At 49.9% G+C, this 530280-nt stretch overlaps 24 protein-coding genes, 3 long non-coding RNA genes and 1 other non-coding gene across 62 annotated transcripts; 11 read left to right on the plus strand and 17 right to left on the minus strand.

The window, feature by feature from the left end:
- Nucleotides 1–1262: 1262 nt before the first annotated feature.
- On the plus strand, nucleotides 1263–73074 carry DNM1 (dynamin 1). Of its 7 annotated transcripts, none has more exons than XM_088177258.1 (22): nucleotides 1263–1595; nucleotides 24821–24894; nucleotides 25443–25592; nucleotides 25972–26175; nucleotides 26698–26796; nucleotides 27459–27619; nucleotides 28499–28641; nucleotides 28720–28855; nucleotides 30024–30091; nucleotides 31066–31204; nucleotides 39159–39245; nucleotides 39431–39501; nucleotides 39960–40011; nucleotides 41215–41226; nucleotides 42492–42605; nucleotides 59652–59761; nucleotides 60358–60469; nucleotides 61664–61675; nucleotides 62936–63106; nucleotides 63281–63522; nucleotides 63878–64084; nucleotides 71050–73074. In XM_088177258.1, the coding sequence occupies exons 1-22, from the start codon at nucleotides 1435–1437 to the stop codon at nucleotides 71120–71122; spliced, it is 2598 nt and encodes an 865-aa protein (XP_088033384.1). In that variant the 5' UTR covers nucleotides 1263–1434; the 3' UTR covers nucleotides 71123–73074. The 7 variants fall into 7 exon arrangements, with proteins under 7 accessions (XP_088033384.1, XP_088033385.1, XP_088033387.1 ...); XM_088177259.1 differs by having other exon boundaries at nucleotides 71053–73074; XM_088177261.1 differs by having other exon boundaries at nucleotides 72433–73074.
- A 1693-nt stretch (nucleotides 73075–74767) lies between these two features.
- On the minus strand, nucleotides 74768–93602 carry GOLGA2 (golgin A2). Of its 7 annotated transcripts, none has more exons than XM_014873148.2 (28): nucleotides 93509–93601; nucleotides 92203–92325; nucleotides 91793–91873; nucleotides 88422–88556; nucleotides 87769–87812; nucleotides 87592–87655; nucleotides 87073–87132; nucleotides 86515–86595; nucleotides 84758–84796; nucleotides 84184–84246; nucleotides 83852–83945; nucleotides 83122–83228; nucleotides 82564–82622; nucleotides 82205–82346; nucleotides 81104–81193; nucleotides 80823–80930; nucleotides 80639–80726; nucleotides 79789–80132; nucleotides 78860–78973; nucleotides 78360–78584; nucleotides 78031–78130; nucleotides 77872–77951; nucleotides 77142–77295; nucleotides 76934–77001; nucleotides 76582–76684; nucleotides 76228–76334; nucleotides 75904–76072; nucleotides 74768–75796 (listed from the first exon to the last, which is right to left on the minus strand). In XM_014873148.2, exons 1-28 carry the CDS (start codon nucleotides 93554–93556, stop codon nucleotides 75549–75551), a joined length of 3138 nt encoding a protein of 1045 aa, XP_014728634.1. In that variant the 5' UTR covers nucleotides 93557–93601; the 3' UTR covers nucleotides 74768–75548. The 7 variants fall into 7 exon arrangements, with proteins under 7 accessions (XP_014728634.1, XP_014728633.1, XP_088033377.1 ...); XM_014873147.2 differs by having other exon boundaries at nucleotides 79789–80135; XM_088177251.1 differs by lacking the exon at nucleotides 88422–88556 and having other exon boundaries at nucleotides 79789–80135; nucleotides 93509–93602.
- SWI5 (SWI5 homologous recombination repair protein) lies at nucleotides 93555–97302 on the plus strand. Its single transcript, XM_088177696.1, has 6 exons — nucleotides 93555–93605; nucleotides 94516–94712; nucleotides 94808–94856; nucleotides 95279–95400; nucleotides 96349–96443; nucleotides 96707–97302. Exons 1-6 carry the CDS (start codon nucleotides 93555–93557, stop codon nucleotides 96769–96771), a joined length of 579 nt encoding a protein of 192 aa, XP_088033822.1. The 3' UTR covers nucleotides 96772–97302.
- A 2209-nt stretch (nucleotides 97303–99511) lies between these two features.
- On the minus strand, nucleotides 99512–103271 carry TRUB2 (TruB pseudouridine synthase family member 2). The gene is given in 11 exon segments (XM_014873324.2): nucleotides 99512–99729; nucleotides 99731–99792; nucleotides 99795–99823; nucleotides 99826–100059; nucleotides 100653–100789; nucleotides 101232–101304; nucleotides 101864–101945; nucleotides 102264–102325; nucleotides 102705–102779; nucleotides 102887–103015; nucleotides 103138–103271. Coding segments are annotated over 11 exon segments (1020 nt in total). The 5' UTR covers nucleotides 103247–103271; the 3' UTR covers nucleotides 99512–99701.
- A 190-nt stretch (nucleotides 103272–103461) lies between these two features.
- COQ4 (coenzyme Q4) lies at nucleotides 103462–108673 on the plus strand. 2 transcript variants are annotated; one of them, XM_014873287.2, is made up of 6 exons: nucleotides 103462–103658; nucleotides 104087–104183; nucleotides 105723–105825; nucleotides 105934–106063; nucleotides 106858–106951; nucleotides 107496–108673. In XM_014873287.2, the coding sequence occupies exons 1-6, from the start codon at nucleotides 103529–103531 to the stop codon at nucleotides 107656–107658; spliced, it is 717 nt and encodes a 238-aa protein (XP_014728773.2). In that variant the 5' UTR covers nucleotides 103462–103528; the 3' UTR covers nucleotides 107659–108673. The 2 variants fall into 2 exon arrangements, with proteins under 2 accessions (XP_014728773.2, XP_088033390.1); XM_088177264.1 differs by lacking the exon at nucleotides 107496–108673 and adding an exon at nucleotides 107035–107264.
- A 996-nt stretch (nucleotides 108674–109669) lies between these two features.
- Nucleotides 109670–109759, minus strand: TRNAR-UCU (transfer RNA arginine (anticodon UCU)). The gene is given in 2 exon segments: nucleotides 109670–109705; nucleotides 109723–109759. It is a non-coding gene; the product is annotated as a tRNA-Arg (tRNA).
- A 99-nt stretch (nucleotides 109760–109858) lies between these two features.
- On the plus strand, nucleotides 109859–118396 carry SLC27A4 (solute carrier family 27 member 4). The gene is made up of 13 exons (XM_088177265.1): nucleotides 109859–109989; nucleotides 112368–112534; nucleotides 113206–113600; nucleotides 114296–114454; nucleotides 114795–114864; nucleotides 114970–115061; nucleotides 115591–115700; nucleotides 116115–116324; nucleotides 116552–116678; nucleotides 116861–116998; nucleotides 117157–117321; nucleotides 117744–117890; nucleotides 118136–118396. Exons 2-13 carry the CDS (start codon nucleotides 112374–112376, stop codon nucleotides 118291–118293), a joined length of 1932 nt encoding a protein of 643 aa, XP_088033391.1. The 5' UTR covers nucleotides 109859–109989; nucleotides 112368–112373; the 3' UTR covers nucleotides 118294–118396.
- Nucleotides 118397–126618: 8222 nt separating this feature from the next.
- URM1 (ubiquitin related modifier 1) lies at nucleotides 126619–143497 on the plus strand. The gene is made up of 5 exons (XM_014873282.2): nucleotides 126619–126712; nucleotides 129333–129403; nucleotides 141364–141445; nucleotides 142463–142511; nucleotides 143225–143497. The coding sequence occupies exons 1-5, from the start codon at nucleotides 126678–126680 to the stop codon at nucleotides 143291–143293; spliced, it is 306 nt and encodes a 101-aa protein (XP_014728768.1). The 5' UTR covers nucleotides 126619–126677; the 3' UTR covers nucleotides 143294–143497.
- LOC148221435 (uncharacterized) lies at nucleotides 141813–143279 on the minus strand. The gene is made up of 3 exons (XR_015808018.1): nucleotides 143139–143279; nucleotides 142188–142297; nucleotides 141813–142004 (listed from the first exon to the last, which is right to left on the minus strand). It is a non-coding gene; the product is annotated as an uncharacterized LOC148221435 (long non-coding RNA).
- Nucleotides 143498–155124: 11627 nt separating the features above from the next.
- Nucleotides 155125–162055, plus strand: CERCAM (cerebral endothelial cell adhesion molecule). 2 transcript variants are annotated; one of them, XM_088177655.1, is made up of 13 exons: nucleotides 155125–155856; nucleotides 157446–157566; nucleotides 157750–157867; nucleotides 157949–158083; nucleotides 158171–158375; nucleotides 158448–158567; nucleotides 158685–158761; nucleotides 158939–159045; nucleotides 159149–159281; nucleotides 159458–159585; nucleotides 159662–159865; nucleotides 160762–160998; nucleotides 161669–162055. In XM_088177655.1, exons 1-12 carry the CDS (start codon nucleotides 155346–155348, stop codon nucleotides 160994–160996), a joined length of 2094 nt encoding a protein of 697 aa, XP_088033781.1. In that variant the 5' UTR covers nucleotides 155125–155345; the 3' UTR covers nucleotides 160997–160998; nucleotides 161669–162055. The 2 variants fall into 2 exon arrangements, with proteins under 2 accessions (XP_088033781.1, XP_088033782.1); XM_088177656.1 differs by having other exon boundaries at nucleotides 155645–155856; nucleotides 157446–157556.
- Nucleotides 162056–163241: 1186 nt separating this feature from the next.
- PTRH1 (peptidyl-tRNA hydrolase 1 homolog) lies at nucleotides 163242–165726 on the minus strand. 4 transcript variants are annotated; one of them, XM_088177662.1, is made up of 5 exons: nucleotides 165596–165726; nucleotides 164941–165160; nucleotides 164684–164783; nucleotides 164011–164056; nucleotides 163242–163602 (listed from the first exon to the last, which is right to left on the minus strand). In XM_088177662.1, exons 1-5 carry the CDS (start codon nucleotides 165659–165661, stop codon nucleotides 163417–163419), a joined length of 618 nt encoding a protein of 205 aa, XP_088033788.1. In that variant the 5' UTR covers nucleotides 165662–165726; the 3' UTR covers nucleotides 163242–163416. The 4 variants fall into 4 exon arrangements, with proteins under 4 accessions (XP_088033788.1, XP_088033787.1, XP_088033786.1 ...); XM_088177661.1 differs by having other exon boundaries at nucleotides 164684–164804; XM_088177660.1 differs by having other exon boundaries at nucleotides 163459–164056.
- Nucleotides 165727–165730: 4 nt separating this feature from the next.
- On the plus strand, nucleotides 165731–166763 carry LOC148221436 (uncharacterized). The gene is made up of 2 exons (XR_015808095.1): nucleotides 165731–165855; nucleotides 166604–166763. It is a non-coding gene; the product is annotated as an uncharacterized LOC148221436 (long non-coding RNA).
- TOR2A (torsin family 2 member A) lies at nucleotides 166227–170799 on the minus strand. Of its 2 annotated transcripts, XM_088177658.1 has the most exons (6): nucleotides 170613–170799; nucleotides 170080–170345; nucleotides 168828–169003; nucleotides 168362–168489; nucleotides 167672–167796; nucleotides 166227–167564 (listed from the first exon to the last, which is right to left on the minus strand). In XM_088177658.1, exons 1-6 carry the CDS (start codon nucleotides 170764–170766, stop codon nucleotides 167487–167489), a joined length of 927 nt encoding a protein of 308 aa, XP_088033784.1. In that variant the 5' UTR covers nucleotides 170767–170799; the 3' UTR covers nucleotides 166227–167486. The 2 variants fall into 2 exon arrangements, with proteins under 2 accessions (XP_088033784.1, XP_014728588.1); XM_014873102.2 differs by having other exon boundaries at nucleotides 166227–167796.
- An 855-nt stretch (nucleotides 170800–171654) lies between these two features.
- SH2D3C (SH2 domain containing 3C) lies at nucleotides 171655–195921 on the minus strand. 3 transcript variants are annotated; one of them, XM_014873141.2, is made up of 12 exons: nucleotides 195829–195921; nucleotides 193196–193847; nucleotides 188673–188712; nucleotides 178273–178401; nucleotides 177535–177983; nucleotides 175716–175840; nucleotides 174868–175442; nucleotides 174510–174625; nucleotides 174164–174335; nucleotides 173337–173448; nucleotides 172492–172698; nucleotides 171655–172363 (listed from the first exon to the last, which is right to left on the minus strand). In XM_014873141.2, exons 1-12 carry the CDS (start codon nucleotides 195866–195868, stop codon nucleotides 172188–172190), a joined length of 2793 nt encoding a protein of 930 aa, XP_014728627.1. In that variant the 5' UTR covers nucleotides 195869–195921; the 3' UTR covers nucleotides 171655–172187. The 3 variants fall into 3 exon arrangements, with proteins under 3 accessions (XP_014728627.1, XP_014728628.1, XP_088033371.1); XM_014873142.2 differs by lacking the exons at nucleotides 193196–193847; nucleotides 195829–195921 and adding an exon at nucleotides 192042–192165; XM_088177245.1 differs by lacking the exons at nucleotides 188673–188712; nucleotides 193196–193847; nucleotides 195829–195921 and adding an exon at nucleotides 184411–184567.
- A 1010-nt stretch (nucleotides 195922–196931) lies between these two features.
- Nucleotides 196932–202229, plus strand: CDK9 (cyclin dependent kinase 9). Its single transcript, XM_014873146.2, has 7 exons — nucleotides 196932–197066; nucleotides 197595–197676; nucleotides 198099–198189; nucleotides 199934–200100; nucleotides 200278–200449; nucleotides 200532–200680; nucleotides 201590–202229. Exons 1-7 carry the CDS (start codon nucleotides 196975–196977, stop codon nucleotides 201953–201955), a joined length of 1119 nt encoding a protein of 372 aa, XP_014728632.1. The 5' UTR covers nucleotides 196932–196974; the 3' UTR covers nucleotides 201956–202229.
- An 876-nt stretch (nucleotides 202230–203105) lies between these two features.
- On the plus strand, nucleotides 203106–208768 carry FPGS (folylpolyglutamate synthase). Of its 3 annotated transcripts, none has more exons than XM_088177498.1 (15): nucleotides 203106–203201; nucleotides 204945–205073; nucleotides 205179–205232; nucleotides 205348–205412; nucleotides 205491–205605; nucleotides 205698–205775; nucleotides 206035–206096; nucleotides 206199–206301; nucleotides 206411–206488; nucleotides 206561–206708; nucleotides 206792–206890; nucleotides 207061–207211; nucleotides 207303–207378; nucleotides 207705–207771; nucleotides 207868–208768. In XM_088177498.1, exons 1-15 carry the CDS (start codon nucleotides 203175–203177, stop codon nucleotides 208293–208295), a joined length of 1680 nt encoding a protein of 559 aa, XP_088033624.1. In that variant the 5' UTR covers nucleotides 203106–203174; the 3' UTR covers nucleotides 208296–208768. The 3 variants fall into 3 exon arrangements, with proteins under 3 accessions (XP_088033624.1, XP_014728631.2, XP_014728630.2); XM_014873145.2 differs by lacking the exon at nucleotides 203106–203201 and adding an exon at nucleotides 203898–204002; XM_014873144.2 differs by lacking the exon at nucleotides 203106–203201 and adding an exon at nucleotides 204710–204854.
- ENG (endoglin) lies at nucleotides 208621–219995 on the minus strand. 2 transcript variants are annotated; one of them, XM_014873143.2, is made up of 15 exons: nucleotides 219867–219995; nucleotides 215608–215765; nucleotides 213334–213468; nucleotides 212584–212746; nucleotides 212233–212389; nucleotides 211941–212067; nucleotides 211545–211713; nucleotides 211319–211461; nucleotides 211049–211186; nucleotides 210676–210720; nucleotides 210456–210566; nucleotides 210119–210364; nucleotides 209868–209931; nucleotides 209671–209772; nucleotides 208621–209252 (listed from the first exon to the last, which is right to left on the minus strand). In XM_014873143.2, the coding sequence occupies exons 1-15, from the start codon at nucleotides 219922–219924 to the stop codon at nucleotides 209134–209136; spliced, it is 1935 nt and encodes a 644-aa protein (XP_014728629.1). In that variant the 5' UTR covers nucleotides 219925–219995; the 3' UTR covers nucleotides 208621–209133. The 2 variants fall into 2 exon arrangements, with proteins under 2 accessions (XP_014728629.1, XP_088033623.1); XM_088177497.1 differs by having other exon boundaries at nucleotides 208914–209232.
- A 2570-nt stretch (nucleotides 219996–222565) lies between these two features.
- Nucleotides 222566–227591, minus strand: AK1 (adenylate kinase 1). Of its 4 annotated transcripts, none has more exons than XM_014873309.2 (7): nucleotides 227516–227591; nucleotides 225905–225947; nucleotides 224757–224792; nucleotides 224105–224268; nucleotides 223803–223919; nucleotides 223091–223282; nucleotides 222566–222787 (listed from the first exon to the last, which is right to left on the minus strand). In XM_014873309.2, exons 2-7 carry the CDS (start codon nucleotides 225912–225914, stop codon nucleotides 222722–222724), a joined length of 585 nt encoding a protein of 194 aa, XP_014728795.1. In that variant the 5' UTR covers nucleotides 225915–225947; nucleotides 227516–227591; the 3' UTR covers nucleotides 222566–222721. The 4 variants fall into 4 exon arrangements, with proteins under 4 accessions (XP_014728795.1, XP_088033691.1, XP_014728793.1 ...); XM_088177565.1 differs by having other exon boundaries at nucleotides 225905–226007; nucleotides 227516–227557; XM_014873307.2 differs by lacking the exon at nucleotides 227516–227591 and adding an exon at nucleotides 226152–226210.
- Nucleotides 227592–229187: 1596 nt separating this feature from the next.
- ST6GALNAC6 (ST6 N-acetylgalactosaminide alpha-2,6-sialyltransferase 6) lies at nucleotides 229188–233022 on the minus strand. The gene is made up of 7 exons (XM_014873304.2): nucleotides 232882–233022; nucleotides 232550–232664; nucleotides 231624–231688; nucleotides 231325–231504; nucleotides 230761–231158; nucleotides 230470–230577; nucleotides 229188–230390 (listed from the first exon to the last, which is right to left on the minus strand). The coding sequence occupies exons 3-7, from the start codon at nucleotides 231636–231638 to the stop codon at nucleotides 230201–230203; spliced, it is 891 nt and encodes a 296-aa protein (XP_014728790.1). The 5' UTR covers nucleotides 231639–231688; nucleotides 232550–232664; nucleotides 232882–233022; the 3' UTR covers nucleotides 229188–230200.
- A 1119-nt stretch (nucleotides 233023–234141) lies between these two features.
- On the minus strand, nucleotides 234142–236698 carry ST6GALNAC4 (ST6 N-acetylgalactosaminide alpha-2,6-sialyltransferase 4). Its single transcript, XM_088177499.1, has 6 exons — nucleotides 236581–236698; nucleotides 236232–236287; nucleotides 235799–235969; nucleotides 235237–235646; nucleotides 235018–235125; nucleotides 234142–234936 (listed from the first exon to the last, which is right to left on the minus strand). Exons 2-6 carry the CDS (start codon nucleotides 236241–236243, stop codon nucleotides 234747–234749), a joined length of 891 nt encoding a protein of 296 aa, XP_088033625.1. The 5' UTR covers nucleotides 236244–236287; nucleotides 236581–236698; the 3' UTR covers nucleotides 234142–234746.
- Nucleotides 236699–237769: 1071 nt separating this feature from the next.
- Nucleotides 237770–240632, minus strand: DPM2 (dolichyl-phosphate mannosyltransferase subunit 2, regulatory). The gene is made up of 4 exons (XM_014873326.2): nucleotides 240580–240632; nucleotides 240097–240186; nucleotides 238898–239000; nucleotides 237770–238611 (listed from the first exon to the last, which is right to left on the minus strand). Exons 1-4 carry the CDS (start codon nucleotides 240580–240582, stop codon nucleotides 238553–238555), a joined length of 255 nt encoding a protein of 84 aa, XP_014728812.1. The 5' UTR covers nucleotides 240583–240632; the 3' UTR covers nucleotides 237770–238552.
- Nucleotides 240633–241677: 1045 nt separating this feature from the next.
- On the minus strand, nucleotides 241678–279188 carry EEIG1 (estrogen-induced osteoclastogenesis regulator 1). Its single transcript, XM_014873138.2, has 12 exons — nucleotides 279099–279188; nucleotides 276933–277562; nucleotides 257984–258104; nucleotides 257627–257656; nucleotides 253956–254072; nucleotides 253428–253474; nucleotides 250799–250950; nucleotides 249586–249690; nucleotides 249147–249336; nucleotides 248852–248973; nucleotides 247671–247740; nucleotides 241678–246814 (listed from the first exon to the last, which is right to left on the minus strand). Exons 2-12 carry the CDS (start codon nucleotides 277076–277078, stop codon nucleotides 246769–246771), a joined length of 1146 nt encoding a protein of 381 aa, XP_014728624.1. The 5' UTR covers nucleotides 277079–277562; nucleotides 279099–279188; the 3' UTR covers nucleotides 241678–246768.
- Nucleotides 279189–285444: 6256 nt separating this feature from the next.
- NAIF1 (nuclear apoptosis inducing factor 1) lies at nucleotides 285445–289476 on the minus strand. Of its 2 annotated transcripts, none has more exons than XM_014873139.2 (3): nucleotides 288824–289476; nucleotides 287553–288002; nucleotides 285445–286965 (listed from the first exon to the last, which is right to left on the minus strand). In XM_014873139.2, exons 1-3 carry the CDS (start codon nucleotides 289332–289334, stop codon nucleotides 286955–286957), a joined length of 972 nt encoding a protein of 323 aa, XP_014728625.1. In that variant the 5' UTR covers nucleotides 289335–289476; the 3' UTR covers nucleotides 285445–286954. The 2 variants fall into 2 exon arrangements, with proteins under 2 accessions (XP_014728625.1, XP_014728626.1); XM_014873140.2 differs by having other exon boundaries at nucleotides 285445–286973; nucleotides 288824–289474.
- A 695-nt stretch (nucleotides 289477–290171) lies between these two features.
- On the plus strand, nucleotides 290172–317086 carry SLC25A25 (solute carrier family 25 member 25). Of its 7 annotated transcripts, none has more exons than XM_088177434.1 (11): nucleotides 290172–290518; nucleotides 309972–310098; nucleotides 310186–310273; nucleotides 310716–310751; nucleotides 311052–311163; nucleotides 311863–312021; nucleotides 312757–312909; nucleotides 313014–313121; nucleotides 313341–313508; nucleotides 313992–314142; nucleotides 314556–317086. In XM_088177434.1, the coding sequence occupies exons 1-11, from the start codon at nucleotides 290231–290233 to the stop codon at nucleotides 314738–314740; spliced, it is 1575 nt and encodes a 524-aa protein (XP_088033560.1). In that variant the 5' UTR covers nucleotides 290172–290230; the 3' UTR covers nucleotides 314741–317086. The 7 variants fall into 7 exon arrangements, with proteins under 7 accessions (XP_088033560.1, XP_088033561.1, XP_088033562.1 ...); XM_088177436.1 differs by lacking the exon at nucleotides 290172–290518 and adding an exon at nucleotides 300865–301627; XM_088177438.1 differs by lacking the exon at nucleotides 290172–290518 and adding an exon at nucleotides 307122–307414.
- A 2110-nt stretch (nucleotides 317087–319196) lies between these two features.
- LOC106851409 (alpha-1-acid glycoprotein-like) lies at nucleotides 319197–324011 on the minus strand. The gene is made up of 6 exons (XM_014873330.2): nucleotides 323689–324011; nucleotides 323046–323188; nucleotides 322365–322438; nucleotides 321573–321683; nucleotides 320718–320821; nucleotides 319197–319355 (listed from the first exon to the last, which is right to left on the minus strand). Exons 1-6 carry the CDS (start codon nucleotides 323794–323796, stop codon nucleotides 319239–319241), a joined length of 657 nt encoding a protein of 218 aa, XP_014728816.2. The 5' UTR covers nucleotides 323797–324011; the 3' UTR covers nucleotides 319197–319238.
- Nucleotides 324012–324827: 816 nt separating this feature from the next.
- Nucleotides 324828–327143, minus strand: LOC106851295 (alpha-1-acid glycoprotein). The gene is made up of 6 exons (XM_014873120.2): nucleotides 326891–327143; nucleotides 326095–326237; nucleotides 325801–325871; nucleotides 325557–325661; nucleotides 325256–325356; nucleotides 324828–325051 (listed from the first exon to the last, which is right to left on the minus strand). The coding sequence occupies exons 1-6, from the start codon at nucleotides 326999–327001 to the stop codon at nucleotides 324998–325000; spliced, it is 585 nt and encodes a 194-aa protein (XP_014728606.1). The 5' UTR covers nucleotides 327002–327143; the 3' UTR covers nucleotides 324828–324997.
- Nucleotides 327144–328294: 1151 nt separating this feature from the next.
- COL27A1 (collagen type XXVII alpha 1 chain) lies at nucleotides 328295–469929 on the minus strand. 2 transcript variants are annotated; one of them, XM_088177441.1, is made up of 63 exons: nucleotides 469786–469929; nucleotides 468378–468675; nucleotides 460254–460324; nucleotides 453763–455180; nucleotides 444761–444814; nucleotides 436999–437052; nucleotides 432055–432108; nucleotides 430142–430195; nucleotides 425235–425279; nucleotides 424349–424402; nucleotides 421942–421986; nucleotides 419641–419694; nucleotides 418433–418477; nucleotides 407953–408006; nucleotides 404412–404456; nucleotides 402108–402161; nucleotides 401682–401726; nucleotides 397069–397122; nucleotides 396326–396379; nucleotides 396130–396183; nucleotides 395169–395222; nucleotides 394807–394860; nucleotides 392864–392908; nucleotides 392153–392206; nucleotides 390991–391035; nucleotides 385251–385304; nucleotides 382421–382474; nucleotides 381580–381633; nucleotides 378414–378467; nucleotides 371100–371153; nucleotides 370692–370736; nucleotides 370503–370547; nucleotides 370242–370295; nucleotides 369479–369532; nucleotides 367205–367258; nucleotides 365605–365658; nucleotides 364872–364925; nucleotides 363071–363178; nucleotides 350279–350332; nucleotides 350050–350157; nucleotides 348616–348669; nucleotides 348286–348339; nucleotides 343884–343940; nucleotides 343669–343722; nucleotides 342708–342761; nucleotides 341334–341387; nucleotides 339803–339856; nucleotides 339620–339727; nucleotides 339159–339266; nucleotides 337606–337713; nucleotides 335843–335896; nucleotides 335235–335297; nucleotides 334788–334841; nucleotides 334061–334096; nucleotides 333699–333716; nucleotides 333273–333308; nucleotides 332918–332944; nucleotides 332648–332713; nucleotides 332091–332259; nucleotides 331823–331932; nucleotides 330863–331081; nucleotides 330213–330335; nucleotides 328295–330109 (listed from the first exon to the last, which is right to left on the minus strand). In XM_088177441.1, exons 2-63 carry the CDS (start codon nucleotides 468431–468433, stop codon nucleotides 329960–329962), a joined length of 5346 nt encoding a protein of 1781 aa, XP_088033567.1. In that variant the 5' UTR covers nucleotides 468434–468675; nucleotides 469786–469929; the 3' UTR covers nucleotides 328295–329959. The 2 variants fall into 2 exon arrangements, with proteins under 2 accessions (XP_088033567.1, XP_088033566.1); XM_088177440.1 differs by lacking the exon at nucleotides 469786–469929 and having other exon boundaries at nucleotides 468378–468929.
- Nucleotides 467780–468986, plus strand: LOC148221437 (uncharacterized). The gene is made up of 2 exons (XR_015808047.1): nucleotides 467780–467963; nucleotides 468895–468986. It is a non-coding gene; the product is annotated as an uncharacterized LOC148221437 (long non-coding RNA).
- Nucleotides 469930–530280: the final 60351 nt, after the last annotated feature.

The raw sequence follows: 530280 nt of genomic DNA on the forward strand, positions 1-530280 counted from the left end.
TTCTCTGTATGTCCAGGTAGGTATTTTTGCACAGATTAAACTCGATGGACATCTGTGAAATATTCATTATAATTACTATAACTAAAAAGCTGTTGTTCAAAACAGACAGCTGAATATCTGTTGCAGTTTTTTGTATTTCATTTCCCCCTCCACCCCCATCTCTCTCTGAGCTGTGAACAGGAGTCTTGGGTAGCACGAACTGAGAGGTGTTTGAAATGCAACATTCTCCATCCCTCTGAGTCATTGCTAGCCATCAGATGCTTTTTTGAACACTTGTTTTCATTGCTATACTTTGAAATCAAATATGGCCTCATGTTATATTCTTATTAAAAACCCATCTCTTTTCAAAACCTAAAACCAAGCTGTTCCCTCTCTATGGCAGACAAGTAATTTTAAAAACAAAATCTGGGTGCATAAAATAAAGCACCTGTTTGCGTTCCTCTAAAACAAGCCTGGCAACACATCCACTGTTTTATTGCTATAAACAGAAATTGATGCACTTTTCACCTGCGTTTGAATGAAGCAGCAGAATCATAGAATGGGTTGGAAGGGACCTTAAAAAACATCTTATTCTAGCCTCTGCCATGGGCAGGGACACCTCCTGCTAGACCACTCAGAGAGTGGTAGCGTTTTTGCAAACCTCCAGTTGAACCATCTCAAGTGTTTCATGTATTCTGGTGATTTCACAAGTGCTGTGTTCACACAAAGCCCTCCCCTACAGGTGCCAACCCATTCCCAAGTGCTGTGACCAAACCATGGTGCCCTGACTGAACGGTGTGGCTGTGAGGATCAAACAGTGCAGCTGTACTAACCAAGCCACGTAGCTCCTTCGACCAAATCTTACCTGTTGGCTGGCAGTGCTGCACAGCTGGAGGCAGCGAATGCCCCCAGGGATCGTGACACCTGTGAATGCCACAGGGATCGTGACACCTGTGAATGCCCCAGGGGTCGTGGCACCGTGCTGGTGGTACGGACTCACAGACAGGTACACCGTGACTGTCTGTGGGGCGGGCTTACCGGGCTGCATACCCACACCGGCTGGGCCACACAGGTGTGCCAACCTGTGTGCACACAGACACGGCCCCACGTAGCTTCAGGGCAACCTGAACTGCTCTGATTTTGGGGAGTGAGCCCCGTTCCCAGGTCTTTGGGTACAGACACCAGTGCTGTGTAATCCCGGCCCCCCTCGGCCCCTCGCAGCCGCCGGACTACATCTCCCAAGATGCAGCGTGGCGCCAGTACCTTTAACGCCCCCTGGCGGCAGCACGGGGCGCTCCACAGGCGCGGCGGGCGGGCTGAGGAGAGCGGAGCCCGGGCGGCGTCGAGCGGGGCGAGGGGCGCGGGCTGGAGCCGCTGCCCACCGGCCCCAGAGCCGGGGAGGGCTGTGGGAAGGGCTAGTGCGAGCTCGCCTGTGCGAGGAACCGCGCCGCAACCATGGGGAACCGCGGGATGGAGGATCTCATCCCGCTGGTCAACCGGCTGCAGGACGCCTTCGCCGCCATCGGGCAGAACGCCAACCTCGACCTGCCGCAGATCGCCGTGGTGGGGGGGCAGAGCGCCGGCAAGAGCTCCGTGTTGGAGAATTTCGTCGGGAGGTGAGCGGGGGGTGTCCCCGGGGGCGCGGGCAGAGCTGCCGCATGGCCAGCGCGGTGCGGGGTCCGCGGGCAGCGCGGTGCGGGAGCAGCGCGGGCAGAGGCTCCACACGGGCAGCGCGGTGCGGGGAACGGGGGCAGGGACAGAGCGGGCAGAGGCTCCTCACGGGCAGTATAGTGCGGGGAACGGGAGCAGGGACAGCGCGGCCAGAGGCTCCGCACGGGCAGCGCGGTGCGGGAGCAGCGCGGCCAGAGGCTCCGCACGGGCAGCGCGGTGCGGGCACAGCACGGAGCGGGCACAGCGCTCCGCTCGCAGCTCCTCGGCTCGGCGCGTGTGTGGTGCGCGGGCAGCGCTGCAGGACGCCCGGGCGCTGCGGTGCAGGGGTTCGGGGAGGCGCGGGAGGCAGACAGTGAGGAAGGGAGGGCTCCCCGCCTGGGGACGTTCCGCAGCGGGGTCCCCGCCACTGCCGCACCTTGGCGGCCGGTGGGAGCCCCCCCCTTGTCCTGGCTGTTACATAACGGAGGGGGCTGAAGTGGCTGTGGGGGCCTGCCCCATCCATCCCCTGCTCGGGTGCGGGGATCCGAGATGGATGTTGTCGCTTCGGGGGGGGTGATGCGGAGGGTGTTTAAGTTTAATCTGCTCCGTCCCCATCCCCCAGCCCAGGCTCGCTGTCCTCCATAGCGGATGCCATGTCAGGAGCTGCGGGGAGGCTATAGGAAGGACGGGGTTATAGCTCTCCTATATGCTCAAATCCCCGGGTGCTACCATTTTGTGACAGGCAAAATACTGATGCCTTCCCTTCATGTGACCTTCGCATTCATCATCTGCAACTTGAGTAAATTGCAGACCTCGCTGCTTGGGTATCTGCTCCAGTGCAGACACACAACACCTTGGGGGGGGGTGGGGGGGGGGTGTTCCTCACCTTTTTCCTGGCCTTGTTAATTAATTGTATTAAGTTATGTACAGGTTTTAGTTATCCAGGTGTTTTTTTATGCTATGACGAGCACACAGGTTTCTGGTGACTTGCCTTAAAAGCAGTGGCTGCTGATACCTGGTCAGATGCTTGCGTGGGTTTTTCTCTTTCAGCAAACTGCATTTGTGACAACATCTATTGGATCTCGTTCCCCCACCCCCACTTTTTCTTTTAAGCTGTTTGCTGTTGGATGGCTTATAGAGCTTTTCCACTGTCAGAAGGGTCTGTGGTGTGGATTAACTGCTTGTTTAGTTGCAAGTAGCCTCAAATTCTGGACCTGTGCAAGGGTGTCTTTGAGCAGTGAGTGTTCAGTGTACTAGGAGGAAGGCACAGGGGTTGTATCTGGTACAAAGAAAGCATGGTCAAAATAAAAATTTTTCTTCTCTGCCATAGATCAAAGAGTTTTGAAAAAATAAGAACGTAAAATGTAAAGAGTTTGGCATCTTTTGTAGCTAACTTCCAAAGGTCCATGCAGCGTATCCCCCAGAGATGCTGGGATCATGCCAAGGGCAGGACATTGCAGAAGCACATTTTGCTGAACCTCAGGTCATAGTCCAGAATCCATTTGTTTGTCCATAGTCACAGAAAAAAAAAAAAAAATTCCTGCCACCCAAGTGAAAAACTTCTTGGGCTGTAGCTTTCTAAGAAGGGAAAAATGGATCTTCTGAAATCTTCGAGCAAAACGGGTTCACCTGTTGGCTCTGCTGTTTTCATACTTTCTAAGTACTGGCAGTCAAACCTCATAAATCCTTTTTAGAGGATCTGTGCAGACAGTGCTGCAGTGGTGTAGTAGATAATGTAGGGCTGCTGGGCCAGAGGAGGATTTGTTGGAGGAAGGACAGTCGGTGTGTTGGGGTACACTGCTCCTATCCTTTAGACCAACCACACAAGGGGATTTACTAATCCTTGGTGCATCTCCACTGGCACCAATTTAGAACTGGGGATTTTATCTGCTTGGTGGAAAATATATGAATTCAATTATCTTCTGTCTCTTTCTGATGATTCCTGTCACAGGAGAACTTATGACCTTACCGTGTCCCATCAGCTGTCTCTTTAGCAGCAAGTTATAGTGCTGTGGCTTTTAGAAAATGAAATAATTAAGGGTCCCCTGAGTAGGAGCTGAGAGCTGTCTGTAGAAAAGCATTTAGAGGAAATAATTGGAGGGGAAATGGAAAATGTCAGTGTGAAGAGGTCTTTTTCCATTTGATACCCCTGAGTGCTGGCTAGTTTAGACTGGTAACTTGAGACCTCTTACCACAGAATGTATGTGTATATGCTACAAATCCCAATCCTGTTAAAATAGTGTTGGGGCCCTGCTGTAATGTATAGTCTCTTTTCTTTCTGTGTGGTATTGGAAACCATGATAAGGAGCTATGGAAATAGTACCCAGAATAAGCATGGCTCTTCAGTGTGATTGTGATAGGGGCTGTTTTCTTGTCTGAAGAGTCATAAGAAGAAATTGTGTGTAGACTACTGTGTACAAATACAATTATTGCTGTAGTGTGGACATGACATATGTCACTGCTCCAGCTTGATACCAGGATGGTGGTGCAGCTATTGCTCAGCAGCTGCTCACTGCACAGTGAATGTGAGTGCTGATGAGTTTCTCTCTGAGTGGATGGAAATCTGTGCAAGAACAAATGCTGATGTGGTCGGTACTGGCTGGTGTGCATGATGCAGACACTTCAGCAGAGGGGCTGTAGCCTCCACCAGGGCTGGTTTCCCTGCTCAAGACCTGCGGGGCTCCTTTCAAAATTGTCATCAAGTCACGTTTCCCTAACAAGACAGCACACTTGCCCCCTGCCAGACCTGTGTTGTGGCTATGCAGGGCTTCAGTCCAGGGCTGCTGCAGTAGTAGTAGCACTGAGTCCCACCCTTAGTAGAAACCTAGAAGCAGGGAGGAACGATGCTGCCTGCAATCAGTGTTTAGTTACATGTCTTACCAAACAAATATTTTTTTGCCTCCTGAATTCGATGGCTTACTAGTTGCTGCTAATTGCGTTTTCAGTGACACTTACTCTGCTGCTAACAGATTATCCAACAGTGCAGAGTTTGTATTTATAATACCAGATGTCAGTGTGGCTGCTATGTGTGCTTTTGCTGCTGGAGTCTCAGCATGGTGACTCTGATACCGGCTTGTGGTGATAAAATTGCTGAAGAAACAAGAAGCCACGTAGAAGCCAGACAGGTGACACATCTGTCCACAGACTGGTTTGTCCTGGGCCCCAGAACTGGAAGGAAGGTTAATCAGATGAGCTCCAGGCATTTCCTCTTGGTGTGGTTATAAGCTTGTAGGGTAACTCAGGTTGGAAGGGACCTCAGGGATCATTTATTCTATTCTTAAGGTGTTGTTACTTCCCTGCTGTCTCCTTTCCTAAGTAAATAGAATCAGGCACCTGTACCAGCAAAATTGGTCTGATAAAAAGAACAAAGCATGTGGTATGTACTAATTTGACTTGAGAGCCCAAATGGATGAGGAGGTTGTACGAGACAGCCCACAAGGCTGTTTGTATAATCATCCATGTTCATGCCACTCCTACTTTACCATGTGAAAATAACAAATATGTTTTCTTTAAATTCTGTGATCTCAGAGCACTGCTACACAAATCCTTGGATTTCTGGTAGTATTACTGTTATCTATGCTTTACAAACAGGAACACTGAAAGCACTGGGCTGTGTTCAGCTGGTTCCCAGAATGTCTGTGCCTTGTGGTCGTGGTGGTGGTGGTATCAGATCCAATGCAGGGTGCTGGGACAGCTGCATTGCTCTTCATGGGGAAAACAAGGCACCTCTGACTTCTCCAGAACAGATGGTTTCAGGGGGCTGCTGAGGAGGCAGTGACTAAGGGCTGGGAACAGTGGGTGGAAGGACTTGAATGGAGATGAAACCATCTTGTTTATGATCAAGGGACATAAGCAGTGCCAAAGTTGTGGGAAGTGAATCAGTGTTTACTTGACCTCAGACCTGAACTGGAATCTGGTACCCCACAAGCATCTTCTCTTGGAAGCTGTGCACCCAAAATAAGGGTACTTAGCAGTCTGTCACCAGGCTCTGATGGTATATGCTCAATTCCCTGATGTTTGTGTGTTTCCTGGAAGGAATCAGGAGACAGGTGTGGGCCAACTCAACCATGTTGGGCTAACTTTGCCTCTCCTAACACACTGAAATTTCCACATGAGTAAAAGAGAAATGGGAGAATGCAGCACTGCAATGCCTGTGGCAGTGGAAAGGCTAAATACTCATTAGGCATAGCTGCAGTAATTGCTGTGACAACATCAGGCACGGGCCTGGCAGCAAGTGTCTTTGCTTTTCTGTGTCCCATACTGGTGATGCAAAGCTAGATCCTAAAGCCTCAGGGTTTAGTTTGGCTTCAGGTGTAACTTTGAGGAGCAACTTAATGCCTTCCACAGCCATTTAGAGACAAATACACACTCAAGATGTGATGAGGGAATGCCTTCCTTGATAACACATACTTTGCTTTGTTATGGAAAGCTTCCCCAGCAAAATACCTTCAGAGACCAGCAGCAGTATTAGCAACTATGCAGAAGTGAAGGATCCTAAAGAGGTTGCATAGAGATCCAGATACTTGGCCTGTTCCTGCAGGAAAACTGTTTTGTTGATGATCTTTGTACTTTTAACTTGCTCAGGCTTCTGCTGCAGTATGTGCTTTATGAGCTTGAGTGTTGAAGACTGAGTGTTCAGATCTTGTACAAGTCATGGCTTTATTATGCATAAATTGGGGATGTCCATTGTACTGGGCAATGCTGAGCATCACTGCAGTACTTCAGGAGCAGATTTAAATTTAAACAAGAAGATACAACATGTGCTTTGGCCAAAAAAGAGGTTCTTAAGTGTGATTCTTCTAAATTTTTGAGGGTTCTGATTTGAGGCGTGTGCTGGCAGAGAAATGATTAATTGCAAATCATGGATCTTTAATTGTTGTATTATAAACACATCTGTGAGCCAGTCAAATCCTGTTGTGTATTTGCAGCTTGAAAACACAGGCACTGCTTGTGAACTGACTTACTTAGGGTTGGATGGTGCAAGAGCCAGGAGTAGGATTCTGTTGCTTAGAGAATTTAAATTATGGTCAGATAAGTCATTCAAATGGCAGCCAGTCTTTGTTCTTCAGTAAAGAAAATACCTGTTTTCATCTTGGATTAGTTGAAGAAGGAAGAAAATATGGAACATTAGGGGAAATGGGTAATGTGTTACAGCAGACCCCAAGATAAAATAATTTCACTTAAGAGAAATCTGTAGATCTCTGAGCAAACATTTGTGGGAGGAGGAATGCTAGAAGAAGATACATAATTTAGTTAAAACATAATATAACATAAATGGATGGCTATGAGGGAAAAACCTGTGAATCTCAGTGTTTTAGATGCAGCAGCAGTCTGCTTGTGTTTGTTATCAACTTCTTTTAATCCTATCGGGGTTGGCTCAAATAAATACAAGTCTAATATTTTTTTTTACTTCCTGCAGCAGTTACATGTTCTCTGCAGATCTTGCTAGCTGTATCTTTCAGCTTAATTCTTTAGTGATGATCTTGTGCTTCTGGTAACTGCCCACTAGTCTTACAGCCTTATATTCTCTAGAAGAAGGGATCTTTATGGTATATCTCAGATCATATCAGAATTTACCCAGGGAAAGGAAACCAGCTGGTGCTCAGTGTTGTGCAAGTTGGTCTTTGGACCTATTGGTGTATGAAAATGACAGGTTGCCTTGTCATTGCTGGAATTCATCACCTGATAGCTGACAGATCAGGGATGCTGCATTTCCTTGTGCAGTCTCTTCCTTGTTACTATGATAATCCTCAAGCTGAGAGTCCTAGAATATCTTTTTTGATTAGTCCTTACTTTGCTTTGAGATAAGTAAATGTGGAATTCTTTGTGTTTCCTCAGTAAACAGGATGCAGTGATACAAGGCTGTAAAGAGAGAACAGGACCAGTGGGGAAAGGAGTCAGAAGTTCCCAAAAGCTACTGTCAGCTGCTCCTGTTTTTTAAAACTTGGTGTGCTTATCACACAGTCAAAAAACCTAAATAAAACCAGGCAAAGCAAAGATGACCTACTGTTTTTAAAGGGTACTGATTGTTTTCAGAAGCCATTCAATACCTATCTGGGAATACCAAGCCAAGTCCTTGACCCTGACTTTTCCAGATCCTCAGAGCAGGCTGAGCACTGCTAGACTTAAACAGAAGGAATAGGAGCCTGTCTGCAACACCTCCTATCTGAGGCAGCTTCTGAAAATGTTATTCTGAGGCAGGAAGTTAATCCCCTTCCTGATCTGGCAAATTCCTGAATGTCCCTACTTTGTACTTCAGGTTTGAGTCTGTCTGTGCAAGTGTGAGTAAAAATTCTGACTAAGGTTTTTTTAAGATGGATCTTCTTGAGGAGAAATGGAAGCAGCTTATAACTTAGCATAAGTTAATCAAGAAAACAGTTCTTGCTGTGTTCTAGCTACTGGGGTGAAACTTATTATGATGCCTTGAGCAGTGAATATATTGGACAAGAGCAAACCCATGAGTGCTCCACCCATGCAAGCCAGTGCTTAGATTTTTTGTTTCAGGCAGTGCATGAGTAGCAAAACCAGAAGAGTTAGTGAAGAGGTGGCAGGCAGTCATCTAGAAGCATATGGTGTTCAGCCTATGTGGTCAATGTAAAATTGGTTTTGAGGTGGTGTCTGTGAAAGGAGATTTACTGATAATATGCAGGGTAAACCTACTTCCTTGATATGCCACTAAAAAAAAACACCCCAAAAACTTTGGGTGTAATACTTTTTTCCTTTTTGGGCTCACAGATCTCTAACTATATGAGTCAGAGGACTGCTAGTTGGGAGGAGAAATGAAATCAAATCTGGTCCAAAAAAAACCCGAAAAACACAAACCCAGAAATCTAGTCATGCATGGTGGGAGAAATAGCTTACTAGTGGGACAGTTTCCCATTCTACTTGGAATTTTCTCTTCCTGGCCTCTGACCTGGTTTTGCACCTTCTGATAGAGAGTGGAATCTCATGGTTAAGGAATATTGTCTCTTAATACAGGCAAATGGGCATGTTCAGCATTGAGGTAGGATTCTGTTCTTTGCTCTGAAGCTAAATTCTTAGCAATTAATTTTTATACCTTTTTCTCCATCCTTAAAGGAGAGGCTTTTGGTGTCTCCCATGACATGCAGGTGTATGTCATTAATGGCCACTTGAAATAACATTGGAAAAGGTTAAGCATAAAGTGATAAACTGTTTTTCTTAAAAATAAATGAAAACTCTGTAAAGATGGCACTGCAGTGTCTGTCTGAGCCCTTGCAAAGGCCTGCCTTCTCTAAAAATGTTGTGCCAAGAACTTTAGTTCTTCATGCAGGTTGGTTTGCTCAGTATTTTGCAGATTACTTAGGTCTGCTCTGCAGAGATGGGGTCTGGTGCAGCCACCTTTGGCTGCTGGCATAGATCAGGTACAGGGTTTGAGGGGTGAGGGTGTTCTTAGAAAGCACTGGGAGATGAGAGACTGCCCTAGTGCCTGGTAGCACTTGAATTTTTGAGCCTGATCTTTTAGGGCAAGGATGAGCAGCGCAGCCATACTGAGGAGTGAGCCCAGAGTTTTGTACCTAGGGACTTTCAGCAGTTGCATATTCTGGTCAACTTTGGAGGTGGTCAGCCTGCAAGCAGATACTGATTCTGAAAAACTGCAAAAAAGTTATTTCTCTTAATTTACATTTATCTGTGATCCATCTACAGCACACATCATGCTTATTTTGGGGTGACTTGATGGAGTTTAGTAACGCAAACTGGATGTGTTACTCAGAACTAACTACTGTAGATATTTGGTTAGCTATGAAGAGAAGGGCTGAGAACATTTCAGTGTTTACTGACGAGCAGGCATGACTGCATCAAACCACTGTGACTGTCAACTGAGGGCACAATTTAATGTTAGGTATTTAAACAATTATTCTAGGTGACTCATTGATACTTTGTACTTAGGTCTAGCTTTGTTTTCAAAGTCCATTAGTGAATATTTTAGTAAAGTTGAATATAAAGTGGCTCCACAGTTTTCTAAAGCTGTCTTATGGAAATGGGCAGACAGGACAATTAAATTGCTGATGTTTGCTTCCTTTGTGACCTTCAGGTTTGTCACAGCTCTGAGCCTGGTGCTGACTGTAGTAGATAAGTGCTTTGCTTTCCTTCAAGACACAGGAGAGAAATAATGAGCCCTGAGTCTGAAATCTAACAGTGTCTCTGTTTTCTCCAGAGCATCTGACATGGCAAGTTTTGGCAGACCCAGCCATGACCAAATGGAAGTGAGATGGTCCTTGGTTAGTAGCTTCTTGCAATTCAGCATAACATGCTTTTGGAAGCAGACGTTATGCAAGCTCCTCAAGCTGTGTCTTACTGACTGGAAGCAAACTTGCCAGCTTCTGCCATTTTTCTGCAAGTCTTGTGACTTGTGTGGCTTTTCTTAGAGCCCTGGCCACAGCAATCAAGCGAACAGAAGAGCAGTGTAGCTTTTGTATTGAAAACAGCAATTTCTAATGTGGAGGTTTGAGGGTATTTTTTTTCCTCTAAAAGATGTTGTTTCCCGAAATGCTTCTGGAGACGAGTATAAAGAATCTCAAAACTTCTAAGACCTGCATTGTCATCTCTTCCCTTCCTAAAAATCAAGGCTTAGTCTCAAAACTATAAGCTCTGCTCGAATACTTATGTTGCAGTCGCAATGAACAATAAATGAGGTTTGGAATAAACCCAGTACCTCACTTGTGACGGAAATGGGAATTGAACTGGAGTCTCTGGGGCTGAAAATACTATTTTAATAATGTATTGCCTCAACAGTCTCCTTTAACTCTCCCTTTCCTGTTTCTTATGGCTTTAGGCTGCATTGTTGCTGCCGTGTGGAAGGGTGAAGAGTTAATACAACCATAACAGACATGAGAAGTGCTGGGCTCCTGTCTGACTGCTCAGTCTGTCATTTTGGGGCTGGGAAACACTCTTGCTGCAAGAGGGGTCAGTGTACTATATGTGATGCCTAAGAGAGGACACAGCCAGTGTTAAACAGATACTGTTGTGGATTTTGGCTGCAAAGCCAGGCAGTGTTGCTGTAATGCTGGATAAAAGCTGATCATAAATTGCAGCTGTATTTCAGAGTAGTTTTTCATCTGCATTCAGACCCTTTCTCGTATCAATAAGCAGAAGTCTTCAGAGATGCTGAGCAGTCGGTTCTCAACATCTGCAAATGTTTTCACAGCAGAGCTAACTTACCCTGGAGAGCACTCAGAGAAACTACAGTGTTTCCCTGGTTTTTTAAAATTGAGAATGGAGATCCAGGGATGGGGGAGGCAGTGCTGAATTTCTTAGAACAAGGAAAGAGGTACCTAAAGGCAAAAATCTTGAAGTCTTTGTTCAGTTCCTCCTCTTTGTCTTCCTGCCACTCTTACATCTGTAAAGACAGAGTAAGTTACACTGGATTTGGCTCAGGACTCTTACAAATTAGCAGACTGTTTCAGCCTTGAGAGCTCTTCCTCATCCAAGTTGTTATAAATCTCTAAAAATCTGGCTTATAATGACTGTCCATTTGCCACCTGCCTTCCAGCACAGGAACAATTCCCTGTCAGCAGGGGAATACATCTCGTGAGCTGTTAGTTCAGAATTAAACCAATAAACAACAAAGCTCTAACCCTCACAGGTTTTATGTTGATATTTAGCCTCACTGACTTGTTTATGATTTATTCTGAGCTTACCCTGCTCTGGGTCATGATGGGACCCCTTGATTCTGATGCATGTTAGGTTTTCTCTCTTTCTGGCTGCTGTGATCTCTTGTGTAATCTCTGGCTATTTCTTAAGCTGATTGTGCTTTTACTTTTAATAGAAGCTCCTCTATGAATAGCTGGGAATTGCCTGAGCATGGTGGTGGCCTTGAGAGGAGATCTGTCGCAGTGGGGTTAAAGCTACGGGTAAGGAGGAGGTTGGTACGTTCCAAAATGCAGAATACCCTCAGGGATTGGTGCATGACATGTGTCACACTGCAGAGCTGATGCTGCAGCTCCAGCACTGAAACTCAGGTCACCTCTTCTACAACATGCAGCTCTCAGCAGAGATCCCAGCAATAAACTTCTTCCCTCTGGGCTGTGCTACTTTGATTTGTTCCTAAGAATTACTGTGCTTATGCCTATGGTACAAGATGTGTTTGTTATCTCAGGCCTGCAAACTACCAGGCACCCCAAACTCCTTTTGGAGAGAGATCATTTCCTGAATGAATTTATATAGACTGTTGAAGGAATTATATTTAAAGAATGTTTACTGCAAAAGAGTGAGTTACTGCACTGGCTCTTGATGTTTTGCCAGCTTCTGCTTGGGAAAAGTTGATTCACATTGGACACCTGGAGGGGCAAAAGCAGATGTCTTAGAAGTCCCTGTATTGGTGGAGATACAAGGGAGAGAAATTTAGTTAAACCCTTTACTTGGGGAAAATAAGGAAAGAAATGGAAGGCTGTAAGACTGTGGTCTGTCCAAGTCACTCTGCCACAGTTTTGCTATCAGAATGCCCACTCATAAGGCAGCACCTGTTTTGATCTTCCTTTGCTGTTGTTGTTGTTGTTGTTGTTGAATTTAAGCCCAACCTTTTTGTCACTTCTCGTGGTCACTGCCCAAATTTGACTAGAGCAAAATGTGCCTTGTGGCATGAGAAGTGCTGTTCCATTGGACATTGGAACCAGACAGGAGGTCAGGAGCTCATCTCTTCTGGGACTATTGATCCAAGTTTTGTTCTGGTATAGCGTGAAATGGAGATGTCTTGTGTGGTTTTTTTAAGTAGATTTTAATGCTTCTGACTTTACTCTGCACTAGAGGTGTTTGCAATCAGTCTGCTGGGTCTTCTTCAAGGGCTTTAAGAGGCAGTGCCTCTGCACCGTGTTCCCAGCCCAGATTGATCCTAATTATATCTGGAGGTGCAGTGCATAGCAAGGAGCCTGGCTCTGTTCCTGCATGCTTCTCCAGGCAGAGCAGAGATGTAAATTGGCATCTTACATTCCCTCTGCAGGACAGCTGTGCACTGTGGGCCGTTTAGTCAGGATGCCTGAGTGAAGCATAACTCTGTTGCCCCATGGAATTCTGTCCTTCCTGCCAGGCCTGTTGGAAGGGAAGCAGGCTACTTCCCCATCCACAACACTGCCTCTTACCACTGACCTGAGATAAGCTATTGGAGTACATGCATTCAGCTTTATAAACCACCACCAGTGTGTGGCAACTAACATCATATCATGGCTTGTTGAGGTGCCATCCTTCCTCATGCAGCTTCCGTTTGGGTTTGTTTCTGTGGCTCATCAAAGTGACTTTGCCTCTCCCAATGAACTCTTTCAGTTGTCTGTACCCTTTAAGGAATTCAGGCTCTGGGCAGCCCGTCTCCTTTTCTAGCACACAATGCTGTCTGGGAGTGGAGGAAGTGTCATACTGCAGTGATGAAATGTGCCTCCAGCTACATTTGTTCTTCTCTTGGGTCTTGCAGCAAATACCAGGACTCCAGAGGTGGAGTTTTGACAAGAAATCTAAGATTATACTTAGCACAAGTATATTTGATAACTTTGAACTTGTCATTGTGCCTGGTTTCCTTCACTGAAGGAGAGAAGGACAAAAAGGAGGATAACCCCCTTTTTTTATCCAGAGCCTCCATGCAATGAGTAGTGTGAATTTTAGTTACTGCTGCACAGTATAATAGTGTCTCTGAACACAGGAGAGCCCCTACTGCTGGGCAGCCTTTAGTCTGGGCTCAGCTGCTGCCTGGCTTCAGAGATTAAGACACTGGTGGTGGGAAATAGCAAGGTCAGCCTGCTGCTTGTCAGTCTTAGCATCCCTTAATCCTAGGGTGTTATTGTGGCTGTGCTTTCCCATCAGCCATTCCTGTTCCAGAGTTTTAGTGTACAGCTTGTCCTTTTGTTTTCTCACAGCTCAAGTTGCAGGTGCTGAACAGGTCATGTTTTTCAAGGCTACAGCCTTCTGTTACAGCAGAGCCAGGGGTTGTTGGTAGGTTTATTTGTGCCAAAGCAGAACAGTGTTGCTGCAGTATTATGACAGATCAGTGTGGCTTGAAAAAGAGACAAAGATGCTGGGTCATGGATATACCTTTCTGGCCTTAAAAAAAATCTGTTTCTTCACTATTGTCATAGGGACTGAACTCATTTGATGCTTTGGGGTGTTGCTGCTGCCTGATACTGTCTTCTTGGGGGCTGTCTGAAAGTTATGGGGAGATTTTTGCCAGAGTATGTATGCTTTTGAAGTAGCAAAAGGAAAACTTGCTTTTGTGCTGTGATGGTGAAAATTAAGCAAGACAGACTTAAAGCTCTGGTTTGTAGTTTCTGGGATGGAGAATACATCATGTAGTGCAATATTTCTGGTGTTCCTCTTTTTTTTTCTCATGAGTAAAGCCAGCCTTGTTTCGTTTCTCCTGGGATTTTAATTCTTGAAATCAAAACTGCATTTTCCACAAATGTGTAATCCTTACTGCCACATCCATTCAGGATACACCAGGCTGCTTATTCTCTTAAGTTCCTGATATTGTTATGCAGAATCAGTGCTGTATTATTCTTTACCGTGAATATCCCAAGGCAGCAAACAAAATCCAGGACTTCATTTTCTATTACTCAGAAAATCCTAGAGGAAGCTACACAGCAGCAGTGCTGCAGTTTTCCCCTCTCCAGCCTCTGCTTCCTCAGCTCTGCAGCCTGGAGTCAATGCGGCATTTGCTATAACGGGCAGTGACTTTTTGAGATCAGGCAGTGCACTATAGGCTGTACCACTCTCTAAATAATTCTCCACGGTAAAATGCAGAGCTCCAAACAAGCAAATGCCTTTACAGCTTTTTACCTGCAGAAACACAGAGTAAATTGGCTCACAAGTACACGTGAGGTGCTGGAGTGTTCTGTTTTGATTTCCCATCTGTGTTCTACGTCCTCACGTATTCTGGACTAACCCATCTGCAGGAGGATAGCAGGGAGGGAGCTGGCAGATAACCCTCAAAATGGAGGAGGGGAAGAATATTCCTGATTAATTCTCTCACAGCAGAGATGAACTGAAGCAAATGACATTTAGGATGAGATGGCTGAGTTTGTATGCTGGGAGTGCCTCTTTTTTCTCCTCCCAACTCTTGACCTGTAACTGTAGGCACTTGTTTAAAACCTCAGCAGCTTGGGGCTGATGCCCACCAGTGTGGGATGCAGGAGCTGTGTGGACATCAAACCGATTTGTTTCTATGGAAACAGTAGATTTCACCATGTTTTAGGGAAGTAGGAGAGGAATTATTCCCCTGGGCCTGGTTCTGGCTCTCAGATTGGATTGGTTGCTGCACAGCAATTGTAGAGCAGCAGCCCATGAAGGGATTATCTATCAGGCAGTGATCACAATTAGGGAGAAAAACACGTGGCTCCAGTCTGCTCCCATTGTGGGATTCCCAGGGTCACAGACCTCTGTGACACTCAAAAACAAAGAGTTTTACCTGGGTTACCCCCAGCCCCAAAGGAGGGCTGCATTACAGTGCAGGCAGCTGCACCCAGCTGGGGTGGCTGGGGGAATGAGCTGGGCTTGTACCTCACCACATCTTTTAGGCAAGAGCTGAAAACTACATGTGGTGTCTACAAGGTCTGGAGGAAGCTGACATTTTTCAGGCAGACTTCAACTGATGCTTTCTGATGAAATTATTAAAAGTCGAATTTGTTGTACTGCTCTCAGAAAGCCCCAGCACTTGAAATGCTGTGACTAGGGGTGATGATTTTGAGACCTTTTTTTCAAAAATGAAAGGTAACCTTGTGAGACCACAGAAGGAATCAAAGCATGAATATGAGACTTGAACAGGTTCATATAAGAAGAGTTTTTATTAAACCCCATATATTCTTAGTGGTCTGTAGAACTGAGTCTCTTCAAACGGGCCTGGTGCCCTTGTGCAAGATCCCAGGGCTGGTCCTTCTGAAGGAGTTTACCAACACCTCTGTATTTGAGGCTCTCAGGCCCTAAAGGCACTTCCTATCCAGGCTCTAGCATTGACTGTGAGAGGGAGAGCTTGTTTTTCTAGACAGAAAGAAGGCAGACCATGGAAAACTGATGGAAAGGGTAATGCTTGTGTGTGTTTGAACCTTTTCCCAAGGTACTGCCTTGTTTCCTACAAATGTAGGACAGAGGCTGTGTAACCGTCTCTAATGGGGAGAAATTCTGTTTGCTCAGTTTCTGTCTCCCCTTACTGTATAGAGGGGTTTCCTGTATTCCCTGTTATGTAACCTGAGTTAGGGATGAAGGGCAGCTTCTAGCAGAAATTCTTACTTTATGCTTTGTAGTACAGCCACTAAGTCAATTGGATGGGATAATCCTGGTTATGGATTTGCAGGGGTGCATCAGAAGAATGCAGCAATATCTCTGCTTTACTTTCAGGTCATCTAAAAATATATATATAGACCTTGAAAGTCAGGCCAGATCCTGCTTTAAGGTCTACCAAGCATAAAGCTGGAGTGTGTTGGAATTCTTTGGAATTACTGTAGACATACAGCAGCAGAAGTGCCTGGGGCAGACTCTTGGCTATGCCAGTTTAGTCTGCATGCTGGCAGGCCCCCAGGGCATTGACTAGAAGTGTAAGAGTGCCTGTGACTTCCTTGGAAGTGTCTTGCCCTGTGGAAGCAGGGCAGCCATGAGGGCTCTGTAGTTGTGCATTTGATTAACTGGTGCACAGCAGCTCCAGCACAGCCATGACTTGGCATGATGCACACAGCTGTCTTCCAGATTTTGATGTATCCTGAAGCCAGTGGAGTGTGAAACAGAAAAATCAGCCCGAAGGATTCAAATGCAAATAAACAATAGCAAAACTTATCTTATCCTACTGCTTCCAGCAACTTGCATAGAGGCATGTACAGGAGAGGAGTTGAGATGCAGAGAAAGGAGATATGGAAAGAGTGGATGGGAGAGGCACCAACTGCTGTGCATGGCTCCTGGGAACCAGCCTGTGCAGTGAGAGATAAGCCAGAAAAGCAGAATTTAGTGTGCTCAGGGAGGGGTGGGGGAGAGAGCTGTTTCCAAGTGAGCATTCGTGTAAAAATTGTTGTGTGCTTTCCTTCAGGCTTCAGCAGTGTTAAGGAAGGTGGTGCAGGCAGGAGTCTGAACATGGCCACTGCAGTTGAAGTATCGGTGATGTGAGAGAACATTGCCCCAGGGTGTTCCCTCTCTCATTGTCTGAGCCCCCTCAGCCCACACTTGGCTCAACAAGCACGTTCTGAGTGGGAAAAACACGTTTTTGATTAACACTTCTGATGTTCAAGGCATGCGGGTGCTGCCAGAGACATGAAAGCACGTGAATATGGCAGTGCCTTCCAGTAACAAAAATCTTTTTCCTGTTTTATAAGAAAGATCTGGGCAATACCAGAAATTACCCAGACAACAGTACTGGACACTGTCACCTCTGTATTTGTAAATCAGTGGCCAGGAATTGTGTTGTGTTCCAGGGTGAGGAGACAAGCTGATGATAAAATGGCTGAGATGGAAACTTGAAATTCAACTTCTGTCCCTCCATGGCAGATCATTTACCCCAAATGTCAGTAGAACAAACCTCACCATTATGCCTGTCCACGAGGAACTGAATTTGATTTGCCGAACTCACTGTGTAGGCTTTCAAACAGCCAGGCATGCAGCTTTCTATGGAGGTGGATTCTCTTGGAGGGGGTAATCTCCTGAAAGGTTTCTTGTCTTTTCAGCAGTCGGTGGTGTGGGGTCATTGTGGTTTTTTAAATGTTGTGTTTTGCAATAAATGTAGGTTTCTGATGTGGCTTTATTGAGTTTATATGTTAACTCTATAAATACACTGTGTTTTTCTTATTTGAATGAACTGAGAGCACAGTATGAAAAAAAGATACAGGAGAGCTCCAGAACATGGCATATCCTGGTCAGTGGAAAAAGAGGTGCAGGAAACACACCGAAGGTGATTCTTGTGGTGAGAATCATGTCAGGTCTGAAGCAGGATGTGGTGTGAACGTGTAATACTACTATTGCTACACTTACTTATTACACTGAATTAGCACACTTACTGTCCCTTCATGTTTGAAGACCTTAGTGCCTTATTCTTCACAAAAGAGCAGAACATCCCTCACTTGCTGGGCCCTGTGCTGGTGTCAGGTGCATTTCTGCACGAAGGAATAGAACAACTTGAGGCAGATTGGGAGAAGGTGCCAACTTCAGAAGTTACTTTCTATTTCATTCTCTACCCCCTCTGACTCGCGTTTGCAAATTATCCAGTATTATGTTATATGTGTGTCCAGCTTATTCTGGCACTTGTGTTTTGCCCTGCTTGGGCAGCACCTGTGAATTTTCTAGGACAGTCTCTGGGAATTCACCTTAAGCACAGCAAACTCCCACACTTGAGAGGCTGTTTGGTCCTTTTGCCTACTGACTTGGGGAGCTGTACTGGGGAGAAGTGGCCAGGTGTTGGAGAGGCCGTTTGAGGGTCAGAAGTATTTAACAAAGCAATTGTAAGTGTTCCAAGCCAGCACAATAGTGTTAACCTCCCTCTGCACTATTGTAAATAGGAACTCAAGGTACAAGGCAGTGGGAAGCCTTCTCTTTAAATTTTTTGTTTCTCCTAACATGTATATTATGATGACACTCATGAACTATTGCTTGTCTTTATTTTTCACAATTGTTTTCTTGAATAATGAATCATTGTGCACAATAATATTGCCACTATACTGGAAAATGGTGTACTTACAATAGATCTTTATTTCTATATATATCCATTGTGTGGCCAGTACCAATTGCATCCTAAGAAGTTACATTATACTGAGTGCTTATGGAATTGCTCTTGTTCACTGTGGGTCAGGACTTAGGCATACTTGTGCTGTGGAGATTGGCTGATAAACAGTGCACATCCTCTGGCTTAAAGTTATCCAAAGGTGCTAACCTTAATGGAAAAAAACATGGCTTAACTAGGAATAAGACTTACCATATGGTTATGAGTCTGTATGACTGGTGTCCAAGTTCACATGATGCAGTATGAAAGCTTAGGACAGAGGAAAACAGAAGAGCAGGTTGATGGATGGTTTTGGTCATAATGCACCTGGTTTTTTTGCTGTTCCTCTTGACCTGTCTGGCTTTTTTTTTTCAGGCAAGAGAAGAGCTCACAGAGCCAACCAAGTTAGCAGGAAACTCTGAATTTTCAATGCAGCCTTCTTGGCAACCTTCTGGGTGGCAGGGGAGAGAGCAAATTTGTCTTTGTTTTTGCCCCACACTGAGTTATGGAGTTGCTTACAAATGTATTTGCATGTTGCTTGAAGGATCAGACCAGGAAGGTGCTCCAAGGGCAGACCTGCATCCTTCTTCTTTGTAGTAGAGCTACATGATGTCTGTTGTGAAGGAGCACCAGGACTTAGTGACCAAGAAGTACAAAGCTCCTACTGTTTCTGAGGTGTTTGTTTTAGGAGCCAATATGATTAATAGTAAATATTTTTAGTGTGTGGTTAATGCCCCATAGGTATCAGCTTGTGTGTTAAGGATTCATTTTGATGTGCTGAAGTAAGAACATGTTTGAAAATACAAGTGCTGTGAGATGAAGTGCTGTGCAGAGAAATGTCTAAGCTGTTCACAGAATGCAGCTTGTATGAAGATGTGAATGTTGTTGATGGGCACAGTGATCAAAAGAATCATATGTCAAAGGTACCAATACCCCTAGATTGGCTTGGGATTCTTGTAAAGCACTGTGCTAGGCTGAGCTAGGGAGGAACTCTTGATCTGGATGTGTGAGAATGATGAATGATCAATTACAAGCCTTGACAGATGAAAATGGTTTGAAGCTTAGGCAGGAGCAGGCTTGAACTGTGTAAGCAGACAGTAAAATCCATGGGGACAGAACTGTATTTCTTGTGGCATATTGGCATAGTGCTTTGTGCAGTGCATTTCTGATTGAATTGCTGTCCCCGGGCACCATCAGAACACAGGAAGTTACAAATACTCGAATTAAAATACAAACAGCCCTGTGCAATTATGGCGGCTGTGTGAATTTTAATTTTCTGAAACTAATATAATCCAAACAGGGGATTAATTGCATCCCTTAATACCCTATTTTTCTATAGATGTTTAATAAGAAATCAAATAGAAATTAAATGATCAGATGCTGGTGTTCCCTTCTGTTCTTTGCAGCTACTTTTATGTCTTCATAAACTGCTGTTTTGGCTCTTTAATTTAGGCTTTAACTTCTCTAGTGCATTCTAATTCAAGAATCTCAAAGGTCTGGCAAACAATTGACTGCAATGATGCTGTGTTGGTTTGTGTAGACTAGGCCTAGATTTGTATTGCAGAGCCATCTTCAAACAGCTTTTTGAGCCTTCCAGCTTCTTCAGACAGGGAAAGCAAGAATTCTGTGTTCCACATGGAGCAAGAGATGGTACCATGGGCTGTGTTCTGGTTTGGACTGCTGAAGAGTTCTGCTGCAGGTTCATTGCAGACAATAATCATGCCTGAAAATGCTTTGACTTAAAGTCTGTTCAGAAATACAGACTACCAGTGGATGGAGAAGGTGCAAAACTTGAATTTGGTGGAAAGAGGGAATAAATGATGCTCACATTTGCAGTGGAAGAGAATCTATGGTGAAGCAGATTGCTGGAATGAAACAGCACTGTAAATGATAGAGGAATCTCTAAGCCTTAGAGCACAGACCTGATGCAGTGAGCTGACACTTCTGGCAAAGCACGAAGGGACAGACTGGCTCATGCAATCACTTGTACTTATCAGGATTTGAGAGCATTTATTCCAGCAAAGCTGGTGGACCAGGCACAACATGCCCCTAACAGTCACTGAGATGCTCAAAGACTTGCTCCTCCTCCAGAGATCTCAGTATCTCATTGAGCAGGAAAACATCAGATCAAGTGTTTGACCAAAGGAGTAAACAAGTATTCTTTGATCTGAGCAAACTGTGTGTGTGTGTGTGGACACAAATGTGCCCCTGCTGCAGGGAACTTGTTCATCTAAATATCTTTTAATGGACAGTCACATTTTCTTCAGTTTAGCAACAGTGAATAATCACAAGAAACATGTCTGAAAGTTTCAGTGTGTGCCTCTTCAGGTAATCCCAAGCTTTCCATATGGATGTGTGTCCTACTTTTTTTTAATTGCATTTATCTTTGCTTCCCTTTCCATACAATATATGTTGATTTATACAAGCAGTTTGTCAGTTGCCTTTGTTTTACTAATAGTCTGGGCAAAGTGTCTTTGGTTGGTGATACTTTTAACTTCTAATCCTCTGTACTGTACAAGTCATTAAATGAATTATAAAACTTGTTTGTAGAGTAGAGGTGGTTTTTTTGGTCATTAATAGCCACTAACAACCTTTTTGTTCTGTAGGATTCTAAGTTACCTAATGCATGAAGGCTTTTTGTATATAGTGTCTGGCTTAGTAAAAAACTTCAAACCAACAAAACAATTAAGGAAACCTCAATTCCCAGTGCTCGGATTATAAATATATTGTTGCATAACATCAAGGTTGCTTTAATGTATTTTCAATGTGTTTGGATTTTGTTTCAGTGTTGCTCTACAGTAACTGCTAGATTGGTTCCCTTCCCTTCAGTATTTTTTTTTACTGCATTACGAATGCAGCTTTCAGCCCAAATCTGCACTCTCATGCAGCTCTGCATGTGAAAATAGTAATAAGACTGGAAGGGATGCTGTGATTGTGCTTGCCCCGAGGTAGCTAGAGCTACACAAGAACATGTGTAAGCACTTCAGAACTGAGCAATGCAAAATATAACAATAAATACCTTTTCAGGTCACTTCCCTGCCTGAACTCTTTGAGCCTGAGACCTGTCAAGGTTTGCATCCTTGATTCTTTTTGTTGCCTTGGTTTAGAAGAGGAGATCTATCTCTGGCCAGACCAAGAATTTACCTACCTCAATATTCTCTCTCTGCCTGTTAATAAAAAATGAATGTAAAATACATAGAAATAAGTCTTCCAATAAGTGGTGTTTTGGGAAATGTAATTATCTGAACCAGTTTTCCAACCTTAATAAAATGCTTGGAATTGCATTGCTAGAACTGGTACCTCAATATCTTGATTCAGAATTTTGAGTCAATAGCTAAGAAAGCTTGAGGCAAATTAAGTATTTATATTCCCCGAATGCAGCTCTCTCTGTTTGAGCTGCTACGTTGTTTATTTTCTAGATGAAGCCTAGCCTGGAGGAGTGGCAGTGTTGTATTCCTGCTTTAAAGCACAGGAAATCAAATGTTGTGCACCTCTGTGTGTTACAAACAAAGCAACAGAAAAAGGACTTTGCAATTCTTAAGATAAAAAGTGAAAGAGGAAAACAGGGGTTGGTGGCCACAACGTGAGTAACATAATTCAGGCACAGTCGTATATAGTGATGTATATAATGAGGCTCTGGTTTCATGCTAGAGGCTGCCTTGTCTCAGCACTCTTTATAACATTTTATCTCTGAAGGCTTATTCCATCATTCTTTTTCTTCCCTCAGCCTTGCTCTTTTACATCTCCCCTGCTGGAAGTGAATAAGCCAATTCAACCCCTCTGCTCCTGCCTGCCTAGGTCACCTGGCACGTGCTGGTTTTTACCTGGTGTGTTCTCTTCCTGATTCCAGCTCGGTGTCTTCACTTTGGGCTGCACTTTCTGGAGCAATAACTGTGTGTGTAGCTCTTCCTTCAGGCTCTGAAGTGAGCTCAGACTGTGCTGGGCATGTTGTCTGTGCCACACGTGCTCTGTGGTTGTAGTTTATTTGCAGCAGCAGTTTGTGCTCCCTACAAGAGGGCAGGCAGGGCTCTCCACTCCTCTTCCTGTTCCTCTGCACTCAGCCAGCTCCCTGAGAAATTTCCTAATCCTGACTTTTTAGTTTCTATGATTTCAAAGGCTTAGCTAGAGCAAGAGAAGGAAGGGGTTTTTCCAGCAGGCTGTAGAGACAAAGTAAATGAAGAAAAGGAAATAACATGGATACAATGGGATGATAATGCATCAGTTGTAGGGGTTTTTTTAATAAAGCTTTTTGTCTGTAATTCCTGGTAGAAGTGAAGAGTAGGGAAGATTTGAAAGTTGAGCTGCATGTACCACCCAATAGTTTGTGGGTAAGAACACACATTCATATTCTCATATTAGGGATCAGATTTGCATGTATTTTCACTCAGAACTGGAGCAGCACTAAGGGTTGTTGGTTTAGGTGAAACCTTTTCCTTGGGAAGAAAAACCTGGGAGCTGCTTGAGTTAACAAATAAACTGGATCTTTTTAAACTGATGCTGGAATCCCTTGTCATAGGTTGTCTGTCTCTCTTTATCTTGAGATTTTTTTTCTTAGTAGCTATGGTAAGGACAGCAGAGAAATCGGGACTTTAACCAAACCTGAAAGATGCAGGAAAATAACAGTGCAGCATGAATAGGATCTTGCTTCCTATTGATTTCATGCTTATAAATGCAAGTGGTCCTTTTTCTACAATAAAGTAAGATTTGATACTGCAAATTGGAACCCGATAACTGGAGGATTGTCTTAGTGTGCTGAAAAGGGAATCTGTAGTGATAGGATTCATTTTTCTCAGGTATAAGTTCAAAATAATTCAGTGGAGCTGAAATGGATTTGTTATGCTAACTGATACAAGAATAGGACTTTTCCACGTATTTACCATAGACATCTATAGGAATGGAGCTGAGACAGCAGCCAAGTGTTAGTATGATGCAGTGTCTCAAAGATTCCAGGGATAATCCTACTGGAATGGAAAAACTAGAGCTCTATTATTTGATAATAAAATTAAAGGCAATCCCCAGTTAACTCTTTATACTTCTGGAAAGTCTAAAATAATCAAAATGAGTTTCAGTCTAATTTTAACTGGTAGAATTATACCAGAGGTTCCATTACTCCTGCCTTAGTAATTAACAGGTGGTATTTTTATTTGAGGTGGTAGAGGATGTACAGTGCTTCCTTACTCTCATTTCACGTGAACCTAGTCTCCAGCTTTTGATATTACCAAATTATTCTGCCATTCCCACAGATGGGGAATTACTTTTATAGCTGAGAAAATGGAAATACAGAGAAGCAGAATAACTTGCATAGATTACACAGGAAATGAGTGGCCAAACCAGGAGCTGAGACAGAGCTGCTGAAGGCTTTGTCTGGTGTGTTGAAACAGAAACTCATTTGTCATCTTCATGGACTTTGTCAGTCTTAAGTTCATGCAGGAGTAAGAGGGAGACCTCAAAGTGGAGAGCCCTGAATTTCTCATTCAGCAGAGTCAGTGGTTACTCCTGAATCAGCAAAATTATTCCTTGCCACAGTTATGAAGGGAAGGAGGATTGTCTGCCAGAACCCTGCCAGTGTAGGCAGGGCTTCTTTTAACAGAGCAAACTATGTTCGTGCTGTAGGAAACATATTTTGAAGTGATGCTTCTCGCAGTAGGTGAGGAAGCAATTGATTATATTTTCAGAACTGCTCAGTGGCTCTTGAAGAGCCACATGAACAGCCAAGTACTAGAAAACCAGACCACAAACTAGCGAGGTCATCTTGCAGATGCAGTGAGCACGCCTAGCTTTGGATTGGAAAAATAGGAAAAGCAAAGGAGAACTGGTGGGCTGTGGCTGCTAAGTCAGCATTTGGAGAATGTTAGTGTAAGGCTGCTTTCCCTCAAAATTATTTGAAGTACACAAAAATTCAGGATTCTTATAAATGCAGAAAGAAACTTATGCTTTTGCCTTGGCAATACTGATGTCTTGAGCAGTTATAGGGAGGAGAGACGCTGTGTGGAGACAAGCCTTTGGCTGCTAGTTATTTTCTCAGTTGTATCACGTGGTGTTTGCACACTGGGACAACGTGGTGTCTTCTCAAGCCCCAAGTGCAGGGTGTGAGTGAATTTGTGTAATTGTTTTTGCCAAAAGGAGGCATGTTAGTTCTCTGGCTCTGCGTCAACTTCTCTTTTCTTTCTGAAAGATGAAAGATTTTTTTTCTTTTCCAAAGTACAGACAGCTGTATTAAATGAGCTTGTTAGTTAACTTGGAACTTTGGAACTTCAGCTGAAGGAGCTGTACTGTCACAGACATGATTAGAGAGACTGTGCTGTGAGTGTAAACTACTTCAGAACAAGCTCTTGCCATTCTCAAGGAGAGGCACTTTGTGTTTAAACTCCTGTTGTGCCTTAAACTTTTTGTGCTCATAGCTGGGACTCCCTCTTAGAATCCATGTACACTTGTAGAAGCAGAAAAGCTGTAAAAAGGGAAGGAAACAATCACTCACTCACTCACTCACTCACTCATCCAAAACTTCCTGTTTCATTTCAGGGACTTTCTGCCACGTGGATCTGGCATCGTAACCAGGCGCCCACTGGTCCTTCAGCTGGTAAATGCCAGCACGGGTATGTGAGCTCCCTTCCCCTGTGTGCCCAGCTGGATTACTGTCTTAATCAGGAAGCTCTTATTTGGTCACTGGAGAAAATAAATAAGAATTTTTCCCGAGGAAAAATGACCTGCAGCCTTTTTGCCTGTTTAACATCTAATGCATTAAGTGTTCAGAAGCAAAATTCTTCTTAATGTTTTTCTTTTTTAATTTTAATTTATTAGTCAAGGCTCCATGCACACACGTCATAATTTTCCTTTACCTATGCAGCTGTGACTCTTATAAGTGGGTGAGACCTAAAAGCCAGACAACCCTGCTGAAAATGTAGTGAATTAAGGGGGTGAAGCTGTTGGGCTCAATTGAATTATCTCAGGGGTTGACCATATAAATGTCACAGCAGTAACTACTGTTCCAACCTGCAAACTTTGTTGGGAAAGGCCCTTGCCAGACTTCATCCCTTCAATTGTTTTTTGTTCTGTTGTGCTTCAGGATGTGATGCTTTCATCATGCTTCTGAGTGTTTCTCTGATTTTGGTGAGTATTTCTGACTCTGCTTCTATTTGAATAGAATATGGCGAGTTCCTACACTGCAAAGGAAAGAAATTCACCGATTTTGAGGAGGTTCGTTTGGAAATTGAGGCTGAAACAGATCGTGTTACTGGCTCCAACAAAGGGATTTCCCCCGTGCCCATCAATCTCCGAGTCTACTCTCCCCATGGTGAGTCCTAGTGCAGAGGGACCAGCTATTCTAGAAGGCTCTGCAGTCCATTGTGAACTGAAAACAAAGTACTGTCTTCCCCTCCTGTTCAGTGTAGTGTATGTGGAAGGACTTTGAGGGCACAGTTTTCCTAATCAGTGTGAAAACAAGTGATTTGAAGGAAAGGTGTTGAGATCATTGACAATCACAGTAGAAACAACCTGCAACAAGTTCTTACTGACCCTTAACAAGAAGGGAATAAAAAGCTTTGTGTGCTTTTGTGTATGCATCTCTTATCCCTATGATACATTGGGGTCACTTTAACTACAGGTTGTACTTAAAGACCAGAACTTTCTTACCTTAACAATCTCTTGTGCTAACTCTTGTGTCCTGTGTCTAGTCCTGAACCTGACCTTGGTGGACCTGCCGGGTATGACAAAAGTCCCTGTAGGGGATCAGCCCCCTGACATCGAGTTCCAGATCCGAGACATGCTCATGCAGTTTGTCACCAAAGAGAACTGCCTCATCTTGGCAGTATCCCCAGCCAACTCTGATTTGGCCAATTCTGATGCCCTGAAGATTGCAAAGGAGGTGGATCCTCAAGGTAAATGTCTCCTAATTTATCCTGGCATTACTGGACAGTGGCCTGATTTTCCTTTGGTTGTGATTAGCCCAATAGCTGTGGCTCCTTTCTGTTGCCTTGGGATGTGTCTTCACCAACAAACGTTCTTTTGAGAGGTATTAGTGAGTGTTAACAGTTGCTGTAGTAGAAATTTTGTTACTCCCCTTTTCTTCATTTGTCTAAGCCCCATTTCTGAACAGTTAAAGGATTTACTTTCCTTTAATCATTTGCATTTGGCCTAGAAAGAACTAGGAAAATATGTACTAAAATCCTTTTCTGCTGTGGCATAGCTTGTGCATTCAGCAGGATACAACTGACAGCTGATCTTGGATTTTTTGTCTGTTTTGCTCTTGTGGTCTCTTGTACATGATGGGAGCGAGCTGTAATGTGTGACTTTAAGAGCCCTTGTGTAGCTAAGTTGGGCAATCTGTAAGCTGTGTGAACAGAGGAAAATAATACATGAGTTGTTTGCTGATCAGGTATGTTTGTGGTTCTTTTCTATAGGCCAACGCACCATTGGGGTCATCACCAAGCTGGATCTTATGGATGAAGGAACTGATGCACGAGATGTATTAGAAAACAAATTGCTTCCCCTCCGTAGGGGTATGTTTCCTCATGCTTTGTCCATGATTTCCTTCCTCTCTTTTCCCTGTGTGAGGTGTCCTGGCCTCATCCTCTTCCTCCAGTGCATCCCCTTCCTATAACATCTTATAACTTTTGGTTAAACTATCTCTGCTCCAACCTAGAAGTGAGAAAGGTTGGGGAACAGGGCTCAGTCATGCTGTTAACAGGAACTTTTTAGGTATTTATACCTTGATATATAGTCCTAGCAGAAACACAGCCTTATGCTCTTATTTTTACTATCTCTTTCCTCCTTTCATTAAGGCACACTGTGAAAGATGTCTAAAACACTTCCCTCGCTGCCATAATAAAGAGATTAAATAATTCTGGGCTGTGGTACTTGCTATGACCACTGTGCTAAGGACTCATAAAAGGAGAGCCTAAAATAAATGAGACTGGAGTGTGCTTTGTGCTAGGGGAGCAGTAATAAATAAGTTAATTCTCTGTTCCATACTCATTTTTGTCCTACATACCAAAATATCAGAACCTGAGCCATTCAAGGAAATTCTGATTTTAAACTCTTCCAATTGCTCTTAATAATGTGTTACCACTAGAATTCCCCTTTTGTAAGGCTGCTGGCTGAGTAACTGCCTTCTCAAGTCTGAGTTTTATTTACATCCTTGAAATCCTCTGATCTCTCACAGGTTACATTGGTGTGGTCAACAGAAGTCAGAAGGACATAGATGGCAAGAAGGACATTCAGGCAGCTCTGGCTGCAGAGAGAAAGTTTTTCCTCTCCCACCCAGCCTACAGACACATGGCTGATCGCATGGGAACCCCCTTCCTGCAGAAAGTACTGAACCAGGTACTGTCCACAGTCAAGAGCTGTGCCCATGGTGTCACTGGCTGTGAAACACACAGAGGCCAATAATGGAGCTTGCACACCAAAGACAGAGCACTGATTTATCCTTTCACTTTCAAATTCACTAGTTGGTTTGTGGTATATACACTACCAGGATGAGAAGTCTTTCTGGCTAAGTTAAAAGGTACCTTCTAAATTCTAGTGATTTCTGTACCTAGCAATATTTATGTGATAATGCTGGTAGTCATTTCCCATCTATTGAGGCTGTCTTATCTCTGTTTTTCATACAGTAGGAATTTTCTTTTGCTTCCCTCTCTGGTCCCTTGAAATACTCTCTGAAGTGAAGGGAGTCTCTTTCATATTTCTCCTTATTCAAATATTCATCTTTAAACTGGAATTTCCCACAAAGTTGTGCTTTGTGGAAACCCTCTTATTACAGCCTCATGAGTGGTTTTGTGTCCTTCTGTCTTGCCTTTTCATTCTTTTTTTTTTCTTTTTTGAAAAAAGGCTTCACCACCAAATTGGGTGTCAATGGTGTGCTAATCTGAAGGCAGAATAGCCTTTACCCTCAAGTAAAAAGCAAATGCTAATACTTGTATATGAAATTTTTTCGTTTGAGTCAGTTTGGTTTGTGTTTTGTACCAGACTAGAAGGTAAACTGAAGGGCAAGAGTAGAGAGGGGCAATAGGCAGGAGTTAAGGAAGGGGAATACCTTCAGCTCATAACTGGGCATTTGTCCTGGGATAGAAATTTTGTTAAAACCACACGGAAGAATTGAACACAGAGAGGAGCTTTCAATTTTTTTTGTAGTGTGGAGGCAGCAAACTCTTCCCAGTAACTACCTAGAGGTTTATTGTCATCTTTAACTTTCTTCTTGTGCAGCAATTGACCAACCACATCCGTGACACACTGCCAGGGCTGCGGAACAAGCTCCAGAGCCAGCTCCTCTCCATTGAGAAGGAGGTGGAGGAGTACAAGAACTTTCGCCCTGATGACCCCGCTCGCAAGACCAAAGCTCTGCTTCAGTAAGTGGCCTCAGTATCCCTGCCTGGAAAGGACTGCTCAGCAATGAATTCCACTTCATGCTCTTGGTTTTCTTTCAGGATGGTCCAGCAGTTTGCTGTGGACTTTGAGAAACGCATTGAAGGCTCTGGAGACCAAATTGACACCTATGAGCTGTCAGGAGGAGCTCGGATCAACCGCATCTTCCATGAGCGTTTCCCCTTCGAGCTGGTGAAGGTACTGCTTCCCCATGCTGCTGAGACACACTTTTTGTTTCCTGTTGTATGTTACTACTTCTGTCTGTCTCCTTACTCCTCTTGCTATATTAAATCAGTGGAGTTTTTTCTTCAGCTACTTTGTTTCATGATTTTCCCTTTTATCACCTTTTTTCACTTGTTTTTCTCCTTTATTGGGACCTTCCCATAGTCCTGACTTTCCCCCCTGTCCCTGTTCTTCTGACAGAACTTAACTTTCTCTGAGGTAAATGATGATATTGTTTGGGCTTGATTCCTAAATGCTAAATTGAGTGTGAAAGATCACTTTAACACAACCAATGGTAAATCAATGACTGAATGCCCTCACAGATAAGTTATGTCAAAACTACTATGATGGAATTTCATATAGAAACGATGGTGCTGGAACTCAAACTTCCTTGATCCTGAGCATCAGACTAGATCTAAAGCTGGAATCATAGATACCTAAGAAGCAGGAAAAAGAATTGTAGGTGTACCTGGGATTACTTCTGTCTGTCCCAGATCAGTGGTCTAGAGGTGGGAAAGGTGTAGAAACTGTACTCCCCTCTTAACAGTGGAAACGGGATTCTTACTGAAAGACGATTTTCTTGGATGGTGAAGTACACTAACCTAATCAGGAAGGGTACTGAAATTTTTTAATGTCAGTTGGAACAAACTTGAGAGCCACATCTTTCTGCTTCAGTATTTTTTGCATTTGGCTTCCTTTTCTTCATATTTGAATAGGATGAGGCCTTTCTAGTGAAACAAGTAGCCTTCCCTGTGTTAGATTTACAATTCACACAAAATGTTTTATCCATTTGTGGTGTTCACTGAAAAAGCAGCTGCCAAGATCTCATGCTAAGTGTTGTGATGCAAATCAATTTGCTTTAGAAAGCCATCTAACACTTCAGTCCTAGTCTTTATCTCAAAGAAGCTCCTTAAGAGCAGCTGGGCCAACTGTAAATGGAGACCCTTAGCTATTCGTGTGTGTCCAGGGTGTCCTGCTTTGGCCACAGCAGTTTTGTGGCTGGACTCTGTATCCAACACTTGAGCTAATACCTCATGTGTCACATGGTAGTGCTGGCATGAGACTTCTCTGCAAAGTCTGCTGCTGTGTCCTGCTGTGCAAATCAGCGTCAGAAAGTTTCTGATGGAATTCTCTCCTGGTGCAGATGGAGTTTGATGAGAAGGAGCTGCGGCGGGAGATCAGCTATGCTATCAAGAACATCCACGGTATCAGGCACGTATCACACACTAGGCAGAGCTCTGGCTGAAAAGCCTTGTAAATACTTCTAGACCTTCCAGATGGAGTTGAAGACTTCAGAGGTACGGTAGGTCGGCCAAAGGGAGGGATAACCTCTGTCTTGAATCTGAGAATAGGGACAATCATTCAAGTGAGTTTGCTTTCTTTTCCCATGTGGGAGTCACAGAAGCCTAAAAGGTAAATGCCTGGGTGACTTGACACGTTTTCCATCCTTCTTGGGCCTTTACATATGAAAGGGTAGGAAGATGGATGCAACTCCATACTACTCCTTTGTTTAGTTAAAACTAAAATGATTTTCTCACTAACCAGCAGTTAGTTGTTCAAAACAGAGCCCCTCCTCCCCTAGAGATCTGAGGGAGCACTGGTGTGCCCATCACCAGGGTCCCACTGGCCCCACATACTTAGCTAACAGGTGTGTGTTCCCTTCAGTGTGAAGGTGAGTTGTCAGAAAATTCAGCCCTGAGACCCTGAGTTGTGCTGCTCTTGGGAAGGTGCCTGTTGGAGCCCTTCTGCACACAGGGATGTGAACAAACACTGACCTAGATTTATTTTCATTCCTTTCTCTTGGTCAGTCACCAGATGAACTTGATAAAGGGTACCAGATGTGTCAGTGTCCTAACCATTAATAAAATCTTCCAGAGCAGGCCTCATCACTGTGGAGGGGTCAGCCCCTGCCACCCTTAGGCTGAGGTAAAATGGTGGCCTGGCTATGGCTGTCTAGATAAAATCCATTTTGCCCTCAGCACCTCCTTCCATGCAAGTGCCAAGCATCCCTTGTTTTTCATGAACTTCAGTCAGGACTTGTTGAGGGGATGTGACACTTCCCAGCCCAAATGTCCCGGGTTTTGATGATGCTGGTGCCTGCTCCAAGATGTGTGTGTAACGCTGTGACATTCTCCTTGCCCCTTCTCCCCTTCCTGCCTTGTCTTGTCCCTACCCTGGGTGTTTAGAACCGGTCTCTTCACACCTGACATGGCCTTTGAGACCATTGTGAAAAAGCAGGTGAAGAAGATTAAAGAACCTTGCCTGAAATGCGTGGACATGGTCATTTCGGAGTTAATCAATACTGTTAGACAGTGCACCAAGAAGGTAACCAGAGGCAGCATGGAGTTGGCACCTTCCACCTGCTCACTGGCTGCGGCGCAGCATCGTGACCTGGGCAGGGACTTGCCTGCAGCCACACTTGGTGTTTTCACCACCTCCTCAGCATGACTAGACCTGAGCAGAGCCAGCCTGGAGCGATCCAGCCAACAAGCCAAACAGAAAGGTCCTGCTCCCTGAATCTTTTACAGCTCAGGCATGCTGCAGATGTCCTGGCCACCCCTTTGTAGTATGACTCCTAGTTCCTTTGAAAACCAAGGGTATTTCTCTATGGCTACATTTTTCTTTAAAATTATTATCTGGGTTTATTTTTGAAGCCAGAGACTGGGATTTAAATTCTGTGCCCTCTGTTCTTGTAGAAGTGAGAGGATTAATCCCAGAGTTGCCCTTGGGGGATTTGTGGGGCGGAAATTTAGAGCTACAGCACTTACAGATGTGGGAAACGTTCCTGTGGTGTTTGGCTTGGATTCTGGCTGGTTTGGTCCGTATCCTGATCTGGAATAGCAGCACATGGCTGAGAAGAAGCAAGTTAGAAATGTTCATCAGCCTCTGGGGTCCATCTGCGCTCTCTCTCAAGAGAGAGAGCATCAGGCTTTGCCCTTTGGGATCCATACTGGTATTTTTTGTGGTCAAGGGTGGGAACCTTCCTTGATTCTGCCCTTTGGATGTGGCAGCTCTTATTTTTGAGGTTGGGGTTGAAAGAGAGCAAGATAAGATGACTTGTGCCATTCTTCTCAGCCATGACTTGCTGCTTCAGGCAGGGCTGGGTGCTGGTGAAAAGGCACCTCAGTTAGGATTAGGTGGGCACTGGAGACTGGAATCGCCACTGGCTATTCAGGTGCAGGTAAATGGGCACTGCAGGAGGTTTCCACAGAGTCTGACCCCCTCTCAGCAAGGGTGGGGACAGGTGCCCAGGTGGTGACACTTGCCATCCCTTGCACAAGTGCCTGGTCCTTAGGGCCAAGAGCCTCTGCAGAAGGGCCCAGGTGTGCAGACACATGCTTTGCCCCCCAGGACAGACTGGGAGAGCAAAGTGGATGCAGTGAGAGGTTGCTCAGGTTTCTAGAGTGCTGGAGGAGCTTCCTTTTTCTGTCCTGCTGTCCTCTCTTGGGGTGTGTGACTGTGGGAAGCACCCAGAAAATTGCCATTAGAGCCTGTTGACAGGTAAGCACAGGCCCTCGGGCTGCCAAGTATCCAGAGTCACCTGCTAACTGGATCAGAAGGGCCCTCCTTTTTCATGCCCTCTGAAGCTTCTTTTGATTTGTTCTTCATCCATCAGTTGCTATTAAAACTGCCCATTGATTCTTTGTCATTGCATTCTTTCCTTCACTTCTTATTTCTTACTTCATTGTTTCTTTTTCATTGCTCTTTTTACTGACAATTTTAGGAAAAAACCCTCTGTTCTGAAGACAACAGTTCCTCAAGTGATCAGGTGGTGGGTACAATAGGGTGGGAAATACGGGAGGAGAAAACACCACATGGATGGAGGGGAAATGTCACAGATTCAGGAATAAAGGATCCCATTTCAGCTTGGATCCTACTGCAAGGTGTTCATGGTTGACTTCAGTTCTAGTTGTTCTGTGTGTGCTCTGGTAGCCATGGTTACAATTTTGTATATGAAGAAACAAAATACTGTCACTCAGGTGATACTCAGGAATTGTAAGGGACTAATTTTTGTAAAAAATCAGACTTCCTCTGAAGTCTGGTGGGGGAAACAGAATAATTTGAGCTTACCTGGGCAACTGGGTTAGTAGGAAGCCTCTGCTGGGTCAGAGGATGTGAACTGAACTCTGGAAATGCTCTTGCTTTGCTCAGAGGGGGCATTGTTGGCACCTGCAGAGAGACCCTTGGGTGAATCCAAATCCTGTAACATATTCCAACTCTTTGATGCTTAAAAGGCAGAGTGGTTGTACTTCCCCTAATATGTGTTTGAAGAGTGCTTTAATACTGGTGTTGCTTGGGGACTTGCAGGTGTTATCCACAGAGATGTAAAAGATGAGGTGAAGGAGTAAATATCTGATCTACATTAAGTGGTGGTTATTTATAGCCATCCTAGGATTTGGTGTTAGCTGCAGGCACCACAGGTGTGGTTATAAACTGCAGCTTTGGAAAAGCAAGATGCTATTCCCTGAAAGCACTGGAAAAGTACTAATGGCCCATGCACAGACAAGTAACTCAGATTGTGTAACAAAGAGCATCCAGTAGAAGCTCTGAAGTGTTAAAAGAAGTGCTGAAAAACTTTTTTGGGTGCAGTAATCTTGAATTGGATTGATCTTGGCTATTATTTAGTAACTTTAGTTTCTGTTCACTTTCTGTTTTTCCTGAGTGGACCCATTGAGAGCACAGACCACAAAATACCAGTGGAAATTAATAGTTCCTTATAGATCACAGCAGGCCTATGTTGGGTCTGATGCTGCATGTATAATGGATGCTTTGTATAGCTGTGGATGTCCTGTAGCACATTTGCATTTTCCTAAATACTGGGTACATCTATTCTTACTGAGGAAGCTGATGTTGCAGGGAAGGCAGGTGAGATGAAATATGTTCTGTAAGTGGAGTGGTTTGCCTGAATCCCTGAAACTGAGACACATCCGTTCAGTTCTGCCAAAGCAAGATGCAAGTGACAGACCCTCTGCAGATCTTAGCCTGGGTCCTGTTCAGGCTTCCTGCAGCTGGAATAAGGAAAATTTGGAAGGGGATATAACTATGGCGGGAAGGAAAGGGAAATGAGATAAAGAGAAATGGTGAACCTCTAGGAAAAGAGGCAGTGGCTCACTGGCAAGAAATTTTGTCTTGAAATCCAAAGAAGCTTTCCTTCAGGAAGTGATCACTTGATCCCTGGGGGCTCCATTCATTCATCTTGCTATTGACAGCTCACCATTTCACTGGCCCAGCTGCTCCTACCTCATTCCCCTTTTGACACTTCCATTTGCCTGTAGACTCTCCTGATACTTGGCAGTGCACAGGCCCCATAGCAATGCTCACCTGGTTCAGTAAGCTAATGGAATGAACCAAAATCTCACTTCTCATTTTGCCTTGTGTTTTCTCTCTTCTCCCTCTTCCTTCCTTCTTCCTTCCTCCTTCCTGCTCTTTCTCTGCTTTGCTTTCTTCTTCCTCGTTGCTTCCTCCCACCCCTCCCCTGCCATGCAGAACGGGTCTCTTCACGCCTGACCTCGCTTTTGAAGCCATAGTGAAAAAGCAGGTGCAGAAGTTGAAGGAGCCAAGTCTGAAGTGTGTGGATATGGTAGTGAGTGAGCTCACATCCACCATCAGAAAGTGTAGCGAAAAGGTAAAGAAACAAAAAATTGAAGAAAGGTCAATGCCCATCCCCTTCCCACACACTTCCATGCTGTTTCGCCACACACACACACCCACCAGGAACTCCAGCAAATCTAGAGAGAGAAAATTGATATAACAATGCATCTAGAGGAGAGCAGCAACCTGCAGGTACAGGAGCAGTTTAAAGGCAGGTCAAGGGGAGTGGGTGACAACTGATGGGATCTTTAGCTGAGCAGTGAGCTGGGACCCAGTGGGTTATTCTGGCTTAACCTTTTCCTCTGCCTAGCTCAGTGTGGATCAAACCAGTTTACTGTGCCACTGCCTGCACATTAGGAACTTCTTAGTGGTTATTTCTGGGACCTCCTTAAATCCAGGTACCCTAGAAAAAGATAAAAAAACAGAAAAAGACCTCCCACCGCCACAGCATGAGTGGTCTGCAGTGCATATCGAGCCATCACATCTACAAAACAGCAATTGATTAAAGGTTTGAGGTGCAAAATGTTCTGCAAGAGACATTCAGAGTTCCAAAAGGCTTTGAGAAAAGCTTTTCCAGGCATTGCACCCTCTGCATCATTCTCCTGCTGATTTCTCACTCCATGGACTATGCTCAGGGGGAAGTAGTGTGATGCTTTTCCTTGCTTGCCGTGAACCACAGGAGGTGAAGCCTGAGGGCAGCAGCAGGTGGAGAGTGACAGGGAAGGTGTCAAATACTTCCTGGAGGCTGGGGCAGGAGTGGCTTTGATTCCCGGGCTGGTTCCCTCCAGGAGAGGGCACCACATGCCTCCTTTAAAAAAAAGGCAGATGTGGCAATTGGTGTTAAAACTTACCAGCGAGGGGCCAGAAAGATGTGGCACAGCAGAAGTGTGCTCTGGAAACTGAGCTGGAAAGGACTGATTCATGGACTATTTTAGGACTTGGAAATTACAGTTTCCTTCTTCCAGGGTAACAGCCAGACTCACCAGCATTTTGGTGAGCCCTAAGTTGGGAAGGAAGAGAAGATCATAATTGATGTGAGTTCAGAGTGAGGGCGAAAGATGAGTTAATAAGGTCTGGCTCACTAAGGAATGCAGAGCTCATTGCCACTACTGTAAGGACACGTCTTTGACATGCCCCAAGCTCTGCCCAGTCTATTTCTTGAGGAGTCCTGCTGTTGCCATATTGTGTGGTCTGATGTGATGAGGCAGAGTAACTCCTTCCCAGCCTATTTCTAATTGGATTTTTTATTTTGACGGGTGTGATTGCTTGTACTGTGTTCTGTATCCAGCTGGTGATGTCTGCTCTGGGTGGGGAGAAAGAAGCATGATGATAGAAACCCCAAGGGTGTTGAATTCTAATTTCTCTATTGGACCGTGTCCTTCGAGTGGCTGGATACCCACTTGCTCTGTGGATTTTTAATCTGTGATGTGATGGACGAACCTGTGAGGATATTCCAAGGTGATGCAACCTGGGTAATCCTGTAAGGAAGGTGATAGTGACACTGTAGGAGACTAATGGCTATGGTTAAAGCCAGAGAGCCCAGGGAGGCAGATGTTAGATGTAAAATAACTGCCAGAATGAAAACATGTAGCAGTAGTACTGGAAGAAAAAAGGAAGACTTTAGTAATGTTTTGAGTCAAATGTCTGCGTGTAGTGAGAAGGTTAATCTTGCCTGTACCTCCCTCTGAAAGAGTAGAAAGAAAGAAAAGGCCACTTAAGGATTGCAGCTGGACTGAGATGGTTTCTGATGGCATAAGGTAGTAACAGCACAGGGACATTAGTTAATTTGCAATATTTATTTTGCATGTTATAGCTCTAACTGCTTGACATGGACAAGAGCATGTGCTATTAGGGGAAGCATCTGGAAAAGGCTACTTTAGGACTGATGCTAATTGTAAGGTAATACCCAGCCTGCCGTGTTGTGGACTGATGCTGCATCTGAAAAGATGACAAAAAACTTTAAATTCACCAGGAGTCCTGCAAGGCTTCTGGAAAAGAAGGCTGCTTGGGCTAACACCTCTTGAATTAGCTTAACAGTCCTGTAGCCTTGGTTTGTTGCTGTCCTGAACTGTTGTGTGTTACTGTTTATGTTCTCTCACAATTATTTCATTTCACCCCAGATGGTGAAGAAATCATTGTATGTACAGTTGATAAAGCTGTATAGATTGAGTATTACGAGACTCTCAAAGAACACAGAAGGTGACAAACCCATCTGTGTTCACAGTACAGTTTTCCTGTATGAAAAGTTGATTATTTCTTGACTATTAGACAAAGTTGAGGGGTGAAGTAGATGGCCATTAACAGCTGTCCTGTGACTGGCTTGATTCTGAGCTGCTTGCTATTGGAGAATAGCTCCAAAAGCAACAAAAAGCTGGTATAAGCATGCTCCCTTATATTTAGAAGAATATTGTTCTAGCTAGTGTTTTTCCAAAAGCAGGAGCCTTCTGTGCCAGACTGCACTGCAGTGTCTCACAAGTGCAGGAAAGTCTTGCAAGTCAGCAGCCCTTCAGCTGAAGGTTGATCTCTGGTGTGCTGGCAAGGACTCGTAGCATCTGCAAAGAGGGGAACTAAGGAGCATTGGGACAAATTGCTTTTCAAAGAGGGCTGTAAGCTTGTATTTTGATTGAACAGGAAAATGATGCTAAAGCAGGATCGAAACCCCACTGAGCTGGGACACGATCCCAGGCTGACAGACTTTACCCCTCGAAGGGTCGCCTGCTCTCCTGTCTTTCAGAGTCATGGCATTTCTGGGTGCTGTTTGTCCTGCTGGTGATAACTCTTGCCCCTCTATACCCTGTTGCATGTTCCTTGGTGGTGTGACATCATGTGGCTTATTTATCCTCTTTCCTTGCCCACCCTTGCTGCTCCTGTGCATGCTTGGGGTCAGAAGCTCCTGCATGGGGACCAATGCTGCCAATTTATTTTTGCACATGGATGTTGCTGGATGAGCTGGGTTCTGGATAAACCACTACTTGTTTTGCACTTTGAACTGGTTGGGACAGGGATGGTGGAGGGGGGGTTTCATGTGGTTTTTGTTTGACTGTGTTTGTTGTTGTTGTTTTTTTAATTTGAAGCAAAGAAGCTGAGACTTGCTTAAAGTTTTCCAACTTCCTGTTTTTCTGTTTGACATAACTTGCCCATCTATCCTTTGCCAATCCCCCAAAGGAAACAGGAAGCTTTCCCTGTCTGTCTCTGAAGCAACCAGCTGCCTGAACCAAGAGATCATGGAGAACACCCAGTTTTTGCTTTCAAGACAAGGTGGTACTGGGGAACACTAATTCCACTTTTTTCTTGCCTCCGTGGCCTTCAAAAACAAACCACGCATTTAAAAATAGTGTCAAATCTAGTCCAAATTCCAGTTCTAGGCTATTGCAACTTGCTTGACTGCAAGGGGGCTCAAAGGGTTTGAAACTATTTGTTGGCAGATGTTAGGAATATTGGTGGTGGTTAGTGTGGGATCTAGCTTCCAGAAGTGATGCTGCACATTTTGAGACTGCTCCTTGTAGCATGTTATAATTATGTGTTCAAAACAAAAGGGCAAACCGATTTAAGAAGCTGCTTTCATAAACTGGAGGAACAAAACAAATGCAGTACATGTCTTGGGCAAATGAGATTTTCTTTTTATACAACTCCTTGAGCATGTATAAAAGACTGATATTGGGAAATACTATTTGGCATCTTAGTAAAATTTGAAGTAATATTAAAACAGGGAAGATAGTTTCACAGGGGATAAGTGATGTAGGGAAGGAGGGACTGGATTCTGGATCTAGAGGATTAATTTCATTTCAGGCTTGACCTGAGATGCAACAGTGGCTGCTGTAGGAATCACTAGAGGTTTATGACTCTAGGCAGGAAGGCAGATGATGTGTGAAACCCAGAGGACTTTAAAGGTGTTAATTCTAGAAGTGTAACTCAGGTATGATCTCTCTAGATAATCATCCTTTGAATCACAGCTACCAGAGTCCTTCTGCTTCTCAGTGTGGGCAGGAAAGGACTCGCTCCTCAGTAATGTGGTGAAAAATGTGCTGAAGATGCAATGTGAACATAGAGCTCAGCTATGTAGTCCTGCCCCAGCACAGTGGAGAACAGGTAGAAGCAGCTGGATGCCCAGAGCACGGTGTTTCTTGGAGACATGAACCCTTGAGCGGGTCAGATCCTCTCTCTGCTCATAGATGTTGGAGAGAGACAGATGCTCTCACTTAGTCCCTCAGCAAACAGGGACTGGAATCCACTTCACTTCCTAGAGGACTTAACAGGTTGTAAGAACAGGCCATTCACCTGCTTAGCCTACTACAGTGAGATGCTGAACATCTAGAGAAACTACTCACTTTAATGGGAAAAAACCCAATAAGAAGAAGCAGTGCACCTGTACTTAAACACTCTGGTGTTTGCCAAAAGCCTTATGACAAGAAGAATGTGGTGAGTTTGGAGCAGGTCTCTGGTGAGACAGAAAGGTTGCTGCAAGACTGAAAAGGGCTTTCCTCTAAAGCCCAGAGGAAGTAGAAATTAATTTTGCCCTCAACAGACCTCCAGGAACTTGGAAAAGTCTATCTGCAAGTCCAGCTTTCTAGAACTTCCCTTGAGAATATCTAGTAGCAAGGTGTATGTGTGCATGTGTACATGTGGGGGGCTGCAGCCCCCTTTTTACCTCCCTTTCCCATGTGCACGTGTTTCCTCTCTCCTGCAGCTCAGCCAGTACCCTCATCTGCGTGAGGAGATGGAGAGGATTGTCACCACCCACATCCGTGAGAGAGAAGGCAGGACCAAGGATCAGGTGGGGATCAGGAGTGTGTATCGGGGGGAAATTGGCTGGGGGACACCTTTTGAAGATGTCTAAGTTGAGCCTGAGCCAAGGGGTGTCTGGCTGCAGAGGGATCAGATGAACAATGTCCGGGGCTCTGTGTGCCCCTGTTAGCAGTGTCAGTCACTCACCTCTTGCTCTGTGCCTCTGTTTGGCAGGTCATGCTTCTAATAGACATTGAGCTGGCTTACATGAACACAAACCACGAGGATTTCATTGGCTTTGCCAAGTAAGCACTCACCTCCTATTGCCTCCTCTTCTCTACATGTGTTTCCTGTGGCTCTACCCTGCAGCTGTTCCAGTAAATGGGGTGCAGAGGCCCTGGTGCAGATGCTGTTGTCCCAAGAATGGTGCAGCTCTCAGTATTGCTTGTTTTTTCAGTGACTCTGGATTGCAAGGCTGGGGAGGAGAACAGAGATGCGTGGAAGGGGCTCTTAGAGTATTGTTTGTGTCAGAACAAAAAAACCCAGCAACTGTGGAGGGTTAGTGACCCAAATGAGGTTCAGGTGGGAGTGAGAAGATGAGTAGTCCAGGCTGAGAGAGCAGATGGCAAAAGATTGGGTTATTAAGTCTTGGAAGCCAATGGTGGGGGGCCCCAACTCACTGTAGCAGCTATCCAAAGGGAGGAGGATTCGGGTGATCAAGAAGAGCCTTAGAAGTTTTGAATGTCTCTGCTGTTGTTTTCAGTGCTCAGCAGAGGAGCAGCCAGATGAGCAAGAAGAAGGCAGCTGGTAACCAGGTAGGCCAAGTTCCATCTCCTTCACTGCTGCAAGGAGGAAGTGTTTGCTACCTGGAGGCTACCAGGTGGACAAGTGCTGGGCTGGATGCAGCACTGCTCTAAGTTATTTTGTTGTGTTGCCTTTTTGTTTTAACTCATCAAACTGTTTGTAACTGGAAGATAGTGGTTTAGGCTCCTGCAGTCAGGAAGAACTGAGCATCTGGCAGCAATGGAGGGCAATGGCAGCTTGATAATAAAGTTCTGGTCTTGCTTTTCTGGTAGAAATCCCTATTAATTAATGTTGTGTAAACTCTGTTCAGCCCCTTCACTAACTGTGCCAACTCTCCTGCCAAGGTGAGAGGTACAGAACACTAGGTCTGAACTGTTACAGAACTGTCCTTTCTAGTTGTCTTTCCCATGAGTGGTATCTGCTTTCTGGAAAGAGATCTCAAGAGATTTCATTGACTCTTTTTTCTGAAAAACTTCACTGCAAATATATAGATCTCTGTACAGGGAGAATAGAGGGTGATGGTAGCTGTGGTTGCAGTGGGTATGTATCTGAACACACCCATGGGAGAAGACAGCAGTGGAGGGAAGGACTTCGCTTAATCCTCCAGGAACTGTAAGGAGTGTACACAGAATCAAAAAGAGACTAATGACACTTTGTCCCAGATTTGTTGGGAACATGGCAAGGCTATCTTGGCTAGGAGATCTTGGAAACAAAGCCTTAAAAGCAGATTCATAGAAAATGGAAGAAAATGCTTTTGCTTAGTCTTTTTAGAAGACATTTACTCCTGACATCTATCCTCTTCATAACAGATTGTTTGGCCACCTCTCCCTGGACATGACATTGCAGTGTTTCAGACTGTTGGCAGGCAGGTGTTCTCAGCAGGTTGGGCTGGCCAGCCAGCCCTTTTGGAGCAGCTGTAGGGAATCCCATCCTCTGCAGTCCCTTACAGTAGAGCTGAGCGTAGCAGAGTGCAAAGGGCAGACTCCGGATCTACCTGTAAAGTGCTTTTGCTTTCCTGTTAGCAGATTTATTTTGGGATGGGGGTTGCTTGTATTAACACCTGGGGTAAAAGATTTGGTACCAGCCTCCAATTTATTTTATTTTATTTTTGAGCCTCTCTTCTCCTGCTCCAGCTTTCCTGGTAATAATCTCTCCTCTCTTTGCTCCTCTCCTGCTCTCTGCTCTGCTGCTGTTGCTATGGTTCCCCTTTGCAGGATGAGATCCTGGTGAGTAGAAGGCCACTCAGCAGGGTGTGCTAATGAACATTAATGTTGCATCTGGGAAGGCAAAACCAGGGCATAAACACATTATTCCCTCTGCTGCCGAATGGGGAGAGGAGGGCAGCTGGCATTAGACACAGATGAAGCAGAAGCAAGGTGGAAAGGTAGTATGTTGAGGAAGAATTCAGAACTGCGGGTACATCTTTTGAGTGGGTGGAGATGAAAAGCAGCAATCCAAGGATGTGTAGTTCTGTTCCACTGCCCCCTCCTGTCCACACGGAGAGTAGGACTAGCTCGAGCTTAGAAGATGAAGATCCGAGGCTCCTACGTTTGCCTTTACAGAGTAAATTGCCAGTTAAATGATCCTGTACCTCCAGGGCAGCTAATCAGGTGCTGGGCCAACTGGGTAGGTTGCTCACACAATGCAGCCTGCTAATACACAGTGCGGTCTCGTGGTTTTTCAATGCCAGGAAGTTTTCAGCAAGCATATCCATACAACAAGGTACAAATAATGCACACAGATGTTTCTGGGTGTGAGTAGTACAGTAATAGTAAAAGCTAATGCCTTTAAGATGATGCATACCTGCATTTATTATGGCATGTGTGGAGTTCCAAACTAGCACTTGGTGAATAGGAGTCCCCTGGAGAGTAATAGCCTGGCTTCTTTACACACTAAACTTCTAGAACTTGTCTTGCCCTAGATTAATATGACTGCCCAAATACCTGGGTATGCTGAAGTCCAGGGTACTAATTCCAGATGCACCATTTTGTTCTATTATCTTTAGTAACTTCTTTTACTAAACTCAGTTCTTTCTGGGGTGCTTGGCTGTGTCCTGAACTAGTTCCCCCTCACCTGAGTTGAGTGAAGCACTCCACACCTGAAGTGTGCTGAAAGGTGTGCTGGTGTCCTGGTTTTCTCTAGGTGTGGCCTTTTCTGGGTGTTTTGCTGTGATTTGATGCTTGTAGGTTGTGCCGCTGTCCAAGGCACTCCTGATGTAGTTCTTTCTGTATCTCTTTCCTCTTGGCAGAGAGTGTAATGCACAGCACTGCCAGGTTCCTTCCTGCCTCTTTTTATGCTATTACTGGCCCTTTTGGGGCAAGGACCTTCAGTGGCCAGTTGAATGGGGGGCTCCTCTGGCAGCAGCAGAGAGCACCATGTTCCTTGTCTTTCCATACTGCTCTGCATGTAGGGATACCCTTGGTTCCCTCCTCTATCACCTAAGGCCAGGGATAATTATCCTTGTTAATGCTCACTGCTTCCACCCCCTCAGGTGATCCGGAAAGGCTGGCTCACCATCAACAACATTGGGATCATGAAGGGTGGCTCCAAGGAGTATTGGTTTGTCCTGACAGCAGAGAACCTCTCCTGGTACAAGGATGACGAGGTGAGTCGCTCAACTCTGCTGCTTGAGTCTCAGCCATCTGATGAGGACAGGTACTTCAGATCACTGGGTATTACAGATGTATCTTCTGAGTGCTGTCTGCGGCTTGTGACAAGCTGAAACTGTCCATGGGCCAGGCTCCCCATGGCCTCAGTACTGCTGAGCATTTCTGAATTGATGTGAATGTGGCTTGTTTGACGCACAAGGAGTAATATTTATGCTTGAAGTCCTGGCTCAGTGGAAAGTTGACAGGCACTTGGAATGAATTTGACCTTTATTCATTTTGCTGTGGCAGCTGTGATCATCAAGGGTGTGATGGGTTAGTTCCAAGATTTGGACTTTTAGGCATTTGTGGGGCAGCAGTGAGTGTTCTGAAGGCACGTGGCAGTGATTTCATGCATCTACTGGTTACAAGAAAAAAGCTCTCTCAGAGCGAAGCAACAGGAGCTGTGGACCTGAAGCTCCAGCTCAGGTGCTGGCTCCTTCTGACTTTGAGTAAATTACTTCATCTCTCCCAGGTCCAGTTCTTAAACATGCAAAGTAGGAATGTCTTTTTATTGATTCTGCATTGAACATGCCAGTTAATGTGTTATATTTAAAATTGTTTGAGTTGTAAATGATCAGAGTTCTGCTGACTAAAAGTACAGAGATGTGTGGAATATCACTGATAGGAACATAGATCTAGTCTGTAGAGTTGCTTGATAATCTTGAATATTAGCAATTCTGCCAACATGCTATGATGTGTTTCTGCTTCACTGGGAATTGTTATAAGCAGACAGAATCGTTCCAGCTGAAATCACTGTCAACAGTGTCTTGCTTCCTATGCAAGACAAAGGTAGATAATTGTCCTTTTTGATTACTTTGGAAAGAGAAAGAATAGCTGAATGGTTCTGGTAAGAATGTGATTGAAAGGTTTAGTCCCCTCAGTGTGCTAGGAGATGAAAAATGTCTGGTATGATGTTGTTGGGGGTTGAATGCTTTGCTTTTCTTTCTGTGGAATTTCTCCCATTGTTATGCTAATTAATTGTGGCTACACCTTAAAATGACAGATAATGTTCTCTCGTAGGGGGGTGGCTGGAGGGGGAGGGGGGGGGGAACCAGAAAAGGAAAGGTGGGATAGGGGGGTCTGGAGCGGGGGACGCCCTCTCGCTTGGCTCCTGGAGTGGGAAGAGAACCTGGGCTCTGCTCTGGCATCTTCCCCTGTCATCCCAGCGCTGAGATCCACGCTCCCTGCCTTTGGACATCGCTCCGCGGCTCTCCCAGCTCACCCTACTACCTCCGGACACTCTGCTGAGCACCACGACCGACACCGTGAGGGGGGAGTAACTTTCCCCATCCCCTCTCTCCCCTGGGCCGCGGCCGCCATCACCCAGCCCTCTTCAACTGCGCGGGACCTGCCCTGCCCCCACAGCACCGGTAACAGCACAGGGAGACGGCCTGCGGCCAGAAGGGACTGGAGCGGAGCTAGACTGTTTCTGTTTGCCAATTTTTATAGCTGTTGTTGGTTTTTTCTGCTTTGTTAAATACCAGTAAAGAACTGTTATTCTCATCCCCATATCTCCTGCCTGAAGGTGTCTGAATTGGACCTAAAATAATTAAAAGGGAGGGGGATTGCACTCTGCATTGCAGAAAAGGGGCTCCTGCCTTTCCTTAGACCATACCTGTCTTTCAAACCGAGACAGATTTTGGCGCCCAACGTGGGGCATTGCCTGAGGGCATTGAGAGAGGGGTAGAAAAGGGGATAACAGTTCTTAAATTACCCAAGCTTGTGGTAGGTGACACCATGCTGTCCAGCTTACCCTGGATTGGCCTCCATGTGGTCACTGCTATATCTCTCCCATTTGCAAGCCCTTTTTTAAACATGAGTTTCATAACCAAGGTTACTGTGGCTATTATCCAGTTTATTATGTGGGTTGATCAGTTGAGGAATTCATGGATTTTTAATTTTCTCTGGAAGATGGCCACATGGATTCAGAGCTATCACACTCTAAGTGTGTGTTTCTGGGGCTACTTCAATAATGGTACTTACTGTGAGGAAGTAGCAGCAGGTGAAATTTTTTCTCAACCCATCACAGGGTTTTTGAAGTTCACCCCACCAGTCTTCAAGGGGTTCCAATCCACTTTAAATGCTAATGACATTATATTGTGGCTAGTGTTGCTTATATCCCTGTTAAACCTGTTCTATCTAACATTCAGAGATAAGGGGAGATTGACTTGGATAACAACCCTGATACCTACCCGAGGAAATAGTGATGTTACCCCAGAGCCTGATCTTGTCCCAGAGACTAGGGAGGTTACCCCAGAGCCTGATCCTATCCCAGAGACTAGGGATATTACCCCAGAGTTTGACCCTGCTCCACAGCCCACCTCGGAAAGGAACCACCCAGAATGGGTGGGGGTGCTAGCAAAGGAGATACGTGAGATGGGCCAGATGCTGAAGGAGTACCTCTCCCCAGCTGGTGAGAAACCCTCCCCCTGCCTTAAAGAGGGAGACTCTGGTGGTGCAGCAGTGGGACCCACAGATGTTACATCTGTCCAGGTTCCAGCTGAACTGCAAGGGCACTCACAGCCAGCAGCAGTTGCCCCTGTGGAAACTAGGAAGTCTAAGATGAAAACAAGGCACCTAGATAATAAGGGTCAGGAAGGGGGCCCCTCACAAGCAGCAGGGGAGCCAGAAGTTGAGATCATCACCGAGTCCCTGTCATACGAGAGTCTCCGTAACCTGCGAAAAGACATTGTACGACGGGGCCGTGAGGCTTTTACAACCTGGTTACTGCGGGTCTGGGACCTTATGGGTACAGGTGTGCAACTGGATGGTACTGAGGCAAGGAATTTGGGAGCCTTGACCCAGGACTCAGGTGTGGACCAGGTATTTGTAAGGGAGACAGGTCTCCTTTCCCTCTGGGAGCGACTTTTAATGAGTGTGAGAGAGAGATTTGTCCACAGGGAAAGAATGCAGGAGTACCACCAGAGAACACGTTGGAATACCCTTGAGGAAGGGATCCAAAAACTGAGAGAAGTGGCAGTACTGGAGGTGCTCTTTGGGAGGGATGGACAGCATGACAATGACCCTGACAAGGTCAGGTGCACAGGGCAGATGTTGTGGAATCTGGCAAACCTGGGCCCATCTCAATATACCCCCTTTATTGCAATGATTGATGCTGATACCAACCAAGTGACAGTGGGTTCTGTTGCCAACAGGCTCAGGAATTATCAGAGTATGATGGCTGGCCCAGTGCAGGCTCATGTCTCTGCTGTGGCTAAGGACCTCAGAGAGGAGTTTAAGGAGGAGATGAAGGAGATAAGGGAAGAGGTGAGGAAGATCAGTGCAGCACCAGTGAGAGTCATGGACCCCAAAAGTAGAGCCCAACGCCCCCCAGCTAGGGAGAGAGGGTACACCCCACGTGCTGACCTGTGGTTTTTTCTACGTGACCACGGGGAAGACATGAGAAGGTGGGATGGGAAACCCACTTCTGTCCTGGCAGCACGGGTGCGCCAAATCAGGGAGGGGAACACCAACAGAGGGAACTCCACTAAAGTGAGGGTAGCCTCAGCCTCCCATGGAGGTGCAGGGTATTACAGAAGGGAGGATGATCTGTCAGATCCCCTTGAAGGAACCTCCAGTATGTATGCCCAGGAGAGAAATAATAACCAGGGCTAGAGGGGCCCTGCCTCTAGCCAGGGAGAGGCACGGGAAAACCGGATCTTTTGGACGGTGTGGATCCGATGGCCTGGCACATCAGAGCCACAGGAACACAGAGCATTGGTTGACACTGGTTCACAATGTACATTAATACCATCAGGACATGTCGGAAAGGAACCTGTTTCAATTGCTGGGGTTACAGGGGGATCTCAGGAATTGACTCTGCTGGAGGCTGAGGTGAGCCTGACTGGGAAAGAGTGGCAGAAACATCCAATTGTGACTGGCCCAGAGGCACCATGTATCCTAGGCATAGACTTCCTCAGGAATGGCTATTACAAAGACCCAAAGGGACTCAGGTGGGCTTTTGGAATAGCTGCTGTGGCAGCAGAGGGCATTAAGCAGTTGAACACCCTGCCTGGGCTATCAGAAAACCCATCTGCAGTGGGACTCCTCAGGGTGAAAGAGCAACAGGTGCCAATTGCTACCTCAACAGTGCACCGCCGGCAGTACCGGACGAATCGAGATGCCGTGATCCCCATCCACAAGATGATCCGTGAGCTGGAGAGCCAAGGGGTGGTCAGCAAAACCCACTCACCCTTCAACAGCCCCATCTGGCCTGTGCGTAAATCGGAAGGAGAATGGAGATTGACAGTGGACTATCGTGCACTGAATGAGGTGACTCCACCGCTGAGCGCTGCCGTGCCGGACATGCTGGAACTGCAGTACGAGCTGGAGTCCAAGGCAGCAAAGTGGTACGCCACCATTGACATCGCCAATGCATTCTTCTCCATTCCTCTGGCAGCAGAGTGCAGGCCTCAGTTCGCTTTCACCTGGAGGGGTGTGCAATACACGTGGAACCGACTGCCCCAGGGGTGGAAACACAGCCCCACCATCTGTCATGGGCTGATCCAGGCTACACTGGAGAAGGGTGGAGCTCCAGAACATCTGCAGTACATTGATGACATCATTGTGTGGGGGGATACGGCAATGGAAGTATTTCAGAAAGGAGAAAAGATCATTGAGATTCTGCTGGGAGCCGGCTTCGCCATTAAAAAGAGCAAAGTCAAAGGGCCTGCCCAAGAGATCCAGTTCCTGGGAGTAAAGTGGCAAGATGGACGGCGCCAGATCCCCAGTGAGGTCATCAATAAGATCACTGCAATGTCTCCACCAACCAGCAAGAAGGAAACACAAGCCTTCCTAGGTGCCATAGGCTTTTGGAGAATGCACATTCCTGAGTACAGCCAGATTGTGAGCCCTCTTTACCTGGTCATCCGCAAGAAGAACGATTTCCACTGGGGCCCTGAGCAGCAGCAAGCCTTTGCCCAGATCAAGCAGGAGATTGCTCATGCAGTAGCCCTTGGCCCAGTCAGGACGGGACCAGATGTGAAGAACGTGCTCTACTCTGCAGCCGGGAACCATGGTCTGTCCTGGAGCCTTTGGCAGAAGGTGCCTGGTGAGACGCGAGGCCGACCACTGGGGTTCTGGAGCCGAAGCTACAGAGGGTCCGAGGCCAACTACACTCCGACGGAGAGGGAGATCTTGGCCGCCTATGAAGGGGTCCAAGCTGCCTCAGAGGTGGTTGGCACAGAAACACAACTCCTCCTGGCACCCCGACTGCCAGTGCTGAGCTGGATGTTTAAAGGAAAGGTTCCCTCAACCCACCATGCCACTGACGCCACATGGAGTAAATGGATTGCCCTCATCACACAACGTGCCCGTATTGGAAACCCGAATCGCCCTGGGATTTTGGAGATTATTACCAACTGGCCGGAAGGGGAAGACTTTGGCCTTGCCGACGAAGAGGAACAGGAACAGGTGACCCGGGCCGAAGAAGCCCCACCGTATAACCAACTGCCAGCAGATGAAACATGCTATGCTCTTTTCACTGATGGTTCCTGCCGCATCGTGGGGATGAACCGGAAGTGGAAAGCAGCCGTATGGAGCCCCACACGACAGGTTGCACAAGCTACCGAAGGAGAAGGTGGATCGAGTCAACTTGCTGAACTCAAAGCTGTTCAGCTGGCCCTGGACATTGCTGAAAGAGAGAAGTGGCCAAAACTCTACCTTTACACTGATTCATGGATGGTAGCCAATGCTCTGTGGGGATGGCTGGAAAGGTGGAAAAAGGCTAACTGGCAACGTAGGGGAAAACCAATCTGGGCTGCCAATGAATGGAAAGACATTGCCACCCGGGTAGAGAAGTTGCCTGTGAAAGTCCGTCACGTAGATGCCCATGTCCCCAAGAGTCGGGCTAATGAGGAACACCGACACAATGAGCAGGTAGATCAGGCTGCACAGATAGAGGTGTCGAAGATAGATTTAGACTGGCAGCACAAGGGAGAGTTGTTCCTGGCTCGATGGGCCCATGATGCCTCAGGTCATCAGGGCAGAGATGCCACATATAAGTGGGCACGAGACCGAGGGGTGGATCTAACCATGGACAGTATTTCTCAAGTTATCCATGACTGTGAGACGTGCGCTGCCATCAAGCAAGCCAAGCGGGTGAAGCCCCTCTGGTATGGGGGGCGATGGTCCAAATATAAGTATGGAGAGGCCTGGCAGATTGACTACATCACACTGCCTCAAACCCGCCAGGGCAAGCGCTATGTACTGACCATGGTGGAAGCCACCACTGGATGGTTGGAGACCTACCCTGTGCCTCATGCCACTGCTCGGAACACCATCCTGGGCCTGGAAAAACAAGTTCTTTGGAGGCATGGTACCCCTGAGAGAATTGAGTCAGACAATGGGACTCATTTCAAGAACAGCCTTATAAACACCTGGGCTAGAGAACACGGCATTGAGTGGGTGTACCATATCCCCTACCATGCACCAGCTGCAGGGAAAGTTGAACGGTGCAATGGCCTGCTTAAAACCACCTTGAAGGCACTGGGTGGGGGAACTTTCAAGAACTGGGAGATTAATCTACCAAAGGCCACCTGGTTAGTGAACACCCGAGGTTCCACTAACCGAGCAGGCCCTGCCCAATCTGAGCCCTTGGGAATATCGAATGGAGATAAGGTTCCAGTGGTACACATGAGAGGTATGCTAGGAAAAACTGTTTGGGTGAATCCTGCCTCCAGCAAAGACAATCCCATCCATGGAGTTGTATTCGCTCAAGGACCAGGTTGCACCTGGTGGGTGATGCAAAAGAATGGAGAGACCAGATGCATACCCCAAGGAGACCTTGTTTTAGGGTGAAATACCTATAGTACTGTGCCTATGTCTCTAACTGCATGTATGTATATATAATGTAACAGTTTAATTTGATATAGCATATTAGTATGGGAGAAATTCAGGGGTGGATAATGTTGGGGGTTGAATGCTTTGCTTTTCTTTCTGTGGAATTTCTCCCATTGTTATGCTAATTAATTGTGGCTACACCTTAAAATGACAGATAATGTTCTCTCGTAGGGGGGTGGCTGGAGGGGGAGGGGGGGGGGAACCAGAAAAGGAAAGGTGGGATAGGGGGGTCTGGAGCGGGGGACGCCCTCTCGCTTGGCTCCTGGAGTGGGAAGAGAACCTGGGCTCTGCTCTGGCATCTTCCCCTGTCATCCCAGCGCTGAGATCCACGCTCCCTGCCTTTGGACATCGCTCCGCGGCTCTCCCAGCTCACCCTACTACCTCCGGACACTCTGCTGAGCACCACGACCGACACCGTGAGGGGGGAGTAACTTTCCCCATCCCCTCTCTCCCCTGGGCCGCGGCCGCCATCACCCAGCCCTCTTCAACTGCGCGGGACCTGCCCTGCCCCCACAGCACCGGTAACAGCACAGGGAGACGGCCTGCGGCCAGAAGGGACTGGAGCGGAGCTAGACTGTTTCTGTTTGCCAATTTTTATAGCTGTTGTTGGTTTTTTCTGCTTTGTTAAATACCAGTAAAGAACTGTTATTCTCATCCCCATATCTCCTGCCTGAAGGTGTCTGAATTGGACCTAAAATAATTAAAAGGGAGGGGGATTGCACTCTGCATTGCAGAAAAGGGGCTCCTGCCTTTCCTTAGACCATACCTGTCTTTCAAACCGAGACAGATGTAGTCATAAGCTCTGGGTTGTTCAGAGTTTCTGATCGCAAATGAAGAAACTTCTCTGCCTCTTATTGTGGTTTGTGTCCCTCAGGTGTTCTGAGGCACTCAGTATTGTGTCTGGGAGCTGCAGCCAGGCCTGGCTTCTTGTCTAGTTGCTATCAGTGGGCCTGTTTCCCTCTCAGCAGGTAGAAATGATGACAAATACAGTGATGAATCAGCCTCTAAATATTGCTTTCTGTATGGAGATGGCTGCTGTGCTGCTGTGGATGAGCAGGCAGCAATTTCCTAATTAAAGAACGAGGAATTGAAATGGCTTTTGCTAAATCAGTGTCTCTCTGCTGTAAGACCCCTGTCCTTTGTGTTCAGAGTTGCTTGGGGAGGCTTCCCTCTCCTCTGGGCTTCATATACAGGTCGAGTGGTTATAAACATCAAGTAGTTTAATCAAAGCCAGCTGCTACATCTGTATTACAGAGATGATCAGAATTCCCTGTTCTTCCCCCAGGGAGTGGGAGGGAGGGCGGTCTGCAGTGGGGATGTATAAACTGTTGATAGATTCCAGTTGCCTGGGATGGGGATTGGACCTCCCTCCCCTCCTGAGGGAGGGCAGCCTTGGGGGTTGATAGCAACTGGAGGTCTGCACCATTTCCCTTCTGCAGAGCTGCCTAATGAAAACAGTTCCCTGCCAGCCCCTGTCCCTTAAACACAGAGAACCAGCACTGATGAGGTCTGAGCTGCCTCTGAGAAAGGAGTCTTTGTTTTCAACTGAGTGGGAGCAGGGGGGAAAGGGAAGTGTGTGTTTTATTTGCTTCCTTCCCAAGTCCAGCTCCTTGATCACTGGCTGTTGTGAGGGAGAAAGGAAGCAAAGTCTGCCTGGACTCAAATATTGAGTCAGGCTAAAAGTTGGTGCATTTGATGGGCAGCTGGGAGAGCCTTGAGCATGGGGATTCCCATCCCAAACCTCAGTCCTGCATGGAGCTGACTGAATGCCCAAGAGTTTGCTCACAGTGCATGGTCCTCTGTCAGACAGGGGATTCTTGCATGTCTGTCATGGAGCTCTCTTTCACCAGTTCAGGAGAACTCATGTCCTCTTCAGCTCTCCAAACAATCTCATGTGTTTTTAAAGATTGTTCACCATGGTCTGTCTTTGCTTCAGCTCTGGAAGGAAGGGGGAGGCTGTGTCTGCCCCACCCTGCACTTTGTGGGCTCTCTTGTCCTAGTTCCCCTGTGCTCTGGCTGCTTTCCAGAGGGAACGAGGAGGAAGCTGAATCTGCCTTTTGTGGATGGAAGTGCTGGTAGCAGAGCTGTGGGTGCTGATGGGGGAAGGAGCAGGGTGAGGTGGTGTGTGGTGGGGTGAGGGTGAAGGCTAGGCCAGCACCTCTGGGGCCAGGGGGACTGGGGACGCTGCCTCTCCCTGCCCTGTCCCATAAGCCAGGACCCAGCGTCTGCGGAATGAAGACATCTGGACCCCATTAGTGAAATACCAGTCTTTCCGCAGCACTGGCTTGTTTTTTTCTCGGCCTCTGAAGAAAGGAACTGAAGCTTAAAATGTCTTAAAGGGCCCAGCATTACATGTTAGCAGGGATATATGGCTGTTGATGCTCTGGAGGGGCCTGAGGGACTGTGCTGGGGAATGGGAGGGGAAGGAAAGAGTGGGCCAGGCGGGGGTGGAAAGTTGGCTCCCCAGTCTGCCTTGCTGCCAAGAGCATGTGTGTGTGCTCCTGGGCTCTCTGTTTGTCTTCCTGTCTCCTTTCAATGAGTCAAACACTGGCCCCATGGAGAGTGGCCCCACAGAAAGCTTGGCCTCCCAGGACCTGGCGACCCTCCTGAGGTACCTGCGTCTCCTGAACCCTGTGGGATCATGCTGCAGGCCAGCAGTGGGAAGGAGAGGTGGGGAGGAGCCTGCTCTGGCTGCTGGCAGTACAGAGTGAGGTTTCCTTGCTCAGGGAGGCCATAGTATCCCAGTGGAGCAGCAGAACAGCACCAGAGCACACTGGCTGCTCAGCAAGCACCACAGTGGACATGATACAAGAACTTGATTTGAATACTCCTTCTGCCCAGATCTCTTATGAAATGCACAGTGCCTATGACTCTGCAGGGCTTTCCTGTCTGCTGGAGAAGAGGGTCTGTGAGCTTGGAGAGAGCTGCTGGTGACAGGGACCTTGTAGGCAGGATGGAATGAGCACTGTGCTCTGTGGTTCCTGCCAGTAGAGCTCATTCCCTGCTCCGCAGGGTGACTGTACTGCTGGAGTGCCTGTGTGCCACTGTGTGCTGGAGTGTTTGCACAGCTGGGTGGATGGATGGATGTATCTGCAGCTTCCTTTGGGAATTTGTGTGAATGTGCTGTACAGCTGGAACCTTTTGTCCTTACTCAGGTAAATCATGCACTAGAAATTTGGGTCTTGTGTGAATGGGTGACTACATTAGAAGAATGACCTTATTTGCTTGTGTGAGGGTATTCACATGTTGCATGCAATGTCACTGCTTTTGAGACCTTTGTGTGTGCCAGGAGGGAAGGCTGCAGAGTTTTAGGTACTTTAGGTGCATGTGTGTGCTTTGTATTCCTTACAGATCGTGTTGATTCCTGATGCATCAGTTGTTGAACTTCTTCTCTGTCTTCTTGCCTTCTCTTTTCTTTGAAATGTATTCCTGTCCTGGGGAAGATGTGACCTTATTGATAGTCACTAGATAGCTGTGTATTCTGTACCTGGCAGCATCGCTTACCCAATTCTAATTTACAAATAAACACATGGATCCGTAGAGATTGTCCCCCCCACTGCACACATGCACTTCCCTCTTCTCTGGCCCCTTCTACTCCCCAGTCCACGTCCCTGAGGCACAGATTAGATGGTAGAAATATTTTTTCTTTACTCAGATGCCCTCATTCATCAGAAGCTTGCTGTGATGAGTTGGCTTCAGTCAAGTTTTTGCATCCAGCTTGTTTTAAAGAACATAAGAGCAGGTCTCCTCTGAGGTGGTTCCTTTCCTGCTTTCATGCTGCTCTCAGGTGCTCTCTGGAACATGTTCATTTTCTTTGCATTCTCTGTGCAGCCTTTTCATTCATGCACTTAAATTTTTTCATAAGTGTATGTTTTCTCTAATCTTACTCTGTTTTAATCGGTCCTCATTTATGCTTTCACTCAGTTTGTCTTCTTTCTCTGGCAGACAAACATCAAAGCAAACACAACACCCAGAGCATCCAAACCTCCAACTTTGAATCTGTTGTGGGTTTTTCTTTGTATTATGACCAATATTCTTTACACTATAAACTCCCCCTTCTCCAGTCACCTTTCTGTGCTTGAACCTGCCTTCTCAGGTAGCAAAGCACACCGCAGTTGTGACTTTGACAGACCCTGTGTGTTTATTTCTGCATTTTATGGCAAAGCTTAGCATGTGAAACATAAGCCATCCTGAACACAGCTACCTTGAGACAAGCACATGAAACTGAAAGAAATAAGAAAGGAACGAGAGAGACAGGGGAAATAAGAAAGTTTTGAGTAGGCTGGTGAATAGGCAAGTAAGAGTGATGATCAGGCATGGCTCCGAAGGGTTAGACCCTCCCAGGCTGAGGGGTGAGTGACCTCTGCATGCAGCCATCCCCAGAGCCCACCCTCTCCAAGCATGTCCCTCTGCCGTGCAGGTGTTGCCGTCCCCGTGCAGCACTGGCAGTGTGTGGTGTATCCCAGCACAGCCTAACCAATGTGCAGACTACTGTACAATCTCGTAGTCCTGAACAGGTAGTCTGAACACTGGGCAGACGGAGTGGAGCCTCTGCGATCTGCTCTCCGGCAATCAGCAGCTCATTAGTCCTCTCCCCTCCCTGCTTTTGGGATGGGGTTGTGCGGGGCAGAGATGGGGTGAACGAAAGTCCAAGTCCTGATTGGAAAAACATCCTCGTCTGGCAGCTGGGGGAGAAGAAATGTTGCTCCCTGCATGTTTCCAATTTGGAGCAAGTTTCCAAGTGCCTTCATCTTCCAGTGCTGGTGTCAGGCTGGTACCTGGATTCCACCTGGGATAAGCTGCACCTTTTTAGAAAGAGAAAAAAAAAATTGATTACTTTAGTTTGAGGAGGAAATGCTGTGAAGTCTTGGCTGTCACCCAGGTGTGCAGGACTTGTTGCTTCATTCAACTCCTTTTCTTCCCCATGGAGCTGTGTGGGAGGATCCTCAGGCCCCATGCACCCTCATCTCCTGTCCTGAAGATCAGCGGGTCCAGAGCAAGGCTCAGACAGAACCAGCCTTTGCTTCCAAGCCCTCCAGAAGGTCCTTTGACAGGGTTGCAGAAGGCAACCTTGGCCAGTTGCCCTTGCAGCTCACCTCTGGCTGCTGCAGGAGCAATCCACATCCCTTCTTTCTCTCCCCCCACTACGCCCTGGCATTGCTGACCCTCCCTCCCTCTTCTGGTTTTTGCTCCCTCCCTTCTTGCTTCCCTTCTGTCCTTCTGCCTCACTTGACGTGGCAGTGGAAAGCTAACTAGACTCGAGGGAGGAGCTTGCTGGCTGCTGGGAAGGCAGAGTTTGGCAGGAAGTGAGCGGCTGACGGATGGGGTTGCGCGGGGGAAAGGAAGGTTCCCTACCCTGCATGGAAACTTGAGGAATGCTGTCGCTTTCTGTGACGCCTGGCTCTCATGTAGTGATTCCAGATGTTAGTCCCTGCCCACAAGATTTGCTCCCTCTCCCTGTGCTGCAGGGATTAAAGAGGACTTTATTCACGTGTCTCCCTTCCAGGATTCCTTCTCCTGGTGTGGATGGTTAAGTTTTGTGACCGAAAATACGAACACTTGGAACTCCCATCATGGCAGTGACTGTGCACTGGGGAGGTGTAACCCACCCTCTCTCAGGGGTGTGAAACACTCTGTGTGTGTCTGTGTGTGTTGTGCCTTACCTCAGCAAAGCAAGTCAGATACTCTGGGATGGTTCCATCCCTGCCCTGGAACAAGGACAGGGGCAGGGAGAAGTGCCTGGTTGTCCTTTGTGAAGGCTGGTGGGCATTGCTGTGACCTTAGAGGGGTCATGACAGTCGAGTTTTGGGCAGTATAGTCTCTCTCAAGTAACTCAGGTTCCTGCCTGTGCTTCTTCATAAACCCCCTGATGGCTTCCTCGGGCTGCACTTGGCTGCAGGTTTAAATCTCTGCATTATTTCAGCTGATGTGAATAAAAATCTTTACTTTTGTGCAGGTGAGTTAATTGTCATTGCTGTGCTTACCAAGCTGATAGTAATGGCTGTGATTAATCACATGAGTCCAGGTCTAGTGTCTACAGAGCTTTTGAACTAAATCAGCTTAAAATCTTAGGATGTGTTAAGTTAAACCAAGGCAGCTTTCTGATGTAAACAAGCCATTACAGCTGCTTTGCAGCTTGGGGCAGGAATCATTCCTATAAATTATGCTCTGAGGGGAAAAGTGATACAGGTGGGCTGTGTCTGGGAAAGATGGTCTCAAGATGTGTGTATATAGTGGGATGACCAGGGCTTCCTGGAGGAATCACATCTCAGAAATTCAGCTCTTCTACTTGCTAAGACAAGAAGCAGAAAGCAGTTGGTAACATCTTGTTTGGGGGAGTGGAGTGGTTGGTTCAGCTTGAAAAGCTCAGCTCACTTGCTTTCAAATATTCCAAACTGTTTTTTAAAGGCTTTTTCCTAATAATCTTTTAGTGTGCATGTATTTATGCAGTGTGTTTATTTTAAATTATGATGTTAATGTTTCTCCATTGGAGTAGAGTTTTATTACTGGAGTTCCCAAAATGCTGTACATGTGCTTAGCAGAAACAATTTTACTGAAACTCCAGGCATCTCTGGGGCAGGTTTGTTTACCTGTAATACTTTACATCTTACAGGAGGGAAGAGAGATTAAGAGGTATAAGCAAGATGAATTTCCCCTAATTTCACAGAGCCTCCAATTAAAACAATGGCAATGTCTTCTCCCATATCCAGACCTTTGTCCCTGTGCAGAAGAAGGTGTTTGTCATACCAGCTACAGGGAAACCTTTAATTAGTTTATTTATGCTTCAAATGCAAACTGAGACCTAATAATTCTGCCAATTACTTTCTTGTGCTGTGAGTGCCAATTTCTAACCTTAGGGAGCCCACACATGCATCTGTCAGCTTCCTTTGCATGTATCCAAGAGCAGGAAAATTTACTTTGCTGCTGAGGCAGTTCAGGTGAATGGAGAAAATGCTTGGAGTCAGGCTGGCTTGCTGCCTGCTGAATTCTGTGAACTTCTTATAGGTTATTACTTGCAGGTTAGCAACAAATAATTCAGGTGATAGTGTAGATTATTGCTATATCTGGCCAAAACCCATCTGTAGGATTTAGCCACCATAAGGAGATGTGTAGCAGCAATAAAGGACATTGGAACATCAGGCTGCAACTGCAGCATCACTTTTTTCCAGCAGTTATTGTGCTTTTCACCCCACAACTGGAATGGCTCATGGATCCTGGTCGGCTTCCTGGCCATGTGTATTTTCTTTCCCTGGTAGATGCAAAGTACAGAGCCATATGGCTGCATTCTGCACTGTGCTGGGGGCGGGGGAATAATCCTCTGGCACTTATCTTGCCTCTGCAAGGAGCTTGCAGTCATCTCTTCCTGCAGGTCTCCATGCAGGCTGAGACTCCTGTGAGAGCAGCAGCCGTGATGAGGGGTGGTTACCGTGTGCCTACAATACTCCCAAGCCAACTCTGAGCACCATGTTCTGTTTGCTACAGTCTGGGGGCCTCTGCCACTGCCCCACCTCCCCTTGGCCTCATGGCTCTACAGATTAACTCACAGCCAGCAAGTACATTTTATATAACACATACTCTGCTGCCGAGGGAGAGTTTTGCCTGATTTTATTTTTTCTTCTCCTTATTGATGAAGGGTAATATAAGCAACATAAGCCTCTTGGGATCACACTGAAGACTTTGAATATAGGATTTCACAAACTACTTTCCCATTTCGATGTGTGCTGGCTCTTCCATCTCTTCCCTCCTGACTCCAAATCTGGAAAGTTAGAGAGAGAGAAGCCCTTTTCCCCTCTTGGCCAGGATGCTGCTCAGCCATAGCACACCCTGCCAGATTGCTAACATATGGGCAGAGCGCTCAGCCAAAGTTTTGAGAGGCTCAGCCCTTGGCAGCTCGTTCCACACTTTCCTGTCTCTGCATTCAGGAAATGAAGTCAGATTGTTGATATAAAACAGGCTGGGTTGAAAACTGAGAAGCTGGAAAGGCTGAAGTGGGGGACTGGGAAGGGGGAGGTGTGGGGAGATGGGGAGCAGCAGGGGCTCGTTGCAGCTTGCCTGGCTTGGGGGCTTCTTGTCTTGTGCCCATGTCCTCCACTTGATTGTTCTTGCTGCCTCCACCTCGAGGACTGATAAGTTGTGCTGGCAGACAGATATTTTGTCTTCCCTGTGGTCTGTGGCAAGATCAGCATGTGAAGAATAGTGCTGTCTTGATCACGTGGCAGCATTTATGCGAGAGCTTAGAAAGGGTGAAAGTTGAAACTCTGGCAAAGAGCATGTTGTTTCCATATCAGGGACATGGAATTCCCTTACTTTTTGACATTTTTTCCTGAAGAATGACACCATTGCAGAACTTCTATGGAATTATGTGGGTCTAATGCAGAAGTTTTTTCTCAGACATCTTTAGCATCAGCAGTTTTGTTGGATTTTGTTGGGTTTTTTTTGGAGGGGGTTGGGGTTTTTTTGTTTGTTTTGGTTTTTTGTTTTGTTGTTTGTTTGTTTTGGTTTGGTTTCTATTGGGTTTTTTGGGGTTCTGTTGGGTTTTTTTTTGGGGGGGGGAGGGCAGCTTAGGGGGAGTGGTTGGTGTTTTGGGGTTTTTTTTACTAGCCCAGGGACTGTGGAGTGAATGCAGGGAGTTCCAGTTAAGTGAGGCTGCAGTGGGGATGGTCTGACTCAGCCAGGGACTCAGAAGTTGATGTTGTTCTCTTCTAGGTCACTAGTTAAGCCTAAGTCAATGTAATAATAACCCAGAGTAATAGAAAGCTGCAGGTTCTTTGTGGCTCACAGAATCTGAAGTAGTCTGTGTAGCTCTGAGACCAGCATGTGGCTGACAAATACCCCATTAGAAAAATGCCTGCCCACATCTAATTAAAACTGATCAACAGTATTAGAAAGTCCAGGGAAATTGGCTTGGAAGAATTCTGTTTTCATGGCCTGGCATCTTAGAGAGACAGTCTGGCAGCAACCCAAGTGATCTCTTCTGTTTTCTAGGTGCTGCTTTTTGGGATAGTCTCATTGCATATGATTGTAATGAACTGATATGATTTGATCTTTGGGCTAGCTCAGAACTGTGAGGTCCTGGTATCCTTAGCAAACTCAAGTCAATTTAGCTGAAGCTTAAGATGATGTTAGGCTGGACTTGCCATTTTCTGGGTGTTCGAGCTCAGAAGATTTGTCCCTTGTACCTGCTCCTCTGCCCTGCCCTTCCTTCCTGGTCAGCTCTTTAGGATCTCTCCTCACTGACCATCTTTTTTTTTTCATCCTGTTTCCCTTAAGAATGATCACGTTTCCAACCAAGAAGGGTCTACAAACACACAAGATCTCACAAGGGGACAGTCACACATGCTTGCTTTGCACATAGGAGTATGCTCTGGTTTTGGTTTAGTCTTGGATAGCTGTGTTCAGCGTTTTGGAGACCAGTGTGAGGGCTCCCTCTCTTGTTTTGCTGGGGTATAATTCCCAGCTGGAGTAGGATGTTCTGAACGAGAGCCTTAAACCAAATTCAGTTCTGTTCATTTGGTGTAGATCCAGATTTGAGACTAAGCAGGGATTATCATTTCTGCCTTAGTTTCTGTATGCAAATGTAAAAGTTAAGATCAAGTTTTGATATTTTTGTTTTTTATGAAGGTGAAGGGTTCACAATAACTAATGGAATGTAGGACTAGGACAGTGATAGGATGAAGTAACAAAATCAGCAAGTCAGGTTTTCTAAAGAGGTAAATTTGAGGTATATATATATGTGTGTTTGTGTGTGTATGTATCTATACATAAACCAGATTTTTAATATAATATTTAACATCAAGGTTTATTAACTTTTGTATCAAACCAGCTACTCTGTTACATGCCTTTTCCTGAACCTTGATTGACCCCTTTGCTGAGAAGAGTGGGACCGCAGTGCTGAGCACAGCCTGGGGAAGTTGGACATTGCTGTGCTGGTGGCTGCTCCTGGAGGAGTTAATGGGACAGAGTGTTGGGCCACATCACAAAGGCAGTTGGGAAGGACAAACTCTTGTTTCCAGATTTCCCCTTCTCTCACAGACTCCAGGAGACAGAGGACTTGGGTCTGAGAATGCCTCTCTTGACGTGGGGCCCTGTTGCTGATGCTCCATGCTGGCAGGGCAGTGGTGCCCCTGGAGCAGGGAGTGACTTGTTCTTCATTCCCTTTTCAGGAGAAGGAGAAGAAGTACATGTTACCAGTGGATAACCTGAAACTGCGAGATGTGGAGAAGGGGTTCATGTCCAGCAAGCACATCTTTGCTCTCTTCAACACTGAACAGAGGTATGCTCCCATCTCAGCACACCAAGCTGCTGGAGCTAGGGACAGGATTTATGTAACAGAGTAGGCATGAGTGGGTTAGGATAGCTGTCCAGGAAAGATAGGAGTGTCCTTTCAGAACAGCCACTTTTGAAGGAGATGGGAGGACTTAACTTCATTCCCTCTGATCTGACAGATGTGTATAATTTTCCTTTTGTTTGCCAGTGCGTGGCCTGTGGTGTGACCTTAACCCTTCAGCCTTTTGGCATGATTACCTTGGTCAGCCTGTGGCTGGGATATATATTTATAATCACAGTGTTCTTGGTGAGTGACTAGGGAAAGCCATAGCACCTGGGATGGGTGGAGTCGTCCAGCAGCAAGCAGAATTGAAAAAGGAGTCTTTTTCAGGCCTTGTTGAAAGATACAACTGATTTGAGAGCAACCAAACTTGATTTAAAAAAAAAAATTCCTTTTTCAGGGTCATCATGATGTTCCTAGCAAGGGACCAAGCATCTCTGTCTTAAAATGACAGGAGGATTCCCTAGTCATTGATATCTTTGTTAAATATGGGCAGATCTCTGAGCTGCAAGAGAGAATACTAAAATGTGTCTTCCTGTCAGGAATGTTTACAAGGACTACCGGCAGCTGGAGCTGGCCTGTGAGACCCAGGAGGAGGTGGATAGCTGGAAGGCTTCATTCCTTCGTGCAGGGGTCTACCCAGAGCGTGTTGGGGTAAGTGACAGCCATAAAAATGGGTTAAGGAGGAGCATAATATGTGTCTTGAGAAGGATAGCTCCATCTCCTTATGTTAAAAATAAGTCTGTAAAGATTTTGTGTCTTTCCAGAGCTGAGAATCTTTCATAACAAAAAAAAATTTTGTTATGTCCTGGTGCTTCCATTTTGGAAGCTTGAGATAAAGTAACTGGCAGCTTGAAAGGGAAGATAAAGTAAGATAAGACTGCCTTGATAAATCTCTCTAGCTGTCTTGTTTTGTGGACATTAAATTCACAATATAAGGGTGACATTTAACTACAGTGACTACTAACTGAGCAAAGGCACCATTCTTTTTTGGTAGCTCTGTACAGCCTTATTAGGAACTTCCTGACTTAGCATTTGTTCTCCCTTTCTTTCCTCCAACTAATTAGGGAGAGATGTTCTTTGAATTTTTCTTTTGCTTGGTAGATACTCTAATATTCTCCTTTAGCAAGAACTCTTATCTCTTCCCTTCCCCTTGTCCCACAGCACTTATTGTCAGCATTATTTTCTGCTTTAAAGGTATCTTCTAGACAATTGTGGTATTTGTTTCTGTTCAAAGCCTTTCCTGTTCCTCTGTAAAAGGAAGCTGCTATAAATAGTTTTTCCATTAGAAAAGCAATAATTGCTTTTCTGTTTGTATTTGTTGCTTCTAATAGATTTCTTTCATTCATCTGTCCTGTTACACTTGAATATTGCTGGTTTTGCCTTAAAGCATTTCCTGACAGACTGATAAGAGATTTTAAAAAGAGTTAGGGACTGGGCTTTAACAGTGACATGACTTAGATTAGCTTTGAACCAAACTGGGCCTCTTAACCACAGTGGCTTTGGCCACCTGTTGCTGTGCAAGTGGAGGGGTTTGACATGGGAACCCTGATCCCTGTCTCAAAACCCCTGTAAGGAATGGCAGTGGCCCTTGCAGGTAAGTTGCCCTTTGTTGCTAACAATATGGTTTCCTTTGCAGAGCATCCCACTTTTCATTTTAGCTAAACAGTTCACTTGTTCCTCTTCTAGGGTAATAGAGGTATTGATGTATTTTTAGTGGGATTGATCTTTTGCTTGTCAGTGCTATTATGGGATCTTCTCCAAATTCTGAGACCAACTAAGTCATTTTTTATTTTTTGTCCCTTTTTGTTTTAATTTTTTCCATGTATGCTCAAACTGGCCTGCCAGGACAAGGACAAAGTAAGTCTGACCTCCTCTGCCTGTGTTGCCTCCTGGGGCTCTCACCAGATAGCTCTCTCATTTTTTTTTTCTCCTTTTGTCACAATTTCCTGAGAGGCATTTGCTTCTTCTCCCTCTTTGTACCCTCTGTTGGATTCCTGCTGTCTGTTTCTGTTCTTGGTTTGAGTTTTCCTTTTTTCTTTTTTTTCCTCACTTTTTGTATGACTTCTGAATCTTGGTGCAAGCTTATTTTTGGGGGTTTTTTTTTGCCCTCATTTTTTTAAGTTGTCCTGTTTGACATCCACTTCCTTTACTTTGTTTCACACTGAGACCTTGCATTCCTTCACTATGTAAGATCTTCTCAGCAAAAGCTCAAATGAACAAAAGAATTTGCCCTTTCTCATATATTTTGTTCCCCAAAACAAAAGAGAAGCCATTTCCTACATGGCAAATTGTTCAGACTAGGGCTGTTTAAAACAAAGATGTTTCATTATACAATCACAGGGTTTTTTTTTAAATAAGCATTGAGGAAGGCAGCAGTTCTTTCATGCTTCAGTGCTTTGAAATTGATCCCAAATGGAGGAGCCTTGCCAATTGCTTGCTGTCAAACAGCGCAGTCCAGATTTTACCTTACAGAATAAACACTTTACTTCAGGCAAACAGGAAGAGATTCATCTGCTTGGGGTGAAAGAAAAGATAATTATTACTTATGATGCAGGAGTTGCAGTTGAACTGATAGGAAAGTTTTTTAGTTTATTCCATCTATTTGTGGTCAGCCTGAGAAGAGCAGTTATTTCACTTCTCTGTATCTGTTTTCTCATTTGTATAATGAGGACAAAGATGCAGCATGGCAGAGAACCTGTGAGACTTAATTTATGATAAATGATTCTTGGTTTTAACTGACTCTGGTCATGGAAAACCCAGCTCAAATGAAAAACCTTTCAGGAAGCTATAAATATTAAAAAGTAGTAATACAGCTTTGAGTATGCACCAGAGCCATAACCTCTGAATATGAGTCAGGAGTCCCTGTTTCCTTTCACCTTTTCTTAATAACTTTCTACTAAGAGAGCAGCTTTATTACTAAAATTTCTCAGATGTGAGCTGGAGAAGTCTGTACAAACTGAGTTGTGCATTGACAATCACAACTCAAAATGTAAGTTTAAATAAATTTTATTTATTGCATGCACTTTCTGCCTGTTCCCTTCTACTCTTCTCTTAGCTCTCATGGAAAGGCAGTTTTGTGTTACATTTGAAGAACGAATCTGCTTCTTTTTCCTGCAGGCCAGTGAAGCAGAGGAGAATGGAGGAGATAGTTTCATGCACTCCATGGATCCTCAGCTGGAGAGACAAGTGGAAACGATCAGGAACCTGGTGGATTCCTACATGGCAATTGTCAACAAAACCATCAGAGACCTCATGCCGAAGACAATCATGCACCTCATGATAAACAATGTACTTATCACACTGTGGTCAATGGAGGTGGGGGTGGCAGAAAGGAGGAAAATAGGGAGGGAGGGAAAGAATGAAGAAAAACGGAAGGCAGCTTGGAAGGAAGAGATGGGGACGGAATAGAGTGTTTTGGGGAAAGATGGTGAAAACCGATTCCCTCTCTCTGCTCACTTACAGACCAAGGACTTCATCCATTCAGAGCTGCTGGCAAACCTGTACTCCTGTGGCGACCAGAACACGCTGATGGAGGAGTCGGCGGAGCAGGCCCAGCGACGCGACGAAATGCTGCGCATGTACCACGCCCTGAAAGAGGCCCTCAACATCATCGGGGACATCAACACCAGCACCATCAGCACCCCCATGCCCCCACCGGTGGACGACTCTTGGCTGCAGGTGCAGAGCGTACCGTCCGGACGCAGGTACCAGAGGCTCAGGGGGAGAGCCCCGCAGACCTGCCTGACGCCTCTTCAGTGCCTTGCTGGGGCCTCCCACTGACACAGGGAGTCCTCCTCTTCTTCCTGTGGATGAAGAGTCCTGGGTATTTCTGCTGGCAGGCTCCTAGGACGTCTTTAGAGATGTTGAGATTTCTAAACCCTTGGGTTGGCTGGGGCTGACGTAGCTTTGAAGGCGACCTGCGGCCTGGTGTGGCTCTTGAAAGCCAAAGGGTGGTGTGTAAAGTGATAGGAAGCTAGAGAGAAACACTGAAGGCAGCCTGTGGTGGCAGAGGGATCCCAGAGCTGTTGCTGCAGTTGAATGCCTTTGTTTGTTTGGCAGGTCCCCCACGTCCAGCCCCACGCCGCAGAGGAGAGCTCCTGCAGTGCCCCCCGCCAGACCTGGGTCTCGCGGACCAGCTCCTGGGCCACCTCCTGCTGGTGGGTCCGCGCCCCCTGTGCCCTCCAGGCCGGGTGCCTCTCCTGATCCCTTCGGGCCCCCACCTCAGGTTCCTTCTCGGCCTAATCGTGCTCCTCCTGGTGTTCCCAGGTAAGTCCTGAAACACTGCTCCATGCAGGTGGAGTATGTTCTGGTTTTGGATTTGGAGCCTTGGCAGCACCTGGCCTGCCCGGGCCATGGAGGAGATTGGAGTGCATGATGTGGGTACAGCCTTTGGATGCCAAGGCAGCTCTCAGAAACAGAGGGGCAGCTGTTTCTGTCTACAAACCTCTGTAAGAATGTGGGAGAAAACCTTGTACCCAAGGTTTACAGCAATTGTACCGATGCCTCTAGTCACCAGATAAATCACAGGACTGGGGTGAGATTCCCCTCTGTGTAGGGCTCCCCAAAGTCTGAAGTTGCCCCTTTTCTCTTGGCCCAGAGTTCTTCAAGGTGAGTTGGAAGACCTTCAAACATGTTCAGTTGCTTTTTGGCTTAGGAGACTATCGCAGGATCACTGGCAGGAAAATGAATTCTTAGGCAATTTTGTTGCTTGTGTAATCAACTTCAGCATTTTCCAGTCTAGAGGGTTCAAATCACACACCTTTACTTTCCCATTAGGAAACTCATTTCCTTTCCTGTCCAGTCACTTCAGACACACTTCAACATAGTAATAAGGGATTATCCCCTGTGCGGCTGAGTACGTGTTCCTGAACTTGGGAAGCAGTCTGGAAACAGGAATATTTTTATGTTGGGTACTTAGTTTCCCTTGAGGAAGAGGGGGTAATTACAGTGTAAAGAACAAACGTAACCAGAAGCTCCCCAGTGACATGCCAGAGGAAACACTTCCCTTGTGGACAGCACCTCTCCAGTGGGTGCTGGTGGCACAAGTCTGAAAGTTCGCCATTTTCTGTGAAAAGACCAAGCCTGTCAATGGTTGGGGATGGTGTATGGCTGCAGCCAGCCCAGAGGTGGATGAATCCAGACAGCTTTATAGACCAGTTTCTGACTCTGGTGTATACAAATGGTTTTACTTTCTTGGTGCCTTTGCCCCAGTCCTTCCTATGTACCTTGATGCAGCTCCCAGAGTAACTTGTCCTCACATACCTCAGTGTTGCCCCAGAGACTGTGGAGGCACCTATGGATGTCAGCATGCTGCTGCTGTGTATTTTGGCTCCTGCTTCTTGTGACCCTGCCTTTCCATATACTGTTACTTTGTGGTTTTGTTTTCAGTATATTTATGCTTCTTTCTGTCTCCATCTTCCTCCTTTCACTCAGTTTCATTTCTTCACTCATGAAAAGTATTCTATATACCTGGCCATCATGATGGGATTCCCCAAATGGGCTGAAATGAATTGGCCTTTTTTTTGAAGAAATCTGTCATAGCCTATCTTAATGGCTTTTCTGCCTTTTGCATGAGTAGGAGGGTTTAGGAAAAGGTAGGAAAAACAGCATTGGAGCAGAGGAGGAAAGAGTTTCATGCTTGACTGAGCAACCCCTTGGTTTAGGAGAGATGGTAGGTTGGATTGCATGCTACTGACTGCCCTGATCTGGAGTTGAGAATGTAATTCCAGAAGCTGTGAAGTGTGATGCTCATTCTCTGATCCCCCTCTCTGATTCTTCCAGTTGTTCATAGACTCCTCCGGATCCTGATACCAGCTTGTCATTTGAGTTCACTGATGAATGGAGAATTTCCAATGACAAGGGACTCTTTCTCTTCCTCTCCTGTATATAGAATAAGAATGTTCCCTGCTAGCACTTGGACTCGGGTCCTTCTGCCATGGGTGAACGAATGCCATCTCCATTGTCGCTTTTTTAATTCCCATCTTTCCCTTGCTAACCGGGCTGTGCAGTGTGTGTGTGAGAGAGGAGCAAAGCTCTCGTGTTCAGCACCAGTGGGCTTTGATGGAGGAGTTGATGGTGTGGAGTGAACTCAAATGTGTGGTGGTGGCTGGGTGTACTTTGTGTGCTCATTGATGTCTGTGTAGAAGTTTGGTAGTTTTGTGCCTCTGGTTTGAGCATCTGGTTTTATGAATGATGAACTTACACAGGTGTCACGCTATTCCTTTTTCATAAACATAAGTGTATAAACATATCTTCACATATAATCACCACATGGTACATTTTTTTGCACAGAAAGATTTTCCTGCATATAACTCAGGACATTTAAAACAAGATTTACCATCCTGCTTCTCTGCTTAGCATTTATTCAGTTTACTGTGGAAGTCCATATAGACAAATACATAATTTGGGGAGCTGAAAGTTACAAACCATCCGAGATCCTATCAGTGTGCAATGGACTGCATTTAGGATTTGACCTGGGAAAGAAATCTATGAAGGTATTCCCTCAGGTATTTAGGCTCTTTAGTTTAGAATGGTTTGATAGAAACTGTAGGTAGAAGAGCTTGAAGGAGAATTAAGGAAGTTTCAGTGTGAATGACTCAACCATTGGGAAAATGAATTGAAGGCATTAATGGGTTCTCCATTCTTTAGCATCGAAGGGGCATGGGTCTGGGGTTGCCTCCTGGCAGGGATTGTTCTCACTGGCTGCTGAGCTGGTCAGTACAATGGGGACACATCACTGGAACTCCCAAAGAGTTCTTGGACACACAGATTCAAGAGACAAATTATCTCCTTAGTGATTTAGTGGCCAGTGTCTGTGCCCATGGCCGGGGGTTGCAGCTAGATGATCTTTAAGGTCCCTTCCAACACAAACGATTCTATGATAAGCTGTATGACCTGAATTATTCAGGAGGTTGGAGTAGCTGATTGCATGATTTATGACCTTCAGAAAAACCTCCACCTGCTTTGTGCCATTTTGGGTAGTGCTCAGGACTACATATTATCTCCCTCTTTCCTGAGCTCTTTCTTAAACATTTCATATGGTCAGAAGATAGGAATCCTCAGTGAGAGACAAGCCCAGCTATCTGTGCCCGGCTGCTGGGTGCTGAAACCTGGGTATGACACTGGTGTGAACGTCAGCCTGGATGTGTGAGGAGCTTGGTGAGTGAGCAACAGCCAGTAGGTGTGCAGACAGATGGATGGGTTTTGATGCACCCCTGTGCACAACGGGGTCTGGATGTGTGCAGAGATGAGGCTATGAGTGTTTTCTGTGTATTTGCAGTCCCCCTACTCGTGCTGTGTTTGGAGGGGGATGTGTGACTGTGTTTGTGCAAGCACCTGTGTATCTGTTTCACCTTCCTGACTGTCTGTGTGGCCTCTGCTTTGAACTGTCTGAACTGCCATGTTGATTTCATGTTGTCTTTCAGAATCACTATCAGTGACCCCTGAGGACTGGCAGCCACGGTAGGTTTTGCACTCTCGCTGCAATGCATGAGTCACTGTGTCCCCATCCTCCAGCATTGCTCTACAGCTCTCCTCTGCTGCCCAGTTCTTGTGTTAGTAACAGAGTCCCTTGTCTGATGAACCACCTCTGCCAGGATCTCATAAAGGGAGGAGTCTTGAACAGAAAAACCGGCTGATCAGAGGCAGAGCAGCTGCTTGAGCTGCAGGAGCTGGGAAAGCCTCAGTACCTGATTTAAGGTCTGGAGGACCCTTTCTCTGCTTCTAAATAGAGAAGGTGGGATGGGGGAATGAGCTCTGGCAACAAGGTCTAAACTCTTTTATTTGGCTTATATCCACACTAACTCTAAGATCAGCTGAATAAACTCTGCTTTGATTTGGTCTGTCAGCTCTTAGGATCAAGATAGAGACTTGGGGAGCTGATAGTTCAGACTCCTCTTCTTATATTCTAATGTCTGGCTGGAGAAGTGCTCCCATCCTCACTGTATCCCTAATGGTCATGGAAGTCAAGAGGAGTTTGGATCATTAATACCAGGACTTCCATGTCTGAGTGCAGGGTAACTCTGACATTGAATGTTCCCTTTTATCCTTGTGTCCCATCATCAGATAGATGTGAACTCCCTTTGTTTGTTCTCCCCTTGACCCTTTACCTTCTAGGTTACTCTCCTGCTTCCATTCAAACTGCTTTCTCTCCTCTACCTCCTGCCCTGCAAGAGGAAGGGTGTAGTAATCTGTGTCCCTCAAGCACTCTGCCCATTTCCCTGTCCTCTCTCTTCTTGCATTTTGCAGCATTGTAGTGGTTCAGTGATGTAGCAAGGTGTGGGTTTGTGCTGTGTACTGCTCATCCTGTTAATGTCAGTGGGGATATGAAGAGGGACATTAGCAAATTCTCCTGAGTCCTTTTCTTGGGACCCTCCAGCCCTTATTGACAAAGAGGTACAGAGGGCAAAACAGGGCAGGTGTGGATTTTTTTTGGGCCCCTTCTCCCTTTCTCTCTGGATGTTGTTTCATGACAGAGGAGTGGAGCAGCAGCAGCTCCTGCAGATTCCCTTGCTGCTGATTGTGGCAGAGAGATCCGGGGGCGAGGAGCATGTGCTGAAATCCTACTTCAGTAGGAATAGCAGAAGTTCAAGACCCTGTTCTAGGGCAGGGGGGTCTCAGCCAGCCCCCATCTTGCAGTAGATGGTGTCTGTTACTGCTGCAGAGAACTGCAGTTAGAGCTGAGAGGTGCCACATTGCAGTGATTGCTCATGATTGACATCTTTGAGGACGTCATCGTCAACCCTCCTCACTGATGACACACTGCAGAGGTGTTGGAGCAATCAGCAGTTTCCTCCAATATTCTATCTACTGCAGACATCCCTGACAGCCTGGAAACATGCATCCTGGGTGAACAACATTGGGAAGGAGCCTTGCTGTTGTCTGTACCCCATTCTGGGACTCGCTGTTATGGGGCATTCTGTTTTTAATCTGGCATAAAGAGCACCAAGGAAATAAAAATTAAAAAAAAACAACCCAAATGATCCAAAAAATTGCACCCAAAACTTTTTGCAGTTCAAGGGAATAAATGTAATATTTTCCCACCTCTGTTAGATCCTTATCAACCAGAACTCCCTATTAGCCCAGTGGTTCTTATCTAAGATTAGCTCAGTGTTCCCTCTGGGTATGGCCTGAAAGACTGACTTCAAAGGATGTGACAGTAACTCATCTCCCTGGGCTCCTGCCCGGGCTCAGGTCTTCCTTCTCATGTACTGGAGACAGCCACAGGCTTCTCTGTGAGCAAAACTTTGTTCCTTGTCCTGACAGAAAAGTGACTTCAGTGATATAAAAAGGTATGACTAGCAGTGTAGTCAGACTGAAGCAGCATTTTGTGGGCAAACGTTGCCTGAGAGACTTCTGTCCCTTCGAGTGCTGGGAAAGTTTTCAGCCTTTTCTTACCTTACCAGGCAGATTCTGCAAGCATCTCCAGAAAACCTCAACAGAAACAGCCCACAAATTTAAAAAGTGACAGGGCCACATCCTAAAATGCTTTGAATGCTGAGAGAAATAAGTCTGCAAAAATCAATCATAGTACATTACAAAAAAGCAGCCCATCTCCCTGTGAATTACTTAGGCTCCTTTCAGCCCTGTTTATCCTACTAGGGTTAAGTGGCCACTCCTTCCAGAACACTTTACATACTCCTGTGGCTTCAAGCATTTTTTTCATGTGAACCCTCAGAAGGCTTTTAGCACAACCTGTGGAAACTCCTGAAATGCAAACAGTCCTTCAACCTTCACAGAAAATGCCTTCTAACGTGATGATGCAACAGCATCTCACTAAATGTTGAGCTGAAGTACTGTAAAGTTTTAATTCAGGTGCTGCTGCTGTTCCAATGACAGTAGGACCCACCAACGGTTTGGTGTTACTGCATTTACACTGTGAGCACCCTTAGAGATAATACACAGATCCCACATGTCATGAAGCTCTGAGGCTTAATAGTTCTGGAGCAGTAAGTTCTACTGAAGTTTAATAAATAGGACTGGAGAGTTGCTCTGGTTTATTTGCTAATTGAGGGAACTTGCCCCAATTTACAGGAGTGTTAACTCCTCTAGTGCCAGTGTGATTATAGATTATTGGTATAAATATCCTCCTCTGCCCCTCTTCCCTCCCTCAGTCCCTGTGTCAGGAGAGGGCCTTCATTTCTAGCAGTGAGTTGATTCTTTGTTATCGAAATCTTGTCAGTGTGGAATTATTGAGGCATTAATTCTGTGACACCTGGTCCTGTATGATCAGTGCAAGGGCTTCCCCTCCATTTGGTCTAAATGCTGTTGGCTTTGCTCTTTGCATTTCAGGCAGTTTGGACCTCTGGCTTGGTACTGAACAATTTATTTAATGAAAACATCAGCAAAATGCAGTTGAGGTCGCAGACGCTGCAGGGAGCATGCTTTAAAGGAAAAGCACAGATTGGATTCAGTCTTAGAGAACACATTTTATTTATAGTCTTCTTACAGCCTGTAGTCTGAGACTGAAGTGATATTTCAGGTAATGAGCTGAGAGCCATGTCAGGGGTTTTGTCTTGTTTGTTCCAGCTTTTTTTTCTCCCCCAGTCCCTTACAGGAAGGAGATTCCAGAACACCTAATCCATGCAGAGGGCAAACACTTAAGTTGCTGCTCATTTATGTAGCTAAAGTATCAGGAAAAGAGTTGGAACAGAATGGAGTGGGAGTAGCCAAAGTTCCTTTTATTGAAGTAGAAGCTGCATTTGCTCTGCTCCAGAAGTAGAAAACTGAAAGTCATAAACTTGCCCCTGACATCTAAGATCAGTCTCATGTCAAAATAGGGAATCTCCTAGCTTCGAGGGCAGGAGAAGAAGGTGCTCCTCCAAACCAGCCAAGAGCCTCTGGCAGCAGCGCGTCTCAGAGGACCCCATCCATGCTGTGTGACTGTCATGTGCTTGATACAGGAGCTCACTGTTGTCCATGCTTCTCCACTCATCCCAGAGCCAGGGCCCTTACTGGCAGTAAATCTCTGCACTTCCAAATTTTAGAGGGAAGCAAAACTTGCAGTCCAGGGGATTGCTCTACTGGTGATCTGTGCTGTGCAGAAAGGCCAGTGCGAGGCTGAGGGGAAGCCTGTGAGTCTCCTTTGTGGAGCTGCACTCTGGGGGTTTGTGCCTCAGGATGGATTCTTTTGCTGGCTCAGGCGAAGTGGAGAAGCATGTGTGGTTGTGACTGCAATTGCTGTGCTAACCACAGTGTGTGTTCTCTTGTTTTTGTTTCCTGCTTTTTCACAGCAGAAGGGGCCCCGCCTCACCTACTCGACCTACCATAATCCGACCGGCTGAACCGTCCCTCTTAGATTTATAACTTGAGGCTGTAGACAGCTGGCGACGAGTGCCGTGCTGGTGGCTTCCCCATTCCACCCTCCCTTCCACAGCCACAGTCACTCCTCTCATCCATCCCGCATCCCTGCCTCCCCCACCCCTCCCCGGTGTGTCGTAAAACTCTAGCCTAGTGATTGAGCTCTTCGTCTTCGCTCGTGCGTCCTGTATTGCTTTGTAAGCATAGAGTAGCCTTCATTCAGTGGCATGGATCCCTGAGGTACACAGGCTCCTTGGAGAGATCAGCCACAGGGACATCCTTAGGTCCAAGTGCTGGCTGTCCGTCCAGTAATTCCATCTGCCTAGTCTAGCCTGGATAAGTGTCCTGCCTGCACCAGTTAGCTGTAGCACCCAGGACTGAGCTGTAGCTGTTTTCTTTCCTTGTAGTTTAAGACAAAAGTGTGGCTTAGCAAAAATATGCTGTCAAAACACATGACACCCATTAGGAACAGATTAAATGTCCTGTGTATTAGCTTGACTTCTAAGGTGCAAAAATTTCATGTTGGGAACAGTGCAATCAACTTCGTATCAAAGCGAGGCAGGGAGATCAGTGAAGGGGGGAATCAATGGATCAACCCAGTCCTGCCAGAGTGAAGTGTGAGATAGTGCACACACCTCAGTGTGCAGGGCTCACGGACCTGCTCACACCCGGCTCCTGGAGCCGGGCCATCCCTACTGGGGACACACTGGCTCCTGCCAGCAGTTGTCTTGCATCACCATTTTTGGCTGACTTTCCTGATCCCAGCAGGGTGAGGGGAATAGACACACTGCTCCCCCCTTGCAAACGGACAGCCAAATGTTTCAGGGAGTTTGCTATGTGGTGTTTTGTTGAAAATATTTCTGCTTTGAACTAAGCACATCTTCCAGTGTTTTTGGGGTACTGTGGTGACTTCTTCCGTAGCCTTTTCTTGCATGTGGATGGTACGTGTTTGGGGAAACTTGTAACCGTTGTTGATCACAACTCATCTTAAGGTTTGGTTTTTACTTTTCATGCTACATGTATTTAAAAAAAATAAAAAATAAAAAAAAAAAAAGACGAGAATTAAAAAATATACCAACCCTATACATCTCAGATGTCATGTCTCTGCCAGAGCTAAATGAACCACCTGTATTGCAGGCTGTCCTCCAGGCCTGATTCCTGTTGCAGTTCTCTCGTTTCAGTGCTATTACTCTTAATTGTGGATCCTCTATTGTTCTGATGCCAGTTCCTTTCTGTGTTTTAACTATTGTTTTACTACTTCTCCCCCTTCTCCTTCCCTTTCCCTTTTCTTTGTTTTTCTTGTCTTTAACCTCCAGCCGGCCGGGTAAGGCCAGTCCCGCCCGCCCGGAGAGCCCAAAACCACCATTTGACATGTAGGCCTGCTCCCTCTGAGACTCTTTGCCTGCCTCTTAGCTGTTCTGTCCTGGAATGGTCTGACTCGAATCTCACACATGGCTTGTTTTGTTTGTAATTTGTGACACACACATATCAGATGTGATTGTAGTGAAACTGTTTTTGGGGTTTTTTTTGTTTGGGTTGTTGTTTTTGGGTTTTTTTTCCCCAGCTGCTTAAAGGAGTTAAACAAGTATATTGTAGTAATGAGAAACATATCTTTACTGTTATAAATATCTATAAATATATATATAAGATGAAAAATCTATATATGTCCAGGTGTTAAAAGCCATTTGTGCTTCCATGTGAATTTTAGGAAATACTTAAGTAGGAAAAGAATATCTATATACATATATATATACACACACACATCCAAAAAAGTTAACCAAATCCCAATGTTGAGATTTTGAGCTGATTGTTAAATTCTCTGCTGTGTGCAGTTGGGTTATTGTATTACCCCAGACTTGTGGGTGAACTGTCTCAGTGCTGGTAGTAGCTGTGATGCAGTTTGTGATCTACCTGTCACTCTTGTTTATTGGATGAAATAAACTCTCATTTCTGTATAATGAAGGTGTCCATGACTAGAATAAAACCATCTCTCTTTCTCTTGCTTTTTCTCTGGGTAGTTTTCAAGCTGTGTTTGATTATAACCTGATCTTTTAATCCCGTAGAGTTAACAAGCTGTACATGCCATCAGGGGCTATCACTGATAGGGAAGGTGGAGCAGCATCAGCAGTGAGTGTCCAGGAGCTGCAGTAGAGTCAAACAGCTTGTCAGGTGCAGAAAGGTAAATCCCTGTGCAGAAGGAATTCTATGGAGGTGCTTCAGAGATGGGGAATATAGAAGGTGGGAGTTGGCACACGAATTGCTTCTTAAAAGGGATTTTTGCCTGTAGTGCTTGTGGAGCACAGCAAGTGGATGTTGAGTAAATGTGAGGTCTGGGAATCACTCCTGAAAGGGATCAGGGTAAAAAATGCATCTGAAGCTGGGGTCTGGATACGAAATGCTAGGCAAGAGCCACCTCTCAGGCTTTTTAGCAGTCTGTACAGAAAACATCCGTGAAACTTCAGTGAAGACAGCATCACTGTCAGGGCAGGTGCTTTCAATAAAGAATTCATTATTCTCTTTTTTTGGCCAAATTTCAAGGTGGTCTATGCAGAAGAAATACCTCTAGTCAATGCCCCTCTGAATAAGTTTATTCAGAAAGCAAATTTGTAACAGGGTTAAGTCACCTCTGCAACAGACCACAAACCTTCTTCATTGGTCTTGTCTCCTTCACAGTTCTAGAGTAAACACCCAGTAACTATTTATTCCTTTTACAATAATACTCTGTCTTAAATCACAACCTTTCCCTTATTAGTTATGATACAGATTTATGAATAGCCTGAGCAGCTGTAAGCACTGAACAGGCTTAGTCTCTCTTCAAGGAATATACACCATTTTACACAGATACAGAATGTACATATCCCATGCTCTGGGGAGCCGGGCAGCCCGGTAACTTGTGCTGAGGAGAGACTGACACCACTCGTGCCATTTAAATGAAAGGAGTTCAAAAAACAGCTTCCCCTGGGGGCTCACAGGAAAACACTGATTGTGCTATGTGTCCCTTTTTTTCATTTGTGTTTGGAAATATCAAGATATGAACCATTTAAAAAAAACAACCTGCACATGATCTGCCTTTGGTAGTAGAAGAAAAGCTCTCTGCTGTGCTGCTGTAAAGCTTCACTAACTTGGACATGAAGAAATGAACCATCGCTCCTGTTGAACAGACAGAAATCTGCGTTCCTGTGCTTGCATCTTGTATCTCGCCAAGTACCAGGAGGGCAGCTGATGCTGCTTCAGACAGCAGCCCAAACTCCTGTGTTTGATCACACAGCTCTAATGATCAGGTCCCTTTAATCTCCCCTGTGGTTTCCCTCAAAACTCCACTGTTGACACCACCACTGAGACCAGGGCAGGTCTAGCCTGAAGGCAGATTTAGTTGCAAGATATCCACATGCAGTTCACATAAAATTCCACACCCAGGTTTGTTTTGCTGCATTTCAGGGAGTGCTCTCCTCCCTCCGTATTCTATTTTCTCCTTAGAATCAGGGCTATGGCTTCAAGGCAGGGCCAGGTACCACACTTGCTGCTCTATGTCCCAGGACCTTAAACATGGCACACAGGATCTTGGTTTTCAGTCATCTCCTGTAATCCTTACCAAAATGGGAGAAGGGGAAAGTTCAGAGATGGAGAACTAGAACCCCTAAAGTCCCAAAATTCAAAATGAAGCATGTTTATTAAGTGGTTTCCTTTTACTTATTTCTCCCATTTCTTAAAATAAATAAAACCTTCAGACACATACAAGTGAAACACATCATCCTTCAAAGTGCAGTTACATTTCCACCCCACTCCCAAGAATCACATAAAGCTTTGTCAAGTAACCAAAAGACCCCTCAAGGCTCCCATCGGTCCCTTCCCCTGGCAATGAGAACAGACAGGGCTGTGCTGCCCAGGAGCTGCTTGCTGGGGGCCTGTTCTGAAATACAGGTGCAAGAGGCAGGGCTGCAGCAGGAAGGGGGAGTTTAGGATACGTAGTATGAAAACAAACCCAACCTCTTGAGAGTCCAAAGAGTCCATTACCAGAAGAGTTAGTTACTTTGGGAAGGAACTGGGCTGATGACAGGCATGAGTGATGGATCAGAACCGTGTGAAGCTCCTGTGGCAGCAGAGTCTGGGACAAGGGATTAAGTCATTTTGCCAAAAGTGATGGACTCCCTTTGCCCCCACTCTGGGCCTGGCCTAGGTGATGTGGCAGCACCAGCTGCCTCCCAGGACGAGTTAAGAATCTGCCTGTACTCCAAGCACACCAAGTAACAGAGAAAAGAGAAAGAGATGATGAGGTCTGATGCTGGAGCTCCATCTGATACAATCTCTCTTTACTGATGTCTTTAGGAATCTGTTCTCACCAAGGGCACTGAACAGAGGTATGGGCACATCCAAGTCCATCAAGTCCTTTCAGGCCCACAGAAAGCTGCTGTCAGTAAGATACTAGCACCACTTAAACTACCATGATTTTGACCTCATCATTCTCATCAGCACGGTAGAAAAAGGGAATGCATGGGTTTTCCAGCAGGGAGCCCAGCCTCTCCTGAGGGTTCTGGATTTCTCTGAGAAGCTGCATTATTTGCTTTGCTGTGGGGTCCTCTTGGTTTGGCTGAGCAGCTTTACTGTCAGCAGGGGGGAAACCAGATTGATGAACAGCAGCCTCTTGTTCTGCTTCATCTGACAGATTCACCTCTCGTAACCCTGCAAGGAGCATAGACAAGGCAGGCAGGTAACTCCTCCCATCCACACCGAAGGCTGAGAGCAGGAGCTGTTCCCCCTGCACAGAGCTTGTTCTGGCTGCAGCTTACCTGCTCCATCGGTGGCGTTCAGCTCAATGCGCCTCTCTGCTGGAAGCACACCTTCAGTCTGGCTTGCCAACAACTCTGGGTTCTGAGCAGCTGCTACATACTTGCTGTACCATTCATTTCTTTCCCTGACCAGGCGCATCACTAACTCCTGCAGTTCCAGTAGTTTCATCTGTACCAAAAAGTAAAGGAAAGCCCATGAAACATGTACACACACCACTGTGGTTTGCAGTCCTACTCCTGTTACAGAATTAGCAAATGAACACACAAAAGTTTGCACTGCCCAGGCCCACCCTGCTTGGAGTAGTACCACAGAAGAGTCCTTGCCTTCATCTCTTCCTTATCCTGAGCCAACCTGCTGATATACTCCTCTTTCTCCTGGTGCCGCTGTTTGAGGATAGCCCTTTGACTCTGGTACAGTGCAATGTACTCCCCTGGAATACAAGAGAAGCCTCAGGAGTGTCGGCAAGATTGGAGTACAAGCCCTATAGCGAGGTATGAGGCATGAGGACCCAGGAAATCCAGCCCTGGAGATCTAGCCCAGTTAGCCAGCAGTAGGAGACATGGAGGGCTTGGTAGTTTGAGGGCTCCAGCTCCAAAAGCTGTTTGGAGATCTTCTGCTCCCCACATAAATAAGGCACTGAGCAAATTCTAGCCTGTGCTGGTGCTGCCTAAACATACCAATGGTGTCAGTCTCTCCAGACAGCTGGATGCAGCGGTGCTCCAACTCCTCCAGACGCTCCTTCAGATCAGCCTTCTCATGCATCAGCTCTGTGAAACGCAACTGCACACACAAAGTGGGGTCAGTCACCTGTGCTGAAGATAACACCCCTGTGACACTGGTCTGAGCCTGCAGAACAAATCCTGTTTCTTTACAACCAAGCAGTGAGCAAGCTTTTTAGGATGGAGCATCTTTTTATGGAACATCTGCTGCTCATTCCCCTACAATCTGTTTGTGTTATGTTTGTCTGGCACTGGATCCTAGTCTGTCTGAGCAGTGTAATAATGCTGAAACATGAGATGCTTTGCTTACCTGTAGCTTGTCCATGGCAGTTTTCAAAGCCTCGTGAACCTCCACTGGAACAGTATCCATAATGGAGCCTGGAAAGGATGTGTGCAATTTACAGTTTCTCCTGGGGCAGGATACACTCACAGACCCAAAGGTCTGTCTCGGAGCAGCCATGGCCAGCTGGCCCAGCACCTCCTGGTCACATTGTCTTCAAACTGTGCCAAGACTTTACCTCCATCCAGTGTGACGTGATGTTGCTGCTCCTGCCTAAGAGCTGTGATTTGCTGCAGGAGGGTTCTGCACTGCTGCTTCTGAGCAGTCAGCTGCTTCCTCAGATCTTCTCGCTCCTGCTCCACTTGGGACATGGCAGAGGTCACGAAAGTGACCTAAGAAGAATTTCAGAACGTGGACATTAGTGCTTCCCCTGTGTTCAGCAGGATCTATGGTGCACCTCAGGACAGAGTAACAGTTTTCCCCATTTTATTTATGGGTGTGAAACCAAAGAACTGTGTGGCTGCCCTGGAACTAAGCCAGACGGCAGCTACTGCCTCTTCTCATTCCCAATTAGTGCAGGTTAAAAACTGTGTCCCTTGAGAGCTGTTTGACTGCAGTATTACGACTGTACTTGCAGATATCTTGTAATCTTGTAGAAATTTGACACCATTTCCAAACTGCCTTCCAAATTAAAGAGAACATCACAATCAAAGCCCCATTAAAGAGCTCCTCTACCAGCAGAGTTGTCGTCATAAGGAAATCACTGACAGGCTTCCAGCCTGTTTTGCAAGGATGCTGCAGAAGTCTTGGCTTTGCTGCTATGCACGAGGAACTGTTGCATTTCCCTTATGACTGCACTCAGCTGGTAGGATAACAGCTGATAAACCTCTCAGCAATTTAACCGGTTTCCTTTTCTAGATATTTGTTTAGAACTAAAACCAGAGGCTTTTCTACCCATTAAGACTCACCATTTCTTCATGGCTTTCAAAGTTCTCTGGGATCACAAGAGAAGGTTTTTGGATTTCTTCAGTCATTGCTTCATCACCTTCTGTAAAAGAAGGAAGGTGAACAAGGAGGCAGTGCTGCAGAGAACCCGGCTCTGCCTCCTCCCTGATGCAGCCACTCACCCTCCAGTTGGTGCAAAATTCTGCCGTCCATTTCTGCTGCCAGCTGACTGATCTGGGCCTGCAGCTCTTTGTTTTCCTTGGCTACAGCTTCCAGACTTTCCTGCAAGAGAGAAGCAGAGGGTCACAAAAACCTGCACAAACCAGACTGCAAACAGTCACTCCATCTTCAGACAGTAGCACTACACACACAAACAACTTTAGCTCCAGATACTCTGTAGGGCACAGGGTGTAATCACAGCATCACAGAACAGCCCAAGGTGGAAGGGACTGGCCAAATCTCTCACTTACTGATAACTTCCATCTTTCCACTTATCTCTTTTTACTGTTACCTTTGTCTGCTGCAGCTCTTTCAGGTGCATTTCCACTGTCACTTTCCCTTGGACCTCCTCATGCTGCAGGCGATCCATGAGCTGTGTCTGAAGCAGGAATTGCTTGTGCAGTTCGTCCTTCTCAGCAGCGAGCTGCTGGAAGGCCAGGGTGTACTGCTGCAGGTGACTGTAGCACTGGTCCCGCTGCTCCTGCAGCCCACGGGCCTCCTGTGTCTTCAGCTCCAGCTGAGAGAACAAAACCAAGCCACATCAAACCCCTTCTGCCTGAAAAGCTGATCCGTGTGACATGATCCAAACTGTCAACACTGCCCCAAAGCCACCAACCAGGCAGACAGCCACCATCTGCCCCCACATGCTGGTCCCCCACATCAGGCAGCAGATGATAGAAGAAGGCTCCCAGCTGGATCTTTACAATACCCATTTCCATCCTTCCATCAGTGTCTGGGAAGTTGCCAGCAATCTGCACAATCCAGCCCTGCCATCCCACTGCTGGTGCTCACCGTCTCTTTGAGCTCCGCCAGGTTCTCCTGCAGCTGCCCAAGCTTCTTGGCCAGCTCTTTCTTTACGTGTTGCTCTGACTGTAGGGCACTTGTAACCTCCATGTTTTCATTTGTCTGCAAGACAAACACGACTGTGTAAGGGAACTGCCCCAACCACCACGAAACGGGCTCTCAATAAACCAGGTTAGTTCACAGCACAACAGGGTGCCATCCCTTGCGTTTTTCTGAACTGTAACTGAGGGCCAAAAATTGACTGCTTAGGACAGTAAATAACTTCCAGAAAGGTTCAGAAGATGGGAGAAGAGCAAGGAAAAAGCCAGGAGAATCAGTGCTGGGACAGTGCCAGGAAGAGGCCTGGCACATCATGCAGCCTGTCAGCTCCAAAGCAGATGGGTGGTATGAATATCCCAAAGAGAGCCACAGACATTCAAAAAAAAAGGAATTCAAAAAGGACTAAAGAAAAAAAAACAACAGCTAGACCATGTGTCAGTCTGCTAGGGCCCCAGAGGGGAAGGCGTTACATTGAAAGAAGCAAAGCAAGAGTAAGGATTCAGCTCCAGGATGAGTAAGAATGACAGCAGCAGGAGATAATACTGTTGAGAACTTCCTCATGGGCAAATACAAGGGAACAGGAAATGGGTATCTTCAGGTAAAAGGGCAGGAGGAGTACCCATGGACAGAAACAGCCTGACTGCCAGGGGATGAGAAGGAAAAGGAAACAGTTCTGGACAAAGATACTGGTTCATCTGCTAGAGCACCTGAGGGAGTAAGGAACCTCCTGGTATGGCACTAGGTATCAAAGGATGGAGCAGCCACAGTCTCAGAGGATAAGAGAAGGATAATGCTGCTGCCAGTTTTTCACATCTGTGCTACAAAAGGATTGCACCAATGAGGGAAGCAGTGGGAAAAGATGCACAGAAGAGACCTACCAGTTTGACAAACCCATTCTGCAGCTCAGCCAGCTGCTCTTTCAGATCCCGGTTCTGGCTCAGGGCCCTACTGATTGTGGCCTTGTCACTCTGCATGTCCTCCAGGATCTGCTGCCTGTCCACAGCCTCCTCATTGTAGCGCTGCACAGTCTTTTCCAGCTCCAGCAGCCGCTCCTCCTGCTCCCGGTTGAGGTGGCTCAGCTGCTCATTGTCACGAACCTGGGCCTGGAACTGCCCATGCAGCTCCTCCTTCTCCTGCTGCAGCCGCTGGATCTCCTCCTGCAGACTGAGCTCAGCTGCCGTGGGCCCTGGTGGTGAGGGAGGCTCGGTATCCATGGGCTTCACTGCTGAGGAAATGCATTCAGAAGGGGCTCAGTCACTGGGAAATTGGCTGGGTGAGACACATCTCTGCTGGACACACAAAGCACATCCCAGGCCATAGGGCTCTGTAACCCAGAAGGGATCACCAGCTGCAATATCCAATCCTCAGTGCACAGCACTGAGAGAAAAGAAGAGCAAACCTACTCCAAACCCAAGCATAGCATCTTGCTGTCTGCTGCTGACTCCCTCACAGCCCTAGCAGGAGCATCCTGCCTTCCCAAACACCTGGGTCAAAAAGGCTGACGGTACAGTCAGGCCAATACTACACACGTAACCAGGCTGCTGGTCCATTCATTGCAGGAGTTCACTTGCTGTTTCCCAGGAGAAAAGGGTTCTTAGGCTCACTTGGTCTCCTTCTGCCTTCCCAGCATCAGACCTACTTGCACCTCCTGGGCAGAAGCATCTGCACAGCAGGACAGAGCTATCCAGCTCCACTCTGCAGTGGGAACCCCCACTTTGGAAACCCTACCTGATGTGCTCAGCAGCTCTGTAACATTGTCTTCCAGCTCCTGAATTCTGGCCATGTGTTTCTCCTTCTCCTCTGCCATTGTGTGGACCTGCAAGGCCACACAAATGAAAATTACAACAATGTTCGTGGGGCATTTCCTGCTGCCTGTGTTTGTCCAGAGCTGAGATGCTGCCCCCGGGGTTACCTGCTCAGAGAGCTGCTGCACCCGCTGCTGCCAAACGCTCCCCTCCTCCCTCAGTTTCTCCACATACTGATCTCTTTCTGCCTGCAGCTGGTGAAGTGACTCTGACAGCTGTAAAAAAAAAAAAAAAAAAATCAAACAACATCATACTGGCTACATAAATTTGGTTTAAGGGATAAAACTTGAAGAAACCAGTGTTAGTGCAAAGCTCAGACTACACTTTTTGCCCCACAAGTCTCCTTACAGATATAAAGATTTGGATCATATTTTATTGAAGCTCTTACCTGAGCCAGCTGGGTTTCCAGGCTTGCCTTCTCCTCCAGAGCCATCTGCAGTTGCTGGTTTGCATCCAGACTCCCTCCCTGGCTTGAGAACTGTTAAGAAAAGTCAGAAAGTTAAGGCAAAATGTTAATACTCAATTCCTGCACAGCCCTTCCCCTGAGAGTAACCTGCCACATGATCCGTGTTGTACCCTACAGTTCTTTAAAGTGCTCCAACTCATAGTGAAGTTCAGTGTGAAAAAAAGAGCGGGATTAAAAACAAAAAGCTGAGATTTTAGTCGTGTAAAACAAGCTGAACTGGGCAGCTTCTCCCTACCAATTTTATATTTACTGTTTTTTTATTTAAGAAAATAGGATTCAATCAAACTTTGGCTCAAAAATCTTGTGCATTTCCAGAGTCTGCATTATACAGTCATATCAGATGGTATAAAGCCTGTGACTTTAAAAGTTGTCAGACACGTCAGGAATTTAAAGCCAGTGTCTGGAGCATGTCAGTGGACTGAGCAGCAAGGCTGGTTCAGCTAAGGCACAGCACTTTTCCCAGAAGAGCAGCAGTTGGCTTAATTTCAAGGGTAACTTAAGACACATTCTAGGAATAAAAAAAAAAAAGAGCATTTTCTTCCCTCCCAGGCTCAAAGTTACACCAGGCTTGCTCTCTGACCTGCTAACAGCTGGCTCCATGCATTCTTTCCCCAGCTGCCTTCAAGCTGCCACTGTCCAATTCACCACCTTCCACTGGTGGGTACCAACACCATCCCTACTCAGCTGGTTATTCAGTGAGACTGCACAACTAAATAACCAAAATCCTGAACAGACACAATCAGAAAAGTCACTGTATTTCCACATTTCACTCTCTCACTGTACAACAGTTTTAGCAGACTAATGTCTCATTGCTTTTCAATCAGTGTGTGCTTTTCAATCCATTTACAGCTCCAACACCTTAGAGAATACAAACTTTCTGTTCCCCTGAGGCCTTGCTGAAAGCTTTAGTCTAGGAAGATGTCTTGATGAGATTTCATGCCTTCCTTTAAAAGCCAAGAGTTAAGTCTTGCCCCCTCTCTCAGAAAGAAGTGTGGCAGTGGCATCAGTGTCCTCTGCCCTCACCTGTTGAATCATCAGTTCAGCCATTTCCAGTTTCTTCTGCAAATCTTCCACATCCAACTTCATAGCTGAGTTCTGAGACACCAGGGAGTGAACTTTCTCTGACAACTCTGAATTCTGCTGTTTTATTTCCTCACTACTTTTGCTAAAACAAACAAAAAAATTAAAGTGGCTCTGGGTCTGCTCATGTCGAGGTCATAAATCTACAAACCAGGACTTCCTGGCAGCTAGAATCACAGAAACATCACATCTAGTGACTACTTTTTTTTTTTTAATTGAATGTCCAGCCTCCCCAGTCACCACCTGTGGTCTTTGCCACTTGTTTTGGGGCTCTTCTGCAGTAATGAGCACAAGGATCTTACCTTCGTTTGTACAGTTCCAGTTTCAGGTTGTCTCGCTCTTTCACTAACTCTTTATTATGCTGAAGAAAAAGGAAATTATTGATTCATCTGTAGACTTCAGCCAAACAAATAAAGTATTTAAAAAATACTTCATCTTTAACAGATCAGCTAAAACAGAAAATGTCCTAACTTTAGCAAAAAACCTCAGGACAGGTTTGCTTAGAACCTCCTGAATTTTCCAGGAATAAGTCTGCTCAGTCTTTTCAAATGGGATGCTACAAGTATTTCTGCAAACTTCTGGTTTAAAGACAATGCTAAAATGTGTGTTTGATGGAGATTTCTGGGACAAGGTGTGTCCTGTGTGCAGGACAAACTGGACCATATGATTAATCACAGAAACTTGAATGAAGTTTACCTTGATCATGGGGAATACAGGGCCTTATAAGGTTAATTAACAATTAACAAGGTTAATTTCTGCCTCTTCTCCAAGCAGGGACTGCAGACTTTGCAGCAGTGTAGTAATAAGTAAATAGCCAAAGGCAGAGCTGCTGGTTAAGCATAAACAGAGGTGCCTCTTACCTTCTCTGACTGCTTTTGCTGCATGGAGATGGAGGACAGGGTGCGCTCCAGCTCCGAGACTCGCTGGCGAGACGAGTGTAAACGGGCAGCAAGGCTCTCAGCTTCCCCTGGACAAGTCAGAGCACAGACACTTGAAGCTGGACCACAAAGAGCATTTTGGAACTGGCTGAACAGCACTTTCTACTTTGTCAACAAGCTCTTCAGGCAGCAGACCTTCGTAAATCAGCAGAGCTGGCTCCACTCCTGACTCTACAGGTGATTCACTAATAGCCCTGGGAGCACAGCTCTCTCTAACCTGCCTCACTCTTAGAGGGAGATGATGACACTTCCTTTGGAGAACAATAGACAGTATGTTGTTTGGGGTTTTTTTTCTATTAGCATAAATTGTTCAAATGTAGTTCAGAATAACAGGCTGGGCTAAGACCTAGATTAACATGACAGCTGTGTGGGAGGCAGGGCGGAAAAGAGAAACCAAGTTTTAAAAGAATTAGAAGGGAATGGTCTGGAGTAGTCACCAGGCCCAACAGAACTGACAAGGCTTTAGTGATGCACAGAAGAACCTCAACTGCTGTGAGACCAACAACATGCTCTCATTTGGGGGCAGCTACGATGACAGTGCCAGTGCCAAAGGGCTCAGGGAGTGCTGTGAGCTGGCTGCCAGCAACTGTCGTGCTTGTGACTTGACATCCATAGTTCAGCCACAGTCTGAGCTGCAGACACAGTCACGTACCCGATTTCTGCCGTGCAGCTTGCTGGGTATGGCCAAGGGCTGTCTGCAACTCAGACTTCTCAGAAACGAGAATTCCAATAGTCTGGATATGAACCTTTGGGAAAGGAAAATCAGCTCAGCACAAAACTTCTTTGCTTGCCACAGCAACATCACTGTTGTCACAAAAGGACAATTCAGTAAAGAGCTCTTGCAGTTAAGTACAGTCTGGCTGACTTGCAGTTTTGCTAAAGGAATGGACTTCTGCCTTCCAGGATAAGGACTATGAGTGCTCAATAATCCACAAAACAGCAGAAGTCAGGTAATATTTCTGTAAGGGGGAGGCTCTGCCTTACCTGTAACTGTTCCCTCAGTGCTGCTTGCTCTTTAGAAAATTTCTGTTCAAACTCCTTTTTTTCCTGTAGAAACAAATAATGCTTGGTCAGCACAAACGTGCAGATAGTTAACCCCTGTTTTAGTCAAACTAAAAAAGCAGGAATTAATTGGTACTATTTCTAGCATCTAAATGATGCCAGTATTTTTAAAGACATGTTTAATCTTCCATTATTTGAAGTACTTAATCATTTTTCCATCCCAGACGAGCAGCGACAGCACAGTGTAATTAATCATTGCAGCACACACGTGGCAGTGCTGGAATGGAAGCTCCTGGCAAGGACCTAAACTGTAACCTCCTGTCCCCACTGCACTCCTCCAACTTGAGCATTTAAATATTAGCTTTGGTCAAAATAAAAACGCTGCCTGTCAGGCTCAACTTGTGAAGTGAAAATGTTAAAGCTTATGCTACAAATAAAACTAAATCTAACACAAGACAAGATCATGCACACTTGTGCCACAATCCACTGTGTTTTCCACTCCTCAGAGAAACAGATACTTATCTCTGTATCTATCAAAAAACAGGACACACTTTACCTTCTCCAGCTGATTCACTGCTTCTTGGTTCTGCTGTTTCTATGGAAGAAAATTGATGCACCAATATTAAGAGAAAATATTCTCATACTGCTGAAACACATTTTCACTTTGATGAACTAGGATATATGCCCAGTTAATGTAGAAGACTAGGAAGTTCATCTCAACTATTAAAACTAAGAGATTTGGGGCTCCCTTCACTACTACATGTGATATGTTTTTCATTGTCCAGTACAGTATCACAATTCTCCTCCAATATCTCTGCTGAAATTCCTCTATGTTCCTATCTGAGCATCCAGCAACTTCAGTTTAAACTTGCAATATCTCACATCTATGCAATCAATCATAGTCAAACTGGTGTGTTAGGAAAAACATCAAAAATTATTTCACTAAAAGATAAATACCTAAATCCCAAAGCAAAAGTCCTTTGCTTTAAGTGATTCCTTGGACCTCTATCCCAGTTAACAACTGGCCAAGTCATGCAGAGCTGCACGTACGTTGGCAGGCTCCCACCAAGGTGGTATGAGACAGAGCTGAAGCCAGATGCAAGGAAAAGGATAATTCTTTCCCAGCCAATTTCAGTCTTATGGGTGAAGTACTGGAGATCTGTGACTGCACAAAGTGCATCTGTAGGTGTGAAGGGGACAAAGGCTGTCCAGGCTGCCACCAAACCTTGTTTGCCTGTTTGCCCTTTGCTGCTCTTGTCCCCCTGGCAGTTTTCTCACAAATACCTCTTAAGTAACTACATAATTAGTATTTTTTCTTCTTCCTAAATGATGAATATTGACCAAGATGCTTCTTTATTACTGCTACTACCTCAGTGCATTTTGAAACATGACTGCAGATGGAAAGGTGATGAGGTTTTGATTTTTAGCAATGCCAGCTCACAACATAACCAGGAAGAGCAAAGGCAAGAGCACAAATGCAGCAAAGGCCCTACAGAGTTCCAGACAAACAGAAAAGCTGGCAAACAATGAGAATCCTGGGTGGGCAATGCCCTGTACCTCTGCAGCCCAACTGAAATACAAAAAGAAAAAGAACCAAACAAAATTAACCCAAAACCAAAAATGAAACAAAAAGAGGGGTCATGGGGTACACTGGGAAATGCTGAACTTTGGGAAAAGTGTGGTTTTAGGGAGAACAAAATGGGGGAAAGTATTTCATACAAGAAAGGCTCTTTTCAGCCTGAAACAGATCCACTTAGCTGCATTTCTTGCAGTGTTAAGGCTGGAGGCTGAAAAGCAGCAGGAATCCATGCAGGCTACAGGACAAAGCAGTTCATTCATTGTGCCAAGAAAAGCTGAGGATATGATCAGAAAACAGCCCCAGGCTCTCTTAGACCTATTGCTCCTATTCTGCTGATATATTTAGAACAGCATCATCACCTGCAGAAACAGGTTTTCACACTGCTGCCAGCATCAGAACTCTGTATTTCAAGGATTCAGACCAGGACCAGAAATAGCTGTTTTATCAGGATGTTTATCATCCAGGGACAGTGTGAAGAGATCAACAAAGCACACTTAAATAGAAACAACAAAACTCTGTTTCTGCTTCCTCAGATGAGCCACCACACTCACAAGAGGCCTTAGGCTTTGATCCTCTCACAGGTTTTCCATCCAGCCCATTTTGTTCCATACAAAGTGCTGTGTAAGCAGCCTTCCTTGTGGCACTATGAGGGAACCCATAAGCTTGCAGACACCCAGAGAGCGTGGAGGAGCAGCAAAGACAATGCCAGACTGGTTGGTTGGATTGTTTCTTACCAATTCCTCTATCTTTGTAACGAGCTGTTTGTTAGTTAGATTGCTGGAATCCAGGGCTACTGCCAGCTCCTGGTAACGTGTCTGACGGGCACATGCATATAGGAGAAAAAGGAAGGAGCAGAAGAGGAGGAGGGAAGGAAAAAAGCAATAATTAAAAAGGACAGAAAAATAAATCATTATCACAGTTTGATATAATCAGATTCTCCAAACAAAACAAAATCTGTGGTTTGAACAAAAGCAGCTAGGATGTCAACCTATTTTATCCATTTCTGCTGAGGCCTCATTTTGACATAAAAGTGAATCAGAAATAAGGACTGCAGTTGCATGGAAGCCAGATTATCCCCAGTCCCCAAACTGGGAACATCTCTAATAACTGCCTCTGACTGTAGTGATCACAACTACCCACTTACAGCCCCAGGTGACACTATACAGTGATGTATGTGACCTGTGCATTCATGTAGGCCTCACTAACACTGCTGTAAGTACAGAATCCAAACAAGTGATCAAGCAGCAAATAAGAAGAAAAATAAAAAACATGACAGACTGAGAACAACTTACTTCCATTTCCTTAATATTTGTGGAAGAAACAGCACTTTCTCCATTCACATACGATGTAGACTAGAAGTAAATCAAGTAAGTCAGTTTTAGTCCCCAAGGCAAATCACTATTAGGTAAGATCCCATTATAACAGTAACAGTCCTTATAGCACCTGTCACTTCAAACGACCACACACAGGCACAGAAAACACTTTTCTGGCTCAGGATAGACACCGGTTGCCCCTGTGACAAGCTGATGTGAATTATTCAGACTGACTTCATATTCTTTTCCAGTAAATCAAGAGTACATCTTTCCATGAATATGTACAATTCATTCATCCCACTCTGCTTTTCTTCCAACTGCTGAAATCTTAAATTCCTAAACCAGGATTTTTTGCTCCTCAATGTGTAAGTATCACATTGGTTAGTAGGGTGGCTGCAGACGTCTCTGAGATTGAAGAGTGTTTCCTTAAGCTGTCTGCTTAAAGTTCCACATCAAACACCAAGAGAATTAATGGGACAAATGGATGAAAAGGAGTACCTGGGAAACCAGGCCATTGAGTTGTTCAGACAACTGACGGAGACCCTCTGTTGACGAGAACGACCTGGGAACAAAGACCTGGCAATGAAAACCTCTCCCAGAGAGCTGCCCAAATCAGCACAGCATTGGGGCAGAAATAAAACCTTAATTTGTTGGGAAGCCAACACAGACACTCACCTGTTCTCATCCAAAGCATTTTTATGATCCTCAGCTTCATTCATCTGTGGATTAAAATATAAAAACTTACAAGCCTGTAAAAGATGGGAGTCACACTTACGAATGTGTCACTAAGACTTGATTACACCTGGGCTCAAGTTCCACAGCTCCTGTAATTACCGCTTCCCAAAGGAAGATGAACTTAAAACCACCAACTCAGCCCTGACTTACACATCATTTCTGAGTGGTGTGAATCTGGGTTTCCTGGGACAGAGAAATTCAAGTGTATTAGGCTTTATGTCTGCTGTTCCTATTTATCAGGATAATCAGCACTTTGCTGGAAAAAAACTACAACTGAATCTTTAATTAGTAAAAGGAAATATAGACTGATTGGACTGAAGACTTGTTATAAAGGGTACTTTCTGCTAATGAAGTAGGAGAGAAGGGGAAGGAAAACAGGTCCAGAAGCTGCAGGGACACGTGTGTGCTAGTACTCCCTCTGCTCCCACAAACAGATGATGACTGCCTGGAGAGTGGAGAATGTACTATTTTTAACAGGAGAAAACCTGAACTAGTCTTGTAATATTTATGAAGGTCATCTTTCTCCACACTAATGTTGCCTCACTAACCAATATTGAATGGTTCAATGGCAGTATTGATGATAAGTCACAAACCTGTGTCAGCTGCATGCTCTCAGGAGCAGGCAGAACAGAACCACAACTAGGGAGGCTGTTGCTGTTAGATAGCACAGGGACATCGGGAGCAAGCTGTTCAGCACTACGAGTGGCAACATCACTGTCAAAGTATGCCTGTCACAAAACACAGCACAGGATTACAGCCTTCATGCAAAATGAACACACACAACAACACATCACCCTGTGGCCTGCCTGTGAAAACCAGACAGATGTGAACAGTCAGTAAGAAACATATGAAAGGGAACCTGTGTTCTCCCCAGAGCAAAGAGGTGGCTGCATCAACCACAGATAAACACTGTCCCAGAGTGTGTCCTTTCATAAAGAACCAATGTCCCACAATCCAACTCCCTTTTTTTAATACAGGGCAGTAACATCACCCGAACTCCTACATTCATACATGAGATTCACTGTAAAAGATTCCAAAAATCAAGTAAGGGCAAATGTCACTGTGCTTTGGAAAGCACCACCTTCGAGGTATTCCTGGGGAAAACACAGATCACTGTATGCAAATGAAGATGGAAAAGAACAGGGGAGTGACTGCTTGAAAATTGGGTTAGTCAGACTCAAGTGCTCTGTCTAAAACTCAGTGAAATTTGTGGCATGCCATGACCCACCAGTTTAGAAACAGGACATTTATGAATGTCAGAAGAATTTATGAAGGCCAGAGGGAGGGTGGCTGAAGCAGGTGCCTGTGGCCCTGCTGTAGCCATGGATCCCATGACTAGAAGAATTTAAATAGAAAAGAGAAGCGCCAGAAAACTATTTCTGGACAGCAAGTTCCCATCCAGCCTCTGTGGGAGGATGGATGGCATCTGCAGCCCCCTCTACGAAGCCACATTGCACTGGACCATTTCATCTCCTTGCACAGCACTAGAGCCACAAAGGTCCAGCAGTGCTCTTGTGTTTTATAGCAATTTCATTCATTTCATCATCCAGCTCTGGTAAGTCATCACTTAAACACAACAAAACAAATGAGATAATCTTTCAGCATTCAGCCCCACCAATAGACTGCAGCTTTCTGCAATTCTGCCTGGAAGAGTTCCCTCTTACTTCAGTTGCTTCCTTCTTGGCACTTCATAGGAACCAAGAAATCTCTCTCTCTTGGCATTCCCTGTTTACCTGCTCAGCACTTCACTCGCTAATCCAGCAGCAAGGTTAAAACAGCAACAGTGGAGACAGATTTAATGAAGGCAGTAAGTTGGAAGACTACAAAGGGAAAACAAGAATTTTCTGAATTTCTTTTTAGCAGGACAGGTACTGATGCTCTGAAGGAGCAATATGTTAAGTACTTATTAGGAACTCCCTCATTTCTTCTAGCTAAAGGTTACTTCACCTTTATCAATCACACACTTATCAATATAAATATCAGAGGGAAAGGAGGAATTCATTCCCCAGTGCATCTCAAAATGATAATTTCTTCTGATTAGAACATTCTTTCTGCCTAATACTTCCAAGATGCAGAAACCAGTAATGTTCCTTAACCACACGAACTTCCTTCTTTCTTCACAAGGAGCAGTTTTGTAAGAAACTGTCAGAAACACCAAAACTATTGGAGCAATCAACACGCATACGGAACTTATACAGAAATTATGCATTGTGACATTCCAATAATGCAGAATAAAAAGTCAGTAATTCTGCTTAGCATTAGCATCCATTTGCTTTCACACAAAGGCTTCTACTTTTCTGGTTTTCCTCTGTTTCAGAGCCAAGAAAGCTGAAGTGAGAGAGAAGGGAGGGCTCTGCTTCACGAGACACCAATGGCAGCAGCAGCTCAGCTTTTCTGCCCTATTAGCATCAAGTTTCTAAGCAGCTTTTTCCTGATTCAGGCTTTTTACAAGACAGCAACCAGAATGAGAAATTGTTCTTTCATTACATATTGCAGTTGAAGATTAATTTTCAAATAATTCCTAAAAGCCCGGGCACAACAATCCAAAAATTCCATAATAGCCAATCAGATCAAACTCTGAGGGAAAGAGAAAAAAAAAAAGGGAAACAAGAATGACTAGAGCAATAAATTCTCCCTTTGCAGAACACAACTAAAGCTGTAGACACAGGTAGGCCTTCACTGCAAGGCTAAGTGTCTCTTCAGCAACAGCACTGGACCACTTATCTTCATCTCACCCGCCAACGGAAAACAAGTCTCTTTCTCCAATACTTAACTCATTCTGAGCTTACAAGTATTAACTGAAAACAGTCCCCAGGACAACAGTGACACTTCAGTTTTCTGAGGCACACCCAGCACCCCAAAGCTGGCAGTTCACATCACTCGAGTTCTGCTGGTACAGGACCTACACAAGGTCCAGCTGGTGAAACTGTGTGTGTCAGATCACACAAAAGAAAAAAAAAAGGAAAAAAGTATACAAAGGCAATTCATAGGGAATTCCATTCCACCTTGCAAGTTTAACTTCATCTGTCAGGTACCCCATGTGATTAGTATAGTTATATTTATTGCTGGAGACCCATGGATATGCAGTAAATATAACAATGAGCTACTTTATGACAACTACATTGAAACAATGGTAGGGAAATAAGCTACCAAAGCAATGCAAGTGAAAATGAAAAGCACAGCTTTGGTACAACAAAACTGGAAGAACATTCTGGGCTACAAAATTTGACTTCTTTGAATTCCTATCACAGTTTGGGCCCTATTTTAAATAAACTGCCTGTCTGAAGAGAAATACTTTTAAAAGGCAGTTTGTTCATGTATGCTTCTGAACACCTTTCTCTTGCTTCTTGGCATACTCCCTGCCCTTTCCTCTTCAGGATCTTGGGAATGTGAAGACGCTAAAGCCTGTACATGCCTGGCTTTGAAGTATCTGACTTCCTGCCTAAGCATATTTACACCCCTGGTACTTGCCAGACTGTACATCTCCTGTGCCAGCTTCATCGCTGTCATAAAAGGGGTGGCTGGAATAACCAGCCAGTGCAGCTGTTTGCCTGGAGATGAGCAGAAACATGCCCTTCTGAGACCAAGCTCCAGGAAACAAAGCAATGACACTCAGAGCAGGAGAAATACAGAATATGGAAACACTACCTCTTCCTAGTGCAGTTTTCCTCAGCTGTTAAATGAGTTTATTGCCTCACCCCAAACTCCTGTTTTCCTCCAAGCTCAGCTGTCTCAAGAAAGACTTTTTGACAAAGCTCACTTTTTGACGTGTTAACATTGACAAAAACCAGAAGGAAACAAGCAATGGTAACAAAGAGCTCCATGTTAATAAAAACAGCAACAAAACTGAAGCAACTGACAATGGATGTGTGAGGACAAGGCTCCATCCTGGAGATGGAGCTCGGAACTCGAAGCATGCAGGAGGGAGAGCGAGTCACTGAGAGGGACACAAGCACTGCCTCACCTTCCTCTTGTCCAATGAGGGTATGGCTACCCCATTGGAGCGGTTAAGGTCTGACACCAGCACCTTCAGAATGTTCTGAATCTACAGGAGGCGAAAGAAAAGGGGAAAGAGAAATGGCTCAGAGAAGGACAGAGAGAAAACGTCAATCCAAGGCAGCCAAGAAACAGCTTGTGAGGACCACACACCTCAGCCCGGCAGCTCTGGGCACACCCAGGGCACCATCGGACAGACTCTGATGCCAGCTGCACCTTCCAGAACAGGCAGCTGCCAACTACTGCAGCACACTTCATACAGCACCTACACCACTCAGCTCTTACCCCAACAACCACTTCCAGCTCCAGTCAGATTGTCCAGAAAAACGAAGAAGAGGGAGGTGGCAAATGACTTGAGAGAAAGAATGAGGCACTCACATTCTCTGGAGGCTGCTGGTCATCAGTGGTGGGAGTTGCAGGTCTGCTGCCTTCTTTAGTTTTGCGTTTTTTCTTAGTTCCTGCAGTTGCTCCAGGGCTGTTCTTCTGCTGATATTCCTTCAGCTGTGAACAGAAGAAGAATCTGAAGTCCAAACAGAATATGCTTTCTATAACCCCAAAAAAACCTCTAAACCTAACTTCACTGGTAAAAATACAGATCAAGTGTAAGGACAAGAGAAATGGTCTTCCATTAATTCATCTGTTTGGGGGGAAAACATAAACCAAAATAAGCCCAGAGAAGGCTAAAGACCAAAGAGATAGGTTTATGATAAGAGTTGTAAACATTCAACTTTTGTTTACAGCCAATACTGTTCCTGGGACATTTTTTGATACTCCATAGTGCAACTAAAAGGAGATTGAAAGCACTGATTTGGGGGATTTTTAGGGTTATAAGTAAGAGCAATAAGGGCAATTAATCCTGCGTGCAAAGTGAAAAAGCACTGCCTGATAGTAAAATATTCCACTCCGTGAAAGATTTTATGAAGGACAGTTGCAATCCCCACAGCAGACACTGCAAAAACTGCGAACTAAGGGGAGAAACAATCTACAAACAATTTTAAATCGCATCCACCTCGCCCAGGAAGTGCCCGTCTGATAAGATGTAACTCGAATCCCGCCAGGTCTGCCGGCATTTCTGTGCAATTCCTGCACGTCCGAGCCCCAGGGCGGCCGGTTCCGGCAGTTGTTTATGCAAATAACGGCACCCCCGGCCCGCACACCCCGGGCAGGGCACGACAAGGCAGCGGGGGATGGAGAAGGACGAACGAGGATCCCATTATTGGTAGGATTTCAAAATGGAAGCCTGAATTGCTCCAGGACACTTTCCCTTTCCTGTGACTTTGACACAGAAGCGCATCCCGCCGGGGCGCAGGCAGCCGGGCCGCCTCGAGGGAAAAAATACAGGGAAAAAACAGGCAAAATAAGGGGAGGGGGGAGGAAGCGAGGCGGGGAGAAGACACGACACCTGCACACCAGCCCGGGCAACGCTCACAGCACCGCAACCACCCAGGCCCGGCCTCGCCCCCAGCTCCCGCCGAGAAGGCCGGGCCGCAGCCCCGGACACCCGCAGGCTCCCAGGGCCCCGCCGCGGCCGGGCCCGGAGCGAGGGGGCGGCGGCGGCCCGGCCCGCGCCCCTCGGGGGAGGCCGCGCTCGGCCCGGCCCGGAGTCCGGCCCGTGCGGGGCTCGCGGTACGCAGCCACCCCCAGCTCCGTCGTGCCGTGTCCCGTCCTGCCCGGGCCCCCTCACCTTCTTCTTGGCCGCGGCCAACCGGCTCTGCCTGCTGCCGTCCGCCATGTCCGCCCCGCGCCCGGGCCACGTCAGCCCGCCAGGAGCGGCGGGGGCGGTAGCGGCTCCGCCCCCGGCCGGCCCCGCTCCGCCCCGGGACACCCCGGGGTGACACAGCGGGACAGCCCCGCCGGGACACCCCCGTCCTGGGACACCTCGGTCCTCGTGTGGCATTCGGCGCTGTCCCGCTGCTGTAGTGACCCGACAGCCCAGAGCAAATGACGGGAGGGGCCAGCCCGGCTTCTTTCGCCTTTGCGGAGCGCGTCCCGCACACCCGCCTCGCGTTCTGCCTTGTGGTGTCCGAGCGCTGACCCCGCGGGCGGCGGGGTCGTTGTGTGTGATCCCAAATCCTTTGACCTTCCAAGCTCGGCAGCACCTGAGGCTCGGGCAGCCCGGGCTCTCTGAGCCCACGACGCTCACAGGGACGCGGCTGCCTGAGCCAGCCGGGCCCTAGCGCGGCGGGACGGCTCTCCAGCGCTGTCCGAGCCTCTGTGCGGGACTCGGGGGGGCGGCCCCGCAGGGAGTTGCGGTGGCCCGGCGGGACACGGGGACAAGCAGGGGAGTGGGCAGCGCTCACCTTGCGAAAAAAATATTGCGGAGGTGCTTAAGGATAAAGACTGGACTTGGCTCCCATTGCCGTGGTCTATTTGACGTGGTGGTGTTCGATCACAGGTTGGACTCGGTGATTATTCGAACCAGAGGTCTTTTCGAAGCAGATTGATTCAGTGATTCTGTGTGAGTGATTCCGAGACACCCTGAGCCCCTGTCCCAGCTGAGCCGCGGTGCAGAGGTGTCTCTGAAGCACTAAATGTAACTACCTCGGCTGCGGCCATTGGGACACAATTGTGTCCTGCCACACCTAATGTCACTTGTCAGCCCCACCATGGTCGGGCCCAGCAGGGGACTACAACTCCCAGCACGCCTCTCGGCAGCAGGACTATAACTACCGGAGTCCTGTGTGGCGGTAGGACTACAACTCCCAGCGTGCTCTGTGGCGGCAGGACTACAACTCCCGACGTGCTGTGTGGTGGGGGGACTGCAATTCTCCGGTGTGGCGGGAGCCCCGAGCCGTCAGCGCGGAGCCCTCAGCCCTGGCCGAGCAGATCCCGCCGAGCGCGGGCCGCAGCCCGCCCCGCCACCCGCCGCTGCGGGCCCTGCCCAGGAGGTAGGAGCCGGTTCCCCGCTGCCCTCCCCTCCCGGGCCGTGTCCTCGCCGAGGCAGCGGTACCGGCCCCTAACGCGGCGCTCTCTGCTTTGGTAGGGTCTCGGCTGGCGGCCGGCGGGGCGGCACGGCCGGGTTCAGGGCACTGGTGAGTTCTGCGCGGGGCTCCCCCGGGAGCGGCCCATGCGTTCGCGGGGGCTCAGCCCGGCCTGGTGGGGAGTGTTTTTCCATGAGGGTGAAGGTGCTGGTTCCTTCGGTTAGTGCCGGCACCGCAGTTTGCACTGTGTCGTGCTGGGAGTTTCTCCTAGAAGGCACATTGTGATTTTTAATTATTTATTTTCACTTTACACTGTAACTCTCGAAAGTGCTGTAGGGTGTGATATGGAGCAGACTAATGTTATGTACACTGATCCATATTTTACTTGAATCCTCCCCTCTCTGTCCTGTGGATATTTTTACTCCTTTTCTATTTTATCCTGTGACACACACACTATTTTCCCATTAATGCTCCAGCATTGTAGCATCTTATCCAGAGCTGAGTTCCTGCTACATGTCTTCTGTGTTCTACAGGTCTCATCTCCAAAGTCCTTCCAGCCTAATGGAGCCAGTGAAGAAGCCCTGCGGTGTGAAATCGAAGAGCTGAAACAGAAAGACCTTGCTCTAGACCAGGAAATTGCACAATTATTGTCAGAGTACGTCCTTGGCAAGCTCAGTGTTCACTGTGATGCCTTCAATATTTTTGTTTTTAAAACATCCAAGAATTGGAGCTGAGAGCTGACCTTCTATGATGCCATTGTTGGCATGGTGCAATGTTGGTTACAGTGTTGTTGTAAGTGATGGAACTTGTTAGAGACAAGAGGGAATTCTTTCCACTTTATGTTGTAAAGCAAAACAAGTTTTACTAGGAGCTTGCATAAGAGGATTTTTGTTTTAGCTTGGGTGTTTCTGAGATAATTATGTGTTTACTGGGAACGGATAATTTAAGCCATTTGTTATTTGTTGTGAAGGACTGATGTTTTCTGAGGTAAGTGTAGTACATAGGATGGAAATGGTAGAACAACAAAGGCTGTTCCAGAACCCTTTTTCATTTATCCTCAAGGGTAAACAAACCTTCTAGTGACAGGACAAGAGGAAATGGCCTCAGGCTATGCCAGGGGAACTTCAGGTTGGACATGAGGAGGAATTTCTCTGCTGAAAGGGTGATTAAACATTGGAATGGGCTGACCAGGGAGGTGATGGAGTCATGTTCCCTGGAGGTGTTCAAGAGATGACTGCATATGGCACTCAGTGCTCTGGTTTAGTTAATATGGTGGTGCTTGGCCAAAGATTTGACATGATGATCTTGGAGATATTTTCCATCCTAAATGATTCTACAATTCTTAAATTTTTCCCTATATACAGATTAGAAATACATACCAATGGAATTCACCACAGCCTACTTGTTTCTACTTGATTCTGAGAAGGGTGAATTGACTTTCTTGAGCTTATTTAGAGCTTTCATGTTTACAACTTGCAGCTGCAACTGCACTCTGCTGTGTTCAGTTTCTGCTTTTGAGGTGCCAAGCTTGGGTATCTCCCACAGCAGCAGGAACCCCCAGTCCCTCTGTGTCATTTGTCACCTTTCTGGTGTTAATTTACAGGGGTTACAGCCTGGAGGAACTGGACAAGCACATCTCTCTGCTTCATGAGTACAATGAAATCAAAGATGCTGGCCAGATGCTCCTGGGCAAGTTAGGTAAGGAAGGGAAAGTTGTTCAAGAACTTTTTAGCCAGTGTTTTCATACAGATGGAGAAGAAGCTGCTACCATGGAGGCAAAGCTTGTGTAACAGATTCTTCACTTTAGAAAAAAGTGTTTGGGCAAGCAGGAGGCACAGCTCAAAACCTTGGTTTTCTTGGCTATGGAATGTGCTATGGGGTAATTATGGGAGAAAAGCACCACGTTTCTGACTCATCTGATCTTTGTTTAATGAAAGCAATGCTGTTTCTTTATTTCCTAGCTGTTATCCGAGGGGTCACTACAAAACAGCTCTATCCTGAGTATGACCTGGAGCTCAGTGACTAGTCCTGAACCTGGAGACTGCCATGTCCTGCAAAAGTGACTGTCACTGGGTCATTACATGTAGGTGTCATCCTGATTTAGAAGAGACAGAAGGTGGAAAAGGAACCTTTGGAAAAGGGATGTAGGATTTTAGATAATTTCATGTACTACCTGATCAACAGATTTTTTTTTTTTTTTTAAGTTGTTGTTCAGGTTGATGTTGAACCTCTTCCACGGAGCCTTTGATTCCCTGCAGTATACAGGGACTGTTTGGTTACTGAATGGATAGAGGAAGTGAGGACATACAAATGTGCAATGTAATAGTTGCTTTGAAAGGAAAAACCCTCAGAAGAAGGGAGGGAAGAAGGCAGAAATTTTGGTGGTTTGGGAGTTTTATTTTATCAACAAATCCAGAGAAGTCTGGGTGTTCTAAATTTTTGTAGTTACTTGCTCTGGTATCTGGAGGTTTTGTATCATTTTTGTAGAAAATGGCAAAATGTAAAGTTGTGTTGAACTGTCCACTCTCAATAAAGCAGCTTTCACATCTGTCAGTAATTCACTTTAAGAGCCTATAAAACATTGTATGAATTTGGGAACAAAATCTAAAACTGTATTGAGACAACTATAACACGAGGTATTCCAATGTTTTCTCCAGGAGTGTGCAGGTGCAGAATGACTTTTCCCTGCTCTAAGTGCAGAGTCATGGAGTGAGCACTGTCCTGGACAGGGGATGATGTTGGGAGCACGGGTGTTTCAATGTCAGTGTTAGGGCTGAGAGTGACTGCACAGACTAAATTTGGTTGCTTTGGGCAGTTGGAAGTGATGAAGTGCTCTGCTGACTGCAGATCTATTGTCCCTTTTTCACTCAGCCTTGATGTCCTGCCCATTTTTACTTTCCAAGACATTCTAGCCAGTAAGTTTCCCCTGTGGTCTCCAGTTAGGCCCATGCTGCAGTCTCCTTGTTACTTCCAAATTTGAATCAATTAATTTGTCTTCATTGTGATTGGAAGCCAGAAACCAGTCACGAGGCTGCTGCTGAGAACAGATAATTGGTTTTGCACTCCTGGCTCTGGATGTGGCACAGACACATCACTAATAGGCTCGTTTTGCTTCAAGAGCTGTGGGCAGTGGTCTCAAGCAGGGGGACAGAAAGAGCCTGTATATTCCATGATTCATCCAAATAAGTCTCTGTTGATGTGTAGCTGTGCAGAATCGTATTTCCTGTGGCCAGACCAGAATGGACTCTCACGGGGACGTTCACACCCCTCCCTACCACATACCCTTCTGCCAAGCGTGGAACACTCGTGTTTTGGAGTAGTTTGAAGGGGAGGAAAAAAGCCACAAGGTGGCAAGAACTGGGAAATGCACACTTTGTTACTAAAGCTGCTGTTCTGGCTGGTGTTTCCTGAGCAGAAGGACTGGTTCAGCCTGGAGTGTTCCAACCAAAATATTTCTGTCAGCGGGATACACAACTGGAAATTGTTTTTGCAATAGGAAGTATGTATGGAAATCCTTCAGTTTGTGTGAGGTGTGAGCTGAGGGGATGAAGTATAGTCCATTACCAAAGTTACTGAAGGTTGTTCAAGAGTGAGAAGTCCGTGTTTTCTTCCCCATTATGTTGGAGCACTGGGGTTAAAACTTGCTGCTGTAGCTGTGCAAGTGTCATGCTTGCAGCTGCAGGGATGGGTTTACACTTAAGGTAGTACTGGGCAGGTGTCCAGGGAAGGTCCCCTGATCCCAATCCCTTGTCCATGGAGGATGAGAACATCCACAGAACAACCCAAGGACTGGGCACGGTGTCCTTGGGGAATCTCTGCTGCTGGCAGGGTGGCTCTGCCAGATGGTGGCAGCTGCGTTCCACGGCTGTTCTGGCTGCTCTGTGCAGCCCAGAGGAACTCAGAACTGAAAGATTCCAGGGACTAAGTTAAGGACTCTTGGGATGCTTCAGGACAGGACTGCATGCTGCCACTGAGGTACTTCATCATGGACCCTGTGACTGCCCCTCCCAGAGTTATTCTTGTACCTTTATGGCTGTCACCTGGAGGATGAAATATGCTGGCCTTTGTCCAAGTCCAGGAGAGGAACAGAACAAATCTTCTGCTTTCCATAAATAAATTTCCAAACTCACTAAGTATATAACTAGAAAACCATTGAGTGCAATAATGGTAAGTGTAATTCCAGATTTAAATTTAGAAAGTGTGTTTCTGCAAAGTCAGACCCAGCTATAACGAGCTAAGAGACACCAAATGGTATCACAGAGTTTACAGTTTCACCAAAGGGCAGGACCTGCTGTCTGCAAGGAGCGGCTGCAGAAGAGGATACCAGACACCATTGAACACCCTTGGCTCCTCAGGAAAAAAAGGGTAAAATAAAGTAGCACTTGCTGGGCTTTTTATGAGTCAGTGTACATGGATGAGTACTGAGCCAAGAACCAACCTCTTCCCCGTTAGGTCATTTTCCATTTTATTTTTTGTGTATCCTGTGCATTAGTCCCCATTATAAGCCACTTTTCATCACATGCCTACTCTGGATAAAACCATTTCCTTTCATTGCTTTAGGTAAGCTGTGCTTTCTCCTGCATATCCCTCATTTAGCCCAATTTTGAACTCTCATGTGTCTGAGAGCAGGGCTAATGGAAAGAAAATACTCCAGGAGAACACAGGAAAAATAAAATCTATACAGCAGATAAGTTATACTGCCAGTTGCAAGCAACAGATCTGTGCAGTCAAGGGAATACAGCTTTCTGAGACACTGCTTCCTGGTGCTAAACAATTCGGGAATGGGTTTTATGTCCCTTAGCAACCTAATGTTCTCAAAATCAACAGGAATTTTGGCACAGCTACCTCCTGTTAATGAACTGTTTGTGATGCTTTAAAAAAAATGATACAGCCTGTCACTGAAGAAAAAGCCTCTGATAAAAGTCATCTCAAGGAAAGGGTGGAAGTGAACTGCAATTAACCTCTTTCCTTCTGCTGTCCATCACGTCACTGCTGTATTGTGCTGCTGGGATTGCTCAGGGACGCTCCTGCAGAGCATGCTCATCTGCGTCCCCATCCAGCTGATGAAGAGGACTGTTTTCCCCATGTCCCAGTGTTTTCTCCAGCTCTGTTTCCACTTTGAGCTGGCAGTTCCGAATTGCCTCCTGGATGCTCTGCAGGTTCCACTGAGTTCTCGGGAGAGCGTCGTCCACTGTGAAAATGCCGTCGCGAATTCTCCGCACTTGTGTGCACACAGCAGATGATTTCAGCTCCAGCCCAATCTCGTGAACCATCTTCCGGAGGTACTGCTGAGTCTCGTGCAAGCAATGGATTTCTAGGAGGACAGAGACAGAAGCAAAGCTTTGACACAAGCTCTGACATTGTAAATCCAGACATCACTCGCTGTTACGCTGAAAGAATTGGTTTGGCAGAAGACACTAAGAGCATGGTATGATTTTCTGAAATACTGCAGGGTGTTCCACACCCTTCCAAAGTGAATACTTTAGAAAATAAACCTATAGATATAGAAGAGTAATGTAGAAATTTAGGTATTTCAAAGGGGATAAAAAGGCACCTTTTTTAATAAGACTAATAATTTGTGAGGGAAAGGGGACTGCCAACAGGAAAAGAAACATGCTGCATTATAAAAAGACCCCAAACCTAGGACTGAAATGCATTACACTGAAACACTGTGCTAAGAAGAATTTCCCCCATAGGTTATTCATGATGCAAATTTTCCAGCCTTGAGCTTAGATCTGAACTGGCAAGGAAAAACCTATGAGCTGGCTGGACTTACCAGAGAAGTTGAGTTGATAAGAAATTCCCAACTAATTTTGCATTAAATCATGAGTAAAAAAATGAAGCCTACCAACTTATTTGCCATAATATATACTCAGAGTTCCCCAGTACATTCTGTGCCAGTCCTACCTAGCTGGAATTCTGGAAGTGCAAACTGGAGGCATCGGATTGCTGTGATTATTGGGGGGCTTTTTCCCATGGGGCGAATCAACCCTTTGACAGCCAGCTCATATGCCTCTTGTGTTTTCATATCAATGTTAGAATACCTAGGAAAAAAAAAAGATAGCAGCAGAGATATTTAGAACTTCTCTCCAAAGAGATTCAAAATATATCCATCCCCAATAAAACAGAGATGCAATTTTTATTCTTAAAACTATCCAGTGAGTTTTTGCATATATTTCAGTCGTGTATGTATTGTCAGTAGTGTAGCACATTTTGGGAGGGAGGTACTTGCTCATGTCTACAAGTTATTTTTATATAGCAGATTGCTCCTAAACCAGCAGATTAGAGATTTTGGGATACAAGAAGGACATTTAATTGCAACCTCTCACTAGAGCACAGAGCACTCAAGAGTAACTCCTCTCTGCCCTTGCTAGCACTCCAACCTTTACAGACTTCGATTATGGGAAACAAAATCCTCTCATTTGTTTGGAAGACCAGCAAATGGCAGTGGGATCAGATCAGCTCATTTCCCCAGTGGATACACACATCAGCAGGGCCTTTTGATTTGTCCCTTGAATGACAGCGAGAATCCGCTCCAGCTTCTCCCTTGTGATATGATCTGCAAATATTAAGGCAGAAACAAAGTCTCAATTATCCATCCAGAAACTGGAAAGTCTGAAAAGTGCCACTGAGGTATTGCTGTCCCTTGAGCAGGTAGTCACATCAAAAGGGGCTGATGAGAGCTGAGGGGTGGCCTTTGCAAAGTCACCTCCCCAGGCTCTCCATGGAGCAGCACAGAGCTGGACTGCAAAGGGAAGAGTTATTTTGCTTACATTATTTCAAAATGTTGATGCTCCGGTTTCCTTATTGTATGTTTTCATTCAATGAAATCTCCTAACTGCTATCTCCAAGCGTGAGTCACAAGAAGATCTGGGTCCTGACCAACTCAGCAGCAATCACTGTGACCAGCATTCACACTGCCTTTGTATACATTGTGGCTAGATTTAGAACAGGGGAACTACATCATCAACAAGGACTACAAGACATGCAAGATGTGGCTTTTGTCATTGTGCAATTCATCTGATTAAATGCTTTGGAGTTAATCTGCTGTTTGATATTCTGTTAAAACAACAACAACAACAAAAACAAATTAAAAAACATATAAATCAGTTTCTTACCAAATGTTGTCTTCTCTACTAAATTCCCTGTGTCTGAGAAGTCATCAGTGGCTTTACCAAAAAGCCCACCAACAATATAAACCTGGAAAAAACACAGAGTGCAGTTTATCAAAAAAATGCTCCAAGCAATTGAGCAGCCGTATTGCACCATGAAGCTGCGAGAAAGGCAGGCTATGAGAGTTTTGCATAAAAAGACAGCAGCATCCTCTGCTCAAAAAGCCACAAGTGGATGCTCATGTGAAGGATGAAACTCTGGATCCTGAAAAGCTCTCAAAAGCATTGGTAGGTTTGAGGCTTAAGTGCAGAATCACCATCACAAGGCTGGTCTGGGGCACTGGGGCAGGATCAAGTGTGCAATGGATCTCTGGGGCTCCGTGGCCCTTTCAGAGCCAGCACCTACCTTGGTCAGGTGGCAGTTATACAGGTCAGTGAGCAGCTTGTTCCCATGGCCGATGCCAAGCACTGAAAAACAGAAAATGCGGAACCTGTTATTCAGCCTCACAAAATGTCACTGATGTGCATTTACACAGCACGGAACACTCACACCACTCCTGACCCTGGACAGGGCTGCCAGCCACAGCCAAACCAATTCAAGTGGTGGAGCAGATGTGGGGATTGGTGTCCCCCAGCAAAACCCAGTGTGCCTGGGTCTCTCCCATCTAGCTTTGCCAGCACCTTGCAGGGACATTTCTTTTTTGTTTTAGCACTTCAGCTCCCAGTAGGGCTGTGAGATCCAGCGGCTGCAGCAGTGCAATGGCCGCGAACCCACCCTTCTTCCCTGCATGGAAACCCATCACCTCGCGGACAGCAGGACACGCTGCTGCTCCGCGACCAGACCCACCGAAGACTCCCGAAGCCTTCACATCCAGCCGGTGACCTGCTCCGATTTTCAGCTTCTTGAACCGCGGGCCTCGGACTGCAACGGAGACAGTGATGGAGCCGGTCCGCAGCCCTGCCGGGGCTCCCACCGGTCCCCGGTTTCCCCCAGCCCAGGAAGGGGAAAAGGCCCCGCTGTGCCCTTACCGAGGGGGTGGTCGGCCAGCACCGGTACCCTGGCAGCCACCAGCTCCACGGCCCCGCCGCCGCCCGGGGCTGGGGCCGGTAGGAAGCGGACTCGCTGCCGCGGGGCGCGTCCCGGAGCCGCGTTCAGCTCTGGAAGAGAAGCGGGGGGGACGGGGGATGAGGGGCGGCGGGCGAACACCGAGGATGGGCTGGGTCCCACCGGCAGCCCCCGGCGATGGGATGGGTTAGGGGGTCCCGCCGCCCGCGCTCACCGCGCAGCAGCCGCGTCTCCACCGCCTCCCGGACGCGGCCCCACGCCACCCCCGCCGGCTTGTACACGGCGAAGAGCCCGGCCAGCCCGGCCAGCCCGGCCGCCGCCATGCCCGGGCCGCCCCGCCCCGTGCCGGGCGCTTCCGGGGCAGCGGCGGGGCCGGGGTCGGGGATGCGGCAGCTGCTGCTCCTGCGGGCGGCGCGGGCGGGGGTCCCGCTGCTGCTGCGGGGCGGTCCCGCTTCCCCAGGCAAGTCCCTCCCGCCGCAGCCCCTGGAGCGTCCAGGCCGGCTCAGCCAGCCGGGCCGGTCCCTTACCCGCTGCTCCCCGCAGGCACAGCCCGGCCGAGCCACAGCGAGCCGCGGGGCCGGGATGGACACGGCAGGGAGGAGGAGATGGAGGAGGAGGTGGAGATGGAAGGGTGGCACCAGCTGTATCCCGGGCACATCCCCACCAGCCCGCTGCAGAAAGCGCTGCTGGCCGCCGGCTCCGCGGTCATGGCGCTCTATGACCCCTACAGACACGGTAAGGCCGGCGAGCGGAGCGCCTGCCACCCGCGTCCAGAAAATCCCGCTCCCTGCCTCCTGGAAACTCCATAGGACAGTTTGAGGCAAGCGCGGGACTGAGAGGGAGTGAAAGAGAGGGAGTGAGGAAACCCAAACACACCCCAGTGCCACCCCTTGTGATGCCACCCGGACCGGCCTGTTTCTCCGAAGTCCCCCAGGCTTCATGCCTGCTCCTCCATCCCATTCCCAAGAGGGGTCATGTGGGTGACACCAGGGCAGAGTAGCCCTGAAGCTGAAGATCTGTGGTTTATGGGATCCCCACTTTGCCACGGGCTTCCTGCCTGCTCCTGGTCAATGGGGTCATTGCCCTATTTCCTCACCTACCAACCAAGGATAGCTGGGTGTTGCAAAAGCAGCTCTTGGGTCACTCTCTGGTCTCTCTTTCAGACATGGTGGCAGTCCTTGGGGAGACCACAGGCTGCCTGGCCCTGCCAAACCTGCGAGACAAGATGAAAAACCACCCTGAAGGTTACCGCATCCTCCGGTGTGTCCCTGCCCATCCCTCCCAGCTCGCCGCATGGTTTGTAGTGGGGAGGCAGACACGAGGCCAAGCAGGTTCCTTGGCCCTGGGACGGGAGAGCTTGGAAGCAGCACAAGTGTTTTGCTAGCCCTAACCCTCCAGGCTAACTTTATTTTTAACGTTCACAGGAGCCTTGTGACACATCTAAGGGCAGGCACTACTTGCCTGTCTGTTCTGCTTCACTGCTGGAACTGGCAGCTGCCAACACCACAAGATGCAGCAGCAGGCACAGGGGAGAAATCCAGGGATGTGGATGCTGAGCAGTGATGAGAGCACACTACATCCATGGATTTCTTCCCTGTGCCTTCTGCTACATTTTCTTGCATTGCAGACTTTGTCTCTGCTGGTCTGCCTCCTCCTTAAACACTTCCATATTTATTTTTCTGGCTCAAGCTGAAATGAGGCCACTTCTCTTGTTTTCTTTTTTAAGACTCCATCACTTCTGCTTCCATATCTGCAAGGACCTGTTGAATGCAGCAAGGCTGAGGACCAGGAGGATTTCTCTTACTAACTAAGCTCTCACTGTGTATCTCCTTGCCTTCTCCCTGTTCCCTGTCATATGTCACACCTGCTGCTTGTGTCACATAGGAGCTTCGGAAAAGTTGCCTTTTGCCGTATGTTTGTATAGACCAGCCTCATCCTAGTAAAACATCCAGAGCACTGGAATGGGGCTGAATCCCAGCAGAACTGCCCAGGGAGAGGGCTGGGAAGGGGCATACCTACCTGCTTCTTGTCCTGTGGTGCAGGAATTTGCAGGGCTCTGAATTGGGCACACAGGTCTTTTTGTTTTTATCCCCCAAGCTGCTGAGGTCACTTTGATAACAAATACACAAGGAAATATCTGCAGCCAGTGTGAAACTGATGCCAGTGGCACCTTCACTCTAGGAGCTGAGCAGCTCATGGATCCACTGCAGGGCTTTTGTCATGGGAGGAGTTTACCCTGTGAATGGAAATAAAAGGGCTTTTGTTTACTTTCAAGGCTGTGAGGCACCTGTTTGCCAACAACCTGTAGAGGAGACCTTTCTCTGTGTGGCTGCCATGTGGCTGGTGGTGAAAGCCTGAGAAGGATTGAAATTAAACCTGTGTTTAGAACACATTCCTTCTCCTCTTTGAGGTTGCTCCTTTGAAGCTCTGTCTGCTTTGCAGGGGCACTAAATTTCTCTGCTCTGCACGGCTGGCTGTTGCTGGGGGCTGTGCCTGGCTGGCAGCCCACACAGCAGAAGCATTTCAGTGCAGAGGACACCAGTGCTTTTCCCACCAGAGTTGTTAAAAGTGCACAAGATAAAGGCCCTTTTATTGCCAAGGCTTCAGGTAGATCCTTTAAGCAATTTGTGTCCCAACCTCTGCAGAAGTGCAGACAGTGCTGTCCCTGCAGTGAGCAGTTGGGATCTACACAGGGAAAACAGCAAGGATGGGCAGAGGCAGGGGTGGGGGTTTCCAAGGACTCCTTTTCTGCTGCTGTGGATTTTACTGGAGTCTCACTGACCTGTGTTTTGCTTCCAGGGAGCGGCCTCGCATCCGTCTCTCCACCCTGGACATGGCCAGGCTGCAGGGGCTGCCGGATGGCTCGCTGGGCAGGGAGTATGTCCGGTTCCTGGAGAACAATGTGAGTGTGGGGTTTCACGGGGTGCAAATTCCTGTGGCTGATCCCTGTGCTGGGAGCCCAGGTGAGATTGGAGCCACAGAGTTGAGTTGGACCTCTTTGGACTTACAGAAGGTTTCTCCAGACACCCGGATGCCACCCAAGTTTGTTGATGATGAAGAGCTGGCATACGTGATCCAGCGGTACCGGGAAGTCCATGACCTGATGCACACCCTCCTGGGCATGCCAACCAACATGCTGGGTGAGCAGCAGTGGGCTCAGGGAGCTGCACTGCCAAACCCACTGATTGTGCTCGGCTGCCTCCCAGAAATGGGAGCAGGCTGGCCCCAGCTGGACTCCCTGATCCTCAGCCCGAGTCAGTGTGTGGGGATTTTGCATCGTCACTGTCCTACCTCACTGTCTCTGTGGTGACCAAGGTGGCCATGAGATGTCACATATTCCCTGCCAGGAGATGCTCTGCCCAAGCCCTGGGCACAGGTAGCCACGGGATGGGTGGCTTCTGCCTGGCAGGGAGGGTGACATGGATGTTTTGCAAGCTCTGTGTGAAGGCAGAAGGGAATTCCTAGTTGCTCCTTATCTGCACATCTGTATGTCCTTTGCCCTCATTTTGTGTCTGACTCAATAGCAAATCCCAAATGCGGCCTTGCACTTGTGCAAGGGAACCAGCATGACTGGTCTCAGGCTTTGCCTGAGTCCTGGCAGTTCTGTAAAACGCCTGTGCTGGGAGACCAGGAGAGCCACATGGAGCTTCGGGCCTTGGCACCACATTGCTGGGGTCTGCAGGGAGTTGGACTGCCTGGGACGTGTTCCCCAAGCTCCCAGGGCTTGTGGGATGCCATCCCTCTGGGGTGGGTGAGTGGTGTGTGACGAGCCCATCCTGGCACAGGATGATGCCATGGCCAGACTTAGGAAGCATTCCCAAGTAGCCATCCTTGGGAAGGGCAGATATGCAGCCTGTGGTGAAGAGCCACACAGCCCTGGCTGGCCGTTGATCCAGGTGCTCTGTGTGCTCACAACCTCCCTGCTCCCTCCCAGGTGAGGTGGTGGTGAAGTGGTTTGAAGCCATCCAGACGGGGCTGCCCATGTGTGTCCTGGGAGCAGCGTTTGGCCCTGTCCGGCTCAGCACACGGTAGGTGCCCAGTCTGTGCCCTGGGTACACCCAGCCTGTGTGCTGCTTTCCCTGGGGACAGAGGGGACACTGCTGCTTTGCAGGGGGGAGTCAGTCATGGATTTCTCCGTGAGCCTACTGCTGTCCTCACATCCCAAGGAAGCGGTGACAGCTTTGCCTTGTCACTGAAGCAGAACCTGATGTTTAATCTGCATTCAACACCAGCTCCCCTGTGGCAGGCAGGAGCAATTTCCAGGCCTTGGATGGGCATGTCTTGGGGGCCAGCAGGACCCTCACCACACTGGCAGCTGTTCCCTGCCCCAGCACATCTATTATTCAGCAGTTGCAGAACCTGCGTTCTGGCCTTGGGTTGGTGCAGGTAACCTTCCTGGCACACCTGTTCTGTGCCTCAGTTTTCCCTGTGAGTTAACCAGGGGGGATGCCAGAAAGTTAGAGGGATACGTGGGACACATGGGCTTGGCATCAGCCTACAGTGAGAACTTGGTGAAGGAAATTAACAAAATGTGGATATCAAAACTGCCACCACCTGTATGGTTTATTGCAGAAAGCTGCAGGTTCTGGCCACCGAGCTGGTTCCCTGGGCCATTCGGAGTGGGCTCAACGCCAGCTGTGTCCTGAACGTCTACTACGAGCAGCGCTGGGAGCAGCCAGTGGAGTCCCTGCGGGAGGAACTCGGCATCTTCCCTCCCCCGGCCGTCCGAGTGTGAGAGCTCATGTCAGGAAGGGCCCGGGGGATCCCTTGGCAGCTGCACTCCACATCCTCCTGTCCTGCCCGAGAGCACGGCGTGGCTGTGCTCTGCCAACACCGACCCAAGGGCTCTATTTTCTCCTGCCAAGAGCTGGCACCAACCTGTTGGTAGGGGCCAGCTGTCACCTCCCCGTGCTGTGACAAAAACTCGACCATTTTTTGCTGTTTGTGATTTTGGTTGGGATGTCAAGGTCAGATGTGCCTTTGCCAGCTGGTCTGGCTGCTCAGGTCTCCCAGCAGCAGCATTCCAGTACTGACACTCCCAAATGCTGGGATGGGGAGGGAGCACACTGCTTGCTTTGCACACTGATGCCTTGGCCTTCTGCAGCTCCGGGGCTGTACAGGTAAATCCTTCTTCCCACTCCTCCCATCCTGGGAAGATCAAGGCTTCAAGTCTTGATGCTGCCATGGACTGGAGCTAAACCCATGATTTCCAGAGGAGTGCAGGGGCAGGTTTGGTGTGTGCAGTGGTGAAATCCCATTTCGTATTGGTGCCCAACTGGTTTCCTCTTGGGTCATATTGGATGTGCCTCATTCCTGCCTGACAGTGTGTGATTATGTGCCCACGGGGCAGGCAGGGAAATACTTTTGGGTGTTTTCCCTCCTGGATTGGCTGTTTTGAGAGCCGATCCCAGTCTGCTGTGTCTCCCTGTAGTCCCTCCCCATCAAAAATGATGAAATCCACATGATTGTGCTGGCTGTTCAGTAGGAATCATCTCTTCCTTGGGCAACAAAATGACACAGTTGGGATTATGGGATTGAATCCAGTGAGTGCAGAAACAGCGGCTGCTGGTGCTGTGTCTGGGAGCTGATTGCTGTCTGGGTTAATTAAACTGTGCTCCAGACTGCCAGCAGCCAGGCAGCAGAGTTGCTGGATGTGATGGCAAAGAGCCACGAGGCCAGGGGCTCTTTGTTCATGTGTGTTTGCTGTTGGAATTCCTCCTCGTTTAATAAAATCCATTCTGGGGCTTGTAGTTCGTTACCCCTGTCCTTTAGCCCCACCTCCCCTCCTGAGCTGGAGACCTGATGTGAAACCTCACCTCTTTTTGGCTTCAGCAGGTTTTCTTCCTGCCCCCCAGACTCCCTTTTTCTAACTTCTCCCTGCATCAGCTACCCCACGCCAGACTTGGGGTTTTTATCCAAATCCTCCCTTGGCCCCCAGAATTATTTCAAACATATTAAAAGACAGCATATAAATACATCCTTTAGCTGCCCGTAAAACACACAGGGTGGGGGTTGTCCTAGTGCAGTGGTCGAGATGAAAGAAACATTTGCCTCTAAAATGACCCAGAAATGTCAGAGCCTTGGGGTGGATAAACCAAAGGGCAGCAAAGATTTGCTTCCAGGAACTGTGAGTGGCAGTCAAGGAAACGTGGGAAATGATGGCCTTGAGAGAGGGTTTTGCTGCATTTTGGGTTATTTAACGAGGCCATGAAGTGTCTGAGCTGTCAGTGTTGGTGGTGCCGCCACGTATGACTCAGTGGGCTGGTGCCAGCGCTACAAAAATGGCACATCGTGTAATTTTAAACGGCATCTGCTCAGCCGGATCAAGTAACAGTCTCTGTGGCTCCTGTTCCTGCAGCCATCGCTTGGGGAGCCTGCGGGAAGAAGGCGACAGAGGGAGCGGAGAGTGATTCGGGGAAGGCAGACACTAGCCACGTGAAAATGCTTTTTTTGGAGAGAATACATTCGCTGTGGGCAAGTGGCAGCTCCACCATGCCCATGCTGCGGGGCCGTGCTGGGACTCGGTAGCTGTAACCCCTGAAACGCTGGGACGGATGGCCGGGATTTTCCCCGGTCCCCGGGCCGCCCCGGGCCTCGCTCCCAAAACGGGTCTCCCTCCCTCTCCGCACTCTCCTGGAGCCGGGCGGACCCTGCGCGGGAGCAGCGCCCGGGGGCGGCCGCGGGACCCCCGGCCCGATGCGGCCGCCGAGCCCCGGGAGCGATCGGCGCGGCCCGGCGGCAAAATGCGACTCTGGTGGGACTCGAACCCACAACCTTTGAATGACTCCCGTCACACAGCTAGAAGTCCAATGCGCTATCCATTGCGCCACAGAGCCCTCGCTCTGCCGCGCCGCCCTCACCGCCTCTTCCCCGTACCCCGCCCGCCCCGCCCGCGCCACCGTTCTCCGGCACCGCGTCCGTCACCGCGGGGCCGGGCCGGTGCACCGGGCGGGACTACAGCTCCCGGCGGCCCGCGCTGCCCGCCCCTCCCCGCCCCTGCCGCAGAGTCGGGCGGGCCCCGCTCCCGGTGCAGGTGGCCGGGCCGCATCGGACGCCCCGGAGTCCGGTAAGAGCGTGGCACCATCCTCCCCATCCCCTCCGTCAGCTCCTGCCGCCGCCGCCGCGGCCGCGCTCCCTTCCCGCCGGCGGCCCCGCGGGCTCCCCATCAGGCGGCGCGGCCTTGCGGGCGGCACCGGGGTCCCTCCGCTCCGCCGCATGAGGTACCGGGGCTCCTTGTAGGGCACCGTGGCAAGCACCGGGGTCCCTGATTGCCCCGGTGTCCCCAGGAGCGCGCCGCGGGCCCTCGCCGCGCCGAGAGCGGCTGTGCCCGGGCGGTTCCGGGGCCTGGCCGGGGTTGGGTGGCGGGGCCCGGCTGCATCCCGGCGCGGGGCCCTCCCGCCTTTCCGCCTCGTGTAATGGGGCTGGGGCAGCGCTGCTCCATCTCCCTGCTGGGGTCCTCAGGAGAGTGAGACGGGTGTCCCTACCCAGGGCAGGTGGGGGACAGGTGTCTCCCAGGTGCCATTAGCGCTGGGTCTTCTCACAGCCCGGCCACCTGCCCCTTGTTCCCCCTGTGACCCGCTCCCCGGGCCCTCCTCAGGCTCGGTGCTCCCCGGGTGGATCTCTGCGCTTTGCCTCGGTGCCTGCTGGCTGTGAGCTACAGGCAGGGCTTCGTTTTCTCTGTGCTAATGCAGCTGGACAAGACCTGAATCTGTAACGCAGGGCTGGAGGTCTCCGGCAGCGACACACCGGGTATTTCCCGGGAATCTCGGGAATCTCTGCCCGGTTATCTTCGCAGGAGGCACCGGGATGCCGGAGTGAGGTGGAGATATGAGCAGAGGATAACAGGGGCTTGCCTGAGCCTGCCTTGCCTTCAATTGGGAGATTAAGCACTTTGCTGCCCACACAGAGCAGGGCTCCCCCGCTGCTGCTTCTCCACATCTGGCTGGTCTGAGGCTGTAGCGGAGAGCCCAGGCCCTGGCTGGGGCACAGTAGTTTGATGATGACCTAAAGGTTGCCCTATTTAAGTGCAGAGAGAGGCTCCCAGGCAAAAACACAGTGAGTCCTGCCCTGCCAAAAGGGAGAGGACATCATGTCTGGGAGGCAGGTGTTTGGTGGAGAGTGTCACTGGCACAAGGGGGAATCTCAGGGTAAGGACTATGGGTGGGAAAATGTCTCCAGGTGTCCACCTGGGAATGGCATCTTGTGCTGTGATGCATCCCAGCCTGCTGCTGGTGGCACAACTCAGAGGTGGGACAGCCAGCGAACGAGACGTGTCAGGGCACAGTGACCATGTGGCACTGCCTTGGCTCCCACCCTGCCAGCATCTGATATCAAATCCTCAGAAGCTCCTTGGATCTGGGGGGACTGCACAGAGCAGAGGGAAAGACACAAGTGTGGCTCCCAGCCCCACCAGTTGTAGAAGAGTCCATGCAGGGCTTCCAGCTTCAGAGCAGTGAATCAATCTTCAGGAGGGAAATGATGCAAGTGTTTCCTTCCTCTTTGGCCTGTGTCCATGCCAGGAAGGGCCAGTTTTATCTAGGAACTGTGAGGGTCATATCTCTGTCATTTTCCTCCTCACAGTGCTGTTGCCTGTAAAGAGCCATGGCTAGATCACTGTCTCTGGGTCTCAGAGCCACTTCTGGCGTGTGTCAGGGATGGGGACAGAGATGCTGTTTTGGATGGATGAGTACCAGAGTATGAGTATGGGATGAGTACCCAGGGAATGGGGCAGGGGCCTGGGCACTCCTGGCAGCAGTGACAGCCCTTGTTCTGCCCGCTCCAGCCTGTCCTCACCCCTGACCTGCTCTGTCAGTGTCTTCAGCCTAGCTAGGCCAGGAAACTGCTCACCAGCATGAGGGTTTGCAAACACAAGCAGAGCTCAGAGAACCGAGTTTCCTGTCCCTGATCCTGTCTGAGCTGTGTCACGGAGCACGTGAAGCTGTGCTCTTCCAAAAGCTATGATGGCTTTCCTGGAGTCAGGCATGCAGGGGAGCTCATGCTCAGGGCCTGGGAGACTCTGGATTTTGAGGACGGAGGGATTCTGAAGTGGAGTGGAGGTTTCCAATCATCTGTACAAAGTCTTCTGTCCTGACTTTGCTCACACATTGGAATTGACTTTATCCTGCATTTCATGTTGCTGGGGCGTGGCCAGACCCCTGGCTGGTGTGCAGGATGTGGCTCCCCAGGTGGGAATGGCCGGGCTTTGGGCTTGCACTGAGCAATGCTATGCTGATGGCTCAACTGGAGGCCATCTCCACAGTCAGATAAAGTTACATCTCTGGGAGCTCTGGGCTGCTGGGTTACGTCCTCACTGCCAGGAGGACTGATGACTCAGGGACCTCATCCAGGAAACTGGGGGCTGCTCAAGCATCCCACACCCATGGGATTGTTATCAACAGGTCCAGTGTGCATGGGCTGATGGCCGTGGTTTCTCTCTCCCTGCAGGCCACGATGCTGCGTTTGGCTGCTTTTGCAGCTGTGCTGCTGTTCTTCAGGGTCACTCTGGAACTGTCCTGGGCCCAGGCCATCCCTGCTCTCTTCGTCTTCTATCTGGCATCCGGTGGATGGGACTTCTTCCTCGTATTCCTCAAGACAGTTCCAAGGGACGTCAGGTAGGTGTCCTGGCTGGGATGGCCCAACTATCCACCCCTGGCCCTCTGCTCTACCTTGGTGTATGTGTATGTGTGACCACAGCCCTGACTCCTTGCACAGCCTGAGTTTCTGCTGGCACCTGGCCTGGCTGGAAGGAGATCTCCCTCTGCCATGTCCGAGTGACTCCAAGCTCTCGGGCAAACTTTTCCCAAGAAGGATAGATTTCAGCTGAGTTCAAAGTCTATTGACTGTCCTTGTATTTCATCCTGTCCCTAAAGCTGCTGGCGTAGCACCTGGCCCCTGTGCAAGGTTCATTCTGAGTTGGTATCAGGCTGTGCCAGCTCCTGGCAAGGATTTGTGGGGGTGGGAGTGGTGGTACCCCTTGGAGAGCATCCAAAGTTCAAAAATACCCCTTTGATTGGGGACATCCCTGTCTGCAGACTTCCAAAACACATCTCTCCGTGGCCTCCACCAGTCCCTGGCTATGAGCATCTTTGCAGATGTGTTCTGCTTATGTGCACACTGCTCAGGGGAGCACGCAGAGCTGCTGCTGACCTAGAGTGGGGTCTGGTGTAAGTGCTGGGCTGTTGCAGCCCCTTGGAAGGTCCTTGTGCTGTGCTGGCTTTGCTGCAAGAAGTTGTTTTGCAGGGGTCACTGAGCAGCTGCCCTCTTGCTCCCCTTCCTTTGGCAGCACGGGGCTGGTCCTGTTGCGGGTGAAGTGGCAGGTATGGAGGCACGTGAGGGAGAAGAACACAATCGCCAAGATCTTCCAGAAGACGGCGAGGAAGTATCCAGAGAAGACAGCGCTGATCTTCCAAGGCACAGGCGAGAGCTGGACCTTCCGTCAGCTGGACGAGTACTCCAACCAGGTGGCCAATTTCTTCTATGGCCAAGGCTTCCGCTCGGGTGACGTGGTGGCGCTTTTCATGGAGTCCCGCAATCAGTACGTGGGGCTGTGGCTGGGCCTGGCCAAGATCGGCGTGGAGACAGCCCTCGTGAATTCCCACCTGCGCTTGGAGGCCTTGCTGCACTGCATCACCATCTCCAGCTCCAAAGCTGTGGTTTTTGGGGTGGAAATGATGGAAGGTGAGGGGCTGGCAGATGTTTTGGGAGTGCTTTGGACTCGAGGGAGGTGTGTCTAGTCAGTGGGTTCAGTGTTCCTTTTCTGCCCACCACAGAACAGAGATCTGGAAGAGAGTAGGCAGTTGAATCATGCAGGAATTAGATTTGGATTTGGGTTTTTTTTATTGTTGATTCCTTTGGACACTGGACAGGATCTGGGGTGCAGTACTGTCTACCTCCCAAGCAGGCCAGCCTGGGTATGAAGGTCCTTCCTTGTGTCTCTCAGGTCCATTCCCAGCATAGAGAACTGGCTTGGGCTGTGCCTGCCCCACTGCACGGGAGGAGCCTCCCATTGCTCTCCAGGGCTATTGCTACATCCCTGCAGCACCTTGGCTCCAGTTCCTTGTGTGTTTCAGCCCACACCTCTGAGGCTGGTGGTGTCAACAGACCTCTTGGCACCAAAGAGGTTTTGGATGGGGGAAGGTGGAAAACAGGATCTTCTGGTCTCTGAAGAGGTCTGGGCTGTGGCCCCAGCATCTTTTAATCATGGGAACGACATCTGCCTGGGATGGCTGTGAGCCCTTTGCGGACTCTGCCAAGCACAGTGGGGGTACTGCTACCTGGGACAGGGTGTCCCTCAGACTGTCTGGGAGGACAGGAGGTCTCTGTGCTGTAGCCACCCTGCCACTTTTCTCCAGCTCCCCTCTTTACTTTCTCAGCAATGCAGGAAGTGCAGACCTCCTTGGATAAATCCATCCAGCTCTTCTGGTCCGGAGAAGAAAATCCTAAATCCGTGCTTCCTGGTGCAAAACACCTGGACCCCCTCCTGCAGATGGCCCAGCGACACCAGCCAGCTCCCCCTAATAAGGGCTTTCTTGGTATGTGGTCAGCTCTTGGGGCCAGACGTGGTGATTTTGAGGGTCAGCTGGTTACAACTCTGGCAAGACTGCTGGGGATGCCAATGGCAAGGGATGTTTGGGATGGGTCTTACTCCAGTTTTGGAAGCCCATCCCTGTGTGGAGCAGTATCCTGTCATACCCTCCATGTGTCCAACAAACCTGATCTGCCTGGGGTGATTCCAACATGTTCTTGGAGCTGTTACATAAGAGTTTTGGCTCAGCTGGCACCAGTAAAGTGTTTAAATTTTGCTTGCCCCCTCTCCTGGTTCGACCACCTCCTAGATTGGGAATGTGACCCTGTCTCCTCATTGTTTCCCAGATAAACTCTTCTACATCTACACCTCTGGCACGACAGGGCTGCCCAAGGCTGCCATTGTGGTGAACTGCCGGTAAGGCTGTGGACAGGGCTCAGGGAGGATGGGGCTGAGCTCTGCCCCATCTCTGCACAGCACCCCTGACCCTGCTCCTGACATGCCTTTTCACTTTCCCCTCAGGTTCTTCCGCATGTCCAGCTTAGTTTTTTACGGTTTTCGGATGAGGTCCGACGATGTGATGTATGACTGCCTCCCGCTCTACCATGCTGCAGGTAACGTGTGCCATGCAGAGCCTGGCATCCTGGGACTGACTCTTCCCTCAGCCAAGCCCAGGGCTCTTGGGAGGCTGGTGTGGTTGTGATCTCCATGTCGAGGAGGATGAGACTGCTAGCAGTCTGTGACTGAGGCGTTTTCTGCTTTTTCCCTGGAAGCCAAGTATCGATCTGGCTGACCTTTGGAGCAGGGAGTGTGGGGGGAGGGTGTTATCCTACTCTGGGTTTGGAATACCTGTTCCTTATTGCTGCTCCCTGTGGAAAGTAAGGGGGGGAAGTCTAGGGAGAGGGGAAGCAGTGTCTGCCTGGCTGGCTGAGACATGCTGGGATGTTTAGGTGCGAAGTGCTGCCCTACGTGTAACTGCCATGTGTCTCCACCCTTGTGCCCGTGGTCCTGGGGGCTTTGGCTGGCTGAACCCCACTGCTGTGAGCCAGCCATGGCTCTGCTTTGCCCTGCCAGTTCTTTCCCTAGGTGGGCTGGGCTGGAGGTGTCTGGGGACTGAGGGCTTTCCTGGCTGCCTCTCTGCAGGGAACATCGTGGGGATTGGGCAGTGCCTGCTGCAGGGCATGACGGTTGTCATCCGCAAGAAGTTCTCAGCCTCACACTTTTGGGAGGACTGTGTGAAATACAACTGCACGGTGAGGCCGTGAGGCAAGGGGCCAGTGGGGAGTGGGCAGTGAAGCCTGGGGTCTGTGCCATGCTGGGGAGAGCCCAGCTGCTGAAAGTGGGGGATACCTGGACAAATTCTGTCTGTCCAAACTGCCTTTCAGGGTGGTGGGGCTGTGTCCTTCCCACCTGGGCTGGTAGCTTTGTGTGTCCTCCTCACATTCCAGCACTAGCCAGGAGATAGTGGATGGGTTTCACAGCCTGGAGAGGTGGGTTAACCAGGGAAGGACAGGCTGGATGAGTTAGCAGAACTTCTCTTTTTTACTATGGCCTCTTTAGCAAACTTTGGGTGTGTTGTGCCATTCCTTCCTGCCCTGAAGAAACCTCAGACAACCAAGGGCCTGGCAGAGGGGTCCTAGTGACTCTTTCCTCTCTGTTGCTCCCAGATTGTGCAGTACATCGGGGAGATCTGCCGCTACCTGCTGAACCAGCCATACCAGGACGCGGAGCGGCAGCACCGGGTGCGCATGGCCCTGGGCAATGGGCTTCGGGCCTCCATCTGGAGGGAGTTCATGGCCCGCTTTGGCATCACCCAGGTGGCCGAGTTCTACGGGGCCACCGAGTGCAACTGCAGCCTGGGAAACTTTGACGGCAACGTAAGGCCCCACAATCCTCCCTCATGTCCCAAAGGGTGACAGCTGCCTTGGGCAGGGTTGGAAACCCAAATGGGCTGTTTGCTCCTTGGCATGGGTTGCCATCCACCCAGAGGGGTTTTGGCTGTTGTGTGGTGCTACCTCTGTGGTGTCCTAGGAGCATGTGAGCAGTGTGTTCAGGTGGGACAAATGTCCTTGCTACCCACAGCTCTGAGCTCTTTCTGTTCTAGGTTGGGTCATGCGGCTTCAACAGCAGGATCCTACCAGGTGTGTACCCCATTGGCTTGGTGAAGGTGGATGAAGACACTATGGAGCTGATCCGGGGACCGGATGGTGTCTGTATCAGCTGCAAACCAGGTGAGGACAACTGCAGGGATAAAATCTCCTCAGCCTTGTGTGAGTGTGAGCGTTTCATGATACCTTAGGATAATTTCCCTGGATTTGTCTCTGCTCAGTTAAACCACACCAACTCCATTAGACACCTTTTTGCTTGGGGGTGTGGTGGTATTTCCCCCCTTCATCCCCTCTTCTCATTGCAGGGGAGCCAGGGCAGCTGGTGGGTCGCATTGTCAGGAGCAATCCCCTGCAGCACTTCGATGGCTACCTGAATCAGTCAGCCACCAACAAGAAAATTGCCAGAGATGTGTTTACAAAAGGAGATGCTGCCTATCTCACAGGTGAGGCCAGCAGGACCCCTCTGTCTGCTGAGAGTGGAGGAGAAAGGCATCTGTGTGGGAGTGGAGACTCTCCCAGGGTAGCAGCACTTCCCTAAGATGCTCCAGGTTTGCTCCTAGCTGACACCTCATTTTTTTGCCTACTCATTTCTTTCCCATAGGGGATGTCCTGGTGATGGACAAGTATGGCTACATGTACTTCCGAGACCGCACCGGGGACACGTTCCGGTGGAAAGGGGAGAACGTCTCCACCACGGAGGTGGAGGGAACCCTGAGCCGCATCCTCAACCTGACAGACGTGGTGGTTTATGGTGTGGAGGTCCCAGGTATCTGAGAGGGAAGTGGACAATCAGGAGAGGCAGGCAGGCCTCCAACACTTGAGTGTGGACATGTCCTGCATGTTCAGATTGATGTGTCCTTTGACAAGAGGGTGGACAAGAGAGGCTCCCTGTAGGCGAGCTGGGAAGAGACCATAAAGGGTGTGGCTAGCAGGAACCAGAGGGTTTCCTTACTCTCTCAAGCTTTGGTCTGATTCTGGCTGGTTTGTAAGGACCCTGTCTCCTCTTTGGCCAAGACTGTGACTGCAGGGTGTTGCTGGTAGCCCTGGCCACAGCATGATGACACAGCAGTGACACAGCTGGACGTGCCAGCACTTCACTACAAAGCAGGGTCTCACTGGTGCAGGGCAGAGGAGAGATGGTGCTACAGGGACGGTGTATCTGACTGCTCTTCATTCTCTGCCTCTAAGGGATTGAAGGGAGGGCAGGAATGGCAGCCATTGCTGACCCAGAGAACTCCTGTGACCTAGAAGACTTTTCCAGCAAGCTGAAAAAGGCCCTGCCACTGTACGCACGTCCTGTCTTTCTGCGGTTCCTGCACGAAGTCTCCAAGACAAGTGAGCCATGGCATGCACACTCACACTGGACATGGAGCTGGGGGAGCCTGGGAGGGAAAAACCTGGTTACAGAGATCAGTCTGTAGGGTGGGGATGGAGCCTCTCTGCCACACAGAGCCCATGGCCAGTTCCTCAGGTTGCTTTGAGGCATGAGGACACAAGGCTGGGTCTGGGGCAGCACAGATGTGGTGGGGATGGAAGTGTGTGTGGCTAGTGAGCCCTTACTCCTTCTCTCCCCATTCCAGGCACTTACAAGTTCCAGAAGATGGAGCTGCGGAAGCAGGGCTTTGACCCCACGCTGGTGAAGGACAGGTTGTATTTTCTGGACTCCAGGCAAGGCTGTTACCTGCCACTGGACCAGGCAGCGTTCAACAGAATCCAGTCGGGAGCCCAGAAGCTGTAACTGGTGGGGCTCGAGCAAGGCACCTCACAAATCCTGCTGGGGAGAGGGGGCAAGGCAGGCACTGGGGAAGGAAGGAGTGATATAAAAGGCATGCTAGAGATTTTATTTGACAAGTTTTACAGATAAGGGTTTTGGGGGAACACACAGGGGATTGAGGGGAGGGGGATGGTCACATACCAAAGCATTGATTCATTATGGCTTTATTTTCTATTTGGTACAGTGGTGGTGCTCCCATGCCATGGGAGGGCATGGCTCTGGCCAGTTAAGGAAGAACGGGGTGCCCCTGCCATTCCACTTTGCTTTTCCTGTCTTTCCCTACCTTTTCCTGCCTGCAGCAACCCTTCCTTGTGAAGGCCATGAAGAGACCAGTGCTGGCCTCTTCCCCACTCCTCTACCACCAGCCCCTCCTTGGCACGGGGACCCGGCTGGCAGAGGGAAGGTGGGTGCCAGGCACAACCCCTTCCTTCTGCTCAGCCTTGCTCGTGTTGTGTGTCTGCTGTGAATCAGGGGAGCAGGGTAGTGTTGGGCTCAGGAGGGGGACAGGGGTGTGTTTCTGCCATGCCTTTCTCTCTCCTGGGGATGACATTTCTATTTTTCACAATCACACGCACATTATATTATATTATATTATACATATATATATATGTGTGTGTGTATATATACATATATATGTATGTAATACACGCTTTTTTTTTTTTTTCAATCTTAATTTATTGTCTGTACTTTTGAATGTGTCCCGGGTTTGTGCAGTAGGTGGAGGGATAGCCCAGACCTGTCCTCTCTTGGAGAATCCTTTTCTCTCGCAGGGAGGTGGGATGCTCATCTGAGACTGATTCTCCTCTTCCAGCGTGGGTGCAACTGTAAATGTCCTTGTGGCCTTGCTCCATGGTGGAGGACATGAGCAAATCCCACTGTCTTGTGGACACTTCTCTGGGTCTTTTACTTCCATCTTTTGTGGATGCAGCATTGTTTTGTGAATCTTCTTCCTTGCAGAAAGCAAGTGGGAGAGTGGGAAGAAGGGCCCAGTTGCCTTTGCTTAGATGTACTCAGGAGGTAGTTTGCCTGGGGAGAGAACGTCCTCTGGAGGATGGCCTCTGTGAGAGCCTGACTTCATGTGCTCTGCATCCCTTCCCAAAAGAGCCCTCCCTGTCTCCAGCACCGGAGCAGGGCCCTGAACTGAAATGTCCGTGTGAAATATCTGACTTGTGCTATGTGAATTCCCCATGTTGTGTCTGACATGAAACAACCTCAGCTGCGATGTTTGATTCCAGTCTTCAGAAAACAAGCAGAAATTTCTCTTCCAGAGAAAACTCTGGGTTGGGTTGCTTTTTGGTTTGTTTTTTTTTTAATAATTTGTTTTTATGCTTTTAGCAGGGTTACTCCTTAAAATGACATCTGTCTTTTGTGAGGGCAGGATGTGTCTGTTCTTCTAGCTGTGCTTCCACTCCAACGTACCTGCCTGCCCCAATCCGTCCCAGTCTCACAATTAAACACAAGTATGGGCCTATGCTGATGTTTCCTACCTCTTCCTTGTACAGTCCTGCTCTGTGAGGGAAGGTGGGGGACTGTGCTGGTTTGGGAACTGCCACTCCAGAGCATCACTTCCCTGTGTGCATTTTGACTCATCTGAGAGCCAGGGGAAGAAGCCCCTTCCTGCTGGATTTAATGACTATGTGAACACAACATGTTGATCAGATCCTCACCAGTTTCCTCCACTAACTCTCCACACCCTGTTTTTCCTCATTCTGTCCTCAGCATTGCCATCCCAATTTGTCTTGGCCCAGTTCTCCCTGTTTTCCCTGGGGCATGTTCCACTGCTCTCCTGTTCTCTGTTTCCTCTTCCTGCTGCTTCTCTCTGTGTTTGTCCATGATGAACTTCCCAGCTAATTTCTGCGCTTGCAGACAAGTTTTCTGGTAGCCATTCCACTTCCCTTGCTGCCAGAGCCATCTTTTTGACCTTCTGCATCCAACCCTGGTGACAGGAAAACCTGACTCCTTCTTGGTGTGGGGCTGCGAGGGACAAACATGAGCCTGAGTGAAATGTGTTGCCTGGTGAAACACACCGTAAGAAAAGTTGGAAATTTGCGTCCTTTATATACCAGCTTCACCTTTGGACATGTTCAAATGGGTCTCTTCTCCAACATCTCTGAGATGAAAGCTTTAATTTTAGTTTTTCAGTCTCTTGGACACTCACCAAAGCAGCTGGTGGAAAACAGACATCACCCCCACAGCCCTGCAGCATCCAGGGGGCTCAGCCCTCAAAGAGCGTGGCTTTGCCCATATTTCGGGGCCGGGCAGTGCAGCAGTGGTGGCTCTGCAGGTGCTCTGCTCTCACTTGTGGGCTGCGTTCCGCTCGCAGCCACCAGAGGAGGGCAGGCTGGGCTCGGCGAACGCCTCCCCTCCGGGACACGCTGCCGGGGCTTTCACAGCCCTGGTGCGGCGCTCAGAGCCCTGCAGGGGTGGGATGTTGGGGCAGGGGAGTTACCCACGCAGGGTGGGTGCCTGAGATGGAGAGGAAGTTTGGGATGCAGAGAATGGTGCTGGGTGCGAGGCCAGCGGCAATCCCAGGCACTGGTGTCCGCTGTGCTCGGGCTCCTGGCTGGAGACTGTGCCTGACGGAGACTTGGGCAGCAGCGAGGGCACCGAGCTCTGCCAGGTGGGTGGTGGGCAGCGACCTGAACCACCGGGCCTCATCCAGCTTTCTGCTACAGGCAATGAGGAAAAGCTTGTCCTCCCTCAAGTCACACCTGGGGGTGGTCATTGGGAGATGGGTGGTTTGGAGATGAGGATGCAGAGGGACTGTACTCCCTCCCTGCAGGAGATAGCCATGCTGAAGAAAGAGGGGTTGCAAGGCAAAGCTCAGCGCTGTGTTTCTGTCTGTCAGAGAGCAGGGTAGGTTAAAAAAACGTACCGAGGAAATTAGGCATTCAGGGCACTGCCTGAAACGCAGATGTGAATAGCTTTGGAAGCTTATGGAAATATGGCTGTTACTTGTTTGCAAGTGAGCCCATACAAATGGAGACTGGGTTGCACTGTTGGATTTTGGAGATGGATGGGAATTACAGGCCTGTGAGAGGAGCAGGATGTAGCCCTTGGTGGTGCTGACACAAATCAGGAGCCAGCTGTGAGGAGGGGCAGCTGCAGATGCAGGCAAGAGGAGCAGGATGAGGCCCCTCCGAGGCGAGAGCTCCTGCTCTGGGGAGATGAGAGGTGCTGAGTCACTGGGAAAGAGCTCAGCAGACATCATGGAGGGCTCTGGTACACAGCCCATCAACAGCACAGACCTGCAGGGCTGTGCCAGAGGGCTGGGGTGTGCATGTGCCACACACCTCTGTGCCAGAGGATTTCCCAGGGAGAGGGGAGCCCCAGGGAGTTGTGTTCATAGCTCTGAGTAATGCTCAGAGGAGCCCCCCTGCCCAGCGAGGCTGGTGTTGGGGGGTTGGTCCCCTCTGGAGATCTGGTGCCCGGGGACCATTCACCATTGGAGCTGTGTTTGTCCTGACTCAGGAGGGTTGTGTCGCACTTGGCAGTGCTTCAAGATTCCCTGAAACACCCAGCTACACCAATTAGAGTTTTTCTGCTGGCTGTCAGCTTTGGGTTGAAATCCTGGGGCGTTTCTAAAGTCGCAGCTCCTCTGGAAAAATGAAGTTTATGTGCAAGTGTCCCTGCAGCTCTTGGGCCAGAAATACAAGTGCAGGTGTGGTGCTGAGCCTGGGATCAATGCTGAGACACAACACTTCCAGCAGATAGGTATTTGGAATGAAGTAGCCAGTGTTTAATCATAGTTTGATTTTTAAAAATATCTTTTTATTTGTGCACTTTTAAGGAAGACATTTTAATTGAATCCTCTATGATTACAGACACCTTGTGAGACATCCCTCCTCTTTGATCAATGCACTAGTCTGGCTCAACAGCTGCATGTAGATAAAAGTCCTATACATAAAGTACGAGGTATTGTTCTGTTTTAATTAAAACACTTAAAATTCTGTTTGCATGAGGTTAAGAAAACATTAAAATCCTTTCCAGGGTTATTATCAAACTGCTGATTTAAGCAAAGCCAAAGAGCTTTACAAACCAAATGTACTCTTCCCCATGGAGATGACTGCTTCTCCCAGACCCTGTGTCCTGGACAGTGACAATATATCAAGACAAAAAATGTGGCAACTTTCTTTCTGATCTGCTCTGGGTCCAGCCCAGCCACGCCATGCTTGGTATGCAAAACTGGAGTTTATTTTAGCCTTAATGCAGGTGGGGGTTTTGCAAGTTGCTCAGAACCTTTCTGAGTGAAATTAATTTCTGCTGCTGAGAAAGTCTGTGAAAATCTTTAACACTGCATCTCTCCAGCCTCCTCCTGCCACTCTTGGTGTGCCAGAGCCTTCCCAAACAATGACAGCTGCCTGCTCTTCTGCACGCTGGGGAGCTGGCTTTGCCTTTAAGCAGTGACAGGGAAATATTCTGGACTAAAGAAGAGACTATCCTTTGGTGCGCTCTTTAGAAATGGAAATACTTGATTCCCCTGAGTGGTTCCAGTGTAACCAGGAGCAGGGCCAGCAGTGGCTTCTCGCTCTCCAGTTTGAAGGGACTGTGTGGCCAGGGATTCCACCAAAATGATGGTCTGTGAAGATCTCGTCATGCTGTGTGAGAGGGAGGGGAGAGCAGCTTTCCTTTCCAAAGGAGAGAGGCTTCAGAAAGGAAGAGAATATCCTTAGGGCTGTTTTCCTGCTGGGCTCTTGGACAGCACGGGATGGCTGGACTCTGCAACTGAGCGAGGCTCAGGGAGCAGGGATGGGTCCTGCTCTGCTTTCTTTGAGCCTGGCCCATTTCAGTGGCAAATCCCACCTTCCAAAGTAACCTTAGGTTTGATCTGCTTATCTCCTGGTTCATTAAAAAGTCCACACATAGGCACAAATGATGGCAAGCCAGGCTCTGGGAGAGCTTTGGGCAGTTGAAACATGCAGTACAGGCTGGCAACCCCAGGAATTGCAGGCGATGGCGATGCTATCCAAGTCCAGGACATATTCCTGCTCAGGATGTGGGTCATTGCCCAGATCTTCCCTGATCCCTCGACAAATGATCTCAGACTTGTGAAGTGGGATATGACCCCTACTGTGCTGCATCCCCCTCCTTGTTACAGCCCTGCCTTCCTCTAATCCCCTCCTTGGGGGTGCAGAGCAGCTTCCCCAGTATCCTGCCAGCCCAGGCAGGATCTGTGGCCTGATCCTGCCCTGGAGGTGACACCTCCCACGACCTGCACGGGGCCCGGCACACCCGCAGCGCTGTGCCAAGGAGCCTGAGGAAGCGAGGGCAGCCAGAGCCTTCCTCCTGCCCCCGGCCATCCAAGTGGCCGCCGGCTCGGCCGCAGGAAGAGGCTAACAGCGGCGGGCGAGCCACCCCCTCAGCTTTGAGTATCACTTTCAGCTATTCTGGAGGTTAAACGCCTGTTTAGAGCTCCCTATTGAAGGTAGAGCCGGGGGTGCGGCATTGTTCGGACGCCCTCCCGCTTTGTCTGGCCGCTTTGAGGGATGCCCTGAATGGGAAGCGGCCCCCCCAGCCCAGCACCCCGGCAGAAGGGCTCCCGGGGGAGAGGCGCTTCCTCCCGCCCTAATGACATTCAGGCCTCCATCGGTTCAGCTCCCGCTTTCTTTCTGCTGCAGTTTAACCCGGGCACAGAGGCCGGGCTCCATCTTACTGATCTCTGCTTGACACCCAATTACCACATGAATGGGAGAGAAAGGCTGCAAAAGGCTTTAACTCCCACTGACCCTCCTTCCCCTCTGCCTGCTTCCCTCTCTCCCCGTCCTACCCCCTCGCCTTTCTCCGGCGGAGGGAGTTCAAAACTGAGACGGGGAAATCAAACAAAGCCCCGAGTAAGGAAACCCATTGTCACCGCCTCCGCGATGGCTCCCCTTTCGCCAGCTATTGTTCCCCTTGAAGTTTGACTTGCTGTGTGGAAGGATGCGAGCAGCTGTTTGTGCATTCCCCTGATGTTTTATTGAAAAATAATTGAATCGTCAATTCGGGGCTCTCTGATAAAATGTTTCCTCGCAGAGCTAGGCCCTGCTGTATTTATAAACTACGTTTCCTTCTAGGATGTGATAGCAACCTAAAACGTTTCCTCCAGAATAAACCCTCCGTGGAGGAATGGAGGCATGTTCCTTCTGCACTCAAAAAGAGAGAGAAAGAGTGCAAATGGCAGGAAAAAAGACAGAAGATGGGAATGAGACAAAAGAAATGAACACTTCTTCACTGACAGGCTCAATTTCCAACCTGTTCCCTTTGCAGTTGGCTTTGTGGGAGGGGAATGGGAACAGCAGGAGCTCCTGGTCAGTGGCCTCCTGCCCCAGTAACCTGAGTGAGCACCACAGCTACCCGGGTTTTATGTTTATCAAGCACTGTCCATGTTTACAGCACTTCAACAAGGCAGCATTACCTTTTCTTGAGGAGATTGCATGCTTAGTTTCCTCATCCCAAACATATCCCAGAGAATTTGTAGTGCTCTGATTTCAGCACGCAGCATGGAGAGAGGACTCATTCCTCTCTCAAGCACAAAATGTCCATAAACACGTCCCCTGTATCTCATGTGGTCACTTTTTGTCCAGGACAATTGTTAACAGTAACCAGCTTTGAATGCTCGAATGAGTCAAACTGGTATTTATGATTACTGTTCCCTTTCTTGTAATTTATTTTTGCTTTTCCAGGGAGGTACTAACACTAAATCTGTACCATTTTGTTGTGTAAGCCAGGAATCAAGATTATTTTAGGAGCAAGTTCTGCTTTTATTTGGCCTCATAAATGATTTCTGGGAGCGAGAAGAATAGCTCATATAAAACCATAACTGCAAACACTGATCTGGAATCAAGATTACCAGATCCTCTCAACACAGAATGCTTCACCTATTTCTGAACTAAAGATTTTTGCTGAAGGCTTCTTTCCTCAGCCGCTTTTCCATACAATTCCATCCTGGGCCATATCTCCGAGATACTCAAAAAAAGCCGTGGGATTTAGAGATATATAAAATCCAGCTGGAATTTTTGGATGAAGACCACGGTCAACAGCTTCACAGCTCTGCCATCACGTAACCCCGGCAGCGACGGCAGCATTCATCTGCCGGAGGGACCAGCCTTTCCTGGGGCCCAGCCCAGAGAATGATCTCCTCGGAGAACAAAAGGCCATTACAAACACCACCACCTTCTGCTCCCGGGGTTAGGCGTACTCTGACCTCCGTTAGCATAAACGAAGAGCAATCTGTCTGTGTAAATTTATGCCCTTTGCACATAATGCATCATGTATATGCATAGCTATTACATTTCTATGTGCATGTGTGCACATATACATGTATTTTTTAAACCCAAACCCTCCGCTGAGTGGAGGGAGGGTTAAGAGGCTGCAGATTTTCTACCAGTGCAGCTCCGTGTTGTGGGGGAGAAGCCCAGCCCAGCTGTCACCGCCATGGCTGCGTTCTGCCTGTGTACATGGGCTTTCTCTGGGGACAGGAGGGGAAAACAAACAGGCGACAGATGTGAGCCGCGTTGTTTAACGCTGTGCTGGGGGTGCCTGGCGCCGTGGGGATGTGCTGGCTGGCAGGGGCTGCCCGAGCAGGAGGGGATGCTGAACAGCCGCCCCTGGTGCTGAACTGCATCTTCCCGGTGCTGACAGGAGCTGTCGTTAGCATCACTCAGCTGCTTCTGGTCCCCCACAACAATCCTGATGAGCTGTGAGGCAGCAGGTTGGCATCACAGAAACACAGAATTGTAGGGTTGGGAGAGACCTCTGGAGATCATTCAGCCTGACCCCCCTGCCAAGGCAGGGTCACCTGGAGCAGGTGACACAGGAACACATCCAGGTGGGTTTGGAATGTCTCCAGAAAAGGAAACTCCACACTCTCTTTGGACACCTGTTCCAGAGCTCTGCCATTCTCAATGTAAAGAAGTTCTTCCTCATGTTGAGGTAGAACTTGTGTTGTTGCAGCTTTGCTGCTGGTAATTCCCCGCTGGGAAACCCGTCTGCAGCTCCTGCCTTTGCGCAGCCCAAGTGCTCTGAGCAAACAGGGCCCTGTGTGTGGTTCTGAGCACGTGAAGGGAGTTCTCTGCGCGGCGAAGCCTGAACTCGGTGCAGAATTCAGTATTTTAAAGTAACACCGCCTGGCATCAGCGCCCAGGTATTTTAAAATAATACCAGCAAGGGCACGCGCCGCACCCCAGCACTGCGAGAGCTTCTCCGGGGGAGGAAGAGGAACAGGAGCAGGGAAGACGAGGCAGGAGAGATCCGGGCCGCGGGCAGCGCCCAGGGCCACCCCACCCTCCTCAGCACCGCGGGACCGGAAGTCTGCGCGGCACTTCCGGCGCGGCCGCGCGCGCCCGCCCCTCCCGCCCGCCGCCGCCAAGATGGCGGCGCCCGTGTCGCTGCAGGTGGAGTTCGGGTGAGCGCGGGCGGCGGAGGCGGCGGGGTCGGGCGGAGGGCAGGGCAGGGATGGGCCGCGATGGGCCGGCCCCTCCGTGAGGCGGCCGCGGCATCGTGGCGGGGCGGTTGCTGCGTGCGGCCTGGGGGGCCGCTACGGGCGCATCTGGGCCCGGGCGCCACCGCTGTCACGGGGCTGCGGGCCGGGGTAGCGGGAGCGGCCGCCACCGGGGAACCGGGTAGTCAGGCATCGACGGGAGGGGCTAGACACCGCCAGAGGGTGTCGGTAGTATGAGGCCGGGCCGTCTGCCCCCAGCCTCGCTCCCGTGTCTCTGTGAGCGTCCTGTGCCAGGCCTTTCCTTTTCTTTCACCTCTTTCAACTTCTTTGAGTTGTTTATTTTTTTTAATTTTAATTATTAAAATTATTTATGAAAACATTCCCCTCGTTTCTCGCCTTTTTTTTTTCTGAGCACTGTCTATGTGTGTGTTTGTGTGTGGACACGTGCCCTCACTGTGCTTTGTGTTTGAGCCCTGTCAGGTCTGTAAAGCTGCCAGGTTCTCACTCTGTAGCATTTCAGTTTCCAGGCCTTTGCTGCTGTAGTATCAGCATTGCTCATGCTCTGGCCCTGGGATCTTAAAGCATTTGCAGTGGAAGCTGTGCATATTTGTGGAAATACTTGTGTTATTTCGTTAAAGCCTCCTTTTAGCAGAAGCTAAAAGGCTGCTATTTATTCGCTTTTTCCCACCCTTTCACGAACACAGAAATGCCATAACCCTTTAAATACCCTTCTCCTTAAGAATCCTGTCCTCTATCTTTCCCGCTTCCAGCTGCAGCAACTCTCCTAATTTTCCCAGAAGAGTGAGATGCATTTTTGCTTCCCTTGGAAATGCATAAATGAGCTCTCTATGTAGGAACCACAGCTGAGTTCCCCACAGCTCTCGCCTTACAGAAGGACCTTATCTTGCAATCTACATTTCCCGCTGTAACAAAGCGTGACCTTGTTTTCATTACATGAAAAAATGTTTTTCATATAATTGTTATGACTTGTTCCCTCACATGAATCTCGGCTCATGTTAATAAATCACTGCTTCAATTTTGAGATAACTATTTGTTGTGAGCTGGTGGAAGAACACCAACAGAGTGCTCTTTAGGAGAGTTGCTGCATATAAGTAATGCTGCTGAAGGCATAACAAGGGTTCTGTTGTGCTCTGCCGTTGCAGAGCCAAGAAAACCTACTGTGACATTTTTAGATATTGAATTTAAAGGAACTTAATAACATCTGGAAGTATCATTGTTGATACTTAGGTGGGGATTGCTTGTTTTAAATATTTATCTTTATTATGTTGGTTTCCAAGGGAGGAGAGGCACCAGTAAGTTCCCAGAAAGTAACTTCATAGGAAGATCTTTCCAGAGTAATCGGCGTTTTAGTTGGAAGAACATTTTTGCCACAATTATATGCCCTTTAAAAATGGGTTGGTCATTTTTCTACCACAGTTTAATATTAAGTGAATTGAGGTTTTTAAGAGTTCTCTAGTTGTTAAAACTTTGGCCAGTGTAGAGTTCAGTCTATAGCCAGAAGCTCACGCTCTCTGCTGCCATGTCCTGTAACTTAAAGTATCTTTTGTGTTTATTATCCATTACTCACATGGTAAAAGTTCTATAATATGACTGAGTTTGGCCTGTGGCCTCACAACATCATGAAAAATGATTGATGTTGGTAAAGATTTTTCACAATTGTACTTTTTCCAGAACAGGAGTAGAGGTGAGGAGCTTGCTGAGGCTTCTAAGCTGTAGTTACAAAAATTAATTACTCTCTTGAAGAGCCTAAAGTAAGGTGCCTGGACTCAATTCACATCCCATTCTTTTCCAGTGTGAGGACCAGCTCCTTTATCTGCCAGCCTCTGCATATCCTGCTCACACCTGATCTCCTGTGGTTGCAGAGGCCATCAGTTGTTATCTGAGGGTATTCCCTAATGTATTCAAAGTGTTCAATGGAGGAAGACTGTATATTTATTAATTTATATTTTACCTTGTCACCCTCATCACTTACTTCTCCCAGTCATCTCTCTCTCTGGGACACTTTGTAGTCAGTAGATGAAGAAAGAGTTGCCAGGACTCTTGGGCTGCTGGCACTGACTTACTCTGAAACTTCGTGTGAGTCATTTCCCCTTTCTGTGTGTTCACACGTGGAAACTGGGGAAATATTTATTCCAGAAGGATGCTCAATTTTTGAGATTTCTGGCCAGCAGGAGTTGGGGATGAGCAGTGTTGGATGCAGTGTGGTGGCTGTAGTGTTGGAGTGGAAGCAGTGCTGGTGGCTGGAGAGGGAAGGCAGTGCTGCACAGCGGTTTGGGAGCTCATGGAGATGGGAACCATCCTCCCGTTCTGCTGGGGTGATGCCTGGCACCGTGGGGTTCTGGCCCACAGCAGAGCCTCCTCTCTTTGTTGGCAATGGGAGCTGGCAGCTTCCCCTGTGGATTTTTGGTTTGTGACAGGAAAAAAAAGACAAAGGGAATCCTGTGCTAAATATAGTCTGTGTCATTTGTTTTCTCTGTTGTGGCATCTATGTAAATCGCCTCTTTTGTACTGCTTTCTTTTGACAATAAAGCAAAATCTCAGTGGTTCATTGTTTTTATTTCAGAGGTGGTGCAGAACTCTTATTCGATGGTGTCAAAAAGCATCAGGTGACTTTGCCCTGTCAACCAGAGCCTTGTGAGTATCAGAACTTGTTGGATAACTTGACAGAGTAACAAGAAATGAAACAAAGCTGGTTTGTACAGCACTTATAGTTGCCAGCAAGGATCAAAGTATTTTAAAAGCTCTTTCAGACATGCCATGGACCAGGCAGCTTGGCAAACAGGGTTAGTTCTCAAAGTCTGAAGTCTTTCCTGTCCTCTAAGCACTTGTGAATCAAGTCCTTCCTTAAGACTTTTGCCTCCCTCCTGCTGGATAGACAACAGCCTCTGGATGTTTCCATCAAGTCTACGTTTGTCGTTCCTGGTACTTGAAACCACCAATAACATCCTCTCTCCTTTGTTTTTTCCTGCCTGTTCTGAGGTTTCCAAGAGGCACATACATAATGTGTGTGTGTTTATGTGGTGTATAGATATGTGGAGGGGTGTGTAGCAATGTAACATAAATAGTGTTGATCTACTCATTTGACCTTTCAAGTAAATGTGATAATTTTAATATGAACTCTGCAATTGAAGAGAGCAAACCTAATGCTCAGATAGGATGCTGGACATCCTGCCCATGGCCTTCCCTGCAACAAAGAACAGGACTTCAGTGTTCCAGGGATAAGCAGTCATAATTCCTGGTTTGCAGTTTGAAATATCAATACTGAGCAGTGCTGCATTAATTCACTTACTTGTGTGCATACTTCAGTTGTAGTGTAATTTTGCCACAGGTATGTTCTGAATTTTTCCAGCTAGATAGCACTGCTTTATGCTATTGGAGTGGGGTTATAAACCAAAATAAACCAAAGCCATGAGGGAGTGTTAGCAACCAATATCTCATGAATGGCTGATGTCATAATCTATGTACTGGGAACCTCCAGGCCTGAAATCTTTTTGCTGTGTCTGTAATTAATTAGACATTGGTAGAAGTGCTTTTGATGCTTGGACAAAAGTATGTGTAATTCAAATGTAATAGGAATACTGCTATATTGTGTTATCTTGTGGTTTAAGGACAAGGACTAAGGCTCCAGAAACATGACCTGATGTTGATTTGCTTTGTGAGTTTAGTCATGTTGCTTAACTTTCTCCTGTTGCTAGTGATACTTTGATGTATCACAAGAGAATTCAGTATTAAATTCCAGCACTGGCGAAGTACTTAAGATCCTTAAATGAAAGGTAGCAAAGAAATGCTAAAACACTCATTTAGTTGGTTTATAAACTTGGAGGCTAGAGCATAATTTTCCTCAGTGCTCTGCAAATTTAAAATACCCAGTAACGCCCACGGTTTTGGTGGTGTTCAAACCATGATCAGATGCTGAAGAAAAAGGGGTTATTACAGGAGATGTTTATTTCTGCCAGGAGAGGGGAGGGTATTAATTCCAAAGAGGGATTCTTCCAGCCCAATGGCTGTCAGGAGTGCAGTTGTATGTGGCCTGATCCATTTCCTCTTGAAGCTGCTGGGAAGACTTCTGCAGCCTTAGTAGGATCTACATTTATCCTAAGGGCTAAATCTCTCCCTTAAGATCTGTGTCAGCCTTAGGGTTCAAACTCCTGATCTCCAGTGATTCATTCCAGATTCAGCTACCATACTATTGCTCCCAGCTTTTCCTGCTGCTGTGTTTTCCAGATGCTGCTATCCCTGTGACAGGAGTGGCACATTTGACAGTGTACCCCCTGTTTTGCTGCTGTCTTGTGCCTTGGCTGTCAGGGAGGTTTCGTTTTGAGGCTGGTTTTGGGTGGATTGCAGCATCTGAGGAACACAAACTGAGCTGTGAGACAGCTGCTGTAGTGGCATTTACACCCAGCCCAGGGATGGGGAGGTAGAGCTATCCTGAATGCCTGACAGTAAGGGATTACTGGAAACACCCCTCATGATACTTCCAGAAGACAGTTATGTTGTAGTGGTGAGGAATCAATGGAATCATATCAGAAACTATGAATGATTTTCTTGCAATTTTATATTGTTCCTAATGCCGTGTATTTCCCTTGTTCACACTAAGAAATTTCAACTCTCCTGTCTCTGGGTAAATAAAGATATACATATCAGGTCCCTGCTGCCCTCGTGCAACCAGAATTGCAATGATTAGAGAAATGAAACAGCTCAGTTCTACTCAGCACATCCTGTTGCTTACCTTACCCTGAATGTCCATCATTAAATTCTCCAGGGAAAGACCTGTAGTATGAACACTACTTGAAGACCTGCACTTCTAACCCCATTTTAAGTTATTTTATTAGCTGCCAAGTTTATTTTTGGCCATTTTGGCCTCTCTTACCTACTCTTCCTTTTTTCTAGGTTATTTTTGTCTTCGTCCTCCTTTTTGCAGAACAGTTGCTTCTCTCTGGGTTATTGGGCCCACCTGTATTTTAATTGTTTAGGCATTTTTATATATATCCCAGAAATGAAGGGAGGCGGAAAACTATATAAAGAAATACCTACAAATATTTACATGAATAAAACAAGCTGTGCTCCATAGTTGGCAGGGGCAATAAATGTTCTCTAAATGATAATGTTGCTTGAGCAAACTCTTTATGTGGTCATTTCTTTTTCCCTGGTAACAGGCACTAGGTGGAAAGTAGGTGGGTTCCAGATCTAGTTTACTTTTTCAAGAAGATTTGATTCTCTGTCCTTTTCTGATGCCTGGAGATGGACTCCTGGAGGGATTGGGAAATGCAGGAGGAAGGAAGCTGCAAATGGGACAAGAGCAAGCCACAGGGGGCACAGCCATGTGGCAGGACCTATTTTTATTATCCAAGGGGCATTTTGTATCCTGATGTCAGTTAAACAGCAGTTCTTTACTTCCAAAGTAAAGATGTGTCTGCCTGAATTTTGAAGCTGCTGCCAAAGTGGGAAGTTAGGAAGGTGTGGTGCATGTGCATAGGCAGCAGATTTACCTAAGCCACACTTTGTGCAAGACTGTGTAATCTTATAGAGCTGCTGCAGAAAGAAGACCTCAAGTTAAACAAGAATCTTGTCCCAAATTTTTGGCTATTCTAATGATCTCCAATGATCTCACTGATAATGCTGTTTGAGGATCTAAAGGCATTATGCCCTGTTGGCTTCTTCTGCATAAAAACAGTGTGTGTGGGAGAAAGCAGCTGGGGGAATAACGATATTTGTCACATGGAGAGAGGATTAAATTGGCAGGGAAATCAACTTTATTTTCAAGCATCTAAAAGGCTATTAGAGACAATGGAGCATAAAAGAGAGAAACCCTAGATTAAAAACTGAAAATGTATTTGGCAGCCTCCTCCTGAAACAAGCCACAGTAATTTAACCAAGTGCTTCAGTAATCAAATAGATCATTGTATGACTGCTCTGCAAGTGATGCTGGAGCTCCTTCCTCCATCTCACTGGGACTCACAGTGGTGGATTTGTCCTGGCCATGTGAGTTGCATGGATGCTGTTGGAAGGGTAGGAAGTCACTGGCATTGTTTAACCCTTGTAGTTGTTTTTAGGTTTAGCTCAGCTGCATCATCTGATGAAGAGTGTTTACAAAACCTCTCTGCTGTGCTGTCTTCTGGATGTTGTACCTGGAGCTTGGGGCTGTGTGTAAAGTCTCTGGCACTTGCACTGCAGGCTGCTCAGCTGTGAATTCCAGCTTCTCCTGTGGCTTCAGTGGTGGGAATTTGTGTTTTTGTAGCAGCAGTGACCAGTTTCACTGGTGCTCGCTGGGACCTTCTGGGCTAATAAAGAATTCACACCGTGTTTTGGCACTTTACAAGTCTGGAAGGTTAAATTATTAATCAGTGCATTTTGGTAATTGTTTGTGGTTTCCCTGTACCAAAACTCTAGGGGAAAGAAACCACTACCAATCAGATTTTTTTTAAGAGGGAAAATTAAAATAATCTGCCAAATACTGCTAATGTTGAATCCCCATAGAGAAGAGCATAGTATGCTCCTCAAGAGCTTTGCTTTCCAGGGGCCTTGCTCTGCACAGCATGGAGGACTGCTGGGGACTTGGGAGCATTCATCTTCTCGGAAAAGAGCCTGGGGATCTTGAGAAATCAGACCTATGTTACAGGCAGGGTGGCTTACAAAGTGCACCGTGGCATGTGTTCAGTGTTCACTGGGGTACTGGACCAAAAGAACCTGTAAAATCCAGAGTAGCAGTTGGCGTTGGCTGTTGGTAAGTGCCTAGTGCTGGGTAGTACATCGTAGTTGAGTCATTAATATTCTGGCATGCTTTTATTACTCTGTTTATTATTCCTAGCATTTTAAAACTAGCTCCAAAGAAAGAATAAAAATATATTTGCTAATGTAGAGGCTTATTAGAAGAATGGTAAAAAAAAAGCCCCCATGGATCTGTGGAACTTCATGCAGTCAAATCTATTTAACCACAGCGTGTGGTACTTGCAGCTCTCAAAGGACTTGGATTATTCCCCTCCTCGTGCATCCCACTCGTGCATCTCTTTTAGGCAGGAAATTATAGATTTGGTGGCAAGGGAAGGGCGCTCTGTGGGTGCTCAGGCTGGACCAGCAGTCAGGGGGATCAGTGTTTGCAGCAGCAGAGCTGTTGAGATCGAGCAGTTGCTGGCATGGGGCTCAGCTCCAGGTCCCTGTCCCAGGGAGGCTACGGCTTCCTTTAGAGGGAACAGGGAAATAAACGCTTGTCCTCACAGGAGCAGTCCCATCACCCTCCTGGGAGGCCGTGGAGCCGCTTTACCGGATCAGCTCATCCCAACTCATTGTGGAAGGGAGCTTCCCAGGCACTGGGAAACCAGCTCTTGTGTGCAACCAAATCCCTGGGATAACAAAGCCTGGCTGTTACACCCTCCTTCCCAGCCGCTGTATTGCAGTGCGGACACCTAGCAGGATAACCCCTCGGTCCCACCCCCCTCCTCTCCCTCTTTTCTCTTGGTGGGATTTGCTGTGCTGACAGCGCTGTTCAGAGGGTGGCAGCGGAGCAGGGCTGGGGAGGAGGATCCGGGCCCTTTAAACCGCTTAGCATGCGGTTCACACGGCTCCGGGCCAGCTGTTCCTTTCTCCTCCTGCCCTCACTCGCAGGAGTTGTTTGCTGAGCTCAGAGCTCCTGTGCAAAATTGCTTTTCAAAAGAGCCACTTTCTGCTTAATTAAACAATGAGCCGCCGTCCCTCTGCACATCTGTAAAGCTCCCTCCGCAGCCCCTTTATCCCACAAACTGCTCCATTCTTACCTCCATTCACTTGTAAATCTTACCCCCCCCTCTCCTCCACCCTGATCATCTCACTGGCCCTTTCTTTTTCCCTTTCAAGTAAGACTGAGGGGCTTGGAGTATCTGTGGGGGTGGCTGGGTTGGGTGGACAGGAATCGGTTTAATGGTGCTTGGCCCTGTATGAAAGTCTAATAATAGCAAAGCAGATCTGAGCCCAAAAGTGAGAGGCGATTTCTGTATTTAGAGGAATAAAATCATGGCAGTTTCCTGAGCCGAGCTGAGACACTGACTCATCCAGCAGCCAGAGGGGACACAGCCACCAGCCAGGCTGGGAGGGGGGCAAGGATTTGACTTCAAGGCATTTTCTGATCCAGCTGGCAGTGCCAGGGAGAGCCCAGCCCAGGGAATTCCCTCGGCCAGGCTGGCTGCGTGCAGAGCAGTGCCAGGCTGCCAGGGAATCCCTCTCCACTCTGGCAGGAGCAGCCACCTTCCTCCGTGGTCCAGGGTCTTTTAACATCAGCTCTGTGTAGTCTCTTCAATAGCAATAAGGTTTTCCTCTTAAGCCCTCAGTGTCTGTGCACACACCCAAAACTCAGAAACCAGGAAAATAGGAGAGAGGGGAAATTTCAGTTTGCTGGGTTTTGGCAAAGCTTTACACTGGTGGTTAGTAATGCATTCTCTGAATTGTCTTGCTGAGAGCTTAAAAAAAAAATTAACCAGTAACATTCAAGGTTAAACAGGATAAATGAATGGAAAAGTGATGAGGTGGGATATCTCCTTTATCATTGGGAAGGACAGATTATAGCCAGCGTGATGCAATGTCATCTAGTATAGATTGATAGGGAGGAATGAAGAAATGGGAGTTTAGTGCATTAGCAGAAGATTCCTGACTGCAAAAACTATTAGACCATGGCACAGTCTCCTTGGGGTTTGATAGCAAGTCTACAGTGCTGAAGCCTCTTAAAATCAGAGCAGACAAGACTCAGGATGGTCTTTTGTTGAGAATAATTCTGAGCTGGCAGAGGGATAAAATCACAGGACCTCTTAAGATGTTTTTTTTAATGTCTGTGATCCCCAGGCTGGTACTTCACTGCTGGGGCAATAGTCTTTGAGGCTCTCTCAGCTCCTTCCTTTGACAATTCTGAACGAGAGGCAAGACCCTGGGCCAACACTGGTGATCTGTGATCCTAATTAAAAGAGACAGTTTGGTGCACTGGCATTTATTGGGGAGCCTGAAGTGACAATAGCGTTGGGTGTTACGGGATTAGATGCTCTGACTTTGGAAATGAGTAGGGATTAGGTTTACCCTGAGAATCAGCTCGGAGCTGCTTTTTTTTATCATGGGAGCTGATGGATCTGGACGCTTGCTGCTGGTTAGCAGTGGGATTGGAGATCACTTGAACTTGTATTTCACTACCAGCAATCTGTGGGGATTGGAAGATCCTAAGCAGCTCCTCTCCAGTTCATAAGCATTGTGATTAAAACCTCAGGGCTGAGAATTGCTGGGTGATAGCTGGAATCTGAGTGCTCACTGCTAACGGGAAGGCTGTGAATGACCTCTGTGATCCTTTCTGATTTTGTAGACACAAGAAAATTAAGAAGAGCATTGCTATTCTAGATGAGAAGCAAGAAAAAAGACATCCTAAAGCAATTAAAAATTACAGAAGCCAAGACCTTGGTGTTCATTTGTAGCAGACAAGAACAGATGAGAGCAACAATAGCAATTCTCTTATGCCTGGCTGTAGTTACCCCCTAATTTCTTTCCTAGTACTTAAATCACTGCCCATTCCAGTGTGTGGCAGGATTGGCTTGTGCACTTGTCAGAGAAAATGGATTTTGCTCTTGCTGCAAAATTTGCCTGGCTACTCACTCTGCATAGTACCAAATCCATTTGCCTGTGACTCCATTTATACCAGCCATTCCAGGTCTTCTTCTGCAGTTTATGGCACACCATGGTCTGCTTCAGAGAGTGATTTGCATATCAGATGGGAGGCTGGAGGAGTTGGAAGGATACCTTAAATCTGGTTTTGAGCTGGTTTAGAGAGCAGATTCCTGGAGGGTCTGCTGGGATCCGAAAGCAAAGAGCAGTCGTGCACCTGGAAGAACAGCAGGTATTGGGAGCTAGTTTGTCTGTTTTAAAAACAAGCTGCTTAAGCAGGAAAAGGGACATACAAATTGTTTTTCCATACATTTCCATGCAGGCAGGGGGAATAATGGCAGAGGAGCGGCAGGGAAGGGGCTTTGTCATGGTTACAGGCCGGTGGCTGAGAATGTGGGTGGAGCAGCGCTCGTCCAGAGTTAGTGACCTCAGCAAATTGGAGCTCAGCCATGGTCAGTATGATAAATGATCTTATTCTGGGTCACAGAAGTGGTGCCCCACAGGGAGGTGTCCGCAAGGCGGCCCAGGAAAGCGCCGTGCTCCTGCAGCACTGACCCCTTAGTGACCAGTGCCACATATATCTTATTTACTGCGGACCAGAAGGGAATTTTCCATGGTTCAGCCTTTATAGGGATCCCCTATTTCTCTGAAATAATCTCCCAGTTCTGTAGCCAAGGCAAGAAAATGGGTGTAATTACATCTTCTGGGTGCCCTTGGAGGCTTTGTGCGAATTTTTATGTGGATTTTAGGGCAGGGGACACAGAGGTGTCTGGTCCTTGCATGTGTGTGTGAATCTAAGAGTGACCTGTGCAGCTCCCTGGGAGCCAAGGACTGTCTGTCCATGTCAACTGGTATCAGGATTGCACAAAATCCTTACATGTTTCTGCACCTTTATCAGTTCATTGTGAGATCCTTCTAGTGCAACACCCACCTTGGTGTTTCTTATTCGAGGCACCTGGTTTCTCTCTGCACACAGCAAGTGCCCTCCTTTCTGAGTTGTCACTGATGGATCTGTCAGGCCTAGGAGGTTTTATTGAGCTAGGAAAGATCTATGGATTTCAGCCCTGCTTTTGAGGGTGCAAATGAACCCAGGCAGTACTAAAATGGACTATTAGATGCATTCCTGTTGTAGAGGAAGCGCAGCAGATTCTTCATGAAGGAGCAGTTGGGGCAATGAGGAAGGTCAGGCCTTGGAGGATTTGCAGGAGGACGGAGCAGACTGTGCAGTTCTCTCTGCCACAGCCAGGAGTGTTTGTGGTGCAGCTGGGCTGAACAGGAGCCGAGGCTATTGGGTTTTGTGTGCACTCACTGCAGTTCCTGCATCCCGTCCTCTTGCGTGACAAGGCAATGACTTTGTGTCACTGCAAGCACACATCTCGTTTTCCTGAGCGCTGTCTTTCACTGGCTGATCGGTTTTCTGCATGTATTGTCGGCTTCAGCTCCCATCTGTGCACTTGAACTAAGCAGTTTTCTGAAACGTTTTTCAGTTTTTTTTAATTAACTTTAGATTATTTTTTCCTAAGAATTTGGAGAGGGTTGATGTGCTCTTAGCACATCAGACAGCAGAATCTGTCTCTGTGTAGGAATAACACAGGGATTTCCTACCATGTGCTTCAGTCCCTCCTTTGCAGTTTTAGAATATTTCCGCTTCCTTGGCTGTTTCAGTCTTGTTTCTCCTTTGATGCTGCCAGTGGTGAGGACAGTTAATGAGAATTAAGGGTGCATTTTTTGATGTGATATTTGTTTGCTGTGCGTGAAGTGGAGTAGGCTACCAAAAAGATTTCAGTAAGACCATGCAGCAGTGATAAAAATACATCATTACTGGGATGAGCTGGGTTCGAGTTGGTGATGCTGGAGCAAAATGCTGTATTGTCTCAGCTCTCACCTGAACCTCCCCTCCCTCTGGAGCCAGAATGCACGGTGGGTTTTGCAGCCAAATCACATCACCTGTAGTACAATTGTGCTCCTGCCAAAGCAGATGCCTCTGTTCTGTGATGGGGGCCAGCTTCAAACCAACACGCGTGTGAAATTGCTGCATTGTAGTGATGGTTTAACTTATCAGCAGATGTGGTGCCTGACCAGGCTGAGATTTTTTCCTTCTTTATATGTCATCTGTAGAGAACCTGCTGTTTGTATAGAAAGTCCTTGGGCCAGGGAGCTGGAAACCTGTTAGACCCATAGCATAATATCAGAAAGAAAATTCTCAGGAACACTACGCATGTCAAGTGTAAGAGATAAGCAGTTGTGCTGTAATTTACCTCTTATTATTTCCATCATGAGAACACAGAGTCCTGAGCTGTTGATCAAGACTGTTGTTTGAGGCACTGAGCTGCAAGATGGCTTCTCCACAGACCTCTTTCAATGGAAGTAATCTTGTTCCTTCTCAATATCTTACTTGTGGGGGATAGTTTTGGTGTGGCTGTGGTCATCTGTCATCCTTTATAATTGATTTGCTCTAGTAATACTAGTGTATAGTACATAGAGAAATGAAGGTGGGTGAAAAAATCCAGTGCTGATAAAGCAGATGAAAGTACTGTATTAAAGTTGGCTGTGGAGAAAGGATCTTAATTTTTGTACCTTTTGGAGTGAGCAAGCTTCAGGCATGCATAGGGGTGTCCGGGTTTTTTTCCTACTGTCTAAATTCTTCAGTATGTGTGTACGTGACTTCTGGGTAGGAGTAAATGAATGTTGGCTCAGGTGGGACTGAAAATAACATTTGTTATGGAAGGAGGTGGGGTGAGGGAGTCTTCCAGCTCAGCCTCGAATAAATCAGTCCTCTCGTCCCTCTGTCCAGGCTGCTTCTAGGTGGCTGCCTTTTATCCAGCTAGTGCAGCATGTTTCTGTTTAAATGATCTCTCCTGAAAGGTCCCAGAGGAAAGGGCTGCTTATTCCATGCAAGGAGAATGGTATATGGCACAGCTCATTGTTGTGTGCCCTGCTGCAAGTGCATAAATATGAAACAGCTCGCGGGTGATGCCGCGGTGGGGCTGGTGTCCCCTTCATACCCCCCTCCCTCTCCTGAAGGCTCCTCTCCATCCTCCTCCCTTTACAGCTTTCATTTCTTGGTGATGGAGAGCAGGAGCCATTTGGGTGTGAGATCCTGAGGGCTTGACGTTGCAGCTGTGTTTTTCAGGGGAAGGTGAATGCAGTTAACTCTTGTTCTGATGGCTGACCGACTGCTGTGGTGTATGTGTGCGTGTGTGTGTGTATATATATATACACATATATATGTATGTATGTATGTGTGTGTGTATGTATGTAAATACACACACCTTCTTAGTGGTGCTCCCTGTCCCTGGTGCATGTTGCTAGGAAGGAGGCAGAAAATGGTCTATTTTGCTCTTTTAACTACATATCATTACAAGGCAGTCGTGGGTTGGCCCCGGGCAGGTGAACCAGCTCACCAGGCAGTTTTGAGGCACAAAGCAGCTCCTTTTGCCCAGATCAGAGTTCTTGGAGGTAGCAATACCTGTTGTGCTCTGGGCAGCCCTGTGGTGAGATTGGGGTTTTGGGGTCAGAGTGCTAGCTTGGAGGCACCAATACTCTGGGAAAGCAGGGGGAACAGAGGGAATCTCAGAGCATCCCCCTCCCCCTTTCCCCAAGAGAAGAGGCCCCCATCTGCTGCAGATGGACATATCCCCATTGCCTAGTTGATGTGCACCTGTCTACACCAGGGCTGTTCATCCTGGGTGTGACAGAAGCAATGAAGGTGACATTATTTGGAAGAACCCCGTTTGGCTCTGGGTAATATCCATGATCCCATAAAATCTTGGGGTAAGGCCCGGGCTAAGTCAAGTCACTACAAATGCATATATTATTGCTGGTCATGAAGGAAACATATGGGGAATAGTACAAAGAATGAATTTAACTCAGAGGAGCACATGTGGAAAGATTCCTCATGACTGCAGTGAGCTTACTTCACATAAGAAACACAACCTGACATCCTTGCTCCTCGTGGAGCAGGGCTGCAGCCCTCACACTGGTGGATTTGTGCCTTCAGAAAGCTTCCTTGCTTCTTGAAAACAAACAAAACTCTTTTGGGGCTTTCAAAGGGCTGTTTAAAGGAGCCCCGGGAGAATAACTGATTGTGGATTCAGAATGATGAAGTGGTTTGTGGAATGGTGAAATGTAGAGGCAAATGCAGGAGAACTCCACTTTGCAATTTGTCAGCTTCTCTAAACCCTGTAACGGATTGTTCCCCCCCTCTGTCTCTTCTCACCTCTCCAATAGGAAATTAACTGATGCTATCACTAAAGAAATTGTTTTTGCTTCACAAAGTAAAATTGATACTATAAAAACCCGCCAGCAGTGTCTCCTCCTCCTTTTACATGAAGACAAATCCTTCCTGTCACCTACTGAAATGGAAAGATAAAGGCTGAGCTTTAATAAAGAAGCTCTAAGCATAAAGTGTAGAAGGAGGGAGCAGACACAGCATGGGGAACACTCCACAGCAGCAGGTGTGATGCTGAGGGATGTTGTAAGTGTCCAAAATACAACTATGGGCTAGGGCCCTTCTGTCTGTTTAATGCATGGCAATGGACAGGTTTGGGTTCCAGAGCTCCCAGTGTCTCCAAGAGTTTGTGCTGGTTTTGGTGCAAAAGTGTCTGGTTTTGCTCCATTCAGGTTCTTAGGCTTGCTTGTTTGGACTTTTAAAATCTAATTAAACGCACAAGAGAATTAGACATAATTTGTTGGGTGACAAGATAATGCACAGGATATGGGATTTGTCAGAGACGTGAACCTTGGGAATCTGCTGCCAGATTGGTGCTTCGGCAGGAGCTGCATTCAGTCTTTGTGGGATGAGTTTTCTGTGGGAAATCTCTTCTGCCAAACCACAGGGACAGAACTGTCTGTGAGTTTCTTTGCAGCTATCCCCATCCGTCTGCATGTTCCTCATCTGCTCTTTCGTGGATAAACAATCACTTTGCTCTGGCATCACTGGGAGCCATCAGCTAGCTTGTAAACCCTGTCCTTCCTTCTTCCAGGGGATATCAGAAACCTGCTCAAGTGGATCAAACAGAATCTGTTGAAAGAGCGACCAGAGTTATTTATGCAAGGGGAATCTGTGTAAGTACAACTGTTATGAATCCTCCTTATGTTTCTCTGTTGATCCCCACAGTTTGGGGGATTTTTCCTCTGGGGCGGATTTTCTATTGAGTAAGTCAATGACCATGAAAACACAGGATTTGCTTAAGTGATAGTGGGAGGTATCCCACCCACACCTTGCACTGTCCACAGAGAGCATCTTTTGCAACCCTCACCCCAAATCTTTAAACCTTAAACACGAAGCAAGGCCATTTATACTTTTTCTTCGTTGTCACTTGGAACAGAGTAGCACCTGTATCCTCAATTCCAGGAGTTTTAGCAGGTCTGTCTGTTCCCTGCTGACATCACTGGGACTGAAGCAGTCATTCTGAGAAATGCCAACAAATACTTCTTCTGGGAAATGTATTTTTATTATCAAAATGGGGCCAGTCTCGTGGAGGGGGGGGGTAGGAAAAAAAAAAGGAAGGCAAGAGAAATGGAGCAGAGTGAGCTGTGCAAGCCATCCCTGACTGCGGGGTGGCGCTGGGGGTGTTTAACATTCGTCACGGATCTTTGTGAGCTGAAGCGTGTGCCAGGTCCCCTGGTAACAGGAGAGACAATTGCAGGACACTGAAGATCAAAGAAGGGGAATCCCTTTGCTCAGAACCAGGGGCTTGGAGTGGATCCCAGGTGTTTCATGCCTCTGGTAGGGGCACTGGCATGGCTTTCCCTACCTTCACACTGAGCTCTCTGCACTCGACTGTCGTGCGTGGGTTTTAATTACCTGGCTTTTCTGCATCGTATGGAAATGCAGTCATCCTGGAGCATCCTAGGGAACGGTGCCTTTTCATTCAAATGAGCTCTGGGATTGCTCCTGCGTCCCCTTTATTTGATCTAGAAAGGGCACAGACTGTACCTGTTTCCACCTCCATGCTAGGATCCCTTTTTTGGCTTTATAGGCAGTCAGCTTGTGATCTGTGCTGTGACATCCCTTGTTCTTAACTATTTGTGGAGCTTTTTAGCAGCCCTATATCCTAATTATTTCTCTCTATTCTGCAGGAGGCCAGGAATTTTGGTGCTCATCAACGAGGCAGACTGGGAACTAATGGTCTGTACTCCTTCAGTTTGACTTTCTTTGTTGAAAATATTGCTCTCTCTGTTCTGTGGTTGCTCTCACAGAAGCTATTTCTGATTCTTGCCCCAAGCGAAGCATTTCATATTTGAGGGGGAAGGGGCAGGCTGGAATCTATCTCCTGTACTGTGGCTGTTCAAAAGCCTGGAGCCTCTCTCTAACCTGCTGAGTCTCATCAGCCAGACAGGGTCTGAAGAGAGATCACCCTTTTTCCCTGGTCTCTGGCACTGGGCTTTGCACCTCTGGCTGCTGGCAGGTCCCCCCACATGTGAAGTGACAGCGTGGGGGGCACCTGGGACCATTAGGCCCACACAGAGCCACCTTCCCTGAAGTCAGGTGGTGCTTGGCAGGTAAAGGCCACAGGGAGATTTCAACTCAAACAGGCACCTGGTAAATGCCTTCCCTTCTCATCCCACTCTTGTGCTCAGACAACAAACAGCCCCTCGCCACTTCCCTGCCTCAGGCAACCACCTGTTCTGTCAAAACCCTGGTCCAGAAAGCAATGTGGGGTGATGAGCATCAGCACTGTGGCTGATCTCTCACCTTTGCTTCTGTTACGATGAAAACATCAGTCTGTCCCCTTCTGCTCTCCCTAATACTCACCATCCTTTTATGAGCTGTTTTCTCTTTGCAGATTGTATTTGGAAATGACATTTGAACAATTTTTCATTTTTTTTCTTGGCCTGCAGGGTGAGCTGGATTATAAACTCCAGGACCAGGATAATGTGCTTTTCATCTCAACATTGCACGGCGGGTGAACTCCTGAAAAAACAAGAGGATGTAAATCCAAATCCCTGGGAAAAAAAACAAAAAAACAAAACAAAAAAAAAAGCCCAAACAAAAACCTTAACCCACCCAAACCTCTCTTGAACTGTCTCTGTCCAGTCTGCATCTTCCCACTGCATTCACTTGTTCTAGACATCCAAATAAAGCCCCGCCAGCCTGCGGCCTTCTGTCCACAACAGCATCCATCTTTTGGTCCTCATTTCACCTCTCCTGACTGCACTTCCAGGTACCCTAACAAGCAGAGAGCAGCTCAGCATGTGGGACTTTGTTTTTCTCTGACAGGAGGAAGAGGGGTGCTGAACCCTGAGCAGGATAACATGTCTTAACATGCAGTGAGGTGTTATGGTGCTGGAAACCAGGATTGTTTTAACACAATGCTTAATGTTGGTATAGTCTCTGCACCAGCCATGGGAAGGGTGAGAAAGTGCAAGGAAACAAAAGGTGGCTTGACTGGCTTTTCCATGGGGTAGCAAACATGACAGCTCCAGAGCCCTCAGAAGTGACTTTTACCTTGTCATGGTATTTATTTATGGGAAGCAGGAGAGAAATAGGCTTTTTTGGTTTTGTATTTCTGATCCCTCATGCTGCTTTCATACCAGAGCTGAGGCTAGGTGAAGTACTGGCCCATGAATAATGTCAATTTATAATGATTTGGTTGGAGGGGAAACAAACCCTCACCCGGCCTGAGACAGCACAGAGTGATCAGGGCAGCAAATGATCTTTCTGTCACCATGATAGACAGAATTGATCAGGGTGCACTGCATTCTGTGCAGGTGGAAGCTGCAGTCTGGCTGGAGAAGGGCTGGGGCTGGAGATGCTCAGTTAAAGTGCCAAGACCTGAGAAAGTCAGTGGCTTTTAACTCTTTATGTCAGTGGGACAGAGAGGCTTCTTGCTGCGTACCCTGAGGAAGTCCTGTGAGCACTGTGGAAGTGGGTGTGTGTGGTTTTGCTAGGGCATGGGTGTTGTTGGCTTTCCAGAAGTTTCCTCGGAAAGACACTGGCCCCTGCCAGCCAGGAGACTACAGCAAAAGCAGAGGGATGGGCTCAGAGAGGATAGCACTGGCACCAACAGGTCTGAAACAAGCTGCATGAGCTTCCAGGAGTGCCTGACCAGGATTGTCCTCCTGCACTCCCCCCTGCCCTGCTCACCTGTTTGGGCTCGGCTCCAGCAGCACGCAGAGGTCCCCGGCAGCAGCTCCCGCCTGAGCCGCGGCTGTTGTGGAGCAGAGGCTCGCTGGTGCTTGCTCAGTTGGTGCCTCTCAGAGCTGGTCTGCACCACGTACTGCTCTAAAAGCCCTCGATCTTCAGGAGCTGCTGAGGAGGTGGGGAGCAGCCGGTGCAGCAGCCGTGCTCAGGCAGCCTGGCCCACAAGGAGCCTCTCCCGTGCTGTGCCTGACGGAGGAATTCCTCTGTCTGATGCGGAGAGAGATTCCCTCAGCTGACTTCTCCACTGACTCCTCTCACGTCTACCCCTCCACAACCTGCTTAACTGAAAGCACCCACAGCCTACGATGCTTCTGCATCTGAGGAGCCCCAGCTTCAACCCACAGCTGGTGACAAACCGATATTCAGCCTTTTCCAAATCCAGCCACAGCAGCTTGAGTCCAGCTCACGCCATTTGTAAATGACACAGACGGGCCAAAGGCTCTTCTCTGTCCCGAGTTCCTGGCCCTTAGCTTAGCTGGGCTGGGACAGTGGAAGGGATTCCAGGTGGTGGTAGGAGCTGGCTGAAAAACAAGGAACCTGTGTGGCGTGCGGCTTGAAACGGACTGAAACACAATGGGAAAAAGCAGGTTCATCTTCAGCACTGCTGCCTGCCCTTTCTCTACCCTGCCTCTGTGCCTTAGGCTGGGCTTGTCTGTTCTCATCCCCCCCAGCTGTTTGCTCAGATAAGATGGGTTCCTTCCCCAGGAGCTGTTATTCCCCTCGATAGTGCAGGTAGACCCAGGTGGCTTAGCTCCTGCTGTAGTAAAAGCTGTCAATCACTGCTAAAAAAAAGCTAGAAATAGGAAGATGAAGGAAGCCAGGGGGGTGGAGAAGAGGGGTACAGCAAAATCCTGTAACAACAAGAGCAACAAAAAAGTTTCTGAAATAAAAGCCTTTTAAAACATTCTCCCCCTCCAGCTTTGTCCTAGATAGGCTCTTGGAGAAATTCTGCTCGGATCTTGTAATGCTTCCCTCCTCCTCCTGGGTTTCCTTGGCAGCCCCGGCCGAGCCGTTTGGCTGGTGGATTCATAAAGCCTCTCTGTTAGAACAAGCCTTCCTCCGGCCTCCGTTCCGCGGGGGCTGCTCCGCTCCTTGGGGCTCCCCGAGCCCCGCCGCGGCGGTGAGAGCCGTGCCCGCCGCCCGGAGCCGCTCTCCGCCGAGCCCGCCCGGTGCCCGAGCGGCGGTGCCGATTCTCGGCCCGACGGAGACCCAGCGCATTCGGAGCGGCCTCTGTGTGCCCGGGGCCAGCCGGGGCTGCGGCAAGAGGACCAGAAGAGTGTGCCGGTGCAGAGGGCCGAAATACGTTAAATGAAATTAAGCCGCAATGTTAAAATAGATAAATAAATCAACATAAGAAGGATAAACCGGGATGGAGGCGCAGGGCCGAAGTGCCCGCCCGCCGCACCCGGCTGCGGCCCCACCGACCCCGGCAAAGCGCCGGTGCCCGAGGTTCGGCCCCTCCGTCCCTGCCCGGTGCCTGCCGGGTGCCTGCCCGGTCGGGGCTGACCGTCCCGGTGATGACCCGGCCGGTGTTTGACGCATCAAGACCGAGCACTCTCGGCCGCGCCAAGCCTAGCGGAGCCGCCGCTGGTGTTTCCTGAATTTCCCTGATATCCTGGCCCCGATCCCCGGGACGAAGCCGGGAGCGGTTACCTGCCATGCCCCAGGCCCGGGGAAGGTCTGTCCTCTGTCCTGTGCCCCGAGAACCATCCTGGAGCCCCGCCGGAGGAGGTGAAACCTCTGCTACAGATGTCCAGACACAATTCTTGGTTCGTACGTCTCCATCGCACAAGAATTGCGTTTGGACAATCAGGAGCGGAGATTCCCATCCCGGGTTCGCGGGATCTTCCAGGGGGAATCCGGCTGGAGCCTGGAAAAGAAGGACACACGGGCCCTGAGCCGGCTCCCGCCGCCCTCCGCTCCCGCTTCCCGGCCCCGCCGAGCCGCTGCTCCAGCCCCGACAAGTTTCGAGCGCAGCCGCGGCGTTTCGCATCCCGGGTTCCATTTAATGGCACCGCCAGGACTTTAATTTTATCTACTCATTTCTTACCCCTCAAAAAAAGAGGAAAAAAAAAAAGAAAATAATTTTAAAAGCAGTCCTATTAAAAAAGAAGGGGGAAAAAGAAAATAAAAAGAAAAAATAAAAAACCTCAACATAAAAGAAAATTTAAAAAAAAAAAAAAAAAAAAGGAAAGAAAGAAAGAAAAAAAGAAACTAAAAAGAATCGAACAAGAAAAAAAGATAGAAAACGAAAACCGACAATCCATCCTTGCCGGAGCAGCCCCGGTGGAGCGGGGGCTCGGTGCGCCGGGGCTGGCGGCCGCGGCGGGGCTCGGTGCCTCCGGCAGCCGCGGGGCTCCGCGGGGGTGATGCTGCGGGCACAGACCCCGGCCCCGCGCTGCAGCCGCGCCGCTCCTGCCTTGGAGAATCCACCAGTTCCAAGCGGATCGCCCTCAAAAATTCGTGCACTTTGAACAAATCTCCGAAATTTAGAAATGACCGCTGGGGGGAGGGAAATATTAATAATAATAATAAAAATAAAGGAAAAAGATGAAAAATCCAGGCTTCTTCCCCAGCCCCTCCTCACCGACCGGCTCCCACGAAGTTGGGAACAAATCCCCCCTCTCCAGCCAGGGAAAATCCCGGCCCGCTGCCGGCGCTTCCCCCGCCGATGCCAGCGCCGGTGGCCGTGGCCGCTCCGCGGCGGGGCCGGGCAGGTCGCCCCGAGAGAAGGCTGGGGGCTGCGGACGAGCGGCGGACCCCTGGCTGCCCGAGCCGCCCTCGGCCCCGGCGGCCCACGGGGCTCCGAGTTTCCACGGGGCGCGGAAAGTGCGTCCCGCGGGGGCGGAGCGGGCGGCCCCCGCGGCTCGGCGGGGCACAGCGGCGGGGCTCCCGCCGCACCTGCTGCCGGCCCCGAGCCCGGCCGAGCCGCCGCGGCTCTGCCCCGCTTCCTCCACGCCGTATCCACCCGGGAGGGTCCCAAATCCGCCCGGGAGGGATGCGCACACCGGGGCTCTGCGGGCTGCGCCGGGGCCGGGCAGGGCTTTTAGTTGAACGGCACAACAATAAATGTGTTGCAGAGCCGGCGAGAAAAGAATGGGGATGACCTTCAATTGGTACTGGATTTGAATAACACCACGGGGTGATAAATGCCCATTGTGTTTTAGGAGTAATGAATCTCCACTGTCTCTATAGCACAGAAACAGCAGCTGCAACCTGGAGCCAGCCATCTCTTAAAGACACAGCTCCCAAACGCCGGCTCCGGCCCGGCCCGCAGCCGCCGCACCGCCGAGCCCGGGGCGCGGGGTGCGCTCTGCCCCGGGGGCTCGGCGCCCAGTCCCGGGGACGGCCGCGGTTGGCTCCACTCGGGGTTGTGGGGATCCCCCCCGAGCCGCCGGGCAGAGCTGGGTTTGGGGTTCCCTCCCACCCACTCGGCCCCCCTTGGAGACCCCCTCCGTTTTGCTGCCGCGGGAGTGACACTGCCCGGGTACCCCGTGGGGTATGGGGTCACTTGCACCCCAACTCGGCCCCCCAGCGGCAGGGAAAGTGCTGGGGATAAATAATGCTCATTGTTTTCCCCTAATGAATATTACCGAGGTGCCAGGCCGGCAGCTGCGGGCTAAGGCCGGAGGAGCGGGGACATCGCCCGCTCTCCCCGCCCGGGGACCCCCCAGCTCCAGCCGGCCGCAGGTCCCCGCAGTCAAAGGGAAGAGCATGGAGGTGGCCGGCGCCTTCTCCACTGCTGCTGCCACCGCCCTGGGTGTCACAGGGGTCTCTGGGCAGAACTGGACGGGAGCCTGGAAGGGTTCGCCGAGGAGGTCCCCGCTTGTCCCTCGTGTCCTCACCCAGGAGAGGGGAGACAGGGTGTCCTCACCCTCTCTCACGCGGGGAGAGGAATTGGTGAGTGCTGGGACAGAAACTCCCGCAGCCCCAGGGATGCTTGGGGCAGCCCAGCCACATGGAGCTGCAGGGTGACCCCAGTCTCTGTCCCCAACCCTTAGCAGTGTCCCCTGCCGTAGGCCCCTGGAGCCCAGGGACAGTGTCAGAGACTGTCAGGCCCAAACCCTGAGCAGGGACCAACAGGGCAGGCATCTGCGGCTGGAGATTGCTCTCCCACAGAGTCTCATTCCCTCCCTGGGAGGTTTTGCCCACCCTGAAGAGTCATGAAGGTGTCCCAGGGCTTGGGGACAGCCATATCCTCACAGCCCCTTCCCTACGGGCCAGGGCCAGGGGGATGCCCAGATCCTGCCACAGCCATGCACCTCCCTCGGAAGGGCTCCTCTGCGTCCCAACACATCCCTGCCAGCGCTAGTAGCAATAAACCCACTTCCTACGAGTGTGAAAACCAAAAGAAAGCCAGCATTTAATAAAAAGAAAAAAGAGCAGCAGCAGCTGAAGGCCCCTGAGCTGGGTTGCAGCCATTGCCTGGGACTGGCCAGTCTTTGGGAAGCGGGAACCATCCGAGGGAAGCCCCTGTCGCTGCTCCGGGTGTTCTGGCATTGTTTTAGCCCCAGACCTGCCGGCCTTTTAACTTATTTTAATTCCTAGCGCTCCCCACCACCACCCTTTTTTTTTTAAGTCTCTTTCCCAAATCTCAGCCGAGTTAATGAAGTTATGTGATCCTATAAATGTTAATTGTCTAAACTTCTTCTCTTCTCTTTTTTTTTCTTTTTTTTTCTTTTTTTTTTTTTTTTTTTTTTTTATCTCTCTCCTCCTTGCTGCTTTCTGCTCCACTTGTAATAAAGAAAATATCTTGGCTGGTCTTAGCCAGTTGCTTGGCAACCTCAATAGAAAAAAAGAGAACAGAATGTAACCAATCCCGAGACAACCGAAAGATTTTGGTGACATGTGACCTCTTGGAAAAGGGCAGCCTTAAACTGTCCCTTCTGTCCTTTGCTCTGACCATTAGGGTCTCTTGCCCTCCACCCCCCCCGCCCCCCCCGGTTCCTTACACCAATAAATATGGATTAGTGAAATACTTTTTCCCACACTGATGAAAAGCCGGGATTGATCTTTCCACCTCCTTTATCTACCAACCTGACAAGTTTCTAAACAAAATTAAGAGGGAAGAGGCGAAAGGAGCCATCCCAGGTTGGGCGGCCGGGGACGGATCCTGCCCCGCCGTGGGGATGGGGGTCCCCGACGGGGCGCTGGCGCCGGCTGTACCGGGCTGCTCTGCTCAGCCGCCGGCCGATCCCGCTCTCTGTGCGCTGGGGAGCCCCTTGCATGACACTAGCGAGTTAAGAAATAAAATGTAGCTCTTCTAACCCAAAAAGAGAAAAAAAATAAAGCCCTGGCCAAGCCCTGCACGCCCTCGATGGGCGCCTGTGTGTCCTGGGGAGACCTGTCCTGCTCCTCACGGCGGAGCCCCAGCGCTCGCGGGCGGTCGGGGAAGTTGTCTGCAAATTTCATCCTGGAAAAAAAAAAAAACAAACCCACAACATGATGTCATTGGCTTTCTGGTGTATCCCGCCGGCGCCCCTCCACCTGCCGCCGGGCGCTGCTTGGCCATGAGCCTCAGCACGACCACGAGCCTCGGTGTGATGGTCAGCCCGGGCACAGCCGTGAGCCTCGGCGCGGTGCTGGGGATCAGGCTCCCGCCCTCCCCGCAGCCCCCCGGCACTCCCGGTGCAGTGAATGCCTCTTTCACCAGCAGTTCCCCACTTCCCCAAAAAGCATCACCTTGCCAGCTCCCTTCCTCCCACCAGCTGCCAGGAAAAAAAATTAGGGCAAGGACGGGGAGCGAGAGCAAAACCAATGAACTTGTTTCCAGCTTTTCCTTCGGATCAGCAGTCCAGTACCGGGAGAAAAACATTTCTCCTGTAAAAAACTCCCCTCTCCGTGCAGGCTCCGATCCCGTCGTCACTGGGACACTGGCTGGAGACATGGGCTCAGCTCGGCAGCAGAGGACACCACTGTAAGTTGTTTGCTTAAACAGTTTCCTGCTTTTTTTTTTTTTTTTTTTTTTTTTTTCTTTTTTTTTTTTTTTTGTGGGGCGGTTATGCCACGGTTTAGGGGCTGAGACCCACAGCGATGGAGGAGGAGGGTCGGACAGGGGGCAGTTGCAAATGGGGGGTTGTGGGGCGCGCAGGCTGCGAGGTGTGGGCAGGGTGGGCACCGGCGCGGTGCCCGTGCCGGCGGTGGCCGGTGGTGCTGGGTGCCGGCAGCCCCGGGGTGCACAAAGCCCCTTTGAGCTCCTCACAGAGGAGCTGCTGATCCCTGCCCGGCCCTCGGAACCGGGAATGGTCACTGCAGAGGAGAATGGAACCTTGGACACTCGGGAGGGCTGACGAGGTGGGGAGCTCAGGGCTCTGGGTCTGAGCGTTCCCCGGGTCAGGGACAGCGGCTCCAGTCTAAGCTCTGAACCATGGGGTGCCCAAAGCAAGGGCTGGTCCCTGGCCAGCCCCGCTGGACTGGGGAGCTATGGGGAGCATGGGGTGCCCCAGCCATCCCACGTGGGGATGGGGACTCACTCCCTCCTGTCATGGGTCGTGGTGACATCCACGAAGCCGCCAGACTGCGGTCTCCAGGGTGGCCGCGGGGAAGCTGCGCTACGGACTGGGGTGAAGAGGCAGGTGGGACCAAATGGGACCCAGTGGCACCTGCTGGCACCCGATGGGACTCAGTGGGACTCGGTGGGATCCAATGGGACACAGTGGGACCCGGTGGGCCCTGGCAGCCCTGCTGCCGAGGGCGGCTGGCCAGGCACAATACCACGGCCCCTCTCCTGAGCCGCCGCCGAAGCCCCTTTCCCAGCGTCGAGCGCCTTTGTCTCGCCTTTGTGATGGAAAGAGCCCCCCCTCCTAAATCACTGCCCTGACACCCCCATTGTCTCCTTCCCGGGGAGGTTTGAAACTTCCCCCCCCCCTCGAGGTCAGGAATGTGGCCGGTTTCTATTGGGACGGAGGAGCAGGGCTGGGTGGGGGGCTGCGGGGTCACGCAGGCTCGGCGGGTCAACCCGAAAACAAAACCTTTTGAAATACCTACTCTCCATCACTGCCAACATTGTCCCCTGCCAGCGGGGGCCTGGCACGGCCCCTCGACGCCTCCAGCCCGGCCGCTGCCCACCCCAGCGGTCAGCAGCTGGGGGGGGGGACAGAAGGGTATTGTGCCGAAGGGGACAGCTTTGTTTTCGGTCACAGCTGCCCCGGGTTGGGACGGGACCGACCGTCAGCCCCACTGAGAGAGGAGGGAGGGACGGGAGTGCACCGGTCAGCACATCGCAGGGGGGACCTGGTCCATCGGGTACCCCTCTGTCACTGTCCCTCTGAGAGATGGCACTGGGGGGGATAGAGGAGAGCTCTCTGCTGTCCCTGGAGTGAAGCCTCAGGGTGTGCAGCCTCTCCGTGCCCACCCACAGCCTAGCGTTGGTTTCCTGCCTCAGTTTGCCCTTGCTGCAGGAGGTATCCCAATGACAGGTGCCTGGGGTCCCCTTTGATACCCAGAGCCAGGGCACTGCTGGCCCTGATGCCAAAAGGTGTGGTCCAGACTGGGGAGAAAAGGGACCATTCTGAGGCTGACTGAACCAGCTGTGCCACCCAGAAGGGTCAGGATTTGGCCACTGCAGGGCTTGAATGTAGCTCCAAGGCTGGCAGTGCCTTGCAGGTGGCGTGGAGCATGGCCCTGGCTTCCTGCCAGGACATGAAGAAGGACCCCCAGGAAGCCTTCACACTCCCCGAATTTCACAGGCCACCCGGAAGACCCCAGTCGGTCTCCCAGTGGGTTGAGGTTTGGGGGACACTGGCAGTGTGTCACTGCCCCATTTACAGTGGCACAAATCTCCCTTTCCCCACAGCCAGGATGAGAATGCTGTTCCCATCAGCCTCCAGATCCTCTGGTACAAGATCTCTTGGGTGGGCCAAAATCCCCCAGGGTGGCCAAAATCCCTCCCAGGATGACCAAAATCCCTCCAAGATGGCGTAAATTCCCCTGTATTTTTTCTGTGTGGGAAGATCTGTAGTTTATGCTCGCTGCAGAAGCAGCCTGCAAGGAGGAAAGTGGAGCAGCGCCCATGGATGTGATGGGTTTAGCAGAGACCTGGAAGGAAAACCCAGTTGAGAGGGGAGTGCTGGCCTCCTGAGCTACCCAGCAGCTGGGAGGTGGTGAAAACATCTGGAACAGCCGGAATGGTGAAGGATAAGGGGCTTGCATAGCAGAGGGTATGGTGGATTCACAGGCACTCCCTTAGTTCCAGAGCTCTCCCTGGACAGGCACTTGCTGAGGGGCTGAGAAGCAGGGAGGAGGGCTCTGTGCCTCAGTTTCCCCAGTAGGAAACAGGGCTGGTGTTTTAAGGCTGGGTAGTTCAGGGGAGGTCTGGAGAAGGCATGTCTGAGAGGAGAGCACCACTTGGGCAGTGTCATGGCGTGGGGATGGGGACTCTTGGGAGTATCATGGACTTTGGGCAGCTAGTTGGGTCCCCAAGATGTTTTTTCTTGTGAAAAAAAGATTAATAAAAATCTTTTGTTGACTGAGGGACTTGTACCAGCCTTGGCCATGTACACACACACAGAATCTCTGCATTTATAGGTACATATATATCCACATACACATATCTTCATGTATTTCCCTTTTGCAACCAAGGCTGAGCCTTTTAAAGCAGAAAAATACGACGTTTGAGGAAACAGGAGCTTTTCAAACACTTTGCTGAAAATCCTAGAGAACTTCAAGGAAGGAGTGGAGAGAGGTGGGAGGTAACCAAAATCCTCATCCCTAGGTCCAAAACCAACCTTTTCCTGTAAAAAAAAAAAAAGGAAAACATACTCCTGTAAACGTTGTGGAGTGCTGCTCCTGCCTGGAGCTTTGGGAAGGGAAGGTGATTTTCCAGGCAGGATGCTTGCAGGCCTGATGCTGTCTCAGTATTGCAGGTATCACCATGAATGCATGGAGCCATGAGGATGTCCTGAGTCCCATGGGGAAAGCCTGGGCCCTGTGGGGACCTGCCACCTGCTTTCCAGTCCTGCTCCTGGGGCACAGGAGCTGTCACAGCCCTGTGTTAGCAGGTGGAAATGCTAACCCACAGCATGGAGCTGGGTGGGTTCCCCTGAGGACCACACAGCCGGTGCCCTGACAGGTATCTCCATGTCCCCCTTCTCCCCGAGCTCACCCAGGGTTGCTTTTCCATTGCATGCCCAAAACTGCTTGTAAGGTGCCACTTGGCTCTCAGTGGCCTCTGAGGGTCCATTGTGAGCCCGGCAGCAGTGAGGATGTGGGGGGAAGGCAGATTGCAAAGGCAGCGATAATTCTGACCCCAGCTGAGCTTGGGAGGACAGGCACAGGATGCTCTGTCCGTCTACTAGTCCCAGCCTGTGTGCAGCACACTTCACTGGCCCGTGCCTCAGTTTCCCTGCGTCACAGTGGTGGCCCCCCTTCCTCTGCCTGCTTTGGGGGTGATGGGGCTGTGGGAAGGGCAGTCTCTCCCTCTCTTGTTCTGCTCTAGAGCCCACGGCCAGGGAGTGCTGGCGAGGGCTGTACAGGGCAGTGGGGCCATGGCTGTGCTCGGGTGGCTGAACTGTGTGGGGTGCCAGGGGAAGGGCAGGTCCAGCTGTGACCCTGAGACAATGCAGGGATGGAGGGATGTGGGGAGATCAGGATGAAGAAGGGAAGGGATGCAGGGATGAAGAAGAGCAGAGATGAAAGAATGGAGGGGTGTAAGGGCTGGAGGGGTTTGGCGATCAGGGATATAAGATAATGGGATGCAGAGATGAAGTAGGGAGAGAGGGTTGTGGGGAAGTGGGGATCAGATCCAGTTCGGACAGACCCCGGGCTCCCCACCGAGAGCCGGTGCGGGCGGTGCGGCGGCGCCGGGAGGTGGCAGCAGCGGCCGAGCGCGGGGCCGCGGAGCGGGGGCGGTGCCGGCGGGGGTGTCCCCGAGGGACGGGGGGGCCGTGGGCTCCGCGGGATCCCCGCTACTCTGCGGCCCTTGCTCCGCCCTCATTCCCTCCCGGGCTGCGGGGCCGTGCTCGAGGGCTCCGGCGGAGGGCAGAGGAGCTGCCCCTCGTTCAGCCTTCCCGGGGGCATGCACATGGCTGGAGTGCCGACACGGACGCGGGTGGGTCCGGCTGTGCTGGGCGCTTGGGTGCCTACCCCTTCCCGCAGTCCTTCATGGCTGGGAATTCCCGGCTGCGCTGGCGCCCAGCCCTTCCCGGAATACTTGTCCGAGTCGGGGCTGTAAACAGCATTTTTCTCTCCTTGCAGTCACTGCCGGGTCCTGTGAGTCCCCCGCCCTCTCTGTTGCTTCTTTCAGGTGTTCCTGAATTGTTCGCTTCCCGACCCCTCTGCTGCACCCTGACGGAGCCCCGCCGGGGGGACACAGGCAGCCAGCGACAGCAGCCGCCTGGGGCACCCCTCACCCTGATGCGGGTGGGCACAGGTTTGGCCATGTGTGCCATCCACCCGTCCCTCACCAGGGCTCTGATGCCACCGCATTGCTGCTGGGGAGCACGGAGTCACTGCCCCGCAGGACGTGACCATCGCCAGGCCTGCGCTCGCTCTGGGAGCTGACGGCTGTATTTATGGATTGGGTGGAAAACCAGAGGGTTTGGTCAAACGTCCCACAGGCCCCGGGCCTGCCCCTGCCCGCGGCGCGGACACGTCACGGACACGCCCGTGGGCCTGCGAATGGTCAGCCATGGGGGACAGCCTGGGTGGGACACGGCTCAGGAGGGTGGCTTGCCTTGGTGAGGACGAGAGCCATGACCCCGCTCGCCATACAAGCCCTCCTCAGCCACAAGCCTCTCTGGCCATGATCCCCTTGTCCACTAACCCCCCTGGCGATGATGCCCCCGGCCACCAGCGCCCTTGGCCATATTCCCCCAAACCATGAGCCCCACTCCCCCTCATCCCATTGCCCACCCACCCACGCCGTGCAGGCACCATGGGGACCCAACCAGGTGCTGGCCTGTGGTACATGGATGCTCCCCCGGAGCATCATCGGGGAGGGGGTCCCGGGGTATCCCCCGGCTTCTCGCCCCCCAGCCGTGGGCTGTGCGGGGCTCTGCACCGCTGTCGACTCTATTTAAGGAAACCCGACCCAAACTGGCCCCCGGGGCTTGCGGCGGCAGCGGGGCCGGGCCGGGGGCGGGGGGTGCGCTGAGCGCGGCGGGTCCCAGCCCGCCCCTTCCCCGCCCGCCACCTCCGCCATGGGCGCCGCGGGGCTGCTCTGCGCCCTCCTCCTGCTGCTGGGCACCGAGACCGGCACCGGGACCGGCACCGGGCCAGCCCCACCGCGCCTGGTGCTCGCCCTGCTCGCCCGGAACGCGCAGCACTCACTGCCGCACTGCTTGGGAGCCCTGGAGCGCTTGGACTATCCCGCGAGCAGCATCGCCCTGTGGTGAGGGAGCGGGACCCCGGGGAGAGCCGGGACCCCGGGGGGGGGGGGAGCGGGCAGCCCGCGATGCGGAGAGTAGCACGGATCCTAGGGGAGGAGAGGGCTGTGGGGGAATGGGCATCTCGGGGGGAGCAGGGATGCTGGAGTCACAGGGACCGCGGGGATAACGGGGAGCACCGGGGGAATGGGCATAATGAGGGGAAGGAGGATCCTGGGGAGTAAGGGAGGCTGTGGGGGGAATGGAGAGCCGAGGATAACCGGGATCCGAATGACAACGCGGGGTAGGAACTGGGGAGAGTGGGAGAACTGGGTGGGCTCGCAGAGTGATCTTGGAGTAACAGGGGCTTGGGTAGACAGAACAGATTCGAAGGAATGGGGGCCTACGGGAGAATGGGGATCCTTAGGTGGCAGGGTCCTTCGGGAGGAACAGGGATCCCGGGTAGAAGCGCCCCCAGCCCCAGGATGTTAGGGGTGGCTCTGCCCCGTGTGTAGGACCCGGCAGGGAACAGGGAGGGGCTCGGGCTGCCCCCCGGCGAAGGGGCAGGACCCCACCTTTCCCCTGAGGAAGCTGTGGGGCTGGTGAGGGAGGGGACCCCTGGGCACAAGGGAATTCTGCATCATCAGGGACAGACGCTGCCTTCCCCCTCCCTGCAGGGCTCACCCTCAGCCCCCCTTTCCCAAAGACAACCCCAAGCCCCCTTTGCCGTGCTGGGAGTTGGCTGGGAGTTGTCTGGGAGTCTCCTGTCTCCTCGTTACGCCATTGCAGTCTGTCGCCTGAACTTGTCGGAAACTTTTCTGCAGCTGCTTTTGCGGGGGAGCTGAGGCGGGGGCTGTTAGGGGGATCCTGGCAGGGATGGGGCGAAGGAAACTGCTGGAAGGGGAAGGGAGGTCCTCACCTTTACCCGCTGCACACCCCGGGAACCGCAGGACCCTGCAGGGTGTTTCAAGAGCAGCCCGTGGAGCTGGGGGGACATAGATCCTGCCTTGTCCCCTGAATCCATCAAATCCCCGCGATACCCATGCCTGGGGGATGTCCCAGGGCTCTCTGACAGATCGAGGGTGCTAAGGAGTGTGGGAACGTGGGGTTTGGCTCAGTGCTCGGCTCTGTTTATGCTGGTGTCCCTGCGAACATACTTGTGAGGACGGGTGGGAGAGTTGGGAACGGTGATGGTCCCGACAAAGGGAATGTTCGGGAAGGAGGATTTTTTGCTGCTTGTTGAGCCCTTTCCTCTCACTGCTGGAACAGTGGGATGCACAGGAGTACTGTGGGATGCAGGGGCAGGGGGACAAAGCAGCTGTGCTGCAATGCTCATGGTTGGCAGTCACAAGGCTGGGGTGAGAACATGTCCAGGGCTGCCACTGGGCTGAAGGGATGAGGGGCGGGGGCCGGGGAACAGCCTGGCTGGCTGTGGCACCGAGGAAGAAATTACCAGTTGGCGTTCTCCCTCCTGTCTGCGCAGCCTTCAAATTACATGTTATGTTCCCAAGCAAGTCTGGCTCAGTCTTTTGGCCCCGTGAGCATTTCTAGTGCAGGGTGAGGTCCTGGTTGTCCCTTGAGGAGGCCCCCAGAGACTGATGTCCCCTCATCTCAGGTGTGCAACAGACCACAACTCAGACAACACGACGGCAATGCTGCAGGAGTGGCTGGGAGCGGTGGGGAAGGACTATCACTCGGTGGTCTGGAAGGTGCAAGAGGAGCCCAGGTGAGGCAGGGTGAGTGCTGGGTGGGGGCAGGTATGTGCTGTGAGGGGGTCCTGGAGCAGCATCAACTCTCCCTGGCCAGGGACCAGGAGGAGTGAAGCGGAGCGAGGCTGACTCAGCCTGACGGCTCGAACAGCCTGCACCGAGTTTGTGCATTCCCAGCGAGTGAGGTTAACCCCTGCCTCCCCTGCCCAGCTCCTACCCTGATGAGCTTGGTCCCAAGCACTGGAGTGACAAACGCTATGAAAACGTGATGAAATTGAAGCAGGAAGCTCTCACCTATGCCCGGGAGCAGCAGGCAGACTACATCCTGGTAAGGGGCTTGGGATGCTGTGGGGTGGGGGCTGAGGTAGGCTTCTCCACATCTCCAGAACCTGGTGTGCTGTCTCCACAGTTCGTGGACACTGACAGTGTCCTAACCAACAACCAGACCCTCAAGTTTCTTATGGCACAGAACAAGTCAGTAGTGGCCCCCATGCTGGACTCACAGACTTTCTACTCCAACTTCTGGTGTGGCATCACACCCCAGGTACATCCCCAGAAAGCCCTGGGGAAGGGGACACCCCCTTGGTGGAGGAGCCCTCTGCCATGGAGGCATTGTGCTGGTGTGCTGCAGGGATATTATCGCCGGACCCCTGACTACTTTCCCACCAAGAACCGCCAGCGGGTGGGCTGCTTCCGTGTCCCCATGGTCTATGCCACCTTCCTGATCGACCTGAGGAAGGAGGAGACTTTGCAATTGGCTTTCTACCCGCCCCATCCCAACTACACCTGGGCCTTCGATGATATCATTGTCTTTGCCTACTCCTGCCAGGAGGCTGGTGAGAGTGATGGGGTTTTGGGAGGTGAAGGGGCTTGGAGGGGCTGTGCTGCTCACCTGTCTCACCTGGCAGGTGCGGAGGTCCATGTGTGCAACCAGCACCGCTTTGGTTACATCAATGTTCCTGTGAAAGCTCACCAGACGCTGGAGGATGATCATGCCAACTTTGTGCATCTCACGCTGGAAGCCATGGGTGAGTGCCCATGGGTGGAGAGATCCTGGAGGCCTCCAGGTCCTGACAGGGCTGTCAGCCCCAGCTCCCAGCCAGGGGAATCTGGGTTCCTCTGAAGAGTGTCTCCTCTCTCCACAGTGGATGGTCCCCCCATGCAGCGCTCCAGGCACATTTCTCTCCTGCCCAGGCCACTCACAAAAATGGGCTTTGATGAAGTAAGTGCCCAGTGGAGCCACTCATGTCTCTCTGTCCATCCCTTTGGTTGTGTCCCTCTCTCTGCATCCATCTATGGCAAATCCCGAGCCCCTGTCCCCATCCTGCAGTAGCTAGGCACGCTGTGTGTCCCCCATGACAACACGCTCCATTGTTGGGGCTCTCCTCTTCCTCCCCAGATCTTTCTAATCAACCTGGTGCGCAGGCCAGACCGGCGGCAGCGAATGCTGGCATCCCTGCAGGAGCTGGAGATTGTTCCACGGGTGGTGGATGCTGTGGATGGCAGGTGACCATGGGGGGACACTCAGCCAGTCTCCTGGTGTCACCCTGGGGAGGGGACAGGGAGTGTCTGGGGAGACACCTTGCTGATGCAGCCCCTCGCCTTGCAGCACCCTCAACAGCAGTGACATCAAAGTACTGGGAGTGGACCTGCTACCCGGGTACTATGATCCCTTCTCTGGCCGCACGCTCACCAAGGGTGAGGTCGGCTGCTTCCTCAGCCACTACAATGTCTGGAAGGAGGTATGGAGCCACAGCGGCCATGGGGTCCCTAAGGGCCACCAGCAGTGGGGAGGGACCCTGCGAACATCACAATTGTCAGGAGGACCTGGGGTGAAGGGGTGTCCTGCAGGGTCAGTGGCCCCAGTATGGCCCAGAGTGGTGCTGGGATAGGCTTGCACCTCTGTCCCCTCCTCCAGATCGTGTCCCGGGGGTTGGAGCGGTCAGTGGTCTTCGAGGATGATGTGCGCTTCGAGGCTGCCTTCCCAGCACGGCTGCAGCGGCTAATGGAGGAGCTGGAGCAGGCACAGCAGGACTGGGACCTCATGTAGGTGCTGGGGCCAGGGGGATGTGGGGTGAGGGTTCCCAGTGCTGGCTCTCATGGTTCCCTGGCCACCCCACAGCTACCTGGGGAGGAAACAGGTGAACGACGAGGATGAGGCACCTGTGAAAGGCGTGCGGAACCTGGTGGTGGCCGGGTACTCGTACTGGACACTGGCCTACGCCATCTCCCACCATGGGGCACAGAAGCTGCTGGCCACCAAACCCCTCTCCAAAATGCTGCCAGTGGATGAGTATCTGCCCATCATGTATGACAAGCATCCCAAGTAAGGAGCAGGTTGTGCAGGAGGGTGCTGGCCTGGCCATGCCAGTGTGGGACAATGTGTTTCTTCTCTGCCGTCACCACCTCACCCCGCTCCCCCCCTTGCAGGCGTTACTCATGCTGGAGGAAAACATCTGTAGAATGAGCTCATTCTCAGCCGGCTGCTGCCTGGCCACTGGCCACTGGAAAATGGCCCTCTGCCAGCATGGGGTGGGGGAACAGGAATGGAGCTGGGCCTTGATGTGGGCCCTGCACAGGGTCTTGGCCCTGTGGCAAGGGGCGGGGAGCAGCCCCCTGTACCCTGGTGTTGGGGGGCTGTGTAGTCCCCTACCCCTGGTTGTGGGTCTCAGCCCCAGTTTGGAGCACTTTCATGCCCCTCTCTGGGGTGGAAGTCAGCAGTAAGGCTTTGTCTGGGGAGGGGGAGGCAATTTAGGGGGTGAGTGAGCACCAGTGGGTGGGTGTCCTGGGAGAGAAGGAACTGGGAAACCCAGTGATCGGGTTGGAGAAACATAAGGATCAGGCATGTAAAAGACAGGCTGGAGGTGGACAGAGGGACACATTAGTGATCTGGATGTGCACCAGGAGCAGCTGGAAGCCCCCTGCTTGCAGGCATAACAGCACCAGACATCCCTGTCTCAGGGCCAGCTGGATGCTGTGCCAGAGACCCACTCTGTGCCAAGAGCCGGCCTCAGCTGGAGGGGAGCGACAGGTCCTGTCCTCTCTGTAATCCCTCCACAGTCCCAGCCTTCCCCGGCTCCATGCCTGGTCATGCCTCACATCCCTAACTATCCCCTGCCCTGCATGGAGCATTCCCTGAGTGGTTATACTTTTCCCAGTGCTTTTTCTTCTCTGTGCCATGCTCTGTAAGCCAGTTTCTCCTCTCTGGTTTGCTTTCCCCAGCGAGGATTACAAGCGACACTTCTCCCCACGGGACTTGCTGGTGTTTTCGGCTCACCCCCTCCTGGTTTATCCCACTCACTATGCTGGGGACAGCAACTGGCTGAGTGACACCGAGACTTCCACCATCTGGGATGATGATGCCAAGAAGACTGACTGGGTTGGCTCACAGAAGACTCTGAGGGACTCACGGGACAGTACTGGCCACCTCCGCTCCACAGCCCGTGATGAGCTCTGATGGTGAGCAAGGCTGTGAGGCACAGGCACAGGGGACGGAACAGCTGGGGAACATTTCTCTGCAAGTGCCACATTCAGATGTGTCCCACATGCCTAGATTGTTTTTGTCATGGAGCAGCAGCTCTCCCCGTCAGAGCATTGAGAAACAGAGACCAGACTGTCTCTGCCAGGTGGGAAAAGGGGTGGGGACACAGATGTCCCATGTGGGGCTACACTGGGCTGGAGGAGACATGGGGACAGGGCCCTCCATTTCTGAGTCCATGCTGCTCCCCAGCCACTCAGGTGAGGAAGGAAGAATGCTCCTTTGCCTGCTGCAGAAGTCTCCTCAGTATGAAAAGAGCTGGAGCATCTTCCAGGGAAACGTTTCATCCCAACACTGTTTGCTCCCCTCAGAAGCAGGTCTCTTTGGGGCTGTGCATCTGTGGGGTGGCCATGCAGGCAAGCAGGCAGGCGACCCACACTGGCTCAGCCCCAGGGCAGCATAGACACAGTTAATGCTGGGTCAGACTTTCCCTGACTGAGGTTGCTTGTCCTGGCAGCAGAACTGCCCTGGGAGCTGCCAGACCGGGGGAGGCTGGAAAATAGCCCTCCCACTGCCTCGGCTGCAGGCGTGAACGTGTCGGGGCTGCTCCTGCCATGACCACTAATGTCTGTATCCATCCATGCCTCCTAGGGATAGCGAGTGTGATCCAGCTGGGAGCACTGTGGGCAAGGACCTTACACTGCCCACTCCCACTCAGGAGCTGCAGCTGCCCTGGACAGAGGCCCTCACGGTTCTTTGAATCTGCATGCGACGAATCCACCCAAAGCAGGATTTGCCTCAGGAAAGCCTTTCCCTGCCAAGGGGAGAGACCAGAGGAGCGCTGTGCTCTGTCTCTGCTGAGGACACATCTCCAGGACAGTCCCAAGCGATGCCAACTCTGCCATCTCCCACCAGCCTGGACTTTGGGGAGTGGACTTTGGGCTGGCACCTGTGGTGGCCTCCTGCCACTGACTGGACTTGTCCCTCATGCTGTGCCTGGGTGGAAGCCCAGGGAGGATTAAAGCAGACTGAGCTGAAGTGCTGGGTGCTGGCATTGCCCCAAATTCCCAGGGCAATACCCCACTGGGGTCACCTCAGTGCTGCAGGGGTGAGGGTCTGGCAGTTCCCTCAGCTGGGAACTTTGGGAATGAAATCTGTTGGGGGGAAAGAGGGGAAGGAGAGAGGTGGGGTGGAGAGGAAGATTGAAGCTCATCCTTGGGGTCTAGGTAGGAAAGGTGGGTGGCATTTTCATGGAGCTCAGCTCTCTCCTGGAAATGGAGGTGACGGAGCAGCAGGTGGAGGCCTTGGCAGCAGATACCCACAATGAGACCACTCATTGTCTGGAGTCTGAGACTATCAAGTGATTCAGGAAAGCCTAATTTGGGGCAGGTTGAACAGCTACAGCAGGGACCTCCTGAAGGAAAACAACCAGATCCAGATCATACAGGACCTGAAGATCCGAGTGGATCTCCTGGAGAACAGGGAGAAGGAAATCCCAAGTGCCTGTTCTGCAAGTGCAGGGTCCCAGCCAGTATAGACATAGGTGAGGAAGGGATGACAGGTTGGGGACACTTTTGCTTCCCAGCTTTTCCTAAAGTCCTAAGCAGCCTCAGTGCTCCTCAGGAGCTGGGGATGGAGGAGAAGGTCTGGTGCCAGTTGGAGCAGAGGATGGAAGCGCTTGCAACATTGTGGTATACATCAGCCAGCAAGTGTCCCAGTGCTTGTTCCAGTGCCTGCTGGGATGCAGGAGAGGAGCTGCCTTTGCTGGGCGTCCCAGTATTCGTGGGATACAGAGCTGGGCAGGACATGCTGGCACATGGGACAGCAGTGGTGAGGACACACTGCCTCAGTTTGCCCTCTCTACCACGAGACCTGCAATGGGTCTGTGGGAAGCCAGAACTCCTGCAGCTGTTGGAAACTCCACGGTTTTAGCCAAAACCACTGAACTCAAAAAAACACTGTGAGGCCAGCCCTGAAACTTGCAGCAACTTAGTGGGAGCAGCATGCTACAAGATTCCAGGCTCTTCATGCTTGCCAGCTTCTTAACAAAGCTGACGTGCCTTTGGCCTCTACAGAAGTAGTTCCTATTGCTCCCCATTTCTCAGTAGAAGCCTCCCTCCAGACTGTGCTGAACAGGGATGGGAACACAGATTTGAGCTGCAGTGCCAAGGACGACCCAAGCTCGGCAGGTGGCGCATGGAAGAGAGGAAGGAGCAGGGCAGAGTCAGGGTGAGGGTTTATTTAATTTCTGTGCCAAACTGAGGTATGGAGCCTCTGCTCCATACCAGCACCCAGCCCCAGCACCCAGCCAGGCTGGGCCAGCTCTGCTCTGCACCATGGTCACTCTGGAGAGCCCGTACCACCTTTCCATCAGCCACAAGGGTCTCCGGGGTTTTGTGTCAGCCCCTGTCCCCAGGCTCTGTAGGTGCGCGGCTCTGGATGTGCTCCAGCAGGCAGGTCACTGCCTGGGCCAGGATGTGCTCCAGCTTCTCCCGCTCCCCAGCACTGAACGGAGACAGGACGTAGTTGGGCACTGTCACATCACCCTCTGGCCGCCCGATGCCAATCCTGAGCCGGGTCATCTCCTGGGGAGGAAGGAAGAGAGCTGGGGGAGCATCCCCTCAAGTGTTCAGATAGAGCTAGGCAAGGTGACAGTGCTGAGAGTGGAGCTGGGCAGCAAGGGAGCAGCTCCTCATGTTTTCCAGGTGGTTTTGAGTGCTTGCGCCAAGAAACATAATTTTGGAAGAGGCTTTTTCTGGGCTGTGTCAAGATCCCAGACTCCTGCCAGGCCTGGCAGAGCCACTCAAACTAATTGTTTCCATATCCTTCATGGCAGCCAAACAGACAACAGCCCTCCAGAAAGAAGGGGAAGGAGAAAAGGGAGGAAGGGAGCAGGGGCTTTTCTGAGGGGCATCAGAAAAATGGGAGTGGGGGAAAAAGCCATGCATTAAGGGGAGCACAGGATTGATCCCCTTCCACTGAGGCCCACTCACGTTGGAGTGCAAAGCACTGATGCAGGATTGGACCCCGTTGTGTCCCCTTGGGAGAGAAAGAGAAAACCCAGAGTTAGCCTGTAAGAGACACCCCTCTGTGTAGCTCTGGGGTCTCCTGCTGCAGGAATGTGGGAATGTGGTCCCAGCCAAAGGCTGCAGTCCCCATGTCCTGGTTCTGCAGGAACATGCAGCCCAGGGGGCTCAGAGCAGTCAGCTGGGATTTGAGGGAAGCAGGGCTGGGACAGCACATTCTGTGTGTGTCGGCTCTTGCTGCAGCTGGTGCATGTGTGACTGAGCACTGGGGCCCAGCACCATACCTGCCCCGTCCCGCAGTGGAAGCTTTCTTAGGTTAAATGCCTGCAGCCTGCCCCAGGAGCTGGTGCTGGGCAGGCACGGTGGAGGAAGAGTGCTATAAAAAGCCCATGTGGTGCTGTCTATGGGCTGAATCCAGCCCACAGCCGCTTCCAGGAGGCTCCCTGCCCTCCCTGCCAGGGCAGAACTGGGAGGCTGCCCAAGCAGCCAGCTGTTGCCTCTGCAATGGATTGAGCTCAGGACAAGAGCTGAAACATTGCAAGGCTGTTGGGATGGGGCCAAGAACAGCCCATGAGCCTGTATAGGTATGCTAAAGCCTCAAACCAGCTCACACAATCAGAGAGCTGGGGCTACCCCATACCTTGCACTGCCTCCCAGCTTGATTGCCACCTTGCCCAGGGCCTTGTCCAGGTCATCATGAACCAGGTAAATGTCTCCAGGGCCAAGGCTGTAGATCTCAGCTTTGGAAACAGAAACACAACCTAAGAAATTAGGGGGAGACGGACTCACCAGGCCCTGACTCTGCAGAGTGGGGCTGTAGTGGAGGGCAGGGAGACAGCAAGGCTGTCACAGGGGGTTGGTGACACTAGAGGCTTTGGGGCTGACCCAGTTGCTCACCAGCACTGGCGACGCTGAGCCCATTGAGGTTCATGAACCGCCGTGGCTTGAGCAGCACCAGCTCCAGGCCGTGGGCTGTGGCCAGGGTCACATCAGCACAGCACCGCTTGTCCACTCGCCAGCCCTCGGCCACCGCCAGCTGCCGGGCCAGCCGATCCAGCACCTCCATGCCCACACTGTGCCGTGTGCCCCACAACCCATAGTTTCCCAGGCCGGCCACCTGCGTGACAAGTGTCAACAGGGCTCTGACGGGCCATCACGAGGCCCCTGGCCCCTGCATGGGCCTGATCCTCCCCAGTATGTCTCAAACCTCCTCCCTCACGGCTGCCCACAGCTGGCTGGATTCTCACAGCCTCAATCCCCACAGCATTCCCCTCAGCGCCTCTTTCCTCGGTGCCTCCCTCACAGCCCTGATCACGCCGGGGCTCGCCCATGACCTGATCCACCCGCCCCTGGCACTGCCCTCACCGCCCTGCTCCCTCTGCTCGCCTCACAGTCCTCATCCACCCTGTTCTCCTCACAGCCTCCACTGCCCCCCGTTCCCCTCACAGTCCATCTCCCTGCGCTCCCCTCAGCCTCGCTGCCCCCCGTTGCCCTCACAGCCACGTTGCCCTCACAGCCTCGCTGCCCCCGCTCCCTCCTCCCCCGCGCTCACCAAGGCGCGCGGCCCCGCCCGCTTCACGAGCGCTCGCGCGCTCCCCGCCACCTCCGCCGCCAGCATCGCCCTCCTGCCCGCGTGACGTCACTCCCCCGCGCCGCCCAACGTCCTGCCCACGTGGCCTCGCCCCCACCGCCATCTTGGTTACGGGCAGCGCCGCCATCTTTCTAGCGGGCGGTGTCGGTGTCAGGGGCGGTGTCGCCGCTGTGGTAATGCCCCGCGGGCCGGCTCGTCCTAGAGGCAGTCGTGGTGGGGAGGTGCGTTAACGGGGCGTTACTGGGGGCCGCGGCCTGGGAACCGCTTCGAGCCGGGAGAAGCTCCGCAGAGGGTCCCAGAGGGGAATGCCCAGGCAGGACTGGTCCCCGTCCTTTGTGTGTTTGTGTCTGTTCCGTCTCCACTGACGTGCCGGCCCTTGGGATACGGCTGGATGGGGAAACGCATCATTCCTCACTTTCCCCGAAGCTATCCTTCAGCCCTGGGTGGGTCCTTACCCTACCAGCAGGGCAGAGCTTTCTTTCAGGGCACTGTGACAGTTCCCCAGCCCAGGAGCACATCACTGTGAAATTGCTCATCTTCCAAATCCTTCCACACTACCTGCAGTCAGGAATCCATGTAAAGATCTCAACTGTTTAATTCTTAAAAGATTTATTTTAAAATTAGAAATGCATTATATATTTGGAAGAGGCAGAATTTTTGCTTCTGTCTTTGGGCCAGCTCTTAAGCAGCCTTTGGGTGGTGTCTAAAATCCCCAAAGCTCAAGGGCCTGGAACTGGAATGGTCCACTGGCAGCTCATTTCCGTACAGGGAACAAGCCGAGCTTTGGAAGCTTTGCAAAGTGTCCCCACATCCATCTCTTAAGCAGGTTGTTCCTAGTGAGTGAATGACTCTGGTTCCTCTGACCTCTTGTTCCATAGCAGCACAGGATATTAAAATCTGGACAAAAGCCAGGCTGTACATCCCATGCTTGGCAGTCTGGAGCATTAATCTTCTCTAACTTGTCCCCAGGTCCCCCATTGTGACACTCCCCAGAAGCTGAACGGGTGCTGGCACAGCCAAAGCCTGAAAGGTCTGACCAGCAGAAGGATGTACAAGAAGCTCCACAGCTCATAGCACCAACTCTGCTGTAGAAACCATCACTGAATAAAAGGAATTTTCAAAACCGTTAGCAGCACTGTGGGCTCCCCTGGAGGTAGGATGAGATTCTTCATGGCTGGTAAAACAAGCAAGAAGTCTTTTTTTGTTGTTTTCCTGGTTTGCTACAGGGAAATCCTTTGGCCCTTAGGGGAAAAATGGATGAAGGGGTGGTAAGGGAGCCTGGCTCATGGCAGATCAGGTGTTGCCCTCTCCCACATTACTCCCATCATTTGGTGTTGAAGCCGGTCCCTACCAGCACCTATTCACAGTGAAATGAAACTGGAATGTGGGTGGCTGTAAAACTTCCTTGAAAAGAAAACTTTGTTGCCATGTTGAGGTGTTTACAGGAGTCAGCACCCTTGTGCCAAGGAGCTGAGGCACAGCTATGCTTGAAAAGGTTTAAAAAAAACTGTTAAAATGCTGCAAGAAAGAAATGTTCTTCTGTGGGCTCAGAATCTTAACGAATTGGGTATCAACAGCTGCCAGAAGTGGGGAGAGATGCAGGTGGGTGTTGCCGAGAGGGTGAGAACCTCCCTGACACTGCAGACCCTCTCAGCATCTTCCTCATGTCATCACAGATGTCTCAGGTGGTGGATCCACCCTTACCTGGCCAAGAGTGAATCAGTAAAGTGCTTTAAATCACATAATTTGCACCTGGTCCTGCAGCTATATCCTGCATTGGACTCCTTAGGGCTGGAGAGAGTTCAGCAGGAGAGCACTTGTGCTGTGAAGAGTGACACACCATTCCCACTGCTCATCCTCTTAGCCCTGGGTGCTTTCTTAGCTCCATATGGATGTGAGAGAGGCCCTTGCCAGTGACTAGAAGAAAAAACTGATACGAGAGGCCACTGTTTTGCAGCCTGTTGATGAGAATAATTTCTCTTCTTCGGGGAAGTAGGGGATGCTGTCAGCCACTTCCTGGACGACACCTGGGCGTACCTCGAGACCTTGCTGGAGAAGCTCGCTGATGACGCACTGCTTTACGTGGTGGTGCTTCAGTGGGAGGAAAGGCACAACAAAATCAATAAGATGTTCATTAATGATCCCAGATTTCCAGAAGCCACCTGCACAAGGAAAGGAAGAGAAGGTTTTACCTTCAGAGAGTCTCTGCAGTCCCTGCAATTCAAAGAGATGCTTTGTGTGAAGCCAAAATACTCTGCTGAAGAGAGATCTTGCTGGTTTTGTACAAGGAGAGGGTTGAACTCATCAGTTGTCACTTCCCCCCCAAACAGACTTGTTCTCCAGGAATGGGGGATTTAGCTTGTCTAGTCAGAATTTAAGCTCTGCTCCCTGTGCTAAGGGCAAAGCAAGGAGATCTGGCAGGCAGTGGGGATCGATATAGCTCAGTGCTGTTCTGGCAAGTGTGCTGTGTTGCCTGCCAGCCCCCAGCTGCAAACACACCTTGTCTCCAAAGAACTTTGCTAAATATGGCAACAGGTCTGCTGGCTCAGAAGCTGGTTCCCTTTGCCAGGAAACCTCAAGGGGATCGCAGTTCCAATCCCTCAAACCCCCCTTGTCCCTTTCTGGCCACTTGGTAGGTGGCAAGTGGTGTGTATGGCTTCTAGAACAGGCCTGGCTGCCTGTGCTGGGCTGTGGGGCTACAGGAGGAGCTCAGCTCCATGGACTCACTCTGAGGGTTTTCAAACACGGCCTTGGAGATGGCTGGCTCCAGGTCCTGCAAGCTGATTTCCTCCCGGTCCTTGCGGGCATACCACAGAGCCAATGTCACGTTGTTGATCTGCTCCCCTCCTGCATTGCTGCACAAGAATGAGAGGCTTATCCAGTGTGTACCCAGGAAAATTATGTCTCAGGTGGCACCTGACACCCACCAGCTTGCAGAGTGCAAGCCAGCAGCTCCCAGCTGCCTGGCCCAAAATAACTCCTGTAGAGGCAGCCAAATAACATGCAGACGAGGCTTTTTCACACTCTCCAGATCTGTCTGTTCACAGTGAGACAGCGTCTCTTGGTATTTGTAGAGGCTCAAGGCCTGGAGAAGGAAAGGCAAAACAAGTGTGTGCCCTGCCTGAAGTAGGTGTGACCTCTGCCCAAATGAGCAGCAGTGAGCTGGAAGGCCCCATGGAGAGGCCTCTCTCACCTGATGAAGATGAAGATGGCTTTGCGGTAGTTGGTCCCGTACACAACCCATGAGGGTCCCAGGAAAGGGATGATCACATCAATCAGGCCTGGGTGCATCTTGTCCATCTCATCAAAGAGAAATGCTGACCGCCCACAGTTTGTCAAGTTCCCTTGGATCCAGCGCTTCAGGCTTTCCTAGGAAAAACACCCACCAAGCTGTAAGGCAGCGAGATGGCGAGGAAGGCTCAAGCACCACGGAGTGAAGGCTGAGGCAGGAGCTCAAGCAGAGCTAAAGGTGCTGAGAGCAGCACCACACACTTGGAGCTCAAAGACCCAGTGCTGGGGAGGCCCCTTTATTCTAGCTTTCACACAGTGGCTGTTTACCAGTTTTTTAGACCACTGTAGGTATTTTATTACAGATTTAAAGGAGGAGGCAGCACACTAAAGCTGGAGATTTAGACTCCTACAGCTCCCCATGTTCTTGTCGTTCCCTGTTGTATCTACACAGTTCCCAGCTTCTTGCCAGCTCCTGTTCTGATGCAGAAACATGTGCCTGCGCTGACCCAGAACAGCTCTTTATCATGGCTGAAGATACTTCCCAGCCCACACAAAACCACTCACATTGCCTGGGGGCATGTGTAACTCCTAACTGAAGCACTTCAGCTAGGAAGGGATTTACTTTTTCAAAAGCATTTCCTCTAAGGACACAATACAACAAATAACTTCTCCAAACACCCAGAAAATAAAGGTCCAGGTGTGCTGAATCCCCACTCTGCTGAGAATCTGGCATTTTGATTTCTCTCTTTTCTCAGCTCTAAGACACAGAATGGCACCATGGAGAGTCTGGACCTGCTGTTAGGAAGCTGTGTGCTCTGTCAGGAGGGGATTACAAGTCTAGTGATATGCAGGTTTTTACAGCCATCAGGCTGTTTGGAAAGCAATGGGAAATTTTTAGTGCCTTTTATCTAAGCCAAGCACTTTTGTTTATGCGGTCAAAGAGCTGTGTAAATATTTAAGAATGAGAATATGATCAGGGCAAGGACTGCTGTGGAGAGGATGAAAGTAATAACTGAGTATATAGCGGTTACTAGTGGACCCTTCGGCCAGTGTATGGAGCCACTCACTCAGCTGTGTTGTCTGAAAGGGTAAAACAAAGAGTTTTTATTCCTACTGCACTTCGGGAAACAGCTCGAATGCATATATACTGAGGATCAAGACAGACATAGCCCAAACCCTCCAGTTAAGTGGCACTGCTGTGCGGCGTCCCTTACCTTGTACTGCTCTATCTGCTCAGCATGGGGGAAATGCACTATGGGGGAGAAGTGGTGAACATAGGGGCTCTGCAGCCCCCTCTGGAAGAGGTAGCGGATGAGCATGGAGCTCACGAAGGTTTTGCCTGTTCCTGTCGAGCCGTGGAAAGACATCACGAGAGGTTTCACTGGATTCGGGTTCTCCAGGAACTCCCTCACCCCCTTCATCACTTGCTGCCTGACCAGGGGCTGCCCCACCAGATTCGTGGCCAAGTCAAACTCCAGACCTGAAAGGAAGCGAAACCAGGATTTGGACAACGCGGGCTATCATCGCCCGTCCCGTCCCTGGGGCCGCCCCGCTGGGCCCCGTCATCCCCGACTGTCCCACAGCCGAGAGACCCCGCTCCAAGTGACGCCCCCAGGAAGGCTCTCCTGGAGAGCTGGCTCCCGGGATCCCCTCGCCTGCTGCCTCCCGGCCTCGGCGGCTGCGCGCCCCCCGCCCCCGGGGTCCCCCTGCCCCCAGACCCCCTTCCCGGCCGGCCGCTCCCGCTGACCGCGCAGATCGGGCCCGAAGCCGCACTCGCAGTCTGCCGAGAAGCCGCAGCGCAGCGCCCACAGGTCCCAGGAAGCGGCAGGGCGGGCGGCGGCCGCCAGCAGCACCAGCAGGACCCGGACCGGGACCGGGGCTGGGGCCGCTCCGGACGCCATGGCGGCCGCGGCTTCCGCACCGCACGTACTACAAATACCAGCGTGCCCCGCGCGAAGGGCGGGGCCAGAAGGGGAGGGGACATCAAAGACGGGGCAAGGGGGAAAGGGGCGGGGCCATGCAGCAGAGGCGGGGCCATGCAGCAAGAGGCGGGGTCTGGCCCGTATCGCCCCGCCTCCCACCTGCGCAGGGTCCCTGTGTACCCCTGTACCCTCGTACGCCGGGACACGGGATCCTCTCGCAGAGAAAAACCTTCTGAAATTAAACAAAGGCAAATGCAGGGTCCTGCACTTGGGGAGGAACACCGGTACCAGTTGGGGACTGACACGGAAAGCAGCTCTGCAGAAAAGGACTGGGGGTCCTGCTGGACAAGTTGTCTGTGAGCCAGAAGTGTGCCCTGAGTCCCAAAAAGGCCAGTGGGATCCTGGGGTGGATTAGGAAGAGTATTGTCAGCTGATCAGGGAGGTGATCCTGCTTCTCTGCTCAGTTTTATATATTTATATTTATATGCCTAAGGGGAGGTGCCAAGAAGATGGAGAAGGCTGTGCTCAGTGGTGCTGTGGACAAGAGGCAATGGGTAGAAATTGATGCCCAGGAAGTTCCACCTGAACCCAAGGAAAAACTTCTTTACTGTGCAGTGACCATGCACTGGAACAGATTGTCCAGAGAGGGTGTGGAGTCCACAGGGAGGTTGGACCAGATGACCTACTGTGGTCCCTTCCAACCTGAATCATTCTGTGTTTCTGTGACACCAAATAGCCCTCCTCAAAAGGGCTGTCACTGGGCCACCATGGGCAGGTTCAGCATGCTGGTTCCCCCCATCAGCCCTTCCCATGCTCTGCTCCCCTGGGGGGCTCCTTTAAAGGACTCCCACAGGACAGGGGGTCCCCTTGACAGGAACAGGATAAAAGTTTATTGTATGTAAGAACCAAACCCATGAGATATGTACATGTATTTACATGACAAAATGAATAAGCCTAATTATTTACAACGAGGACCATCCTTCACAAGTCTGTACATCAAGAAATAATCATGAAAATATATTTACACACAGGATCCAGCAGCTGTGGGCAAGATGGAGATGGTAAAAAAAGAAAACCAAAGAGTGAGGTGAGGGGCACCATGTAGTCATGGACCTCAGCTGGGCTGGGTGTGGAGGCTGGTGCTGGCCTGCCCAGACACTGTCCCCACTCTTCAGAGTAGCAGTGTGGACCCCTGGCTTGTTGTGTCCTGAAGAGGTGGGTGGCAGATTTGAGGCGGCTGCTTTTCCTCCTCTTTGTCTCAAAATTGCCGACCTGTGTCTCAGTGCCTTTCTGGGCCATCTCTCCTCCTCCTGACGCTGGGTGCCTGGTCCCTTCCCTTGCCCCACAGCCACTGGTGGGATGCAGGCTGGGAGCTGGGGGTCTCTGAGGGCCTGGGGGGTTTACAGCTCACTGAAGCGCACCGCTGGCTCCAGCTTGTGGGACAGCGCAGTGAGGACCTTGTCGAACTTCTCGTAGCGCTCAGCCTGGCTGCTCTCAGCCCCACGGCTGCCCCAGAGCAGTCGCAGCTGGAACTCGGTGCTGAAGACTTCCAGCAGCTCTGCCTTGCCCTGGAAACCTGCAAGAGGGAGAGTCAGTTCCCTGGGATGGGATCCCATGCACCTATGGGATGCTCGATCCTGGTGCTGGAGCTGCACACTGGGAATGTGGCAAAGGGAAAGGGACTCTGCTGTCCCTACTGCTTACCCTGCAGCTTCACCTCTGCATTGGTGTGGTAGAGCCCACCATGGTGAGCCACCAACCGTGCTGCCTCCAGGTGGGCCATGACCACCTCCACACCGTTGTCGGTGGCCTCCCAGGGCTCGGGGCTTTCCGTGAGAGCCTCATTCCGCTCCAGGAGAGTCACAAGGGGTATGATGTGGGGAAAGGTGGTGTTGGTCAGCGGCGGCCCTTCTGTGGAGAGAGGCACTCTTAGGACCCCACATGGTCCTGTGACCCTGCATCCCCCTCCCCATCTCCCTGTGGAGTGCTTATGTGGCCAAACGCTGCCACGATGCCAGGCTGCCACGGTGCTCCCAGGAGAGGCTTTAAGGCTCAGCTGGACACAGCAGCTGCTGTGTCTATTCGATCGTTGTGCCTGGGGCCATTGCCTTGTCTAACACCAGCTCCTCCCAGCCAGGGTTTCTGGCTGCGCTGGGAAGGGAAAGCTGATGGCCATGCTCAGGCTGCGTTTCCCGGGGCTGCAATGAGGAGCAGGTTTGCAGACCACAGGGCACTAGCCATTAGAGACACATGGCTTTTCTTCTTTCCAACTGGCTGCCAAACCTGCCCCTTGGTTTGGCACTCACTGCCATGCGAGCACGACGGTTTGGCTCAGCTGCTGGTTTTATTTAGTTATGAAATGCTTCCTTGGGAAGGAAGGGGCAAGCAAGGCCAGATGAGCTCTGCTGAGTGCTGGGGCGGTTCAGCAGCCAGAGGGTGTTTGGCACTAGCTGGGAGAGGGTCAGAGCTCTCAAACTCAAAGTGATGCCATGCCCAGACAAAAGTGGGAAGGAGAAAACAAGTGAGACAAGGGGAGTTGCTCCTTTTACCTTTCCCTTCATTCAAGCTCTTCAGGAATGGCTTAAGCTTCTTCTCATAGAGGATTGCACCCTCTGTGTGCCTCTGCCGCAGCACCATCCAGGTCTGCTCCAGCCGGGCAATCTGAAAGGAGATGGGGCAGGTAGAAGGTGCAGGGGCAGCACAGCTTCCAGGCATCAGGGAGAACAGCCCAACCCTGGAGCCACAGTCCCCAGCCTTGCACACAACAGTGCCTGCTGCTCCCGAAAACAGCCTCCTCCACCAGTGCTCATGGCCAGACACGGCACAGCCCTGGCACTGAGGCTGGGCTTAGGATTTCCCCCCCTGCCCGTGCCCCAGGACAGCAACTTTCCTGCGTCACAGTGGCCTTGAAGATGAGATGCAGGGAGGGGGCAACCATTCCACCTCCTTTGTGCAGGCAGGAAGCAAGACTTCCCAGCTGGGCTCGATTTAAAATTGAATTTTAATCTCCTTTCATCTTCCAAAGAGAGCAGTGTGGCCCAGAGACGCTACTGCCACAGCCTTGAGACTGATTTGTATTGTACCAGAGGGCAGATTCATTTCCTCCCAGGAACACAGCCCAGCACAAAACAAAAAGCCCAACCACTGAAAAACAATTGAATCCTGGCGGGACTAGGCTGTCTGCTCTGTGGAGGGGATGACTCTTCCCCTTCCCTGCTTGCATCCCAGCGGATGTGGCCCCATGCCTCCTACCCGGGGCATTTTCCCCTTTCACCCATCCCAGTGACTCTTGGAGCCTACAGGACACAGGGAGAGGGATTTATTTTGAGCAAGGGGCTGAGCCCAGGCCATGAGGACTAAAGGAGTGTCCCCATACCTGTGTCATTTCCAGGGCGCCCATTACAGCTGCAAAACTGAACATGTTCCCCATGGTGCTCTTCAGCTCGGCAGCCAGCTGGATGGTTTTGTGGAGTAGGGCTGCCCGCTCCTCCGTGCTGCCTGTGCAGCCCAAGATGTCCACAGCGATCATGATGGACATGGTGTGAAACCTGCCAAGGGGCAAGACACAGAGCGGGGTCAGCACAGGGAGGGGGGATGCTCTGGGGGCTTAGACAGGGCTCCTCCTCTCCCCTCTCCTGTGCCAGGCTGAGAACACCCAGGGAAGCTGGGCCAGGCTGTGCAGGGCAGCCCAGTGGGCTCACTTTGGCCATGCTGTGCCGTACCGTTCCAGCAGGTCCAGGCGGAGCTGGTGGCCGTGGGGCAGGGTGAGCAGCTCCATGCCAGAGCTCACCCCCATGAGCCGCTGCATCTCCACTGTCACACCCAATATCCGGGCGACCTGGCAAGGAAGGTGAAAGCTGATTAGACTTCTGTTAATTGAGGAGAGGCTGAAGTGTCCTTGGGCAGCCTCTTGCCCCAGCCCAGCCTCTGCCTGCCCTGGCTGATACACCATGGCAGAGCCCATCAGGGATGCTCCAATGCTCAGGGGTTGGCTGATGTTGGGGGATGCACTGATCCCTGCCAACCCATATCGATAGGAGGGCAGCAGTGCCCATCCCTCCCTCCAGGCCCTGGCCGTACCAGGCAGTCCACTTTGGTGATGTGTTTGGCCAGTGTCTTCACATCCACCTCTGCCAGCAACTCTTTGACCTTCTTTAGCACAGTCATCTCCAGAGGTTTGTTATCCAGGGGGATGAGAAGGGACTGGAAGGCAGCAGGGTTGAAGGAGGAGGTTTTTTCCATGGTGGGGGGCACAAAGCCCATGAAGTCCAGCTCTGCTTTCAGCCTCTGCCCTGCCTCTGCTTCCCCAGAGCTGTTCTCCACAGTCCCTCTCTGTCCTTCCTCCACCTTTAGCCTCTCCACATAGCTCTTTGTTGGAAGCTGCTTGGTGTCGTGGGCTGGCCGGTCCCTGCTGATGGGTGAGGTGGGGTGCAGCTGGCAGTAGTGCCCCGTGTCCGGGTCACTGTAGCTGTTCACGGAGGGAGAGGGGGAGGCGCGGGCATAGCCATGGCACGGGGTTGAATGGGAGCTGTGGGTAGGGTCTGGAAGAGGCTTGCTGTTCCCGTGGCACAGCTGGGGTTCGCTGGACCTTCTTATGACTGGAGAGGCTGGGGTGATTCCAGATGCTTGGCAGGCATGTGGCTTTAGCCGTGTGACTGTGGGGAGCAGAGGAGACACTTATCAAAGCCGGAAGATGCACACACATAGAGGGACCACAGATGCAGCAGCCCAGGGACATGGGGCTCAGGGGAAACCCCTCTGCCAAAACAGAACCTAGTCCCAGGACAGCTGCACAATGATGCAGCCGAGGACTGGCTGAGATCCTGTCCCTAAGGTCCCCCTCCTCAAGTCCCTGGATCACAGCAGTGCCAAGTCCAGGCTGATCCACATCCCCACTGTCTCGAGAGGGATGGAGAGGAAATGCCTACCTGTGCTGTAGGCGGGTGATGCTGGGTTCTCAGAGATGGGGGACATCGGGGAGTGCAGGTCTTGGATCTGGTCCACGCTGACAGCACAGTTGCGAATGATGTCTCTGTGGTGGGGCAGGGACACGCTGGGGAGGGGGCAGAGGGCACAGGTTAGTCCCTTAAAGCGAGGCCTGGGCAAGCAGGAAGGGCTGGGATGAGAGTCTGCTGCCTCAACACCACCCTTGGATCATCACCTCCTTCCACAACTACCCAAGCTCAGCTGGAGCAGTGAGCAGGTAGTCCCTGCAGAAGCTGGGAACAGAAGGGGTCACTACCCACTGACCCCCATAAATCAGAGACAGACCTGCCTGCAGGGACCCTGGTCCTACAGAGGAGAGCAGAGCAATGCAACAGTATGCCACACCAAGCCAAGGTACTTGGAATGGGATGAGTTTGGTCCACTCCAGGGTGCTTTGGGGAAATGATTCTAGCAAAGAATTCATGGATGTTAGTTTTCTAGGGTTATGCTGCAAAGCGGTATCTAACACTGAGTTACTCTATCTCTACCCGGGAGCTGTGTTGGGCTGGGTTAGGTGAACTGTTGCTCTGACCCAAAGCTTAAGAGAGCTGGAAAGTGCCTGGAAACAGGACTTGAGAAGTTACACAACAAGTAACAAGGTCTTGGGCAGGTGGGACAGCAAGTGGTGGCCTGATGCACACACAGTGTGTCAATGGTGCTGCAAAAGACGCTGAGTGCAGGGACGGTTGCAAGCAGTTATGGCAGGTAATTCACTGCCCTCCCTGCCATGGGTGAGGGCTGGGCTGCTGTGATGTGTTTGGTTTTGAGCACTGGCCTCAGCAGTGGGAGGAGGATGGGACAGCAGTGGCGGTGATAAAGGATTTGGGGAAAATGTGAGTGATGAGGAAAGACTGATGGATCTGGGCTCTTCTTCTGGAAACACATATGCTCTTCTGGAAGTCTGAGTGTTTTCCTTTTCCCAGCCATAACAGTTGGTTCCCTGTTTTCTGCTGGTGCATTCTCACCCTGCCCTAGGGCTCAGAAGGTCAGGGTGGTGAGAAAGCAGCTTGGCTTAACAACAAGCTGTGTCCTGCTGGAGGCAGAGGTAGATGGGTCTCCCCTTAGCTGCTGCATGGGAGGATATGTGTGTGGCCCTGCCTTCCCTGCAGGGCTCTGGACAGCCTGGGATTGCCAAAAGTGAGCCATACAAAGGAAGTCTCCTCCTCCACCTCTGGAGAAGCCCAGCTGGCCAAGGTTAATGTGAACAGCTCAGCTTTGTGAAGGCTGTGATCCAGGGTCTGTGCAGACTCCATTAGCACAGACACATCAGTCTCCTCCTGCCCATCAGGCTTTCAGCTCTGCTTGGTAACTCCTTGCAAATGCTGAATGGAAAGAGCTCTGAAACTAAAAGGGCCATTCAAAACCAAACAACAAACGCTGTCTTGGTGTCTGGGACTGACTCTCCTCTCATGTTTGCCTGGGAAAGCTCAGCTCCATGGCTCTAACAAGCCCTGACGTGCTGGTAATCCCGGACTGGGTGATTGTAAAACACTCTCTGGCTTCTGGCCTGTGATGCTAAAGTCATGTCTGCTTGCTGGGCGTCTGCTGTGGTAACTCAGCATGGCTGGCAGCCAGTCTGGGAGAAAACCCCAGTTCCAGCTGAGTACTGGTTCTTTCCCCCATGCCTCTGCTGATCTCTCTCTTCCATCCCTGACCCCCAACCTCTGCCCTGCACCCAGAGAGCAGTGACTGAGCACGCTCTGCTTCATTCCTGAGGCTGATCCTTTGCTTAGCTGAACTAGGATGAGACTGCACGCTCACCTGGTTGGGCACCCCTCAGCCCTGGTGATCTTGTCTGCAGTCAGGCCGTCTGTCATGGTGATGCTCCTCCTCTTGATGTGGCCCCCTTTCTGGGTGGAAGGGCTGTGGGGTCCCCCATGCTTCCCATTGGCCAGCCCGTAGCTGGCTTCCAGGTAACGCAGGGGGAAAGTGCGGTTGATGGGGCAGTAGATGATGGCCCCGCTCTGCTCTGAGATGGCCTTGTGGTTGCCCACGTAGAAGCGGACAAGGGCAGGCACGTTATCAAAGCTTTCCTGCTCGAAGAGGTACTGGACATGGGTATGGCCATCGCTGGACTTGACTGTCACCTTGTTGATCTTGAAGTGCAGCGGCTCGTTGCGCCAGCGGCACGTCAGCACGTAGTCACCCAGGCTGGTGAGCGAGTCACGGATGAGGAAGTCACCATTCCTCTGCACAAGGCTCTCGGACACCTGTCAAGGGGACAGGGCACAGCTCAGCCACAGCCACGCTGGGTGGACCACAGGGCACGAGTAGATGCTCTGCCAGATGTTATCTGGGGCACGGGGTGTTCCCCTTGGCCCTAGCTCTGAGCCACAAGAGGGATTTTGCTGTGGCAAAATCAGGCAGCTCAGAGCTAATGAAGCCCTTGACCAGATATTTCCCAGGAGGACGGGCTGACAGTTCTGTGTGGCCTCAGAGTGCTCTCCCACAACATTCCAAGTCAAGAGTGCCCAGAGCCACCCACCTTCCCCATCTCACCTCCCGGGGAATGCGGCCGTGGTACCAAGCATGGCTGCGCAGGTCGGTGCTGCTCAGCTTCAGCTCCTCTTCCAGCTCCTTGTGAAGCTTTTCTGGTGATGAGTCGAGGATGTATTTCTCCTTGGAGAACTGTACAGGAGAAGAGAGAGTGTCAGGCAGTGCAGCAGTGCAGGGACTGGGGAGGGAAGGGCTGGCAGGATCCCCACGTGGGGACTGTGGCACCTGCCAGGAGCACAACTGTCCCCACAGGCCAGGTAACTCAGCTGTGTGTGAGGATTACTGCTTGTGGCAAAGGATGTGGTAATGTGCCTGTTGATGGCCAGGTCCTATCACCATCAGCACTTGGAGAGTCTTCTGGTGGCATGCCCCTTTGTGCCAGGCCACCCCGTGCCTGGTGTACTGCTTCTCTGTCCCAGCTAAGAGCTGAGTGTGGTTGGGCAGGAGAAAACCCCTTAAACATCTCTGGGGCCGAACTGCCATAAGAAGCACTCTTTCAGGAGGAAACCTGCATTATTGCTCCTCCTTGAAACATCTACCATAGTTTCCCTTTCAAAGGGTTAACTGTGCTTAGCCTGATGGCAGCATAAACAGTAATGATAAATGTAAAGGGAACCTTCTGCATCGAAATTAGCTTTTAGAAATTAGCTTTTACCAGCACTGGTGCACCTGAGCCTGGAGGATGCAATCTGCCCCCTCCTTTCCCCTGGAGAGATAAGGGATGATGGCTTCATGTGTCTGTTGGCTGGAGCCTGCCTGCCTCCCTCCCTGCCTGCTGCTGGGCCAGTATACCCAGAGGGGAGCTGCTGGCATGGTAGAGCCAGTGGATGTTTGGGGACACAAGCACAGATTTGGGGTTCCTGTGTGCTTCACATGAGGCCAATTCTACTGGTTGACACATTGGCTTTGAGGTGATCCTGCTGTGGTACTGACACAGCTGCGTGATGGAGCAGAGCCTGGGAGCAAAGACACCTGGGTTCCCTCCATATCCCAGATGTGTGGTGTCCTGAGAGGGGCATATGTGTACCACTGCCATGGGCTAAGAAGCTTGGATGGGGCTACTGGTGTGCCCTGTTCCTCTGTTCCCATGAGCGAGGGTGGCTGGGTGGCCCCCGGTGGCAGTGCCAGCTGTAAGGAGACAGCGAGGGCTGGCCCAGCTCCCTGGTGCCTGTTGGGGCAGGATCCTGGTATTGTCTCACAGGACAGGCATGGGCTTGAAGCTCTGCTGACACTGCTCTGGCACTGCCAGAGGAGCAGGCTGGCACTCATGGCTGGCCTTGTATGTTCTCCAGAGCACAGGGGGCTGCAGCCCCATGCCAATACCTCAGGGACTCGCCTTGGAGCTGACCTCCTTGCCCGGTGCCTCATCCTCTGTGACCTGTATTGATTCCTTCTGTTCCTCCAGTGGTTGTGAGCAAGGGGAAGTGCAGAGCACTGTGCTGCTCTCCTGCCTTGTACCCACTGCTCTTGCAGCATTCTTGGCACCCCATGGAGTCCCTCAGCAGGACCCTGACCCCAGGCCTCTCCTTCCCCAAGGAGATGATCCATCCCCCCGGTAGATGCATTCATTCACCAAACCAGGCAGAGATCCTGTCCTGGGAACCCTGCTCCAGCCTGGGGAGATGGAAGGAGGCAGTGGCAAAGGGCCTGTACACTGGACTATGCTCTCCAGGGCCTGCCCTCGCCAGCTTAGAATTGCTTTTATTCCTCCCTTCCCAACTCCTGTCAAATCAAAGGTGGTGGGAGAATGGAAGCAGCCTATGAAAACGGTGTGGATTGAACTCTGACTGGCTCATCCAACCATGTTTATTCTCCCTACAAGAGGGTCCTGGTGACTGCAGCTGCAGGGATGTGTGGATTGTCCCCCCCCGACCAAGGGCTGCAGGGAGCTGAGCACTTGCTGCTGCTCTGGGCCCTCCTGGAGACAAAAGCCACCCGGTGCTGCTGAGCCCGATTAAAAATAAATGGTAGCTGGCGGATGCTGCAGGGGTCCGGCTGCCTCCTGGGGGGCCCAGGCCGAGCAGATGCTGTTTCCATGGTGACAAATCCATTGCCACGGAGACCTGGCTTGGCCGAGGGGTGGTGGGGGACCCTTGACTGCAGCACCCTCTCTGTGACAGGGTTCCCCCAAACTCTGGGGCATCAAATGACCCCCCCAGAACCTCTGCTGTTTGTGCAGGTGAAAGCCATCAGAGCTGAGCTGGGAACAGTTTGGATTACAGCTCTCTCCCCACCACCCCTGGAGCAGGGATTAGTGACTGTTCTGCTCAGCATTGTACATCTGGGTTTTCCTCCAAATCCTCCCCATGCAAATGTGCAGGGTAACAAAAACACAAGCCCAGCTGAGCAGTGCCCAGTATCTCCAAGCCCAGATTCGGGCAGCAGCTGGCTGGCATCCATGCCAGGAGCCATGAGCTAAGCTAGCAGGAGAGAACAGGAGGTTTGGGAGAAGCAAGGAAGGTTTTGCATCTTGCAGATGGGGGAGGGAGCCCAGCTCCCCGAGCAGAGGGTGTCAGGAGCCACCTTTTCCAGCCATGTGCAAGGCACTGTCCCTGCCTGGGGAGTGAAATCCCACCCAATTTGCACGGCCACTAAGAATCCACTGCTTGGAGTGATTGTCAGGCTATAATGGCTGGGGCAGCAGCATGAGACTGATCACGGGGAGCCCTTTTCCTTAGTGTGATGTAACTGAGACTGGTCCTTGCTGTGAGTCTCTCACACTACTCCCACATGCTGCCACAATCACCTGTCTGCTCCCCTTCAGTGTGGGAACTGGGCTCCCCACAAGCCCTTGGTGCAAAGACCCCTGTGCTGTGGAGGGCTGTGTTTCCCCTGAGCCCTTCAGCCGTGCCGAGTTTCCCCCGCTCCATCGGGAGTGTGTCTCGGAGGAGCCCGGCTCGCAGGCTGCCAGCTGGCCAGGTGCCGAGGCGCTGGCAGGGCCTGGCATGGCACGGCCTGGCAAGGCAGCACAGGCCAGCCGGGCGCTGTCAGGAGTGTGTGAGCGATGTCTGAAAAGGCATCTCTTGGCGCTCCTGGCCGTGCCAAGGGAGCGTCTAAAGATGCACGGCCCCAAGTGAGGTCTTGCATACTAGAGGGGTGGGTGTGGGGAAAAGCCTGGACTCCCATTAGCATCTGGCTGGAGTGCATGGTGCTGGGCTTCAGCATGAAGAACCCCAAGGCATCTTCCAGCTGAGCAGGAAGAAATGGGGATTAGAGCAGTTCCCCAAACCAGCCACACCAGACAAACCAGCTCAAAATCTGCCAGAGATGATGCCAAGCTTTGCTTGAGGAATCCCAACCAGCAGCCAAGCTGGCTCGACTGGAGAAAGGAGAGTGCCCTGATGGACTGTTTCACAGTCCTGGGGCTGGGGAATCCTCTGGAGCAGCCATGCAATGGGGCAGCTGCCATGAGAAGGCAATTCCTGAGGCTCTCCGTCCCTGCCTCCTGATTCTCTGTGCTGCTTTCTTGATGGAGGAAGTGCTTCCCAGCTGAGTGGCAAGGACTGAAACTGGTAGTGGAAGGGCAAGAGCTGCAGGGATGGAGGGTGCTGATGCCTGTGGTGCGTATAAAACAGCAGCTGTCACTCTGCCTGCTCTAAGGAGAGCTTCAAAGGCTGGCATTTGGCTTTCTATCCTTGCAGAGGTAATCTTATGAAACTGGAGTGATTTCCATTCTGCTTTCCGGCTCTCCCCTCCCAACCTGGAGGAGTTGCAGATGAGGATGAAGTCAGCTTGGAGAGCAAGGTGTACTCGAACCCCACCCTGCTGATAACATCTGACTAACCCCAAGGCACCAAGCACATCTGTTCTCCCTCCTGCTCATGCTGCCTACCCTGTGCTGGGACCTTGCTAGGGGAATCCCAGCACCTTCTGGAGTTCTCCACCCCTGCTCTGGCTGCTAAAGCAGCTCTGCGGCCTGGGAAGCAGAACTGTAAGGAAACAGAATAACAAGCCATTGGGAACAGGTGTCTGGAGAAAGCCAGAGACTTGCATGAGGGGTCTGCTCTGCTTCCTCCACACCTGGCAATGGGCTACTTCAATGATGTATTTTGGAGGAAAAATCCTCGCTGAGAATCACAGCAAACCCAAGAACCATTCTGCCTGCCTGATGCAGGACTGCTGCACTTACCAATCCAGGCACCACCCAAAAATGGTTACCCCACCCTGCATGACCATGAGAAAATCCCACCACAAACAATCCCCAGGTTGTTATGGGCTTGCTCTCAGTTTGCATGTCCTGCTGTGAGCCAGTCTGTCCTGCTGATCTTGATATCCATATGTAAAAAAAAAAAAAAAATCACTTGTTCCTCTGTCTTCTCTTGCAATGAGTCTAGGAACCTAAATGGCCTCTGAGAAGGCATCAGCCTATTTGCCCACCCCATAGCTGACTGAACATAAGAAACATTCTTGGTTATGTCACATCTCCATTAGTCCCCACTGAAGGCAGATCTTGGCTCAAGATCTTTGTTCTGGAGTTCAAAGCCCTTCCTAGGACTAGTCTTGGCTGCCCTCATGGTGTCCTCTCCCCTTGCCCATGCTCCTTTGTGGCAGCTCTGGAGCAATTCTATCTCACTGGCGGGGTGGAGTGCAGCTGGGGTTAATGGCCAGGAACATCTGGGTGCTCTAAAGTGAGACAAGCATCTCAGGCTGTGTGGCAGGGTGGCAGAATATGCTGCTACTGCTACTCTGGGGGAGCAGGTCTCCAATGCAGTGATGATGTGTGTGTATACACACATTTCCATCCATCTATATATTACTTATCTCACTCCAAGACGGCGGCAGCGGCTGCTGCTGCATCCCTTTTCGGAGCTGCTATTGGCCAGAAATGATGTCAGTGCTTCCCAGGCTGGGTGCACCGCCATTGGCGGTGAGCAGGGATGCGGCTGTCAGCTGGAAGTGCTCCAGTCATTCATGGGGACTTCAGTGTGTGTTTGCTGGGCACGCTTGGACATAAATAGATGGTGAAAGATCTGGCAGAGCCAGGTGAGCGCTTAGGGCTTCACTTTTAACTCCTTCTGGGGTTGGGATGTCCTTCATCCCTTCTCACATCCCCACACAAGAGCCAGATGCTCACCTGTCCCTCCCTTGTTCTGGCAGCAGCTAGCTGAAAGCACCCGCTCACCTCCTGCAATGTGCAGCCCAAGGGCATGTCCCCGTGTTGCTCAGTGGCCTTTGGACAACTGCAAAAAGCTCTGCTACTTTTCCCTCTTCACCCCCACCAGCAATCAAAATCCCTGGCTTTGCGCTGAGATCAGCCGCAATCATGACAAGACTTGAAATGCTGCTTCTGGGCTCCGTCTTACCCAGAATAATCTCTAAAGCTCGGCACCTACCTCGCTCAGCAGGAGTACTGAATAAGACTGCCAGCTCTCTTGGCTGCCAGCTCTCTTCTAACTTGCAGTATACTAGAGCTCGTGCTTCAGACCAGAGCCTGCTTGGCTCCTGCAGTCCTAAACACCTTTGCTCTCGAACTCAGTAAATGAGGGAACCAATTCCCAGCACCGCGCCTCCCTTGGGTGAATGCTAGAGTCCAGAAATAGGACACCTAGACTCTGCCCAGACAGTGGCAGTGCTGGAACCACCACAGGACAGGTGACAGATGGATCCCAGCTTTCTTCCACCAGTCAGACCTGTGCAGTGCAGCACAGAGATGGACACCCGGGCCAAGAAGCTGCGTGCTCATCTGGGCTCGATCTCACTCCTGTTCTCAGTGATGCCCCGGGCACATGCCACCTTTTGAGGGATGCTAAACACTTCCCTTCACGAGGTCTGCTGCAGGTGAGGGTTCCCTGCAGAGACTTTTCCGCCTGCCAAAGCGCTGGTCTGGTGGGATGTGGTGGTTTTGGCTGGGTGGCCCTGTCTGCAGTGGTGCCGAGCTCTGCCCCCCGACCCGGCGCTCGGCTCACCCCGCTCTCGCTGCCGCCTCGTTGAGCGCGCCCGGCTCCGTGTGAGCGGGGGCACCGCAAGGCTCCCCGGGGAGACACCCCCGCTGCACCGGGAGTCCAAACAGCCCCCGGCGGGTGCGTGTCCGGGGATCCCCCGTACGCTTCCCCTCCCGCTGCCCCCAACGCCTTCCCCACGCGTGCGGCTGCCCGCCGAGCGCAGGGCAGCCGGTGCGGTCCCAGCGCCGCCCCCGCTCACCTGCACCTGCATGAAGGAGCCGCGGTAGAAGCAGCAGGCGGCCGCGGACAGGGCGCTCCACAGGCTGCACCGCTCCGTCATGGCGCGGCGCGCCCGGCGGGGGCTGCCCCGGCCCGGGCTGCACCGCCGCTGCCTCCGCCGCCGCCGGGCTTCAATTTCAGCCGCTTCCCCGATTACCTCATCCCCTTGTCGGCTGCGAGGGGCGGGCACGGTGCGGCAGCTCCGCCCCGGCCCGCCCCTGGGGGCCGCCCCGGCTCCGGGGAACCGGGGAAGCGGCACCTCGGGGGGAAGCGGTACCCCGGCTGTCTGCGCCCTGCGGGGGAACTGGGAACCAGCTCCTCCGAGGGGAACCTACGCTCCCGTGCCACAAAGGGAACCAGCATCCCTGAGGGGATCGGGCACATCGGCTGCCTGTGCTCTGAGGGGAACTGGGAACCAGCTTCTCCGAGAGGAACCGGCACTCCCAATGCCGCAAAGGGAACAGGCGTCCCTGAGGGGATCAGGCATCCCTGAAGGGAGCCGGCAGTCCTATGTTGCAAAGGGAAACAGCCTCCCTCAGGGCATCAGGCATCCCGGCTGCCTGTGCCTTGAAGAGAACCGGCACCTCTGAGGGCATCGAGCATTCCCGAAGGGAACCAGCACCCCGCTGCCCGTGCCCCGAGTGGGACTGGATCCTCTAAGATGACTCAGCTCCTCAGAGGGGAACAGACACCCCTGGGGGAAACCAGCACCCCTAGCTGCCGGCGCTCTGAGAGAAACTGGCTCCTCTGAGGGAATCAGACACCCTGAGGGGACCCAGCACCTCTTTTCTTCCCATCACAAATCTGTCTGCTCTCCCCAGTGATGCCCATGGGTCAGGGGGAGCCTTGTCCCCTCTTGCCCATCCTGTCTTCCTTCACCCCCACATGGTGATACCTTTCTGAGGAAAACACCAGTGCCCACCTCACATGGCAGGGAGCCGGCTGCCTGTTTCCTGTGTAGGCTGACTCTGACTTGCGTTTAATTAAGGCTCTGCTTCGGTTTAATTAAGGCCACAGTAGCACGTATGGGATGTGCAAGGCAGCACTGATGACTCAAAGCATTGCTCCAGCCTTGACTCTTGAATAAATCCCCCAAACCCATGCCTGAACCCACTGCCAGCAGCTGCTCTGTTCTGGTTACAGGCAGGGGTTCCCCCAGCTCTGGCAGTGACGGGGACCTACATACACCTTGCTGTTCTCCCTCCACATCTGTCCTGCACTGCACGGCCTGGATTTGGCTGTGCTTTGGTAACTGGGGGCTTCACCCTCTCATCTGCAATGTATGTCCTGGCCCAAGGAGCCCCACGCTTTCCAGGCGACGCTGTGACCTCGGAGAGGTATTCCTGCTGCCACCGACCACAGAACCCTGCAGCCTTCCTGCTAATTAATTCAAACGAGCCCCTCATATTACCAGGCAAGGAGACAGCATCCGAGGCTGATGAGATACAGGTCCCTGCTTGAGCAAGCAGCTCTTCCGTGCAGAACAAAGAGCTCAGAGGCGCTGGCCGAGCTCTCACTCTGCCCCTGGTTTCGCAGGGAAGAGAAGAGACAGGAGAGCAGCAAGGCTGAACAGCAGGACAGGGCTGAGGCATGGGAGAACTGGTGGCAGCACACAGCCTGCAGGCGGGGAACATGAGGCAGCAGGTCCCACGGGTCCCATGGGCGCCTGCAGCCCCACCAGCTTGGGCAGGGAGCATGGACTCTCCTCCTTGCCTCCTGCCTGGGGCTGAGGGACAGAGCAGATGGCACTGTGCAGGGACATGCTGCTCCAAAAAGATGCGATGGTGAATCATCCTCCTGCCAGGCCTTCTCCCCTGTGATAGGCTCCATGGTTTCCTTATTGAGGCTTTCACCAACAAGTGAGCAGGAGCCTCATGGGGTGCTGCAAGGTGAAGTCCTCCAGCTGTGACTGCCTCTCCTCACAGGAAAGCTGAAAATCCCTGACTGAGCTCTCATAGGACGTGTGACAGCTTTATTGGTTGCTGCTCTCCCGAAGGGTAATATCTTTCTGCAGCTCCTTCACCTGCACAAAGGCCAAAGCTGGGGTGGCTGGGATGTTGAAATAGAGAATGGGCGTGCAGATCCCCAGGCAGCTTAGAAATACCTACCCTTAGGCTATTATTAAAGCACATTAATTACCAAGTGCTTATTGATCCTGGCTTTCTAACCCTCTCTAGCTCCCGGTTGCATATCTAATCAGGCCAGGCTTGGTGATAGGAAAATCAGCCCTGGCCGTTTTGCAGCTGAAGCTCAAGGGCTGATGTTTGGCAGATCCTTGGTGCACACCTGGGCACAAACCTGCCTGTCAGCCTTTGCTCATGAGGGCTTTGCAACACATCCTCTCCCTCTTCCTGACTCTCTCCTTCACTGGCTCTTTTCTTCCTGTCTTTCCTTTGCTCACCCCTCACCAGTATTTCCCCTCTGCTTGTTTCCCTCCCAGCTACACCAACCAGTGGCAGATCCCAGCCCCATCCTCCCTTGCTCCAAAGGCAGGCACTGCAGCCTCTTTCCCACCCTAAATCCTGCAGAACCTGGGGCTGAACACTGCTGGGTTCCAAGCACCCTGCAGCTGCTTGGGCTGCCAGCCAGGCACAGTGCCTGCAATCAGCTGTAGTGTCCCTGTCATCCCGGTCACTCACACTCCAGATAATTACTAATTTGACTAAAATAGCTGCTGTCACTGCAGCCATCAGTTGCTTCTCTGAACAAAGTGAAGTGGTGTATAAATCACAGCCTATGGGCTCTTTCTGGACACCATAGGGATGGATGAGAAATAAAGGCCAGATAGCTGAGGTCAGGGATCTGACTGGATGGTAGGGAATTCTCTTGGCTCACCAAAAAGTACTTGATCCCAAAGGCAGAGCCATATCCATTGCTCCCCATCTGTATTGTTTCAGTCTGTTAAATCATGAGCTGTAAAACATATCCATCTCTGGGTGCACACACTGACAGTGCCAGAGAAAACATCCCAAATTGTTCTGTTCCTCTCCTCACAGGACTTTCCTGTGCTAGCAGGAGTTTCTCTGCACATCTTGAGGTCCCCATACAGGCCCTTCCCTGCAGAGGCCAGTGTATTGGCTTTGCAGGGGAAAATGAACTACATCACAGCCAGACCCAATACGCCCAGTCAGAGCTTTGTTGTCCTGGCACACGTCCCACTTCCAGCCCTGTGAACTCCCATTCTGCCAGTCCCACATGGCTTAAGGGTGCAGAGAGGAGAACATCCCACCCGCGGGATCGCTCTGCTACATGTCAAAAACCTCATTTGACCCCAGTGCCCAGAGGCTGCCAGTTGCCAGACTCGGCATGTGGGGTCCTCGTTAGCCCCAGGGATGGACACACAGGGAGGTGACTCCTGTTGGAAGCAACAGATGAGCTCAGGGTCCAGCCAGCTCTCTCCCAAGCTTGCCAGTTGGTGCTGCCACAGGGGGTTCCCACATTTCCATGTCTGACTACAGCAACCACCAAGAGCCCCAAGTCCAAAAGATGAAGGTGCAGGGCTCTGTGCTAATTAGACCACCCAAGCTGGGCACCTCAAGTCACTTCTCAACGACCCCATCTGCCCAGTGACAGACTAGATGACATCTCCACTGGGCAACTGGACTCAGGAAGCTCCAACTCTCCTTAAATAAATACCCCAAAGGCCATGGCAGGGCAGTGACCACCGTGACACTTCAGTGGGTTTCAGTGCTCTGTGCCCAAAGCTCACAGCACTCCTGCCACTGCTCCTCTGTGCCTGCCCAGCACCCCATCGTGCCAGCAGCCTCCTGCAAAAGGGCCGCTCTCCTCCAGAGCCAGGCGCCTCACTAATGAATTTCTGGCCAGACATGAAGAGTCCTCAGGAATGTTAATAGTTTGCTGGAGGATAAGCAAAAGATTTGGAGAGATTTACACCAACTTTCATGTGACAGCCACGAAAGTGGCTCAAACCCTTCCGTTTCTTTACGTGGGGGCGGAGGGAGAAGGCTGCGTCTGTGGGCGTTCACAAGTATCTGGGAACATGAAATGCAAGCAGCTCCTGTGGGAACAGCATTGGGGCGACCACGTAGGGTTTGTGTCTCCTCTGTCTTGCCTGGCCTTGCCAGAAATATCTTCTAGGGCCAAAGAGAGAGCCCAGAGGGGAGGAGGGGTGCAGAACTGAGCAGCCTGCTGGTGTAAGACCTGGACAGTTCCAGGGCTATCATCCCCTCTCTACCCGTGGCACCCAGTTGGGACAGGATGTGATCAAGCTCTGTGTCTTACCTTCACATATTCACTGCCAGACTCCAGCCCATCGTGGTGGCTAAAAGGAAGAGAAACAATAAAAATGCATAAGTAAAGGGCAGTAAGTTGTGACATTCAGGTCAAAGGCAGTGGTGGGCACAGCTGGGGGAGCTGGGGTCTGTGCCCCTTGTCTTGCCACAGTGCCAAGAGCATGGCCATGGTTTAGGAGAGGCTCCCAGGGCCCCAGCACTGTTCCTGACTGCTCTGTGCCCACTCTCAGCACAGGGCTTATCCTCCCTAATGCGATCAGGGGAGAATGAGGCCTTTTTAGAGGATATCACCCCAAATCGGCTTGGGACTGTGTAAGCTGAACCAGGGAGACCCAGAAGCCAGGCTGGGGTCCCTGCAGGTCACAGTGCTGGGGGATATATATCAAGGTGGGGGCCCCTGTGTCCTGTTCCCTGGCAGAGCTGCATTCCCAGTAGGCAGCTGTTAGGATACACCATCCAGACAAGCATTTTTGATTTTATGGCTTTGTGCAACCCTACAGAATCCAAACTCCCAACAAAGCTAGGCCTGAACTGTGATGAACTGTCCCAGACTGGGACTGCTTTTCATGCTGTTATAAGTCCAGATGTGTGTCTTTGAGGAGGAGTCCCAGGGGAACAACAGAGAGTTCAAAAGGAGAGAGGCTGTAACAGCCTGAACTGGGATGTGCTACCTTGAAGTCTCACCTTTCAGAATAAAATACAAAAATCGAGATGTCTTTGACCAGAATCCACAGCCTGTTGCCTCCCCAGTGCCAAGCTTCAGTATGAACATCTCGCGGTTTGCCAAGGTTGCTTACCTAAGCACAAGGCAGCAGCAGGGGCCCGGGGACAGCAGGCTGCCACACCAGGACAGGCAGCTGCAACTAAGGAATAACCAAATCCAAGGCCATCATAGACCTGGGATGTCCCTTCCCTGCCAGGAGCCACCTTGTCAGACACATACTGGGAACTGCTGAGGGTCCTGCACACAACTTCCCCCCGAGACCCACACTGGTAGCAACCCTGGGGAGCCAAATTCCTCCTCTGTGGGCTCTCTCCAGGTTGAAAGTGGTGCCTGGTGGCTTCCCCAAAGGGAAGCAGGGATAGCAGAGGCAACCAATGCCAGACATTTTTCCACTGGACATCCCCCATGGCGTTACAGTGTGCTGTGACAGGGTCCACATGAGCCCCTTGTAGTGTCCAGCCCTCCAGAAGACAATTCCCACTTCTGAAACCCTCGGAAGTCTATAAAAAACATGTGGATGGGCACCTCGCACCTCAGTTTCCCCCTCTGTATAGCTGTCTCCAGGGAGGTTTTGGCTGGAAGCGCTGCCAGAGGGGTCTGCAGGGAGTGTCAGGCAGTGCCTGAGGGAAGCGGCGTTTCCGTGCCTCACACACAGTATTTAAGGACAAGGTTCAGCGGTGAACACAGCAGGGCCGGGTTGATGTTTGGACTCAATATCAGTGGTATTTTCCAACCTTAGCAATTCTGTGATTCTCCAAGCCCACGTTGCAGAAACCGCATCCCCTGGTGTCCAGCTTGGGAGGGGAAAACGGGGCTGGAAATCAAGTCCATATTTTTTGGAGGCGAAGAAAACAGCAGAGCATTTGGGAGCGGGGATGGATGCAGACTCCCCTGGGCAGCTGTGGGCTGCCTGCCCACCCTGTCTCCAGCCTGTCTGCCCTTCACACACACGCTGCAGAGCTGCCTGGTGCTGCGAGAGCCGTGAGAAAAACCGGCAGGAGGACGGGGGGCCTCTGGGCAGGAAGTCGGGAGCATGGGAGCAGCTGGGCGACGCAGCGAGGGCCCAGGCAGGAGAGGCCCCTGTGCCGGGGAAGGGCAGCAGCTGGGACCGCAGCCCCCCTGGTTCTGCACATTCCTGGAGGAAACGGCATTTTTGGGGGCAGACGAGCGCCTGGGAGAAATTCCAGGGCTGCCTTTGGAGCGCGGCCGTGGCTGAGCTGCTGGGACCCGGAGCTACAGCAGTGGTGTTGGGGAGTGGGGGATTGCTGGGGTGGCTGCTCCCTTTGGGCTCGGGAAGGCATCACCGTGACTTGCAAATGTGCCAAGCTCCAGGCTGGCTGCTGGGAACAGTCCAGGAGGATCCTGTGGGTCCAGCCCTGGTTTGAAGCCTAGGCTCTGCTTTCCTTGGGACACCGGTGCAGGTTGTACCCCAGGGGAACCAAATTTGGGCACTTCGTCCCTCAGTTTCCCCCTCTGTAGAGGTGCCTCCAGGGAGGTTTCGGCTGGCACTGAGCTCTTTGTGGAGCAAAGAGAGGGGTCTGCAGGGAGTGTCAGGCAGTGCTGCGGGAAGCTGCGTTTCCGTGCCTCACGCACGGCCGTGCACAGGGAAACCGAGTCACGTCCGCCCAGTGACCTGCCAGCGGTCACCTCCCGTTAGTCAGCGTGTCTCTGCTGGAGTCACAGCCACCGCCTTGCTCTGAGCAGCTCCACAGGCTGGCTGCCACTCCCTGTCCCACAGCAGCACAATTTTCCCCCTTTACGGGCCCGATTCTGGGAAAGCCCTCCTGCCTACAGCATCCTCAGCCCACCCTCTCTTGGGGACTGTCCTAACCAGAAATACTCCGGGGGGGGGCAGGTGGAAATGTGCCCCAGGGCCATGGCCTGGCAGGAACAGACTGTCCCCATCCCCGGGGATGTGCCTGCACAGGAGGAAGGGCTGGGGCGCAGCATTATCCCGGTCCCACTTCCTCCCACCCGTCCCACAGCAGGGCCTGGCCTTGGGATGACTCTGGCAGACTCCCTGAGCCAGCGGCTGTGCCAGAGGCTCCAGGTTAGAGTGTGGAGAGGCAGAAATAACCCTGATACTGAAATAAACCTGCTCTGGTCACTCTCGTGCCTCAGTTTCCCTGGCAAGCAACAAGGCTACACCCATCATCAGGGAAGACCCACAGGATGCAAAAAAGCATTTGACCCTCAGTTTTTGGGAACCCATTCCCTAGATTCAAGATACGCACGTGACCCACCCATGTCCCACTGCTGCCTGGCTCCCAGCCACGCTGGCTTGGGATCTAAGTCATTTCTGGGAGACAGAGAGTGAGCCCTCTGCACCCTCCTCGGGGACTCTCTGCCACTGCTGGGGCTCCGCACTCACCGAAGGATGCGGCAATGCCACCAGCCCCTCAAACCTCCGAGCCCCTGACCCCCGAGCTGGCCGCAGCCCCCGGCGGTTTCAGCAACTCTTTCCTTGAGGAAAACACCACCATGGGCTGGGGGCCTCGGCACCCGAGCAGCGGCTCGGCTCCGGCATCCGCGTCCAAGTTTTGCGCCCGCCCCAAGCAAAGCCCCTTCCCAGCCTCTCCCTCCCCATGCCCTCCGCTGTGCCGAGGGGTGGCCGGGGGGACCAGGACCCCTTACCTGCCCTGTCCCAGAGTGGGAAACCTCCTGCCCAGCGCTGTCATGGGCCCTGCGGGATACAGCGAGCGCCTCTGCTCCGGGATAGGGAGAAGCTCTCCCGCGCTCTCCCGCTCTCTCCCGCTTTGCACTGAGAGTCGGGACTTCGGGGCGCGCAAGGCGGTGGCGGACCCTCCTCCTTCCCGTCCCAGCCCTCCTCCGGCCCACCCTTCGGGCCGGCAGGAATGTGTGGCCGACACAGCCCGGCTCCCACCGCCGGCACGGATTTATCCTCCTTACCCGGCTCCCAGGACCACCCGGACCTCCCGAACGCTCAGTGTCAGGAAAAGGAGCCCCCGGCCCCGGGGCGGTGCAGGGGGAACAGGGACACCAGGGGCCACTGGAGTGCAGAGAGAGGAGAGTCAGGCCAGGGAAAGGGGGAGAAATGTTTTCTGGAGAAATCTGGAGTCTCCTTTGCCTGTGTCTCCAGTCCCGCATACCCTGCTGGGCTGGGGTCGCATTTGGCCCCTTATGCCCAGATGCCATTGGGCTGGGGAATAAAAATCCCTCTGGTTGGTTCTGCGGTCAGAACCCTCAAAAAAAAATCCATCCGTCATCTCAGAGGGCTGAACCTCCAAATTCCCGCGGAGGGGGAGATCGTGCCTGGAGTAGAGGCGTTTGTGCCCAGGGTGGGGGTTTAGTGGCAGGTGATGAAATGGGGGCAGAGTGTCTGGTTTCAGGATTTGCCCCTGTGCCTTGGGAGAGGCAGTACTGCTCAGCAGAGGGGTAGAGGACAGAGGAGGTGGAAAAGAAGAAAGTGAGAGGCAGAGGAGGCTGTAACAGTGCTGGTGTGAGCTCTCCGCAGCAGCACATCCTGGTGCTGGAACGCAGCCGCCGCAGGACAAAGAGATGCCGGGGCAGAGCGGGGCTGCGAGATGTTTCCACCCCGTCCGGAAACAGGAGGGAGTAGAAATCCCACAGGAAACCTCGTTCCCATGGAGCCGTTGACCTGACCATGCTCCAGCTGTGCTGTCCCACCGGCCAGGTGCATCCCCCCTGGCACTGTGGACACGGGGGGACATTGCAGTGACCCTGGTTTGTCCCAGCCGCCTCCTCTTGCCCTGGAGGGGCAAAATGGGGTTCTTAGCAGAAGGTAGAGCAAACCTCAAGGGCTATACCTGTCTGGGGAGATCTTGTCAGGGTGCTCTTGTCCCTTTTCCAGCAGATCCCCATCAGCGGTTTCTGCTTCAGCTGCTGCGTCAGGGCTTGTGGTTTGGCTGGGGTTTGGAGCCAGGCTGGAGCTTGGTGCCTCAGTCCTAGGGTAGGAGACATTTCCCACAGGCTCCTGGTCTGTCCTGACCATAGCTGCCTCCAGGGTGTCCCCAGGTTCAGCTTCTTCTTCTTTCTGCTCTGCTTGTCCAGCAGCTGAGGATGAGTCTGTGCCTGGGCCAGGAGTGCTGGATATCTCCGGGCACTTGGGGCTGGGGAGCGGGGCTGCCTGGGGGGTTTTGTTGTTGGGAGACCCTTTCTCCCAGCAGTTCTGGCTACTCTTGTCTTTGCCCAGGCTCTTCCCTGCCTTGCCTAGATTCACCCTGGGCATGGTGCCCATGTGGGAGTACATGTTCGACGACTGGGCATAGGGGCCAGGGCTCTTGGGCATGGTGTTGAGATCATCCTGGGTGCTGTCAAAGGGCTCTCTCAGGAAGCCGTGGGGAGGTGGGAGATGTGGCCCGAGACTCTCAGGAGAGCTGGGGACCACAGAGACACGCCGGAAGGTGAAGGAGCGGGGGATGCTGCTCAGGCTCCCAAAGCCTTTGAACTTGAAGAACTCTGGCAAGGAGAAAGGAGTGATGAGTGTGAAATTACTGCTGGCACAGCAGTAACAGTGGTGGGGGGTATCAGAGCCCCTGGTCCTGGGTTGGGGTGGGCATGGGGCACCACGCAGCCTGGTGTCACACTGTTACACCCATATCTACAGTCCCAGCCTGGCACGACATCCCTGTGGTCTGGGGTGTGTATGATGCTGCTTGAGGCATCTCTGCTGGGTACCCAGAAACTCTGCCCTTGTGCCTCAGGGAGCAGAAGTCTCCTGTGCCCTGGCAAATCTAGTGGCTGCATCTTCCCACCACAGCTGAGGGGTGGAGGAAACACCCAACTCTGGTGAGCAGGCAACTCTCGAAATTATTTCTGCCTGCCTACTTCCTCCAGGGGACTCTGGGCAGGGCAGGCCGAACCCTATAGCCTCAGGGCAGCCCTGCAGGATGAAAGAATGGGACACACGGCATCTCCCTAGGGAATGGGGGTCCTGGATGCACGTGATCTGCCCACACTTGCATGCCTTGCCAGCACGGTGGAGCAGGAACCAGCCACGGGTGCTGCTGTGGGCGGGAGATAACCTCCCCACTTCCTCGCCTGGCCCCTCACCAGCTCCAGCTGCCACCTGCAAGTGCTGAGCATGAACATGTTCGCCAGAGAAATATTTATAACTCCGGCGGGCGGCTTTGCATTTCACACCTCAGCCACAGCTCAGCTCAGTGTATCGCTGCAGCACAGCCATGGATGGTGTCAGTGCCAGTGTTGGTGCTGGTGCCAGTGCCGGTGCCAGTACTCAGGGTGAGCGAGCCTGTGGCTGCAATGCTGTTGAGCAGTGCTTCCCTACCGCCCCCACTGCTGTGGGTGCCACCGGGGGTTTTGCAATGTTGATGCCGCCCTGGGGCTCTGCAAAGCACGGCAGATTTGCCGGGGCAGGAAGCCACACGTTGCAGAGGTGCTGAGCAAGGACCCGAGTGTTCGGGGCTACTGGGCCCTTGGATTCCCACCTCCAGCTGCCATCCATGGGCTCTGTGGGGCATCCCTGCAGCTGGACAGGGTGAAGGGGCTGCATCCCTAAAGCCCCTCTGCAAGGCAGAAACCTCGAGGCCTGAGTGGAGTTAGAGGCAAAACTACTTTGTGCTAAGCATCTCCTTGGAGTCCAAGCATCTTCTGCTACCTGCTGCTCCTGGGGCTGCTGCGAGGTGGGAAAGGCAGCACTGGGGATTTTCCCCATTTCCCCACCACTCCATCACAAAGGAAAATCCCAGCTGGGATGGGGCTTCGGGTTTGGCCAGCAGAGGGGTCCCAGGGGAGCAGAAGGACTGGCCCCCGTCTGGCGCCGGCCCTGCGGCAGGAATGCAAGAGAGCACAGCCCAGCGCTGGGAATGGGGTGAAGGCCACTGCAGCCTCCCCCCGAGGCTCTGGGGGAAAGCCGAGGTCTGTGAGAAAGTGCAGAGCTTGCTCCCGGTGGGTATCAAGCACTTCCTCCCAGAAGAGCCAGTGGGAATCCATTCCCAGGCTCCCTCCCCAGTTCCTCTGTACCACCCCCACCCCTGTGCTGCAGGAGCACCCTGGAGTAAGGGTCCTAGACACCCCTAGCCCCCAGCACCAGCTTGTGCCCCAGCCATACACCCTGAAGGGTGTGATTTATGGAGTGAAGACCCCCAAACCCTGCTGTGCATCTCTCTTGTCACATCCCAGCATCCAGCACAGGGCTGGGCTGCAGCAGACTGTCCCAGTCCCAGCACCCAGCTCCTGAGCCAGAACCCAACTCTGTGGATGGAAACCCCCAAAGCCCCTCACCACAATGAGTTTCCTAACAAGAGCAGAGCCTGTCACAGCTCCAAACATCCCTGGATGAGATGATTCCACCCCTGGATGGGATGACCCAGGGAGCGTGTGAGCACAAACTCACACTAACTCTCACACATCCTCCTGCCCACCGAGATGTCCAGGTGAGCACCCCATTGCCCACCCACCCTTTCCCGTGGCCACTTACTGAATTTCTTGAAGCCCCGTCGTTTCTGGCCCTCGGCCATGGCTGTGCTGGTCGGACGCCGTGGGGACCGAGAGGGACAAGTATATAACTGTGAAGCCCTTCCCTGCCCGCTCCTCCCTTCCTGCCCCCCCCACAAGCACCCTGCAGTCACTCATCGCTTGATCAGCATTTCCTCCCCAGTGCTGTCATCTGTTCCCAGCCCTGTTGTTGTCCCTGCCCGCCCTCATGCTGTCCCCACAGGTCCTGCAGTCCCCGTGGCTGCTTGCACCTGCCTGGCTGCTCAATAGTCACCTCTGCACCCCAGTTTGGGGACGTCTGGCAAATGTGGGCAACCAAAAACCTCTGGGTGCTAGCTCTAGAGGAAGGTGCCAACCCTAAAAGAGGGTGCCAGCCCCATGGAAGAAGGTGCCAGCCCTAGAGGAGTATGACAGCCCTATGGATGAGGTTGCCAGCTCTGTGGATGAGGCTCTGGCCGGGCAAACAGGACTCTGCCACGCACATCTGGTTCTCAGCCCCTGTGGGGTGAGAGCTGGATGGCATCACTGCCAGCAGGAGCACTCCCTACCAGCCATTCCCTCGCTCTGGGGACACTGATGTGCTCCATAGGAGTGTCTCCATAGATGGCCTGGCCCCAACAGGGGTCCGGTGGCCGTGTTTCCCATTCCCAGGGAGCTGGTGGTTCCCATGTCCAGGATGCTGGCAGCCACCTCTGCCACAGCTCTGTCTTTGTGTGCTCTTCACCTTGGGGATCAGTTTCGGACAGCCTGAGATCGAGCTCTTTGTCCTGCACCTGAACACAGCCATAGCTGGGGGATGAACTCAGGGTCCCCTGAACCTGACCTTGGAGTCCTCCTGCCTGGCCATGGCCTCCCTATGCCAAAGCCGCGGCTGCAGGAGCAGAAGTTTTGTTTAACTCCTGACGCGTTGAAGCACGCACACGGAGCACACGGAAACGCCCTTTAGGGCCACCAGCACCGGGGACCGCTCGGTGCTCCCGGCCCACGAGGAGGGAACAACATGGCGACGGCGCCAAGGACTGCAACGCCCACAAGGCCCCGCGCGGCGGCTGGTGGGTCACGTGATGACGTGACCGGGTCACGTGGCGGAACGGGCGGGACGCGGTGCTGTGGCAACGGCGCGGCCGCCATGGCCAAGCAGTATGACATGGTCGAGTGCCCCTTCTGCGACGAGGTCTCCAAGTACGAGAAGCTCGCCAAGATCGGGCAGGGCACCTTCGGGTGAGTGCCGCGCCGGCCCCGGCCCTCCCTGGCCCGGCCCGGCCTCGGCCTTCTCCGGCCTCAGGCCTGCAGCCGGGCCCAGCCCCGCGGCCCATCGGCGCCAGTCGCGGGTGCTCCTTGCTCGCGTGTCCTTTCCCTGGTCACCCCTCCGGCTTCAGAGAACCAGTCTGGCTCCTGGGCCCTCTTTTCCCTAGCCTGAGATCCCGCTCTGTCCCAGCTCTGACAAAGCAGAGTTAATCTTGAAAACAGTTAGGATGGGGATCTGTAACTTGGCTCCAAATGTGCAATTTTTTGCTCAAAATGTGCTACATTACTGAAAATCCTTGTCAGGCTGCAAGAGCTTTGGGCTTTCTGTTTGTTTAGTGAGTCCTGAGACCCTTTGGCCCAGGGGAAATGTGGCTATATTGGCTCAGCACAGAGTTCTCTGTATGGTGCTTTAGTGTGTCTTGTTTGGTTTTTTCCTTGTCAGGATCACCTGGCTCCTTTCTCCTTGTGCTGCTCATGGATTTTTTTCTGTTTTTTTTACAGGGAAGTTTTCAAAGCCAAACATCGCCAGACAGGCAAGAAAGTAGCACTGAAGAAGGTGTTGATGGAAAATGAAAAGGAAGGAGTAAGTGTGCGGGGCATGGCTGGGTTGGGCCTGTTGTCACCTGGGCTGCAAAGGCACGTGGCAGCAGCGGCGGGACTGGACTGCACGGGATGGCTGCTGGGAAGTGACATTTCCTTTGTATTTCTTCTCCTCTGGGACCCTAGCACAGGGCTCCACGCTGGCCGTGTTTGTGGAAGAACTGGGTGATGTGTGAAGCACATGCTCAGGGGTTGGGGAGAGAGTTAACAGCTTAAACAGCAAAGGCAGCAGCCAGTGAGGCTGTTCTGCAGCTCAAGCTGGGCTGTACCATGTCCTGGTGTGAATGTAGGTGAGGAGAGGAGGGCAGGACCTGCAGCTGCATGGTCACACCTCTGCTGTTCTCTAGGCAGAGATGGCCTGGTCTCCTGCACCTCCAGTCTCCATTCTGTCTTTCTGTTTTCCAGTTTCCCATCACAGCCTTGCGAGAGATTAAAATCCTCCAGCTGCTCAAACATGAGAATGTGGTGAACCTCATAGAAATCTGCAGGACCAAAGGTACTTTTCAGAGTCTCCCTTGTGTTAATGATGGCTTTTCTGAGCCCTGCTGAGCAGGCTAGTGTCTTGTGCTGGGACTGGGGTGGTCTAGCTGAGCACAGGCCTCTGTTCCTGCCTGTGACATGGGGTGACAGGTCACTTATCTTGGAAAAGAGTTTCTGAATGAGTCAGGACATTGCTGAAGCTCAGCAAAAAAAAAAGCTGTTGTTAGTTCTGCCAGGATATGCCTGTGCCATAGCAGTGAATGCTGCCTGTGCTGGGAAACTCCTTTTTGAGAGGCTTTAAATGAACCAGCACTGGAGAGACTTTGGAGCAGAGGCTCCTCAGCATCTCTTTCTCTGGGTGACATAACTGCTCGTGCTGGGAGGGCTGAGACTCCACATAGGCAGTTCTGAGCTGCTCTTCAACCTCCTCACTCCCACCTGATGCCATGTGCCCCCACTGCTTGGCAGGCTCAGCACACCTGGCCTGGTTCTCTTTCCAGTGAAACTGCTATATAACATTTGCTAGAGTTTATATATCATTCTCTTACATGGATTTATACTGGAAAAGTACTTAGGAAAGTGACAGTTGATGTTACAACGTGCCCTTCCCTAGCCAGTCATTTCAGTGAAATAAAATAAAACTGACTAATATCTGGTGTTTTTTGAAAAGTCCGGTCACTGAACTGGCAGAAATGTCTGGCCTAGGGGTGGGAAATTCAAGTTACTCCAGTACTCAGTTGTGTGTAGATTACTGTCTGAATAGGAATGAGTAAAAACACCATGACAAGTTAATTTTTAATTCACTGTGTGATTAAAAGAGCTGCAATGATTGGGTGTCTGTCATACCAAAAGTAAATATTTTTGTAGACATGTCATTTGTTCCCATTTTGCTTATGTTTTGTTTGTATTCCGGTTTTCATCCAAGTCTACCTTGACCTCAGTTCACAGTAAAGTAGAAATGTTTCATTTACTGTTCTCAAACGTGAGGCTTTTCTCTTTTTACGTTGGAAAGGTGTGTTTGGGGCTGTGTCTGTGTGAGGAACTGCAAACCCAGTGTAGCAGGCACCCTCCTGGCTGGAGAGGAGAGCACTGTGCTTCTGTGTGGGCTAAGCTTTTCCAGTTGGAGATGCTGATCAGCAGGTTTTGCTGATTACAAGTGATGAAAATCAGCCTTTCTTTTTAATAACATTTTGTGTGGGTGCTCTAGGACCAAGATTGAAATCAATTGCTTCACTTAAAGTCTGCTGTCTTTGACTTCAAATTGGAGTTGGAATTTTATATCTCTTTGATCGAGATCAGTCTGTTTTCGCAGATCCTGTTTGAGGTTGCAGGAAATCTCACTTTTTAATGTGAGATTAGACAGATTTTCCGTGTTTCTGCATTTTTCTCGGGGCTGTCTGTGGGTGCCTCCTCTATTGCTGGTGCTTGGCTGGCAGCCACAGCTTGCAGGGAGGAAACCCCACAGTTGTTATATGCCCAGAGCAGCACAGAGTAAAGCTTTCAGAGGTTGCCATGTCCTTTCCTTGCCTGTCTGATGCCATTCGCTGTACCAATCCTCATCTCCTGTTCTTGTGTTGCTAGTTTTGCTCCATTCTTTAAAAAAGACCTTGAGGCCTGCAGGCTATCTGGTTCTCTGTATTCCTGTGCCCTGAGATTCTGTGTAGGGGGTGTTGTAGGAGCTGCAGGGTGGTGGGAGGTGAGAGGAGCTGTCACCTGGTGAAGGGTCCCTCACTGACAGCCCCTCTGTGCCTCTCCTGCAGCCTCTCCGTACAACCGGTGCAAGGGCAGCATCTACCTTGTGTTTGACTTCTGTGAGCATGACCTGGCTGGCCTTCTCAGCAACGCCCATGTCAAGTTCACACTGTCAGAGATCAAAAAAGTTATGCAGATGCTCCTGAATGGACTTTACTACATCCACAGAAACAAGGTAATGGGACAGACTCCTGCTGTGCTCAGAGGGTGACTTTCCAAGGGGCAGGCGTCTTAGCTCAGTCTGGAGGGAAATCCTTTTTTCCCACCTCTGCAGCCTGAGCATTGTGCTCGCCCCAGGCACCCAAGGAGGGCACTTTATTCACTTAACTCTTCAATGTCTGTTCTTGTACAGATCTTGCACCGAGACATGAAAGCAGCGAATGTCCTGATCACGCGGGATGGAGTCCTGAAGCTGGCAGACTTTGGGCTGGCTCGAGCTTTCAGCCTGGCTAAGAACAGCCAGCCAAACCGCTACACCAACCGCGTGGTGACCCTGTGGTATCGCCCCCCAGAGCTGCTCCTAGGTAGGAGGAGGCCTAGGTGGGCTCTGCCGGCTTCTTGGCCCTTCTCGGCCCTCTGGGAGACTAACTCGGCATCTCCGTTTAGGGGAGCGTGACTATGGCCCCCCCATTGATCTCTGGGGTGCAGGCTGCATCATGGCAGAGATGTGGACCCGCAGCCCCATCATGCAGGGGAACACGGAGCAGCACCAGCTCACCCTCATCAGCCAGCTCTGCGGATCCATCACGCCAGAGGTGAGGGCCAGAGCGGGGATGAGCTGTGGAGAGCAGGAGTGTGGGCAGAGTATGGGACTGGGCACTCGGGCCTCTTCCCTGCCCTGTGTGCTGGCTGCTCTATGCTCCCAGCAGTGGAGTGTGCCTGCTGCTGCCAGGGAGCTGGAGAATCTTCTAGCCTGTGTTTTGGGGTTGTCTCTCAGACAAACACCCTCAATTTCTGCTTAAAGAAGGGTGGGGGTTTTTATTCTCAGGTGTTTTGCATTGGTCACCTTGAAAAGCCTCTTGAATTGTCTTGTGATTTGCGTTATCAGCTCAGCTCTGGTGTGAGCACCCGGCCCCTTCTCAGCGCCTCCTTTATCAGCAGCTCGTCCTGCCCTCTTGTGGGGAGCAAGCTGAGGGATCTCAGCTCGGACTGGGATCTGTGGGATGTTGTGCTGGCAGCTGCAGAGTCCTCATCCTGCTGTTACATTCATTATGTAAATACACTGAAGGCGCTTTCTTTGGCATGTAGCTACCTGCTGTGGTCTCTCCCAGATCGAGATAACTGCTTGTGATTGCTGCAGGCTTTGCTTTCCGAGGATAAAAGGTGCCACATCCCAGGTGATTATTTAGCAATCAGTTTTGTCACTTTATCTTTCTGGATGTGGTAGCTGGCCTGAACCGTGCTCTCTAGTAGTTCTTTCATGGGGAAACCAAAAATCCTTGAGCATTATTTCCACACCAGGAAGACTGTCCTGACTTGTCCACGTGTCTCCAGGCATTAGTGCAGCCTTTTGTGCCTCTTTGTTGCTGTGAGAAGAACATCTGCCAGCTTGGAGGTTATAAAATAGAATTGTTATTTTGGTTTGCCTGAGGGTGTTTGAATCAAAAATGTCTTGACTTTTCCATAACTATTTCTTGCCGACCCCTTTTCCTGCCCCTTGCCAGGTCTGGCCGAACGTGGATAAGTATGAGCTGTACGAGAAGCTGGATCTCCCCAAGGGGCAGAAGCGGAAGGTGAAGGATCGCCTCAAGGCCTATGTCAAAGACCCCTACGCGCTCGATCTCATCGACAAGCTGCTGGTGCTGGATCCCGCCCAGCGCATTGACAGCGACGACGCCCTCAACCACGACTTCTTCTGGTCAGACCCCATGCCCTCAGACCTCAAGAACATGCTGTCCACCCACAACCAGTCCATGTTTGAGTACCTGGCCCCACCACGCAGGAGGGGTGGGCACATGCCCCAGCAGCCGGCGAACCAAGGCAGGAACCCAGCTGCCACCAACCAGACTGAATTTGACAGAGTGTTTTGACATCCGGCGAGGTCCTGGCTGGGCTTCCCCACGTTAAGTGGAGATATTCTGGCGAGGTCTTTTTGTGTAGGAAAGGACTTTTTTCTAAGTGAATTGACTGATGGTGTTAACAGAGTTTGCCCATCTCCTCAGCCACCACAGAGCTGTGTACCTTGGGGAGGTGATACCTGTGAGCTCCACATTGTTTCCCTGCAGTTTCCTGTCTCTAGAACCTGTTTTTGCCCCCCAAAAGTCTGTATTGGTTACATTAAACTTGCAGATCAATTGTTATGGATCTGGTGATGGAAGAAGTGTCTCCATCCAGGCTGGGGCTCTTGGCAAATGGTGTGGGGACTGGCAGGACTGGGAGTACTTGTCCTGCACCAAACTGGGCCTTGCTTGGAGACATCCCAATTCTCTTGGTCTGTCATAGCTCCTGCATGGAGTATCCTCTGAGCACTGAAGCGTTGATGTAGGACAAGGCAGGTGCTTCTGAGTCATCAGCTGTATCTTGGGGAAGGCAGAATCACCCTAGACAGCATGATGAGTTCTCCCTGGAGGCTGGGATCTAGCCTAAGAGAGGGCTTATTGGGCAAACCAGAGAGGTGGGTGGCAGAGCTGGATGCTCCATGTAGCCAGGATTTACAGTGGAAATTGCTAGTCTCTGTGGCAGCACATGGCATCCATGTTTTCTTCACTGCAAACCATGACTAGGAGTCATGTTGAATACACCACCTGCAGATACAGCCTGCTGCAGGCAAGCACTGCCCTGTGCCTGAGGTGAAGCCTGCCCTCCTGCTGTCTGCAGGGATTTCAGGATAGTGTGGCTGGGCTGGTCACACCGTGCTGGGAGCAGGCGGACACTCACGTGTCCCCTGCTCTCTCCTGGAGGGAGCTCTTTGCATGAGAGACTAGAACAAGACCACTGCCTCCTTTGGGTACAGTGACTAGCCTGACATGCTGGAGTCACCTGTGCACACCTTATGCCAGGATCAGTTTATAGAGATCAAATGGTCCTCCACAGCTGCTCTCTGCACAGTTTCCAGTGACTATCAGCTGTAGCCAGCCATCTTTTCCCTGAGCCCCATGGATGCCAGAATCCCAGGATTCAACACGTGAACTGGTGATAGCATTTGGCACTTGGTAACTTGTCCGTTAACAATTACTGACAAAAGCTGTGTCACTGGTCTTGTAAGGTCTCATGAGGAAGTGGTGGTGAGTGGATTCTCAGGATTAAAAAATGGGCCTGGAAGAAGACATGTACAAGGTAACTCTGTCTTGGCACTCCAAAACAGTCTTTTGGCGGGGGGGGAGGTTCTGTTTCTTTGGAAGAATAGTCGGTTATGAGCAATAAGCCTTGTGCAATTATGGATAAATACAGTCCCGTCCCAAACAGCTGGCATGAACCTCCTGTCGCTGTGCTGCCTAAATAGAGACAGCAGTGGGAGCCTGCACGACAGCACCGGGTCTTCCCGAGGGCAGTTCGGGTTCGGGCAGCCTGAGACCCCGGTCCTGTTCCTGGGGAGCTGAGGGGCTCAGCGCTGCTGTCCCGTAGCACATCAGTACCGCTACCATGGGCAGAAGAGGCTGCTGCGGGCAGCCCGGGGGCTCCGCTGGCACCGGGCGGGGACGATGCTGCCAGCCGGGGGCTGCAGAGGTCCGGGCGGTCCCTGTGCCCAGCTTGGGCGGTGGGGGGGCTGTAGGGCCATGTCCCTGTGCTGACAGACTGAGCGACACGGAGACGGGTTGTGCCTGATGCTACGTCCCCGGCCGGGACTCCCCTGCTCCCTGCCGAGGTGTGCGGACGGGCCCGGTCGGCGGCGGCCGCCTGGCTGCCCCTCGCAAAGATGGCGCTCCCCCCTTCCTGACGCGACGTGGCGCGCGCTGCCCGGTGCAAAGATGGGGGCGGCGGCGTCTGGGGTGCGGGGCGGCCCCGCCCCCTCCGCCCGGCGGCGCGCGCGCGGCGGGGATGGTGGCGCGGGGTCTGCGCGCGCTGCGCGGGGCGCTGCGGGCCGGGGGGCGCCGCTTCAGCACGCGCCCCGCGCGCGCCCCCGCCATGGACTACCAGGTACCGCGCGGGGGCGCGCACCGGGCGGGGCGCGGGGCCGCGACAGCGATGGGGGCTCCGGTTTCGCGCGGGGCGGCGGACACACCTCCCCTCCCGACCCGCTCTGCCGCCCCCCGCAGCCCCGGGCCGTGCCGGCTGCCGCGCGCCGCCGTGTCCCCGCTTTCTGCTCGGGTCACTCCGCAAAGCGCCGTGCCCCGTGGCAGCAGCGGGCGAGCCCGGCCTGTAGCGGCAGCCGCTGCGGTAGTCACGGTGTGTCCCGGCCGCACGCGGCTGCGCCAGGTGTCGTGGGGGTAATGGCGGTTCCCGGCGTAGAGCCCCGCCGGGCAGGCGGGAGCAGTCCCGCTCTGCAGAGGTGGAAGCGCTGTGCTGCCAGTGCCGCTCTCCGGTGGGACAGGGTGGTCCGGCTGCCTGGTTGAAGCGTCCCCACACTGGGGACATGGGTTGGTGCTATTCCATCTCCCCCCAGCCGCACGCGGCTGTGCAGCTCTCGTTCCCTTGGCGTGGGGTGGCAGTGGTGGCCTTGTGTTTCAGGTGTGCCGTGCATGTGCAGCGTTGTTGCTTCATTAGCGTCGCTCATTAAACACCAGCAGGACGGGTGCGCACTGGAGCGCTGCCCGCTCCAGCCGGCGGCGACCTTGTCCCACTGGGCAGTGGTGGGTGCCGGCGCTGGGCTGTCCCGTGTCCCAACGCGGGGCCAACAGGCACCTGGGGAGGGGCGGGTAACCCCTGCCCATAAGTAGCCTGTCCTCGTGACAGGATCTGGCGCTGCCGGCACGTCCCCGCGGCACCATGGCAGAGATGCTGCCGGCGTGGGTGACCAATGGCACCGCCGAGGAGACTGAGCCCGACGGGGTGGGTCAGAGTGCAGCGGGCTCTGGGTAGTCTGGCCCCGCAAGGCTGCTGTGATGGGCACTATCCCGACTACCCTGGGCGTCTTTCCAGGATGCAATCCGGATGCTCAACACCCTGCAGACCAATGCCAGCTACCTGGAACAGGTGAAGCGGGAGCGCGGTGACCCCCAGGCCCAGCTGGAAGCCATGCAGGGCTTTTTGGAGAGGAGCGGACTGAAGGTGAAGGGCTGAGCCCCGTCCCTGTTCCCTCTGTCCTGTTAGCAGTGCCGCCATGCTTGGCGCTGGCTGCCATGGGGGTCTCACAGGGTGGTTGAACTCTTACAGGTCGAGGACCTGGATCGACTGAACATCATCCACGTCACGGGGACGAAGGGCAAGGTGAGGCGGGTGGGCGGTGCTGTGGGGGGATTGAGGGGCTGAGGAGACTGCTGCAGTCTGTGGCTCTGTTTGCCCCTGCTCTGGAACAGGAGGATTAACACGGCTGTCTCCTCAGGGCTCAGCGTGTGCCTTCACTGAGTGCATCCTCCGCAACTACGGGCTGAAGACGGGCTTTTACAGGTGGGCAGGGGGGGTCAGGAGGGTTTTGAAGGGCCGGTGGAGCTGTGCCTAACTCTTCCCCCTGCTCTGTACCCCCAGCTCCCCTCACCTCGTGCAGGTCCGTGAGCGGATCCGCATCAATGGGCAGCCCATCAGCAAGGACCTCTTCAACAAGTACTTCTGGCTGGTCTACAACCGCCTGGAGGAGACCAAGGTGGGGCCAGCAGGGTTTGTGGAGGTGCTCCCTCCCTTGGGTCCCCTGTTCCCAGGGTCCTGTGCACACCCTCACCCTTCTCTGCCTGGCAGGACCCAGCACACTCCAGCATGCCGGCGTATTTCCGCTTCCTCACCATCATGGCCTTTCACGTCTTCCTGCAGGAGAAGGTCAGTGGTGTTGGCTTCCAGCTGGTGACAGAAATGTCAGGTTGTTGGGGACCTCAGGGAGGGGGGACTTGGGGCAGAACTTGTGTGGATCAGGCTGTCATGGCTGTAAATAGAGGATGCTGTGCCACGTGGATGATCTCCCCACAAATGTGTGCTCAGGTGTGGGTTTGGAAGGGCTGGTGGCAGGGACCTGTCTCCACCCACATCCTGGAATCCATGGGGACATATGCTGATAGCTCCAGTATCCCTGTGTCCCCAGGTGGACCTGGCAGTGGTGGAAGTTGGCATTGGTGGCACCTATGACTGCACCAACATCGTCAGGTAGGAGCTGGCAGGGCTGAGCCTGTCTCCAGGGCTGCCAGGGCTTGATGTCCCCATAGTGGAGGGAGGAACAGCAGGGACACTGCCATGCTGCATCCCCAGGGCACCGGTGGTGTGTGGGGTCTCCTCCCTGGGCATCGACCACACCAGCATCCTGGGGGACACCATGGAGAAGATCGCCTGGCAGAAGGGGGGCATTTTTAAGGTAGGGAGATCTGCTCTCTCCTCTTGTGCTTTCGGGGTGTGTTCCACATGCCCCTGAGCACCCATGTCACCCATGTTCCCATGTCACTGAGCACCCCCATCCTTCCCAGCCCGGTGTGCCGGCGTTCACTGTGGTGCAGCCAGAGCGGCCACTGGAGGTGCTGAGGAAGCGAGCCCAGGAGCGGAAGGTGAGTTGCTGCTGGAGGTTTGGATGGGGGGTACCCCATGGCGGGGGGCTCAGCCTCCTCCTCTCTCTGCAGTGTTCCCTCTACCTCTGCCCGGAGCTGGATGACTTCGAGGAGGGCTGCCAGGCGCTGGAGCTGGGGCTGGCCGGTGCCCACCAGCGCTCCAATGCCGCCCTGGCCTTGCAGCTGGCGCGGACGTGGCTGCAGCGCCGTGGCTACCAGGGTAAGGCAGGGGGACGGTCACAGGGGGCCGGCCAGACACCACCAGGGCTCCTGAGGCCTCAGTGGGATGCCTGTCCTGCCTAGGTCTTGGGGAGCTGAAGGAGGTGCCGCCAAGCAGCGAACTGCTGGGGAGGTCAGTGCCACTGGCGCCCGCCTTCCGACTGACCGATGCCATGATCCAAGGTGCAGTATGGCCATGCCAGCACCACCCCTCACCATGTCACAGGGTTTAGCAGGGCCATGCTGGACCCCAGCCAGTGCCATGTGTGCTGGAGGGCACAGTCTGCCCCATACTGGATTCCACAGGGTCAGGGAGGGTATGGGGGTCCCAGTCATGCCCTGTGTTCCCCCAGGCCTGCGGGACACAGAGTGGCTGGGCCGGACTCAGGTGCTGTCCCACGGCCCTGTGACGTGGTACTTGGATGGAGCTCACACCACCAGCAGCATCCAGGCCTGCGTCCGCTGGTTCCGCCAGGCTGCCCTCAACCAGGACAAGCCCCATGAGTAAGGAGAGGATGCAGAGGGGGGCACACATTGTGGTGGTGGTGCTGGAGGTTCCCTGAGGGCATGGGCCACCTGCCCTTTCTCCCTGCAGTGGTTCTGAGGTGCGTGTGCTGCTCTTCAATGCCACAGGCGACCGGGACACGGCGGCGCTGCTCAAGCTGCTGGTGGTGAGGTTTAGGGGGTCACGGGGCGGGTCACTGTGCCCAGATGCCTGGGTTCTCTGCCAGTCCTGGGGCCTGCTTTGTTGTGGGTGCAGGGAGCCGTGAGGAGGAGCTGGCACCCTGTCTGTCTGTCTGCCCATCCTGCTATCCCAGGGTGTATCCTACCTCAGCTGCTCCCTGCAAGGGTCTCGTGGTCCTGGTTGTGGGGAAGGGACTTGGATCATCCCCTGCCCCATCTTCTGTAACCCCGCTGGTGTGAGACTGGACCCAGTGGAAATCCCATGGGTGGGTCCTGAGAATTCCCACAGTGCTAATTCCTCCTGTCTCCACAGCCCTGTCACTTTGACTATGCTGTTTTCTGCCCCAACTTCACGGAGGTATCGTTGGCCAACAACGCAGGTGAATGCTGGGGAGACAGGGCATTCTCCAGCTCCCCATCCTTATTCCTCCCCAGCTCCCCCTGCAATCCCTGACTGCTCTCCCCATCCCTCCCAGACCAGCAAAACTTCAACGTGACGCTGGAGAATGCCCTGACCCGCTGCCTGGAGAACCAGCAGACATGGACAAGGCTCCTGGAGGAGAAAGTGGGGCAGGACCCCTGGCTCCCATCTCCCCCGCGGGTGGGGGGGCTGCTGCAGCCGACCCCCGCCCGAGGCTCCCTGCTTCTGGTGCCCCCAGCCCCACGACCCCTCAATTCCCCAGCCCTCGTGTTCCCGTGCCTTGCCCAGGCACTGCGGTGGGTAGCACAGGGCCGAGACCCCCATCTGGCAGCCCCCGTGGCCTCGGGGGCTCACCCTCACCCCGCAGCCAGCAGCGGGGCCGTGCTGCTGCGGGAGGCAGCTGCTGTCCATGTCCTGGTCACCGGCAGCCTGCACTTGGTGGGGGGGGCCCTGCGGCTGCTCGTCCCCGCCCTGTCCCAGTAACGGCGGCACAGGGCTTTGCACCTCTGTTTACTTGAAGCAACAGTTTTGCCCCCGGTGATGCTCGGAGGCATCTAGAGGGGGATGTGGGACACCCTGCCCCATCCTGGCTTGGCTGTTTTCACCCCAGTGCCTTTTGCCTGTGCCCTTCCCAGGACACTGGGAAGCGTCCATGGGGGGATGCTCCTGGTTTCCATCCCCTCCCTGCTGAGACTGACTGAGGGGACCCCCAGGGTTTGGGGGGCTGCCCCAGGCTGTGATGAGGTCCCAGTGCCTGGTAGGTGGGAGCCTCAAGCTGTGGCAAGGCTCAGCATCAGGGCACAATTAATTTAATATAGGGAAGGTTTTTATTATTATTGATAAAAGTTTGTAACTTGGACGGGGGAGCTGGGGGGAGTGGTGGGTTCTGCCCATCATCCTGTGGGAGGGCAGCTGCCTTGCACCATCCTCTGCAAATAAACCTCTTGCTGCTCCCACTGGTGCCTGCTGCCTTCTTGGGGGGATGCAGGAGGAGTATGGGGGTCACCCCAAGTGCTGGGGCATGTCCAGGGGGCACCCACTTCTTCTTCCCCCCCCATTTGATGGGGAGCCTTGTGGGAGGTTTTGGCAATTGCTGCTCTTTCTGCCTCCCCACTGCAGCGGGGGATCCCAGGGGGGTTGCAGGGTGCCCCCCCCCGGTGTGGGCTGCCCTCGGGGGGCCAAAGCATTCACTGAATGAGTAATGGAGGCCCCCTCTGGGCTCGGCCTGAGATTTGGGGCAAAATATCAGCTTAATGGCACTGGGGTGAGTCCCCAAGTCCGTTGGCCGGGGGCTGCGCGGGCTCGGGGGGGCCCGGGGGTGTCAGGCCATGCTGCTGGTGGAGCAGGGGGTGCTCTGGGTGCTGCCGATGCTGTGGTTGGTGCTGCTGCTCTCCGAGGCTGGCGCCGTGCTGGAAACCGGCTGCAGTTTGGAGATGGGACCTGGCTCACACCGCCCGCCACGGGGGAACACCAAGGGGAAACCAGACTCAGGGCGAACAGCGGTGGCCTTGGCTCGGTCCCCTGGCACCTTCCAGCCCTCATGCACAAACCCTCACGGATCAACCCCCAGCTAGCCCATGGGATGGAGATGAGTATGGGGCACCAGGGGCAGGAGGGAGGGCAGATGGCAGAGGGACCCCCAGACAAGTAGGAGGGACCCTGAGGAGCTGTAGACACCTGAATCAGGGTCATTCCCCTATAGCATTGCCAGGACTGTACAGATGAGGGCAATGGAGCAGCCTGCTCTCTGGCTCACCTGGGGACTTTGCCCAGGAAGGAAAAGCGGGCAACCCAGTAAGAGACACGCATGTGGCCTCCCCATCCCACCACGGGGGTCCTAGGGGTGGTGGATACTCACGGGTGTGTGAGTAGATGTACCAGAGCCCGGCAGTGAGGAGTGCTCCGATGAGGAAGGCGCCAAAGGTGATGCCCAGGACAGCGGCCAGCCCTAGCCCACGGTCTGTGGGAGGAGGAGGCCGTCAGCACTGCCACACTGGGAGGGTCCCTTTCCCACCCCCATTCCCATGTTGACCACCTCCCTTGCCCTGAACTTACAGTTGAGTGCCCGCCAGGCATCCTTCACTGTCACCTTCAGGTCCTTCTCAAAGATGGTGTCATTCTGCAGAGGTGGAAGTTGGGATGAGAGGGGGAAGATGTGCACCCCTGCATGGGGGGCCCCCAGGCTCTCTGTGGACCAGGGAATGCTGCTCCTGGCTGGGCTCCATCACCCAACGGTGTGGGACAAACCCATCAGGCTGCTACCGCCGATGGGGACCAGCACAGGGTGGGGAGGTGGTTACACTGACCTGCAAGCCGGCCTTGCACGTCAGGGTGGCAGAGAAGGGCATGTGTCCGCCCTCAGGAATGGTGTAGGTGAAGCGGAAGCGCCAGACCTTCCTCCCGTGGGTGCCGGTGGGGCTCTCCAGCACAGCCACCCCCGCACCACGAGCCTCCCCGCCCTGCACCAGCAGCACTGGCTCCCGCCCGGAGGCCGCCAGCCAGCACTCCTTCAGCTGCAGGTCAGCTGGGTGATCCATCCACCGCATGGATGCCTGCAACGGGTGGGAATGGGGCACACCATCACTGTCTCTGGCCCAGGGATGGCTGGACTACCCAGCCTGGGCACTGGGATAGCGGCAGTACCTGCACAAAGGCCTCCTTGTTGATCTCCAGCTCGGTCTGTGGTGCTTTGAAGTCAGCGGTGGGGAAAAGACGCAGGAAGAGCTCCCGTGGGATCTCGCACTGGAAGCCAACCTGCAAGGGGGGGGCAGCACTAAGGGAGCACCCAGCACCCAGCTCCCAGCTGACAGTGACATTTGCACCTTCTCCCAGCCCTGGACATGCTGGGAAATCCGGCTCTTACCCGCACACTCTGGAGCACTGCATCCTTGGGCAGGCTGAGGATGAGCTGCGAGGAGACAGCAAAGTTGGGTCAGTCAGGTGGTCCCCACTGCTGGAGTCGGATGGGATGGGATGGGATGGGATGGGATGGGATGGGATGGGATGGGATGGGATGGGATGGGATGGGATGGGATGGGATGGGATGGGATGGGATGGGATGGGATGGGATGGGATGGTCCCACCCACACACTCCCCCTCCATCCCAGCCCTGGGCTGCAGTATGATGTTTCCAGCCATGCAAAAGCAAGGAGGTCCTGGTGGAGAAGCTCCACTGGCAATCACTGAAGCTCTCATGGGCTGGAGGCAACACCCCCAGCCAGCCCTCCCCCTCTCACCTCATTGTTGGCATAGCCCCTGCCCTCCAGTGAGGTGCCACAGTGGCTGAGGGGGCTTTTCAACATGAAGTGGGTGGCATTTTTCTCTGCCTGGCAGCTGATGTCCCTCAGGGTAATATTCACCACATCCTTGATGGGCTGAGAAGAAAGCACACTGTAGTCACCCACTGACTGGGGACAGCCCTGTGCCACCCACCCTGAGCACCCAGAGGAAAATGCAACTTCTGAGTGATTTTGGTGGACGTTGGCATCCCTCTCCACCTTCCTTACCCCCAGGTGGGACCTGACGATGACGATCTCCATGGTTTCATCTGTGCACTTCCAGGGCTTGAGGGTGAACAGCACCTGGTGGGGCAAGTCTAGGGACTTTGAGGTGACAAGAGGGGTGGTCGTCACAGGCGTCTCAACCATCTCTGCAGGACAGGGAGATGGGAAGGCTGAGTGGGAGTGGTGGAACACCCCATCCCACCCAGCCCTGGGGTGCTGGGGGCCTCACCATGCCCATGAATTTCCAGGCTGATGTGGGTGCTGGCAGGGATGGCGGAGTAGGAGGCAATAACACTGTAGTTCTTCTCAAAGGCTTTAGCAATGAGGTCCTGCTCCGTGTCAGGCAGGAGATGCCCATGGACCAGCACTGAGGAAAAGATCTTGTAATTTCCAGAGACCTGCAGTGAAGAGGAAAGTGGGGGGGCTAAGTGGAGACAAGGACAGCTGGGGGTGCACAAGGCAGGGTTCATCCCAGTAATGAGGGCTTGCAGCAAGGAGGCTGCCACTTCCCCGTGTCTAATGTCTCCAGGTGCCCTCTTGCCACCTTTCCCCTGACACCAGCATCTCCTGGGCACCTGGCAGACCCCTTGGTGGGGGTGGTGGGAAGACATTCCTCTCAGCATACCAGTAACTGGATGTTGCACATCAAGGAGAGGGACCAGGTGAAGTTGACCTTGCTCTGCAGGATGAGCATCTGGTTGACAGAATTCTGAGGACAAGTCAGAGTCAGGTTCACCTCTGTGATGGGGGAGCTGCAAAACCACAAGATCCCCCTTCTCAGCATTCCATACCAACTGGTCCCACATCCAACTTGGGATGTGGGACTCTGCCTTTGAGACACCCCAACACCTTCCCAAGCATCTCCATATCCCACTGCCTGTCCCACCCCAGGGGTCCCACTGCTGGCACTGTGGTACCTGGGCTCTGGCTGCAGATGGATGATGTGAGCAGCCCTGGTGTTCTGGGCGTCACTGCGTGAGCAGCCCTTCACCCCGTGGAAGAAGACCTCAGTCTCAAGGTGCAGAATGGCATTGAAGTGCTCTTGGGGAATGCAGTCTGGAGGACTGTGGGCATCTGTGCAAGTGGCAGGGTCATCAGAGTCAAAGTGGGCTCAGTGGGTAGGGAGATGCTCAAGGGCAAGGAGCATCAGTCCCCACGGCATCTCCCTGGGGAAGGCACTTTGCCCCAGGAGGTTGTCACCCTTCTGGAACAGGAAGACCATTCCTGCCCACTCCAGTCCCCCAGTGCTAGCCCCCAGCCCCACGCACCTTCTCCCAGGTAGAGCTGGACCTTGCGGGGGTCCTGCAGCTCGCTGTAGGATGTGATGCCCCCATAGGTATCCAGAACCCAGGCTAGCAGCTGCCCCTCGCTGGAGACCACGGGTGGCTCAGGGTTTGGTGCTCTGATGGTCTCCGGGCTGAGGTGGGCGTCCTGTGGGCAAAGTGACAGCCTAAGCTGGGGTGAGGGGCAAGGCCCATCCCTCCCTTACACAGGCTGGCATGGGGAAAGCAAGGAAAACCTTTCCTCTCAGTGTGCAGGATACAAACGTGAGCCTAAAACAGGTGACTGTCCCTGGAGCCTGGGCTGGGGGTCAGCCTGGATGAATGGGAGTTTTTGGGGCCATGAGCTGGGAGCAGCGAGAGTGGCCGGTGGCACACGGAGGGCTCAGCCCACTTTATTATTAGCCACAAACAAAGCAGGAGGTTTATTTTGCTAACAAAGCGCCCGACCCCGGCTCAGCTCGCTGGAGCCAAACCCCATCCCTGACCTTCCTCCTGCCGGCCGGAGGAAATGGGAGCTTTTTCCAGCCCTGTGCGTCATTCCCTGCCTGGCCAGCCCAGTGCTCAGCACCGCCAGCAATGATCAGGAGCGTCCCCTCCTCCCTGAGGCACCACAAGCATCATGTCTGGTGATCAGGGGGACCAGCCTCTACCAGAGATCCCTTTAAACATCCCCATGGATGGCCCTAGCCCTGCTGCCCCCCAGGATTGTTCCCATTGTGGGGCTGTGGCACTCACGGTGTGGATGATCAGGTCTGAGCACGGGGAGGTGATGTTGGCAGAGCAGCGGGAGCAGAGGAGGATGAGCACTGTTGGCCGGCTGCAGGCATCGGCTCGTGGAGTGACTGTCACCACCAGAGGGGCAGAAGAGTCCTGGGGTAGAAGACGAGAGTGTCACCACTGTGGCCACCAACCCCAGCTGCTGTCACCTTCCTGACTGCCCCCTGCAGCCAGAGGGAGCAGGGAGAGACCTCAGGCTGGCCCTGAGGATGAGCCATGGAAGAAGCAGCCATGGGTGGGGCAGGGATTCCGCATGAGTGTGTACCTACACCAGTGGGACAAACACTCCCTGGCTCCCCTAAGCAAAGGAGCAGCAGTATGCCAACCTGGCAGATGGTGGTATCCCCACACTGGTGTCCAGGACACCCCACCTAGCAGGGTCTAGGCACCCCCTTCTTAGGGACCAAGGCATCCTTGAGTTAGAGACTAAGAAATCTCTGCACTGAGTAAGAGAGTGCCACCCCACTGTGGTCTGGGGTAACCCCACACTGAGAACTGGAGCATCCCTACAATGGGCCCTGGGCACCAGAGCATCCTCACTGCAGGTACTGGGATATCTCCCACTGAAAACTGGAGAATCCACATCTTGGGCACTGGGATATCTCCCTGGAAGGTTTCCCAGCCCCATCCCAGCACTGTGCAGCCGCTCCAGGATCAGGTGTGTCCGTACTGGTGTGCAAGGACGCCTGGGCACAGTGGTGTGCCCACACACCATTCCTCGTGGCTAGCACCGCCTGGTTGCCTCTAACCGGAAATCCGGATGGGGAAGTCAAAACTCCAGGTGCTAAATTTGGCAACTGCTGCCCGAATAATGACTTGAAAAGTTCTGAGCCAGGCAGCAGGCAGGGAAAACCAGCTGGGGACTGGGTGGGTGGAGGCTGGTGCCAGTGAGGCCGTGGGCATCCCGGCCTGGCCATGGCCCCGTGGCAAGCGTGGGTGGCCAGGGACCCCGGGTGGCCCCGAGTGTCGGGGAGGAGCTGGCGGCTGTTTTTCCTGCCGCGTGTTTTGTGGCGCTCCATTGTTTGGCTGCGCGAGTGGCGGGAGCCTCGGCGCTCCCCGCCGCCGCCTTTAGGGTTATTTTTTTATTTTTCTTCTCTTTTTTTTTTTTTTTTTTTTTTTTTTTTTTTTTTCATCGTGGGGATCTGCTTATAGAAAGCAGCTTCCAGTAATTCTTCTATAAGTGGAGCCGTGTCCCTGCCCAGCTTCCCCCGAGCGCCGCGGGGCTCAGTGCGGCAGCCGTGACATCAGTGCGTGTCCCCTATCGCCGCTGGTGACAACCCTGGGGCACCCCTGGCCCTGGCACTTATCCAGGATGCCACGGCCAGGTCACACAAGGCTAGGCCAGAGGGGTCCTTGCAAAACCCACCCTCCCCGGCGCCTTGTTGCCTGGCTCCCCCTCTGCTCCAAAAGCAGAACTGGGAGAGCTGGGAGGTGGCAGGGAGGGGGGAGTGTGGCGCCGGGTGGCCCAGGGCTGGGCCAAAATCGGGTGCTGGGCCCCAGCCAGGGCAAGGAAAGCCAGGCTGTCCTGCAGAGCTGCCATGCAAACTTGTGTGCTGGTGCAAACCCACCACCACAGCCAGCCAGCACCAGCACCAGCACCAGCCCTGACACCGCCCTCACCACCCTTGCCCCAAAGCACCCACAGTGTGGTTATCACTTCTCAGCATGGCCGTGCCAACACTGGCAGACAGGTTGCTGCTCGCTTGGACACCTCAATGTGTCCTCTTTCATCCCTCCACTCTTTCCTCCATCCTTCCCTTCAAACCTCATTCCCTCTCTTCCTCCATCCTTTCCTCCACTCTACCTTCCATCCTTCCCTCCCTCCCCAGTTTGGTCACCACTGGGTACCCGTGGCTCTGCCCAGCTCCTGAACCAGAACCAGGCCACCTTCCCAAGGAAATGGAGTGTCCTGAGGTGTCCAGCACAGGAATATCTGCCTTGGCAGCATGGGCTATTGAAGAATTTGCCTCTAATGTAAATGTAAATGTGAAGTCTTTACATTCCCATCAAGGGCAGAAATGTCCAAGGCTGGGCTTGGAGGAGACGCTTGGACAGGGTGCTATGGAGGAGATTAATCCAGATCCTTTCACTGCTCCTTAATTAGAGGAAGGTATTCACAGCTGGGACACCCTGCCTGCTGAGGACAGTGACAGGGTGACAGTGCTGTGGTGACAGTGTTAAGTGACAGTGTAAGAAGTTCTCTGGGGATGCACTATGACCCCTCTTGCTCACCTTGGACCACTTGACGCTGAGGACATGGACTTCATGGCCAGTAGCCATGGAACTGTTGCTGACACAGCCCCGCGGCACCGTGCTAGTGGCATAGGAGAGGGTGATGGGTGGCTTCGCTGTCACCGGCTGCAGGTCACAGCCCTCGGCTCTCCCGGGGTCTGGGCGGAAAACAAGAGACTGTCAGTCCCCGCCGCACGGATGTGGGGTCACACAACACGGAGGGACATGATGGAGGAGGGAGCTGAATGTCCCTGCCAGCGCAGGCACTGCCCCTTCAGCCTCAGCCCCCAACCTGGCGTCAGCACCGCCGGCTCAGCACCCCCGGGACCATCTGCTACGTGTTAGCTCGGGGCCCGTCCGCCACCGCCAGCCCCCTCCGCAATCACGTTAATGACCTTTGGATCCGGGCTGGAAAAATCCACGGTCCCCGCTCGGCACAGCCGCGTGCCAAAACTCGCACCCAGCCGCCCCGGAGGCCGGGGCGGTGGCGGAAGCCCCCCCGCATTCCCCCGGCGCAGGAAAGTGGGAAGCGCAGGTATGGAAATGGCTGTAAAGCTCATCCTCCGCGGGCGCTCAGGCGTGAGCTTTGCCCCATCCCAAAGCCCCCGGCGGCGCGCGGCGAGCGGGACCGGCCGGCGGCTGCCAAGGGAAATCCTGAGCGCAAACAGCCATTTGAAGGCCTGATCCTGTAAATCCCCACGTGCCTCGATAGTTTCCTTTGCCTCAGCAGCCCTGCTGTGGCCGGGCTGTCCTCAGCTTGGCCCCGAGGAATCGTCGGCATCCATGGGTGCTCCCTTCCAGGGGGCTGGGCAGGACGGACCCCCGTGGCCACAGCTGGGGGAGTTTCTATGGGGAGACAGTGCCTGGGATGCTGTGTTTTCTTTGGGGGTGGCCACTGAGCTCTTTCCCTTCCCACTCCAACTTTTCCCATCACTGGTGGCTCCGGCCAACGCACCGGGAGGTGGCTGGACCGCACTCCAGGTCCACCCCGCCACCCGCACGGGGACTGGGGCTAGAAGATGCGATGCTCCAGGTCACTGAGTTTTTGGGACGCAGCACCCGGCAAAGGGCCACTCGTTCCAAGCCGTGCCCATCACGGTGTCCCTGACCCGCGTCTCACCCATGGGGTGGCCCGGCTGTGGCGGCGGGGTCACGGCACAGACCCCCGGTGACGCTGCCATGGGCCCACTCATTGTCCGGCGCTTCCTCCCCCCAGCGTGGCGGCCGCGCGGCCGGCAGCATCGGGAGGAAGATAAACAGCCGCTTATCTGGGCGCCACAGGCTGTGTCCCTCTTCCCTTCCACTCCTGCCCTGACGGCACCGGGCACGGCCGCGCAGCCCCGGCACGGCTGGGCAGAGGACGGGCAGCTCGCCGCTCCTCGGGCAGCATCCTGCCGGCAGGTCGGGCAGGGCCGGGGGCCGCGGCTGGGCTCGCCCCTGGCAGGACAGGGATGCCAGAGCAGGGGATGCGGGGCAGCGGTGCCAGTCGGGCACTGTCTGTCCCTGGGGAAGGCAGCGGGCTCCAGCATTATGTCAGGATCAGATAAGGGGGCTCAGCTGGGCCGCCGGGGCGATCAGATAAGGGCACTGTTATTTTTGTACTCCAGGAAAGGGAAAAAAAATTTAAAAGGAAGAAAGAAAGAAAATCTACTTTATGTTTTTCCAACCCGCACTCTCCCTTGCTTTGGTGCTGCTGAGATCAGGGAACAGGGATGGTCCCCCTGTGGCTCCCCCATGGGTCAGGGGCTGCAGGGGCAATTCCTGGGGTTTTGGGAGCAGATGAAAGACCTGGGCAGAGAGCAATGCTGGGGTGTGGGGTGCAGGGCAAGGGTGGCTCTGGCAATGCAGGATGCCCATGGATGGGCAGCTCCACTTTGGCATCCTTGCATCTGGCCGTGTTGCCTCAGCACTTGTGTAATGAGCTGATCCAGGTCAGGAATGGAGCTGGATCCTTCACTGAGAGGGAATCCTCATCCCCTGAGCCACTGCTGGCTGTTGGACCATGCTGAGGTGGGCACTGCGAGTCAGATAATGGGGTGGATAGGTCCAGGCTTCTGGCCTGACACAAGCCACATCATTCCTGCCACTCTCTAAGTCAGACAGGCGCCAAGAAGCCTCTCCTCAGAGATGGCAGGGGTGACCCAGCACCATGCTCACCCCATGGGGAGCAGCGCTGGCCCCTGCCGAGGGAGTACAAAGTCCCCCACCTCTGGAAGCTGGCTGTGTCTGTGAGACACCCTGACACTGCACCCATTAAGAGCACTCTAGTCCTACATCACTGCACCCATCACGGACATTCCAATCCCACAGCACTGCTACCACTGAGGGCACCCCTGTCCCACATCACTGCACCCACCATGGACACCCCAGTTCCATGGCACTGCACCCGCTGTGGGCACTCCCAGCCGCAGAGATTCCCGTGAGAAAGAAGCAGCAACTGGACAGGACGTGGTAAATAGCACAGGTAGGCAGGATAGGGACCATGTGTCACAGCTACGCAGGACATGGACCATACAGCACAGACACTCAGGATGGGGACTCAGTATGGCATAACTACATAGGACAGTGATGATATGGCACAGTCATATAGGATGGGGTCCATACAGCACAGCTGCGTAGGTTAGGGGTTGTATGGCCAAAGGAGATGGTCTGTTTATATGGCAGAGTGACACAGGACAGGGACCATACAGACACATACAATAGGGACCATATAGCTCCATTACAGAGCACAGGGACTGTGTGCCACAGCTACGTAGGATGGGGATCATATAGCACAGATAAATATGACCGGGACCCTAGGAACAGACACTCGGGGTGGGGACTGTATGGCACAGCTATGTAGGACTCAGTCTATATAGCACAGCCCTGTTAGAGCATGTATGGCACAGCCATATAGGGTGGAGGCTGTTGCGTCAAATACAAAGCTCATGGACATATGGCACTACTACATAGAACACAGATGACATTGCACAGCTGTGTAGGACGGGGACCAGATGGCACAGCTGTGTGATACAGCGACTGTACATCACAGACAGGGAGGACAAGGGCTCTGTGGCACAATGACACAGGATAGGGAACATATGGCACGGTTATAGGATGGGGACTGTACAAGAAAGCTATAGACACAGACATTACTGCACATCTACATAGGAGAGGGACACCACAGCACTGCCACAGGGCAGGGACTGTGGCACAGCTATAGGATGGGCACCGAGCCTCACAATTATACATGACACAGGACTTACTGTACATCTACAAGGATGGAAACTGTATGGCACAACTACAGGGGACATGGCCCACATGGCAGGGACTGTCTGGCAGAGCCTCCACACGGGGTTGTGATGTAAGAGTGGACGTCAAGTCTGGCAGTGGGGCCACCCCAGCACCACCCATGAACACTGGTCCCCGAGGTGACCAGGAGGGACCAACCCAGACAGGACGCTCAGTGCCGCTGGCCCCAGGCTCTCTGGGCGGCTGCTGCCATCCCAGTTCCCTTCCCCTCTGCCAGCGGGCTATGTCCCCGAGTCCCCCAGCTCCCTGCCCCCCAACTCCATCAGCACTCCATCAGCGTCCCTTCTTGAAATTCCCCCTGTGGCTTTGCAGAGATCTTGGGGTGGCTCCGACTGCTTTAGAAGTGTTTTAGCCCCCAACTCCCATGTGAGGTTTTAAGGATTTTTTCCCCATTTCTCACCCCTATCTCCAGCCCCACATCCCATGTGAGGCTGTATGGATTTTTTCCCATTTCTTTCCCCCAGCTCCAGCCCCGCATCCCATGACTTTAAGGGCTTTTTCCCATTTCTCGTCCCCATCTCCTGGTCAACCCCTCCATGCTCTGTGGTGACGGGAAGCCACCAAAGCCACCCCAGACCCTCCGTTTGCTATCGTCTTGGCCAGGACTCAGCCACGGCGTCTTCAACACCTCCCGCGCCCCAGTGACGCAGCCGGGATTTGGGGGGTCCCAGGGAGCGGCAGGGCTGTGCTGTGTGTGTTCCAGGAATCGGGGCGGGTTTGTCCCTTCCCACATCCAAGCTGCTCCCCAAAACCTCCTCTCCCGCGGGTTTCCCAGGGGGTGACAATCACTGCCTATGCGGGCACAGCCGAGACCCCTTTGCCACCGATCCGGAGTCACCGGTGGATCCCGCCGCGGCGGCTGTCCCGTCTCAGGGCTCCCGTCCCGCTGTCCCGTCCCGGGGCGCCCGTCCTACTGTCCCATCCCGCGAGTCTCATTCCCAGGGATGGTGCCCCTCGTCCCCACTCACCCGGGCGGCCGAGCAGCGCCAGGAGCAGCGGCAGGAGCGGGACGGAGCGGGGGCCCATGTCCGCCTGCGGCCGCTCCCCGGGAGCCAGCGCCGAGTGCGGGCGGCGGCAGCGGCAGGAAACCGACTCCCTTCGGAGGAGGGTCCGCGGCGGAGGAAATGCCGCTGGCGGCGCTGGGGCCGGGCCGGCGGGACCGGGGGGGCGGAGAGGATGGACCCCCCTCCCCCGGAGGCGCCGTGCCTCAGTTTCCCTACAGCTCCGTGAGGGAGGGGCGCACTGGAAGCGCCCCGGGATGGGGGAGGGCACCGGTACCCGGGGTAGGTGCCCCCAGGGACTCCCAGGGCTGGCACCAGTGAGTGGAGGGGTTGGACACAGGGGTTCTGGTGGGGTCACCACCCAAGTTATTCCCGAGCTGCCCCCAGTGATGGGAATGGAGGGCTGCCCCCGACATTCAGCCAACACTGCTCCCAGCCAGCACCCTAGCAGGGTCACATGTCTCAGGCTGGTGGCGGCCCCATGGCCCTGGACGTCCACTCTGGTGGGCAGGTAGAAGCCCCCGAGCACTACTGCCTGCCTTGCCTACAGCCCTACCTGGCAGGTGGGCTTAGGGTCAGGAGAGCCCTTGGGACACGGGGGCCTGGGTGAGGGAGTCACGAGCAAAGGGGTCACAGCTGAACACCGCCAAAGAGGGAGCCATGAGGTGGCTGGGGACATCCAGGGACCCCCTTCTGCCCCATTCCTCCCCACACCTCTCTGCTGGCCGAGGTGAGAGCCCTCACACAGCTCTCAGTGGGGCTGGGACCCTCACGCTGGGGGTGAGCGCAGGTCCCCGGGCGTGGTTTTTATCTCGACTCATGGCGATAGAATAGAAACGTGCCAGGGAAGTCAGTGACGCCTGTCCCCAGCAAGCCAGGATGTCCCCGGAGATACCTGTGACCCGGGGTGACCAGCAACCATCTCCCATGACAGAGCACTGCCATCTCCTGGGGACCGCGGGCACGGGTGCTCACCCGGGGATGGAGACAGCGGTGGGGACCGGGACCCGGCACAGGATCCTCTGGCTCCCTCACCCCTCTCCCCACGGCGACACCGTAGGACAACTCCCAAGAAGCTCTCGGTGATGGACTCTGGGATGGTGGCAGCCACAGTGTGACAGAAGGATGTTGGCCATGGCTGTGGGGTGGCCACATGTGCAGCCCCTTGCACCCCAATTGGGCCCAGCATCTTCCCCCCTCACAGCATATGGGATGGCCTTGAAATTTCAAACCAGAGAAAAGCACCTAAACCCCAAGACCAAGCACTCACTGGGGAGCAGGGCAGGCTCCCTGTCCCACTCCCTGCCCAGGTCACCACCTGGAGAAACTGAGGCACACTCACAGCACACCCACAGAGGGCTGGAGGCACAAGACAGACGGGTGTCCCACTCCCCCGCTTTAGGACATGGTGTCCCAAACCACACGACCCCTCTGTCCCTCGTCTCCACCAGCACGAGGCAGGCACTCGCCGGCCCCAGCCCCGGATCGTTGTCCTGGCAGTGTCCCAGCCCCGGCCGGATGGCTGCATCCTTCCTGCCCGCCAGCCTCCCCGCAGTGCCCCGGGCTCTGCCCGTGGCTCGTGGCCCCCGAGCACGGGGTTGACGTCGGGCTGACTGATGAGTTTGGGTTTTCATCTTGGGGAGTTTTGTTTTTTCCCTGCTGGCTTCCTTTCTCCTCTCTGACTCCTTGGCCTCGTGGCCTTGGCTGACCCCAGTGCTGCCGCCCCTCCTGCCCTCCCAGCCCCCTGGCTCTGTGCCCAGCTCCCAGCAGCCCAAAAGTAAGTGGTGGGGGGCCCTATTGGGGTTGCAGCTCTGCTACCTCCTGCCCTCCCTGTGGCTGGGTAAACCCTGTCCCCAAGCCCCACCGCAGCCCCCCTGCTATGGCACTGTGCCTGTGTGGCTCTGTGGGTGCCGGGGAGCCACCCCCACCTCTCCTGTCCCCCACACCAGCACCCCCAACTGCCTGTCTGTTGGGGTCCTGTGACTCACCACCATGAGGGGACCCACCCAGTCCCCCAGCCATGAGGACACCCAGCCTGGTGGCTGGGCTCCTCTGGGTTTCCCCAGCACATTCCTTATTCCCTGGGGTCAGGGCTGAGCAAGGAGTGTCCGGGCAGTGAATGAGTGTCCAGGCACAGCAGGACAGGGAGCACCCCACTCCAGGGCATTGTGCCACCACAAACCATCAGTGCAGCCACTAAGTACCCCAAAAATCCCTGACAGCCAACAGAAACAAGGAAATACCAAGGCATGAAAGTGGTGGAAATCCCCATCCCAAATCCGGTCGCCTCTAGTCCCTGGCAGCCAGTGGGAGAGCTGAGAGGAAGGGACGCATGTGCGGGACACGATTCTGATGCTGCCTGTGTGTCCAGACACACACTCACAACACGAGGGACGGAATGAGGGCGACCAGGACTGGCTGGAGGATGCAGGCACAGCCTCCCTGCAGGCCACGGATTGGGAAGCCGGGGCGAGAGGCTGGGATGCTCCCTCCCTTCCTCTGAGCACAGCATCTCGCTGCCCCGGTGGGATAAACACCCGCTTCCTGCCCTTAATCAGCTCCAGAGGGGCTGGTGGGGGGAGACGGGGAGAAAAAAAAAAAAAACAACAACTCCTCTGGAAAGAAAAACTCATTTCCTGCGACAGAAGAAAAAGATAAAGTCTGGATTCATTAAAGTGAACTTTACTGGGGAGAGACGGGAAAGAGCCAAACACAATGTCCTTGAAATTTCCTCCGCACGGCTCCGTCCATGAAAACAGGATAAAGCCGCTTCCGCTGTCTCTGCTGGAGTGCACTGGGGGGAACTGGGGCCGGGGACTCGGTTACAGGCAGTCGAGGTGGGTGCAGACCTGCTGGAAAACCTCGTCCACGGAGCCCTCGGCGTTGAGCTGGGTACAGTGGGGTTAGCTGGGGACTCCCCAAGGGCTCTCGTCTGAGAGCAACTGGAGCTCTTCCAAGGATGCATTTTGGCCATGGGTGAAGAGGCCACGGCTCATTTAGGGCAAAGGGGTGCGGGCCATCCTTGGAGGGGGGTGTGTTGGGAATGAGAGGGGACAGGCCCACCCCAAACTAGGCAGGATTGAGTTTTCCTGTTTCCCTCATCATCCCCGTCCATCACTTCCCCTCCCCTGGGACACAAGCCCCAAGCAGCGAGGCTGAAGGGTGCTGGCATCAGCCACACTCCTGCTTACCTGGCGGACAATGCCTCTGCTCTTGTAGAAGGCAATGACAGGCTCAGTGGCCTTGTAGTAGGTCTCCAAACGCTTCTTGATGGTCTCCTCATTGTCATCCACCCTCCCGCTGGTCTCGCCTCGCTTCAGCAGGCGTTTCACCATCGTGTCCTTCCCCGCATCCACGTAGAGCAGCAGCGTGGGGGGAGCAATCTGTGGGCAGAGGGTCATGGTCGTCACCACACTGAGTTGGTGTGGGTCTGGTTTGGTTTGGGCAGGTGGTGGGGGTCAGCATGAGGGTCACAGATGTCCTCACACCACCCTCTGCCTCCCTTCACATGGGTCTGGGGGCTACCAGGACATAGAGGTGTCCCCACACCATCTTCTGCCTCCCTTTGCTTTGGTCTGGGAGCCACCAGGACAGTGTTCCAGTGGCCTCTAGGGCCATGTAGAGGGAGGCAAAGGGGCACTGTGGCCAAGCCCTGGCTCTCTGCCATCACCATCATGTCAGTGCTGTTGTCACGCTCTGTCAGCCTGAGGACACCCTGGTCCCTCCCACTGTGCTCTAGGCACAGGCTGTCCCTGAGGCAGGGGAACCTGCTGCTCAGTTTAGAGCCTTCTGGGATGTGATCTCTGCTGGGATGGGGAGGCCAGGCTGCTGCTGGATTGAGTCCCTGTGCTAAGCTGGTGTGTGGCACAGTACAGCATAGCATGGCATGGCACCAGTCCTCACCTTCTTTTCAAACTCCTCTCCCTGCTTCACCTCACGGGGGTACCCGTCGATCAGGAAGCCCTTGGACACGTCTGCTTTGGCCACCATGGCGTCCCGCAGCATGTCCAGCACCGTGTCCTGCAGGGGGAGGACAGAGCTGCTACAGCTGATTTGGGACATGACTCCCACCCAGCATCCCCAATCCCTGCTGCAAACCCCACCCTGGGATGGCAGGGCCAGAGATGCCTGAGCCATGTGCCAACCACTACCACTACCCCACTGACACCCCACCATGTGGCAGCTGGTGGCTGGTGAGGACTTACCAGGGGCACCAGCTCTCCCTTCTCCATGATGGCCTGCAGCTTCTTGCCCCGCTCCGAGCCCGAGCTGACCTCAGCCCGCAGCAGGTCCCCCGTGGAGAGGTGGGTGTAGCCATACTTCTGCACAATCTTCTCACACTGCGTCCCTTTCCCTGAGCCAGGGCCACCTGCAAGGCACATGTGTGCCCCATGGGTAAGGAGAGGGAGGGGTACATGGGAAGAGCAGCACAGACATGAAGGAGTCCTCAGAGCTCAGTGACATGTCAGTTGGTGTCCCAAAGCCCCGCACCAAGGGGATGGACAGAGCTCCTCCTGAGGATGCCCAGGTGCTTGGGAGAGTCATGGGCTGCTGGAAATTGACACTCTGATAGCACTCAGGGCATCATCACTCAGGTTTTGTCACATTACCTTCCAAGGGTTTGTTGTCACATCAACCCCTACTGGTTTACTGTCACATCGCCCCAGATGCTGCCACCCCATGCCTGGCCAGAGGTGGCCTCCTGGTCCCAGCATACCCCATATAGCCTCGAGGAGGCCATCCCACAGTGCTTGGAAATAGCCCAGTCAGCCTCCAGCCTTGTTTCCCCAGCCTAGAGACACGGGGAAAAGGCCTGGGCTGACCCCTACCAGTGACAGGACCCAGACACAGACTTACCCACCACGAAGATGATTTTGTGCTGCTTGAGCTTTTCTGGAAGAGAGAAAGGGAAAAAAAATTATCAAAAGCCAAAAGGTCCATCGGGGAGTGAGGTGTCCCCAGGGGGTGCCAGATCCAGGCACGCATTCCTGGGGATAGAGGGGCCCGATCCAGGAGAGTCCTGGGGAGAAGATGGAGAGGGAAGCAGACGTGTGTCCTGGTCACCTGGGCAGGCTGGGATGTCTGGCCACGTCTGAGCACAAGGACCCCATGGCACCTCGGCCATGGGGCTGGTGCCACGTGGTGTCCCAGAGGTGGTCATTGTCCACGGCTCCACTGCAGGCAGGGACTGGCCTCATCCGTCCCTGTGGCTGGCTTCTCACCCCGCTGGGCTAACGGGGGCCGTGGCAGGCTCAGCTTGGCACGGCCATCTCGAGCACCTGGCACAACCCCAGAAGTCCCTGGACCCCAGCATCAGTCCCTGGACCTGGTGGCTGATGTGCAAGTGGCACTGACCACCCCAGCACACTGGCACGGGGTTCTCACCACCTGTGGGATCTGTGCTGTGGGGTGATGCCGAAGAGGGAAGTAGAGCTAAAAATAAAGTTGTGCTCCTCTGGGGCCACTTTCCCGTCTCCTGATTACAGCTGGATGAAATTTCAACTCCTTGGCACCCAGCACTCCCCAGGGATGGGGATGAAGCCAAGTGTCTGGCAGGGACCAATGGGATGTGGGGCATGTGAGGGGGCTGGAGGGACATGGGGGATGGACAGAAGAGAGGGAGGCAAGGACACGGGCACATGGAGGGGAGGAATGCAAAGAGGACCAGGGGCTGCATGTAAGGGGGACAAATGCAGGGGGGATGCATTTGGGAGGGAAGGGGAATGCAGAGGGGGTGGATGCAGGGGGGTTCAAGGGGATGGATAAAGGGGGGACCAAAGGGGTTGGATAAAAGGGGGACAGGAGCATGCAGAGGGGATGGATGCAGGGGAGATCAAGGGGATCGATGCAGGGGGCAACCATGGAAATGGATACAAGGGAGACAGGGAGATGCAGAGGGAATGGATGCAGGGGACACGGAGGGGACAGATGCAGAGGCAATGGATGCAGGGGACACCGAGGGGACGGATGCAGTTGGAATGCATGCAGGGAGACAGATCACTCACCTGTCGACATGCTGCCGCGGTCCAGGCACAGAAGCACTTAAGGCTGCCAGGAAAGAGCAGGATAAACAACTCAGCACATCAGGTGATGTGACACACCAAGCATCTGGGGAGAAAAGGGTGTCCCTTTTTGGCTATGATAGTGCCCAGCTCCAAGGCCAGGCTGGGGGGATGGGACAGAAGACACAACTTCTGGCTCGGCCCTGGAATAGGGAGCTGAGGGATCTCTGCTTCTGCGGCCATCACTCACCTGGTTCCCAGCAGTCACCCTCCGCATCCGGCTGCGGTAAGGGCATCCCCATGCCGGGTGACGCGTGGTGACGTTGCCGGCTTCCTCCCCTGCCCTGCCCACATCCCAATGCCTGGGGTGCTGCCCGACAGCAGGAACCCGCTTGAGATGCCCAGTGCCACCACAACTGAGGGATGGAGGCAGCACCCCCAGCTGCCCAAGGGCTGGTTTTAGGGGGGGTGTCCTAAGGAGGGGGTTGCAGCACCCCAATGCACCCCCAGGACCTCGAGGTGTGTTTGGCCACCCCGCCTGCCCACACCCAGCCCCGCAGCACCCGACCTGCTTGGCCACAGCGCGTCACCCCAAACCGGCCGGACAGGGTGCAGGGACGGGGCATCCCGTGGCCAGAGGAGCCCGTAGCCGCTGACAGGTCGTGTTACAACCTCGAAAGGGCAGGGGCTAAGAATGGCCGGACTGAAACCGGCACCGGGTCACATCCCACCAGCGCTGCGGGGACAAAGCCCTGAGATGGCCCCCACGGGGTTTGGGGGGTTGGTGCACGACTCCCGAGTCCCTAAATGTGGGGGTGCTGAGACCCAGGACAGCTGGCACAACTCTTGGTGGGGCGATAGGGCAGCCCCGGCGCTCAGTGCGAGCTGGGTGCCTGATCCAGCGCGGTGCCAGTCCCGTGGGTGCAGGGTGGGGGTGATGTGGAGGTGACCGGTCCAGAGGCGATCGGGGGAGCGCTGACCCGTTCGGGTCGGGACTGGGGAGGGGTCTGCAGGATGGCCTCGTAACTCCACAACCAAAGCCACTGCGGGCTGCACCCTGGGGTGCCCCCAGCGACCTCACCCCACCGCCAGCTCCAACCCACCCCTCCCATTCCATCGGCAGCCAACGTCCCGCAGCCCTTCCCTGGGCCCGGCTGCTCCAGCACCCCCGCAGTGCCCCCGCCACCCCTTGCAGGGGCCAAGCAAAGCCCCCCGCGCTCCTGCGCTGCCCCCGTGCCCGCCGCTGGCGGGGTGCCCGCCCGGGCCCCCAGGGGTCCCGCACTGACCATTCCCGCACTGACCCGGCCCCACCGGGGTCCCGCACTGACCAGTGCCGCACGGACCCGGCCCTTAGGGATCCCGCACTGACCAGGCCCGCACTGACCAGGCCCGCACTGACCGGTCCCGCACTGATCGGGTCCGCGCGGTCCCGCACGGACCCGGCCCCACAGGAGTCCCGCACGGACCCGGCCCCACAGGGGTCCCGCACGGACCGGTGCCGCACGGACCCTCCTGAGGGATCCCGCACTGATCAGGCCCGCACTGACCGGTCCCGCACTGATCGAGTCCGAGGGGTCCCGCACGGACCCGGCCCCACAGGGGTCCCGCACTGACCTGGCCCCGCCGCCGCCCGTGCCGTGCCCGCCGGTACCGCTATTTATAGAGCACGGCGGCGCGCGGGGCACGCCGGGAGCGCGCGGCACCGGCAGCGCGAGCGGGCGGCGCGGGGGGACGGGGGGGGACCAGGGGGGGACACGGCGGTCCCTGCGCACCCCCCGCACAGCCAGCACGGGCAGTTAAACCACGGTTAAACCCCGCACGGCTCGGGGGTGCGGATCCGCCGGCGAGGGGAGCCCCCACCCTGCCGGGCCGGGGTCTGCGGGGCGCCCCGCGGCTCCTGCCTCCGCCCCCAGCTCCTCGCAGGGGAATGCTCTTCATGTTACTGTCCACATGTCGCCTCCCCTTTTCTGCCCCCGTTCCGTTCTCGTGTCCCCATCCCTGTCCCTAAGACCCATTCCTGTGCCTGATGTCCCCATTCCCGTCCCATCCCTACTGTCACCGTCCTTGTCCCTAATGTCCTTATGTCCCCATCCCATTCCCTTGTCCCCCTCCTCGCCAGCTCCAGGGATGTAAAACCCCGGGGACATTGTGTCCTTGTTAAGATCTGATTAGTGAGAGATGCCGAATGCCAAAGCCAATAGTACAGATTTTATTTAACAATAAAATGTGAGGTAGAGAAAGATAAATAGAAAAGAGGGATTGTGTGGTGGGGGGAGAGAGAGATTGGTCAAGAGGAAGATTGTCACCACCAGTGGATCCCTTAGCATCCCATTGGTCACCCTGATCTTCATGGTGGTGGGGGTCCCCAGGTTGTTGAAAACTTTTCACTACTTATATATATTTACAAATGAAAGCATTACTGCTCATTGGCTACACAGTTCCTTTATTCCATTGGTCAAATAATTCCCTCTCTTCTAATGCTAATTTATCCCATGCTCAGTTTTTCTCTTCGAGTAGAGTCCGTGGTTGCAATCTCCCCCGCCAGAATTACCTTTTACCCAGCTGGAGCTGATTCCATCCACCAGTTACCGGGTTGGCTTTCCTTGCGGATTCTGTGTCCATTATCAGTGATGCATTCTTCTCCCCTAGTTTTGTTTACCACCCCTAGTCTGAGATAATGCTCGGACAACAGTACCACCTTTATCTTATCTTAAATGCCTCTTACGGTGGCTAAATTTATGTAAAATTTACGTAAAATATCAGGCATATTTGGCAGGGGGAAGAGGGGCTTCGGTGGTTGCAGATGCTGTCCATCCCATAAGTTGGGGTGATCTCTTTGACTAGTGATATGTGCATGAGCAGTTGCCCTTCCACAGCTTGTCTGGATGTGTCACCCAGATGTGCCAGACCAGAGCCAGTGCCATCGTGCTGCTCCCTGCTGTGCCCACCTCATGGCAAAATCCTTCTGTGGCACCAGACTTTGAGACAGGCGACTCCGAGTACTTGCACTTACCTGCCCTTCCTCCTCCTCTGAGGCTGCAGAGATCCGGTCCCAAGACCCTGTGACCCCAGGGCACCTGGCTGGGGGTGACATAAACTAGGGAGGTCTCAGCTGTCACCTGCCACTGAAGAGGTGCCCCAGAGCTGGAGTCAGCCAGGAACTGGCCATGGATCCCACCTGGCCATGCTGGTCACCTTGCCACATCCTCCTGAGTGCCCAGGGACAGCGCTGCTGTGGGCTGGGGGTCACTACTATCATCCCCAAAAACCCATCCAGAGCCAAGGCTCAAGGTAACAGACTTCAGCAATATTTATTCCTGTACAAACAATTACAAAACATGGGTGCCCCACTGCTTCCCCCAGCACCAAGCCCCTCAAAACCCCAGCCACAGCCAGAGGGAAACTGAGGAATGGATTCCTGCCAAGGCTCAGCACCCAAACATGCCATATTTAGGTGCTTTCCCCAGATCTACTTCTCTGCTGCTGAGACATTAATAACAAAGTCCTGTCTCAGCCACAGGGTGCCAAGAGGCACCACTGCCCCCCACTACCTGCCCACTTCTAAATTATTTATAAGTAGCTGCTGGCCCTTTGTTACCACTAATGAGCAGCCCCTGCTCACTCCTTCATCCAGGAAACCCAAGTACAAACCCCAGGATTAGAAGCGGGGAGAAAAGCAAAAAAGCCAAAACCCCCAAAAAGCTCCCAAAAATCCCATCTTTCAGTTAGAAAAGGTTTTGGCACAGTGGGGTGCAGCGGTGCTGGGAGGGGTTGGTATTTTTAGGGTACTGGGACAGGGAGGGTGGCAATGTCACCCCCATGGAGTCCCACCAAAAACTGTGGGGTTCTGCTGCGGGAAGGATGACTGAGGACTGGGATGAGGGGGGCTGAGCTCCAAGAGAGGGTCTCCCCACCCAGAGGGTTGGGGGAAACAGTCTCTGTGATGACCCCAGAAGTGACGCAAACCAAAACTGAGCCAAGGGGACCTGGAACCCCCTTAGAGGCTCACAGGGGCTGCAATATGCATGGACCAGTATGGGGCAGGATATCATGCCCAGGTATCCTGCGCATGGAGGGGCAACACTCCAAATCTTACATTCACCACCTGGCCCCCCAAAAACCAGCTCTAAACCAAACACATCCCAGGTGCTCCAGGAGCCACCAGGCACAACAGCAGTGGTCCTGTGGGAGGCAGCTGGTGGCACTCTGATGCCTGGATCCCACCACTCCCAGGGGGATGCAGGGTAACGCCCATCCATGCCAGCTGCAGGGGTGCGCCCGGCAGGTATGGGGGAGCCTCTAGGTCCAGGTGGGGTGGGAGAAGGTGATATTGTAGAGGCCGGCCCAGCTGGCAAAGACCCTTTTCTCAGTGATGAAGCGGTGGTGGTTGCCCCTGCGGCTCCGCTCGTTGTGGATGTAGGTTGTGCACTCGTCGGGGCCCTTGGGCTCGTAGTAGTGGTAGGGCAGGCGGCGGGGTGGGGGGTGGCGGCTGCAGCGGGGAAAGAAACATTGTGTGAGCCCCGCGGAGGGGTCAGGGTGCTGGGGTGGGGGCCTGGGGCTCTCCTTACCCGCAGTAGCTGGGTGGCACCATGCCATAGACGTGGATGGCATCACACAGCTCCACTGCGATCACCATGGTGAACCAGCCAGTGCTGAGCCACGAGCGAGACTTCTCCCTGGGGAGGAAAAACAACAGGAAGGATGACAGCCGTGAGGTGATATGGACCCCCTCAGTGTCCCCAGTGTGCCTCAGGGACCCCCAGCTCAGTGCTGCAGCCCATGAAGCAGCTCCAAGAGTCAGCTCTGTCTTGGGAACCTGGAGAAAGGGGGACACAGCACAAGAGGTGGCTCTGAGGTACCTGTCCTTGCCTGTCTCTCCCCGAAACAGGTCATCAAACTGCTTCATGCGGCCGGGGGAGACAACATAGGCGGTCATGTTGGGGAATGAGGCGCAGACGCGCTGGATGATCTTCAGGAGGCTCTTCTGCATCTTGGTGGGCGGCCCCCAGAATATGAAGATGGTCTCTGGGGTCTTGTTGACAAACTCCTGGGGCCGCTTGAGGACACGGTAGAGGCTGGAGTGGGCCACCACGCGGAAGCTGGTCTTGTTGCCCACATCAGCACTGTAGCCCGTGGTAGGAGCATCGTTCATGCGGATGGTGCACTCAGCCCCGTCGATGACTGTGCCCAGGTGGGTGCCCAGGAGGTGGCTGGAGCTGGTGACAATGACGCATTGGTGGCAGCGGGCAGTCAGGGTCTGGTGATGACAAGTGCCGTCAGCAGGTGACTTGAGGTGTCACCGTGAACAGGGTACTGTTCCCTGCAGAGCCACTGTCCTCGGGAGGGGGCAGTTTGGCTGGGTGTCAGCAGAGGGGCAGACCCCGTGTCACTGCCGAGGCCCGGCCCTGCTGCCCAGCTCGTACCTTGTTCCCACAGACAGGCAGGTACCCGCTTTTCACCCCCCACTTCTTGAGGTCGGGGGGCCGGCGGGCTCTGCCCCGCAGGCGGCTGTAGGGGAACACCTCGCTCCCGTTGCCAGAGCTGTAGATGATCAGCAACATGATCAGGGCAAAGAGGACCCCCAGGGCGGCGGCGCGCTGGCTCTGCGGGCGGGGGGAGAGCATCAGCCGCTGCCCCCATCCCACTGTGGAGCATCCACCCCGCTCCCACGGCATCTCCAGCAGGATGCCTGCTGTCCCCGAGATGATTATCTGGCACTCACCGTGTTGCCACTCATGTCTCTGTGCCAGCCTCAGCACACAGTGATCGCTGGCGTCCTGCGAGCACCTGCAAGGCATGTGGTCACCCCCAGCCTGGCCCATCGTCCCCAGGCTGCTGGGCTGGTGGGGGTACAGGAGCAGGTGTACACGGGACAAGTCTCCAGGTACCCCTTTGAAGAGGAGAACAATCCCCCGGAATTTATGAGGGGAAAAGAAATGCTGTGGACAGAGGCTGGGCAGACTCCGGGGTGTGGAAGAGCCAAATCCAGCCGCAACTTGTGCCAGGGGGATCCCCACGTTAAGCTGGGTCCAGGGAGGATTATCTTCTTCTCGTGGGGATGAAACCACTCAAACCACAGGGTTAGGGAGGGTCAACCTGCTGCTCGTGCAGTGAAATTCCATTAAAACCAGCGCCAGAGGAGTCTTGGATCAGGAGGGAATGGAAGGAAGGAAGACCTGCCCCACTCAGTGCATGGGACTGCATCCATCAGACCTGCAGGGACCCCTCCAGCCCCAGGACCCACTCTACCTTCCTCTCAAAGCGGACTAACCCAGTTTAGTTTTGGGAGCCCGGGTTAGTGTGGCCCAGCCATTCCGGGAGCGCTCCAAGCAAGTGGAAATTAAAAACCACTGAAGCCTCTTTACTAATTGTCACAAGGAAAATTATGCAACAGCCTGAGATCAACCCCTGGGGGGAGCTGACAGCTCGAAACGCTCTCAGGGCTGCTGCTGGTGGTGCCAGAATGTACCAGCCTGCCCGGGGAGCCCAGGCCATGGCGGGGAGTGGTGATGCTGGGGAGCTTCATCGTGCAAAGGCCGGGGACGCTGTGGGACCCCCACTCCCGGACCCCACTTCGCTCCCTCCACAGCTCTCGGGCCATGTGGGACCCCACAGAGGGGTCCCAGCGGGAGGACCCCGCGGCCTTACCTGGTGGGGGTTGTCATGGGGACTCCGTCACCTCCTCCGCCCCGCGGGCGGCGGGGGCTGCCTGACCCCTCCAGCGGGCTCGCCCATGGTTGGCATCGGGGCTCACATCGCCGTGCTGCGGGAAAAGCCTGCTTCAGATCCGGCCCTCTCATCCGCCGGGGTCCCCCAGCCCCGGATGCGAACCCTCCCGCCCTCCGGGAAGGGAAAACCCTCCCGGCCGCGGTTGCGAACCTCCCGCTACTCCTACTTGCGAGTCCTCCCCTGCCGCGGGAGCATCCCCCCACCCCCGGCAGCGGCCGCGGCGACAGGGGAGGGAGCCGAACCCTTCCTACCCCTCCATCCCCCGTGCACCGGCCCCGGGGGCAGGGGCCGCTCCCCCGCCCGGCCACGGCGCGTTCCGCCCCTGCACCGGCTGAACGGGACCGGCGGGGACGAACGAGCTCCACCGAGCGCTCCGCGGTGCGCCTGGTACCGCTGCCGATATCGGTATCGCTGCCGCTGCCGATACCTCTACCGTTACTGATATCGCCGCCGACACGGACCGTGACGCTGCCGCCGCCCAGGCCGGGTCCTAGTGCCGCCCTCCCGGGATGGGGAGCACCGCCGGGTCCTAGTGCCACCCTCCCGGGATGGGGAGCACCGCCGGGTCCTAGTGCCACCCTCCCGGGATGGGGAGCACCGCCGGGTCCTAGTGCCACCCTCCCGGGATGGGGAGCACCGCCGGGTCCTAGTGCCACCCTCCCGGGATGGGGAGCACCGCCGGGAAAGGCCAGGACTGATCCCCCGGTCCTCGAGGGCACCGGTGCGGGCAGCGGGGATGGTGGCAGCGGGGATGGTGGCAGCGCTGCCCGGCTGTGCCAGGAGCATCACGCCGTGCTCAGCACATTGCCGGGATGCCGAGGACTCCCCCGCGCTGGCCGGGCAGCCCAGGGCCCGCTCTGGGGGGTTTCGTGGTGCAGCGAGGGGGCTCCACCGCTGGCAGGGACCTGCATCCCTGACGCCTGTTCGGAGGCATCCTGGCTCCGCTGTGCCGGTGATGCCTTGCCCTGCGTAGGGCTGTGAGAGCTGAGGCAGCAGGCAAAGAGCTCCACGAGCTCCTCGGCTGCTGATGCTCTGCAGAAAGCAGCTTTGACATCACCCCCAGTTCCTGGACCACTCACTCCTCACTGCACCCCAGTATCTCTGCCCCTCCTCTCCCCCCTGGCCCCCCAGACACCACCGGACCCACCCAAACATGTGGTATCTGTTCACATGTTCAAAGGGCTGCTGTGGACTCAAGGCTACACAAATTCCCATGGCATGTCCCAACTCTCCAGGGACATGAGAGCTGCGAGTGCCCTGTGACAGCCCAGCAGCACTAAGCCCTGTGGGACTGAGGATCACCCCAGACCCAGCACCTATCCTGCATAGATGCAGCTGCTGGTTCCCAAATAACCTTAACTGCTTTCAGCACCCTCTTCCATGTTTAGGCTCAGCTTGTCACCTCCCCCTCTTATTTATAGCCTGGCAGCCTGTAAGGAGCTGTTGTGTATCCCCCCTCCTGCACTCCCTGTCCTTTCCTGGAGCCACAAGGGGCACAGAAGGGGCACCACTGAATTAAAAACAGTTTTAATGGCCACGTTTGCTTTGGTCTGAATCCAAGGACACTTGTGACAAGGCAACTCGGAGCCCCTAGGGCACATGTGGCTCCACCTGAGGGGATGCAGGCACCAAGCAGCAGAAGGCAGAGCCTGGATTCAGCTGCCTGCACCCCACATCCAGCACTGTCCAGAGGGTATAAGTGGGGCAAGTACCATAGTAGAGCTTTCTCCCTGTGAGAGGCACCAATCTATGACCCTGGCAGGGCTGAGCATTTCTGTCCCATGTCCTAGCAGAGTCCAGCAGCATGTCTAATCCTGAATTAAATATTCCTCCTAGGAGAGAGCAGAAAACCAGGTCTCTCTGTGTCCATCCAGGCAGGTGTTTGGAGCTGGTTGGACTGCATGAGTCCAGCTCATGCTCCCCATGTACCAACAGGGGGTTCCCAGCCCATCCACGAGGGGAAACAGGCACTGCTGCTGCAGAGATGGAGATTCCCTGCTCCAGGGCTTGGCAAAAGATGTCCAACCGTGGCACTGGCAGAGCTGAGACATGTTGCTGCAGGATGAGAGCTGCCCTGCTGCCGAGGTTCCTGCTGCCTCACCCCATGGCTGGCGCCCTACCTGCCTGCCCAGGATGAGTGGTTGAAGACAATGTTCCCCCTCTTGGCCCAGCGGGAGAAGATGGCTTTCTCGGTGATGAAGCGGTGTCCAGCACGGCGAGCTTGCTCGTGCATCAGGTACGTCTTGCACTCGTCCAGCCGGCCCTTCTCAAAGTAGTGGTATGGCACGCTGGAGTGGTTCTTTTCCCTGGCAGGAGAGGACAGGGTGAGTGTGGGACTTGGGGGGACACTGCAACACCCCACGCCTGCCCCTGCCACCCCCCCACACCTGCAGTAGCTGTCGCTGACCATGCCAAAGACACTGATCTTCTCACACAGCTCCATGGCCAAGATCATGGTGAACCAGCCCGTGCTCAGGAAGGAGCCAGATTTCATCCTGCAAAACATTGTGGAGTGGGTGGCACTGTGCTGCTGGCTCACCCACACTATAGTGCTTGATGGGCAGACAGGTGGTGCATCAGGGGGGCTCCTCAGGAGCCAGCAGTACCTGTTCTTCCCTGTCTCCTTCTGGAAGACATCATCACAGTATGTCATCTTCTCCTCAGTCAGGGTGTAGATCTGCACCTGGGGGTACTTCTCCATCACCTTGAGCAGTGCCTGGTAGGTTGAGCCCTTCTCCCTGTTCATCTTCTTTGCTGGCCCCCAGATGACGTAGAGGGTATCTTGGGACTGCTGGAAGAAGTAGGGCTGGTTCCCCAGCAGCAGCGGAACGCTGGTGTGTGAGACCACCCGGACAGTGCAGCGTGTCCCCACATCCTGCTCGTAGCCGGTGGTGGGGGCATGGTTCATGCGCAGGACACACTCCTGCCTGTCGATGGCCTGTCCCAGCTGGGAGCCCAGCATCTGCCCCGAGCTAGAGACGATGGCACAGTGGTGGCACAGCACTCGCTCCAGCGGCTGTGGGGAGATGCACGGTCAGCTCCTGCTTCCCTCCCACAGCAGCTGGACACACCACAGCCCCTGCCTTCCCTTCCCAAAGGACAGGGAAACTGAGGCACAGGTGGGCGGAACTGTCTCGCCAGCCCCAGCGCTGCCCCATCCCCACGCACCTTCCCATCGGGAACGCGGCTGTATCCCTGGAAGCTGCGGACGCTGGATGCGGAGGGGCTGTCCCGCAGCCCCGGGGCTGGACAGCAGGGCTGCGAGCGGGTGCGGTAGCACAGCACGGTGAGCAGCATCGCCACCACCACCGTGCACACCAGCGTTAGGAACAGCCCGACCTAGAAGCAGAGCGGGAAGAGTTCTCCGGACCCGTCCACGTGCACCGGCCCCATGCCGGATGCCGGTGGCTCCCTGGCCATGAGGGAGCTGCCCCTCGGAGGATGCTGAAGTACCGGGCCCGGCTCACTTCCTGCAGCGGCGATGCCCGCACGCCCTTCGGGCTCCATGCCGCCGGCGAGCACCGGCCGCAGCCGAGCTCAGCCCCCTCCAGCACCAATTTTAGGGTCCCACCGGTCCCCCGCTGCCCCAGCGGGTACTCACCAGCGTCTTCATCCTCGGGGGGCTGCCAAATCACCGGGAGGGTGGGGGCTCGCAGCCTGCAAGCGGAGCGGGCTCAGCGGCGGAACCCCGGGGTGAGGTTGCCCAGCGGGATCCCCCCGGTCCCCCAAGGCCCGGGTTTTCCCCCCCACGCCTCGCGCCGGGACCTTCCCGAGGCCATTACCGGGATCCCCCCACGCACCCTCATTCCCACGACCCCCGGGGTCTCCCCACGTGTCCAGTATTCCCCTCCGTGTTCCGGTTCCACGGGTGCCGCCCCGCCGGGCAGAAGTCGGGGCCGGGGCGTCCCCCCGGCGCGGCGTCCCCGGTTCCCGGTGCCAGCCCCACTCACCGAGCCGGGAGCCCCCAGCGCCGCCGCCGGCGGGTCCTGCATGCCGCCCGGAGTGGGGCTGGCGGGCCGCGGCGGGGCCAAGCCGAGCGGCCACTGCCGGGACTGGCACTGGGACCGCCCCCAGCTCCGCCCCGCGACCCGGCTCCTCCGGGGACGCGCCCACCCATGCCCGGGAGCTCGTGCCCGGCGCACCGGGACCGAGCCCCGCACCCGCCTCGCATGTCCCGATACCGATCCCCGCCTCTCTCCCTGCCGTGTGCCTCGGTAGCGACCCCACGGCTCTTTCCCCCTCTTACTCTGCCCTCTCAGGCTCCCTTCCCGCTGGAGGAGTCCTGCAGCCTCCCTGTTCCCTGTGCTCTCTCACCTCCGTGCACCACCAGCTCCCGATGATCCCGGAAGGGTCCGGAATGGCTCAGGAGTGGGACCAGGTCAGGTGAGACCCTCGGTACCCCAGACCCCATCCAGGGGGCCGCCCGTCATCTGCAGCCCCTCCTGCCAGGTTCAAGCCACAGAGTACCCTCTCTGTCCCCAGAGCCAGCTGCCTGTTGGCCCACGGCTTGGCATGGACTTTGACTGGAAGTGATAGGAACGCCACTGAGATTCTGTACAGGATGCAAAACCGGATGGGGAGGCCACGCCTGGAGCTTCTTAGTCAACACTGAATGCTTCCATTGTTTGCTTCCTTCTGACCCAGCCCAAAACCATCCTTGTGGGGTGGGCGCCGCCCAGGCCAGCAGGTGAGGGACAGGGAAGGGCAGCAAAGGGTTTGACAGCTTAGCATGGCCTGGCAGCCTCTGCAAGAGCTGGAAAAAAACCTCCAGTCAGAGCCTCACCCCTGGACCCTCTGCTGGCTCCTGAAGCCAGATTCACCTGTGGCCCTCGGGGTGTCCCAAGCCACCAGCATCACCCCCAGGCAGGATGGGAGACTGTGGAACATGCTGCTGGCAGGAAGTTAACAGTACATGCAAGAAAGGTTAGAGTACCCCAAATCTGCCCTCCCTAGGCAGGGTACAGCAGCTCAAGGATGGCAGAGCCAGCATGAAGTTGGGCCAGGTTCTCTCTGGTGCTTCCCTGCCTGACCTCACCAGCAGGACCTTTTCAGCAGGATGCCATGCACTGCCAGGGCCATGCAGCTGAACCCACCCTGGCAGGCTTGTGGCACTCCTTGGCATGGGCAGAGGACAGGGAGTGAGACCTTACAGACCTTTATTGAGGGTGATCCTGCTCACCGTGGTGCAGGGGAGCTGCCAGGGCAGCATCTGCTGTCAGGGGAGGAAACCCCACGGAGGAAGGACACCATACGTGCCTGCTCAGCCCCAGCCTGGCTGGCACATGGGGCCTTGTCCAGGGCAGGAATCCAGCCAGGACTGAGAGCTGTGATGGGAACCATACCCAACACTTCCCTGTGATCCAGGACATCTCCTCACCACCCCCTCAGTTGGGTGGAATGCAGAGGATAGCACTGTCCCTGTACCCTCAGCACACCCAGCCTCATGGGAGTCCTTCAGAAAGGCAAGAGCCCCCAGCACTGTGATTAGCCCTTCCAGAAGCAAATGGAGAAAGCAAACCTGTTCTTTCCAAGCCCAAAGTCTCATTTCTCTCCTCTCAGACTTGAATAAAAAACCCCCCACAAACTGTAGGTAAACTTTTAAATAAAATTCCCAGAAGGAACAAACTACTGGGCAGAGCCAGAGCTGAGGGGAAGGAGTGCCCAGGGAGTGGGCAGGGCAGCCCCAGCTGAGGAGCAGGTCCCTCAGCAGGGGCTCTGGTCCCTCACTTGATGAGCCTTGGATGAATCCTGCTTCTCTTTGGTCAGTGAATTGTAAACTACAGGTTTAGTCTCTGCAGGAAGGAATGTGGGAGCAGCTCAGTGCTGGGCACCTTGGAGATGTCTGCCTGGAGCTGCAGGAAAAGTCTTTTCCTGGCTATGATGCTGCAGCGTGGGCACCTCCTCATCTCCTCAGATGGGCCTTCAGTCTGATTTCTTGGCAGGTTTCCTGCTCTTCCACATGATGAACATTATAAAAACACCTGCCATGGGAGAGAGAACAGATTCAGGTAGGAAACTTTTAATTCCAGGCACTTCTACAACACCTGGTAATGAGAAACAGAATCTCAGCAGAGAGAGCAAGAAAATTCTGCTGTCCAGAGGCTCAAACAGCCAAAGTCACACATAAACACAGGCCCAAGTCCCTGTGCCAGGCTAAGCTGCAACAGTAACCACAGAGAGTGTCACACATTAGCTAAACCCCTAGCAACCCTCTTCTCTCTTCCTAATTTAGAAGTTTCTAATTAGAACAACAGAAATAACTCTCACCTATAAATAGCAGCAGCAGCAGCCCGGCTGCCACAGGGATGATAACTGCGTACTCCCGAGGCAGGAAATACTGGTGGATCCCATGGTCGCTGTCGATGAAGGGCTGCAGGGACAGAGAAGGTGTCAGCAGGTGGGCACAACACCTCCAGGTGCAGCCTCGAGGTTTTGGGGGAAACATGGAAATATCTGGTGTGAGACAGCTAAAAAAAGGGTGCCCACACCGGCATGTGGCTCAGCCACAGAGACCAAGAGTGTGTGGGCAGTGAAGGGTTTGGTGTTCAATGGACAACGAGGGGCGGCTATGGGGCTGGCACAGGGTCCCACAGCCCCGGGGGCTCGGCGTGGGCAGAGCAGAATACAGCAAACCCGTCTCTCTACCCTGCAGAAGGCAGCAGCTGACAGCGGCTCTGCTCCGTGGTTATCGCAGCAGATTCCCTCTGCAGAGGCCAGTGGAAGGCTCTGGACACTAGGGAGCAGTGTGAGGATTCCCACACAGCAGCGAATGCTCCTACCGCTCTGGAATGCCGGGAGCACAGACACGGTGCAGGCAGCAGAGTGAGCAGATGCAAGAGGGGAATTCAAAACCCTTGGAGCTGGAGGAGAAGCTGGCGGGATTTCAGACCTTAGCCCAAGGCTGAACCTGGCATCTCACACCTGGAAAGCTCGTGGAGAGAAGTTTCTTTCCAGGGAGAAAATCACTAATGACCTCAGCTGATGTGTCCCCACATCAGAAGTGGGAAGCCTCACGATCACTTTTCCAGAGCCCTGCATTCCCTAAACTCCTGTCCTCCCTACCAGGCTCCAGATTTGTTAAGATTTGTCTCTTTCCATGTTTCCCTGTATCATCTCCCAGCAGAAACAGGAATCTGGGAGATGCAAATGTGGACATTGATGACTACACCTCCATCAGGGCCAGGTTTCAGCTCTTCCCAATAGCTCATCCACTCCTAGCTGGGTCAGCCCATCTTAGAACTGCAGGTGGGCACCACGATCAATGTTTGGTCTTGCCCAGACAAGGCCAGGAACACACAGATGGGAAAATGACTGCGCCAGCACATAGAGGAAGATCTGCCCTGAAATTTTTAACCCAAGAGGCAAGAGTCCTTCGGGCACACAGACACATTATCACCTGAACAAAGACCAGGATAACACCTAAGTAAGGAGTGACTGGGATTATATTGGCCAGAGGAACTCCGTACCAGTACGATGATCCAGAGGGTGTAGTAAACAAAGAGGACGAGGCTGAAGGCGACCAAGCCAAACCCAACGAGCTGGTCCGTCGCTGTGGCCTGCAAAGGGAGAGGCGGTCAGAGCGGGATCCCCAGGGCAGCGCTGTGCAGGAGCGGCTCACGGCACCCGCTGCTGGCTACGTGACCGCGTTGCTGCGGGGCACGGACACCGGGAAACCCGCAGCAGGGGCACCGAGACACTGCGGCGGGATAATCCATGGTGGGCAGCCCTGCCTCAGGAAGCTCCCTCAGCCAGTTCACACACACATCCTAAGGACCGACCCGGCCGGCTCTCCGCAGCGGCAGCAGCCAGGGAGCCTCGCGATGGCTCCGGGCCGCAATTCAGCCCAAGCTCTCCGGCTCTCCGTGCTACTGTGCCGAGCAGGGACCGTGCCGAGCTGGACCCTCCCTCCCCCGCCATGGTGTCCCGCTCCGGGCCCGGTCCGCACTCACCATGGCGTCCCGGCCTCCTCCCCGCCGGCCCCGCCTTTCCGGCGCGGCCACCAATCAGCGAGCGCCCCGCCAACCCCGCCCCGGGAGCGGCCAATCAGCGGGGCTGGGCAGGGGCGAAGCCCCGCCCCGAGCTCCGTCACCTCCCGGAGCCGCGAAACGCCCGGAGAGGCGGCGGGACGGGCCCGGGATCGGGGATGGAGAGAGCGAGGGGATGGCCCGGGACCGGGGATGGAGAGAGCGGCGGGGCCGGTTCTGGCACGGGGGGAACGCTGCGGAAGAGCAGCGCTCCTCCTTCCTCTTCTCACTCGCAGGTGCAGGTCTGAGCTCCTGCTCCCTCAGTGCCGTTGCCCTTACCTGTGAACAGGGGACCCTGGTTGCATGTAGCACCTGTGCCCGGGACCGATGGCAGTGACGGATCCTGGCACCAGCTCCATCGCCCGGGACACTGACATCCCACGCCCCAGCCGGGGGCACGGGGAGGAAAGGAATGAGCGAGACCAAACAGCCAAGGGACAGACAGAAGAGAGAAACAAGGGAAAAGGGAGGACCGTGCTTGGGACTCAAAGGTGCACTGACCTTTGTGTGGCCGAGCTGTAGGAAAGTGGAAAAGGCAAAAGCTGTTCTCTCCCAGGGCTCCTGTTCCCCTCCAGCCCTATTAGGCATCAGTGATGAGTATCTGGGCACTGAATTTGGCTCACCCTCCATTAAGGGGGTGGCGAGCCTATGGTGGCCAAGGGGCTTCTCAGGCCCTGAGGATCCAGAGGTGTTTATTCCCTGGAGCCCTGCTGGGCTGTGGCCCAATCCCCCAGGTGAGCCTGATGAGGTTGCCCCAGCAGGAGAGGCAGTTTAGGCAGAGCCTAGGCTGGGACAGAACACAGGACAGTGCTGGTGACTCAGGCAGGTGTCACCTTTCCCCAGGATTGCTGCTGTGCTGCCAGCTGCCCTCTCCAGCCCTCTATATCCAGGGAAGGGTTGGCAGGGATCTCTGCTCCCAGCTGCCAGAGCAATCCGAGAAGGCAAAGCAAAACTATTCTAGGCCCGAGCATGCCCTTCTCGCCCTCTAGCAGATCTTTAAAACAAGAGCAAGAAGAATCAGTGTGAAGTACCAAAAAAACCTTTATTTTTTCCCCCAAACCATAACATTTGACATTATATTGATTTCCTCATATATTTGTTATTTCTCTACATTAGGAACCAGATACAGAAAATACAAACACGATCTGTTGAATCAAAGACGGCACAGCATTCCGTTAGAAAAAGAAACAAAAAAACTAGAGGAGCAAGATAGAAATGGTGAAAAACAGTCATTCCCTCCAGCCCAAACTTTCCAAGAATCATCATCAAAATAGAGCAGTGGAAGTAGCTTCTCTTTCTAAACACACTTCTGCTTTAAGACAAAAGTTAGATTTATCTTTAGATTTTCAAAGTAAAAAAATGTTAAACTATCTTTCAAGCAATTTTGGAAGTTTGCATAGACCCATTCCCTTTCCAAAAATATCAGCCATCTCTCTATAGAATCTGATACAAATCGAGTGTGCCTCAGCCGAAGGTCACCAAGCTCAATTCACTTTCAAGAAAATAAAACGTGATCTCCCTTTCCCCTCCCTCCCCCCACAAAAATATGGGCTCTACCGTTATCCCGTGTGTTTGAGGCAAGTTCCCAGGCTCAGCGGCATCCCTCGCTCAGAGCTCCACCCAAATTCCTTTTCATTTCCCAGGTTTCCACGCCCGCTGCCTCCCGGCGGGGCAGAGGCGCTCTGGAGGCAGCGGGATGGGAGGGCGCAGGGAGAGGGGGCTGATGGACACAGCTCTCAGGAGGGAAGTGGGAGGAATTTTGCATTCATCAATCCCTCCCGCAGCGAGGAAGTGGCTTTTCAAGGACAAACACCTGCAACCAGGCAGAGTTTGTAGGAACTTGTCCCTGGGGACTGGCCTTGTCCAAAGGGCTCAGTCACCAGAGCAAGAACTCAGCTAGAGACCAGGTGGGGCAGCAGGGATGGGGCAGGAGGGGTGGAGGGGGGTCTGCAGCCCCCGGGTAAGGCAGCGAGGAGGGGAGGGGGAGCCCCTCACCAGGAGGGGGTTCACTGTGGTGCTCTAGCGTACCTGGAGTGAGGTTTTCCCAGAGGTTCCTGGCAGCAGTGCAGAGACCAGCTGCACTGCCACCTGCTTAAAAAGAAACAGCAACGACAAAATAAATAAAACGTCAACCCCTCCTATTCAGATGAGAATGAAATACTACTTCTTCAGGCCTCCACCTGGTTTGGAACCCTCTAAAAACTGAAGCAAAAGTTTAAAAGGGCTTGTTAAACTTTCTGCAGGGGGCAAAGTGATGTGGCAACGAGGGGGGGAGAAATCACACGCCTGCTGCCCATCACTGCAAGGGTCAGAACAGCACAAGGCCCCCATTTAAAGTGCTGACCATACAAAAGATGATGATGAGGGAGCAACATCCTTCTCCCCCTTTTCCCATCACAATTTCCAACTGAAATCCATCTCCTTCACCAACTAACGACTAAGCCTATTCTTCTGGACACTCAGTTTTATATTGGTTTAAAAAAAACAGAAAAAAAGTTAGTAAAAAAGTTACACTGAATTTCCTAACGCTTTGCAATGTGCTTCCACCAACTAAAGGTCTAGAAAACAAGAGCAGAGCCCACACGTTTTGCCTGATCCTGAGACTGAAGCAGAGAGCCAGCTCTGCTCCTCAGGGCCAGCCAGGCATGAGCAGCCCTGCTCGTCAGCATCAGAGACCCAGGGGATGCAGAGTCTTGCCAATAAGGTCCTTTAATTTGTTTAAGTCACCTCTGAATCCCCTGAGAAGGGGAACAATGTGGGGAAGAACATTCCCCCCTAAGCCCCCCTGAAATAAAATATCAATGAAACAATAATGCAGTCAAAAAACACCAGCCTGCTGGGTTTGTATAAAAAAAAAAATTCCATAAACTTCACAACAAAAAAGAAAAACCCAAAAGAAACTAGCTAGCGGTTTGGGTCTGGAAAATGATTCACTTCCTAAATGTTCAAAGTCCAAGGAGGAACAGGCAGCAGCGATGCCACAAGGAAAAAAGTGCTCACGAGATGCAGGTTCCTGAGGCAGTGGTGAGTGTGTGGGACAAGTGACCCCACAGCCACCACCTCGGGTGCCCACGGCTGCCTAGGGACTGCTGGGCATTGCTTGTGCTGGAGGCACAGCAGGAGCTCTGCATGGGATCTACAAATAGGAACAGACTGCTCCTTCCTCCCTCCAGATCTGCTCCAGCTGCCCCAGCTCCATCTGTGCTGTGCCAGGCTGGATGACTAGGACTACTTACTCACTCAAAACCAGGGGCAGGAGAGCTAAAAAGCCACACAAAGACCAGGATCTGTGGAGGCACTAATGTGGAGACAAGGAAGAAATACCCTATGAGACACAGTTACCAGAAATGCAAGCAGTGATGTGCCAAGCCACAGGAAGAGAAGCCAAAGACATGCCCAGGTTGGCCACAGTGATGCAACAGAGCAGGTTATGCCTCTGCCAGCCTGGGAAGAAGAGACCAGTGCTCTCAAAAGCTCACTTCTCCTCTTGCTTTGCTGGGAAGATACTCCTCCCTCTGTCCCACTGATTTCGTGACATGCCGAGCTGCCAGTGCCTCGGAGCAGCCGACTCTTGCCAATGGAGGCCAGAAGAATGCCCTGGGATCCCAACTGCTCTGACAGTGACTGCCATTGTTTTTCATGGGAACAGAAGCAAAGCAGCAGAAGTGAGCTGGGTTTTGGCCTCTTTCCTGGCTTATGCTTGCTCCTTTCAAGTCCTGGCTGGATCTGATTTCCTGAGGGGCTTTGTTGGCCCCTGGGGAGCAGCCAGACCCTCGGCTCTGCACTGCATCCACAGACAGGGCAGAACAGCCACTGCTGTCCGAGCCTCCTTCTGCCCTCACCCTGACCTGAGCAGACGGTCAGGCCAGGCCTGGCTTTCTGGCACTGCCCCAGGGAGAGAGAAAGACAAGCAGTTCTCTCCTTCCTGCAGACACGTGGCACCCCAGGAACAGGGCAGGATGCTCAGCAGCCTGCAAGTGAGTGCCAAACCTACCCAGGCTGAATGAAGAGATCACCATTAAAAAAACCTAGCGAGTGTGAAAGAGCTTTTGTTCTAGACAGTCTCAAAAATCCAACACTTTTTCCTTACATTAAACCAAACCAAGGTGTTGTCTGTATCCCCTTTTTACCCTAATTCAAATTTAATTCCCTTTGAAGGGAAAGAGTGGAAAAGATGCATATCCTATATGTGGTCTGTCCAAACACAGAAAGAAACCTCCTGACTCAGAGAGAAACCACCAAAACAGAGTAAGCAACTGTATAGTTTTACCACACTGCTGAGCACCCTTCCCATGCAGCATCCTTAGCTAGAAGGGGGAAAAAAAAGCTAAATCAAGGCCCTTTCATTCCTTGTTTCTCATTCTGCCAGATTCCCTTTTCCAGTAGCTCATCTGCATGCATTCTGGCCAAAGAGACCACAGTTAATGCTTTTTTTTTTCTCCTTTAAAAGAGGCTTTACAATAACTAAGAATTTGAACAATGTGATCAGTTACAAGTCTTCCCTTGCTGAACAGGATGAGTGTGTGCCTGTACACACACACAAGTGTCAGAGGGGAGCCAGGTCCCAGAGTGTGGAATTGCTCCAAGGGCATGGCTGCTGAGTGCTACCACAGTACACTGGCAAAAGAGGAATGGGCATTACACAGAAATAGCTTATCAGCTGAGGGGCTCTGTACAGGGAGGGCTGCAAGCACAGCCTGCTGCTGGCCCACAGCTGGGAACTGCCCAGATCCTTGCTGGCAATTCAGCTGCCAGGAGAATCTCCACGTGGGAGCTGAAAGGGATCAACATCTCTGCCACACACTGCAAGGAAAAGTGTCAAACAACTGCAGAAACCAAACCCAAAGAAGAACAATTGAAAGATCAACCAGAGAACAGTTTGAAGCCTTGTCAGAAGAGTTCACTCACCACAGAGCAGGTCAGAACAGCTGCTGTGGCTAATGCAGCAGCAAACACTCATTCTACCCTTGAAGGCAGAGACAGTAGCTTCTCCCCAGCCCCAGAAGGAACCAGCTCAGGCACAGATCTCTGCTGACAAGGCAAGAAAGCCCAAGCAACACCAAATCCCTTACTGGCCCAGGCCAAGAGAGGCAATCGACATCACCACCACAACAGAGAGACCACTGCAGTCAACTGCATCCAGCTCTGGCCCAGGGAAGGGCTGTCAGACAAGATTCTTTTCACAGTTCAAGAAAGGCAGTTCCCTTCCTGAGCCAATGAAACAAGAAAAAAAAAAAAAAAGGCTTTGTATTCCAAACTCCAACAGGACTACTTGCTGAATCAGTCCAGCAAACACAGATTATACTCCTGGAATAGTGAGAAGATGCCTCCTCCAGGTAAAATCTGTAACCTCTAAAGTGCTCCTGCTAATGCTAGCTGATGAACACCCCGTTCCATGCCCAGCAGTGGAAGGGCTGCTGCAGTCAGTGGTGTGATGAGCACTCACATTTAACCGTTCACCAACTCCCAGCTGGATTGCGGTAGTTTTCTGAAATGCACTTTTGGGAAATATTTCCTATGAGAAGATGTTGTTTGGAGATGTGAGGATAGGAAGGTGAAGTGTACACCACAGCATACCTTGTTCAGTAAAACCACTGCCTTGGGAGGTGATGTTCCCTTGCAGAGTCAATGGAATAAAGCATCCTGCAAGTGGCCGTGTCACCGTGTCCCCAACGAGCAGCTCTGGGTTTGGTTAGAATGGTTTCCCCCACCCCCAGTGGTCTGAAGAGTTCACAGTGGTATAACCCAATGTTTTGGGGAGACAGAAACTGAGAAGTCTCCTGCTGCAAGTGAATGGGTGGAATGAGGGATGCAGATGAGCAATATCCTCTGGGACTAGCCCAAGGATAAGCCCCACAGACACCTTGTGCCTGAGCAGGAACAGGGGGAAGGCATGCACTGGAACGACCAGGAAGCAGAGAAGGACAATGCCAATGCAGGGAAAGTGCATGTTCTGGAGTGGTCTTGGAGTAGTTCTGCAGTGCAAACATATGGGGAGGGGTGTGGAGAAATCCCTTCTGGAATGCTGCATGAAGAGAGGTAAAGGTTGGCATCCATGTGGCAGCGGACTGGGTAGGGGGCCTGTGTCCAGCAGCTCTACCCTGTTCTTCACATTTAGTGGGTTTCAATCACCACTGGCTCGTAAACTCCAGATGAGACCCTGAGGAGGCAGAGGGGGAGAGGGGCCAGTTATTTTTCACAGTCATTCTGAGCAACCAAGTTTTGATTCAAAGCTCTCCACTCTCAAACATCTTCTAAGCCCACACAGAACACTGCCGTAACGAGTGAGCCTTGTGGGAAGTTCAGTCCTTGGAACACTAAGGGGACAGTGAGGTGGCAAATCAGCAGCAGAGCACTGGAGAGAGCTGGACGTGACACACAAACCCTTCCAGAGGACACAGCAAAGGGGGAGTATCCCATCCAGAACAAAGAGCCAGCGTGCCTGGCTTTGCTGTGCTCCCGGCTTTGTCACCAACTCGATACATCTTTGCATTACCATTACTGCTCCTTTTAACTGAAAAGATGAAATACAGCCTCAAACGCAACTGGCCAAGAGCTGCACTAAGAGCTATAGTGGAAAGAAAAAGTTTAATTGCTTCAGAAGGCTTTAATGAGGGAACAATTATGGAAGAGGCAGGGAGAAGGGACAATAAACCCTGCTCTGCCGCAATTTTGCTGCAGGCCAGCAGGAGGCAAAGCTCCCTCCTTCAGGAACAAACGGGAACCAGCCTCTACCATTTTGTCCTTTCACTCCTCACTTCTGCTCCTGGATCTAACAACCAGGATCCCATTATCCCTCTGTGCTCCTGCTGAGAACTGCATTCATACTCTAGTGCAACTGCAGCCTGGCACCAAAGGGATGCCAGGGCTGTTAATGTGGGACCATTAGTACAAGCCACCATGTAGTACAAGATGTTTAGAAATCTCTCCTGTAGCAAAAAGTGGAAGTTTCCTAGGTACAGAGCCCACTGATCTCTCTGGAGCCCCTCTGTGTGCCAGCCTTTTGGGAAACCTACCTGTTTCCCAGCTGAATACCGCTCAGCGTAGTTGTTCCGTCTCTGCTCACAAACAACCTCAGGTTACTGTCTGCAGACAGAAAAGGAAGAGACATCAAAATCCAGAAGTACCGAGGCTGCCAGGAACTCCCCTCCCAGACACACAATCAGCATAGGACAAGTGTGTCTCAGCAGATGCACGTCCACACTTTCTGGTGATGTTCCCACAGTCATCAAGCCCCTAGGAACTCCTTTCCTTGCTCCAAAAGGGAGCCTCCACAACACAAAGCTTTGGAAGAATAAAGGCAGAGATATTAATTCAGTCATACTCCTCCAGCTGCCTCTTTTAAGGCAATTCCATTGATCCAAGTTCTTGGTCAACTTATACACATCTGAACAGATGAGACGTGGGGCCTCTCACTGCTTCTGTAGAGTCACTGGAGGAGAAACTCAGCCTGTTCTGCTGGTGAGAGGTAACTGCATTTAGTCTAGCTCTAACCCACACTGAAAGAGGTGTAATTCCCCACATGATAAGAGTGCTGCCATGTGCAACAATTTAAGGTGACTAATGGTAAATTAATGAAGCACAGATAACAAGCTAGGTTCGAGTTTAAAATTTAACAGAAAGCCTGAGACAAAAAAAAAAAAGATTAAACATTGATTTCTATGCTAAACTGGAAAGTGAAAACAAAAGCAGTTACATAATTAGTTTTCTCCCAACAGATGCCATGACTGCAATGGAGAAAACCCCTTCTAAAGCTCTCTGAAAGACCTGATCACCAGCACATGGTAACCCATGTTTCTGTAGACATGTGCTACTTCCCCTCCACTTGTGCTCTCTGCTTTTGATAAATACCCTTGGCCTGACCCTGGACCAAGGCCATTAGAACAGTGGAAACAGCTGATGCAACTGATCTTCACTGAGCTGAGAATCAGTATTTTTCCTCTCTCTCCCTGCATGTTTGAGCTACTTTTCAATCTCTGCTGTCATGTGTGGAACAGCAGCAAATGCTATCTGTAAATACATGTGCAGTGCTCAAACCCACGTGGTTTATCTACCACAGAAACACCCAGCAAGCACTGAAAGCAAACAGCTGTCAAAAGGAGAAGAGAGCCCATGGCAGATCAGATCTGACTGTAAATGCTTGGCAGCCTTGCGAAAGGAACAACCCAGACATCCCCTCTGAGGCTTCTCCTCTCACCTTCAGTATTGCTGACATCTGTGAAGTCCTGACTCTGCATTATTTTCTCCACTATATCATCAGCATCGATCCTGGTGTCATCCACTCGGGTTGGGTGACTCTCCATTGAATCCTTTTTCCTCCTGGCAAGAGGAAATACAGGAAAAACTTACTCAGCTTTTCAAGACACAGACTTCTACACACTGTCTTGCTTGTCCTCCTCAGTGGCCACCATCCGATCCACTGTTCCTGAAGACAAAGGAGCAGGTTGTGTCTCTCCTCGCCAGAGAAAGGTCTTTGCTCTACTGTTACTCACCGGGAGGGTCTGTCCAGCAGGAGGGGAGGTCTGGGGGGGCGAGGTGGCTTCTCCAGTTTGTGTTCCCGCTCCCCCTCGGGATACTCCACGGTCATGCTGAGCCCCCCGGACGCGCTGCTGCTGGTGGAGGTGTTCCGGCGGTGCGTCAGGTCTGACATGCTGGAGGAGCGGGAGTGCTCCGTGCTGTAACCTGCCAACACACAGGGGTTACAATCCTCATCTGCTCCCCTTCCTGGCAGCACAGCTAAGGGGCAGGGCAGCTTCACAGCAGTACTTGTGTTCCTGCACACAGAGCTTTAGACATCTATGAGCTCATCTGCAGAGACTGAACAGGAGGCTGGTATTACAGCGCAGGGTGAGAGAGATGGCTGCAAATCACTCTCACAGGAGCTTGTTGCAGGAAGGAAAAGGGATGGCAGAGCTGGGGATCAGTGGTTACCGGAGATCTTGGACTGCTGGCTGGCGTAGCTCGAGTTCCGTGAGTGCCCTGAGTGGAAAACTTCCTCTGGGCTGGACAGGTTCTGATCCGACTCTTCTGGGACACCTGCCATGGAAAAGAGGACACTGCTGACACTGTAACCAAGCCAGCACACGGTGCACTGATCAGCTGGAAGAGGAGGCTGATCTTGGGATGATAGATAAAGGAAAGGGCAGTCTACTGGCCAGAGCCCTATTGTACAGGCCAGCACAGGGCTTAGAAACACCCAGGGAACTAGGGAAGACCACAGTGAGCTTCTCTATCAAGTTTATCACTATTTCTACCCAGCACACGAATTTACAAACATCTCTGGGGACTTGTAGCATTTAGAAGGACAAAGTGTCTGAAACTATGCATAGTTAAAAGCATGAAGCTAAGGCCAAGTAAGCATCAAATGGCCACTGGCAGTAAAGTATTTCAGCCTCTGCTTGGGTGCTTCTGTTACTACCTTTCCCTTTCTATTACCTGTGAGAGAGCCTGTGCCATTTAAATAATCTCTGAATTTGATACGAACACTTCAGCATAACCCCTATTCATCTCTCTTGCAGGAAGCTTATCCACAAGTGCACAAATGTAACACATTAGCCAGCTTTATAAGAACAACACTTGCAACCACGTGCTCTGTCACTGAGGGGATGAGACTCAAGTGCTATTTTGGTGCAGTGTATCTGCCTGCACATTTGGAATGTGCTGGGAAGGAAAAAAACTGATGTGAAAATGCAGCGCCCTTGAAAATGGGCTCATACAGAAGCCAAAGAACTGCATCAGCAGCTGGAACAAGGCCACTAGACCTTAAACCAACCTCTAAAACCTTCAGAGGAACTTTTCTAGAAGATAAGTCTGAGCAACAGAACAGCTGAGTGCAGAACAATGGTAAGTGTCATTGAGCACACTGGAAAGCAGGGATGAGTGCAGTGCATGAATTATTAAATCCCCAGCAAAAGAACAAATTGCTTTATCTCCACTAACAGAAATACACATGTGGCAAATATTCAGCCGCCTTCTCCTCAGTTACACTTAGATGGTTTTGTTATTCTCAATATTCTTAATGAGCAACGGGGTTGTGGATGGGTGCAGAAAAACATGAAAAATTAAAGAGTTTCTGTGCTTGCAGCTGCTGGGAAAAACAAAGGAGTGTCCAGGCATTGCATGGCTGCAGGGTGGGCATTCAGACCTGAGCTGAGAATGGCAGTTCTTGGCTTGCTCTGGCGCAGGGAGCCAATTGTGGAGGAACTGCTGCTGCTGGTGGTTCCCTCGCCCTTGCAGGTCAGCTGCAGAGTAGAGTCCTGCCCCGGGATGGTGATGGATTTGGCAGTGGAAGGAGGCCTGAAATCAGAAGGGAAGGAGGTTACAGACTGCCAAGCAGGGAGCATGCATCATTCTGTCCATCTCACCCTTCTGAGCAGGGGAAAGCTGGCAGCCCTCTGGCCAACAGCTCAAATGAGATGTTCGGTTTTGTTTTCCTACATGCAAGAGTGATGTCTTCCCTACCTTGGACTGTATTACAAGAAAAATCAAGTTTTTGAGGTAAATTAAAAGGCAAAAAGGGACCATTCATTCATTTATACAGGACAACAAGCTCAGAACTTGCACTGTCCTCCAGGACACCATCCAGAGCTGCCCTTTCATCCCCAAAACGTGTCCACTGCCAGCTGGCTTTACAAACAGGAACCAGTTTGCTGTTGTCCCACTCTCAATTCCAGCTTCCTTTCTCTTACACCTCTTTGGCCAAAATGAAACTTTTTATCCCAGCAACCCTGTTCCCCTATATGAGGACTTTTACAACAATCAAATAACCTTTCCCTTTTTAAACTGACTATTAAACTTTTCAGTGAAACTGAAGTGTTTTTCCAGCTGCCTGAATTATTTTTCTGGTTATTCCATGATCTCCCAACATCCCTTTGTAAACGCTGACTGCAGGGCAGAGCTGTGAGTGTCTGGAGCCCCCTCCCTTCCTCCAGAAGTGCTTTTGGGTGAAAGCCACAGCATGTGCAGCATGGCAAAATGAATATTCCTGTTGGAGCCCTAACCTCCCTATAGCCCTAAGTCTGAACTGGAACTAAAGGATCATATTATAGTTTTTAAGTGAGGAGTGAGAAATAAAATCTTTGTCTCACTCAGAGCTCTGAGGGAAGATGTTACATGAGAGGGGATCTTGGCAGTATTTTGGAAGAGAGAATATTTAATGCTGGCAGCGGAATGGCTATAAAGCTTTCAGGAAACTCACAGCATGTCTTCACCAGGAAGAAAACCTCCCTAATCACCTTATCAGTGATTTGCATGCACACAGGTGCTTTGGAGGCTTTGCTTCACAGGTTTTTAAGGCTTTTACAGCCTTAAGCAAGCAAACTGTTCCTGCAGCAGCTGTGGGAGCAGCCCCTTGGTCAGCTCAGCTGCTCTGCCCCTTCCAACAACCCCAGCAGAAGGTTCATGGAGTGCTGCAAAATATCAGTGCTTGGAAGTGATTTCCCAGCACAGTTTAATTCCTGAGTGTCATTTACCAGAAGCTCTACTGATCAAGGACTATTCCACATGCAAAGCTTCTATTTTTAGATATTTGCACATCATCAACATAAAAGGGAAAAGTGGGAATGACTGCAAAAATCCTTCAAGAAAATTAGGAGGTTTGACTTGCAGACTGAACCTACTTACATTAAATGGATATTTATATCCTATTCTGTGCAATTTTCAGGCATTCTAACAGTGGGATTTGCTTCCATTGCAAGGAGCAACAGGTTTTTTTTCAGACATTATTACAAAACATCCTAGTACCCTAGACTTAAAACATCTGTTACTTCTATGAAGTTATGGTTTAAGAGATTCAAAATTTCTTTATTACACTGCCTTCTGAAGCAGAATTTCTTCAGAATCAGATGACACTGATTTTGGGTTTAAAAGTGTCAGAAAATACTGCAGCACTATGAAAAGCCTCTCACAAAACAAACCTACCAAAAATGATACAGCATTTTTAACAAGAATTTGAACTAATTTATACATTCTAAGCTAGCTCCTAAAATTAGATCTTTTAGCCCAGAATACAACTGCTACAAGAGTTAGCCGCAAGGTAAAGCTTTCTTCTCTCATACTCTTGGGAGGCAACATGAAATATTCCTTTGGGCACATGGCAGCCCTGCTGTGTAGTCACACACCTTCCAGTACACCACAGCAGGGCTGGGACTGTGATGCTGCACTGTGGTGTGAGGGAAGATGTGGCCAGAATATTCACTGATTCACCAACAAATCTTTAAACAGCAAAACTGCTCCACAGCCTAACTGTACTTATTCTTTCCTACCATTATGCATTATAAAAAAACCACACATTACTGCAATTTCTCTGCTAATTAATACAAGTTGTGAGCCCTGTAGAAAAAAACAATTAAAATGATTCAGCCTCAAAATATTTTTGTTGCTGTTTCCATCTGAGATCTTTATCCCCCATGATATGTGCTGAAGCGTGTCCACTTCCAAGACTGTTTTCTATATTGACCTTTCTCCTCTTAGAGGTCAGTGAAACCAAGCCCAGAGCCATGAGAAATTCTATCCTTCAGGCAAAACATGAAGTTTGTAATCAAAATCTACTGGTTTGAAAAACCTAAGTTGCACCAGCAGGAAAAACACCGTGCACAGCAATAATCAAAGCTGGGAAAGGCAGAGCAGAGAAAAACCAATTAACAGCACAGGCTGGCTATGCTTTCCTGGCTGATTCAACCAGTTTTACTGTACTTCCCAATATCAAGGGCATCTTTTCCCCTCTCTTCATCAATTTTAATGTCTGCCCAGAACGGGTACACCCAGGAACTCACGTTTTGAAGCAGGGGTCCCCAGAGAGCAGGGACATTCCGATGGTGACCTGGAGAGGGGACACAAGGCACATCATTAGCCATGCTGCACTGAACTCCTCACTTCACAACAGCCAGGAGGTCAAGGGCTAGGTGTAAAGATCAGCCAGATCTAGCTCCTTTCCCAAGAAAATCAGCTTCAGGGATTTAGCAAAGTATTCCACCCCCTGTCCCAAATCCTTGGCATCAGTTACTCCAAGTGGCAGTGGCTCAGCAGGACACCAGCTGGGCCACACTAACAATGCCTTCTAACAACCTTTCCCCTCCCTCCTGTTCCTGGCTTCTTTGTCAAGGGTCACTGCTTGGCCAAATCAATGCCAAATTATCAAAGGGCAACTCTAATAATAGGAAACTTCCCAAGTCAGTCTAGCAGCATAAAAGCAAAATCCTGTCTCTGTAGATAACAGGACCTTCTCTCAGGCCTGGCAGGGCACGGTGATCGCCATAAAATCCTAAGCAGAATTTCTACTGTGTAAGTTCTAGCTGTTGTACCTTTAGGATGGAGTTGTCCTGTCGGGTATTCTTGGTATCATATCCTTCCAGCAAGCAGCAACGAACAGTGGATCCAGAGCCTGCAAATTCTGCCAGATTTAGATCAGCAAAGCCCAGCTGTAGCCAAGAAAACAATGGAGGGGAAGGTAAGAGATCAGACATTACTCCATAAATGGATACACAGTGTCACACAAACCAAAGGGAGAGAACACATCTGTGAGCAAGGGCAGAAACAGGAGGCAGGACACAGAGTGGTGGCTGTGAAGATTGCCTGGTCTTGAGGATGGAAAGGGTCACATTCCTAATCCCAAGCTAGATGGACACTTGGAGGTCGCCTTCAGGAAGCCAAGTCCACACGGAGGAAAGGTGTACAGCAGTGCTGGTGGCCAGGACAGTGTTAACCAGCCTGCAGCCATTGCATAACCAAGGACATGGAAGGCATTAGGTCAACAATGTGGAAAAAACAGAATCACACATACACAAACATAATAAGGCACTCTTTGTATCGGGCCATCCCAGAATGCAGTGGAGCATGTGAACCAGGAGATGAAAGGATATTGTTACAGGGGAAAGTGACACCATCCTGAAAAAAAAACAAGTGAGACTATGGGCACGGGGAGCTGGAGGCCCAGAGCCATGTGGGACTGCCTTGCCTCACCCCTCAGAGGCAGCTGCTGGGCTGGGCAGCTCCTGGGGCACTCCTCCACAACACTGCTAAGGTTTAACTAGCAAGGGATTTGTTTGAAAGGCAGAAGGGAAGAGAAATATTTGAAGAGATTTAGTTGTGAGCTCTATAAACCTTCTCTAACAAATGGGAAGCAAACAGGGAAGGTGACAAAGCTGAAGATCACACGCATTTTCAAAAAGGGCACTTATACCTCCAGAGTAAATACAAACACAATGTAGAGCACCTTTGTTTTCCTGCCCTAAATCCCTGGTGTATTAACACAGTGTTTCAAAGAAAGTTACAGCTTCTTTTATGCACAGCCTTAGGAACAGAAGGCAGTTGTGAGCCATCTCATCTGATCAGGAGAACATACTGTACTCGGTATGTGGCCAAAGCATCCAGGCGTGGAGCATCTGCGTCACATCAACAACAGGTCAGCTCCCAGGGGAACAGGGAGCACAGGTGGAGCAGCAGCAGGTCCTTCTGTGCTCTGCAGCACATCCCTTCTGCCCTGCTGCTGACAGCTGGATGACACAACTGAACAGAGTGCCCCAGCAGTAGCACCATCCTATGGAACCGTGGTGCCTCTGTCAGCTGAGGAAGCTGATAGAGAGTCAGAGCACAAAACAGTCACTGCCAGAGGAACCCTGGCTTCTACTGTTCCAAGCCAAGAATCACAGTCTGCTCAAGGTACATGATTGAGGGGGAAACAGCAACAAGATTAATATAGATGCTTCCTTCATCCCATTTTCAAAGGGATGGCAAATGAAGAAAAAAAGTGGGATAGAGAAGGAACCTTTTATCAGAAAAAAAAAAAAAACCAACCTTTCTCCCTCTCTCCTCACTTCTTAAGAATTCTTTTAATACAAGTGCTCCTTCAGCCCTTGCTGCAGACACTTCTGTCTCTTCTAGTCAAGGGCTATGCCGTTTGCTTATTATTCACCGATAAGGGAAAAAACAGTGAATTTTTATCTCTTAGAGATAAACAGGACAGAGGAAAGCCACAGAGGGAGATGCAATCCATCACTGTGACGAAGACACAGCACCACCACACCAGGAGGACAGCATGGTATAGGGGTGGCCCAGACCCAGATCCCTCTTCCTCCATCACAGCACTAAATTCTGAGAGGAGATCAACAGTGGAGCACAGTGTGGGAGAATTCTCCAGCAACCCCCATGGTATGCTGAGGTCAGAAGCTCTTTCAGGAAGTAGACTCCCAGCATATAGAGGAAAGATCCCTTAACAAAAGGATGTTTTCAGATATAACCTTTCAGAATAGTTTCCTCAGTTTTCCAGCCAGCTGATGGTGCTTCTTCCAGCTCAGGGAAAGAGTTTCTGCTTTATCAGTCCTTCCTGTCGCCTTCCGCTCTGTCACCCCTGACACCGAGGTGACATTCACGTCAAATCCGAAGGTGTGCAAGTCACTGGAAACTCTGCCTGGAGCACAAACAGCCCCATCACCCTCAGCCCCTGCTGGTAGGGGACCAGGTACAGAGGGCATTCACAAGTTTCATTTTCCTCTATATCTGCTGGATGGAGATGTGTGACTGGAGAAGTTCTCAGCTGAATTAGGATAGTTTAAAAAGGTGGGGACTCATGGTGTAAAATGGGAAAATAGCTGCATAGACATGCACCACTGACTTCTGCTAGAAACATTAAGAAGCCCAAATCAGTTCTGCCTGGAACAAGGCTGGTCCACAGGCCAAGACTGCAATCACCCTTGTCTGGTGTGACATCTCATTTCTGAGCTGCTTCAGATCATCTTCACAGAGAACACATCTGTCTTTTTCACAGGAGACCAAGCAAGATACCAGCCCAAGAGATGACAAGTACTTGAGATTTGGTCTCCAGTTCTGGGCTGGAGGAAGTCAGTCTCCTTTAAATGCCACAAAACACAACTGAAGACTGAGCAAAAAGGAAGTAGGTTAGAACATGACCTGAATAAGGTCTCCAGGTTAACTCCACCATAGAAATGTGCCTTCAGGCTTCCTTTAATTCTGCCTTCCCAAATCCTGTGGAAAGCTTGAGGATGGACATCACAGGAGGCAAAGGCTGATACATTTACTGTCTCTTCCTCCAGCTATGTTGGTCTCCCTGGACATGCAGCTCTGCAGAATGAATAACCTTCCCAGTGTGAATTTAATGAAAGAGAAACTGATGGCCCTAGAGAACATGCCCTAATTGGCAACAAAAAAGGAACGATGTGGGCAGCCACATTGCCTTCTCCCACCCAGCAGAGCAGAACACAGGAGCTAGTGCAGCACACCCTTCACAGCCAGTTGCCTCCATGGCCTCAGAAAGGATATTGATGAGAAGGAATTCTAACATGGCTGTGTGTGACCGAAGCATCTGCTTATTAGAAGCCAGCAGCAGTGACTCATTTTCAAACAAACATGATTTCGGGTACTGTGTGAGCTCAGCTTCTAAGCCAACATTGTCTCTTGATCCAGCACAAGGAGGAGAAGGGGGTGGCCCATTGTCTGTCCCACAGCATAGGCAAGAAAATGCAAGGAAGAGAAACCAAGACAAAGATCCCTGCTGATCCGTTTGGCTTTTGCCTCGGTGTCTCCTGTGTTTTGGCAGGCAGTGATTCCTGCTGTAGGCTCCTGCCTGCACTCCTGAGGCAGCGAGGTGCCTGCCTAGCTGGCTGCTGTGCTCTGGAGAACAGAATTGGAGTCTGTTTCTTTATGAGAGACTTGTTGCCAGAAGCCAGAGAGTTCACATCTGACTCAGAACTTCCCCAAAGTTTGAGGACATGCAGATCATCTCTCCAACCCCCATCTCAAATCCACATCCAGTGCAATCTGGATTCTGTCCCAGCAAGTCAAGTCTTTTCGGAAATTAGGAAATTTGGGAAATCTTAACTCAGACTTAAACTAAGAACTAATGAACATCTCTCCAGATTGGTCCACTCAGCAGCCACTGGTTTCTAAGGGGTGTAAAGCACTAGCAGGAGACAAGACCATCATTGCTCTGTTACATTTGCCCTTTCTGTGCTCTTACCTTTGAGTAGGTTTTTCCGCCCTTCAGCTCCTATATTGGGAGACAAAACAAAACAGGAAAAGCAGCTATTATATCTGCTGGGGAAACAGGGGGAAAGTCATTACACAGTCCTGGAATCTGCTCTCAGCATTCATAAGCCTCTCTCTCTCGGGTTACCACCACCTTGGTCACTCCCATCCTCCATCAAGGACTCTTCTTGGAGAGAGAGGGGCTCTGTTCCAGCATATCCTGTCCCAAACAATCTTCCCTTCCCACCACAGTCCACACAATTTTTCTTGCTGCCAAAAAGCAGCCAGTAACCAACTTCCAGAACACTACTGGTGGTACTACCTGCCAGAAGCAAAGCTGGATGCTCACCTTACGGACAGACACTCGACAGATGCAGGGGTCCAGGAGTCCTGTGGCAGGGTTGGCACTCATTTTACACACAAAGGTGAATTTCTTTTTCCAGCGGACACAGTTTTCCTGAACTTCCTCTCTATGAGAATGATAAAAAAAAAAAATTCAAATAAAGGTACAAAGCTAAATTAAGACCAGCTCTTAAGTATTTTTTTTTTAATGATTGGCATCCTAGTCCATAAAGATCCTTTGCAACAACTCGGTTCACTGCACCACACAAAGGTGTTCAGTTAGCATCAAGCTTTTCACTAGTCAGTACAGGTAAAATCCACTCAGGTTACAGAAATACTAATCATCTCATCAACAGCATTTGCCTTTAAAACTCTCACAAGCTCTCTGACACTTCCTGCTCAGCTGGTTTAGCTGATTCACCGTCCAGCCTGCATGTAATAAATCTCCATACCTGAACTGGGCTGAAGGTTCACAAGCTTATCTTTCTCCAGCACGTCTGTTTGTACAGTCTCTGCACAGCAAACTGCTGTGTGTCCTGGATGGCCTGTCCTTCCCTGCTCCTCGGGCTGGGACTAAGCCAGTGAGGATGGAAGCTTGGAGGACAAAACATACGTGGAAAAGCTCCTGGTGCAAGCAGACAGGGCCACACCAAGCAAGCACCACGCTTCAAATCCTGCAGGGGCTCAGCCAGGGAAGAGGTGGTTTTGCTTGCACAGCTTCTGAGCAGACCATCCTGATCTCTAGGGCGAGTGGAGAAGCACATGGCTCTGGCATAGCCTGAGCCTGCAGGAGGAAGAGGAGAAGCCTTCCTGAATGCAGGAATCACTTCAGGTACAGCTCTGGCTTCTGCAAGGCCCTCAGGGAAAGCTGGATTTGACCTTTCCACGGAGGCTGGTTCAAAGGAGCCTGGAAACAAGGTGTGTGGGTCCTTCCACAGGGCTCTGGTGTCCTCCTGAGCCTCTGCAGGACCTGATCCATTTATGGCTCAGAGCTTGGCCCCCAGCCAAGTCAGCTCTCAAAGTAATGAGGCCGGGGTAGGAAGGGAAGGCACTGCTGACAGCTGTGAGCAAGCAAGTTTGACTCTTATCTCTCCTCCTAGCACAGGACAAAGGGGCAAGGGCAGCTGATAAACTGTTTGCTTTAGCAGGGAAAGGGAGGTTTCCCACCATCTGACCCAGGCATGGTGTAAGCCAAAGGGCTTGGTGGCAAAGGGGAGAATGATCAGCCCTGGTAGTGTCTCTTCTTCTGGGAAGAAGGAGAAGTTGTAGCTCACACTGCCATTATGGCAACCTCGAGGTGAGCCCACCAGGACAGATGCAGGAGGTCCCTGATAGTCCTCCAAGACACTCTGTGGGACCAAATGTGCCAGCCAAGGCAGACACAGAGAACAGAAAAGGAGTAGCTGGCAAAAAACTGAAACCTGTAAATCTCTGTAATGTAGATAAAGGCTGATCATCCCTATTTAAAACAAGAGAAAACAGAAGGCAACAATTCCTTCAAAGTAAAGAACTTAAATCCCTTCCAGACAGAACTCAAGCTTGCTGTTGAAGTCAGTAAAAAGTGAGACATCTAAGTGCCAAAAATACCTTTGAATCTGAAATTATTAATTCAAGATGAGATCTGGTTCTCATTATTCCACTCAACTCACCCCATCTCTCTCAGACAAGGGGAAGAAACACATCCAGAGGGATTAAAAAGGTTTTGCCTGTAATAAAATATTGACCATGCCAGCCAAATTAGGCATGCTACATTTCAAATATGGGTGCCTTAAACCTGCCTCAACAATAAGCATCTTAAATGACCTAAAGGAAGGAAAAACTCAAGATACAGATGAGGAAAGGTATGCAACAGAATGGAAATCCACCTCTGAACATATGCTTCAGGAACACAAGGCAGGTACAGGGGGATACAGGAAACACTGAATATTTTAGCAGCATTAGTCACCTTTGGAAAGGAAGTGCTATTTTCTAGAAAGCAAGGCTAGTGCTAAAGCTACTACAGATACCAGAGCTCTAAGTGAATGCTGGAAGGCAGCTACAAGTGAAAGATATTCACTCAGACAGCAGCACAGTGCTGCACACCTTGTTCCCAGCCCTGATCAGAGCTCTGACTCCTGCCAGACCAGAGCATTCACGGGACTAAGCTCCAGCTCCCAGGGCACATGCCTGGCTCCCACAGCTGCACGATCATCAGGGGCATCAAGAGCTGCTCCAGCATGCGAGTTTCCTTACTCAGGAGTTCTTGCTCCTTTTACAATGCAGCCATGATTAAGCATCTGCTGGATGCTGCTAAGTCCAATGAAGGCTAATTGCTTCAAAATGTGGTAAAAAGTACTGATTAGCAATAAAGAGCTCCATAGCTAATTTGCCTTTAGCATAAGCTCCTCTAACAGACATTCTGCTTCTTATTAAGGATGTACCTTGGCTTTCCAAAACTGCTGTAGATGCCACACAGTGCAAGGGATTAGGAAAAGGATTTGGGGGTGTTATGTTACCCACAGCACTGTGATCATGGATCTGAGCTGCAGGTGCACACATAGCTTGGGGTTTTGGAACAGTCTGCATAGGGCAAGAAGTTTATAAGACAAAATCCAGAGCTGCTTTCCAGTCACAAGTTTCACAATCATTCAATAATGAATTTCAACCTTTTTTGGTTTTTTTACTTTAACGGGTGGGGGCTGGGTCTGTATCATTAGACAAGCAAGCAACAGCTCTATTGTTTCAAACAAACTCTAAAAAATTAGTTCCACATTTCCAAACGATGGCATGTGGAAAAGCAATGGGCTTTGCCTGTCCACCTCCCTTCGAGCTATCGTTAGGCTGGTAATTAGAGAACACTAAAACAGGGACAAAAAAAAAAGGAGAACTCAGAGGATGAGCAGTTTTGTATTTAGCCTGGAATATTCTCTGATGTACAATTAGGAACCATCATACAGAAACAAAAAACACCCAAGGAGCATGGTGAGGGCTGCACTGAGTTCTCTTTTGTTCTAATCACAAGGCAACTAAAAGTAAAGCAGAAATGAACAGCTTCAAACCAGAAGTGTCTAATTTAAAATTTTACTCTGTATTTGGAGAACCAGAAATAGTTCACACCAATGCCAGGTCTAGGTGCCAATTCAACGGGTCTTCAGAAGTCTTATTTTAAAAAAAGCTGTCTGTATCATTTTGCAAAAAGACTCCCAGAAGGTTGAATCCCTGCCAAGCTAAGCTTTGCCCTCTTCTGACTTCAGACTTATTCAAAGCTGTGTAATTACTCTTTCCAGACCTAAATATATTTCCTCAGAATAAACCAGTGCAATCCTGTGGCAGTTTTTGTGAAAAGTGCAGTTTTGGAAAGAGTTTTGTGAGGTCGTCTAATCCTGGAGCTGCTCATCTACCTCCAGGAACAGTTTTCTGCATCCCTCATCCTACCCCTTGAGAGAAGATTTACCTAAAAACCAGCAGCTGGAAGATGCTTCACCATAGGATGGTGAGAATTCAAGTAATGGGAACGATGCACAGCGGGGACTCACTGCTTTACCTGCTTTTGGAGAGGCAGCAGTGAACTCAGGGAAGCCTCCAAGGCCACTTTGGGTTGAGATCTCACACCCAGCTCTGAAGACAGGCAGAAAAACACACAACAAACAGACCTTAAAGAAGAGATGTTTCCCAACTGTGATTTAAGTGCCATGGACAGACTAGCACTGTTACAGAAAGCTGCAAGGCTCACTCTCAATTCAAGCTGGTAAATCAAACACTTCTAGAAAAAGGCCACATACACGACCCATGCTATCTTGGGCTACTGTGAACCTCTCTCCCACATGAAAACCCAGCTAATGAAACACTAGAGCAGAGATTAAAACTTCTATTTACAGACTCAGAGCTGAGTTGTGGGTATCAACCTTCCAACACATCACCCGCTGAAACACTTCTGCCTTGTTGAAGCATTCAGAAAAGCAGATGTTTCACTCTTGCTTTATGGCAATTGTCACACATAAGACAGTGTCATAAAAAGGCCACAACATTACTGGAAGGGCTGCAGCAACAAAAAATAGCTTTTAATGCCAAACGTTTCACTAGAGCAGTGTGTCTGATGTTTCATGCATGAGGCAAACGTGGGAAAACCTCAGGCTAAATGGGACAGTATAGAGATAAGCACACACAAAGAGCTGCTTATTCAGATTTACTCCTCCTCCTCACACAGAGGGGAAGGGTAAGCTTTCCTATTTCTGATGCTCAGTCCACATGCTCACTGTCCCCCCTCTGAGATGTGGATCTGTGTCAGAGCCTTCAAGCAGAACTAATCCCCCTCTCAGCAGACCCAGTCCTCTGCACCCTCCTCGCTGGTTCACCACTGCAGCAGGAGCAGCAGCATCTTATCTGATAGTGCACAGGAGAGATAATACCATTTTAAAGAGGCTGCCAAGCCAACACCCACCATAGATTCTTTTAAGTACAATGAAAAACAGCCCTTCAAGGGGCCCTGACACATATCAGCAGTGGGCCTTTTGGGGAGTAAGAGAACACCCCTGCAATGCAGGTACGATCCCCTCAATCACAGAGGGGGGATAAAGAAACAAAAAAATCACATTATTTCAGCAGATTGCACCTGAAAGGCATTAATCTGCAGAGACACAGTTAAAACAGTCCCATCTAATCCTCAGCCCTTCCAAAGGCTGAACTAGAACAGAATCACTGACAATTCTATGGCCTTGCAAAGCCTGGAACAATCCTGCATTTTGCTCCAGAGAAGACAGTTACTATTTTAACCAGGTTATCTAGTGCAAAGCTGTAGGAGAGACCTTTGGTAAGGGCAAGGAAAAAACCCCTGAAAAGCCTGTTTCAAAACTGACTTTTTAAGATGCTCAGGAACCAGTATTCACACTCCAGCGTTCACAGCACAATAAATATATCCCATCCTACTAACACAGCAGGTACTGCTACAAATAATGCCTAATCACTGCCTATAAAACACAGGAATTACAAAAGTGGGTGAACATACATATGTAATACAAAGCAAGCCCTCATTTAACCATTAGCTGGTTTAGATTTACAACCCAGAACCTGCAGGTATCTCCAAATAAAGGGGTTAGGACAGGGCACTTCACGGCAGTACGTACATCATTAAAGAAAAATGCAGCTCTGAGGCTTTGCCATCCAGATGCCTGGCAAGGAGAAGGGAGAGGAATCCACTGTGGGCAGACAGAACAGGAACAGGTCCCATCAGTAAAGCTTAGGCTGCCATGACCCGCTTAATTTTGTTGTCAAGCTCAGGGAGGCCAAACACAGGTAGGAAAGCAGAAGTAAACACAATGTAGCAATAGGTGCTGGAAGCTCAGTGGAAATATATCCCAGGAATGAGGAATGACACACCACATCCCTTGGGAACATCATACAGAATGATAAAAACCGGCTGGATGCACACTGCATGAAATCCTAGTTTAACCTGGGGGCGGATATATGCTTTACAAGTTTACACTGAGGGGTTTTGCCTTCCCTGAGCAGGAGCAGTGCAAGGGCTGCAGGGAACTCCCAACAATAAAGTTACTCTGCTGTGCCTGAGCTGACATCACTAGCCAGAACAACTGCCAACCCAAGGAGCTGGACATCTCCCCCTCTGCAAACAACCCCGTATTCTACAGCTGACAAGTGCTGGTTGTTGTTCAGTAGACATGAGCAGTTATGATGAAAAAATGGCTCAGAGACAGATGATGCAGACTGTGTTACTGAGAGAACTAAGAAAGCCTTTGTCATTTCAAACAAGTCTTACTTGGATGTTTCACTGCAAGTGTTTTAAACAAGAGTTCAGCAGTAAGGTCACTCTATTTACCACCTACTCACAAAATTAACTTCTGAACTCCCAGCAAACCCATTCCAGTGGCCCATGGTGAAGGAGGAACACCTACCCTCGTCTCCCCTGTGGCATCAGCTTACACCTGTTCAGTTCTTCATTTGCACCAGAGCAGTGATATGTAAATCTCTCTAAATGCTAAACATGTTCACCAATGCTTTTAGAATGAAGCAATTGCACAAGCCAGTGTTTTTGAGGGAGAACAAGGCAAGCCCCAAAATGACTGTAGGGCTTTACCTGCTGTCTCAGCTCTACCTCACAGCAGGAGATGGACATACATCCACTCCTGCTGCTCACTGGCAGCTGGGGAGGTGGGGAAGAGTGAAGGGGGAAGGAAGAGTAGGGGAAAGTCAGCTCAGGAAACCAGATTGCACTTACGCAGTTAAGAGCACAGGCTGCTTAATCCCTACTCCACTGGACATGAGACAAATACAGGAAAAAGGATTAACGGCAAATGTACAGGAAAAAAAAAAAAAGCTAATGGAAGAAACTCCAGGCACAACTGAGAAACCAAGGTAAGGAACAGTCCAGGTGGCTTCAGTGGGGGACAGGAGATGATGACGACAGCACCAAGTATGTGAAAGGCAGCTGAGGAAAGAACTGGAGCAAAAACAATAAGGCAAGCATGAAATAAAAACAGTATTCAAAGAATGATTTAGAAATCGTCCTTAGAAGTAAGTTGGTAAGCTTTGACTTTTTATGGCTTTATTTCCAGAAAAAGCCTATTTCTGTAACGTACATCTTGGAAACTGTGTGTTACAGTTCCCTCCAAGGCAGGGATCAATCTTGATAAAGGTCCACCAGTACAGACCAGGGAGTGATAATCCCTCCTGCAGAATGGGGGTGGCAGTCAGTCAACCACCAGAACAAAACTCTCCAGCATCAGCATTCCTAAATGTGTATTAACAGCTTCTTTGAAAGTAATTCTGTTATGTCTGGACTTCAGTCACATGAACCCAGACATGTATTTTCTAAGTGACAGACATGAAATGCTGCATTTCATGCACTCTGTCCCATAGGCAAGAGCTTTCCAGTGCAGTGCATCCCAAGTACTCCAGATCACTGCTAGGTAGCCAGGCTCTCCAGCACTTTCAGGGCTTCTCAAATCACTAGGACTTATTCGAGAAGAACTATTTCCAACCATTCCTTGTATCTAATTCTTAAAACTATTAAGCTCCTCCTAACATGAATTATGTTAAAAATACTATAAGAAATGAAACAATGGAGGTTATTTAAAAGAATCACATGCAGCTGGTCACCAAGTGTTACAGGAAAAGCTGAATAAGGAAACAAAAATTGTGCCAAATGGAGAAAGTCAGTCACAGAAAAATGACCCTTTAGAACTCAAACTGTAGAAAAAGTCAGATGAGTTTTGGAAGGGTAAGCAAGGGTGGAGCAGGGAGAAGGCATGGAGAAAGAATTCTAACAGACTTGGCTGCAAGCAGTAAGGGATGGATACATGGTGTTTTAAAGATGGGACATGCCCAGCAGAGCCACTCTGCTTTGAGGTATTTGTAATTTACATTCTGTCTTCTGGAAGCAAAGAAGAAAAGCTGGACATCAGGAAAACAAATCCAAGAAGGGAGTGTAACAGTAAGTGCTGTGCAATACATCTATTGTTACACACTGTGCTGAAGGCAGACCAACCCAAAGCAACACATATCCAAGGACTTCTTGCCACATCTACAGAGCACGAGCTCTTCCTGGTCTGAGGCCAGGGATGTGTGCCAGGAGCAAAAACATCACAAGCAGAGAACTACCAAACTCTTAAGTGTAAAGAAAGGAATAACTGGATAGATGACTCAGTTACTAAAACACAAGTCTGTAATAATGTGCGTATTGAATGCTGAAAGATGCATTTGCTTTTTCTGAACTCTCATCATGCACTGAGTCACCACACCAACTCCTACTTCCATTGTCCTGACAGACTATGTCGGAGCTGGGTTAGCCAACAATGAGCCATGTGCCAGGCTGCCAAGCCCACCACCAGTGTCTTCCTCCCATAAGCAAACCCACAAAGATTTAATTTCCAGAAGAAAGTGGAGCAGGTCTGCCCTGCAGATTGCACTTGAGGATGCACAGATCAGCCACCAGCTGTCACATTCAGGGTTTTCTATGCCAGTGGTCCCTTCTCCAGCCTGACTCACATCTGTTGTTACTCTTGCTTTGTGCTACCTTCACACCCACCGTGCTCTGAAGAACTTGTCTAACTCTGGGCCTAAATACCTCTTAGATCTAATACTCTACAACAATAACCACTGAACAATCAAATGTGCATAAAACAGGGATGAAGGCAACTTAACTAAGTTACCTCTTATGAATTCTAACCTACACCTCCTGTCCAGCCAGCTAGACTTACATGGGGATGAAAAAACCCACACTGAGAGAATTCCCTGTTACTTGGGGGTAGAAGGCACAGAAAGAGGGGTGTTTAGGCTCATTATCAACAACTGCATAGTAAACTCCACGAAAGTTAAAACGGGGTGAAAAAAAATAAAAAGATCCCAACCCTTCCAGGGCCTGTTGGCCCCTTGGACAAATCACAATTCAAATTTCCCCTGTGGTAATAACAGACCAAGGAACTAAAGCTTCAGAAGGTCCCAAACACTTCAGAAAAAAAATAAAAGAGTTTGCTCTGTACAGATGCTTACAAGATACAGAAACACATATTGACTCTGAAATTTACTGTATCACAACGTGACATTTCTCGAAAGCCTTTTCACTTCTGGCAGACCACAGATGTAAAATGAAGACACACTGATTATCTGTTGCTGGTGTATTTATAAACTTTCTTCATCCCCTAAGTGTTAGCTGTCATTCTGAGAGATTCCAGATTTGCATTTTGCTGACTAAATTTAAACTCCCAGTGAAGAAAGACAGAAACATAAACTCCACCAAGGAGAACTCTGACAATGTGCCCACCTCACAGGGCATAAGACATGGCTACAACTCTATATTGCAATAAAGCTAGCTTTGAACACAAGATGCTCTTATGAAGAAAAAGCTACTTATAAAGAGAAAAGCTACCTTTCAAAACAAACAAACAAAAAAATCAACTTGCCCCTCAAGATGAGAAAAATCCAGACATGAGTCAATTCAATAGGCTAAGGCTTTGTTGAATTAGTAAATCTGGCAAATGAAAACTCAGAAGGGAATCAACACAAGACTAGGAACAACATCACTAACACAAGTGATGTGCAGAGACAAATGTTTTTGCCTCTAAGGCAGGTTTAGGGCATGTGAAGACATCATGATGCCAGAAGAATTAAGTAACTTTTTTTGCCAATATCAACCCTGCTTCAACCAGGAGAGTTTGCCAAGGTAGCTGTACCAGAGAGGTCTTTATAGTGCAAATTAACCTGCACATGAGGGCAAGTTAATTTCTGGAATAATTTCATTAATACCATATGATGTAATACTGCAATTTGGCTCGAACATGCTGAAGAGTCTTTCAGTAAATAAGCTGCCTGAAGTCAACCCTAGTGCTAAAAGTAGGTTTAGTTACCCAAGAGGTAACACCCAACCATGCTCAGACGTGTTCCCCTATGAGTCACTTCTATAGAGCACATATTTACTCAAAACAAATACAATAGTCCAGGAGAAGGCCCTTTATACCTCAGCACCAACTTTGTCATTCTGGGATCAACACAGGTGTTTATGATGGCTCCTTTATAGAGGCACCACTCAGCAGAACAAACCAGGTCACCGGTTTTACGGACAAGGTCCAAACACGTTCTCCCTGAACCTCTGTCCCCTCCATCAACATCTATCACTGCTGGTGTTTATCAGCAAAAAAGCCACTCAGCAGGAGGGGTTCGGAAATGAGAAAAGGCTGCTGAGCAAAGCTTGTTGACCCCTGACTCACCACTGTACTAGTGATGGGCTGGGACTCCTAAATCTGCCTCTCCCAACTCTATCTTCCCTTCTGCCCCAGTTTCAGTGTTGGAGTCAGAAAGAGGAAAGAGAAAAGGGTCTGAGACACAGCAGTTAGAGCTCATTTTGCTCCTCTGGAGCCAGAGCTGCAGACAAACACAATTCTCTAAGAACGACCAATATCTCATGGTGCCACTTGTCCTAAAGAGACAAAAGTGATTTCATAAATTACATCTTGTTTAAAAGCAGAATATGGGAGAGTTCTGCATTTAGAGGCAGCAACGAGTGCTGGTTAAGACCTTGGGAGATGTCAGCACAGGATCCCATTGCAGGAGCAGATTTCTGAGGATCAGAGAGGCTTCACCTCCTCTGTGGCTGTCACCACAAGCTGTACTCAGACACGCTCCCTTGATTCTCCCCTGTCGAGAGCAAATGACATTGGAGATGTACTGCATCACTTCTGGAGTGAAAACAACAGGCAGGGCTGTTTTGAAAGAACAGATGCACTTGCACTTACAGCAGGAAAAGTCATCACTATAAACCTACATCAGAAATGGACCTTAAAGAGAACAGGAGCCACAGTATGATCAGCTACTCCCTGTACAGCACAAAAAGGGTGTTCAACAAAGCAGAAAGGCAGCAAAGGACAGCAACAGTTGTAGGAAATACACTCCTCCACAGCACAGTTTCCCTTGCAGCAAAGAGCACTGCAGGCTACCAAAGGTACAAACGAGCAACACCGCACTTGAAGGAATTTGACATTTATATAGATGGAATAGCCAGGCGTTACCAGAACAGGCCACTGACAGAAGCCAAGGAAAGCTTTCCTGCAGGGGGGTTACTGCATAATTAATCTGTAACACAGACAAGCAGACTACCTCTGCTCAGCCCTTAGTGCTTAGTCTGGAAGCAGGACACAGCACTAGCTGGGGCTGACTGGTTACAGCAAGGCTGCCTAAGTGCAAATGGCATTGCTTCATTTGGGAGCAATGGAGCATTAACGGCTCTGGAAAAATTGCTGAATTATAAATATCCTACGTGCCTCCCTCAGAGTCTCTGACATGCAGGCACAGCCTAAGCAAGGATGGGAAGAACAGGAATTAGCAGGAGAAATAAGCATGACAGAAACACAACTAAGGTGGAAACCCTTTCCCCAACCTACACAGATGCAAACAAAAACCCACTGAACACTACGATGCCACACCCAACCTCACCTTTGCTGTCTCAAGCATGGATAAAGCCTCAAAGTCTGATACAAAGCCAGGTTAAAAAAAAAAAAGCCAGGATTTTTTCCAGACAAGTGTTTCCTTCCTCCTCTCCTGGCTATTTGCATTTTTATTTTGATCAACAATATTATCCCTTAAAGACTGGAAACAAAAGTGACCGGACAGGGAACAAGACAGCTGGAAAACATTGGCAGGATTCACTCTGGCCTCCCCATTTTGTACTCCTCACACTCCCAACCTGTAATTCAGGAGAAATGGAAACTCCACTGGCAGGCAGGAGCACACGTAGGCATGCACTGACCAGTCCTTCATGTGGCAGCTGGCCGAGGGAGTCTCTGTTGATCATTAACCCAATAGCCATTAGTGAAACATCTTGTTACAGTCATTTCATACAAAGTTTTATTCTGGAAGCAAAATGGAGGTATGTGACTACCCCAAATTGAAACCCTGAGGCCACATTCATTTCACAGGACTTTCTATTACAGGTGCCTTGATCTGCTTGTCCATTGTATAGTCAGACTGGAGCATAGTGCTTGCTAGTTTTTGACAGGCACTAAAGAAACCTTACATTTTGTTTTCTACATTTGGTACACTGAATGACAAGAGATGGGATTTGCCTCACTGAAGGAAACATGCAGCTCTAGAAAGCTCCAAAAGGAAGTTTTCTAGCTTTAGTTGCTTATTTCAGAGAGCACATTTCAGGGTAGTTACCAACCACATGATCTTTGTAGGTCTCTAAAGCTGCATTGCTAATTAGTGCTGCAGCTTTCTAGCCCTTCCAGAACAGTAAATCCACATAGTCTCTTCCTTCTTCCCATGTAAACACAGTGCTTTCAGGCTGAACAGATAGAGTTCATTTCTTATTTAAAGTACAGCATACAGCAGTAAAAGTATTTTTAGCTTCATCCCATCTCCTACTACAACATGGGACCTCCTTTAAGGCCTCCTCTCACCAATGAGGTAGGATAAGGCCAGCAAAGGAAAGGCATAATCCTGCTCTTGCCAGCTCAGCTACTCGCTATCTGCAGGGAGTGTGGCTGCTACAGACTGTATATGCTACTGCTTATGCAGAACATCCTGTCTCTTCCACACCTGCCTCCTCCCAATCCTTTAGTCTCCGTGTGCTTCCTCTTCATTGTCTTCCTCATCCCCATAACTCCACCCCAGTTCCTTGGCCTTATCCACTGAGCTACAGGAGTGACCCTTGAGAAGCACGTGACAATGACATCCACGACAATCAGCGATTACGAATCATGCACAACAATTCCCTTTCTTGCTCATGGGATTAAAAATACACCAAACAAGAAGGCTGTTCATGCAGTGAACACAGGCACAACTGTTTGTCTAGTGGGAAGTGCCTTTCAAACCCAGGCACTAAAATGAGATGCCGAGTCCCACTGTATGGTACCAGAGGGATCATGATGCCAAGTCCGGAGTTACAACAGCGACGTGCATCGTGTCTCCCAGCAAGTGCACTTGGCACAACATGAATAAACTGCAGGAGGAAAAAAATAAAGTCTCTCACCCTGCAGGGCAAGCAGCTGGTACTGGGGTGGGCTAACACATCTTGAAATAACACCTGAAATGATCACCTTTACAGCATGGACTACTGACACAGTGTACAGGACACTACAAAAGAAACATGCAGATCCAATTGTTGGCCCATGGAATTTCCAGAGGCTTCTGGTTACAAGAACCCACAGCTATAAAATGGTTCCTGACCCATTTCAGAGCAGGCTGCAAGCACAGTGCAGAGCTGGCAGCCCACAGAGGATGCAGAACATATCCTGTTTGAAGAAGGGAGGTCACACACAGAGCCACATCCGCCTGTCCTCGCACGGATGAGGCTTCACAGAACCACACACAGGTGGATGCTGCAGAGCTCACCATCCCACACTGCCTGAAGTGAGGGAGGTTTCTGATCTGAGGAAGACACCGGGCCCTTTCTGGAACACTACCAGATGTAGTTTCCTGCAATAAAATAATAATAAGAAATAAATCTGTACCTGCCTCATTTATCTGGAAACTGGTACCAGAACAACTTGCCACTGGCAACTTATGGCCTATTAAAATACCAACTGCTGTGCAGAGAGACCACAGGCTGCCAAAGGCACGCATGAATTCCTCAGAAATTCAGCTACAAAGCTAGAGTCAACATTAATGGCAGCTCAAGAGCACAAAGAATAAAGAGACTGGAAGCCCTTTAGGTTTTTCCCTGTATTTCAGAAATAAATACATGTCTTAAAGGAGAAGAGCCACTCTCAACCACCTTCCCTGATTCTCAGCCAGAGCTGATGGTATTGTCACCCTACAAATTAAGTGGGCCACAGAGCCCCAGTTTCCCAGCAGACCATTAATTTTCAATGAGCAATTTTTTTTGAGTCAAGGGCTGCTTAAGTCACACAGATAAGGGTGTTGCTAAGAGTCAGCTGTCAAAGCAATGCCAGCTCAGAATCAGCGATGAGGGGGAAGTTTGAAAGCCGCCTGTATCTGAACGTATTTACTGATGCTGTACACACAGCATATCGGTTACAGCGCTTTAGATTGCGGCTTCTGCTCAGCAGAGCAGCCTCTGCCTGAGCCACAGCAGGCAGGACAGAGCCAGGGCATGAACAGAGAACTGCTCTTTACCCAACAGGATACAGCCCCCGTGGCAGGAAGGTTTTAATGTAATTCTGCCAGTCTTGTGACAGGCTTCAACACGGTGACTGGTGACAGGAAGAGGCAAGTACGGCACAAAGCAAATCAAACCACTCTGTCACACCCTGCAGGTGTAGCAGCCAGAGCTCAGAAAAGGTGAGAGAAGTGCTCTGCAAACTCAAAACATAACTCAAGATGGTTTGTGACGGGGACCTTGCGGTGCTCCATCACTTCTGCAATTTTTCCAATGCTCTCAACTTGTGAGAGGTTAAACCTCATCCACTGCTTCTGCTCTCACAACCTGCACCTACGTTTAGCTGCTCTCCTTTTTCTCATCTTTGCTGTCTAGTTTCTCTGTATTTGTTTCAGAACGCAAGGCAGTGCAGGTACTATGCTTTAATATTATCCTGAAGTAGGTCATGTTTTATTGCAAATCATTTCTAGAGGCTGTATTCAAATCACTTCTCCATCAACACCCCCAGCCTATTCCTCAGGCTGTGCCAGGAAGGAAGGATATTATGTGAAGCTGCTCTGGAACATGAATACTAAGTCTACTGATCTGTGTAATAGGAATATTTGTAGGGAAGGTCTGCATTTCCAGACACATTTGCAACAAAAGTACTTATTTTAAAATATGTTAACACACCACATGCTCTAGCAGAGGACAGAGCCAAGCACATACTGTCCTAAAATATGGAACTGGGAGAACGGTTTAAAGTCACAACCAAGTTCCTTGCTCTACTAAACCGTGACAATCCCACTGGAATCAAAAAGCAGCACTCAGCAAGTGATCCCCTTTTCACTACAGCCAATTTTCTTCCCTCTTGGGAACTCTAGAAGAAACTATTTAGTTACCTAACCTTTGTTTTAAGGCAGACAGTACTCAAGATTCAGATCTCAACCAGGCCAAATCAGTCCTTCAGTCTCTGATTAAACAAACAGTTAACGATTTTCCGCTCTGAAAAAGCTAAACCTGGTCAGCTTAATTACCTGAAGGATCCTGTAATGTCAGGCACAATGACTATTTACGTAAAGACAGTCAAGTAGTTGATTTCTAATTCCCACCACCAAGAGCTGCATTCTGGAGGTGGCAAAACTCGCACCTCTCTTCACGAAAATTTTTGAATCACCAGCCCTGTGTTAGCAGGGCAGTACTTCTCCCCTTTATTTATGTCCTACAGAAGTGAATAAGTTCTGTTTATCACCAAGGCATTATGATGTTTTTTATCCCACCAGCTGCCAAAAGCAAGTAGCTTCAGGTCATTTGTGCCTACACGATGATGACAGAGCCACACTTACACAAAAGCTGACCTCAGTCCACAGGGAGCTGTCATTGTGAGGTGCCTTCCCAAATATCAGTGTTTCTTTGGTTTTCTGGATGCAGCAAAAATAAATAAAGTACGCAGTGGAGGAAGAGGCCTTTCAATACTGACTCAATTAAAAATTGCAAGGCTAAAACATCGTAGGCTCAGGCTGCAGCACTGACATACTTGGAGGTCAGACCACCCCAACAGGGTCAGGTCTTCCCAGATCGAGCCCCCATGCAAACAGGGCAGGGCAGGAGACAAGCTACACTCATTATTTCAAACTGCTGCAACGAGTGCCAGGATCAGAAAACCAAGCTGAAATGTTGCAGATATTTGCAAAAGCATGGCCTCAAAGGAAATACAGTCTGAGGTGCCTTCAGAAGACAACGAGGAAGGTGGGAAATGCCCTCAAAGCTGCTCAACTTATGCAAAACAGTCTCTCCTCTAGAGTCAGACAGGGGCTTTGAGAGTACAACCCCTTCCTTCAAATCCAGAAATACCAGAGCGAAACTGTTGGCAGGCTAACACAACAATGTAGGATGAGGTGTCAGGAGTCTGTGGATAACACCTGGCTTTCCACTTCCTTCACGTTGTGCGCCAGCAGTGCTTGCTGCCAACACAGAGCCAGAAATCACTCAGCACCAGGCAAAGAGCACCTGGCTGTCACTCAACATGAACTCCGTAAGCAGAGAGGGGGAATTTAATTGAGTCTTCCTCTTCTGGGATACCCAAAGACGTACATGAACTTGCTACATCAGCCTGTAGCTTTAGGCACTCAATTGGACATCCAGGATCCAGCCTGTGCTGATCCATGGATGGGATATTTCTTGCTATTATGAACTTACTGTCTCATCTCTCTAGGAACAAAGCTGCACAACCCCCTAGAAAGCTTCAAACTGCTACAAAATGCAGCCGCCCACCTGCTCCACAAAAATGGTTGCCATGAATACATCCCTACTTCTCTGTGCCTGCTATTTTTAAACATACTTGGGAGGCAACTGAATTCACTGGTGGTTGTGCTATTTAAGTATCTGGATTAATAATATTCAAGGAATATACTGGTACTTCTCTGTGGAGAAATACAGTACCTGCCTGGTCTATACCTGGCTCAGATACCTTTTCAGATGCCCAACTTCTGTAATCCAACTGCAAGGTGATAAACCCACAGACAATAGATGCTTTTAACACAGAGCACTGTAAAGTGAAACCTGTGAGTTTTATTCCTCAGAAGCCCCAGAAGAGCCTAAGGAAACTTTACAAAGGGAGAGGAAAGGACAAGCTAAAAGATATTTAGAGCTGAAACTTTAACTATTAAAATATCTATAGTTTAATGCAAGGCCTGAGTGCAGGAAGACTGGAAATAGAATACCTGCCTGGAAGAAAATAAAAATTTAAAAAACCCCAAACAAGCCAGCAAACCCAGGAGAGGCACATCCCCAATGCTCAATGTGCTGACAGGTCCTGAACCTTTTCCAGACATCCTTGAATTCCTAAGAGCATTTAGTTTTAATACATTTCAGACACGTTCTCCTCTAGCCAGAAGCATGAGAAGTTTGGGAAGGGAGTCCCAGCCCAGTCTGTGCCCCATCAGGCCCAGAGCAGCAGGCTGTGGCAGCTCTGCATGTGCACCCAGGCTGAGCTGGACTTGGGACCAGGACAGGCTGATGGGAGCCAGCATTACAGGCTGCTGCTTCAGCCTTGCTCACGGGTCAAACGATCCCAGTGCCACCTGACAACTCACTGGGTATATCATATTCCCACCTCCTGCCACAGACATGCACGAGGCGTCAAGCAAGTTTATTGTAAATAACCTGAAAAATTTGTCTCTGGAGGTTCCTGTATAACACTCCTCTTTTCACACTACAATTACAAAAACTGATTTAATGTTTCCTGTGAAGAGTTGCTATACCTACTTCGACTACTAACTACTACCTACTTCTAACCTCAGTTTACAGACTCCAGGTGACATGGGACACACTATTCAGATCAGTTCTCTGAAAACTCATGGTTATGAAGAGCTGCAGCTCAGCTTGATCACAGTCACAGACCTCCAAATGGCCCAGATCACAGGAGCCCAAATCGATTGCAGAGCAAACACCAGATTTGGTTCATAAGCGGCTCACAAGAGATTACCTGCCAGACATTACAACCTCAAACCCAATCAGTTTTGGAAGTGGTTGATTTTAGAGAAACAATCACAGACCCTAAACAACTTACAGATTTCTAACACTACACATATAGAGTATCTTCTTTCCTTTAATCTTTCCCAGTTAGTATCAAAATGTGATTGAAATGAAGAGAGGAGCACAGAGCAAAGCTAAGGCATGACCTGAGAGCCTCCACACACAGTAACTCTTCTGGAAATTCATCCCTCCTGAAGTTTCTCTAACTGCAACAGGGAAAAATATTTGGAAAAGGTCAAATGACTCAATACCACTGAGACCCGTAACTTTTCAAGCAAGAACAGGTTTCCATGTGCTTTCAGTTAGAGCACAGACAGGTTGGGGAAAGGCGGGAAACCCCCCAGCCCACTCTGCTCGTTTTGAGAGCTATGTATGTGTTTGGTTTTGAATTACAGTTGATTTTGCTGCTGGAACACATCTGCAACGCTGAGCGAACTGCTGAACCCCAGCCAGCTCAGAAAACAACCCACACGGCTGGCAGCACCAGCAAATCCCAAACGGCTCCTAGAAGCTGCTTTCAGGGATAACAAGGAGAGGGAGATGGATATTTCTCTGCACAAGCTTTTCCTGAAACACCCTCCAGTGCCACTTATTCTATTATGACTCCAGGAAGTGGAAGGGTTAATTTCTTTCCAAGTTCACATACTGTTTGAATTCCTTAGATAAACTGCTTCCACCAAACGCAGGGATCTAGCCTCAGGGGAGAACACTGTGAGGAAAAGCTCTTTTGATAGATTTTCTTCAAAAGAGAAATTAATTCAAAGTCCATTTCTGGAGGTGTTCCACACCCTCGGCTTCCACCAACTTCAGATGAGGTTGCATTGTGCCTCAGGACAAAAACCTCCAAGCTTTGAGCACTGTCCTACCACTTCTGTTTGGAAGACAGAAATGTTTTACGCTTGCTCAATAAAATCTCTCCTGAAATGAGACACCACAAAGAGGAAAACCAGACCCAATCAGGCTTTAACCCTGGGTTAAAGCAGTTAACAGCTAGCACAAACTAATCCTATACCTTTAAAACTGAGCAGTCACTCAGGAAAGCAAAAAAACAAGTTCTGAAAGCCACTGAAGGCTTCCCTCACATTTTGAAGCAGAAAGCAAGTCTGGGCTGTTTTGGAATTCATGTTTGCATACTGTTCGTGGTAATCTGTGCGCATAGTTGGAAACAAAGCAAGTTTTTATTAGCAATTAGTAACAAGAGTAGGGTCAGACCTGCCTGAAGCAGTCAGAGAAATGCCAATACAGGATGGCAGAACCTTTTAAGATGTGTAGCAGAACGATCCCAACATGACATAGAAAACACTGCTGCTCTGAAGTGGGAAATGCAATAGCATCAGTTCAAGGAGATAAACTGGGTCTTTAACACTGACAACTTTGACTCCAGGCAGCAGTTTTCCCTTGCACAGCAATTTGCAATGCAAAACAAACTACTTCCACCCTTACCAAGAAGAGACATTCAGTATCAAAGGGGGAGAGCAAAGCTGAGAAGGGTTGATTTGCTTAGACATAGTTTTCTACAGAGCTGAGTTTCAAGTAAGGCATTAAGGCAGTACAGAACAGGGCTTGAAACAGTGTGTGAGAACTTGGGCAAGGAGGAGGGGGGAAGAGAAGAGAGGATTTAATCCCCTTTCAGGGGAGTGACCTCCCACTCTCTCCCCTCATCTCTGAAAAATTCAATCCAGCTCGGATCAGCCAACACCACCCAGGTTCAGAGCTCTCCAACTATGTATTTCCCCTGCTCCCGAGAATGATATGGCATGTGGGGCCCTACAACAGGACTATTAAAATCCCATCAAGGGGTAAGCAAGTGGTGGCCATATGCTAAACCACTCAAGGGAAGAATAACCAGGGAAAGAAACACAGCCAGGCAGCAAATCTACAGGCAAGGTCTTACCTGGTAGATAAACTAGCAAAGTCTCCTCCATCTAGCAGCCTGATTTTGCAGAACAGAACCCCATTGACAAAGGGGACAGCAGTCAGCTCTTCTAGAGTGAAACTTGTCTGAAATTTGAATTTCTTCTTCTTCATCAGGAAAGCCATGGGCAAATTCAGCGTGGAAAGCTCAGGAATTCCAAACAAGATCAGGGAGAAGTGGCTCACAGCACAAACAGACAAGCAGAGGAAGGGCAGTCGTTCCGGGAGCAGAAACAGGGAGTAAATTCCAGTTCAGTTACAACGACGGCCCAGCTTCAAACGCACGATTCTCTTCTCTTTGGCAGTCGGATCTGGCTGCGGGATCATCGCCACGGCAGGCTTCAGGTGAGCAGGAAGAGGTCAGATCAAATCTCTGCAACATCTCCAAGGGAAAAGCGAGGGAGGGAAGTTGGGTCTCAGCTCCAGACCAGCAGGAGCTGTCCCAGTTAGAGGCTGCAGTGCTCTGTCTTCAGCACAACACCTCCTGAAAGCATCACTTGTGAGAAATCATCTCGAGTCCCCGGAGAGGCCTTAGGTCTGCAGGCAGCACATTCAGAGAGCTTCCAGTCTCTCTCTTGTGCAACTCTTTGATACAGGTCTTTGGGTCAGCCTTTGGGAGGGAAATGAGTAAATTAGTTCCAGCCAGTCTTGGACTCCTCCTCCTGCTCTAAAACCTGTTTGGATGGGTAATATTCAGTCCAGACTCATTCCAGTCTGAAGAGGTACGGCCCCAATTAGCCCAGCCCCAACATCCTCTTTCCCCTTTTTGCCTAGGGCAAGCTTCACTGTTGTCATCCCCCTTGTAATTTCTGTTTTGCAAAGCAGCTAATAAAAATTTGCTCTATTTTCAGTCATTATATTTAGAAGCAGTTTACAGCTCACGATCATTCTAATGTGTAGTCTAAGCAGAAGAAGGAAAAGCCGTCTCAAGAAATGAAAAATACGTTTCTTTCCTGCATTTCCAAGCAGCCCTAAACGTTAGCACCTGTATCTTATGAAGGGAGAAAGCAGCAGAGAGAGGGGAAAAAAACAAGCAGCCTGCTCCAGATTACACAGCATAACAACCGAATCAGGTCATCTGGCTGTCCAATCGCCAGGCCCACCGGGAATGCTGCCTTCCCCCCGGCACCGGGTCTGCTCAGAGCTGTGCCATGTACAGCCCAGATTTCGGTCTGGAGACAGAGATTTCGTTACACATTAACACCCAAAACAGGGAGGCGAAAGCTGATGAACATCTCAAAGGGACAAGGTTATGAACACCAGGCAGTAAACACTCCTCACTGATTCTAGGAGCTGCCGGCGTGGGTGGTGGGTGATTAAAGACCCTCTCCCGCGCGGTGGCTGCGGGAGAACCCAGCTGTCTCTGTCAGGGCCCGAGCACCTCCACGGCCGTTCTGCTGTCCCACAGACACCTTGGAGCACAGTGGGGGCGAGACGGGTCAATGCTCTACACCACCAGCCCACTCCACGAGCAGCGCCTGCCCCTGCGCCGAGCTGCTGCCAGGTCTCAGCCTTGGCTGCTGTGAGGTCACAGCCTGTCCCCTGGCACTCCGGGGTCATGCACTGAACGGTATTCAGGACCCAGCTCTCTGTCCAAGCACTGAGCTGTGCCCAGGTCCCAGCTCTCTGTCCGAGCCGTGCACTGAGCTGTGCCCAGGTCCCAGCTCTCTGTCCGAGCCGTGCACTGAGCTGTGCCCAGGTCCCAGCTCTCTGTCCGAGCCGTGCACTGAGCTGTGCCCAGATCTAAGCCCAGTTCTCTGCCTGAGCCGTGCCCAGGTCCCAGCTCTCTGTCTAAGCCCTGCACTAAGCTGTGCCCAAATCTTAGCCCAGCTCCCTCTCTGAGCCGTGCACTGAGCTGTGCCCAGGTCCCAGCTCTCTGTCTAAGCCACGCACTGAGCTATGCCAGATCTTAGTCCACCTCTTGGCCCTCTGAATCCCGACTGCCCTGCAGCCCGCCCCCAGGGGCCAAGCACCGAGCCCTGCCCGGGCCGCAGCCCAGCTCCGGCCCCACAGCCCCTGTACCGAGCTGCAGCCCGGGCTCAGCACCCTCGCAGCCCGTGCTGCCCGATCTTGCCCCTCTCCCAGCTCTCCATCACCAGCTGCCTTACGGAAGGTCTCAGCACGCTTCCCAGCGCCCTCCACTGACCTGCGGCGCGGTCCCGGCCCGGTGCCTGCCCGGCCCTGCCCGCTCCTCCACCCCGCTCCTCACACGGCGGCCGCCGCTCGCCGACACGGCCGCCTCTACCCGCGCTACGCCAACTGCGGCCGCTACGCCAACAGCGCGGGCAGCACACGGGGAGAGAGGCGCCGCCACGCTTCGGGAATACCGACAGCACGTAACCCTCGCCCTCCCCCCGAGATTAGAGAACGAGAGGGGCGCCTCCCGATTGGACAGCAGCAAGGAGGCGGGCTGAGCTCTGCGAGGCAGTGATTGGCTGATCCGGCACGGGGCGGGGAAAACAGCGCGAGGATTGGAGGGAAGCGCTGTCGGTTTGGACAAGCCCCGCCCCTGCCTGAGGGGGTGGGCGGGAAGCGGGGTCCTCGGTGTCTCCTCAGCGGGAGCTGGACCTGGGCTTCCCGCCGCACAAGATGTCTGGGAGCCCCTCTGCAGGCTGAGAGCTCCCAGCTGGCACGGGAGCTGAGAGGGTGGAGTGTCCCTGCCTGGGCCGAGGTGGTGGCAGAGTCATCTCTGACATGAGATATAGGGAGCTCCTGGGAGTGGGTCCAGCGGAGGGCAGAGGATGACAGGGGAATTGGAGCATCTCTGCTATGAGGAAAGGTTGAGGAAGATGGGTCTGTTTAGCCTGGAGAAGACGTAACTGGGAGGGGACTTCATTAATGTATATAAATACCTGAAGTGGAGTGCCAAGAGGATGAAGCCAGGCTCAGCTCAGTGGTGCCAACCACAAGGACACCAGGCAATACGCAGGAAGCGATGCCCAGGAAGTTTTACCTGAACATAAGGAAGAACTTTCCTGTGCAGTGATTGCTCACTGGCCCAGAGATGTTTTGGAGTCTCCCTCACCGGAGATATTCCAGAACCGTCTGGACACAATCCTGTGCCATGTGCTCTGGGATGACCCTGCTTGAGCAGGAAGGTGAGACCAGATGAGCCACGATGATCCTTTCCAACCTGACCCATTCTGGGTTTGGTGACAGACATCATCTCTGCAACCTCCTGACAGCCAGGAACCCTTCCCCTGGCTTGTCCCAGTGCCCAAGCAGCTCCTGGTGACATCCCTCTCATCAGCGTGTCCTATGGGCTGCAGGCACACGGTTCCTCAGGCCCCTCAGCGGTGTGGCCATCCTGTCCTCCCCTCAGGACACCACAGAGCGGCTGTGGGTCAGGCCAGCAGTGCATGGGCTGGCTGGGAGCAGGAGGGAGAGCTTGGTACCACAGAGCCCTGGGGGAGCAGCACGAGGCAGGGCCTGGAGCTGGAATCTCACCCTCCGCATGTGAGATGTGGCAACCAGTTGGGCACATCCCTTCATCAAATTGGCTCCTTGTTATTATGTGCTGCTGCTGCGTCCAGCGCTGTGGCTGGCATCCCTGGTTAGGCTGGATTCCGTTGTTTAAGGGCAAGCAGAACAAAATGTCTCTCCTTGTCCTGAAGGAGCCTGCAATCATCAACGTGATTTGCCTAGATTTTAAATTGAGGCATTTGCCCAAGAGCCTCTGTGGCTGAGAAGTTGAGGCTCATATGGGAGGAACTGTTCCCAAGGCTGATATGCAAAGCTTGGATGAAAGCCTTGGAGTCCTTGCTCTCTGCCAGGCTTTGATGCCCAGACTCCTTGCCTGTAATCTGCCATCTATGCAGACAATATCAGAGCTATCGAATAATTCCACCACAATGTGAGCCTCGGGAAAAAAAAAAAAAAAAGAAAAGAAAGAAAAAAAGAGTCTGCTAGGAAAAGTACAGAGAAATGTCCTTGGATAAAAGTGAAAAATTGGATCAAGCCAAATACATTGTTACAATTTTTGCTTACCAGGTTAAGTTTACACAGCCTTTGGACTGGGAAAACATTCTGTATTGGTACGGTGAAACCATGACAGGACATATCAGGAGTTACCAGGAAACAGCAGGGATTACAGGCTGCTGTTACAGGTGAGGCTTGAATCCTTCCATCAATTCTTGTCTGATGTTTTCAAGGCTTTGAGACATTGCTGGAGATGGGCTGGCAATTTTTGATTTGTGTTTGCAGTTTATTGGGAAAGAGCTGAGCCTGCTAAATATTTGATATTTACCAAGCTATGATGCTGAAATACCAGAGGCATCTGAAGAATCCAGCCCAGTTCTCACACCTCTCATGCCCCAGCACATGGCTGACAGATATGTGGATGCTCTGCTTCCATCCCTAGGTAAAGGACAAACGATCCCTGTGTGTGGTGTGGGAGGAGACTGTGTTATCTGCTATGATTCACTCTGGTAAATAACCTTCTGGAGGACTGCTCTTGTTTATAGCAACAGCCTCATATGCTAAAGTTTACAGAGACTTTAATCCTTGCTGTTCTCACGCATATTTACTTTGCAGTTTTATCAGAAACATCTCTTGAAAACCTCAGTGTTTTTATAATTAATTGAATAATGTGACTGATGTTAAAAATAAATGGATTTGGAAAAATGCCCAGCAAGCTGCTGAGCAGTGTGTAGTATAGCAACCGTAGCTGCATTCTCAGGGATATGTGTGTTTTCCTAACAAACGCAGTCTCATGACTGAGAGATTAAATCTTTATTAGTTCAAAATTCACCCTGTTGATTTTGCTGTGTTTATGCTGCATAATTGTTTCTGGAGAAATTCACATGTTTTAAAGGGACCGTGCTACTGTTTACAGAGGGGATGGGTTAGTCTGAGCCTTCCACAGAGGGAATGTGCGTGTAGGGTATCTTCATCCATCCACATCCCTCTGCCTTTATAATATTTTCCGCTCCAGGTGCAATCCGTTGGCCATGGGGCCGTGTCTGTGACCAAGGTGCTTTGATACCCATGGATTCTGCTCATCCCAGACTCACATCCTGTGGATTTCTCCTCTATGGCAATGCCCACCTCACCTCTCCTCCATGACCCTCAGCCATATCCCTGCCCTGTGCTCTTCCTGACCTAAGCCTTTCCTGAGGCCGCTCCCCAGTGCCGCCACCACTTCCTCAACTTTTGCTGGCTCAGGGCATTTTCTTATCAGCCTGGGATATTTTTATCAGTCTGTGCTGTGCAGTTAAGTCTGGGCCTCACCTCTGCTCTCCTGCAGAGGTGTGCCTGGCTGCCCAGGGCTGGGACCGCTGTGCTCTGTGAGTGGCCACCAACAGAGATGCCTTGTCTTGCCTCCTCTCTGCTTTGAGGACAGAGATAAAGCAGCAGTGGAGAAACAAGGCAAGATAAATGCAGGAGGGATAAAACTCAATGAGGTGAAGTGAGGTAGATCCTGTAATGCATTTGGTGAGCCTTCAAATCCTATCTCTTATCCCAGGGGAATCCCAGATGCACAAGCCCTGTAAACTACATCATCAGCATCTTCCTCTGGAAAGCATCATCACGCTAATTCATTTGTCCTGGCAGCCAAATGATTAAAGTTTTAGAACTAAATTACACATGTTGCTGTAACAGCATAAACACAGTAATGGTTCTCCTCTGTTACACCTGTCGCCTCTGCTGTAATGGCCTTAATGAGCTTTCAGCCTCATCATCCAAAAGAAAGAGATTATCACAGGACACTTTGTGCTGTAAATGCATTCTTGGAACCGTGGGTGGGATGCAATGCCCTGCTCCAAGGAGCTGTGGGTGGGAGCTGAAGTGGTTGGGTGCCTCCCCCTGAACCGGGGGCAGGTCCAGGCTGGGGAGCTCCCAAAATGGGGCAGGGGGTGCAGACACCACAGCAGGGTAAGCTGTAACATGCAGGCAGCTGGAAACCCTGTGAGGGGAATGTATACCTATCCCCGCTGCATAGGATTATCCCACGGGGTGGAGTTATTCCAAGCTTGCATCTTCTCAGTTTAATAACAGGCTGTGAGCTGCACTTTGACCTGCTTGTGTTTTTCACTTGTTCCATATTTAACTGAACTCATCATCATAAAGGCCAGGAACTGTTTCACTTTCTGTGCCAGGCTGGGTTTCCTGTTGGATGTGCAAAGGACACACCTGCACAGTAGGTTTCTGGCCTGCCAGCACTGGGAATGCTGTTATTTGACAAAGTGAACCAAGGAATCTGGAGTCGGTAGATTCCTTTCCCCAAATATGTGGCTAGACCTGAAAATCCAGTTGCCTGGCTTTTTTTGTTTACTGGTTTCCATGTCTGCTTCAGTGGGTCCTGGGAATGTACAGCAGGACTCTCCCTTCATTCTGGGAGGTCTGTGGGTGGAACTGGATCTCGTTTGCCCCTTCCAAAATCTGCAGACTTGGAACCTGCTTTGCCTCAAGGCTTGTTGTGTTTATTAAGCCTTACCCTGAGTCTATATCCCAGCTTCCATCCCTTCAGTGTTGTGCTGGACAAGAGACTTGCTGGTTGTGGCTGTGGTCTGTCCCACTGACTGCAACCCCACAAATGCTGCTGCTACCCCAAATACATCAGAAGCAACTGTAAGTCTGTGGTTCCCCCTTGACACACCAACCTCTAATTTGGGATCTCAGGTGGCAGAGGTGAAAGAAACTGCCCCTGCTGGCGCTGGGATTCTGCCTCGGGTTAATCACCTGCACATCTGGGACCCAAGGGCTCCTGAGCCCCATTTGCAGGTGATATCGACTTCATTCCAGCACTCAAAAAGTGGGCTGGAAGCTGTGCTGCTCAGTCTCATGAAGCTTCTTATCAGGTGCTTTCAACCAAGACGAAGAATCTTAAATGCTTCAATTTTCACACTGTCCTGACCATCCTTCTGCTGGCAGCACTTACTGGCAACAACCTCTCACACTGCAACAGGAAAAAACCCACAAAAGATCCTCAGAAAAATGCTTTGCCAAAACAGGCTTGACAAACTTTAAAAACATGTTGGAGGAAGTAGAGGTTATTTGGGTGAGTATGCAGGCGATATCATTCTGTCCCTTGGTGGGGATCTGCTCCCAGAACTGCAGTGCAGTGATGGCAGTGTGCTGTACGTGTGGGATACTGACATATGTGTGGCCTTCTAAAAAACCTTAAAACCTGTCCCTTTGCTTATAATGAGGGATTGATGTGAGTTTTTAAATCTTGTGCTTGCCCATTCTGTTCTGTAGTGAACTCATCCCAAAGACAGACATCTCAGTGTCCTCTGCCATGTCTGTGGGAAGCAGAGGGACCTGTCTGAATCCCCAGGCATCATGACTTTTCCAGGGATATCTCATTGCTGCACTCTGCCCTTCAAATTTCCTCCTCTCCAGGCTCTCAGCCCTGAAAAGATTCACCAGTGAAGGGTGCAAAGAGGATCCCACAAGGTCTGGAGGACAGGGCTGGTTCCTGGGACAGTGCAGTGCCACAGCTCGGGATCCCGGCGAGCAGTGCCATCTCCTGGAAAGCCGGGCTGCAGCCGCACACATGGCAGGCAGAGCTTTGCTCCGGAGGGAGCAGCGGTGCTCCTGGTGGCTTGGTGCTGTCTCCATGGCCACAAACATTTTCTTGTCACCACTGAGAGTCCCCCCACCAAACTCCCTTTTCCCCAGCAGGCAGGAAGATGCTGCTCACCCCCATGTCCGAGGCACCCTGTGGCAGAACATCTCTGCATGGCTCCTTCCCAGTCTGGATGTTGAATACAAATCTCCAGGTACAAAAAGAACGGTAGAGGAGAACAAATAAACATCTATAAATATTACTCCTTAGCTTTTGTTCTGTTGGGGCATCAGTTGCCTGTTCAGTTGAATGTCGGGTGTACTTGTTTGCCCTGTCAGTGTCCTGTTCACCCCTTCTGTCCTGGTTTTTACATTAAGGGACACTTTTCTCTGTCCCTCCCCAAGTTTGATAACTCTTCATGAGCAACAACCAAGCCCCCTCATAGTACAGTTCACCCTATATTTAAAATGTTGCCACATCCTTTTAATGAGACAAAAATCTGTACACACAACACACGCTTGAATGCTGCTGGCTTGACTAAGCTCTGCATTTATCCTGAAAAGACAAGAAAAATAGGTGGTTCCAATGGCAACATGTTTACTCCTCTAGAAAAGCAACAAAGCCGAAGTGCTTAGTCACTGAAAAAAATGCACACTGCAATTTAAAGCCAAAGGCTGGTATTTCTACCATTATTTTAGCCTATTGTGGCATCTTCTCAGCAGCTGGGAGATTACTGTACTTCAGTAATCCATCAAACATTGTGAAATAACTCGTGCTCGAAGGTAAGCCTGTAAAAGCTATTATTTGAAAAAGACTGTAATTATGTAAATACAAGACCACTAGCTTCACAAACAAGAGGAAAAGCTACTGTGCCTTGTGGTTGTTCACAGCTCTCCTTGGTCCCTGAGGACTGTTGCAAAGTTGTCGTCATGAATTATTTTCACTTCTGCCTTGGCACACACCAATGAACTGCAACAGCCTGTTTACCAAAATGTATTTTTATTAAAATTCATATTTGTAAAGGAGAGATCATTACACAAATGAGGTAAACCAACACATATGACATAGTTCTCACTTTAAAAATAAATTTCAATTCAGCAATTGATTTGATTCCACAAAGTCTAAGAGGAAGAGTCAGGTAAGTGCTACTCATGTGGTGAGATGCCAGACAAGGCAGGATCCACCCTGACTCAGCTTGGAGATGTCAGTCCCAAAGGGTTGGGAGTCTTCCTGGGACCAAACCCTTCTCACTGTGTTGTCCTCTTCTCCCCTATGAGATTTGTAGACAAGAGGAGATGAGTAAAGGCCAGGGACTGACAATGGTGACCTCTTCACCTACTGCTCTAACCAGGGGTTCCCCATCAGCATCTCCCCATTAAAGGCTGTGTAAAGGTTTCATTTGATTGTGCAAATTCACTCCCTCGTCAGCCCTAAAGGAGACTTAACAGCAAGTTCCATTTCAAATGTAATAACCTGGCAAGCAATAAGCCTGTTAAATGTAAGCCACTTTTGCAAGGTAGAAGACTTACACTTCCTTTTTTTCTTTCTCTAAGTTTTCTTCCATGCATATACAAGTGGACCCTTAATCTAAAAGTTTATGAAGTTACTGCAAGTCTGTGAGAATCATGTTGACCATCCTGTGCAATTAAGCTTTCTCATTAAGGACCAAACCCCATAGCCTGAATGCCTCAGAAGTGGCTGTAAGGTTGTTTCACCCTGTATAACGGTATAGGATAGTGAGGAGAATCTCAGCTGTTTTTCAGGATGAGGCCAGCCAGCAGACAAACACAGAATGCCTGGACTCAATTCCAGCTCCCAAACAGTACAAAACAAACATCACCAGCAGCAGAACCAAGTAATGCCCCAAAATTCACTCAAATAAGTGGCTGACAAACTCCTAAACATTGGGAATTCCTGTGTGGCTGCAGCTTAGTCCAGGACCTTAGTCCAGGTCCACTTTGATGGATCAAGGTATTGTAGAGGTGACAAACTATGCAGATGAGGCAGAGATGGGGTTTCACTGTTCCATCCATCTGAGTGAAACTCATCCAGGCCCTTGGGTGTTTACGCTGTGACAAATAAACGCATTGTGCCAAGACGTATCCCAGGAGAGTTTCTGGTACCCAAGACATGAAACTTTCATCACGTCTGCCAAGTTGGTAGAGAAATTTCATGACTGCACGCAGATAAAACATGAGGTGAATGCACTTTTCAATCCCACTGGGATCCTCAGGGGAGGTAGGTGGGACTTAAACTGCACAGAGGCTGGGTGCTGGTCTGCATGGGCTGGATGTGACGCTGCAGGAGCACGATCCACAGCTCTCAGTGAAGAGGGAAGGTTCTGCCACATCCGGTACCATGTTTCCAGTAAATGCTTTCAGCAACAGCCAGAAACGCATTCTCTGTGTGCTCTGTGGGTTCACAATCACTGTACCTTGTACAGCTGTACAGCTGCAGCACTGATATCCCGACAGAACTCTCCACGTTAGAAGTCAGTTAAAGGCTATAGATCTCGAGAGAGAGACAAAAAGAGAGGTGTCATACTTTGGACAGTTTTTTTTTCAAACAGAAATTAAAAATAACTTAAAAAAAAAAATCTATTGTTTGAGGAACTAAAGCAATTCATGTTAAGTTTCTGGTTTATTACACATCCTGCTATGGCTCTGTATGAGAGCCTGAAAAGGCAGATAAGCACAAGATTAGCAGAGAAAACTGTTTAGACTTAGCCCAAACTCCAAGGGAGCTATTCACACTGAGAAGAGGCAGCACCCCTTGCTCCCAAGTCTCCTCTCCCAGCATGGGTAGGTTTTTAGCATGGCATATGTCCCATAGAATCACAGAATTGTTTAGGTTGGAAAAGACTTTTAAGATGATTGAGTTCAACTGTCTCCCCAGCACTGCCACATCCACCACTAACCCATGTCCCCAACTGCCATTATCTACATATCTTTCAAATCCCTCCAGGAATGGTGACTCCACCACTGCCCTGGGCAGCCTGTGCCAGGGCTTGACAACTCTTTCAGGGAGGAAATTTTTCCTAACATCAGTCTAAAGCTCCCCTCCCATCACTGTTTCTTTCACTGATCATACCATCTTGCTGCCCTGTCTGGCCAGGGTCAGTGGTGACCGATGGGCTGGGTGTATTGCTCTGCAAAAATCGACGGAAGTCCTTAATCATGGGGCGGAGGACCTGGATGAGGGCACTCAGTGCTGCCTGTGTCCCCTCCATGGCCTGTGCCTGCCGCTCCTGGGCACACGCCTGCACCTCCTGCGAGCGGCGAATCATCTGGAGCAAGTCATTCTGCTGCTCCAGGTGCTGGGCAATCTCCTTCACGTGCAGGTTGGTTACTCGCTGCTCCTGCAGGAGCTTGGCTGAGTTCAGGGCAATGCGGCTTTTCAGCTCCTGGGGCTTGGCAGACACCTCGTGCTGATGGGCCATCATCTCCAGGGGCGCCTCCGCAGTCACGGTGGTGGGGGCTTCCGTGGTGCAGTACTCCACAACCCCGTCCTCCAGACTGTGGTAGGTTGTCTCTGCAGGAACTGAGAACAAAGGACAGAAAGGGAGTCAGGAATAGCTGTGATATGGGATTTTTATCTACAGGACTATTCAGTGAATATCACAGGAATACGGCCTGTTCACTGAGATAACATACAATGGTCAGCAATGCATAAAATGACCTATTTAAGTCTACTCCACCCTCAGTCGAGCTTCCTTCTGGGCTGTACAAAGGAATAGGGTATGCCTTATCTGTCTAGACAATATAATTTCTCAACCTCTAGTTTAAAACAATCTTTCCAAGCAGCATTAACTGACTGACACAACAGCAAAGACCCAGAATGGCCCCTGTCCGTAGAAGGGATGCTCTTTGGGACACTGCACACTTGAAAATCAGCCCCGAAGATGTTTTTTCCCCTGCTTTTGTCCCTAGAGAGGGACTGAAGAAAATCCCAAGGTGGAAAGGATCCTTGGTTGCCTTGTTCTTAAGGCTGAGTCGAGCTGTCAAAGCTGACTTTCAGTACCTGCGTATCTTGGGGCCACTCCCCTACAGCACAAGGGCAGACCGGGAGGAGCATTTCATCACAGAGATGTGGAGATTTCTTTTCGTTGGGGCTTCTCTTTGCCCAAAGAACTTGTGAACACCCTATCCCTGGAAACGTTCAAGGCCAGGCTGGATGCAGAAACCTGGTCTAGTAGAAGGTGTCTCTGCCCATGGCAGGGGGTTGGAACTGGGTGCTCTTTAAGGCCCTTTCCAACCGAAACCTTTCTGTGGCTCTCTCCCCACACAAGGCTCGGGGGGTGTCAGGGCCTGTGTGTGGCCCCGCAGTCCAGCCCAGAGCGTTCCGGCGGGCGCAGCACTCACTCTGGGTCAGGGTGACCGTGGTGGCGGACGCGGTGATGGGGATCTCGCTCCCGTCACCCGCGCCGCAGTCGCCGCTCGGCAGGCTGATGATGGTGGCCTCTCCCAGCAGGTTGCAGATGCGCTGCTGCATGGGGGTGAGGATCACCGGGGCGGCCGCGGCGCCCGCCGGGTCCTCGCCCTCAGGCCCGTTGCCGCCGCCGTTCTGGTTCTCGCCTCCCCCTTCCATGGCGGCCCGCACTTGGGCCACTTTGCGCCGCACCTCGGTCTTGAGGTCGGACCACTTCTTCTTGACCTCGGGCAGCTCGCGGTGGCAGGTGGCGACGGCGTTGACGCGGCGCAGGATGTCGTGCCAGGCGGCGGCCTTGGCGGCCAGCGGCACGCCCGCGTTGAAGTGGTTGACGAGGAGGTGCTTTCCCCGCTCCAGCTCCTCCACGATGATCTCCACCTCCCGCTCCGAGAAGTTCATCTTCCGCTTCTTGGCTGGGGGCGCCGGCGGCGACGCCATGGCCATGGGGGGCACCGGGGCACAGGGTCACACCTGGGGGGGGCCTGGGGGACGCCGGGCAGGGCCGAGGGGCGGCAGGGCCCCCCCACCCCCGGGGCCGGGGACAACAGGGGGGCCCCGAGGCCCCTCAGGGCCCGGAGGGGTCGGTCCCCCCTGCTCCCCCTTTGGCACCGCCAACGATACGCAAATTGCGTACGGCGCCCGCCCGGCAGCCCCGCGCAACGGCCCCCGCCCTGCGGCACTGGCGTAATGGCTTCCAGAATCGGCCCCTCTTCCTGCCACGCCAGATTGGCCCGCCCGCCTGCCCGTCACGCGAGTTTCCCGCCTCCCGCCTGCACTGCCGCATTATTATTGGTCAGCAGCCCTGTCCATCAGGAAGCCAAGAGGCGGCCCCGCCCCGCCGCTGGTCTCAGGACACTAGGCCTGCGTGGGGCCGGTGAGGGGTTGGGACCACCCGTGGATTTCCTTGCTCCAATCCCATTGGGTGCTTCTCCTGTCCATCAATCCAGAGCGCGCGCTGCTTTCCAACCTACCGGATGTGCGCGACGTCCGTCAAGCTCAAACTGGCTGCCGGCTGTTGCTCTGATTGGAGCTGTTCGCTTTGTCACCGCCTTCCCAGAGGGTTCAGCCAATTGCGGTTTGGCCCACGCGCCTGCACCGCTCCCTGTACAATACTCAGAAACACCGCGGCGCTGCCTTCCGATTGGTGGAGGCGAGGGCGTCCCCGTGACGTCATACCCACCGCCTCCGTAAGCGCCGCGGGGCGTGGCCCAGGGCGTGTCGCCCGCTCTGATTGGTTGGCGTGAAACATCACGTGTCACCGACGGCGCGTGGCGCGAAGGCGGAAGCGGCGCCATTTGCCGGTGCCGCGGGCGTGAGGGGTGGTTGGTGCCGGCGCAGTCATGCCGGGGGCGCGGCGCTCTCTCGCCTCTCCGGTGGTGAGCGGCGTTCTCTGCCCATGCGGGTCCCCGCAAGGATCTGCGGTGGAGAGCAGCGGCAGCGGCGGCGGCAGCGGCGGGGGGAGCGCGGGGTCCTGCGGGCGGTCGCTGTGCGAGGCCTCCGAGCAGGATCGGCGTCTCCGCGCTCTATTCCAGAAGCTCGACGTGAATCGCGACGGCGCGCTCTGCATCCACGATCTGGCCGTGGGACTGGGCCGCCTCGGGCTGCACCGCACCGAGCTGGATCTGCGGGTGAGCGGCGGCTGGCGATGGGATTTGGCCTGGCGGGGCTGAGCGTTCCGGGGGTGAGGGAGGGTTTGGCCGCTCCCCTCGTCCCCTATCCGCTCCAGAGCCCTCTCCGTGCTCGTCTCGGGAGCAGGACGTGGTCTCTGGAGACCTTCCAGCTGTGTCTCGCCTTGGCAGCGGTGACACCTGCGCATGGTAGCGCCATGGCAGCTCCTGCGTCCCTTCAGCGTCCTGTTCCCCAAGCGAGAGCGGGGCCGTGTGATGCGAGACCTCCCCAAAAGTCCTTGCCTCCTAGCCATCCTGCCTGCTGGCCTCCGCTCTAGACCCGGAGGAATCAGCTTGCTTGCTACCTGTAGGCATGAGTGGTATTAGTGTCCGTAATTAGTAAGATTAAAACCTTAGGTTTTGGGCAGGAAAAACCATAAAAGAAATCGTGTTCCTCCAGGACTCAGGACGGGGCAATTTGCATGCTGACTTACACTAGTGGAAGCTCCTTTGGAAGCGGTTCCTGCAGTCAGGGTAATTGTGCAGGTTTCATTCCATCATCGTGTTCCTCATATGAGTCTGGCAGCGTGTTGCTACTCATGTTTGCTCAGAATGGCTTATGCCAGACTCGTTTATTTTATGGGTTTGGAAATATCTTAGAACGTAGGGAGGCTGCTGTACTGTGCAGTTTGCACGTGGAGCGCATAAAACTTGCAGCTCTAGCTTTCTCTTTCAGGGAGCCTTTTGTACTCACCGCTCTGTGTGATGCTGTACACTGAGGGTTCCAAGGTTCAATATGATGCTGCTGTATTCAACTGTGATTAGTGTAATTTACATGTCTATGATGAATGGGCTTGTCCTCAGTGCTGCCTGCCTAGTCGCTTGTATTTTATGTGCAAGGCCATAAAAAAGCTAAGTATCATGTGAAGATAGGAGATAAACACGTGGATGCAGCCATGGATGTGCCACCAGAGATATGCCTGAGTCCTACAGGAAGGAGGAAGAGTTTTAAGAATAACTTCTGAGTCACTGAAAAGATACTTAATTCAAGTGACAGCTCGTATTCTCTCCCTGTCCTGGGAGTGGTGCCCCGGTTTGAGTGCTTTACTTGCAAAGTCCTTTCCAGAGTTTCTAGTTCCTTTCTAACTTTGAATCTCCAGCATCTTAATTTCTAACATTTCTTTTTGGTTGGTATCTTCCTAGCTGCTGTAAAATATAAGAATTCCTTGGCAGTGTGATCTTGTGAGTAGTTTAGTTGTGCTGCTTCTAAAAATACCGTGAGTGCCATGGGGGTTTTCTGCTGGGTGCGTTTGGGTATATAAATCTGATTGTACCTGTGCATGCCCTGTGACACTGACTTGCTGCCAGCTGTGGGGCCCAATCCTTGACCTCTGGCAAAAGCCCCTCATGACCCAGAACGTTTTGTGCTTACACCTGCATGCCTGCCTCTTTTTGCATTCTCTTCGCATGTAATTCAATCCAGCCTAACATTCTCTAGGCCCAGGAGGAAGCACTTTAAAATAAACTGCGTTTTTACTTCCCAGCAGAGAGTTTCTTTGCTTGGCGCGCTGCGGGAGCGGCACAGAGGAAGCGTTCTGCGGGGACTGGAACTCGCTGCCGGAGGGAAGCGCTGCCTGGAGGCTGCTTAACAATCCTGTCTTTCTGCTGAAGCCCTTGTCTGTCAGTATTGTTCCTCAGCCCTTTCCTTCCTCTGACTCCTCTTCCACATCCATAGTGTGAGGGGGTTGAAACAGATGTTTCACAGGGTGCCCAGAGAAGCTGTGGCTGCCCCATCCCTGGAGGCGTCCAAAGCCAGGCTGGAAGGGGCACTGAGCAACTTGATTTAGTGGAAGGTGGCAGGGGTTTGGAACTGGGTGCTTTTTAAGGTCTTTTCCAACTCAAACCGTTCTAGAGTTTGCAAAGCATTGTTAGTATGGTAGAGCATCCCCTTCAGCAGGGTAAAGACCATCGAGAGTGAGGATGCAGAGTTCAAAACTCTCAAGTTCCAGTTAAAAATGTGGGAACAGCCCTCAACTGGCTAGAAGACTTCCGTGTCGTGCAATTTTTAGGGAAATCAAATAAACTTCCTGTTTCCAAAGCAGTTCTATTAATAAGTCAGTCTTTTTTCTGCTCCAGCTTAGCTAATTATGGCACCTCAACGCTTAACTAATGTGAGGTCACGCTCAAGGAAAGTGCTCAAGTGTCAAGATAGAAAACCTTTCTGATTTATTGAGCATGGTATTTGGACCAATTTAGGCATAAATCACATGGATTGCTTGTGATTAGTAAATTACTTGGTGCACTTTATTTTTCCTTCTATGCAGCAGTATATTTGATATGGGAGTTGCCTTCCAACATTTGGGAGCAGATGGAGAAAACATTGGGCTCGTAAAGTGAGGTTATCACCAATCTTAGCTGCGAGCTGCTAATCTCCCTGCGTCAGTAGGCTAAAAGTCCTTGTGGTAACAATAACTTCGGGCTGAACTTGAAAAGAAAATGAGCAATATTTTGGCTCCTTCAATGCTTGAGAGTTCTTGCTGAGATAAAATCCTTTGTGGCAATCTTGGAAAATTGCTACCTTCTCTTTTAGAGGTGGCCTTCTGTGGTGGGGGAGAGAAGGGCTTGTACTCAGATGTCCTTTGAGGTGGAATTTTCTTATGTAAGCCATGCTTGCTTTTTTTTTTTTTTTTTTTTTGTTTTACCCATGCTGTTATCTTTAAACCGATTGACAAATACAGTGTGCCAGACCCGTGAGCCTTGTAACGAAATGCTTGTTTGCACTGGTCAGCATGAAGCAATCCACATACTTCACTGTGTTTGGGCAGTAAAATCATAACCATGTGAAGAATTTCTTAAAAGCCTTTCTTGTTCTACTGTGTGAAGGGATAGTATTTTACTGCTAAATTTCATCTACCTCTGGGATGGTCAATGTCCTGTTACTGTTGCTTTCTGACTTTATATAGACCTGTGGAGCTTGAAATATGCTCAAACAGAACTGTTTCCTACTTTGTATCTGTAGATGTCCTATTGCTGAAGGAATGTGTGATGGTAATACTTGTGTGTTTGCTAATATAACTGTTTTCCTACTGATCCTGATTAACTGCAGGGCTGGAGTGCCATTCCAAACCTCATCTCTGCTGGTGAAGTTCCAGACAGTCTGAACTGGTGGAATTAATCCCAGCTGCCTAGCGACAGACTGAAGTGGTGAACTTTGTCTGCAGCTGCCTCTTCTGCAGTGGTGCTGAGCATCTTCTGCTGGACTAGTTCACTTTAAGAAACAAAAAAAACATAACCCTTGTCTCTTTTCAGTCCCAAATGCCCTCTTTGCCTCTGCTCTAACAGTGATGTCCTCCTTGGTCTTGTGATACTTTTTCCTCCTAAGTTCATGTATGCTCCCTTGGTATCAGCTTCCCAATGGAAAACTATATCAGCTCCCAGGCTGCTGAAATCTGCTTTCATCACTTTTTCCTTAGCTCTGTATCTCCTCTTTGATCTTCAAGTCCTGGCTGTCCAAACTTCCCCGCAATGTCTGTTTTTTACTTTTCCCATGTACTGATGAAGCAAAGCTGTGCTGCTGCAGCTGGACTCTGCAGTGTTCTGTTTGCGTCAGGCCTTTCTTCTGACCAACTTTGCATTTTAAATGTGCCCCTGGACTCTTCCAGCTGTGTCCATGCCATTCTGGGATAATATATCAGTCAGCCCTTTCGCAAGTGACTCCATGGATGGATTGAGAAACTCTTTCTACTGTAGCAGTTGCAATTGTAAAAAAATTTAATCTTATTTCTGATCAATACTTTATCTTCTGTCATGACGTCATTTAATTCTTCCTTTCAGGCTCTATTTCTGTAACTGTTTTATTCTTCAGCACTTTTGAATACTCTTTTATACTATGCACAATGTACTGCAATTCTTAGCAACTGTAAGGGGCAGAAGGACCAGGGACTTTTTCCAGTATGATGCTTCCACCTGTTTTTGATTCACAGCGATCTGGAATTGGAGGACCTGAGTTTTTATTGTTACAGAAGTCAGTTTATGATAAAAAGAGCAACATTCTAATACTGTTCTGTAATTTGCACTGGAATATCTCTCCAGCTCTCATTTAGATCTCACAATACATCTCAGAACCTATATACATTTATGCCTTATCCCATTTTCATGGCTTATGTGTCCTGAATCCTGCTGGAGCACTTGTGGAGCTTTTAACTGGGCTTTGTAATTCATCATGAAGGGTTGAGCTACACCAGATTGTATCAGACAAATACTGTTAAAGTTTGATATTCCAGTTGATAGCCTTCCTTCTGCTGCCAACAGCTTCTCATCCACCCATCTCCTTACTAATCCCAAAGGATTACCCTTTGTGAATACCCCAAACCAGTTAGTACAAGGTGAAACCATTTGCAATAACATGTTAATTAAATGAACACATTCATGAATAATGTTTATTAAAATAATAAACAAATAGATCGTATTTGCTGGGTCTGTAGAGAGTGGAGACCTGTTCTTGCCTTTTGTAAGTTATGAAATGTGTGGTTTGATGGAGGCTCTGTTCTCATGCACTTGAGCAAGAGCAGAACTGTAAGTCAGTGATTTAATTGCAGATAAAACTTTCAAATCTGTGGTGAGTGGTTAGTTGGTACGAATTTGGGGTTTGTTGCCTTGTCTGATTTAGGCTGAGGACGCAAATGAATTCTGTAATCGATCACATGAGTTCTTGACAGCTGCAGAAAAGACTTTGAGAAGCCAGGTTTTGGGTTTGGCACAAGGAAACTTCTGGCACAGTGTTGGTTATTAATAGCCTTGGCCAGCAGCCCCTACAGTGAGAGCTTTGGGACAGGGACTGTCAGGGAGACAGGCTGTCACTCTGCCAGGACCCAGAGGTCTTGCAGGGACAACAGGAGAGGGGTGCTGAGCACCAGGGAATCTCAGACTGTCTTGGTGAAAGTCTTTACCCAGCCTTGGTCTCTGGTCAGCCCTGCCTTATTGTGATTAAATGGGTGAAATGGGGAGTGTGTGTCCACTTGATGTTGGGAGCCAGGTTTTAGATGTAAATATGCACAGGAGAAACTTGTTCCTGCATGTTTCCCTTGCACATAAACAAACAACTGCAGATTAGACAAGTGTTGCTTTATGTACATATAGGACCAGGTGTATAAGTCTTGAGGGATGTTTGTTCTTTCAGAATTGTTTTTTATCCTATCTTGCAAAAAATTGGAGAAGCCTGGTGATTCTCTGGTTTATTTAGCAGAGACCTTTGTCCTGTTTGCACAGTGCTAATGACCAAGGGCTGCTGGCTGACCTTTGAGAGATGTAGGTACAACTTTGACTAGAGCATATAAATTTTAAATGTCAGCACTGTGTAAATAGAAAGGCATCCTGAATATCACTGATGCAGCTTCACAGTATTACTTCCTGCAGGATGGGGTCTGTTCTCAACTTTGTAGGGAAGTGAATGCCTGTAGGAACCCCTCAGCCTGAGTGGAATGAATGACAACAGAACTCATCCAAAGCAGCTGATTGTGCCTGTGTAGAGCATGCAGCAGCACTTTGGTCTTTCAGTGCGTTCTGTGGGGCATTTTTTAGTGACCAGAGCTCAGTGCCTTGGTAAGTAGTGGACATACCTCCTTGTCCTCATCTGCATGTATTATTAGAATAGTTAATGTTGGAAAAGATCTCAAAGATAGAGTCCAACCTTTGACACAACATTGTATTAAGTAAACTGTAGCACTAAGTTGTGAGAACACCTCCAGGGATGGTGACCTCCCTGGACAGCCTGTACCATTGCGTTACAGTTCTTTCAGTGAAAAATGCTTCCTGAATGGTTCCAGCCTGAACCTCCCCTGGCATGGCTTGAGGCCATTTTCTCTTGTCCAAGTGCTGGTTGCTTCAGAGAAGAGGTCAACTTCTGGGTGCCTAAAACGTCCTTTCAGGGAGTTGTCAGATCGCTGAGATAATGGCAGGTAAAAAACTCCAGACTTCAGCATACTTCCTGTTTATTTTCATTTTTATTTTTAATCTAGTTGAGTATTGAGCAGAACTCTTAAATGGTTTGTGAGCATCAATAAAAGACATGAAAGCCATAATAAGGACTTGGTCTTTTGTTTGAGAGCCCTACAAAATGGTGATGCTGCACCCCTGGGCTTTGGTTTTACACAGTATAACATGATACGGTGTCAGGAGGAGGAGAAGGGGGAGGGAGCTTTTTTCTACAGCCCTACTTGTAGCAAATGGGAAATGAGTGTTCTTGTTCATGTCCTATCGCTATATTTGTCCCTGTGAATGTGGGACATGAGCACAGTTTAATGATGGTGTGGAGAAGCATAGCTGTGATAATTCAGTCTGTTTGGGAAGACAGCAGAGATATCTGAGTCTTTCCAGCTCCCGAGCTGCAGGGAAGCTTCTGACAGCGAAGTGGTTTGAAGTGGAGAATTCTGCTCTAAGAGGAATTGTTGGAATTTTTAGATGATGAGTTGCTTGGAAAGGCAAAGCTGCTTGGTATGTGAACCTACATGGTTTAGCCTGAGGAGAACTGTGTGGGGGCAGGCCTGGCCTGGGCTGCTGCAGGGCCATCCTTTCTCACTACCTGATTTCCTGATTAATTGTCTGGTGCAGCAAGAAGTAGATTTTCTAATTTCTGAGTATTAAGGATGCCCTGTCTCTTGGTTAATCCCTGCTCTTCATATGATATGACCTTGGTGAAACTCTCTGTTCTGGGCAATGGCTCTGTGCTCCCCCTGCCTGGCCAGCTCTCTCTGTATTTTTGTATTTGGCACTGGCTGGGGACGCCTGAATATATCAGCTTGGGTAGCTAATTCCTTGTGCCAGGGTTTCTGTAACGAGGAGACCTGGGCTGTTTTGTAGTGTTCCCTGAGCTATGCTGTGTCACCCTAATATATGAATGTACTTAAATGTCACCAGACAGTTTAATTATTTAAGCAGCAGTGTCCAAGACGTTGAGATTTTATGTCATGGTGCGAGAAGCACTGTGCAGGGTTAACTTCAACTTCCTAAAAAGTGCAAAGTAGTGACATACTTAACATTTTCCTCTTTCAGAAATTAAATTTGCAAAGATGAGAGGTAATTGGTGGAGTCATGGTGGCCCATCCCAGCTGGGGGCTGGGTGCTATTACTGGGTGGCACACACATGTAGGCAGCAGGGCTCCTTGGGGTGCTTCCAGGAGGCTCCCAAAGGAGATGAGTCACTGCTCATTCCTGCAGGGTCACCTAAGGAACCAGAGACTGCCTACAGCTCTTCCTGTGCTGGAGGAGGAGAAGGGTCATTGCTCCCAGCACAGCTCCCTTCCCTCTGCTCCCCTTTCTTTTCACCCTCCCTCTCACATTTTTTACATGTTAGCAAGTTGCTGGTGACGAGACTCATATGTTCGCAGGAAAACGCTGTGCATTTACTCAAAAGTCTTCTAGAAACCCTCTTAAAGCAAAAATGAATTTCTGCCAGGTATACCAGCCTGGAAAAGGCAAGTGTCTGTCTGAAAACTGGAGTTTTAGACTCAGCAGGTATGATGATGTGGCTGAAAAGGGTACAAGATACCTTAGTTTTATGGCTTATGCAGAACTTCCCTCTGCCAGCTTGCAGACTGAGGAAAATACTTTAATTGAGCAAAACATGTCAATCTCTTGCTTTTTCCTCTCCCTTTTGTCTCCATTTGGATATATTACAGCTCTTTATTGTTTCAGCTTCTGCTCAGGCTATCTAATGACTATCCATTTTAGTGCAGGGCTCTGAGGCCAGCTGCCACAGGCGCCTTCTGTCCCCAGTGACTGGTGTGCTGGCTGAGAGCCAGCATTCAGATCAGCCCTCCTGCTTTTTCTGCCTTAAATCCCAGGTCTGGATCATGTAAACGGCTGGAATTGGAGAACAGCTATCTCCTAATGAAGCTGAGGTTGGGAAGGCTGTTTCACTGTGGCCTAGGCGATCATTCATGATTTCTAGAAAAAGTGAATTCTTGCTCCTCGTGTTCCTTTGTGTCACCTTTCACAGGTTGCCAGTACTGGAGTCACAGTATTTATTACATCTTTTGTAATGCATGAATGATTGGCTTCATGATGGTATTGGTAGAGTAATACTTCCATACAGATTCCCTGGAGGAGTGCAGTTGTCTTTTTTCTAGCTATAATCATCTTGCTGTTACTAGGTTTATTATTCTGACCTAATAAAATTCCCCACTTGGTAAAATAAATGCCTTTTTTTTTTCTCCTAAATATGATTATAATTTTTTTTTCTGTTCTCAAGGAGTCGTGTGAATTAGTGTGGTGGCAGAATTCCTCTGAGGTTTCCTTTAGTAAGGACAGAGGCCAAAGAAGCACTGCTGAGTTTCTGCTTTAATTACACCCCAGGCATGTAATTTCTTGCACAAATTATTATTTTCTTATGAAATCTCTGCATGAACAAAGGAAGATGGGGAAGATGCCCTGATGTGCACACACCACAAATGTTAATACAAATGCAGGGGAACAATTGTAACAGTGTCAGGTAACATCAGCTGTTAAATGGGGCCCCTTGTGAGTATTAAGTGACCACGGAGGACAAATCTCAAATTCTACTTTGAGTTCTTTGCCTTCTGTATTGTGACTTTTAGCCGTGTGACTGGCAGGGCAGCCTGCCTGTTGCTGCAGGCAGCTCAGATGCCCTTTCCACGCTTTTTTGGACCCCATCCATGAGTAGCCTCAGCTGGTTACCCCAGGAGGAAGCTCTGCAGTTTTTTGGCTGGGTTAATGAGGTTGTCAGAGGAGCAAGGTAAGTGCAGGGCTTAAGTGGATGTGTGAGATGACTTGTAGTGGCAGTAAGCTTCAGATTAGTTCACAGCTGCTTGTGAAACCACAGCCTTAGGCTAATAGAAGCTGATTTTGAAGAACTGTGCCCAGTTCAGAAAATCTGCTTTGTTCCTCTGGCTTGAGAGCATTAAAAACTTCCAAATGTCATCTTAAGGGATCTGATTCACTATGTGTTAGAAAGTAGTTTAACTTTTGGGCTTGTAGCTGTGATGACTGGCTCAGGGTAATGGAGGCATGACAAGAATTCCTCAGTCTTTTCTGCCTGTGCCTGAGCTGCTGACTGCATCTCAACTAGAATCAGACTCTGCTGTTCCTCAGAGAGGGACAGGGCTTTCCCACACCCTCACTCCAGTGTTACTGCCCCATAATTTTGTAAATTTTTTGTGTGTGGTTACTGTGTGGTATGTGTCAAATTTTAAGATAAAAACCTTTGTTGCATACTTTACATAGACTTGTGATTAAAAAGCATTTTTTTCTTCTTAAGTAATTCTGGTGTATTTGCAGAAGAATTTTTTTAGTGTGCTGTCTTCTATGTACTTGTCTCTCACTTTTTCCATTACTTAGGTTCGTTATAGGAATTCAATGACAAGTTCCCAAAAGTGATGTTCATCTCAAAATTTATGTGCAACTTGGCTACTTAAGGCTTGCAGACCTTTTAGATTTCGGATCATATTTTCACATCTTATATCTGTATACCAGAAGTGTCCTGCAGTCAGTCACTCTCAAAAGTTTAAAGTTGAAAACTGAGGTCCTTTGCTTGCTGTGGCTCTTGCTGTGCTGGGTTGGGTAGGGAGCCCCAGGTGATGGAAGCTGTAGGTTTGTACTCTTTTTTTCGGCCTGTTAAAATCCCCAAACTTAGGGAAGAGTCACAGTACTTTGGAAGTGAGGCATGCAGTGCCCTCTGTGGACACAAAGAATCTGGGAATACGAAGTAAGTTGATGAACTGTAAAATGGGAAATGCTGCTGGGTGGGTTCTGGTGGGAGACTGATGCAGCCTCGCCAATCGATGAACAACTGCTGCTGTGGCAGCAGAGGAAAGCGTGGCATTTCTTGTAGAGATCCAAGCAATATCATGTGTCCCTGTGCTGATATATATTAACACCCTACCTTTGACTAGGTGGTTCACGGCTCCTCCAGCAGAGCTCGGCCAGCCGACCAACCAGCGATGGTTTAAGCACGGCTCTCACACTGATGAATGGCCGTAAACGCTGTGCCGGGAGCCAAAGGCGGCGGCAGCACAATGCAGCACCAAAGAGCTATTGTAGGCACGGATGAGACTATAATAGACTGGGGAGAGAGAGTGCACTTAGAGGTTAATGCGGCCATGGCTGGGCAAAGCCGGCTTCTCTCTGCAGAACCATCTGCTACCCTAACAAAGAGCCGCAGCCGGAGCTGCCGAGCTACACGCACATCCCTCGGACGCTGCCCATCGCTTCGGGCCAGCGCGGTGCCTCCCATGCTCGGGGCCCTGCCCGGTTGCCCGGGGGCCGGCGAGCGCGTTCCTCTGCGGGCGGCCCCCCGCGCCCGGGGCGCGCTCCCGGCCGGCTGCGCGCGCTGCCGAGCTCCGGAGCAGCGCAGTGTTGGGAGCGAGGATTGGCTGGGCACTGCTGCAGTGGGGACGCAGCCTGGGTGCTCAGCATCGCTGCTCAGCCTCGCTGCTCGCCCGGGCTGCCGCTGCCATCAGCCGGGACGCGCGGCTCGGCTGGCAGCTCTGAGGAGCTCCTCTCGGAGACGTTCATCTTTAGCTTTTCCTCCTGAGCGCGGCGTCTCGGCTTTTCTGTCCAAGCAGTCTCCAAAGCGCAGCGTCTCGGCTTCTCCGTGCCAGGGGGCTTGTGCTTTGTCTGTTGCCATCAGATTTCTGAGGCTCTGGTACAATGAGCTGCTTGTCAGGCCAGGCACGACTGCAGTAGCAGCAATTTCAAAAGGCAGGAAGCGTCCGCAGGAGCGGTCTGTAAAGAATCGGAGCCGGTGGAGTCGCTGGGTTGATCCTCCCGCTGGCTGCCGTGCCGATTCCCGTCTTGGGGGTGCTTGGTAGTGCAGTCACATCATCCTTGGCAGCGGGCAGCTCCTGAGCGCTCAGGGTTTCCCTGCCTGGGATGCTCGCTGGAGCAGCAATGCTGCAGACCCTGTGGCATTTTCTGTCTAGCTTCCTTCCCAGGGCCATATGCCAAGGTCCTGCAGATGAAAAAGAGGATGAGGCCAGAAACACCACCCCACTTCCAGGCCCCGGGGAGAAAGGGCCAAAGGTCTTGGGGAAGACACAGGACAGAGGGACTGATCCCACTGAAAGGAGACCAACTATCCTACTGGTGGTTGGACCCGCAGAGCATTTTCCAAAGGTAATGGGATATCCAGGGGCCTGAGGAGGGGCTGGTGCACATGACAGTGGAGTGTGTGGTCTGCTGGGAGAAGGGGTTTTGCAGGTGGAGTGTGCAAGTAGCCGTGTGTGTGAATTTGGGGAGGGGGGAGAGGAACAGGAAAAGGGAGCAGGGTCTAACGTGTGTGCTTGCTAGAAAGGAAGGGGGCGGGGGGCAGGGGAGTGACTGAAGAGAGGAGATGATCTAACCTTCCAAACATGATGTTCAAAGTGGGGGAGCAAAATGCTATTTAGGGGCAAAGGGGAATATGGGGGCCTGCAGGGTTCCTGGGCAACTCGTAAAAAGTATGATGGAGAGGACGGGGAATGATAATGCAGGTTAGTGGCGAGTCCCACCCCTGCGCTGGAGACCGGCAAAGAATCAAATGCATCCTAAGATGTTCTGGAGTCAGTCTCTGGTAATTTGGCAAGCCTTTGGTAAAACTTGCATGTTTTGAGCAAATGAGTAACTGGCTGTATTATTTGAATGGCAGAGCCCGGAAGAGAGTAAAGTGTGTCCCTGGGGAGCGGGTGGCATAAGGGAGAGACTAAAATCTGCGTGAGGATGGGAAGTTCCCAGGGGATGGGGGAGTGGGGAGGTGATGGGGGCGCACAGTTGGCAGAGAATAAATGGTGAGGCTTTGTCTGGGGGGAGACGAACAAAAGCTTCTTAGTTTAGTGCCAGAGCTCCCAGCCCAGTGCTGGCCGACTGCAGTTCTGGCTTATTTAATGGAGGGAGTGCTGTTCTGTCTCCCCTGAGGATGGTGCAGTCAGCTTTGACTACATGTGGTCTAAAACCAGGGGTGTGACCCGGGATTAGGGGGGAAGGAGTTGGGCATAAGACCTGCAAAGGGTGGGAGGTGGGGATGTTACTGAAGGGCTGCAGCAAGAATAGAGGTGTGTGACTTTCAAGATCCAGCTTATTTAACAGGGAAGTGGGCATGGTTGTTGCTGTGAGCTTTCTCTAAAATGAGAAATGAACAGGTTTAAATTGTAGAGGGGATTAATATCTGTTCTGCTGCTGTTTTGAATGGAAACAAGCAGGGCAGCATTTCACATTCTGAGGAGCAGAAGCCACTCCCTGCTTGAATCAGACTGTAAAATCTGCAGGGACTTTTGCCTTCATTTCTATCCTTAGCAGTTAGCACTGTGCATCCCCTTCCAAAAAAGGAGCATGCGCATTTTGAGGAGGACTTTGGTGCACAGAGGTTGAAGAAGGACAGAGACTCAGAACTGAAGGAAATGGTAATGAAAACCTTGGAATTACAGGGCTGAAAATCTCTGGTGTCTTCCAGAGAACAATGGTCTCTCAGTCAGGGGGAGTCCATCTGTTCACACCTGGAAATAAAGCTTTCTCTGAAAGCTGATACCAATCTCTTCTTTCCTGTGTGACCCTGGGAAGTTCTGCATAGGAACAGTAGGATCGGCTAATGGAGAAATATCTAGAGGATAAGGATGTGGTAAAATGGAGTTATTGCATCTTAGTGAAGTAACTGCCACTCTGCCAGGAGGTTGTGACTGTGTAATTTTAGCTTGCCCTGATTGTAAAGTAAAACGCAGGGTAAAGCTCTTCTGTTGAGGATTATGCAGATATGTTTCACCTTGCCATTCGGGCTGGCTTATGCTTCAGCCAGCCCATGGCTCAGCTGATGGACAGTAACTTGTTAAGATGCAATGACTTGTTTGTGCTTGATCAGATATCAGTGTTCCAATTACCTGTCTGAAGGAGAAGTGTTGGGAAGAGTCTTGCACAGCCTTGGGGATAGATAATAAACCACTGTGAGCAAACAGAGTTATTTGGTGTTGATAGAAAATGGGGGGGCTTTTGTTCTCTGCCACTGGCTGGCTGTAACCTTGGGAGCAGTCTCTTGACTGGTAGGCCACTTCATTTTGTAAAAACACCTGTTACTACTTCTCTTGTAAAAACACACAAAATATCACACCTTGTACTGATGTTTCTGTAAGAAATTCATGTGTATGGATTAACTTGACTGGAGTGGCTTCCTGGCCTTGGCTCTTCAGTCTTCATTTGTCATTGCTGTGTTCCTCCTCAGATATTTGCTTGTTTAAAGCTGTTTCAACATGAGGCTGTTTTTGCAAATATGGGGAGAAAAATAGTGATTGCAAATGTGTTATGTTGGCCCCGGATCTGTGTACACAGGAGACAGGCATGAACTGCTCTTGATGTCACCATCTGGACTTGTAACTTTGGATCCATGTTGTTGTTGATGGAACAGGTCACCTTTCCTGGTTACCTTTATGTCAAGTACCACATAGTGCTCTCTGCTGTGCCTGGTCTCTTATCCTTCCCCTGGCAAAGCCTTGGCTCTTGCAGCTTTTTACTCTGCTGGGGTCTCTTAAATCATTAACTCCCCTCCTTCATACACCATACGCTCTCTGTGCTTTGTAAGGACTTTCTGTACTGTCCAATTAATTATAAGCTAGTTTCCAGAAATTAAAAAAGTCCAAGTCAGCAGAACACAGTGAAACCTTCTAGCAATAGGGTTGGAGCCCAGAAAGCTGTTTTGCCTCTGAAGGAGGATGTTACGTGACTGTGACGCTTGCTGGTACTTGATATTTTTAGAGCCCTTTTTTTTAGCAGAGTAAATTCAAAATTAAGCAGCATACTTTCCTGTTCCTTGTATGGTTGCATCTTTCCATCCCTTACAGGGAGGTACATTCTGGAGGTGATGTAGTAAACCAGTGATGAAGTAGATGCCTAGAAGAGTACAAATGACTTGGAAAGGTTAGCAGGGATGGCAGGGTATGGAAACTGGTAACTCATGCAGCATTTAAAAGAACCAAATCATATAAATAAATTGAAAATTAGTTTGCTAAAGGGAGAAAGAGCTAGGTTTGCTTCCTTTATGGCTCAATTTTCTTGTCATCAAGGAAACTGCATAGGGTATTAGCCAGGCTGGCTCCACACGGCCCAGAAATGTGTAGTTTCAGTGGTGGAATTGGTGTATGGAAATATCAGGGAGGAGAGACTTAATTTGAGCTCTGTGCCCTGTCCTTGGTTTGGTCAGGAATAGACAGTGCTAATGAGGGATGTACTGTCTGTAAATGGCACCAAAGCCCTGGGCTGAGTGTGCTGCTGCCCACAGGGGCTGGGGCAGTGGGACTGGCTCTGTGTGTGCTGAGATGTGGGCAGTGACCCCACACCAGTGTCCCAGCAGCACTGATCCCTGCAGCTTTGGAGAGCTGCCTGGCTCTTGGGTATTTCCAGCTTTACTAGGATTTTCTTAGCTGAAATACAAAAACTTCTTAATACTTGTTTAAGTTCCCTCTGTCATTATAACCTGAATTGCTGGTATAAACTTCATTTGTAATCTGTCTCTCCTTCTTAGCTCACTGTCCTGTAATTAATACCCTGCTTAAAATCAGCTTTAACCTCATTAGCTTTCTCCTTTCCTCTGACGTAGGTAGTAGGGCTTTTTCTCCTAAAATGTGCCGATTTTGCCTTTTGTCTCTAGCTGCCAACTCCAAACAGAGTTTCTTAGGAAAATCTGCATCATGTTGGCATAGCAACTGAGCTGCCAAGCAGCTATAATAGTGATGCTTGGCAACTCGTGGGAAGGACTACGGAGGATCTTAGGGCTTTGTGAAGCAAATCTGAGTTGAATTTGTTCACTTACTACCTGTTGCTGGGGGTACCCACTCTGCTCCCCTCGGTGGGAGTGTTTGGTGTTGGACAGTGGGGTGTTGATATCATTGGGGTGCTGTTTGCAGTGAGACTGGGCTTGGTGGGAAGGTTGGGGTGTGCTGTGGGCATGCATGCAGTGAGCTGCTGCAGCTGATCTTTAAGAGGATCTGGGGTCCCTGAGAAGATCCTGTTTTCATGCAGAGAGACGTCAGCAGGGAGTAGGTTAAGCCTGGTTAGGTAACCTGGCCACGGTGCCATGGGGAGTGAGGTGGCCCAGGAAGGGCAGAGGACACCATTGTAGGTCACAACTCCCAAGGGTACTGAGTTGCTGTGAGTCGTGATCCATTAAGCTTTAAAAAAAAAATCCTTGAAATTAAGCCACAGATTAAATATTCCCAGTTTGTGTGATTGACATGCAGCTCCATGAGCAGCTCATTACAGACCTTGGCTTTGTTTTAGAGAACAAAATACCATGGTAAAGACATAGAGGCACCCTGTGCATGAGGGCCTGAGGAGGGGAGTGCTGTTTGGACTTTGGTCTACCAGCAGGCTGTTCAAATGCAACAAACACCAGAAATTGTTGCTGTGTCCACAGCAGTGGGGAAGGCTCTTATCCTGGCTGGCTTGAACCAGTTCAGCAGACACACTTTGTTACTTCTAGTGCAGACAGAATTACAGTGTTTGGGTTATTGGCTATGGCTTTTGCATCTTTCCTGTTTGATAGCTTCTCTCTGATTAATAGCAAGACTATAACTTTGTTTATAATTCATGTTAGCAGTCAGTGATTCTGTCCTGAGCAGCATTGCTGCCTGGTGCACATTGGTACTCTCTCCAGAGAGCTAGGTGTTACCCCGCACCTCAAACTCCACCAAATTGTCAGAAAGCTGTAATTATTCCTGCATTAAATGATGCTTGTGCCACACTCCCTCCAGCCTGGCTTGCTCCTAATGAGAGCTCAGGAACTCGCTTACAAAGCAGTTAAACTGTCAAGGGTAGAAACTGGAAAATGTTGTTCTGCCCAGGACACTTCTCGTAGCACATATCTGACTGCAGTGTTTAATTGGAATCAGAAGAGGATGGAAAATATTAAGCTGGTGCAACTGCTGTGTGGATGCTTAGCTAGGAGGCTTAGGAGCAGCTGGGGCTGTTTTGAAGCCTGCCCTTGATTTGGGTGATTTTTCTCTGTATTTGGCTCAATGACAAACCTCCACAGGCTTTATTGCTGCTATGTTGGTAATTCTGGAATACTACAGAGGGGAGAGATCTTTGTGTTCAGGGGTTGTCTGCTCTTAGCTGGCACAAGTGGTTTCAGGAGAACTTGCAACCAAAGCCAGTCAACTCTGGCATAACAAAATAAAAGTGGAAAAATTTTGCTTAAGCTGGCTATCCTAGACGTCTATTAAAGCAGTAAGCGGCTGGCATCCTGTTCTTACTGCACTTTAAAAAGATAATTTTTGGGAAGACAGTGATAGTCCTCCTGTGTTGCATGATGAGAGAGGTTGTGATCAAGACTTGTCCCCACTGTGCTGCCTGTGTAAATCCCCCCAGAGGTGAGAACGGGATCAGAAAAGGACTGATCGGATATAAGGCACAACGAGTGAGTGTCCTGGCCCTTGGCCAAAGTGTCTCGGGTTAAGGGACCCGCAGTAAGAGTTAACTGGCAGCGGGTGTGATGTAAGGTACCTGGTTCAATGGGAGCCAGGTATTGAGCAATAGGAGCAGCTCACGTGTTCCCTGTATCAGCTGGGTGGGACTGAACAGCCCCGGCTTCCCTTTTAAGTAGAAGGGCAGGGCTTGTGCAGCCAATCCCGCCGGAGCCGGGCTCGATCATAGGCATGTGTCATGAGACTTGCTGGCATTTCCTTTCCACTCCGTACTGAAATTAGCTCAGGGGAATCACTCAGTTTTACTTCCCTTCCTTGCTGGTCGGAGTGAGCAGGGCAGCTGAGTCTCGGGCTCAGAAAGATGCTCTGCCTCTGTCTGTACGTGCCGGTGTTTGGGGAGAGGCAGACGGAGTTTGAGTACTTCGAATCGAAGGGGCTGCCGGCCGAGCTCAAATCCATCTTCCGACTCAGCCTCTTCATTCCTTCCCAGGAATTCTCCACCTATCGCCAGTGGAAGCAGGTATGGATAAGCCTAAGAGAGGAATGGAAGGGAGGGAGTGAGCGGGGGGGGTGGTATCTAATACATTTAGTGGCTTGCCTAAGAGGGGGAGAAGCTCACGATGGCTCTGTTGTAGTAACTGAGTGAAGCATGGAAACGCTTCTCGTGCCCCTTGGCAGGGATTGCTGAACCGGCGTAGAGTGAACTCTTTTCTTTTTGATTCTTTTGTTTTGAATTGGATGAGGTCTCAGTTCCTGTAAGACTGTTTAAACCAGTCGATGTGAGTTAGACAGAAAAAATGTGTTTTCCAAACTATGGAATCTTCTGCTTCTATGAGTCTGTTCAGACACAGCATTTCACATCCTCTTCCTCCTTTTTCCACCTTTCCACATGCCTCCTTCTGACAGCAGGCTGTAATGTAGAGTCAGCTGAAGCTGGTGGAGGTGAGCAGGTTTGTGCTGTGATGAGGAGAGCAGCTCTGTATGACTCAGCCAGGATGGGTGGGCTGAGCTGGGGAAGGTTATGCAAGAACTTTTTGCTTTACTGTGGAAGGGACATGCAGTGAATCCATGGAGATCTCCGTCCCGATGTGTCACAGCTCTTGCTTTCAGCTTGCTGCTACGTTTTTTTTTTTTTTTTTTGTTTTTTTTTTTCCCCCATGATGAGGCTATCAAGAGCCCAGAGAGCTGCTCATTGATCAGCCAAGCAGGGGAGGCTTTTTATGCCTCTGCAGAGACACAGACAGCAGGCTGGAAGGTGTGTGGGTTCCCACAGTGTGCTGCAAGGGCTGTGACTGCAGGTGACCACAGGAACTTCTGCCGCCAAAATAGCTGTTAATGGCCAGATTTCATGTTTGCTGTTGAAAGCGAAGAGGTGCAGGCAGATACTTGTTCACACCTACAGAGAAGATGCTGAGAGCTTGGCTTTCTCACCCCTCACACGTGTGCTGTGGGTTACTGTTGGGCAGGCAGCGTTTTTGTGCTGACTGTGGGGGAGGAAGATGAACAGGGCAAAGCTTTTATTGCCTGTGGTCTCTGATCACTCAGGGTGCATTTCTGCAGTTGTTGGGGCGTGCTGAGAGAGAGGGAGCAGTTGCACAGTCACATCTCTTTTACAGTGCCTCCGAATTATTAATGCCTGTCAACTGGTTGGGGGTTGCCAGTGAGAGGGAAGCCCTGATTCAGCTGTTGAAGGCCAGTGTGCTGACAGGAGAGGGGTGTTGGTCTATATTTAGCCTACAAGTTGAATGTGAAGTCATATCTGAACTTCACAACGGTCATATGATAAATGGCAGGTTAGGAATACTGTGCATACCGTGGAGGTCAGGGCAGCTGGGACAGCACTTTCTTATTTAAGGTTCATAAAGTGATTAGGAATAATCCTCATAGCATTAGGGCTAAAGAGACAGCACTTGGTGGGTGAGAGAGAGCGTTTCAATACTAAATGATTTAGTACTGAAGTAATTTAAAATGATATTTAAACAAAGACTTATGGCTTATGAAGGGGACTGGTGGTCATAGACTGAGGACATATCACAATGAGTTTAGGCTTGCCTAATACATTGAAGCCTAAATATTGAACAAGCTACTGGTGAACAGAGGGTTAACCCAGCGTTTCAGCTCAGAGCTTCTTTAACAGCCCATCTGCTGTTAACATAAATGTTACCACAGTTAAAACAAAACTTTGGGTGATGCACTAGACTGAATCATACCTCATTGAGTATTGCTCACTGATTCATGTTGGAAAAGACTTAAAGGCTGTCAAAGGCAAGTGGCTGAACCAGGAGGGGAATAGGAACTCCCTGAGCCACATTCTTGCAGTCTGGAGATCACCTTACCTGTCAACATGTAGCCATGTGCCCTTAGAGAGGACAGGCCATGGGCTATTGCCTCAGTGAGTTGCAGTTGCAGTGAGTTAATTAGTCATTTACCTTGTCCTAGATGTCTGGCACAGTTTGATCTTGATTTTTAACTTTGTCCTACTAAGAACCTATTCTTGCTCTCTATGCATCTCATGGAAACTTGTGTAATTAAAGCACATAGCTTCAGGGTGCCTAAACCAGTTCACAAAGGCTTTTATCTTTTGGCTGTGTTCACTAGAGCTGGACAGGATTTTGCTGGTTAGAGTTAGTTACTGCCAGAGGGAGCTTACTTCTCTAAGGATTGTAGTAGGTATGAAATTCCTTCTGTTCAGTTTTTTTTATAACCTCATATCTTCTGATTCACTTTTTATGCTAATCTATTGACTTGTACTTAGTTCAAGAACCTTCACAAGGACTTTGCAAGGTGTAAATCAAGGTACAGTCCTGAGATTAGACATATGACACTAGCAGAATATCCCTGATAAGACATGAGGCATTCCATCTGTGTAATGGACTTTGGGAAACAGTTGGAATCAGGTGACTTTTCTACGCTACTGCATTGCTAAACGCTCTCAGAAGAATTACAATTTTGTCAGCTACTTTTTGGAGGAAAAGTCAAAGTTGTGTGGGAAATGTTTTTTAAGTATGGTAGAAGGGGGGAATATATCTGTCTGAGTGAACAAAGGAACTGACAATTCTTGGTTGTTTTCTGAACAGAAAATTGTGAAGGCTGGAGACAAAGACCTGGATGGACAGCTGGATTTTGAGGAATTTGTTCACTATCTCCAAGACCATGAAAAGAAGCTGAGACTGGTTTTCAAGAGTTTGGATAAGAAGAATGATGGTAAGCAGCTTTCTCCTGCTCAGGGTGGACTGGTGAATGTGTTAGCCTGTAATATGTGTCCTGGAGCTCACTGGCTTCTCTTTGCAGGCCGCATCGATGCCCAGGAGATTGTCCAGTCTCTCCGGGACTTGGGAGTCAAGATCTCTGAACAGCAGGCTGAGAAAATACTGAAGAGGTGAAGATTTCACTGGTGTTTCTGTTTTATGTCAAGGGAGCTAGAAAGAAATATAGGGACATGGAGCCTGTCTCTCTTTCCCCTGTATGCACTTTCCAGAGACTTTGGTTCCTCCCTTTTTTCCTATTTCTTTCCATTTTGATTTTTTCCTGTGAGTTGACATAATTATAAAATCATAATGCTTTATTGAGACTTAACTGTCAGAGTCTCTCCCTGACCTGTTGAGGGGAAGTGCTTGCACCTGAGCTGATTTGCATCCCTGTCTGATTGTCCTGCTGCCCTGAGCGTGCTGCTTTGGAGAGGGTCTGTGCAGTTGCTCATTGGAAATGCTGAGTGCTTTATGCATGTGGCACTAACATGTTAACAACCACTTATTTGTGCTGTTTTTTTCCTCTTTTTTTTCCTCTGCTACCTTCCCTCTGTCTGTTTGCCTGTGTGTCAGAATAAGGACGGGACACTTCTGGGGTCCTGTCACCTAGTAAGTATTATTTTCCCTTCAGTGTCAGTTAAGTCCCTGAATTTGTTAGGAGGGGTTGCAAATACTGTTGTGGGCTGGTGAGAAGGGAGAAAGAGGGGAAGAAAGACAGATCCCACTTCTACCTCAGCATTGTTTGGTGAACAGATTATTTCCTAGCTTTGTCTTGTGTCTCTTTAGAAGTCTTCTAGTAGTTGCTTTGCAAAGCTCTTTTTGGTGTAGGCGTGGATAATCAAAGGGAAGGAGAGGAGGAATTTGTCACCCAGTGGGAGTCTGTACTCACCTGATAATCAATCTTTTTAGCATGGATAAAAATGGGACAATGACAATTGATTGGAATGAGTGGAGAGACTATCACCTGCTGCACCCCGTGGAGAACATTCCTGAAATCATCCTGTACTGGAAGCACTCCACGGTAAGAAATAGCTCCTGTACAACAGGTCTCAGTCTTTGCCCAGCTTCTTGGTCCAAGTCCTGGCCCCCAGGAGCTGCTATCAGCAGTCCTTGTCGTTCTCTTCATGGTTCATAGCTTCTCTGTAGCCCTGGAAGCTCAATTGCTTCCTGTCCTCTGCTGTAATCTTGCCACATATCACTGTCACAGCTGCTGGCACAGGTGATGACGACTGCAGTAGTGCAGGGAGATGAGGGTGTTCTCTTGGTGTGTGCCTCCAGGAGCTCCTGGCCAGCCCCAGCTGGTTCAGGACCTGTTAAAACAAGACTGATTCCACAGGCAGCCATCCTTTCTGGAGTTATCTATATGTGAATAGTATGTAATGAGAATTAACTGGCTGTGAGCTTGGAAGGTTCTGGAGAGGTCCAGCTTTTTTGCCAATGCAACTGCCTGCAGTTGGTCGGTTTGTTCCTAAGTACGACACACAGTATTTAGACATAGACAAACGTTCAGCAGTTGCCAGGTTCTTGGAGAGAAATCTTGAAATTAGAAATGAGTTTCCCTTGTGACACGTTCTAGCAGTGGCAGCTCCTGTGGCTGCAGATAAGCTGCTGGCTTGGAATAAACATATCCTGTACTTCAGCACTTGGCACGAATAAAGAGCGGTAAAACAGCAAGATCACTGGCTGATGCAACATTTCTCAACACCTTCTCCTTTTGCAGATCTTCGATGTAGGAGAGAATTTGACTGTCCCTGATGAGTTCACAGTGGAAGAAAGGCAGACGGGGATGTGGTGGAGACATCTGGTTGCAGGTGGAGGTGCAGGTGCCGTGTCCAGAACCTGCACAGCTCCCTTGGACCGTTTGAAAGTGCTCATGCAGGTATGATGGTGAAGTTGCAGTTTGTTTAAACACCTGAGCAGATTCCTTTCATATTTATGATTACCTGGGAGGTGATAGTGTTCATCAACACAGTATAGCACTCTGGCCAATGTTAATCTTGTCATTCTTTTATTGCTATTTTTAAAAGCATTTTGAATTATTTGAGTGCTCAAAGTCATATTAAAAAATTATAAAAAAGTAGAGTCTTTTTGGAGGTGGACATGTCAAAATTGTCAGTAGTAAGACAATTTTATGGAAAACTTAGGTTTTGGTGAAACAGGTTAAAATCCTGTGTTCCTTTGAGAGACCCTGAGGCCATGAGAGTTGAAGTCAATGTGGTGGTCAGTTGGCAGAGCTTGTATTCTGTATTGTCAGCATTAGAAAGGAGTTGGAAATTTTTGATTTTAGCCTGCTTTGTCACTGCACCTGCTCTTGAACGAAGTTGATGGGTAGTTGATCCTATGCTAGGTGTGGGAAAAAAACAAGACAGTTGCCTATTTAACCTTTCCCCCCATTCCTGAGGGAGATATTGATTAGATTGATTAATTAACGCTAGACTTGGCAAAAAAAGAAAAGAAGCTTGCTTTCCTATTGTGGAAGCGATCTGGAAGGGATTAAAGCCTTGGCAAATCTCTGGGTAAATAAAAAAGCGCCCTTTTGTCCCTGGATTACAGAAAAACGTTGCACTGTCGTAATGGGGACTGGAACTAATCCAGGCTTGTCCCTGTCCCCCAGGTTCACGCCTCGCGCAGTAACAACATGTGCATCATCGGCGGCTTCACACAGATGATCCGGGAGGGTGGCCCAAGGTCACTGTGGAGGGGCAATGGCATCAACGTGCTCAAGATTGCACCCGAGTCAGCCATCAAGTTCATGGCCTACGAGCAGGTGAGGGCACAGAGAGCTGTGAACGCAGAAGGGCAAGCTGAAAAGAAAGCGATGGGTGAGAGAAGTCACGGAGCCTCAATGTCTGTCTGTTCTGGCTTCTGCAGATCAAGCGGTTCATTGGTACTGACCAGGAAATGCTGAGGATCCACGAGCGGCTCTTGGCTGGTTCTCTGGCTGGGGCCATTGCACAGAGCAGCATCTACCCCATGGAGGTGAGGCAGGAGGCTCCTGGATAGGGGCAGGGATGGGGAGATGTGGGTAGAACACCAGCACTGTGATATTTAATTTGTGAGTTCTCAGACCAAGCAGTACTGCTTGCAGGATGCTTGCTGTGCTCCTGACAGTTGTGCTCCTAAGAATGATTTTGTCTGTACATTGTTCTCCTGCTGATTCTCCTGTAGGCCTTCATGCAATTTATTCTTGTCTTCTAGGTTCTGAAAACAAGGATGGCTCTAAGGAAGACAGGACAATATTCGGGCATGTTGGATTGTGCCAAAAACATCCTTGCAAAGGAAGGAATGGCTGCCTTCTACAAAGGCTACATCCCCAACATGTTGGGAATCATTCCATATGCTGGTATTGACCTGGCAGTCTATGAGGTATGAAGCCTTTAACCTATTGTTAGGTTAAGCCTTACAGTTATTATATTCTGTTTTATATTATTGTTAACCTATGGTAGGGCTGTGCTGCTTCTGTGACCTTATCACTGTCAGACTTGTCAGTCATGACAGGAATTTAAGTAATTTATCAAAGCTTTCTTGAACAGTCTTATGGGGCAGAAATGTATTTTTTGACCCAAAAATGGCTTAAAAGATAATCCAATATGATGATTCTAGTTCATAAACCACAGCATCATGCATGGTTCCTTGTTTCTTTTCTTCACGAGAAATTTGCAGCAAAAAATTAAGTGCCTGGGATTTTGCCCAGGCACTATGGCAACAGCAGCTCAAAAAGATTTGAGAAGCCCTGTGCTCCTGGCTGAACTTGCCTGGAACTTTCTGGCCTTTACTCTAGATCTTTCATGAAACATGATACTCCTTTGCTTGCCTCTTCCCTGCTAATGTTGGACTTGTTCCTTCCAGACACTAAAAAATACCTGGTTGCAACGCTACGCTGTCAACAGTGCTGACCCTGGGGTCTTTGTTCTGCTGGCCTGTGGCACCATCTCCAGCACCTGTGGACAGCTTGCCAGTTACCCACTGGCCCTCGTGAGGACACGCATGCAGGCCCAAGGTGAGAACTTTTGGAACAGTGGGAGCTCCTGCCTTTGTTTTTGAGCAAGGCTAAAGGTTCTCTAGTGTAAACATTGCAACAACAGCCGTAGCTGAGCCATGGGCTGTTTGTGATGCTGCAAGGGGACGGTGGACTTCGTGCTGCCTTTCTAACCTCTGTGGCCAAGGACCTCCAGGACAGAGGTTCTATTTTGCTCAGATCAGCAGTTCTGGGCTGAGGGCATCTTCAGAGCAGTTTGAGAAAATACTTGCAGTGTGGAGCACGGAATGGGTAGCTGAGAAGTTCATGCAGTCCCCCACGAAGCACCTTTGCTCTGGGAACATCTGAAAGCACATGGATCAGAGCTGCTCTTGGAAACAAAAGTGTTTTCACCACATAGGCTGCATTATTTATTGTGGCTTTCCCTATTGCAGCTTCAGTGGAGGGTGCTCCAGAAGTGACCATGAGGGGACTGTTCAAACACATTCTGAAGACAGAGGGAGCATTTGGGCTTTACCGGGGTCTGGCGCCCAACTTTATGAAGGTGATCCCAGCTGTGAGCATCAGCTACGTGGTCTATGAGAACTTGAAGATGACTCTGGGCGTGGACTCGCGGTGACCAGGAGGTGCTGAGGACTCAGAACTCTGAAATCTTGGGATGTGATCCCAAGACATATAAGCCATCTCTCATTCTGTGAATGTGTCGACACTAAGCTGACTAAGCAAAGCTGTGAAATCTCAGATTGTGAGTCAGTAAGGAAGGGGGAGGGGAGGATCTGGTATCCTTTGCCATCTTGCTACTCAGAGCTCCACATAAACCATCACGGGGTCCTTTTTGTTGGGCCTTTTGGGAGACCAGGAGCTGAACTCCTGGGAGATCTTGCAGTGGGAGTTGCTGAGGTCAGTTCCCAGCAGTATGACAGAGTAGCAAAGATTTGGGTTACAGGTCTGCTCTCAGCGTGTTGCCTGTACAGAGCTGTTTGCCTACAGATGAGCACCTTCTGACTTGCTGAAAGAGCTTCTTTTTCCATTCAGAGAGCTGCTTTTTCCATTCAGTTGTTTAACTTCCTACCCATTGTTTAAATCTGTACAAACCTTGTGTAGGAGCTGCTGCCACACCAGGCTTGTTATGTTTACAAATATTCCTTTGGGTGGGAGACATTCATGTTCTGCTTCCAAGAATTGACATGAAATGTAACTGATCTATACTGATTTGGAGGGCTGGTGGGCAGTGGTTTATCCAGCCAGGCTGAAGGTTACTTAAGCCAGCCTGATGAAGAATTAGGATTATTTATTTTTTATAGGTTTAAGTGTGTCTCATAAACCCACTAACAAGATGCACTTACTAACAAGCAGCAGACTAGAGCCTGCATGCCTATATCCTTTGCATGCTGGGATTGGCTTGTCTTATTCTCTGCAGGGGCTTGGAAAGGGGAAGGCAGGAGAGCCCTGGGCTGCCCGGCACTGTGATGCATGGCTTTAGTGAACAAAGACACAATAACTCACAGCTCCTGTGCAGCTGTGCTCCCAGCACGACGTGAGAGCCCCTGTGCAGCGTTGCATGGACCTCTGAATTCCATCCTGCCTGGTGCCAAGGAGAGCTCGTGAACCTTTTCCAAACCCCGTGCCTATGCTGCTATCTTATCTCTTTAGACCTCTTGGTAGATCCACGTTCAGGTTTCCATTGGTGAGATGGAGGCCCCGAGTCAGGAATGTGTGCTGTGGGAAGGGGTGTTAGGGAGAGGGGCTGTCACTGGGAGAGGTGAGCTTTCAGTCCTAAAGACATGCTTGCTTGTCTTTCAAAGGGTGCTTTTCATAAAGCTAAGGGAAAGAAATGGCTTTAAAATTTCTCTGATAGCATTATGGGCTGCTTTAGTTAATAGGATCCAGCTTCTGAGGCCTGGGAGATCCTCACCCAACTTTTCATTTTGGGTAAAATGGACCAGCGTTGCATTCCACTGTTTTACTGCTTAAAGCATATTTATTTTGTATTTATTTGAACAGAGTTATGTCAGACTATTTTTATAGGTTTGTTTAAATATTGTTACTGTGCTTGTATTTCTCCTGTTTTAAAAAGCTCTCTATTAGTTCTTTTTCATCACACAGCTGAGCCATGGGGAGGGATGCTAAAGTCACTCCTAGGGCTTGAACTGCCTTTCCCATGTCTGGGTTTGTTGCTGGAGGACCTCAGCCCAGAGAAATTCTGTAGCAAGAAGCCATAGGAGAGAAGGGAGCAGATGAGGAAGCAGAACCTTGGGGAGAGGGTGCACTGTCAGGCTTGCCTTAGCTTGGAATTGCCTCTGTGCACAGCAGAAAGGCTTTGGGTGGATGGCTGAAGTTGGGAAGTGGAAGGTCTGTGGATGTTGGATGTCACAACAGTTAATTAAGAATGCTTGGGGGAGTTTTTAAGTAAGGGGGGAAGAGAGAAATCTCAGGGACTAAAGACAATACACATTTCCAGAGAGATGGAAGGAAACTTGCACTTGGACATGAGCTGCTGCAGTTGTGCTTCAAGGCTGAATCAGCAGACCCTGCTGCTGAGCTAGTGCTCAGCACATGCAGGAGGACACTGTGGAGATGTGAGAAATTGGAAAAGGATTTGCTAGCACTCAAACAGCTGCTTTTTTTTCTGACAGATTTTGGTGGTTCGTGGAGAGTCTCCCAGGTGAGACTCTGCCTTCACTTTCAGTGCTGTCAGTAGTAGCCACGTGGAAATCTAACCACCAATGGATTAGTGATACGATTTTTTTTTTTCCCCACCCCCCCTCTTCCTGAGACCTGTCATAAATTCTGCAGTGGCTCCTTCCTACCAGTGTGGCCTAATGAGAATATGAATATCAGAATGCAAAAATCAATGCAAAATGACAACCATCTTTGTAGCTGTAACCACAAATTGTTATAATGCAAATCTAACTCGGATTCTTCATGTAGGGAACAGTCTGCTAATAAAGGTCTGATAAAGAGATACCGTGTCTCCATCTCTTTCTCTAAGGTTTATTTGTGCTCTTTGGGGCCAGACTTTTCCTGGGCTAACGCTCACCAAGGACACTGACACTGGAAGGATTCTCACTGTGAGGACCTGGGAGAACAGATTTCTTAAAAGCAAAGCCAGCAAGATGAAGGCTGATGATAGTGGTGATGAGTCAGGGATGTTCAGACACTGTTTACCTGTCTGAGCATTGCTGGACTTTGCTCATTTCTGCAGTATCCATAACACTATGTTCAGAGGAGTGAATTTCCCAGAAAAACTGAAAGCTCTGCAGTCCAATTATCCCCTTGAAAGACCCTGGCTTATACAGTTTTCAAAATAAAGGCTTTGTACAAGTGTTTTCATGAATAACAACCCAGCCAGGAGCTGTTGAAGGTCATTCAGGAGCCATAGCTGGTAGTGCAAGTGGCCTCTGATTTGGTTAACAAAACTTGCTGTGGAGGCCAGACTGGCTGACTTTGTGTGTTCCTTATGTCTCCTACTGTAATTCAAGGCTTTTATTCAGCTATAAATCTACTCATAAAGCTTGGGTTCTTGTAATCTGAACCACGGCTCTCCAGTGGTGTCAGCTGAGATGGGCCCTTGAACTGCAGCCTGGAGGCTGCTGCCAGCATCCCCTCTGCCCTCGGGAGAGGTTGGGGAGTTATGGGTGGGTGAAGCAAGGGCTGGCTGGGTACCTGTGCTTCAAGACTTGGAGGGAATGGGCCCTTGAACTTATTTTTTTTTATCCTGCAGAAAAGCAATCTTGTAGGGGGGACGTCCTCACTCTCCACAATTCCCTGACACGGGAAGATGCAGTCAGGCTCTGCTCCCAGGGAACAAGGGATAGGAGGAGAGGGAATGGCCTCAAGCTGTGCCTCAGGTTGGACAGCAGGAGGAATTTCTTCACTGAAAGATTTGTCAAGCATTGGAAGGGGCTGCCCAGGGAGGAATGGTGGAATCAGTATCCCTGGACTAGTGTCCCACTATTCCCTAAGGAATGCCTGGATGTGTTACTCGGTGCTCTAATCTGGTTGACAAGGTGGGGATTGGTCACAGGTTGGACTTGACCAAACTTAATGATTCTCTGATTTTGTAAAATTCATTTTTGCTAGAGCAGTCAGTCCAAAGGCTTAACACTGAAATATTGCCTGGGAAAGGCAGCTGGACAGAAACAGAGCACCCTGGAGCTCCAGAGTGAGTCACGGGGCTTGCTGCTGCCTCCCCTCTGGCTTTTCTCATTTTCTTCCTTTTTAAGGAAGAGAGATATTTTCGGTGCTTAATTACTAAGTTAGAGCTGAGACTGAATTATTCTCCAGACATGGAGCAGCAGCAGTCTCTTGTTACACTCGCCCACTTTTACAATAGCAGTGATGGTGCTGTCCCCCCTTGGGGCTGGGATAAGGAGTGTGAGGTGCCTGACAAGTGCAGGGGTGTACTGGAGGCATGGAAAGAAATGTCATTCTTGGCACTTCTCATCTCCAGGGTGTTGAGCGTGTTGAGAAATGAGAAAACGTTTTCTCTAGGAAGCGAAAAATCCAGGCTGGGTTGGATTAGCACCCCTTTCCTCTGACAGGAGGATAATTTGCCAGTTCACGGTGTGCAAACCAAGCTGTGGATGGGCATTATCAGGGAGCACTTGCCTGGTCCAGAGGCTTTGGGCAGGACCATCTGTCGTACTTGGGCTACCTGGCAGTCAATCTACTGTCAACGAGAATTGGGTGGTTCCCTTCAGCTAAGCCCCTTTTTCCTCAGGCTCTGCAGTTACCGCTAAATTTTCAGCCTTGTCCGTATCCCAGTTACTCCTCAAATTCTTGGTTTGCTTGTTTAAAGTAGTTAATGATTGCCCTCTCCTGGCCGGTCTCTCTCATTGCTGCATTGCAGCGCTGCTTTTTGGCAGAGCTCTTTTCCAAGCTCAGCGGGAAAGCTCCAGGCTGACTCTCCAGCGATTCTAGCTGGATGACACACAAAGTGAATTGGGTGTTTGTTTTTAGTTGTTTGGTTTTTTTGTTGTTGTTTTTTTGTTTTTTTTTTGTTTTTGTTTTTTTTGCAAACGCCACTTCTGACCTCCTCAGAACCCTCTGCTCTCAAACATTTTGGCACCAAATTGTATCTGATTTGAAGAAAACATTTATTGCCCTGTATGGGGTCAGTTCCCTGCATTCCCAGGCCAGGGAGTACCTGGAGCAGGTGATGCTGTGACTGCAGCCACGGGCTCTGGGTGTGGGCTGTTGCTGCCTTCGGCTTCTTTCACTTGACACACCTCCTGTCAAAACAACAAAAACAGGGTGAGTGAATCTGCCAAGGTGCCAGCAAGAGACAATTTACTCAAGAAAGAAGTGTTTTCTTTTCCCCTTTTAGCTGATTATGTCTAAGAGGGCTTCCCTGTGTTGGCACAGACACTGCTTGCCCAAGTACTCAGCTCCTGCTGGTGCCATTTCCCAGAACTGTGCTGGAAAGAGGAAACCAAGTTTCTCTTGAGCTGTGTGTGCTCTGAAAGAAAGGGGGAACTCAGACTTTGGGGGAAATAAATAAAAACCTTGTTCTGCTCAGGCCCTCAGCATAGGTGAGGTTCTGCTAACCCCTGCAGCTGACATGGGGCTTTGTGAGCCTGCTCCAGTGCTCTGTTCACATCCACCTCCTTCAGCCTGGTGGCAAAGGTCCCCAAAATCTTTTCTGCATTTGCTTAATTGTTTTTTTCACTCCTCTGGTCCTTACTTTAGCCAGTAACTGCCAACTCCAGTTGCACCAGCACTTGTAAGCATACAGTCCTGACTAACTCCTCTCATTTTACCCAAATTTAAATGTGATCGAGAGACTGCAACCCCCCCAGTCCACAGCTGTGTGCAGTTAATGTAGAGGAGCTGGGCTCTGCCTCCCAGGTGCTGCTTGTTTTCTGAATAGGAGAGGGGCCCTGCCCCAATGTTTCACTCTCTGCCCCTACACTCAATCCTCTGTTCCCCTGAACCTGTGGGGATAATTGCTGGGGACGACGTTAGATCCAGCCTGGTAGTTTGGAGTGGGGTTTTGGGCACCTCTGAAAACTCAGAGCATGCTGATGTGGATGAGCAGATGACCAGGACGGTGCAGCAAAGGTAAGATGTTTTTCACCTTCACTTTGCAAACAGGAGCCTCTGTCAAGCTGACCCAGGGTCTGGGTCATTCACAGGATAAAATGTCTTCAATTGGGGGGGCAGAGGTGAGGACTGGACCTGCTTAATGTTTACGTGGAAAATCTGAAGGAAAAAATCCCTGGGGCCTCCTGCCCTTTCTGCAGCTCCTGGGGGTAGCTGGTCCTTGCTGGGGGCAAAATCAGGGGTTTCAAGGCAAAATCAGTAATCTTAGGGCAAAAATCCCTTGATTTCCCTGGGTAGGCAGGCTGTTACCAGGGTTCCCTGTGGAGATGCTCATGTGCCGGTATTTGCTATTTGCTTTAGGAGTGCTACTTTAAAGCTCAGTTAAAGCAACACTGTGGTTATTTAATCCCCTAAATAATTCCCAACACATTGAAAACGTGTTTCTAAGACCCCATTTTGGCAGCTGGAGGTGCAGCCCGGGCTCTGGCAGCCCTGCTGGTCGGGGCTTTGGTGGCTTTGGTGGCCCTGGCCCCTGGCAGAGTGTCCCGTACCGTTTTCCACGGCGCATACACGATCTGCTCCGCCCGCAGCCCCAGGCACTCGGCGTGCTGCTCAAACTCCTCCCGCTCCGCTGCGCTGATGCTCAGGTTCCGGGCTGGAGGAGGATTTGTCAGGTGTTAGGCAGGGACTGGTGGGCTCAGCACAGCCCTTTGTGCCACATCCCTGTCCTTGCTGTCCCCTTCCCTATCAGTGCTTGCTGTGATGTGGTCTGTGTGTGTGTGTGGGATCTCTCACCCCCAGAGTGAACACACCTGAACAAAACCAACCTCGGGCATCACTTGTTTAACTCCCAAACAACCCTGGGCCTGCATGCTTAAAGGGGTTGCAGGATGGTTTGATACTCCTGGAGTGTCAGGAGGGATCAAGGCAGAGTATGGAAGCAGTTTTCTTTCAAAATCTCTTAAGCAACTGCTTTGCAGCCTGGCAAGGTGATGGGGAACCTAATCAGGGTCAAAACTGCTGCTTTATGGGTTTGTGGTTAAATCTGATCAGCTGTAGCACTGTAAAGCCACGTGCTCTGCCCTGGGAGGTAAGTACTGAAACATCATGGTTGGCTTGAAAATTGAGATTTTACAGTGATATTGATGCTGAATTGTATTTGCTTCCTGTTCTTTGAATATTTATGGGTGTAAGTGGGTTTGGTCATTAATTTGCTTTTCCTGCTCTGCCAAGAGATGTGAGGTTTAATGGGGTTTGCAAATCCTGTGACCCCTGGAGTGTTGGTCTCAGAAAAGTCATTGACTATTGGTAAAACCAAGTTGCTGTGTGGTTTTAGTTGATAATTTTGTGTGTGTGTTTGAGCGTGCCGTGGTAGCTTAAAATTACTTTAGGATGGAGTTTCCTACCGTAGAGATACTGCCCCAAATATGTCCTTTCTCTCTGCATTTGGTACTGGACGAGTAAAAGGTTTTCAGAGCTCACATTCATCAGCATCCCCTCAGTTTGGTGGGTCTTGGCTAGGAGACAACAGATACAAGAACTCAGATTTCAGCAGCAATAAACTTCAGCCCAGGTACAGCCAGGGCACTGTCAGTAGTCCCTGGGATTCAACCCTCAGTAGCAGGAAATGGGGTGATTTTTTTGACTCTTAGTTTATATAAATTGTATTTCTTAAAAATGAGGCTGGGGTGTGAAAGAGCCAAAATCCCTCAGCTCCTGTCCTGCTGTTGGAATGTGCTGAATGATGTGGTGTGTGGGGACTCAGGGTATGAAGGGTCAGTGCAAACTGTATCCCAGGGGGATATAATTCCCACCCCACTTCCTCAGCAAGGACAAGTCAGAACTAGAGGCTTCATTAATTCACTGAAATGTGCCATGAATGTTTGTTTCCTCCTTCCCGCAAGGAATTGTGAAATAACTTCACAAACAGGACGGTGTTCTCCCGCAGGGATGGGAGGAGGTTTGCTCCTGGCACAGCATTACTCTGTGGGTTTAATGTGGCTGGATGGTGGGGCTGTGATCCCTGGGGTGCCCCCGGGTTTGGGGAGAGGTTTGGAGCCCACCAAGGCTCCAAACAGGCAAAGAGAATCAGGAATAAAATGCAGGAGATAATGCAGAATAAGGACATGGGCCCTTTGTGTGTGTGTCAATCCATGTGAAACCGTGGGCTGGGTGAGAACCCCACCCGTGCTGCTCACCGTGTTTCACCAGCGAGGCGTTACCAGGAGTCACTTCCAGGTAGGTGAGGTTGTTGGTAAAGCATTGGTCCCCCCTGGAGAGAGAGGGGAAGGAGATGATGCCATGGTCTGGGAAGGACCAGCAAAGCCCGGGCCCTGGTTCTGACCCCACACCGGGCACCTGCCACCTCCTCAGGCTTAATTTCTCTCGCTGTTAAAATCGAGGCTTTTCTCTCGCGTATTTGCCTGACCTCCGGTGGCAGCTGGTGGTCTCAGCCTTGCCATTGCTTCCCCCTCTCCTTGGTGGTCAGACGTTTTCCACTCTGAAATAACTGAACCCTCGAAGTGCTGCCTGCATTGGCAGGGAAAAATTCATCCCCTGAAATTCTGACCCTATGGGGGAAGCAGCTTTGGTGCCTGGCAAAGTCAGCAGAGATGGCACAGGGACTCTGGAGAGGTCTCCTCCCCTGGAGAGATCTCCTTGGTGCCTGTGAGACCTCCGTGCCCTGCAAAACTCGTCTAAACCTGCGGTCTGTTCAAATAAATAAGTAAATAAAAGGGATGAGGAGAGGGTGCATAGAGCGAGCAGGAGAGACTCCTCTTGGAGAAACCAATCTGGAACCGTGCTCGTATCTGGTGCTAAAGGATTTTAGGGCTGTAGCAGGGCGGGGATGGGTCGGGAGCACAGGGACCGCATCTTACACGGCCACGTAGTGGCTGATGAGCAGCTCCTGCCCGCCGGCCCCGGGCTCCAGGCGCAGGAAGGCGCTGTCGATGAGCAGCATCTCCACACGGTGCTGGGGGAACTGGGCAGCCCCTGCCACGTACAGCCACGTCCCCAGCAGCTGTGGGGAGGGAGGGACAGAGTGGTGACAGCTGCTGGGCTTGCGGGAGAAACCCTGAGATTCCCCCCCTCCCCGCGGCAAAACTGATAGCGCTGCTCCCTCTTGCATTTGCAGCGACAAATTTGCAAATGGACTGGGGGGAAGAAAAAAAGAAATAGCGGAGAAGAGATGGTGGCAGCGGCTGTGGGTGCCCTGGGTGGGGCAGGGTCAGGACAGCACGGCTTTGTCGCGGGGGGGTTTGCACCAAAAGATACCCAGCCCAGCCGCCTTGTTTCAAAGTCAGTGTTGGGAACCTGACAAAGCTGGGTAATTCGCGGTGTTCTGGCCAGCAGTTTCCCGTTTGCTGCAGGTGATTCACCGACAGCACGCCGGCAGCTGTGCTGGGGGAGCAGCGGGGACAAGGTGGGGTTTTCCCTTTTCCCAAGGGACAGCGAGGCTTGGCAGAGCACCCTGAAGGCCATGGCAGGCTGGGGCAGCCCCGGGGCTGGCGAGTGTCCTACCTGCGAGGCCGTGGAGCTGTCCGGGCGCTGCGCTCCGCAGGGCGCGGCCTCCGCCGGCAGCAGCAGCGCTGCGAGCCCGAGCAGCAGCAGGAGCCCGGCCGAGCCCATGGCTGTCCGAGCGCTCCGAGGGGCTCAGAGCCGCACACACAGACCCTGCTGGCTCCTGCAGCTCTGCTGGGAGCGCACAGGATGTGCCCGGAGCTGCCGGATCTGCTCCCGTGTCGCAATCGGTGCCTTTTGAGGGCGATGCCCAGGGAAGAGCCACGTGCTTGGCACTGGCCCCGGCCTCGGATGTGGCTGCTGTCGGCAAGTGTTGGTAGGAGAGGGCTGTTGGTGATGCAATTACTGCATTTAAGACTGAAATCTACCCTAAACTTGCCCATTTTTCTCTGTGAGCAGCTGCCGTAGTTGCCTCTTGCTCTGCCAATGAGATGTGCAGCCCTCCCAACCTCAGGCAAAGCCCAAGGGAGCTTTGAGCAGAAGGTGCTTTTGCTGTCCTTGCCAAAACTGGCCTTAAAAGTGGTGCTTATGTGCCTCAGAGGTCACTCTGTGCTGTTGGACACAGTTCCCTGACCCTCTCTGTCCTGCTGGACACATCCCCCGTGGCAGCTCCCTGACCCTCCCTGTCCTGCTGCTGTCCCTGTGTTGTCACACAGGCAGGTTTTATTTCTCTGGCATTTTGTGTGCCTTTTCCTCTCTGGCAGCAGAACCTCCCTGACCACTTTGGTCTGGCTCTGGATGATGTTTTTCCCATCCTCTCCCCTCTCCCCTCCTCAGAGACACTCAGGGAAGGTGCAGTGTCACCTCTTGTCACCCCACCCTGCACAAGCCTGTTGTCTAGATGGAGCCTTGTGGGATTTGGCTTGAAAATTGAGGCTGGGGATGTTCAGGTGCTGAGAGTGTTGTGGTGGGAGAGGCTCGAGGGGGTTGGCAGGTTTGAGTGTCATCCTTATGGGTGGGTGCTCATGTCCCTGTGAGGCTGGGAGGGTCCCCTGCCACCACAGAGCTGGGGGGAGAGATGACCACCTCTGCCACACTTGGCTGGGTTTTGTCTGGAGCATTTACATCTCTGAGTGGGTTTGAAGATTCAGCACCATGGCAGGAGGATGACCCAGAGAAGATGGAGCAGGAGCAGCCAGTGGCTGAAACACAGGAGTTTATTTTGGGCCCAGTTGAGAACAGTGAAACTGGTGTTGAATCCAGGAGATAAAACCAAAACATGGGTAGGATAAGAAATTCTGAGGCTGTGCTGAGCCTGGCTGGGGGTGGAGGAGGATGAGGATGGAGCAGTTGACCCGGTCCATGGGGGTTACCCCAGCTGTGGATCTGCATTGTCTTCACTCCTGGGCAGGGGACAGGCATGCTGTGGGAGAGAGGAGATCAGCTCTGGGAGCTCCCTCAGCCCAGAACCACCAGGAAAGGCTGGGCTAGGATGCTCGAGGAGGAGTGGGGATGCACAGCAGGGAAGCTGTGCTGGGGTACTAAACTTACATCCCCCCCAGACCCCCATCCCAGCTGGAAACAGAACCTGGCCTGGGGCTCATCCACCCCGGAGAGGGGTTTGTACCTCTGTGGAAGTGTAGAACACTTCCTCCTCTGTGAAGCCCAGGCACTGCAGGTGGGCTTTGAACTCCTCCATGTGCTCCTTGCTCACACTGGGTGTCCGTGCTGTCAGAGAAATGGAGAAGGGGAGAAAAGAAGTGGAGTTGCTTTGCCCTTGGGTGATCCCCATAGTGCAGATGGGGAGCTCACTGCTTGTCCCTGTCTTTCCCCTCTCTGTATCAGGGGAAAAGGGGCTTTTTGCCCTGCTTGTGAGGACTGGAGATGCCCATGCCCCTTGATTTGTCCCTGGGGAAGCATCTGCTCACCTGAGAGACTCAGATTTGGGAAGTCAATATTAATGTGGTTCAGGATCAGCAGGTCTTTGTCACTTTGGATCAGTCTGACCATGGAAACCACTTCATTATCATCAACTGGAAGGTAGGGAGTGAGATTTCCCCAGTGGTTAAAAGGCTCAGGATACCAAGAACTGGGGGGAAGAAGCAGGAGGGTTCAAGGGGTGGCTGGGTCCCCCCACCCCGTCCCATCCCAGTGCTACAAGAGGAGCTTTACCGTGCATCAGGGTGGAGTTCTGCAGGAAAACCTGGACCTTGCTGGAGTTCCTCACCACACATGTCTCATTCCTGTGGGGCAGAGAGGTCAGAGGGAGAAAATACCCCCAAGCTTGTCCCAACCAAACCTGAGGGATTTGGAACATGAGCAGGACTGCAGAACTTAAATAAATGTGGCATAGCTGCTCTCCAGCCCCAAATTTGTGGGATGTCTTAGGCCAGAGGAGGACACCAGAGGGTAGAAATGCCCCTGGGGATAGAGGAGCCAGATCAGGGCGTGAATCCCTGTCCTTACATTCTTATGATCTCGTTGAAATTGAGCTCGTCTTCATGGCTGCCAGGAGAGAAGGAAAAGGCCTCAAATGTCACTGCTCGCAGCTCTGCCAGGTGAGGGGGATAGCTGGAGGCACCAGCAATGTAGAACCACTGTCCCAGGAGCTGCAGAGGGGAGCAGAGTGGGGAAGGCTGGAGAGGCTGTGCCAGGTTCACCCACAGGCACCCCCTGAGTGAAAGCCAAGGTTGTGTCCTGTGTCCTGCTGTCCCACAGCCCCTTGGAGGTGAGAGCCCTGGGCAGGGTGAGGGTCTCTGGGTTTTGTCCCCTTTCTGTTAAGGCACTGCTCCAGCTCCCAGGATGGCCAGTTCTTTCTGCAGTGCTGTTCCTCCTGCTCCGTGCCAGGCTCTCATTGCTTTCCTCCCATTAAAAGCTCCCGAGGGACTAAATGCTGTTTATGCAGTGAAGGGTTTGTGGATGGAGACTCTTGACCTGAGCCACCATCACTTGAAGGACTTAAAATAGAGTGGTGAGGCGTTGGGATGGTGCTACCCAGCCTAGTTTGCAGAGAGATGGAAGCAGGAACCCCCAAAAGTGCCTGCTTGTGAGATTGTGGGTGCAGAGCTGCAAGGCTTCCCCCCTTCCCTGTGCTGCTGCGTAACAGCCTGGATTTTTTTAAGGAAAACAAGCATGGACATGCTTGTTTTATCTCAAGCATGAGATAAACACTGAGCTTCCAGTGCTCCTTCCATAACCTCCTCCCGTATCCATTAGGGCTGGGGAGGCTGATAGGAAAGGAGAGGATGAGGGCAGGGCTTACCTGAGGGATGGTGCTGTTGTCAAAGGTGACTGGGATGAGCGGGGCACAGCTTTGGGGCTCGGTGGCCAGGGCGAGGGGCAGCCCCAGAAAGAGGATGAGGGTGGCCAACATGTCCTGGCTGTCCAGGAGGATGCTCCTGCTCTGCCAGGCTGTTGCTCAGCTCTGTCCCTGGACACCCCCAGCACCAACGTGCCTGTTCCTGGGCTGTTTGCTCAGGCATGAAGCAATAGCAGGTGCAGGAAATTCAACTTGCAAAATCTTGGATTTCTCCAGCATAAAAGGAGGAACACCCCCCACCCTCCCCCCCGCCTAATGCTTCCCCAATGCAGGCTTTTGTTCTCAGAAACTAATTAGTTAATTTTGTGGGTGCCTCGTGAAGTGCTTGGCAGCTTCAGGTGTGTTTGGAGACCTTGGGGACACTGAGGGCAGTGAGAAATGGCTTTTCTCCCCAGGGCAAAGAAACCCTTATGAACATGGCTGGTTGGCAGCTCTAAGAGCTTTGGTCCACACTCTCCTTGTTGCCCTTGGCACACAGGGCTTGCACAGGGGTTCAGGTGTGCTCCTGGGGGGCAGATGCCATGGGGGATGCCATGGGGGATTCCATGGGGTAAGGGGTTGGCTATGAGGCAGGGAATTCATCAGTGCAGTGGGCTCAGACTTTTTATAAACTATAAATTACAACTTATTTAAATGCAGCATCTCCTTATTTAACAGCACCGTACAGCTCCCCTAACGTTGGCATTGTGATTAAGTGTGGGGATTAATTAATGAAACGTGTTTGCTTTCACCCTGCCCTCAGCAGCTGCTCCAGGACCTGTGGCTCAGGGGAGGGACAATCAGCCGGGCTTTGGTGACAGAGCTGAGCTGGTGCCAGCACTGAGCAGTCTGGGCAGGGGCAGCAGGGCTGGCACAGCTCAGCCCCTGTCACAACCAGCACCAGCCAAGGCAGCTCCTGTGCTTTTTGTCCCCCCAAAATCCCAGGATTATTTCCCTTTTGCTCCCTTATTTCCTTTTGCCATCCTCTTTTTTTTTTTGCCCCCTTCTCTGCTTTGCCTCTTGCTGTTGCCCTCATCTTTCTTCTTTTCTCTCCCTTAGTTTCCTCCCTCCTCCTTTCCCCCCACCCCATTTCCCCCCCTATGTTGTTCTTTCTTTTCTTTTTTTAATTCATTTTTTTCCCCTCTTGCTCCCCAGCACTGTGGCAGGATGGGGACAGGGATGAGGCACAGCAGTTGGGAGCCAAGGGGATCCCAATCTTGCTGTGCATTTGACATCATAGGAAGGTTTGGGGCGTGGGTTTGGCTCCTTAGATCCCTTAGGGGAACTTCTGGGAAATAGGGTATTTCTGCACCTCTTGCCTACCTAGTTTCTTATGAAGAACCAAAAAAACCAACCATTCCAGTCCTGTTCCATTGCCTCAGTTTTAAATATTTATTTAAAGTTAAAAAAAAAAAAACAGGAAAAAGAAAAGGAAAAAAAAAAGCTTTAAGGAGAACAAATGGTAACTGCAGCCTTGAGAAAACAGAAAACCAATGGCATGGGATGAGAAATGGAGAGATCTGGAATATGGGGGTGTGCAGGGAGGCAGCAAGTGATGGGTGGTGGTGATTTTGGCCTGGGGATGAGGTATTTCTGGCAGGGGCTGCGTGGAGGGCGAGGTATTAGGGACAGATCCTGTTAACCTTTTCTGAAGGTGGTTGGGAACCAACCAGCAGGCAGTAGTGACAAAAAAAATACACAAAGAGAGACTCACAGATAATTTTTTTCCCCTCAAAAAAATAAAATCCATAGTCCATATGAGACATGAAAACTCCAAACAGGCACTGAAGAGTTTCTGATACAGTACAGCTCTGATTACATCAATATTATTCCTTATATAGAATTAAAGATTACCATAATTATCCTCTTTAAAAAAAAAAATCCTCCAAATTTACATATAGAGACTAAATTTCTACAAAACTTAACAAAACAAAACCCTTCCAAGCTCAGCTGGGTTCTGAAACAAGGTACCATCATGTCAGTCTTGACAGAGGGGCCGAGGGAAGAGTTCCAGAGCTGGGTTTAAACGTGAGCTTAGTCCAGGGAGTCGTGTGGGCAACTCAGTACAGCCCAACTCAACCAACTCCAAAGGAGCTCTCTGAGGCTCAACACTTCCAGATGAGCTGTGTCCCTCACTCCCCTCCCAAAGCAGTGAAGTGCTGATGAAGGAAAAAACAAAATAAAAAAGCAAATTTGCTCTTAAATTATCCCATAAGGGATGTTGGCCGTGGTGTGAGTTGTGTTATTGACACCCATGGCCACTGAAGGATCCCTTTTAAGGTGGCTGTTTCTCTGATTTAGCTGTAGAACATAATCTCCTCTCTTCCCAGAGAGATGAATCTATGGGGCTTTTTTTGGGTCTGTTGCAAGACATCATAGCACCTTCACAACCTTAAATAAAGTCATATATATAAAATAACACACTTTTTTAAGAGCACCAGAGATTTCACAGTGAGAGGTAGAAACAAATCAGATGAGCCCATTCCCTCTCTCTATTTTAGCACCAATCTCTTCCCCTCTCCTCTTTCCTTTCCCCCTCCTTTGCTTCGTGACTCTCCCCTACTCCAACACCACACGTTGAGAGGGAGTGTTGATTAAACTCATGGAAGGAGGAACTTGGCTTTTTTTTCTTTTTTTTTTTTTTCCTTTTTCTTTTTGCTTTAAATAATATAATATATATATTTTGTTTCTTCTAATATTGCACATCAAAATGCTTCCTGTACACAGAGCAGCCAGATTCAACTTGCAGCTCCGCCTGGGAGACCTGATGCAGCACGTGGCTGTCCAGAAGGCAACAAGCTCTGAGAGGGAAGCTCTATTTTTTCTTAATTATTTTTTTTTCAATGGAAAGAACATTTGGTAACTCGGGAACCAGACAAAAATGGGTGGGTGGGTGGATGGGAGGTGGGGGAAAGAACAAAAAAACCCACACGCTGCAACTCGCTTGAGGTTTCTCTCAATGTTTTCTTTGGTCATGGAAAAAGCTTTGTGTGTGAAACCACACCATCCAGTCCCCTGATCCCTTTTCACTGCTCAGGTCCTCACTGATGCCTGCTTCCCCCACGTCCTTGCTCTTCCTCCTTTCAACAACTGGCTGAGTTCAGTAGATCCTGGGTTCTCGGAGACCTTGAGCCAAAGGCTGGAGCAGGAGCTGACCCAAAAGATCCAGCACAGCTGTCCCTGCTGCAGAGAGGGGGAGAGCCCCTGTAAGGACAGACCCATCGTGGACTGGAGCCTCAGAGCCTGGGTTCCAGAGCTTGGTTCAGAGGAAGCAGACAGGGCCAACCTCGAGGTGATAGTGCTGTCCTGGCTCGGATGGGGGCAGGTTGTAGATGTTGACAATTGGCAGCTGCTGGGGGTCCTGTGTCCGAAAGGAAAAGAGTGTCCGATGCCAGTGTCCATCCTTGATCTGTGTGGGGAGGGGGCACAGAGAAAAAGCTGGGGTCAGTCCTGCTGGAAAGGAACGGGTTCCATGAGGTGAAAGCCTGGAAACCCCTCTGGGACACAAGGGACTGTCCCTTGGGCTGAGCAGGGCTGGGCTTGGAGAGCATTTTGGGGAACCCTTCATCAGGCTGATGAAAACTGAGCTTGAGTGGTACCACCCAGACAAACTCCTAATGCTGTGAGCCTGAATGCAGCCCTGTGTCTCCTGACTCTGTGTGACACCAGACAAGAGCTGGGGTCATCACCCATGGGGTGTCTTTCCCCTTCTGTCATTTAACTGCTGCTATCCAAGACAAATAACTTCAGAATTGGATCTTTGCTTTCTATTTGAAGGCCATCTGCTTCACAGGAGCTGCTATAGCATCCTGGACTGGAAAATTAGTGGAGAACTGGTAAACCTGATGTAGGATGAGCAGATAGGTGTTACTTGAGCCCCAGAGTGGGCTCTGGCATTTCTCTCCACTTCTTCTTCCCTCTTTCACAGCAACATACCTTGCAATCATCAGCTGCCACTTCTGGCCTGAGCTGCCCGCTGGCCTCAAACATCTGCCCGTTCCAGGCTCTGAAGCGCACGGCGTTCTCCGAGGGCTGCTCCGAGGAGCCCTCCCTCCACACAGACGTGTTCAGGCAGTGGATGGTGATGTGCTGCACCACCTCCGAGCTCAGCAGGCGCAGGAAGTTCATCTGCACTCTCCCGATGTCAAAATCCAGCTGTAAGGGGACGCAGAGGTCAGAGGGGCAGCCTGCAGAGGGGCTGAGGGGAGCAGGGTTAGGGCGAGGTGGGGTAGCACAGGGGGTCCCTGTCCTCTGCTTCGTTCTGCACCCGTGTCCAGAGCTGGAGCTGATGTGAATATTGGCATGAGGGCCAGGGGCCAAGATATTTTGGAAAGTTTTCATAGGGCACAGCAGGTCCTTTGCTTTGCAGAACAAACTGGAAGGACCTTAAGCAGGAAGAAAATAATGTAAACTTCAAATTCAATACAATTGCAAGGCAGGTTCCAGTTCATCTGCAAACGAGCCCAGATATTGCTGTTTGTATTTTTAGTACAGGTACTTCCTCAAAAAAATCCCGTAGCAATAACTTCACTGGAAACTTGTGTATTTAAGCTGATCTCACTTCTCCACGTGGCAGAAAACAAAATGTGAGAGTGACCCAAACATAAGTTAAGTCAATAAAGGATTTGGGAGCAGCATGTTTGTGAAATTACTGGTCATGTTAAGGCTATGGGTTCATTCAACATCACTGGGACACATGGCTTTGTCTTAGAGCCAGTAACAGCCTTAGGTGTATTTTTTAACTCCCGAGAGCAGTTCTGAGTGTTACACTAATGCTGCCCCAACCTGTGTGCTGTGTCCTTGTGGTCACTGTCAGCTCTCCGGGGACAACACAGGAGATATTTGGCAGTAGCAGTGTGGGAAATGCTGCTCCCTCTGGGGCTGAGCTGTGCCTACCTTGGAGACAGTGACAGGGCTGAGACACGTCTGGCCACCGTTGGTGAAGTTACAGATGACCTGGATGGTGTCTGAGGAGCAGCCAAGGTTTGGGTCAATCCAGTAGGTACCTGAGGAAATGGAAGATTTGGGCATTAACAGGACACTTAACCTTTTCTGTGAAGGACAAGAGGAGAGTTTTGGTTTCTTTGTGGCTGATCCCAGGGAAGGAGACCATGTGGAACAGCCCTGTGGAGGATGCAGCCTGGGCACATTTGGTGCTTCCTACCATCAGTCATCTTCTGTTCACAGTTCATCAGGTCCCGGCAGATGCGTGCAGGGTTCTCCTTGGTTCCCAGGGGTCGTTTGATGCTCTGAATGAGGTTGCTGAGGTAGTGTAGAGTCTTAAAGATCTCCCCTCCATGGTCCAGCATGAGAAGGTCTGGATGTTGGTAACCCTGGGAGAAAAGAAGGCAAGTCAGGGGTGCCAGATGCTGTAACCACAAGGGTTTCTGCATAATTTTGAGAAAAATCAGTGGTCAAAGACAGGCTGTGCTGGTTTGGGGCCAGTGAGCCACAGGCCTTGTGTTGTCCCAAACAGGACTTCACTGAAATATTTGCAAAGTCACAATGGAAAAGTCAGGAGGTCTGAAGCTTCACAAATCAGTGACACAACAGAATTATATCCTTTAACCAGACCTTTGCCTGCATCAATTCCAGATATTCCACTAGAACAGTGACAAATCAGGGCTTTGTATAATCTTTGTGCACACAGAAGGCACTGACGAGACCATTCTCAGTCTCCAGCTCAAGCAAAGACCAGGGAGTTAAAAAATTCCCTCGTACCTCTCTCTTGAGCCCGGTGTTGGAGTCGATCAGTGTCTGGAAAGCTGCCCCAAAGCCATCTTGTTGCTGGTGTGGTGTGAAAAAAATGGAAACTGAGACTGTTAGAAGCTGAACATGCCCTGATGCAAGAAAACACTTCTCAGTCTAAGGCTGCTGTTCAAGCCTTGCTCTGCTAACAGAGCTGGACTCGAGTGTGTGTCTTCAAGGTCCCAGCAGCACCTTGGCTCTGCAGGACTTGTTGTCATTAACAAACAGAGAATAGCAACTTACAAATGAGGCTGGAACTCCTGGTGGTCCCTGGAAATCAGAGGAAAAAAAGAGGCATCAGCCTGAAAGCTGGTCAGTCACTGCTGCACAGATATTCAGCCATGGCCTTTTGAAATCCCTGTTCCCGTGGAGCCCCTCAGTGCAGAGAAGTGAGAGAGGCAACAATGCTGTCTCTATAAAACTCTTGGGGATGGTTTGGACTAAAGCACAAGAAACACTGGTCCATTCACACACATGGTTTTGCACATGAGGAATGGGGCTAAGCCATAATTCCCAGTGAGGGAACAGTCCCTCTGGAGAGTATCATGGCAATCATTCCAGCTTGTTTCAATCATGAACTCTTCCCACAGATACATACCGGAGGGCCAGGATGTCCTCGTGGGCCTGGAGGACCCTAAAGACAGAGTGGCATCAGTTAGTGAAATATCTCCAGTTTTTATTTCCATTTCTCATGGTTTTCACCAGCAGGAATCTGTTCCCAGCTGGATTTCTGACACCTCACAGCAGCCTGACCCTCAAAACTTTCAATGGACATTTTGTCCCTGCTCTGGGTACATCTGTCTATACCTGGTCTGTTCCTGCTGCATCCCTTGTGCCCAGCCCTTTCAGCTCCTCAGCTGTCACTAATGCCATGTCCCCAGATTCTCATCACATTCCATGTGTGCAATTACCCAACCCTGCAGCTTTACACTTGCTGAAAGTTTTATTTAAATATTTATTTATTTAAATATTTAGTTATTTAAATACAAGGTATCGGTCAGAAAAAGGGATGTCAGATACTTACCCTTGGACCTTGAAGACCCTGCAGGGGAAAAAAAAAGCACAGAAGTTGTCAGAAAATGCTCATTACTGACCCAAGCTCTCCATGTGCTGTTCCCAAGGTGTCTGTGCAAGGGCTGGGTGCTGTACTGGAGACACCACAGCTGAGGACAACATTGCTGGGTTAAGGAAATGGGAATTTTACCAGCAGAGTGGTGTGGATGTGTGTACACATCTGCACTCAGTGTCTTGCTCTCATGGGAGCCTGATGCACCCTGTGGTCACAGCAGAGCCCAGAGGGACTCTGGATTGTTCAAAGCCAGGGATCTGCCCCTCCCAGGGGCCCCTGGGGTGGGAGCAGCACTTAGGGGTGGGAGCAGCACTTACCATCTCCCCACGGCTGCCTTTGTCTCCCTTGGGCCCCTGCAAAGCACAGGAGGTGGCTGTCACTGACCATTCACAAGCTGCCCCCCAGAAGCTCCTTGCAAGGACTCAAGTGCATTTCTAACTCACCAGCTCAGGTTGGCATATTGGTCTCCCCATCCCAAAACAAAAAATGCCATTACTGGCTCTTTTGGCAATGTCTGAGTTCCTCTTACTGGATTTTATCTCTGCCAGTAGCAGCCTCTACACCAAGCTCTGAGTGGTGCTATGCTTGTGTTTTCACAAAGCACTGACCTGATCTTTCATCTTTGTTTAGGGCCTTTGGCATTTTAGGGCAGGCAGGGATTTTCAACACTTCCCAAAACCAAGTGGTTCCTAGTTTATTAAATTTTTAAAGAAAATATTTAAATGTGTTTTTTCCCCCAGGCCAAGTTCTTTGGAAAATCTGGCTTTCAAAAATCTGCAATAACATTCTTGTCTTCCAGTCTATTGAAAACCTTGCATTTAGATATTGCTGCTCCTCACTTCTCAGCTAATAATCTCCCAGCAACTGTCTGTGCAGCCAGAGACTAAGCCTGCACTTTTCTAAAGCTGCTGATATTAAAACCCATTTTGTTTTCCTGTTTACAGCAGGATTTGGGGATTACTTGTGCTGGCCTCAAACATCTTGGATCTCACACACTTAAACTCTTCTAAAAATTACAGGCAGGAAAGAAGTGTGGATACTTACAGGGTTTCCTGTGGGACCCTGAATGCCAGGAGGACCAATAATTCCTTCTTTTCCCTAGAAAGGAAAAGATGTGTGAATCACCACGTGGGACCTGACAATCATTTTCACTAGGGCAGACTCAGTGAAGACACTGAAACTTTGCTGCTTTGCTTTTCAGCAGCTTGGTGGTGGTGTTTGCTGTAGCTGGAATAAAAAACCATTTCAAACTGCAAGTCCAAAGAGACAAGTCCTCACAGTATGGCTGTCACCAGCCTTGTTAAATCTCAGAAATTCCATCAATAGCAGGATTTCAGTGCAGCTGGAGGGCTCTGCAGCCTGGCTGTCTCCAAGCCCTGTGCAGCTGTGGGGCTCAGAGCTGGTGCCATGGCCCTGAGCACTGGGCTCCTCACAGACACAGGGCTGAAGAAAGAAAATCCTCCCAAACCCACAAACTGGAAAACCACTCACCATGAGACCTGGTGGCCCACGGGGTCCCTGAATGCCTTTGAACCCAAGGTCTCCTGGGGGACCCTGCAAGCAAAAAATGAGATGTGAGGTCCACTAAATAACCAAACCCTGTGTTTATGCCCTTGCTTAGAGCTCTGCTTTAAGGACAGGGGTGCTGCCTCTTGTCTGTGGGACTGGGAAGGTCCAATTTGTTGCAAATTCATTTCCCACTCCTGTTTTGCAAGGCTTTTACTTTTGACAGAAAAGAAACAGTTTCCTCTTCACCAGGGAAATTATATGCTGATAAAATGAGCCTGAATTTCAAGTCAAGGCTCTCAGTGTTAGGGATGCACATCAGTGTGTCAGGTGCAGGCTGATGGTTGATGCTGGAAATACAAATGTCAGAAAAGAGGAAAACAGCCACGGAATCTCTAGGACAGCCCTTTTCCTCCAACAAAGCATGTGTAAGCATACATTTAACAAATGAAGATTCATAAACTAAAGAAAGTTGGGATCAAAATTCAATTTCCATAGTTTCTGCAGAGCTGCTAGCAATGCAACAAGTGTGGCATTACCTGTTCCCAGTAAAGTGAGACTAGAAAACCAAATGGTCACCAGCAACCTCTCACCTTTGGCCCAAAGAGTCCTGCAATGCCTGGAAATCCTGCCTCGCCAAAATCCCCCTGCAGTGAGAGCCAAGACAAACAAGAACAAAGGACAACAGTAAATTCACACTGGTGGCTGGAGATGTCACTCAGAGATGCACCAAGAGTTCAGCAGCTCCAGAGAAAGAGAATTCTGTGAGTATCCCTCAGTCTAAGCAGGACTGATGAGAAGAATGAAAAAAGCTGGAGGAGGAACTACGCAAACATCATGCCCTGATCATCCCTGCACAAACTCGATCCCTTAGGTCTCATCAATGCCACTTTTTGCCCCCAGATTGGGAGGCAAACCTGCACTATTCCCAGCAGATATTCCTCTGGCTTGGCCCAGCAGAAGCAGGATGCAAAGCATCTACTCTGAGATTGATCTTGGAATTTCATGCTGCAAAATAACAGCCTCAAAGTTCTTTCAAACAAGCTCCTCTTTTATTTCTAATACAAACTGGACTGATTTATTAATTCAAACTGTAATTTTAAACTGTGCTCATTCAAGCTGTTAAAAAAGTGCATGTTCCTACAACACAACCTCCCACTCAAGCCCAGGAAAACCATGCATATCTCCTAATTCTTTTCCTATTCAACTCTGCAGGGATTTTTTCCTCAATTTTGTAAGAAAAATAATAATAAAATAGTTGAAAAACCATCAAGTTTGAATCAGCACATAGCATGTACTCTGAGAATAAAAAACCCACCCCGGGTAGCATGTCCTTATGTAAACATCCTCCCTTCACCATGTTTGAGATGATCATCCTTTGATATTTCTGGGCTTCTCAGATGTCAAAATTCAAGATGATTCAACGTTTTTTTTTTTTAAAAAAAAGGGTCAGAAACCTTCACCAGATGATTCTTCTCCAGCGTTAGGAACACCAGAGACAGATAAAGCTTGTTTGGCCTTTTGGCAGGACTGTGTCACCCATTCTGACTGTGCTTTTTGGGGTGTGTTACAATGGCTTGTTCACTCAGCTGTGAATGACCCAAGTGATGGGGCTCCCCCCCTTTTTTGCATGGTTGTTCCAGCATCAGCCTAGAAACCTCACTGTTAGGAAGCTTTCCCTTGGAAAAGGCCATGACAGTGAGAAACTGCTTGGCAAGGTTGGGCTTGGTTGGACTTGGTGTGTAAGAAACTTTCCAAGGATACAAATTGATTTAACTGCCCATTTCTGGGTCCTGGAAAGAAGAATTAGCACTAACAGGGACTAAGGTGTTCCCTGCATTAGAAGAATCAACCAAGCTTTCTTTCTACAGGAATTTCAGGCAAAAGCACGTGGGAAGTCAGAAGGGTTTAAATGTCCCTTTGGCTGACACGATTCCATGACATGGCCACTGGTCCTGCAGCAAATCAGGCAGCTGACAATATGGGGCAAAGAAATGTGTCACTTGTGCCACAGAGACAAAATAACCTGTGAGATTGATCTATGATCAATGACAAAATGATGTATGGTGGTGTTGGTTACTACCTTTCAGCTTGAAGACTGTTAGCAAGAGGTTTTATATCAAATAGCCGATTTATATAAAATAGCCAATGCGTTTTAGTTGAGGTGGTTTGGGTTCATTCCGTGCCTTGTTTCATCTCAGTGCTGATCTCTCTCCCAGAATCATGCTGAATCCGGATAAGGGCTCCCCTGTAAAGCCCCTCCCGGGGACCACCCTGCTGTCCAAGGCTGTGGATCCGCACCCTCTCCTGCAGGAGGAGCCTGGGGTCAGCTCTGCTCAGCTCCATCCCCACTAACCGGCTGTCCTTTGGCTCCTGGGTCACCAGGGCTCCCTGGAATGCCTGTTCCTCCCGGTGATCCTCGCTTCCCTGTTTGGCCAGTCTGTCCAGGCAATCCTCTTTCACCCTAAAAATAACAGAATTCAAGTAATTCCAAAGGACAGGAGCTAAATATAACAGCACTCAGCTGAAATAGCCATAGATGGAAGATGGAGAAGATGGCTCGTTGGAATAAGGAATGTGGTTCCATCAGGGGATGCCCCAGGTCTGCTAGGGCAGCTTGTTCAGGATGCACGGGGTGAGACCCAGGTGGGCACGGCTGTGTCCCCTCCTGGGCTGCCCACAGGGCAGGAGCCTCAGCAGAGCTCTCCCACCTGCACGGGGTAGGGAGAGAAAGGGCAACAAATGTCTTCTCTTTGCATTTCCTACGTTCTTCATCCTGCCCTGCAACTTCCCACAATCTCTTCCCCCAGCAGGCTGGCAATTGATGATTAATTCATGGAAAATGCTGAAGGCATGCCAAGAGCAGGACTTCAACCCAGAGGCTGCAAAGCCAACATTTCCCCTGTGTTAACTCTACAGCTTCAATCCAGAGAGGACCTTCAGCCACCAGCACCACGCTTTGCTCCCTCCCTTCCCCTTGCCAAGCCCCAGGAGCAGCACAAGCTCCAGCTACTCAGCCTGGGGCGGGCTGGGAGAGAGGAGCAAAGGCAGGGAGAGCCTGGGATGGTGGAACAGCCGGAAAAGGGGCAACAAATTCCCCTGGAGGCAGGGTGTGAGTGTGTGACAAGGACCCAGTGTCAGTCACCTCCTGTTGTACTGCCCAAGGCAGCTGGAGGGCAGCAAGTGACAGATTAAGGGTGATGTGCTATGGAGCCCTAATTTAAATCAGATCCCAGAGCCTCTCCAAACCCAGCTGGAGTCTTCCTATTTACAGAGTCTTCCTATGAATGACTGAGTTGCTGTGGGTCCAGTTTAGAACCTGTGGTGAGCCTGGATCAGGGCAAGGACCAGGAAGAAACGCCAAGGTCACAAAAGCAGCCTGTTCCAGCTTCCACCCAGCATGATGGCCAAGCCCGTACTGGCTCCAGTCGTTCTTACCCAGTAAATATGCTAAAAACCAAGCAGTACAAATTTCCCTCCAGCAGTTCAGGTCTTGCAGAGCAGCTAGAACACCTGAATCATGGAGATATCCATTCTGGACATCCTGCAAGTGGGCTGCAGCAGCTCCTCTGCAACTTCTCCATGTTTTTTCTAGCCAGGTTTCTAATGATAAAAGACTCAAGTGTTTGTAGTGTGAGCATGTGTGTCTGCAGGCTCCTGAGCTCCTTTGGTAAAGGAGGAAAGGTCTCTGGGACATTCCTCATGTGTACATGAGGAAAATGGATGGATGGATGGATGGATGGATGGATGGATGGATGGATGGATGGAAAGATCTGCAGAGCCTCTAGCTAAATGAAAGATGGCAGCAGGAACTGAGATTATATTAGACCTTGGAGAGTTCAAGCTCAGAGGCATCAGTCTCACAGACTGGATCACTCACAGCAGCATCTTAGGGAGTCAGAAACTCACCTTGAATCCTGGTGGTCCCTGGGCCCCTGGGAGTCCTGGCACGCCGGGGTTCCCTCTCTTGCCTGCCATCCCTGTCACACCTTCCTCCCCATCGTCACCCTGCTCTCCCTGGAAAAGAAACACACAAGAGGTTATGAAACAAACCCCTTTCCCCTTCTGCACGGCTTCTGGGAGGACAGGGGAGTGGTGATTCTGCCCTCAGCAAGAGGGGATAGGTTTGCAGGGGTGGACAGAGTCCTGTGCATGTGAGTGCCAGGCTACAAACCCCTCTTTATTTACAGACCTGGGCATGCACAGGCAGCTGCTGCCTCTGTGTGCAACTTGAAGAAGAGCCACTCTGGGTACATGTAAACTGGAATATCCATAGCTGGATCACATAATGTGTCCTGTGCTACCTTTCAGTTTCCCAGCTCCAAAGCTGTGTTTGCTGCTGATGCCACAAGGCTGCAGCTGAAGCTTACCAGAATCCCAGGCACGCCATCCTTCCCAGGCACTCCATCCACTCCAGGAGCACCCTCTTGACCCTGCCTTCCCACGACTCCTCGAGGACCTGGTAGCCCAAGGATACCCTAAAATCACAAAGGTATTAGAGAAGGAGCTCCCAGACAGCATTTACTGAGGCAGAAAACTGGATTTTCACCTACCGGTGTGCCTCTGCTCCCTGCACTGCCCTGTGCTCCTTGCTTTCCTTTTTGACCCTGCAAGTAAAAAAAAGAAAGACATCTAAAATTGCAGCAGTTCTAGCACAGCTCCACTTGGGACTGTGACTTCAGGGTGTGCTTTTGGATAATGACTGGAAAGAGTTTTATAAAAGGGAGATTTATAAAGTCAGTTGCTCCAGTACTGGGGAATGAACTGCTATTTGGTTTTATTACAAGTGACTCTTCGTATGTCTTGAGAGTTCTAGGGCAGGAATGAATAGCTAGAAGGCAAGGACCTGCATTTTTCCTAATACAGAGCAGATGAGGACAAATAAAACAGGATGAACTCGAGGGAGGACTTGGTACACTGGCAAACATTAGAACAAGATGCTAAAAACCTGAGTCCTCCATCAGTTCATTGACAGCAAACCCAGGACCCAGTGAGTCCTCTGAGGGTGTTCAGGGGGGTTTCTCTCTGAGAAGTAACTCTATTTTGGAAAGCTAATGGAAATTAAAAAGTGTGTCTTCTGTCTGAAACTTGCAATGCTGCTTTGTGAATAAAGGCAGAAAAGAAATACTCCTGAGGTTTATTAGCTGTAAAAAGGATTAATTTGTGCAGAATGAATGGAAAACTCAGCCTCATCACCTTCACTAGGGCTCTCTTAGTGAGGTCATGTACTAAAGCACTTTTACATTGAAGAACTCATTTTCTGTGCATTGTTTCTCCATCTGCAGAGGACCAGGCTGGCCAGCTACATAAAAGAAATATTCCTAGGGGTGCTTCCCCTGCTGTTCATTAGACCCAAAGGCAGTTCTAGATTGTCCATCAACGGGCAGAATTAATTTATCTTATCACCTTGTACACTTCTTGCCAAGAATACCTAAAGCTATCTTCTGGCATTACCCCCAACAGGGTCAGATTAAAAACCCTAACATCTGCCAAGAGAGAGCAGGAATTTGCTGAGTATTGAGGTCACATACTTAGGTTTTAGCAAATAAGGTCCCTGGTCTGTGAGAATAATTAGCAAGCTGTCATTACAGCCAGATGTGGAGGTAGGAGTAGGTGTGAAGTGCCCCAGTGAACCCTGAAGGACCCATGTGTGCAGGTTTTCTTGCTCAATAAGGACAAGAAGTTAGAGGGATTGTTCCAGGAAACAATTCCATGGATCAATGGACTCCAAACCCAGAAGGTTTCAAGCCAGAAAAGTTTCTGGTTCAAATGAAAGGGAAAGACTTGCCTGGCTCAGCCCTCCTTGGGGATGGAGGAGCCAGCCCTGGCTGGAGACAGCACAAACAGGGCATGGGGGAGACACAACCATGGCAGGGACTAAAGACCTGCCCAAGAGTTACCCATCACGCTGGAGCTAAAACTGTCTTGGTCTTCTCCAGCTCCACAAAGCCAACAAACCACTGGGCTTGGACACCAAAATGTTTATTTACAGCCCTCCCACAAGGATCTCCACAGCCTTCCAAGGCATAGACCATAGGCAAAAATCCCATATGCTGGGCATAAATCCACCCTGCTGAAACCTACCACATCACCTTTGGATCCCTTTGCTCCTGGCTTGCCTGGTGATCCAGGATCCCCCTACAAAACATAAACAAGAAAAATCTGCTTAAAATTCTCTTCTGGCAGTACCTTGCATGAAGTACAAAGAACAGCATTTTTTGTGCCCTAATAATGCTGACTGTATGGAAACAATTCAGGGAAACTGCCTGAACTCAGAGAGGCCCCTGGGGAAAAAGGAGCAAGGAACTGTCTCCAGAGAGCATTTAAAAGGGTGTCGATTGGAGAAGAAGCAACTCTGCCCCTCACTTGGGTGGTGCCTGTTCTTGTGGAAATCATTCACCAAATTCCAGATGGTGCCTGGAGAGCAGTGCTGGAAGTGGGCAGGAGGGAGCCTTGTGCAGAACGAGCAGTTCACACAGTGCCTGCTGGCACCACCTCCCTTTTGCTCACTGCAGCCCTTGCCTTGGTTTCACCTGGGGGTCAGGTAGTAAAGCAGAGAGGGTATTTCACTGCTCTCTTCCCCATCCCAGCCTTTTCTCCTGGATGGCCAGGTTGGGTTTTTGGTCTTTGTTTGTGTTAGTGGCAATTTCTGCACTAACATCAAATAAATGGTAAGGAAGGACTCACTGCACAGGTCTCCTTTTTCAGCTTGTTTTTGAGCCACATTTCTAATGGATGTTTACTAAAGACACTCCAAAGTTCCTGCTTCCATCTGAATCATTTGAGGGGCTACCAACCTCCAAATAAACTACATCCACTAGGGAATGCAGCAGCTCTACTCATTTCTGGGCCATATAACAGAGCACTACCATTTTAATCCCAAAAATGGAATCTGTTGTTCTTCCCAGCATCCTTACAAAGAGTGGGAATTGATTCAACTTTATTTCCCAATATGAACTACATTTAATGTGCTGCTGCACTCACAGTTGCAATAGTCACATATAAAGATCAGATGCTACTGTATATAACAAGGGAATGAAAAGTCCTTCCCTTGAGTTTGGATTTAATTTAGTCTTTCACTAGTTTGAGAGGAAACAACTTGCAAGTAGAATAATATGGTCTCACCTCACACTGGACCAGCAGCACATCAAATGGATCATTTCCAAGCAGACCCTTCCAGTGTCATTGTCATCTCCCTCCACCCATCTCCTAGGATTTCCAGTCTCTCATGGACCATTCAGAAAGGATGGTTTTGGAAGCAGGCACTGGGACTGCTCTCTGTTTTGTCACCCATTCATTTGTCTCAAATGTGGCTCAAAATGCCCATTCCTTAGGCCTGGCTGATGGAAATGCCCACATTTCACAGCTCACCACACACTCCTACTGCAGCCCTTCCCACCTCCCTGTTTTTCCTTTGCCTGGGGCATTGGGTACCTTGAATAAAGCAGCATCTCTTACCGGTAAGCCTTGCTGCCCAGGTTTCCCTCTTTCTCCATCAAGCCCTTCCTGCCCCTTAAATAAAAAACAGAGAGGGAACATGTCTTTGTTCTTTCGTGGCAATGAGAAAGAAAAATGAATGTAACATGATTTAAGGGGCAGAAGAAGACACGTGTCTGCATTCTTCTGATACAGAAATGCTGAAGTTGTGGGTACTGCCCATGCTCCTGTGGATATACTTTGGAAAAAGGAGCTGCTCATCACCAGCTGAGCAGAAAAGGTGATCTAGTGCATCCCAAAATACACACAGCACTAATGGAAGTGAACAGCTGGAGACATCTGTCCCAGAAAATAGGGCACCAGCACTGCTACTCTGATTAATTCAAAATCTTCTATAAATTACTGTAATGGGTCACTCTGACCAGGTGCTTTTGAATGGAGGTAACACTTAGTTCATGGAGCCTTTGCAGATCAGCCCCAATCAGCTGAAAATGTCCTGCAAAGAGGGCATAAGGAGCACAGCAGGATAATTCATAGCCCTGGCTTTGCTTTTAAGAGAAAGCTTGCAAAGATTTTGGAAGTCTCCAAATCTTAAAGTTCACAGTTCTTCCCATGGAAGAATCTACAGCCACGGGCACATCAGTCTTGAAATTTGTCCAGCACTGCTTGCACACACAGCTCATCTAGGATGTCTCCTTGATACTGACAGAGACCTGTGCTCAAACGGTCCTGCTCATTCTTTAGCCTCACTCACTCAGGCAGGTGCAGGGCAGGGTGAGGTGCTGACTTTTGTTGCCTTCAGCAATGATTTCACTGCTTTAGGTAAAGGTAACTGAATTGTTCCTTGTCTGAATCACAGCTGTGTGCAGCAGCTGACCAGGGATCACAGCAGGTTATGAACTGGGACTGCTGGGCTGATGTGGATGGGGAGCACTTCCCCAAGGCAAACATTTTTGAATCATGCATTTGGAATAAGACTCACAGGATAACCAGTGTCTCCAGGCTCCCCTCGGTCACCTCTGTCACCAACAGGGCCCTACAAGAGCACAACAGAGACTTGAGGTGGATGTAAACAAGCTGTCATCTGCATTAGCTCAATGGCTGGTGCATGTTCTACAAGTAAGGCAGCAACCCAATTAATCCACTCAAAAAAAAAATCCCTCCAGGATTGACTAGAGAAAGGATTTAACATCTTACTCTGTCTCCAGGTGGTCCCTGTGGGCCTTCTCCCTTCCCGTCATCACCTTGTTGTCCCTATGAATAAAATGTTAGTATTAATATAAACAGCAGATTTTAGAGCAGATGCTTCTGTTCAGACCCAATCCAGTCCTTCCATATCACGGGAAGTCAAAGCCTCTGTTGAATTTACTCCCTCTTCATCCAAGGAAAGACTAAACAATTTTTTTTGTTGTTTGTTTCACTGACTCTTCTCATTGCTTTCCTGATTTCTGGTGGTTGTTTTTGCCTGGTCTAACTCTCCTCCTCAAGTAACCAGGTGCAAAGGGTTATTTTCAACAATTCCTGAAACTAAGCAAGCAGGATGTAATTACGACAATATGGGAAATAGCTCTCTGCCTCTGAATTTTACTGCTGACAGTTCAACCAAACTCTTTAATCAAGCATTTCCCCGCCCTCGTTGAGGCTGTCTGGGCTGTCGTGGGAGCACGGGTGGTCTGCATGGGCTCCTTGGTTGTGTGCCACCATTGTGGGCTTGTGTCACCATCAGCCAGGTGACACAGCCCCTTACACACTCCTCTCCTCGCAGGGATGCTCCCCAGCACGAGCTGAGAGCTCAGGCTTGGCTGGCAGATAACATCACCCGGCTCATTTACCACTGAGGTCTCTCCAAAACATCCACAGAGACATCCCTTAAGACTTAACAGAGACACTAGCCTTTTAAATTCTGTTGTGAAAGTCACTCAGGGTCACGATGTCCTGTTTTCTCTGGAGCTGAGCTCAGAGATGGCTGTTTCTCTGCTCCCCATGGAAGAATGCTGCATTCCAGCTCCTCCCGTTTTTGACTACTCCATAGCAGTCTCTGGCACTTTGGCTCCTTCGGATGAACATGTCTCAGAGCTCCTTTGATGCAGTTTGAGGGGTTCTGGCACTCTGGAGCTGCTGTACAGGAGGTGCTTGGGTTCTCCAAGAACATCCAAATCTCCAAAGATTGCAGAGCCAAGTTTTCCAGATTTTGTGTAAATCTCACTGGTTGCACCAGCCCTTTCTGATGTATTTACAACTCTCTTTGACATTTTTTCTGGGCTACTCTCCTGTTGGAGTTGATAGTAAGGACACTTGGGAAATTTCTTGGTGAGCCTGCCTGCCTCTGAGAGAAACTTGGGTGGCAGAGGAGAGAGGAGGGGAAGCAAACCCTCTCTCTGCAGACTGTTTCCAGTGCTACTGAACTTGCTGCTGGAGGCCAGCAGCAAAATACCTGGCAACTGGTTTGCTTTCTAGCCACTATCTAAGGAATGTTGACTAGAAGGGAAACAAAGCCACCATTTCTCAACTCTCAGGGAAAAAAAATTCATCCCAGTGTGTCTGTTACTATGCAGAAGTATTGGCACTGATTGCTTCTTCCCAAGCAGGATGTGCACACCTTTGCCATTTGGGAGCTGAGTGTGATGAACTCAGAGGAAGCTTGTAGTTCTGGGGACCCTTGAAGAGCATCAGCTCAGACTTTGTCCCCATTGTGGCTTTGTTTCCCCAAACAAAGGGGCTAATCCCCACCTTGTTCTCTGTCTCCTGCCTGAGAAAATCCTGCAGCTTGGTCAGCTCTAGGACTGTGAAACCGAGCTCCTCCAGAGCTTCCTGGTGCCTCAGCTGCTTGAGAGAGAGATGAAAGGTCTGTGCTAATTCTTCAGAAAGTTGCAGTGAAAAAAGTTAGAGTAAAGGGCAGCAAAGTAAACATGTTAGGATACAAATGGAAAATGCATGGAGAATAAGGGAAGGCTTGTTGTTGTTGGCTCCTATCCCAAAGTGAGATACACCAGTTTGTAATTTTTAAAAGGATCCCATCTGGACTGCTTTAAGCAGCTGCCAAGAGCAGGCGTCTGCTCTGAGCAAGGCCTCTTTGAGGAGCTGCAAATGTATGAAATGTGGTGGAGTAGCTGGCTGGGATGGCACAAGGGAGCAGGATTCCACAGCAGAGCCTCTCACCAAACTGCTTTCTTCTCTGGAAAAGGGAAGACCTTCCCTGCCATTAGATCCTCCTCCTTCAGCACAGCTCCACTCTCAACGTTACTTAAAGCTCACAGAGTACTCAGGGTCCCATTTCCATTTTCTCTTTATGTCTCACTTTCAGGCTCCCATTTTTTGTGTTCACACGCTTGTGAGAGGTTACAGATGTCTGCAGGGAAGGAATTTGTCTCTCCTCAGGCTGGGATCCAGGCAGCTCTTAGGAGATGAGGGAGGCTGGATAGGAAAACTTAGAAACAAGATTTTGTGGAGCACCTGGATGCTGCAGGAAGTGGTGCTGGAGGCTCAGTACATGATTTTGTGCTCTCCTGGTTCAGCATCTCCTCCTTCTGCTCCCCAGCAAGGTGTCAGCCTTGGCCACTGGCCTTCCAGGAGAACATGAGTGAGGAGATCCAGCTGTCATTAGCAGAGCTGACTGCTCCTAGCAGGGTGCATTGGACGCTTTGGTGGCTTCACCAGGCTTCAGCTTGGACACTTCATGCAGAATTAATTTATCAGAACACTGATGTGCTCTTTTGACACCAGATCCACTCAGGGAGTGCTCTTCTAGTGTCCTTTTGCAGAGCAACATGTTGTTGATGAAGGGCAAAATGCTCCACTGAGCTCTTCAGATGAATAATTTGGGGATCATTTGCTACTGAAATTATGAGAGCTTTCAAGATGGCAACTTTAAATGTTTTCAAATAAAACTACAGCTGCAATTTAAGCAATAGACACACACATCTGCACATCTCAATGGCTGCAGGGTCAATGGCTGACCTTGCTTTTGCTGGTCATGACCCACAACCTTTTCCAGGATGCTCAAGATTCAACAGTAGAATTATAAGAAACCTCTGGGGCAGGTTCTGAGCTGACAGTGTGTCTGGTCATGAGCTCTCACATCATCCTGGGCTGGTTGTGCTTGTCTAACTCTTGCCAGGAAGTTCAGCAAGGCAGCAATGGAGATAGGGAGCAGCAGGAACATCACCAGCTGTTCCTCCATGGATGTGTTTCAGCAGCAGGAAATGAGAGAAAAAGCACAATGACCATTGTTCACCCCCAAAGCAAAGTGTCTGGGATGTGTCAATGTCTTAGTGGAACACAACAGCTTGCCCTGCCCCAGTGGTTCCTGTGTTCATGGGCAATCTCCAGGCAGAGCACGGTGTGAACAGGGTATCCTGACACCAGGAGCCTGAGCTGAAGGGATCCATTCAAAGCCCCAGCAAGGGCAAGTTCCTTATAAACTCATTTTATAAGTGATGAAGTTCCTGCCTGCACTACAGCTGACCTCCCACCTGTGTGCAGAGGCAAAGCTGAATGCTGTCTTTGTGATGAGGAGTAGAAAATGAGCAGAAAGAGTTTATGCATCTCTCCTCTTCATGGGGACCTCAGGACTGACCAGTCCTCATCACCTCCCCTTCCCACACCAAGGGAGAATCAAAGAATGGTTTGGGTTGAAAGGGACCTTAAAACTCATCTCATTCCACTCCTTGCCATGGGCAGGGACACCTCCCACCACACCAGACTGCCCCAAGCCCTGTCCAGCCTGGCCTTGGACACTTCCAGGGATGAGGCAGTCCAGACTTGTGCCAGTGCTTTACCATCCCCTGAGTACAGAACTTCCTGACATCTAACCAAAATCTTTACACTCTTGTTTTACAAGCATCCCCTCTTGTCCTATCACTGTGTCCATTAAAGGAAGCTGCTCCCCTCTTTAGAAAGTCCCTTTAAGTACTGGGAGGTCACAATGAGCTCTCCCCAGAGCCTTCTGCACAGAGATCTCAGGAAGAAGGGAGCATGGCTGAGGAAGGCATGTGAAGGACACCATCAGCCCTGGGAGCGCCAAGAGGAGCCGACAGGAAACCATTAAAGGGTGAGTCACTGCTCCAGCCTGAACTGGTTATGGCTCTGCTGACTCAGCAAAAGGGGGAAAGCACCAGGGAAAAGCCACCGTGGAAAGAGGGCTCTGAGTCAGGGCAGCTGTTGAAAGGTGGGGCACAAGGAACATGGAGCAAGGGCCATGCAGAGGAGAGAGGCCAGCAGCTGAAGATCAGCTCGTTTGTGCAGGGAGTTATTCTGACCTGATCACAGAAAGCTACAAATCTGATTCCTTTTGTCTTGGGGATTGAGCTGAATTCCTGTGGATGCAGGAAAAACACATCCTCAGGGCTGGTGCTGGCTGGCTCAGCCTCTGGCACAAGGGCACATGGTGTCCGGGCAGCAGTGCTGGTGGCACGGGTGTCCTGGCACTGCCTGGAGAAGCAAGGCTGTAACTCTGAGGGGTCATGTAAGGGGCTGTGAGGTCCAACAAGCACCTCTGCCTCTGCCACAGGGTGAGGAGAGTGCAGATGCATGGGAGCTACAGCAGTGGGACAATCATCTCCTTCAAGGGGACATGACACAGCCAAACCCCTGAACTCACCTTTTCCCCCTTTGGCCCTGGTGGTCCAATTGGCCCTGGTGGTCCTGCATGTCCCTGTGGAGAGCAGACAGCAAGTGAGGAGGCAGGAGAGAGCTGTGGGACTGAAATCTGTGCCTGGGTCCCTGCCAGATCTCACAGCCCTGGGTGGTGCATGCCAGCTTTGGAGGGACAGACGGGCAGAGATGAACAAAATGCAGGTTGTGCAAATGGACACTTGACAAAGAACTAAACTCGGGATCAGAAATAAATCACAGTTAAAGAACAATTTGCATCCTGGAGGGGCAGCTTTAAGAACAGATAAAAGCTGAGAGATGAAAATAAAACCCTTACCTGGTAACCCTTTAGGCCTGGGTCCCCTTGAGCACCCATCCTTCCTGGAGCTCCCTGGAGAGCAAAGACACAGGGACTGAGAGCAGCCCATGGTGTTAGCACGAGAGGAGGATGCACTGGGCTGTGCAAAGCAAGGCTTGGCCCCACGTGGGAGTGTGGCCAGTCCTTCCCCTGGCCACCAGTGAGCTCTGCTGCAGCCTCCTGGTGGGCTTTTGCTTGGCTTTAACCTCTTACACATGGAGAGGGGTGCCAGGAGGCCGTTCTGTGCCTTTGCCAGCCTGCAGCAATAGATTCCCCACCTCACTCAGCTTTGCTGTCAGCAGTGGCTGCATTTGTGTGCTCTTCCTCTGCCCTCCTGCACATCTCTATATCCAAATTAGTGCTGTGCTAGGAAGTCCACTAGACTTCCACACACCAGAATCATGTCTTTAGCAGAGTGAACAAAAGGGTTTAAATCAGATCACCAGATTAAAGTGAGTCACAAAATTTCCATATAATCCCATTTAGCATGGAATAAAGCCCTTTCCACGAGACAGAGATGTGTCCACTCCAATAGACTGTTGCTCAGATATTGCTTTGCTTCCTTGTGAAATAATCCATGGAGGCTTTGCCAAAGACTATTAAGGGAGGATATATGGCGAGGCCATAATTTTTAGTGCAGGAAAACACTATCAGCAGAACCATCACTCCATCACTTGTTTGCTACTGTTCTGAAATATCACCCCTATTCCTAATTCATAAATAACTCCTGATTTTGCACTAAGTTCTATCAAATAGAGTGCAAGAAGTTTCCTAACCAGCCTGCAATGCACAAGAGGTACTTTTACATACCACTGCTGTCCTGATGCCTTTGTCTTTTGTGCCTAAAGCAGATTAACTTTCTCCCCTCTCTGCCATACTGTGGCTGCTCTCTCTGGAAGCCTCACCTTCAGTACCCAGCTCAAACCCTTTCCCATGCTATATTTCTTCTTGCTCTAAGTGTTTTAGATAAGTAGATCAAGAGTGGGTGTAGAAACAGGGCAGGAATCCAAGGCAGAGTTCCTTATAACAACACAGCTCGACTTGGAAGCAGCTCTTGCCATGAGTGTGCAGTCTCAAAGGGGAAGATCTTAGCAAAAAATAGCTTATCAGCTCACTCAGCTGAGGAAAAATCCCCAATATTTCAACAATATCAGCCTGTCTGGGGAGCTGTGAAGAACTGCCTCGATGCAACGTGAGCTGGGCTCACGGGGCACCAACCCAACCACCCCTATGCTCCCCTGTGCTGCTCAGAACATGGGTCAGGATGTGGTGGCCAATTAAACCCATCTAACAGCATTTCCCCTCAGTGCCCTGGAGCCTGTGCTGGGCTCTCTGCTCCATTCAGGCCCGTGCCCACCACTGCCAGCCAGGTTTCTCTGTGTTGAGTTCAACCATTTGCAGAGCTCTTCTCACCATCGGTCCCAGGGTACCTCGGGATCCTTTAGGGCCTTGGTTCCCCTTCGGCCCCTGCTTCCCTGGGGATCCCATCTCTCCAAGCTGCCCCTGGTAGCCTTTGCTGCCCTGCAGAGCAAAGGCACTGACATCAGTGTGGGACAAGACTTCTTCTGCAGGAAAACATCACAGATGAGTAAGGAAAGGGAGAGCCACAGGCTGTGATGTTATCAAAGACAGACATTCCTACCTTCTGGCCAGGCTTGCCCTTTTCCCCCTGTTTTCCTGGTTTCCCTTCTGGTCCCTGGAAGAGGGGAGAAAAAAAGGCTGTTGGAATGGGAAAGCAAAGAAGTCACATCCCAGCCACTGCCAAACCATTCCCCTAGCACACACAAACCTAAGAGCATCCTCACCCACCCATGGGGGCCAGGAGGTCGTGCAGGTCAAACCACAATCCACAGGTGCCACAGCTGGGGTATGGCTGAGTTTGGTCTTTAGCTGCTCCAACACATGGAGGAAAACTCATTGCTTAAAGGTGGAAAGATCTTTGTGATCAGGTGACTATTGGGCAACACAGCTGAAAGGTGATACTGTGATAATTTTGATGATGATGACTTTAAAATCACATATTGAAGACAGGTGGGTCACGGAAAATTGCCATCAGATGTGTCCCTGTGTCTCCAAGGGGGCAAAGGAAGGATCTCCAGAAGTGCACCCACCCAGCCTCTGCTACAGAATGGGCTGAAATGTGGAAAACACATTTACCCTGATTGCCACAAAAGGTTCCTCTGGCTCACACCTGAGCTGCCATCTCTGCACCACTACTCTACCAACAGCTGTATCCTTCATCAGCTTTGGCACTAAATTAGGTATCAACAGTTTTTATATAATTTTAGCACCCTACCAATAGAACCATTGATTCCTTATTTTTACTCTCCTTATTTTTATCTTGTGAAAACAGGCAGTGGTTTCATTCTCTATCCACCTACCATGCACAACCTCCTGCTCACAGTGAAAACCCCCCTCCCTCTATTTGTATTATTACTGCCACACACACAGAAGCCCCAATCTACTGATCAGGCTTCTGGAAAAGCAGTGGGATGCAAAACTTCATGTGGGTGCCATGGCAAGCAGAGACAGGAACGCTGAACTGCTTTCAGAACCCAGTGTGGGTGCAGAACCTGCTGCCCCTCCTTGTACCCACACCACAGAAATGTGCTATGATGAACAGCTAAATACAGCAGCCTCTCCTTAGGGACCCTAGGGAACTCATTTTTTCCAGTGTTTGACCCTGTTGGCTGCAAGGGAGACAGAATGTTTTGAATTTGACAGAAAGAAGCAAAAAGTATAACTGAGCAAAATAATTCATGCTTTTTTGGCAATTTTGACGAACTTTTCATCAGCATCTCCACACCAGCACCACATTTCTCCCTCTGCTCCCCTGCCTCCCAGCTAAGAAGGTATAATTTTCACCATGGTTGGTGTTGCAGTCTCAGATGAATAAAAGCAACTTATAAAGTGAGATGTATCGGGGGGTTTTCACTCTCATCTGAAACATGGGCCTCAGAAGTGCCTGCTCTGAACACAAAGGAGGAATTCAGACTTATTCCAGCCCTAAAGGATTGTGCCAGCTCACTTCCCCAGAGGGAATAGCTCCATTTTACCTAAGTCAAACATTTCAGGAGTCCACCTTGCCAACACCATTAGGCTTCACAAAGGACAGGTCCCTGCTGAGGAGCACATGAGCCTTGTTCTGTGTCTCTTCCATACTGCTCAGGGTTTTTTGTTTTTTGGTGCTATTTTTTTGCTGCCACTTTCCAAGAGATCACTTTTGGAACTACTTTCCCACAGATGCTGAGCAGCCACAGTAGATGATGGGTGCCAAGCCTCCAGCATCACCCACATGATTTACACTTTTGACAGGAGTACAGAGGAGTCCTCACTAATGAAAGCATCAGAAATGGCCAAACCCTTCCAGCTCTACAGCAGCTCACTGTGGGACCTGGTACTCAGCACCTGAAGCACAGTAATTCTGCAGCAGTGCCCTGGCACATTATGGCTTAAAAATTTGGAGAGAGAATAGTGGAATCACTCACAAAACTTTACTGTCAAAACAAGATGTGACTGAATAAAGAGACAACTGGGGTTGTTAATCACTTGCATAGTGTTTTTCCATCAGTCTCCCTGGACTGTGCTTCTTGGAAGAACAAGCAGTAGATGCTTCCTGCAGATGGGAGAAAGCCCATTTTAAGCTAGATCTGTTCCTAACCCAGTGATGGCCAAGCCCTTGGTCTTCTCCAGCAGAGTTGTTTTGCACACTCAGATGTGCTCCTGGAACTGCAGTGCTGTGGCAGCTCGTGAAACAAAGATTTCCATGCAAAGGTTCCATCCCCAGGCTGAGAACGTGTTATATTGTCTGTAAAAAATGCAGATTCCAATACACTGATGAGACACACTTTATCATTGTGCAGGGCAGGTGGACCCAGTTCATGGGAAGGTCATGAGGATCTCACAGCTACTTCAGAAGAGTCTGAAGTACAGCCTGGCTCCCTCCACCAGGATACATCTCCCATGCAAATTTCATGACTGAAACTTGATTCTACTCTGCGTTGGAAAATGTCTTTGTTTTTCGAGAAGACAAGTTTAGGCTTTAAATTTTCCCATCTGAGAAACAAATTTTCCAAATTGCTCCTAAAATCTACCAGCATTCAAGTTCCTGCTTGCACTCGCCATCATGGAGCACAAGTAGAGGGGCCAGAGTCATCTGGGAGAGGGTAAACAACAAAAAATAACCAAACTTTGACAGTCCAAGTCCTGCTCACAAAAACGAGCTCAATCCACAGAGAGACTGTGCCATGTACAAACAGCTTCTCAAACTTTCTCAGGGTTTCTTCAGCTTGTCTTTTCCCTTGGTGGTGGATGTGAACACAGATATGGGCTCCAATAAACTCCTTGCTCCATTTTCCCCTTATGACGCATCGGCCTCGTGGAGCAGGGATGTTCATCTGCTCCAGAAGCCTCTCCTGGGCCTTCCAGCTGGGGTGCAGCTCTTTCTCCATTGCTGAATAAAAAAAACAACACTGGCAGCATCAGCAGCTCCTGTCAGTGACGGTGAGAGGAGCTGTCACTCACAGGAAGACAGGGAGCCTCCCTTGCTGTTCTTGACTCTCATCCACTGGTTAAAAGCTTGGCTGGTATAAAAAAAAAAGGGTCAAACCATGCTGGCGACACCACTGGCAGAGACATGGCTCAGATTTTGAGTTACTGAGTCACCTCCTCGAGAGGAATGAGCTCTATCAGTCAGGGATATTTCTGTGCTCTCCCAGCACGCTTTCTAGGACTTTGGCCAGCAAGCTCTGCTGGTGAGTGGGAAGCCTACCATGTGTCTGATTTTCCTGGATATGCTTTCTCCAACTGCACAGGAATTCTGCCCAGATGAATTTAGAGGCAGTTCAATGCTTGTCTGGGGTTCCCAGATATGTGATATCTCTACTTGTGATGATCCAGATGTGGCTGCTGTTGCAATCCCAGATGTTCCCAGGGCACATAGGCAGGGGTTTGCATGGTTCCCAGAAATCACTGCACTGCCACACTCCACACATTGCACAGGGAAGGAAAAGCCCAGCAACAACTTTGGTAGCCTTCAAAAACAGTCCCATCCTTTTTCTCTCCATTCTTCTGACTCATCTGTCCAGGGATGAAAAAATCAGGGCCAGAACAGGAAGAAAAAAAAAAAAAAGGATAAAAATAAAATTCAATGAGATTGTATCTTGATCCAGGCTCTCCCCAAAGTACATCAGCAATGTAGCACCCTTTGGTATCTCTTTTACTGCAGTGGGAAGTTCCTAAGGTTCCTAAGATTTCTTCTCTCTTTAACAGAGATAGGAGTGAGGGCAGAAGATGTACAAAAGCCTGCACATCAAAATAATTAAATCCAAGTTTCCTTTGCTGGACTCACATCCGTTGGGTCACTGTGCCAAGGCACTGAACACTCCATGCTTTTGTTCCTGGGGCTTGTACACATTTTGTTGTGTGCCTTGGGTTAATGGTTTGCTGAGAAAATATATCTTCTTTCCAAGCTTCTTCCATCAGTGGGACTATTTTAAAATGGTGATTTCTCTTTATATGCTGCATTCTTCCCTAGAGAAGCGTATCAGCACCTCCAGATGATGATGGTATTTGTGACCAGGGACAGTGGATAGCAGCAGTTTTATTAAGTCACATGCCTTCAGCTATGCCAAAATATCCAAGGAAAGCAAAAAAACATATAGTCTTAGGTCTAGCATGTTTAAAATTTCACTGTCATCTTCAGTAAGGACACAGATTTACAAGGATTTTTTTTTAGTATAGCCTTAGATATTCCCCTAAGGGAAAGAAGAATGGTTTATTTTCCAATGCAAATTGGTTAATTTTTAAAGAAAGAGAAAAAGAGACTTCCAGCTGCTGATGGCCTTGACAGAAAAGTCAGATCTACTGCCCAGCACAACAGCAACGTTTAGTGGGAGCAAATAGATGAGCAGCTCAGCTTTAAATTCGCCAGACATCAACAGTTGAAATCTATGTTCTGACAGCAACATCCAGAAAAACAAAACAAGGAAGTTGAATGAACTGCAGAGAGATATGCCCTGAACAGAGCCAAACAACAAACAGGGCTAAAATCCTGACCCAAACTTCCCCACACCCAGGGATGCTCTTGCTGCAGGCAATGGGTTGGGGAAGTGGTAACAGAGATGTGACTCACCATCCTGCTCTGGCTCTTGGCATTCCAGAGGGCAAACGTGTTCCTGCCTTCCCTGCAGCACAGCACAGGAAGGAAGGTCTCCAGGACACAGAACTGGTGGCAGAGCTTGCCTCAGGCTGCTGCAGGATTGCTCAGGACTGCTGTGGAGCAGCAGAATGTTTTCAAACTAATTTTTGTGTGTTTGTCATTGAGTGAAGGTCTGAGGTCACTCCTCCCTCCCAAAAATGAGGCAGGAAGAAAGAGAACCACCAGAATGCAGCTACTGAGCAAAGGAAAAAAGTGACATGGTGACAGAGAAAAAAAAGTGATAGTTTGAGGCTCTGGATGTAAAGAAGGCAGGAAAAATAAAGCAGCAATAAAGGTAGGAAGCATGAACCATAGGATGACCATGCCCATATTGTCCAGGCCCAGCCAGTGAGCTCATTTAAAGGGAAATGAAAAAGCCCCATATAATTTCCTACTGCTCAGCAATGTCTCCATATGAGAACCTCTACTTAATAAACTTTGATCGAGAGAAGCCTCCCCCCATGGAGGACAGTTCACAAGCACTCAGGAAATTAGTGGGATTATTTAGGCCGGGCATTTGAAGACATAAATGTTTTGGATTTATAAGAAACACATTTCATAATCACTCTGCCTAGCAGTAGTCTGGAAGGGGAGGAGACAGGGCAGCAGCTCCTGAATGAGTGTGGGGAAAGAAGAAAGACTCAACTGTTCTCGAGAAGAAAGACCTGATTGTGCTGTGAGGTTTCACTGGGAGCACTGGGAAGCAATGGGCCCTTGGCCTGCTTGTGGAAACCCAAGTGGGGAGTGCAGGTAGAGCTGGCTGGCTGCACTCAAAGAAACAGCAAATTGGGGAAATCCTATAAAAAGGTCTTGGATGGCAAGGCTGCAGCCAGAATTGCTGTGACTTTCCTTTCAGCTGAGCTCCTCAGCTTAAAATGGGAATCCAACCCAAAGTTGTGTATCTTGAACTCTCTGGTTAAGAGCAAACTCTTACATGCATGTAGCTTTTGCTCTGAAACTTGCTGCTTTTGGTTTTGTGGAGGAAGAGGTCTATTTAACTTGATTTTCCTAAGCAGCCACAATGTAAGGCAGCAAAGAGAGTCATATACAGAGCAGTGCTGTGTGCTCTCAGCTGCTCTGGTTCAGTTTGGTGTAGCTCTGAACTGCCACTAATTTGTTGTTTCTGGGAAAAATAATTTTTCCCCTACTCTCTTTTCCTCTACTTCCCTCACTTTCTCTAAGAAAGCATGAGAGACAAAAGGGCCACTAAAAAGCTTGATGGATGAGTGGGAAATGTAGGAAAAGTGCAGGGCCTCATCCCCACTGAGCTGTGAAGCTTTCAGACACAATAAAACCAAAATGCTCCAAAAAATTAGTGTTGGAATCTGGCAATGGGAAAGAAAAGAACAGAGAGAGCACCTGGGCAGCACAACTCTAATTGACACTCCCCCAGACACTAAGGGTTAATATCTTCCTTTTGAAGGACACAGATGCCCTGGGGTTGTGGAAGAGGAGGGGAATGAAATCCTCTCTTGCAATAAGGAGGGGAATCTTGGAGCAACTGCCCAAAAAGTGTGTCTCCTTCGTCTGAGTCAGGAAAGAAACCGTGCCAAGTCAATGGGATTTATTTCAAATTCTGGCTCATTTTGACTCCTATTAACTCTAAACGAAGACCAGCTGGGATCAGGCTGCCTTCCCCAGCAGCAGAGCCTGCGAGGGCCAAGCAGCCCCTCAGCTGCTGGAGAGCAGCCTCAGTTGCTGCAGGCAGCAATTCCCTTGGGCTTGGGAAAGCTCTGTGATTCCCTGTAGGATGCACAGGGCTCACAGGCTGCCCTGGTGCACTCCAAAGGTTTCAGTGGATTTGGTGGACTGAGTGTCAGAGAGCAGAATAGCAAAAAAGAGGGGAAAAGTCCCACACAATAATAACACCCCAACAACAAAATCCAGCATGAGCTCCATGAAATGGGATGCTCAGAAAAGGCTGATTCTGGGGCCACCAGCACGGATGGTCACAGCAAGAGGAGAAGCTGATTGCAGCTGTGGGCAGAGGTGCCCAGGGATGAGCACGTTGGTTTAGGAAGGGGAAGCAGAGAGACCCAGGCCTGCAGCTGCACACAGAGGCATGGCCCTCACTCTCGGTCTCATACTCTTCATAGCAGAGGTTTTCAGCATATTTGACTGCATTTCTGAGCAACTTTATTCCCCTTTGATTTTTGATGCAGGACAAATACCTGCTTGTGGCTTTCCTGGGTGTGGGTGTGCACGAGTAATGACACTCCAGGGCTGTAACTCAAGGGCACACCATGGCCAAGTGCAAACACCTTCAGCTCTGGAAACTGGGCTCCAGTATGGGAACTGGCCCTGCTGATGCAGCAGCTACTGGAAAGGACAGGCTGTAGGGCAGGGGTATGGCCTGCTGTGATCTCCTGTGCCCCTCTGCCACTGACTGACCTCCTGCATGACCCTGGGCAAGCCACTTTGCTATCTTGTGCATCTATTCCTAACACATAATTCAAGGGCAGGATTTGGAGTGACTTTACTCATTCCCTAAGACACAGGGTGTGAGGATCTCGCTGGTAGCACTGACACACTGCCCTCCCCTGCACACCGAGCCTGCTCTTCTCATTCCCTTCCTCTGCTCAGTCAGAGGGTGACCCCACACTCTAGTTTAAGAAATTTCTTTCAAGTAATTACTCCACAGACAGCCCATGGTCCAGGGCACAAAAAAACAGCTTTTCCAGGAAACAACAGCTCAGTACATTATCAAAAAACCCCATAAATTTCTGCATGGAGAGCAGAGATTAAAACCAGCGGTGACTCCAGGATTGTCCTTCGGCAACCTCAGCGTTTTCAGGGAGCTGAATGCCATGGATGTGGTGCTGCCAGCTGTGGCTGAGCTCGTGTGTATGCAGAGAATGGCTGGATTCAGCGACAGCAGAGCTTTGTTGCAGAAAACCTTTGAATCATGTTTTCAGTGGCAGGAAACAGAAAAGAACAAAGAGCAAAAACCACTCTGGGACAAATTCTGCTCTAAGTGATGTTTGGACAACTTTGTACAAGAGCAATGTGTCGGATGAGAAGCAGCTCCTGCTCTGCCCTGGCAGTGCAGAGCCCAGGCTGCAGCCCCATCTCAGCATGGCATTGCTGGAGCAGCTCTGCTAGCTCGGAGCAGAAGGTCCATCCTGGCCAGCAAGTCCTCCCTCCACTTCAGGACTGTAGCCTGTAGATGAGAGAGGGACAAAACTGTGATGGGAAGGATCCTCAGGACACCATCCAGAGCTGTGTGTGGGATTGCTGCTGCTCTGGGGAGCGATCACAGCACCGGAGCCAAGAGCCACGAGTTCACTCCATGCTCTGTTCTGGGCTGGAGAGTGGCTTGATCTTGTGAGTTCCCTCAAAAAACCTTCTCAGCTCTCCAGCCCAGCCCAGCTCTGTCACTGTTACCCTCCTGAAGAGCAAATGAAAGGACTTGGATCTTGTTGCACCAGAGCAAAGGGATTTACAGCCCTTCAAGCTCTTCTGGGCTGATGGTGCACATCTGCATGCCACAGCAGGGCCGGCAAATGCAGCAAGATCTTCTCTGATGTAATTGTTTATGGCAATTTAGACCATTGGAGTGTCTGGCTCAAAGCTTTCTGAGTCCTGACATGGCTCGAATGACACTGCAGATAGGATTTCAGGTTAAAATTAAAGTGGAAAGAACTCGACTCTCAGTTTTGCTGAACAATCAGGGAATTTCTTGTTTCAGAGCATGTTGTATTTCAGTACTTCCAGGCTCTCCAATTGCTTTCCTGGAACTGTAAACCCCTTGCTATCAGATGTCTGCCATGTATGGCAACCAGCACATTACAAAAACCACAGTGCAGAGCCACAGAGCACAGCTGGAAACCCATCACCTCCCTCCTCCAACTGGCCTGGGCCTTCCTCAGCCACTGCTGGATCTGTCATCCTCCCAGGGAAGGGCTGAAGTGCCACATTTTCTATCACTGCAGAGGAGAAGCAGCAGAGGGAAGCACTTTTTGGAGGAAGAGGTTGCTCTCACGGCCCAGGTGCCTGTGGCCAGGTTGTTGGTGGCACACCAGTGACTTCAGCCTCTGGCTTTTACCATCCTCTGATGCAATGAGCAGCTCTGATGGGCAGCCAGATCCTTTGTGGATGCAGGTTACTCTCCAGGGATGTTCTCTGGGTGTGTGAGGCTCTGTGGCACTATTCCCTCACAGCCTTACAGATGAGCACATAAATAATTTTTTAATTTTGGCAAACCACACCATGACTGCTGATGGATGCCTTGCCAGAGTTCACCAGGCTGTTGTACTTTCCAGTGTCCCCACACACTGAGGGGAATATCCTTGTTCTGCCTTGCCCATACAAAAAGTCTGGATTTTCAGCCAGTCTCTCCGAGTGCAGATGCCCAAACAGACCCTGGTGCTCTGTAAGGGGAAGGGATTTTCAGCCTTTTGTTCAAACCACAGGGCAAATGGTCACATTGAGAAGAGAGTCAAGGTCAAGTGAAGGCAACAGGTTTGTGTTAGATGACAGAAACCACTGGGAGGAGATAATATGTGGAATAATAAACTCAGGAAAGGTACTCATCTCTGGAAATTCCAACTGGATCTTGCACTGGTGCTCTGATTTCTCTTTTATGGCCAGGGGGACAACTGGCCCATTCCTGCACTGGGCAGGAACTGAGGCTGAATGGAGCAGTGTGAACTTGGACAAAGTGACCAAAGGATAGAGGATACTCATTTATCTCAGCTCCAGCTGCCTCGAGCCCTGCCAGCCACAGCTGGGACGCTCATGGACCATCTCAGCTGCCAGGTTTGTTTGCTGAAATCCACTGGCGTTGAAACATGTACAAACTACCCCTGGAGACTTGACTGGGGCCTCCCTGCTGCTTTTTGTTTGATTCAAAACCACAGTGGAAACCGGTTTTCAGATATGTTAATGCTGGAAGTGGTTGAGCCAAGTGAAAGCTAAAGATCTCTGAAAAACGTTTCCTGAGCACAGAGGGAAGTGTGGTTGTGCTCAGGCAGTCATGTGCCAGCAGCATCAGGATGGCTCTCTGGAAAATAAAGCCTGGCTCAGGAAAGCCAGGTGTGCTTCTGCTGACCCCACTGATCTCCAGGTGAGTGTCTCTCTTCTGCAGGACCCAAAAGGGCAGCACAGACCCTCTGTGCTTCCTCCAGCTTTCAGAGTTGCTCTGGGGTACATCCCTTTGTCTGCCATCTCCAGGGAGCTCCAGGACTGCAGATCCTTTCATCTCCTACCATCCTTCATGCTGGCCTGCTGCCACGTTAGGTGTGAGCTGGTCTTGCCAAATTCCCCAGCTCCTGTACCTGCTCTGCCAGCACCAGCCTCTGCTCCAGGCCAGGATATACAAAAGAGGCTGAAAATGTGCCAGCAGTGAAGTGAGATCATTTCAGAGCAATCTGGCACCTCATTTCCTACATCTATCACAAGGACACTTGATAGGGAAGTGTCACATTCCTGTAGACATAAGCAAAATAAAGATTAAGACTAAACATTTCCTTGGCATTAAGGACAAACCTTCAGGACGTGGTGTGGCTGCAGAACTTTGTGATGAAAAGGGTTTTTCCAGAGGTTGTTGCAGTCCATGGAGGACATGTCCCTGTGGGTCCCCCTCTGGAGTAACACAGGGACAAGCCAAGGTTTAGGAGAAGTTTGTGTCCACAATCACAGATGGGCATCAGCTTCCTCAGACTAACTTCCAGAAGCAGAAGATGAGCTTCCCACCCCCAGATGGAGCTCAGTTGGTTGGCACAGGCAACTGCACAGATCCTTGTGTGTGCATCTCTGCTGCTGAGGGCACAGAAGCATCAGCATCTTCCCTGTGCCCCTTGTAGCTGAGCAGGATATCCCAACAAATACTGGAGCTGAGGAAAGGCCCAGAAAACATCAGTGGATCCAGGCAGGAATGTGGTGAAGAACTTGGAGGTGTCATGCCAGGAGAGGCCAAATGGAGATGCAATAGCTAAAGATGAAGTTCTTAAAACCATCTAAAGTGATTATTGGCCAGCATAACTCTGTCACATCAGAAATATTAAAGCCATTCACAACAGGGTGGTGTGGAATCCCTCAGTATCTGCAGCACCCAAACCCAACATGCTCCCTCTCCCTGCAATCCAAGCACCTCCAACACCTTCCCCAACCAATTTCCATACAAATCCTGGACAGGAGTTTGTCACCTTGACATCTGCTCTTGGGTGAAGAACCTTTACCTTCTCCATGACAAGGTTTTTTTGTTATCTTAGTCCAGTAGCCTTAAAGATTTCTGTGCATCATGCAGTTTGTGGTGGCTTTTGCAGCATGTCCCCCAGAGGAAGGCTTGGCTGGATATTCCAGCTTCTATTCCAGATATTCCTCAGATGGAAAGGAGGGGCTTGCAGTTATCTCTAGCAATTTGCACTTCTGAGCTGTAAACCTTATCTTGACAGAAATCTAAGGAAGATCCCACTGATATTTGTACTCTCCATAGGAATGTAGAATGAAATTCTCAGTAATGGGAAGGGGAAGATTATTTGTGCTTCTGTCAGAGGACTTCCATATTTAAATGACCTCAGTGAGCACAGGAACACCAGCCTGTGGATTAGGTAATAGTGTCTGGCAGGGGACGCAGCATTATCTGGAGCCTATGCAGGTCTGAAAGTCTGCCTGAGTTTAGGCATAAGGAAATACAAAGAAGTATATTAAAATAGTAGATGGAAATATAGCACTCTGCAGCAAAAAAAAAAAAACAAACCATCCAAAAGGGAGTGATTATGAGCAGGAATCTTGGCTCTATTGACTCCTTTAAAAAAAAAAATAAAACAGAAAACAGCATCATGTTCCCAGGGACATGCTGGCAAACAGCAGGGATAGAGTCTGAGAGAATCTGTATTTTATATTTTATAACTTAATATGGCTTTTGCATGATTTTAGTATTTTTATTGGTTCTTAAAATGTACACAATGTAAACACATGAGCCAGCCAGAAGTACAGCACATGGAGGGTGACTGCTCAGCTGTGCCAGCCTGCAGCTGGGAAGGAGCTGGGCTGTTGGGGACCACCCTTGCCTGTGGTATGATCCCAATCCTGAAAGGGCTCCCTGTTGGGTACAGGGGCCTGTGGCCAAGGGTGGCCTTATTTAGGGCAGAACTAGAGGCTTTTCCTGCACATTTATGGTGCTGCACTACAGCATTAAGCCAATGTTTCCACTTTCTAGTCGAGTCAGTGCTCAAATCCCAACCTCAGCCCAAAAACAACACAAATCCATCTCTTTTGCTGCTTCCATCCCCTCACACCCTTCTCCCTGCCCTCCTTTTAGGCAGCCACACCACCACCAAAAGGAAAATCAATGTTTCACTGTGGAGCATCCAGCCAGGGCTCGGCAGTACCTGCATCCCTGCTGCTTCCCACCCAGCCCAGGTTGGGAATCCAGAGCTGCCTTTAAACTTGGCCTTCCTGTTCCCTTTCCACGGATGTGTGGGGCTGGAGCTGGTGTGTTCCCCAGCTGCAGGAGGGGTAAGACACGTGCCACAGGGCAGCAGGCCTGCCACTGAGCTGGGCTCTGCTGAATGAGCCTTGGTAACTCTGATCCAAGACAGCAATCACAATGAATAAACCATGTCATCAACCTGATAAACTCCACACTTCAAGCAGAAAGGCCTGGCTTGCAGAGCAGCCCACTGGGCAGAGCACCTGGCACTGCCCTGCTCCCTCTCATCTCAGAGCCAGAATCAAACTTTTTCTTTCTACAGCACCAAGACCAGACCTCCAAGTGAACCAGGCATGCCCAGGATATTAACTGAGGATACAGGAGTCATACCCTGCTGATTTCTTCTAGTTGTTTTCTATATTTAACAGGGAAATCTTAGAAGGGAAGGCCATAAGCAAGCAAGGAGCCATCAGAGAAGGCACAAGGTGGCCAATTCCAAGCTCCAAGCTCCGAGCCAGCTGTGGCAACCAGGGAGAAATCAGCCCCTCTCAGTCCTCTGAGCCTCCCCCTCTGACACCATGAGGGGTCCATCTCACAGATGTGTGGGAGGGAGGCTCCATTTCTCAAAGCCTGTGGCAGACCAGGTTCACATCCTCGAGTGTGAATCCCAGCTGAAAGACCAAACCATCTCCTGGACAGAGTTTCCCACGAAAGAATTTTTCATGAAAACAACCCACTACAGCACAATGTTTAGGACAAGTTCCATCTCAGGTGACCTCCTGCCCTGAGCAGTGTCCAGGTTCTCAAGGTGATCCCCACGGGGAGCCCAGGGGTCACCAGGGGCTGGTTCACAGACTCACTCGGACACCTGGGATGCCGGGATATCCAGGAGGTCCTTCCTTTCCCTTCAGTCCTTCACTGCCTTTCTCTCCTTTCTCTCCTTCTGGGCCTTGCTCTCCTTTGTCTCCCTGTGGAAGAGAGGAAGGTGGGAGGTTTTCATACCCACACAACACGTGGGTCACTGTACAAAGCTCTTGCAAGGGAAAACCCCACCACATAATTAATATTTCAGGAGTCTGAGAGGAAGAGAGCCTGCAAGAAAAAGGATGAATGAGGATGAGTCATAATACACTTGACATTTAAAAAAAAAAAGGAGCAAATCCAGGTTTCTTTTCTTTACAATTTCTTGGCTGAAGAAGAACTCCCCCATTACACAGAGTAACCTGAACCCCTTTGCTTCTCCTGCAATAAGGCCTGAACCTCCCACGTGAATGAGGCAAGCAGACAAGATTTGAAAGTCCCCCTTGCCTCATCCAGAAGCCCTGAGCTTGTGATGCTGAAAGACTTTTAATAGCATGGGTTTGTCTAGAGCAGCTGTTTGGCTCCTGATGCCAAAAATCAGAAATCAGCCCAGGGCTGCAATAAACACTCTGTGAAACTGTGTCACTGTGCCCTGTAAAGCATCTGTGGCCTGAGCAGTGGCTATCCTGTCAAATCACTGCTCTGACAATTACAGAATCAGAGAATCAAAGAATCATTTGGGTTGGAAAAGATGTTTAAAAAAATGAATCCAAACTTCCACCCAGCACTGACAAGCCCAACCCTGTCCCCAGGTGCCACTTCTAGGGATAGTGACTCCACCACTTCCTGTTCTAATGCTGGCCACCCTTTCAGTGAAGAAATTTTCCCCAATACCCACTTAAAGCTCCCCATATGAAACCAGTCGTTGAAATTTATGAAAAAATCTGGCAGATAATAACATTTCAGTTTTATACTGAGAGCAAGATATGTAGCCAAGCAGCCTTGAACTGAACCATTTTCCTCTTGCACCTGTGTTGGGAGAGCTCAACAAGATCTCATCTGGTTAAAGAGCACAGACACATCTGGTTCAGTGTCCAGAGACACATCTGGGGTGGAAAGAGCTGGTTTGGTTCAAGAGCTCCTGGGCACAGCCAGCAGTGCAAGAGAATACAGAAGCCTTGATTGTCCTTAAGGAAGAGATTTTGGGTCCAACATTCAGAGATAAGCAGAAGTAGAGACACATGGCAAATAGTTTAACTAGAAAGAAGCAATAAACTGCATTGTTGTGGGATGGGCTGCTTTTTCTTTCCATGGAACAAAACTGTTGGCCTGTTTGGAAAGGCTGCCTGTGCAGGGACAGGAATCAGAGCCCTGTGCCAAAGGCAAGGTAGCAAACTCACAGCAGTGAGATACAGAGTGAGCCCTGAGTGAGATCCTGGGGCTCTGCCAAGGGAAGGGGATCTGCTTTCTTTACTCTCTAACATTGTTCTGGGCAGTGGTGCAGGGGAGAGTGATGGACAAATCTTGATTTCCCTTGCCAGGCCCAGGAATTCCTGATTAGTTGGAAATTTGATCTGTAAAGACTCAAATAAAACAGACAAATTGTTGGAAACCAGATTTTGAAGAACTTGACCTTTTTGGAGATCTGATCGGATGCCAAAAAACGTGGGTAGAGGAGTGAAACAGGAGGGGTTTGTTATGTGTGCTTGCAGAAAAAAATCCTTAGAGATTGCAGGGCAGAGCCTTATTCCACAGAGGACCCAAAAATCCCCTTGGCCTCATCCCAGCTCTGGGAATCACAGGGACCTGAGTGCACAGAGATGTGTGTGAGAGCTGGAACTCCACGGGGGTGAGGTTTACCTTGATCCCATCTGGCCCCAGCTGCCCGCTGTCCCCTTCCAGCCCGGGTTCTCCCTGTGGACAGAAGCAATCACCATGAGGCTGTGCCTAAATGTGCTTTTCCCTGAGCTTTCTGCAGCTGGCTCACAGCAGCAGCCAGGCTGCAGTGATGAGAGCCCAGCCCTGCCCTCTAACACGTGTCCTATCTCATACCCTAATGCTGAACAAGCTCCTCCTGCAGCAGGAGCAGGAGTTCAGCCCCTTGCTCTATTCTGAGCCACAGTTTCTCCTCCACAGACCCTCTGCTGCCTGTGGGAAGAGGAGCTCAGTCTGAATTCATTTAACCTGGGGCTTCCTCATCCTGCTCCAACAACTGACCTCAGTCCTGGGAAGGGACACAGCCCCTGCCAGCCTCAATCCACCATTCATCCCCCCTCCCACGCCTGCACAGTGTACCCAGTGTTCCCCAGCCTGAGGCTGCCCTCTGCTCCAGCATCCCAGCGCTGCACGGACACAGCCCCTGCAAACAGGAGGGGTCTGTTCCCACTGCTGCTCCCACACTGCCCCTTTCACACTGGCTGTCACATCTGAGAGGCTCAGAGAGACTGGGGAGCTGGGGCTGGTGGGCTCTGTGGGGGAGGCTGGGAGGATCAGGGGATGCAGAGAACAGGCTCAGCATGTCCAGGCTGTGGGAGAGCAGGGACAGAACCTCTGGGGAACTGATGAAGCCTCACCAGAAGGTGGCCATACTCACTCTTTGGCCAATGAGACCTTGCTCTCCAGGGATTCCTAACTGGCCAGGATCACCCTGAAAGGAAGGAAGCACATAGAGGGAGACAAGCTGTTTACTGAAGTGAGGGAGCATCAAGTACTTCCCATTGCACTCCGAATTCTGACTATTTCATTCTCTCTCCCACACAAACACCTTCAGCTGGGTTTTCAGGGGGGTTCAAAGGCCCAGCACAGGGACAGTGCATAGGGGTAGCAAAGGACACATCTCACACGCTCTGCTGCAATGATGCTTGGCAGGACAGGGTCACAGAGGGTCCTGAGCTGCCTGAAGCTGCTGATCCAGAAGGCATTCTCTGGCATGCTCCTACACAGACAAGCAGCAGGGTGGGTGCAATGTGGTGTGGTGGCAGACACAACCACAGTGAGGGTAAAAAACCAACAGCCCTTTTAGCCCCAGTTCCAGAAGAACCTGAATCTTTGAGAGCAGTTAAATGAGTGAACAGAAGGCAGTGGAGCTGGCAAACAAACGGATCTTGCCAACGTGGCACTGGGGGTAGGATGGCCACAGGGCAGCTCTCCCATGTGTGCCCACCCAACAATCTGCTTTGCATGGAAGAGAGCTCAGGAAATGCAGAGCATTCAAGGGAAAAAGCTTTGAGACATCCATAAACCTCATCCCACAGGAAACTGCTCTGCACAGACCAGCCTTGGTCCAGCTCCTTCCAGCTTGGAGAAGCAGCAGGATGGGATTCTCACTGCACAGCTTCCCAGCAAGGCCAGCAGGTAAAGGGGTGTCTGTGCAAATCATCATGTCCTGCTCCAAGGAGGGCCAGCCAGGAGCACTGGAGCTGAAACACTCATGCATGATCAGGATGCCAAAGACACGGTAGCTCCAGTGAAGTGTCAGAAGATTTGCCAAGGAAAACATGACAAAGGATGGGGTGGGGGGTGGGAACGAAGATCAGCACAGAGGAAATTGCTTTTAATCCCCACATAGAGTTTGTTCAAAAGCTCTTCTCACAGGAGCAAATCTTCAGACCAAGGGGGTTAGGATTAAATAAAGCCCCCTCTGAGCTGCTCCGCATTGGGATTTTACTCAAACAAAGAGATGGCTTTTATGTGGACAAGAAGGTGCATTCATGGTCTGGAGCAGGGCACCCTTCCCCCTTAACCATCAGAAGAGTTCAGTCCCCAGAGAGCTGAGGCTTGGAAACTGTGTCAGGACCTTGTCTCAGGTTATTTTTAAGTCTGAGACCTTCCTAAGACTCTTCTGGTTTCAAATTAGAAGCTGCCTGGATCTCTGGGTCTCAAGGACTCCTCTCTCCATTGAGGTTTTGGATCTGCAAGGCGTTGAGCTTCATTTCCAAGGCCCTTCACAAGATCCCTAGGAAGGGGCTTCTCCCCAGCACTGACAGCCTGTCCCTCAGAATGGGCTCAGGAATTTGTAAAAATGGCTAAAATTAAGCCAGTTTTAGGTTTTTTAAACTTTATCTTTTATTGAACGCACTGTCTGCTTTGGCTGCTGGAGGGTAAACCTGCAATGTCACTCAGTCCTTCAGGAACACAAGTTGCCATTTATCTCCCCAGTCTGACAGAGAAATTGCACTCAGGGCTTTTCTTACCTTCATGCCAGGTTCACCTGCAAGACCAGGTTGTCCCATTGAGCCTGGCGGTCCCTGGGAAAAAAAAAAAACAACAACAAGATAATGAAAAAACCCATTGTAACGAAGCAGAAAGCAAGATCAAAGACATAACTCCTTTAGCAGAGCTCTCCTGGGACAGCCAAGCCCTGGTTGCAATGCAATTACCTCCCTGGAGCTGGCTCGGGGTCCACAGCATCAAAGGGGCCCCTCGTGCCTGGGTTCTGGGAGGGCTCTGCTCAACTCTCACACCTCCCTCTCCCCAGCCTCCTCTGCCAAGCACCTTTCTCTGCCTCCTTCCAATCCCTCTGCTTCCTAAGGACAGAAACCCCACCAGAGAGCAGCACTGGAACCAGCTGGGATAGAAGGAAAAGGTCCAGAATTAGACTTGGGAGCTCTGTGCAAGGGTCCAGCAGGCTGGGCTGGTACCGTGGGTAACAGAAATGTTGGGCTGTGCTCTTGCTCCCTGCAGCCCCACTTCTCCATTCCCACTGGTGTGAGCACATCCTCTGCACCAACAGGCTCCTTTGGTGAGGGTCCAGCTGCCCCACAGGCCACATCATCCAGCTGAGCCTTTGCCCCCATTCCCAGAGAGGCAGGAGCACAATGGTGCTGCCAGCTATAAGGAGCTGAGGGCGCCAAGGTGACACACTGCACAAGTTTTGGCCAGGTTAGCCTTGAGATCCATCAGCCAGCTGTCTCTGGCTGTACAGGGCCAGCAGATATCCAAAGGCCAATGCCTGGGCTCAGACCAGAAATCCACAGCCCAGGCTGGACTGGCTGAGAGAAAGTTTCTTGCCCTTGTGTGAGCAGAGACCCTGGTAGGGGGGTTTGGCATCCCTCAATGAGCCAAAAATGAGTGCCTGACCTGGAAAATGATAGGAATTAAGATAGAAAGATGGAAGATGTGAGAATGACCTTGCAAACTGTTCTCAGTCCAGCTCCATGTGCAGCCCCTGAAAGTGGGGTCACAGTCACTCACTATCTTTAGTACCAAGATCTGTTGGGAGCTTTAATCTTTGTACATTTGCTCTACCTCTGGGAAGCATGGGGAATGAAAGTGTATAAAACAAGCCCAAAGATGGGACAGTAAAGCTTCTCTTTAAAGGATTTGAGTGGTTTATTTACTTATGATATTTGCATTCCAGACAACAATCTCCCTTCTCTTTACAGTTGGGAATAAAGGAAAAAAGAGGACATAGTCAAGGGAGCTACCCAGGGAATAAAGCCAGTTCCTGGCTTGCTGAACTGGATTCAAGCAGAGGGGAGAGCAGGGTGTGTGTTGGGTTTGTGAACAAATGGCCATGTCACGCAATGAGAAAATTCAAGTTCCAATGAAAGCAAAAATCCTGCTTTGGTTTCTCCAGAGGTGCCAGTGCAGAGAAAGGCTCCTGGAGGAGTTACAGATTTGAATGAAGGTCTGTACTTTCTTGGTTGGCAGCATCCAGAGTGGCTCAGTAGCAGCTTTCCAGCTCCCCAGTGTGGTTTACCATGCTGAGAGCTCACTCCATCCAGTCCAGCAGCCATGAGAATGGAAACTTTCATGACTCACACACTTTGCATAGACTGCATTCAAAGCCACCTTCATGTCTGTGTTACAGCTTAGGACCTACAGAAAGGAGCTGTGCAAGGGGCACTGGCACATGTGACAGAAAGAGCCAAGACTGTATTATTTTAAGAGGAGTGAAATAAAGCCAAAAATGCAGAGGAGTTGGGGGAAACCATGGAGGCATCCCCTGCACTCCATTGGGGCACAGTTTGGCAGCTGCTGCTCGGTTTTGGTGTGTTTGTGTCACTGCTTCATGGCAACCACAGCCCAGCAGCACCATCAGCAGCAAAGGCAGCTCTGAGCTTCCTGCACTGGCTGCAGCAGCCTCTGCTGGGGCTGCCATGGCCATCTGGGCTGGCAAACCTGTATCCTGTCAGCAGCAGCACCAGGGAGAGGGGGAGACCAGTACTCGGTCTGAATTGTGCTTGGATTGGCTCCCTGACCCTGCACCTTGGTGCAAAAGGTTGGTCCCTGCCATGGTCACCTTTTCTGTGCACTTCCACCAGCTGAGTGTCTGTGGCCTGTGATGAAAAGGGTTCAAAGTTCTCATTTGCACTGTTTGTTTTGGAACTTTCAGACTTAAGGGAAATCCTTCCTCCTCCACACTGCAAGGTAGGGAGGGATGTTCCCCTGCACGTTTACTCCTCCCTCAGTCCTGCCAATCCTGATGGAAGGGGAAAACAAACAGGAACAAAGGTCACACCTACCTTGTGCCCCATTTCTCCCAAAGGCCCGGGTGGCCCCTGTGGTCCTTGGGGACCCTGCAAATAGAGAAACAAGGCTCTTTTCATACAACTGTTTTCATTTCTGAAGGGTCATCACTTCCATGGTCTGTAAGATAAAACACCAGTTCCCTCCCATATCTCAGAGGAGTTCTCACTGTGCAAGATCTGGCTAGTGGGATGGAGAGGCCAGCAGTGGTGTGCTGAGGCATCTTAACAGGCAAAGAGCTCAGAAGACCCTTCATCTTCCTGGCTCCCATCTAAAACAGCTGCAGTTGTGTGAAAGTGTCTGGTTTATTCTGTCCCTTCACAGTCCAGCACTGCTGGTCCTCCTTGAGGTTTGTCTTTCCCCTGTGACTCCCCCAAAGCTGGGGGCTCAGTTCTGACACCATCAGCCTCCCTCCTGCTCCCCTTCCCACTCCAGCTCCTCCTGTTACATCTGACCCTGTCCCAGACCAAACTTTGCCCTTCTTTTCTACCTTCCCTTCCAAAATCCACCCCAGGCTGTATCCTGCACTCTCCCTGGTAGATCCATGGCTCCCTTTTGCTTTCCAGGGGTCTGACCTTGTCTTTCCTTATGGCTCCTAGGACTCTAGCCAAACCTTTCACATCTCTGACCACGCTGGAGTTGGCAAGGACAGAGAAGCTGGGAATGGGATAAGTGGTGAGGAAGAGACAGACAGGAAAGAAATGAAGTGTCTGTGTGCAAGGAAAGACAGATGGAGAGAGAGAGTGATGGGAGACTTGCCGGGTCGCCTGGAGCCCCTTTTGCTCCTGGAGGTCCAGAAGGTCCTTGGATACCCTAGAAAAATTAAAAACACCAAGGTCAGCTCCAGGCCAGCAACAATCCTTCACGTCACTTGGCAGAAATGTGCACCTCAAAAATGCTCCAGGAGGGGAGAGGTGGCCCTGTAAGTGTGAGATAGGGTCCAGATTCTTCCTCCTGGACCAAGACTCAAAACTTAAGGGCTTGAGGTTATGAAAGGAAGTAGAAGGGATGGACACTTACTGGGAAGCCACGTGCTCCAGTCTCCCCAGTCTCCCCCATCTTGCCCTGGGAACACAGAGTTACAGCAATTAGTTACAGCAATTACCAGCTGGGGACGAGCTGACACACCTGTGGTGCTTTGCCTGGAGGGCTCTGAGGACAGGTGTGTGTCCCCAGGCCTGGCAGCTCTGGCTCTCACAGAGGACATACCTGCAGCCCATCTGGGCCAGCCCTGCCTGGCTCCCCTGGTCGGCCCTGCAAAACAAAAAGACAAAGACACCAAAATCAGCAGGAGCACAAGCTGTTGGTGATGCTCTTCTGCCCCAGCCCATCTGCTCTTGCATTTCTGTGCATCAAATTTCCCTTCCAGTTCCCTGCAGCTTTTTAGAGGCCAAATGCCTGGGATTGTGCCCCAAGGAGCTCCCCAGCCAGCTGGGAGTGAGGACAAGGGCTCTGATACCAACGCTGGATAGATTTTACTCTGCTTGCAAGGCAGACTCATCCCTGCTGGTTGATCCTCGTGGAGCAATTGAACATCCCTGTTCCTGGAGGAGGACAGTGACCTTGATCCTGCCCAGAGCATTTCACAGCGCAGCTGAGAGCAGCCTTGGCACTCACCTTGGCACCTCGTGCCCCTGGCTCACCCACGGGTCCATCAGGCCCTCTGGGACCCTGGGAGGAGGCAAAAGAGAGGCAAAAATAAGAACACAGAGGATATGGCTCACTGGAAAATCCAGTTGTCACTTTAGCCTTGGCCACCAGGGCAGTCCATGAGATCAATCCTGGCTAAGCCAACTTATACCTGCCTGGGTTGAGCACAGCAGCTCAGGGCCCAGGACTAAAAACATTCTTTCTGTGTTTTCTCACCGTTACCAGCACACAGCACTTTTTATTCCTGTTAAACCAACTACCAACCACTAACCCAAGCCAGGGCAGAAAAGCAGGCCAGGAACAGCCTTATTTTCAGACAATAGTTACATGACAACAGTTTTGCAATGCACAGACAAACTTGCAGTTCCAGCCTTACTGACAGCAAACCTTTTCCCTCCTAGAAACCTTGCTTTTCCAACACCTTTGCTCTTAACCCTTGCCACACCACACTGTTGCATGGTCACAGTGGTGGTACAGAGGTGCACAACTCCCACTGTACAGTACCCTCACATCATCTGGGGCCCCAAACTCCTCCCAGAGAGAAAGGTATATTTGCTGGCAGCTGGACACCAAGCCCTCAGCTACAGCTAGGTGATATTTCAAGATCTGGCTGCTGTTTAGGACCCGGCAGGTGCTCGTGCATCTGGAGGTGGGGAGGGTGTGGTGCCATGCCTGCCATCTGCTCCTGGGTGTGTGAGTGTGAGGTGGGCACAGGGACCTCGGGAGGTGTGTGGGACACACACCCTGCTGCAAATGAGCAGCTGTGAGTAGCTAAAGTGAAGCAGTTCATGGTACAGCTTGGGCATCACTGAGGAAGGGGCATCCTTGTTCTTTTAGAGGGTTCCAAGTGAGGTGAGCTCTGGAAGAGGGTAAGGATATGATCAGAGAATCACTTTAAAGACCATCTATCTTTCAAGCTTGTTTCAGCAAAGCTGAACACACAACCCTCTGCACCATTGTACCCCCAGAGACCAGTGTGTCAGAGAATAAAGAGTCAGAGCAAAAGAAAATAAAAGAGTTAAAAAAGGGCATATGAAGAAACTCTATTAACAGACACCATGTTCATAATCAGTTCATGAGCTCAGTTAGGATCTTAGGCACTACTGCAATATAAATAATAAATAAAAACACAGAGTGGTGCTAGAATGTAGTGGTAAGAGGAATTCTGAGAGCTGGCCAATGCAGAAAGGGAAAACAGGAGCCAATGTGCTTAATCGGGATGCAAATCCAGTGCCAAAAGTAATAACAGGGCTAGGGAGCCAGTGTGTTAGAAAAGCAACTCCAGGATGACAGGCAAAGAGAGAGACTCACAAAGAAAGGCAGTGTACAGCAGAAATGTATAGGAACCCCAGCCAAATTATTACAGCAGACAAACATTGTCAATATAAAATAATGCAAAAACTCCTACTGAGCTTGGCAAAGCCCTGTGCTGCTCAGAGGAGCAGAGACTGAATAACCAAGAGCCTGTACTGCACTGGCACAGCTCTGAAGAATGCTCAGCCTGGCCTGCAGGACAGACAGACAGACAGAGGGCTGTGCCCCAGATGGGATCCCCACAACCAAAGGGGTGTTTCACAGCTGGGGCTGTGCACAAATGTCACAGCACCTCTCACCAGCCCAACACCCCAAGTGCTGTGGCTCATGCTGGCCCCTAGATCAGAGAGCAATAAAGACCAAAAGTTTTATGAATCCATGTCCCTATAAACCTCAAAGCACAATGACAAAGACCAGAAGGTCCTTTAAAAGCAGAGCTACTGAGCTGGAGTCAGACAGCTCTGTTACTTGGGGTGGTGGAAGAGCAGGGCCTGGAGGCATCTTGGACACCCAGCAAATACCCAGACCTGCACTGGGAAGGGAGGTGTCAGCATGGGAATGATGTTGGCACCCTGGGAAAGCACCCTCAACAACCAAATGATCATCCTGCCTGGAAAACAAAGTGTTCCCCCTTTCTTTGAGCAGCCACTTGGGTATTTTGTGCAATCACATCTTTACTATCTGAGATGATGTGGTGACCTGCTAGTGGAGCAGGGGAAGGATGTGCAGAGGGCAAGGATTCCTTAGCTCAGGCCTGGAAGAAGGATCAGAAGCAAGTGGGACATGGAAATTACAGTGATGATCTGGGTTAGAGCTGGGGAGGAAACTGCAATGAGTCTGGCCCCTCCAGACCCATCCTCTGTAGCCTGTCCTGCCCTGTCCAGCCCCTTTGCCAGTGCAGGGGCTGAGCCAGGTGGAGGCTTTGGGTGCCCTCAGTGATGGCTGTGGCTCCCATCAGGGCTGGCTGGCTGGGGAAGTGTTTACATTATCCTCATCTCTTCCAGCAGAGCCCTGTCACCAGCATGGCAGGATCTGCCAGGGCAATCTCCTTTCACAGCAGCCACCTGCCTACTCCCTTCACAGCACATCTCATCGGCATCTGACCTGGAGAAGGAGAAAGTGACCCTCTATTCTCAAATGCATGTGGCAAGCTTCATCTTCTCCAGCCTCTGAAACCTGGGATAAAGGCTTCCCCTAATCCACCCTGACAGGAAAAACTACATTTAGCCAATTACTTAAATCTTTAAAACTCTCTTTTACTGACTGGTTAGAGATGAGTGAGTGAGGTCCTGGCAGCTCTCAGAAAACATCCCAAAGCCAAGAGCCTCAATGCTCCTCAAGGTGCCTTTCCCCCGGCAGCTTGGCCTGGCAAGCAGGGCTGAGCACAGCCCCTGGGCTCTCTCTGGACCCTCAGTGGCCAGTGGAGGCCAGGACAGCATTTCCCTGTGCTGAGTGACACCAAGCAGTGCTGCCAGAAACCCCGGACTAAACAAGGGGCTACGACAGGGACTGGATGTGAACAATCCCAAAGGATGGGCAGCTCAGCTCCAGGCTTTGCCAGTCCAGGTGAGGCAATAGGGATATATCCTGCTGCTAAAATAGACAATGCTCCTGCACAACTAGGTACCCAACAAGGTGTTTCTGCAGAGCAGCTCTGCATTTCCTCCTGTTGAACCCTGCTCAGAGCTCAGACAGAAAGTGGCAGGCTCTGAACAGCAGCATGAAGGAGCAGCCAGTAGCTCTGCTCCAGAAACCCAAAGCTCCTTCCTTACCCAGTTATCCAAATATTGATATTTCACTATCACAGTCTGGCCAAACAAAAAAGCAAGCAGATGCCTTGAGTGAAGCCAAAGGGAGACATCCCTGGCTGTGGATCTGGAACGAGCTTTCCCTCAAACACTTCTAAGGCTTTCTCAGTCAACTAGAAAGATCTCTGGAAGCAAAACAATACCCTCCACTTCTCCATGAACAACAACTCAGCTGGGCTTGGAAAGGCAAATATTTTTAGATCTGCTTAGATAACACCACTTTACAAATCCCTGGCATTTACAAATTCCTGTAGTTGGTGATGCTGGAAATCGTCGGGTCCATGTGGCAGAGGCAGCAATCCTTTCCTTTCCCCCTGGCATGGAGCAGCAAAGGGCCTGGAGTGCAGGTGTGCCCCCCTTATCTCGGATTTAAAGGCTTCACCTTGGCAGCAGCTGGTGCAGGAACTGGATGAATGAATGGCACAGTGGAAAAGAAAAACGTGCTTTGGGATTTGAAAAGCTCCTCTGTATCACCTGAGCCAGAACCCAGCAGTGAGAGGATAATATTCTAGAAATACTGACAGGCACCTTGGCCAGAGAATAGGGCAAGGCAAGGCACTTTACAGCAGGATTTCAGGTGCAGCTTTATAATGTGAGTTGCAAAATCATGGCTCTGGTTGATATTCAGCCTTTCATAGAGATTCCCATTCTTTTTGATGACATTATCCTTAGGTGACCACACATTTTCCTGCTCTGAGGAGCTGATTAGCAGAAATGTGCTTTAGGATTTAAGCAACATAGGGCGAGGGGCTTGCTGGAACAACTGCCTCCAAATTTAAACCTTGATTTGGTTAAATAATTAGGTTTAAGCATGTACATAGCTGCCACTAGCTGGATGTTAAGCACATATCCAAGTGCTACACTGAGTACAGATGAAGGGAAATGAGCCTGGGCTCACATGTCCAAGTTTCTTCTCCTTAGGGAACAGGAGAAAGGAAATAACATTTGAGGAAGATTGTTCAGTATCAGTTTGGTGGAACAAACAAAGACTTGTGAAGGAACAATAGCTCTGTCAGGACTAAAAAGAAGGCTACAATTTTTAAAAAGCTTTTCTTGCTAAAATATACATATCTTAACAATATAAAAGCTATCATAACCTAAATGCAGACCCCAAAAAGTCTCCATTGTTCTTTACAATCAAAACCATATTTGCTATTTACGTTTCCTTCAAAAGCAGCATAACTTTAATGAAGCATCCACAAACAGAGCTCATGGAATCCACAAACATCTGGCAGGGGCTGCATTCATGTTTCCACTCCGAATTTAATTACATCCCTTCTGTAAGCTAGGATAGACAGAGGGGAATGTCTGAAATTACAATTGGGGGATCATTTCCCCATCCTGGGTAAAGCAAGAGACAGAATCACAGGAACAGGTAAGCAAACATAGGATACTATGGTTGCTGGAATATCTTCTGAGAGTATGAAGAGAAGGAAAATGTGAATGAGAGAGATTCAAACTAGAAATCCTCCAGGAAGGAGATCTGCTGGTTCTTACAATACTGTCTTCCCTACATCACTGAATTCTGTAAAATTTCCCAGCAAAGCCCAGGTTTGTCCTCTCTGTTGGGGATCTCAGAAAGTGCATCTCTGCCTCACAAATTCTGCATGGATTTTATCACTGCAGTGCTCAAACAACACCAGATCCCCACCACAGCCCAGCCCAGCAATGGCAGCTGAGAGCAGGAGCACCAGCAGCAGATGCAGAGGCTCAGTCCTTGCTGGAAGAGCTTTAGGCAGAGTTTTATCCCTCTCCAATACTGCTGTCCTTAGGGCAAGACCAACTCCTTCATGCTCCCTTTTCCCCAGACACCACCTCCTTTCTACATCAGTGCTCTGCACATCCTGAGGTGAACTTTCTGCAGGCACTGCAGCCACTGCTGCATTCCTGCTTTGCAGGGCTGGGATGACTTTGAAGTCTGGCTTCCTCTGTGGAGGCACGTCCAGAGGGAGTGACTGGCACAGGATCTGCTGGGCTGAACATCTGGAGAGGAAATGCAAACCCAGGCCATGAAGCTGAAGGTCTCTATGGTATGTCATTCTGGGGATGGACAGTGCTGGTGGCAGCTGATGCTCCACAAGATTTCTCTGGAGGGTTTGACACCTCTCTCTGGATCCAGCTACAGCCAAAGGCAAGTCCCTGATGTCCCAGGCAACCTCCTTTCCTGGGAGCTGAACCCAGCTTTCCTTGTGGGCTGAGGACTCGAGGCCAGCATGGATGTAAGAAGCTGAAGAAGGTTTATGTGAGGGAATCAGACAACCCAAGAGCCAGACACTGCAGCTGCCTGTGCATGCCTGCTGAAAGGAGAAGCTCAGGGGCAGGGATGGGGATGGATCCCTGGCTGGCAGCTGGGAGGAGGCAGTTCCAGGACTCCTCCTCTGTCACTGCAAACATTAAAGGCACTGGCAAAAGCCCCTGATCCCATCAGAGATCCTCTCCTCTCCAAGAGCCCACACATTCCCAGCCTGGATCCATCCAGAAGGTGTTTCACGTTCAACCCTGTGCTGCAGTTTTACCTTGAGATATTTTCCACCATCCATTCAGAGCCTGCCATGAAGGAACTGCTCCAGTTTCTCATCCAACATGACCATGGATGTCCCAGCCAGCCCAGTTAATCCCTGCTGTGCAGCACAGAGGAACCACCCTCCCCAGGGACCCCTCTGCAAGTGGACCTGGGAGTGAACTCCATGGGCCTTTCCCCCAAGGAGCACAGAGGAATGGGAGCTTTTTCCCATCACAACTTAACAGATGAGCCCTGATAAACATCTGCCAAGCTTGGATGTTACTGGCATCCTTCTAGATGTCATTTTAAAGTTTAAAGCAGTTCCAGGGTACATAACTCCGTGGTTACAAAGCTTCCTAGTTGGTTATTCCATTTTCTTTTGCTGGCCCCAGCTATTTGAAGAGAGCATTCACTCTGGCATAGGGAAACACACAATCCTTGGCTGTCCTGAATCCCCCAAGCAGAAGTTGCAGGAGAAGTAGAGAGTGGGAGTAGGTAAAATGTAGAGTTTACTCCAGTGTGTGTCTTTGAAAATGAAACAGATCCTTGGAGGGAGAAATGCAAAATATGTTGTTGTTGGGGCCTTCAGCAGAACTCATGTGTGCTCACTATTAATACTTTATAAAGCAGCTGGACAAGGAAAAGCAATCCAAAGCAGGAATGCTCCTGCAATAAATATCCCATTGGAGAAGGAAGATTGCAGAGCTCAGTGGGACGGGGGCTGGGTGTGACAGGCAGCCAAACAAGCAGCTTTGGCTTGGTCACAAACAAGCAGCTTTGGTCTAGAGGTCACTGTCCTGTCAGCTGTCACCCACACAAGGACTGACTCTGAGTGTGTGTGAGCTCCCTATCGAGGGAAATGTGAACTCCTAGCACTGTCAGTGGTGCCAGGCAGTGCCTTCCCCCAGCACTAGGCTGGGGGCTGCTCTTGCCAGGCAGGGTGAGGAATCACCTGTGCTTACAGGTGGTACTGGTGAGGTGTGTACACATAAAATCAGGGCTGGAAAAACCCTTAGAAAGGCACAGGATGTGCTCATAATTTGATCCACTGACAATGCAAAGCACACATCCTTCCTCACATCCCTGTTGGGCCCTGCTGGGAGGTGTCAATCCTGTGAGATTGGAGGGAACATAAGGGTAGAACAGCTCAGCTCTATTTCTGTCAGCCTTGTCTCCTAATTCTATGTCATGACATAACATTTCCTCCTTCATCTGCCTCTGGTTATACCACAACACTTCATATCTCAGCTACTTTTCCCCCCATAGCAATGAAGGCACCTTTTCTGGTTTTCTACCTACATCCCTTCCCACAGCCCATCTATACCAACTAAATCTTCAACAACAACTAAATCTTCATCATCCTCACCAGAAGCATCCATGAACTGTGTTTTGACATGCCAGCTAGTTGGAAAAGGCAGGCTGGACCACTTCCATGATGACCTCTACTGAGAACATCTCTCTGCCCTTACCCATCCTCTGCATTCACTTCCCTGGTAGGATTTGTTTCAAGGACCACACAGCCTTTACATGCAGCAGAAACGTGTCTGTGGAGCTGCTGCCCAACTTCTGCTCATCTTCACACCCCCAGACTAAACCCCAGATTATTTTGCCAATGTCTGGAAGAGGAGAGGGATGAAAGCTCATGGAGTGTCTTACCCTGCGGCCTTTCATCCCTCGGATCCCTGGAGCACCACGGGCTCCTGCTGGACCCTGGAAGGGGAAAAAGGAAACAAAATGAGCAAGGCAGCAGCTTTGGTAAGACCCTACATTCCTGTGTGATCTGCAGGGGCCTAAGGTGCAGACCCTTGAGCAGCAGATTTGTTCATTAAACAGTCGCTAAAAACATTGCCGTTTTTACTTGTCTATAAATGGCCTTTTTTAAATTTTATTTTTAAAGTCGTGGGTTGTCTTCAGATTGTGAACGTTTAGGCCAAAAATCCTGGCTGAGGTTCGTATGCTTAATGACCTGCAGCCTGTTATCTGTGTCAGTGGTGTGATGTGAAGAGAAGTTGAACATCCAGAATCCTCTCTGAATCTATTAGAAGCAGCTGTTGCTCAGCATCTGTTCAAAAATAATAATAACCAGGACCTGCTTTTTAGATGTCCAAATACAAAATCAGGCACCTCATCTTGGGTATCCAAATTTGATCTTTTTAGCCAAATACTGACTTTATCTTTAAGTAACTGTTGCCCTGTTAATGCTGCATAAATATTGATACTGGCAGTTAGATACTAATTTAATATTGGTCTGTTGCTGTTGTGGATGATCCTGCTCTCCTTAAATTACAGACAGATTTCAGGTTTTCTTTTAATCTGGACTTGCACACACACGATTCATTAATGTGCATACAGAAAATGCAGAAATCTATTTTTTCCCCCTGCTAGAATATTTATCAGAAAAAAAAAAGGAGGATATATTTATTTAACAGCACTTAGCTCTGTATCACAGCTTTTAAACCTGATATTTAAAATTAGTGCCTTTCTGCTGTCAGAAAAAAACCCTCAAAGTGACACATCCACTCTTTGCTCTCTCAAACATTCCACATCAAATTTGGCTGTTTCGATCTTAATAGCTTTTATCAACTGTCAGCCCTGCCAACTCCAGCACAGATCAGAACAGAACTGGACTGTGATCTTCCTACTGCTCCTATAACTGCCATTTATGAAGATTTTGCTTTTGTGCATGGCATGTAAGTTCAGGATACAACTGCTGAGCTGTTCTCACTCAGTATGGAAAAGTCAGTTGACTGTAACTGTATTTGTGATCACAGTACATCTCAGTTCTGGTGGTGAGGACAGTGGTGACTGGCACAGGCAGTGGATGTGTCAGATGCCTGTTTTATAGAGATTTTTATGATAACCATGTACTGAAATGAAATCTTTAGTTGGTATTTGGAATCTCCTCTGGAAGTCTCAGCTATCCCAAGTAGCTTATGAAAATACAAGGACAGAAACATTCATTGTAATGGCAAATGTTGAGGGATTCCAGCTAGATGCCCTGCTGGAATTTCAATGAACTGTTTAGGAGAAAAATAAGTGACCTTTAACATTCCTTTATATACACGTTATTTTCAAAAATGTATATTAACAGAAAAGATGCACCATAATGGTGAGACAGAAGAGGAAAAAGGAATTCACAAGCCTCAGGAAGCTGAAACCCAGGGCAAAGTTTCCTACCATTGACTTTGCTTCCCATTGCCAGTCATCCTTTGTTGAATTAATCAGCCATCGCTGCTAAGGCTCATTCAAAGATTTTAACAGTTTAGGACAAACAACAATTGCATGCCTCAGGTCTGGCTTGAAAGGCAAATAAGGAATGTTTAGTGGAAGAACAGCTGGAGTTAATGAGTGGGGATTTGATATTAGGAGATTATTTGATTTACTGGCTCTGTAGGGAAGTTTGGCTTATTGAATTACGACTTTTTAAAATGCAGTTGTGGAGCAAACATTTTGCTTGGATGAACTTGTTATTTGCCTGCAGGAGAAGAGGGAACTGAAGGAAGTGGAGGGAGCTGGGGAGGGTCTCAACTCCCAGAGCTTTGCTGAGAGGTTTTGGTATCTCCACCTGGGTCTGATGCCTCAGCTCATACTATTGTTATGCCCCAGTGGAGACAGACAAAATTTGGCTTCACTTGAAGGTACATTTAGTGGGGCATGGGCTGGTGCTCAGGGCTGGAGCTCTCTGCCACAGAGCACACAGTGCCTCAGCCACAGGTGCTCACAGGAGGAGCAGGAGGGAGCCCAGTGCTCCAGCTGTCCCCAAGCCATGTAGCAGCTACCATGGTGGGAAATCGCTAAAAATGGGACACGTACACATGTCCAGCTGCCTCCTAGGCTTCTGTCAACAGCAAGTGCTGCCACGAGGGACCACAGAGCAGCTCAGTGCTGTGGGCTGAGGGTGGCATTGTGCTGCTTTTATTGTAAAGAACTGTCTGGTGCCACGGTGCTGCTCTCCAGGCAGAGATGGGTCACCCTGACGTGCTGCTTGACCTCAGATTTTCTCTTTTCCTCACCTCCACTCACTTGCTGCTGCACAGTCTGTGCCCAGGCAGCAGCTGCCTGCAGCCAGAGCACCCAGAGCATCCTCGGGCTCAGGGCAGTGGCAGAGCTGACCCTGATTTGGAGGCCACACCTTTGGCACTTCCCAGGCATTTCATTGCTGTGATCTTCCTCCCAGTTACCAGCACTGTGGGAATTCACACACTGAGCAAAATCCATTCCCTGAACCCACCCAGGGCTGCCTTTTTGTTGGCTCCAGCGACACTTGTGCTGCTGGGAGAGCCCAAACTACATCTAAAGAACATCTGTGGAAACCGGAGCCAGGCTAAAATCTGCCTCCTCGGTGATTGCATGCTCCAGCCACAGCTGCCGTGTGCCAGAGGAGCCTGTCCAGATGGAGGGTCTGTCTGGGGGAGCTGCTCTGCTGCTCCTCAATGCCAGCAGGGGCTGTGACCACGCAGGAAGGTCACGCTGTGTGACGTGGTCACTGTGAGAAGTGACCGTGATAAATCACTGTGATGCATCACTGTATCACATGGTGTGAGCACCACACTGCCAACCATTCCCAGCCCAGAACACCTTGAACTAGGGAGCTTGTGTCCTGCTAAAACATTGAGGCTGGATTACAGCTTTTGCATCCCTCTTTAGGGAAATGGGCTACACAATTTTGATTTTTTTTGTCTCTTTCCATGTCTCCCACCCATGTCCCTTTCCTCATCTCTCTTGTTCATATCAAACCCAAATAAACTGGAATACAGTTGCTTGACTTAGCCCATGAATGCCCAGGGTGTGGTTTTAGAAGGTGATGATAGCCTTTACTTACTGTGGGTCCAGGGATCCCAGGAAAACCCACTGCTCCTGGCATCCCAGGGTGCCCCTGAAAAGGAAGGAACAACATGCCTGTTGTGAATACCCACAATCTGCACAGACCTTCTTCCTCCAAGGGGGAAGACAGGAAAAATGGCATTATTGGCTGCTTGCAAGGTCAGGCAGATCTGATATTTGTCAGGGTAAAACTGCTCAGGGGCAGAAGGAAATGGCCAGGCTGTCACTAGCCCAGCTCCAAACTGGCCAGCAATATCAGCAGCAGGATTTTCTGAACAGCCCAGTAGAGAATGGGCTGAATTAATATGAAAATATGTCTTTGGGTCTTGTATCATGGTAGACAGGAAATAAATGCCAGAGCAAGACAAGATCCAGCTGAGGTCCCCACTGTTAAATTCCTAAATGTAGATCCCTGAAAGGCAGAGCACTGCAGGTACAATGACTGTGCTGCCCAAGCACCCTGCACTTCCAGTTGCTCTGGGCAGCTTGGACAGATCCCTGTTGGTGGGCACTGTCTGTCCAAGAGCCAGGGTGCCTGGGAACAGGCAGTGCTTCAGTTCCTGGCTGTCCCCACTTGACACAGCAGGTCCTGAGCTGATGGAGCCACAGAACACACCTCAAAACCCAGCGTTGCACTGAAGGGGGAAGTGCTGGACACAACTGCTGGGGAGAGGCTACACCCCAATATCCACTAAAGAGGCCACTTCCATCCCCACAGACACGGGAAGAAATTGCAGCTGTTGTCATGGAACTAGAAGAGCAGGAGAAGCTGCACCCTTGGCTAGGACAGAGACAGAGAGGTGGCAGCAAGAGTGAGAGGATGCAGACTTACTCCTTACCATCGACCCCTTGACTCCTGGAGGGCCTGGGGGTCCCACTGAGCCACGGTCACCCTAGGAGAGAGACAGGAAGAGTGATCCAGAGCAATGAAACAAGTGATAAAAAATCCACAAATTCATGTCTGTGCCATCAGCTTTCTCCCAGAAATGCTTCCAGTATTACTCTCTTTCCATCCATGTCATCAGAGGAGTGGGAGGATTGCAGGAATTAACTAATCCTCCACATCCCAAGAAAGGGGACTTCACTCTTGCCATCAAACCCACCAAGGTATGAAGGAAACAGGCACATCACCTTCAATTCCAAACACTGCTAGCACCGAACCCGAGGAAATCTCCAGCCCTTCCCACCCAAGGCATGACACGCCTGTTCTGCAGTATCACAATCCCTACATGTGCTGCCATTTTCAGAGCTGTGGATTTGAAGTCTGTTGTCACAAGGCCCTGCTGAGAGCAGGGAATCAAGCTGGAAAAAACCAAAGATGCTGCCTGATGCTTTCAGAGGAGGCTCTGGGTGTTTTGGGGGAACTCCCTGTCCTGTGGCTCATACTGAGACCACAGTGCCAGCAACAACGACCTGGAGGTCTGATTTACGAGGGGCTCAGAGCTGGGTGACTCCCCAGCCCACCCTAAAGACAGGATCCCTTCTAAAACAAGCTGTTAAAAAACTAAATGTACCAAAATATACCAAAACATCGCTTATTCATTGCAAAAGTCTTCCTTATCCCCACATGCAGCCCATCTCACTTTCCATGAGCCTGTCCTTGACCCGAAGGTAGGAGACAAGAGGGTGAAGCCCCCAGGAGCACCACCACAACCTGCTGATGTGAGGGTGACATGAAGGTCACCCAGGCTTTAGAGATGGGACACCAACAGCTCCTTTGGGAGACGGGGGCAATTCCCACACACTTGTGTGCAGTCTCCCTCCAGCCCCAGGGATGCACTGGAAATTAGGTGTGTTAGGTTTGTATGCTCAGGGGGATGAGGAAGGAAGATTTAGCAAATGCTGCCAATTAGTTTACGCCCAAAATCTGACCTACCTTCCAACAGCAAAAAGCATAAGGGGAAATATTTTCTGGGCTCTAAGGAGCTTATTAAAAACAAACCCCAGAGTTTGTGTTGTCACCAGTTGGCCCTTGTAAACCAATGTACGGATTCTTTTCTCCCTGAATGAATGGATTTTATTAAGTGTGTATTAACTGTATTGTTCTCTTTGATAATCTTTGGATTCTACTGGCTTCAGTCTTAAATTTTGCAGCTCTCAGGATGGAGATTGCTGACTCAGCTATGTCTAATGAAAGCATATTTCCCACTTCATTTAGCTCACAAGAGCGTAGTAAGCTGTAGGATACTATGCCAACTGGAGGCCTGGTTGAGGTTTTGATTTGATGATAGCTATTTCTGTCATCCCTAAGTTTGTCCTGGTAGAGAAGCCTGATGGAAATCCCAGCTGTGCTGAGGATCTCCAAGGGCAGATTTTCAAAGGACAGCCTGGGTTTGCCTCGACATTGATGTAACATCATCACATTACAGAGCTGATCTGGAAGCTGAGGATACCTCATGTGGTCAAAGCTTTGGCATGGAAGGCACAGGGACAGATGTGAACTTAATGGAATGGAGAAAAAGATCTTCCCATGTCTCCTGCATGGCAAATACCTTATTCTTCATTCAATTCAGGGCTGCAGCTGCCAATGAGACTGCTCATTCAGGTACTAATTTTCTGTGTAACCACCCTGGACACATCACAGACTCTTTATTCCTCTGTTTTCCTGCTCTAAAATACAGCTCACATCATGTCATTCTTTTTAGTTCTTGTGGATCTTGACAGCTTGGACTGAGACTGATTCTGCTACTGCCCCATCAGGGCCCACAGGATGGAAAGGCCTTTCCAAAGGGACAATAAAATGGATCTGCAGCAAACACAGTATAACTGTCACAGAGTCTTTACATCATTACCCAGAGGACAGGGCTTGAAGCAATAAAAGTGAGAAAGAGAGCACTGATGTGTGGAATGCATCGTTTTATGCTCTTCACTATCTTTACGGCTGCACTGTGAATAATTAAACCACCAATGAAAACCAGCAGCGTGCGAGTGAGATACAATGAGTGACACAGATGATTTGTCTTTGGGAACTGCCTCTGAATAAAAGTTTACACTCTAATAGAAAACAAATTAACGTCCTTTTACGTTTTTATGTGAAATAAAGCCCTTTTTATTCTCCTGGAAGAGGTTTGTGGCTGTACTGTACACAAGAGGGCACCAGCCCTGAGTGTGCCCAAAGCAATCAGGGGCAGCCAGATGGAGTGGTCCTCACCAGATAAAAAGGGAAATATTTGGACCAGCCTTTGCTCAGATGAGTGGCTGCACTCTTGTACACCCGAGAAATTGCTGAGACCTTCTGTTCAATGCAGGCTCAGCCCTGGTCCTGTGTGACCCCCCTGGCAACCCAGAGCACACCTCTGCAGAAATCCGTGACCTCAATCCCATGGACTCCTCCCATGACCAGCAACACAGGGCTGATGGATCCCTCATTCCCATAAGAAGCAGAGCTGGCTGTTAAATACAAATCCCTGGCACATTATGAATGAGGAAAGTTAATTTCTCAAAGAATATTTGACAGCATCTCCCTGGAGGGCAGCGCATGTTAATTCCTGAATGAGAAGTGGATTATTTTGGCCCAGTCCTACTCTAGCTCAGACACCCTGGACGTGCCTCATTCCCAGCTGGGTGTTGCCCTCACATGACAACTTAAATCTCCACAACCCTTCTTCCCACCCCAGCCTCCCTATCCTGCAAAAATTACAGCCACCATTTCATTGCAAGCAATCCTACCTTTTCTCCTGCTATTCCAGGCTCCCCCACCGGACCAATGAAACCCATTAGACCCTGAGGAAAGAGAAGAGCACAACTAATTTTCAGTTTTTATTTGCTGAGAAAGTAAACAGTTCCTTTGGTCCACCTTGCTGGTTGCAATAGCACAGCATCCCTCGTATAATGCTCAGTAATTCCTACTGGCTACCAGAGCGGATGGAGTTGCTCCCGGCCATGGGAATGTCTAACTCCACAGCTGGTTCTGCTTTAGGCACCAGCTGGAACAGCAGCACGAGGATCTGCAAGAACCACAACACACAGCACAGTGGATGAGTGAAGGAAGGAAGGCTGAGTCCATAGTGTGGCTTTGTTCTGTGAGCTTTTCCCAAAACAGTTTCCCCAGGAGCATCTGCAGCAGGAGCTCCTGGGTTGCACAGAGACAGAGACTCACCATCATTTTAGTGGCTGGACTGGGTAGACTTATTCTGGGTTAATCCAAGCTGCTTCAGCCCTTTGTGCAGACTAATTTTGCCCTGGATAGTGTCATGCTGGTGGGGTGCCAGTAGGAAATAAAGGTTCCTGCAGCCAAAGGGGCCAGCAGGGCAGTGGATCTCACACACTACTCAGAAACCATCTTGGAACAAACCTCCAGTCTAAGCTCAGGGTTTAACAACGTTTGGGATAACAAAGAGGCAAACAGAACTGCTTTTAATTAGGAAGATGGAAACAGATGCAATCTCAAGCTAAGATTCCTGAAAATTAAGATACAACAACCTCCCTACCAGCTCCAGTGGTTTTTAGCTCTGGAGATGCAAGGGACTGTCCCCTCTGTCACTGCAGGCGCTTGGTATCCTCTGTGCCATGATGGAAACACCAATTAGCCACGGGTGACAGCTTCAAACAGAAAAGCTCCACTATCCTGTAGGGGTGTCACCAACCTTTCTGAAGTGGTCTTTGCTTTGAAATGGCCTTTGTGTCTGAAGCTGAGGCAGTCCTGGAGCACAAGAGTGTCACCATGGCCAGGATGCACAGAGCAGACACCCGTGAGAGCAGAGCTGGACTTGGCACAGATTGCCCAGCTCAGGAATCAACGGGAGAGCAGAAAACTCTGCAACATCTGCCTATGCAAGGTTGCCACTGGGTGGCATTGCTGAAGGCTGCTGGATCAATTGTCCTCTCAATTAGACACAAGTGCAGGTACTGCATCCAGTTTCTGAATTTTTCCAGTAGCCCAAGGCCACAAAGAAGGCAAATGTTACGTCAGAGCCATGAGATGCAACAAGGAAATGCATTGCTAGGCAAAAATAGACAATAAAGCAAGAGAGAACACATCTCCTGTTCATTTCCAATTTCTTGGAAAATGGCAGATCTCTTTGTCTCTCTCCTGGGAATATGCTCTTTAAGAAATTTCTGGTACCTTAGGCCAGTCTCTGCAGAAGAGGGATCCCCGCTCTGCAGCAAGCATTGGTCTCATTCAGAACAAAACTGTTTCAAACCCCTTTCCAAGGGGTGCTGCATATCCAAGCTCAGGCTTGAAGGCCAATCTTGAAAGCCATGGCAGCATCAGCTCCCATCCTAAAAAGCCTCTCAGGAATCTGGGTCCTGAAGCCAGGTGTGCTGGTGGTGCTTCCCAAGCTGGCCTGCTGGTGCTTTGCAGGGATCTGAGCACACCAAGAGCCCCCAAAGCTCTCCTGAGACCCTCCCTGATGTGCTGCTTGTTATGGCAGCTTGTGCAGAAACCCCCTGGCATGGCCAACACTGGCCCTGCTGCACAGATCAGCTTTGGGATGGAAGGGGGGCACAGCCCAACATTTCAGCCCACACCCAGGGAAAATTCTGCCTGTGCTGGTGCACTGTGGTACTGCACAGGGGAAGATGTCACTGCTGCCCAAGGGAGAGGAGAGTCCCATGGTGTGAACGTGAGATGCAGAGCAGGGACCTTGTAGCTTCCAGCACAGTAGCTCTGCAGTGTTTGCAGCCAGCACTGTCTGCTCTGGGCTAAATTAACCAACATTGCTGTGTCTGCAGGCAGAAACACATCGAGATAGATATGTCCACGCCAAATAAATCTCAGTAAATTATCAGGAGCAAAGGAAAAACCAGGGGGAAATTGGGTAATGATGTTCTTCACTGGCCAAAATGGGATAGACAATAAGGCAAGGAGATTTAGGTTTAAAGACAGAAAGATTTAGGATTTAAAAACCCAAAGAGCTGCCAGTGGCAAATATTTAATCAAAGCAGACACGAATTGTGGTCATTACACTAAAATGGCTGAGGGACAACATATTTTTCTCAGGTTCCCAGGGTTGAAAAGAGGGCCTGCATCAAACACAGCTCTGGGCAGTGTGTGTAATGATGCACGTGAAGTCCCAGCAGCACTGGCTGCCCGGATAAAGGCCCACACTATACAGGAAAAGAATGTAAAACATTTATATTAGATGGGAGTTCAGCATGTCGCTCATGATTCAGTCTGCTGTATTCCCCAGCCAAGGGCATGGCGGAAAAGGGATGGACATTGTTAAAAAGTTGCTGGGGGCTTGGAGGGGGGAAGGAAAGGAGGGGGGGACTGGTGGGTTGTAATTCCTAACTCCTGTCTCGCTTTCCCCATTTATTGTCCAGCCCTGTCATAATTAAGCCCCCCCTCTTGGCTCCATCAACAGAGAGCAAGTCAGCAATGAAGCCTTGCATAAATCACAGCCCATTTGGGAGGAACAAGCCCAGCGTGAGCAGGGTCTCCCAGGGACGGGACCGCCAGTCGCTCCCAGCGGGAACCGATCACGGCCTTTCTGTTCTACTGCTTCACCAGAACTCAAAACAAAACAAACCAGGGACAAAGGACGGGAGGGAGTAAATGTACAATCCTCCCATTCAGATGAAAGAAAGGGAAAGTAAAACAGTAAATATCGCAGTTTAAAGGAGGACGCTCTGACCCGCAAAGAACAGCCATGGGGTTTAACCCCCTGTGCACCGGGCTCAGCCCTGCCCTGGCGCTGCCTTGGGCTAACACCACCCTGGGGAGGGAGGGACGGGAAGGTGGAGATGTGCTGCCATCACAGTGATGTGAATCAAAGAGGCTGAGAGCACCACAGAGCCTGAAAATCCCTGACCGGGATGTCTGGAGGTCAGACACGCCCTGGAGGAGAAGGTAAATGGGATGGGAAGGAGCAGCACTAACATGTGGGAAACACCAGTGCAATTCCCTGCTCCCTTCTTGGTGACCCTCTTGACCTTGGCCAAGACAATCAGGACCTCCCCACCTGCAAACCTGACATTGCAGCCCCTCTCCTTTGGAAGGACATGGTGCTGGTGTCCTTTGACAAATCATCTTAGAATACTGATGTTGAGTACTTTGACCCTAAAGGACAAGAGACCTGCAAGGGGCCTTGGCTGCCCTTCCCAGCACAGACCCTGACACAGCCCCATGGGTGAGCAGGGCTGTCACTTGTCCAGGGAAGGGACTCAAACAGCTGCTCCTGATATGACAGCACCTCCCCAGTCCCCATAAGTCAATGGAAACCTCTTTCAGCTGGCACAACTCTTCACTGGGATTTTCTAGTGCCAAGCAGGGGTCTCTGGGATGGCAGGACCTCCTGTCTGCTGCAGGGTGCTGCTTCTCCCACAGGTACTCTGATCTTTAACATGGACATTTTGGTGACATTCTCCTGCTGTGCATTCCCAGCTCTGGGACAGGAAGGCTGGTGGCTTCCCTGGCCAGAGGCCCCATGTTCCTCTTCATATCCTTCTGATTCCATCTACAGGCAAGGAAGGGTTAACCCACACATTTCCAGGGTACTGGGGCGCCTGGCAGCTGGAATCCTTCCAGCACATGGAGACAACAAGCATCTCATGAATGATCTTCCTGAGTCTGTGTCCTTGCAATGGAAAAACAACACATCAGGGACTGTCCAGTGGCTTAAAACCTCATTTTTCAATGAGAGCTCAAGTATCACCGGAAACCTGACAAAACTCCCATGTTCTCCTAAACAGATGTCCCTAAGAAAGGGAAGAAATCTCCAATGAGATGGACGGCTGATCTCTTCTTGTGCTGTTATTCTGAGATTTTCTGCTCTGAGAGAACCCATTTGTCAGGCGGAGCAGCAGCATTGAGAAGTGTGGCCACCCTTACTGTGGAATAGAAAACATCAAGGTCTCCACCAGAGAAAACAGGGTGAGGTGATGGTGTCTTCAGTGCCAAGGACACAGGCCCATCCTCTCAGGGCTTTGCAAAAAACCAACCCAGCCCCAACACCAACTGCTGAAGTTTAAGTGGAGGGAGGAAGGAAACCCCAACACTCCAGCATGGTCCAGTGGAGGTGTGATGGGAGAGGAGGTTATTTCTCAGTAGTCTGGTGAGACATTTTTGTTCTAATGACTTGACTCATTCAGAAATGGAAATTTTCTGGGTGATATTTCTAGACAGAGACTAATTGACTAAGAATAACACAGGCAGCTTTCCTACCACTGTGCTGGTTTCACTGTCAGCAGAGGCCAGCTGTGTTTTCTTTTCGATGAACAGTGCCTACAGTTCTGATCCAAGGTCAGTCCTGAGGGAAGTTAAAGAATAATAATCCTAATGATGCTTTGCCCTTCAAGGACAACGTCTGGTTAAGGATCTCAAAGCACTTCTAAATGTTCATTTTTAACAGTATCCACAGGTGCCACTTCATTACAGGAGGCACTGGGCTAAGCTCTGCTCTGGGCTGTCTCACACCTTCCACAGAAGGGGAAACTGAGGCACAAAGCACTGGAAAGTGCTGCCTGAGATAATGCAGAATCTGACAAAGCTGCAATTAGAACTCAGATGTGAGGAACAACTTTGCTCCTTCAGTAGTTGCTCTTCATGGAGCAAATTAACAACCATAACACAGAAATGGCTCTAATTTCCAAATAGAAGTGACCACCTTTGATATATACTGAGGCTGGTATCAGACTGCTGGTACTGAAAAGGATCCACCTTGACTTTTTTAGACTTGCTTGGACAGAAACCCTTGGAAGAAGTGAGCCCTGGCTGTTGCATACAGGGCAAAGAAGAGCCAGAGAGGCTGACAAGCTAAACCAAACCAAACCAACCGAACCAAACCAACCAAACCAAACCAAATCAAACTAAACCAAACCAAACCAAACCAAACCAAACCAAACCAAACCAAACCAAACCAAACCAAACCAAACCAAGTGTGCTGACCATCCAGCAGGGAAAGTGTTGGGAAGGACAGCAGTGGTGAGCAGCAGCACCCACAGTGCCAGGGCCAGCTGCCACAGCCAGCTTGGTGTGGTCATGCAGGAACACACAGAATATGTTGGAGGCTCTGTGGCTTCACTTTCAGGGCTGTTGGTGGACAAGTTTGTTGGTTTCAATCACAGAGATGTGGGAACAATTGTTGCTTTTTCCTTGATGCCTGTGGTTCCCCCAAAGCCTACAGGGGATAATGCATGTCCTGGGTTATGCCAGCAGAATGTTCTCTATGGGATTGCAATGAAATACAGCTCGGTGTCTCTCTTCCCCAAGGTCTGGTTTCTTCAGCTGCTATCTCCTCTACTCCCCAGAAAATCTAGGGAAAGTGAAAGCAACATAGCACCCAAGGCAGAGAATCCTATCCTTAAAACCAGCACTGGCAAAGCCTGGAACCTGGAGCACCAGGGCTGTGGGCAGCTTTGAGGTGGCCAGAAGTCCCTGGCCACTGCCCTCTGCCTGCACTCTGGGCACCTAGGACATGTTGTACAGAGGAGATCATCAAGGAGACAAGGAAAATAAGGAATTTACCTGCTCACCAACTTTCCCTGGCCGGCCACGGTTTCCTGGCTCACCCTGCAGGACAAGGAGACAATGGCACAGGGGTTACTGCCAGCTCTTTGTACACCCATTATTTGGGCTGCAAAGAGTGAATCAGGCAAAATCTGTGAGAAACAACATCTTACAAAACCAACTGTGGCTTGGAGGATAATCCAAAGTAAGAAACACTATTGAGACAAATATGGACAAACACTTGCTGTTCTGGAGCAAAATGCCCCAAAAGCTGCTCCTGCTGTAGTAAAATAACTTTAAGAAAAGTGCATTGAAACATATCTATTGCCTTGTGACATAGGCCCAGCCTAGCCCTGGTTACTTTATCCCAAAGTTTTACAAAGCATAGGAAGAAAAGACAACCCAAATATTCCCAGGCAATGCTGCACCCTGATTCTGTTGCCATGAAGCCTCAGACAGGCACACGTTACTGTCACATGGAGCATCCACAGGGAAACCACAGCAAGAACCCACTGAGATAAATCCCAGTGCAGGAAGAAGGAGTTCAGAGCATGAAAATGATGAGGGGTGAAGGAGAAAGCAGAAAGAGAAGGATTTCAAGCCCACCAGGGGTAAGGGAAGCTGTGGCAGCACACGGAGTGCCCCTGGCTGGGCCATCCAGAGCCCAGGCTCACCAGTGTCTCCAGGACAGCAGCTGCATTTGCTCAGTAGGCAGATACTCCAGATGTGCTGCCAGACCACAGTTTTGCTATTTACTGTTTGAAGAGGTTGTTTTTGTTGGGTTTTCTCTTTCCTTTCGAGTGTGGGTTTGTGGAGTGCATTGCCCTGGGATGGCTCCTGCTGATAATTAGGCAGCAAAGATAGGAATGATGTGCATTGTTTTAGAACAAAACCATGGAGAAGCAATGGAAAATGAGATGATGATGGAGAAGAAGTTGGTTAATATCAAAAGAAGAACATATTTGTTTATAATGGCTGAAAAAATGCACCATCATTCTTTTGGAAGAAAGAAGCAGAAGCTGAGACCCCAAAATTCTGAGAAAAAGAGGAACCCTCAGTTCTGTTGTTCTCTCTGGAATGAATACTTGGAAGAGTGGTAAAAGTGAGAAAAGACATTTCCCTCTTCCTTTCCTCCCTTCTACCCACTGCTTCCATGATCAGGAACAAACTCTTCTCTTACCTTTGGACCATTGGGACCAGGTGTTCCTGGAAATCCCTTCCGACCAGATCGACCCTGAAATAGATGGGAAAACCACAAACATCAAAAGCTTGCAGCTGCTTTGGACACTGGTGCAGCTCACATGCTTGTAAAATAAAAGATAAAGACAAAACATTCATTTTCTGATCCACCTATTACCAATTTTTAGGATATTTTACTATCCTGCAATTATGTACAGACCCATTACAGAATCCTGAGCTGGCAAGCTCACACCTATGACAATATTCTTTTTGCTTCTTCTAACTGTGTTTCTGTGATACATCACAGAGGTCAAAAGGACTGTCTCTGACTGTCCAGCCTATTTTCTTTCTTTTTCTTCTACTCATTGAAAAGTACTATAAATCAAGGAAGAAACACAAGGGCTGCTTATGGAGATGGTTTCCAATCAATGTCATTTATCTTGAGGATGAACTGTTTAAACATTAGAGAGTTTTTCAAGGTTTGAGGCTTTAGGCAAGTCATAAACTCAACACCCTGTGCAAGACACTTCCTGGACTTTCAGCCATCCTGGATCAAGCAATCAATCAAGCCCTGGACAAGACAATAATTCATAGAAGGGCAGATTAACTTCCCAGACCATGAGGGTTGAAGCTTTATGAGAATTTAACTACAATTCCATTGCAAGGTCGTCAGAGCTGGTAATAACTGAGTGAATAAATGACTGAAACTTACCTCTGGACCAGGGACTCCTGGTGGTCCTAAGGGTCCTTCATCTCCCTAAGGTGGAAAGAAATTAAAATAAAAGGCAAAGTAGTGACAAAATTTGGACTCACCATGCAGCAAGAATTAAATGCCTGCAGTGTGAGGAGCAGTTAAACACAGGCTCTGTGCTCAGCTGTCACATTTTAACAGCTGAGCCCTTCTCTATCTTAGAGCAGCCTCTGAGGTTTCTCAGGAAAAAAAGGTGTCAAGTCCTGCCCGTAAAAGCCATCCAAAATTTGACCAAGGCAGCACCAGTTGATTTGGTCTGTGATGGGCTGGATTTGGCCACTAGGGTACCCTGGACATGCTGCATAATTGCCTCATTTGATTTGGCAGGGACGTGAATGCTACAGAATTCCCTTTTTCTTTCTTCCCCCCTTTCCTCTCCCTTCCCCCCAAAAAAGCATGTTCCAAAATTTCCCACAGAACCATTTGGCAACTGTGTGAACGTTTCCCTTTTGCTTTCAGCTGGGACTACACATGCTGCAGGATGGAGCTCTCACAAAATCTCACACAGCAATTGGACTCGGTCCTTTCCCTTGGCTCCACACCAATTCCTAATGTGATAGGAGCAGATCTACAGTTTCTAAGAGACCTTCAATTAAGCTTCACAAAAATTATCTCAAGTGTCTAAAACCAAGTGCCAAGAGAGAAATTAAAAGCGCCCTTGGCAGCCACAGCCTGGCTGCTCTCGTTTCGGTGGTCACCCGTGGTAATGAAGGGGCACAGACAGGCTGAGGGTGGGACTGGGGGTCAGGAACCCAGCTCCAAGGGCTCACACAAGCCACCCACAATATCCACATTTCCAGTGGGATGCAATTCAGAGCCCTGACCCGGTGCCCTGGGTGACCATAGTGGTAAGAACACAGTGCTGTGCTGTGCTCTGCTGCACACTCAAAGTCCTTCAGCACAGCTTGCACCAAACTCCATGTCCATGTCTTTACTTTTACACTCACTAACTAGAGTAAATTGAAGGCAGCTTGGTCACGCCTGCCTGAACCTGGAATGCAGGGCTTCGATTCCCTTTGTATTTTGGCTGGAATAATTTTTTTTCCTATTTCACTGCAAATAAATGAGCTAATTTGCATTAATCCCATTTAGAGAACAAGCAGAAGAGTTCCCAGAAAAACTTAAGAATTATTAGTGCTATTAAAACGAGCTCCTGCCCATGCATGTGCTCAGTATTATTTACACAATGTCTCGTGACTGTGGACAAATAGCTTACACTGGCCTGAGTGAGAGGAAATTACACCAATGTCACTGGAGTTACAACAGGATAAACAGGGAACCCAGACATTCTCTGCTGCTCCCATAATGTATTTGCAGCTCCAGGACAATTAGATCAATGACAATTTTTCCCTTCTTAACAAATCCAAGTGGAATGATGCTTCAGGTTCTGAGTGAAATGGTGAGTGAAAGCTGCAAGCTCTGAGATGCTGGGCAAATGAATTTCTGCAGAGCAGCAATTCCCATTTCCTTCTCTGTTACACAGGGATGTTTTTCCGTGTGAGAGAGTGCAGTCTGCAGGTCTCAGGGTTGAAAAGGAACACACTTAAAAGGAGCAGAAAGCAAAAGCCAGGCCAGGGCATGTCTGTGCAAGGGGATGTGCAGGGAAAAGAGCTCTAACATCCATCTGGGGGTGGGGCAACAGGCTTTAAAAGCAAAGCCAAGGCAGAATTTAGGGTCAGCAGATGCCAGCAGTGACTGGAAGCAGAGATCACAGGACTTGGAGATCACATAGCTTAGAGGAAGCTCCTCTTCTGCAGGTCTCTGATCCCTCAGCATAAGCATCTGCTTCCAAATTCAGAGGGACCAGAGCATTTTAAACCATGGACACAATTTCACCACGCATTAATTTACAGAATTTGGCATTGTTCCTTAAATCAAACCTCTTTTGAGCTGAGGACACTCACCTCTTGTCCAGGCAGTCCTCTTGGCCCAGGTAAACCTCGTGCTCCTGGCTTTCCCTGAGAAAGGGCCAAAGGAAAAGATACTCAGAAAATAGAAACATAAGCTCAGAAAGGCAATTAAAATGAGAAAGTCTCTTTCACAGCCATGGGACATTATCCAATGTCAATTTTGTTACAGAAAAAAAATCTGAAGAAAAGAAAACTCTGCACTTGGAGGGACCTCAAGCCAAACAGACCAAGCTGAGATGCTGGCCAGGACAATCTTTAGGAATCTCCTGAGGTTTCTCTCTTCCCCCCTTCCCACTACTTTGTTTTCCCTGGCTGCTTCCAGCCCCACACAGAGCTGCAGTCTCTGCTCTACTCACCTTCAGACCTTCAGGACCGTTTTCTCCTGGTGGGCCAATGTCACCTGGGAAGCCCTGGAGAAAATGAGAACTGGTCAGGGTGCAGAGGTGGAATTCTGCAGGCAGTGCCAGCCTCTGTGAGAGGTTTAGTTAAAGTCTAAGGGACAAGATGTGCTCCATGCTGAGGGAGGCAATGGGACACAACATCAGTTTGATGGAAGAGCAGCAACTCCCTTTAGGTTCATCTTCTTACAAGATTTACTGCAGCGAGGGCCTCCCTGTCATCACACAGCTAAAAGTGGTGATTTGGGTTTTAATTAATCTTTATGAGTCAGTGCATAGCCTCTGTGCTGGGAGAAAGGAGCTGCAGCCTCGGTGCCAAAGGGAAGCAGGCAGGAATTAGGAAAGGTGCTGACACCCTGGTTAGCTGCTGTCAGCCTGGCAGGGCTCCTGCCCACCCACCACCCACCCATGGAGGAGGAAACAAAGGAAGCCGTGCTTATTTCCAATAGCGACAAAGAGGAATCATTGCTAAGTGGCAGCACTCAGCTGAGAGCCCTTCCAGACCGTGTGAAATACCAGAACACTGGTGAGGGCAGAACAGACCATCACTTGTGCTGGAAGTGGCTCTCTAGCACCTTACAGACTTTGTCTGGTCGCTTAGGAAGGAGGAAAATGATGATGTGCTGGGGGAAGCTCATCCTGCATCTAAGGTATCACTGTGACTGCTTTTTGGTAAGGGAAGTTAGAGGATTTTCTACTTTAAATGGGTTTTTGAGTGGGGAAAAAGTGAAAAAACTCCTTCGTTTTATCTATGACAAAAAAGGGAAGGAAAAACCAGGAAACTATGAGATGTGGAATGGGTCATGAATCCATCTTGATCCTTCCTCCCCCATCACCACTCATGTGCCAGCATATCCCAGGAGAGAAGTGAAGCCCCAGGCTGGAAGGATGTGAGAAGGAGGTGGTGGGTGGGACATACCTCAGGGCCAGGTGGTCCTGGAAACCCAACTGGTCCTTTGTCACCGACTTTTCCCTGCAGAAATCAGAAAAACGCGGGGAAACGTGAGCTGGCTCCTGGCTCTCAGGTTTCCTGTTTAGAACAGCACACCCTGCCAAGCTGGGCACAGAACCTCTGGGAAGGGAGATTAGGAAGCAGAGGGTGCTTGGTTACTTACCAGGGGGCCTGCCTTCCCTCGTGCCCCAGGGACCCCAGGCAAGCCCTGGCTGCCCTGAGAGAGACACATTTTTTTCAGAACACAATGAGGCATCAAAAAAAATTCCAATTCCCCAGGCTCCAGCTTTGCTGCAGAATGAGGAGCAGCTCCTAAAGGCTGGACTCAGCCCTGCACGGAGCTGGGACAGCTGCACTAGTGTCAATGAGATGTTTCTGGAGACAGCCCTGAATTCAGCCCCAAAAAACACGAGCTGCTGCAGTTGGCTGTGGCTCAGAGCCACCCAGGCTCCAGCATAGGGCTATATGCAACATTTGTCAGCCACAGTCAGTATCACATTAAGTCACAGGGGAGGAGTCATTTGATCAGAAGTTATACAGAGCATTAAGTGCTTCCCTGGGTCAGAGTTTAAGTTGCTGCACTGAGCAGGCAAAATTCTCCTGAGTCTGCAGCCGCTGGACCACACACATTCACACACATCCCCATCAATCCCATCACTTCTGATCTCTGCTAGGAGACACAGCCCCTACAGAAAGCCCCTGCAGAACTGCTTTTACTATGAGTAACTACAAAATTCATATACGTGGATTTTAGAAAGACACAGCATACCCCAAAGGGAACTATTCAAGCAGGGGAACCTGACAGCAGGATGCAGCTAATTCCAGCTCCTAGTGGATGAGCTGAGAAAACTGGTGGCCACTGCTACGTAAGGGGAAAAGAATGGTGGAGAAAAGGAAAACAATTACCTTGTCTCCTTGGAAGCCGATATCTCCTGGAACACCTGCTCTTCCCTGATCACCCTGGGTACACATCACCAGAGAGTTAAAACAGGCAACAGCAACAGACAAAATGCCCAGGTCGATGCTTAAAAGGTGCTTTGTACAGCAAAAGTCCCAACACCAGCTCCACTCAGAACTGAGCTGCTGGCAAGCTGCAGACCACATTGAATGTAGCAACAGCCCTGAACAAAGTGGGCATTTCCCCATGTGATTCTAAGGTGAGAAAGGAAACTGCAGGAGAACAAAACCAGGAATTCCCAAGCATTGTGTATCTATAGAAGCTGCAAGAAGAGAGAGCACATTCCTGCAACAGCGACCATGAGGTGGTGAAGTGTTGAATTCAGCTGAACACAGGAGTTCAGTTTTTAATGAATGAACCTTTTCTCTCACAAGGCTCTATAGAAAAGAAAACAATCCTCAGGGTTTCTGTGAGCATATCCTAGTCCTGACATCAAACATCAATCCTCTTTCATAAGAAAACAAGAGCAACTTCTGGTAATGCTTCAGTGCTACTTCACTGCCAATATCTGAGCTGAGATTCCTGGGAGGGGTGGGCTGGTGCTCACTGGGATGGGCAGCCCATCACTGGCAGTATTTCCTCACCAAGCTGGCTGTCTGTCCCCTGTTGGACCAACACAAGAGATTCTGACTTCCTGGGTAGAAGCCAAATATCCCTGAAGCTTTTCCAAGGAGCAGTGGGCTACCTTGCATTGGCTCTTAGCCCTGCTGTGAGCAGCTCTGGACCAAATTACCTCCTGATGCCCCTTCCAAATTCATGTATTTAGTGATTTACTTAAACAAAGGATGAGTCAATGATGGGGCAGAGAAAGGAAAATTCTACTTGGGAAGTCAAGGGAAGAATGACTACAATAACTTGGTACAATGACAAGACCCAACAAAAATAACTGCTGGAGGAACTCTGTCCCATGAACTTGGCTTCCCAGCAAGGGAATGAGCCACTCCAGAGCTATATGTTTAAACACAGTCCACATGGAAGACATATGGAGTCCTGCAACAGAGCCAAAGTCCACAGAGAGATGTCAGAGAAAGTCCACTCCACTCCAGAAAAACCACCCACTAGTTATCAGAGAGCTGAAATAACTGTAACTACTTCAGTAACATGCAGGGGATAATGAAATTGTGGATGGTTCAGGCTCGAGTTGGTAAGACTTTTCAAAGACAATTTCTCAGAAGAAAAATAATAAAGAACTATGCAGATTCAATGATGGAAACCTTTCATGGATTCATGCTAAATTTGCTTAAATGTTTTGGCAAATGCTCCCGGAACATTTCACTGAACCATCTTCAAAACAAATCTTTTACATAGCAAAATTAAAATGTTGCTCTTAAAAATGTTAAATTGATTTTACTCATTTGGTTTTTAACCTAAAATATTTTAATTTGAGTCAAATAACCAACATTTTGTTTCATCTAAACTATTTTCCATCTTTTTGGGGTTTTTTTTGGCAATGGGAAATGGAAACATTCAGCTCTTTATACAGCTTCAGTTCGGAAGAACCCCAAGTATTAGATACAACAGAAATGGCAAAAAAACTACTGTGTGACCCAGCTCCTTCACAGATTTCTCTCATCTTCTCTCAATTTTCTACTTATTTTATGTAGTCCAAGGCTTAAAACACTGAAATCTACTTAATTCTGGCTCCTGACTGAAGGCAGCATGAAAACAGCTTTTCTGGAAGTGACAGGTTGGCTCTGAGGTTTGCCTTTTTCATCAATTCTGAGGGTCAAAAAAGAAAGATTATATTTTTTATTAAGCAATTTTCTACCCAGACTGTACAAGTGGCCATTGAAATACTGTTTCAGAAGAAATACTCAGACACTAAGTAATAACTACTAAAATAGAAGTTTCCTGAGCATAGCAAAACAGAGGAACAAACCTTTGTTCCCAAACTTTAGGAAAAGTGGGGCATGAAAATGAAACCAGTTTTCAAAAAGCTCTGAGAAACGGGCATTAGAGAGGGTGAGAAGAAAGTGGGGAAACAAAACAAATCTCTTAACCTGAGCCAGACCACACACCAGATGTGCACAAGTTATTGTGATAGCACAGCAAAATGTCACAGCATGGACAGCCCATCTATGGCTGTCAGTCTCTTAAACCAGAACTGAGGGCTGGGGCATCACCTTTTACCTGACCTAGAGCTGGGACTTGGGATCTGTGTCCTCAATACGAGGGAAAAATCACAGAGGAAGGAGGTCAGGCATGTTTGTTATTAAAATCTGCCATGCCGAGATGACGACATGGGCCTGCAAGGACTTGGTTCACGGGGCAGGAAAAGGAATGTAGGGTCTGAAATTACAAACAGCCTCTGCCCATGGGATGTTGCCTGTGCTTCATGTTTCACCTATAAAAAGAAATGCAGCTTCAGACACCCCGAGGCCCTTTGTAACCCAACACAAACATAGAGGGGCTACCAGGGAAGGGACCGAATGCACAGCTGTGGGATATATTTGCTGTCTGTGGGATGCAGAGGAGGTTGTTGTGCAAAATCCCCTCAATTTTCCTCGATTGGAAGTCTCTGTTCCCAAGACTTCCTGCTTAGCAATGCAAAGGGAGCTAACACTGCTCAACTCCAGAGGTATTTGCCTGAGCCGTGTCCTCCACAAGTTACAGATGTCCTGATTAATAAAACTCCTTTGTGAGAACAAGTAGCTGGGATTTCCTCTGCTTCCTCCACCTTTCCCCTGCACTCATCACCCCACGTGGTTCTTCTCAAGGCCACTCTTTATTTCAGAGTCACACAGTAATTCCACTTCCCCTGCTAAGAGCAGACACAGCCCTCTCTTCCCCCTCTGCCTCCCTCCATGAAAACACAGGGATGGAAACAGAAGGGTGACCTGGACCTGCCTGTCTAGCTGCTAGATAAAATGATGTGGCTTTTTTCTGGAGGAGTGAGATGTTGTCCCTTATTCTGGTTCACACCTGGCCATGTGATGTGAGGACATTCTCCCAGGTGGATGGAGGTGGCAGCTCCAGTGACATTCCCACTGCCACCCTGTCATTACTGTCAGGTTTTACCAGCATCCATCTGACTGCTGCTGACTGAAAGGAGTTTTGCTCAGCTACAGAAAGACAAACCTGTACAAGGCCACATATTTTGGACGTGACCAAGACAGATGGGATTAATAGGAGATGCAGACATCCAATTAAATCTTCATCAACCCATCCCCAGGAAGGCAGGATGACCTGCAGCCTGGAGCTTGCAGGGGGAGGCAGCTGAGGGGGGGAAGGAAAAGGTTTCCTGTACCTCAGGAGCGTGGGATTGTTGGGAGGATGGATCATTCCACACTTGGGAGTATTGTAAGGATCACTCCAGAGAGAGCCACAAAGCATTTGGTTACTGTGACAGCAGTGGCTGGGGAAATACTGGGCACAGACAGAGCAGTTTCTATTAAGTGATGGAGACTGAACTGTCCAGGAAGGTTAATTTTGCTAAACAATGATTTAGATCTTGGTGATTCTTAAGATATTTAACCATTTCTCCCAAGGAGTGGAAGGAGGACTCTGTGGACTCCAGGATCTGGGGTTTAATCCAGAAACCAGATACAATGTCTTAAGCTTGTCCCAAAGAAAAAACCCTTATCATGCCTTGTCATTGCTCTCAACAGAAGTGGAAAAGCAGCACTAGGGAGAAATGGAAATTGCAGACACAGGAGTCCTGGCAAAGAGCAGCTATAATACAAGAAGGGTTGAATCAACGGGTTTGACACTACTTCCCCCCTGTGCAGTTTTGGGCTGCTAAATCATTCTCTAAAAGCAAACATCTAAGAAGAGAATAAAACATCTGACAGGAGGAGGAGAATACACTTAATGGTCATTTTCCACTGCCCTCCTGAGCAATCAGAGCCAGCAATAAATAACTGCACCTCCCACTCTTCAGACTAAATAAATCCTACAGCTGAATATCTGGAGGAGGAGGGTTCTTGTGACAGTGAGACATTTACACACACAGCTTCATGCTGATTTAGCTGAAGCTGTGTGGTTTTGTGCCAGCACCACTAAATCACTGCAATCAAGGCCCCTCTCCATTTTGCTTTTTCTAAAGTGATTTATATCAGTTTGGGACAAGGCAATTTCCTCCCAGTAGGAAGCTGGACTGAGGTGAGGCTCCTTGAACAGGAGCAGAGGTATCCAACACACAACAGTTTTTCCAGGGGATCCACCTGGCTTGTTTGATACAGGGCTGCTTTTTCACACCACATCTTTCCCCCAAATGCATTAATGCAAACTCACTGTCAATATTGAATCATCTCCTCCCCATCCCATCACGTAAACAACATAAAAACAGTGGAACACCAGATAATTGTACAGTTACTGTCATCATCAGTGGGATGACAAAGAGGATCTGAGCATAATTTATCTATACTCCATGGAAAAGGGGATGGGGCAGATAGCAAAGAAAGAAAAATCAAATCTAGAGTGTCACAAATGGAGTGAGAGGATGGGGTAGAGATGACCAGAGTGGAACCAGCACTACGATGCTGAATAAGAAAGAGAAACTAGAAAGGGGATTTCACATGCAAAATTAAAACACAGTGCAATAAGGGAGTATTCAGATCACCTTATCACCTTTCAGTCCATGCTCTCCAGGGTTTCCCATCAGCCCCTGAAACAAAAGAAAGTTCAGAGTGAGGCTGGGCCATGGTGGAGACTTGCTCAGGTCTGTGACATTGCTGTTTGCTGATGGGGCTGGTGGCTCAGACCCACAGCACTGGCCTGGCACAGTCTCAAGGTCAAAGGCTCCCAGAGTGTGCTCCATCACACATTTCTCCACGTGCTGCAGGCACACAGGGAAAATGCTTCTGGAATTCTCCACTGACTCACACCCACTGCAGAGCACCAGCAGGATGCTGTGTTCAACATCCTGTGCCTGCACACACATCACTGCTGCTCATCCTCTCTCTCAGGACAGTGACCACTGCCCAAGGAGCAACAGAATCACCTTCAGCCCAGCTATGGAGGGATGAGAGCTCAGACACTCCCTCACCTTTAATCCTTTTGGTCCTGGATAGCCAATCGGTCCAACAGGGCCCATGTCACCCTAGTGAGAGAAAGAGAATTACCACAGTCATTAGGTGCAAACCCAACAGATCCCTGCATGGGCTGTGAAATTCCTCTGATATCCAGTCTCAGGATGCCTGAAGAAATGCACTACTGATATCAAGAGAAGCAGCATCCTGGCATGAGTCAAGGCTCTTTGAATGTGCAGACAGCCCCTAAATAAAGGCAGCACCCAAAGGAAAGAGAGGAGAGACAGGAGGTGGGGACAGAGGTGTCTCCTGCTGCTGCAGTGAGAAGTCAGCGTGGCATTGTGTGCTGGGACTTAGCCCAGTGTAGGACAGCAGAGCTCTGGCTGCTGTGGGCACCCACGTGTGATGTACAACAGAAACCCTTCAGTGCTGGTGTTGAAACGGGCTCTGGCTGCTCTCTGCCATGAAGAGAGGCAGTGACAGGGTGCAGCAGCCTGGCCTCAGTGTGTAAATAAACAGGGCAGGCTCCTGAAGGAGCGATTCTCCAGCCACAGCCCCGGGCCCGCAGTCACGCACAGGGAGCTGGGCTGCAGCCACCCCAACAGAGCCCTTTTCATAGCTCCTAGCATAAAGGCTGCTTGTGGAAATGCATTTACTCACAGCTCTGCCCACATGGTTAATTAGGAGAGCAAGAGGCTTTATTTACACCTAATTCTGCTCTTCAGCCTCTCTTACACCGTGAACCAAACCCTGCAGGGTGTGTGAGGCAGCCAGAGCCTGGCTGGTCCCAGGGTGGCTGCAGGTGGCAAGGAAGGGACAGAATGGGGGCCATGTGTCACCTTCTCTGTGCCCTGCAGTGTGGGCCCTGTGTGCACACCCTGGGGAAGGAGCTGGAGCTGTCCCCACAGGGAGGACGGGGCAGGATGGAGGTGCTCCCTAACCCCAGGAGGATGGAGGGGGTCACTCTTGGTCTGATCCACCAGAGATGCTTCAGCATCCTCAGTTCAGGACATGCATGTCACCCTGGCACACAAGGTCTGACTCAGTTTGACCTGAATCTCAGCTTGAAGTTTGGCTGGGCCAGTGTGGAGGGGAGGACAGGCAGCTTCTGGCTCCATCATCTCCAGAAGGATCATGATCACATTTACCATCTCTGACCTTACACTTTCTAACAAACAGAATATCTGTGAGATAACAGCAGCAAGGAAAAGAGAAATCTTTCCAAAAGCAAGGAGGAATATAATCCAATCTGGACAATGCCTTCAATGGTACTGTTTTAAATAGCAATCTTCATCTTCCAGCTTTTTGATAGGACCACATCCTTTCTGCTGCTCTGGCTAATGTAGCTACTTTCATCTTCATTAATGAGGGGAAGCAGACTTAATTCCTGGTTCCATGGAAAACCTTCCTTTCAATCCACCTCTGCCCCAATCCCACATCTCCAAGATGGGTGTTCCACCAGATTCCCTGCTGTTCCTTCAAGGAATGTAAGATTTCTGGGTTTGTGCAATGTCTAGTGCCATGAAGGCCTTGATCTAAGCTGACACACACTCCAATAATTTAAGCTATGGAAAGGCAAAAGGGGAGGTTTTTTAACCATTCCTTGCAAGTCAAGTTTCCATGGATTATCACAGCTGAGGAGGAATCATAAGAAAGATTGCTGTAGTAGTAACAGAGCCTAACAATTTTTGTGCATGGAAGAGAATAACCTTAAACAAGTCCTGAGACCTAAAAATTAACCATACTGTGTTCAGCTGGGCATTCACTAACCCCCAACACAGCTGCCAGAGGAGGAGCTGCCACCCATCCTCACAGCCATTTATCTCCTGCTGGGGGAAAAGTGTAATGAAGGGTGCAATTTGGCTGAGTACAAAATTACCTGGATTAGTGATGGGATGGTGAGAGTGCATGTAAAATTCCTGTCTACCCAGAGGACAGACTGTTCCTGCCCTCAGACTCTCCAGTGAACAAGAACAGTGTGTCCCTGAAATGTCTCCTTGCTTTGTAAGAGATCCTGGTGTGAAATGAATGCTGCATCTTTGAAGAAATACCCTGGCAAACGTTATCAAAAGGGCAAGTTATTGTGAAAAAAAAAAAAAAGACTCTAACAACAGACTCTTAATCTGTTTCCTTCTGCTTGGAAAGGGTTTGCCCTCCTCCACCTCCCAATCCACCAGGAAACCCCCTCTCTCCCCAGATGTCACACCTCCCCCATACACACAGTCATCCTGCTCACAGGAAGAAGAAAATCTGTGTGTATTTAGGCAGGTTGAAAGGGTTAAAGCTTGACAAGCCAGATCTCCATTTGTTTTTGTACTTACAATGAGTCCAAGGACTCCAGGAGGACCTGGGGCTCCCAGTTCTCCCTAAAAGGAAAGGCAAACCCACATGGTCACGGACACTTTATAGACAAGCACAGACTGAAAGGCAGCTCAGTGTTTCAAGGGCTTGAGGGAAGGGAAAAGACTGTCCCTCCCCTTTCCATCCCTCCTTTCAACCCCAGCCCCTTTCCCCACCAAAGCAATCCAGAGCTTCCATCTTTGGGAGTGCACTTGTGAGCACACCCTGGGAAGACACAGGCTGCTTGTTGTTGGGCAGTTATTCCCAGGGCTGACTCCCCTCCCAGGAGCAGGCTGGATGAAAGGAACATTTCACCCTGCAGGGACAGGTGGGAGCTGCCCCAGGTGAGATCCAGCCACTGGCAGGGAGAGGGACCAGAGCAGGGAGGGAGAGCAGGGCTAAGGTGGGAAGGAGGAAAGCTGCTGCCTTAGTGTTGGGAAAGGTGAGGTTTTGGGAGTGGTTAAGTAAGAGTAAAACCCTGAGGCAAAGGAAGACCTGCATGAAAATGAACCTGGGTAGTTTGGGGAGAGGGTATGGCAGGTTCTGATGCTGGCAGATGGGTCCTGGAGTGAATTTGGCACCTTGGAGCTCATCATTCCAAGGGTCAGACTGCTGACAGGGCTCGTGGAGCTGCTTTGGCTTCTCAGCTTCACCACAAACGTTCTCTGTGAGAGCTCTCCAAAGACATGCAGCAGCACTGGGGGTGCCTGATGGCATCTTCAAGTGCAGCACAGCAGGGAAGCTCTGCCAGACCCCCACAGCTCACCCATCCAGCTCCCTGAGCAGTTCAGAGCCGTGGGGGGCTCAGCCTGTCCCCTGCCCTCCATCTCCAACGGGGCCTCTCTAAACAAGTGCATTGGAAATGCTGAACTTCCCGTCAGCTCAGACTGGCCCTGCTCTGGATCATGCTGGTACTTTCTTTGACAGCCCTGCTCAGTTTATGGTGCACATCTGGTGGAGTCCCCTCCAGTGCAATATAGCTCCCCTTTTATGGAAAGATTTGCCTAGTGGAAGGAGGAAAGAGAAGGGGACGCAACGTGACTGAATGTGCTCAGGGCTCCTTGGGTAAAGGGTTATGTGTGTTTATTTTATGGGAAGTGGAGTAAAGGACTATTGGGCAAGCACACACACACAAAAAAGCGTTTCATAATCTCAACCAGCCTAAAATTGCTTTTTTTTTATGGCCAGTTCCTTTCCTGCATACTTGGGACATCTGTGCAGCAATTGTTCCTCATGGGTGGGATTTCTGTGTCCTCAGAGCTACTGTTATAAGGTCGGCTTCAAGCTTTTAGCAAGGCCTGGCATTACTGGCTCAGGAAGAAGAGGGAGTATCCCAGGAATGCTGAGTGCAGGAGCTGCACGGTGGCCCGGGTTTCCCAGGGTGGCTGGGCTGCAGGCTGTGTGCATGGTCAGCTCTTGGTCCCACCAGATCAGGAGGCACTTCCCAGATTCCTGACTCGTGTCACATCGGTATTCCTCAAGAGAACGGCTGTGTGTGGAAATGCATGACCTCACAGCTAACAGAAGAGGATTTCCTCTTGGAAGAGGAGGGGGTGGACTCCCCTGAGAGATGGGGACAGGACTAGTTGTTAATTTGAGCCATTCCCTGGTCTAGGAAATGGAGGATTTACAAGTGGCCTTTCCTGGCTATCACTCCCTGACCTATGAGGGAAATCAGGCTCCAGTCTCCTTTTTTTCAGTGCGTGAACCAGGCACTGGGACAAGAGAGAAGGAGATGAATCCACAGCCCTTTCCCACGTCTAATTCCCCTGATTAAGAGCTAATTGGAGTGGCTGAAGCACTGGGGGGAACATGGGATCTGGAATGGGATGGCTGAACAGTTCTCATCGAGCTGCTAGGAGGGAACAAGGTCCCTGGGGCTGGAGGAGCCTGTGCTGTGCCCGGAGGGGATGGAAAGGAGATCAGAGGCAGCCGGGCTCAGCCTTCCCCACCAAAGCAGGGATCAAACAGAGGATGTGGCAGCCTCTGACAGCTCAGCTGCACACCCCACCTACCCAACCTAGCATATTTGTGTGCTCCACAAACAGACTTTCTGGCATTTTTCTGCGTCTGTGACTCCACTCGTGACCCTGTGAACCTCCCTTTAAGCCAGCCCAAACAGTCTGTTTTCATTCTGCGATCGCCAAGGCACATTAATATTTAAGAGCCGTTGATAAGATGAAAGAGGAGCGATCCTTCTGGATGAATTCACGGGACATTTGCTGCTCTCCCAGGCTCTGGGAACTGCCATTCAGCTGACTGGCATTGAGAACATCTTCTGAATGGGGCTTAGACAACTTGCATAGTCAAAAGTAAACAAAATGAGTTATTTGGGGGAAAAAAAAGTCTTCCTGTGCTCCAAGATTCCTGCTCTTCCTGGTGGGCTGGCTGGAAATAGCAGTACAATCAGAAAGTTTTCTACTTTGGGACTACTGATTCCACTCTGACCCATGGCTTAAGTTGACTGAAGGATGGGAAGAGCCCAGCAGAAACATTTCTTGGGAACATCATTCTTTTGGTTCCCTGCATTTATGATTCTTGTGCTGAATTCCCACAAAGTCTGGAGTTGCAGCTGAGCTTGGCTTGGAGATTGGAGTCGGTTGTGAAAATAACTTTTATGCTGCATATATGACGAATGGGAACTTGCAGGCACATGTGGAGTGGGTTACTTCACACAAATCATCCCGTCAAACCCCAGAGCAACATGGTGATTATGTGTGAATAACCAAGGCAGCAGGAATTTCAAGGATGAATCAGTGCTGCTCACATGCTAATTCAGGGGGAACCAACAAAGTAATTCAGAAAATAATTTAGGATAATTAATACATCTAAGAACTTGCAAACCACGAGGATGTTCTGTGAGCAGAGGCAAACATAGCACATCCCCACAGTTTAGTGCTACAAGAGCAGAGCAAATGAAACCTTATCAGCACCCAGCTGCTTAAGTGACCTCTGTGACCATCCTGACCCAATTCCCAAGAGACACATCCCACTCTTAGGAAGCCAGCAGGGGTCAGATGAAGACTGAAGGGAGGCCAATTACTCAGGAGACTGGAGACTTACTCCCCATGCAGTCCCAGGGCTGGCTGAGGGATGGGGCAGGCAGCAGCTTGGGCTGTGGAATCTGTCCCTCAGTGCTCCCAGACACTTCCCAGAGCAGGGAATCTGTGCCCTGGGGTATGGACAGCATGGTCCAACACTGCCTACTCTGCCAGGGCAACATCCTTCCCCTTTTTCTCTTGATTTTCTCCTAGTCACACCTTCCAGATAAGACAGCACCTGTCAAGACTGAGGTGCAAGGAAAGCAAGAGATGGAGACACAAACCTGATGGCAAATGACCCAACACACAAACCAAACACAGGAATTTTCAGCAAGGCAGAGATGTACCTTTGTTTTTCAAAAGGGACAAAGCCAGCCAGCAGCTGACACCAAGCTTAAAAGCTTCACTCAGCTCACAGTGCAGTGCAGTGTGCTGCCTACTGCAAAAAGAAAAAAAAGGAAGGAGAATGTCATGAACTTACAGGGTTCCCATCGATGCCTGGAGGTCCCCGCTCTCCAAAATTACCAGGAAAACCCTGAGAAGAGGAGGCAAACATGAATGTTAGTTATTGAGGCTCCCTGGTGTAGACAGTGAGTTACAAATCGCTCCCCTTGCACCCTGTGCAGCACTTTGGAAAGCAGCAGAACACAGGGACATGTGGGACAACCAGCCTGCCTGTCCTCATCCAAACCACTCCTGCCACACCAGCACAGCTCCACAAGGCCAGAACCCCTGATTCATAAACAGCACTGCAGTGGATATATTAAAAAATGGATTGTCAATCCGAATTATTCAGTGCTATCTCCTGACAGGACCATTTGAGCAGCACCCCTCCTCTCAGGATAGCTGGAGAGCACAAAGGCTGCTGGAGCCCATGCAGATGCTGAATGGAGCAGATCCGAGATGCCTGGTGAATTCACTCCCTTGCAGCTTGCCAAACTCATTACAGTCCCCACCCCAGAGCTGTGAAAGGCCATGTTTACTACATGAAAAAGTCACCACAAAAGGCGACTTCATCTCATTATATCCAAGTCTGGAAGACTTCAGACAGTTATAGAGAAGGGAGTGGAGGTACTGAGCCACAGCCAGAACGTGGTGGTGTGACACGTTCTCTCTCACTCTTGGACAAATCCTGTGCTCCTCTAAGCTCCCCCCAATTCCCTGCTACAACCAAATCCCAAAGCAGCTTTCTCTTCCCTCTCCTGCCATGCTCCATCTCCTGTAGGAAGAATTTGAGTCAAAGTGCTTTATCCCCTTCTCTGGCTCACCAGAAATACAAAGGACAACGTGGGCATGTTCTGGAATATCTGAGAGCTTAAGAGACAGGGATGAAGCAGACAGGGAGAGGATGCTCTCCTCTCCTGCCTGCTTCTCTTTATGCTACAAACACTGGTTATCTGAGAAAAACAAATCTGAGGGAAGTGGAATGCAACAGCCAATGGTGACAACGCTTATCTGGAAACCCATCAGCAACAATGAAAACTGCAATGATCACAGCAGACAGAACAGGAAAACGACACTGGGAAACTGTCATCCAAGACCTCCCTTGACCTTTGAGGGCTTACAACTCCTGGTGAACAGAAAAGGTAAAAAGTTACTTGGTAAAATCTAAGGTGAGAGATGGGAGACTTGTTTATGTCAACAAAAGTTCTGCCACTGACCTCAGAGTCAGCATTTCAGCTCTTCTGTACCAATTCCCTCCAGCACGAAGGACTGAACCGACATGAGCTATTGCTTGCTTGGATTCAACACTTCTATTTTGTGGGAATCACTGCGAATAGGAAACTTGTCTGCCTTTCTCCAGCTAGGCACTGCATCCCTGAGGCCTGTGCACATGCCAAGAAGCTGTGGTAAGCAACCACTGGAAACAGCCTTCTGCCATCTAGAGACAAAGATGTCAAATATAACAAGAAGGCGGGGGGGCTACAATTTTCTTTAATGAAAAAAAGGGGAAAAATAACTCTGCTACATGCTGAATCAATCAGATGAGAAGAGAAATGTGCAGGGAAAACTCATTGCTCAGGCAAGACCAAATAAAAAAAAAAAAAAAGAAGATTGCCAGAATATTTTGCTGTTTACAATCATGTGGCTTGCCAAGGAAAATATGAGTGTGCATAGACTGATACCGTGCTTACACTGCTGCAGATTTCAGTCACAGCCTTCAGCATTCCCCCAGCTGCATCCTTCCTTCCTCAGAGGGCAGAGCTGGGCATGGAGTGACCCAGGGATGCCACTGAGCACCAGTCCGGCCCTGTGGCTGCTGAGGTGTCTGCTATGGAGCTGAGCTCTTGCCAACACGGGGAGATTTTACTACTTTGAATGCTACAACGAAAACAATATTGCTACAGCAGCATAATATCAGCTAGGGGAATGCTTGCACCAGACTAAAACACCATTGTCTGAATTTGGTTTAAAACTGTTGCAATGAGACATAAACAATGTGCTCCTGTGCCAGAATAAAAGAGCCCAGATAAGGAACTATTTAAATGCATATGTTTAACACATGTGTTTCACTCTTTTTTTTTACGTCTCAGTTTTCCAGCATTAACCTTTCTGCTTAAAGACAGGAAATTTGAGGCACTTGGTGATAGAATTTATAGAAGTCTAGCTTTTACACAGGTTTTCTAGCACTAGATCTCCAAATATCTAGAAAACCAGATTATTCCTGTGTTTGGAGGTGGAGCTGAGCACCTGAGGTCACTTGGCCAATACCACCCAGCAAGGCAGAGATTCAGCAATAAAACCTGTTCACAACGTGCTGTGACTGCCCATGAAGGCCAGGGTTCTGCCAGTCCTCAAGATGGGATGGAAAAGGGTCAAAGTGGGAGGAAGCTGAGCAGAAAAGAAGAACAGGCCCAGGACAACACTCAGCACCAAATCCCCATCCTTGCCAACACCTTTTTTGTCCTTAACACACCACCTGCACTGCTGGCACAAGCAACCCCCAGCCCCAGCTCACCCGGCCAGGGTGGTGGGTGGTCCCCTGGTACTTTTTGGCCCAAGTTGTAAAACAAACCCAGAGGAGGAGACAACTGGAAAGAGCAGCTTCAATTCAACTAACCCCAGGCATCCTAGCCCAGAAGTGGGGCTAGGCACACAAGGACAGGTTTTGCACATTAAATGAGGCTAAGGCTGGTGGCTGTGGCATGGAGAAGGGTATTTCACCATCCATACAGTCTACAAAGACCCAAACCAGGTTGTGAAAGCTATCCCAGCACAGCTCTTGCACAGCAGGAAACAATCAATCTTTTAAGCCCCTAATGAAAAAGAAAGCACTTTGTTTCCATGGGGTAAGCAGTAGCAGTTTAAACCACAATAACAGTTCCAGTGACCACAGTGTCCTAATTTATTGGATCTCACACGTCTGTAAAAGCTATTTTTTTGGTGCCTCTCCTGCTTGAGCCTAAAGGAGAGAGAGATGTTCCCCAGGAACAGAACTAGCACTATTGAACTAAAACAAGCAGACCAGAAGTTACAAGCAGACTTTGTTATCCCACTGGTTTCATTCTCCTAAGCAGTGACACCTCTGCTCTCCCATGCACTGCTCCCAGAGCCTGAGCAGTCCAGACTGGAGGAGAACACATGGGGCAGGAAGCTCATTTTATGGTGCTGGCACACAGGCAGCTCACAACTGGCAGCCCATTACAGGAGACTTTTGAAACAGGTTAAAGAATCCAGCAGATCCAGAGTCTCCTGTGAGTGCAGAGGGAGTTTTGGTACAGAAAATCCATATTTTTTCAGGGTGTTTTTTTAAGGAAAACTAGTCCCTGGAAATTATGCTTAAGAATTAGGACAGCAAAGGAAAACACCCTAGTGAAAAATACAGAGCCACGCATCCTGCCCGCTCTGTGGGAGGGATGGGATCTACAGAAAAGGACCAGGACAGGGGAGGGAATGGCAAATGGCAGCAGAACTGGGAAGAAAATGCTCGACTAACAAGTTGTGCTGGCCAAGAGCCGGCGGGGTGCTCCTCCACAGCGCTGCAGTCAGGTATGACAAAACTGTTGGCTTTATCTCACAGCTGGGAAATTCGGAGAGGAGGTGGGGGCAAATGTCCAGCTGAATGGATTTCACATTGTCTGAAGGAGAAGTTCAATGAAAGAAGCAAGAGCTTGCCTGGGGAGGAGCTGGAGAGAGAGCACACAGGCAGATGTTTGCACTAACAGGACCTGGGTGCTCCTGAGCTCTCCTGTCCCCAAAACAAGCAGAGCTTTACGGGGCTTGCACAATTTGTCCTCGCTGCACTCGGTGAACTGAGACACACAGAGATACAAACTGATTTATCCCAGGTTACACTGAAAAGTCTGAAGCTGAAGCAGTAACAAGTCTCTATCTTTGAGATGGTCCAAGAGCGCCTTAATTCCTTTTCATCCCCACTGCCTGCAAAGGGCATCCTTTCATACACCAGGGGACTCCTGCTGAGAACAACCAGACCCCGACAGACCCTGGAACCAGCTCCTCCTGCTCCAGGGGATTACATCCCCCTCCACCTCCCCTTCCTTCCCTCCTCAGCTTAAAGCAAACAGAGCAGCCTGCCCTTTCTGCTGGCTGCTGCCAGCCAGGGCGCTGCTCCTGCTCGGGGCAGACACCCCTGCTCCTTGTCCCTTGTCGCAGCTGTCCCCAGCAAGCAGGGGCTGGTGGCACACGCGGTGTCCTTTGCTCCCCCGAAGTCCTTTCAGGTGTTCACGTGTGGGTGGGTGTGTTGTATGTACACAACATCTGATTCAGTTTAAAGCACTTTCCCTGCAGGAGTAAGGGAGGCAGTCTGGCAGCTGCTGCTCCGAAGAATCCTGGCAGGCCTTCATGCCAACAGAATCGTTCTCCAAAAATAGGATTTTATTTTCCTGTTGGCTGAAGGTGAAGCTGCTCAAACCAACCAGCCCTCCTGTCTTGTCTGCAAAAGACTCTATTTGCCAGTTGGCTCCAGCCAGGTGAATTGCTGCCCAGGAGCCTCCCCAGGGATGGAACTTGCAAGTCAAACAATTTAAGTAAGGAAAAAGAAAAAAAAAAAGGTGGTGGAGAAGCAGGGCTGAGGGTGAGAGAAAGCCTTCACTGGAAAAAAAGAAGGAGAATAAAACAAACAAGTGTAGCTTATGTTGGCAGCTCACACCTCTGAGAGAATTCCTGGTGTGGGGAGCAGACTGAGCCCCTCCACAGGTGGGCAGGGGGTGGCTCAGCCCCAGCAGGAGTCACCCCAAAGGGAGCCTGGCAGACCCTGAGCTCCTGCTGTGCCTCCCACAGCTGTAACCCAGCACAGGGACCTCTGCCTTCCCCTGGGTCTGGGCAGTTTTCAGCCCTGCAAAGAGGGACGTGCCACCCCTGGCTGGGGATGGATGGGGCTCCTGCTGCAGCTCTGCTCCTCTGCCACCTAAAGGAAGCTTTGCTCTCTCCCCCAGGGGACTTCACAGCTCTGTGTCACCTCTTGGGACAAAGATTTCAGGGCATTTTTGAACATAACTATCCCTCCAGCTGTGGGAGTAGAGCAGGAGCAACACAAGAAAAATTTCCTGAAGCCCCTCCAGCCAAACATCACTCAAGTGAAACGCCAGCCCCTCCACACTCCTGCTCTCTTCCTTTTCCACTGGTACAGGATCTTTCCCCATCTGCAGAGATCTAACCAAGTTGCCATTGCACAGACATGTTGGCCTAATGCCAGAGAGCTCTGAGCCTGCCACGGCTCCTCCTTATCTAAGACCAACATTTCAAATCCAGCAGCCTCCTGTTCAAGAAAGTCAAGCTTTAGGGGTCAAAATGCTTTCAGACTCATAGGTGACAATTGCATTATTCTTCCCTATAATTTCTAATGAGAATAATTTTCGAGCTTTGATTTGTGAATGAGCTTTTCCCTGAGGAATTAAAGATGCCTGCAAGACCTTGGTTCAATTCCTCATGAGATTTCTGAATGATGATGGACAAGTGACTTAGGAGCATTCTTGGAAAAAAAATATCTTTGGGATTGTTTCTCTTCTTTCAGTGGAAGTTATAGCTCTTGGCACCTTTCAAATTCTTTTCCCTGTGTTTTCAGTACTTTGTTTTATCCAATCTTAAAAAAATGAAATATATACTGATAGTGTCCACCTCGCTGGGTTATTTGGATGGTGTAATCACGGACATTGGAAGATGTGAGAAGTAACCATGCAAGTACCTCAGCACAGAGATTTGGGAAACTCCAGACATGTGGAACACAGCTCAGGCCAAAAAGAGATGGTGACATTTGCTCTGGGCTCATGCCTGCATTTCAGAGTGGTGAACCAGGCCAAGAGGGGTGGAGAGACCAGAGCAGCAGCCCAGCTTCAGTGTCCAACTTCAGCATTAAAAAAAGTCAGTGATTGCTCAAGCCACATCTATTTTAAAAATTCAGGTTAATAAAGCAAAAAAACAGCAAAGAATTTACTTAAATGGCTAACAGGAAACATCTGATCCATGGGCTAAAACTCTCTCATTAAAAGAGGAGCTTTGTTCATGGCTAGTTTTCAGGATCTCCACTGCACTTTTCATGCAAACAGAATGATTAAAAGCATATTATGTTTTTAAATTAATCAGTTCCTGAAAAAGGCACAAACATTTTGGTGCTATGCTGGGGTACTGGCACAAGACAGCACTAGCCAAGCCCTGTCCATCAGCTCCTGCAGACCATTTGTGCTCCTTCCTGCAGTTCATCTTGTGGATTTACCTGTACACAAGGTATTCAGCCCACACGTTTCTCCACTGGCTTTAGCTGGCCACATCTGGCAGCACTATGGAATGCTGTTACCAGTTTCCCAAATCTCAGCTCATGTGGTGCAGGAGACTCTTGGCTCACTCCAAAGGCAAGGAAGGGTCTCAGCTGCATCCAAAGCAGAGGAAAGATTGGAGCAAGAGAGGAGATGTTTATGATCTTAGTCCCTACAGAGAGAAGCAGCATTTATTTAGTCAGTGGTGTGTGGTGATGCCAGCCTCTCCAGACACATGGCAGAGCTTGTCTCCCCCCTGTCTGCACGGACAACAGCTGAGCCTGTGTGCCTTGGCAAAGCCCCACGCTCTGACATTCAGGATGGATCTATCTGAGCCCTCCATCTAAAGGCTGGGGGAGGCTCCAAAGCGAAACCTTCCTGACCCAAAGCCCTGCTTTTGGCTATGCAGAGTCTCCCATGAGGCAACTGATGCAAGAGCCTGCCCATGCTGCTGAGGAGGGCAGGGGTATCACATCACCTTCTGACAGTTTATCAGATGAAGAAAAAGAAAAAATTGTAACTTGGTGTTCACTGGAGGCAGGGGTTAATGCATGATAAGTCACCACAGAAGAAGACAGCACACATGAAAAACAGCCTGGTGAGAAGGTGCCACTGTGTCACAAGCTGAGAGCTGGAGGGGGAGATCCTGCCTTGTCAACTCCTGGGAAATGGACACCAGCTCCAGCAGCCTGGCACTGCACTGGTGCTCCCAGCAAACCCTGAGGTTGTTCCAGTGGCTGCCAGGTCACTGCTGGCCCTCAGGCCGTGGGTGACAGAGGGGAGGGACCCCACTGCACTCACTCACATGCTGATCCCTATTACTTCAGATCCGTGTGCTGTTTTATGGCACCTCTTCCCTGACACATGAGCTGTCATCCTTGGCATTTCCACACTGAGCTTCAGCTGCTGAGCTCAAAGGAGAGCTCTCCAAAGACAGTGTCTGTCAAAGACAGTGTGTTATCCCTGGTTTGCACAGAGCTGGAAGAGCCAAGCAGGTCCTGTGACACTGTGTGTCATGGAGAGAAACCAGAATGAGCACAGAGATGGGCAAGGAAGCAGAAATTTCTGCTCGTGGTGTTAATGGCTTGCTTGTGCTGCTGTTACCAAATCCTTCCAGCCCTGGGGATGGTCCTGTGCTGTTCTGTGGACCCTTTGGGCCAGGGCTTTTCTTTCACGAGGTGTTTGCATGGTACCTGACACAGCGAGGCTCCAAGCATGGGAGCAGCAGCACCACCAGGTTCTTAGAAAAATGTAAGGAAACCTCAGTTGTGTTTAACTGACTTGTGAATAGACCTCAGATGAACCTCAAAATTACAAAGTACGTCTTTGAATTAAATTTCTCCTCCTTCTTTTCTATCTCTTTTAACAGAGCACTACTAACAAAACAGATTGTAAGCAAAAAGTCACAGATATAAATAGCACAGCTGGTGTAGTACTGACACTCTATGTGAAAAACAGACATATAAGCACACATCAAAACCAATGATGAATCAAAATAGAGCTCAAAGCTCTTTGGATATATTTCCTGAAATTTTGCCTTTCAGTCTTTTCCTCTAGCAGAGCTTAAGAACTTCTGAAAATATTCCACTCTATTTGAAGTTTAATACAATCTGTAGTGCAGACACTTCTGATTGTGGCTAGCCATCTCCCTCAGCATAAGAACAGCTTGGTGTTCCTCGAGCTAGTTCTATCTCCTACTCTTCCTATGAGTCATTTCCTACAGTGGCAGCACAGCTCCTTCCTAAAGATGAACCAGGACTGACACTTTGCCTCTGCATGGCAGGACACACTCTCAACAGCTTCTCTCACTCCTTCCCCCAGCACCCCTGATGGGGTCTTGTTTTTATTTTTTTTTTTTCCCAGCTGCTCAACTGAACACCATAAAAACACCATAAAAAGTCATTTTTTTCCCAGCCACTGCACTGGCAAGACTGAAGGTTTAAGCAAGCAGCTGCATCAGCTCCAGCCCCCAGCCCACCTCTAAAACAGGCAGATCCAGAGACCTACAGACTCCTGTTATTTCAGCCTCCTTCGTGCCCTGGACTCCAACATGACTCTGCCCCCAGAGCTCCCCCAGCCCTCTCCTTCTCCAGGCCCATATGCTGGGATGCACTGGCCTCCTGAATCCCTGATATGGGGCAGGGAGAGCAGGGAGGGAGGTGGAGTCAGTTCTTTCCACGACAGACTCACCATGTCCCTCTCAGCTCTGCAAAACCTAACTTCCCTGGAAGGATTTCAAGATCTGACTCATGTCCAGTTCCTCTATTTTAATCATTCCCTCTTACATCATTCTCAGAGGCCCACGGTGTCACATGCAACCTCCCCCAGCCCCCACTGATCCACTGCCAGCTCTCATCCCAAACAAAGCTAGGTACAGAAATGTGTGATACCAGCTCCCTTCCTCCACTCCAGACCGTTCTAAGAAGGACTTCCAAGGGCTCCCCCCTGCAATGATAACACGGAGATAGCAGAGGAACAACAGCCACACCAGCAAATCTGAGGGTGCAGGGATGGGAGAGACCAGAGAAATCCCAGAAGGCTCATGAAACCCCAAAGCAGCTGGGAGGCAGCACTGGCCAGGAGATAAGTGTTGGGAAGAGAATCAGGTCAGCTGGTTCCTGCTTTCCATTCCTCCCAGAGACTTCCTGAATAACTGTGCATGTCACTTAATCTTGCTGTTCACGCTTGGAAGTTCAAATCGTCAGCACCGGTCCATTCAAGATTTCCTATTAAACTTGATATCATAAAACAGGGATGGAGCCAAAACTCTCTGAAGGAGCCAAGCAGAACAAAGGTGCTCATGCATAGCCATTTAATCCCTTCCCTAGATCCCAGCCTAAATGCTTCCATGGCTGAGAGATTCCCTGCTGATCTCAGGGGAGCCCCTTGCTTGTAGCAGTGACCGCCAGACCGAAACCCTTGCCTGGAAGATTACAAATCCTGGCCAACCAACAGCTGGAAGGCTTTGAGCCTGCAGCGTGCTCTGTGCAGGGAGAGCAGAGAGCAGAGCCCCTGCACCTAACAACAGTTGCTGTGTTTGTTTTGCCCTGGCCAGTGAGTCATGGTTACACCACGGGCTCTGCACTTATTCATCTCAGGGGTTTCTGGTGCAACCAGCAGCTTGCAAAAGATCTGGTATAGATTTCCAGTACCCCTCCAAAAAATCTGCTGGACTACTCCCCATCTCAGGCAAAGGACAGGCAGGATGGACACAGCACTGCTGAGCTGCCTGCATGGCTTTTGCAGAGGGAACACCAGCGAGGTGGGAGTGGGACTCCTGGGTGGGCGTGCTCCAAGCAAGGGGGCATGGGGAAAGCACTGGAATTTTCCGTGTGTGAGTGAGTGAACATTTTGCAAGAAGCCTGTGAGTGCAATGATGTCCAGAGGTCAAGGAAACTCAGGCTAACATGAAGGACAAGGTATAAAAGCAGTGAGACACAACAGAGCTCCAACATGCCTGAGCTCTCTGCTGATACCCAGAGCAAAACGCTTTATCCAGCTTCCTAAAGGAGACATACAGAACTGCTTGGAAGAAGGTTCATGGGGTAAAGTCTTTCCTCTCTGTTCTTTCCCTGTTTCCTCTGCTCATTTCAGTATTTTTCCCACTTGCTCTTGCTTTTTGCTACAGTCAGCACAGCCCCTCTTGTTCTTCTACACAGCTCTCACAGTTGTCTTCAGCCCTGCTTGCAAACACCTCTTCCTCCTGGCCGAGCTCTCACGTCTACCTGGTTTCTCCTTGCTCCTCAAACACATCTTCCCCAATCTGTTACACCACCAAGGACACTAAAAGGTTTCTATACAAAACCACACTTGCATTACACAAACCAGGATGGGACAAGGGTTGGAGAGAGACCCAGCGAGGATAATGTGATGGAATTGGTGGGAGCACAAAGCAGGAGATGGAACAGAGCCAGTACAGACACCTGGGACACTGCAATCATGGCTGGGAATTAAAAAGAATCTAGGGAAGTGATTGGCCAGAGGCAGGACAGGAGGGAAGATGTAGAAGAAAATCTGAGAATTGTAAGATCCAAGGGAGAGTGGGAAAAGAGCACTAATGCCTGTGAAGTGAGCAGAGCATGGAAAAAAGGAAGAGACCAATATCTCTGCCTAGGGTTTTCTTCCTGCTTGAGAAGACAGACATGGGAAGGTTTGCTTGCAGATATGAAGGGACCCAGCCAAAAGCCAAATGTCTTGTTTCCAGTTTCATTCAACAAGGTCTGCATAATAGACGAGGAAAAACTTTACCGGCCTACCCATCTTGCCCCTCTTCCCAGGAACTCCAGGGATCCCCTGCAAGGAAAAAAGAGAGAGAAAAAAAAAAAAAAAAAAAAAGAAGTTCTGGTTGAGAAATCAAACAGCCAACAACACAAAGCAAAATGAGAAGAGAAAGGAGAACGCAAAACAGGCTAATGACTGTGGCATTGTTTGGGAATCAAAATGTCAGCTACTTGCAGTGGGCTGGGAGAGCAGAAGACAATTAACCTTGAGCCATTAACGCCGGGCTCCCGAGGACACGCGCAGGCAGCATCCCCAGGCTGGGCTGTGCTTAGCAGGAGCAGTCATTAAGCTACTGGTCTGGAACTGAATGAGGGCCACCACCGAGGCACTCGCTGCAGAGCTCGTGTTTATGTTTCTTATTTAGTTATACAAGCATTAAATCAGCGTGGCCAGAGCCCCTCCCAGGCAGGCACACTCCCACATGGGCCCCGGGCTTCTCTGCTTTCTGGAGCTTGCATTTGAGGGAGGAAAAGCTGGGATCAGTGTTCATATTCCAGTCACCTTTTTAGGAGCTCTTGTAGTGGGGAGAAGGGGGTCCTTGCACGGAAGAGATTGGGCAGGTGGGAGGATGTGGAGATGGAGAGTGGAAAAGCAAGGGATGACCTGCAAAGCTCCAAAAACTTGGGCTGGGGGAAGGCACGGTGAAAAGGATGGGAGGAAGGGAAGACACAGCCACAGCTGCCCACTCACAGCCCCGTGCTTGACTGCCCAGCTCAATGCAACTGGCGATAAAGCCATTTTCAGAAAGCCCAGCACTGTCCCTTCCCAGAGCCAGGCTCTTTCCAAACATCTCCAGTCAGACTCACAAAATGCTGAGGCAGGGAGGCGATTCCTGAGGGAGCAGGGAACCTCCATGTACATTCTCCTCACCCTGCCCCACCTCAGGGGAGAGGGAAGGCAGGTTTTTAAGTGAAGGAGAATACAGAAAAATTCCTCTATAGTCAACAGTCAGGTCTGATGGCCCTGCCTGAAGCCTGGGTTCTCCTCAGCTGAGCATCAGCATTATACAGAGACACAGGTCTTCATTCAAGGGTAGGAAGAGACTAAGGAAGGGATAGTTAAGCATTAGGCATGCTTGCCTCCTTCCTCAGGAACTAGGAATAGAGAAGATTACATCAGGCTCTGTAGAACTGCATTCAACCAACACACCAAAGCTTTCTTCACAAAATACTCACTCGTTCTCCATCAGCCCCTGGTAGCCCAAACAATCCTGGGAGACCAATATACCCCTAAAGAAAAGAGGAAACAAGCAGTCAAATACATTTCTCCATTAGCATCCAGTCAGTCTGTGTTTCCTGAAGGGCAGAGCAAGCTCCAGCGTTGATCAGTGGCTGCCGTGATGAAATAAACCTTGAGGCAAGTGTATATGCCCATGGACTGCATGGTGCTGGCTTCCACGATGTAGTCCAAGGGCACATACCCTCACACCAGGGATCAGGAGGGCTCCAGGCAGGAAGAGGACAGCCAGAAGAATCCTTACCTGGGCTGGCTCTAAGAGTACCTGAGGGAAATGGAGCTTGGTTCCAGGTTAGCAAAAGTAATCCACAGACCTACACCTCCTTTCATCTCTTGCTTTTTGCTTTTGACACTCATTTCCAGCTGTCCTGTCATACCAAGCCCTTTCTGCTTGTCCTCTGTCACCTGGTGGTCACACACTGAGCCAAACTCCCCTTTTCCTGGCACCAGGACTGCCACCACCCTGCGCTTAGTCCTGGCTCTGCCAAAGCCTGTCCCTGCACCACCAAGACCTGGTGACATCAGACCTTCATCACCCCAAGCACTGAAGGCCCTGCATGGGCTGGCAGAGGCTGAACCTGACATTCCAGGCTCGGGCATTGATGCAAGGCTCAGCTTGCCCACCCACACCAGAGGGAAACCACCTTTGCACCAACACATTTCACATAAAACCCACTCAGACTCTGTCAGAAACATTGTGTTTCCAGGTTTCTCTGTGGCCTTGGGGTCCTGCTGAGACAAGACAAGCTGCAGTGTTTGCCTTCCCCTGCCACAATGGCAGCCTTGTGTTTAATCCCTTTGCTCAGCAGCCTGGACAAAGTTACCTTGTGTGCTGGGCCCCTGCAAAGCCCTGACTGGTGCCAAACACTCCAAATCCAGAGGAAGTGAATTTCAGCAGGGAGCCCCCTCCGTGGCACCTCACTGTTACAGGAGCCAAGTGCTAACACTGCTTTTCTCTCATCTTTCTTTCTCCATCATTGCTAAATCTCTATCTGCCAGCCCCACCGAGCTTTTTCACCAGTCCATCGCTCCCTGTGGGTTGTGTTTCCTTTGGGGACAACACCTAGCTGGGAAATAATGCTGCATTAAAATGATCCTGTCTACCTTTGCCTCCTGAATCCTAAAAGAGACCATATAACTCCCAAACTTTTCCTGGAGAAGGAAAAGTAGAGGTGGAGGATGAAGAAGAGTCCAGAACTGGCTCCCTTAAACCACAAAATTTTACCTTAGCACCCAACTGTGATTGACTGTGGTTGAACTGAGAAAGGGCTTCCTTGGGTATTTATAAATATTTCAGTCCTCACCCCTCAGGGGTGCAAAATGGAGAATAACTTCCAGATCCTACATTCTGCACATTTACCACCCAATAATTACACAAGGTCCTGGTTAGAGCAGGGAAAGAGATGCCCCAGGGAAAACTTAAGCCCTTGCAGAAGCGGGGTGAGCATGCTGTGCTCTCAGATTTTCCTTTCTCCTGCAGGAACTGAACGTGCCCTCTCCCTTCCCAGCTCAGGAATACTGCTAGCTACAGGGTCAGCATTTGTTTATTCCTTGCAGTTTTCCTAGTGATGAAAGCCAGCTGCTAGAATTTACTGCATATAGAGAAAGTATCACATGTTAGAGAAATGGGGATTTATTGGCTTAGAATCACATTGTGAATTTATAATTGCAGGAAAAGAACAAAATGTGATTAACAAGAGCCTTAAGTAGTAATAAAAAAAGAATCCTTTGCAGTGAGAATAGAACCCCAACAATTATTTTTGGTGAGCAAAACCAGACAGGATGGAGATATTGTTTGTGTTTGCACATGGCTTCAAGATGCTGGCTTGCTGTTGTGCATAATGATATAAATCACTCCCAAACCAGACCAGTACCCAAATGAGCCCATATCCAGCATGGTCAAAGACCACTGAACCACACTGATTGAAACTAAAGAGGCCTTTGGGACATGGGGCTTGCAGGCTTTGATAGGAATTTGTCAGCCATTCTTTCCTCTCCTGCAATGTGAGCTCTGGAGGGTCTGACTTTATCATCAGCACTACTGGGGAACTTTGATCATGGTACATTCCGTGTTTAATTTAAAAAACTTAACTTCAATAAACAAGTGGTGCACAGTTCAAATCCCCCCAAACCCAACAAATTAAAGCAACTGGCTTCAGAATTGCAAAATCAAGCCTAAAGTTTCTTGAGAAGCCTTTGATAAAAACAAGCAGAGAAAAGGCAAATGAAAGGTTGCTTACCCGAGTGCCTTTTGGGCCAGATTCCCCTATGGGGCCAGGTAAACCCTGGAACAGAAGGGAAAAAACAAAGACAAATGTGGACAAGCTTTAACTTAAAATAACAAGCAGTGCCAACCCCCCAAGCACCATCCCTGCATGGTTCTGCTTTAAGTGCTTCTTAAAGCTCTCAAAGCTTTAAGTGCTGCATGGTTCTGCTTTAAGGTTTTGCTTTAACCGTCCAAGAAGTTTCAACAAAGGAGAAAAAAAAAAAAATCAAAATGATACAAATAACAGATCTGCCATTGCTGAGGAGCTGACAGAACCTGAGACCGCTGCACACAGTGAGCCTTCCCTGGGGCTGAAGCAGAGATTTCTGATGATAAAGACCACAAGGGCTGGTGCAGTGGGGTGCCCAGGGGTTGTGTTACACTTGGGATGTGAGGCACAGTGATGCTCTGTGCCCAACAGCTCTCCATTCCTGCCTAAGCAAACACACGCAGAGCAAATGTATTCCCGTACCTGCTTAGGGAGCACTGATGCAGTGAGAAATTTCTACAGCTCAGAAAGTCACTTAGCAGTGCAGGAACTGTGATATCTCTAACCCTTTGCAGCATCAGCTATGGAAAGAATTGAAAATTCATTCCCTGTTCTAATTCTGTGCCTGATGCTGCTCACTCAAAATACTGCCAAGAAGAAAAGTGTAGAAATGCAAAATACATTTTCATGTTTATTGCCTTCTAGCAAGTTTACAGATCAAGTTTTTTTTTCTAGCTCCAAATTTTGATGAGATTTTCTGTGAGAAAAAAAGAGGGCTAAGTCCATATTTTCTTCAGCTGGCAGCACTGCAGGCTCAGCCTGGGATGTGAAAGTCGGGTTGTGCTCTTTCCTGGCTCCTGCATCATTGCCAAAGATTTCAGGCATCAGGGTGAAGTTACAATCCTGCCTGTGATGCACAAACCAAGCCCCAGCCAAGCACTCTCTCCCATGGCTGCAGAGCCAGCACAGCTGACAGGAGTAACAAGTAGTAAAATCTCTGTAAAGTAAACAGCTCTGATGCAGGATACACACAACATTCAGATAGGCTGAAAAAAGCTGCCTTAAAAAAATAAAGAAGTCACTTTCCTGACCCAAACCACGTTTTTAAGAAGGCAGATTTGTTCTTTGAATGTCAAGGCACAAATTTCATCCTGCTTATCTGATGGGCTGAATTGCTGAACAGCATTCATTAACCTTGTATGTCCAAAATCTCTTGGACCTCTTCTTATTAGTCATCTAACACACATTCACACCTAGGAGACTCTTTGGCATGCTCAGCTCTAAGAGCCTTTCAGAGTATGAATGGAGCATTTAGTCAGGTGCATAAAGCTCCCATCCAGCTCTGCCATCTGCACTCTCCTGTGTGCTAAGCAAGGTATCAGCTGAATTTTCAATTTAAAATGGGTCATGCATTATTGACAGTCTGAGGCAGAGAGATGCAGACTTGTTCTGCAGGTCTAGTTGACATTTAATGCAATAACCTACACACCTGCATAAAAAATTCACATCCAAGCTCATGGTAAGTCTGAAAGACTCAGGACAGAGCATTTGGGATCTTTGACATCTGCCTGGTGTCTTGGCTTACAGATAAACGTGGCAGAATCCCACATTCAATGTGTCAATTACAGAAAACCCCGACAAACTTCACCACAAAATGTTATAGGGCTGGATGTTCTTTCCTCCAAGAGATTCCATTCTTTAGGGTCTTAAAAATTCTCCTCTTTCCTTTACACTACTCAGCACCTTACTTCAGTTAGACAACAAAGTGTCCAATCTTGATCCATTACCCAATGCTCCTCCATTCCTAAAGCTGTCTTTGTGTAATTTTTTTCAGCATGAGAACAATGGCTTGATTGTCTTTCATCATCTTTTTTGCAGCTGCAACTATGATATATATATTTTTTTTTTGCAGTTCATGCATAACATTGTGTATGTATATATAGGTTTATGCCAGTGCATTTTACTAGGGAGAATTCATCTAAATCTCCTCCTCCAATAATAAATACATCTTTTTCCATCCCAGGTTTCTAACTTATCCAGCATTAGATGAAAAATATGCCCAGAAAAGAAGGGTTAGCAGCTTGCACGTGTCTTTCTCTGCTCTGCTGTTCTGTTTTACTCCGTGTTGTTATACTGAAGAAAAATCTGTCACAATTTGCTGTAGAAATTCAGGTTTTATCTATCATAGGCACAAAATACTTTCTAACATCATTTCAGAGTTGAAAGACTGTGCTATTGGTACAACATCTTGAGGAGGAAAGAAGGAAAACGTTCAGAAATCAAATATACCAACATTTTCTAGAGGGCTGCACTGTCCTTAGTGGGGCATGTCTTTAGCTACCTGCACACCCACATCCCTACTCTGTGCACAGCACGATGAGATTTACTGCACCTGCCTGCCAGGATAACCTTTGGCACCTGGACTTCCAGCTGGTCCTCGTTCACCCTTTGGAGAGAAAAAAAGAAAAGGCACAAAAAGTCAGGTGAATGTCCCACTTGGGAAGTGTTTTTAGCTGAATCATTGTGGAATGGATGAACATTCCATTGATAATGGATTAACTGATGCACATCTATTGAGAGAAAAACAGTATTAAGGGTAGATAATGAAGTTAATTAATGAGGGGGGAAAAACACACAGAAGCCAAGTCACCAGGATCCATGCACTGAGCAAGTGCTGCTGTTTCTCCTCCCTTCGTTTGGGAAAAGCAGCAGAGAGTCTGGAACAAGGACACTAAGAGAAGGTGTAAGGCTGCATCTATATCTGGCATATGGAACCGTTTTGCTGGTGGGAAAGCACTGCCAAAATTCTTCAAAACTAAATGGATTCATGTATAATATCCTTTAACATCGTTGCTAACAGGGCCTGCTATTCATTGCCCTTTTTTTTTTTTTTTTTTTAACTGCATTGCAAACATCAAACTTAACCAAATAGAGAGGGGGGAGACAAGGGGAGGGAGGAATGGGCTTTGGGAAAGGAATCACATATATTCAACACAGTGTGGTTAGTAAAGTCCAGGTGAAATTAATGTAAAAAGACAAATAAAGGGGGAGGATGGCGAGCTGGTTTTTCTCCCCACAAGTAAACTTAGCGTGGCTGAGCAGTAAAAATTAGAAATTAAATTTAGAAACTGCAAGGCAGTCTCCTCTCACCAGGCCATGGATGCTGGGTCCATGTGTGTGCTCAGGAAGGAGCAGGCTGCACCAGAGCCAAGCCAGCATCACAGCCAGCAAATCCATCCCTCCTTAAAGCTCCCCTGCTGGGAAGTGGGAAAACTCACCTGGTCTCCAGGGTGACCTAGTGGTCCAGGGTAGCCTTTATATCCCTGTCAAAAGAGGATGGGAGAGATGAATACTAAGAAACAAAAATACAGCGCAATAATCTGGGTTTGGTTTCTATTTCTCTTTGCAGGTGGTACTGAAGTTCTGAGGAGAATGAAGATTTTAGACAGCATTACACAATCATGACACCTTTCCTCAAGCTGCTTTGTGCTTGCACCACCCACACGTGCTGATGTGCCGTGGTGTGGGGTGGTACAGGCTCAGAAGGAATGAATGTCTCCATGGACACATTTGGAGTGGTCTCCACGCTCAGATCTATTTGTAATCTACACCTTGAGCAAGGCTGCCCTTAATCCTCAGGAAACCACAGGCCCACAGAATGAAATGTTGGCTTTGGGCACACTGGGGACTACAGCAACATCAGCCACTTGTGTTTCAGAGCTCTTAATTTTTAGAGTTTGAAATGCCACTGGAAACACCAAAACAACCATTTACTGCCACAGGAAACTTCAATTTTTCTACTTTGAACTTGTCCAGTTGCCAGCTTTTCTAATCTAATTATTACAAGATCCACAGTTCTTCATTATGAAGCTATTAAAAATGGTGAGCAAGCTGCCTCTCAACCTGCTCTTTCTGCTGAATTAATTAGAATTAGTTTCTTAATCCACCTTGCTTACTGGCAAGTGTTTCAGGCTTCAAATCATTCTCACAGGTCTTTCATAATCCTGCTTCAGTTCGTCAGTATTTCATTTTTTTGGGGGATGCAGACACTGGAGCAGGACAAGGGCAGCCTGTTTGACTGCAGACTGAGCACTGTGTGTCTTTTAAGAGAGTTTGCTTTCTCCTAGATTTACCTAGAGCTCCCTTCAAACAGAGTGAATTTTGTATGTGATGGACACTTTAGATTTTTTTCCCTTTTCTTTATTATCTTTCTTCAGCTGTTTAAAACAGACTTCCATCAAGAGAATCAGAAGATTAAACAAAGATACAGAGACGACTGTTTAGCTGGGCTAGCACCAAGAGTAAAACAAAAAAAGAGAAGAAAATTTAACTTGAAACAAATGGGAGAGAAAAAAAAAACCCCAAACCATGGAACAATCCTTGCACAAATACCAGAAAAATAACAAATTGCTTTTGAGGGTGGGTTACAACTACTTGTACCTCAATCCCTGCTGCTCACCCTGTGCTGGCTGGGGCTGCAGCACACCTCATCAGTCTGTGAGCCCCACGGGGAGTGTCCCTGCCCTGGAAGCCATCCCCAGCCACAGGGTGACCCAGCTCTTGGCCTCTGGCTCCACTCACACTCGAACCCGGGGCTGTTTCTGCTCCCAGGTCCACACCTCTGCTTAACAGCTTTTTTATTCTTCCCAAGGGCTATTCCAGACCTGCAGCCTGAGCCTTTGCTGGCAGGGTGTGCAACGCTCCCAGCCATCCTGGCCACTACCCTCTCCCCTCTGCTCTTGTTATTTCAGACAGTCTGGCCTGCAATGATGTTGATTCCCTTCTCACCCTTCTCTCCTGCTCGGCTTTGCTGATATTCCATGGCTCTGGACAGAGCTGCACCTCCTGACAAGGCTGACCTGAAAGAATCTTGGTAGAAGTGCCTCGAGGGTCCTTTCTCCAAATGCTGTGAGAGCATTTCAGTCACAGCCTCCTCACTGGAAGTGCCTGGAGTGGCACCAGCACCACACAGGATTATCTGCCCCACGAAATCCTCTCCTGCTCATCCTCTCCCTGGCTCCTTGGCAGAGGCTCAGCAGAAAGGAGGGAGGATGCTCCACCCTGGTTGGGTGTCTGGCCTGAAGGTGAGAGCTGCCAACAGAAACACCCCTGGCTTCAGCATCCCCAGTCATTCCCTGGAATTTAGATTTCCATGGGTTTTCTCCTGGGACCCCTGCCCTGTTCTTCCAGTCTGGAGCAGGAGCTACCTTGTCTCTAAACAACTGGAGCACCAAGATTAGAAATATCTTATTTTTCCACTGATAAGAAATATGTGCCTGGCTTGGCTGCTCTGAACCGTTCTGCTCCAGCTGGGTTTCTGCAGGATGGGTGTTTTGAGCCTGTAATATCCACCCAAAGTAGGTGGTTGCATGATGGTCCTTTGAGATGCTCAAAGCACATCCTGAACTAAATTCTGCACCAATTTTATAGTGGTAAGTGAATGGCACTTAGGTTAAATATGTAGACACTCTGCTACTGTTATGTTCTATTAAATATGCTACTCACTACATCTTCTGGGCTCTGGAGAGTTTCAAACATATTTCTTCACAATGTACCCCAGTTATTTCTACCTCAGGTGAATTACGAGGGAAAACCAGAAAAGCTTGTGTGTGATAAAGCTGGCTGTAGTGTGAAAGTATTTACCTGCTAAAATCCTCTTCAAATAGCACTAAAATGACAGGGCAGAGGGTATGAAAACAACTGCATTTGCTCTCTTATCTGAACACTTCCTGGTGATTACAGGGCACTCCACACAAAGGGCTGTGATTTAGAAAGGAAATTGCACTCCAGTGAAGGATTTACTCATCTGTGGTGATATTTATAATCCACTCTCTCCTAGCTAAAGGGATCATCCTGCACTTTGGTAGGAAATGTGAAGAATAAAGGGGCCAGGGAATGAGACCTGCATACAGGATGTTTTGAAGCACTGATCCCTACCCAGCCCTGTCTTTGCTCTCTGAATCTGATGAAGCTTTGCCTCTCTCCCTGCTGCTGTTCTCTCCTCTGGAGCAATGATGCTGCTCTGCTGAGATCTGTCTCCAAGGCAGCTGTGCCCTGCAGCCCCAAACCGAAAGCCAAAGCCCACAGATTCCTCACAGGCAGCACAGGGACAGGCAGAGGGAACATCCAAGTTCCTGCCACCCTTCCTGGTCTGCAAAAGCACCACTTGCTCTGTGTGGAGAGGATGAGAAATACACCTGCTGCTTCCAGGGCAGTTTCACATATTCACAGATGTGTGGAGCTAAAACAGCTTCGGGGGTGCTCTGAGATCAATCCTACAAGTCCAATCCAAGCCTGTCAGCATTCCCAAGGCAGGCACTGAGGAGTGAGCCACACTGTCCAAAACCACATGCTGCTGGTTGTGGCTCCAGCTCACGCTGCTCAGACAGTGGTTTCATTTAGTGGGAAAAGCATTTTTTTTTTTCTCCTGGTAAAATATTTTGCCCATTTGAAGGTTTCTACGTGGTGTTCTCTGATCAAAGCCCCGAGAGCCCTTTTTGCAGCACCTCCATGGAGTGAGAGGAGGGATGTCCATTTCCAAGGCATTGCTGCTTTCCAGTAGCCAAGATGTGTTGCCTACCTTCAGCCAAGCACCAGTGTATTTTCACTGGGAGAATGCCAGTAGGGAACCCAGATAAAAAAAAAATAAAAATTTCCAAACATTTCTCCAACAGCTGTAAATTTTTTTCTTAATGCATGATGCTAATAAAAGCCAGGTTACACCAAACCCACTGCCAGACCAGTGCTACTGGGAGGTGTTTTTAAACTGCACCAAAGGAAAAATTTCAACATCCAACTTGCTCATTACTTGAAGAAACAGAAGCATACCCCTGCATTTACCCTGTCCTGTGGGAGTTAAGATCAGTTGTGAGGGCCATGTGCTGGACTTGGGATTGTTTGTTCAATCTCCTCTTCCTTCTCTGCTTTTTCCACTATGAGTGCTTGCACTCCTGACATTGCATTTGCTGATCGTAACCACAAGGTTTTGTTTTATGAGCTGTTATACCAGGAAAATGGTATTCTTTGCACCCTATTAGTTAGAACTTGTTTGTGACAGCAAAAGATCCATAATTAATCACTCAGTTGCTCCTACTCCACACAGCACCCCAAGCGTGACCAGCCTTGGAGTAGAAAAATAAACTCAGCCCCTCGTCTTGGCAATTTGGTTCCAGTATAAAGCATACAACAAATAATCAGGGAGAGGGAGGGTTCCTTTCAGCCTCCTCCACACCTTCTTTCTCTCCTTGGGGTCTTAAAACATACCAGAGGAGGTGTTTGTGTGCAGCTAATTGACCTGAGGAACAGAGTATGGTCAATGGCCCATTGACTGATGAGGTGATTGAAACGAGATGCTAATTTTAACTGTTCGGTTTAGCTGTGGCAATGTTGGCTTGCTGGGAGGGGAGTCACAGCCACTGAGCCCTTCTCAAACAGCTCCCTGCAACAGGCCCAGCTTCCAGAAAAAGAAACCAACCTACCAACACAGCCTGGAACTGGAAACTCAGCTGAGGTGTCCTTGATATATGGAAGATCTGAGCTCCAGGTATGGATGGCTGAGGTATTGCTGTGCAGGTTGAATGCATGAGTAGAGACACACACCCTGCTGCCTCAGGAAAACAGGGATGGATCTTGTCTTCTATCCTTATGTACCCTTTTCTAGGCATAAATGTGTTGTTTGTGATGCTAACGGTGTTGAAGCATCAATATGGAAGCAAATAAAGTCAAACCTGACCAGTGCTGACAGTCTCCGAGCAAAATAAAGAGGGAAGGCACACAGATGCATTTTTGAAATGTGCTTTACCAGGATAGACAGTCGTGGTTTCCTGGGAATGCTGGTAGTGTTCTGCACCCATCCTTTGAGTACTGCTGTTGTTTGGAGATCCCTTCAGACAATGCACTGGCTGCACCAGGCCTAAACTGAGCTTGCTGAGGAGCACCCAGTGTCAGGGTGCAGAGGGATGCAGAATACAAAGAAGGAACAGAATGCTGTATCCAGAATTTCCTTTCATACTCTTACAAAGTCTTAGGCAGCTGCTTCAGACTATCTCCCTAGGTTATACACCTGCTAAACAGGCACAAGGCACTTTGGGAGGGTACTGGGACTTTAAATTAAATCTTTCAGGCAGAGTTAAAGAAGAAAATTTTAAAATTACTGATCTAATTCACTGAGAAAGAACACTCTTACCTTTCTACCAGGTGGTCCAGGGAACCCAGTTAAACCAGGTAAGCCCACATCTCCCTGTAGGAAGCAAGCAAGTTCAATTAGTTTTCAGCAACATTTTCCCTATGCCTACTGCAGTCACCACAATTATTTTGCTGACACCAGCCCCCAGCTATTGATATTTCTGGTTCCAATCACAACTCTTCAAAACCTGACTGGATAAGAAGAGTAGATTTAAACAACATCTCTATTAACTGGCTCATATAAGTAATAACCCCAGTTAATTAATGGCAGCTGCTGCTGGAGTCCAGCCTTTCGCTAGCAGAATGAATGCGCTTTTTTTCCCCTCAATGATCTCATTCAGTCACATGCTTCATTCGCCTTTCAATAGGCATTGAAATCGCCAAGGCAAGGAAATTTTAGATTTTAAATGCAATAAGAACAACAGGTACCTCCTGCCAAATCCTGTGATTTGCTCTCCCACTCTGCTACTGCCCTGGCTCAGCCCATGGCTCCTGTTGGGATGGTGCTGGTGGTGTAGTTATTTAACCTGCCCCTCTGACATGGATTGAACCTTTGCAGGCTGCTGGTGGGAGGGTTTGTTCAGTGGCCTGTACTTCTGAAAAGGGATTGCATCACATCCCAGCTGGCAAAGCCAAACCATCACAGAACGGATGAGTGCATTGCTGTGAGACCTCTCCAGCACCCAACCCGGCTGGCTGAGCCCACTTGGCCTCCTCTGATCAGGATCAAAAACCCTGGAGTGCCTTCTTACCGAAATTCAACACATTTCCAGTATCTAGCTTGAAAATTAGGCATCACTCCAAACTCTTGCTGGAAACTCCTTACTCCTATTACTGCTATCAGGAATAAAGCCTTGTTAACACAAACTAAAGGTGATCTGGATCTCTCCCTTTTTTACACCAAGCATTGTCTTCAAAAAAACAGTTCCAGACCTTGCAGGTGGATGATTTCCATGTGATGCCACTCCAATATAGAGTACCAGAAATTTCAAAAGACATCTCATGGTGTTAAAAGCATCATTTCAGACTTAGCCTTCTGAATGGTTTCTAGCATAGCCTTCCATCCTGCAGTTGTGTGGCCTCACTGTGCTTTATGGAGGCATCTGGTGGCAAAGGAAGGGCCCCAGCTCCTTATGGCTGGTGCTTTCTATGAGCTGTGCATTCATAGCAAGGCCTGTGGTGAGAGGAAGAGAGCCAGGCTTCTGCCCTGGACATGAGTTACCAAGGATTGTGCAGGCATCACTGGAAGAGACAACTGAGGTAGATGATGTGGAGCCCTACTGTGCATTTCTAGAATTCTCTGAGGACTTGTTGGAACTGCAAAAATGGGAGTTGTAACTTATTGAAAAGAATTAGCAGAATTCTGATCCTCAAAAAGATCTAGACCCAGAGAGCAGCTTTCCTTCCCAGCTGGGTGCTTTGTGTTGGTTTGAGCAGCCCTTGGTGGAAACCCCTCAGGGAGGTCCCTGCCTTAGACACCTCCACCAAGAAACCTCGACCCTGATGAGGCTGCAGCATGAGGCCAACCCCTGTTCCTCAGCTCCTCAGCTGAACATCTTTTCCTTGGCCTCCAAGGCTTTTATTCCTTTCACTGGGATTGCCTCTTGCTGCAGCTGCATGCCCAGAGCATGGCTGTACCTCAGATGTGCTGCTTGAAACACTTGGCTGAAGTAGGGGCAGCAGGGACCTCAGCTGGGCTGCAGATGGTGGGTGAATTGGATAAACACTCAGGTGGCACCTCAGTGCACTGTCATCACTGAGAGCTCCCTCTCTTCAGTCCTCAGTCCAAGATCTAAGCCTTATTTCCCAGCCTAAGTCTGCCGGGGCAGCTGGGATGTTTGTGGCTGCAGCACAGCCCCCCCGTGTGTGTGCACAGCTCTAAAAGCCCACCATGGCCTCGGGGGCACATCTCACCTTCTGCCCATTGCGAGCCTTTCCAGGTGACAGCCCGGGATCACCTTTCTGACCCTGAAATGAAAAACTTATATTAGTGACATAATCCAAGGGTCCAGCCCACAGATGTGGTTCTGCTTCCACCAAGCCTCCAAATTAGAAAAACACTTTGTTTTATCCCAGTCTTCCCTGACATTCCAAATGTATTAAAGTGGCCTGGAATAGCAGTTTTGCTGGGGGTGGATTTGGTGAGTGATTGCTGCTGCTAAAGAGTTGAGTTTTAAATAGTAGTTGACAGTATTCAATTGGCTAAAGAAAGGATAACTGGAAGAAAGCAATGTCAGGGCTTTTGATACTTATTAGGCCAGACAGCTGCAATTCCTTCCTTGTCTACAACTACCATCACAAAAATAATTACCAAGCCTATTACTGGGGCTGAACCATCCTTCTCGACAACTCACTAGATGCTGTTGCTTTTTTTAACTGTGAGGAACAGATGAGGCTGCAGAGAAAGTTGTACTAATTAGACACCCCCAACAGGCAGAGCAAAATGAGGCTCCCAGGCTGGCAGAAAGCGACACTTGACCTTAAGTGGCAGTATTCCTTATTTTCCTCCTTAACAACCGTGATGAGGGAAATTACAGTTGGGGTCTGTGATCTTCTGACAAACACGGGCTGGAATCTCAGCAGCATTTGATCATCTAATTCCAGCAGATTCCTTTGGAAATACCACTTCAAATTCTCAAGAGGTGGAAAGGTAATGTGAGCATTTAACAGGGGGAGATGCAAGTAGGAAAATCTAGAAGAGATTGAAGCATGCCAGGTTCTTTGGGGCGGTGAGAGGTAAAGCTTAGCACACAGAACATCTCTTCTGGCACAGCCCAGATGGGTATCCCAGGATCAGGCACTATTTAATACCCCATGAATCATAAACCAGCCACAGGCTCTGTGTGCCACATCAGCACAGGACAGCTGGGAGGGTTAACTAATGGAGGGGAGACCCAGAGAGGAGCAGTGCTGGTTATGAACTGGCATTGTCTGGTCACAGCCAGCTGAGCTGCTTTTCCACACAGCCTCGCTGTGAGTACATTCCACGTGTACTTCCCACCTTGCAGAGTGTAACCCTCCACTTCTCCTGCAGCATCCAGCACAAGCTGTGAGACTCAGCAGTGAGACTGCTTGGCTCTGGACTGTAGGGAGCACTGCTGATTCAAGGCAGATGTATCTGCACGAATTCTGAATGAAGGCTGCCGGCTTTCCAAGCAGTAAATGAAGTCATGCAGATAATCTTGCTTTGCATGCAGCTGTTATCAGGGCAATTCTCCCACTCCCGGAGCTTCAGAGCAGTCAGTGGGTGCTGCCACTGCTGGGAACAGATTAGAGCAGCCCTTGAGATGGCTGGGTGTTCATTTCTACTCTGCAAAATTAATTGACTGCAGCAGGTAGACACCCACCACTTTCCCTAAATCTTCCCATGTGCTCCATGCAATGACTTTGAGACATGGAAAAGAACTTGTGTTTTCCCCTGGGAAGCTCCAGGTCACTCTAGCCAAGTCTCTGCTTTGCACTGGCTCAGTGTGCAGCACTGCTGAGACCATCACACAGGTGGAGAGCTCAGCCATGAGCAGGATCACATGTCCCCAAGATCCATCAGCAGTGGGACCAGCTGGATGTGAGGGCTGAAATTGTGGATTAATTGCTTGAGTCTTCTTAAACAGCAATGACAACAGGGGAATTAACTTAAGTCTTGTCCATCACCAAGCCACAGCACCTTTCCCACAAGCTTCTCTCCCATCCTAACTTACTGAGAACACTTCCTCCTCTTGTAAAGGAAGAAATTGTTTTCTTCTGGGTATTTTTTCCTACCAGGGAGAAGTCTAGAGCTGTGCAATTTAAATATCTCAGTTTTGCAATCCCACTAATACTATTTTAAAGTGAGCCAAACTAATGAGCTACCTTGGAGAGAAAAAGCATTCACTAAAATGAAAATAGAATATTTTTCAAGCACTTTAAGAAGAGATTAATCCAGAGCAGCAAATACTCCTCATACCTGATGCCAAAAGTCTCCAGGTGAGAGATGCAAACCCAACTCTTGCAATGGCTTTTGACACCACCATGTCTCACCATCTTCCCAATCCCAAACTCTGTTAGGGTATCCTGAGAGCTACATCCAGTCTTTGGCAAAAACACCTCTCCTGTCCCCCAGCAGCTTTCAGGTGACAGACCCAGCCACAACCCCAGTCCAGACTGTGGCTACAGCTGTTGCAGAGGTTATCTGCATTAATCCCTCTTTCAGCAATTTTACAACTGCCAAGGACAACGAGCAGAATGCAGGAAGTGGCAAGGATCCCCCTTTAAGGAGTTTCACATCACAAATTGCTGAGCTAAGCACCACAGGCTAAATTCCCAGGTGGCCCAAGCAGGTGTAATGCCACTGGAGCCAGTGGAACCATGCCCAAGCAGATCAGCAGGATTTTGGCTCAACAGCTACAAACAGCTCTGTGCAAAAGATCAGCTTCCTAAGTCCAAGGAATTACAAGTGCTCAGCTCCAGTGGTGAGAATAAAGTGGGCTCTGCACAGGGTGGACTGTGAAATGCAGAAACCCAGCTAAAGCACTACAGCCCGGCAGGAGACACATAAAAAGCCCCAGAGCCTGCAGTGCCACACCACAGCCCTTGCACAGAGCTGCCTGACCTTACAAGGGCTCTGGGCAATCAGCTGATAAATATTATGCTCCTGGGTCCCTTCTTAAGTGACAAAGACTTGGTGTTAGTCATGGTTTCCAAGCTGTATCTATCTGGGAAACTTCAATTTCCTTTCTTAGATTGCTTGTTTTTTTTTTTTTCTGTGGGATTAATTGCTATCTAAGCCAGACCAAGCCCAGCAGCCACTTGAAGGCTCTCAGCAAGAGAAGTTCCACTTGGAGCTGCTTTGCCCTGCTGAGCTTTCACAAGTCCATAATTTCTGCCATGTGCTGGGTCTGTGAAGAAGATTCCCATTCCTGAAAGTGTCCAAGGACGGGTTGGGTGGAGCTCTGAGTGACCTGCTTTAGTGGAGGATATCCCTGCTCATGGCAGGGAATGAGATGAGTGTTCAGCTTCCAACCCAAACCATTCTTTGATGATTTTATGATGAAGAAATCAGGTCCCAGGTGCAGGCAGTTAAAACATAAGGGGGTGAAAACCAGTTTTTTGGGGCAAAGTCCATTTTCTGGGACTGCTGTAATATCAGAGAATTGAAGGGAAGGAGGGGAGTCCAAACTCTGGCATCTGATCCACACCTTCCACAGAGCATTTCTGAGCAGAGGTGATGTCCCCACGGCTCCCAGGCTGTCCCTGCTAGAGGTGAACCTTGGCCATGGCCTGGGCTGAGCTCCAGCTCCGACATCCCATTGCAAACCCAATGCTCCTTTTGACAAAGCACCGTGAACAGCCCAATCCTGCAAATGGTGGCTGGACAAAAATAAAATACAGCCCAGAGCCTGATGACACCAGATCTCTGCTGCAGACTTACAGCTCTCCATCCACTGAGACTTCCTGCTGCCAGACTGTGCATTGAGATGGAGGAAAAATGCTTAAAGCAAGACTTCATTTCTATTAGGTGAGCAACTGAATATCCCCTTACAGCCAAATGATGATTTCTGACAAATCATTAGGCTAAAAGTGTTTAAAAGAAATCCTGTAGTATAGAAATGTAGTTTTACTCTACAGCTTGGACCAGGCTAGATTTGCAGGGCTGGAAGTTAGATAAAAGAAGTTTGATTTGACTTATAAAACTCAACAAGTGTGATCTGGAAGTCATTGATGGAGAATAAATGCAGAACACTAAGATGTAGAACTTTTACAGGCTCACTTTTCAGGCTGTATGTGGAATTTAAACCAGCTGCTGTTCACCAGCATGTCTCCAGTGCCTAATTTTTAATCACATAGAGGCAGCATGCCAAGTTTCCAGAATCTTTTTCCCAGAGCATCAATAGTGCTCATAACATTTCTGCCTACTGATGAGATCATGAAAAGACAGAACTATTGCTCACACCTTTCTCTGTTTGGCTGAGACGTCCTGCAGCTTCCCTGGTACTGAAAATCTAAGAATTGCCTCTCCAAACCCCATTGTTCTTTAGTCCAACACAGATGTTATAAAATATAAACCTATTCCTTTGTAAACAATCATACCACAGCAATCCAAACCCGTTTTCCAGGAACTTCAGTCTTTAGGTAACACAAAGCCTTATACACGGAATGAGCTGGGAATTAAAACACCTTTTGGAAGGGTTTTGCTGCACACTGGGTTAGGACCCCTCCAGAGCCACATCTGTGCTCAACCCCGGGCCAAGGAGAGGGTCCAGCTGCGGGGGGTGGCTCCCACCTCGCTGTGCTCCAGGGGGAAAGTGTGTGAGGGGGACAGGACAGGACACAGGGACCACGGCAGGAGGTGTGTGAGCCCTGCTGGGAGAGGGGAGGGCAGCTAGAACAGAGCCACGAGATCGGTCTGGGAGGACTGATGGAGCTCGGGGTGCCCAGATACTCTGCAGAGGGAAAGAGAGAAGAAGGAGTTTCAGGAAAGCAGAGGGAGAGGCTGGGTCTCTCCTGCCACTGTCCAGACTCAAAGGGACAGGAACAGCCTGCAAAGTCCAGAGGAGAGAAATGAGAAAGCAAAGAAATTCAGAGCTGGTGGAGCTCTGGAGTGGGAGGATTCCACTGCCCTTGTCTGACATAGCAGCTTGTGCCCTGGCACAGGCATAGCTTCAGCAGGATCCTAATTTGGCAGTCTGAAAATGAGGAGAAGCAAGGATGGAGGCACAGAGCAGGGTCTCTCTGGGCACAGGAAAAGTGAGAGCAGGAGGGAGGCAGAAATGGCCTCAGCTGCTGTCTTTTTGTGCAGAGCAGGAGAAAGGGGAGCTGTCCCTCCCCGGGATGTCCTGTGGGATGGGAAGGTGGAAGCTCCTCACACCAGTTCATACTTACTTTCAGTCCTGGGGGGCCAGGTGAGCCGGGGTTTCCGTGGGGGCCTGGGGGACCCTAAAACACACAACAAACACAAAACAGAGTCAAAAGGAGATGGTGGCAATCTGCATGAACCCCGGGGCAGCCAAAAGCCTCTGGCTGTGCTGTGCCACACTCAAGGCACAGCCCCAGAGCCCTGGGGTGCCCTGGCAGGGGGATGGTGGCCCTGGGACCCACGGGGGGAAGCTCAGCTGTGGGTTCCCACCAGCCTCTGTGGAAGGGGATGTGTGTCTGTCACCACAGGACATGTCATGACACTGAGATAATTCGGGTAAACCAAACATTCCACAGGTCAGGGGAGTCCAGGCTCTGGGAGGAGCCCCAGCAGAAGGGGATGGGAGCAGGCAGAGGGGAGAGGAAGTGTGTGGGGGTGTTAACAACTTTTTTTTTTTTTTTTTTAATTTTTGCTCAGAAGTGGAGAGAACATTACATGACATTAGAGAAATAATTACTAAAGGAAAATTGTTCGGCTCTTTGGGGTGAACTCATTTTCCCTACAAGCCAACCAGATGTTTGCCTTTAGAGGCTGGAAAGAAAATCGATAATCAGACAGCAAAACAGTGAGAATAGCAGTAAGTCCATGTAAAGCCTTTAAATCCATCTTTCACGAGTTAAATCTATATTTTTCCTTAGCTCTCACAAGCCAGTGACACTGTCAGAGTATCTACCTCAAATCACATACACCGGTATCTCCTTTTACATCACATTTTAAAAGCACCCTGCATATTTTCCGAAGACTATTTAAGGAGTTATCTGGAATAAGCAGCTAAGAATAGTCTATGCCTGGATTATACACAGCACAGAAGATCTGCTAACCTTTCAGCAGAAGTAATAACAATTCTAAGTCCTCTTGCACACGTTCCTGGGAGATGAAACAACCTGAAAATTCAACTCCAAGCATTCTGCCAAGAATGTGTGAGAGCTCTGCACTACCATGAGGAGGTCTTTCTGTACCCTCAAGTTAGGAGAGAACAGGCAAGGGGATAAAAAACCACTCAGGCACTTTTCTACAGCAAGCTGTAGGATTTCCAATGAGCATTTTGGGGCCAAAATCTTCAGGGTCTGATTTCCAAGGAAAATCAGTTAAACATGCCACTGCCAGCCAAGTTCAGTGCCCTTGCTGTCTTCTGAGAGAACATCAGAGCACTAATCTGTATTCAGTTTTATTTTAACTGCATTTTAATAGAAAAGAATGCCTTTTCTAATTGGATCTTGTGGTACAGATAGTTGCTGAATGCTCAGTGCTATTTCACAACATGCTGGTCTGCTCCAAGAGGCTGTTTAATGAAAAGATTGAGACTGAACTTTTCAAACGACAGTTTATACCCAAATTAATGTCCCATTCTTAAATTCCTTCCAAATTTTCAGCCTGAACCCAAATGCATTTATTGACCCATTCTTAATTTCCTTCCAAATTTTCACCTGAAATTCTCCTGTTTAGCCCATCTATGAACTTCCAGTGAAACTGAAAGAGCTTCAATTAAAATCAAGGTGCTTGAGTATCAACTTCTCACTTGAAAACCCACAGAGGTGTTGTAGCCAGAGTACCTGGACACTGAGGAATCTTAAATGAATTCATCTTCTCAGCAAACTGTGGAACACTGAAACAGAGACTGAATGTGCTGCTCAAGATAACAACAAGTCTGAGGTGGCAAAAATGCTTCAACCCAAGTCTTTCAAGTCTCAAATATGTAGGAAAATGAATAATAAGTGACAGAAATCAGGCCAGCAAAGTCTCTATAAAAGATGAGTTCCTAAAAAGCTTTTACACATAAGCAATAATCGAGGTAGCTCTGAACAGGGTTCATAAATCCAGCCTGCTGCTGGATTTGAGGAGGGAATTCAGCTGTAATTCAACTTTGGAGTGAGGCAGCTTGGCCCAGAGCCCACAGCAGTGCAGTCATTTGTGCTCCAGCACAGCCCAGGGCAGGCTCACAGCCTGGAGGGAGCAGTGTGGTGGGACTCCCAGATGGAGGTGAGGGCTTCCAGGAGGAAACCTGGAACGAGGGAAGCTCAGCTGCCAACCCAGAGCTCCTGCACTAATCACACCCCCAGCAAAATCTGGTGCAGGTTCTTCCAGAGTAAACCAAAGCACAGCAACAAAATCCTAAAAAGCCTTAACCAGGAGGAGGGGAGAAGGGAGGGAGAATCCAGTCACAGTTTCTCGTGATTAAAAGTGTGATTATGAAAACAGAGACTCTTGAGAGAAAACAGAGCCTTCACCACCGAGTTCAATGAGTCTGACAGAGTGTATCCAGTGTAATCCAGGCAAAGGAAGGTCAGGAACTCATCCTGTCCCTAAAGACTGATGTGGTCTTATCCTACTGGAAGTGGCCACATCCTGGTGATGAAATGATAGTGATAAATCCAGTCTGGCATGGAGGAAACTGCTGTGACCAGTTCTGGGGCTTGTGTTAGACATCTGAAACTGCTCAGGCAACTGTGGAGAGAAAAGGGTGTAGTCTGCCAGCAGTCCTAAAAATTGTAAAAAATAATTGATCTTGATGTGTTCCAACATGGTGAGTCTTTAATTTGGGATTCCACCCACATTCTTGGCAGAGGAGGAAGATGCTGTGTGGCACAGTTAGATGGGCTGAGTAACAAAAGGTGCAGGATAGCAGCTGCCTCAGGAGCTGTCAGAAACAGTGAATTGCTATATTGGATTAATTCAATTTACCACTCCCATCTAGAAATTTGGATTCTCCTAAACATATTTATCATCAATGCATCAGTTTTGCTCCTCTTAGCTACACACAGGGTAGGACAATGCTGAGACCACTACATGAAAAAATCCTACTGCACGTGTCACTGTTTAGGTGCTCATTTCCCCACCCTCTTTGGCTTCCTATATCTGCTGAAACAATCCAATCTAGCAGCAGCAGGCAGACTGGCAGCTGAAAGCTTCCAAGCCTTGTACCAGAAACTCCATGGAAAATTTTACCATGGGACAGCAGCAGCCCGAGGCTGCTCCATGGCACGGAGACCAGAACAATCCCTGAATGTGTTCTCCAAGCAAGGAGGGGTTTCCATCTCCCTGGAATGTCTCCTACATGAATGATGCTGCTTGAGAAGGACACTGAGCCACCCAGTTCAGCTTGGGGGTGCCTGGAGATGGGACCCTGCTCACAGAAGTGCTTTTATGCCTCGTGGTTCACAGCCCACAAAAATTAACAAAAGTGTAACTGTGCATTGCTCCCCCCAACACTCCAGCATTCACAAGGAAGGGCAAAAAAATCCTCCCAACTCCTGCTAAATGCTAGAGAGCTCCAGTCAGAGGAATGACTGCTCATTTGAAACTCATTATGTCTTGGGGTTTCACTGTGTAAAGCAACTTTTTCTGCTTCTGACCTACAGATCCCACTGTGACCTCTGGCTTGCTGAAAAGGAGCTAAATATTTGAAGTGAAGCCAAGCAAACTGTTTCTTTAAACACTTTTCAGAAACTGGAAAATCTTCCTAATGGAATGAGGATACTGGGGAATCTCCACAGCTGACTGAGCTGCTTGTTTCAGGAGGGAAGCCCTGCATTTTGAAGGAAAGGGAGATTTTCTCCAGCCACAGACCAAATGTAACAGGAACATGTTACGCTGGGACCTCCCAGTCTTTCAGGCTGCTGTGGTTCACAGGAGGATGGCAAGTGCATCCTGAAGCATCAGGGATATGCATTCCCTTCACCCATCCATTTGGGTGTCTCAGAGTTTAAATAAACCAAGAGCAATTACAGCACATCAGGCTTTTTATTGCTGTTTCTGCCTCTGCCCTGTTGTGTGGACAGGGATGAAACCCTTCTTGTACCTGTGTTTGCTCACCTGTTGGAGAAAGAGTGACTTCCAGCGGGACCTGGCTTCCTGAATTATTTAAGTTTTTTTTGGAAAGTTTGACTGTTGCTCTTTTCTGGCTGTCCTGGGGGCTGAGCAAACAACCAAGGCCAGGCTGGACAGGGCTTGGAGCAGCCTGGTCTAGTGGAAGGTGTCCCTGCCTGTGGTGTCAGGTTGGAACAAGATGATCTTTAAGGTCCCTTTCAACCCAAACCATGCCATGAACTGGGCTCCTGTCTGGCATGTACCTGGGACTTGCTGTTTCCTTCATGGAGAGGCAAAACAGGTAACTGGGATTTCCTCATCTGGAGGGCAGAGTTTAATACCAAGTGTCACTTCCTCACGGCTCTTCTCTGCAGACCTGCTCACACTGGGGGTCAGACTGCACCAGTGGAATGTGTCACAGCTGGTGCTGGATGCAGATGTGCTGCCCAAAGCCCCTCGTGCAGACAGCTCTGGGTGAAGCTCCCAGAGCCTGTGCTGAGGCAGGAACAAGGAACAGTGGTGAAGGAATTATTGCTCCAGTGGGAGCCCTTTGTTGACAGCTCCTTGTAGAGCTTGTTGGCACATCCCTGGGAGCAAATCCCAGCCCCAGCCTCCTCCTCCTCCTCCCTGGGAGACCCTGATGTTTGAAGAAATGCAAATGTCAGAAATAAATCTGAGCACTCATGGGGGTGTCAGCACAGAGCTGGGGGTGTCACCCAGTGCACCCCCAGTGGCACCACTCACCCTTACCACCATGGAAAAGCCTCCCAGGACCTGCCTGGCATTTCACATCATATAAATCTGGGGAAATCCTTCATTGCCAACACTGCCATTGCCCTGGGTCTTACACAGACACGTGGTCAGGCACACAGCACATTTATCCAAGGACTAACAGTGTGGACAGACCTCTTCTTATGCCTCAAATTCTTTAATGCAGACATGAAAGCTGAAAACTGTGTTAGCTGGATATAGGCAGAGAAACCCTTCCTGGAGAGCACACATGGCACTACAGCAATATCTCTAGATTGGAGAGCTCCTGAGATAGGGTTATTAGCCATTCCTACTGCAATTTTTAACGAAGTTATCTTGGAGTCCCTCAGGAAATAATGAGAAGAAGAAACACCCAGTTTTCACTTGTTATGAAAATTTGTTTTCATAGCTGCAGAGAGGAGAGCACAGGAATACCCTGAATGTGTCTCAGTGGGCCCCTGCTGCTGGATTGATAGGGTGTACAATTAATTCCATGCTTTTAAAAATGGAGATATTGTAATTTTCAACAAGACTACCACACTATCCACTCTGCTACCCTGCCTTGGATTGCTCTTGAATGCTGAGATACGTCCCCATCAGAACCTGTTCCATGCTGTCACAGAGTTTGGGGTGTGTTTTTGCAAAGCAGGTAGCATTGCCTACATGGAAGGGCCACCCTCAGACTAGACAGGCAGGTCTGGTGATACTCATCTGCTGGAAATCAGGAGACAGATCCATGGCAGCAGCCAGATTTTCTTGCAGGCTCTCACCCACCACAGTCTCACTCTCAAGACAAAGGTGAATCAGAGATTTCATTTCACCCTGACCAATATGGGGTGGGAATTCTGTACTACAAATCAGCATGAGGCAACTTCACAGCTACAGAAAGTCACAAGTCAAAAGCTGCTACTGGATTTTCAAATGTGCCAGGCAACTGTATAAGCATCAATGACAAAGAAATTATGTGAGTTCCACCAAAGGCAATTAATCTCATGCATTAGGCCATAAAGTGCATTGGTGACAAAAAGATCCTTCCTTTTCTCTGCATCCAGCACTACAAAGTTGCCTGCAATGTTCACCTCTCCTCTGGAGCTCCAAACTTGGGCTGTAGCCTGATGGGACACCTCATGGCTTATCCATGGACTGGTGCAAGAACTCTGCAGCTGCTTTTTTGGATGATCAGGCTAGGAGAGATAGAACATGACCCCTGCAATGCTGCACATTTATTTTTAAGTTTTTCAAGCACAACAAAAGCAAAAGATGCAAGAATTCCCCTAAGCCTTAGTTCCTGGCAGCTCCACTTTCCAATGAAATCCCTAAACCCCAAAGAGATACAAGAAAAAATTACCAGGAGAAACACATCCCAAAGTCAAAACAATTCAGGCACAGAGGAGTCCTGTCTCCAGTGCTCCAGGCCAGACATTCATAGAGTGACCCTTCTGCCCCCTCCCAAAATTAGCACAACCTCTTTGTAGAGGTCTGAGCCAAGCCAGGCTCAGCTGTGCTGAGCACTTCCTAACTGGGAACTCTTTCCTGGACCAATTCTCAGCACCTCTGGCAGGGACTGAGCTCAGAAACCCTCTGTTGCCTATTGTCTTTCAGATGATTATTTTAAATATAGGATGGAGCATGCAACAGCTGGGGAATAACAGACAATTATGACACAGCTTCCACGATGCTATTTCCTTCTGAAGAAACTCGAGTGGAATTGGGATGTAGAGCTGAAACTTGGTCACTCATACAGCAGGCACGGGATGCAGCTGGGGACTCCAGACCTGGAGTTTAGTTTGCAAACCACAGGACGGCCAGAAGTAACACCAAAAAATAAAAAACACCCCTCATAAGCAATGAGCTGGGGTAGGAACCAACTTCCAGCTTTAATGGGGATGCCAAGAAATGCAAACTCTGGGCAATCTACTGATGTGGGAGCTGCTTGGGCACTTGTGACAGAAATCGGGGCTGATGCTTCACTAAAAACTTTTCTAACGTGGAACAGATTGTCCCATCCATAAACACGAGCCTGGTGCTGCCTAACCCCACTCACTCACAGCCCAAATCAGTTTTCAGGGCTGTTCACACAGGCTCCAGGGGTCCGGGACCTGCATTTTGCTGCTGGAGAAAGGAGATGAGTGTATTTTTGCTGGTGACTGCGAGATCTCACAGGAGCAGAACAAGTGTCCTGGGGGAATGCCGAGCCTCCCAGCTCTCAGCCTCTTGCTTGTTCTTTAAAGACATTACACGGGGCTTGAGCTTTAGCCAAGTATGTGTGAGGAAATCTCCCTCTGCTGCCAGCCCAGGATGCTGCCGGGATCACGGATCCAAACATTCCCTTCTTCCAGCCTGGGACACTCACACCTTTGGGTTCCCCGGTGCACAGCAGCGCTGGGGAAAGGGGCTCCGCGGCTGTGCCCTGTGGGACAGCACTGTGCTCCCAGGAAAACAGCAGCGTGCTGCCAGGAGAGCAGTGCCAGCACTCCACCGTATCCAGGTCAGGCACACTGCCCAGCCCTGGGAGAGCTGGGCCAGCACTGAAGGCTTTTCTCACAGCGAGCTGCAGCACTCGGCTCCAGATGTTTCCTCAGCACAGCACTCGGTGTTCGAGGATCTGCATCAGAATTTCATTTGGGGAGGAAGAAATTCTGCGAGAGCCATTGCAAATTCCTGAATAGATAAGGCATTCTGCTTCAGAGCTTGAAAAGGAAGCAGAGACCAGGTCTCAGTCTGGGGAACAAAAAAACCTCATCTCTGTGTGTGTTGAGTCCTTGGTCCTGGATCATGGTCCCACTAATGAAGGACCTTGAACTAAACAATTTGTGAAGCTGGGGAGAGTGGAGTACAAAAAGCAGCCAAAGCTAATATTCAGCGGTGGGTTTGCAAGAAGGAACAGATACTGGAAACAAAATGAGACAGACAGATCTCATTCTTCTGACAGCCATTTGGAAACATCCATCCCCAGCCTTTGCTGAGGCCAAACCTTAGCTCAGGGAGGCTGCAAATCACCAGTGTGGCCTCCTGAAAACCTCCAACAGGCAATGAGAGAGAAGGAGACCAGATCTCAACAGAGAGGGGCCTGAAGAAATCATTACTCAGCCACAGGAACTACAACAGCCCTTGGAACAGCAGGACAAGCAGATTCAAATACAAATGGATGGAAGTTTTTAAAGCACTTACTCGGGAGCCTCTCTTGCCAGGGGGTCCTGGTAAGCCTGGCAGACCTGGAGGGCCCTAGAAAAACAAAAATAAAAATCGGTATTAGTGATGGTTTTATAACAGGATGGTGCTCCTGACAGTGCTTCACTGTCAGAGACCCAAAACACAATCATTTGGAGAAGACCTGGGGAAAAGGGCCAATTGCAGCACCACAGCCAAAATTTCCCTTCAACTTATGCTATTACTGTAAAGGGATAAAAAGGCACACACAAAAACATCTGCGGGAGCACGTATTTCTGTAGAGTGGAGACAGAGCATCCCCATCTTTCTGCTGCAGCCTGCATTCCCGGGGTCACAGCTGTGTCTTGTGCTCCCCCTCTCCTGGAGCTGTGCTGTGTCATAGGGGTAACACAAATGTGTCCCAGCTCTGCATTTTCCTGCTCTGTCTTAGCACCTTGGCAAGGGAAGCACATTGTGTGTTCTGATCTCCATCAGCTGGACACGTGCAGCTCTTGGTATTGCAGGTTCCTACACGAGTTACAACATAATCTATGATTATGTGTAACCCCAGCACTTCATATTTTAGAGCAGCAGGTTATAAAATGTAATAAAATTGGTGTCAGTGTTGGAAATTCCTGAATACGGTTCTGTAGCAAAGGAAAGGTCGAGTCATACACATCAGAGTAGTGGGGGCTCTTGGAAGAGGGTAGGAACAAAGTGGAGATAACAGGAGCCCAGCTGTGCACTGATCTGAAACAGGTTAGGAAAAAATACTTAACCAATGAGGTTTGAACTCCTTTGAATTTGTTCATCTATTTATTCTTTCTTTCTCAATGGGCTGGAGAATTCAGATTTCTGGAGAGCCATCTGCAGCTCCTAATAACTCCTCAAAACTTCTTTTCCCCCAAGCCAAACATGTCTGACAAGAATAACTGTTAATTAAAGCGTCTCCCAGAGGATTTATATTCTGGTAGCTTGCTACAAAAGACAAGTTCCCACTGCATTCAATGAGGAGACACATCCAGAGCAGCTGACTGAAGGGTGTTTGGAAGGCAGCCTGAGCTCTCTGACTGCATGGAGGGTGGGACAGCAGGAGCCAGGAGCAGAATTCCACAGGGATGGAGGTGCAGTGACTGGAGCAGGTGCAGGATGAGCCCCGTGGCCACGTTCTGGCCTTGCTCCCTCCCCACTGGGTCATCCCTGTGGGATCTCCTCCCTGCACAAAGCCAGGCTGGCCCTGCTGCTCAGAGCTGCTCAGGCTGGTACTGCCCATGAAAAACAAAAGCTCATGATCCCTAGAGCAGCTCCCAGGAGTCATCAAGGGCATGATTCACTAAGGAAAAAATCCCAGGAGAGCCCTACTCTAAATCTCATGCCCAGGAAAATATTTTGGAAAGAGAGAATTTGCCTGAACCATACAGGTAACCCATGGATAAATACTCCTCTGATATTACCAACCCTCCCACGCATAAACAACACATTAAATATAAAAGTGATCTGTTTTAAGAGCCGAACTTGGCACAGTAGAAACAAGAAGTCAAGGAAGGCATAAGCAAAGCCCAGTGTCCTCTGCACTATAAATTTATCAGCACAACAAATAAATCATAACTTTTTACCCCTGTGGTAAAGATAACAGAAGGCTTGTTTTACAAGAGCCTACACAGCACAGACCAGCTGATGTCCCTCACTGTGACACTCAGGGATGGACTTTTGTCACCATATGACCCACTGCTGTGGCCAGCCCTGCCTGCCCTGGGCATGTCCAGTCTCCACAGCGTGGGACACTTCGTCTGACCCCTCTGCCAGCTGCTTCTTGCTGCAGAGCACAGTATTACTGGTCTTTGTATTAACAACCCTCATTGATACAGCTGACCCTCATTTTAGCAATATCCCAGTGTTTTAACCTGCCATTGTGCCAGCTCAGGGCCCCGTGCATAATGCAATTATACAGCTGTGCAAATAGACACGTAATTGTAGGGTTTTTTAAAATCTCATGTATAATTGTGCTCCAGAATCTCAGCTTTTATTAAAAAAATCCCCCTGGCCTTTTAGTTGGCATGATAACTATCAAACCATGAACCCGGTGCAACTGAAGCAGCAAGAGTTTTAATAAAGTTTATCAGAGATTAATCTAGGTCCTTAATCTCTCCTCCACCAAAACCCATCCCTATTTACACCCTTAAAGAAGTAAAAGAGGAGACGGAACTGTCTGAGCACGGTGTTCCCCGTGTACCAGAACTGAGGCGCAATTGTACTTGGCCACTTGAGAAAAACCTTCTCCAAAAATGTGGGCTGCTCAGAACAGACTGAAACTAGCACAAAAATAAGGTGAGAGTTAGCACCAGCACTGGAGTGGGAATACAGAGTTGACAGAAATTCTTCTAGCTGGAAAAGCACAGAGCAGTACACAGTTCAGGAGTCCCTGCCACTGTGCTTTGATTTGTCATCCCTTTAGATTTATTTTGTCCTTTCTTGAGGAGTAAGAGGGACAAGGTAATGGTGGGATGACTGGCTAAAAGGTGCCAGGTACTGCAGAAGGTAAGGATGTGATCACTTTCAACTTTGAAGCCAGTCAAGGTGGAGGAAGAGGACTGGGACACAAGCAGTGGTGAGAAGTGTCACACTGTGAGAGCACTTTGTGCTTCTGACATTTCCCAGTCCCTTGGTGGCTGGGTTGGATGGGCCATGGGCTGTGCCTTCCTAGTGACCCATTTTCCCCCTGCCTCTGTATCCCCCAGCCCCTGCTCTCACACAAGAGCCCCAAATCCCACAGCTGGCTTTGCCTGGGGAGAGCAATGCTGAAATGCACTCGAGGAAAATGTGCATCCAGAGAGGCAGCCAGAGGAGAATGGGCCTGGACCAGGGCCCAGCTACTTACAAATGATGGATGCAGCCCCACTTCAGGCTCAGGGCTCCCCAGGGAGGGCAGGAGATGTCCATCAGTGACCTGCCCAGAGCCTGCCTGGGGTGATGCCCACACAGCCCCTGCCCTCACCAGAGACAGAGACACCCTCACCCAGCTCAGATCACACAGAGCCTGCAGGGACCTCTCCCCTGTCCCTTTAGGGAATTTCACCAGGAGCAGAGGGGAGTGCTCCAAGGGGCAGGAGATTTCCTGCTGCTGGCAGCAGGATGAGGATATCAGGGCTCTGCCCCTGCCCTCCCATCACAGGGGCTGGCAAAGCTGAGGCTCCTCTGGTGAGCTACTGCTCCTGGCACTGCAGATCTTGTCTCTTGGCTCCTCGCCTGCTCCTTCTGCAAACTGATGGCAGAGAACACCCACCCTGTTATCACACAAAGCAACATCAGAGATCAAGGAGAAACTCAGCAGCAGCAGCAGCAGATCTCTCTCTCTTCTCAAGCCAAACAGCTGAGCTGTTAACCAGCCTGAACAGTTCCTGAAGCAGCTCATGGCAGCCACAATCAAGTTTAACCCTTCTCAGTTTCCCACGGTAGCATTAGCAATGATGACCGATCCCACCAAATGATTATGGGATTTATTCTAAGCTGCTGCTGGGAAACTTTCTGGTGCAAAAGGGACTTTTTTTTTTTTTTTTTAATCTTAGCTCTCTGAGATTCAAATTGCAAATGGAAAATTAAGTGAACTTGTCTGAAAGGAAAATACATCAGACCCTGAGGATAAGGGAAATCTTGCCATTTCCTCTTGCTGCTAATTTCTACTTCTGCCTCTCCCACACTGTGACCCCCCTCGCACTGCTTCCTCTGCCCACAGCAGTGCTGCAGGGAGCAAGGTGCCTTCTGAGCTCCAAACTCAGCAAGGCCAAACCTGCTGTGGAAGGTTTGAATTAAAGCACACTGAGTACAAGAATTGGTGCTGGAAATTGGGAAATGACTCCTGAATCAACTTGGTCAGATAGCAAAGGATTCCTGTAATTGTTTCCCCAGGGGCGAGTACTCAGCCTGGCAGCAAAGAGCTGAACTTTCCCAGGAAACCATTAAGCTCATATTCTAGGGCACACTGACAGATGGATATATTTACTTTAGGGTCTTCCCAATATATTTCTGCCCAGCCACTAGTGCACAGTTCTCCTGTGTCCCAGAAAAGTCTGGTTCAGAAGTGCAAAACTCTGCTAGGACTGAGGAGAGAAGAGAGAACATTCTTCTTTCTCAGGTGCTGATGCCTGTGGCAAAAGCCAACTTACAAAGGAGTCCAGGAAACACACCAAAAGCTTCTCCCCACATTGGCACCATGTTCTGAGTAGTGAGTGACATTCCCCCTGCAGATAAATGACCTGAACTCTTTCCTTCCAAGAAGAAAAGAAATATTCCTACAGGAAAAATGGCCACTGCCACAAATCTACCCTTTAGCCTTGTACATCTGGGAAGCACCAGCAAGGAAGGACTGAACAGCTACAAGGCCAGCACTGGAATTCAAAATTCCCTGCTCAGGAGAATAGAAGAGGAGAAAAACCCTCATCTTCAACAGCCTGCCAACCTCTCCTCACCTCCCCGTCATTGCCAGGCTTCAAAAACTGCCTAAAACAAAGCTAGATTTTTAAAGGGGAAAAACCCCCAACACTTTGGTTACTTTCTTCTCCAAGGCAGGCTTATTGTATTAAAATTTGGACACGTCTGGGTTTCAACCAGTCTGAAAACAAAAAGCCCTCATAATTCTGGCAGGAGTGGAGCTGCTGGTGGAGAGCCAGCCTTGTAACACGATTTCCACACCAGGCACAGATGTTTGCTCTGCTCTGTGCAACACCTATCACACAAAGGTCCTTGTCCACAACTGGGCTCCTCACAGAGCAGCAGAACAATACACAACAAAACAGGAGTGTTCCAGCTCGATGAAAGCCACTTTTCTATGGAGATATTTCAGGAACAGGCTCTGCACGGGGTGCTTCGGACACTGGAGCAATCCCAGACCTTGGAAGGCAGCCTGAAAGGCTGGGAAGGAATAGAGGGATCACCTACTCTACTACTCACTTTCTATTTTTAAAAATTTATTAAAACACTTGTGTGTATTTGTACAATCCTAGATCCTTTGCAGCACATTTATCTCAAACACACTGTCAACTATCTCTCTTCAAAATTAACTTTATTTTACACAAATAGACCTGTCTGATACTTGGTCATTTGCCTGCAAGGTTTCCCTTCAGAGATATTTCTGGTTAAATCAGCAAAAAAATTTGATCCAATTACGTGAGCAGGGATAAAACTTTCCCCATGCACTATATGAAGCATGCAGTCCTGTTTTTTATTATTAATGACTCATTCATTAATAGATACTCAAACATGTTGTGTGTTCCTTAATTTATCATGGACTGGCAGCTTAAATAGCCTTTTCTGGTGAGAGAAGGACTGGAAATAGGCACTTCATATATTTTATCAGCGTTTCCAGCCACCTCTCTTCCCTGCCCACTGATTGAATTGGCTGGGATTGCTTCTTTAGGGAAGGAGCTGGGCTCCAAGACAAACTGCTCGTGTGGAGGATGGCAGCTGGAGCAGTCTAGACTGGGGAAACACATGTGCCTTGCAGAGAGGGAGACAGGCAAGGAGGGAGGGAGAGGAGCTGCCTGCCAGGCTCCACCACTGCCTCTGACCCGGGGCTCCTGGCCCTGGGGATGGAACTGAGGGCTGCGAGCCCCCCGTCCTCTGAATGGGGTATTGGGGGTACCCTTGAAACACACTCCCTGTTCCTCAGTGCTTCCACAGCCTCTCAGTGATCCCAGCCTGCACATTCAGCATAAGGGGTGGCTTTCTTGCTCTAAAAAGAACCCCTAGACTTGTCAAGAGGCTTGGCTGTAGGGAGCAAAAAGCTACGGAACTGCAGCTTTACATAGGAGGAGAAAGGTCTGGCTGAGGGTATGCTGTGCTAGACCCCAGCCACGCCAGGGAAAGGGTTTAGCACAGCCTTACCTGGCAGGTGGTGCTGGTGGGCAGGGGAGAGGCTACAGTAGCCCCCCAAAATCTCCCAGCCAAACCTGCTGCTGGTCTAGACAAGAGGTGACACTCCCTCCACTGGAGGGTTCAAGTACCCATCACAACACAGCCTTGGCTCAGGAGTTTGACATGTTCACAACAGACACTGTTTCTCAGCATGCATTTTTCTTTTGAGGGGGGTTTTAAGCTAATTCCAGCCATGTGCTGGGGTCATGCTGCAGGGCCTGGAGCTCTGGAGCAAGGCTGGCTGAGGTGCTTTGGGCAGTGGGGATGATTCAGAGGGACTTTTGCCAGCTGCTGAGTCAGTGCCGCGGTACTGACTTCGCACGATATCTGGGTGTTCCTTTTGTTATTTCTCCCCTCCAAAAAAACCATAGAGCTGACATCCCAAATGCTTGTGGTTATTAATGGTTCCCAAGAAGTTTTTCTTTTTTAAGAACATATTGCCCTCCCTCCTCTAGCTGCTCAGCAAACCAAACACTCACGGAGAATGAATGCTCTGCCATGAGTTGCATGTGGGATGCAGCATCTCTGTTTTCTTATGCACAGCATCCAGGTGGTCCTTCAGGACAGATTAATACATGGAGGGTGCTGAATTTTCCTCCTAAATAAATCCTTTCAGTCCTTTGCTTACACTCCTCTAACCATCAAACCCATTCTCTATTGTTGGATGGGGCCTTTCTGCACTGCTGAGATTATTCCATGGGTTATTTTAGTAGAATTCACAAAGCCTCAACTGCAGACACCACAGAGCCTGATCCACCAGTGCCTTGCACCATGGCTGCCATTGGGATGATCAGGGTGAACAGTAGTCCTTTCTCTCTAGGTGGATAGGTTCTGTGCCTGCCAGTCTGCCCAGGAATCACAGCCAAGGTGGCCCCAGTCCTTGCTGAAGAGGCAGAAGGCATTTCCACCCCACACACCCCCCTGCCTGGGTGACAATCTTCCTGAGGAGACCTCGTATCAGGCAGCAACTGGGAAAACGAATCAATCACCTTGTCCTTGCCTCGGTGTGCCAGACAGCAGATGACATTCCCAGCCCACAGCCTGCCCTGGCCAGGCTGGGATATCACTGACCTCACCAGGAACGCCTGCCCGGCAGCGCGGCGATGGCGCCAGGTAATTACTCAAGCACAGAACATTTATCAGCACTTGCACTGAAACATGCTCATCTGGCCATGGACGTGCTGCATGAATTTCTCAACATGTCATCCCCATTCTGATCTTTTCTCCTCTTTCCCTTCCCACGTCAGAGACATCCAAGGAAGCGTGGTACAGAGATCTCCGAGTGAGTCACAGGAGCTGTTGAGCAGCGTGTGGCAGCCAGCTCCAGCCAAGCCATAACCTTTCCCTCCCTGAGCCCTGATTTTGTTTCCAGCAGTCAAAGAGAATGAGGCCAGACAGAGCCTCAGAAAGTTCTCCTTTCCCTCGGTTCAGGACTCCAGTTGTTCTCAGACAGGATGGAAAAATCCTGCCATCTCTTCCCTCAGCCCTCCACAGCCTGAATCCATTTCTTTGCTATGATTCACAAGCCTGAGAGAGATTTTCCACTCCAGTTCAATAATAAGCTCTTTACATTGCAGGGGCTTAGAGCTTGGTCACCCTTATGACACTTGAAGAGCAAGAAGGTGGCAGAGGTCAGGATTTTGGTGGGCTTGGAGCAGGAATTCAGATTCACCCCTTAAAGCTAAGTGATGTTTTAAGGGAAATGCACAACTGCCGAATTTCTTCTCTTGGAAACACGCCTGAAATGACTCTCCACAAACACAGAAGCCTGCTCAGAGATCAAATTGCTGGAGCTTTTTCTGCCTACTCAGGGATTTATCAAAACTTTTCCAAGCACCAAGACTCCATCCAGGGATGGGTGCCTGTAGTCTATGCTCAAGCCCTGCCCAGGCATCACCTTCACCTGTCCCAGGGCAGGAACCTGGGAGCAAAACAGCCCCTGGTGACTCCACAGCCAAAGAGCAGGGAGAGAGCTCAGCACCCAGCTGTGAGATGGGACAGGAGGAGACACAAAGTGCTAAACTCCCACTGAGGACTTGGGGAGCCCAACCATTCCACTTTAGGTGTTACTTCCACCAAGGAGCAGCTCTGCAGAGACAAACTCTGGTCATTCCTTACACCAGCCTCAATATTTCCGTTGTAAACTCTTCTTTCACTATTTTAAGAAGTCAGCTGTAAAAATTCCCTCTAGGCTGGATCTTGGCAACCAAAGGCTGTGTCTGGGAGAAACTTATTTTACATGTACAACCCCTCTCTCCTATTGACAGTTTGGGTTGGAACACCAAATCCCCCTAAAAGTTGGCCAGTTTAGAGATCATGTTTGCAATTCTCAAATTTGAAAAAAAAAAAAAAAGCTGAAAAGAACAGCCAGCAGATAATTAGTGGGGCCTGAGTGCCTTTAGCATTACAAAATGTGTGTATGTTCTTACAATGGCCAATACATACAACCTGAAAGGAGTTATTTTTTTTATGTGGAATGCAGTAGTTAAATTTATAAAGGAAACTTTTTGCATGTTTTAAGTGCAGGCTATGAGAAATAAAAAACAGAACAAAACACCCAGGCAAAACTTATACCATAAAAACAGATGAGACTTTGTTTAAAAAAATAAATCCTGAAGCCATCTCTGCACTTGCTTTTGCTTGAACAGGGCACTTTTCTAGATTTGTGAATATCAGATACAGATCAAATTAATAGCTAGTGCCAAGAAATAGTTAACTTGGGGCATGTTTATAAGGCATCTGGGGTTTCTATGGAAGATGACCAGAGATAAACCAAGGTTGTGGAAGATATCCCCAACCTGGCCATTAAAATTTTAGCCAGCAATTTAAAGTAAACAAAAGTGAGATTTCTCTTTTCATTTTTTCCCTCCCCTTTCTTGTTTAAAATCTAACATTAAGCAGCAACTTTAACCACAAATATTTCACGGCATCCACCATCACTGAACTCTCAGGCTCAAACTGAGATTTATGCTAAAGTTGTGATGATCAGGAATGCAGCCGTGCTTGGCTGCCACACTGAGAGAAACTTCACAGTAACCCTTGGGGCTTGTGGTCTGCCAGCCCTGGAGCCAAGCTGTGACTGGGAATAGCCACCACAAAGAGCCTGAACATACCTGAGGTCCTCTGTCTCCTTTCACTCCTGGATATCCCAATAAAAATGGAAATGGAGTGGGTCCCAAGGGCTCAAAGACTGGATAGCCATCGGTGGCAGCAGGGGTTGTGAGGTTGTGAGGTGCCCTGGCTCTGGAGCTGGGCCAGACAGAGCCCAGGGGTGGCTTGGTGCTCAGCAGAGGGATGATGCTGGGATCCACTCTCCTGCTGGGGGATGGCTTCTTTGGAAAGGGCCCACGGCTTGGGGTCTGCTTCAGGGTGACAAGGTGGACACTGCTGGTTGTGTTATCAGTCACCCTCCTCACTGGCTGTACAGTGCTGGCTGGTTCAGGGGGCTCAGCAGTTGGTTTTTGGTTGGTCTTCTTTTTGGTCTCTGGCTTGGACTCCTTCCTGCTGGCCGTGACCAGGCTCGGGCTCGTTGGTGGGGCCCTTTTGGTGGTGGGAAAGGGAGATTTGTCCCTGTGTGTGCTGGGAGTGGGCTGAGACACCCTGAGGGCTGTCCCCGTGCCCCGAGGGGACGGGGTGGGTACCTGTGATTTGGTACCTGACGGAGCAGCTGGGGCCACTGTGACCTTGGTGGCTTTGGTGGTCAGTCTCGGCCGTGGTGGTGGAGTTGACAGCACTGTGAGGGTGGTTGCACCTGAACCCCTCGTCTTGAGGGGTGCAGTGACCCTGCCAAACCCCACGGTTGGGGCAGCAATGGTCAGGTTTTTCAGACCCTGCAGCGAGGGCTCTGTAGGCTGTGGGGCACTGGGGGAGGCACTGGGATCCCTGGGCAGGACGGGGATGAGTGGGGGCAGGTTTGGCCGGTAGGTATCTGCTTGCCTGCACTGTTTTTTCAGGTATTTACAGTAATGATGAGCTGCCTTGGCGGAAGGATAAATATCAAACTGGCAGATGGCTCCTTCAAACTGCACCGAGTGCTGGCTTATCTTCCCAAAGAGGAAAGATCCGTGAGGATCCAACACCTCGTCCTTTTTAAAATGCAAATCCGCATGTACTCTGCGCTTCCCACAAGAAGTAAATAAAGTGACTGTCTGGCCACGAATGTTGATGGCCATGTTGTGCCACTGGCCATCGTGGACATTGTAATCAAAATATACAGAGCGCTTGTGGCCCACGTACACGATGATCTTCCCGGGCACAAACTGGACCCCCAGCTGCAGTTTTTTCTTTTTGCTCCTGACAGCAAAGAGAAAGGCGTTGTTGATGCGGTGGGAGCAGAGGCTCAGCACCAGGAGCAGGTCAGAGCTGGAGCCTGCGGGGAGGAGGGTGCTGAGCGGAGCCTCCACACGGGCTCGCTGCGTGAAGATGACTCCTGATCTGAAAGGAATGACTCCCGCAGGAACTGCACGTGAGGAGGACCAGCCACTCGATGGCCTTTTCCCTGACAGGCCCAGTCTCTGAAGAACATCCACATCTGAAAGGGAAGCACAAAGGTGATGTGAGGTGCCGGGTGACCCAAGGGCTGGATGGGTGTGGAGGGAGGTCAAACCAACCCATGCACAAAGGCAACGGGATACAGGAAATCCCAACTCACATATGTCATCTCACCCTCTCACATTCACATTCCCATAACCAGCATGGAGAACTCACAGCTCTTCTTGCATCGTGTGAGGAGCAAGTGCATGCTTCATGTGATTACCAGCCAAAATTTAATTAATTGCCAAAATGCATGAGCTCCATGATGCATATGGTGAGTTCTCCTGTCCCACCAGGGACCAGCTCAGATGTTCTGGAGGGAGCTGACCTCACTACAAGGAAATTTCCCACTGAGCACCACTAGCCTTCTTCCTGGGATTTAATTCTGAGTACTGACCACACAGCTGGAAAGGAATTCGAACAACAGACTGAGCTGGGATTGCAAAATTTTATATCCCCAGAGGGCAAGTAACAAAACTTCCAAAGGGAGCAAAAGCCTTGTATCTGTCTCTCTCCAAGCTAGCAAGCAGGAGCTTTTGATCTTTGGAGAGTTTAGGGAAGCACAGGTGCCTCCCAGCATGAAAAAATTGCACCTAGATTTCACTGAACTGCTCAAGGTTCTCAACAGCAGTACTTTTTTTCCCAGCAGATCACCTTACAGCATTAAATTATTTTAATAGGTTGGAACCAGATTTGGTTTGTGAAGAGCTCAGAAATTGGTTATGGCTGCCACTGAGCAGTGGAGGTAGGATTTGCCTCCTGTATAATGTCACCTAGGAGCCAGGTGCCTTGCTCAGGACAGGAGGAGAGGGATTGATGCCCGGAGGACCTTTGTCCCCCAACTCCAGGAGGAATTTGCAATGGACAGACCAGCAGAACTCCTTGCTTTCTGCCCCTGAGCTCTATCAGGAGTCACTCACAGCTCAGATTAGCAGGCAACAGCAACACAAACTGGGGCCAGCTGGCAGCAGCCTCAGCTGAATTACTTAACTGGAGAAGATGCCGAGGTCTACGTGAGCAAAGCTGCAAAGGTAAATGTGCCCAGACCTGAAAAAGGTTGAGCAGCTAAAGGAGCTCAGCCTGGAGGAAAAGGAGGCTCAGGGGAGAACTTCTCACTCTCTACAACTCCCTGACAGGAGGTTGTAGTCAGGTGGGGGTCAGCTTCTGCTCCCAAGCAACAAGAAATAGGATAAGAGGAAAAGCCCTCAGGTTGTGCTGGGGGTGGGGGGAAGGGGGTGTTAGAATGAAGAGGAGGAAAAGCTTCTTCACCAAAAGGTTTGTAAGGTATTGGAAAAAGCTACCCAGAGAAGTGGTGGAGTCACCATCCATGGAAATGTTCAAAAGGCATTAGATGTGGCACTTGGGGACATCTAAAGGGTTAGTGGTGGGCTTGGCACTCCTGGGTTAACAGCTGGATTTGGTGATTGTAAGGGTTTTCCAACCTGAACGACCTTGTGAAGGTGATCATGATTCCTGTGACACTGGCCCCGCTGGCAGTGAGCCAGGATAACTGCACTTCCTGGACCAGCCAACTCTAACATTTCAGTGCTCTTTGGGGAAGCCAGTCAGGGCTGTACAACCCAAATGCTAATGCTACAAGGCAAGAATTTAACACTCAGAAAGGTGGTGGTGCCAATCATGGCTAACACCATGCAATTTTCTGAGATTAAAAGTAAATCAACAGTCTTCCAAAGGAAAAAAAATCCCAAAAGTAGCTCCTTCTCTAAAGGGGCCTCGGTATCTGGCTGCTTTCACCCTTAACTATTAGATGTTCTGCACAGAACACAATATTTGGAGATCTGGCACTTAAAGAGCCCCTTGGTGTTGGCCAGAAGGTTTGTAGACTCGAGCAGTCTGAGACCTGTAATGCTGCTGGCCAAGAAGGGAGAAGAATGATGAGAAAACCTCTGTTCCTTGACTTTGGCAAAAACCTCAGCCATTTTTGTGTGTAAGAATGAGTCAATCAGTATTTACGTTGCCTGAGTTTAGCTTTATTCCCACCTTCCTTTTTTAAAGAAGTTTGACTCATTTTCTAGCAGACACTACCCTGGAGAAGGTGTCTCAGATGTAGAAAAGGATGGAAATGTTGCCACTCCGTGCAGAGGGGTAATTTACTGCACAGCACGTTCAAGTGTTAATGACAGCACATGTCCCAGACTCTGAAATCCTTGGTCCCCCTCTGTTTTTATTCCACCTTGTCCAGCAGGTCTGTGTCTCACCATAGCCTTCCCCTCTGCACTGAACAGAGGAACCATGGCAGTGTCTTCATTCTGGATAATCTCCAGAGCCCATGAAACAGCAAAGGCCAAAGCCTGGCTTTAGTGAACTGAAGTGGGACCCTTGCCACAGACTTCAAAGGCATCGGGATTTATCCCCAAGGAAATAAATTCACCACTTAAGCAAGCAGCTAGTCTCCAGCTTCCAATTCCTACGTGTATTTTTGGGTTCTCCCTCAGAGGCAGACAGGGGCTGTCTCTGCTAGAGATGCTGCACACTCTAGGAGTTATTTATTAGGAAGCTGCTCTGCAAAGACCTAAGGATGTTTCCCTGCTCAGAGGATGCTGCTGCTGTTTGCAATCCCAATCCAAGTGTCTCGTTAGCAACGGCATCCAGGAGTGCTTAAGGAAAAAAAGCACAACCCAAACACTCCTGCCTCTCCCTCAGAACCCGCTAAGGTGGAGCCAAACTCTGGATGCCTACGCAAAATCCGATTAAAGTCCTCACTCAGGACACGTATGTGGACTTTCCAGCACCAGGTCCAGGCACAGAGCTCAGGGCTCCTGTGCACCCAGCCCATCTCCTCTCCATCCCATCTCCTCTCCATCCCATCCAACTGTCCTGGGCTGTTGGGGCACATCTCCTGGGACACAGGATGTCATCAACTAATATAAAATGCAAGGTAATTCTGACTTCCTGAAGCAGCTCCAAGTTTAGCAGTGGATTTTTTCCCCTTCAAACTTTTTCCTCTGTGGATTTTTCCATCAAAACACATTATTTAAAAAGAACATTCACTTAGAGCTGCCTGATCCCAGGTGCCTCAAAGTTAGTAACAGCATTCCTGTAGCAACATTTGAGCAACTGGGAAAAATTGAGAGAAAAACTCTTCTTTCAGGCTCTGTGCATGAAGTGAGATACACAGAGATTCCTGAACAGCCATATGATCATCTCTGAAAAAGGGGAAAAATATTTTATTGTTCTCCTTCCCATCTCTTTCTTTCCCTCCCCCTTTCCCCACACAAAAGGCTGTATAAGACAAAGAAGCCAAGAGGCAGGAGAGGAATAACTTGTAGCTTCCCAGATTCCAGCAGCCAAGATGTGATGCCCACAGCTAAAACTGGGTTGAATAAGTGCAGCAGTTCCAAAAGTTACTGCCCAGACCCTTAGTCAGCACACAGCAAATGAACTCACAATCTTTTGGATTTGTAACACTTCTGGAAAGATCATCCTCTCTGTTCCCTGATTTTCCAGCATACAGGAAGATTCCTAATCCTTAGAGTAGCAGCCACAGTGTTTTCAAAAGCCCACAGCATTGGCTTAATTTCATCTTTACACCAACCTATGAACAAGTTCTTACTGCTTCTGAATCTCATGTTTGAAAATTCTGGGTGATAATACAGGTTACCAATGTTTTCTTACAGCCTTTACTTCCTTGGAAGGTTTTATCTTCTGGTACCCAGAAGGAAATTCTCTCTCTCATTGGGTGGAAACCAGGCAAGACTTTAAAAATTCTTTTATCACAAAGAATGTATCTCAGAGGGGAACTTTCGACTGCACCAAGGTGAACACAATGAGACTGAAATTAGAGAGTTTGCTTTAGAGTGATGGTAGCAAAAGACATGGCCCCATCCCATAATTATCATAGGAGTAAAATGATGGATAGAGGTGAATCTAAACAGGATATTATAATCTACTTGAAAAGCAAGATGCCAAGACACAGTATTTGTTCTGCCTCTTTACGAGCTGACATAAAACTTGCTCTGAAAACTGCTTGACTAAGTAATTCAGCCAGATGTTCACCTCCTTTGCGTGGAGGCAGAATTTGGAAAATATTACATTTTTCAAAATTGCTGATGGCAGGGATCTATTCTCCCCCCCCCCCCCCAAAGTGGTCCATGGGCTGGCTGACAGCTGAATGTTGACCAAATTTCTATTTTTCCTTCATGTTTTAGAGACTGAGAGGAGAGCCCTGGAGCCTGCTAGTCCACATAGTGTTGTCTGCTGACAGCAGGAGAAGCTGTTCACTTCCAGCAAATACCCACGTAGAGCATCCATGTGGGAAAGGGGCTGCTATTTTAAGAGAAAGCTCCTTTACAAACAGATATTGCAGAGATGATCAGCACCCTCTATCAGCTGTTAAAGATGAATTAGTTTGGGGTTTTTTTGATGTTTTTGTTGACTTTGAAGCTTTTCATCTCCTTTTGTGTGGTCATTGATAATTGTACCTCAGTCTAGGCCTTGGCAGCACCAGGGAGGTGATGCCTGGAGAAGGGGTGTAAGGACAGGCTGAAGGTGTCACTCCCCTATAGAATATTCCCTTACAACACAGGGATTGATATAGCCATTCTATTATCAACCAATCCTGCTGGATTTTCCTCCCTTAAATTTGCTTTACCTTTAGAATTCACATTATTCCTGTATGTGTGTATATGTGACATCTCCTGTGCTGGCAGGGGCACACCTGGGCTGCACCAAAGTCAAGGAAAAATCTGTCAGAGACATTTAATTCCATAAAGCCCCAGTCTCAAGGGGCAGTTTCTAAAAACAGCTAAATCCTGGCAAGTGCATGTAGATGCCAGTGACATTTTAGACACAAAGTGCTTCACTCCTACCAGTTCCAGCAGACAGACAGACTCTGACAATCCTGGGGGACACATAATCACCTGTACAAAACCTGGTCTTTTTGCCAACTGTTAACTGCACCATCTGTATCATCTGTACTGCAGCTATCAGCAATAAATGGATCTAACTGTGCACTGGGCTCAGACATTGATTGTTATAATCCTACAATGGTACCAAACACTTGGCTTTAACTTTTGTTGAAAGAGGAGAGGAAAAAAAAAGTGTAATTTACCTTCAGAATTTCCCTGTGTGAATCCCAGGAACCAGGTAAAACACAATATAGTCCAGAGAAAGCAGAATCCCCTAAAATTGGAAGAGAAGAAAAAAAATAATGCATTTTTTCAACAGCAGTGACAAAACCAATTCCATTGTTAAAGGTCTTCTCCTTGATCCCAAGTCTAGCAAAGCCATTGGCAGCATCAGCATGACTCCAGGAAGTCTCAGATTCAGACTGAGAACTTTTTTTTTCTGCTTCAAAGTCATCTACAGCCCACTGAACTTAGTGGAAAGGTTTCCCAATGGTATTAGGAGCCCTGAACAAGGACCAGCCCAGTGTTTTGAGAGGCAGGGTCATCACTGCTGGGTCATCAGTGCCTTTGCTACTGCTACTCTTTGGCACTCACCCACCTAGCACAGACCACCAGAAATGCAAGAGAATGGAGAAATCATTCAAAGCTGGGAGGGCTAAAGCCCTGCCAGGAGTGCACGTGCAGGGCTGTGGGGACACGGGTAGGGAAGGGGCTGGCACTCAGTGCCTGTCACCTCAGAAAGCAAATCCTGAGTCCTAAAGCTTTACTGTGTGCTCAACAATAGCCTAAACATGCAAAATCCTACAGGGATCCGTTTCTCTTTTTACACCCAGATGAAAGATGGGGGCAGCTTCTAATCCCTCAGCACGCTGTGCTGAGCCACTGAGAACCTTCTCACAGGTCTGCTGTGGCAGCAAAGCTTAGACAGTGGGAGATCCACAGACTTCCAACCCTGTGCTCTAACAGACCCTTTCATGCCTGAGAGGGAATTTGACAAACCTCTCTGTTAGCTCAGCTTTAAGCCTTCAAGTGCCATTGAAAACAGCTGCGTGGGGAAAAAAACCTTTTACCAGAAAGGTAGCTAAAACTCCCCCTTTCCCCCATCAGCTTCCTTGATTTGTAGCCAACTAAAGAACATGGGAAACTCCTTGGTTAGGCTCACTTAAAGCTGTCAGTGGAAAGTTTGAAGCCTGAATTCCCTCATCTTCTTGAGAGGATATTTAACAGCTTCATCAGCAAAGGCTGCTGGAAGAACAGACAGAAATGTAAACTACAGAAAGCCCTCAGCCAGGAGACAGCAGTGTGCAACATCCACAGGTTGTTCCTCACTCCAGCCCAGCCAGTGTGAGCACTGGGCTGTGCAAAGCCATGCCAAAGAGCAGCTCGCTCATCTCTCCACATGTGACACGAGTCATACATCAAACCACTCTTCTCCTGCCATTGAGCCTCAGCCTTAGCCTAAGAAAGCATCCTCTGAGACAAGGTATTACCCTGGGCCAATCCTCACCCCGTGCAGGAGACCCTTTCCCACAGCTGAAACAAAGCCACAGTGATTTACATCAGTGGGGAAACCTGGCCTTGAATGTAAAAATCCATCCACAAATCCAGCCACTAACTAATATTTTAAGGCTTGAAGAGAAAAAAATACTGGAGCGGTCTCACATCAATTGGGAAACAAATGAGCTGAAGCAATCCATGTCCTCCTTTTCCATCACCCTGACACTGGGCTGACATTTCAGGAGCTCTGGGACTGCTTTAGTTTATGAAAGAACAGCCAGGAATAGCCCAAACCTGGTGTTCTTTTGCCAAGTCCTACAACCAGCCATATCCTAACCAGGAAACCCTCACCGTGCTCCAGAGATCTCCAGTGGGGAGCCTTGGTTCTTTTCAAGAACTTCATCCCTTGGGATACAACTGTTGGGCTGAAGACACTGCCAGGTCCAGGGAGAGCTGCTGTCCCTTCAGGGACTGGAGGAAGGGAGCAGAATAGGATGATTCTTCATGGCCACCTCTGGCAGTATTTTATTTGGTGTGAGAGAGGCTAAGATCCACTTTACAGGACAACCTGAGTTTCTGTGCTCATCTCCAACAGAATTTAAGATGTGCACACAATTCCATGCGTGCATGGAGCAAAGACCTGACTGGGTATCATCAGCTGGGCTTGGCTGCCTGATGGGAGCACAGGAGGAGAGGGAAGGATCATCACCAGCAGCAGTGCCAGGCGTTAAGGACCTGTGATCTGCTGAGGATCAGATTTGGACAACCACTGCTGCTCACAACACACTGAAATCCACCTTTTTGGTTTTGCTTGAGGTGTACCTTCACAAACCAAACTCCCTGTTGATTGGCACAATGAGGAGAACAAGTCTTGGGGGGAAATCCAGCACGTAATTTCACTCCAGCGCCACTCTGGGGCTGTAAAGGAGACGAAAGCACAGTGTGGGATCCAGCTGGCCCCAGCCCTGCTCCTGGACCCCTCCATGGCCAACACCGAAAGAGCTGAGAGCGGGGCCGGGTGCCAAAACACTGAAGAAAAACACTTTGGCAAAATTTACCAACTTAATGGAAAAAGCAAAAGCAGCTTCCAAATGGCAGCCGTGTGAGTGATGGGGCTGTTAATTATCCCAGGATTTTTAATGCAGGCTCTTTTTCCGTTACAGCTCGGCAGCGACAGAGCTGCAAAAGCAGCTTGAGTAGCAAGAGTAAAGAAGATTTTTCTCCTTATATAGAGCTATCAAACCCACCTTGCCTTTATCTCAGCTTCCTCCCATGAGCAGTGATTTCCACTAAGAGGAAATCAAGAGGTACCACTAAAGATGTTTATTTCTTTTAATCGCAGGGACTGTGAATACCACAATGAGGATCCTGGCCTGTTTGCCTAGAGAAGAGAATTCTCTCTGAGGAGAGAACTAAGGGCACCTTCCAGTGCCTAAAGGGGCTCTAAGAGAGATGGAGAGTGACTTTGGACAGGGACATGGAGGGACAGGACAAAGAGGAAGGCTTTAAACTGAAGGTGGGCAGATTTAGAATCAATATTTGGAAGAAATTGTTCCCTGTGAGGGTGGTGAGGTCCAGGGTGCCCAGAGCAGCTGTGGCTGCCCCTGGATCCCTGGCAGTGCCCAAGGCCAGGCTGGACAGGGCTTGGAGCAGCCTGGGACAGTGGGAGGGGTCCCTGCCATGGCAGGGGTGGGATGAGATGAACTTTTATGGTCCCTTCCAACCCAAACCACTGCTGCAGTCTCTGGGTGTAGAGGTGCCCCACAGTCAGCACACATGATGTGGGCTCACGTGAGCCTCAAAGGTTTTCCAAAGCAGACACAAACTCCCTTTATAGCAAAATGGAGTTACTGACCAAAGCTTAATTTTACTTCCCTACTTTTGGCAAACTCCTGTGGATCAGTCCACGGGAACTGAGCAGTGCCAGAAGTCCAAGGAGAAGAACAACTGCGAGGGACAGAAGCACAAACACCCTTATTCCCTTCTAACCAGACAAGTGCTGGAATGAAGCCCTGCACTGAATTAAGGACAACAAGAACACAGTAGCCTTCAGGGTAAACTTGGTCACAAATTAGCCTCAAAGAAGTGCCAATTTGACAAAGCTGAGGCAACCTGTAAAATAATTGTGATCAGCTAATTCCCGCATTATTTCTGGAATTGGTTTGGAGCAATTTCAGCTTTTTTTTATTAAAAGGTTTGCCCTGCCTTAAAATAAGAAGTCCGAATGATTTTGACATCTTGTTTGTTTAGGTGATGAGTTGAAGCTGAAGGAAATATTTCAAGGGCCCACGGCAGCATTTAATTTTTTATTTTGCTTTCTCCCTCATTTACAGTGGGGAAACGGCTTTGAAAAATTGCAAATATTACTGCAAGGTGGAAAACCAATTCCCCACCACGTTTCTCCATTCAGGTGTATTTCCTTTCTGTTCAAAAGACCACAAAGCCAGCTGGAGGCTGAAAATTGCTTTTCAAGAAAAGCAAATCTGCATTTCTAGCTGTAGATCAGACAGTGTATCTTAAAAAGGAGAAAATGCACATGTGGCTTAAGATCCTTTGCACGTGACTGGAGGTGATATTCTGTAAGACACCCAAGCAGTTTTGACAGACAACAGGAAGCAAATCACAACCTATTAAATAAGGCTTTAAATTGTACTGTGCATCGATTCCATCCCAGCTTTTTGGGGTAGAAATCTTATTTTGTACCAGTAACCTCCTCTGTGGAGTTTCTGGGGCATCTGGAAATGATGGTGTTTCTCCACTCCCCCTCAATTTCTGGCAAGAGCAATGGAAACACACAACTATGTAGATGTCCCCATATTGACCCTGCTCAGTTCTTTGCTGGACCTCTCCTGCAGCATAAACGAGGTATTGACTTACACCTCCAGGCAAGGATTCTGTACACAGGCACTGCTGCAAACCCCAGAGTGATAAGGGCAAAGGTTCTGAAATAACTGAAATACTATCAGTTTTTAATCCCCATTCAGCAGCTACATTTTTAAGGGAAAGCACTGAACAGGCAAAGAGATATGGCCCGTAGAAATCCATTCTTAAGGTCTTAAAAATACTAAGAAAATAGAGTGATCTAGAAAACTTCACTATTAAGTAAGGAAAAATGAAATCCCTATTCCTGGAAGTGTTCAAGGCCAGGTTGGATAGGGCTTAGACCAACCTGGTCTACTGGAAGGTGTCTCTGCCCATAGCAGGAGAGCTGGATCCATAAAGTCCTGATATTTGTTCATCTGGCACCTCTAGCCCCTCTTAGGACTTCTCCAGGAGAGCCATCCTGATGTGCAGTGCACGGGAGGTGGGGATGAAGCACCAGCACAGCCAGGGTGAGCTCCTGCAGACACCTCAGGCCTTGTCCTCTCAGGGGTTTAGGTTGGCATCTGCAGGCAGAGGGCTGAAAGGTCCCAAACTGCTGGTCCTTGTCCTTGTCCTTGTCCTTGTCCTTGTCCTTGTCCTTGTCCTTGTCCTTGTCCTTGTCCTTGTCCCCCTGACTGGAACTCGAGCTGTGCATTCAGTGCACAGAGCTGTCCCAGAGCTGAGCCCTGCTGGTGCCAGCCTGCTCCTCACCTGAGAGATGCCAGACTGATATGACCCAAACACGCTCCCAGCAGCTCCCAGCAGCTCTCCACAGAGGGGATCTTCCCTGGGAACCCATTGCTCAGCCTCCCCTTCACTCCCATCCCTGCCTGGCTGGGATATTGACTTTGCTGCTGTGTGAAGTGACAACACTCAGTGCTGGCCCTGGCCTTTGTGTTCTCCAGTAACTGGAGCCCTCGACAAACAGAAGTGCTAAGCTTGATCTGTCATCTAACTCCTTTTTTGTCCTTCCAACAGACGCCTTTGCATTCCTTCATTTTGTGAATGGGGTTTGGCAGAGCCATATAGAATTCCCCATTGTGTCAATTTGCACTACAGTAAAAGCACCCATCTTTTCTACTTATGCCCCCAACAAATTGGCAAAGAAAGGGAAGGCGAAAAAAAATCCTCACAAACCCTGTGTTTGTCCCTGGGCAGAGATTTCTGACAACCATCTCACCACAAACCTGGGCAACCTTCAGTCAGTATCAGAATCTCCATGAACAGAGATATTAAGCAGGGCAGATTTTAACCCCTCAAGCCATTGCAGAAAGGGGGTGAAGCTGGAGATTTATTTTAATAAAACACAGGCTCAGAGAGACACATGGAAATAGCAGGAGAGGGTGGTGCTGGACTATGACCCTGTCTATCCCTCATGGGACACATCTCCAAGTGCAATTGCCTCCTCTCAACCCCCCAGCACACACATCATTTTCTACCCTATTGCTGAATTTGTCCAGCAGTGCCACAATCTGTCCCCAAACCACCTGCCCAGCTTGCAAGCAATCCTCTTTTCCTCGTAGAAAGGATCCAATGCCTCCCTCCAGCCCTTGCAGGCCTTCCCATGTGCAGTGCAATGCAAACCCTGCCCTGTGTTCTGGGGGGCCTGAGCTCACCAAAAATGCATCAGCAGAAATGACCAAGAGGGGCACATTAAGCTTGAAGAGCCTGTAAAACTTTGTGTTCTTCTGGTTTTACAAACTTTGGCAGCTCGAGTCTTCGAGCAGACTCTGTGACAGCTGCTCCTTGCCGGGGGAGCCCTCCCAGTCTCACCCACGGGTCTCCTGTACAGCTCTGCAACCACCAACGCTGCTCCAGAAGAAGCTGCAGGAGAGCTGGTACAACAAGAGGGAACTCCAGGAATGCACCAGATCATTCCCATCACAAACAGCACAGCTCTCACCTACCCCATGGGTGGCCTGGTGAGCCCAGGGATGGGCCAGCCCGGGCTCAGAGCCCTCTCTCCAGGACTGGTGAGCCCAGGGATGGGCCAGCCCGGGCTCAGAGCCCTCTCTCCAGGACTGGTGAGCCCAGGGATGTGCCAGCCCGGGCTCAGAGCCCTCTCTCCAGGACTGGTGAGCCCAGGGATGGGCCAGCCCGGGCTCAGAGCCCTCTCTCCATGGCCAGTGGCCTCACGGACTATAGGGGTGCTGGGATGCACGGCGCTCTGCCAAGCACATCAAACCCCAGCACCAAAAATCCCTTCGGGAGATGATGCGAAGGGCAACAAGCGACCTCTGCTGAGGAGGGACTGGAGCAGCACACGGGAGGGGGACAGGCCGGGGAAGACCCTGGAACAAAAGGCGCTCGTTTGGAGGCACCAGGACAGCCCAAAGGCACATTCCCCAGGGCACTGCCAGGCTCAAAGCCCGCAGCCGGGCTGTGGTAGCCTGGGACACCCTGACACACAACCAGGCACGGACGGCCGGCAGGCTGGGAGCCACGCTGCCTGCTCCTGGGTCCCTCCTTCCCAAACCTGAGCTCACATGGGTCTGATTTGTCCTCAAGCAGGACAAATCCTGGGACCTGAGCAGCATCTCCCTGTCCTCATCTGAGCGTGATCAGGGCCAGCCCCTGGGCCAGGCTGAGCAGCTGGGGCTCTGTTAGAGGCTGTGCCTTGTGCCAAGTGTCTCTGCAGCACCGGAGCCCGTCCCCTCGCTGTGACACGCTGCCCGTGCTTTCAAAGGAACCTTTATCTGTCTGCTCCCCTTTGGGCTGATCCCTTTCTGTCGCCAGCCACCCTTGCACAGTCCCAGGCGGTTCTCCCACACCATGCCCAGCACTAGAAAGGTGTAACTGGGAGATGCTGCAGTCACCAGCGCCTCCAGACACACCACAGCCACATCTACACAAAACAAGCCCCCAGACAAAAACCCCCAAAAACCCCCCACGCCACAAGAACCCTAAAGCACTGAGATTCAGTCCTTTTGAGTATATAAACACACAGAAAACTTGTCAAGGAGAGCAGCTGCAGCCCCTGGGAAGGGCTCTGGGCTCTCCGTGTAACTCCACACACACAGGCTGAGCCTCCAAAGGGAGCTGCACATTCATCCATCCCCCTCCGTCTCTGGAAAAGGGGCGGCAGCAGGGTGACCCCGGGGGTGGAGGGGCTGCCCCCAAATCCCCTCGCCCCGTTCCCCTTCTTTCCCCCATCTCCCAGCCCAGCCGAGCACAGGGATCATGTACACAACTTTTTCAAACTGCCAGGCAGAAGAATCCCAGCCTTTCCAAGGGAGTGTCGGTAAATCATCAGTACATCCGACAACGCAGCCAGCGGGATTAACCCTTTGCGGGTTCCCAGGAAAATAATAACAACAACAACAAAACCACCAACAACGACGCGTTTAACAATGAAAATAGTAAAATTTGGCCGCAGCTGTGGGAGAAGGGGGACGGGCAGGGTGTGTGCCGGGATCTTTTCACACACACACACACACGCGGATGGAGAGGGAGCAGCGTTTTGTGTGTGCCGAGCACATGAGGAGCTGCCAGCGCTCACCTCCGCCGTGCCTCACCCTCCGGGCTCCCCCAGGTAGCCGTGTCCCGAGGGACAGGTGAGGAGAGCATCCTCATGCCGGGAGGGGCTGGGACCCGCCGTGCCCGGCACGGTGAGGGGTGCGAGGGGCATCGGATCGCCCGTCCCTGCGGCTGCCTGGGGGCTGCATTGGCGAGCAGCTCCCGGGGCTGCGAGCCCCTCTCCCGGGACGTGGGGACTGGGGGGGGGGCTCCTCCTGGATCCCCCCGTACACCGCAGCCCCGTTTCCCCCTCTCCCGCTCCGCAGCGTGGCCTCCCTGCTCCCAGCCCATTCTCCTCTCCAGACCGGGAATTTTCACATCATCCCCTGGCAGGGAGAGGAATGTCTTCCCGCACCGCGTTCCCAAATCCCGGGATCCCGCGGCTCCCCGGCACCCCCGGCCCGCCCGGGATTCCCTTCCCCAGCGCCGGGAGTAGCGGAGTTTGTACTCACCCCCTGCCTGCCGCTGTAGCTCTGAGTCTGGAGACCGGCTCTGATTCCGGCTCCATCACGTTTAGTGCATTGTCTCTTTCGGGCAATTTTTGCGGCAATCCATCAGAAATCGGGGGACAAGGCGGTTTGTGGGTACATCCTTCCCAGGAGCTCGGCTCTGTGCCTCGCTAAGGGGTTCAGCTGTGTCACAGACACCCCTGGCCCGGACGGCTCACTCCTTCCTCCTTCTCTTCTGGGTCCTTTTGCTTACACAGATCTTTTAATCCCATTTAACTCCCTCTCGGCAGACTGCAATTACCTTGGAAAAAGGAGAGAGAACACAAAGTACACTCTAGGAAGCCAGGCTGGCCCATGGTCGCTGGATTTCTTGCCTTTTTTTTCCTCTCCTTATAAATAGTGCAATTTCTGTGATCTCTGATTCCCAAAGTCCGTGATTTCAAGTGTTTTTTCTTAGCTGTTACTTTTTTTGTTGTTGGTTGGTTGGTGGTTGTAATTATTATTTTTATTTGCAATGCAGATGTGCCTCCCACCCCCCAAGGATCTCTCCTCTGGACTTAGAGAGAAGAGGAAAAGGCAGATTTTGAGAAATGAAAATTATTTAAGGATGTCCTTACTGCCTCTCTCTGCTGCCCTCCACTGTAATAGCGAAGCATTTACGAGAAATTATACAAAATAAATAAATAATTGGGGGGGGGGGGGGGCGGGGAGAAAAAAGAAAAAAAAACGAAAAAATTCTTTTGGCCAGGAGAGTGGTGGGGAAAGAATTGAAGACCCTGTCCAGACTCCAGGGAGGGAAGCGTCTCCTTCTTTGGGGAAGCTGCTGATGGGAATTGCAGCCCCCTGCACTCACCTGTCCAGGGCAAAGGGTCCCAAACCACCCGTGACCCACCTTATAAAGTACCTGACATGGATTTTCCCTCGGGATCAGCGCTTGGTGGAGTTGGGAGCCTGTGCATGGGACTCAGGCTTGGAGGAGAAAAGTCTCCCATGCCCCTGTTCCCCCTCCTAGCGCTGCTCTGCGACCCCAGGGCATCTGCAGAGCCCCTCTCCTCCTCCCAGCCCCACGGGATGGAATCTGCATCCCGGAGGGCAGGAACAGGGCCATGAGCTTTCCTCTGCAGGGTCCATCAGAACAAGCTGGATCCCAATTCCCCTTGGCCACCTCTGCCAGGAGAGGGGACTTCCACAAGCGGATAAAACCTTCATCCCTGCTTCCCCTCTTCATCAAAGTCCCACACAGCCAACCTGGAGCCCCAGGGCGACCGGCAGGTCCCTCTTGTCCACAGCAAACCCCGCAGCTCCACGGGATTCCCTGAGGCAGGTGGGGACAGCCGTGCCAAGTCCTGTCCGCACCCCTGGGTGCCCCTGCCCTGCTCCCTCCCCCTGCACCTCTGCCTCGGGCACTTACTCTGCAGCGAGCTGAGAGGCTGAGCAGCATCTCCGTGCAACCCCATGGCCCTGGGCATCCATTTGTCCCAGCAGCTCACGGCAATTGCTACTTCTTAAAAAAATAATAGTAACAATAAAAAGAATTAAAAAAAAAAAAAAAAAAAAAAAGGAGGAAAAAAAGAAAACTCAAACAAAGCCCCTTCCTCCCTCCTTCCCCTTCAAGGTGTCTCCTGCGCAGCGAGCCCGGGAGAGGCGGCCGGGGTGAGGGGCCCGGAGCCAGCCGGGGCTCTCTGGGGTCCCCCCAAATTCAGCAGATAATCCTTCCCCCGGGGCTCGTCCCGCTCGGGCCGGCGCTGCACGCGTGGGTCATGGATGCTGCAGGGATCCAGGAGGGAAGCGCGGCTGGGAGCGGGCGCTGGGAGGGACATGGATGTGAAAGAGGTGGAAGTTCTAAGGCTGCCCTTGTCCTTTTAAATAGCTGCAGCCCGGGGACTCCGGGCTGGCGGGGGTGCCCCAGGTATCCGGTTTCAGCAAACAGCAGCTAATGAGCAGAGATCCAGCCTCCGAGGGGCAGGATCAGCGCTGCCGGCGGGCAGGGGGGCACCGCGGGCACCCCACCAGGACGGGAGGGGAGGGTCGGGGGCTGCGTGGTCACTGCAGGGCAGGGGACAGGGCTACAGGACCCCCAGGGCAAGGGGACAGGGCTGCAGGGGCTACTGGACCCCCAGGGCAAGGGGATGGGGCTACAGGGGCTACAGGACCCCCAGGGCACGGGGATGGGGCTACAGGGGCTACAAGATCCCCAGGGCAGGGGGATAGCGCTACAGGACCCCCAGGGCAAGGGGACAGGGCTACAGGACCCCCAGGGCAAGGGAACAGCGCTACAGGACCCTCAGGGCAAGGGGATGGGGCTGCAGAAGCTACAGGACCCCCAGGGCAAGGGGACAGGGCTACAGGACCCCCAGGGCAAGGGGATGGGGCTGCAGGGGCTACAGGACCCGCAGGACAAGGGGACAGGGCTGCAGGGGCTACAGGACCCCCAGGGCAAGGGGACAGGGCTGCAGGGCACAGGGCAGGTCCTGCTGAGCACCCAGCCCAGATCTGCTGTCAAAGCTGAGCCTCCACAGAGGTGTCCTGTGTCTTACAGAATTATCCCCTGAGATGGGGAAGGGCTGAAGCACCTCAAACCTGGGCATGGGCACTAAACTTACACACTGCCCATGTAAAATACACAGCCACAAACAGGACCCCACATCGACCCACCAATTACCCGAACTCGAGGCTAAAGGGGAGTGATGTTACTTCATGTTCAGACTGGAAAATTCAAGGACCACTGGCCTGACTCAGCAATGCAGGATTCACTCAAAAACCTGATGTCAGAGCGTGGCCAAAAGTAGAGGTTTCCACCATAAATCAGATCTCCTCTATGACATCTTCTGCTACCAGGCATGCTAAGGGCTTCTCTCCCTTAATGCATACATTTGGCTTAGTTGTGGTTGCTTGCTGGGGCTGTGGTTTTGCATCTCCCAGTTTCTATAGGCAGAAAATTTTATTCATACCTTTGCTCTGAAGTATCTGTATTTTGTTTCCTTTCTTGCTGTAGCAGATGAAGTTTTAAGCAGCGACAGCAAAACAATTTTAAACAAGCAGGGTTGGGACTGGGGTTAACTCACAGCCCCACAGTTCCTCTGTCCTACAGAAAACCTTCTCAGAAGGGTGCAGGCTAAGTTACACATCCAGATACTTGTAAGAAATTCCTATTCACAGAAAAATGTGTCTCAAACCCCTCTGAAAGCCCAGGAACTCAGATAACCCAAACAGTCCAGCTTTGAGGACTGTGACTTTAGGGACAACAGGCAGTGACACAGCTTGTCAGAAACACCATAAAATATCTATTTTCCTTAGTTATTTTTTCCCCCAGCTGTTTTTTCCATGTTTCTCAGTCACACATTCCTCACTGAGAAACATATTCTAGCCATGCTGAAGTGTTTAAGATAAAGCTTTAATCAATTAACAAAACCCCCAACTTTGCAAATAATCGTGAGTTAATCCCTCTGCTATTGAATACACCTTAGATTCTCCTGCTTATTTCTACCTTTTCTCTCTTCTGAATGCAGCAAATATTTAGTAAACTCCCTTTCCCTCAAAAAAACCCAGACCTCACCCTACCCAGAAAGGAACAAGGCCTGGATTTTCAGAGAGAGGGACAAAAAGGAAAGGAAAATGATGTGCTGCATCTTTTTGCAATGACTTATCCAAAGTGAATGTGCACAGAGGGCTGGGAAAGGACTGATGATGCTTCAGGTCCACAGCATCTCACCAAGGACCACCACAAAACTCAGACAGCCTCATCCTCAAATCCTCTGCTCATACTTGCTCTGATGAACGTTCTCAAAGCAAACACATGCCTAAAAGCTTTGCTAGCACGAAGACATAAATGTATCCCAGCAGTAGGAAAAAGAGAATTAGTTTAAAACAAAAGGAAACCCAACATTGCTGAAGCCAAGACTTGTGCCAAGTGAATTCAGGTTCAAAAATTAGACCTCATTCTTCAAAAAGAGAAAAGCCACAACATATGATCTGAATAGAAATATATTTAGCAGATTTATTTTTCTTCCCTTCCAAATTTAAATAGAAGCCATTTTAAAACACTAAATAAACTGAAGTAAAATGGCACAGCAATGAAACAAAAAAAAAGGAAAAAAGAGAAAAAGGAATTAGAATTGAAGAGTTTAATTAGACAAAAATTTAAAAGTACAGGGGAGGGGGAAATGCCAGCACACAACACGGGGAACAGGGAACAGAACACTTGCTTTTGATGAAACACACTCAAAAAAAGCAGCATGTCATTACAGCCTGAGTAAATACAGCATCTTAAATATTCACCCTTATTTAGCCACTTTCCAGAAGAACCAGTACCCACCTCTCCTCAGGAGCTGTAGCTTGGTTAAGCATCAAGGCTCTCATTAATATAATTTTGTCTCTTTGCTCCTCTTAGAAAAGTGAGTGTGGAGGCATCTGGGAGCCATGGCAAGAGGTGTCAGAGGTGCCCTGTGTGACACACAGTGCCCAGAGCACAGGAATCCCAGAATAACCTGCACCTACCAGCCCACTTTGGCTTGGCCTGGAGGACAACGCTGAATTACAGTTCAATCATTTGCCAAGTCCAAAAAAGTGTCCTGGATCACTCACTGCCCCCAGAACTCACAAGGAATTACAGGGATGCATTTGGATATATTTAGATAAATACTCCATTCAGGTTTAAAACCTGTGGCATTACCAGGCAGAGGGGAAAACCACGGCACCGGAAAAACTTGTGGGAGGGACCAAACAAACACACGAAGGGAAGGTGGGATAAAGAGCCTTTCACTCCCTGCTGGGCTGAGGATCCACACCCAGCCTGGAGAGGAGGATCTAAACCTGGGCCCTGACTCCCTAAGAGCTGCTGGAGCCACAGGAAAAGGGAAGCAGCCCTGCCATGAAGGGATGATGGTCCCAGTGATGGTGGGAGGGTGTGGTGGTTTAGTTGCACCACCTAGTTAGTGGCTTGTCTCATTTTCTTTTGCCTTCACTCAGAGTCAGGATTAAAAACTCGAAGGAGATGGGTTTCTCGTTAGGGCTTGTTTGTTTATTAAATCTTATCTAAAATACAGAGAGTTCTGCAGCACTTCTAGCTAAAAGCAAGCAAAATGGAGCTGAATCGAGCTAGTTACAAGGTCTTTTAAAGCTAAACAGTCCAATAAAGAGCTAACACCTTTATTATTTACACTTTTGACCCAAACACCTGTGACCCACAGTGCAGCACTAACTGTCCAACCAAAAATTACTGCCTGAAACTCATGAAGAATAAGGAACAAGAAGGAACAAGAAAAGGAAGATGGGGCGACACCCAGAACCTCCATCTTGTCCCATACCTATTACTAAATTCTAAAAACCCTAAATTCCAAACCCTTCACCATGTGAAATCAGACACTTCTCTTTAACTACACACCCATGATTTTAACTCCATCACCCAAATCTGGAAGCCTTCCCCAAGGCCTCATCAGTTCAAAAGCAGTGTTCCCCTGGGGGTCAGTGCCAGAAAGCACAGAAAGCTCAAAACTCCCAGGCTGCAGGGCTCCAAGAGGAGGGCACAGCTGTGCAGCCCATGGAGCAGGGCAGTAGGCAGGGCTGGATGCACACCTGAGAGCCCGGCAGGGACAGGACACTGAGCAGGCACAGCACTGGGACTGGGACTCAGCCAGCCCACACACAGCCAGGCACAGGCACAGGCACAGGCACAGGCACAGGCACAGGCACAGGCACAGGCACAGGCACAGGCACAGGCACAGGAGGGGCTGGCTGTGCCTGTTCCCAGCTCTGGGGCTCAGCTGCTGGCTCAGCACCTGCAAACATCAGCAGCCTCAGCAGCCAGAGCCCCCGGGGGCTGGGACTGGCCCCTGGGGTGGCACGGAGATGTTCCTGCCAAAGCCACCATCTCTATCCCTTGTTTCCCATGCTTGGCTGCAGTGCTCTCTCAGGTGTGTCATTCCCTGTACAGGATTTCCTAATCCCTACACGACTTTTCTATTCAGATCCTGCGTTTAACATGGCTGTACCAGCACTTCTCACATCCATGAGCTCTACTCAAATGACTGGCACTAGTTCAAGCCCTCGATTAAAGTCTTCCCTATGCTGAAGGGACCTGGCCATGAGCAGAAACCTGCTGAAGAGCTTCATTTGCCTGCTGAGAAGTCTCACCCTCCGTGACAGAGCTAAGATGTCAAGAAAAACAGAAGTAGTCCAGTTTCTGGCCAAGGGATGCTCCTAATTTGGTCTCTCTGGCTTCAGCCATGGCTGAAAGATCAGGAGGTTTCTGCAGAGGAGCAGAACATGCAGCATTCCTGGTTTTGGGGTTTGCTGTTTGACAGCTATTCACGATCCAAAAGCTGCTGTGGGTTGTGTTTCTTGTTCCCAGTGCACTGTGGAAGGTATTAATTATAGAGGAGATGTACAGAAAGCTTGAAAATCATGTATGTAACAGAATTGCTGCTCAGTGTTATTCCCCCCCCTCCACAGCCTTCCTGACAAAGCCATTCCTGTCCTGTGCCACAGGCTGCCGGTGACATGTTTGAACTTCTGCAGCCTTTTGATGTAAAATGTTTTAAATTCTTTTTGGGAACACTAAAGGCTTTTGTCTCCTGGCCGGTGCTGTGGGGATGCCACGTCTGGCAGAGACTGATCTTTCTGTGCTTTCCAACTGCACCATATCCCACCGGGCTGCCCAGCCAGCCGAGAGCTGGGAATGGCTGTTAATCATTAAAAGGAGCCTTTTCCATCGCCCTGAAAGGGAACACAATGCAGCCGGCAAGTCCAAGCCCACCCTTCCCAAGGAAAGGCTGCCTGCTGATTACAGCTCTGTCCCACCCTTCCACTTCGGTATTTGGAGAGCTACGGTTGTACAGGATGGCTGTGAAATGATTGCTCAGCTGATGGCAGCAGCAGCGTTGGGCTGACAGGTCAGCCCTGACAGTGTAATGCATCACCAGGCTTTGACAGGAAGATATTACAGTTCCTAAATCCTGACTGCCCTTAAGGTATCAGGCAAAGACTGCCTGATTTTGTGAACATCCTTTTATTTCCCTGTTTGTCCATCTGCTCTCTCTGGTTGAGAACCTGTTCAGTCCTTGGTGCTAGTGGAAAACAAGAGAGAATAACCACCACTGACCACTTTGGAGCTGTGTCCTCCAGTCTAAACACCAGACCAGGCTGTTCTGCTGCCTGTGGCATATCGTGTGTGATATGGTGATAGCTGGTGATTTGCATGTGGTGATCCTACATCTCAACAGAAGAATACCGAGATCTGTTTCCCTTTTTTACCACGGAGGGGAAAAAAGAATTCACCATTAAATGCCCTCTGGGCTGCTGCACGGGAGGAGCAGTTCTCCCTGTCTGGAGGTTTGCTAGTTAAATGCAGCAATGCATCAACAAGCACAAGCACTTTTCCCACCAGTGTGCCAAAGGAGCTCGTTCATGCCACGGGTTCATGGAGAAGGCTGAGTGCTGTCCTGGATGAGTGCAGGTAACCTGAGCTCTCTAAAAAGACAGCATATCTCTTCTTCATGAAACAGAACCACCCTGAGAGTGCCTTCCCCCCAGCACAGAAATCACACAGCACACAAAATGCTTGCTGATCTAAATAATTTCCTGTGCATTGAGGACAAAAGAGGACTGCCACTGTGGTTGCTGCTGCTATGACAGCGATTTACCATGGCAGGGAGCACACCCCAGTGTGTAATATTTCAGTCTGAATTCTGCAGGTCACATGTGCAAAACCCTTATGACTGTTAGGCAGCACTGCCCAGTCCCAGTGGGGTCTGTCTGTTCTGGCTATCCCAGTGACACCAGTGCAGGTGTGGATATCCCAGTGACACCAGTGCAGGTGTGGTTATCCCAGTGACACCAGTGCAGGTGTGGTTATCCCAGTGACACCAGTGCAGGTGTGGTTATCCCAGGGACACTGGTGCAGGTGTGGATATCTCAGTGACACCGGTGCAGGTGTGGATATCCCAGTGACATTGGTTCAGGTGTGGCTATCCCAGTGACATTGGTTCAGGTGTGGCTATCCCAGGGACACTGGTGCAGGTGTGGATATCCCAGGGACATTGGTGCAGGTGTGGATACCCCAGTGACATCGGTGCAGGTGTGGATACCCCAGTGACATCGGTGCAGGTGTGGATATCCCAGGGACACTGGTGCAGGTGTGGCTCAGTGCTTGTTCCACAGCCTGCACCCACAACACACAACTGATGTAGGAAAGATGAACCTGACCTGTTCTGAACACCCTGGACAAGGACCTGGGAGCTGCAGGCAGCAAACATTGGCAGGTACTGGCTGTGGAGTCACTCCCGGTCCTCCTGGAGCAGGGATGCTGTTTGCTGTGAGGATGAGGAACAAGCCTAAGGGTGAGAACACAGTGCTGGTGGCAGCTGGAGCTCATGTGCACACCCAGGTAGCCTCAAGGCAGAGTTCAAAGGGAGATGGAAATCAGTACAAGATCTTGGCCTTCAAGAGAAGGCGGTGTTACAGCACAAATGCCTGGGACCAAAGTTTTATGCAAGAGAGAAACTAAGCCTGAGTCAGATTCTGAGTAGTTTCAGTGGGGAAGGGAGAGGAAAAAGAGCTTAGAAAACATCAAAGCAAATGTTGGTACAAACAGTTACAGTAATAGTATTTAAATCCAAAAGGTAGTTTTTCTACTGTCTAAGCAAGATATATGGTTTCCCACTGCTGTAGGAAGATAACCCTGTGTCCTGTGGGAGCAGTTTACTGTGCAAAGGGAAATCATACCTGCAGGAAGAGGCTGAAGTGGAAATGATAAGTCCAGGGCAAAGTGAAGGAGGGGTGAGACTAGACAGATTTGAGATGAGAATTTCTCAGCCTCCACCCTGCTCTGGGCTCACTAATGACAACAGAAAAGCTCCTTTAGCAGTGACAAGGATGAAGCAGCCTTGTATAAACACACACACGTGTATATTAAACAAAAACCTGTACTCTGCTACATCCTGAGGTATCAACACCAAAAAACAACTGCAATTTGGTTTGTGCAATCAGAGTAATTTTCAGATATGACCCAGCCATAACAAGGAATTGCTGAACCTAATCTAAGCCACAACAGCATTTCCTTGTGCAATGGTGCCCAGCTATTTCTGTGAGCACTGGCTCGGCAGGGCTGTGCTGGGGCTGCAGAGGGGTCCCTCCCTCCCCTCTTGGAGGCTGTTGGGTGCTGGGTGCCTGGGCTGAGCCCGGCTGCTCTGCCCTGCCTGAAAGCAGCAGCAGCTGAGGCTCACACACTAACCTAGATCCCAGCAGGGCTCAGGCTTGGCTTTCACTGCTCCACTGACCTGCAGGGTGACCTGAAGCAACTTAAACCATCGCTTTTGTGCCATTATTTTCTTGTCTCTAAAGTGAAGCTTGTGATATAGATCATCCTATGTGTAAAGAGGTTTAAGACCTTCAGACATCAAGCACTGCCAGTGGCTGTTATTACTTCACTGTGCAGTTGGCAGCAGCCCCTCATGCAGGAGCAAGTGTAAATCTATTTCCCAACCAGTTTTATGTTCAGCACAACCTGCCATCCTCCAGATGCACAGCTCATTAGAGACTGCTCATTTTTATCTGGCTGTAAAGGCCTATGTAAAGAAAAAAGAAAAAAAAAAAAGCCCTGGTGATTAAAGGTGCAATTCAAATCCATCTCCTGGAGCAGAGCAGACAGTTCCTGGTGCTTTATCTGCACTGACTGAAATGCAATCTGTGCCACTTAGAGCAGAACAATGCTCGATTTCTTCATACTTCACTCAAATTGTTAACACATAAAGCAGAAACACAGCCCATTTCCACAGAGAAGGTCTCTTCTGACATACTCAGTGTGTTAACCCAGAGTATACAAATCTGCTTCAAAGCTAATAGGCTTTTTTTTCTTCCTGCAAACACACTTCTCCACATCTGCACACTATCTCTCTCTCTCTACTTCAACAGCAATAGTATTTGGTAAAACTCTCCAAACAGGACCCACTGCAGAAAGGCTGTATTTACTAATGTTTGGGCAAGAACTAATAAGGGACCTGGCTGTGTCTCTGTTCCAAAAAAAAAAAAAAAAAATCAAGTCAATAAGTCAATATTTATACATGCACCAGTAAAATAAATCCTTCCTTTCCCAAGAAGAGGGAAATAAAATGAAGTGATTGAATCAGGATTTCATGGAAGGGGACTTTGCTTATTTGTTTCAGAGTTTGGGATATGTTTAGGATTAAAAAAAAAAACAACAACTGTAATTTGAATGCAATTGTACTGTAGAGAGCCCATCAGAGCAGCTTCACAGTGGGACCTGTCACTGAGGATCACAAAAAAAAGAAGGTGCAGTGAGATGATCCTTAAAGGTCCAACCCCAGATCATTCTATGACTTTGTGTTCTGTAATTCTGTGATATTTCAGAAATGTAGCCAAGGGAGTAAGTTCTCATTTGCAGCATCCAGTGGCATCGCTGTAGAGGAGCCTTTGTACAGAGCAAATCAAGACATTTTTATTCCCATTTCCCATTCTCCTGGAATCTGTGGGACTGAAGAGCCTTGTCACCGATCACAGTTAGCTCAGGGTCAAGTTTTACACTCCAAAAGCCAAGGAAAAAAATGCTGTTTACTCTCCAGTTTCTTAGAAAACAGTCAAATCCCTCTTCACATGGGACTTCTCATTTGTGTGTCAGCAAACTTTTCCACTGGCAAACTCACCACAGGTAAACAAAGTTTAGGCTTTATCATTGCAATCTCCCTTCACAGCCAGCCTGGACACCTGCCCTGCTCCTGTTAGATTGCTTTTCTCTGGCTTTTCTTCATTATGAGCTGAGATTAAGCTATTTCTTGTTTAGCTCAAAAAGGGCAACTTTTAATCTTGTTCAACTGCTCAGTGAACCTTGAGATGCTCTGCTCTGCACAGCTCTGACTCTTTTCCCATCTAACCCCACATTTAGCACACAAACCAGACCAAAACTCACAGCAAAACTTGCACTAACCAGCAGAATGGGATAAACGAGACTATTTAGCATTTTGCATCTTCAAAAGCCTTGAATAAGCAACAATGCTCTGTTAATACTCGTGTGAGGCTGTGCCCCAGGCAGGGAGTGGGTTCAGTATTTGCACCTGGCCCCTTGTTATTAAAAGGCCAACACGACCCCAGTCATTACTGATGGAGGCTCTCACCTCTGCCTTCCCCAAACAGCACAGAACATCCCGAACAGCCATCAGCTGGTGAACAGGTCAGCAGCACAGACAAACCCTCACTTTGATGTCCCCAACCTGCCCTTCATCATCACATCCTGAAAGCCCTTCCCAGGAATTGCTGTGACCCTTGGTTCATCACCCACCCAAGCGGCTTTCCTCAATTCCCAGCCATGAAGAGATGTCTGCACATCTGTCTGTGATGTCTGCACATCTGTGATGTCTGCACATCTGTACATCTCCCAGGATGCACAGAGAGCTGCAGATGCAGAAAGGGGCAATTCTGAACGAGGCCATTCTCTGGGAGCTGCATTCATCACCCCAACTTCAGAAAGTCAAACCAGACCATTTGTAGCTTGTCCCATCCCAGGGAGAAGCAAAGCAAGGAGAGCCCAGGAATTCGTGCCCTCCCTCCCCTTGACACCACTGCTCTGGGGAGGGATTGGAAAACTCCTGTCCTGTGCACATATTCAGCAAAGAGACCTTGTGCAGAAAAGAAAGTTTCTCTGTATCCTTCACCCCTTCATCCTGAGCTGGCTTTTACTTTTTTTTCCCTGACATGCAATTATTAAACAACAGGAACAAACTAGCTTCTGGGTAAAACTTCCCCCAAAGCAGTTGAAAGACAGCAAGAAATGCCAAGATTTCTATTTCCCTCCTTCTTTAAAGGGAAAATAACATTAAATTTAAATATTTGTAAATGCCACTGATTAGCATTTTATTTTATAGCTTTGATTTTAAAAATTATTTCTATTTTTTAGTCCAACAAAGACCCCCTTTCCCTGTAGCGATGCTAGGAGGGGACTCTGCTGAAAATTATAGATTCCAGAGTTTGCAAGAGAACCACAAAGGCTTAATTATAGTTATTGACATTCCAAACACCCACTGAAGGCCTAATCTTCCCTTGGCCAGAAATAACCACACAGAGCAAAGGTGGAAAACTAACATCAAAGCACCTCAACCAGGAACGGCAGATTACTGCAGTGGGGCACAGAGAGATGCCCTGCTCCCCTTTGGGGGATTAATGGGATTCCCCCATAAAGCAGGGCTGCACAAGTTAGCCTTTTCTCCAAGAGAGGACCTGAAGGAGCTCCTGTCTCTGCTGTGGGATTCAATCCCTGTGTTCTGCATTTTTAATGCATTTGTGCTGCTCCCAGACCACATGGGTGCACCCCATCCTCCTGGGCAGCCATGGCAGAGGTGCTGAAGGAAGGCTTTTCAGAGAGAGGTGTGACACTCCTGGGAATTGGCAGCTGTCCCCATCCCTGCCTGCTCACTGCAGGTCCCAAAGGAATGGTGCTGCTGGGCAGTGACCCCACACCCCAACAGCTGCAGTTACATCCGAGGCTGTGTGCCTACAGAGGTGCTAAAAGGCTTAGAAAAGGTGAAGCATCTCTGGAGTGATCCCAGGGAGCCTCCCGAGCATCCCTCGGAGGGATCCTGGATGTGGCCACGTGTCTGAGCACACTGAGAGCAGGGCCCCAGTGACTGATGGCTGTGCTACTGCTCTGCTCACACAGAGCCCCCTCAAAGCCACAGCAGGACCTGGTGACAGCCTGGGAAAGGCAGGGAGGAGCCCGAGGTGCAGGCAGCAGCAAGGACCTGGCTCATTGTCACAGGCAGAGACTGATCCAGAGCTTGGGAGACAAAGCACAGAGCCACCCTCTGTCATTCCCATTGCCTCAGCAGGGGAAGGCTGTCCCCAAAAATGCCAAGGTGTGTTTTGAGGCCGTGGGGAAGGTTGTTCCACCTGGGCTGCCTTTGCTCCATCAGCTCCAGTGCAGTCAGGCAGTGCTTCCAGCACTAGCAATAACAACAGGCTCAACCACACACCTCCATTTAGGCCAGAGCAAGGGGGTTCATGCAAAACCCACAGGGAAGCTCTTGAGACCTGTAGGAAAAAGCTGCTGACTGCAGGAACCCATTTCACACTGAAGCCCTGCCCCTCTCCATGGAGCTGGAGGGATCAGAAAGTCCAAGGGAAGATGGAGAGACCAAGGCTGGGGCTGAGTGCTGCATGAGGGTCCTGGCTATCAGGAGAGCAACTTCAGGCAGGCTTAAATTCCCTCCACTTGCATCTTTTCCATCAAGAGATGTTGCCTTTGCCTTGGCACTGGGCAGCAGGGCTGTACCTGCTCCTCGTGGCACTGCCCCTGCCAGCAGGATCCCATCTCTGCTCCATGCAGGATGTGTTCCTGGGGCAAGCTCTGATGGGAGCAGCCCCCCAGCCGGCCCCCACAGGGTAGACAAAAAGCTTTTGTAACAAGGGGAAGGTCGGAATGAACCCTTTTCTGAGCTGTACACCCAGGAAATTCGTCACTTAGCAGCACGGCCCTGTGCCCGTCCCATCCCCTCTGAGTCACAGGTGGCACCTGCAGCCCCAGGCACAACCACGAGGCTGATGGAAAACTCCTGAAGAAAGGAGACTGGGAAGCAGAGACCTTCCCAGGAGAAGTGTGGTACCAACACCCAGATCCTGTGGTTCCAGCAAATGCTTGGTGCTCACATTTACAAGATTGATCAAATAAATCTCCTTAAAACTGGAAGAGAAGTAAATGGAGTAAAAGCTAAAACTGAACGGGCTGGTTATTAAAAACAGCAGTATTATATTTATTTGTTTCTCCTCTCCTGTGCACCAGCTTTTGTCCACTGAATAGCTACAGAATTCACTGGCATTATTCCTAATTTTACAATGATTTGGAAGAAAAGGAGACAAAGTCGAGCAAACAAAGCTAATTGCCTTCAGTGTTTTGTTTATCTGGGTTTTGTTCAGCCAAACAAAGAGGACGTTCAGGTCCAAGCTGACTGTGGAGCCACAGATCTCTTTTGCTTGGCTGATCTGTCTCAAAACAGTTTGCAATTTTGGCATCCAGCATCTTCAGTGACTACCACTTGTAACTACTTTCTTATCTCCATCTGGTCACTATAGAAACTCTGGTCACTCCAGCCACTATTACTACAGATTAATCAACCTTGCAAAGCCCCTCCAAAAAAGCAGGAAGTCCTCCATGAGCCAATCCCTTGGTCATAAAAAGAGCAGAGCCAGCAGGAGATTAATCACTGGATGCTATTTCCAATGCAAGAGTCCTAGCAGGAAAAGTCCCAATTTTAATAACAAAGCTATGCATTGTCACCCATCCATACCAGCAGGCTTTTGTTCTTGGAGCCAGGGAAGAGCACACTGAGCACAAATGTAAATAATATGGCAGGGAGAGCCTGCTGCTGGCAACAGCCCCCAGAACATGGACTGAGGAACCACAACCAACCAGTTCTGCCAGCTCTGGTTGCCTTCCCTGCATCTCAGATTTCCCAGCACAGTCTGAGGGAGGCACAGCAGGATTCCCAGGCATCAGGCAGAGGAGAAAAGCAAGGAAGAGGGGTCTGGGGAAGGCAAAGCCAGCCTGCTGTGGTTGCTCTAACAAAAGATCCCCAGATGTGAAATCTGCTGGTGAGAAACAGTCCCAGGAGCCTCCACAGGTCTCTAAAGACTGCAGGTGTGTCAGCACTGCAAGGTGGGACTGGAGAGCCTTCAAGGAGCTACACAAAAGAAAAAGGAGATTCCTGATGGTGTCACCTGTCCCAAAGTGCCAAAGCCAGCAGGGTGCAGGGGTTGGGAACAGCCTGTGATGATGCAGAGTGTCAGCAGCTTCGTTTGGTCCTTGCATTTTCTCAAACAGGGAGCAGTGGAGCACGATCTGAGCTCTGTTACTAATTCTTAGATGTGTGCAAGAATAGAGGTTTCCTAAAGCTTGGGAATGAGTGTAACGTTTTCTCATTCAGAGGAAAAAAGGTGCTGGCAATAATTTATATTTCTAGAAGGAAAAATGAAAAAGTCAAGATTGAGTACCTTGCTGTGCTCACTGCCTTGAACACCTTCTTCAAAATGATTTAATGCTCCAAGTTACATTGGGATCTTGGGAATAATTTGTAAAAGTTAGGCTGCTGGAGGCTTTTATGTTCCTAGAGTAGCACAGGCTGCCCTGTGATGTGAAATGGAGGATGCATTTGGATGAGCCTTTTGCAGTGTCCAGGAGCAGACAAGGAAAAGGTGCCTGAGCAGCTCAGGGCTCGTTGCTCAGTAACCAGAGCTGTTACAGTGCTGACTCTACAGGAATTTGACATTAACCGTTCCAGCTCAACTATAAAAAGACACTTAAAAAATTAATTTATATGATTATTTTTATGTTTGCACAGGCCATTCTCAGAGTGGACTCACAAGGAGCACAGGAAGGTAAGAAACAAGGAGAAGCCAATGCAAACAGTTTGGGAGGGACCCTTTGGAAATCAGGCAAGGTTCAAAGCTTTCTCTTCAAGTGGCCTTCACTCTCCTCACATCAGGGAGGGGGCACAGAGGAACTGGGTCACTGAATCCAGGGAAAAGTCAAACAAGCAAATCTCAGCTGAAACCCCCAAGGCTGGCATGTCACGATCCAGTTTCCAAGGGGTGAGTTCCTGCTAAGCCTGACTGAAACGTGAGCAAGATGGGCTTTAAATAAACTAAGGGGGTGGAACACATTAAATCCTGCCCATTTGCTTTTAAATATAGAGGAAAATGAGAAAGAAAAATTAGGTGCAAGGTGTTGGATAACCAGAGCCCCATTTTGCATTGGGATGGAAGGCAGGAGGGGAAAGGAGAGCAGCAGCCCACTCTAAAGTCAAGCTGAACTCAGACCTGCACTTGGCACAGGGATTTGGGGTATTTGGTCAGTTGTAAGGCTTTTAACCCCAGCTTTCAGTAGCACAGTGGAAATTAAACTCTTAATCTCAGTTTGTAAACATACAGACAGAGACAGACACACAAATGCCAAAGACTTCAAAAATGACTGGGTCAAGTGCTTCCACTTTTGTAACTCATGATTCCAGAGAAAAACCCTATTTCCAAAAGCAATTATCCTATTCGCAGGAAAGGGTTTCCTACATCAAAAATTAATAATTAGATACACTAAGGAGTTGCCCATCTTTTCTATTTATCCCTTACTTTTTCCTTCTGATTGCACAACATCAAATAAAATGATGGTCACTCTTTGTCAACCTTGCAATTTGAGAGTCTTCCTTTTTCTTTTACATGAAACAGGATCAAAATCACCGTGCTTCAGCACAAGCTAAGGTTAGTGTCATTTCCAAGATTGTTGCCAAGGTGATGCTCTCTTCCCTCCTTATAAATTACCCCAAAACAATTGGATGCTGCCCTGGTTTGACTGGTATTGGGGGGGAGGGGGCACGACAAGAGCAACTGTCTTGGAAATGCCTTGCCTGGGTTTGGAAGATCCCTGCTCCTGGCTTTCCTCCCTCCCCTTATCCACAGGACAAACGAAAGAGTTTCACACAAAACAGCAAATCCAGCTCAATTTTCCCCATTCTGTGTCTCCAGCCTGTGCTGCTCCTGCTGGACCTCCCGTGCTGGATGTGCTGTGGGTGTCTGACCCTCCCAAACAGCCTGCTGGCAGAAGGAGCAGCATTTCACACCCACCCAGTCTGGGACTGCCCCGGGACAGAGCCAGGGGTCACCTCAGACCATCAGGGGCTCTCACTGCCTGCATCCAGCCTGACACTTCCCAGGTGTTTCCTGGCAATTGCAGGATCTGCAAGATTCTCCCTGGTTAGAGCAGCTCAGAGCAGGCACTGACAGGGATTTGCCAGAGTTCAGAGATCCAACGGCAAGGGACATTCACTATGGATTTGGGAGGCTCAAAACAGACCTTGCACCTTCTTCCTGGACTTGCAATACCTGTGGTTGCTTTAACAGATGTCTCTTCCTCACTTCTGCATCATTGTGTTAAATTTTTCACGTTACTTACATCTTTTCCCAATATCCTCTCAATTGCAATAGAGTTATTTATTTTTAACATGCTTTTATATCACACGCACCCCAGTAGAAATTATTAATTTCCTTAGGACACGTGTGCATACAGCAAAGTGTACTCCCACTATATTACACCAAAAGAGGCCTCATCTCATCCAAGCTCCTTCCATTATCCCACACTTCACAGAAACTCCAAGCACCCAGCTGGGACCTCTTTGTGCTCAAGCTGGACAAGTGCAAAGAAAACATTGCCAGCACTCAAAACCCACGGTTGAAATTCTGAAGAAAAGGAGGGAAAGGAGCCCTGAGGGGACACTAACCCCAGCTCCTCACATAAGCCACACCTTCCACATCCCACCTCCCTTCCCTTCCTTATGGATGAGGCAATCTGAGGAACAACCAAAGGCTTGGACAAGCTGAGCGAGCCCTGCACAGCACATTTTTAACTCACTGAGCAAAAGAAACCTTCATTATGTCCTCTTCAGGCCACTCCAGTATGACAGTGATTATTCCCCGTTTTCACATCAGGATGGCAGGCTTTGCACACATCAGCCATGTGCTGAAGGGAAAAGAAGTTCCCACAAATCTGCCTTTTTATTTTTGGAAAGGGCCTGACAGAGCTATCAGCTTCTATCTTTGTCCCACTCTCCTGGGGAAAACCTTATTCACAGTGAGCAGGGTATTTGAAGAACAAAGAAGAAAACAAAACCACTAAAGTATAAAGACAGAATTCATTCCAGCATCACAGAGGCTCTGGTGCTGGGACAGCAGAGATGCCACAAAGCCACAGGGAGTCACTGCACCTTCTGCAGAATTGTGATGGAGCTCCTGGCTTCCCCCAGCTTCACTCATCCTGGAGAGCAGCATGGAGCTCATCCACAGCTCCTGCCCTTTGCACATTCCTCCCTTCCTCTTCCAAATTAGGGAGTTTCTGCTCACTCAGCAGAAATTAGACCGGTTTGGGTTTTGTTTTTTTCTTTTTTTAAAGGCAATTATTAACCTCTGCTTTTGCTTCTTGTGCACCAGGTGAGAACAAGAGGAGAAAGCAGAGGGGTAGAGTTGAAGGAGTCTGGGAGTTTCCAGGCATCCAGCTTCCACTGCTAGCAAGTGTGTGAGCTGTAAAAACTCTGTGGAGTTCTAGGTTCCTCCACAATCATCTTAAGAAAATCACTAGAAAGCTTCACTCTTATCCCAGAAATCTAATTCCATCCTTAAACTGCAAAGATATGAACCTGTCTTTAATTATAAGAGACTGTCTCTTGTTAACAGTTGGTCCTAAAGTTGCCAAGAACTAGAAAGGATTAAAACATTTTCTGGAGAAAAAAAAAAAAAGAAAAAAAGGCATAATGCCCCAAAGGATTATTTGATGGTCCTATCCGAATATTTCATTACTTCAAGAGACTTTAGTTAAGTCATCAGACACAGGGAATTGTTTTAGGATTCCTCCTCTATTCCCTGTGAAAGGGAACTGGAAATGCTCTCGCTTTGCCAAGACTTGATTTTCTGCCTTTTTTCCCCATCTGCATCCACTCCCCACCAGGACAGAGACGGGCCCTGCTGGGGGGCAAGGGGACATCCAGAGGGACACGAAGGCTCCCCGGTCCTCCTGGATAATTAAAGCTTTAGCCATGGGTGCCCCCTTGTGCCTTGGCGAGTAATTCAGCACAGCCGAGGGAGCCAGACTGAACCGTGGAAGGGTTGGGGTTAGAACGGACCTTAAAGCTCATCTCTTTTCCCCTCCAGAGGGAAAACTGAATATCCAGGGGGGTTGGACTTATGACCAAGGCCAGGCTGGATGGGGCTTGGAGCACCCTGGTCTGGTGGAAGGTGTCCCTGCCCATGGCAGGGGGTGGGATGGGTGAGTTTTAATGTGCCCCCAGCCCAAACCATTCCACAATTCCGTGATCCAGCTGCACACACGGGGGGAAGATGAGCCCTGCCCACCCTGAGGCAGTGGCAGGATGACACGAAGGCCGTGTGTGCCTTTCTACCTCTCTCTCAGCAGCATCATTCAGGCTCTCTGGCATTTTGGCACAACTTGAGATGGATTTTTCCGCCTCCAGTGCTTGGCAGCTCCAGTCCAGGGGGTGTTTGTGTCTCTCCTGCTATTTCTGCTGCCAGTCCTACCCCTCTAACCTGCCCTGCTCTGAGGCTCACAGCAGCAAGGGGCAGAGTCCCTCTGTATCCCCGAATCCAGCAGCACTCACTCCACTGCTGAGCCTCAATCAATACTTTAATGGGCCTAATTTTCCAGCTTTTGATCAAAATGCCTTTAGAGCAGCACATCTTCAGATACTGCCTCGGGCATTCCAAAATAAGCAGAAAGAACAAGATAACCTTTGTGAGGTTTTCTCCCTACAATCTATAGCTGGATCTACACAACCTCAATTTAGTTTCTCCTTATGCCAGGCTGGTACAAGAGAGTTGAGCAAAGCTGGATGTGAAATGACTCCCAGCCTCTCAATTTGCTTATTATCTTTTTGGTTTTTCAGTTTCTTCATCTTTAAGAAGATGAATGGATATTTTGTCTCTGGAACCCCCTACAGCGTGCAGATTCAACATTTGAAGTTCAGGCTAAATTCAGTTGTGAACAATTACACAAGTGAAAGGGTCTGGCTTTGGGATTTCAATGAAGGCACCAAAAATATAGAAACACTCTAAACACCCCAAAACTATTCTCCTGGTGTTTGAATTCTTCAGTACAGACAAATTAGGGAAACAACGTCAGGGAATTTTAGGCTGCTTTTATAATTTATTCAGTATTAACCAAGCAGGCTTCTTTTAAGCCATTACTAAAAAAATTATTTTTTCAAGAGTCACCTACAAAGGTTAACTCTCTTGAATACAGATATTAAAATGGAGTTATTTCTCTCTCATTGCCAAAGTTACTGCATGTTTACATGGCTTTGGCTGCTTTAGGACTTGGCAGAACCTTACCAGGCTTCATTGCTTTGGTGCAAAAGGTGCAATGGGAAGTTCTGGGAAATGAGTTTCAAGATCCTATCAGTCAATATCACCATCCTACAGAATAAACTGCTCCCCTTCACAAAGGTGGAGATGCCAATGGTAAAGATTCCCAATGGTTTGCAGCAGCAGTGCTGAGAACAGACAATACTCTGGGTACCATAAAGGCCCAGATATTTAATGTTGACCCAAAACCTTCTGATCAGTTTTCAAGGCTTATTTCAGAAAAAATATGAAATGAGAAAAGGTAACACTTCAGTGTTCAAAGGCTGCAGAAAACATCCTGGGTTTGCTTCAGCTTTTCCTTCTCCAGCTGAAAAGCACTCAGAGCTGGGCACGCTTCACAGTTACCTTTGGTTGACCTGAAGTGAAAAACCTTTAGCATGTACATAATTCATCTAGAACTCCTTGCCCAGTTCTGAAATGACACATGTCCAGAGTGATTTTTCACAGTGCAGGTGGACAAGCAGCACCTCTGGGGGGTTATTTACACACGAGACTCTGGCCCTGCATCATCCAGAGCAGGATCATTTCCCTGGTGCTTTGGCTTCAAGTTGGGGTCAATTCCCAAGGCAAAGCTGATACCTAAAGCACTCAGAATTCACATTTATTTGCATCTCTCCTGTTTGGTGAGGACATCAAAACCACTCCATAAACCCACATTGCAGGTTCCCCTTCCACAAAGGAGCAAACCATGGTCTGATATTTGCTCTTACTCCTCTGAAGAGCAACATCAGCTCAGGGGACTGGGGCATCAAAGGGCTGACAGGATTGGTCACCAATTAATAGCTGAGTACTTTGAAGCAATTTCGGAGATGTACACGTGGATTTCTGGTCCTCATTAAAATTAATGAAAGGTTTGTATTCAAATGCCAGTGGTCCCTCAGAAACCTCACTCATTATGGCTCAGAAGTTGCCTCTGCCATACAAAACCTCTCAGGATGATTGTACATGAGTTAGCTGTATTTCAAGTCACGATTATTAACTAAGGTTAAATTACATATTTAACCTTATTTAACATATTTGGGTGGGGGGAAGAGGAAGAAAAGTCTTCAGGACAGATGGAGCAGAGTCACTGAAGGGGAGTGCAGCATTTTAGGGGCTGAGGCATCAACAGCACATGGGCTTAGGAAAGCCAAGAGCACAAAACCAGCTGGACTGAGCACAGCAGAGGCAGCAGGGTCTCCTCAGAGCCCAGTGCTCAGATTTTATTTTAAAGTTCACAGAGCCAAAAAGGAAAAGAAACAGCAGCAGGAGTAGTGCAGCCAGCCCCTCTCACACTCAGGCACAGAAAGTGCATCTCCAAAGAATTCTATTAACCTCATATTTTACACACACACACACAAGCCCCATTGCTCCCCCTCAGATGATCCTATTTTCACAGTCATCATTTCTCTGGCTCTGCTGCCAAAAGCTTCTGCTTCTCACCAGGCTCCTGCTCCCAGCAGAGTGGAATGGGAGTGAAATGAATCCTGAGCAGAGTCAGGCTCCAAAGATTGCCATTACCTAATCTTGTACCATTACACAAATGTATTTGCTAGGAATATTCCAAGAGGGAATATTGTTTTGGGAAAAGGCTTACAACAGTTTGCAGTGTTCCTGTGCCCACCATGAACACTGCCTTTATCCATGGTGGAACCACATTTGCACTCCTACATGGAAAAGACAGGGAATTACAGCGAACCTCAGAAATGCTGAGGAAAAACTCCTTCAAACTCTGAAAAGACTGGCTTATTATGTTATTACAATTCCCTGGAAATTGCTGTGTAGTCATCACTAGAGCATAAAATTTCATCAGAAGCCTCTGAAACATTCCTGCATATGGATTCCAGGAGAAGCTTTTAAAAAGCCTCATATGCACAGAGGATCATAACAAACCTCTTGTCCATCCACAGCACCACAGTGTGCATCTGGCAACACAGAACTGTTTGATTGCAGCCACCCACTAAATGGATTTTTGATTAGCCACGTTGTTTAAACCAACCACAAACCTTTACAGCAAACCCCGGGCTGCCAGGCAAAGGGTCAGCCCCGAGCTCAGCCCAACGTCACAAAATTCCTCCACTGGTTTTGGGCTGAAGTTCAAGCGAACATCTAGATGGGGAGATGGGTTTCAGCTTAGAATTGGCAACCCTTCATGATTTTATCAAGAGTCTCATGATGTTGGCATATTGCTTAAAACCCCAGCTCTTGGGATCTTGTGCAAGAAATTTGATTTCTGCTTAAAAACCCCAAAACCTCTCTTCATGTAAGTGTCCTGCAGAATTATCCTCCAGAAGGCAGAGGAAAGAATGATACATGACGTATCATTTGAGTGCCCTTGGTTTTGGGAAACGTATTGATGACTTTATTTAAACATCTGGTATTAATAGTGATTTCTGGAATCATTACATGAAAATTTTCTTTCAAAACCCTGACTTTAACTTGTTTGCTTTGAAATTCTGGATATATTAATGCAAAGGAAAACGCAAAAGGAGAGAAAGGGAAATGAAACAGCGGCAAACATTCAAATAGTTTTAAAAGCAGAATGAACTATTTCCTCTCTAAAACAAACTGCTGCACTGCTTTTGCTGTGGGTTGAGATATTCCTGACTGACCTACAGCCTCTAGAATGTGATAAGTTGAGCAGCATCTCGGAGTAAATCATCTTAAAGTCCTAGTCAATGATCTGCTTTAAAGCTGCAGACTGACTCCAAATAATCCCACAAAATCTGCACCAGCCACGGTACCTGAGGCCAATTTATGAACAGTGACTGTAATTTAGGGCCCAACAGAGCTGTACCTGTGATCTCTCTCTGGCTTCTCTAACAGCATTTACTTTCCAGCACTGGTTTTATCTTTCCCTTTTCATCCTTCCCCATCTCCCCCTCCCTCCTCACACAGTGCCTCTTTCATCTGCTCTCAATAGGTGCTGCTCTACGTAATTAATTGAGTACTTAACAAGTGCACTTTCTAATTAAAGTAAATAAGCCTGTACTCTGAACAGTGGCTCAGTGTTACCCAGCCCTCCTTCCTCAGCAGCAGGATATTATGGGCTCCACCTCCTCGGTAGCAAATTAATGTATTAAACTAATAGAGCAGAAGCAAAAAAAAAAAAAAAAAAAAACCAACCAAAAAAAAGTTTCTTCAAGCATCATTTAAAAAAATGATTCTAAACCAAAGCAATTTCCAGCCTTGAGTCTCTGCACTCAGTGAGATCGATATTATTTGGCAGAGAATCAGACTTTAGGAAGAGGGAAAATAAAAAGCCATAGGTCTGATTTTCAAACCCAAACTCCCATTTGGTGCTTCCAGTGCTCCTGGAGGGATTGGGAGGAGGCTGGAGGAAGAGGCCAGGGAACAGAATCACACTGGGGTATTTTCTGTTACCTCTTGTGGTGCCTAAATGATTAAATGTGTCCCAAAATAACACAATATTAGGACTTTCCTCCTTTTGGGTTGCTTCTGTGCCATGAATCCGAGAAGAAAATTTATAGGGGTTGTTTGGAAAATTCCCATCTGTCCTCACCCAAGATCTAAAATTTTATGTGGGTCTCCACCTCTGTTGTTCAACTCGTGATGATTTCCTTAATGTACAAATGACTCAAAACAGATGCATTTAAAAGCAAACTGGTTATTAATCCCACCACTTCCACTAGGTTAAGCAGGGACATCCACTGTCTCTTTTATGGAATAGGTCAGACTGTGGAAGCATTTGCAAAAGCTGTGCTCAGCTGAAGGAGGAAGTCTGAGGCAAGAGAGAATAAAGAGGTCAAATCCAGCAGGCAATGTTCTGGCAAGGAATAAAATCACTTTTTCCTGTCCCCCCTCCAGTGAAAGGCAGCAACAGGAGTTTGGGGATGGTGCTGGCACCCACTTGAAGGCTCCCCCTGCACAGGAGCAGCACCAGCTGCACTCCCAGCCTGTGAACACCCAAGCAAAAGGTAGATTTCCCCAAAAAAATCAAGTTAAACACCATCTTCTTCTATTACTGAAGACCTCTCTGCAGCAGTAAGGATGAAACCAAAATCCTGGGGATGTCACAGTGTCCTGTAAATGGTCAAAAGTGCTTCCAAATCAGCATTTGAATTTTTGTCAGTTTGTTTCCACAGATGGGCTGGGAGCAAAGCTGTGTTAGTTCAGGTTTTAAGTACCTGAAGCTCATTAAGTCAAAGGAAAGCTTTGTGTCTTTCCTCGGATTTTGGATGAGCCTGCAGGTTTCAATAGCCCTGACAGGAAGAAGTAAGAGCAAAGAGGGAAAAGAGGTGAATGAGGATGTGAAAAGAACTGCATTTTGCATGAAATTATTCTCTGCTTCTTGTAAGCTCCTGGCTTTGAGTAGTTAGTCCAGAAATAAAGATTTGTTTGTGTTCTTCACAGTGTCTCCCTGTTGTGGAGACCAGACAGAAAGCCAAACAAAATTGTGCTCTTCTCACAGCATTTCCTTCAGCCATAAACACCTTCATTTATGTATATTTAAAAAAAAGAAAAAAAAAAAAAAAAGGGGAAAAAAGAACCAAACAGAAAAGCCAGTAAAGTGCAGTTTAAATCTTATTTAGCTATATGCAAAATTCAGCTGGAACCCAGGCAGAACAGTTGGGCAGATACTGGCTTCAAATTCTACTCTTTAATATTAATTTTATCTCAAAATTCTTGTGTGCTTTGGTTTCACAAAAAAGTAGGAAAAAGAGATCCCTCAAAAACTGTTTGGAGTTTGGATCAGCACAGCTGTCAGAGCTCATTTTTCTGCCAGCCAGAGCCCCTGGTGTAGAACTCTCTCCTCCATATGCTACATGGCCTGGGCATTGTGAGCAACAGTTGGCAGCACAGATGTGCCCCCTAAAATAAAAACAATTTGTAAAATATTCCTTTTAAGAAATCAGGAATTATTTTCTCTGCCTGAGAGACTCTTGGTCACGTTGAGTTTTCCAGAGGCAAAGCTGCTGTTTTTCAGCAGCTCCAAAGCCTCGAGTTACCCCTTCAAATATAAATCCACTTGCCTTTCCTAGAATTAAAGCCAATGGAGAAACAATAACTCCAGCCTGACATCCTGAGCCCTGCGAGGGAGTGAGGGGAGTAGGAGGGATGGAGCAGAGCAAGGAGTAAAGTTACACCCTGAGTAGTGACCAGCAGCTCCACAAACCCACTGCACTGTGCTTTTGTGTTAGCACTGGAAGCAGGACATGGAAAGCATCATTTTAGCTGCATTATGTTATTAATTTGACTAAAAGCCATCTCCTTCTCCAGATTGTATTAAAACAACCGTTTCCTACTGAAATAGCCTCTTTTCTGCCCAGCCAAATAATAAAAGCAGTTGGGTTTGGGGATGTGTAGGAGAAAAGGGCCCCCAGGTTTTTTTCCAGTTTTTAGGCCTGTGGAAACTTAAGAGAACACACACACAAAAGTGATGAAAGCCCAGAGGGCTGCAGGGTTTGGTGCTTGTTTGTGTTCCCTCCCTGCCAAGGCAGCAGCAGTTGCCTGTTCTTTCCTTCGTGCCTGGCACTGGCAGGACCAGCCTCAGCTCCCAGTGCCACCACAGCCCTTGGCACCCACCTGCAGCTCTGCTGTCCTGAGCTGATCCTTTTATTCCATGGCACTCACCTCAGAAGGATTTCAGCTGGCTTGGTGGCCTTGCTGTTAAAATAAAAACCAGGATGAATCACCTCCAGTTTATATATGGAGAGAGTCACAAGCTTGCTGCTCCTGTTAGCCACCGTTTGTCCCACATGCCAAAATATCCACCCTTTTCTGGGCATTTCAGCCACCAGAGCCACCAAAAAAACCCTCTTCTTCAACAGGGTGGGTGTTTTCAAAGTTTATTTTAGCCCTAAAAGAAAATAATCCTGGCTTCTCTCTGTCGACTTGCTCCTGAGAGCAGCCTCCTCACACTAATTTTATTATTCATTTCCAAGTTCTGCTCCTTTGGAAGTCTTTTCTGTTCATTTGATGCTGAAGCAAAAATCCTTGGGTTATTTTTATTGTGTAAACACCAATATTTGCTCTTGCAGTGACCTAAAGAGTAAGGATGCTCTCCAGCGAAAAGAAGGTCAGGAAGGATGGGAACTTGAGATAGACTTGAGATTGTGCTAAGACCTCCTCACCAAATCCAGCAGGAGAGAAGCCTCATTTTGTTACTTATATTTAAAGCCTGTCAAACTCTTTGTGTAAGCCTGATTCTGCTCTCTAGGCAATTGTTCCTGCTGCCCCTGAAGCAGAGTTTTGTGATCATATGGAAACGTGACATAGAGGTCTCACTCAGCACCCCCAAGAGTTTTGTTGTCAGAGCCAGAATTTTCCTGCAAATCCCTCGGTAGTAGAAACACAGATTTGTTCTGCTAACAGTGAGCCTGGAGCTGGTAGAAGAAAAGAGGATTATCAGTAACATGTCAACAAAGCCACTGCTTTAAACTGTGACACCTGGCCAGGACCCAGCAAAGGTGAAAAGGTGGCAGAATAGGTAGAATAGAGAGAATATGTGAAAGAAATGCTGCGAGCTCAGTGCAGGCAACATTCACAGGATCCTTTCCACCACATTAAACTGCTATTGATGCAACTAAAGCGTCAGACCCAGTAGACAGACTAACTAGAGCTTGATAACATCAATACAGGGCTGAAAATCAGATGTATCCCTGGCAAAATGCAGTCAGAGGGAGCAGCCCCTCAGTGAAACTGTGCAACCCACTGCTACAGGACATCTTGGAAAGCAATTGGAAAAATCTGTCCATAGGTGTTAAATAAAAAAGGCACCATCATTAAAAAAACCCAAACATGCAGGAAAAGTCTGTGCTGGTTGTTATCCTCTCATTGGGGACAGGGCCATGAGACTGGACAGATTTACACTGTGACAGCTCCTTCATCCTCAGGGTCTTTGACCCAGGGACAGGCACTGCCTTCACTCCAAATCACCACTGCTGGTTTTTCTAAACAAGTTTGAGGTCAATGCACAGCTTTGTGCTCCTAACACTTGACTTTGAAACCAGGACTTTGCCTGCATGGGGAGTGCAAAGCACAGGGGCAATAGAGAGGGAGCAGTGCCAGGTAGGAGCAGAATCATCATAAACAGGGGATTTGCACATCATCTGTTAAAGCTTTCTGGGCAGGGACATCCTGCTGGCACAGGACACAGCTACAGGACATGTGTGTGCCTTTGATTGTAAACAGACAAGTCTAGAAGTTTTGGGGTTTTTTTTCCCCCCACAGGCCTGCACTTTTTTCTTTCTTGTCCAAGCTAACAAGATCTGTCCCCAAAGAGTGAAAAAAATAAACCTCTTTTCATGTACTGTGAACACGCAGACAAACCCCAAACCCTTGAACAGGGCTTGTAGAGAGTCCAAGAAAGCCACAGGTACACGATGCAGAGGAGACAAGTGTTACACTTGTTTGGCACCTGAGGAAAGTGAACCTGAGCTCTGCTGGAGCTCCAGGGATGGATGTCTGATGCAGATCAGGAAGCAGATTGCTGTCCCAGAAGACTGGGAAGGAACAAACCCCTCGAGCTGTGATCCTCCTGGATCACAAAACATGTCACTAAATCCTGGGTGAGGAGACTGAGCACTTCTGTGCTCCCATTGGGAGCACATTTTCTCCCAAAAATAAGCAAAAGGCTTCTCAGATGGATTCTCCCTTCCCCAGAGTGAGGATTTCCACACATCAGGGATTTTAGGGATGAAAGAGCCTGGTACAAATGCCAAGCTGCTGTCTCTGGCTGCCTTGACATCCTTGCCTCCTTAAGTGTGTTTTTTCCAACCACTTTATCTGGCTGCTCTTTTCTTCCAGTATAACAATAAGCAACCGTGGGACACACAAGGAAGTGAAGGATATGAACCCAAATATTAAACAGCGTTTTTAGGCAGCAAATGAACCAGCACAGCCAGCTCCCATGAGGGGAAAAAAAGAGAAAGGGTTTGAATTCAATGTCTTGCAAGAAGACTTGAGCCCATCAACAGGTGGAGGACTTTTGGATGTGTTTCACCACTTCACCATGGGACACGAGCTCAGGGCAGAGCTTGGATTTGTCCCTGTCCTGCTCCTGCACAGGAGGATTGGTCCTCTGGTGTCCCGTGCACCCCACGGCAGAGCTCAGACCCCAAGGACCAATCTCCTCTTCAGGCAGTAATTTCCCAAGTGCCCTCCTTGGTCTGTTCTTTCTAATCCTCTACTTCTCAGAAACCTTTAAATATATATTTTAAATTCCAACCAGATTCTTGGACTTGGCAGATAAACTATGGGTCCCATAAGAGTTATATTTTCTTTGAAAGCCTTGAATGAAGCCTTTATAAAAAACTTCATTAATATTGCTACCTATATGCCTGCTCCCCACTTCCTGCACAAATCCAAACAGATTCTCCACACAGAAAGACTTTTGAAATTCACATATTTACTTCCCCTAAACAGTGAGAGTGTTACTGAGGAGTTTGTGGTAGAGTCAGGCCACATGTGCCTTGTCCTGCTGGAGTTTAAAAAGATGAAGCCTTCTATTCATTGGAGATGAAAAAAGTAGATGCAAGAGGGGAGGACATAAAGCTGGGGAGATTAAGGCTCTGGACTCCTGTGCCCTGGCTCCCTGCCCGTGGCACAATTTGCCCCATTTTTGCTATTAGGTTATATGACAGTAAAGTCATTACAGCTCATGCAGTACAGGGTATACAAGAATGTTAAAGCTGCTTTTGGAAAAATAGTCAAAATTAGTAAAGGAGCTGTTTCAAAAGTAGCACAGAGTTAGGGTTTTTTTGTTGTGGCTTAAAAAAACCCAAAACAAAACCCAAACCATAAACACCACTCCACCCCCCTAAATCTCTCAAACTATTTTGCTTTATCCATCCAACCATCCCCTCAAGAAGCTGTGCCCCCCAAACAAATCCTGCTCCCACTCCAGTCACAGGGTGCAGGACCCCTGGCTGAAAATGGGCTTGGCAACGACTGGGATGCAGAGGTAGGAGTAAAACACTGCCAGAGGGCAACAGGAATCCAACATCTCTGATTTTAAATATCAGCTTCTTCCAGGTGCATTATCAAAGTCTGAGCAGCAACAGGATTAGTTACAGGCAGCAAAGGGCAACAAACTGGGAAAAGATGGGCAGAGAGCAGAACAGACACCTGGGACAGCCCCATTTCTCTCCCCCACTGCATTTTCAATTTCCATTTCCCATTCAAGGCCAAGAGATACGTAACTCTTCTTGAAAAGCTCCAGCCTACATGCCATGACATGCAAGTAATCCCTCTGAAGACTACTTAAATGTTTAAAATTATTCATGCTTGTAAATAATCTCAGGCAAGGCAGTTGGGACGAGAGGGATGGGAAATGTTTCAGAGCTTCACATACCCTCCATGTAAAGGGGTGTGAAGCCAAGTGTGCACACTTGGACTCACAGCAGCTCCAGGACTCCTCGTGTACAGCACCAGAGCCAGCAGAATTCAAGGGGGGGACCCTCAGCTGGGCACCCAACCTCCAACACCTCGAAATGACTTAGTGCTGTCATTTTCTTTGCCAGGCTTACACTGATGGCTTTAGAAATTCTCCTTTGACACAACCTGCCCAGCTGAACCCTTGAGCACAGAGCAAGGCTCATGACTGGCCAGGTACCAGGAAAAGGACCACAGAGCTAACCTTCAAAAGGACTAAAAGGGAGAGAGGCTTTGGGTATCTCAGTAGGGCTTGTTGTCCTCGTTCAAACAAGTAGCTTGTTTTTAAACTGGGCTTGTAAAACGAAAACGCAATGAGCAAGGGAAAACAAAATAGAAAATAAATTCCATTTGAACGTCTTCAATGGGAAATTTGATTTCTGATCAAGGGTTGTGTGATCTTCCCTTCCAAAGGAACACTAGAAAATTCTAACCAAAACACAAAATATCTCACAGGAAGTTGAATCAGTTATTCAAAATTCCTCTGCTCCTCTCCAGGCAGCATTCCCAGCACAAAACATCCCCCCAATACTGCTGCTGGGGGCTCCCATGACACAAGCACAGGGAAGTGCTTTGGGGAGCAGACACAGAGGTCTGCTGGAGAACAGTGAGAGCACAAAGTGTCACAGAAAAATTGAAATTTTTGGATTGCAGTTTTCCTTAAATAAAAAATTCCTATCGGAAGCAGAATGTTTTCCAAGCTGCTCTTTTTAAATTATTTGTCAGGGATAGCTACAGCCCACCCCAGTTCTTTTGGCACAAATAATCCAAATCAGAATTGCATCAGATTTTGGCTGCAGGAGGGAGATATGGGGTAGCTTTCAGAGAGAGTTCTCTCCCATCCTCTTATATCCCAGGGCTTCAGCCAGGCTGCCCTTCAGCCCAAGCACTCCTTGCTCTGTGTCCCAGGGGTGGCAGATGCTGCACCCCACCAGAAATCCATGGCCAAGCCAATCCCACCCCTCCCACCTTCCTGCTCCTCACTGACACTTTTTCACAGTGCGCTTCCCCAGGTGGGTTGGGAAGGGGTTTTCTTGGCACCTGGAAGGCAGTTTGACCCTCTGAGATAGGAAAACCACAGGATTACTGTGATAAACTTTGGAAATTGCCCTGAAAAACTTCAATTCCATAAAATTCTCTGTCTTAGGGACTACTTCAGAAGGAGCTGAGCACCTCACAGAAATCAAAATCCTTCCTGGGGCAGGGATTCCATCAGGAGGAGCCCCTGGGTCACACCTGCCTGTGTTATAACCCAACATTTCACACTGGAAATAACACGTTAAATTTGAACTGTTGCAGCTGTGGATAAGAGTTCAGTTTTAGTGAGAACCCACTGTGAGGGGAGACAAAACTCTAGCACAGGCTGGTTCTTTGAAAGGAACAAAGGGCAGCAACATCTCAGCAGAGAGTGTGGGAAGGGTAAATATCCATGTGCAGTATAGCCAAGGATTGTTGTCCAGAAATCCTTTACAGAACAAATGAAAGCCTGAAACCTTAAGAAGTTTGAGGCTGGGTTGTTTTTTTTTAAATTATTTTTAAGGAACAAACATCTGTGGGAAGTATTTATGAGACATATAATGCACCTCACAAGGGCCATCTTTAGAGTGGAAATAAAGCTTCAGTACCAGGAGTTTGTTAACATTGCAACAGGAATCAGATGCAAACACAAAAGCTCACTTGTTTTGTAATGACTTGCTGAGATAAGTGTCCCTTATCAGCAATACTGTTTTCTTTTGGAAAGGAAGGGGCTCTGTGTGTACAAGCAGGGGATGGAAGTCAATGAAAACAGAAGGCTGGAGAGGTCTGAATGGGCATTTTGTACTGTAATTCTAGCTTGGGGCTGCTTTTTTGGGTGTGGAAATATCAAACACTGACCTCCCACTGACGGTCCTTGGCAGTGGGATAAGTCACTCATTTATTTTTGCTCTGCCACAAAGCTGCTGTGTAACACAGCAAGGTCCTCCCCAAGTTCCACAGGGCAGATCCATCTCCCAGCAAACCCAGCTCCACTCCCAGCCCTCCACTGCCCCTGCTCAAAATATCACCCAGCTCCTGCCCACAGCCAGGGAACCCCCCCAGCAGCCCTGCTCAGGCAGCTCTTTCAGTTTGGGAAGAAAAGCAGAGTTGTGCAGGAGAAATGTGGGGCCTTTGGTGGTGATCTGGGACCTTTTCTGCTTCTGACCCAGAAAGCCAAAAATGCACCAAGCTGGACTGAACTGCATGAAAGCATCACATGCACAGGAGAAGGGTGGGCAGGAACTTCTGTCCAAATAGTCACAACATTCTTTTAAATAATGAGGAAAGGATTTGCAGAGGTCATCTCTGATCTGATATTTGCTCCATGGAAGGTGGCCATGGGCTCTTTTAGCATCCACGAGGAGCTTAACCTTGGCCTTGGAGCCACTTTAACACCTGAGAGTGATCTGCTATGGACTGATGATACCTGAATGAAGTGAGAACCTATAGGAGAGTGCTGGGCTCTTCTCTTGGGCAGTGAAAACTCAAACTAACACGTGGCATGAAGATTCAGGATAATTGAAACAGAACCACTACAGTGGGGAGTTCTGATCAGAACACGAATAAACTTGGCATCTCTGCTCCCAGGAGAGCATTCCAGACCTTTCTGCTGCATCAGGAGGTTCAACCAAATCAATCAACAGCTCTCTCAAGACACCACAGCACCAGCACCTCTGACAGTCCAGAGACCATCCCTGCAAACTCCAGCAGCAGCACAACTTCGGGATGTGCTGTCACCAGATCACAAGAGGTTTTCCCTCTGCCCACATCAGTTTGTCTCCCAGGAATTGTATTGGCAGGTCTGAATGTGATGTGGGGCTGTAGCACAGGCTGGATAGAAAAGCATGGGATGTATCAATCCTGTGCCAACAGACAAGGCAGGAGCTCACAGGTCCCCAAGCATCACAGGGCACAGCCACTGCTGCTCCTCAGACAGAGGGAGGCTGAGAGTCTGCATTAAAGAAAGGGAAAACAGCCCTGATAACCATCAAAGTATCAGTGAACACTGCATTCCCCACTGGCTTCACACATACAGGGAGGAAAGGGTGCAGGAAAAGAGGGAGCTTTCACTGCTGTCTTGTCAGGCAGCAGAAGCCAAGAGACTGGAGGAATGGCTGTGCTGTCATCTCCCACTGCCAAGGCTCCATGGATAACTCGTCAAAACACCACAATTGAGGTTTGAATTTTCATATTTAAGGTTACTCAGCTCAGCCTCGTTCTGCCTCCAGAGTGATCCAGGCTGGAACATCCTCAGAGCAATCATGAGGATGTGATTTCTTTGACCTATGCCGAGTACTGCTGAAAAGCCACTCTGACACTGTGATGCATTTTTGCTCCTCCATTTCTAATTCAGACACTAATACCTACACAGACTCTGTTCCATAAACAAGTCTGGAACTAGACAGGGGGGATCAAGGGATTTCGTGGGATTCAGATGATACAGCCAAGGAATGCTCTAACACCATCCATCAGAGACAAAAATTAAAAAGGCAGGTTCGAGGAAAGACATCCACCAGAAAAGCACTCATGGGCAAGAGAGTGGCTTGAACTTGAAGTAATTGTCACTTCAAAACCCTTTCTCTGTGTCTGTTGTGGATTTGGCACTTTGCTTGCCATGAGAAGGTCACTGTGGAATAATTGGCTGCTAGTAAGCAAATGCCAGCTCTCTGAGACCGAGATACTCCTACTCTAGCAGGCTCCTGTCAAAAGACTGGCAGCCAGGGGAGAGATTAGAACAACTCAAAGCCCTCGTGATCCCACCCACAGCAGCCAGCTGTGTGCTGCAGAAGCAGTCACCTGCTACGACAGAGACAGGAGATAAAGAAGCTCTGAGACAAAAGCAGGGAAGGCTCTGCATCAACTGTAGTATGGAGAAATCCAAAAAGTTGCTTTCTGGCTACAAACCAGGAGCAGAAACAGAATCAGGCATTTTGGTACAATCTCACTCCCTTCAGTGTGAATTTGATTATGCAGTTCTTTAATGTGCATATGAAGTGGTCCTAAAATCCAGACAAAGCACCACTGCACTGTTCTTGACCTCCTTGGAGCCTGGAAACTTCTTACTTCCAGTTTGGCAATATTCTAAGAGTAATGAGTAATTTGGAAAAATGAACTACTGCCGTGCACATTACCACAATCTACATCATGCTAGATTGATTACAAGGACATCAAGTACTCAAATGTCAAAAACCTTGCCTACATCATCATCTGCTGCTCCTCCCCATGCACACACCCTCCTGCCAGATCACCAAAACAACCTGGCCTCACTTAGCAGGTTGAATTTCTGACAAAGCCTTGTTACCCCTCAGGCAGCCACCAGCCATTCCCTTACTCCAGAAGCCAGAGGGGAATTACTCTGCTCTGCAGGTCCTGGTTTCTTCCCCCCACCCTTCTGAAAGCACAGTTTGCTCTTTCAGTTCTGAGTAACATCACTCACCCCCTCAGGAGCCTTTGAAGGAAGCCAAGAGCAAACTGGTGCTCAGAACCCTCTTTGGCACTGTTGTGGGTACTTCAGGGTGAATTTTATCCTGGCCAATTATCCAAGTACCTCTAGTGTGAGCCCACTCCATCAATGCCTGCAGAGCAGTAACTGGAATATCAAGCAGTGCAATCATACAGGTCTTCAGAACATCCATCCAAACATGAAATTCACAATGCAGCTGGGCAGAGGACGGCTGCCTCATTCACAATGATTCTTCCTTCTACTGGCTTTTTTTTTTTTTAATGTATGCCTATTTGTCTGATCTAGTTTCTACCTTTTTCTCTTTGTCCATTCCTTTTTGATTCTCAGGCCACTGAGCAGCTCCTAGCCCAGCTGAGCTGATTTCTTGTTACACTCCCTCTTGTTTTCTTTCATCGGGATAATTTGCACTCATGTCCCTCATAAGTCAGTCTTTCCCACATTACAGCAATGAACTGATCTGAGAGAAGCAAGACAAAAATCACTGTGTTCTGAGGGGCTTGTGAAGACACTGGAGGCCATATGTTCCCATCCCCAAATGGAATGTAACTTATGCTTTCCATCACAACTGGCTGCTATAGAAGCCTCTTTTATCCTGTTTAAACCTCAGCTGGTGAAGTCTCTCAGCATCCCTCGGCTGGAAAAAGGGTGTGGTCTGTGGTCAGGGAGGAGCAGCCAGGACATGCCATCCCACGACCCACATATCCTGCTCAAACCACAGCCACTCATGCAGGAGCAGCCTTGCAGGGAGCAGCCTCCTCCTGGGCCACAAAGGCACCTGGGGACTCAGCCACGCTGGGCATGTGGCACTGTGTGTGTGTGTGCATCACACAGGCTCCCCTCCCTGCATCTGTGCTGCCTCTTCCAGCTGTGTTTTGGGAGCCCAGTGGCAGCCCCAGCAGGCTGGTGTCACACTGTTTTTTTGGGAGCCCAGTGGCAGCCCCAGCAGCCTGGTGTCACACTGGTTTTTTGGGAGCCCAGTGGCAGCCCCAGCAGCCTGGTGTCACACAGCTTCTGCACCGTGTGCCAATGTCCCACTGATGGACCCCGAGTGATCCGAGCCTGGTCCCGGTGCTGGGGGGAGGCCAGCACTGCAGCCACACTTCCCCCAGCTCATCAGCCCACTCCTGTGCTGAGTCTGAGTCCAAACCCCCCTCCCGAGGGGAATGGCAACCCATAATCACCTCCATCAGCATTTAATCTTTACCATCTTATCACACTGTGCAGCACATCAAGCAATTTTAGGTTTCTTCACCTGCTGCTGATTTCTCATCTATATCCTCTGGAACACAGAGTGTTGTATCCAGCCTTATTCCAGTTAAAACTCTTCACCTCTCTCCCCACACTCCATAAAGCCTCTCCACGGGTTCTTGATTGCTGTGCTCCACCAGCTTCCCACCCTGCAGCCCCCCTGCCACAGCATCAGCTCACTCAGCTCTGTCCCTGCTCCCAGACTTGACTCAAGTGCAGTACCTGTGTGGGGTTTGCCATTTCAGGATCGTGGCCTCTCACATTCCCCATCCAGCCAAAATCCCTGCTCAGGTCCCACCTGTTGGCTCATCCTCCCATGGCTGCATCTGCTCTGCTCCAGCCTTGGCTGAGGTTTTCCTCAGCTCGTATCTGCCTAGAACAGGACTGGGATGATAGTTTTATATCTGTTTGCTTCCTCCCAATAATTCCCCCCTTTTCTTTTACCTTTTGATTTCTTCTTTGGCACTCAAGGCAAAGCCACTTCACTGCACTCTCAAGGACCCTTCAGAGCCCAGCACCAACAGCAAAGAGCCCCCCTCTCCTCCCTCGGAGCTTTTCCAGCTCTTTCCTCTCTGAAATCTCCAAGAGCATCCCCCAGGCAGCCAAGTCTGCTGTGCCAAGGCCACTGCTGCTCCCAAACCCAGTGTGTCCACATCACTGTGGCTCTGTCCTTGTCCCCACCTGGGAGCCTCCCCCTGCAGCAGCACAGCTGATGAAGTGCCTGTCAGGAAGGCTCGTGCATCCAAACAAACCCCAATTTATTTCTTCCATCTCCCTCGCAAAGGAAAAATTCATCCTTTGCAATTTCTTTTTATGAGACCAGCTTTTACAGACCCTCCAGCTCTCGTTATGGAAAATAAGTGGAAACTCCTGGCAGGGGATTATATTCTTTGGGTTTGTTTTTTTTTTTTTTAATATATACAAGCAGAAGCGTATCTTATGCACTGCCTACATCAGCTTTGCCAACAAAATTTGCTGATGCTTGCAAAAACTATAGGATAGTTGTCCAAATTTGCCTGCCACTTGCTACCCATAGACAGTCATGAATTGTCCTTCTTGCTGACAAGTTAATGTTGCATCATAAACTGCAAGTTTTGTTGCTATAACACATGACTGAATTCAATATGTCAGGAAAATGATTAATTGCCCCAGAGATTTGGATCTTTAAAAATAGCAGAAATTCAAAAGCCCGATGTTCTTTATTCTAATGCTGGTAGAATTTACATCATGGTTAATAAATAACAGGCCTCCTTCAGAAATTAGGTCATTAGATTATTCTATTTGCAAACATAAAAATTCAATCAGATGGAACTGGTAATATCTAGGATACATTGATGAGACTATTGTGACATCTCAAAAGCTTATGGGGATTATTTCAAGGAAATCTTGGTCTGACTTTCAAGTGTTTGCAAGTTTAGGTGCTCAAGTATTGGGATAAGATTTAAAAAAATAAAAAAATGTTCTTTGCAGCAACTCAGAAATCCGTATCTTATTACATCCCAAAAGAGTGGTGCATGTCATCACAAGGGGCAGACCCTGATCTCTCTGGGACAGGAGAGACATTTGGACAATGCTCTCAGGGATGCCCAGGCTGGGATTGTTGGGGTGTCTGTGCAGGGCCAGGGCTGCACTGGATGGTCCTGGCAGGTCCCTTCCAGCTCAGGATATTCCATGATTCCATAAAAACTGAATATGTGCTTCCAGCATTTGGAGTTGCAGCTGCAAGAGGCTCTTCCAAGCCCTGTCTGTATTGTTCAGTACCACTATGACAAATGTGCTCTCAACTCACGTATTCTCCAGTCATTTTCCTCTTTGTCTAGCTGGGATGCACGAGTCCACAGCCAAAGGATCCAGGGTGACACATCACATTGAGCACTCTGGGGCTCCTCGAGAAGCACCACAACAAAACCCAGCCCCTCTCCACCAAAACAGCCAAGCCATTGCACCATAACGGGGTTATTGCACCAAACCCTTGGGGTTTGCCATCCCAAAGCTGATGCTCTTTCTCCTGTGCACCCACAGCCACCACAGATGGCCTCTGCCAGTGCTTGACTGCAAATCTGCAGAGGGAACTGCTTCTGGTGGGATGCTCAGGCAAACCCAGAGACAGCAGGAAGGGGCCACATTTCCCTTCCTGAGCCGATCCTGACCATTTTCACAAACCTCTCCTGCACAGAGCAGCCTTCCCAGACCCAGCACCCCACCAAGAGCCTGGGAAGAGCTGCTGTTGCCAGGAGGCACATGAAAAAATAGAAGCCAATTATAAGTGATGGCTGGGCTGACAGTGAGCACTTTTAACACAGCTGCCACACACGAATGCCAATACACTGGGCTGAATCCCTTTCTCATCAGCCCTTTGTATGCTGCAGGCTGCCAAGGGGAGCACGGCCCCCAGCACGACAGAGCCTGACCTCGGGGCTGCCTTCCCGGGGTGTGGGATGAGGGAATCGAGCTCTGAGGCTGCAGGAAGCAGATGTGGAGAAAAACCCACTGGGACGTTACCAGTTTGTTAAGCCAGTACCTGTGTCTGCTTCGTTTCTCAGAAGTCCTGGCAATGCAGGAAGAATCAGCATTTCCCCAGTGTTAGAGGGTGCCTGGAATTAGAACAGGCTGTTTCTACCCGGAGCACACCTATTCCCAAGAGCTGTAGGGAAATTTGGCACACCAATGCAATTGATTGAATGGCTTTGTCATAATACAGACCTGGGGTCACACAGCGGGGAGGAGAGGGAAACCCCCTGGGGGTCTGCAGAGAGCCCTGCAAAGGGACACAGCAGCTCCAGAGGGGACAGCACACAGGGCTCCCCATCCCTCTGCCCCTGCCCTGGGGCCAGGGCTGGCTCTGACAGAGCCACCAACACCAGCTTTGGTGTTAAACCACTCATCTGTCAGTCTGCAGCCTGTGCTCCCACAGCCTTCACAGCCCAGCACTCCAGAAAACACGACACCAGCTCTCGGGACAGAGGGCTCTTTCCTATTTTCTCTTTAAATGCCTGCCTGCTTCTCTTGGGGCAGAGCAAGGTTGGTAAATAGAGCCCATGCTAGCACAGAAACACAAGCCTGGCCTGTACCTGGGTTGTTTTTTTAGAAAATGTTCTCCACTGAGGCTTTTCTGTTCCCTCCAGTCTCCACACCGGGACCCCAAGCTTTGGCCAAGCCTCTGCTCCTAACACTTTTTTGTTTTCTTAAATGGACTGAGAAGTCCTTTCATAAAGTTCACTTGAGGAAAACACATTCATCTCAGGGTCCAAGCAGGATTTCAGCTCAGCCCCTCACTCACATCAGCAGTGAGCCCATCTCATGACAATGTCCTGGCCTTGAAGAACCACATCCATGCACAAAAACCCTTTTCTGAGAAGATTTTTGCCTCCATGGAGCTGCAAGGCCTTACAGCAATTCTCTCACCACAGCTCTGCAGGTGATGGGCACCAGCCTGAGGCTCTCCCTCAGCTGCCTCTGCCTGCCTGCTGCTGATGTGGTCTTGGGAAAACAGTGTTTTAAGGTATCTTCCCTCCCCATTTTTGGGAAAACACCATATTTAAGACATCTTCCCTCCCCATATTCAAGTCTGGACACCTAAGTGTAAATATGAGTATCTGCTTTTTCAAGTGTCCTGTAGTTTTTCCAACCTTAAAGCATGGAAGGCAATGTTTTAAAAACGGGTAGAAGCACCGTCAGATTCATGTTTCAGACCTGGGTTATTCCAGCCACTTTTTGAAGGGCAAGTTCTCACTGCTGGAGGAAGACACAATGAAGTCCAACAGTGCTTTACAGGGTGTCTCATCCTGACTCAACAAACAGGACCTGGGACTAACCCTGACCCTGTTGTCTGGAGCTGATCAGACAACTCCCCCACCTCCTATGTTAGATTGCCATCAGAATTTAGGAAAATCACAGAAATGAGCAAGAAGACAACAGAGGGATACAGAAACACCTGGAAAATAAACCCCTGGCTGCAAAACAATTCAGTAAAGTCACAAATAAGCCCAGTAGAATGAGTTGTCTTTCCTGGCTGCCCAGTCACAGCCACCTCCCAGGACATATGAAACATCAGCATGGGATGGAGATGAATTTCTCAGAAGTTCATGTAGGAAGGGACCAGGAGTGGAGGCAGCAGGGAAAGTTTGGTGTCCCAGGGGAGCAGTCACACACTGCTCCAAAAGCTGACCTTCCAGTCCTCCACAGTGAGGGGGAGGCTTTAATTATTGCTAAAAAAAGCAGGCGGATGGGAAGGGGCAGGGGTAATAATCTGGGGGGGTTCCCTCCTGTGAAGATGAGTGGGAACCACAGGAATGAGAAATGGAGCTCAACACAGAGGTGGAGTCTGCCTGAAAACTGGCACAACACGTCGCTGCACTGAAGGATTTCACTTTTCACATGCTCCATTTTTCCAACCCAACAAGATGAATTTTTCCACAGAAGCAGATGCTTTTCTTGAAAGATTTCTTTGAGCAGAAATGCCAAATTCTCCATCAGGAAACTGTTCTGATGGAAGCATTTTCAACCAGCCCCATTCGAGGTCTATTTCAGGACTGGCCTTTGCTGGCCTGAGTCAGTTCTTTAACTCATCATGGGTTGTTTTTCCTGCCATTACGTACTTCTAAATCGAGAGTGTCTCTGCTTTAACTGAGCTCCTGCTACTGTTTAGACAAGCCCTTGCTCTGAGTCAGGTCATGAGCACAGAGCAGGCAGCCCTGGCGTGAGCAGGGGCTGCTGGGCAGCAGTCACCTCCCAGTAGGGAATCCCCTTCCCAGCAGGATTGTGGCTCTTGCACAGGGATTGCTCATCCCTCCACGCTTTTCTCTAACAACCCCCACGAAAACCCAACAATCTCAAACCAGTTTGAAGGCATTTTTCAGCCTACTCCACCCATTTCCAGAGTGATGTCAGAAGAGTTTAAAACCATTGTCTGGTTCCACAAGGTCGTTTACACTCATATTGCCACTGATGAGCTGGGAATGATTTCTGTCCCTGCTCACTTTCATTCAGCTCAGCATTCTGCTGCATTCATGTTGCATCCCCTGCCCTCCAAGAGCAGGGGGACGAGGGTGCCAAGGAGCAGCAGGTGCCACCAGGACAGCAAGGGGTGGCATCAAGCAGCTTGGGACGCTCCAGCCATGTCTCCAGAACTCACTGCAGTGCTTTCCACCCTTCCCGAGGAGGGCTTTGACCAAAGCCCTGTGTTTTCCATTACTGGGATGGGATTTGGGCAAGCTGGGCTGCAGAATTAACAGGGCACAGTCCCATAGCTCTGACCTGTGCTGAGAGCAGCAACCTCTGCCTTGAGCCACAGAACAGAGAAGCACCCAGCAGGAATTTCATACATTTCCTTTAGCTTGGCAAAGAAAGGCCTTCAGTCCATCAGTTCCAGCTGTTAGCCCAGCAGCACCATGCCCACCAGTAAAATCACATCCCTAAGTGCCAAGCTTCTGGAATACTCCCAAAGATGGCAATTGCACCCCTTCCCTGGGCAGCCAGTTCAATGCCTGACCACCCTGTCAGTGAAACAATTTTCCCTCATAATCCAATCTAAACTTCCCCAGCATAACATCAGCACATTCAATTTTTAATTGCTTGTTACCTGGGAGAAGGGACTGGTCCCCACCTCGCTCTCCTCACCTGCCTGAAAGGAGGTTGTAGCTACAAGGTCCCTACTCAGCCTCCTCTCCCAAATAAAAACCCAGCGGCTTCAGCCACTTCTCTCAAGACTTGTGCTCCAGACCCATCCCCAGCTCCATCTCCCTTCTTTGAAAGCACAACACTTAAATTCAACAGCAGCATTTAACAAACGCCACCAAGTCTCTCCCCGCTGAGAAATTCACCTGAGCTCACAGCTGCCCTGCCCCAGGGCTGCTGGGGACCTTTCCCCACATCTCCCCCTCTCTCCCATCCTCTCCCAGCAGTGAGCAGAGCATTTGTGGCCTCCGGTTGCCCTCTCGTGGTGCAGCTCAAGTCAGGCACGGCAGCATTTTCAATCTTTACCCGCAGCTGGATGCTCAGCTCTCCACCCACACCTGGAAACATCAGCGCGTTTTCCCGAGGTGCCTTTTCAGACCTCCCCAAAGCTCCAGCTGTGCCGAGCTGTCCGTCTCTGCAGCTCAGAACAGCATCCTTCCACTCAATGCTGGTTTTCATAGAAGCATTAAAAAAAAAAAAAAAAATCTATGCGTAAGAGGATTGGATTTCCAGTAAAAACTCGAGCCAAAAACCATTTGAAAGTTTGTGTTTGTTTGTTTTCTTTAAACAAATCAAAACAAACTCTGCTTTAGCCAAGAACTGAACCAGAAAGTTATTCTTGTCCCTCCATAAATAAGTCCTGTGGAACACTGGATCCTTTCAAACCAACAACAAAAGCTGTACCATAAATAGAGATTACTTGTTTTCACTTCTATCATTTCCATTACAAAGACACTTCATCTTTTATTGAACTAGCTCGTGGTTTAAATTAAAATTTGTTTTTAAATAGAAATATTGTCCTCTTCACTGAGGGTGGGAGATCAATAACACTGATGGCTGTTAGACTCCCCCTGTCATTTAGGAAGGTAGTTAAATTCACAGCAGTGCCTCAAGTGAGTTAAATACATCTCTACAGAGGATCTTAGACACTGGGACCTTGGAGTGCTGGGTCTCCTGAGCTCAGACACCTCCAAATCCCTCTAGAAACCTACAACTGCTCTGGTGCCCCAATGGCACAAGGATGTGTTTGGTATTGCTGGACATCCTTCAGAAAGGTCCTGCACATCCCACACCTGACCCTTTCATTGGCACCACTGGGATGCACAAGATTTTTCACTCAAGCGTGTGCTGTGAGCTCCAACCAAGAAACTGGATTAAACCCAGAGATGTCACACATCTCATTTGACTCCATTCCTGGGGGTGTTCCCAGCTAGGAGGCATAGAGCCCTGAAGAACCTGGTCTAGTGGAAGGTGTCCCTGCCTGTGGCAGGAGCTTGTAACCAGATCTTTAAGGTCCCTTCCAGCCCAAACCACTCCTGGGTTCTATGATTCACAGTCACCGTTCAGTGTAAGACATTTAGACAAGCAAACCCTACAGGGGGTCACCATTCCCTAAAACAACACAGCCCCCAGGCAGAGAAATCTGCTTTGATTGAACTTCAGCTCAGGACAGAGCCCAGAGGATGGAGCTGCACATCCTGTGCAGGTAAGGCCAGATGATTTAACAGCTCTTTCGAGATCTGCTCTTAGAATCTGAAATTCAGAAAAACAACAATCTCAAGAAAATCAATGGAAAAACAATTTGCTGAATGGTTAAGACGTAAGAGCCAATCCATATTTTGACCAGCCCATCACAAGCACACCGAGCACTTAAAAAAGCCATTAACACTCCAACTTCCAAACAGCCTAAGGCACAAAGGGAGAAAAAGCAGATTTAAACGCTGAGATGCACAGGAGCCAGGAGTGCTCTGCTGCCATCTCCAGTGCAGAGAGAAAACCTGCCTGTGCCTCATGCTCTAGTGGATGCTACACACATTTTGCAAGTGAGAGAAACCCACTGGCCATTTGCTAGGGGTGAAGGTCAGTTCACATGAACTTTCCTTAAAATGACCTCCCTAAAAAGCATCTCCTCCTGCTGCAGCTGGGGACTTTGGCCTGATCCCCTTGGAGCATTTCCTGCTTCCCAGATTTGAGCACTGTGCCCTCTGATCGTGCAGGGGGAGAGGTGGGAGGCCTGAAGAGATGCTTGTGATGAGCCATAACCAACAGGGATACAGAGATCCCTGCAGGACACAAGTGGTGCTTTTGTGAGCATCACCCGTGGCTCACCCAAACACCACCATCAATCAACAAACACAAACACCATCGCTTGTTTATTTGGGCTGGAGCTTTGCTCTCCAAGCCTCACTGAGCTCATTAAGGGGCTCCCGTGTGCCCTAGGCACCGCTCAGGCTCGCTGCTCTTTCACCCGAGCAGGGCTCTTTACACCCTGGCACCGAGCTGTCAGCCTGACCTGGGAACGAGTAAAACAACCAAACAACACTAATTGGTTCATTGCGTCCCCTGCCAGGGATGTGGCAGCTTTTGGGCACCTCCTCATCCTCCTCCAGGCTGGGTTAATGCTGCAGCACAGGAAGGAAAGCACTGGAGGGACATCCTGGCTCCCTGGTCTGCAAGGACCTTCCTGGATTTGCACCCACTACAGATTCAGAGTCTTACTGGAAAAACTCTGAAAAGTGGCATTCCACAAAGGAAAACGAACCAGACAAGCCCAGGTATGGCTGCTGGGGCCGTGCCAGCCCCAGGAGTGGTGGCATGAGCTGCATGTGGCCACCAGCTCCCCCCATGTGCCACCCTCCTCAGCTCACCCAGCAGGACCCCCAGAGCAGTCCCAAACCCCCAGAGCAGTCCAAAACCCCACTCCCCCCCTCCCACGGGGCCAGGAGGATGCTCAGTGCCTCTGGCACACACTCCCTGCTGAGGCAGGACCACCCAGCCTCAGGAGCTGCCCAGCCTGGCCGGGAGCAGATGGAGGCCAAGTTCTCATTACTGCAGATCATTAGCTGCACGGGAAGAGCCCTCCCCTGATCGCTTTCCCACGTTGACACCACAGAAGCTGCATCACTCTGCTCCCCATGCAGGAGCTGCTGGCTCAGGTCGAGGTGAGCCCCAGCCCAAGGGCATTAACCCTTTCTGCATCCCTGCAGCGCCTTTTATTGCTGTTTCAGCCCCCGAGGACACCCCTTGGGAGCCGAGCGTTTTAAAGCAGCAGCTGGGCATGTTTCACTTGTACATATTTTCAGGACTGACACAGTTTAACCAGAGCCAAAATCCCACCTGAAAGGTGATTACTGCCAAACTGGAGCCATGCCAGCTGCTGTCTGGGACTCCTCATTCTCCCTTTCCAATAACCAGGCCGTGTGCCAGGGGGTTCACAATATCTGTTGATAAAGCCTTGCTCAGCTCCCTCATCCCACAGCCATCAGTGCCAGCATAGCCAAGGGGAGAAAGAAGTTTGGGAATGCCTGAAAGTTGCATTTTCATCACCAATTTAGTGATGATTTAACTTACTGTCTGACAGCTCTTTTGGCAGCAAGGATTTTTATCAATAAAGCAAACTAGAGAAGCTTTGCGTGTCAAAGAGAGCAGAGGCACAGGTACAGAGCAGTGAAGGTGACAGAGAAGCCAGAGCCACCCTCAGTGGCACCAAGAGCCACTGGCACAGGCTCAGGGGTGTGGAACAGGGATGGGCATTCCCACAGGGGTAACAAATGTCCCACAACCCTGCAGCAAATCCCTCATGGATTTGGGCAGCAGAGTGCTCCATCCAGCGGGCTGCACCTCTGCCCCTCTCCCCACCAGGGCCCGGGAACCTGAGCCCTTCATTAACCCCCTCCCTGCCGGATGAGGGAACACACTGGCACCAGTACACGTCACAGCAGTCCCACCCCAGTCTGCACAGCAAAACCACCCTCACCCCAGGGAATCCCAGTCTGGGCAAGAGCTGGAATGGGGCTGCAGGGACACAGCTCCCTGTGGGCACTCAAAACACCTGACAAAAACCAAAACCTCAGCTTAACTCAGCTCAGCTGAGGGCAATTCCCCTCTAACCACCCCACAGGCTCTGCTCCTCCTGAGCAGCCCCAGCAGCCCGGGGGTCGCTGGTCAGTGTCCCCCACCTTCCCTGGAGGGGTCAGAATGCCCCTGACAGAGGCTTTGGTCCCAGCTCTGACTGCTGTCATCCCCCCAGCACCATCTGCTCTCCCTTTACACTCCCAAAATGCTTCTTTTTGTCTCCTGGCTGTTTCCCATTGCTGCACCTCGTGCTCCTCAAGCACAGCGAGTGAGCAGCACCCACCCCTCAGATCTGCACAGATTCCAGCACTCTGCTCTGTGCTGGAGCTGCTCAGTCCCTGGCTGTACCCTGTGAACAGCCTATCAGCTAATTACTAATTAATTATTTGCACATCCCTAATGCTTCCTTTCCAGGCTAGCAGAGCATTTTATGAGCATAAAGAAACCAAAACTCATCATTCCCCAGAGCCAGCACACTCAGGGATGCCAAAATCTGCTCACGTCAGCTGCTGGGACACAGCAGTTCTGGGGCATGAGCCCCATTCACACCCTTGAGCTACAGACAATTTTCCTCTGTGCCCATTTTTCATCACTTCTATCCAACAGAGCCATGTGCAGCCATATCCACTACAGAACAGCAGTAACTCCTCTCCCCCCTCCTTCTTTTCCCCTAGCCCAATGTAAGCATTACATTATTTTTGAGCCACAACTCCAGTGTTGAACACCATTATTTAGGAGTCTAAGCACCATTAAGAAGCACATGAGAGCCCCCTGCCTGCTGCAAAAGCCTCTCTCCCCTCCCAGGGCTGCAGAGGGGAGAAGAAGGACCCCAAATCAGCAGCAGCTGCCAGCAGCAATTGGCATCCCAGCTGCAAATAACTCTCCCTCCCTTGGCCCTCGTAAATAAGAGGAGAAAAGTTAAGAATTGCTTTGCCAGATGGCTGTAGATCATAAGCAATCAGTCAAAGGAAAAATAAACTGCTCACTGCTTTTCCCCACAGGACTGAAGCATACCTGGATTTCCACTTTGATAACACCAGAAACCTCACCCATACAGGGAGAAACAATATTAACTTTGCAGGAGCTGCAGGCCCATCACCCTCAATCCCTCTGAGCTTTGTGTCCCTTCCTTATATTTACTTAGAAGTCAATAAGGCTTTCCCAGGAAATCTGAGTCCAACACACACCACACAGGTACATGGGGTGTCCAATGGATCTGTGCTGGCCCCAGGACCAGTTTCCCTTCTTCAGCACCCTTGGGATGGGCAAAACTCAGAGATCACTCTGCACAAGTCCATAGCTGGAGCTGTTGGGAAGCTGCTCCAGAAAGGCTGTTTGTGGCTTTTCACAGAAATTAAACACCCCCAGCACTCTCTTGGCTTTAAGGCAGGACCGTGGGGCACTCAGGGCTATCTCTGCCTCAGCCCACCTGCTGCTGGGACAATTCCCTCTGGACCAGCCTGTTGTTATGTGCTACTGGTCACCTCCTAAGCATCCCACACTCGGTGCTACCACCAGAGGAGATGTGTTACCTGTCCCTGAGACTGGGGACTCTCTCACCCCAGCAGCCCCTGCACCCCACAAACACACATCCCCTACAACACACAGAGCCCATTTCACAGCCTTACCTGGGACAGTGAGGGCATCCTGCACCCAGCACACACACCTCAGAGAGGAGAGCAATCCTTCTGTGGCAGAGCTGCCTCCCTGCCTCTTGAAACTGCTCCCACCCCCTTCCCATCAGCAGATGATGCCCACTGGGGCTGGCCTGAACCTGGCACCTGTGCTGGGCAGGACACAGGCTCAGGGCTCTGTTACCACCTGGCACACACTGATCCTCTGATTTTCTGATTTGCTGCAGCTGCTGCAGGAGCTTGCAGGTTCACAGCACCCCAGAACCACGTGTGAGCTCCAATTGGAAGGGATCCATAAGAATCATCCAGTCCAACCCCCTTCTCCCTCAGGAGTACCTCACACTAACCCCAACTCCTTACTGCCCTCAGGCTCAGGTGCTTTGGGCTACAGCTGCCACTTCACACTGGGAGGATCCCAGTCTGTACTGGGACATGGCCAGGGGATCCAGTTTGTCCTGTCCCCTTCAGGTCAGGACAGACCTTTCCCTGAGTCACTTCATCATATTTACACATCAATAAAGAAGTTTCCACAAATGACTAAAGCTTGTTCTGGGCTTAGCAGAGAGCCATAGGTTTTCATCTAATGCTGTTGTTCCTCTATTTTTGAAGGAAACTAGACAGGAATTAGCCAGAGACAGCAGATCTTGAAGCTGGATCTTTTCATAGCACCTGCTCCAAAGGTGAGTGGCACAGAAGACACTGCTGTCCCTGCCCCATCACAAACCCTTACCTCCAGCAGAGACCACAACAGGCCCAACATACCTGCCAGACTTCTTCTTCCCAGATTTTTTGTTGCCAGATTTTTAGAGTCTTTAAGGGCCAGGCTGACTCAAGTGGCATCATCCAATTTTCCTTGTCCCCAGGTTTCCCTTTTTCCCTGGTTTCTGGCCTCAGCCCACCTTGCCCACATCAAGCAGATGGTGCCCTGAGCCTCGTGCTGGAAGTGCTGTTGGCCCCAGTGAAGCGTAACACGCCGAGTTGTCCCTAACAAAGGGCTCCTCTGTTTGGCTTTCCCGGGAGGGTTATTATAGCCAGCGTTTATTTTGGCCTGGGACCAAAACATGCATTAGTGTGCCTCATCCTGTGCACTTCTGTGTGCAGCTCTGACAGGCGTGGGGGGCTTGCAGATGCCAGGCCGGGCTCCAGGGAAGTTTTTCAGGAGTTAAAAATCTTCCTCCCGTGCACACAGTGTTGAGAGAAACAGGCCCAGGGCATCCTGGGGAAGGTCCATCCTGGCCCCACCTGTGCCCATCCTTGCCCAGTTTGCTGTGGGGCAATGGTGAGTGCCAGGGGCAGGCTCAGGGATCTGCCCCACAGTCCCAGCTGTGGTGCTGGGCTGTGCAGTAATTAATTTTGGTTTCTCGTAGTGGGATAATGATTCTGAACCCGCATCATAAATGTTTGAGGAAGCAACAAGAAAAGCAACAGGTGGGCACTGTGCTGGGAGGATGCTGCAGTTGCTGAAGGGGTATTGCCATTCCCAGTGCACAGAGCTACTGCAGAAATGTGTCTCTCCACACCAGGTGATGCAGGCTGCCCCCACCCTACATATCAGATTCCTTGAGGATGATGCCACCCTTTCCCTGAAAACGGGTGCACCTCTGACCAGGCTCAGCAGAGGCCCTCAAACTGCATTTTGTAGCCTCAAAAGGAACCCCAGCAGGGTGCTGGGCAGCAGCAACAGCTCACCTGGAGCGAGAGGAGCCCCAGGTCAGATGCTGGCACACTCAGTCCCCCCATGTGCACCACAGGTGCTGCCACTGTGTCCCTGTGTGAGCAGTTCCCTCCTGTGCTCTTGGCACGTCCTTTGCTGGGCTGTGAACGTCAAAGCAGACAGCATCTGCTCTCTGTGCCGTGCTGTAATTAGGAAACAATATTATTAAAACCACTTCCCATCTCTGCTTTCTTTTCATCTCCCCTCCTTCTCGTTGTCCCTCTATTCTCTCCGTGCAGCCTTTGGGCTGAATGCTGATGAGCTGTTTGGTCTAATCTGCAGTGCTTGTTAATGGGGTTGTTAACACAGTTTGGAACCACCTGCTCTGGGTTGGCTTCCCCAAGTCCTGCCCCTCCAAATCAGAGCCCATTGCTGGGGAGGTGCTGGAGCATTGCTCTTTTCTGCTCCAGATGCTCATGGGCACAAGCTCTGCCACCCACGTTGAAACCAAGCTCTGCCCAAATCCTCGTGTTTTGCTGTGATGGCATCTGTGCCAACGAGATTTTTTTTGTAAATCACTCCATAAAGGCATTGCCTATATATCTGTACACCCAGCCTTGTAACCTTGCCCACAATTATTTGCTTATGAAAGGAGCATGGCCAGAGTTGGCAGCCACCAAGGGGGTTACAGGGATGGAGCACATCTCCTGTGAGGGCAGGCTGAGAGAATTTGGTTTGTTCAGCCTGGGAAAGAGAAGGATTGAGACTCACCTCATTGTGGCCTTCCAGGATCTGAGGGGAGCCTACAAGAAAGATGGGGAGGGGATATGGAGTGACTGGACAAGGTGGAATGGCTTCAAACTGAAAGACAGCAGGTTTACACAGATATTAGGAAGAGATTCTTCCTCGTAGGGGGATGATGCACAGGGTGCCCAGAGGAGCTTTGGCTGTACCATCCCTGGAAGTGTCCAAGGCCAGGCTGGAGGGGGCTTGGAGCAACCTGGGACAGTGGAAGGTGTCCCTGCCATGGCTGGGCATGGAAAGAGGTGATCTTTAAGGTCCTTTCCAAACCAGACCAGTCTGTCATTCTGTGATTTCTCCTGGGTTATCCCTTCCCACCCGACACATCCAAGTGCCAACACTGCATGAGGGATGCTTTCCAGCACTCTTTGCACAGCAAGGACTTTACCTTAAATTCATGCATCTTACAGTCAGATTTCAAATGTAAAATGTGGGCACAGCACCCACAGATAGCCCGTCCTCTGCTGAGTGACAGGATGCAGGTAGCAAGTGGGGAGGAACAGTCAGGTGGCCCAAGAGAAGAGTGGAGTTACTGGGCCAGGGCAGTGGAGTCTCCTCTCTGCCAGACACAGCATGGCTCACACTTCCCCAAGAAGAGCTTTGAGCTCACTGGTAGCAGCAGAGCCCGAGGAGTTGAGCACTATTTGTACCTGGCACTCCAGGGTGTGTTAAGATGACATTTCAACCCCAGTTCAACCCACTCTGGGCACATCAGTGACACCCCAGCTCTGAGTTACCCCACCCTGAGCTGCTCTGAGGGCTGGGAGGGGAGCCAGCTGCAATTTACTGCTGGAGAAGCAGCTGGAAAGAATCTTCCACGTGTCAGCCAGAGCACATCTGGATCTCTTGTTTTAGCATCACTTGAGTCTAGGAGCAGATGAAAACTTCTAGAAGTTGAGTAACTTTCTAATAACAAGTTAGTAACATGATAAAAGAGTACCAAAAGTGTATTGCAGACATTTGTACCATTTTCCTGCCCAATTTTCTCCTTTTGTTGAGTGCTGTGTTTTGGGCTAGATGAGAACCCTGGTCTCTCCAGAGTGCTCCTGTAGCTGGTGCTGGGATCTGGAGCTGCAGACATCAATTTGCCAAGCACAAAGATGCCTTTGAATCTAATAACTTGAAGACAATAATTCTCGTTTGCATGCTAATAGATAGGATTGTTCTTCAAATGTCTGACATTTATAGCAGTGTAATATCCCTGGTGGAAAGCATGCCAGGGATAGGCACGACTTCCCAAGGCAAGTGCTGGGGAAAGAAAGGGATGGAACAGGAATTAATAGACAAGATTTGTGACTGAATTTCACTTTAGGTTTCCTCCAAATGCTGCTGTTTCCTTCCCATATTTCAAAAGCTATGACTGCCCTGGAAGGTAATTCACACAAAACCCCCTAAACAAAGCAATGTAAATAGAGCAGCAAACGGAGATGGGCTGTAAATCAGCATCATCCACCTGGAAGCTTTGCTGGCTGGTATCCAACTGAAAAATCAGGGCCAGGCCTCTGTAGCTCTGCTTAATATCAGAGAGACAATAGGCAGGAATGCCTGCCTGGAGATGTTTGCTTGAAACGGATGAATTATTAATAAACTTATTGTTATTTGTTATTGTTCTTAAGCAGCTTGTCTCGGTACACATGTTAAAGGGGATTTCAGTCTTTCCTTATTATGCCTAACAAATATTTGTGTCCAGATGTGAAGTGGGCACGGTATCTAAATTCTGATGAGAGATGCCCAGAGGGAATTTGTGTATATGGGGCAGTGGGAAATCTGGGTTTGTGTTTGCATCCCTGCCCCTCTGAGGTTATTGTTTGTTTGCTTGAGTCAAGCATCTTTCCAATGGCCAGCCAGCCCATAATATTGTTGGAAAACCTGCTAGGAGAAGATGTGCAGCAGCTCTGAGGGGCAGAGCTGGCATGGCACCCAAACCTCCAGGTGACTCCTTGCCCAGGTGGAGTCCTGCCAATATCTCTGCTGCATTCCCAGCAGAGAGGAGGCCTTGAGGAACAGCAAGCCTCACATTTTTGGTGCTAGTTCACGGCTGAGACAGGAGTGGGAATGTTGCCATGATGTCTACTGAATAAATGTGTGCTACTGCTGCTCTCATTTGTCTGTACAGTTTTGGAGGAGTTGCAGATGGCCCTTTAAATACTTGCAAAGCCTGCAGCTTTTCCAGAGTGGGGTTTTTTTTCCCCCTTTCTCCAAGCTACTTGGCTCCCCACAGTAATTAATATTATCTAATGGGGTGAAAAGCAAAGCAAAGCCTTCATATTTGAGATTATTCACACAAACAAAAATGTAAACAGCTGTCTGAGAGAGAAGGAAGAAATGGGCTCTGAGACAGGAGCATGCAGGAATGAGCTGAGCTGCCTGGAGCTGTACAAAACCTGGGCACAGCCGAGAGATGCTGTGCTGCCACATCCTGGACAAGGAGTGAGGCCACTAGCAGCTCCAGGGCACTGTCCAGGGATTTGATTCCCTAGAAATCTCCATTCCCACAAAACCTGCTCCTCTCCAATGCCAGAACTTATCACTGTGCTCATCCCAATGGCTCAGCCTGGCTGAAAACTTCCAGGACTGAGGGAATCACAAGGAGAAAAAAACATTTCCCACGAACCACAAGCACTTAGCTTCACATCTGTTCCTAGAACACAGGGTGCAGGATCCCAGAGCTGGGTGGTTTCAGAGAACACGACAGGGTGGCAGGGCAGGTCAGAGTGGCAGGACAGAGTGGCAGGACAGGGTGGCAGGACAGGGTGGCAGGGCAGGGCATTATCTGGGCTCTGCCATGGCAGGTGGGCTCTGCTCAAAGCCAGCACTGAGAGGTGCCCAGGCAAACATCCCTGGCTGCAGGGACAGCTCTGGAACGAGCTGGGCTGAAAGCTGCTGCATTGGAACCTTCTGGAGGAGGCATTGGCTTTTAAAGTGAGCAGATCACCTCAGGAGGAGCTAATGAAACATTTCCCTTTGTTTTCCCCTGCCTTTCTCCCTTTCCTGGTCCTCTGGGCACAGGAACTCTCTATATTATTAATCCTGACTTTGCTTAGATCTTGAAACAGGGCTTTTCCTCCCACGGCATTTATTTACTCAGTTATTTTTTCCAGGGGATTTAATACAAAAAGTTCCTACTTCTGAGGCTCAGGAAAAATCTGTTTGGCTGGTGCTTGTCTCCTGCAGGGCTCTTTGCAGGAGATGGAGATGGGAACAGCGAGGTGGGAGCTGCTGGAGAGGGCAGAGAAGGAGAAGGTAACCACAGGGAGAGAGCTCCAAAACAACAATCCTGTCTGTGGCAGAGGAAGATGCACAGGGGAGTGCTGGAAACACTGACTGCCAACGGGGGAGGTTGGACTTGCTCAGAAATGTGTGGCCAGGCTGTGGCTCTGGGTGAATTAATGAATGTATGTACTGCAAGGGGCTCAGAGGAGACTGCTCCTGCAGAAAGGGGGGATTTCTCTGGGCCCTGAGAGTTTGGGAAGGATGCTGCTGTTCTTGGGGGAGTGACAGTGAACTCTGAAAAATAAAATAACTCAGGTGGCCTGTGCTGATTCACATATCCAGGGTGAATTTCATATGTGTTGTCTAGGGGTGAAATCTTGGTGTCAGAGCCAGAGATTTTCAGCACAACCCCCTGTTGGCTCTGCTCACCCCCCTTCTCTCTGCCTGCTGGGGTCAGAGCAATTGGGTATCTGAGATCTGGTGAGGACCTTTCTTCCAGCCAGGAGAGACACGGGAAACTTTCAAAATTCTCTGCAAGAGGCTGGAAGAAGTATTTTTTTCTTGGTCAAACAGATTTTAATAATTTAAAACATTTTTGTTTTCATGGTGATTTATTTTATATTCTAAAATTAGATCTTATAAATTGTTTCAAACTGGAAAAACTCAAGATAACTCATTCCACAAATTTGGGAAGAGGATGTTGTGACTCCATGGGAGCAATGTGTTTCTCTTTCTGTCCCTGACATGTGAAATGACCATGACCTTTTGCTGTTTTCATTTTGCCACACCTGCATTGTCCAAAAGTGGTGGCTCTGGAAGTGGCTTTTCCAAGCACCTACACCAAGAGCTGAATTTCTGCTGTTTACAGGCGAGAGGCTGTGGGCACCATCACCATGGATATTCCCTGCAGAGAGGAGTCATGCATCGTGGGGAATGCACTTTATATAACTCCCTGGCTGAGGGAATATTTCCCAAGTTTATGTTACAGCCACTGAGCAAATCTCTTGGCTGCACAGAAGCATCCCTGTAGTACAAAGCTGGGGAGGGGAAGGCCAGACCCAGCTCAGCTGCAGCCAAAATATGGTTCTGAGCTTCCAAAACATTCTGGTGGTCCAGTGGCTGCCAGGTTGGAAGCTCCTGTTTGCTCTCTGACAGCCCCCAGGCAGTTTGCAAGGCCATTCCTGACTGCAGAGCTGCTGCTTGCAGGATTCAAGCAGCTCAAGCCCCTGGAAGCTCTGGGTGAGGGAGCCTTGCACGGTGACAATCCCAGGATTTCATTTCCTGCCATCCTGCCCATCCTGCAGTTGCTGATGAGGTTCTGGGGTGATGTAGACCCTGGATACACAGGGTCTGCCAGTGCTGGGGTGTGGACACACACATTTAGAGAGCTGGGGAATTACAGCTTGGAAATTCTTTTCAGGCCTGGATTTCTCCTGACTCTCAGCTCCATTCCCAGGCTGACAAGCTGACTGCAGCTTCAGTTAGGGAGGAGTCTCCCAGGGTGAGAACACGGTGACAAACAGAGTGGAATTCATCACCAACATTAACCCCTGGTGTCTTTCCCGTGGGACACATCCTGAGGTGCTGTCCCAGGGATGTTTTTCCCAATTGTCCAATGAGCTCCTGTCCTGTCCTGGCTGCACTAACACACTTTAAATCCGGGCTGTCTGTACAATAAATTGGCCTTTTTTCCCCAAAGAGCTCCGTGTGTGTTGCTGTCCTTTCTCTCTCTTTGCAGTGCACTGACCACACTGGGGGCTCTCCCAGCATCTCCATGGGCTCTGCATGGCTCTGCCTCAGCCTGTGGCTCAGCAGTGCAGCCCTACATGCTCATCCTTTCCTGCTCTCATACTTGTGGTGTGAGTAATCTGCCCCAGAGCCTCCCTCGTGGGTCATGGAGCCTCTTGGGCTGAGCAGCACAGGGTCACGAATTTCTGCTGCTTTCACAGCTCCAGCTTGATGGCTCCCTGTTGGGTTCAGGCTGCAGTGAGCCAGGTTTTGGCCTGTCATCTCCCCGGAGCACAGCAGTGCTTTGTGGATACTGCTCCAGCAAATGGTTTTGAAATAAAAGAAGTGCTGATTAACCCCACTGCAGCAGTGTGTGTGTGACTCAGAGGGTGATGGGTACCAGGACACTCTCAGGCAGTGTCCATGCCAGCTGCTGGACTTCCTCTGCAACAAAAGGTGCTGTGCAACAAGCTGGAATGCTAACACTAAGCTTGTACATGAAAAGCCTCCAATGCTATTGAGCTGGTAGCTCCTGGTCATTCCCCTCAATTCCCAGAGGTGTCCCTTTGGGGCAGGTATTAGAGAAATGCCAGCTCTGAGAGCTTTGACAAATAAATCCTCTGGACCTCATTGTAAGGCTGGAAAGTCTCCCACCTCTCCATTTTTGAAGGCCAGGAAATGAAGCACAGGGAAATGTTAGTGATCTGGACCCTCTCTTCCAGAGCCCAGCATTGGATCTTCTGAATGAAGAGGGAACTCACTTCATTCCTGGTGAAACACCTGGACAAGCTTTGCTGGCTGATTGCAGGACTTGGGCATGAAGCCAACAAATCTGCAGCCTTTGAATTCAACACCTCCCTCTGCCCCCAAAGTCAACAAGAGCTTTGTTCACCTCTGGACAGCTGAATTTCCACTTCATAAATCCAGCCCCCTTCTAACCTGGCATGGGGCACTATCAGTACTGTTACTCCATTAAATCAGAGTAAAATTATTATCTTTTGTTTCCTTTTTCTTGAAACCACAGGTCCACCCTGGTACCTGTGTGGTTAATCCCAGACCTGATTCTGCAGGTGGGAAGTCTGTGAGTTCCCAGGACAATGTGTTCCCTCCAGTGGCCACAGCACTTTTCACCTTTTCCCACACACCTTTAGCAGAGATTTCTTTGAGGTGATGGATACAATATGTTACCAAGGCAATGGAAAATCCAGGCTCCATATTGCAGATTTCTTCTACAGTAGGACTTGGAGGGAATGGGGGAGGAGTCAAGACCATTATTATTGAATTAATTATTTTTGAATTAATTATTTTTGAATTCATTATTTTTGAATTCAGAGGGAGCTCCATGAGACTGGTGGGGAGGGTTGAACTCCCCACACTGCTGACCCTGGCAAAAATTATTCACCACAGGCCCTGGCACTGCCATTCCATGGGTGACACCAGTGATACAGCAGCACAGCACAGTGCCAGGGAATGAGGGCAATGTCCAGAGCACAGCATTGCATGGCTTTGACTTCTGAACCTGTGCAAAGCAGGAGTGGGAATGTTAGGTAACCCTTTGTACTTGCAGCCGTGCCAGGTGCTGTGTTGGGATTTTTGGGGGTGCTGTGTGTTGCCTGGGGCTCAGAAGGGGATGAGAAGTGTTCCTGCTGCAGCCTGCAGGAACTTGCTGGCCTGGCACCTCTCCCTGGCACAGGGATGCAATTCTGACCTGAGCCCTGGGGAGGAGCTGGGTGCCATTGCCCCATCGTGCCACACAAGGAGGGCCACACCAGTCCCCTCTGTGCTGTCACATCGTGTCCCCACAGCCCATTCCTGCAAACCCACGGAGCTGTGGGTGCAGCAGAGCCGCTCCGGAGGGCGGCAGATGTTGCACAGCTGGACGGGCTGTGTGGAGCAACACTGACATGCAGCGGTCGGCAGCTGCATCTCTGCCTCACCAGGGATGGCCCCAGGGCAAGCCCGCATTGCTTCCCCAAAATTTAGCTGCTTCCCCGTGGAAAAACCCCACCCCAGCTGCTGATCTTCCTCCCACAAAAGCGGTGTTTGCCACAGAGAAATCACCTGCTGGTTAGAGAGGGGGCAATTGCTAGCACAAGCTTTTTTTTCCCCCAGATGTTATTTAAATTCCTGTAAAACTGCCCCATAACACTGCTTGTAAGTGACCATGCTGCACCCCAGAGGGTGCTGACAGGCAGCTGTTCCCAGATGGAAAAGTAGCTGCAATGCTGAACCAGGGCAGGAAAAGGCTGGGAGGAGAGAAATTTCAGATGTCTGAGCTCTCAGGAGCCCTGGGTGTGATGTTGGCAACTACATTGCCCAGAAGAGTTTGGCCACACCGGGTGCCTGTGCTTCAAATCTGCCCCTTTTATCAGTGCTGATGTGTTGTGAAACCTGGCCAGGGAAATGGCACAAGGCTGGGGCTACCCTGGCTGCCAGCCCTGCTCCCCAGAGCTGTCACACGGTCAGGGTGTCAGCTCATGTGGCACCTGGGTACGAGCCAGCTGTGGCCAGCTGGCCCCATCCTCTGCTCTGCAAGGGTCCTCAGATTTGAGCCCAGTTGTGGATGGATGTCTGCCAGCCTGGAGCACCAAAACCCAGGAGTGGTGATGACAGGGAACAGGCAAAAAGAGAAAACAGGGAAATTACAATGTCTGATGCAAGAAAAATCTCCCTTTTCCCAGGTTCAGTGTCCAGTGTTTAGAAAACCAGGCATTTACAGTGAAAGTCCAAAAGATGCTGTTGTGGCATGAGAAATTGGAGCAGTTCAGGGAGGAACACTTAGGAAAGAAGAAGGAGCTCCAGGCTCAGCACAGGGGGTGCTTTGGCTGCTTTGGTTCTGTAGAAGGAGTCAAGCCAGGGCTGTAGTGGAGCAGCAGCTCAGTGGAAGCTTCCTGGCAATGTGTGGTGTTTTAGGCAAAAGATTGAATAAGATTCTGAAATGTGTGAGAGGGGAAACAGTGAGGAGGTGCTGGGAGAGGATTTTACCTTTGTGTGGGGCTGGGGAGACTGATTCAGGAATTTTGCATCCAGTTCAGGTGTCTGCATTTAAGAGAGGGTGTTGGAGAGTGTTGAAAAGAGCTACAAAAATGATTGAAAGACTGGAGAAACAGTTTTACAGGGGAGAGAACTTAAAGACCTCCATCTGTTTGCATTATTAAAAAAAAAGAGGTTGAGAGGTGACTTGATGACAGTGTATAAATACCTTCAGAGAGAGAAAAGAAAGGGCATTGCAGGATGTGTAATTTAGCAGGGGAAAAACCACGGATGGCTGGAAGCAAGAGCCAGATGAAATCAAACTGGAAATTAATCACCTTCATTGTTTAAAAAAAAAACCCAACAGGTCCAACGTTTTGGAACAAATTCAAAGGAAAAGACTGGTTTTCTTCAGTCTCAGTGTTGGAAAATGAAGACTGAGAGCTTTTCTCAAAGACCTGTGTTAGCTAAAGGCACAAGTTAGCACAGAATGGCTGCAGCTAAATGTGGAGATTATTGGGGTGAAATGATTGTGTGGATACACTCAGCATTGCAGTGGCATCCCAAAAGATGCACTAGCACATATTTTTGGGCTCATTCACCAGTTTGCTGAGCAGGACTAATGAAGAATGTTAACTCAGGAGCAAGGATGAAAAGAAAGGCAAAAAAATCCCTCATGGCATTCATTTTACTAACTGACTTTTAAAGAAAAAAAAAAAAAAATCAGAGATAAGGAAGAGCAACTCCCTTGACCCAGATACCTGCAGGTGTGGAGCAGCTGGCCAGGTATGGTCAGTCAGAATAACCTCTGGGAGTGGGAGGATGAGTTGCTGTCCTGAATTAATGACATGAGCTGGAGAAGGGGTTTAGCTGTGCTGGTGTAGAACACAGTCCCAGTGCCAGCCTGAGGCCCTTCTGAGTGCACACAGCAGATCTGGCTGTGGGAGGGTGGGATTGTCCCTACCCTGGGTGCACATCTGGTCCTTTGTCCTCCTTCCCCTGTGCTGCTGTTCCTGGCCCTGTTCCCACTGGCTCAGCCGAGCCCCTGCCTCCTCTCAGGCTCCTCACTCCCACCCTGCTCCCAGCAGCTGGGAGCAGTTGGATTTTGGGCTGTGCTGGTGCCAGGTTGTGGGTTCTCATTGCAGCAGGGAAGTTCAGGCCCCAGCACTTGGTGGAGAAGCAGAAATAAAAGGTTTTGGTTTGTTGGCTGATGGATTGTCCAGTGTTAGAGCCCAAGTGGCCACTCAATGTCCCTTCTGCACCTCTGGGCATATCAAGGACCTTGTGTCCTGCCTTCACACTGACACTCTCCTAATTATTCAGGGGTTAAAGGGCTTGGCAGCTGCGAAGGTCAAACACTGACAGGCGTGTTGTCCCAACACTGTTCTTGGCTGGGTTTTATTTCCCAGCTCCAGCCGTGTCCCCCAGCCCTGCTCTTTGTGTGATGCTCCAGCACTGGTCACTGCCAGGAGTCAGGATGAGCCCCAGCCTTGCTGGAGCCTCCTGGGGAATCATTGAAACAAAAACCTGGAAAGAATCAAATCCCTTGAGTGCTTGGGCTCTGAGGACAGCACCTGGCTCGGTGTGGTCAGTCCCCTGCCTTAGGCAATGTGGGAACAGCTGATAGCCTGTCTAATTTGGACAGGCTTCTCAATCCCTAATCCCTCCCTCCTCATGTCCCAAGTAATAACATGCACTCAGTGAAAAAAAAACCTGAGTGAAAGTGAGTGAAAGGCGAAATGTCTGTCTGTGGCAGAAAGCGAGAGATTGAAAGTGTTAACAGAGCTTTAGGGTGGGTAATAGCAGGAGATTTGTGAAAAGGATCTGGAAGAAAAGCCCCTTTTCAAAGGAATGGTATAATCACTGGTAGCTCAGTGTTTCACACTCAAGGATTGCCTTCAGATCTGCCATCAGAGGAGAGGATTTGCTGCTCTCTTCTGTAGATGAGCACTACAGAAACCCTTCCCACACCGCTTTTCTAAATCTTCTTTGAAGGGATGCTCCTCTCCTCCTACCGAGTGTCAGGGCTGTCCCTGTTCTGTGACACACATTTACAGAAATAATCAGGAATAAAAAGGGGAGCAGAAACCACCTGCCATGGAGGGATGCCCTTCCAAATCCCACTGTCCCCAGAGCCAGGGACTGGGGAGAAGGGTCCAGGACAATGCTGGGGGCTGCACTGGAAAGGAAATACGCCCCACTTGTCGATCTGTGGGGTGCTCAGCTGCAGGCAGAGCTCTTTTGGCAGCAGGAAGGATAGAAAGGGTTTCAGTGGAAATGATCTTTATTGGCAAGCGCAGCTTTGCTGAAATCAACCCATTTTGTGGGAACATGTAGGAAACTATTGATGGGAAAAAAAATCTGAACCATTCATTTTGACCTTCAGAGGATAATTTTTTCTTCCAAAGCATTTAATTTCAACAAATTGTTCAGTTTAGTTTTGACATTACCACTCAAATTGATGCCATTTTAATCTTCCACGTGTGTGAGCTGCTGGTTCCTGGCTGCACCCTGGCAGTGCTGGGCTCCAGTGACATCCACAGCACCTTTCCACATCACAGCAAAGGAATCCTTCCCCATCGACACCTCTGAAAGCCTTCTCCAGCAAATTTGGGATGGACAAGAGGATTTGGACGTGAAAACACATCTGAAAGTGCCACAATTTCCTGTGGAAGAGAAATTGTACTTCCCAAGCACTCTGAGCAGTGCAGAGCCTGACCCTCCCTGCTCAGCTCTTCTGATCCACTCTCCCAGAGAACAGCAATAAACATATATATATATCACCAAATTTATTCTGTGTTTTGCATTTGTAGGATGCTTTTGATGTGGAAAGGAGCTTAGCTTTAAATTTGTGTGAATGTTTAAAGTTAAGCTGCTCTTTAAGTCTGTGTAGAACTGGGACCTGTTAGTGGTCCACACACCCCTCCTGTGTCCTGCTGATGTCCCCCTGGCAAGAGAAGGGTGGTCTGGCAGCTGATTGCATTGATGTGAGGTGGCAGCAGACCTGTGCCAGTGCCGGGTTTGTTTATGCTCATGTAGGAGTGGTGGTGGCTGCAGCACACAGCGTTTGCAGCCCCATCCACCAGGGCTGGGACTTTGGCTGCTATCTGGGAAGTTGCAACAAGGACAACAACTGTTCCCTGATTCATCCCTGCAGTGCTTTGTGCAGATAAAAAGGTGTGTGAGGCTGCAGGGGGCTCATGGCCAGGGCAAAGGTGTGTCCCTTCTCATCCACACCGGGGATCCAAGGCTCCTCCTGGGTGGATTTGCAGGGAGATGGAGGGAGGGATGCTCAGGGCTCGGTGACAGGGCTCTCCTGGGCTCACCTTTAAAGCCACATCATTGTTTCAGAGACATGGACAAGGGCAAATTCCCTGTGAGCCCAGTGTGTGAGGGAGCTGGACCCAGTGAAGGAGGGATTTGTCACCTTTGGGAGCTCGGTGATGCTGTGGATGCTCCTCCTGCACACCAAGGCGAGGCTCTGCCCACCCAGTCCTGCCACCAGCAGCTGTAGGCCTGCAGAGACAACTCCCCAGGCTCTGTTTTTAACTCACTTTGCTTTCATTTATATTCAAATCAGAGGATAAATGTAGGCAATTCGTGCGCTCAGCTCAGGCAAGGCTGCTGCTCCAAAGCAACCACAGAGAAGGTGTTTTATTTTTAAAATAGATAAAGGAAGAGATGAAGACAGGGAGTTCTGCACTCTTAACTATCACCTTCTTGTTGCTATTTTTGGCTTGGTCATGAAAACAGAAAGATTTGTAAACATTATTTGTTTTCCAACATACATGCTGTTTACTTGGTTCCAGCAGGGAAAATAAAGCCAAGGCTTCTGCTCATGCTTTAAATCAGTTCCTGTGTCTCATGACCAGGTTTGTAGAGATGCTCCTGGGGATTTAAACTTCCAATCTTTTGGAATCTCTTTATTTGATGATTTAAATAAATGATAAATATGCAATGGAATAATGAAAATATTCATGGAAGAAGTGCAGCCTAAAGAATATATTGATCTGCCTTGAATCAGGGCAATGCCTGACAGGGCGCTGCAAAGAGAGTGGAGGGCACCTTGCTCAGGGGCAAGCCCTGCAAAAACCCACTGAGCTGAGCTCTTGAATGAAGGTGGAGAAATTTCCAGCACTGTGTGTGGCTCAGTCTCACAGGCCATGTGCCCTGATAAGGCACATGGGATCTCACTGACAATCCTCTGCATTTAGAGCAGAATTTTTCCCTAAAAGATAATCCTGATGTTCTCAGCAGTGACGGTGCCCCTTTGCAGTGTGTTTTAAGCACATGTGTGCTGACACCTCCAGGTGTTGACCAGGCTGGACTCAGCCTTGTGCCTCAGTCCCCAGAGCAGAGTTGTGCTGCCTTGTCTTTTCTGAGCTTTGCCCACCCTGGAGCACACAGAGCTGTCAGAACCTACTTAGTACACGTTGACTTAATGGGAGTTGTGTGGCAAAATGCTGCTGGGTGCTTGGAATGCAAAGTCTGCACAGAGGATTCATTACTCCTGGATTGCAATTAATGATAATTAAAGAAAAAAAAAAGAGAAGTTTTTGTATTGAGAGTTATGCTGGATGTCAGAATTAACATCTCATTGAATTATCAAAGCTTTCAAGTAGTGGGTGGTGGAGAGTGGCTTGGGGCTTGCAAATAGGTCAGAGAAAGAGCTGGTTGCTAAATATCTGATAGAAACTTTCCACTGGGGAAGAAAATCTTGCTGATTTGATGGAATAGGAACAATTCTTGTGAGGATGTCTATTTCCTTAAAACTTATGGAAAAAGCAGGCATGGAGGCTGGGCTGCCTGCATGCGACCTGGGCTCTGTGGCTTGTTCCCTGGGGATCCCTCCTGCTCACATATGCATTACTCCCCTTCTTACTGCAAAATGAAAACACAGAAAGAAGGGAAGCGTGAACATTTTGGTGGCGTGGTGCCAGCACAGGTCTGCTCTGTGCCTTTGGCAGCTCCAGCTGAACGCCCTTGAAAGCAGCCACCACTTTTGCGGGCGCTTGGGTTTTTGGGTTCAGCCAGGGACGGTTTGGGTCCGGCGCTCTGGGCTGTGGAGCACTTGCAACTCTGTGTGACATCAACAGGGGGAGCGGCAGGTCCTGCGGAACTGTCCCTGCGCCGGGCCTGGGACGTGCAATCCTCCAGCCCCTTCACCAGCATCCTCCATCCCTCCCACACAGCATCCTCCATCCCTTCACCAGCATCCTCCATCCCTTCCACACAGCATCCTCCATCCCTTCCACCCAGCATCCTCCATCCCTTCACCAGCATCCTCCATCCCTTCACCAGCATCCTCCATCCCTTCACCAGCATCCTCCATCCCTCCCACCCAGCATCCTC

Source organism: Sturnus vulgaris, chromosome 22, assembly GCF_052056855.1.
Source record: "Sturnus vulgaris isolate bStuVul1 chromosome 22, bStuVul1.hap1, whole genome shotgun sequence".
NCBI lineage: Eukaryota > Metazoa > Chordata > Aves > Passeriformes > Sturnidae > Sturnus > Sturnus vulgaris.

What these genes read in the sequence shown, in the direction of transcription:
- DNM1 (XM_088177258.1), top strand. Translation starts at nt 1,435, where the DNA reads ATGGGGAACCGCGGGATGGAGGATCTCATCCCGCTGGTCAACCGGCTG. An exon ending in CCTGGTACAAGGATGACGAG is followed by an intron (nt 42,606 to 59,651) that starts GTGAGTCGCTCA and finishes TTCCCTTTTCAG; the next exon opens with GAGAAGGAGAAGAAGTACAT. An exon ending in AGCGTACCGTCCGGACGCAG is followed by an intron (nt 63,523 to 63,877) that starts GTACCAGAGGCT and finishes TTTGTTTGGCAG; the next exon opens with GTCCCCCACGTCCAGCCCCA.
- SWI5 (XM_088177696.1), top strand. Translation starts at nt 93,555, where the DNA reads ATGTCCGCCCCGCGCCCGGGCCACGTCAGCCCGCCAGGAGCGGCGGGG. An exon ending in CGGCCGGGTTCAGGGCACTG is followed by an intron (nt 94,857 to 95,278) that starts GTGAGTTCTGCG and finishes TGTGTTCTACAG; the next exon opens with GTCTCATCTCCAAAGTCCTT. An exon ending in ATTGCACAATTATTGTCAGA is followed by an intron (nt 95,401 to 96,348) that starts GTACGTCCTTGG and finishes GTTAATTTACAG; the next exon opens with GGGTTACAGCCTGGAGGAAC.
- GOLGA2 (XM_014873147.2), bottom strand. Translation starts at nt 93,556, where the DNA reads ATGGCGGACGGCAGCAGGCAGAGCCGGTTGGCCGCGGCCAAGAAGAAG. An exon ending in AGAGCATGCAGCTGACACAG is followed by an intron (nt 87,813 to 88,421) that starts GTTTGTGACTTA and finishes TTTAATCCACAG; the next exon opens with ATGAATGAAGCTGAGGATCA. An exon ending in TGGAAACCCAGCTGGCTCAG is followed by an intron (nt 80,931 to 81,103) that starts GTAAGAGCTTCA and finishes TTTTTTTTACAG; the next exon opens with CTGTCAGAGTCACTTCACCA.
- COQ4 (XM_014873287.2), top strand. Translation starts at nt 103,529, where the DNA reads ATGGAGGAGGAGGTGGAGATGGAAGGGTGGCACCAGCTGTATCCCGGG. An exon ending in GAAGGTTACCGCATCCTCCG is followed by an intron (nt 104,184 to 105,722) that starts GTGTGTCCCTGC and finishes TTTTGCTTCCAG; the next exon opens with GGAGCGGCCTCGCATCCGTC. An exon ending in CATGCCAACCAACATGCTGG is followed by an intron (nt 106,064 to 106,857) that starts GTGAGCAGCAGT and finishes GCTCCCTCCCAG; the next exon opens with GTGAGGTGGTGGTGAAGTGG.
- SLC27A4 (XM_088177265.1), top strand. Translation starts at nt 112,374, where the DNA reads ATGCTGCGTTTGGCTGCTTTTGCAGCTGTGCTGCTGTTCTTCAGGGTC. An exon ending in GCCATTGTGGTGAACTGCCG is followed by an intron (nt 114,865 to 114,969) that starts GTAAGGCTGTGG and finishes CTTTCCCCTCAG; the next exon opens with GTTCTTCCGCATGTCCAGCT. An exon ending in CTGTATCAGCTGCAAACCAG is followed by an intron (nt 116,679 to 116,860) that starts GTGAGGACAACT and finishes TTCTCATTGCAG; the next exon opens with GGGAGCCAGGGCAGCTGGTG.
- URM1 (XM_014873282.2), top strand. Translation starts at nt 126,678, where the DNA reads ATGGCGGCGCCCGTGTCGCTGCAGGTGGAGTTCGG. An exon ending in GCCCTGTCAACCAGAGCCTT is followed by an intron (nt 129,404 to 141,363) that starts GTGAGTATCAGA and finishes TCCTTCTTCCAG; the next exon opens with GGGATATCAGAAACCTGCTC. An exon ending in AGGCAGACTGGGAACTAATG is followed by an intron (nt 142,512 to 143,224) that starts GTCTGTACTCCT and finishes CTTGGCCTGCAG; the next exon opens with GGTGAGCTGGATTATAAACT.
- CERCAM (XM_088177655.1), top strand. Translation starts at nt 155,346, where the DNA reads ATGAGCCCCACTCCCCCTCATCCCATTGCCCACCCACCCACGCCGTGC. An exon ending in CTACTCCTGCCAGGAGGCTG is followed by an intron (nt 158,376 to 158,447) that starts GTGAGAGTGATG and finishes CTCACCTGGCAG; the next exon opens with GTGCGGAGGTCCATGTGTGC. An exon ending in TCTCACGCTGGAAGCCATGG is followed by an intron (nt 158,568 to 158,684) that starts GTGAGTGCCCAT and finishes CTCTCTCCACAG; the next exon opens with TGGATGGTCCCCCCATGCAG.
- PTRH1 (XM_088177659.1), bottom strand. Translation starts at nt 165,661, where the DNA reads ATGCTGGCGGCGGAGGTGGCGGGGAGCGCGCGAGCGCTCGTGAAGCGG. An exon ending in GGGCGGGGCCGCGCGCCTTG is followed by an intron (nt 165,161 to 165,595) that starts GTGAGCGCGGGG and finishes CTTGTCACGCAG; the next exon opens with GTGGCCGGCCTGGGAAACTA. An exon ending in GCTCAGCGTCGCCAGTGCTG is followed by an intron (nt 164,805 to 164,940) that starts GTGAGCAACTGG and finishes CTAATTTCTTAG; the next exon opens with GTTGTGTTTCTGTTTCCAAA.
- TOR2A (XM_014873102.2), bottom strand. Translation starts at nt 170,766, where the DNA reads ATGGCGTCCGGAGCGGCCCCAGCCCCGGTCCCGGTCCGGGTCCTGCTG. An exon ending in GCCATCTTCATCTTCATCAG is followed by an intron (nt 168,490 to 168,827) that starts GTGAGAGAGGCC and finishes ATTCTTGTGCAG; the next exon opens with CAATGCAGGAGGGGAGCAGA. An exon ending in CGTGTTTGAAAACCCTCAGA is followed by an intron (nt 167,797 to 168,361) that starts GTGAGTCCATGG and finishes TTCCTTGTGCAG; the next exon opens with GTGGCTTCTGGAAATCTGGG.
- SH2D3C (XM_014873141.2), bottom strand. Translation starts at nt 195,868, where the DNA reads ATGGCCGAGGGCCAGAAACGACGGGGCTTCAAGAAATTCA. An exon ending in GCGCCCTGGAAATGACACAG is followed by an intron (nt 173,449 to 174,163) that starts GTATGGGGACAC and finishes ATCTCCTTTCAG; the next exon opens with ATTGCCCGGCTGGAGCAGAC. An exon ending in GAGCTTGAATGAAGGGAAAG is followed by an intron (nt 172,699 to 173,336) that starts GTAAAAGGAGCA and finishes CTCTCTCCACAG; the next exon opens with AAGGGCCGCCGCTGACCAAC.
- CDK9 (XM_014873146.2), top strand. Translation starts at nt 196,975, where the DNA reads ATGGCCAAGCAGTATGACATGGTCGAGTGCCCCTTCTGCGACGAGGTC. An exon ending in ACTACATCCACAGAAACAAG is followed by an intron (nt 200,101 to 200,277) that starts GTAATGGGACAG and finishes GTTCTTGTACAG; the next exon opens with ATCTTGCACCGAGACATGAA. An exon ending in CCCCCCAGAGCTGCTCCTAG is followed by an intron (nt 200,450 to 200,531) that starts GTAGGAGGAGGC and finishes ATCTCCGTTTAG; the next exon opens with GGGAGCGTGACTATGGCCCC.
- FPGS (XM_014873145.2), top strand. Translation starts at nt 203,904, where the DNA reads ATGGTGGCGCGGGGTCTGCGCGCGCTGCGCGGGGCGCTGCGGGCCGGG. An exon ending in CTGAAGACGGGCTTTTACAG is followed by an intron (nt 205,413 to 205,490) that starts GTGGGCAGGGGG and finishes CTGTACCCCCAG; the next exon opens with CTCCCCTCACCTCGTGCAGG. An exon ending in GACTGCACCAACATCGTCAG is followed by an intron (nt 206,097 to 206,198) that starts GTAGGAGCTGGC and finishes CTGCATCCCCAG; the next exon opens with GGCACCGGTGGTGTGTGGGG.
- ENG (XM_088177497.1), bottom strand. Translation starts at nt 219,924, where the DNA reads ATGGGCCCCCGCTCCGTCCCGCTCCTGCCGCTGCTCCTGGCGCTGCTC. An exon ending in TCAGCGTCAAGTGGTCCAAG is followed by an intron (nt 213,469 to 215,607) that starts GTGAGCAAGAGG and finishes CTTCTACCCCAG; the next exon opens with GACTCTTCTGCCCCTCTGGT. An exon ending in TCGTCAGGTCCCACCTGGGG is followed by an intron (nt 211,187 to 211,318) that starts GTAAGGAAGGTG and finishes CTTTCTTCTCAG; the next exon opens with CCCATCAAGGATGTGGTGAA.
- AK1 (XM_014873309.2), bottom strand. An exon ending in GAGAGGAGTTTGAAAAGAAG is followed by an intron (nt 223,283 to 223,802) that starts GTGAGGACTGGT and finishes CTCTGCCCACAG; the next exon opens with ATTGCTCCCCCCACGCTGCT. An exon ending in GCAGAGGCATTGTCCGCCAG is followed by an intron (nt 222,788 to 223,090) that starts GTAAGCAGGAGT and finishes CACTGTACCCAG; the next exon opens with CTCAACGCCGAGGGCTCCGT.
- ST6GALNAC6 (XM_014873304.2), bottom strand. An exon ending in TGCCTGTCTGTGGGAACAAG is followed by an intron (nt 231,159 to 231,324) that starts GTACGAGCTGGG and finishes TGTCATCACCAG; the next exon opens with ACCCTGACTGCCCGCTGCCA. An exon ending in GTGCCACCCAGCTACTGCGG is followed by an intron (nt 230,391 to 230,469) that starts GTAAGGAGAGCC and finishes TCCCCGCTGCAG; the next exon opens with CCGCCACCCCCCACCCCGCC.
- ST6GALNAC4 (XM_088177499.1), bottom strand. An exon ending in AAGGAGACAGGGAAGAACAG is followed by an intron (nt 235,126 to 235,236) that starts GTACTGCTGGCT and finishes AATGTTTTGCAG; the next exon opens with GATGAAATCTGGCTCCTTCC. An exon ending in GTCAGCGACAGCTACTGCAG is followed by an intron (nt 234,937 to 235,017) that starts GTGTGGGGGGGT and finishes CTCTCCTGCCAG; the next exon opens with GGAAAAGAACCACTCCAGCG.
- DPM2 (XM_014873326.2), bottom strand. An exon ending in CCCTCTGGATCATCGTACTG is followed by an intron (nt 239,001 to 240,096) that starts GTACGGAGTTCC and finishes CTGTCCCTGCAG; the next exon opens with CCCTTCATCGACAGCGACCA. An exon ending in GCTGCTGCTGCTATTTATAG is followed by an intron (nt 238,612 to 238,897) that starts GTGAGAGTTATT and finishes CTCCCATGGCAG; the next exon opens with GTGTTTTTATAATGTTCATC.
- EEIG1 (XM_014873138.2), bottom strand. Translation starts at nt 277,078, where the DNA reads ATGGCTTTCCTGATGAAGAAGAAGAAATTCAAATTTCAGACAAGTTTC. An exon ending in GGGGACCCCTGCTTCAAAAC is followed by an intron (nt 250,951 to 253,427) that starts GTGAGTTCCTGG and finishes TTCTGATTTCAG; the next exon opens with GCCTCCTTCCACTGCCAAAT. An exon ending in GGTATTCAGCTGGGAAACAG is followed by an intron (nt 246,815 to 247,670) that starts GTAGGTTTCCCA and finishes CTGCCTCCTCAG; the next exon opens with GGTCTCATCTGGAGTTTACG.
- NAIF1 (XM_014873139.2), bottom strand. Translation starts at nt 289,334, where the DNA reads ATGGCCATGGCGTCGCCGCCGGCGCCCCCAGCCAAGAAGCGGAAGATG. An exon ending in CACGGTCACCCTGACCCAGA is followed by an intron (nt 288,003 to 288,823) that starts GTGAGTGCTGCG and finishes CTTTGTTCTCAG; the next exon opens with TTCCTGCAGAGACAACCTAC.
- SLC25A25 (XM_088177434.1), top strand. Translation starts at nt 290,231, where the DNA reads ATGCCGGGGGCGCGGCGCTCTCTCGCCTCTCCGGTGGTGAGCGGCGTT. An exon ending in TGTACTGGAAGCACTCCACG is followed by an intron (nt 311,164 to 311,862) that starts GTAAGAAATAGC and finishes CTCCTTTTGCAG; the next exon opens with ATCTTCGATGTAGGAGAGAA. An exon ending in AGTTCATGGCCTACGAGCAG is followed by an intron (nt 312,910 to 313,013) that starts GTGAGGGCACAG and finishes TGGCTTCTGCAG; the next exon opens with ATCAAGCGGTTCATTGGTAC.
- LOC106851409 (XM_014873330.2), bottom strand. Translation starts at nt 323,796, where the DNA reads ATGGGCTCGGCCGGGCTCCTGCTGCTGCTCGGGCTCGCAGCGCTGCTG. An exon ending in TTTGGGGCAGTATCTCTACG is followed by an intron (nt 320,822 to 321,572) that starts GTAGGAAACTCC and finishes ATCCTCCTCCAG; the next exon opens with CCCGGAACCTGAGCATCAGC. An exon ending in TGTATGCGCCGTGGAAAACG is followed by an intron (nt 319,356 to 320,717) that starts GTACGGGACACT and finishes TTGTTTTGACAG; the next exon opens with GAGGTGTGTCAAGTGAAAGA.
- LOC106851295 (XM_014873120.2), bottom strand. Translation starts at nt 327,001, where the DNA reads ATGTTGGCCACCCTCATCCTCTTTCTGGGGCTGCCCCTCGCCCTGGCC. An exon ending in ACAACAGCACCATCCCTCAG is followed by an intron (nt 326,238 to 326,890) that starts GTAAGCCCTGCC and finishes TCCCCTCTGCAG; the next exon opens with CTCCTGGGACAGTGGTTCTA. An exon ending in GAACTCCACCCTGATGCACG is followed by an intron (nt 325,662 to 325,800) that starts GTAAAGCTCCTC and finishes CCTACCTTCCAG; the next exon opens with TTGATGATAATGAAGTGGTT.
- COL27A1 (XM_088177441.1), bottom strand. Translation starts at nt 468,433, where the DNA reads ATGGAGCCGGAATCAGAGCCGGTCTCCAGACTCAGAGCTACAGCGGCA. An exon ending in CAGGACTCTTTGGGCCAAAG is followed by an intron (nt 335,298 to 335,842) that starts GTGAGAGGTTGC and finishes TTTTGCTTGCAG; the next exon opens with GGTCCCCCAGGAGACCTTGG. An exon ending in CAGGAGTTCCAGCCTCATTT is followed by an intron (nt 332,714 to 332,917) that starts GTAAGTTGCTAT and finishes ACACCACACCAG; the next exon opens with CAACAAGATGGCTTTGGGGC.